Here is a 576,716-nt window from a genome sequence, read left to right on the forward strand (position 1 = left end):
TTAAAAATGCAACGTTCCATTCATTCATTATCATTCAATGGCAGAGGCTAGGCATTGACACACGGCTATTGCTGACCCGATAGGAGAGCTTGGTTTAGATCCTGCCCATATTGTTGGGCAGGATGAAGTAGGCTATAGGCAGGGTTGTAGTTAGTGTAACATAATTCACCTACAGTATTTTGTTATGTGTTGTTCTTTCCATTGTGTTAGGCATGTCGTTTACTGTCTTGGTGGGTCAGGGATCGCTATCCCTTTAAGGATTACAAGCGTCTCATGACTTCAGAGCCCGATGCGGGATTTGTTTACTTGCAGCACGTTTTGATTTCCTGTTTCTCTCTTACTAAATAACCGAGTCACACAACTGTGTGCTCAACATGCGAAATTGTGTCTCTCACTTAATGCAATTTCCACACTGGTGACCCCGACTTTAGTCTGCTGGACTTATCAAAGCCCACCTGTTAAAGACCTTTGAACTGTCGGACTCTGAGAGAGCCAGCAGGCTTTTCTCACTTCAAGGGCTCGGTGACAGCAAGCCGTCTGAGCTCATGGACCGTATGCTGGATCTCATGGGTGAGCCAGAACCCGATTTTCTTTTTGTTCAGCTTTTCATGCGTCAGCTGCCTTCCCAAGTGAGGGCGGCTTTAGCCAACACCATGAGCACTGACAGTCGGAGGTTGGCTGAAGAAGCTGATAAATTTGGCGGGTCAAGGGCACTGTGTGGCTGCGTTTTTTCCCGCGCACATCGCTCCTGTGACACAGGACAACTCCACGCTCGTCGCTGCCACCACTTCTCGTCGGCAGCAGTCTTCTGACCCCCAGCAGTCTTCAGGCCCGCAGCGGTCTTCAGGCATGTGTTTCTACCATGCAAAGTTTGGAACGAAGGCTCTTAAAGGCCCTCCGCCATGCAGTTACGGCGGGTTGGGAAACGCCAGGGCCGGCGCTCGGTAGTGGCCATGAGCGTTGGCCGTGCTGGCAGGTTGCTTTTCATCCGCGACAGCATCTCCGGACGGCGGTTCCTGTGCGACACGGGAGCACAGAGGAGCATCCTGCCTGCTTCCCGTTTGGACATGGTGACCGACGCCCCATCCGTACCTATGGAACGAGGTACATTGAGTTGTGTTTCGGAGGCCACCGGTTTGGCTGGGACTATGTTACAGCAAAGGTCTCCGTTCCCCTCCTCGGCACTGATTTTTTGTGTGCGCATGGACTGTTGGTGGATGTCAAGAACCGCTGTTTGATTGACGCCATCACGTTTTGTTCATATGCGTGCACGCTCAGCAGGGCTGACTCCATACGACTGTCTAGCATGCTCTCCGCCTCAGATGTCTTCCACCGTCTGCTGGCCGGTTTCCCAGCCCTCACTCAGCATACTTTCCTTGCGTCTGCCATGAAGCATGGTGTGGAGCACCATCTCGCCACTACTGGTCCAGCCGTCTACGCCCGTGCTCGGCGCCTCGACCCGAACAAGCTTGCCATTGCAAAGGCTGAGTTTGCAAACGTGGAGCGCCTGGGTATAGTCCGCCGGTCCGACAGCCCGTGGGCCTCACCCCTCCACATCGTCCCCAAACCCGGCGGCGGCTGGCGCCCGTGTGGCGACTACCGGCGGCTAAATGAGGCAACAACGCCTGAACGCCTGAACCCAGTGCCGAATATTCAGGATTTTTCGGCACACCTGGCTGATTTTTTCCAAGATGGACCTTGTCCGGGGATATCATCAGGTGCCTGTACACCCACTGGATGTTCCCAAGTAGTGAGTGTAACATAATTCACCTACAGTATTTTGTTATGTGTTGTTCTTTCCATTGTGTTAGGCATGTCGTTTACAGTCTTGGTGGTTCAGGAATCGCTATCCCTTTAAGGATTACGAGCGTCTCATGACGTCAGAGCCCAATGCGGGATTTGTTTACTTGCAGCACGTTTTGATTTCCTGTTTCTCTCTAACTAAATAGACAAGTCACACAACTGTGTGCTCAACGTGCGAAATTGTATCTCTCACTTAATGCAATTTCCACAGGGTTATGATTCCATCTCTGTGGGGGTCTCTTAAAGTTGTTGACGGGGGGGGGGGGGGAGGGGGAGACGTATATAGGACGTAAATATGGGCTATTATGACACGGCTCTTCTCAATGCCGTGGAACGCTCCGTTCACTTGCATGGGCCCTTCACAACAACGCCAGCGTCTTCGGTTGCTAAGCGACGTCAACGTCTTTGGGTAACTATTTCTCTGCTGATCAACACTATGAATGGTAACAAATAAATTGTAAAAAGACACCTTGTGAAGTTATTTTTTCGTTTGGCAAGTAGTCGCTCATTATCGAAAATAAGCCCCTTCAGGTCTAAGCACCTCTGTTTCGCGTCTGTGTCCGGTTCGCCCTGTCTGGGCTTATTTTCCCGATAATGACCGGCGTTCTATTATCCCACTTAACGTCAATATTACTCTGCATGCGGAAGGGAAAATAGCTTTAGGCCTATTTGTAATTACAATATTATGCTGCTGTATTTTCAGTAACCCCCACAGATATTTGAGTTTGCTGGTTTCATGGGAGCCAGACCTCTAGTATCTATGGGAGCTCAGCTCCCACCTAACTCGAACCCAGGTATTTTTACACTGCCGTGCCGGTTCGGTCGCAGCTTGGCACGCCCGGCGATTTCACCTTCTTATCTCAAGTTTCCTGTGTAAAACCGAGGGGGTCAAATCCCCCGTTCGTCACGGCGCGGGGTTTCCTGGTTCAGTGGGGAAGGCGGAGACTCCGTGCTCCGCTGTGCACGGAGTCTCTGAACTCTTTAGAATAATTTGTATTATTGCATACTCCCGAATGTTTTCATTTTTTTATGAATGAAGACACCCGCATGCAATAATGAGTTCACTCTAAGTGAAGACTACACACGCGATTAACTATGGTCAAGGATGTTCGTACTGTCTAGACAGGGTCCAATAAATAGTGAACTTCATCACAGCCTCACCGAAGCGCATGCAGTGCTTAATGCAAACAATCGCAACAAAAAACGCCTGCAGAAATTCTCCAACACCCACTGGTCACAGCATGATGCATGTCTAGTAGCCTATGTCTTTTGGATGTGTTTTAATAAAAACGCATCCAACTAGGAATGTCCGCTGGTGCTATATAGGCTAACCATGCTCTTAGCATCCTACAAGTACCATGGAGTCCTCGTTAGCTACGAGCGTTTTCACGGCGTTCGTTACCAACGATGCTTTCGGGAAACGGTGTGAAAACACGTACGATGCTCGTACGACGCACTTCACAATCCACTTAGGCTAACGATGCTTTCGGGAAACTGGGCGAAAGAAGATCTCTGGAATCGACTGATGTTGTCTGTGTGTTTAGCCATGCATATGATTGGGTAAAAAAAGTTCAAATCTATTGGCTTAGAAATTCAGGGGAGGAGCTCATTAGCATACCTGGAACGCGTTCTGAACTTTCCTGAACGCGTTCTGGAACGCGCGCCGGAAGTGCCTTCAGAACGCGTGCTGAGACGCGTGCTGAGTGGCTTTCACGCGTGCTTATACGCGTTAAAGTTGTTCAGAACGCGTGCTGATACATGTAAAACGAAGTCGAATTAAGTCCTGACGCTTTTTATGCCGATCCCTACGCTTCGGCCGTTACAAACCTCCCAGCTTTCTTGCGGCATTTCACTGAGGCACACCCCCTTTTGGTCGTAGTGTCTCGTCGCTTTGAAAGTAGAGCGAGTTCACTGAGGCCGCCCGTTCTACCCCCGTCAACAAAAATGGCTGCACCCGTAAAGAGATTTATTTTCTTTGTATTTGTATCACGTTGGTAATTTTAATGTAGATTTTTAAATGCTCTTACACACTTGATTACATTGCTACATTATGCGTGTCACCAATTTATGCATTGCACGGTCTTGCTGTGCTTGCAATACAATGTAAAGTTGTGTTGTATGTTTTTCGAGCTGGTTTGCTAGAGAGGCTAATGTAGCTAAAAAATAACAATGACTTGCCAATGAGAAATGGGAAAGCTACTTCGACCAAAAGGGGCGTGCCTCTGCAAATGCCGCAAGAAAGCTGGATGACTTGCAGGTACCGGCGTACCATCCAATTGGATTACAGCATTAGACTACTCAACAGAAAGTACCAAGTAGGATAGTTAATAAAAAACAAAATAATAAACATACATGCATAAAAAACATACATAACATATGCATGGATATGTGTACATCCGTCGTACGTACGTGTGTAGGCCTACATACATACAGTCATACATACATATGTACTGCATATACATGCATAAATATATAGGTATATACTTACACGTAAGAAATTATAATACAAAGAAGTATAATGAAGTAACCTTGCATTTGTGATTCGTCCGAAAGCATCGTTAGCCTAAGTGGATTGTGAAGTGCGTCGTACGAGCATCGTACAGTTTTCACACCGTTTCCCGAAAGCATCGTTGGTAACGAACGTCGTGAAAACGCTCATAGCTAACGAGTGCTCCAGGTAGTGCTCCAAGAGCATCGTTAGCCTACTATAGAGTGAACTCATTATTGCATGTGGGTGTCTTCATTCATAAAAAATGAAAACATTCGGGAGTATGCAATAATACAAATTATTCTAAAGAGGTCAGAGACTCCGTGCACAGCGGAGCACGGAGTCTCCGCCTTCCCCACTGAACCAGGAAACCCCGCGCCGTGACGAACGGGGGATTTGACCCCCTCGGTTTTACACAGGAAACTTGAGATAAGAAGGTGAAATCGCCGGGCGTGCGCGAAACGGAGGTGCTTCGACCTGAAGGGGCTTATTTTCGATAATGAGCGGCTACTTGCCAAACGAAAAAATAACTTCACAAGGTGGTTTTTTCAACAATTTATTTGATACCAACTTACCATACGTAGTGTTAATCAGCAGAGAAATAGTTAGCCAAAGACGTTGACGTCGCTCAGCAACCGAAGAAGCTGGCATTGTTGTGAAGGGCCCATGCAACGGAGCTTTCCACGGCATTTGAGAAGAGCCGTGTCATAATAGCCCATATTTACGTCCTATATCCCCCCCCTCCCTCGTCAAAATTCAGCGCAAGGCAGGTACGGTCTCCCCCCACCGTCAACAACTTTAAGAGACCCACACAGAGATGGAATCATAACTGGAACCCTGCCTATAGCCTACTTCATCCTGCCCAACATTATGGGCAGGATCTAGACCAAGCTCTCCTAATCGGGTCAGCAATAGCCGCGTTTGAAAGATAATGTATGAATGGAATGTTGCATTTTTAATGTCTACAAATATTCTATACTAGAGAGCCAATCAATGCAACCTTATGCGGAATCAGATAAAGTCGGCTCTCTTGCTGCGCAAAATGTTAAAAAAATCAGCACATTAAGATAAATGTAGTTGTTACACAAGCTATTTTGGATTTTTGTAATATGGAATTATTTCAGTGGGGGAAATGCCGTGAATAAATGTATGCACAGTGCGTTCAGGATTAGGATTTATATATATGTCGGCCTAGGCCTAATCAATTGTGTTTTAATATCTTTAGTAGGGGTGTAACGATTCATGCGATGCATCGATGAATCGATTGTCAGTCCTACCGATTCAACTAAATCGATCTGCTAAAATAAATAAATAGAATGAATCGCTTTGGCTTCACCAATAATCGATATAAATGCTTTAAATCGTATGAATCGATTATGATTAATGTTTTAAGACTTAGTTTACACGTTTATTTTGTGAAGTGCAGCTCGGTAATCCGTAACTCTGTCATCAGCTAGTAAGCATGCAAGGAAGTCCCACGAGTTTTTTTTCTCCCTCACCCTCTACTGGTGCATTTCAAACATGGCAGAGAGCGGCAGCGAGATTGTTAATGCACCAGCAAACTTGAAATCCAAAGTGTGGAAGCATTTTGGCTTCGCAAAGAATAATGGTAAAATTGACAAGGGGTGTGTGACGCATAGCTTCCGTCAATGTTGCCTGTGTGTGTTTGTCTTGTTTGACTATGTATTCCGTTACCTTCCTACTGTTTTAAAATCATTTATCAACCATGTCATTTATCATGCTTGCTACGGCAGTTTAATACAATCTTGCAAGTACCATCATTACAACGTTCTGTTTAATACCATTTACCATTAACGTCGCCTGGGCCCCGTTTCCCGATAACGATGGATCTTCGCTCGTACGATCATTCTCCCGATGGATCTTGCGATCCATCGATAATTTCTTTGTCGCGTTTCCCGAAACTCCTCTTAAGCACTCACGACGTCGTAGGATTGTAACTGTCTACTGACACGGTGCTGAAATGGGCTCCGTAGGAGGGGGAGACGCAGGAATGTCGCAGGAAAATTGTGTTAAAAAGGGTTAAAATATATCCCCATCAAGGACAACAGCAGAGTAGCCTACGAAAAAAATAGACTGCAATTATATGAATGCTAAAGACATTAAAACACAATTGATTAGGCTTAAACCGACATATATCAGTCCTAATCCTGAATGCACTGTGCGTTTCACGGCATTTTCCCCCCTTAAATAATTCCTCTTCACACCTGTGAATAACCCGGGAGACGTCCATGATGAGGAATACAACGAAGCCCACCGTCTGGCCCGGTGCATCGTTGAGCGCACGATCGGGAGGTGGAAGTTGCGCTTTAGATGCCTTCACAAGTCAGGCGGAGGGCTCCAGTTTTCTCCGGCCAAGTCATGCGCCGTGATATGTGTGACGGCTATGTTGCACAACATTGCAGCTAAGGCTGGGGTGGCATTGCTTGAACCGGAGGACGTTGAGGACGATGACGATGAGGAAGATCGGTGTGAGGACGGCCTCCCTCATAACTGCGCGGCTGGTTTTCATGCGCGTCGAATAGTGATTGAGACTTTTTTTTAACCCCCTCCACCCTCCCTCATGTCACTAAACATTCCCGTCAACGTGACCAATCCCCACCATATCCCAGCCTTTTGCCTGCTCCTTTGCTTGTTTTTCATAAAAAAAAAAAAATATTTTTTTTCATTTATTTTATTTCGTTTTTTTTTTACATTATTTTATGCTACGTTTTATGAGTAGCCTATGTCAGTCTGCACAAATCCCCCCACTTTTTCTCACACATTTTGAGTGCCCTGCCTGCGCAAACATTTTCTGGACTGTCCCGTTTTATTTTGGCCATTTTAACATCTTTATTAATAAATTAATTAATAATCTTTATTAATTACCAAACTAAGAACATAAAGGCGCAATGCGTTTTAATAAAACGCATCCAAAAACGGAATGTCCGATGGTGACGCCACTGAGGCTATAGCTGACGATGCTCTTAGCGTCCTACGAGTACCTACGAGCACCCCTGGAGTACTCGTTAGCTACGAGCGTTTTCAAGACGTTCGTTCCCTACGATGCTTTCGGGAAACGCGGTGAGAACTCTACGATGCCCTTTCGACGCACTTCACGATCCACTTAGGCTAACGACGCTTTCGGGAAACGGGGCCCTGTTCTGTTGCAATAACCATTCAAACAAGTATGTCGTTGTCAAATTCCAGGTTTGTTTATTTAGTTTAAAAGTTACATGTTAACACAGCGTAAATGTTCGTCTTATCAGCGTCTCGTCTAGACTTTGTATTAGGGAATGTGTGCCGCGTCATCGGGGTTTAAATTCATGTTTAAATTAACGTCATAACTTCCGGGTAAACCGGAAGTGACCCCGAGTTTTTGTAATTATGTTTATTGCAGTTTTTGTATATTTTGGCTATGCCAAAATCTAGCAATAATATAAAGGTCCAGTATGCTTAAGTTCGAATTGATGTTTTTGTGACTCTCAAGCCCATTCAGTTTGTTTAGTGAAAAGTATTTTTATTTTTGTTGATTTTCGTTTTATTTTTATTGCCTTATGGGCCTCAAATTGGGAAAATAAAAGATCCCATCTTTTTCCAAACTTCTCGTCGGCTCCTGAGTGATTTTCCACCTAGTTCAAGACGCTCCAACACATCTACCCATGACAGGGTGTCACATTATTGCATGTTTATTTCACGGATATAGAATTTTGGTTAAAAGTTACTGAATCGAATCGTGGTTTACAGAATCGAATCGAATCGTTCCCAAAAAAAAAAATTGTCCTTGAATCTAATCGCCAACTACTGAATCGTTAATCGAATCGAATTGTCTGAAGCCAAAGATTCACACCCCTAATCTTTAGCATTCATATTATTGCAATCTATTCTTTTCGTAGGCTACTCTGCGGTCGGCCTTGATGGGTAGATATTTTAACCCTTTTTAACCCTATTTTCCTGCGACATTCCTGCGTCTCCCCCTGCGTATAGCCCTTTTCAGCACCATGCCAGTGGACAGGTACAATCCTACGAACGTTGTGAGTGCAGCGAATGCGCGTTCATGTTAAGAGGAGTTTCGGGAAACTCTCCAAAGAAATTAACGATGGTTCGAAAGATCCATCGGGAGAATGATCGTACGAGCAAAGATCCATCGTTATCGGGAAACTGGGCCCTGTTCTGTCCACCCTGTCCAGTGGTTGTTTTCAAAATATTTTTGCGCAGTGCTATAACTAAAACAATGTCACTGCTTGAATTTAGATAGTATTCTTTGATTGTTGTCTTTCTTTTGAGTCTCTAAGGGCTGCTGCCAGATGCTACATGATCATACATTGTAAACACATGTGTGTCCTGTGCTGGTGATACAGAACATGCTGGCCGGGGCTCTGTTTGGGACCTGGGAGGGTCTGGCCCTGGCCTGCCTCCTGACCACCTCGGGCTCCACCTTCTGCTACCTGCTCTCCTCCGCTTTCGGGAAGGAGCATGTCATCCGCCTCTTCCCTGACAAAGTGGCCTTGCTGCAGAGAAAGGTATAAACACTTTCTGGTGCCCATTCAGGGTGGCCATCGCACACTGAAAAGGTCTATTTATACATTTCTGTACTTGAAGTAAAGCAACTTAAATGTTTACAGCTATTTCCCAAGTTTCCTCACATCTGATCCTATTCATGTGTTGACGATGAATCGACTGAATGTTTTAAGTTCAAGTAACACAGCCTACTGTTTCAAATTCGAATATGATTATTTATCCTTTTTATATATTTCTATTGGGTGACAGTAGGGGGGGGGGGGCATCAGAATGATGCACCAGGGCCCTTGAAGGGTTAAACTCAGTGGGTCAGTGAGCCACCCCTCTACCATATGGCTGCCCATTCTGCAGCACTCAGACACCAAACGGCTCCGCACCATTTGACAACTGAGCCTGGGCCGGGCATCATAAAATTACATTAGAGGTTATATTCAACAAAATAGCATATCCTTTGAGAAAGAAATCTGAGGTGTGGCATGAGAGTGACACTCACAATCTACGATCTACATATATCTGTCTGTATTTCTTTCTGCTGTATCTATCTACATATATCCAACTATCAATTTGCATGTGTCTGTCTATCTAGCTCTTCATCCAATATTCAACCTCCCTCTCTTCCACATTGCTTTTCTACGTTCCCTCCAGGTCCCTTTCCCTTCCCTCCTTCTGTTTTTACCTGTTCTTGTCGGATCTGTCCCTCTCAACGCCGTCGTTCCATCTCTCTGACTCTCTCCCGCAGGTGGAGGAGAACAAGAGAAGTCTCTTCTTCTTCCTCCTCTTCCTGCGTTTGTTCCCCATGACACCTAACTGGTTCCTTAATGTCACCTCCCCCATCCTCAACATACCCCTGACTCTCTTCTTCCCCACTGTGCTGATAGGTGAGGATGCTAACCCACACACAGACACAAACACATATGTACACACAGTTGCTGGTACACACTTAAACACTGTGCCTTCATCTCGTCTCACAGGTTTGATTCCGTATAACTTCATCTGTGTCCGGACCGGGTCCATTCTGTCCAAGATCTCCTCCATGGATGACATCTTCTCCTGGGGAACGCTGGCTCAGCTCCTGGCCATCGCCTGCGGGGCTCTCCTCCCGGGTGCACTGATCCGCCGCTACAGCCAGGCGGCCCTGGACGGCGCCGAGCAGACACAGGACAGAGGCCAGCACCACAAGGCCCAATGAGGGGGGACAACAACACAGATGAGAAACAAAAGAATAGGAGGAGGTGGACTGGGACGACAATGTTTCACAAGGTGGTGAGCTTCTATCCCCAACGCTCTCCAGCATTACAATAGGTGATTTTATTATGGTGTGTGCTGCTTTCTTAAACTAAAACGTCTTAAATCTGTGTCTGGGTCAAGGTAAAACCAAGCTTAAACCGTTCAAGGTGAATTATTTTACATAGTTGACTTTCTCTTCACTGCTCAGAATATTTGTACTCTTTTTTTAGCGTTGTGCTCTCAGGACAGAGTGTCTGCTGACACTCTGCTATGTCCAGCAGTGCTCAAGACCCTGAGCTCCATTGTAATTTCTTAGTAGTACTAAAGAATGCGGTTGGAACCATCTACAGCCTTCACTGACATTCTCCGCGGGATGTTGTCCTCCGTGGAACGCAGTGTGCAATAGATGCACCCTGTCCTTTCTGATCAAGACACTTCCTTTTTTGCAGAAGTAAACTAAGTATATTTCGTGAAATGCATGTGTAAGTTGATAACGCACACAGCGAAATCCAGACATTTTGTATTTGTTGACATAGGCTTTGACTTCATGGGCTTTGACAAGCAGGGTTTGCATGGGGAATGGAGGCTTGTGTCAGAGTACTATGAATACTGGTCCTGTTAGATTCTTAAGACAATTACTTTTTCTATAAAAAAATAATTGAAAGGGTTGCATTGTTCTGAATTAATGCATTTTCTGCCTCTTTTTAATGAAGATTATTTGCTAATATTACATTTATGGTATTGCCCTTTGTTTATCAGATGTGTTCAAAACAGATTATTGTTCTTCGATATAAAGGTAGTAGCCAATGTGGTATTTAAGTATTTGGAAGCGCCACTAATGATAGACAGAAGTCATCAAAAAATAAAAATGAATAAAGTATATTTAAAATGTAAATTAAGTACCTTAACCTAATCAAAGGTCAATAAGGACGGCTTCTCTGCCTCAGTCACTGTTTTTACAACTCAGTTCTTTTTTTTTGATTTTCTATACAATTTACCTTTGTTTGGGGATCATATCCCCAAAATATGACATATATTGTGTCAGATTGGCTTTGTGGACTTGTAATAAAAAATGGTTAAATTAGTAAAGTAATTATATATATATATATATTCAAAGAGCAAAACTTTGAAGGCAGTTCTATTAAAGTGAAGGGTTTTTATTAAATGTATTACAAACATAACACAACAGATACATGTATGTTTGAGATGCAAATTGTGGCTTTGTTGGTGATTACACAGTAAACGACACGTCAACACATACATACCATCCAAAATAACGTCTGTCACATGCATACACAATAAATCATGGTTTCAAACTGAAAAGATCCCCGATAACATATTCATGCAAATTACATTCATGACAACAATATTGGAGGCAGGAACAATAAACAAAGTTTAAAAGTGGTCAATATTCAAAAGGGCAATAGACCCTGGGTACTAAAGTGAAATGCAGATGAATGGCCAACTTTTTCACCATCATTTGTATCCAAAATATTATAAATAATAATAATACATTTAATTTAAAGGGCACCTTTCAAGACACCCAAGGTCACCTTACAGAGCATAAAGTTACAAATAATAATAATAAATAAATAAATAAATAAATAAAACAAAAACAAGACAAAACAAACAAACAATCAAGACAGTGATCAGTTAGACGTTGTGTGCGAGTTTGAATAGGTGAGTTTTGAGTTGTGACTTGAATGTTGTAATGGTGTCTGACTGTTTTATGTGTGGGGGGAGGGAGTTCCAGAGCCTGGGTGCTGAACAGCTGAATGACCGGGCACCCATTGTAATGAGTCGTGATGTGGGGATACATAGTAGTCCAGCAGAAGTTGAGCGGAGGGAGCGGGAGGGAATGTATTCTTGGAGGAGGTCGCAGAGGTAACTGGGGACCTATTATGACCTAGCCTACAAAATTGATCTAGACTTGTTCAAGAGTAAAATAAAAAATACATATAACACTGCATCTTTTTTGTTAAACATAGTAATATATAAAGCTTGGTGCATATCTGAGCTGAACACGGTCATTAGTTCAATTACCTCTACTTCAGGAGACCGGGCGGACACATGCCTGAATTAGCTCCCAGTTTTGTCAGGTTCAAAGAAAAATCAAACATGGTCATTTGTTCTGTTAACATGCCTCTTGTGGGAAGTGAACATTAACTTCATTGTTAATTGGGAATGACAGAACATCCAGACAATCCCCAGAACATGTAACAAGTTGTACATCAGGCTGTTACAGCAGACCTACCTCCTTTAGAGAGAGGCATTGTTAAAATGATTTTGTAAACCTATGGTATAAAAACAATAGCATAATTACATTTGTCATTGATACAGGGGTACATATGTCTAATACAGATTAAAAATGTACCTCAGAATGAAGCTTAAAATTCACATTAGCACAAACAGTTCAACAAACACTCACTGACTGGGTTGCATATATTTATAGTTAGCTATGATAGGTTCTATTCAGTGCAAAAGGTTTAGTGCATTGAGGAAATCCAAATCATCTGTCAATCACCTGCATGGTTTGAAAAGATAAGGATCCTCTTGTATAAGCGGCTGTCACGGTGTTAAGATACACAATGCATACAGCATGAGGTAACAATAGGAAGGGCTTAAAGGTCAAAGTCTCCTACTAATTGGCTAGCAGTGTACACCGCTGATTGGCTGGGAGGGGTTGTTTGGTTTCATAAGCAATAACTATTCCCTACTACTCCCAAGGTTCATGAACTGATTAATTGTAAAGGTAATAGTTGGGTGTCATTCACCAAACTCAAAATACAACGTTCACTTGAGATGTGTTTAAAATTGAGTATAGCGCATTGCCCTCCCTTAAAGGGCTAGTTCGGAATTTTGGACATAGGGCCTGATTCCCAAGTGAGCATTGGTATTCTATATCACTGGAGACAGTTTTCAACACATTTCATTCAGTCCTTCTAGTTGCAGAGTTCGCTCGTGCTAGGCTAGCGCACGGCAACGGGCAATGCTAGCCTGCTATTAAAAACAGTCTTACCTACTCCACAGTACACCGAGGTAAATCAATTATAACGCCTGTGTTGGCGTTATAATTGTCTGTGTTGATAGAATAATGTTAGAAATAAAACTAACCTTGCATCGCATGAATCATCGAGGGACTACTTTCTCAGCAGAAGCGGAATTCTACTATGCGCTGGTTAGGTTTGTAACCGAATCACGACAGAAGAACGTAAACAGAGAAGCGTGGGACAGAAGCGCAATTGAACAACTAGGCAACATGATGGTTCAGTGTGCTTTTAGAAATTGTAGAAATAAACGGTACAGATGGGCACCACAAAGTTTCCACCCATTTCCAGTGCGAGATCCAGAAAGGACTCAACTGTGGCTTGTTGCTGCTGGCTTGGACATCAAAACACTGGCTCGTACATGTACGGTTCGTTGGATACAACAAAGTCCTCATAATCGTCTTCAAAAGCAGATGCATCGCTAACTCCTCCAAACGTGGGCGTATCTTGTTAATTGAATACGCTTATAGAATTCCTTCGTTCACTGTACTCTGCGTTTGTAGCAATGACAGCGGCAGGTAACCTAGGTATCAGTCCGCCGCTGCCGTAGCCTACGTACAGGAATATAAACACTGCTGCTGAGACCCCGCAATTCCCTCAAAATGCAATGCAATGCAAGGTTGGTTTTATTTCTAACATTATTCTATAAACAGACATTTAGATTTATAGTCTGTCGTTATAATTGATTTACCTCGGGTGTACTGTGGAGTGGGTAAGACTGTTTTAATAGCAGGCTAGCATTGCCCGTTGACGTGCGCTAGCCTAGCACGAGCGAACTCTGCAACGAGAAGGACTGTATGAAATGTGTTGAAAACTGTCTCCAGTGATATAGAATACCAATGCTCACTTGGGAATCAGGCCCTATGTCCAAAATTCCGAACTACCCCTTTAACTAGAATGGCCACAACGCTTCCACCACCGGAAATCAATGGAGCGGGTAGCATGGTGTCTGAACCCGTCTCAAGCAAACACAGCTTAACAGAAGTCTCATTATAAGCTAAAGCAAGAGTTCAATCGGGAGCAGACATTCCCATTCAAATTCTCGCCGGCCATGCAATGCTCAAGTTCTCTCTCTCTTCCCTCTCTCACAGGGTCATTGCAGAGCAAGCTCAATTATATCTCATCCAATCGGGAACCTTTTTGTCTTCAGCATGCGCTCTGGGATTAATGGCAGCATGTTGGATTCAGACACCAATCCATTTAGGTGGAGATAGCTAATATGTTGGACCTGTCCGAAAACGGCTTGACCCTCCTTCACCCATAGGAGCACCCCAAACCGGCTTCACCCGGGCGGAGGAGCACCCCAAACCCCCTACCTGCATCTCAACCATCCCCCCAGCTCAGGGCCCACATCCTCAACCCAGCGCCAGGGCTCTAGCATTCACAGCTAAAGAGCTGGCTTCCCTCATCTGCCAGTCAGACGGTGACGACTGCCTTGCGGGGAGCAGCAGGTACGGTTGCAGGATTTTCCTCTTCTGCCGGGGTGAGGGGACTGTCCCCGCCGATCCGAAGAAAGACAAAAGGAAAAGCAAACTATCTCCTGTTCAAGCTCCAGTCGCCAAACGCATTGGCAGACAGGAAATACAAAACTCTTGTGCACAATTTACAGAGAACAGCACCATAAAGTCCTTGAAAGGCCGGTTGAAGACTAAAGAATCAATCATTCAACCCTCATGTCATCGCCCCCGCCGTCCATCTATCCAACGTCTCTGCTGGCCAAACCATTACTGCCATTTTAAATCCTCTGATCAGGCAGGAATTTGACATTGCAGTTATTTAAACCAAAAATTAAAAACAAAGTCAATATCCCTGTGCATTTTCTAGCATGCAGCCAAGTAGCTACTAGGCGGCACCACCATATTCAGCTTGCAGGAACTTGAGCCACAATTCAACCTCCCAACCGGCCCAATACTATTAATCTGTTATACTATTACAAGTTCGTTCACGTCAATCCACCTCGCCCGATATCAAACCATTCTCCCGCCCAAAGCCGACCCACCACCACCGGCAGGTGCTTCATAATTGTAAGAAAAATGTGTGCACCTACAGTCATGTGAAAACTTTTCTTCAACATATTGACATTTGATCTTAATTTCAACGTTATTTAGAGATGGATGTCATATAAATAAAACAGATTATTATTTTTATTTTATTATTTCGAAGGTGTAATTAATAGAAATGTAATTTTATTTGAGAAAAAGGTAACGACACCCTCTCATGTATTGCTACTTAAAATGCCTTAAATTAGATCAGGTGCACCAAATCTGGGGCAAATTAGAACATTATTAGAGAGGATTCTGGAAGAGCCCATCCTATTTAAACCTCAGACATTTAGTTAGGTTTGCTCTTGCTAGTTAAAGGGCCATCACTAGTATGGCGAGATCAGGAGGCTTTCAGAATGAATTTTACCCTACAGTTGATATTAAAGTATATGCATATACTATTAGAAAGACACCGCACATGTTTGATATGCATGGGAGGTGTGCAAGGAAGAAACCCTTGCTGAAAGAACAATTTGCTTTGGACAGATGAATCTATGAATCTAAAAATATTATTATTTTGGTTCAGTAACAGAAGGAGCACCTCATACCAACTGTGAAGCACGGGACTGGAAGTGTTATGGTTTTGGGCTGTTGTGCCGCAGCGGGGCCTGGCCAGCTCACCATTATAAAATCAACCATGAAGTCTTTGTACCATTCTTTCCTTTACCAGAGTGTTCTTGAGTAACAATTGAGACCATCTGTCAGAAGATTGAAGCTGAAGCGGATGTGGACCATGCAACATGACAATGACCCAAAACATTCCAGCAAATCAAACAAGGAATGGCTGAAAGCGAAGAAGTTGAGAGCTCTCGAATGTCCAAGTCAAAGCCCGGATCTTAATCCTATGGAGATGCTGTGGGTGATTTCGGGCTGTGCATGCAAGACCCCTCAAATTTTACACAGCTGAAAGAATTCTGCATGGATGAGTGGGATAAACTTTCTCTAAATTGATGTCAGAGAATGGAAGACAGTTAGAGAATAACATCGAATTTTGAGGGTCGAATTGAGGTCATTTCAGCCAAAGGGGGCCAACTTTTAGGGCATAAGGTGCCCTAACTTTTTCTTCAGCAGAAATTTTAGTTTTTATGTTGAATAAATGATAACAAAGTAAAAATATCATTACTTTTGGTTCCATTACATCACCTTTATCTATATAAATTGTTTGAAAGATGCATTGATGATTCCATATCTCTTGAAAAACAACTTTAAACATGACTGTATTTGGTAAAGTATATAAATCAGATTGTTGTCAATATAGTCAAACAAGCAAGAGAGCTGGCAGTGGGGGCAAAAGTCTGATACTTTTGAATTTTCTTTTGCTTTGAGATTTATTCTTTTTAATTCTTATATGTTTGATATTTAATCAGTTTGGTTCAATTGTATTGACACAAATTTGATAGAAAGTGGAGTCCTCAGAGTCCACTTTCTACATTTCGGTAGTCCCTGCAGGGAGGCTGATCCTGCAGAGCCCTTTTGCACAGTTGCCCAAATCCATCTAATTTCAGAGAACAATGAAGCATCATCCAGCATAATCAATTTCCAAGCCTTAGCTTCAGAACTCTCATGCCAGCCTGACCCCATGTTTGTCCACCACCTCATTTCATCGCTTCTAAAGGGTTTGCGTGGGGGTAGTTTTTCCAACCAACGATACATACTGCTTAATAACATTAGTGGGACGGCCTCTTGTTCTGGAATGAAGAGATCAAGCACTCCTTAGATTCCAATCAACTTTCAGAGATGCCACTCAATCTGGATTTTGTGGGGTGTTATAAATGAAGCTTGACGCTTAGAAAAGCCTTCTGCACAGTACTAAATAAACCCTGGGGTCGCCCAATGCCATGTCTGTCCAACATTCATTGCAGAGGAAGCGAATGCAACAATCAAGCTGTAGTCAGAATCAAGCTGTAGTCAGAGACTATTCTAAAGACATAGTGCCTCTCATTAGGCACCTTACTTCGACAGTGGTCTCGCACAATATCATCGTGACCGCTCGGCACATCCCAGGGCATCACAATGTAGCAGTTGACTCTATCTCCTTTCAATTGACAGATCCTCAGGAGCCTCTGCCCGGATGCCATCTTCACCCCAAACGCCATCCCTCCATTTCGACACTTAATATCTTCAGAGAATTTGTTGTTCTGACTTTTAGAGTCTGCTAAATGGTACATGAGAAAGGGCCTAGCAGAGTCCACCCTCAAGTTTAATTAGTACATAACTAGAAGTCATTTGCCATATTCTGCCTGTTAGCAGTAAGAACATATCTTACTGTTGAGAGACAAATCATGGAAAATGTCCCTGCTTTCTAAGCTTTGTCAACGGCATACAATCCAATGCAAATGCTCCATCTTTTCCAAGCCTTTTTTTTCTAATTCAGCAATTCAAATGTTGCTCAAAAGTTTGAAGAAAAGTTTCCAACAACACTGACACTAGACTCACCATTACGCTGAACCTCCTGTTTCTCGTAATGGGGAGAATAGTGTCAGAATTGTCGGAAACAGTGCTACGACTGTATTTAATTACAAGCTTTCAATGGTTTTTTTACAAGGCAAGGAAATTACTTCCCAATAAAATGCTTCCATCCCTGACGGAGACCTTACAATTTGGGATGCAATTTGGGGTTTATCTATGGTCGGTATCTTAATCATTTTAAGTCCGGGGGCGCTTGCGCCATCAACGCGTCTTGTATTGACACACACACTTTTGTCTGTGCAGGTGCATGGTTAAGTTTTTCAAGCTCAGGCCCAAGGCTTATCCTCATCTCAATTTGTATGACCCTCCATGTCAGTCCCATGTCCAAGGCATGGTTAATAAACATTGAATCAGTTTCTCAACAGGTGTGGACTCAAATATTCAGGTCTCAATCAGGATAGACGCCGCTACTTCTGCTGAAATGCAAGGCATCCCATCAGCATACCTCCAACTAATGGGCTGCTCGCTGGGCCCCATGAAGAATCATTTGATGGTGTCCCAACGCTAAATGTTTTGTTGTCGATACATATATGGGTTCATTTGTGTACTAGTTTCTCCTGAAATTGAAATACCTTCACTACCTCCTACCAGCTTGATCTTTGCTTTTCCAGTCAATCAGTCCCAGGACCATGAATAGCTCCCAGTTCTAGGCCCTGTTCCCAGGGAAAAAGACAATATTTCAATCCCAGCCTTGAAGGTGGACGGAATTAAAGGATTGGAACATATTGGATCAGCTTGACCTGATCACTCGGATGGTCTGCATGATCAGACACAGCGCCCTGGCCACCTGGGAGCAGGCAGGGGGTGAACGCTGGACCATTGTGATTCTGAAAAAAGTATAAATGCTATAAAAATTCCGTTTCGATAGTAATGAAGATACAAGTGTGTAGATTTGTTTAATGGTAAACGGTTGAAAAAGGAATGAGTTACGATGTCTAGAAGTAGGTGTATCAGAATGGCCAGACGTCTTCAATGAAAACAGCTGAAAACGAAGCGGTATGAAACTAAAACTGTGATTCTGAAGAAATTCTAAATGATATCGAAATTCTGTTTAGATATTATTGAAGATACAAGTGTGTAGATTTGTTAAATGGTTTGCACGAAGATAAACGGTTGAAAATTGATTTAGTTATGTATGTTACTTCTACAGTTGAAGTACGACTGATGATTTGAATCATCGACTTTCAGGTTTTTTTTCGAGTTTATTTTTTTCTCACGTCGCGCCCCCCCCTGAAGAACTCTGGCGCCCCCCACAGTTTGAAAACCACTGGATTACTGCAACGCCCTACTCACCGGACTCCCCACCAAACTCATCAACAGACTGCAGATCATTCAGAACTCAGCCGCCCGGATCATCACCCGCACCAAATCATCTGACCACATCACCCCTGTACTCATCCAACTTCACTGGCTCCCAGTACACTACCGCATCCAAGACAAAACCATACTCCTCACCTACAAAGCTCTCCACAACCTAGCCCCCAGTTACCTCTGCGACCTCCTCCAAGAATACACTCCCTCCCGCTCCCTCCGCTCAACCTCTGCTGGACTACCATGTATCCCCACATCACGACTTATTACAATGGGTGCCCGGTCATTCAGCTGTTCAGCACCCAGGCTCTGGAACTCCCTCCCCCCACACATAAAACAGTCAGACACCATTACAACCTTCAAGTCACAACTCAAAACTCACCTGTTCAAACTCGCACACAACGTCTAACTGATCACTGTCTTGATTGTTTGTTTAGTCTTGTTTTTGTTTCATTTAATTAATTAAATCTCATCTCATCATCTCATTTTCTTCCGCTTATCCGGGGTCGGGTCGCGGGGGGAGCAGCTCAAGCAGGGGGCCCCAGACTTCCCTTTCCCGGGCCACATTGACCAACTCTGACGGGGGGATCCCGAGGCGTTCCCAGGCCAGTGTTGAGATATAATCTCTCCACCTAGTCCTGGGTCTTCCCCGAGGTCTCCTCCCCACTGGACGTGCCTGAAACACCTCCCAAGGAAGGCGCCCAGTGGGCATCCTTACCAGATGCCCGAACCACCTCAGCTGACTCCTTTCTAAGTAAAGGAGCAGCGGCTCTAATCCGAGTTCCTCACGGATGGCTGAGCTTCTCACCCTATCCCTAAGGGAGACGCCAACCACCCTTCTGAGAAAACTCATCTCGGCCGCTTGTACCCGTGATCTCGTCCTTTCGGTCATCACCCAGCCCTCATGACCATAGGTGAGGATAGGAACGAAGATCGACCGGTAGATCGAGAGCTTTGCCTTGCGGCTCAGCTCTCTTTTCGTTACAACGGTGCGGTAAAGCGAACGCAATACCGCCCCCGCTGCTCCGATTCTCCGGCCAATCTCACGTTCCATAGTACCCTCACTCGCGAAACAGACCCCGAGGTACTTGAACTCCTTCACTTGGGCTAAGGACTCATTTCCTACCCGGAGTAAGCAATCCATCGGTTTCCTGCTAAGAGTCATGGCCTCAGATTTAGCGGTGCTGATCCTCATCCCAGCCGCTTCACACTCGGCTGCCAGCCGATCCAGTGAGTGCTGAAGGCCGATGATCCCATGAGGACCACATCATCTGCAAAAAGCAGTGACGAGATCCTCAGACCACCGAACTGCAACCCCTCCCCACCACGACTACGCCTCGATATCCTGTCCATGTATATCACAAACAGGATTGGTGACAAGGCGCAGCCCTGGCGGAGCCCAGAACCCACCGAGAACGAAACTGACTGGCTGCCGAGGACGCGAACACAGCTCTCGCTTTGGGAGTACAGGGATTGGATGGCCCTGAGGATAGACCCCCTTATCCCATACTCCCGCAGCACCTCCCACAGTTTCTCCCGGGGGACCCGGTCATACGCCTCCAGATCCACAAAACACATGTAGACCGGATGGGCATACTCCCAGGCCCCCTCCAGGATCCTTGCGAGAGTGAAGAGCTGGTCCGTAGTTCCACGTCCGGGGCGAAAACCGCATTGTTCCTCTTCAATCTGAGGTTCGACGATCGGCCGAACCCTCCTTTCCAGCACCTTGGAGTAGACTTTACCAGGGAGGCTGAGAAGTGTGATACCCCGGTAATTGGCACACACTCTCTGGTCCCCCTTTTTGAACAGGGGAACCACCACCCCGGTTTGCCACTCCTTTGGCACTGTACCCGACTCCCACGCGATGTTGAATAGGCGTGTCAACCATGACAGCCCCTCAACACCCAGAGCCTTTAGCATTTCTGGCTGGATCTCATCAATCCCTGGGGCTTTGCCACTGCGGAGATGTTTGACTACCTCAGTGACCTCCACCAGGGAAATTGACGACGAAACACCATCAACCTCGAGCTCTGCCTCCAACATAGAGGGCGTGTTATTCGGATTCAGGAGTTCCTCAAAGTGTTCCTTCCAACGTCCGACGACCTCCTCAGTTGAGGTCAACAGAGTCCCATCCTTACTGTACACAGCTTGGACGGTTCCCCGTTTCCCCCTCCTGAGGTGCCGGATGGTCTTCCAGAAACACTTTGGTGCCGACCGAAAGTCCTTCTCCATGGCCTCTCCGAACTTCTCCCACACCCGCTGCTTAGCCTCCGACACGGCAGCAGCTGCAGCCCTTCGGGCCTGTCGGTACCCTGCAACCGAGTCAGGAGTCCTCCAGGATATCATATCCCGGAAGGCCTCCTTCTTCAATCGGACGGCTTCCCTGACCACCGGTGTCCACCACGGTGTCCGAGGGTTACCGCCCCTTGAGGAGCCTAAGACCCTGAGGCCACAGCTAGCCACCGCAGCTTCAGCAATGGAGGCTTTGAACACCGCCCACTCCGGCTCAATGCCCCCAACCTCCACAGGAATGCTAGAAAAACTCAGCCGGAGGTGTGAGTTGAAGATACCTAGGACGGGGGCCTCCTCCAGACGTTCCCAGTTCACCCGCACTACGCGTTTGGGCTTACCAGGTCTATCCGGACATTTCCCCCATTCCCTGATCCAACTCACAACCAGATGGTGGTCGGTTGACAGTTCCGCCTCTCTCTTTACCCGAGTGTCCAAAACATGCGGCCTCAGATCAGATGACACGATCACAAAATCGATCATTGATTTTCGGCCTAGGGTACTCTGGTACCAGGTACACTTATGAGCACCCTTATGTTCGAACATGGTGTTTGTTATGGATAATCCATGACTAGCACAGAAGTCCAATAACAAACGACCGCTCGGGTTTAGATCAGGGAGGCCGTTCCTCCCCACCACGCCTCTCCAGGTGTCTCCATCGTTGCCCACGTGGGCGTTGAAGTCACCCAGCAGAACTACGGAGTCCCCTACTGGAGCCCCATACAGGACTCCATTCAGGGTCTCCAAGAAGGCCGAGTACTCTGAGCTGCTGTTTGGTGCATACGCACAAACAACAGTCAGAGTTTTCCCCCCTACAACCCTTAGGCGCAGGGAGGCGACCCTCTCGTCTACCGGGGTAAACTCCAACACCGCGGCGCTCAGCCGGGGATTTATGAGTATCCCCACACCCGCCCGGCGCCTCACGCCCTTGGCAACTCCGGAGAAGAATAGAGTCCAACCCTTATCCAGGAGTACGGTACCAGAGCTGAGACTGTGCGTGGAGGTAAGCCCCACCAGATCTAACTGATAGCGCTCCACCTCCCTCACAAGCTCCGGTTCCTTTCCCCACAGCGAGGTGACGTTCCACGTCCCCAGAGCCAGCTTCTGCCGCCCGGGTCTGGTCCGTCGAGACCCCTGACCTTCGCTGCCACCCATGTGGCTGCGCACCCGACCCCAACGGGTCTTCCCACAGGTGGTGGGCCCATGAGATGAAGAGAGGGGGGGTGCCACGTAGTTTGTTCGGGCTTTGCCCGACCGGGCTCCGTGGCAAACCCGGCCACCAGGCGCTCGCCATCGAGCCCTCCGTCTGGGCCTAGCTCCAGACGGGGGCCCCGGGCTTCCTCCGGGCCGGGTCACATCTCCTCTATTTCCGTTATTCATTGAGGATTTTTGAACCATTCTTAGTCTGGCCCCTCGCCTGAGACCACTCTGCCATGAGAGACCCTACCAGGAGCACAAGGCTCCAGACAACACAGCCCTCAGGTTCACAGGGACACGCAAACCTCTCCACCACGATAAGGTGACGGTTCCAGGAGAGGTATTTAATTAATTAAATGTATTTATTTATTTAGTATTATTATTTTTCCACAATGATTTATAATAACTTTATGCTCTGTAAGGTGACCTTGGGTGCCTTGAAAGGCGCCTCTAAATGAAATGTATTATTATTATTATGACCGACAGTTTGACCGACAGTATGAGCGTAGACTGCCAAGGGCAGAGTATATTTTGAGAAATAGATGTCTTCTGTACGTGGAGGTATGGTGAGTTTGGTCGGTAAGGTAATATGGCATTGGTATGCCTTAAAAACTAAACCATCACCAACCATTTTTCTAAAGCATACTGCGTCAAAGTCAACTGTTTAAACGGATGTTAGCGAAATTACGTGTGTACCGCTTTAAGGCCCGGCCTGCATTGTAGAGAGGCCGTGGTGTTAGAGGTTGCGGGTGCAGGCAGGCAGGTAGGACCCAGACGCAGACGGTTTCAGGAAAACGGCACTTTATTCTCGCCTAAAGGCTAAGGCACAGGAATCAGGGAACTCGGGAGACAACAGGAAACTCGGGAGACAACAGGGAACACGGAACACGCAGGACTAACAACCACAATGACAGCACAAGGAACAAAGGAAAGACGAGGGCTTAAATAACAAACACAACGAGGAACAGCTGAGACACATTAGGGGAGGGAACAGTAATCAACACAGGAGGGAAACACAGGGAAACACACACACCATGACAGTACCCCCCCCTTAAGGGTCGACTCCCAGGCGACCCACGACAAGCAAAACAACGAAGAAAGTCAAACCCAAAACGGGTGGGTGGAGGGGCGCCAGGAGGGGGGAATCCAAAAAAAAAAAATGGACTGGGGCAGAGCCGAGGGACGTCAGGCGGGCGGGCAGAAAACTGCCCCAGGGCATGGCAGGGAGCCTCAGGCGGACGGCCTGGGGGGCAAGCAGAGGCAGACTGAAGGCGGAACCCTTCAGGAGGCCGGCGGCAAGGACGATGAGGGCTCAGTCCCTCAGGAGGCCTGCAGTGGCAAAGAACCCCCTCAGAAGGCCGGCAGCGGTGAAGGCGGAACCCTTCAGGAGGCCGGCGAAGGCGAGGTAAAGGGCGGGTCCCCTCAGGAGGCAGGCCAGGTAGAGGGCGGGTCCCCTCAGGAGGAAGGCCAGGTAGAGGGCGGGTCCCCACTGGAAGGCAAGGTAGAGGGCGGGTACCCTCAGGAGGAAGGCCAGGTAGAGGGCGGACCCCCTCAGGTGGAAGGCCAGGTAGAGGGCGGGTCCCCTCAGGAGGAAGGCCTTGAAGAGGAACCCCCTCGGGACGGAGTGGAGGAGGGCCCCCACAGGCAGGAGCGGAGGGCGTGCCTCCCCTGGACGGTCTGGAGGGCGGGCCACCTCCGGCAGGAGCAGAGGGCGGACCTCCACAGGCAGGGGAAGAGGCTGGTAGCTAGGGACCGGGGGCAGAGGCTGGTAGCTAGGGACCGGGGGCAGAGGCTGGTAGCTAGGGACCGGGGGCAGAGGCTGGTAGCTAGGGACCGGGGGCAGAGGCTGGTAGCTAGGGACCGGGGGCAGAGGCTGGTAGCTGGGGACCGGGGGCAGAGGCTGGTAGCTAGGGACCGGGGGCAGAGGCTGGTAGCTGGGGACCGGGGGCAGAGGCCGGTAGCTGGGGGCCGGGGACAGAGGCCGGTAGCTGGGGGCCGGGGGCAGAGGCTGAGAGCGGGGAACCGGGGGCCGAGGCTGGTAGCGGGGGCCCGGGGGCAGAAGCTGAGAGCGGGGAACCGGGGGCAGAAGCTGAGAGCGGGGAACCGGGGGCAGAGGCTGAGAGCGGGGAACCGGGGGCAGAGGCTGAGAGCGGGGAACCGGGGGCAGAGGCTGAGAGCGGGGAACCGGGGGCAGAGGCTGAGAGCGGGGAACCGGGGGCAGAGGCTGAGAGCGGGGAACCGGGGGCAGAGGCTGAGAGCGGGGAACCGGGGGCAGAGGCTGAGAGCGGGGAACCGGGGGCAGAGGCTGAGAGTAGGAGTGTGGAACCGGGGGCAGAGGCTGGGAGCGGGGAACCGGAGGCAGAGGCTGAGAGTGGGAGCGTCGAGGCTTAGGCCGGTCACAAAAGTCTGGTGGCACCGGCATGTAGCTCTCAGGCCAAAAGACCGTGGGGCTGAGCAGCTCCACTGCCCACTCGGGCAAGGCGTCCTCCAACTCAGGCCTTGACGAGACAACCCTGCGTGTACGCTTCACGATAGCCTCCTGCTCCTTCTTGCTGGGAATGTTCTCCCAGTAGTCCATTTCTTTCATTATGAACCACAATATATCCTCCAACTCACGGCAAAATTGAGCGTCCGCTGGGTCCAAGGTTGGTGCTGTCATTCTGTTAGAGGTTGCGGGTGCAGGCAGGCAGGTAGGACCCAGGAAAACTGCACTTTATTCTCGCCTAAAGGCTAAGGCACAGGAATCAGGGAACTCGGGAGACAACAGGGAACTCGGGAGACAACAGGGAACACGGAACACATTTTCAAATGTGGCATGGGTATACTATGGAATATCTTCTTAATAGCCATATTCAACAGCCAAGCCTATGTGTTTTGAATACCATGCAAGAGCTTTTTAAACATCGGAGGTATGCATGCATTTCACTTTAAAATGTATATCTCTGCCGTCCTTGGCCTTATTGCTATGAATTTAACAACATATAGTCCCACAGTCACCTGGTACATGTACACTTTCGGCACCAAAGGAGTTAAGGTAACCCTTCCTTTTACAGTCCCCTAATTACTAGGTATTTACCCGGTACATGCATGGTAAATCATAGTGTATTACTGGGTAATTACCACTGGTAATAAGAAGGTAAATACAGAGGTAGTTACCCAGCAAATACATGATAAATCATAGTGTATTACTGGGTAATTACCACTGGTAATAAGAAGGTAAATACAGAGGAATTATAGTGTATTACTGTGTAATTACCACTGGTAATGAGAAGGTAAATACAGAGGAATTACAGCTGAAGCACTAAGTAAAACCTCCACTATTACCCATCAACTCAACTAAGTAGCGTGTAGTTGTAACTGTTTTAGGTTGGTAATAACTCAGATATTGTGTACTTCCTAGGAAATTAGGCAACCAATTCTTATAAACACCTATTATCCACGGTTTATGTTGTTAACAGCCCAAGTTTAATGATGTACTATCTAGAAATTAGCAGTGCTTTCCAATAAAATACTTTTTCTTATTCGTAGCTGCACCCATTTAGAAAGGGTTTATTCGATTTACCACTATGGAATTACTTACCTGGTAACAACCTCTGCAGGAACAGTTTTCCTCTAGTGTTATGGTACATCTTCTTAAATACTGGGTACAAAGCTGTTTGTTTCCATGGTATTACCGCAGGTTCTTACCATATAATTTATAATAGATACATTCCATTATCCATGCAGTCAAGACAAACTTGTACCATGTACGTTCTGCGACATTACCAAGTAAAACACGACAATTTACCCAGTAATTAAGCTGAAACTGTACTGTAAAAGGAAGCCTAGTTTGTTTCCATGGTATTACCAGGTTCTTACCATATAATTTGTAATACATTATTCCCTTTTCCATGCAGTCAACACAAACTTGTACCATGTACGTTCTGCGACGTTACCAAGTAAAACACGACAATTTACCCAGTAATTAAGCTGAAACTGTACTGTAAAAGGAAGCCTCGTTTGTTTCCATGGTATTACCAGGTTCTTACCATGTAATTTGTAATACATTATTCCCTTTTCCATGCAGTCAACACAAACTTGTACCATGTACGTTCTGCGACGTTACCAAGTAAAACACGACAATTTACCCAGTAATTAAGCTGAAACTGTGCTGTAAAAGGAAGCCTCGTTTGTTTTCATGATATTACCAGGTTCTTACCATATAATTTGTAATTAGGGATGCAAACAATTAATCGATTATCGATTAATTGTCGATAAGAGATTACTCGATTAAAATAAATTACTTAATTAAAATAAATTGCAATTAATCGCATTTTTAACCCGTAATTCCCCAACCGTCCACGTGAGGGCGCGCTTGACGCCAGACGTACTTGACGCACACGCGGGAACACAAGCAGGAACACAAGCGAAGCAGGACAAGACAAACGAAAAGCGGGACACTGATACGATGAAGAGGGCAAAACGGAGTGCAGTATGGAGTAGGGTTGAGCACCGAAACTCGGTTCCAGTAGGGAACCGGTTCCGACGTAAACGGTTGTAACGAGATCGAATAAGAACGCACATTTCGGTTCCTCATAACGGTGCTTGGCGTTTTTTAATGCCCCCTGCCCCGCCCCCATGGTGTTGCGGCGTCAACTTGCGTTAGTGCTGGGCGCTATACCGGTTCAGACTGAATAACGGTGTGTATTTTCGTTAGGAAATGCTTTTGTTATATACCGCCATACCGGTGTATTTGATTACACAACGTTCGGAACGCAGCGCTCCGCGACACTGTTTCAGACGGGACCCTTTTCAATGTTGCGCTAAACACGCATGGTACGACTACGACTTTCTTTATAGGTCCATGACTGCGAGGCGTGGTATTTCAGGCCAACTGGTAATAGAGTGTCTGTGTCACGGCTTTCAAACATATAAACCATAAAGCCTATGGGCTCCTCGAGACTCGGGACGGACTTGTCAACGCGCTGCGGCATCGCTTACTTGATGTTGTTTTGATTGAAGATCGGCAGGTTGTAGTGGGTGAACTTGAATGAACGCGCATGTGTGTGTGTGTGTGTGTTAATTAATATGACTTTGGCAATAATGTTGCGCCATGATGCGTGCCTGCCTGCTTTCAGCAAGTAATTAATATTATTATTATTATTACTCAGAACAAGTCGTGCATGTATCGCACAAATCCAAGATGGCAGCACCCTAGGTTGCATGTGTGTTTGTCTCTCTGTCTGTCTGTTTTTTTTTGCTTCTATGTCTGATTTGTCGTAATTTTTTTCTGCATCAACTACTACTGAGCACACTGGACTTTAAATTAAACAATTTTGAATCGAATACGGACTACGTGGATACATCTACCTTCAAGCCACCTGCCTGACCTGCTAGCATCCAGCCATCTACCTGGCACACTAGCATCCAGCCACCTGCCTGGCCTGCTAGCATCCAGCTACCTGCATGACCTGCTAGCATCCAGCTACCTGCATGACCTGCTAGCATCCAGCCTCCAGCCACTTGCTTGGCCTGCTAGCATCCAGCCTCCAGCCACCTGCCTGGCCTGCTAGCATCCAGCTACCTGCCTGGCCTGCTGGCATCCAGCTACCTGCATGACCTGCTAGCATCCAGCCTCCAGCCACCTGCTTGGCCTGCTGGCATCCAGCTACCTGCATGACCTGCTAGCATCCAGCATCCAGCCACCTGGCTGACCTGCTAGCATCCAGCCTCCAGCCACCTGCATGACCTGCTAGCATCCAGCTACCTGCCTGGCCTGCTAGCATCCAGCTACCTGCATGGCCTGCTAGCATCCAGCTACCTGCATGACCTGCTAACATCCAGCTACCTGCATGACCTGCTAGCATCCAGCCACCTGGCTGACCTGCTTGGCCTGCTGGCATCCAGCTACCTGCATGACCTGCTAGCATCCAGCTTCCAGCCACCTGGCTGACCTGCTAGCATCCAGCCTCCAGCCACCTGCATGACCTGCTAGCATCCAGCCTACTATCATCTCAAGACCCCAAAGCAGCACTGCTAAAATCTCCAGGCCTACAATCTGCAACCCATCTCAAGTACTGTGACATATACTAACCATGTCAGGTAAAATGTTTGCCCTCCTGGCCTTGTTCTTTATACCTGTGTGTGAACATGAAAGAATTGGGAAAAGTTGTGAGAGTGTGTCTTTGCATACAGTGTACTTAGATAAATCAAAGGTGACCAGTGCACAGGAGCTGACAGGCTCCCAGGGGTGCTTGGTATCTTGTGTATGCCCTATCCTTAAACAAGCAAACTTTAAGCATCTGTTAAGCCTCCTCCTGTTAAATGACTATTTCATCCCATCCGAAAACTCTTGGCCTGTTTTCTTGAACAGATCTGATATTACAAAAAACACAAAAAATGACAGACACACACTTAGGTGTGTCATCATGCTTCTGTTACTATTATCAGGGAATGTGCAGCCTAATCCAGGGCCTGCCACTACCACAATGTGTTTACAGACCCCTGCAGACTTTTTAGATAGAACAATGGACATGGTTAAAATTTGGGCAAATTCTACAAATGCTGACATTATGGTTGTATCAGAGACATGGCTGAGTAGATCTATTCCAGACAGTCATGTAAATCTGGATGGGTATAACCTCTTTCGTGCAGATCGCCGCGCTAAAGGTGGAGGAGTGGCAATCTATACAAAAAATACATTTCAGACAACAGTTCTTATATCAAAGTCAGTTCCTAAACAATATGAATTACTTGTGTTGAAAGTTGAATTTACTAAAGGTTGTGTTATGACAATAGTGGGATGTTATAGACCTCCGTCTGCATTAAAAGATACATTAACCTCAATATCAGAGTCCTTGGCTAATGTTAAACACAATGAACTGGTTTTCATAGGAGATCTGAACTGGGACTGGTTGTCTCCGGTCTCTGATCCTTTTAAATTTTTTTGTGATGATGCACACTTGACACAAATGATAGAATCTGCGACAAGGCCTAACCCTAAACACCCTGAAAAGTCATTGCTTATTGACCTGTTTCTGACAAACTGTCCTCTCAAATACATTGCTGTATTTGCAAATGACATCAGTGACCACTGTGTAATTGCTGCAGTGAGAGACATGAAGCTTCCAAAAGTAAAACCACGTATGATAACCAAAATGAATTTTTAATCTTTCTGTGAGCAAGCCTTTTTACATGATCTTTATTTATGTGACTGGGTAAAAGTTGGTCTGATGCCCGACTCTGATATGGGTTTGTCTTACTTTAAATCACTTTTCCTAGACATTACAAATAAGCACGCTCCTCTTAGAAAATACAAGGTTAAAGGCCGTGTCAATCCATGGTTCACTGATCACCTTTCTGATAAAATTCATGAGCGAAATCTAGCTTGGGCAACTGCAAGAAAATCCAAAAGTCAGTCTGATTGGATTCATTTTCGACATCGGAGGAATAAATGTATGTCCTTGATACGTAAAGCTAAATCAGAGTACTATATTAAAGAAATGTCTGACATGAAAAATACATCTAAATTCTGGAAGGTTTTTAAGTCCATGTCATCAAGCACAAGTGACAGTGTGTTACCAAAGGAAATTCGGGTTGAAAATGAAATCATTACAGACAAAACAAAGATGTTATATATTTTAAATCAGCATTTTATCGCCTCAGAAAAACTGTTTGAGAAGGAAATGCCACTTAAAACGGCACAAAACTCCTCTTACTCCGAGCAAAAGCTCCCTTTTGACTTTAATGTTACTCCCATTACAATTAATGAAGTACGTGATGCTCTGAAAAAGATAAACATTAAAAAATCAGCTGGCCCTGATGGATTGGATCCACATTTGTTGCAGATTGCTGCTGAGATTATTGCTGAACCATTAACCCACATTTTTAACCTGACTATAGAAAATGGTCAAATTCCGAAAATTTGGAAAGCAGCCTACGTTGTTCCATTGCTGAAGGGTGGTGATCCAGCAAACCCTAACAATTATAGGCCTATATCCAAACTCTCAGTGCTTGGCAAGATTTTGGAAGGACTTATTAGTAATCAGTTAAAGGAGTTTCTATCGAAAAATTGTATTCTAAATGATCTGCAATCCAGGTTTAGAAAGAAACATGGTACTGTCACTGCTACAATGAAGGTTCTAAATGACATAATAACAGCAATTGATGAGAAAGAACACTGTGCTGCACTATTCTTAGACTTATCAAAGGCTTTTGACACAGTCGACCACTCTGTTTTATTACAAAAGCTAGTGAACATAGGATTTTCCTCAAAATCAGTTAAACGGTTTGAGAACTATCTGAGTGATAGAACACAAAGTGTCCAAGCTGACGGTTTATCGTCTAGCTGTAAAAATATACACTATGGTGTCCCGCAAGGATCCATTTTGGGTCCTATTTTATTTATAGTTTATATTAATAATTTGTGTTGCAATGTTACAAATACAAAATTCAATTTTTACGCAGATGACACCATTATGTATAGCTCTGCTTCATCCTTAGCAAGTGCAACTAAGGACCTCCAATCGGCTTTTAATGTTGTTCAGCAAAACCTACATGGATTAAGACTTGTACTAAATATTGACAAAAGCAAAATGATCTGCTTTACAAGAAGTAATAAAACATCCGATATGGATGAAAACCAGATTGTTACTCTAAACAACAAAGTGATAGAGCGAGTCGCAACCTACAAATACCTGGGCTTTTTTCTAGAAGAAAATCTCTCTTTCAAACATCACATTGAGTGTCTTACTAAAAAGCTAAGAATTAAACTGGGTTTCTTGTATAGAAATAAATGTTGTTTTTCTTTTGGTGCCAGGAAGAAAATTGTCCAAGCCGTTCTTTTATCTGTTATTGACTATGGTGATATTTTATATATGCATGCAAATTCATCATCTCTGAAAATGCTAGATTCTGTGTACCATGCAGCATTACGGTTTGTCTCAAACTCTGGCTTCCGAACACACCATTGTAAATTGTATGAGAAAGTTGGTCTGTCTTCCTTATACACCCGTAGGATGGAACACTGGTATGTTTCTTTATAAGGCAATTTTGCACGATCTGCCTCCGTATTTGTGTTCTCTAATGGTTCCTAAAACAAAGCAGTTTGATTATGTATAACGTTCCTCGGACTCGCACTACGTTTGGTGAAAGTGCTTTTAAATCTTTTGCCCCGTCATCATGGTGTAAGCTACAGGAACACCTTAAACTGGAATCCCTAATCACCCTGAACAATTACAAAAGCAGGATCAAGGACTATTTAACCACAAACTGAACACTGACTTACTGCCAATTGGATTGATGCTTTGTGACTTTTTATTGTGTTTTGTGTCTTGTTTTTAGTGTGAAATTTTGTGTTTTTGTTTTTAATGTGAAACTTTAAATGTTTGTATGCTGCCTTCTTGGCCAGGACTCTCTTGAAAAAGAGATTTTGAATCTCAATGAGAATATTCCTGGAAAAATAAAGGTTAATAAAAAAAATTAAATGTATGCAAGTGTGTGCAGTTTCGTTTTTTTAAGTACCTTTTCGAGAATTGTTTTAGCACCGGAACCGTTTGAAAAGTAGGCTACCGAGTAGGCACCGGTATCGGATAAAACCCAAACGATACCCAACCCTAGTATGGAGCCACTTTAAGTTGGTTAATGACGACAAAGACGCCAAATACACAATATGTGGAAGTATTTTAAAGTACAACTAAACGACTTTGTTGAATTACCACCTAAATGTGTCACATTCAGAAGGAAATTCTGCTTCTCAGAAGAATTGCCGCTTATCAATTAATCGATCATCGATCGATAAGGTGAAACAACTATCGATTAATGAATTACTCGATAATTTGCATCCCTATTTGTAATACATTATTCCCTTTTCCATGCAGTCAAGCCAAGTAAAACACGACAATTTACCCAGTAATTAAGCTGAAACTGTACTGTAAAAGGAAGCCTCGTTTATTTCCATGGTATTACCAGGTTTTTACCATATCATTTGTAATACATTATTCCCTTTTCCATGCAGTCAACACAAACTTGTACCATGTACGTTCTGCGACGTTACCAAGTAAAACACGACAATTTACCCAGTAAGTAAGCTGAAACTGTACTGTAAAAGGAAGCCTAGTTTGTTTCCATGGTATTACCAGGCTCTTACCATATAAGTTGTAACTGGTTATTCCCTTTTCCATGCAATCAACACAAACCATATATGTTCTGCAACATCGTTCACCAGTAGTTAAGCACTTTAATTGTCGTTATAAAACCCCAAACCACTGTTGATGAAAGGCATATTAAAATTAAACAAAATTAAAGGCTTGTCTTTCAAACAATGCATATCTCACAAACAGGCACTGAACACTGAAGAAATCGGACAAAAAAAAGAGCCGTCCACATCAACTCAATTTAAATGTAACTGATGGTGTTTTCATAAAACACATGACATTGTTATGGCAAGTGACCACAAGGAAGACTGCTTCAACCTCTTCCATTTGAATAAGCGGTGAATGCCATGCAGCAATCTGCCTATGGGAGCATCTTTGTGGTCATTCGCAAACCAATGAGTCCACTCGATGAATGAGAGATGACTCTTTAGTGTCTTCTCTGTGAGGTATCCCTGCAGTCTCCACATCTGGGATTTGAAGGCTGACCAAGTACCTCCAAATCTCCCCTTCCATACTGTAATAAAGAATCAGAAGACAAGAAAATAAACATTAGGACTGTCAATTAATGAACATTTCTAGAACATGTAGAACTCAAAGATTATTTTGTTTATTAGTTAAAAAAGGATGCTGATCCTCTGGCCATTGTGTTTGGTCATAGTGAAAAGAGAAAAAGGCATAGCCATATAAATACAGTTAATAGGATGAGAGGGGACAGGCTGTTAGCTCCGGTTAGCACTTTAGCATCGCGCTAGCGGAGCTTCTGTCATTCAAATAACTCGGACATGTTGTTTAAAACAGGGGTTCTTAACCTTTTTGACCTTGAGGCCCAATTTTTAAAGTACAAAGTGGCCCGGGGCCCACAAAATATTAACACTGTATAGGTTTAACTGACCTCACTCTCGGTTTAATTTGTATTCAATAATAAATCCAATCCACTTACTGTTTAACAAGCAAAAACCTTGTAAAATAAAATGAAATGATAAAATGGGATCATCACAAAGACTTTTATTATGTGTATGTAACTCATACTGTATCATGACACTGAACAGGCTGATAATTCCTGGACCAAATCAGGCTGTGAAAAGAACATTTTCAAGAATCAAGTCAGGATTTTTAATAATAATTAAAAAAAAAGACTAATATTAGGATTTTACTTTAAATTTTAAAAAAAAAGGGGGTGATAAAATAAATGCATTCAAATAATATAAATCTATTTTTAAATTAAATAAGCTGTAAATAAAATTGAAATAAAGTGCAAATTAAACTATAGCCTTATAATCTGCAAAGCCATTTGAAAATTGCTTCAGCAGTCTCCATTTTTTCATGACAGAAGAATCTTTATATCTGTGACAAATGAACAATGACACAAATAATAACAACAATGAACAACAACTCCCTTTTTAACTTCACCTCTTAATGAGACACTTGGGCCTGCCTCTGAGACATAATCAGATCCAGTCTGGGCGGAATGGGAGAAAGGCTCACTCTCAGAGTAGCCTCCAGTGTTGCTCTGAGTCTGTTTCGGGCTTTGGTCTTAGTTGTGGCCACAATGGAGAACCCTGATTCACACAGGTACGTAGTTGTGAATGGGAGCAGGAGTTTCACAGCCCTCAGTGCAAGACATGGGTACTCCTTTGAGACTGCAATCCAGAAGGAGCCCAGGTCCAGTTTGCCCCGCTGCAGCTTTAAAGTGCTGTCATTGGAAACTTCCAGAAGCTGGGATTCCAGGTGTGAGGGCAAAGCAAAATCACTTCCAATGCAAATGGGTCCAAAATCCACATGTTTCCCTCTCTGGGATCCTCAGGAAAGTAGTCACCAAATTTCTCTGCCAGTTGTGAGAGGTGCTGGGAGACTGAGTCACTGATATTGACATGAGGGGAGTTTTCCAAAATGTCAGACAAAAGTGGAAACATGTCCATCCTCTTGTCCTGGGCCCTCTTGGTCCACAAAGCAAGTTTCCTCTTGAAAGCTTCAACTTTGTCTGCAACAAAAAATATGTTGCTGTTTCTTCCTTGAAGTGAGTTGGTTCAGTAGTGAAAAAATGTCACAGAGGTAGGCAAGTTTTGCTGTGAACATTGTGTCAGCATAGTAATGTGCAAGATGAAATTTTTTCTCAGTGAGAAAAGAGAAGACCTCATTCCTCAGTTCAAACAAACGATTGAGGACCAGTCCTCTTGAGAGCCGTCTCACTTCACTGTGATATAGCAGCTGGACATGATCTGCTTCTATGTCCTCACAAAGCTTAGCAAAACATCTGGAGTTCACTGCATTGTTTTTAATAAAGTTTATGGTTTTCACACTTACATCCATCACCTGGTGGAGATCTGGTGACATCTTTTTTGCTGCAAGGCTTTCGCGGTGGAGAAAACAGTGTGTCCATTTAGCTTCTGGTGCACGATCAAGTATCTGTCTAATGACACCATGATGCCTGCCAGTCATTGATGCTGCACCGTCGCTGCACACCCCGACGCAGTTCTGCCAGTCCAGGCCGTTCTCAGTGAAGTAGTTATCCATGCAGCGGAAACATTCCTGAGCCGTAGTGCGTGTTGGTAGCTCTCCACAAAACAGTATGTCTTCGTGCAAACTACTGTCCCAGCGATAGCGAACAAAAACTAGCAGCAGTGCAGCATTCGTGACATCCGTGGACTCGTCTAGTTGCAAAGAAAAAAAAGGGCTACTTTTTATTCTTTCTATAAGTTGATGCTGTATGTCTGAGGCCATGTCTGCGATACGGTGACTCACAGTGTCGTTTGAGAGTGGGATGGTCAGCAGCTTTTTTGCAGCGGCCTCTCCGATCATCTCACGGCACATATCAACAGCGGCAGGCAGAACCAACTCCTCCGCTATGGTGAATGCCTTCTTAGTCTGTGCAACACGTCTGGCTACGAGGTAGCTCGCTTTCAATGCACATTTAGAGTTGCTCGTCAGTGACACGACAGACCTTTTCTGCATCTGCAGTCCACTCCTCTTAAAATAATCCACCGGCTTTCCCACGAGCATCGGGTGCTTGGTCTCTAGATGCCGCTGTAGTTTTGAGGGCTTGAGGGCTTCGTTGGACAGCATTAGCCCACACTCCACACACTGGGCTTTTGGCACTGCCTCTGTTCCTCCATTTACGAAACCGTATTTAATGAAGTCGACATTGTATTTCCGCAAAAACTTTGTCTTTTGGGTGGAGGGGTCAGGATGTTCGTCGTCATGTTTTCTTTTAAAAAACGTATCCATATTTGCCGCAGCGAGCAAACTTGAAGAAGACTCTTCTTCTCTGTGTATTCCCGCTTCCACAACTGCGTGATGCATTACCGCCACCGCGTGGTCGAAAACGGCATTGTAAGTTACCGAGCGTCTCATGCGTAACATATCTCTGTCTTCACTTGATAATCTACAAAGTCCCGCGGCCCTTGGGGCCCACAGGTGCAAAACTGAAAGCTTTTCGCGGCCCTCTAGGGGGCGCTGGCGGCCCAAGTTTGGGCCGCGGCCCTATGGTTAAGAATCACTGGTTTAAAACCTATAACACCCAATTTATTAAAATATCCGGATTTAATCGGGCTCTCTCCCATAAGTACAGTTAATATGAAGGGAAGCGACAGGCTCTGTTAGCCCCGGTTAGCGCGATGCTAAAGAGCAGCTCTACCGGAGCATGCCACCTCAACAGGTGCAAGTTAGCCTCCGGTTTGATATTCGCCGGATATTCGGTTTACCACCCAATCGGATTCAACAACATAAGTGCAATACATTACGGGCTTAGTATGTTGAGGACGGTTTAGGACACCGTATCGCCAAAAATCACAAACACATGTTGGCGCCATCGATGTCTGTGCAACAACGTCATTTACGTTCTGGCTGCTACCTGTTTTAGGGACCGTCAGCAAATTACACTCACCGACTGGTGGCAGAGACGTTACCATGGAATTGTTTCTGGAAATAAATCATATAAAATAACATAAAAATCACTAAAAAATACATTTTGTCACCTGATTGTAGTAGTAGTTGCCAATGGTGGGCTGCTACTTACTGCAGGTAACTTTGCTAATATATTGCATTATTGTTAAACGGGATGCAATTAATAATTTCAAATATAGTTTAGTTTTTTTGTCGAATATTAAACTATTAACTGCATTATGATTAACTATATTGCAATATATTTGTGTGATTAATTTCCTGAAACAATTCCATGGTAACGTCTCTGCCACCAGTCGGTGAGTGTAATTTGCTGACGGTCCCTAAAACAGGTAGCAGCCAGAACGTAAATGACGTTGTTGCACAGACATCGATGGCGCCAACATGTGTTTGTGATTTTTGGCGATACGGTGTCCTAAACCGTCCTCAACATACTAAGCCCGTAATGTATTGCACTTATGTTGTTGAATCCGATTGGGTGGTAAACCGAATATCCGGCGAATATCAAACCGGAGGCTAACTTGCACCTGTTGAGGTGGCATGCTCCGGTAGAGCTGCTCTTTAGCATCGCGCTAACCGGGGCTAACAGAGCCTGTCGCTTCCCTTCATATTAACTGTACTTATGGGAGAGAGCCCGATTAAATCCGGATATTTTAATAAATTGGGTGTTATAGGTTTTAAACAACATGTCCGAGTTATTTGAATGACAGAAGCTCCGCTAGCGCGATGCTAAAGTGCTAACCGGAGCTAACAGCCTGTCCCCTCTCATCCTATTAACTGTATTTATATGGCTATGCCTTTTTCTCTTTTCACTATGACCAAACACAATGGCCAGAGGATCAGCATCCTTTTTTAACTAATAAACAAAATAATCTTTGAGTTCTACATGTTCTAGAAATGTTCATTAATTGACAGTCCTAATGTTTATTTTCTTGTCTTCTGATTCTTTATTACAGTATGGAAGGGGAGATTTGGAGGTACTTGGTCAGCCTTCAAATCCCAGATGTGGAGACTGCAGGGATACCTCACAGAGAAGACACTAAAGAGTAATCTCCCATTCATCGAGTGGACTCATTGGTTTGCGAATGACCACAAAGATGCTCCCATAGGCAGATTGCTGCATGGCATTCACCGCTTATTCAAATGGAAGAGGTTGAAGCAGTCTTCCTTGTGGTCACTTGCCATAACAATGTCATGTGTTTTATGAAAACACCATCAGTAACATTTAAATTGAGTTGATGTGGACGTCTCTTTTTTTTGTCCGATTTCTTCAGTGTTCAGTGCCTGTTTGTGAGATATGCATTGTTTGAAAGATAAGCCTTTGATTTTGTTTAATTCTAATATGCCTTTCATCAACAGTGGTTTGGGGTTTTATAACAACAATTAAAGTGCTTAACTACTGGTGAACGATGTTGCAGAACATCTATGGTTTGTGTTGATTGCATGGAAAAGGGAATAACCAGTTACAACTTATATGGTAAGAGCCTGGTAATACCATGGAAACAAACTAGGCTTCCTTTTACAGTACAGTTTCAGCTTACTTACTGGGTAAATTGTCGTGTTTTACTTGGTAACGTTGCAGAACGTACATGGTACAAGTTTGTGTTGACTGCATGGAAAAGGGAATAATGTATTACAAATTATATGGTAAGAACCTGGTAATACCATGGAAATAAACGAGGCTTCCTTTTACAGTACAGTTTCAGCTTAATTACTGGGTAAATTGTCGTGTTTTACTTGGTAACGTCGCAGAACGTACATGGTACAAGTTTGTGTTGACTGCATGGAAAAGGGAATAATGTATTACAAATTAATATGGTAAGAACCTGGTAATACCATGGAAACAAACAAGGCTTCCTTTTACAGTACAGTTTCAGCTTACTTACTGGGTAAATTGTCGTGTTTTACTTGGTAACGTCGCAGAACGTACTTGGTACAAGTTTGTGTTGACTGCATGGACAATGGAATCTATTATAAATTATATGGCAAGAACCTGGTAATACCATGGAAACAAACGAGGCTTTGTACCCAGTATTTAAGAAGATGTACCATGACACTAGAGGAAAACTGTTCCTGCAGAGGTTGTTACCAGGTAAGTAATTCCATAGTGGTAAATCGAAAAAACCCTTTCTAAATGGATGTAGCTATGAATAATAACTAAGAAAAAGTATTTTATTGGAAAGCACTATGCAAATTTCTAGATAGTACATCATTAAGTTTGGGCTGTTACCAACATAAACCTTGGATAATAGGTGTTTATAAGAATTGGTTGCCTAATTTCCTAGGAAGTACACGATATCGGAGTTATTACCAACCTAAAACAGTTACAACTACACGCTACTTAGTTGAGTTGATGGGTAATAGTGGAGGTTTTACTTAGTACTTCAGCTGTAATTCCTCTGTATTTACCTTCTTATTACCAGTGGTAATTACACAGTAATACACTATAATTTACCGGATAATTCCTCTGTATTTACCTTCTTATTACCAGTGGTAATTACCCAGTAATACACTATGATTTACCATGTATTGACCGGGTAACTAACTACCTCTGTATTTACCTTCTTATTACCAGTGGCAATTACCCAGTAATACACTATGATTTACCATGTATGTACCGGGTAAATACCTAGTAATTAGGGGACTGTAAAAAAAGGGTTACCGTAGTTAATGGGTGGTTGTTGGGTCACTGCACTATATCCAAATGGTCTGATCGTATGGGTTGCAGGGTCAAAGTTGTTAATCATGACAAATAGTGCATGTATAACAAGTTTAATGCAAATTGCACCTTCCTAGAGGTAATGGCAGCCTGTTGAAATGCTGAACTTCAAGGCCTTGTTATAGCGCCACCTGTGTTGTTCTTACCCATCTTCTGATTCCATTATTATTTTACGAGCTCTACGAGCCTGCCAATTTTTATAACTTTTGGAGCCAAAAAGTCAGGAAAATAATAATACTACTACTACTAACGATTACAATAGGGTTCTTACGGATTTCGTAGGACCCCTAATAATATTAATACTAAAGGTACGGCCACACTGAACGCGTTACGTGCGTTAGAGGCGTTGAAAATCGGCATATTTGCATAGGGAACCATTGGTTTAGGCGCGTAGATGCGTTACACGCGCTTAATCAGCGCTTTTACCATAGGCGTCGATTACGGGGGGGACGGCGGGGACATGTCCCCCCCACTATTTGAAATACGAATTTTGTCCCCACCAGTTTTAAAAATGTGCAAACCAATTGCGACTGAAAAAATCCCCACATACTCAACCGAAATCGTCGAGTCTAAAATCATGCGATAGGCGCGCTCGAAGACATTTATTAGATAGGCCTACCTAATAAACCGTTGGAACACACAAGACCGGAACCCATAGCAACGCCGGTAAACAAACCCCGACTCCCGAGAAGCCCAATCCCTATGAGCTCCCCGCTCTACGGCCATCCGGAGGCACACAGAGCTTTTGGCCGTGATATTATATATACAATTATATTATATTATATACTATTATATATAGAGCTCCGAGAGTCGCAAACGGCAACAATCACTTTCTTCCTCCATGCTGCAGTACACCCCGGACAGCACTGCGCTGAGTTTGACGGTTGAACGCTGATTGGCTGTTACGTTACACATGTCACTCAGTGGCCACGCTGTTGAACGCTGATTGGCTGTCAGCACGTGAAATTCGTGTCACAGTTGAAATTTGTCGTGCCACAAATCCTCGTGAACGCGCTCGCCTGTGCACGGCGAAAGTGTGGCGTGACTAATCAAAAAGACAAAACAAAAATTTGCACGATACGCGTCTATACGTTCACTTTGTATGGGATCTTGTCGTCCCGTTGCGTGTGAACGCACTGGAGAAGTTTCAAGACAGACAGCCAAAATTGACATTTTTATTCAGAAAATAGCTGGTCCTTTTGCTTCCTATAAAAAGCATGTTTGTGACACTGGATATCGATATGGATACGTTATCTAGCCTGCATGTGGAGGGCCACATAAGGTAAGAAATTGGTTTAGTAAACTTTGCTGCTGGTTCTGTTTGCTCGTGAATCGTGATGACCTGGCCAAAGGTTTCCCACGGTCCCAAGCGATTGTGATCTGATTCTGGTTGGTTCTCCAGTTAGTATGCATTGTATATATTGATTGCAGCTAGTAGCAGCTACACACGGTGCGATTGCTATGCCAATGTGGTTATAGTTGGTTTTGTCTGATTGAGATATGTGATGACTTGGAGCCTGGTAGGCCTATCCTGACATAAATATGTTCTCGCATAACCTGTGTGATTATCCTAAACTGAAGGGGATTTTATTTGCGGACAATTTTCTTATGATGTTGTAACGAGTGAAGTCTACATTGGTCCTTCGCAAGTGTTTACTGGTGGTCAGGATTTGGCAGATGCAATTCTCCTCTGGGTGCTTGTATTTTTCTGCTTTTTTTTAATGCAGCATAACATGCTACCAGCAGCCCTTGCTCGTCTTCAAAAGGCTGATGCTCAGTACCTCGTTTCATTTCGTACCCCCTTTACAGTCTGGCATTGTTTGTCTGGTAAACTTTGTTGATGTCAAGATAAGTGTTAAATTGCCAACACTGTTCTTTGTCCTGTGTGCACTAGTATTAGGCCTACATATCCCGAGCCAATACCCTGGTGTTTCCAACGCCGTTTTGCAAAACAAGCCAAAACACAAACTGGTTTTCAACTTTTATTGTTCGAATAGGATCTTCATAGGGCTGGCCCGAATGCCATTTTTCAGGCTTCGAATACTTCGGTTTTTCGAAGCGAATATTCGAATACTCGTTCCAGAAAAAAACACCATCAAAAACAACATTAATAATCCTTATATACTCCCTCGAACCGATTTTGACAGTATCTGCATATTTTGTTGACGATTTAATAGCTTTTGACCGTTAATTAGTAGGCCTAAGTAGGTTGAAGTTCCTTCGTTTTTCCCCGTGAAAGCGAACAGCTGTTGCTCCGTTCCAAATCAGCTGTTCTCTGCCATCTCAGCCCTTACGGGAGCTTTTCAATTAATCCTGGAACGTGCATCTTTTCAGGGAATTTGTACAATAAATCCATAACAAATACCGAATATTGATTGTCTTATGTGTCCATATTATATCCATTATATTGACCGGGTATTCTCAAGACGCTCACGCTCTGCAGCAAGCCAGTCACAGTTGATTGGCGCGGCGCTGTACAGCGAACGTAAACAAACAACTAAGCTAAGGTTTTAAGTATTACTTTTCCTCCAGAGATCCCGCTAATGATGTGTTATAAAGTAAAGGGAAACAAGATATATATTCTTCCTCCACCTCTCTCGCTTCTCTGCTTGGTGTCGCTGACGCTTATAGTTTGCCTCCCTCGCTCTGGTAAAGTCACGTACGTGGAAAAAAAATAAAATAACGAAGCTCCGAAATACTGATTTAAGCTTCAAATACTAATTTTCCGAACTGGTATTCGAATATTCGAATAATTTCAACACCTGACAATACACTGTAGACTGTAGAGCATATTGTAATTCATCCGTTGACTGGATGAATAGCTTACATAAGGGTACCCAGCACTTTTCAGACCACATTCAAGCTTATGGTTATTGTCCCCACCACTTCTAAAAACAAACTGACGCCCTTGGCTTTTACGCACCTAAATACCTTCCCAACGCACCAATGCGCCCAACGCACCAACGCGCAGAGTTAAAATAAACGTAACTTTTGACGCCCCAACGCGTGACGCTTAGCCACGATAGCCAATCAGCGTTGAGCTTGACCCGATTTCACTGGCAGAGAGACGGAGGACACACAGAAGCAGAAAGAACATGGACGACGAAGTCATCGATTCAGTGTGTGTTGAAACGATGAGGAGGGGGTGAAACTCACCAAGCTGTGAGCGCCTACAGAGGATGTCATGCAGTAGAGTTTAGATTCTCTGCCCGAGCCCGGGTGTCCCGCGGGCCGGGTCAAGCCGATATTTCCCACCACTGTCCTCGGGCCGGGTCGGGCCGAGGACAGGGTAGTAGGGTAGTAGTCCGGTAACTTGTCAACACCAGCGTCTTCGGTTGCTAAGCGACGCCAACGTCTTTGGCGGACCATTTCTCTGCTAATCAACACTGCTGGTAACGAATAAATTGTAAAAAGACACCATGTGAAGTTATTGTATCGTGTAATAAGCGGGATAATGTATAAAACGTTGCCAGTCAATATAAAATAAGCCCCTTCAAGGCGAAGCAAGACACCTCCGCTGGGCAGGCTCATCTAGCTGCGTGGGCGCGTTGAACCATTTTTGTGACACACAATGATCAAGCGTCAGGTTAGGCGCGTTACTCGCGTAATCTAACGCGCGTAACACATTCAGTGTGGCCGCACCTTAACGATTACAATAGGGTTTAAGGCTTGTAAACACTTTAAGGCTTGTATTAGGCCCCAGCCAGGCCTTTTTTCTTTTCACATTTTTAAAGACAAGTAGGCTACAATAACATGAAAAATAGAAAGGGGGTACTCCAGCATAAATTTAGTTTAATAGACTTTTTTTTTTATTGCTTAAAGCTTATCCTGATTGTGTAGCTTCATCTATTTCTTTAATGAAGGTAGTCCATTTCTTCCATTTACTTGAGAAGATCGCTCCTCTGGATCTTAGGCAAAAAGTCATTTTTTCCATTGCATTGATCTGTTTTACTATGTACATCCATTGTTTGAGGTTGGGAGTGTCCGGTTGATACCAGTTCTTAGTGAGTGTTTTCTTACAGGCCATCAGCGATATTTTACACGGATACAAATCTTCTCCTGAGATGGCATCCTTTAAAATACAGAAGTAAAGCACCTTTACATTGTTCGTGACTTCATATCCCAGAATCTTATTTAAAGTAAGACATAATTCCCCCAAAATATCGGACTGTTTGGGCATAGCCAGAAAACATGAGTTATGGGCATTCGTGTTTCCGCACAGCCTCCAGCACTGCTCCTCTGACTGAATTTGCTTACTTTTAATATGTGGTGACTGAGTCCAATGACACCAAGCATGACACTCTAGCAAATGGTAACATGTATTTTACATGGTACATATGGTCTAGGACATGATCTCGGTGTGGCAAGAGGGCGAGCTTGATCTCATTGGACGTGTAGATGCTAAATAACATGTAATTTGTCAAAAATCTCCATCGGGAAGCAAATCTATAGCTGGTCATTATTGATAAAGGCCTCCAAAATCGACAGCTAATTACTACCCCGAAACATATTCAAATATGATCATGTGTGGCACTGTTGCAATCCCCTCGAAACGTAGATGTCAAAGGACACCTTGTTTGCCCCGTTACGCCTCCGGGAAGATATTTTCATAATTCTAATGGATTGATTAATATTTTAAGGTTCTCGGAGTGAGACTTTAAGGTCTCACTCCAAGACTTTCGTCTCAACACTTCTGCAGCAGAAGTGTTGAGACGAAAGATGATATCAAGACATTTATAGAATATTCAGATTCACATTATGATTCTTCGTCATAACTATCCGACCAAACATCCTTCACATTCACTGAGCGAAGATTATGAAAGTCCAGGCCCCCCCTTCCTGCACTCGGGGTCCGACTGGGCGAAGTTTCGATGCGGGGGTCCCAGTTAGGCCCTAGAATAAGGTATTCAAATTTCAGGGCGGTAGGACCTTCCTATCTGAAAAACAGTTTTTCCACCACATTCTGAACCATTAGGTCTTGCAGGCAACACTTCTGAGAGGCTTTGTCCAAATGACAGTCCATTTGGGAAAACTTTTTTTCTCTAAGGGCTAGAACTCCAAATCTCGGATATGTCGTTCTCTGGGCCCCGGGATGTGTGTAAACAATCAGTATCCCTAGCTATCTCGAAAAGGCCGGAAAAGGGGCGTGACCTCCAACAGTACAGTAAATGTACATAAGACAGAGGTTAGTTTCTAGTCCCCATTTTTTGTGGGATGGATTTGTACATTTGTGGCTTAAGGTGTGTAGACACAGCTGGCCTGTGTCCACGTTTTTGAAGTCTGGGGTCAAAAGGAGCCGGCACCACGCCGCTTATGAGACAACAAAAGTTTATGCGTATTTCTCTCATAACTTTTTGTCATTATTAAAGAGAGGCCTGATTCTCAGATATGCAAGTTGGATGGCTACGGTGTAGGTCTGGGAAGAACTTCAGGCCAAAATCTTGCAAGCGAGCCGCTGGGCGAGGTGCAACGAGATGGAGCACTTGCTGAGTCATTTCCTGTAAGCCACAGGTTGAAGCGTATATGCGTCTTTTGAGACCCCCTTTGATATATAAGAGACCCCAAGGCTTACTTAAATGTTGTCGACTCAGTCACCTATTGCATCACTTCCTTTAGGGCTTCGGCCTCCTAATCGATCATTGTAGTATAATTGAATGCCCTCTTTCATATATATGATACCTCCACCACTGGGACGTGGCAGCAATTCTCCAAATCCATATGGGGAGGGGGGGGGGGTGATGCTTGTGGACAGTAGGGTTGTACACTAGACATAAATAGGAAGCAAACTCAGGAGAAGGAATGACCTCTCATAAATATTTATTTAATAAATTGTTTCAAATAACCCTGCCTCGTTAAATCAATGAGCTTGGTGTTTTGCTTTCAAAAATAGGTTATAGAAGAAGTCTAAACTGCACAAATTAAAAACATCCAAGCTGCCTTTTAAGGATACCTTGGAATATCTGTCTATTTTTTAACCATCGGACCCTAGTTTACGACAAAAACAACACAATGGACGGCAGCTCCTTTGCCGTGTGGTTTTTAGAACCATGTAAGGATTAGAGGGGGCGGTCGATAGCAATCACCATAGCAACCATGACGGTCAAGTGACTGGATGCAGCCCTGTTGAAAAAAATAGAAAATCTGAGAAACACTCCCGTTCAGAATGCATTGGTTTACATTTCGTTCTTTGGAGCACAGATATTTTTATTTATTTATTTATTTTCAGTTTTTGAGGAGGTGCTTCAAAGATGCTAATTTTTCTGCAATAATCCAAAATCCAATGGAAAAACCCGTTGGCTTTTTGTCAAGGGAAACCAGGGGGCGACGCTCACTTCCGGGTTGGCCAACATACGTCACCCCTCCACCACGCTAGACTGTAAAAACACATGTTCAAGTTGAATGATAATGCATGAATTTATTCTTTATTCTGCCATAGAATTTATTTAAGGGGGGGGGGGGGGGGGGGGGGGGGGGGGTGCATACAAGTCTTTTGGCCATAGTGGATCCATATCTGTTCCGGAGCATTTCTGCACCTCGGGCAACAGCGCAGGGTTGCCAGGTCCTGCAAAAAACGTCCTGCCCACATACCGTTCAAAATCCACCCAAAATGTCCTAGAAGCAGCCCAAATAAAAAGGATATTACACCTTGGCCAACGTTTTGAAAGTAATAATAATTGAGGGAATATCTGTTGTTGTTGTTTTAGCAGCGAAATGCATTGTGTGTGTGTGTGTGTGTGTGTGGGGCGTAAATTGTGTTGTTTTTGTCGTAAACTGGGGTCCGACGGTTAAAAAATAGATCCTTAAAAGGCAGCTTGGATGTTTTTATTTTCTGCAGTTTAGACTTCTTCTATAACCTATTTTTGAAAGCAAAACACCAAGTTCATTGATTTAACGAGGCAGGGTTATTTGAAACAATTTATTCAATAAATATTTGTGAGAGGTCATTCCTTCTCCTGAGTTTGCTTCCTATTTATGTCTAGTGTACACCCCTTCTGTCCAAAAGCACCCCCCCCCCCTCCCCATATGGATTTGGAGAGTTGTTGCCACGTCCCAGTGGTGGAAGTATCATATAATATGAAAGAGGGCATTCAATTATACTACAATGATCAATTAGGAGGCCAAAGCCCTAAAGGAAGTGATGCAATAGGTGACTGAGGCGAGAACATTTAAGTAAACTGTACCTTGGGGTCTCTTATATATCAAAGGGGGTTTCAAAGGACGCATATACGCTTCAACCTGTGGCTCCAGCCCTACAGGAAATGACTCAGCAAGTGCTCCATCTCGTTGCACCTGCACCCAGCGGCTCGCTTGCAAGATTTTGGCCTGAAGTTCTTCCCAGACCTATACCCTAACAGTCCAACATGCATATCTGAGAATCAGGCCTCTCTTCAATAATGACAAAATGTTATGAGAGAAATACAGATTCACTTTTTGTTATCTCATAAGCGGCGTGGTGCCGGCTCCTTTTGACCTTTTGACCCCAGACTTCAAAGACGTGGCCACAGGCCAGCTGTGTCTACACACATTAAGCCACAAATGTACACCTCCATCCCGCAAAAAATGGGGCCTAGAAACTAACCTCTGTCTTATGTACAGTGACTGTACTGTTGGAGGTCACGCCCCTTTTCCGGCCTTTTCGAGATAGCTAGGGATGCTAAAATGTTTACACACATTACCCGGGGCCCCGAGAACGACATATCCAAGATTTGTAGTTCTACCCCATAGAGAAAAAAGTTTTCATTCAGAATGCATTGGTTTACATTTCGTTCTTTGGAAAACGGTTCTTTAGTAATAATATTTGAGGGAATATTTTTTTGTTGTTGTTTTAGCAGTGAAATGCACCGTGTGCGTGTGTGTGTGTGTGTGTGTGTGTGTGTGTGTGTGTGTGTGTGTGTGTGTGTCTGTGTCTGTGTGTGTCTGTGCGTGCGTGTGTGTGCTTGTGTGTGTGTGTGCGTGCGTGCGTGTTTGTGTGTATAACACGCTATTTTATGTTGAAATGCGACGTAATCCAGTGTTCACGAAACGTACACTGTCAACGTATGCTTTTGGCGACTGGGTTGGCTCTCAGATATACGTGTTTCTAACAAGATGATATCATTAAAAGTTACATAAAGTAACAGTTTAATAACACAAACGCAGGAAGCACGTGAGCTGCTAGTTTAGCGAAAGCAGCGTCCCTATTCCTAACAACCTGACGTCGTTGAAACATGCGAGCGAGTCGATCAAATCCTAATAACTATAAAACTAAAGATCAGTCACAATCACTGACTGAAGTATAAAAAAAAAGTATATTTCTCGCTAGAAATGTTATTAGAAACACGTATAACGGTGAATCGGTCCTAAAATATTGCATTTCCCATTCAGATAATAAAGATTAATAAAGATCATAGACATTCACTGACTGAAGATTATGTAAGGAAAATGTACATTTCTCGCTAGGAATGTCATTAGAAACGCGTTTAATGGTGTATCTCTCCTAAAATATTGCATTTCCCATTCAGATAATAAAGATTAATATATAGGCTACGCCGTGTTCCGGAGCCGCGGGGGATTCTGGGAATTGGGGTTGTCAGTTGACAAAAGGGGCTTTTGTTAACTTGTTTTGTTGTTAGGATTAAGTGGGGTTAATGGGTTCGGGATGTTATGTGGTTGTGTGTTGTTCTATTAACATTGTTCGTGTGTTCATTGTTGTCGACACCGTCACCGAGAGTGACGTGACCATCGTTTCGTGCAGCTGTTCCGTGTTGAAGTCTCGTTCAATAAAAACCAACTCTCGTTGTCGAGCGTTCAATAAAAACCAACTCTCGTTGTCGAGCGTGCCCCCCCCCTACAAACGTGTTTCCCCCCCCCCCTCAACAAACGTGTCGCCCCCCCCCCCCCCCCCCCTACAATCGTGTCGTCGTCGTCCCCCTCAACAAACGTGTCTCCCCCCCCCCCCCCGGTCAACAACAGTCTACCTCCCCCCCCCCCCTAAACAATCGTGTCCACAATTTGCCGCGAAAGCCGTGAAACCCAAACCCCGAAACCCGCCTCCACAGCGGCACGCGTGGATACTGTAGGTATAACACGCTATTTTTTACATTGAAATGCTACGTATCCAGTGTTCATGGAAACGTACACGTCAACGTTTTTTGGGTTGCGTTATCTCTGTTTTTCCCGATTTGTTCCCCATGTTTGTTTTTTTTTAATCCGTACACACTATTAATTATTATCTAATCACCGTAACCTCCTTGTTACTACACATATATATTTATTAATGAATGCCCGTTATTATTATCTATATATATATATATATATATAACACACCAACCGCGCTTCAACGGGTTTCCCTTTTTCCCATTCCCCGACAGACTCTAGCTGCCCTTTCTGTTACCTATATAACCATATATATATTGACGGAACCGGAGCTTTACCGTATGTTCCTATAACAGAGTTTCCTTGAACGAGGCCTAAGTTCAGATTTAAGTTTACGTTTACCGAAACATTTATATACCGTTCCTGTAACGGATTTTATTTGGAAGCTTTAACAGTATTGTGATCTCACCTGCTCGAATTCTTTTTCCTTTGGATACCGTACTGAAGAACCCCTACTCCATCCCCCACAGACACCCTTTCCTCGACCCCATTAGTCTGGTTACAGTCACCTGGAGGCGAGGTAGAGCTTTGGGACTGAGACCGAATCCTCAGACCTGACTTGGCAGACACCCAGGGATTTTTCGCGGGATCTTCAGGTTAGGTATCCCGGACGAGCCCCCAAATTGTCGCGGCAACTTCTCTATCAGAGTTTGCGTCTAAGACAGATGAGATATTTAGATGCAAAAAGCACACAATACTGTTGACAATTAGTTGTTATATATATTTGTATTAAAAAAAAGTACGAACAAAGATACATCACAACATGTATCAATAAACAATAAAACAGGCATACATTACAATAATCTGAGGCCTCAGATGGGAGTTCTCCGTGCGTGGTACTTCATATACTAAAGGCATGCTTGGAAAAAGTCCATAGAGTGTTTGAATCGATGAGTTCTTATTCCCTTGGGTTGGGCTCTGGAGGAGGTGTCCCCCAATAAACCAAAAGCCTTTGTTTACCAGATGGTAATCTTTTCTATTGAAGCCCCCCCCCCCCCCAATGCCATTTGAGGGGTCGGCGGCCGTGCCATGTAACCCTCTGGCTTCGTTGACGCTAGCCAGGGGGTTGAGGAACAGGCCCATGCTTCAAAGCATTGCTTGGAAGCTGATTTACAACACACAAAAGATAAAGAAAGGGAAGGCAATCAAAATGCATCACTCGACCCTTGACGGTTTACTCTTTAGATGGCCCACAAGGAGTAGAACGTAGGCCCTATATAAAAATTACACCGAATAGCAACAAAACTTAAATTCATACATAGACCAAAACAATACAACATGTGGATTTTCCATCACACTACCAGTTGATGGCAAAACCCAGGAAGGAGAGATGGTTTATCACCAACATGGTGTCCCTTCTCGCGGTCTCTTCTGAGTTGCTCAGAATAAGCAGATCGTCTAGGTAGAAGAGAATCCTCTTTCCCTGACGCCTGAGCGGTTCCAACGCCGTCTCCACACACTTCGAGAAGGTGCGCCAGGGAATAGCCGAACGGCAGACACAGGTACTCGTACGCCATCCCCATAAAGGCAAAGCTGAGAAACTTCCTGTGCGCCTGCCGAACAGGGACGTGGAAGTAAGCATCCTTGAGATCCAGGGATGTGAACCAATCGCCCTCTCTCACACACCGGAACAATGCTCCGACCGTGAGCATTCTGAACTTCCTCGTGGCAACGAATCTGTTGAACACGCGAAGATCCAGAATAGGTCTCATTTCCCCTGACTTCTTGGAAACCAGGAAGTAGCGGGAATAAAAACCTAGGTGAGACTCGTGGGGGGGAACGACAGTGATGGCCCCCTTTACCAAGAGACGTGCCACCTCTGCTGCCAGAGCCGTGCTCGCAGCCGGGTCCCGTAGCGTGGTCTCCACCAACCCCATAAATGGTGGGGGACGACGCTTGAACTGTATGGGATGGCCCCATCTCAACGTGGTGTCCAACCACGATGGCAGAACGCACCGCTCTTGCCAACACGCATAGCGGTTGGAGAGAGGGCGAGACGACAGCTGAGGAAGACCGTCCAGGAATAACCCGTATTCCTCTGCCCCTACCGCCTCCACACTGCGTGTGAACCAAGGGGGGCTTCCCACGAAAGGGAGGAGGCTCAGCGAGCATAGGAGACGTACCAGAACCAGCCGCTGTAAAAACAACGAGCTGTCTAGATGTTGCGCTCGTGACCGCTGAACAGGGAGCGAGCCGTCCGGCCGCCGCACCTATGCGCATGTGCTGTCCGCAGGCTGTAGCCACAGCGCGCGGACCCGTCTCCGCACCTTTAATGTGGGGAACCAGGGGACCGGTACAAGCGGCCGCATCCACGGGCTCGTGCAACGAGTCTCCGATCCATCCACGAGGCTCCAAGGATCGCCGCTTCTTAGAAGCAGGTGAACCAGAGGCCATGTGAACACGCCGCCACCCTACAGCCACCGGGCTGAGGGGGGGAAAGAGGCAACATGGAGGGTCGCGCCACAAGCGTAGGACGCAGGTGGCCTAAGGAATATCGCTCCTTGGGTACCATGTACTGCCGTTCAGTCGAACAGTCTTTAATTTTTTCTTTATTAGGGAAGGAAAAAGTCGGAGCCAGCTTCCGGAACTTCCCGGTCCGTGGCGCTGCTCCACCCGTCCGCGGTGGCGGTGGCCGCGGCTGCTGCTGCTGCTGCGGCACTGGGGCTGGAGTCGGAGGCGGTCCCCTGGAACGCTGGGCCCGGCCTGGACCCCGCTTCCTCCCGGCCTGCTGGTGGGAGGAGCCCGTGAGAATCGCCCCGAACCGGGAACGATTCTCACGGACAGACTGCTGGTGCGTGAGAACCTCGGAGAACCGGGGACCAAATAGGCCATCCAGCGCTAGTGGACCCTGGACCAGGCTGGCCCGCTCCCGTTCCGGCACCGCAGTGTGGGAGAGCCATATGATTCGCTGAATCATAGTTGACCACGCCATATGCCGGCCGGCCGAAACGGCTATCGGCTGGCATAGCTGGAGGATGGCGCTGGAAAAGCGGGAAACAGTCAGCCATCTTGCGGCTTCCTCCGGGCCGTAGGCCTCCCGGTCAGCCGACAAGAAGACCATGGCGGAGGAGAGCATGGCGATGTTGTTGACCGCCGCCGCAGATTGAGAGGCACAAACGTTAGGCCGACAATCTGTTTCTGGAGGTGGTCGGGGGGCAGCGGCTTTTCGTTAGGGCGCCATACGGCGCCCGGATAGAGAAGCGCTGCCAGGGGAGGCTCCAGGCGAGGGATCCCCCTCGCCTGAGTATCGGCCCACCCTTCCACGTTGGTGAAATCCGTGTAGGACTTCACCGGGGCCTTCAGTGTAGAAGGGTCCCCACCGGCAGCACTAAAAAAGTGCTGCACAGGCGGGAACAAGGGGCACTGGGTAACCCTTCCGGAAGACGATGGGGTGCGAAAGCACTCGCCCTGCATATCGTCCGATATGGGGGCGAGAGGCGGGGCCGGCATAGGAATTCCTTTGATGGCCGCCGCCTCACCCATGATCTCCCCGAAGAGATCAGCCATCCGGCGCGGTCTCTCTCGTTCCACGGCGGTGGCGGTTGAAACCCGGGAGTGGGAAACACCGGACGCCGAGTCGTCGAAGACATCGTCTATTGAGACAGCGTCGTCGTCGGCGTTGATGACGCCATCGTGGTAGTCCGGGCTGGCCCTGAACAGGTCAATGGCGTCAGCCAGGTCCACCGCCGGAAAGAAGTAGAGGTGCCTGGAGAGGATCCCTTCTTCAGACAGCTTCCGGCATGAGACACAGGAGACGGAGGGCGCCATAGCAGCCGCGGCGTGGTCGGCGCCGAGGCACCGAAAACACGCCACATGCCCGTCACCCGGTGCCAGGGAGGCGGGACAGGAGGCGCAAAGGAGTCCTGCGAAGGACCTAGCCCCAGGAGCGCTCTCAGGTGGCCCTGAAAAGGGCCGTTTGTCCGAGGCCTCTCCCGGGCCGCTGCCACCGGCTTGGGAGATCCATTGTTCCGTTGAAGACATCTTCTTTTAGGTAGTTCTCTAATCTGCTGACAAGCACAAGTGCTGTAAGAAAAGGGAGGATGAGCGACATTATGCACCGTGCTATATACACGATACCGTGGGAAATGTGGGCGGTGCCCACGCTGATAGGTGCATAGTTTGAATTTTCAGCGGGACAAGCCCATAAGGCGAAGCCTAGACGGCGTAGCCTACATGAAATAGAACAACTCAAGTGTGAAAAAAGGGGGAGGTTGGGCCTTCAGTGTTCTTGCAACCGTTGATCTACACGTGTTGTTATGCTTTTTAAATCGAGGTCTAGGCCTCTGGAGCAGCACGACCGGACGGTGGCTAAAACAAACTTACACCTAAATGTTCTTATAACCAATCCTATTTCAGATTTAATCTTTAAAACAATGAGTTTTACTTACCTCAGACGTGTGTGGCCTGTTGAAGTTGTTTTAGCGTCGCGCCCGCCGGGATTCTCGGGACTTTCTTCCAAACGTCGGGGTCACCAAATATGTTGCAGTATTCTTGAAGAAAGTTGTCCAATCCCGGGTTGCTTTTAACTGACTTCATTTATTATAAAGTAGGCATGTTTCGGTATGGTAACTGTAGCTTAAGGGAGGGAATTGTATCTAACGCGTGGAGAGGAAAATACCGTGATCTACTTCAAGCCCCCGGGCTTAGGCCCGGGGTCTCTCTGCGCCGTCTACCTATTGATCTCTGACGCTCTCCACCTCTAGTGCACAGGTAGAGACCGTCAAGTGGGCGTGGCATAGTGGGCGTGGCCGGGGTGCCGTAATGGCTTCGGCTTCTTCATATATCAAAAGGTGCTGCTATCTGTGGCTGGAGCAGCCTCCAATAAGGTCTTGCTCCCCTTGTGGCTATGTATAGTATTTACGGCTTATATGTTTGGTCCTGCTTCATTGGGTCTATGTGTGGGTAGCTTAGATTCTTAAAATACGTAACAGGCATCAGTTGTCCTGTTTTGTGCTTTGATTGAGAGAAACAATCGTTTTTTTGATCAGTGCTGGGTAGCTGAGGTCGTTGCTATAGAGACCAAGACAGACAGAGCAACCCTTTCTCATCAAAATCACGTTCCCAGAGAACTATTCGGCATTCTCAATTACGTTTGTCTAAAAAACGTATTTTGTCAGTGATTACGTTTTATTGAACATATTGTAGTGCCGGAGGAAAAGGAGGACGTAGGCAACTTAATTATAACTGTTTAATCCAATAAAATAGATCAGAACAATCAGTCACAGTGCATGGTTAGCAACCATGCACTGGTCGCGTGCAACCGCCTAACACGTCCCCCTAGCCCCCGTGACTCCTGACCAGTTCCCTCCCACTCGATCAGTAAGAGGGGAACACGAACCCATAATGTAGTCACTACAATATCGTAAATACGAATTCGTTCTCAGCCCATTTTTGCCATTTATTTACCGTGTTACTATAGGCAAGGCAAGGCAAGGCAACTTTATTTATATAGCACTTTTCATACACAAGGCAGACTCAAAGTGCTTCACGTATAAACATTGTCATACAATAAAATAAAATAATAGATAAGTAAAAGAAAAACATATGCAAAGAAATGGGTAAAATAGAAAAAGGCATTTTAGTATTAAAATAGAAAATAGAGGCAAAGTTAAAAAGCTTTTTAGAAAGTGCAATGTATTTAAGATTTTAGCAGAAGGCTATAGCAAACATAAAAGTCTTCAGTCTTGTTTTAAAGGTGCTCAGAGTTGGGGCAAGTCTTAAATCCTCTGGGAGTTTATTCCAGCTATTTGTTGCATAGTAACTAAATCCTGCTTTCCCATGTTTTGTGTTTACTCTGGGGATAATTAACAGATTGGTCTCAGAGGATCTTAGTGGTCTAGAAGGCTGATGTAGTGGAAGCATATCAGTTAAATATTTTGGGCCTAAGGCATGGCCTAGGCATGTACAAGTTTTTGTAAGTTTTCGGTGGACATGAGCCCTCTAAGTCTTGCTACATTTTTAAGGTGATGATATGCAGATTTTGTAACTGATTTGATGTGACTGTCAAAATGTAAATCTGAATCCATGATAACCCCTAGATTTCTGGCTTTGATTGAGGTTTTCAGGGACAGAGAGTGAAGGTGTTGGGTTACTTTAAGCCTTTCCGTTTTAGAACCAAATACAATTATCTCTGTTTTGTCCTCATTTAGTTGAAGGAAATTTCGGCACATCCATTCCTTCACTTGCTCAATGCACTGGCACAGCAGATCTATGGGCCGATAGTCATTTGGTGATAGCGATACATAGATTTGCGTGTCATCAGCATAGCAATGATGGTCAATATTGTTATTTTGCATGATTTGCCCTAGTGGGAGCATGTAGATGTTGAATAAAGAGGGTCCTAAGATCGAACCTTGTGGGACTCCACATGTCACGTTGGTTGATTCTGATACAAAGTCGCCAATGGAAACAAAGTAGTTCCTATTTTGTAGGTAGGACCTGAACCAATTTAAGACAGTGCCTGAAAGCCCCACCCAGTTTTCTAACCTTTCCAGAAGTAATGTATGGTCTACAGTGTCGAATGCAGCACTGAGGTCAAGTAGCATTAGTATTGAGGTTTTTTGCCAGAGTCTGTGTTAAGACGGATGTCGTTTACAACTTTAATAAGGGCGGTCTCAGTGCTGTGCAGGGGTCGAAATCCTGATTGGAAGGTGTCATAGCAACCAGTTGATGCCAGGAAGTGATTTAGTTGCTGGAGGACAACTTTCTCAATGATTTTACTTATGAAGGGTAGATTTGATATTGGTCTGTAGTTGTTAATAATAGAGGCATCTAGGCTCCGCTTTTTTAAAAGGGGTTTAATAACTGCAGTTTTCAAAGCTTTTGGGAACTTGCCTGACTGGAGAGAGTTGTTAACTATCTGCAATATGTCTACTGCTAGGCAGTCGAAAACATTCTTAAAGAGGTTGGTAGGTATAGTATCAAGGCAACAGGTGGATGGCTTTAGTTGTGTCACAGTTTCCACAAGATTTTGAGAGTCTATAACATCAAAGAGTGCCATCCTTGTCACGTAATTTTTGCCTGAACAGGGTGGTAGTCCAACATTTTTGTTTGACGTGGAGATATTGATGGCGCGTCTGATACCTTCAATTTTATCAATATAAAAAGCTGCAAACTCATTGCATTTCTGCGTGGAATGGAGATCAGGTGGAATTTCTGTTGGGGGGTTGGTCAGTCTGTCAACAGTTGCAAATAGGGTTTTTGCATTATTAGTGTTGGTTTTAATGATATTGGAGAAAAATGTTTCTCTAGCATTTTTTAAGTCTAAATTGTAGGCACGGAGGCTCTCTTTATAGATATCATGGTGAATATGAAGTTTTGTTTTACGCCAGATGCGTTCAACCTTCCTGCATTCTTTTTTCTGTGCTGTTACAGAAGCAGCTTTTCTCCAGGGTGCCTTTTGCTTTCCAGAAATCGTTTTAACCTTATAAGGTGCAATGACATCTATGACTTTCAAAATTTTCAAATTAAAGTTTTCTACAAGATCATCAGCAGAACATGGGTTTAGAGGTGGTAGCAAGGAGATGGCCTTTTTAAAAAGTACATTATAATCTTCATTGATATACCGTTTTTTGACAGTGTTTGATTTTGTCTGTATGTCGGGAATAAAATGTATGTTAAAGAAAACACAAAAGTGGTCAGACAAGGAAGGATCAGTCACAGAGAGATCAGAAACATTGAGGCCCTTTGTGATAACCAGGTCTAGAGTGTGCCCCTTACAATGAGTAGCCTCTTTCACATGTTGAGACAGTTCAAATGTGTCCAAAATGGTAAAAAGTTTTTTTGCACACTTGTCATTCAAATCATCAGTATGAAAATTGAAGTCACCAGTTATAACTAGACAGTCAAATTCTGTGGAGATGCTAGACAATAATTCTGTGAAGTCATCGAAAAAATTTGCAGAATATGTGGGTGGCCTGTAAATAATTAATAGGAGAACTCTGGGGGAGCATTTCAATACAGCACTAAGGTATTCAAACGATGGAAAATCACCAAATAACATCTGTTTCCCCTGAAATACATTTTTAAATATAGCAGCAACCCCTCCACCTCTTTTTCCAGATCTACATGCATCAAAAAAGTTATAGTCGGGAGGGGCTGTCTCTATCAGAACGGTTGCACTGTTATTTTGTTCCAGCCATGTTTCAGTTAAAAACATAAAATCCAGTTTGGAAGTGGTAATAAAATCATTAACTAAAAATGATTTGTTATTAAGAGACCTCACATTAAGTAGAGCCATCCTGATGGGGCTGTTGATAGGCTTTAAGGTTGTTTTTGGTTTGGAGGCAATAGATATGAGATTTGTGAGGTTAGCAGTGTGTCTAAGTTTCCCTTTGTTTACTCTCTTAGTGGTTACAGCATGAATGCGAAAGTTGCCCTGCTTTGACGTAGGCAACCTTGGGTTCAGCAGATTATGAGAAACTTCCTTTATACTGTGTCTACGGCTGAACCCTTTTTTGTCTCAGTAATACTCAGGACTACTATCAGTACGGGGGCGGGGGTGGGGCGCCATCCTCCTGGGTGTTAGCAGCCTGCGGCCATGACGTGGCGATGCTATCACTATAGCAGAATAACCTCCTGGGTGTTAGCAGTGTTAGCAGCCTGCGGCCATGACGTGGCGATGCTATCACTATAGCAGAATAAAGAATAAATTCATGCATTATCATTCAACTTGAACATGTGTTTTTACAGTATTGAGTGGTGGAGGGATGACGTGTGTTGGCCAACCCGGAAGTGAGCGTCGCCCTCGGTTCCGTTCCCTTGACAAAAAGCCAACGGGTTTTTCCATTGGATTTTGGATTATTGCAGAAAAATTTGCATCTTTGAAGCCGCTCCTCAAAAACTGAAATTAAATAAATAAATAAAAATAACCGTGCTTCAAAGAACGAAATGTAAACTAATGCATTCTGAATGGGAGTGTTACTCCGATTTTTCCATGCTACACAGAACGATTTGTAAACCCATGCAATTAAAGACTGGTCCTAATAATTTAAACATCATTAATCTCCTGATTAATCTCTTGAGTGTGTAGGGTGGTATTCTATTTTTTTCAACGGGGCTGCATCCAGTCACTTGACCGTCATGGTTGCTATGGTGGTTGCTATCGACCACCCCCTCTAATCCTTAAACCCATGGACATAATAAAGGATGGACTACAGACTGGAAAATGGCCGCCCATTCATTCCTATACAAACTGCTCAGTGGCGCAGGGTAACGTACAGGAGCGATTTGCTTCCGCGTTATGGGGCCAAGACACGTGACCTAGTCCGTGACGTACCGGATGCAGAGATCTTCTTCTAGTTTAGTGGAGGATCATAGTTTTTCCCCATATACCGCCACCTACTGGACTACTACACAGGAGTTTGTGACAAGGACGTTGGCAAATGATACTTTAAATCATAAAAATAAATTCAAAGAAAAAACCAAACTAACGAAACAAAATAAACAAAATAAAACAAACTAACAAAAGAAATGAATAAATACAAATAAAAAATATATATACTTAAGGTTAAATTCTTCTAATTAGGTTAGTATCTTTTAGCTAATTTATCAGCAATTTCATTGCCATATATTCCATGGTGGGCTGGAATCCAACAGAACTGAATAACTAAACCAAGGCTTATAATATTTAAAAGAAGATGCTTTACCTCTATCACCAAATCTTCACGTATTGAATTATCTGTTATAAAACTTAGTATCTACAACCCATCTAAGAGCGGTTATTATTGTGGCCATCTCGATTGAGTATACTGATAAAGTCACCCACTCTATATCCATATCCTTTTTCAAATTCTGGAATATATATGCCAATACCACATTGTCCTTTGGGTAATCATTTGCGTTTATCACACTGTTCATTAATTTCACTGTTCTTCCTCTCATTCCTTTCCTTACTTCTTCTTTAGGCTACCTGTCTTTGTTTCCCCTTCCACTCTTCTGCCCCAGCCAAACAGCCAAAAAAAGTGTTTGGTTAGAATTTGGGGTGGGGGGTCTTGTAATAAAAGCTTTTTTTATTGTAACACTTGGTTCAAATCCTATTTCTTACACATGCAGCCATTTGGACACCATTCTATGATAACTGATAACCAAGGTACACACTGTAATACTATAATCAAGAGGACATACAGGCAGTTCAAATAAAAAGAGATAGAACTTTATTGATCTGGAAACTTCATAAATATGTAAGATTGCTCCATATAATACCATAGTAACATAGTAAACGTATGTAGGCCTAAAAAATTCAGTTCAATGTTATTGCTTAAGAAACTGATTCCTTCCAACTAACTATTTACGAAAAATGCAATCAATCATTTATATAAAAGTAAATGTTTACATATCGACCAGCAACGAAGTTGGAGTAGCCTACCCAAATAATGAATTGTAATACACCAACATTGTCAACTGTCATACATAGCTAACCATAACCCTGTCATACATAGCTAAACAAGCAAATGAAATTGAAATACCTACCAACGCAACTGAAATGTTAATATTAGACAATTAACAATATTATGAAAATTACATAGGTCTCCCATAATCATTCAGGTAAACAATACGTCCGTGCCTGTTACAGTTATTTCAATGATATGTGTGTTATATATCCGTGTCCAACGCCATTCATGTTAAGTAAAAGGACAAATCTCAGACTTTGAAAGTTAATGGAGTTAATGGAAGTTAATTCGGAATTTAATTTAATTCGGAAGTTAATGGAGCCGTGCACTTCAAAATAGGTCCATAGCAAGGAGCCGTTTGTTTCAGTACGACTCCTTTCAGCTGCCCACCCAACATAAACTGCTAATAAAACGCTTGAGGAGGCGTTTTGAAAAGAAAAAACTTAAATTTTTTTAGAACAGGGTAGAAATATAATTATGAGCCTTTGATTGATATCCAGACATTTTTTGCGGAGACACAATCCTGTTCCCCACTTGTATTGGAGTGGACGGCGATATCTACTTCTGGGCCACATGAAATGACGGACCCCCGTCCACAGCCAGCTCTGAGCACTGGTGGATTGCGGAAGTATGCGCCTATCCTGGGGGCCTGCTTAAACCACGCGGCAAAGGAGCTGCCGTCAATTGGGTTGTTTTGGTCGTAAACTAGGGTCCGATGGTTAAAAAATAGACAGATATTCCAAGGTATCCTTAAAGGCAGCTTGGATGTTTTTATTTTCTGCAGTTTAGACTTCTTCTATAACCAATTTTTGAAAGCAAAACACCAAGCTCATTAATTTAACGAGGCAGGGTTATTTGAAACAATTTATTGAATAAATATTTGTGAGAGGTCATTCCTTCTCCTGAGTTTGCTTCCTATTTATGGCTAGTGTACACCCCTACTGTCCACAAGCATTCCCCCCACCTCCCCATATGGATTTGGAGAATTGTTGCCACGTCCCAGTGGTGGAGGTATCATATATATGAAAGAGGGCATTCAATTATACTACAATGATCAATTAGGAGGCCGAAGCCCTAAAGGAAGTGATGCAATAGGTGACTGAGTCGAGAAAATGTAAGTAAGCTGTACTTTGGGGTCTCTAATATATCAAAGGGGGTCTCAAAGGACGCATACGCTTCAACCTGTGGCTCCAGCCCTACAGGAAATGACTCAGCAAGTGCTCCATCTCGTTGGACTTCACCCAGCGGCTTGCTTGCAAGATTTTGGCCTGAAGTTCTTCCCAGACCTACACCGTAGCCATCCAACATGCATATCTGAGAATCAGGCCTCTCTTTAATAATGACAAAAAGTTACGAGAGAAATACACATTAACTTTTTGTTATCTCATAAGCGGCGTGGTGCCGGCTCCTTTTGACCTTTTGACCCCAGACTTCAAAAACGTGGCCACAGGCCAGCTGTGTCTACACACCTTAAGCCACTAATGTACACCTCCATCCCACAAAAAATGGGAATTCTGAAAAATTCTGAAAAAATGGGAATTCTGAATTGGGACACAGCCTGTGGCTGTGTCCCAATTCATAGGACGCATCCTTCGTAGACCGTGTCCTTCGAAGGATGCGGCCTTCGTAGACCGCGAAGGACACTCCGAAGGCCGAAGAAATGGGACGGTCTAGCCTACGGAGCATTTCCGGTTTACGTAACAAACCGTTACCGCCCTTTATCTTGCGTGACCATGCGCTGCTCCTGTCACCTAGCAACCCTGACAGCTGACCTGACCTGTTAGTAAACAGAAGTTAAACCGGACAGCGCGAAAAAAAGAACAAAGAAACCAACAAAAATTATTATTGATCATTATGTTTTTGTATATAGTAGTTTTATCATAATTGTTGCAAATAGTCACATGAATGTTTTTTGTTGTAAATAGTTTTATTGTTGTATATATGTTTTATAAGTTATATACGAATACATTAGTCAATACAAAAAAGTTAGTTAGGGTTTTAATAAAAAAGTTAGTTAAATAGTTAGTTAAAAAAGTTAGTTAAATAGTTAGTTAAGTGAGTTTCAATAAATATGTAAATAATATTAAACAATGTGTTAAATAGAACAGAACACAAGTTATTTGTCCACCAAACGCTCCAAAATTGAGAAAAACCTATCCATTCTTTCCCTGCTCTCCTGGGCTCTTCTCTCCTCTGCCTCCCTTTGTAGCCTCATGTCCTCTTTTATTAACTGGAACATTTACATTTGACATTTTGCAGACGCTTTTATCCAAAGCGACTTACAATAAGTACATTTGTCATAAGAAGTGCATCAATATATCGCTGTCGGTACAGAAAGGATGTTCATAGAACCAAGTGCAAGTACCACAATCGCTAGGCTAATCAATTCCCCGTGTTACAGCCATGATAGCAGCTACTGCAGTTGCTACACAGTTAAGTACTATAATACAATACAATACAATACAATACAATACAACACAGTGTACAATGGTGGCCAGAAGGGGGAGGGTGACTATGCAGAGTCGAGGTGGACTCTGAACAGGTGAGTCTTGAGTCCTTTTCGGAAGATAGTGAGCGACTCTGGAACATGTCTTCCTCTCTGTCCCTCTTTCTGGACCTTGGCCCTCGCTGTCTTTCCTCCTCCTGATCCTTGTCCTCGACCTCCTGATCCACCACTGCTGTACTTGCTGTACTTGGCCCTGGTGTGTTCTCAGGGATGGAGGCAATTAGGACAGGGGGGTGGGTGGAATGCCTCTGTCCCAATACCTTATCCATGGGGACAAACCAGGGCCAAGTGGCAGTAGTGGGTTTCCCACCTACCCCCTCTCCTGACCCTGGATACTTGCAATCCTAAGGCAGAGGAAATCAATCATGGCAGTTAACAACAGCAGTATCAAAAAAAAATTCAGCAAAAGTGTTTATTAACTTGCATGGTTAAAACAAATAATGTATATTTAAAATGACATGTTCATACTTTATATATATTTTTTAAATTGTCCCATTTTTTCTTTGCCTGCAGGGGAGTCACCTTCCCCTGCAGGCCTATTTTCTCAAGAATTGTCCTAAACACAGAGACATTATTAATCAGAGAAAACAAGAGACACATTTATCAATCATGTTAATAGCCCATGTTAACAATAGGCCATTTATAATATATATATTTGACCATCTTGTAAAGGTTACATTTAAATTAGCCCTCATCCTATATGAAGCCCATAATAATAAGACAACCAGTAGAAGTCAAAACTGTCTAGTGCTGTCTAGTATTGATGCGAGCTGTGACATTTTTTGTCTTTCTTTCTTTAATAACCCAAAATAGGACATCGTAGTATACGATTTCTGGGGATGTTGTATCTGTCCTGCTGTTTAATGAGGGCTAATTTAACTAACCTTTACAATATGGTCAAATGTAGATATATAAATGGCCTATAATAATTTTTATAAACTAACTTACGATATAAATAAACGATTGTTTCTTTACCCCCAAGCCACACTGAGTATGCTGAGTATTTCACCCCGGTGAACAGCTCATCAATAGAATAAATCGAGCAGTATGCTGCTGGCTCCCTAAACCAAAACCAAATGTTAGAATTAGTTTTGCTTTACACTACCAAACGAAAGCAGCTGAAATAGCAAAATAACCAAGTTAACTGTGTAGTCAATCCCAACGTCTGTAACGTTACGGTCTGAAAACCAGGGTCCACAACCTGTGTTCGCGTTGGTCCATTTATCTAACGTTTCAGAATAGCAAATTATCTATATAATCGCCACAATTTCGGTAAATATAACGCTTTTGACCTCTTAAATTTGAAACTATAGGGCTTAACGGGTGTTCTTAGTTAACGTTACAGCGTCACTAACTGTAACGTTACCTTACTTATATTGCCTGTTACTTTAATGAAAAAAGTTTTAAGGGCCCTTGTTTTTTTTAACATTTGTATCGTCAAATACTCGAGTGACTAGAAACCAAATACTTACATTTAAATGCAGAACTTAAATCGCCATTCTCCGCCATCTCAACCCGGTATCACGCAATTGCGTGCTCCTGCGCACGAACGTTAATCTATTGAAGCGTGTTCCCGAGCACGATAGTCCGACTTTTTGCGTGTTACACAAAACGAAATGTAAACCAATGCATTCTGAATGGGAGTGTTCTAAGACAATTAACGTGCTCCACAAAACGGTACGAGAGAGAGAGAAAGAGAGAGCGGGAGGGACACAGAGAGAGAGAGAGCAGAGAGAGGCTTCAGAAAGGGTGTGCGCAGATAGTACAGTGCACCCTGTTGGGAAAAACGGTCTGTCTAGTTACTGGACCAGATGAAATGAGACGGAGAGGTAATAAAGTCTATCGGCACGAGGACCTTGGATTTATTAAGTAAAGTGGCAACGGTTATACAGAGTCATAAAGCGTGAGAAATCGAATATGTCTAAGTCCCTAATCAGCGCTGATGGTTCGTCCAGAGCTTCGCCTCCGTGGAAGGTCTGCTGCAGAAGAAGGTGAAGAGTCCCTGTGTGATGCAGTCTTATGCTGTATCCTCCTCTCGATGAGGTGTGTGCGTTTGAGGTGTGTGCGGTTCTGTGTGTTTTGGCTCCCAGGCCCTGAGAGAGCTTCGTAACGGGGAGAGTTCCTCGTGTCTCCGGTGTGATAAATTAAAACGGGGAGTGCCCCCCTGAAATGTCTCGTGTGTGATAATTTAATGTGGCTCTCAGGCCCCTGGTGTGGGCAGAGGTATCTCTTGGTTCCTCCTAACGGGGAAGAGCTCTCAAAATGTCTCCTGTGTGATAAATTAATGTGGCTCTCCCGTTCTGGAGATGATACTGGTGCATTGTCTGAGTGTCCACCATCTGCCTGCCTGGGAGATGGGGCCTTCAGCTCCGGCCTTGACCTGACTATATATTATCATGTTTGTGTTGTTGGGTTAGAGCAAGAGTTGACTATATTATAATGTGTCCATGTGATGTGCTCATCAGGCTAGGGTAGGAGTTAGCTATATTTATAATGTACATGTGATGTACTCAGCAGGTTATTTTTCCCAACAACCCTAGTTATGTTTATGCCAAAACCTATATATATAATTAGGCTGTGGAAATTGCAATAAGTTAAGAACACAACTTCGCACGTTGAGCACACAGCCGTGTGACTCGTTTATTTTGTAAAAAAGAAAACCGGAAAACAAAGCGTGCTGAAGGTAAACAAATCCAGCATGGTCTGTGACGTCATGAGACGCACGTAATCCTTAGGGACCGCGATCCCTGAACCACCAAGAACGTAAATGACATGCAGTAAACAACAACACAATTGAAAGAACAACACATAACGAAATACTGTAGGTGAATTATGTTACGGTCACTACAAGGCTATAATTATATTATTTAGCGTGTAATGAGACAATCTATAGCCAAATTGTCGAAGATGCCCGAGAATCTTCGGGGATATCAGCATGGGAAATCGGCGAATCAGACCCATGAAGGGGGGGGGGGGGGGGGGGGGGGGGGACACGTTAGTTGAGGGGGGGGGGGGGAGGACACGTTTGTTGAGGGGGGGGAGACACGTTTGTAGGGGGGGGGGGGCACGCTCGACAACGAGAGTTGTTTTTTATTGAACGCTCGACAACGAGAGTTGTTTTTTATTGAACGAGACTTCAACACGGAACAGCTGCACGAAACGATGGTCACGTCACTCTCGGTGACGGTGTCGACAATAATGAACACACGAACAATGTTAATAGAACAACACACAACCACATAACATCCCGAACCCATTAACCCCACTGAATCCTAACAACAAAACAAGTTAACAAAAGCCCCATTTGTCAACTGAGAACCCCAATTCCCAGAATCCCCCGCGGCTCCGGAACACGGCGTAGTTTATATTAATCTTTATTATCTGAATGGGAAATGCAATATTTTAGGACAGATACACCATTAAACGCGTTTCTAATGACATTTCCAGCGAGAAATGTACATTTTCCTTACATAATCTTCAGTCAGTGAATGTGTATGATCTTTATTAATCTTTATTATCTGAATGGGAAATGCAATATTTTAGGACCGATTCACCGTTAAACGTGTTTCTAATAACATTTCTAGCGAGAAATATACTTTTTACTTGCATAATCTTCAGTCAGTGATTGTGTCTGATCTTTAGTTTTATAGTTATTAGGATTTGATCGGCTCGCTCGCATGTTTCAACGACGTCAGGTTGCTTTCGCTAAACTAGCAGCTCACGTGCTTCCTGCGTTTGTGTTATTAAACTGTTACTTTATGTAACTTTTAATGATATCATCTTGTTAGAAACACGTATATCTGAGAGCCAACCCAGTCGCCAAAAGCATACGTTGACAGTGTACTTTTCGTGAACACTGGATTACGTCGCATTTCAACATAAAATAGCGTGTTATACACACACACACGCACGCACAGACACACACACACAAGCACACACAAGCACACACACGCACGCACAGACACACAGACACAGACACACACACACACACACACACACACACACACACACGCACACACGCACACACGCACACGGTGCATTTTGCTGCTAAAACAACAACAAAAAAATATTCCCTCAAATATTATTAAAAAAAAAATATTTCAAAACGTTGGCCAAAATGGCCAATAATATCATTTTTTATTTGGGATGCTTCTAGGACATTTTGGGTGGATTTTGAACGGTATGTGGGGGGCACGTTTTTTTGCAGGACCTGGCAACCCTGCGCTGTTGCCCGAGATCTGGATCCACCCCGGCGTGGTGCCGTCTCCTTTTGACCTTTTGACCCCAGACTTCTGGGGGAATAGCTGAATCAATTCATTAGTCAATCAGAAGCATGTAAATATCGTCCCGGTGGCGTAAGAGGACGAACAAGGTGTCCTTCAACATCTACGCTTCCAGGAGATTGCAACGGTGCCACACATGAGCATATTCGAACATGTTGAATGGTAGTAATTAGCTGTCGAAATTGGAGGCCTTAATCAATACTGAGCAGCTATTGATTTGCTTCCCGATAAAGATTTGTCACAAATGACATGTTATTTAGCATCTACACGTTGAGCTGAGTCCAATGACACCAAGAACGACACTCTAGCTAATGGTAACATGTATTATACATGGTACACCTAGGTCTAGGACATGATCTCGGTGTAGCAAGAGGCCGAGCTTGATCTCATTGGACTCAGCTTAACGTGTAGATGCTAATTAACATGTAATTTGTCAAAAATCTCCATCGGGAAGCAAATCTATAGCTGGTCATTATTGATAAAGGCCTCCAAAATCGACAGCTAATTACTACCCCGAAACATATTCAAATATGATCATGTGTGGCACTGTTGCAATCGTCTCGAAACGTAGATGTCAAAGGACACCTTGTTTGCTCTGTTGCACTACCGGGAAGATATTTTCATACTTCTAATGGATTGATTCATATTTTAAGGTTCTCGGAGTGAGACTTTAAGTGGCTGCAGCAGAAGTGTTGAGACGAAAGATGATATCAAGAGATTTATAGAATATTCCCATTCACATTATGATTCTTCGTCGTAACATCCGACCAAACATCCTTTACATTCACAGAGCGAAGATTATGAAAGTCCAGGCTCAGCAAGTGCTCCATCTCGTTGCACCTGCACCCGGCGGCTCGCTTGCAAGATTTTGGCCTGAAGTTCTTCCCAGACCTACACCCTAGCCATCCAACATGCATATCTGAGAATAAGGCCTCTCTTTAATAATGACAAAAAGTTATGAGAGAAACACACATTAACTTTTTGTTATCTCATAAGCGGCGTGGTGCCGGCTCCTTTTGACCTTTTGACCCCCGACTTCAAAAACGTGGCCACAGGCCAGCTGTGTCTACACACCTTTAGCCACAAATGTACACCTCCATCCCACAAAAAATGGGGACTAGAAACTAACCTCTGTCTTATGTACATTTACTGTACTGTTGGAGGTCACGCCCCTTTGCTGACCTTTTCGAGATTGCTAGGGATGCTAAAATATTTACACACATTTCCCGGGGCCCCGTGTACGACATATCCGAGATTTGGAGTTCTAGCCCTTAGAGAAAAAAAGTTTTCCCAAATGGAGTGTCATTTGGACAAAGCCCCTCAGAAGTGTAGCCTGCAAGGCCTAATGGTTCAGAATGTGGTGGAAAAACAGTTTTTGAGATAGGAAGGTCCTACCGCCCTGAAATTTTAAGACCTTATTCTAGGGCCTAACTGGGACCTCCGCACCGAAACTTGGCCCGGTCGGACCCCGAGGGCAGGAAGGGGGGGCCCTTCCTGCCCGAGACTTGGCCCGGTCAGACCCCGAGGGCAGGCCCCCCCTTCCTGCCCTCCCGTTTTGAAAGTAATAATATTTGAGGGAATATTTTGTTGTTGTTGTTTTAGCAGCAAAATGCACCGTGTGCGTGTGTGTGTGTGTGTGTGTGTGTGTGTGTGTGTGTGTGTCTGTGTCTGTGTCTGTGTGTCTGTGCGTGCGTGTGTGTGCTTGTGTGTGCTTGTGTGTGTGTGTCTGTGCGTGTGTGTGCGTGTGTGTGTGTGTATAACACGCTATTTTATGTTGAAATGCGACGTAATCCAGTGTTCACGAAAAGTACACTGTCAACGTATGCTTTTGGCGACTGGGTTGGCTCTCAGATATACGTGTTTCTAACAAGATGATATCATTAAAAGTTACATAAAGTAACAGTTTAATAACACAAACGCAGGAAGCACGTGAGCTGCTAGTTTAGCGAAAGCAACCTGACGTCGTTGAAACATGCGAGCGAGCCGATCAAATCCTAATAACTATAAAACTAAAGATCAGACACAATCACTGACTGAAGATTATGCAAGTAAAAAGTATATTTCTCGCTAGAAATGTTATTAGAAACACGTTTAACGGTGAATCGGTCCTAAAATATTGCATTTCCCATTCAGATAATAAAGGGGTGCTACAGGGTTAATAAAGATCATACACATTCACTGACTGAAGATTATGTAAGGAAAATGTACATTTCTCGCTAGAAAAGTCATTAGAAACGCGTTTAATGGTGTATCTGTCCTAAAATATTGCATTTCCCATTCAGATAATAAAGATTAATAAAGATCATACACATTCACTGACTGAAGATTATGTAAGGAAAATGTACATTTCTCGCTAGAAATGTCATTAGAAACGCGTTTAATGGTGTATCTGTCCTAAAATATTGCATTTCCCATTCAGATAATAAAGATTAATATAAGCTACGCCGTGTTCCGGAGCCGCAGGGGATTCTGGGAATTGGGGTTCTCAGTTGACAAATGGGGCTTTTGTTAACTTGTTTTGTTGTTAGGATTAAGTGGGGTTAATGGTTTCGGGATGTTATGTGGTTGTGTGTTGTTCTATTAACATTGTTCGTGTGTTCATTATTGTCGACACCGTCACCGAGAGTGACGTGACCATCGTTTCGTGCAGCTGTTCCGTGTTGAAGTCTCGTTCAATAAAAAACAACTCTCGTTGTCGAGCGTTCAATAAAAAACAACTCTCGTTGTCGAGCGTGCCCCCCCCCCCTACAAACGTGTCTCCCCCCCCTCAACAAACGTGTCCTCCCCCCCCCCTCAACTAACGTGTCCCCCCCCCCCCCCTTCATGGGTCTGATTCGCCGATTTCCCATGCTGATATCCCCGAAGATTCTCGGGCATCTTCGACAATTTGGCTATAGATTGTCTCATTACACGCTAAATAATATAATTATAGCCTTGTAGTGACCGTAACATAATTCACCTACAGTATTTCGTTATGTGTTGTTCTTTCAATTGTGTTGTTGTTTACTGCATGTCATTTACGTTCTTGGTGGTTCAGGGATCGCGGTCCCTAAGGATTACGTGCGTCTCATGACGTCACAGACCATGCTGGATTTGTTTACCTTCAGCACGCTTTGTTTTCCGGTTTTCTTTTAATAAACGAGTCACACGGCTGTGTGCTCAACGTGCGAAGTTGTGTTCTTAACTTATTGCAATTTCCACAGCCTAATTATATATATAGGTTTTGGCATAAACATAACTAGGGTGCACTGTACTATCTGCGCACACCCTTTCTGAAGCCTCTCTCTCGCTCTCTCTCTCGCTCTCTCTCTCTCTCTCTCTCTCTGTCCCTCCCGCTCTCTCTTTCTCTCTCTCTCGTACCGTTTTGTGGAGCACGTTAATTGTCTTAGAACACTCCCATTCAGAATGCATTGGTTTACATTTCGTTTTGTGTAACACGCAAAAAGTCGGACTATCGTGCTCGGGAACACGCTTCAATAGATTAACGTTCGTGCGCAGGAGCACGCAATTGCGTGATACCGGGTTGGTGTGTGTGTTTGTGTGCGTGCGTGTGTGTGTGTATAACACGCTATTTTATGTTGAAATGCGACGTAATCCAGTGTTCACGAAACGTACACTGTCAACGTATGCTTTTGGCGACTGGGTTGGCTCTCAGATATACGTGTTTCTAACAAGATGATATCATTAAAAGTTACATAAAGTAACAGTTTAATAACACAAACACAGGAAGCACGTGAGCTGCTATAGCGAAAGCAGCCCACAACCTGACGTCGTTGAAACATGCGAGCGAGCCGATCAAATCCTAATAACTATAAAACTAAAGATCAGACACAATCACTGACTGAAGATTATGCAAGTAAAAAGTATATTTCTCGCTAGAAATGTTATTAGAAACACGTTTAATGGTGATTCGGTCCTAAAATATTGCATTTCCCATTCAGATAATAAAGATTAATAAAGATCATACACATTCACTGATTGAAGATTATGTAAGGAAAATGTACATTTCTCGCTAGAAATGTCATTAGAAACGCGTTTAATGGTGTATCTGTCCTAAAATATTGCATTTCCCATTCAGATAATAAAGATTAATATAAGCTACGCCGTGTTCCGGAGCCGCGGGGGATTCTGGGAATTGGGGTTGTCAGTTGACAAATGGGGCTTTTGTTAACTTGTTTTGTTGTTAGGATTAAGTGGGGTTAATGGGTTCGGGATGTTATGTGGTTGTGTGTTGTTCTATTAACATTGTTCGTGTGTTCATTGTTGTCGACACCGTCACCGAGAGTGACGTGACCATCGTTTCGTGCAGCTGTTCCGTGTTGAAGTCTCGTTCAATAAAAACCAACTCTCGTTGTCGAGCGTTCAATAAAAACCAACTCTCGTTGTCGAGGGTTCCCCCTCCCCCCCTACAAACGTGTACCCCCCCCCCCCCCCCCTCAACAAACGTGTTGCCCCCCCCCCCCTACAATCGTGTCGTCGTCCCCCCCTCAACAAACGTGTCTCCCCCCCCCCCTCCCCGGTCAACAACAGTCTACCCCCCCCCCCCCTAAACAATCGTGTCCACAATTTGCCGCGAAAGCCGTGAAACCCAAACCCCGAAACCCGCATCCACAGCGGCACGCGTGGATACTGAAGGTATAACACGCTATTTTTTACGTTGAAATGCTACGTATCCAGTAGGGCTGTCAACGAATATTCGAAATGTATCCAAAAACGCGAATTCGAACGTGAAAATTAATATTCAAATGTGAAAAAACACTCCCGCGGTACAAGCGCCTCTATCTGCTTTGTGAATGAGCCTCTGTCTGTTCGCGATGTCCCTCATAATATTCGAATGTGAAAAAACACTCCCGCGGTACAAGTGTAACAGACTAGTATTGTGAAGAGCGAATGTATTTTATCCCCTCGGGGTTTCCGTACTTGGATATAGGTATTCCAGCTCTCACGCTGTGACTGGGTGACTTCTGATATGTACTAAGTAAACGAGACTATTTTCCCGGGGAAGCAGTGCTGCTTGCGATGATCGTTCTTATAGCCTAATGTTTTTTTTTTCATTGAGAATAACCCAGCAGTTTAGCCACGGTTGCACTACATTACAAAATCTTATAGCCTACGTTCATCATTTTTGTTCCTGGCGATTTCAATTGGTTGTCTGTGCAAGACAACAGACATGGACATTTATTCTTTCTTATTCACAACTGTTCTGAGCTGGACTTACACAGGCTATGCCATTCAATAAGCATCCGAAGTAGAGCTCAGGGAGCTAGTAGTCTGACTGGTGAAAGCTGCTATAACGCAATGTTCTCGGCAAAGTCCGAGACAGCTTTTTTTTCATGAATCCGAACGGTGCGTAGTGCTGGCCCTTTCGCTGGCATGGTGGAAGACGTAGGCGACATGCATTTTTTTTCTTTATCGATTTTAATAGGCCTTCTCGATAAATGGTAAGCAAAGCAAGGAACGTTACCACTAGCATACTTTGTAACATTCAGAAGCGGGCGTCTTCTTCAGATTACTATAGTTTGCGCGCTTGCAGGTGTGGTGGTGAAATGCAAGCGATACAAAGTTGTGGCTTTTCATGATTAGGCCTCCACGTTACTGGGCTGTTTATAGGATATATATATATCCCACTAATTTGAACCATGGTTTTGTCGCATTATTGACATATTGACGGCAACTGCGTAAAATAGGCAACCAGATATTCGAATAGTTCGAATTCGTGATTTTTTTCCAAACGAACATTTGAATGTAATTTTTGAGCAATTTTGACAGCCCTAGTATCCAGTGTTCATGGAAACGTACACCGTCAACGTTTTTTCTTGGCGACTGGGTTGCGTCACCACCTCTGCTCGTCCGTTAACTGTGCTACGGCCTCATTTAGGCATATACTACTGCAGTCGGTTGCGCCAGCAGAATGTAAGGTCGTTTGTAAGTTGGAGCGTAAAGTCCGTCTTAACCTAACGTTCGCCGTAGATAGTTCTAAATTTCAGTTGCACCACCATAACTTAAGATATAACTTTATTAGTGAGGCGTAAACCAGCCCTTACTAAACTGTTGTCGCATTTAATGACGCTTGCATAGTTTCAAGCCAATCAAGTGCAGGCAGCACACAACGTAAACAGGAAATGCTGCATTCGTCTTGGACCGGCAGGCGATGTGAGTTGAGAAAATCGTCCAGCGTTATAAGTGGAAGGAGAAATGGCTAATTTCGACTTTTAAACATCGATACTAGCCCGTGTCACTGCTTGGCCATAGTTTACATGAATGTCCAACGTTAAACTTGTAACTAAAACAATTTGATGTCTTACAATAAAGAGTAGCTCACTGTCATGCATGTGTTGTGTTGTGGTTTTTGTAGACGTAATGTAATGTATTGTTTAGAATTTTCTGTGAAGCCTGACTTGTGTTGTCTAGCAACAATCCTTTAGTGAAACAACGGAATTAACAGATTTTTTAACGGTAAGTTAAAGTTAAACGGTTGGTTTTATCTACTACCATAAACCAAGAGCTCTTTGCAAGCGCTACAAAGGAAGAATACCAACACAAACGAAGTAGGCTAACTTTACCGGTAAGTTTGTTATATTAATAATATAAACAATATTAAGGTGTGTGTGTGTGTGTGTGTGTGTGTTGGTTCAACTCATGTTTAAACGTAACTTTTCATAGGGTGATGGTCAAATATAGAGTTGTCGGCTAACTGACCAAGCTATCAAATAAAGGAATTTAGCCTACCTGAATAAATAACCCCCACCCCCTTCTACACATTACCCTATGTCTATGCCACATTAAGACAGCTTGTTGTTCAGTGTTGCATTCATAATCGTTCATAATAATTCGTTTTCCATATTTCAATAAAAGCAGACATGACAAATGTGGTATGGTTTTACCTAATCATTTGAGGGCACCAGTAAATATTGTAAAATAGTAGCCTAGTTAGTTGCTGCACTTTGCCTTTTGACACTCTGCACTTTTAGGGCAGAAAACATATGCTATATAGCCTACTCTGGAGTGTATATAACGTGGTGGTGTTGTGTTTTTCAGGCCTGGCCATGTCCGATCGCAGACCCAGAAAGAAATTTTTTACCCATGATGAGGTCATCATTTTGATAACAAAATATAAAGAAAACAAATCTGCGCTGGAGTCTAAATTTAACACCTTTATAACCAACAAAATAAAACTACAAATATGGGAGGAGATAACGGAGGCCGTTAATGCCAAAGGAGTTGCGCTCCGAGAGGCTAAAGATGTCAGGAAGAAGTGGAGTGACTTAAAAATTCAAGCAACGGAAGACTTTCCCAAGTCGGTTTCAACTGGGGGTGGGCCAAAGGAAGACATAGGGCCATACTTGTTGTTGTGGCAACGACGCGGGGCGCTCCTCTTTTGAGCGACTCGTGATTGAAGGCTTTTTTAAACATTATATAGCGAATTTTTTTTCAAGTTTTGTCCAGTTAGACTGGTGCAATACGTTTGTGAAGTATGGATAGTGAGAGTTCTGCATCGTTTGATTTAAAACATCAATCCACGACGGAATATGAAGATAGTTTCTCTGCTGGGGTCACCGCGCATCAAATGGCATCGAGACGCACCTACACCAGAGCGGACCTTCTGAAGCTGCGATATGCTTGCAAAACAGTTGATTTGTCACCAGAACAGCTGGATCTCATACCAACACACCGGCTTTTAAAGAAGAGAAGGAGGAAAAGAGGATCGAGAGGAGGGATCAGGAACAGGATCAGGAGACGGGGAAGTAAACTACCACTACCTGCTTTCACTCTGGCAAATGTGCGATCGCTACGTAATAAGATGGATGAACTTGCGGCACTTGTTAAGCTTGATTCAGATTATCGGAGTACAAGTTTATTCTGTTTCACTGAAACGTGGTTAACTGAGGACATTACAGTGTGCTTGGATGGCTTTACATTCATACGCTTTGACCGGGACAAAGAAGTAACGGGGAAATCAGTCGGAGGTGGTCTTTGCATGGTTGTAAATGACAGATGGGCAACGAACTTCACAGTTCGTGAGATGCACTGCTCACGACACTACGAAATCTTGTCTGTGTCATTTCGTCCCCACTATCTTCCCCGTGAATTTCAATTAATAACAGTAATTCTTGTTTATGTCCCTGGCCCTGACAACGCGCTGGCAGCAGAGCGCATTTTAGAATGTTATGACAATGCCGTCTCCAGGGCATCTGACCAGCCCGTGTTTCTGATGGGAGATTTCAACACATGTGACGTCACCGCACTTCTCCCACAGTTAGAACAGTATGTAACAACGCCAACACGGCTGAATAGAACGCTAGATTTATGTTTTGGAAACATCCCGGGTGCATATGTATCCAAGCCCTGCCCTGCCCTTGGGTCCTCAGATCATAATGTAATACTACTACTGCCTAAGTACAGACAAAAATTGAAGACCCAAAAAGTACAGGCCCAAAACCATCATGGCATGGGAGGTAGACTCCATTCAAAGACTGAAAGGATGTTTTGAGCTGACAGATTGGGAAGAATTCTTCAGGGAATGCAATGGTGACCTTAACCTGTTGTACGATACCATATGCTCTTACGTCACATTCTGTGCTGATAGTGTTATTCCCACCAAACAAATTAAGATCTTTGCAAACAATAAGCCATGGATAACCAAAGACCTTAAGAACTGTCTCAATTTAAAAAAGTTTGCATTCATCCAGGGTGACCAGCAGAGAGTTAAAGAGCTGAAAAAGGAGCTAAAGCAGAAGACCAAGCTGGCCAAGCTCAACTACAAAAACAAAATGGAGGAGAAGTTCATCAGTGGAGATATAAGGCATGCATGGAGGAGCCTAAACACCATGATGGGCAGGAATAAGAACACTGCTGCAGTACAATGCCCAGACCCTGCTGCCTTTGCTGAAGAACTCAACACCTTCTATGCCAGATTCAACAACACTGACTCTATGGAGGAAATGGTCACTCTCCTATAACCCCCAGAATCTATCTGCATAGAAGAGAAGCGGGTTATATCCATCTTTTCCCATCTCCATTCCTCCAAAGCTCCTGGACCAGATGGGCTGAAGGGCAGAATACTGAAGGAGTGTGCAAGTCAGCTGGGCGGTGTAATGACGGAAATGTTTCAGCTCTTCCTAGATGCCAGTTTTGTTCCCAGGGCGTGGAAGGAGACCACCATCATCCCTGTTCCCAAAAAGCCCCGGGCTAAAGCTCTGAACGACTTCAGACCAGTGGCACTCACCTCTATCCTGTGCAAATGCATGGAGAGAGTTGTTGCAGGAGAGCTCACCACCACCATCGGTGAGAATCTGGATCCACTGCAGTTTGCCTACAAGCCAAAACGAGGTGTGGAGGACGCTACATTACATCTACTGGATACCATCACAAAGCACCTGGACTCCCAGAACTCCTTGGTCAGGGTCTTATTCATGGACTTCTCGTCAGCATTTAATACAGTTAACATCAACACACTCCTGCATCGCCTTCAGCAGCTGACACTTTGGATCAAGGAGTTTTTAAAGGACAGACCCCAGCATGTAAAGGTTGCATGTAAGGGTTTAAATGTGGTCGATAGGGTTTAAATGTGGTCGAGAGGGGTTTACATGTTTAAATGTGGTTGATAGGGTTTACATGTTTAAATGTGGTCGATAGTGTTTAAATATGGTCGCTAGTGTTTACATGTGGTCGATAGTGTTTAAATGTGGTCGATAGTGTGTAAATGTGGACGAGAGTGTTTAAATGTGGTCGATAGTGTTTAAATGTGGTCGATAGTGTTTAAATGTGGTCGATAGGGTTTACATGTTTAAATGTGGTCGATAGTGTTTAATTGTGGTCGATAGTGTTTAATTGTGGTCGATAGGGTTTACATGTTTAAATGTGGTCGATAGTGTTTATATATGGTCGATAGGGTTTACATGTGGTCGATAGGGTTTACATGTGGTCCATAGTGTTTAAATGTAGTCCATAGTGTTTAAATGTGGGCGATAGTGTTTAAATGGGCGATAGTGTTTAAATATGGTCGATAGGGTTTACGTGTGGTCCATAGTGTTTAAATGTGGGTGATAGTGTTTAAATGTGGGCGATAGTGTTTACATGTGGTCGATAGGGTTTACATGTGGTCCATAGTGTTTAAATATGGTCGATAGTGTTTAAATGTGGTCGATAGTGTTTACATGTGGTCGATATTGTTTAAATGTGATCGACAGTGTTTAAATATGGTCGATAGTGTTTAAATATGTTCTTTTCCCTCACTCTCCACCTCATCCCTAACTCTCCACCTCAAGCTGGTGTGTAGTGAGCGTTCTGGCACCGATTGGCTGCCGTGCATCACCCAAGTGGGTGCTACATATTGGTGGTGGTTAGTGAGGTCCCCACTTCACTTTAGGCGTCTTTGAGTGTTATTAATTATTATTATTCTTCATGTTTAACCTCTGTTTTCCTTTTATTCCTAGTCTGTTTTACATAGTTTTGAATGATGACTATATGCTCTGTAAGGTGACCTTGGGTGTCTTGAAAGGCGCCTCTAAATTAAATGTATTATTATTATTATTATTATTATGTAAAGGTCCAGGGTGTAACATCGTCCAACATCATCCTTAACACTGGAGTCCCACAGGGTTGTGTCTTGTCTCCCATCTTGTTCTCAATATACACCAATGAGATCACATGCAACATCAGTGGATTCAAGCTATTTAAATATGCAGATGATCTGGCCTTGGTGGCCAAACTGACAGATCAAAGCACCCTGTCCAAGTACACCCAATATATCACTGAAATGGCCCTGTGGTTCAAAGAAAGCTCACTGCAGTTGAACATCAGCAAAATCAAAGAACTGTGTTGCCATAGGAGGAGGGCATCTAACACCCCACATCCACTTTCCTCACCTTTGACCCTGGAAGGACAAGTGGTTGAACAGGTGGTGAAGTTCAAATACCTTGGCACAGAGATCTACCAACGTCTGTCCTTTAGCCAGCATGCAGATGGGGTTTACAAGAAGGGACAACAACGTATGTATCTCCTGAGGAAACTAGACACCTTCAATGTCAGTAAAGACATTTTGTCAACTGCCTACCAATCTCTGGTGGAATCCATCATCACTTGCAACATTACATCCTGGTACGGCTTCCTCACAAACGCAAGCAAAAGCAGACTTAATAGATTAACTAAGCAAGCAAGCAAGCTAATAGGAATACACCAGAAAGCGCTGGAGGATCTGTATATCCAGGCAGTGGGAAGGAAGACCAACTCCATCCTCTTAGATCCCTCCCACCCACTCCATCCTTGTTTTGATCTACTTCCTTCTGGCAGAAGATTCAGAATGCCTTTGGCCAGGAAAGCTATCTACAAAAAATCATTCATCCCCATAGCTATACACACACAGAACACTCATTCCTCAAAGAACTCACACAAATAACACACACACACACACACACACACACACACACACACACACACACACACACACACACACACACACACACACACACACACACACACACACACACACACACACACACACCTCCAAGCCTTCAGTCAAAAGACAATTTTCTAGTATGGCAACATACTAGACAATAAAGCTTTTTGAATCTTGAATCTTTGAATCTTTGAATCTTGAATCTTACTCTTCACTGGTCCTGGACATCCTAGGGAAAGATTCTCCCTGTCTCATTGGTGTTGAAGGAGGTGGAGTGGAGAGTGGCGTGTCAGTGAAGGAAACACCAACCCCACCTCTGGAAGACTGCCCCCCTTCACCTGGACCATCTCACCAGCCAGTACAATCACCAACACCTGAGCCTGCCATAACAGGCTCAGGCTCAGGTTCTGAGCCTCAACTGCTGCCACCTCCATCTAAGTGCCTAAAGCGACCCAGAGAGGGGAAAAGAAGACCTTGACATTCTGAGACATGAACTCATAAGCGTCGAAATTGAAAAGGTCAAGGAAGAGATTTTAAAGATAAGAGCTGAAAAGGAAAAAATAGATCTAGAAAAATACAAGTTAAATTTGGAAATTCTAAAACTACAAGAAGAGTTGAAAGCACATGGCTACACAACTCTTGAGCTGTAATCTTTCTTTTTCTCTTTGTTATATCACTAATTGTTATCTATCTAAAACTTAAATAGGCCTACTGTTATCCAAATAAATATTTTTTTTGTGGGACAAAAAACGTTTTATTGCGTCTAGCTAAAATGTGTTCTTGCGAGGTACGCTCGAACAGTAGCTGCTTCAGCATGCAGGTTGTTTTCCATGCCTTGGGGAACATCCAGGTCACCATCATCATCAGCAGCAGCATTTTCCATCAGTGGTACATTCCATGCCATGGCCATGTTATGCAGCACCACACAGGCACCAGCTACAACTGCAGCTCTATCTGGTTCCATTATTATGCCTGTCAATAACCCAAAAAACAATATACATGCATGTCATTTAGAAACTAGTTTGTAAGTAACTACTTTGCACTACAGACATTTTCTAACTTCGTAATTGTTTATCAGTAGGTGGCGCTGGTGCGCTAGACCAAAGGTAGTAGTAGCTGTATGTAACATTAACTCTAAGGCTGGTTTAAGCTTGGCATCTTTTTTTTTTTTTTTTTTACTTAAAGCAGGTGACTGTCTAGTCTAGGAAATTAAAGGAATGGTTTAGCCTCTGCTAATGCCAAATTGTGACCATGAGAGGCATTACCTGTATGCAGACACGCCCAGCTCTTTTTAAGAACTCCAATACACCTCTCCACCGCATTCCTGGTTTTTATGTGCGCTGAGTTGTAGCGCTCTTCGTGGTAATTGGCTGGGTTGAGGTATGGAGTCATCAGCCACGGCCTGAGAGGATAGCCCGAGTCCCCCAGGAGTCTCCCTGGATAAGTGCCTGCCTCGAATTCCCCCCAAAGCCTGGATTGCCTTAGAATATAACTGTCGTGTCTAGACCCAGGCCACTTGATCACGCAGTTTGTTATTTTGAGGTCAGCGTCACACACTATCTGGGCATTGATCGAGTGGTAGCCTTTTCTGTTGACAAATACATTTTCATGCTCCGTGGGGGTTTTGATCCTGATGTGAGTCCCATCCACACAGCCCAGCACGTCAGGGAAGCCAGCGATGTTAAAAAACTTCTGACGTGCGATGATTTGTTGGTCAGGTTGGGATGGGAAACCGACGAAGGTGTTAATGCGTCTGCATAATGACAGTGCCACGGAGCGGACTGTCCTACAAACGGTGGACTTGTGTACCTGTATTGAGTCCCCCACAAGACTTTGAAATGAACCGGTGGCAAAGTATCTGAGTGCTAGACACACTTGTAAAGATGGAGAAAGGGCCCCGTTCCTGTCCGTGTCATGTCTTAAGTCATTAGCGAGTATGTCCGTTATTCGCATTATTTCTGTGCGTCGAAAACGCATGTACAAATCAACGTCGTCGTAGATGTCCAATGGATTTAACCGATCACGAAGAACGCGTTGTCTCCGTAAACAATATCCTTCCTCATTTTCTTCGTTTTGAAGTAACCTTTCTAACCGATCAAAATGAAAAGCCATGCCAACGGTAGCGGGCGGTTTAACGGCGGACTTTACACCTACTAAGTAGGAGGTGTAAGTTTTAGGATATAACTTAAGCCTACGTTGGACGTATGTGGTGTGGTGCAACATTGTAACAATTAGTAGCTCCTAAACTCCTCCGTAAGGCCAATTTACGGTGGAACTAAGCTAAGTGGGACCTTACGTTCTGCTGGTGCAACTGGACCCTGAACAATATAAACAAATGATATAAAACAAAATCCCAGCCTCTTTCATTTTCAAATAGTATGTAAATATTCTGAATGAATAAAAATTGAAAAGATATGCGTGTCCTGTCATGTGTATAAGCTATACACACACGACTTTATATATCTATATATATTTATAGAAGGGTGGCTGGCGTCTCCCTTAGGGATAGGGTGAGAAGCTCAGCCATCCGTGAGGAACTCGGATTAGAGCCGCTGCTCCTTTACTTAGAAAGGAGTCAGCTGAGGTGGTTCGGGCATCTGGTAAGGATGCCCACTGGGCGCCTTCCTTGGGAGGTGTTTCAGGCACGTCCAGTGGGGAGGAGACCTCGGGGAAGACCCAGGACTAGGTGGAGAGATTATATCTCAACACTGGCCTGGGAACGCCTCGGGATCCCCCCGTCAGAGCTGGTCAATGTGGCCCGGGAAAGGGAAGTCTGGGGCCCCCTGCTTGAGCTGCTCCCCCCGCGACCCGACCCCGGATAAGCGGATGACGATGAGGATGAGGATATATTTATAGATTATCTTATATTATTATTATTATTATTATTATTATTATTATTATTATTATTATTATTATTATTATATTATATATTATATAAATATATATATAAGTTAAGAGTAACTTAAGCTACAGTTGTGCTGCGTCTTCTCCATATTGTCCGCCATCGTACTGCTGCGAGTGCGAAATGCATCCTGGGATTTATAGCGGTTGCAAGCACACACGAGCCACCTCCGATGCATGCTCGGTGAAACCATAGACATCATATAGGTAGACGCCCCCTTCGGCCTTGGACGGCATAAATCGTCGGCGCCATCTCGGTACGGGAGTTATTTCGTCTTCGGAGTGAAGATGCCTACTTCATGCGCCGCTTGGGGGTGCACCACCGTCAGGACGATTCAAACAAGATCGCAAGGAATTACCTTTCACAAGTAAGACTAAACAATTGTTAGGGGTCCAAGCCAACAGGTTGGATCCCTATTGTTTTTGTAAAGATTTTTCTTATTATTATTATTATTCTTACCCCCCTAAAAGTGGGCCCACACCCCAAACCGTAAATGGTGCAGACACGCCAATTGCATGACTAGATCCAGATCCGTGGGGACTACGCAGACGACAAAATCCAGACATGCCGGCCACTAGGTGGCGCTATACCAAGGAATACGCGTTTGGGGCTATAACTCCCACACCGAACCTCCCACATTCAAAACCTTATACACACAGATGCACTGGAGTCTGCTGCATCTTTTGGCCTAGGCCACGCCCATTTGCGTCTATTCATATTTTTCGCTAAATCGCGAAAACCGCTAAACTGTTTTTTCGCTACTCCTCCCACATTTCTTGACCAATCGACACCAAACTTTGCACACGACATCTTCAGTCTCACACGCAAAGAAACCCTCTGACATTTCTTTGATCCGACCTTCGACGACGAAACGGTAGCGTTTTGAATATTTGTTTATTAGCTACATTTTACGTCGAAACGCAGAAAATTACAAAAATACCAAAATTAGACATCGGATCAAGTCCAAATTTTTGACACATGTCGATGCTACCCCTACTGGCGTTCAATACAATAATCGGAATATTTCGCCATAAGGGGGCGCAATAAACGAGGAAATTGTATATCTTCTAATTGGCCAGAGGAATGTTCTTCAAACTCGAGGGAAACCATCAAGGGGCGATTCCGAGTCTATGTAGAAAATATGGCCAAGAATTATTAATGTGGGCGGGAGTTATTTGGAAAAGGAAAATTGACTTCGGAAATTTCGCCACAAGGCGGCGCCAAAAAACTAAGACTTTGTACGTCTCTTAATTTGCCAATGGAATGTTCTGAAAACGCGTTTTGGGCTATAACTCCCACACCGAACCTCCCACAGTCAAAACCTTTATATCCACAGATTCACTGGAGTCAGCTGCAACTTTTGGCACACGCCGTGCCCATTTGTTTTGAACACATGCTTCGCGTTGTGCCGGCGAAATGCACATTTCTTGTCGCGTTGTGCCGGCAAAATGCACACTTCTTGGACCCCTGCATAACTGCTTGCAGTTCTAGTTTCTATTTGTAATTGTAAAATTCAGTCATGTCACGTAGATCATGTGTTATGTTGAGAGCTAAGAGCTGTTGAGACAGCTAAGTTGCCACCAGAATCAGACTATAGCTAGTCTAACGTGAAATGGACATGGTGAGCAAAGCCTTATTCTATCGTTCGTCAACAGGAGATAATATTGTCAAGAAATATAGGATATACAGTATATATATATATATATAATCTACCACTACTTGCTTGTGAGTAATTACAATGTATGTATAATGTAATTATATAGCATTTATGGTCACGACGGAAAGCTGCGTTTCGGCTGAGCGACTGGCCTTAATTTCTCTCTGTGATGTAGGTATTTAAAAAAGAGACTAGAATAAAACAAAAAAAGGCTCAAAACATGCCACTGTATATGTAATGGTTCTACAATATATGAAGGTGTCACGTAATGAATGAAACTACGGAAAACAATTCACGATACTCTACATGCACCTGTGAGATGCACCTGCAGTCAGTCGCCGGCCGAAATTGACGTTTAAAACGTTATTTCTATTTAAATGTTTTTTTGTTTTTTAAAGATACATCTGTATTATGAATCTGACTGACTGGCTAGCTAACCTTTCTCGCAATTTTAAGGTTTCCCAAAGAGAAGCAGTTGAGGAGACAGTGGTAAGTGGCTGCACCCCATTGCAAAACTGAGCACGCTGCAATTACAGACTGGCAACAGTCTGCTCAGCAAGACAATACTTTTTAAAGGGTTCTAGCCTAGATTCAATTATTATATTATATAATATATTGTGTGAAATTATATATTGTGTCAATTGCACTGCATAGATGTGAAAATGTTATGAGAATGATTGTATATTATGTCAAATTGTACAAATGTACAAATATATATATATATCGATTTTCTGGTGTTGCTCGTGTTTGCAGAATTTGTGTTAATGTATTTTTGTTTACATTTTTTCCTTTTCCCTCGCTTTACTTTCTCATTCTCACTATTTTCTCTCTCTTTCTTTCTATATATATCTGTCTCTGCTCCCTTTCTCTGTTTCTCGTTAATCTCTCTCTCTGTTTCCCTCCCTCTTCCTCCCCCCCTGACTCCCCTTTAAAGGTGACGTGTTTGCTTTGGTATGCACTCTGACACTGATGGTAGCCAGCCCAGACCAACACATTCTCACTCCGAGCGCGTCGATTTCTGACGAACGGTCAGTGACTTTGGCTTCAGTTTCTGACGCAAAAGGGTACCCTTGCGCTTCTTTTTTCGACGCATGGGGTTTTCAACTCCTTACAATGTAACAACTTCACGGGGGAGCCGATGGCTGCACACAGAGACGCTATGAGCATTCATCCCATTGACTAATGGTACGAACACACCAAACGCGTACCCCGTGTATAGACGCGTATAAAATCGGCAATTATTTTTTTTAGGGAACCATTGGTTTACGCGCGTATGAGCTGCGTACATGCGTTACATGCGCTCAAGCAACATTTTACCCACGTTAGCGGTGTATGAGCTGCGTATATATATGCACGTACATATACGCGCGTACGCGAGGAGTTCAAAAAATTTAACTTTTTACGCTCATACGCATGACGATTAGCCGCGTTGCCCAATCAGCGTTGAGCTTGACCCGACGTCACTGGCAGAGAGTAGTGACGCTTGCACAGAAGCATACGGCCGACATCTTTCTTTATTCTGGGTGGAAATAGTAACATAGTTACGCCACTAAATGCGTTTATGTAAACATTTTTAGCGAGAAATGTGCATTTTACTTTCATAATGTTCGCTCGGTGAATGTGAAGGATGTTTGGTTTGATAGTTATGACGAAGAGGGAACGCTCCATTCACTTGCATGGACAGAGTCTCTGGTTGCTAAGCAACCTCAACGTCTTGGCGGACTATATCTCTGCTGATCAACACTACGAATGCTGGAAACACACCAGACACACCATGTGAAGTTATTTAACCCGATTATTGTTATTTATATCTGAGATTATTTAATCTAACCCGATCCAAGCTCTATCATGCACCCAAACACGGCGGCGTTTGGGTTTCCTTCCTCGGACTCCTAAATCCAGCGCAGCCACAGGCGCGTAGCTGCGTACGTAGGACCATTTTTGACACAAAATGGTCAAGCAACATTTTAGCTGCGTTACGCGCGTAAATCTTACGCGGGTACGCGTTTGGTGTGTTCATACCTTAACGGAGGACCTTGCGCTTCTTTTTTCGACGCAGGGGGTTTTCCACTCATTACAATGTAATCCCTCCAAGGCAATATATGAAGCTATGAGCATTCATCCCATTGGCTAACGGAAGAGCCGATGGCTGCACATAGAGACGCTGGCCCTCATTTATCAAACAAACGTAGAAATGAGCGCAAATCTGAACGCATGATTCATCGTACGATAGGACGCACGTGAGATTCACGAAACTTTCGTATCACACCAATCCCAGCGTACGAAGGATCTGGTGTTGATAAATACGGCGGCTGAGATCGATCGTAATTAACGTAACACGCCCATATAAAAGCACGTCTTCAGAAGGCTCGCCCCTAACTTTTACGACATGGAGAAATGTCCAACGGCAAAAAAAATGAGTAATTTTTCAGAGACCGAAATGGAGACGCTAGTGGATGCGAACCGTCTGGTTTTATTTGGTAGCCTAAAAGCTGGCATTAAAGGCATAAGCGGATGACAGCTGTATGGAAAGAAATAACTGTTGCAGTGAATAGTGTTTCCAATGTTCATCGGGCTACGGAAGAGGTTTGTTAATTAAATTAATTAAATAATAAATTAAATGTACAATTTCTGTTATCCAGCTTAAAACATTTCACATATATGCTATTGTTTGCATTGCGTTAAAGTAATTTTTTTTCCGAATAAGGTGAAGAAAAAATGGTCCGACATGAAGCTCGGCACCAAAAAACGTGTTGCGGCTGTGAAGCGGGCCAAGCAATTAACGGGAGGAGGCCGGGTGGACCCAAGCCTTGAACTGACGGCATTTGAGGAGCGAGTGGCTGGTCTCATCGGGTCTCCGTCCATTTCGGGCATAAGTGGCGGAGGAGACACCGATGCACTCCAGACCCGTCATGGAAGTGGTAAAAAGGCCTTTGCAATTATTTAAAAAATATATATATCTACAGCTTCCGTGTTACAAAGTAATGGCACAAATAATCTCACGATTGCTTTTTATTTTTAAAGATGAAATGCAAGCAGGTTCATCCAAAATGGGAACAGAGCCAAGCCCAGTTGAAGAAACGGAAGGGCCGCCGCCGCCGAAGCAGCCGGAACGCGTGTCTGGCCGAATTGCTGGTCTGCCTTCATCTGTCTTGACTGCAGAGGTCCTGGACAAACAAACCGAGATATGCAAGTCAATGGTGGACATCAATAACTCTCTGTTAGCGATTAATGAAACGTTGAAACTAGAGCTGTCAGTTAAACGCGTTATTAACGGCGTTAACGCAAACCAATTTTAACGGCGTTAAAAAAATTATCGCGCGATTAACACATTTTTTTTTTTTCTTTGCCTCAAAACAAAGAAGCAGTAGCCTGACTGCTATGTTCAAATTACATTTGTTCAAAGCAGGCGTTTAATTGCACTATTGGCTCTTTTTTTGTATCGTCCTGTTTTGATCAGTATATGCCAATGTTGTTATCAATAAAAAATCATTTGCACAAGACAAGCCGATGCACTTCACCATGTTGATAAGAGAATTAAAATGAGAAGAATTATGGGACAAAAAAATCAAGGGATATTTAGCATAGAAAAAGAATTTGCGATTAATCACGATTAAATATTTTAATCGCTTGACAGCTCTAAACTAATCAATGAAAACTTGAAGAATAAATAAATTGGTTTGCTGTACTTTGATCTCTGTCTTGTTTTTTTTTAAGATATTAGAAGAGCCGAATTAAATCCTCCTTTCGTCGTAGAGCTCGAGCATGTGGCGCCTGTGGCCAGGGATCTCTGGGCATCGGGTCATCTGGCTGCAGGTCGGCAAATGGCACCCCATTTGCCAGCGCAATATTATGCAGAACCCCACATGCTAAAATAATATTGCATCTCTTTTCTGGGCTGTAGAGCAACGTTCCCCCCGCTGACCCGATGGACATCCACCTGCCCTTGAGTAGGCCTATACATCGCTCCACCGTTGCCCGTGTGCGCGTGTGAGCGCTGTTGAAGTTGCGCTCCTGATCCGTGTTCGGATGAGCCAGAGGAGTTATTAGGTACTCGTTCAGGGCATAGCCTTTGTCACCTAGATGAATCACATCAAACTTTTAGTGCGATGTCTTAAACGTTTTAAGAGAAAAAAAAGTGCGACTGCAGCGTAACTCACCGAGGAGATGACTCTGACCATGAAGTGCGCCCTGATGTAGACGATGGCCAACGTTGCTATTTTGGAAAATAAAAGAATCGTGCGTGCCCCCAGGCCATCGGGCTACCATGTTCAGGATTGACATTCTGGCATCGCAAATAATCGGAACATTAACTGAATGGTAGCTTTTGCGGTTGATGTACGCGTAATCATTAATAGATGGTGGCTTCATACGCACATGGGTACAATCAACCGCACCAATCACATTTGGAAACCTAGCAATAGCATAAAAATCCCGTTTGATTCCAGTTTGCTGATCGTTAGTGTATGGGAATTTAATATAACGTTCAGAGAGGGGCAGTATAGCTGCCAAAACTGCTGGCATGGTTTGGCTAATACTTGGCTGGGAAATACCAGACCTGTCCCCGATCTCCCGCTGAAAGGTCCCGGTGGCCAAAAACCCCAAGATAGAGCACACCTGCACTGGCACAGGTATTGCGTTTGATCGCCTAGTTTCTCGCCTTAACTGTGGCTCCAAAGCATTGCATAGCTCCATCAGGAGATGCCTTGGGAGACGAAAACGACTCAAGAGCCATTCATCGCTCTCCATAAAAAAATCGGCGGGGTCTCGAAAAACTCTCTCTCGTCTTAGACGTGCGTTGAGGTCCTCTAACAGAGCCTGATCTGCCATCGCTGCGACTCAACCACCTATTTGCCAAAGCACCTGTTTATATAGACAGCTGAATAAACATTTCACCAGTCACATTCTAATTATTTTCATAGCAATACTGTTTTTAATTAGGGCTGACTTGATTGTAATTGTTTGAACGGCTGGGCTAATTCCAATTTATTTAGTAATTAATACAGATGTGCAACATGGGCTACTTGTGCTGCACTATTCATCAGTGAAATACCCGTGTGTTGCGCCAAAAAAACTTGCGTACACGAGCTCAGACCTGACGTGAGATTTCATCGCAGCCTGCGCTCACGTTCAAATTGATAAATGCCAAGCTCAACGTTGAAATGAGCGTACGTCCATTTTACGCACGTTTTCTGCCGTACGCTCGTTTGATAAATGAGGGCCGCTATGAGCATTCATCCCATTGGCTAACGCAGGACCATGTGCTTCTTTTTTCGACGCAGGGGGTTTTCCACTCATTGCAATGTAATCCCTCCACGGCAATGTATGAAGCTATGAGCATTCATTCATCCCATTGGCTAACGGAAGACCCGATGGCTGCACATTAACGGCGATTTCACAGTGAAATCTGTGACATTCCTCAACACAACTACACCAACGTGTCCTTGTTAATTACAAAACATGTATGGGTTAAGTTTATAGGCATCAGTTGTCCTGTTTTGTGCTTTGATTGAGAGAAACAATCGTTTTTTTGATCAGTGCTGGGTAGCTGAGGTCGTTGCTATAGAGACCAAGACAGACAGAGCAACCCTTTCTCATCAAAATTACGTTCCCAGAGAACTATTCGGCATTCTCAATTACGTTTGTCTAAAAAACGTGTTTTGTCCGTGATTACGTTTTATTGAACATATTGTAGTGCCGGAGGAAAAGGAGGACGTAGGCAACTTAATTATAACTGTTTAATCCAATAAAACAGATCAGAACAATCAGTCAAATTGCGGCTGTGTCCCAATTCCTAGGACGCATCCTTCGAAGGCTGCATTCGAAGGATGCGTCAACGCCGATTGCGTCACAGCGACGCGCCAAGTGCTGTCCCAATTCCAAGGCCGTTTCTCAATTCGCGTACTTGTGCGTGCTCGTGTGCTTGTGGACTCGTGAAACGTCATCAGTCGTTGCCCGAGCACTGTTCTATGGCAAGCCATCCCCGCCAGAAAACGGCATCATTTAGACGCGTATCACCTTCATTACGCCGTAAAAAACGCCGTAAAATGTAGAAAAACGCCGTAATGTACGCCGTCATGCGCAAAAAAGCGCTGCTTTTTACGCCGCAATTAAGCCTTTCAAGAGCGCGCGTAAAAAGCGCAGTTTTGAACATCAAACCGCGCGTAAAATACAGCGCTTTTGTGCACATCACAACGCCGTAAAATATGGCGTCTCTCTAGTATGCTAATAATCTCTGCCCTTCTTTTCTCTCAGCCAATGCATTTGAAGTGTTTGCGCCCAATCGCTGAACAAGACAAGCAGACCAAATCAGTTTAGCACAGATCTGCTTTGAGGAGTTCTCCTCTCATTTGTTGTTAGTTGTAGCGTCATATCAATATATATTAGTAAATCCAGTACAGTGTGGTCACCGTGGCCGTGGCCCAATTGATAGAGACGCTTGCTCTGTAGGCAAGAGGTTGTTTAAAAATAAATAATAATAATACATATAAAGACGTTTCAAACGTTCCATCGAGTCTCTCGCATTCTATGGGCAGCTTTATTGTTTCCCATGGGAGCCGGCGAAACTAGATTTCTCCTTCGAAGGTTGTGCTCCACACAGAACCTCCTCACCTTCATAATGGAGTACTTCGGGGCACCAGAATGCTTTAGAGCGGTACTGATCGCGTCGTGTCCTTCCAGTGTCAAATAGTTCACGAATAAAATCACCATAAGGTTCAAGTGCGGCCATAACTAAGGCTAAATATAATTAGACAGTCTATTGCTGGTTTAGGTGGTTGGCTCTTTTTTCTTCGCTGCGTTCTGCCTTCTGGTGTAGCCTATAACTATAAATGTAGGCCCTATCTATTTTTGTAGGCCCTATTTGTTTTTCTGTTTCGGGTTTTAAAAACCAACACACAAAATCAAATGCCGTTTATTTGTTTATTCCTTTTGCCCTTTTTCAGTTTCAAAACCAAATCTGAAAAACCAAAAAACAATCCTGTTAATAGTTTTTTCTGATTTTGTTATAAATCGGAATATTCAAAGAACGAACCATACACGGATTCTCCTACCTCATCACTTTACTGACACACACAATGTGTGGCAGTAAAGTGACAGGATCATTCCATAGACAAAAATCTTTCCATCTAACTAATTTAATTTAGGAGGATAGTCATTGCACAGATGTAAGTTAACCAAATATTCTCATTATAGCCTAGTTATATCCTAGTTTTGCATATTTATACATTGCATCCTATTTTCATATTTCATGTGGCATCTGTATTTTTATGTAGGCTACAGCATCTGTATTTTAAATGTAGCTTATATCTTCTTTTTACATTTTACCTTTTGCTGAGGTGGGCGCTGTATTAGCCTACTCCTACTGTATCGACTGTCTGTATTTGTGTAAGAGTTATTTGTATTGTGTAACCTGCTGGATTATGAAAGTTAGTTTGGGGTAAATAAAGTGTCTGTCTGTCTGTCTGTCTGTCTGTCTGTCTGTCTGTCTGTCTGTCTGTCTGTCTGTCTGTCTGTCTGGGGGAAAATGCCGTGAAAAATGTACGCACGGTGCGTTCAGGATTAGGACTGATATTATGTCGGCATAGGCCTAATCAATCGGGTTTTAATATTTGAAGCATTCATATCAGTCTATTCTTTTCGGCTACTCTGCTGTTGGCCTTGATGGGGAGATATTTTTTTGCTTTCATGCACAAATAGTTGAATCCAACAACATTCCTGCGTCTCCAGAGCCCATTTAAGCACCGTGTCAGACTCAGTAGACTGTTACAAGCCTCTGAACGTTGTTAGAGCATGGCTCCCCAGTTCATCAGTGTCTCTCTCTATGGCTCCTCGTCCTTTCCACTGTGTATTTATATCGATTGAACAAGAGAGGATGTTACGATAACTCCGCGAAAATAAAGGCTCCATGGCTGTAATAATATAAATATAATTAACTTATAAAGCGTGTAACAAGACACCTAGATGATCTGGCTGGCTGACTAAAAAGGCACTGAATTTGGAACTTATAACACAGGAGGTCTGGCTTGCGGACAAAAAAGCATTGCGATCATAAAAGCGTGACCATCTGACAAAATATAGAATCGATCCGACAACCGCTTCCCTACATAGCAAGCGTCTCTATCGATTGGACCACGGTTATCACAACGTTGAAACTGCATTTACTAATATATATATCTATATGAATATGACGCTACAACTAACGCCAAATGAGAGGAGATCTGTGTTGAACTGATTTGGTCTGCTTGTCTTGTTCAGCGATTGGGCGCAAACACTTCAAATGCCTTGGCTGAGAGCAGTGGCGTCTTTGCATTAGGGGCCAGTGGGGCACGGCCCCACCAGAGAACGCTGCCGTGCAGGGCACGATTATACTTTTCATTTTTTTTTCAAAAATGTCATTGAGCATAAGTTAATAATACATTAATTGTTAATAATTAATTACATGTCCGCAGTTTTTATTTGATGAACGCAATTGTTGTAGTGTAGTAGTTGTGTGTGAAATAGTTTGTTGCTCCGTCTCGTCATTTCCGCTCGGTGGGGCACAGCCGAGATGGCCCCGTCTGCTGCAGTGTAGAAAACTGGTGCTGTTGCGCGAGCAAGCGCGTGCGCAGCGCCCGCTTCTGTTTCGGCGGTGGGGCCAGAAGTTTAGTGCCCCAAGGCTCTTCTCATTGGCTGATTTGTAGAAAGGGCGGGGTTTACGGCGGGAGCCGATCAGATCTTGCTAGCTGGCTAACGTAGTTACTGTTACAGTAAATAACAACAAATGGACGTTTCATTCATTAAATGATGAATCGTGTTGAGTATCTGTCATGTGAGATTTAGCACTTGAACAGAAGTTGGAGATAAAACGTTTGGGACCACATCGCCGGACGGATTTAATCATTATTCAAGAGGGAAAGGACAAGAATAGATCGTTCAACCAGGAGTTGTTCAAGCGGAAAAAAATGCTTGTGTTTCACCTCAGCCACACAAAGGAGACCAGACAGCACTGTCCTTAAAGCACAGGTAATTACCATCTTAGCCCAAACTTACTTAAATTTTCACCCAGGATTATCCAGGTCTGAATAGGCAACCACTCTATCAGGCTAGATTCATTGTTAATTGTACAGTATGGTGGCCTGCAAACTTAATGCAACTTAAACCATACTTCTTCTTTTTTTGGTATATTGTGAGTGGTGGCTTTGTATATTGATTGCTGTGTAAAGGGTGTGCGCCGTTGTGGTTTTATTGTTGCCACGTTGTTGTTTTCTTGAGTTTTGATATTGTGAGATCTTGAACGCTGCCATTTGGTGGTGCTATTGCTATAATAGCCTAATATATGTTGTCAGATTCGCGTTTGAGTGATGGCATTATTCAGCTGCAATTTTGGTCCCCTCTGTCACTTGCTACTGTTTTTTTTGTGATGGTAGTAATATGTGGTATTTCTGGATTGCGTTATAATATTTTCCTGCATGGGCCCCACCAGAGTTTCCAAACCAAAATCGCCACTGGCTGAGAGAAAAGAAGGGCGGAGATTATTAGCATACTAGAGAAACGCCGTATTTTAAGGCGTTGTGATGTGCACAAAAGCGCCGTATTTTACGCGCGGTTTGATGTTCAAAACGCGCGCTCTTGAAAGGCTCAATTGCGGCGTAAAAAGCGGCGCTTTTTTGCGCATGACGGCGTATTTTACGGCGTTTTTCTACATTTTACTGCGTTTTTTACGGCGTAATGAAGGTGATACGCGTCTAAATGATGCCGTTTTCTGGCGGGGATGGCTTGCCATAGTTTCACCCATAGACATCATATAGGTAGACGCCGCCTCCACTGCTTCAGCCCGTTGCCTCGGCGAAACGTGTCGCCGCCATATTGGTACGGGAGCTCTCTGAAGCCAGAGGTCTGTCAGACGTGTCAAACAAGCGCAAGTTGCCAGGAGCTGCGGTTTATCTGGATAAAAATCACGATAACCTTTTACATTTCGCAACCAATTTCATGGAGTATTCAAGGGTTTATGCTCTACGTGAAGTGTGTGAAAAAGATTTGCCTCTACATTACTTTGAATCTCGCTAGTTAAATCGCCAGTCATATATGTGCATGGGTCTATGATAAACGCTCACTTTTCTTGCACAGCCCGTGCACTTTGAAAATACTGAGAAGATCTATAAACTATCGAAATAGTGCTTCTTTAGTTACTACGTATTGACCATCATTAAGAGAAAGCATACATCAAATAGTGAGAAACTGGCAGTCAGTGTGTTTTTCATAGTTTAATAGTTCCTTTTCAAGTATGTGCATTAAGAAACCTTGAACAGTGCAATTGGCAATACACATTTATTTCACAAATCAACATTACCAAAAAAAGCTATATATTTCTATAGCAGTAAAAATATACACATCTCAATATATACGTACACATCTCAATAGTTGAACTGTAATATAAATAACATAGCATATATATAATATAATATAATGTGCAATGGAATAACATATATATGATATATATAATATGTGAAACAATATAATATATTTTAAGTATAGGTATATATTCATATTATATAATATATATATATATGTATATATATATATATATATATATATATATATATATATACACGTGCATGCATGTGCACAAACAAATACGTTTGAATGCACACACACACACACACACGGCCCTACCTTAGCTATCAATATGCTCCATAGAAATGCCCAGATAACATCTCCAAAGTCTAGCAAGACCATGTTCTTAAAGAGAAGGGCAGGTAATGCGAATTTGGACACAAAGTTCCCCAGTCCCTTGGCCTGGCTGCCTGTGATGATAGTGGCCCTGAAGTATAGAGGAACACCATCCATTTCTCAACATCTTGACTCACTGAAATATTTTAACAACAGCTTTAATTGTCCATAATTGTATGTCCATATTTTTTTAATGCGCTATCCACATTTTAATACTATTCAAGCTACCCACCTGCTAGCTATATATCCACACAAGAGGATGCCAAAACACTCAACGAGAGCAGGGGACAGCTTGTCAATGGACATATGTTGCACGACAGAAGACGGAATTGTTTTGTGGGATATGTTCTTCCCATGGATGAAAACGTTGTTGCTTGTCGTCTCCATGACTCAATGATGAGAGGAAGGTAGTCTGCTGGTTCAGTGATGGACACTGAGGAGGAAAACTGACGACAAGCCGAGAGAGGCAAATATAAATCCCTATGAATGGCGTGTTGGACCGATGTAGGACCTAAATTAAACAGGGTTAAATCACCATGCACCACATTAATGTTGAGTTTATGAAACCATATCTTCATATTCTCGTTTTTGCATTAAAAAACATGGATTCATCACAGCAAAGATTATCATAAGAATAATACGGCTACGTTACTGATTAACTGATCAAATTAACGTTACTGATTAACTTATTTACTGATCAAATCCTGAAACCGCTGGTTGGCTTCAGCTGGAGCAGTGATAACATGCACTTTGTTACATCATGCAACCGCTATGCTAACGTGTAGCTTCCACATTATTATCAACCGGCGGAAGCATACGTTAGTGCGTCAGATGATCAACAAAGCCGTGCATCGACGCTAATAGGCTGTATGCACTAAGCTGTGTGACGTACTTCCTGTTTCAAATAATACAGCCAGGTGTTGGAGTAGGGTCCGACTGCGTCCTGCGTCCTAGAAATACACGCCCCTCGTGGGAAATACACGCCCCTCGTGGGAAATACACGCCCCTCGTGTGAAATACACGCCTATACAGAGTAGGGTCGGGGGCGTAGTCGGCCCTGATTGGTCTGATTCACGACGGCGTCTCTTCTCTTGTCGAACCTACTCCGGAGATGTAACGAACTGGTCAACAGCAGACAGCAGAAAGATGATTGCCTCGATTGATATGGTAAGTGGACTGCATTATCAGTCAGAGATCGTATACTGTCATTGTTCTTGGTGTAGTTCTACTTTCAATTTTCATGTACACTCACAGCGTAATAATGTGTCGTCAATCCAACCACAAATTGGCTGCGTTTTTGGGATGTCTCTGCTAACTTTTCTTTTATGTTGATATTGCTTAAGCTTAACAGTTGTTGCTTTTCATGTTACCTATTTAATTGTTAAGTACCGCGTTTGATGCCGTGTTGGTTTTTGTCGCAATATACTCTCACTGGTTTGTATTGATTTGATTATCATCATTTCGCCGTGTTACCGATTTGAAGTTGTCATCCCATGGCTATGTGGTTAGCCCCTGACTTGCCTAGTTTCCCACAGCTCATTTTGGAAGGTGGTCACGTTCCCCTGACTTGCCAAAGTTAAAGTCGTTACTAGGCAATCACGTTCCCCTGATTTGCCTAGTTTCCTTTTATGTTTTGCATCTTTCTCACTTTGCTGTCTAACCTGACAACTGTACAATGCTTGTCATCAAATTTGTATTAGGGTTGTTGCGCAACAATTGATGCCTGGCACCTGGACCGAGGAGACTGGCTTGGACATTGAGGTAATAATTGCTGAGATAACAAGCACATCAGGAAAATGTGTGTAGGGCTATGACTGTTCATCTTACAACCTGTTTTATGGCACAGGGTGTTCCACAACAACTATATGGCATCGACTGTGGAGTCTTTATGGTCATGGTGAGTTACCATGCTCCATTCATTTGCTTTATCATACCTTTTTTAACACACAGCATTTTATTTTCTAATGTTATAATGTTATAATGGCCACATTTTTTTCTAAGATGACTATAAACTAGTCTTAACTGCCTAAGCATGCCAATTGCTGGTAAAATCACACCCTGCCTATGATCACAACCCAACATTATTACATTCTATGTTCTACAGTACTCCTGGTACATTACCATGGACGCGCACTTCGATTTCAACGTTGTAAGTACTATCTGTGTGCTAGCGTCAGTATTTAGAAGCAGCATCATAATGGTTATGTGGTAAACTTCATTTTAATGTTCCTCTTCAGTTGGATATGCCTCATCTCAGGAGGTGGTGGTGCAAGCTCCTTTTGGACAACTACGGGATTGAAGGGTATGGATCTTAACCTACAAATGCAAAATAAATACATTTTTCATGTTGGCTTGGCAACCCTGTGTGTGTGTGTGTGTGTGTGTGTGCGCGCGGTGCGTGTTTTTTTTTCTTTGACTTTCTTTCTGTCTTTCTTTCCCTTTCTTTCTACTGCAGATGTGGCAAAAGATTCTGTAATTTCACCCAAGAAGGACACCAGATGGTGAATGGACTCCTGGCACCGGTGTTCCGGGTAACACGGAAGCGGAAGCGGAAGGTTTTGACCAAGGTAAGAAGTTCCTCATCCTCATCCTCATCGTCATCCGCTTATCCGGGGTCGGGTCGCGGGGGGAGCAGCTCAAGCAGGGGGCCCCAGACTTCCCTTTCCCGGGCCACATTGACCAGCTCTGACGGGGGGATCCCGAGGCGTTCCCAGGCCAGTGTTGAGATATAATCTCTCCACCTAGTCCTGGGTCTTCCCCGAGGTCTCCTCCCCACTGGACGTGCCTGAAACACCTCCCAAGGAAGGCGCCCAGTGGGCATCCTTACCAGATGCCCGAACCACCTCAGCTGACTCCTTTCTAAGTAAAGGAGCAGCGGCTCTAATCCGAGTTCCTCACGGATGGCTGAGCTTCTCACCCTATCCCTAAGGGAGACGCCAGCCACCCTTCTGAGAAAACTCATCTCGGCCGCTTGTACCCGCAATCTCGTCCTTTCGGTCATCACCCAGCCCTCATGACCATAGGTGAGGATAGGAACGAAGATCGACCGGTAGATCGAGAGCTTTGCCTTGCGGCTCAGCTCTCTTTTCGTTACAACGGTGCGGTAAAGCGAACGCAATACCGCCCCCGCTGCTCCGATTCTCCGGCCAATCTCACGCTCCATAGTACCCTCACTCGCGAACAAGACCCCGAGGTACTTGAACTCCTTCACTTGGGCTAAGGACTCATTTCCTACCCGGAGTAAGCAATCCACCGGTTTCCTGCTAAGAGTCATGGCCTCAGATTTAGCGGTGCTGATCCTCATCCCAGCCGATTCACACTCGGCCGCCAGCCGATCAAGTGAGTGCTGAAGGTCACAGGCCGATGATCCAATGAGGACCACATCATCTGCAAAAAGCAGTGACGAGATCCTCAGACCACCGAACTGCAACCCCTCCCCACCATGACTACGCCTCGATATCCTGTCCATGTATATCACAAACAGGATTGGTGACAAGGCGCAGCCCTGGCGGAGACCAGCACCCACTGAGAACGAAACTGACTGGCTGCCGAGAACACGAACACAGCTCTCGCTTTGGGAGTACAAAGATTGGATGGCCCTGAGGATAGACCCCCTTACCCCATACTCCCGCAGCACCTCCCACAGTTTCTCCCGGGGGACCCGGTCATACGCCTTCTCCAGATCCACAAAACACATGTAGACCGGATGGGCATACTCCCAGGCCCCCTCCAGGATCCTTGCGAGAGTGAAGAGCTGGTCCGTAGTTCCACGTCCGGGGCGAAAACCGCATTGTTCCTCTTCAATCTGAGGTTCGACGATCGGCCGAACCCTCCTTTCCAGCACCTTGGAGTAGACTTTACCAGGGAGGCTGAGAAGTGTGATACCCCGGTAATTGGCACACACTCTCTGGTCCCCCTTTTTGAACAGGGGAACCACCACCCCGGTTTGCCACTCCTTTGGCACTGTACCCGACTCCCACGCGATGTTGAATAGGTGTGTCAACCATGACAGCCCCTCAACACCCAGAGCCTTTAGCATTTCTGGCTGGATCTCATCAATCCCTGGGGCTTTGCCACTGCGGAGATGTTTGACTACCTCAGTGACCTCCACCAGGGAAATTGACGACGAAACACCATCAACCTCGAGCTCTGCCTCCAACATAGAGGGCGTGTTATTCGGATTCAGGAGTTCCTCAAAGTGTTCCTTCCAACGTCCGACGACCTCTTCAGTTGAGGTCAACAGAGTCCCATCCTTACTGTACACAGCTTGGATGGTTCCCCGTTTCCCCCTCCTGAGGTGCCGGATAGTCTTCCAGAAACACTTTGGTGCCGACCGAAAGTCCTTCTCCATGGCCTCTCCGAACTTCTCCCACACCCGCTGCTTAGCCTCCGACACGGCAGCCGCTGCAGCCCTTCGAGCCTGTCGGTACCCTGCAACCGAGTCAGGAGTCCTCCAGGATATCATATCCCGGAAGGCCTCCTTCTTCAGTCGGACGGCTTCCCTGACCACCGTAGTCCACCACGGTGTCCGAGGGTTACCGCCCCTTGAGGAGCCTAAGACCCTGAGGCCACAGCTAGCCACCGCAGCTTCAGCAATGGAGGCTTTGAACACCGCCCACTCCGGCTCAATGCCCCCAACCTCCACAGGAATGCCAGAAAAGCTCCGCCGGAGGTGTGAGTTGAAGATACCTAGGACGGGGGCCTCCTCCAGACGTTCCCAGTTCACCCGCACTACTCGTTTGGGCTTACCAGGTCTATCCGGAAATTTCCCCCATTCCCTGATCCAACTCACAACCAGATGGTGGTCGGTTGACAGTTCCGCCCCTCTCTTTACCCGAGTGTCCAAAACATGCGGCCTCAGATCAGATGACACGATCACGAAATCGATCATCGATCTTCGGCCTAGGGTACTCTGGTACCAGGTACACTTATGAGCACCCTTATGTTCGAACATGGTGTTTGTTATGGATAATCCATGACTAGCACAGAAGTCCAATAACAAACGACCGCTCGGGTTTAGATCAGGGAGGCCGTTCCTCCCCACCACGCCTCTCCAGGTGTCTCCATCGTTGCCCACGTGGGCGTTGAAGTCTCCCAGCAGAACTACGGAGTCCCCTACTGGAGCCCCATACAGGACTCCATTCAGGGTCTCCAAGAAGGCAGAGTACTCTGAGCTGCTGTTTGGTGCATACGCACAAACAACAGTCAGAGTTTTCCCCCCTACAACCCTTAGGCGCAGGGAGGCGACCCTCTCGTCTACCGGGGTAAACTCCAACACCGCGGCGCTCAGCCGGGGATTTATGAGTATCCCCACACCCGCCCGGCGCCTCACGCCCTTGGCAACTCCGGAGAAGAATAGAGTCCAACCCTTATCCAGGAGTACGGTACCAGAGCTGAGACTGTGCGTGGAGGTAAGCCCCACCAGATCTAACTGATAGCGCTCCACCTCCCTCACAAGCTCCGGTTCCTTTCCCCACAGCGAGGTGACGTTCCACGTCCCCAGAGCCAGCTTCTGCCGCCCGGGTCTGGTCCGTCGAGACCCCTGACCTTCGCTGCCACCCATGTGGCTGCGCACCCGACCCCAACGGGTCTTCCCACAGGTGGTGGGCCCATGGGATGAAGAGAGGGGGGGTGCCACGTAGTTTGTTCGGGCTGTGCCCGACCGGGCTCCGTGGCAAACCCGGCCACCAGGCGCTCGCCATCGAGCCCTCCGTCTGGGCCTGGCTCCAGACGGGGGCCCCGGGCTTCCTCCGGGCCGGGTCACATCTCCTCTTTTTTCGTTCTTCATTGGAGTTTTGTGAACCATTCTTAGTCTGGCCCCTCACCTGAGACCACTCTGCCATGAGAGACTCTACCAGGAGCACAAGGCTCCAGACAACACAGCTCTCAGGTTCACAGGGACACGCAAACCTCTCCACCACGATAAGGTGACGGTTCCAGGAGAGGAGGTAAGAAGTTATGTTTCTTATATACACCTATTGCTGTAATAACCCTAACCCGAAATATTGTAGAAGGGGCCCCTGCGAGATGTTTGGCTGCGCCCCACACACACACACACACACACACACACACACACACACACACACACACACACACACACACACACACACACACACACACACACACACACACACACACACACACATCTGCTCTGCCTCTGGGTCCCAATTCTGGGGGCCCTCTTCTCCGTCCCCTTAATTTTGTACTTTTTTTTGTGTTAACTTATACCTGCCAATGCCTCTTGTGTTTCCCATTTTTAATAATAATTGTGTCCCTTGATGTTATTGCACATATTTTGTATTTACTTTTTTATTTACTTTAAATGCTTTGTGTAATGACCTTCCCTTTCTCTATAATAAAAAAATGTAGCCTACCCTTATGGCCTGAGTCATGTTTCCCTTACTAAGAATTCCCTATCGTATGCATAAGTATTGTCTGTAAACAATACAAGTGGAATAGGGGCGAAAATGTACAATTCTAAGGCTTGTATCCTTTAAGTAACTTTACTTTGTACCTCTGTAAAGCCAAGTATATGCATTTGACATCACAGTTATCAGTAAATGCAAATTCGGTTTCTCTTCATTACTCTTTGGTCAGCCTGACATTTTCAGAGTAAATTCCAATAAATATTTTTGTGAATATTAAGAGCCAGAATTTAAATGACACCGCCCATGAGCAAAATATTACACTAACTTTTTAACTCCACTGTTAGTACTGTATATATAGCCAGATACAATAGGTCAGATGACTATAGTTGAATAGTTTTGTTCATCATTGAAAACTCATCAGTAGTAGCCTTCGTTAGCATACCATTGTGTGGTTTTGCGAGAGTAGGATGTCAATTATTGTTTTTTTTGCCAAGTACAGACACAAATTATTTTTCTTTCTTCAAGGCAGATGATGTTTTCCTGAAGGACACAATTGAGGCAGCAGCATGGTGCCAGTTGCAGACCTTCACCAACCACGTTTCTCTCCCGATGGTCATTGGGGTGGAAGGTGCAGAGCAGCAGGCATTATTAGCAGAGCTGAAATCCGTTGACCGCAGTTGCCCGGAAGAAAGCCTAAACAGGATTGAACCGTTCCAGTTCTTCTTCAATTCAAAGAAGGACTACGAAATGTTCTGTGTGGAGATGTTTGACCGGAGAAAGCTGAAAGTGTTTGCTTCTTGGGAGTAGCGACATTTTACCCATTGTTTTAATTGAACTGGGGGACCGGGGGCCGATTCTTTATGTTATCATTTATATAACCAGTTCTAAAACCATTTTCATTTGTCTTTATAAATAAAATGATGTCACGGTATTATCAGTTGTTTCTTACCAACTTGATAGTCTACACCACATTCTGTGCACATTTCACTGCCAGCCACTCTGACATGGTTAGAGTGGAACAGCTTCGTAACAGAAGAGTTAACGATGACGTTGGAAAATTACTCCCCGATCTCAGTAGGAAATCACAATCCTACATTACTCCCCGATCTCAGTAGGAAATCACAATCCTACGTATTACGTCATCACGCTGAGAGGAAATCACAATCCTACGTATTACGTCATCACGCTGAGATTGGTCAGTCGAGGGGCGTGTATTTCCCACGAGGGGCGTGTATTTCTACACGGGGCGTGTCTTGCCAGGACGCAGGACGCAGTCGGACCCTATTGAGGTGTTGTGCCGAATTTCGACCCCCCTGCATATTACAACCCCCCTTCACGTGAACGCGCATTCGCTTATTGTCAACGCCCCATACTTTCATTTAGTTCGAGGCGCTCTTCCTTCTGACAATATTAGTCAAAATTAGTGTTATATATTATATCACAACATCACAAATTGAGGAATTTATCACAGAAAGCGATGGCATATTTAAGTTTTAAGACGAACACATCGCAATGGAACCTCCGACGACCCATGTACGCTACAACATTCACGACAATGAACTACGAGAGCACTTAAACACGTAATAGTTAAAAGTAATAAATGTATGCATTATGTTGACTCTGACTGATCCAAAACTAAGGAAATCCTTTGGATTACCCGTGCATGAACCTGTTTGCCAGACTAATGTAGTCTCCGACTCCTAGCCTGCTCCCTGCCTGGACGTTGCCTACCCATCAAATTTCCTGTGTATGTCCCCTGCCTGTCCCTTGACCCATCTCCAGCCTCCTCCTTGGGAATTGTGTTAATAAACATTCTATTATGCTCTGCGCTTGAAACCTATTCTTGGCATCCTTCGTATTCATTACAGTCAGGTTATAATCACAAAAAAATGCAAATGTATACACTACTTTTGTACTTGCACCTAACTTTACTTATTGTCTTCTGGTATTTTGGCCACAAGACATTGTGGCTATTTTACAAGGGTGTGGGTTTATTCTGTAGGGAACAGTTGTAGGGCTCATTAATGTAATGTGTGTTCAACGTTGATATCTGTTGATATTATATAGGATTTCTGAGAGGAAGTCTATTCTAGAATATTCCTCAAAGTCAGAAGTTGTTAATTGCAATTACTTCATGCATACATATATGTACAACCAGACACATATTCATAATGTGTACTGTTAATTATATTGACATGGTAGGCATCAACACTGGGAGCATTTTGAATGAGTGAGTAGAATTCTGCCAGCATGAATTGGCTGTCAGAATACAACGCCCGGGCCCACCCCTCCCCCCCACACACACCTGCCAAATGTCCCCTGTTATGACTACACGTCTGAAATTTCTAGTCACATCCAGTGGCCTAATGATGTAACCCCAATAAATTTGAAGTGTCTCAGACTTTGCAAACAAGAAATAGGAGGGGGGGTTGTAATACGGCAGGCTAAATTGCCTGCCAGAATACAACCCCCCCCCCCCCCCCCCGCCAATTGTCCCCTGTTGTGACTACACGTCTGAAATTTCTACATTCACATCCAGTGACCTAACGATGTAAGCCCAATAAATTTGAAGTGTGTCAGCCTTTGCAAACAAGAAATAGGAGAGGGGTGATGAATATGGCAGGCTAAATTGGCTGGATATTGAATATATCCAGTATGTATCTATTCAATATATCGAAAATATCAATATATATTGAATATATATCGAATATATCCAATATCCTTCACTCTCTCTCACTGAGTCTGTACATAGTAAAGGATTTCCTTAGTTTTGGATCAGTCACAGTTAAATGTGCTTTCTAGGGTAGGCTACCAAGAGGTTGTCAAAATTGAATAAATAACATAATGCATAAATGTATTACTTTTAACTATTACGTATTTAAGTGCTCTCGTAGTTCATTGTCGTGAATGTTGTAGCGTACATGGGTCGTCGGAGGTTCCATTGCGATGTGTTCGTCTTAAAACTTGCAACCTAAAATATGCCATCGCTTTCTGTGATAAGTTGCTCAACTTCTGATGTTGTGATATAATATAAACACTAATTTTGACTAATTTTGTCAGAAGGAAGAGCGCCTCGAACTATATGAAAGTATGGGGCGTTGACAATAAGCGAATGCGCGTTCACGCGAAGGGGGGTTGTAATATGCAGGGGGGTCGAAATTCGGCACAACACCGGTGCGTAATTAAAATTATCCCAATAGAGCGGGAAAAACCGCCCTATCTGGCAACACTGCCTGAACGTCCTCCAAAAGTTGCCCAATCTGGCAACACTGCTGAACGTCCTCCCGCTCCAGCGTCAATGTAAATCAATGAGTCCAACTGAAAACGAATCCGGTATGAAACTAAAACTGTGATTCTAAATAAAGTATAAATGATATCGAAATTCCGTTTGGATATTATTTAAGATACAAGTGAAGTGTGTAGATGAAGGACTGAATGAAATTTGTTGAAAACTGTCCAATGATAAAGAACGCCAAGGCTAACTTGGGAATCAGGGCCTTTGTCCAAAGTTCTGAACCACCCCTTTAAGAAAATCAACTCGACTCGTTTCTCTCCACGAACGACATAATTATCATGGTCTCTCTTCTGAGTTAACCACCATAATTAGGAGAGTTATCTCATAATTAGGAGAAAAGTTTTAATGGAAAATGTATTTTCTGAAATGATGATTTCATAAGGGCCAACATGTCCTGCTGGATGAAAGCCGTCATAGTTGATATCTGATATGTTGGAAGATTTGTATCTTATTTAACCTTTATTTTTCCAGATAAAACATTAAGAACAGTTTATTTACAGTATTGATCTGGTCAGATGCTTGTGTCCATCAGTAATATTGATATCAATGAATATTAGTTTTTCCACTTTGGGGTGGTTCAGACAAAAATACCCTTATGATCTGATTACATTGTGGTGTTTGCTTAAGGGATCTAATCATTGCATTGAAATAACTGTTCCCAATCTCACTTTTGTTACACGAGGTCAAGCAAGACAGTTCAATGACATTTCTTGACATGTGATATCGATATCATGTGATATCGTCCCGCACCTGGAACCCCCTGTTGAGGCTTATCAGCATCAGCAACCAACTCACTCACTCTGAGTTTCTCGTATCTCATTCATTCAGAAAAACAAATGTGTTTGCATAAAAACTTTTCTCTGAGATAATTATGTCTCCAATTCAGTAAAACAAGTGAATGCATAAGCTTCATATTAGATATAAAAGATATGAAACTATGCTATGCTTGTCCAACATACAACAGTTCTAGCTGAGAAAATGCAGATCGTGAATTGCAATAATGTTTGCAAAAAGCAAGGCCTTAATCAAGTGATTGGAAATCAGCCAAACCTTTGTGAGTATTTCAGACGGGAGACACAAAAGGCCCATAGGCCTACTCATTCAGAAGTTAACAACTTGGTTGGCTTGCTCAACAAAGCTTGAAGAAATCTGCTAAACACAACATATAGAAGCGTACTCAGGATATTAGCACAAACATTACGATTTTTTTTAATTTTGATCCATTCGGTGTGAAGTCGTTCAAAAACCCCTCACGATATTGGTTCCATGAATAACATATTATTTGGTTCCATGACCAAAACATAAAACAAAACATACAAAAATATAATCAAAGCAGCGTAGGGTAGAGCAAAGAGTAACATACATAGCCCACAAACGTAACATGTACAATCATTTAAAGCCACTTAAACAAATCATAGCATTGACATTAATCAAAGCTCCTTCACAACCTCGGAAAATCCTCCTAGATTGATTTAACATCCATTTCTTTGTCTGCTTGTGTGAAAGACGAACACATAGATCTTAAATCAATGTCACATGTCACCATGGGAGGGCGGCAAAGTGCCTCCAATCGCCTTTGAAGCTCGTTCTTTAGTAACGTGGCACACACACAAACACACACAGAAGCGTTTTGCCCTTTACTTTTGGCAACAACAGAGGACTGATGAGAGGGAGCAGTTGGTTCCATCATTTAAACTCGACTCGACTGGGGCTGTTATAGGAACTGGTTGGACATCAACCCTGAACAAAGACATTATCTGACCATGGCTGTTAGAGGGTCAGAAATGTTGCATTATATTGTTTCGACAAAGATCAATCTTTATTTCAGCACAGATCGCCGGCTGTGGTTTGATTAGTTATTTTTGTATTGGTTGATGTACGGCAAGTACAAACCAACAGCCTAGACCACCTCCTCCAGTCCCCTGCCCTTCTGTTGGAACACCATAGAGAGAGCATAGGCATTGTTTAGACACAAAGAGATCCCTAAATAATGTGTCCTAAACATGGATCTCTTATTGATCCTGTTCATATAATACTGAGTGGACTCTAGGCGCAGGTGTGCTATTAGAAGGAGAGAGGGACATAAGACCACAGAAACAGACTGAGTAACCCACAGTTATGGAGTGAGACCACTGCATCTCCAAGAAGGAACACATCAAATAACACTCATTGATTGAATTACATTACGGAACAATGTTTTTCAGTTCAATAGTCTTTGAAGTACTTGTTCACTTAACTTGTGAATTTTGCCCATAGCATAGCACAACATTCACCAGCAGACTTTTGTTGAAGGTTTACATCCTGTTTTTGATAGATGCAAGGGTTAGTTAGTCAAGATTAGTCAAGGTTGTTCAGTTGAAGGCAAGGGGCCGTCTCCTTAATATTCCTAAGAAACAGCATTAAATCGTGCTCGTATAGACATTGCATTGTACTTAAGTATGTCCCACTTTTAAACAGGGTTCTTTGGTCAAGGGCTGTAACACAGATGTACACACACAAACACACAGACACACAGTCAATTCTACACAGATGTGAAGCCATTACTTTATAGTACCTTAAATGTATAAAATATTTCTGTGACATTTGTGTGCTACTGGAAAACCAAGAAGCAGTGATAGAGTGAAAAAAAAGATGGGTGAAGAAAGGAAGATGGCTTGAGGGCTGGTGGGGGGGGAACCTCCTCTTCACCTTGGTATGGGGGGCAGCGGGGGAGCACCTCTCTCCTTACCAGAACCTGTCCACAAAATACATGGAGAAAAGGTAACAAATCGGGTAAAGTACATTGAAGACACCCAGGGGTGTAGCACAAAAGCTGGGCCCTGCACACAAGCATTATCCGAGGGCCCCTCTCGTTTTCATTAAAAAATTGAATGAAAACTAGGTTGTATTTGTTAAAATGTGTGACTCAAGTTACACACTTTAACAAATACAACCAGCGGTTCAAGGGTATGGAGTACTTAAAACCCAAACCCAATCTGATAAAAAACGAAAGGCTTGAATCAGCTGGCAGCCCTATGCCCTATCCATATATGTAAGGACCAGTGGCGTCTTTGCATTAGGGGCCAGTGGGGCACGGCCCCACCAGAGAACGCTGCCGTGCAGGGCACGATTATACTTTTCATTTTTTTTTCAAAAATGTCATTGAGCATAAGTTAATAATACATTAATTGTTAATAATTAATTACATGTCCGCAGTTTTAATTTGATGAACGCAATTGTTGTAGTGTAGTAGTTGTGTGTGAAATAGTTCGTTGCTCCGTCTCGTCATTTCCGCTCGGTGGGGCACAGCCGAGATGGCCCCGTCTGCTGCAGTGTAGAAAACTGGTGCTGTTGCGCGAGCAAGCGCGTGCGCAGCGCCCGCTTCTGTTTCGGCGGTGGGGCCAGAAGTTTAGTGCCCCAAGGCTCTTCTCATTGGCTGATTTGTAGAAAGGGCGGGGTTTACGGCGGGAGCCGATCAGATCTTGCTAGCTGGCTAACGTAGTTACTGTTACAGTAAATAACAACAAATGGACGTTTCATTCATTAAATGATGAATCGTGTTGAGTATCTGTCATGTGAGATTTAGCACTTGAACAGAAGTTGGAGATAAAACGTTTGGGACCACATCGCCGGACGGATTTAATCATTATTCAAGAGGGAAAGGACAAGAATAGATCGTTCAACCAGGAGTTGTTCAAGCGGAAAAAAATGCTTGAGTTTCACCTCAGCCACACAAAGGAGACCAGACAGCACTGTCCTTAAAGCACAGGTAATTACCATCTTAGCCCAAACTTACTTACATTTTCACCCAGGATTATCCAGGTCTGAATAGGCAACCACTCTATCAGGCTAGATTCATTGTTAATTGTACAGTATGGTGGCCTGCAAACTTAATGCAACTTAAACCATACTTCTTCTTTTTTTGGTATATTGTGAGTGGTGGCTTTGTATATTGATTGCTGTGTAAAGGGTGTGCGCCGTTGTGTTTTTATTGTTGCCACGTTGTTGTTTTCTTGAGTTTTGATATTGTGAGATCTTGAACGCTGCCATTTGGTGGTGCTATTGCTATAATAGCCTAATATATGTTGTCAGATTCGCGTTTGAGTGATGGCATTATTCAGCTGCAATTTTGGTCCCCTCTGTCACTTGCTACTGTTTTTTTTGTGATGGTAGTAATATGTGGTATTTCTGGATTGCGTTATAATATTTTCCTGCATGGGCCCCACCAGAGTTTCCAAACCAAAATCGCCACTGGTAAGGACAGAGGTCGAAAGCTAGAAATGGAAACTAATTTAATAAATGTGTAATTTAAAAATGTTTCACCAGAGGGCATCCCTGAGCAGTGGAAGTGAGGTGAGGTGATTCAATTGATTCACACTTTCGGGGTACGCAGACTTTGTTTGAGGTATGTTGAATGGGTGAGACAAAGGACCAAACAAACTAAACTGGGTGCGCATCAATGTAAAGATGACCGCATAGACGCTATTGTGGGGCCCCCAAAATGCCCCAATGCATATATTTTGTCCCCATATTTATAATTTTTATAAAAATCTCTTCACAATAGTAGCATCGGGATGTCTAATTACTGTCTAATATGTTTTGACGATCTTTCCGTGTGCACCCCCCTTCAGTCTGCACTACATGGACTATTCCATGTAGTGCGCACAATGAAGTCAAATTCAAAACAGTAAAGGTGCGGCCACACCGGACGCGTATCTCGCATACTTTTTACGCGAGATACGTGCGTAAAATGTTGCGTGACCATTTTGTGTCAAAAATGGTCGCATACGCGCAATACGCGCTATACGCCAAGCCAAGCAAAATACACACACACATTATTCACTGATCTTACCAGGAACGCCAATATCCTCTGCCACGTCGACCCACGCCCTCTCTGTTTTGTTCCTGTCCCTGTACGACACCATCGTGGTGTCGTACAGGACAGGACGGCCGCACACGGCGACGATGATATTTTGATCCACCTCCATTTCTGTTCGTGTAGTGTTGATCAGCAGAGAAATAGTCCGCCAAGACGTTGAGGTTGCTTAGTAACCAGAGACTCTGTCCATGCAAGTGAACGGAGCGTTCCCTCTTCGTCATAACTATCAAACCAAACATCCTTCACATTCACCGAGCGAACATTATGAAAGTAAAATGCACATTTCTCGCTAGAAATGTTTCCATAAAAGCATTTAATGGCGTAACTATGTTACTATTTCCACACAGAATAAAGAAAGATGTCGGCCGTATGCTTCTGTCCAAGCTCACTACTCTCTGCCAGTGACGTTGGGTCAAGCTCAACGCTGATTGGGCTAATCGCTAATCGTCATGCGTATGAGCGTAAAAAGTTAAATTTTTTTAACTCTTGAGATGTACGCGATATACGCGCGTATAGCGCGTAAATATACGCGCCTCATACGCGCAATACGCGCGTAAAATGTTGCTTATACGCGTAATACGCGCGTAAACCAATGGTTCCCTATGGAAAAAATGGCGATTTCATACACGAAGTACGCGAGATACGCGTCCGGTGTGGCCACACCTTAAGCGGCAAGAGAGAGAGAGAGAAATCGAGTGAGACATAAATCGAGTGAAACATGAAGCGATCGTACGAAAGCGGGTCACATAAAAAGAAGAAGAAAGACCAAAGGCAGGACTTTCTTTCAAAGCTACCAAAGCTATCCAGCTTTTTTACAGCCACCGCAGTGTCAGCGGGACCGTCGGAGGATCAAGAGCAGCCGTCAACGTCGTTTGCTGTCACGTTACCGCTCCTTTCATTCCAAGTGGCTCTGGCTCAGCCAGCAGCGATGCTAATGACGTGTGTAAACAAACTGACGGAGATGATGCACAACTGGTAGTGAATATTTCTCACTCTCCTTCTTCCACTTCGGTTATTGAAATTGATGACAATAACGATAACAATGACTGCGAGACACATATTCTTGTGGATGACCCAGCACTCTGGCCCAAGCTGCTGTGTCTTGGGCAGGTGCACACATATTCTTGTGGATGACCTAGCACTCTGGCCCAAGGGCCGCAGATTCACAAAAGCATACTATTACATAGTAATGAAAAATGGTGAGAGGGTGAACAGGTCTTGGTTAGTCTACAGTGAAAGTGCAGACCGTGTTTTTTGCTTTTGTTGTTGCCTTTTTGGAAAAACAAAAACAACTGAGTGAGGAAGGATTTAAAGACTGGAATAACCTTGCAATGCATCTAATCAACCATGAAAGGTCTGAAGAGCACAGGAAAAATACTGATAGCTGGAAGCAGCTATCAGTAGGTTTCCAGTAGTGGTTTCCATAGGCGTCGATTACGCCGGGGACCCGTCCCCACCAGTTTTCGTAAAGACTAATTTTGTCCCCACCAGAAAAAAAAATAAAAAATGTAATGCCGTTTTTTAAAAATGAATGTTAATAGCGCGAGACGGATGCGAACCAATCCATCTGGATACGGCACACAGCCGTCAACAATTTGCAACAATTATAACATTTGGATGAGTAGTTCTAGAATGGGGGAGGGGTGGGTGGTACGGTGGGCGGCTCCTTCTCTGTGTAATCTGAACCTGACAGCTTCCTGCGCACTTCCATGGACAATCTGCTGCGGTTGCAGCCTCATGCATTTGAGGAGAGGAGGTCCGGAGGAGGTAACGTAACGTATCTATATCTATTCATGGTGATGACAATCTGTACAAACTCCTTTGTCGTAGTTTGACCGAGGGCAGCGAACGATTTATCTTGATAGATTCTAAGTTCTATCATTGACGTTGAAGCTATAGCCAACATTAGCTTCACTAAGTTCTGATTGACTTAGTTCCTCTCCCTGATCAAATGTAAACAAAGACAGAAGATTGATAACTTAAAGGACAATTCCGGTATTTTGAACATTGAGCCCCCTTTCTGGTTTGTTTAGGATGAAATAGAGTGGGTGACACCGAAATTTGAACTATTAGTCCTTTCTCGGGTATTTGGCTCATCTTGAATCGCTCCTGCCTACTTCACAATGGTTGTCTGTGTGCATACACAAACCTGTCAACCCAGCAACCCTAAACGTTCGTTTTCAAAAATGTGCAAGTAACCGAGTGGTTAGTGACATTCGTGAAGTTTAAAAAAAAATTATCGGCGCAATATATGGTTTCTGTCGTGTTTTATTGCACATTTATCGCCAGTTGATTTCAGTTGGAAGACTCATTACTGCACGATGATATTACTCCGCCGAACCGGAAAGGTGGGCTGTTTACGTTGGTTTGAAGTCTTGTACCGTGAGCACTTCGGATTAGGGAAAATCACATAGAAAATCACTGAAAATGGATTATGAAAGGTGGCTTCTGGAGGACGCACTCGATTTTGACGGCAGAGGATATCGTTTTGAACCAGAATTCACCCAAGAGGAGCTACGTGAGATGGAGGCTAGGGCTACGGAGGCGCCTGAAGCTCCGGCTGAAGCGATCCCCCCGGGATCACGGGCGGGTGGTGTGCCTGTGGGAAGTGCAGGCAGATGCCGACGGAAGTCGAAAGTAGGTGCTGCACGGAGTGGGACCTTGTGCGGAAGTTTATATGCGGTTGTGAGGTATCTGAAAAAATAGTTAAATTTAGCAACTAACACGGATGGAAAACATATATTGCGCCGATTTTTTTTTTTAAACTTCACGAATGCCACTAACCACTCGGTTACTTGTACATTTTTTAAAACGAACGTTTAGGGTTGCTGGGTTGACAGGTTTGTGTATGCACACAGACAACCATTGTGAAGCAGGCAGGAGCGATTCAAAATGAGCCAAATACCCGAGAAAGGACTAATAGTTCAAATTTCGGTGTCACCCACTCTATTTCATCCTAAACAAACCAGAAAGGGGGCTCAATGTTCAAAATACCGGAATTGTCCTTTAATTGATTTAGCTCTGTCTTATTTATTTATTTTAAAATGCAGTGTTTTCTCCCTTTAGGAACTTGTTTCTGCCAACTCACCTCTTCATTGCCATCTACCAGTTCCTGCCTTTCATTAAGCTCTGATGCACTTGGTTCCTGTTCCTTATAAATAAATAAAAATGTGTTAACTCAATTGATTATGCCCTCTATTTTATGAGATTTATGTGGTGTGCAAACAAAAGTCTTGTAACCTTTATTGTAATGATATGACCACTATGACGGTATGTTGGTTGTGGTATATGTTATCAATATTGTAATTGGTTTTTGACAAAATATAGGTTTGGAGTGTGCGGTTGCCTGGTAGGCCTACCATGGTTGTTACTTGGTACAAATAATATGGATGATTTACGACCATCTAGTGGGGAGTCTGAAAACTGCTAACGAAACGTCATTGAAGTGAAAATAAAATAAATCATTCGTACTGTTGTAAATTCAAAATTAATTTAAATAGGAAAGCTAAACGTTAAAGCACATAGGGCAAAACACTCCAGTAGCACCAGGCATGCTAGCCAACAATGTTTCGCGCTGGTAGAGGCTAGCTAGCTAAAAAAAACATATATTTCTAGAATAAATATTAATTTAGCTGAGCTCATAAGACACTAGCACACTTACTGTGCATGTCAGCTTCAATTGCTTGGCTTTAAAAAAAAGCTCTGATGTCCTGTCCACTCCTTTTTGACATTTTGCTGTATAATTAACTAGGTAGGATCAGAGAATGTCGGGCTCTGGTTGTATCGCTATCTCGCCTTTTTTCAGTCGTGACTAGATGTCCCCTCTGCGGCACCGTCGTGGATTATTTTTGTATGAGGTGCCAGCCTGACTTGGACAATGAATGAGATATTAATACTAATACTCTATGGCTGGTATGCAATGATGAGGCATCAGACAGTCAATTAATTTTAGCCTGAATACATAGGTAAGAAGCACCAGACCGCTAGTACCATGGATGGACAGTGTCAGAGCGAAAACCTGTTGAACTAAATGGATGTGGTTAGGCAGCAGGCACGCAGGCTACACAGCGGGATACATCTGCAGACCACTGGCACATTAATAAAGGTAAGATGAGATATTTATTGCTTAAGATTTGCTGGTACTTTGGCGAGATCTTTTGTGTTTTTTGCCCTCATGTGGTCAGCTGTTTTAACTTGAAATAGTACTACTAGCCATAGCCTCCAAGTAGCCTAACTTAAATTATCCAGTGTTAGCGTTCTTACGGTGTTGGGTATAGCCTGGTGGAGATTGCGATAGTGTAGTCGGTGGAGTCAGTCTCTTGTTGACTCAAAGTGACTTTTGGTCATTCGCTTTGCTTGAATTATGGAATAATTGTGTGTGTGTGGGGGGGGGGGGGGGGGGGAGTGCATGGGTTTTGGTCAGAATGCCATGTAGATTGGATGGATGTGTGTTGTGAATTGAGCCAGCTCATGATGTGATATAAAGCGTTCAGCTATAATTATTTTTAGCTTTTTCGATCTTGACATTTGTAGTGCTGTGTGTATACGTTTGCCCCTTCTGAACTTAAACACGTAGGTAATAAGCCCCTCTTTGTTTATTTTGGTATAGCTCATGTCATGTCACGTCAACATTGAGTGCATCATGGAGCAGAACATTGTGGGTCATTCATGTCCAATGCTTTTTGAAAACGCTTTCTTCATAAAATGTGTCAGACACATTTTATTATTTAGTAAGCTACACAGGTATCCCGTCTTCAGAACCTTTCATGACCTGCGCTAAAGAAAAATAAGGTGCATCCCCAGCACTTCTAAAAATGCATTCCAGATTGCGTCTCTGTCCCCACCACATTTCAAACCAAACTGACGCCACTGGTGGTTTCCAGTAGGTCACAGCAGATAGCTGCTGTGACCTACTGGAAACCCTCAGGTAAATGATGACATAAGGTTAACAGTCAGTGTAATGTGTCAACATAACGAATCTTATTGTTTTGTATTTTTTTCTCAATTTTTAAATAGATAATTAACATTTGCATGAAAGAAGGATAGTGACTTTTGTTCATCCCTTGTATGGAGTATCTCATTATGCCATATATTATGCGATATAAGGTACATTAGACCGGTAGATGCAGGGGCCCCCAAATGACTGTTCGCCTGGAGCCCCCAAAGGGCTAAGTTCGCCACTGGACCTATTAGGTGATTATTGTGATTATTACTAAAGTTATAAATAATAGACTTGCTCAATTTCTACCTGAGATCATCCATCAAAACCAGACGGGATTTATACAGTATACAGAGTTAAGAACCAATACTAGGACTTAAAATGAAATAGACTGAACACTTATGGCTGTGGATGCAGAAAAAGCCTCGTCTTCAGAGAGCATACCTATTTAAAGTGTTGGAAGTTTATGGTTTCCCAGTAGAATTTATAAATATGGTTAACATATGGAATTCCTCAGATTAATTTCCATTAAATAGAGGTACAGCCCAGTGAGACCCTCTGCCGGCGCCCTGCCTGTCGTCCGTCTGCTCGTTTCTGTAAATAAAGGTCATTACCGACTGTCTGCCTGCCTACGTGTGCTGCTTTTGGGTCCTCTCCCAATCCATTACATCCGGGAGATGTATGCACTGTGTGCGGTGAGGGGAGACACAGTGACAAAATATTCTTCTGTAGGGTATTCAGGGGGTTAAGTTGCCTGAAAAGCAGTGGCGGCGCCAGAAATAATTTGTTGCAGTTGCTTAACAGTTGCTGTATGAATTCAAGAGGTTGCTGGTCAAAAAAAAAAACCTTGATCAAAACACCTGAATTTGGCAGAGGCACGGCCGGGAAGACATTTTCGGCACGGGTTGGGGTGGTTGCGGTCCCGTACGAGGCAAGTTTACAGTACAGTAACAACACAGACTAATCGCACCACTGTGATTGAGTGTGATCGTATCATTTGACAGTTCAACGTGCGCTATCTTTCTCCCTCTCCCTCACACACGCACAGACATAAAGACGTAAAGACATAGAACAATATAGAGGAAGATCTTTAAGAAGGCCAACATGAAAATAGCCCAGCGGCATGTACACATTCACTGCTAGTCCAGGTGGCACTGCGGCCACACGACATATAACAAACAACATAGTTCTCTCAATCAACAGCCCGTCAGCAGTCCCCCAACTACAAGGTTAGCTGTCCTGTCAATAGTGGTGAATTGCACATCTCAGACCCACCGTCGCCACGGTACATTCCAAAGCATTCACATTAGTTGCGCGATACGTCTCAAATGTAGGCCTATGTGGAACATTAATACAATAGTTGCTATTATTGTTGATACTATTATACTTCATAATACTTCTATTAAGGGCAGATCATACCAGGCTACGATAAACCCATCCTTTGGTATGAGCCAAACCTAGAATCTAGTTCTACTTCAAAACAAAATCACATGGGCCCCAAGGCCCAATCCCGTTTCTTTGCTCACTGTCTCAACCCTACATCTCAACCCTTACCCTCATTGCTCATGCTCATTGCTACCCCTCATTGCTACCCTAACCGATCCCCTACCAAATGGGACAACCCTACCCTGTGACGTCATCATGGCCTCCCCGTGCCCCCTAGCAGATAACCAGACCCCTGGTAATGTTACAAGAGACAGACTGGCTGCCATTGTCTCGGGCAACGAGCAAGACCCATTGTAAAGATGTTTAACCTGAAATGGTATTTATATTTTGTAATTGGCATGTTTAAATAAAGTGTTAAAAAAATAATAATACTGTTAAAGGTGGTATTAGCCAGACTGGCCACACTCACACTGGCAGATTTGAGCACGGTTAGGTGCTAAAACGGCCATGGCCACGGACAGATGGCCTAGTGTGAGTGCACCCTTAGATAATAATCGGTTATGAACAAGAACACTTTAGAAGAAACACTTTATTTAAATAAGAAACACTGAACCACACATCTAAAAATACACACACACGCATCTAAAAATACACACACACGCAAACCTAAAAATACACACACACACACACTCTCTCTCAGCTTTTGAGAGAATGGTGGAGAATCACATCTTCTCCACCATTCCGCCAACTTTGCCTCGCTCTCCTCATGCCTCGCCTGCCCCCTGGCACTCTCCTCTTGGAAGGGGTGTCTGGGGTGGTGGAAGAGGTGCCTGGGGTGGAGGAGCATGAGGGAGAGGTGGGGGGGCTGGTGGCAGTGGACTCAACGATGTCCTGAAAGAAAACGAATAAGAAGGAATTAGGAATTATATGCCAGAACTGGGTGATATGGCCATATGTTATGTACAATATATAATAGCTATGTACACAATATAGTACTGCCAAAAAATACATTGATTAACCTTGTAATATTACTAATATAATATAATATATTAGTATAATAATACTTATAGAATATTACTAATATAATATATATATTAGTATATATAATACTACTTATAGAATATTAATAATTAATAACTAATAATATTACTAAAATTACTTTCTATATTAGATAAGAGTTTATTGTTTACTGTTTACTGTTTTTTGTTTACTTTTTATAGTTATTTAGTTAAGAGTTTATTGTTTATCTTATCTTATATTATAATTATTGTTTACTGTTTACTTTTTATTTTACTTTTTATAGTTATATTAGAGTGTATTGTTTATCTTATATTGTATATAATTTAATTTAATATTGTGTTGTGTTTCTTTCTGTAAGATACTGGACAATCAATTTCCTTGAGGGAGTCATCCCAAAAGGATCAATAAAGCCTAATCTAATCTAATCTAATCTAATATAATATAATATAATATATTAGTATAGTAAAGCTTATTTTTAACCTGGAGTCACTAGAACATGGAAGATCTGGATATCATACGACATGATATCCAGCCCGGTCTGCAGCCCGGTCGATGGCCGGGATGCAGAGCCCGTGATGGGGCATGCATCCCGGCCGAGAACCGGGGTCGGGCGGCCTGCGAAAGTCGGCCGGGGACTTCCACGATCTTCCGCGAAAATCGGCCACAGACTTTCGCGATCTTCCGAGAGTCCTTGGCCGGGCTTCGAAGCCCACGGCCGGGCTGCAGAGTATAATTAATAAAATAATTACTAGTTAATTACAGAGAAAATACTTACATTTGTGTTTTTCCAATCCTGTCGCATCTTTTCGTCCTCCATCTTGTCTGGGATATTTCTTGATTTTCCGTTTTCTCGCAAGGTATTGTGGGAGCAAGTCAGAACTGAATCGCTTTGAGGGTACCCATCGAAAATCTCAATTTTGAGGGGATGTTAGCCCTCCCTCTTACCCCTTAAAGCTACCTTAAAGTGGTATTGGGACATTGCTCCACGGTGCGTGCACGCGCAACAGCGAGGGCTAGGGCTGAGATTTTCTTTAGAGCAAAGGAATGGGAAAGGGCCCAAGTCAATATGCTGCGACGGGCAAACTTAATAACCAAACGGCCTACCTTAAATCGATGTCTTGATCACAGGACGTCTTGCAATATTCCACTTTAATCCATACGGTTTAACACACCAACATTGCTAACAAGCATGTGCTAACATTGTATTGCTAATTCAGAACTGTGTAGGCTACAATATTTTCTTCTGTTTCTTCAGACATTGCCCACATCCAAAATGTGTCATGTATAAATATATAAGCCTATGCTAATTATATTATTTTAACTAAAAGGAGGTACCGTATTACAACAAATTAATATATCAAGACACATCGTGTGATTCACAACACAAAATGAAAAAATAACTTGCAAGCATGCCCAACGCTCGGGAACTGGGCACGGTGAGGGGGAGGGGAGGAGAGGAGAGTCCCAGGCTGACTCGTGTTGATTTGAACGACAGTCCAGTCACGGCCCTGAAATGTTGACGCTACTCACTGATTATGCACTTAATCTGGTGATTCATATGACAGGAATGGTCGGTATGGTGACGGGTACCGCATTCGGCCATAGGTTTAGTTGAACTTATTTAATACCATTTTACGGAAAATGGCATTATTTCAAATATGTTGTTTGAGTTTGACAAAAAATCAGGGGTTGCTCTGGGGTTTCTGAGTAATTGCTTGGAGTTGCTATAGCAACGGCAAGCAACCGTTTGGCGCCGCCCCAGAAAAGGATGCTGCCGTGAAAAAGTTGGGAGCCTGCAGAAAATGTCTTGGATGTCAGGATGATGATCGATATTGCAGAGACTCTTTCCTATGCAGAAATAATGACTGTAAGAAGGGGAGAACCTCAGATCACCACTATTTTCTCTGCCCAAAAGGAGAATTCAGAAGGGGAAATGAGGAGAAGAGTGAAAAAGGCAGCAGAGGTATAACGCAAGCAAACAGAGGACCAGGAAGAGTTCTTGTCTGAACTTTCCCCAGAGTTAGCAGGAAAGGCCTTCACTAACAAGAAACCAATGACAGGCAGCACTGGTAGGAAACAGCCCGAGCTTTTGGAGTCAAATGGACTGTGCAAACTTCCTGGCCTCATGATACTGATCACCCACAAGGCTGCTCTAAGGTTGAGGTTACAAACTGAGAAGATAACCGTAGTTCTGCACGGGCAGTGTTGGGGGTAACGCGTTACAGTAACAATATTACTTTTTTGGGTAACGAAGTAAAGTAAAGCTTTACATTTAAAATGTCGGTAACTACACTACTTTACTAGACTATAGTAATGCGCTTTCCTGCGTTACCCAAGCCGTGTTTTTTTTGTGCAAACAGGGATATTGTTCTTTCATATGGTTTATATAAAGATGTATACAATTAACACTAAGTGATGATAGGGCTATGATGTTTGTCCATGTATTTACAGTAAATTAAGAAACGGGAAAGTAAAGTAATAAGTAGCGAAGTTACTTTTCAAATGCAGTAACGTAATCTCATTACAATTTACAGAAGTAACTAGTAGTAAGTAACTAATGACCTTTTTTGAGTAACTACCACAACACTGTGCACGGGGTAGGTGGGATGACCATGAAGGTGACCACTGAGAGATATCTCCTCAGAGTCAGAGTCAAGATGCCTAAAGGAACAGAGGGGGCTCATGAACTTGTCTCTTATGGCCTGGATGAGATCCCCAAAGTGCCAAATGTTACCAGATCAGAGAAGATATAGAAAATGTTCCCAGAGGTCAAGCTCGAGGAGTTGAAGAGGCCAGAAGATATTAAACTTCTCATCAGTCACAGAGAGGGAAGACTCGCTCCACAAAGGGTGAAAGTAGTTGGAGACCTCATCTTATGGGAGAGTCCATTGGGAAAGACAGTTGGCGGACTTGTTTGAGGATATAGAGCTGGCAGCACACGGGTCTAGAACACACTTTGCTCGCTCCATGAGAACACCTGCAGCAAAGCATGAGGAGATTGTAATGGGCAGCCCGGTTGCAACAGCAAAACATGGCTGAGGTGTAGGTTAAAGCTTCTACTAACCGTGACTTCCTGGAGTGGTGGAAGTTGGACAGTATCGGACAGTAATACGGAAACGCGACTGAAGAGAGCCAGAGTGGCAAGTCGCATATGCAACCCAAGTCCATGAGCTGGTTGAACGAGGCACAGTCATAAAACTTACTGATGAGATCATGAGCGACTGGAAGGGAACAGTGTGGTATGTAATCCACTTGGTGGCACCACACCCTTATTCATTAACAACTCCAGTGCGACTTGTGTGGAACAGCAGCCAGAAGTTCAGGGGACAGAGCATGAAAGATATTCTTAAGGGGCCAGATGTTCTCAACCCTATCAGAGCTGTCCTGCTGAGATTCAGAAAAGGTGTGTATGCAGCTCTAGGGGACATCAAGAAAATGTACAATTCACTGGGGTTGGAGGAGTGTGAAATTCATCCACACAGATTCCTCTGGAGGGAGAGTCCTGACGAAGAGATAGGAGAATATGCCATCACAAGAGTCAACATCGGGGACAGACCAGCCGGTTGCTGTTAGCGATGAGGGAAACAGCAAGAGTGACCATCTTTGCTCACTTGGAAGAGGAACGCAGAGTCCACGAAGACGATAGTTATGTGGATGACCTCTTAACTTCCCATAAAAACCTGAAGCAACTGGACAAAATCACAGGAGAAGTTGAGGAGATTCTGAAGTCTGGATGCTTCTTTCTCAAACCATGGTTCCGGTCAGGGCAAGTGGGAGGCATGGAACTCCAACAGAAGTCCTGAGTTCAGGAGAATTAGTGGAGAATCCTTCTAAACCAAATGAGGGATGAAGACAACAAAGCCCTGGGCATCGGATACCAGGTGGAGGAAGACAAGCCATATATATTGGCCTCAATCAACTTTTCAAAACAGAAAAGGAACTTAAGGGTAGGCAAGGATCTTCCCAAAGAGGAGGTGAGACCTGAGACACCCAACCCGCTGACTAGACAGGAACTGCTAAGCCAAGTAGCTGGACTTTATGAACAAGTCAGCTTAATAACACCTGCCAAACAGAAAGGAGCCATCCTTGTAAGGAAATCATTCCAGGAGACAGGGGGTGGGAAGCTGACCCGAGAAACCTTGGATAAACCACTCTCCGAGGGCCTCAGAGAAGAAGCCATTCAGCTGTTTCAGGAGTATGTGGCCCTTGGACAGATCAAATTCCACAGGAGCCTTGCACCAGCTGACTGGAGAAGGAAGCCATGGGGACTCACATTCTCAGGCGGAAGAAATAAAACCTATGGAGATGAGATGGAACACAAGTCAAGGAATTTATGTCTGATTCGTGGAATCAAAAGCCAAATTGATTGAGGGAGATGCAGTCAAGGCTGAGATCTTTGGCGCGGTCTTTGCAGCAAGACTGGAATGAAGACCGAGCGATGGTTCCATCTAGTTGACAGTCAAACAGTCCTGGGGGCTATTCAAAGAGGAAGATATGGGTACCAGACCTTCTCCGCAAACAGAGTCGGCGTGATCCAGAAGGCCTCATCACAAGAGGAGGCAGTCCTGTAAATCTGGTGGAGGATTCCATAGGAAATGTAAATTACCTTAATTTGTGAATGAGGAGTAGAAAGTCTTATTTCTCACACCAATTGAGTGGGAATGTTGACGATGCGTCAGTCTGCATTTGCATGTCATTGAGTGGCACCCTAAATGATCAGCCTATTGCCTTTGGTTTGCTGAATGGTTAAAAAATATTTAAATGTTGGCATTGCTTTTCAGTCATTCGTGGTGAACTCTCAAAGATAGGGCTTATCGTAACCCTAAAAGTACAGATCATACAATAAATTACAATACTTGAGTTCACAGCTGTATATAGAAAATGCTTCTATTAATATTATTATTTACAACAGTTAACTGAACATTAGAGGGTCCGGGACTTCCACTTCCTGTTTTCTCAGTTAACCAAAAAAAATGAAATACATTTGTCGCTCTCTTTCTCCGGTAACGCAGTCGTTCGCGATGCCTTTCTTCTTCGTCGTATCTATTTGTCTCTAACTCATGTTCCAATCATTCATCGAAGCTTCGGTTGTTGTGGGAGCAACGGAATATCCTGTATAATGCATTGTTTCAGCAACATTTAAAGGTCCAATGGCATGCTACTTTATGGATGCTTTAATATAGATATTAGTAGGCCCCAAACACAGTATTTGAAGACATTCCCGAAATTCAGCCGTGGTGCAGAATTACAGCCACTACGAGCCAGTCGCACATTGAGCTTTCCCCAAATGCGCCGTTTCGATGTCTGTAGCTTTAATACAAATGAGGAGGAGAGAGGCGGGTCAAGGAGGAGGGTGGGGGTGAAGCCCTGAGCAGCTTGCAGCCACGGTACCATGCGCTCTGTTTAGAGTGGATGTATCGCAATGGCGAGGCGCACACAGCCTTTAGCCGTGGTCTGTAAATATTCTAGAACACACGGGAGTCCTGGAGCTCTATATCTAAATAATATCATATTATACATAGATATCTATATCATATAATATTTATTATCATGGCCAAAAGATGTGTTGAGGCTCCAGACGATATTATGAATCTCAAACGACCATGTCAGGTTCTCCGATATCTCTTATTCTTCCAAGTCCACCTCAATCTGAAGTAGACTGACGGCATAGAGGAGAAGGGGATTGATCGTGGTTGTCTCCCGCCGGAGCCTCGCTGCCGAGAGACCACCGCTTCGGCAGCGGTAAGCGCTTAGGCACCACCGCCTCCTGCAGCGCCGAGGCGGTGGTCCCTCGGGAGCGGGAAGCAGGGCTCAAGCGGCCAACAATCCCTTTCTCCTCCATGTTGTGGTTCATGTACTTCAGGGATTCAAAGCAAAAGTTCCTTTCCCCCAATTCATTCTCAACCATGGCTGAGATGACGTACAGATGGAAAGAAATTGGCAGATTCTGAGTTTGCGGATCAATAGATCATCAGTGAAACATTGTTGCGACACATATGACACCTCTAGCTAAATGTAGTAACCTAGAGAACCTGTTTTCATCCAAACGAGTCGTCTTTAGAGAACGGTGAATTGCATTGTCTTACATGAGCTGTCGGCTTTCAGCCGCGAGCTGAGGGACCGTCTGCAAAGTGTAGAACCGAAAATGACGACAATAGTCAAATTTCAATAGCGTCGCCATTGTTGAATCTAGAGCTCCAAATCATAGGCATGGCCTCTATATGGTCTTACTACAACCTTTAGTTTGGAAAATTATATCTCTTCTGATTTCTGAGGAATTTCTATTTGGCAAAAATGTCAATAGCATCGCCAATGTTGACTCCAGAGCCCCACAACTTGTTCCATATAGGCACAGCCTCTATATGGTCGTACTACTACTACGTACTACTACTACAACCTTAAGTTTTGAAAAATAAATCTCCTCTTATTTTTGAGGAACTTTTATTTAGCCAAAATTTCAATATTGATTGCAACAATTCAATAGCGTCAACATTGTTGCCTCTAGAGACGCAAAACTTGCTCCATATAGGCATGGCCTCTATTTGGTCTTACTACAACCTTTGGTTTGAAAAAATATATCTCCTCTTAAGGCCTATTTAGGGTCGTTTTAGACGCAGAGACGTAAGCACGTAATTTACACAAGGGACTTGTTTTAGACAAGTTTTGATTTACGGTTCCCGTAAGGTTCCTTAAGGATTGCGCGTGTTGCAAGGGGATTCTCCGCCAGAACAGTAGGGGGAGCAACAAACTAATCTGTGGAAGTGGAAATCGCTGGCTTGTTTATATTTATAATCATAGCCGCGGAAACGTATTCTCAGCAGGGGGTGCTGGAAAAAAAACCTCAGCCTGGACTAGACTCGCAACTCGCTACATTGATAAAAAAAGATAGATAGCAGCGCAGCTCAATTACACCAGTGCATGCGCGCACAGTCGAAAATCGATCGTTGTGTTCACAACATGGTTCACATCCAGCTGCTCACAGAACAAGTTTAGCGCGCCACCGCTCCCCTCACACTTTTTCATATAACTTTTTTTCAGCACTAGGTCATATGAGCATTCAATAAATGCTGCGTCTCAAAATGCCTTGGACAGCAGCGACGATGACCCGCTTTGCCACGGGCCGAAACAGTGCGGAGCGACCACAGCCAGAGCGAACACAGCGGGGCAGAGGAGTGTCAGGAATAGTCTTTTGTGTACACATCAGTACGGCCTATTTGCACTACTGTTTAGTGGCAATGCAGTGTTTTATTCTATGCCTTTTAATTTTCGTATATTATTTCAATGAATACAATTTATTTATTTATAAAAACAAGATCTGGTCTTCAAATCTTTTTTCCAAACATAGGTCGGGTTTGTGTTTATATTCGGACCAATACGGTACAGCGGGCGCTCACATGACGTTAAGCATTTCCTGGTGCATAATGTGACGCTTCAGAACCTAAAATCCCGTTTCTCCCCGTTGACACAACACATAACCGGCGTTTTCAGAAATCTCCACTTTGGCCGGAGTTTTTAGAAATAATCGTTTTCTGTGATAAGACAGGGCCTCAGACAGGGGGTGCGGCAGCACCCCCAGCACCCCTATTTCCCGCGGTACTGTTTATAATTATCATAATTCGTTCTTGTGTTTTCTTCTTCTCCTTCTTCAAAATTCTTCATTCGCTTCTGTCACAGCCTTTTAAAAATGGCGCTATTATGCTGTAAAACCGGAACCTGAAAGGATGTGGTTAGCTGGCCAATCACAGTCTTTGCGAGCTGCGTAGGGCCGTAGTGTTTTATGCCGCTTTTCCACCGCACATGTAGCTCGACTCGACACGACACGACTCGACACGGTAGCAGCACGGGTGCTTTTCCACCGCAAATAGTACCTCCTGGACGTGGGCGGGGTCGGCTGCGCGAAAGGGCCGTGACGTATTTGTGTACGCGACGCAAACAACAAATACGCAACCCACACATGGACAGAACCCACATAACAACAATGGAGGACATCGATCGCATTACTATTATTAGCTGGCATGTTGAAGAAGTTGGAGAAGTGGAACATGTTGGCTGCGCGCTGCTATGGATGTTACCAGCATGGTTGCCATGTCGCTCTCGTGACTTCGTCACACTCTCTGGCCAATCAGTCGCCGGCCGTCTGCCGACGTCACCTTTTAGCATCGGCTCAGCTCGCTTGGAACCTAGAGCGAGTAGGTACTAGAAAAAGCAGCCACTTCAGGTACCAGATACCATGGTACCGCGGTGGAAACGCAAAAAATGCGAGCTGAGTCGAGTCGTGTCGAGTCGTGTCGAGCTGGTACCATGCAGTGGAAAAGCGGCATTAGTCGCATAGTCAGGAATTTGGGCCGACGCACTTAAGCACGTAAGGGGGGATATTTTACCGCGCAAGGGGGGGTTATGTATCTTACGTGCTTACGCGTTACGTCTAAAACAGAGCATATATCGGCCTTTAGTTTTAAAGATTTTTAGTTTGCAACAATTTCAATAGCATCGCCCTTGTTGAATCTAGAGCTCCAAAACTTGTTCCATGTAGGCATGGCCTCTATATGGTCTTACAACCTTTAGTTTGGAAAAATATATTCTTGATGATTTTTTAATGAAGCAACAATTTCAATAGTGTCGCCATTATTGACTCTAGAGCTCCAAACGGAAGTCTACGAGTCTCGTGGTGGAAATACCAGAGACGAGAGTCCGACGTGTTATGCGCCATAACACCAACAGCAGAACGGTTATCCAAATAACAAGGAAGTGTACAACACTCAACATCAATAAGAAGTAGACTGAACCGCACGCTGCCTGCTGCCGGCTGCCCGCTGCCGGCTGCCCGCTGCCGGCTGCCCACTGCCGGCTGCCCGCTGCCGGGCGGTGATGCTTTGCGGCAACCGGCGGCAGGCAGCATGTTGCAGTTCATGTACTTCAGGGTGTCAAAGCCAAAATTCCTTTCCCCCAATACCTTCTCAACCATGGCTGAGATAAGCCCAACTACAGTCTCGTTGTGGAAATACAAGAGAATAATACAAAGAACCGACGTGTTATGCGCCATAACACCAACAGTAAACACTTGCGTTACAGTGTGTGTAATCACACACACACACACACACACACACACACACACACACACACACACACACACACACACACACACACACACACACACACACACACACACACACACACACACACACGCGGCGCTCGCACGGTGTCTCATTGGCGAGCCAAATTCTCTGTGCGGGCAAGGCAGAGAAAGGGGAGGAGCTTAGATCTTTTATTACGACATATGGGATCACGTTCTAAATCAGCGGGCTTGAGCCTCAGTTTTTTCAAAGGCGAGAAGAAAGTGCTTGTTTTACACCAAACGGAAGTTTTAGCCACTGGGGGACCATAGACAGGCTAGGGCTAGGGGAACTCATATTTATATTAGAAAACCTCATAAAGTGAGATTTTCATGCCATGGGACCATTAAGATGATCGCGATCCGTTCTGCCTCCGTGCTGCCTGTGGTCAAACCAAAACAAACTGGAGTGACAGCGGCCGTTCGGTCCTGCACACGCCCGGACCCCCGTTACATCAGCTATCGTCATGATCTCTATAGTAACGCTGATAAACATAACCCAAGTTCGCGGGTTAGAATGGTCAATAACCAACACAACACAATCAAACATGGCCGATAGCAAGAAAAAAAGATCAAATTTTGTTTCATAGCCCGTTGTCCTTCTTCCTCTTGTTCAGTTCCAGCTGCTCTGAGCGTCGTCTCCACGAAAAGGCTGTTTGCATTTCAAATACAAAATATATAGGCCTTATTAGGCCTCTGCGTGCGATCTGTTTTCGTGGAGTCCGCGTTGCCCAGGCCGCGGTGCCCGTGGTTCATTCATTCGTTCAAGGGGCATGGCGGGAGTCGCGGGAGTGGTCGCAGTGCCCAAGGTCACGGTGCCCGGGCCGCAGGGTGCCGCGGCACGACGGGAGACGTGGCAGCCGGGAGTCGTGGGATTGCCCGCACCGCGGTCACGGTGAATGAATGTTTAATCCAACCATTTCTTCCTCAACTCTCTCTCTCTCTCTCTCTCTCTCTCTCTCTCTCTCTCTCTCTCTCTCTCTCTCTCTCTCTCTCTCTCTCTCTCTCTCTCTCTTACAAAATCAATGCGATGCACTGACAACTTTAAGCAATATAACACGAGTGTGAGTGGGGTTGTTCGTTTATTTTTATTTTTTTATTGGGGGGAAGGGGGGGGCGCCAGAGGATCAGGGTAAGGTCAGGGGGACGTTTGCTCAAAAAGGTTGAGAACCACTGCTTTAGACCCTACGTCATATCCTGCCCCTTGCAAGCCCACCCCCCTAAACTCCCCGGTGATTCCTGATATTGGATTGACATTGATGTCTGCATATAAAGCATCAAGTGTAAATCACCCTCTGGGTCAAAGCTCCTGATATACAAATGCTGAGGACATGTGTAAAATCGGCTTATGAGACTGCACAAAACGTTCTGAAGATGGACCACTAAAAGAGCATAGGGTTGGACAACAAAGTGAACCAATTTAATCTGTTGTATTCTGGGCATCGTTTACAATTGCAACTTGCTCCATTACAGAAACAGCCCTCAAATCGCAGGGAATATATTGTAATGCCAAAATTGTCATGCTGACCAAAGGTCAACAGCATATCTCGATATACCATTTCGATTTTATTTATTAAGTGTGTCAGGACCTTTAGGAGGCGTAACAGGTGCGGAATAGATAGACCTATATAGTCTATCTATTCCGTGTCTTTTGTGTATATATAGTGGAATATGCTTGATTCCAGTAGATGACAGCATTTCTCCAGACATTACCATCAACAACCTTATCGTACCATAGATTTGTCAATTAAGGTTATTTACCTTATATTGAATAAGTTACAGTTTAGCTGTGTGTGTGTGTGTGTGTGTTTGTGTGTGATTGTGTGTGTGTGAGCGAGTGTGTGCATGAGCGTGTGTGTGAGTGTGAGGCTGTGCGTGCGCGTGTGTGTGTATGTGCGTGTGTGAATGCATGTGTGTGGTAGAACCTCTGGCGTCGCCCTTGCCCATCTTGCTGGGGTAGGTCTTCTGACTTGGTACGTAGGGGTCTGGAGGAGGGAGGTCTGACATGGGATGGAAGGTGAAACGAGACTCCCACTCATCTGAAAGGAGAACAGAGGACTACCATCAACACCTGGGCCTGGTCTTCAGCATAGACCTCACAAAAAAAATTGAACACTAATGACCAACCATGTCCAACCTTGGGGAGGAAAAGGGTACATTTTACTTCGCCATGCCAAAAGCATTACATTTAAACTTTTATTTGTTCACTTTCATAACCTCTTGACCAGCTGTCATTGGAACCAACATCTTCCAGAAGACCTTGAGCCCAGTACATCAACATGCAACAATGTTGCAAACTATTTTCAATATATATTCATCTTCGCAACCTACGCAATGTGTTGTTACTAGAGGGAGATTATTCAACCAAATAAACAATCGATTTTTTTCTCAAACCATCACTAGGAACACACCTCCTATTTTTTGTGACTACTGGAGTGTAACAAAGGTAAAGCAATTACATTATTTGGATGTTTGTCAGAATTTGTCAGAATCAAAATGTCTCCAGCTAATCAAAGTTAGCTATAGAATGCAGCTGAGAGGCTGCTCACACAGTGTCACCAGGTCTAACTGATGTTGTAGCCTGGCTGTGTTACTTATGCATTGATGAGGCTAAACGCATTGAACTGTATTTCAGCCTCAGCATTACCGCCCATCGGCTGCTGCTGCTGGTGGTGGGGGGTCTGTGGGTGAGAGTTCTGGATGCCATTGCCCATGGGAGGGGGAGGGGGGGGAGGCCCGCCCAGGCCTGGTCTTTCTGGTGGAAGGGGGGGCCTTCCGCCAGGGCTTGGCCGACCAATGGGAGAAGGTATGGACGAGGACCTCACGCTGCCCCCGCTGCGAGCCGAGGGGGGGGGTGGAGGAAGTGGACCTGCACATGAACAGAAAATTACATTTATTTGAAATGCATGGCCTTGGTTTTATTTTTTTATCTGCAATTAATAATGTTTGAAGGCATGTAGCCTGTTTTTGTTGTGTTTTAGAATATATTTGCAGTGTTGGCACTAAGGTGGGGCATTTGGGGGTAGTGTCCCCCCTAGCGGTCATTAATGCCACTCCTACCACAGGTCATGGCGTGGCAAAAAAATATAGTAACGCTATACTATACTTACTTTTAATATTAAATGTGCAAACTGTAAATTAAATGAAATAAAATAATATAAAATAATAACGGGGAAATCGCATCATTTTGGTTGTGCATGCATAGCAGGTTAGGCTTGGTCAATGCTCATTGGTTTCTGATTAAACGTGTTTCATTTGATTTCAACATAACGTTGAGCTGCAGCGTACAGAATTATTATCAACAAAAAATGGATTTACAAAAATTGCTTAGACTTGACACGCAAATGAACAAGCGAATGGAAGGACACAGTACTAGATGTTTCAGCAGCAGTACTCGTCACCTGCTACTCTTCTGACGGTAAGTTTCTTCATATCACTTCTTGAAGCGAGCCCTGGCTTTCTGTATATGGCCTTGTGTCATTTCTGCCTGGTGCGTTGCTTGTCCATTAGGCTACTTGCTGCCTGAATGCGTGCCTTCTGTCAACGGACCTGTTACTTATGTTGTCCAACGGGGTTTTGTTGATTGTGGAGGCTGGTGTCTAAGGTTTATAACCAGTGGCTGGCCTACTTATTGTTTTTTTTTGGAGGAGCATAAACTGTTGAGAGGTGAATAAACTATTTCTGACATATCAGAGGTGGGTAAACTGCATTTATTTGCGTTTAGCCTCCACGACAGCTAATAATAATAATAATCTTCTACGTGTCTGTGGCTGCATAAACTGTGTGAAGGGGGCTACTACCAAATAGCCTCTACAACAACAAGAAGAACATATTTTTGCTAATAATAATAATTCATAATTAGTGTAATAATAATAAAGAAAAATGTGTTTCATTATTGATAGCATTTCTGCTGTGTTTGACCATGCGGTCACCACTGCGTTAAAATATTTCTCAAACAGCAGTGCCCCCCCCCCTTTGACGCCCACCCTGTATATTTGCATCAATTGATGACTACATTGATGAACAGAGGACGGCATATCATGACTGCCTGATCTTTATGCATCATCAATCGACTGTCCTGCAGGTTTGTTTACCTGTGCGACCTGCGACCTGGTTTCTTCCAAGTGGGGGTGGTCTCTCATTTGGGGGGGGGGGAAGTGGTCCCGATCGTCCTGGTGGGGGGGCCGGTGCTTGGCTGGAAAGAATACCAAAGCTACAGTTACACCTTAGGCACTGAGCAATACCAAGCCAGACATGATGTGTTCTGCAAGCTGCTGCTTTAAACTGACATATTTCCAGGAGTAAAAAAACTCAATGTCCAAAAGGCCAGTCGAAGCCTTGATTGTGACAGTTCTTCTCTGCTCTGGTGATCCCACAAGAAACTCCCACAGAACAGCGTGAGGTTTGACTGCTGCTAGAGGTAAAATAGGCCTTTTGGTTTGTTACAGTTTACAGTCACTTCCAGTTTCAATGCAGCACAGCGATATTAAAACCCTTCTAGAAGGTAGACGTTGATGCGTTTGAATACTGGAGAACTCCATGTTTCACGAAAGGGAAAAACCAAAACCAAACCCGTCGTGACGTAGCGGCTTACAGCATCTTGTAGTGGTTTTGATCAGGACAAGTAATACAAACACAATGAAGCAAATACACAAAAAAAACAGCGTCTCAGAAGGAAAGAGGAAGAGTGAAGATGAGGGCTACCTGCTGAGCGACATGTTCCTTTGGGGCAGGCGAGGGGTTGCATGGTCCCCCCCCCCTGCTGGGGAGGGGGGGAGAGGAGGGGGGCCAGGCCGGCCTGGGGGGAGAGGAGGGGCCCCTCCTGGCAAGCGGGGGGAGGGGGAGGAGACAGAGGGCGAGGGGGGTTTCAAGCCGAACATAGAGGACGGAGGAGGAGGTGTTGGCGGGCCGTCCCGGGCTATCGACAGGCGGTTACTCCCACTTGGGGCCGGCGGGGGCGGGGGGCGGTCCTCGGACCCTGGGGAGGCTCTGACTCCTGGCGTGGGCGGTAATGGAGGTCGGGAGTTGCCGGAGGCCCCGGCGTAGGAGCCTCCGGGCAGGGTAGGAAGGGGGCCGTGTCTCCCTGGCGGAAGGCCAGGAGGTGGGGGCCCCAGGCCAGAACCAGGCCTGGGACCCCCAGGGGCTGACGGTGGCAAGGGGCCGCCCCGAGAGCCTTGATTGGGTCGAGGGGTGCTGGGCACAGGGGGCGGAGGCCCGCCCGGAGTGTCCGGTCTGGAGGGGGGCATCACGCGGCCCCTCGGTAGGTCAGGGGTGCTGCTACGGGGGGATGATGGGGCCCCGGGAAATCTTGGGGGGCCCCCGAGTGCATTGAAGGGCCTGGCACCAGCGGAGCGGGCCCCTGGAGGGAGTATAGGTCCTCGCTGGCCCCCAGTGTCTGGAGGAGAGGAAACAAATGACAACCTGTTTCACAGCTAGCTAATGATCTTTGTGTGTGTGTGTGTGTGTGTGTGTGTGTGTGTGTGTGTGTGTGTGTGTGTGTGTGTGTGTGTGTGTGTGTGTGTGTGTGTGTGTGTGTGTGTGTGTGTGTGTGTGTGTGTGTGTGTGTTACCACTGGTTTCTCTGCTCCCTGTGGATCTCAGCTTGGGAATACCTCCCTGAAACAGGCCTCCAGGTGTACCACTACCAAATCCACCCCCTCCTCCACCTCCTTTAGGCTCTGAGACAACGACATGTAACATATAACATCATTGTATGTGGTGTTCACCTCCCCTTCCATTGGTCCATTGTGGCAATGCGTGGCAGGAGCAGTAAATGATACACCTTGGGATTATGCTTCCAATCTGTCTCTGTGGCCGCTAATGTTGCCGGTGGTGGATGGTGGATGGTGGATATAGGTGAGACGGCCAGGGTTGGCATAGCAACAGTTAACTAGCGTCATGCCTCCACCCTGTGTTTTGTTCTTTGTTGCTGTGGAGGGGGCTCCTGCCAGCGATTGAACAGATGAGTCGGTGACAGGTGCTGTCCACTAGAGCCAGAGGCATCATCGTAGGACACACTCAAAGGGCTTTTAACCAATCCACTGTCTGCTCTGTAACATTACCCAACGTTACCTGGCAACCCAAAACTGAAGATAAAATATACACACGCAATGTCATCACCACACAGGGTCGTCTGAGTCCATATTTGCATATTACTGTTAACCTACGAAACACTTTCAATCTAAAATTAATTGTTTTTTTGTGTGTTAAAAAAAAGTTTTTCACTCTTTGTATACCAATAAGAAATGTATCCAGAAAAGCCCGGTTGCCATGAGTGACGTACTGTCTACAACGGGCGCACTGCGGTCGTTGGTCACCGCCTTCTTCAGTCGGGCGCCTTTAGAGATGTCCGTCAGAAGGGCACTGCGGCCCTGCTGCTCCGAGCGGTTCTGAGAGGGCTTCTGGGAGTTTACCTGCACGACGCGCAACAATCAACAACAGCTCCACAACACAGGGGCCACAATCACAACAACAGGAGCCTCCAGTAATGACTCATGGCCTGTACAACTGGTCCACTGCAGGGAAACTAATAAGCAGAGAAAACGTTAGGAAATAATACTGATACATTATATGTATTTATTATTTACATGAAATAGCATCATCTGTTACAGATAGCGCAAACAGAGCAAGGATCTGATGGGGAGGTAATGGCTAGTAAACCTTCCTCTGACAAGTAATCTGTGGCCTAATCAGTAATATGTTATTCAGTCACTATCCTGGCTTTAATCATGATGCTGTGGGCTGTAGCCACACGGGGGAATCTCTTCCCCTCATGATTACCAGAATCATTTCAGAAACTAGTGGGTTGGACTGCTGTTTCCCAGGTGTTGTGAGGTACTGAATTTAACTTGTACAGTACAGTAACAGTAACTTGTCCCATATGCTGCTGAATCTAGAACGAGAGCTGTGGTGATGACCTCCAGCCACCAGGTGTCTCTGCTGAGCAGGTCATAGAAGAACAGGGAAGTTTTCAGCTGAGTCCCTATGGGCAGACTAATAAACCATTTGATGCCCTCATTTTTACCTGTTATCAGCGATCATTCTCAATTCATAATAAAGCGTGCTGCATTGCCACCACAACATCAACACAGACAAAGAGAAGGATAGACGGAGAGAGGGAGAGACAGACAGAATGAGAGATAGACTCACTGACCGAGGCAAAGGAGGGGGGAGGGGGGGCACAGGGAGGGGGCGGTGGGGGGGGTGGGGCGGGCATCCTTTCCCTCTCCGCCTCTCGTCAACGTCTGTGCTGGAGCCTGCACACTCTGTTTATCAGATCAACACACACACACACACACACACACACACACACACACACACACACACACACACACACACACACACACACACACACACACACACACACACATGTACATTTAAACAAATAAGCAAGCAACTATATTTGTGCCAAAAACAAAGTGAGCATCCCAACTTCCTGACTGGGAAGAATAAACTGTGTGTAGTACAGCATGGTATCATTTAAAAACAAAGAAAGTCTCTCTCTCTCTCTCTCTCTCTCTCTCTCTCTCTCTCTCTCTCTCTCTCTCTCTCTCTCTCTCTCTCTCTCTCTCTCTCTCTCTCTCTCTCTCTCTCTCTACACAGACAAAGAGAAGGATAGACGGAGAGAGGGAGAGACAGACAGAATGAGAGATAGACTCACTGACCGAGGCAAAGGAGGGGGGACACAGGGAGGGGGCGGTGGGGGGGGTGGGGCGGGCATCTCTCTCTCTCTCTCTCTCTCTCTCTCTCTCTCTCTCTCTCTCTCTCTCTCTCTCTCTCTCTCTCTCTCTCTCTCTCTCTCTCTCTCTCTCTCTCTCTCTCTCTCTCTGCTGACAAACAGGAAGTAACATAAGACTCCAACACCACAGATATCCGGTTGCAGGGATGATGATATATGTTTTCATCTCGACACAGAAAGACTATCTCTAGCAGGATTGCTCACGCTGTTGCATGCGTGCATTCCCATTATGTAACTTTGCACAGACTGTATCAGCTCTGAAGAATACAATCTTGCTGCTGTGCTACCAACTTTATAGTCAGTCGTAAGTGAGTGAGAGTGATCATGATGGAATCGCTCACCAGCTATGTCCAACTACAACCCATCATGGCATGATTAGAATTAATACAGGAGCATATCTGGACAGGAGTCCAGATATGCTGCCTACATGCTATCATAATCACACATTTGACCATTGATCAAGCATGTACTCTGCTCTGTCAATACATGTGTTGATAATGATCATAATAATAATAACAGTAATCAACAGACACAATGATCCTGGAGTAATAAGCCAAATCAAATAATATATTGCAATAGTAAATGTTAGCGACCAATAATTCATGACTGCATTCATATGCTGCTTTTCTAACCTCTAGGGCCAATCAAAGCTCTTTACAAGTAGCCCTTTGTAGAGAACACAAAAACACACAAAAACACACACACACACACACACACACACACACACACACACACACACACACACACACACACACACACACACACACACACACACACACACACACACACACACACACACCATTGTGAAGACTTAGTTGCAAGATATCCTTCTCAAGGACTTTAACAAGGAGGAGCTTAAGATGGAACAAGCAACAACCATGGGTACATGATTCCACAGCTTATTGGATGTGATGGAGTAATACTGATGAAAAATATGAACTTTGTAAGTTCGTATTTTTCAGTTACAAACACACTATCTTGCGAAGGGCCCCGGGGTGGTGGAACCCACACATGTCACAGAGGGACGCCAATGCATGTATTCACAAGACTATGGGGCTGGTCTACTGTCCTGATGGCTGTTGAGATGAATCCTTTGCCAATCACATGATGCAACGACCGCGTCTCAGTGTACAGCAGCGATAGCGGAGATTATTATTGGTTCCCTTCAGCTATTCCTGTTAGCCTGTGTGTCCATTCATTTCAAAAAAAATCTTCATAGGAACATAAGGCAGAACTAGGTAACTTCTCCCTGTTTACTCTAGAAGCTAACAGCTTCATCCGAGGACTCGCTCACCTAGCTCTAGCTCAAGGACATTTGGATTCAACTGAAGTTATCTAAAACATGCACACTTACGGAAAAGTAGTAATTGGTAATTTGGTGACAGAGGTAGAGAAAGAGGGGGAGAAATGGGATGTTCAACACACTCTGTGTGTTGAACTCTGTGGGCTGTCGATATTTGAGATTCTGGCATGTGAAGCCTTTTTAACTGCCACCAAAAGTACACACACACAAAATGTGTTGCACATCTGTTCAGAGTTTATAGATGCCAGGTTAAAAGGATACCCAATTCTGCTATCTAAACTACTGTGCTACACACACACACACACACACACACACACACACACACACACACACACACGCACACGCACACGCACACGCACACGCACACGCACACACACACACACACACGGAGCATGTTATATGGAGCAATCTTACATATTTATGAAGATCAATAAAATTATCTCTTTTTATTAGAACTGCCTGTATGTCCTCTTGATTATAGTATTACAGTGTGTACCTTGGTTATCAGCTATCATCAAATGTCGTCCAAATGGCTGCATGTGTAAGAAATAGGATTTGAACCAAAAGTGTTACAATTAAATTAAATTATGACTTCATCAAAAGCAATGTACACCTGCCATTTACAGTTGTCAGTTATACTTCCTAGACATCTCTAACCTTATTTACATACAGTAGGCCTGATTTCCTCTGAATATTGAAATAAAAAGATTCTCACAATTGTATTTGTTGTGTTTCCGATCTGATGGGTCTGTGTATATATTTGATCATTTGATTCTCGTTTTCAGAAACAGAAAAACAGAAAAATATATTAAAAAAAGAGTTGTAATTAAGATTTTTGTTTTAAAATGCAAAAATGAAAATGTATATACAAGGTAATTTTCTTTATGAGGTCAAAAATTGACAAACTATTTCTAAAATAATATAAATGATATCTCATTTTAATTATTGTTAAATAATAATTGTTGCCCAGATGGCAGGAGGAATGTAATTTAAAGAGGACCTATTATACTACTTTTCTGGTCTTAATTTCTTATTAATGACTCCTATAGCACAACCTGACACGAATCACAGCACAAAAAACGATGTCGATTTTCGGGAAACTCTTCCTCTCATCTGGGCGCTTTCAGCATTCTCTGTCAACGCTCGGTTTCGTCCTTCTCCGCCCCCTCACCCCCCTCCTGCCAACCCAACTCTGTTGTGATTAACCATTGGTTACCAATTGTTACCTCCATTCTTTTTATGTCCTGTGCCGTGTTCCGATATCCATACTTCCATGAGTACACTTAAACGAAGTACACTATCCGCACTCACGAAGTGTGCTAATTTTCAGATGTCAGTGTTGTTCCAAATTGAATACTCCGTGGTGCATTAACCGCCGCTGTGGCTCCTCCCCCGCAATAAACATCCCGCTTTGAACGGTGAACTCTTTACGCCTAGCTGCTATACTAAGCAATAAAAACTACAAAATGACTCTATTATTGCAGGCTATGTGGAAAATGCGCCGACTTTGACTCAGCCTGGCTCCGCCCTCGTCCGCTACGTAGCTAAGATGGCTGCCGTTGAGTACGAAAAGTGTACGGCGATCTGACCGTTTTGAGTACACCATCCGGGTCCTTTCAGTACATTTATTTTCGCCCGATCTGAATAGGAACGCCCTACGTACTCAAACTTAGGCTATGCTGCGTTTTATTATCCATCCGTCTTGGAGGTCCGAGGACGTTGCCTAGCGACACACACGAAAATGCCCCTTTTCCTCGGACGGCAAACTCGCCATCTCGGTTGAACTCGGTGGTGACCGAGCAAAATTCCGAGACAGAATTCAAGATGGCTGCGCCCAGTTTGACTTGAAGCATGAACTCTTTTCATTGTGCTTGGACCGCTTTGGCGATTTAAATGGCATCTTCAATCACTCGTATTACTCCAATACCTTACTGCGTCCGTATCTCTGCCTATGGCCTACATATTTCGGAGCGCCTGGTACTCTGCCAACAACTTTCCGGGTGGCGTCCATGTTTTCCTCCAACGACCGAGCGAAATAATAAAAGTAAAGTGTGGGCGTGGCGTCGGATCCGAGATCCGAGTCGGTTCGCAGAGAACGCACCATACGGATAGTATGGATATTGGAACACGGCACATGATTATCACCCATGCACCCATCTTGAATGTAATAGAACATTTTCGTTGCTTTGAGGAGGTCTGGTGGTCTCCGTCTATAATAAATAAATATATATAATGAATGTATATACCTATTTACACATACATATTTATTAGAGCTGTCAAGCGATTAAAATATTTAATCGTGATTAATCGCATTAATGTCATAGTTAACTCACGATTAATCGCAAATTATTTTTCTATGCTAAATATCCCCTGATTTTTTTGTCCCATAATTCTTCTCATTTTAATTCTCTTATCAACATGGTGAAGTGCATCGGCTTGCCTTGTGCAAATGATTTTTTATTGATAACAACATTGGCATATACTGATCAAAACAGGACGATACAAAAAAAGAGCCTATAGTGCAATTAAACGACTGCTTTGAACAAATGTCATTTGAACATAGCAGTCAGGCTACTGCTTCTTTGTTTTGAGCCAAAGAAAAAAATAAATAAGAATTATATATATTTTTTTAATAAAACAATTGCGTTAATCGCGCGATACATTTTTTAACGCCGTTAAAATTGGTTTGCGATAACGCCGTTAATAACGCGTTTAACTGACAGCTCTAATATTTATATATATTAATTTATTATATACGGAGACCACCAGACCCCCTCGAAGCAACGAAAGTGGTCTATTAAATTCAAGAAGGGCAGGCGAGAATAGGGATATAGGGGAGACCGGGGATAGTTGTCCCCCCAATCAGGGATAAGATATGAGCCATGTGACAGTTTCAGTCTCCTCCTCCTTCCTTTACGATCACTCATGGAAATGTTCCACTAGTTGGTGCCATTTTTCCAAGAGTTAGGAGAAAAATCCAATTCATAAGGTAAGAAAGTAACTTTTTACTGTTGTAGATGAGTCATATCAGGTCAAACTATAGTTTCTCAAGTAAAGAATGGTGTATCTCTCCCTTGCTAATGTCAAAGCACCGTGCCAATACAGCTATTTTAGCAATGGATGACAGGGCGGGATAGGTTGTAACGCATGTTTTGTATCCCCTTACATACAAAGTTGTTACCAGAGAAGATATTGAAGATGTTGCCCTGTTCTCTCTCTCAAGAGACACAAATACACAAACGCATTTTGTCTACCTGTTACAACCTACCCCGGTAGGTGTTACAACCTACCCCTTAGGCTGTTACAACCTACCCCGTAGGTTGTAACAGAGGTAAACATTGTATTTGTCATAATCCAACAAATTCCTTGATATAGTTGAGGAGATTTAAGTACCCAAATGTGGGTACTTTGCCTAAAAGGTTCAGAACTGTAGCTTTAAAAAAAAGTAGTTTTAGGTGCTGAAGAAAAATGTGTTACAACCATACCCGTGCCTCCCCTAGTGCTATACCGTCAATATGATTTTCATTAATTTCCGAGAGGATGGTCAATGGTCAGATACAGACGCCCCTTATGAGATAACAAAAAGTTAATGTGAATTTCTCTCATAACTTTTTGTCACTAATAAAGAGAGTCCTGATTCTCAGATATGAATATATGATGGATAGGATGTAGGTCTGGGAAGAACTTCAGGCCAAAATCTTGCAAGCGAGCCGCTGGGTGAGGTACAACGAGATGAAGCACTTGCTGAGTAATTCCTTGTAGGGCTGGAATCCCTAAGTTGATGATTGTATGCGTCCTTTGAGACCCCAGGTCTATAGCTTACTGGTTACTGTCCTTAACTCAGTCGTAACCTTGCATCACTTCCTTTAGGGCTGCGGCCTCCTAATTGATCATTGTAGTATATTTGAATGCCCTCTTTCATAGATATGACACCACCACCACTCGGGCATGGCAAAAATTCTCCATATCCATATGGGGGGGGGGGGATTGTGGACAGTGGGTACACTAGACATAAATAGGAAGCTTGCAATTCAATCACCAGACATAGTCAATACACACTCAGGGGGAGGAATGACCTCTCACACATGATATCTTAATGAATTATTTCAAATAACCCTGCCTCGTTCAATCAATGAGCTCGATGTTTTGCTTTCACAAATAGGTCATAGGCTGTGTCACCATCAGATATGTCCGTGCGCATCTCTCAGAGTGACGTAACTAGCCACCAGTGATTAAAAAAATGTGTCAAGTTGATTTCAAAATTAACTAATTAATTACAAGTCTAAACAGTGGAAAGTTGAAAAATATGGGGGGGGGGGGGTCGATGGCAACCACCATGGCAACCATGACAGTCACGTGACATGGACACAGGCCCATTGAAAAGAATAGGCCAAAAAAACATAGGCGTGTCACATGTTTAGAGACGTTATGGTAATGTATTTTCCGCTGTGGGCAGTTTTACTACAATCTGGTGTGAGACTGGGTTTAAGTAACGTGGTTAGTTTCAGTTTTTGAGGGGTCTGCTCAAAAACCGGATAAATCGGATTGTTGTTTTGACGAATCCTGCGCGGCCCCCTACTGAAGACGAAAATAATCTCCAGATTGAAATGCATTGGTTTAATATTGAATTAATTAAATATTAAAATATACATTATGCATAAATAAATATACAATTATTTAGTTATAATATTATCAGTAGACCATGTAGCTAATATCGTTACAACAACATCTGTATCTGACCATTGACGATCCACTTCCACCAATCCAATCAACGAAGAGGGTTGTAACAGCAATTAACACGTGTGCTTTTTCTATGGGGAATGTGGTTCAGGTATGACAATATTTAGATATTTCTAATATAAAAAACTAGCCTATACGTAGGCCTACAGCATATCATACATTTGACATATAGAGTTAGACTATTATATGCATAAGGTTATAGGCCAAATTCGGTTAAAATGCAGCCTCTGCTGGCCCACAAGATTGTCTCGTTGTCTGTTATACACTTTATAAGTTAATTATATTTTATTATAAATTATTATAACCATGCAGGCCTAGCCTTTATTTTCTTTGCGTTATCATTACATCCTTTCCCGTGACATAGATATAAATTATTGTTATAACGAGATCTGTATCTGACCATTGACCATCCTCTCGGAAATTCTATGAATGAAATTCATATTGACGGTATGGCACTATATCCCTATTCTCGCCGGTGTAAGTACCACATCGGCTCGGCTTCCAGATCGGCTCGGGGTCCGTCGTCTGCTGATTATGTCACACAATATCATTGGCTGTACGCTTGAATGGGCGTACATTGTGATTGACACCGGCCCTTCATGAATTTAATAGACCACTTTCGTTGCTCCAAGGAGGTCTGGTGGTCTCTGTATATAATAAATAAATATATATAAATATGTATGTATGAGAGAAAGTTTTGATTTGTCGCGCCACACTTTCGCACAGGCGAGCGCGTTCACAAGGATTTGTGCAGCGACAAATTCGCTCGAGTTGAAATATTTCAACTTTGATGCGAATTTCGCGTGATGACAGCCAATCAGCGTTCAACAGCCTGGCCACTGAGTGACATGTGTAACGTAACAGCCAATCAGCGTTCAACCGTCAAACTCAATGCAGTGTAGTCCGGGGTGAACTGCAGCATGGAGGAGAAAGTGATTGTGGCCGTTTGCGACTCCCGGAGCTCTATATATTTAAGCAATAGATCACGACGGTGGTATGTGCTCATTATACCACTGTTAAGGGGCGTTGTCCGGCCCCGACGCGCAGCGGAGGGCCGGCGACCCCCTTCACAGTCCCTCCTGGCTGCCTTCATAATGCATGACGGTCGCTATGCAACACACTTTAGCGTCCCTCCGAGAAAAACTGTAACGGTTTCCACTTCAAGGCGCGGAGTGATACTTTCACAAAATGATCAGGCGTCATAGCAGTTATGTATACGCTCATTCATTATACAACAGTTAGGAACCAATCAGATCGCTGGATTTAGGCCCCCCGTTGTATAATTAAGCAATAGATCACGACAGGCTGTGGTATGTGCTCATTATACCACTGTTAAGGAGGGCCGGCGACCCCCTTCACAGTGGTATAATGAGCACATACCACTGACTGAAGTGATCTATTGCTTTTATACAACGGTTACTATTATGGCAAAACGAAAGTCATAGACACACTACATTTAAAAAGAAACCAAGAAAGTCAAAGTAGCCGTTTTATTAAAGAATACAAAAAAGTAGTCCTCCTGGCTGCCTTCAAAAGTGTGTCGCTATGCAACACACTTTAGCGTCCCTCCGAGAGAAGGCTCGGCTAGAGCGGTTCGCCGGCAATTTATCCTATGGAGCAGTTCGCTCACTGTGTGCCTAAGCTTTCGTTAGTCTCTCCATCGCCTTGCTCACTCCCGGAGTAACAACATTTACACCCTCTCCATCATTCAACATATTTTTAGGCTTCAGTGAACTGTGCTATTGCTTTTATACAACTACTTTTATACTTTGTATTGTAACCGTTTCTACTTCAAGGCGCGGAGTGATATGCAAACTTTCACAAAATGATTGGGCGTCATAGCAGTTATGTATACGCTCATTATACAACAGTTAGGGACCAATCAGACCGCTGGATTTAGGCCCCCCGTTGTATAAAATAGTATATATAATATAATATAATTGTATCACGGCCAAAAGCTCTGTGCGCCATGACCCACGCTACTCTGCCTCTTATTGGCTAATACTCGCTGCCTTTACTGATTCGATTGTTGAATAATTTGAATGATGATGTTCAATCATCATTTGATATTTAAATACATATTGATATTATATATATCTAATGAGATGATTGATGTGGAAGAGAATGATGTGCGTTTTTTTAATCTAACAAGGATGCATTGTCAAATTCAGATCTGAAGTATTTTATTAAAATAAATGTTAAAAAAATTACTGAAACACCATGTTTGCCTCATCTATATTTTACATTCATGCAGGCTGCCTGTGTGACCAGTAATACCTACAAACTGCTCCTGATCAAGTCATGTTAACTTTATTATAGTGGCCCACTCTGGCCCATGCTGCAATTCAGCTGTTCAAAGACACAGTTTACAAAATAAATTACTGACTTGCCAAGTGAGAGAATAGGTGTCATTCCAGGAATAAGGAATAGTTCCCTCAAAATGCATAGTTGTCTGTCACTAGTCTGTGGGCCAGTGTTGGTATATTAATTTCATAATCCTTCCTCCCTGAGATCAAGCAGCAGAAATTATGTGACAATGAGCAAATACTACTGAAGGATTTTTGGGTAAACTAAATAGAGTAGTCTCACATGTCACTGTTTCTAAAACAAGGCGCTTTTCTGGGCTGCGTTAAAAAAGGGCAAACATTTAGAGTATACCCACTTCTCCAGGGACCACTACACCACTGGTTAAGCGCCTGTGGTCGACTCGGTCGTTGATACGGGGATCTGTGTGTGTGCCACGGAATATGAGTGTCACTTGCATTGGAGCAAATTCCATTGGCATATAACGGAAATTGGCTTGTTTCCGTGAGGTTTCCACAGATTTTGAGTTAAGCGTTCGTGGTCATTTCACAGATTCCTGTGCAGGTTGAAATAATTACACTGGTCATGCATAAAACAAAGCAACATTGCACGTTTATAAAAGGTAGTTTCACTACAGACTTTAAGTGACAGGAACTATTAGTATAAAAAGCATACGAAGAAATCATTTACATACCATTACTTTTATATCTTACTTTTGTCTCCCTAAGCCATAAAGGCATAAATAACCAAAACAAGTTAACTGACTATGAAATTAGATTTGTCTTTTAGGGAGACAGTTTCCAGGGCAGTCATAAATGTGTTAGCATTGCAAGAACAGTGCTAAGTGGCTAGGCTAACATCCTGTCAGGTAACACACACACATACACACACGCACCAAGTGTTGGCTTTCTGGTTATACAGCAGAATATTTCTGATTTGACTAAATAAAAAATAATAAAAGAAAAGAGAGCTCAGGTGGGAGCACTGAACATCCAACCCCCTGGAAGCATTATCAACAAGCATACCCAACCCGCCTCAACAATCTGCCATGTCATAATATAGGCTTATTAAAAATATAATACATTTATTACATCATACATACTAAGAAATAAAATCGTGTGTAACATTCACACTGTCACAGTGGTGTTACCAAAGGTAAAATCATTGGAAATTACCTCTTCAGTTGAAAGGGCATTTCATCTGACGAATCTGATAATGCTAGATGATTCTTCCCATGTTGCTCACAAAGACCACTCAGTGCCATAACTTATAAATCTTTAAATAACAATACCTAATGGTTATCCCTTCCCATGGGCTAGGTCCTATCCATTTCTATACCAGTGCTTGCTCAGCTATACAGGTACATTTTGTGAAAGACCAAATTCTTTGATCAATGCCACATTGATGCTGAGACGTTAGGTTGAAGTACCGACTAAATTCTTCCTCCACATTGGTTTAACACCTCCAACTTGAACAACAAGGCAGAGCAGACATTGAGTTCTGAGAAGTCATGGGTGCTTCTGCCCAGCTCAGAGGGACTTCCTGGTTCACAGAGCAGAGATATTTGAAACAGTTATGTCAGTTCCTTATTGAAAAAAGGATGCTTTATGACTCTAACACAGACCACGAATCTTTACAATAGAACAACTATATATCAAATAACAAATCAATCAATCAAATAATCAAATCAAATAACAAATCATATCAATCTCAAGGCAAATGTCTTAAGTGTACCATTCTACAGCAAGATGAATGGTTTGTAGATACCAATGAAAGAAGAACTAAACCTGACATGCATTGAAATATCCATGCGTTATTTCTGGTGGGATAATGTTATTTAACCCCTGGGGCCCAGAAAGGAAGCCCTGGTTTTAAGGAGGCCTCCGTTGTACGAATGCTCTCAGGAAGGCGCCAGAGGGCACTAACAGCAAAAGTATCATTACGGGAGGGTCTGGCATACATTCACATACATAACTTTTCAGGGTCCAAGTTAATCCGACCGTTGACTCTAAAACCTTAATTTATTTTTTTGAAAATGCACATGTGGATCTCCACATGGTGCCCAGATAAATGTATCGTTAACTGTTGCTACAGCAACTCTAACCCAAAGCAGACTGCTATGCATCCGTAGCAGTCCAATGACCACACGGCCAACGAATCGTCACTTTGTGTAACAAATACAGAGTCACTTTTAGATGTCAACCTGTTTTGTGGATGAACCGTATGCAAGAGGATCTCAAGCAGAATCAATAAGTCATGTGATACTTTTAGGAAATGGGAACATGTAATAATGATATATATAATCACAGACACTGCTGGATCCACAGAAGACCCATAGGTTCAACACCAAGTTTGATAAAAAAATATTAAAAACAAAGTGAACCATAAAATACGTTGAATCAAGGAGCTATTTATACTTACTGGTTCTGCGTAAGTGAGGGAATCAGCAGTTTCTTGAGAATATCATAGAACAAGCCACTCAGTTCATCCTCAGCCACAAAACTAGTAGAAAAGAGGAAGACGACTGCTCAACTTATTTTAAAAAGTCAAGCAGAACTTCCTGATTCTCCTTCCCCGAACACAGACACACACACACACACACAACCCCCCCCCCCACACACACACACACACACATACACAGACACACACACTCACATACACACACCACTTCCTCTCTGTCAGTGCATGTAGGGTACAGCTATAGCTTCTGCTGCTATAACCTGACCAAAATAACACTGATGTTCTGAACCAGTATACTTATATAAAGAACTTCCTATCCGAAATTAATAACGTACCATTTATCTTTACACACTCTTAACAAACATGTAGAGACACAAGTCAACTGTAGAGTATGCTTTTAAAGTAAATTGGATAAAGTGGGATTGAGTGTTCTATTGTGTCCTCATCAACTGTCTCGAGACCACACTGAATCAATTACTTCATTGGCATTGTTCAAACCATATCTTTGGTTCCAACCTCCAACCCTAGAGCGAGTTTGAATTAGCTTTAGCTGTTTGGCATTTGGTACAGACCAGGCCAAATTCCCCTTCATGAGATTATGATGCATATAAGTGAATAGTGAAATTACTGGGTGCATGAATGGTTTATTGAAACTATGTAAGTGCATTTTGGCTTCTATTTCAGCAAACAAAGAAGGGATTGACTGCTTCCCTGGTTATGGCTCATTCCCTACCCGGAAGAACAAGGAAAGCCGAAGGGAATATTCACTCTTTTACTTGAATTTAAAGTGAAAATTCGTATTAAATAATCCATTCAAAGAATAAAATTGTGCAATGAAACCAAATACTAACCAATCCAAGCCTTCCTTGGAATTGAAAGGGTATGGCCAGATATTAAGGAAGCTTTGTCTGGAGCTGAGGTTGAACTTAAAATAGTTTCATGCAAGGGTATTTCATTTGAAGGTTAACATATCTTTGAGCAAATTGCTTGGGGCTTTAAGGAAGGCCTGATGTGACATGATAAGGTTCATGGTATGCTACTAATGGCTAGGATTTGAATTGAGGCCTATGCCACATTATGCCAATATAAAGGCTGAAGTTAAAATCTGATATTCGTCCACTGCTGAAGAATGTATTCCATTGAAAGAAGACCTTCCTTACATTGTCTTTTCTCATGGAAGGCAGAACAAAGGTGTTAAGAAAATGTTAATGATATAATTGCTGGTGCACTATTGAGCACAACTGTTTGCCCATCTAGAAAGTTCCCATCCATTGGTCTAGATTAAAAGCTTATACTGACCAAGGAAACCAAAGGCCTGTCATAGATCTTGGTTCCTTTCTTTCAACCAAGCAAGGAGCCATTTAGCTACTCGTGAGGAGAGCTGAGGCAGTGTAATCATATAAATGCCCAGCCTCTTACCTCAGTAAAGTATATTCACAGTCCCAATTTCATCACTGCGAAAACACTTTAGTGAGAGTTTACGTTATCTCCCAGCCCATATGAAGAACTACTGTAGAACAAATGTAAAGGCTAACCACTTTCAGTGAGCAGAGCTTCAGAGTGCACGACTCACGTGACCAATGTGGGGTCTACCCTCCCTAGTACTCTACCCTCCTCTACCATACTCTACCCTCCTCTACCGTACTCTATATAAGTGATTACTTATAGAGGAGTGTAGGGCGGTAGAGGAGGGTAGAGTATGGTCCAGGAGGGTAGGACAGTAGAGGAGGGTAGAGTAGGAGGTAACATAGCAGCCCTTCAAACCACTGCTATGCAATATGTTGTAGAAACATTTGCAACTCAATTTTTAGTTCATTTGTTACTAAAAATATGCTATTATGTTGTTTAAATCATTGCAATATAAATAAGTGATTAGCAGTATAAACATGTCTTGTGTAATGCAAACCTCTGCTTTGCATTATAAACCTGCGGTCTTAAAAGTAACTAGAAGTTAAAACTTGTGCAATGTAACTACACATATACAATTGTGATATATTGTGTGAAGTGCATATAATTCCAGAATGCAATGCCATTTGCCATGCAATGTGTGATTTACAAGATTCACTTGAAAGACAGTTTAACCAAGTGAGAGGAAGTGATGAACTACCCTATGTGCCACTCATTCTCAAAAGCCCACACCAACCACTGCTCTCTCAGACCAGTCCTACTGCTGCAATCACTTGGAGGAACTTGGAGGACACAGGAAGGAGGTCAAATCTCAAGACTATTTTCATGGACTGGTACAAATCAAACTAAGGGCAAAAACAATGCTCATGAATGCAGTCCTTCCGTCACACGTGTTCACAGGATCATCCATTCAAGGCGTCACACCTTCCAAGACGCATTCCCTGCCTCAGTAAGGTCCTGTGGGCGGATACCAGTTTACTCTAACACGATTGAGTTCACCATGCACGTTTTATTAGTTGTAATATCAACGTAAACTAAAGTTGATGAATTTAATGGAATTGAGACCTTGTTTGAGCCTGGTCCCCCCACAGCGTCCAAATGAGGAGCGTCTCCTGGTTTCGCCCAAAGTTGGGCGTGTTGCCAAATGCGTGTGACGCAAAATTCAAAATATAAACTAAAATGTTTACAATATCAATCCAATCCCATTGATCGGATCACGCTAGAAACACGAGTTTTGTGCCGAAACAGTATCGGTTTGACGAACAGATTAGAGGCTCGTGATTTCCGTTCAGCCGAACTTTTTCTATTCCTCCCACCGGCAGGAAAGTCCTAATCCTGAGCGAACTTTTCACTTACCCGATTAAACCTGGAACTACGTCGCACCGTCAGAAATGTCCCATCGAATGTAAATCATTGGTGTGTAGTTCAGTTCCTCATCTGATCTGGGACTTTAGATGACCTGTCTGCGTCCAGCCGGACCAGAGCCTTTGAGACGGGGAGTTGCTCAGGGAACACATGGATATAAACCAATGGGACATAAGATAGTAAAGGACTTCTTCCGCGCTGCCCAAAAACATTGTGTATAGCCTTATACAATCCTAATAGAGGACATCTTTATTCCGAGTAAAACTCGCCTTCCACGAAAGGCGACGACTTCTTAAAACATGAAAATATTCAGAAGCTTTGGAAAGTCCAGTCATTCATTCTGTTTAAATATGGACGGGTTCTATGGCTATGCCCCGCATGTATGACATAAGCCGACGGGATGTCATTTCCTTACATAAAGCCCGAGCAGCCGAACCCCAAAGGCAGGTCTCTGACTGGTCGAACCCTAAAGATTGGTCTCAAATCAGTAATCAAACAGTACATCGTTTTGAAAGTTAACAAACTCGTAAGCCTTCCCTGAAACCCCGCAAAATACGTTTTTTCGAACTTCAATGTGTGGATACGTTGCCCACTCTACAGACTGCAACTACAACGTTATGTTAAGATATTTTAATCATCGCAGATCACTTTTTTGTAATGAGCATCAAAAGAATACATGCAATTAATAAAGACGATTGTGGCCATTGCCTGTTTTCAGCGATACATTTGTTCTTCCATGCTGTCATTAGACTGCTTAGCGCCCCCTACTGGAGGAACCGCTGGGTGTCATCAGGCCCAGACAAGGTCAACGCTTTTTGGGTTTGCATTTAGATTAGATGACAGACCATGCCTGTTTATTTGATGACGATGGTTAAAGCAAGATCATGTTGGATAATGATTGCATTATCATTTTGAGACACACCTTTTGTGATCTAGGATCTAAATTACCCCAGTCCAGTGGGGTTAATTGGAGTAGCATTTGGAAGATGTGATCACATTAGAGCGAGGCCATTTCCTCATCCTCATGATCTTGAACACCCAGTTTCCAGACTTATCCAATAGCCACAAAGCTCCAGATTTACCACGATTTTGGGTTCTCAAAGCATCCAATCAGTATTTTAACCGGTTTATTTAACAAGGGTAACATCCTTATAGATAAGGCTGCATCTCGAGTCAGTTCAAAACCTCCTCTACAAACATTTACAACCAAAACAGACTTGGAGAATAGTCCATAAGATACACTTTGAAAGTGGCATGGTGCTACATCTTTTGTCCAGTTAATTTAAAGGAAAAAAATTAAGTTTGATCAATTAAACAAGGCATACAAGCATTAAAAACTATGCAGATACAAAAAAACGTCAGGAGTCGAACGCAGAACGATAAAAGCAGGACTGTCGTTTAAAATAAGAAAATTGCATCAGATTGAACCAAAAGATGGGGTTAAACATTTGAGTCAGGTAGTTTAAAATCCATCATCAATGAACAGTGCCAAACAAGGGAGAGGGAAAAGTGGCCAGCAGAACATGAAGACAGGGAGGACCCTCTATGCCACCTCTTCCTCCTCCTCCTCAAACTCCCCTTCCTCCTCTGCGGTGGCATCCTGGTACTGCTGGTACTCAGACACCAGGTCGTTCATGTTGCTCTCCGCCTCCGTGAACTCCATCTCATCCATACCCTCACCTGTGTACCTGCAGTCGACAATAATACACTATTACTACTACAGCCAATGATCCTAAATGCCACACCCCTCCCGAAACATTTGCATGCACATTCAAATGAAAAACATTTCTGGAATCAAAATGGTGCAAAATGTTGGGTACAGACAAAATAATCCTGCTACTCGCCACTGGCCCAGTAAGGACTGACCATGTCTAGGTCGAAAAGGAGGCTTACTGAAAGAAAGACATTCAAGCAATAACTGCCATGTTGGACATGGAACAGATGGGTGAAACTCAAGTCATCTCATTACCATAGAGAATACTTTGTGGCAAAGTAGGTGGAGCCATAATGACATCATCCATTGTCTTTCAAGAGTAAAAGCCTAGCAGCTGTCATTATATGTCGTGGTTACCAAGCAACCTGTATTTGCACCCAGCCCTTCCCAGGTATATCATTTCCCTAGTTTTTCATTAGCACAAAGATTCGGAAACAGGCCCATTTACCAACGTTCAAAAACTAACATTTGGATGGAGACTTGGACTAACCAAAACATAAATGTTGCCTGAACCCAGTGGTAAGTCAGGTATAATAATGGGTTGTCCTACGTACCAGTGGAGGAAAGCCTTTCGGCGGAACATGGCGGTGAACTGCTCAGAGATGCGCTTGAACAACTCCTGGATGGCTGTGCTGTTGCCGATGAAGGTGGCAGCCATCTTGAGGCCGCGTGGCGGGATGTCGCAAACGGCGGTCTTCACGTTGTTGGGGATCCATTCAACAAAGTAGCTGCTGTTCTTGTTCTGCACATTAAGCATCTGCTCGTCCACCTCCTTCATGGACATGCGACCGCGGAAGATGGCTGCCACGGTCAAGTAGCGACCATGGCGCGGGTCACACGCTGCCATCATGTTCTTGGCGTCGAACATCTGCTGCGTGAGCTCAGGAACCGTCAGAGCTCTGGAGATCATAGGGATAACAACATTTGTTAGACAAATAGAAATGTCTCCCAACCCCTTAAAAGAGCCCACGTATATGCGGACATATCATTTCTTTGGCGTGCAGAACCGGACCTCAGCTTCAACTCAAAGCTGCCTTGCACCAAGGTCTTAATAAACACAAATCTGTTGCACCACAATATAGTTCAATGTTGTTGCTCTTCCTACCTGTACTGCTGGCTTCCGCGGCTGGTGAGCGGGGCGAAGCCTGGCATGAAGAAGTGAAGGCGGGGGAAGGGCACCATGTTGACCGCCAGCTTGCGGAGGTCGGCGTTTAGCTGTCCAGGGAAGCGCAGGCAGGTGGTGACGCCGCTCATGGTGGCCGACACCAGGTGGTTGAGGTCACCATAGGTGGGCGTAGTCAGCTTCAGAGTGCGGAAGCAGATGTCGTACAGCGCCTCGTTGTCGATGCAGTACGTCTCGTCCGTGTTCTCCACCAATTGGTGCACGGAGAGGGTGGCATTGTAGGGCTCCACCACCGTGTCTGATACCTGCCAGGTGATGGGAGAAATTTTGAAATGTTACACACGGGACATGCACCTTATTATAATGATCCAGTGAGGAGTCCTTGACATCATCCTACCTTGGGAGAGGGTACAACACTGAAGGTGTTCATGATGCGGTCGGGGTACTCCTCGCGGATCTTGCTGATGAGCAGGGTGCCCATGCCAGAGCCAGTGCCCCCACCCAGGGAGTGGGTGAGCTGGAAGCCCTGCAGGCAGTCGCAGCTTTCTGCCTCCTTCCTCACCACATCGAGCACAGAGTCCACAAGCTCAGCCCCCTCAGTGTAGTGGCCCTTGGCCCAGTTGTTTCCAGCACCACTCTGGCCTATTCAACACCAGCAGAAGAGCGAAAAGTTAATATAGTATTAAAATATAATAATATTACTGTGTGGAGAACTATTGCTAGGAGATGAGAACCCAAGCATAAATCTATTTAGTGAACCAACTTTTAAGTTTAGGAAGAACCCATCATATACATTGCATCATCATACAATAGCTTGAATACTTAAAGTTAAATAGCCTTCACAGGCATTGGAGACAATAGTGTTGCTAGTGTCGACCATCAGCTGTGCCAAATCCTCACCAAAGACAAAGTTGTCTGGTCTGAAGATCTGTCCAAAGGGCCCGGAGCGCACAGAGTCCATGGTGCCAGGTTCCAAGTCCACAAGCACAGCACGGGGAACATATTTGCCACCTTTAAACAAACATAAGGATGTTTTTATGACATTTAAGAGTGTGGCTTGTTCAATGCGTCCTTTTTTAGCATTTGTTTGCCAGTGAATAAGAAAATTGTGTCATTGGATGGTAAATAATGTACCTACAAGTTTATTCTGTGGCATCCAGGTAAGGTTATGTCAGATCTTTATTTTGCTTTTTTAGAAGATACGATTTCTTTTAACGCCGGTGCCTATTCATTTCGAACTAATAAGGAAAATAAAGAAATATTTTAAGAAATTATTAAATTACCGTCACCTGCTAATTGATAGATAATAGAGCACTGCTGAACAAAATGAATGTTTATCCTCAAATCATAACGCATCACCTAACACCACAATTTTGAGAAGTCGAATTAGCACCGTTATTATATATGTATTCCAAGATGGACATTTAAAACAGCAACTACACTTAAAATGTACAAAGCACATATTTTAAGCTAGCTCCTGGGAACCATAGACTGCATAGGAACACTTGAAACTACATTATCTTGAAATATAGATATGGTTTTACAAACAACTGACGCTGATTTGGCGATTCTCGGCCACTTAAAGAGGACTCAGGAGTGGTAGTCCTAAACATCAGCGGAAGATGGCCTAATTAGGTGAGTACTACTTAACTATTGATAATCCTGGTCTTTATCAAATCATCTACGTCTCGCATGGAAACGATGTGGCAAGAGTTTAAAACAACAGTGTCTCCCCATCATTTCACGATTAATTACCAAACTATGACTTAAAAAGCATCATTATTACCCAACATAATAACTAATAACTAAGCAGTTACAAGCCCTGTGGCGGGAAAAGAGCGACGTCTCCATAACGATCGCGTCTGTCCACCTTGGCAACCGGCAGCTGCCCTCACCGTTTCCACCAACAGTGTGCATTCAAATAACATCACATTGTATTGAAATGAAAGAAACTTCATGTGTTTATGAATTGCCTATTACGAGGGACCATATGCGCGGTGTATTAACGTCGGCTTAAGCAGTTATGTTGTCACACAACGAAACGATGAGTGAAGCGCTCCTCTTAAATGATTGCACCCAGTGCAATAGTAATGTGTTCACCGCCCCCTGTTGGCGGGTGGTGGAGGGACATCCAAACCGCTCCGCCGGGCCAGGTTACCTGTTGCTTCATTGTAATACACGTTAATTCTCTCTAGCTGGAGGTCGCTGTCCCCGTGGTATGTCCCTGTAGGATCGATGCCATGTTCGTCGCTGATCACCTCCCAAAACTGGAATCAAGAATTAAGGAAAATGTAGTTAACTGAAACACGTTACCTTAGCTACTGACGCAAACACAATGGTATCTATGGAGCTAAAGTTAGCTTTGGCCAACTGACCTCCGCGCCATAAACATACAATATATGTAATCAATTTTAACCAATACAAAAATTAATTCACCTTCGCTCCAATTTGGTTACCACATTGGCCAGCCTGCAAATGGACGATTTCCCTCATTTTGATTATTAGAATAATTTCACACCGACTAGAACTGTACCGCGCTCTCCGGCTCCTACGGATTAACTAGCTAACCCTAAGCAGCTAGATCTCTTTATACCCAAAGAGTAAATAAGCCCTACTGGTTGAATTACACGTCCATCAACATCTTCAATGCATTTCATTGGTCAACGAAAACCCATGCCGTCTTCTGATTGGACACTATTTGGGGTAAATTCATCGTTGCTAGTGGCAACAGAAAATTAAGCATGGACACAGTGAGTAAATGAAAAGTGTGGTTCTGCGTGTATCTCGTGCACGACTGAGTTGTTGAATTTAGAGTTGGACATTAACACGTTTAAACCTAACCCTAACTCTAACCCCGTAACTAACAACACTGTGTCTGGCTTATAACCAGAACAGGACTGCGGGTCGAATAACGTTGCGAATCTCATTGATCATTGACCATCAAGTAGGCCTACTTCATTCAGACCCGTAATGTTATTGTAAATATCAATAACAGATATTGTAAAGGGGTTTAATGTTCAGATAAAATGTATTAAAGCATTCATTGTTTGGATACGAACGTAAATTATAAAAAAAGAAAGGTAGGAAACATAAATGTCCCTCCCTTTAATAACGTTTCGTTATTAAAGGTAAAAATACCTCTACTGCGAAAGACTGAACTAGCTCTCCTGCGATAACAATATGCTCCACATCTTGACTCCATTTTATTAAAACGTTTTAAAAGGTTTCGATTCCAGTTCAAAATAAATGCAGCATAGCAGAGGATGGTTTCGATCCATCGACCTCTGGGTTATGGGCCCAGCACGCTTCCGCTGCGCCACTCTGCTATCTGCGGCTATTCGGTGCAGAGCTTATATCTAACTCCTCCCTGAAAAGATACAGCGCAGAGACAGCATCAAATAACAGGCAGCAGGTTCATATTAAGACTTATTTAGTTGTTTAATTGTTTTTCAGATAGAATCATGTCGCAGTCTGAGCGCGCACACAATTTTGCTCGCATAATTATTTTTTAAATAGTTGAATATGTCAAAAGTTATAAATGAAAATACAATTTTAAATGATTACTGAACCCCTATGCATTTTATTTAGTTCCAAACATAGAAAGTCAGAAATAAATGTAGATAGCACTTTGTTTACTCTGTAGGCCTGTGTGTGCTGGTTTGTCTAGTCTAGTGGAACCAGGGATAAGGTTACAATGGGGATCCTATTGACCCTGCGGGCCTCTATTACACACTGACCCTCGGACATTTATGCAGTAGAAAGAAATAGCACGATCTGAACATGCAAGAAACCTGTTCTCTCCACATGTATTGTGTTATAACAAATATTAATTGAACAAAGCTAGTAGATTTCACATTGTTAAATGTCTCTGTCTTCGTACGAATTTAATAATATATTAGCTATTTAGAACCCGAGAGTCCTGAAAAGTTCCCTCACGCTTCAAAATAACTATACATGTAGCAAATATGTCTCCTCTGTTGCCCTATCAATTTACTGCATGTTACAATAACTAGGATCAACTAAGATCACTGAGCTAAGAACTCAAAATGTCCCACCTTCAGATACCTGCTTACCACAATGGATGAATTCAATCAGGATGGAGTCAATACGCCATATATTTCCCATTCTCGAAGCGTTGTTACCAGACTCAAATTCTGTTGCCCATTCCACTGAGCAACTTGGTGGGGAGAACAGGTGAGACACACACATCCTGCTGGTTCCGGTGTGGATTTTACCTATGGATCTCACTAGGTATCACAAGCCTATCACAACCAGGCTGTTCTCAAAATAACAACATTAATTCAATGAAATAGACAAAAAACACATTTGAGAAACGTAATACCGTAAAAATAAATAGAAAAAAAAAGTATTACGTTTCTGAAAAGGTAGACGGATACGCAAAGTACTTTTATTTCACATGTACATTAAACCACATGTGGGGACAGGAGTCATTTAACAGCCATACATTAGATTAGTGATCAGGGGTTGGGATCATCAGGAAAAAGAAAACAAAAACCTATATCTATCCACACACACACACACACACACACACACACACACACACACACACACACACACACACACACACACACACACACACACACACACACACACACACACACACACACACACACACACACACACACACACACAAGCTGATTGTAGCTTAAACAGTTGTATGGAACAGTTATTCGGAATTTAAGATATTCAAATGTTTTTTCCATGGGTTATGATCTTCAGTATTGTCAAATTGCACTAGTTGCAATTTGCTATCGTAATCAAAACATGTGTAAACCAACATGCCCTTTGTTTGATCCAATGGAGTCCAGAAAGTCTCTATGGTGTCAAATGTAGGGTATTAAAGTGATTAGCGGAGGAATTGATTGGATTAGCATCCTATACCAGCGTGCGATGTCAGAACTGAACTATAGCACTCTTTTTCTCGCAACGCTGGACCATCTCCATGACAACAGTGGCATCCTGCAGAGGGACCGCCTCCTCAGGCTCGGGTCTAGTAAGAGGGAAGTGTGGTAAACACAGAATAATAAGTTCTTACAAACACACAAACAGCGTTACGAAGCGTTTGAAATCACCATGTACCATACACTGTAATGGTGCATCTGGAAGAAATTGGGTGAGTATAAATTCTATGTTTATAGAATTTAAATAATTTTAAAGTTTATTGAATTGAGGATTCAGATATTACGTTTTGTTCTTTGAAAGCATATTGCTGTATATATATTAGGGCCCGACCGATTAATCGGCCGATTATAGCCTTTTTTAAAATAATCAACATCTGCCAAAAAGTTTTTTTTTTTTTTAAATGTTATTGCGCTTAGTATCCTGCAGATTGCGCTCCTACTCGCCTTGCTAACTAACAACTTTAGCTGGAGTAAAAAAGAGGAGATTGAATTTTACCGTACAACATGAAAGCACGCTCGCTCAGGCAGCTGCGCGCACACCTCACCAATGTACACAAGACGCGTTGTTTGAGCATGTTGTGCCTGTTTTTCTTTAGGTCCCAGGCCATGTTAATTCGTTATACTGTAGACTCTAACAGTGAGACCATACTGCTCAGCACGCACGTGTTAGTCACTGCGCACGAGCGCAGCACATTGGGAGTTAGTTACTTTTTATATGTTCACCGCGGGATAGGGGGAAACGTTTTCTCGATTCCCTCACATGTCTTGTACATGTGAAGTGTTGACAATAAAGCTGACTTTGACTTTTCACTTTAGTTATTTATTTTACATTTTACATTTTTGACTGTAAATGTATTCTAAAACACTCAAAGGTTCTGCATTCAATTCACATATTCGTCAAAAGTGTTTAAAGTATATTTAAGGTATCAAAAACTACGTTTTATAGGCTTTTTTTTGTTTTGTTTTTAATCGGCCGATTAAATCGTAATGGTAATTTTTATCTGAAAATAATCAGCAACGGCACTAAAAAAATCAATATCGGTCGGGCCCTAATATATATGGATACAATCTGTTACCTCAGTTTAAAGTCAATTCAGTGAAAACAATTGGTTGAACATTTTACACAATTTCTTGGTCATGTCATCATTGCCCTACTGCTCAAAACATCTATTTTCTGAAACCTTCATGCTTAATTAAAGTCAGGAGTCCTGATCAAAAGTAACTCTTCTAGAATAGTGATGTGGAAGGAGGTGAATCTGTGTACCCGAGTATTCCAGAAGACATCTTCTCCATTATGTCCTTCAGAATGTCTAGCAGAGACTGTTAAGGCACAACATGATCAAGTATGATAGTAACATAGTGTTTGGTGGCTCACAGCATGGCTTCACGTTTGTGTTAAGTACTATATTGGTGAGTGAGATGAACAGACCATTAAGGATACGGAGATATCGTCCTTGTTGCACAGTCGAAGAGGTCCAGACTTCCTGGTTGAGGAAAGTCACAGAGGCCGACTTCAAGTGGAGCAGTCGGCAATCTGGAGGATCCAGCTGTCAGGGGAGACACATGTTCACATTAACCACACACGTCCCCATTTCGCCTACGAGATAGGACCAGTCTGGAGTATGATCTAATCTCATTGAATACTCCTTTCATTGTACATAAATGTTATGAAATCATCTTCACAGAAGCATCATCTGTTCTAAACAAAATATTGCAAGAATTTAGATTCAACCTTTTCACTTCACTTGTGTTGCTTAGCACCCAAGTACCTGCAGCTCCTGGTGTGATGTCACCCAGTGACCCCCAACTCCCAGTACGCTGATGACCTCATGCTTGTGAGGGAGGCGATTTCCATTTGACCCTTCATCTTCCTGGAGACGTACTGAGCATGTGCAATACACACACAAGCAAACACACACACACACACGTTAGATTGAAGGTTTGCTTATCAGACAATGTCAAACACATAATGGAAGCACTAAGGCCAGGTCCACGCATACAAAAATTATATTTCCCCCCCCCCCTCCCCATTTTCCTTGGCAGCGTGGCAGGAATTTCTCCGTAATGATGGACTCATTGCAAAGACGCAGCTAGCTGTAGAAACGCACATATTCCAGGCCTATATGTGGCGCTGTTTCTGCAACAGAACTCCACAAAAAAAATGCAGAAGAGGAGCCGGAGCATGCGAATCAACATGCCATCAACCCTGCGAGCTGTATACAAACATACAGTCGAAGAAGAAGAATCCAAGAACCGAAACCGAAGAACAACAACAACAGTAGTTGTTAAACCTTGTAGTTTGAGCAGAAAATGAGCAGAAAATAATGATCAGTTATCAGTTAGTTATTATATTTACCAAGACGGGTTTCACCTCGGAGGTTGCTACCAAAATAATACAAATCAAACAAAAACAAATTAGACAGAAATCTAACATTGCCCACCTGGGGGGTATACCACGAACCTCGCTGAACATACCCAGGCTTTCTTGGGAAAACCTGGCTCGATAGAGCCGCAACTCGCCATCAGAGTTAAATGGTACCACGACGCTCACTTTAGATTCAATTAGTTGAACCAGGTTTTCCGCTTTAGGTTCAACGTGTTCACATAAAAGGGGCGTTTATCGCGTCATTTGACTCGCCCTTATGCATAATCAATCGCGCGAGAGCGGTGTATTTCATCGAAGGCGAGCAGTGTATTATTATGAACTCCTACGAGGAATTGAAAGTTCAAATCAAAGCCAAGGGGAACACGGTTGCCCATAATATGGCTAAGGTGGCGTGCTGGCAAAAAATAGCCGACCGTGTTAATTCGTAAGTGAAAAGATTTTGCATATTGTCTGAAAAATATTATGCATCATCATGCCTTTTACCCCCATATATGTGGTGCCAGCACGCTCCTACGAACATGTGGCCAAGTCAAAAATAAATATAAAAATATTATTCAATGTGGTAAGTTGTAAGCATCCATTTGAATAATTTCAGGTGAATCTAGCCTATGATTCGGTTTTCCGACTATATGGAGGTGATTTTTCTTTAAGGTCCCATGACATGAAAATCTCACTTTATGAGGTTTTCTAACACAAATATGAGTTCCCCTAGCCTGCCTATGTTCCCCAGTGGCTAAAACTTGCGTTTGTTGTAAAACAAGCACTAGATGAACTGCGACATGCCGCCGGTTGCCGCGAGGCACCATTGCCGCAAAGCACCACCGCATGGCAGCCGGCAGCAGGCAGCGCGCGGTTCAGTCTACTTCAGATTGATGTGAAAGTGGAAGAACCGGAGACGTCGCAGAAGCCGACAGTCGTTTGTGATTCATAATATCGTCTGGAGGCGCACACAGCTTTTGGCCGTGATAATATGTATTATATGATATAGATATCTCTGTATTATATGATATTATTTAGATATAGAGCTCCAGGACTGTAACGCAAGTGTTGTACACTTCCTTGTTATTTGGATAACCGTTCTGCTTTTGGTGTTATGGGCGCGTAACACGTCGGGCTCTCGTCTCTGGTATTTCTACAACGAGACTCGTAGTGGGGGTTATCTCAGCCAGGGTTGAGAATGAATTGGGGAGGAAGGAACTTTGGCTTTGACTCCCTCAAGAACATGAACCACGGCATGGAGGAGAAAGGGATTTTTGGCGGCGAATGTCTCCCGCTTGAGCCCCGCTTCCTGCTGCCGAGGGACCACCGCCGGAGGCGGAGGTGCCTAAGAGCGCTGCCCGGCAACAATCCCTTTCTCCTCCTTGTCGCGGTTCAGTCTACCTCACATTGATGTGGACGTGGAAGAACCAGGAACGTCTGAGAACCCAACGCGGTCGTTAGAGATTCATAATATCGGCTCACACAGCTTTTGGCCGTGATAATATATATTATATGATATAGATATCTATGTAGGCTATATGCTAATATTTAGATATAGAGCTCCAGGACTCCCGTGTGTTCTAGAAAATGTACAGAACAAGGCTAAAGGCTGTGTGCGCCTCGCCATTGCGATACATCCACTGTAAACAGAGCGCATGGTACCGTGGCTGCAAGCTGCTCAGGGCCACACGCCCACCCTCCTCCTTGACCCACCTCGCTCCTCCTCATTTGCATTATAGCTACAGACACCAAAACAGCGCATTTGGGGGAAGCTCAATGTGCGACTGGCTGGGAATGGCTGTAACTCTGCACCACGGCTGAATTTCGGGAAAGTCTTTGAATACTGTGTTAGTTGCCCACTAATACCTATATTAAAGAATACATAAAATAGCATGTCATGGGACCTTTAAAGAGATCGAGATCTTTCGTGGTACAGCTAACCCAGGCTTTCAGCTCAACATACCTCGCTAACCCTCTAATCAAGCTTCGTAGTACAGGCCCCTGGTGGTCGGGGTGATGACTTCATGTACGTATCTGGGGTTCCAATGAATTCTAAAACAAAACTAGACGGTCGGCCCAAAGACTTCCACGTTTTAACACAAAAATCTTAGCTGTACTGACAGGGCCCAAGGCCCCGTCCACACGGAGCAGATTTTTGGTGAAACCGCATAAGATCTGGCAGATCCGGGTGTTACACCGAATTCTGCGACCCACCGAAAAGTGTGACACCCGGGGGCGCTGTTGTACATTTTCTGCAACATGTACGTGTGCGTTATAACAAAAACATAAATAAAACATAAGATCTCCCCCCACCGGTGGGTCTTTCTTTTCTTGATACTAACATTAATTCTAAACAGCATTTTACACATTTGCCTATAATAGGAAATGCTCAAATGTAAATCAGCGTAATTTAACACTGACTATAGCTTTTTATGGGTAAAGAAGCAACGGCGAAGGACCGTACTTAACGCCCTATCCATTGTATGGGTCTGTAAAATGCTAATCAAATCAATCAAATGTATTTATTAAGCACCTTTAATAAAAAGGTAATTGGTTGGGGGGAGATCTTATGTATGTTTTTGTCATGCCTGTCCACGCCTCAAACATGCATATTGCAGAAAATATGCAACAGCGCCCCCTGGGGTCACACTTTTCGGTGGGTGGCAGAATTCGGTGTAACACCGGCACCCGAAAACAAACTTTTCTGAACCTCCAGTTTCTCCATTTCAGGAACTTTTCTGAAATCCGGACCTCCATGACTGAGGTCCGGATTCAAATAAAGGAGACCTATGCGGTTTCCTGTTTGGATTTGTGTGTACGCCTGAAATGCAAACGATGAAGTCATTTTTTTTGTGGGGAACAGTTCGATGCGTTTTCGCAATGAGTGCGTTTTTACGGAGATATTCCTGAAACGTATCAAAGGAAAACGGAGGGGAAAAGATCGTTTAGCCTTGTTTTTTGTTCCTCTCGGACTGTATGTTTGTAAACAGCGCACAGGCTTTATGCGCATGCTCGCCTTTTCTTCTTTTTTTTGCTGGAGATCTGTAGCAGAAGCAACGCCCTTTATTGGCCTGGAATTTGTACTACAGCGTTTCTACAGCTCGATGCGGTTCCACAATGAATCCGTCTTTACGGAGATATTCCTGAACTGCATCAAAGGAAAACGGATCATTTTCGTCTGTGTGGACCGGGCCTAAGTCTAAGGAAAACATAAATTTGCATATTAATTCAAGCATTCAAATTCCTTCAATGAGCCCTTCAGTTGACATACAAACACAACCAGTGTATTCACCTCCAGTGTCTATGACTATGTCCACGCCTAATCCCCCGGTTTCCTCTAGAACATCTGAAAGCAGGTCCGAAGACCCTTCAAACACTGGAATCACCCTGGCTACAAACAAAGGAACATCAAAGAAAAGAGGATATACAGTACTTTGACAAGTTTGAAATACTGAAATAATTGTCTCACCTACTAGATGCTCTTGAACTACTTAGTGGAGAAAGACAGAATAGTTTGGAAGAGGTGTGGAATCACGGACAAAGAACGGTTGAAAAGGCCTCCAGGAGCTTTACCCATTCTTCAAATGTTTCAGTGTCAGGAATTACATTTTGGTGTTATTTAGCAACAAACTTATCGCAGTTGATGGGCGCGGAATGGTGCTCGCAGCGTGTGTCTTTTTCTCCTGTTGATAACAATTTAAATTAAAATGTGGAGATTGAATACAGACCTAAACTTGTCTGTAGTTTTTCAAGGAATGTGTGTTGCTCTGGCGTGTGTGAGGTTGTCAACACTTTGACTCCATGGTAACTTGCGAGCTGGATACACAGGAGGCCAAATGTCTGGGAAGAAAAAAGGAGATACGTAACACACACACACACACACACACACACACACACACACACACACACACACACACACACACACACACACACACACACACACACACACACACACACACACACACACACACACACACACACACACACACACACACACACACGACAAAAAAAGAGAGAGCTACCCGATGATATCCTATTATCATGAGAAGGCCTATGCTATATGCCTAGAAAGATATATATTAGTTACTCAGTTAAAGTGACTTTTTAAACTAAGTTAATTTATTTTCACAAACACACACCTCTGCATTGGATATGTGATCACAGGTACAGGTACTGGCAGTGTAGGCCTGGCACTGTCCCTGATCTGCTGCTTAGGGGGTTTCTGGAAGAGGGTTTCGGAGAAGCTGTGCAACACTTTGTGTACTTATTGTTGTTGTCACTTTCCTCCGATGAATGTCTGCCTTACAGTGTGCATACAGGGCATGTACACCCCTGCTGGCATAATTAATTTCTTTAATGCAGAGTGTGCATTTAGCACATCCTTTTTTCTATTTTTTTTTTAAAAAGTCAGACAGTGGAAAGTTATGCTTCACTGTATTCACCTTAATCGTGCCTTCTAATTTTAGCCTTGATGACCACTTCCAACTGCACTTGCACCCTGCGTCCTGCTGCACAATAAGTGCATCCTTCTCCGATATTTCCCACCACTATCCTCGGGCTGGGTCAGGCCGGGCCTTTGATCGAGCGTTTTTATTTTTATTTGTATCATTTTATTTTATATCATCGTTTATTGGCCTAATCTGAGGAGAAATCTATGCCATTAACAGAAATATTATAGGCCTTTATTACACAGGTCTTCTAAATGCCGTGGAACGCTCCGTTTACTTTGGAAGCTAGTCCGGTGACTTGTTAACCCCAGTGTCTTCCGTTGCCAAGTGACGTCACCGTCTTTGCGGACAATTTATTATTGCACTGCTGACCAACACTACGAATAATAATAATAATACATTTAATTTAGAGGCGCCTTTCAAGGCACCCAAGGTCACCTTACAGAGCATAAAGTCATCATAAATCTTTTAAAAACAAGACATTGGGAAAAAATTATGAATGAATGCTGGTAACGAATAAATTGTAAAAAGGCGCACCATGTGAAGTTATTTTTTTAGTTTTGGCAAGTAGCAGTGTTATAAGCGGGATCATGTATAGAACGTCGCCATTTTCGAAAATAAGCCCCTTCTTCAGGGCGAAGCAAGACGCCTTCGCTGCGCGTCGGTGTACTGTTCGCCCTGTCGGGTCTTATTTTCCCGATAATGACCGGCGTTCTATACATTATCCCTTACATATATATTTAGCTGAGTAAGCCTAGTAACAAATGTGTACAAAGTTACATATGTGTTAAAATAATTGTCGGGTTGAAATCGGGCTAGGTCTACTAATTACAGTTAATGTGTCGGGTCGGGCCGGGCTCGGACAGAACGTGCACGGGCTCGGGGTCGGGCTTGATTTTCTGAGGCCGATCCAAGCTCTACCGTGAGCATGCGCATCCAATATTTTGACGCGACGGCAAGGGCTGTGATTGGTCCCCTACCAAAATCATTTCCGGAATCACTTTTCTTCACCTCGAAGGCACGGGGGGTCTCAGTCAATCAGATTACGGAATATTGTCACCTGTACGCGAGCACCGATCGACGCACCGATCGACGCACCGATCGACCCCGCCCCCCCCCCCCCAAAAGAAAAACTCTTCGGATCTGCACGAACCACACAGGTCCCCAAAATGTATGATAAAAAAGCGACTCGCGCCAAAAAGCGCACCGTTTGCATGACACACACACACACACACACACACACGTACACACACACACACACACAGTTTTCATCATACGCTGGCTCCGTCCATGACCAAGAGTGTGTGTCCAGCGGCCATTCGGGCGTGTGTGTGTAGGGCCGTATAGGCACACACTCCATCACGTATTGCTCCTGCAACGCATATCCAGCTCAACTTTTCTGGCTTGTGTACTGTAAAACACACAAACACACCACACACACACACACACACGATTAACAATTTACCTAAACCTAAACTAAACCCAAAATATATTTGTATATATTTCGACTTTAAACTGGACAAGCATGGTAACATGCACAAGTGTATGCATTTATTACCAAGAAGGTGTTCATCAACATCGATTACATCACACAGTCCAGACCAGGGGTAGTCCAAAGGCAGAATACCTGGAAAAAGACAGCATGGCAGAAAAAGGTTTAATTTACAATATCACAATGTACACAGACAGAACCACACTGAACAACTGAACACACACACACACACACACACACACACACACACACACACACACACACACACACACACACACACACACACACACACACACACACACACACACACACACACACACACACACACACACACACACACACACACACACTGAACATTTCTAGAGCACTTTTTCGAAAGATATAGAATGAACCTTGGTTTAAAAGTAAAAAGTCTGTATAAGGGACCAAAATTGACACAGCACATGACTCAGCTGTGCATGTGAGAGTATAGGAAGTCACCTGCTCTTCACCAAGGTAACAATTATAAATCCTGCAAAGAGAGGTCTATTTTGCAATAAAACAATATTAACGCATGGTTGTAAATGCCTGGCATGATGTTGATTGTTTGAGTACCGGTTGATGGAAATGAGCCTTCCTTACCTACAACTTCATCGTCTGGGTGGAAGGACGACACAAGGGAGCCAACTGCACAACCCAGTGAACACAAACAAAATTTACTCTTTAATTATAATAATAAAAATATTTGTCGTTTTACGTTGTATTTTCACCTGTATTTTCATTTGATGTATTCAAATTTTAGGCAATTAATACTACAGCTCTTTTGTTATAACCTACACTATTAAACCTGTACACTTTTAGACTGCATTTTGTTGTACTATTTGTACAATGTGCATGACAACAAAGAAAAAAAAGCGTCACCTTGCAGGACGACCCCTGCTACCTCTCGACCAACCGGAATCAAATCCCTCTGGATACCTAGGTCAACTAGCAGCTTGAAACAGATGTGAAAAACAGAAAGATAAACAGTGAAATGTAAACTGTTATAGCCCTGAATTGTCTTTGGCTGGGAAAGTCTGGTGAAGGGTTTTCCTCACCCATGCTCACAATACAGGACTTTGCCCTGATTCTGATGCCAAAGACAACTTCCAGACAAATGTATACAGACCAGGTCAGTTGAGCCAGGATCCATTCTAAACGTTTTGATTTTGACCAGAGTCCCGGCTGATCTGCAGTGACACATCTTTCTACGACAATGTCTGCAATGAACAAATGCAGAAGAAACTTATCCAAACCAAACCTCAAGGATGGGGACAAACGCAGATGCTCTTTGGTGTTTAGGCATGAAGCAGAGTACAGGGTTAATTCAGCCTCAGGATTATGATTATACAGTATGTTTAACCTGCCCATGTTAATTGATGAGAATATACTGTGTTAACGATACTTGCTCATACTTTGCAAAAATAAACTGCAAGGACAAGATATTAGCTTCAGAGGGCATTTTTTAGATGCTTGGTAAACGAAAAGCAATGTTCATTGTGTATCTATTTTGGAAAAGAGTACATACAACACTGGTAAAGGGGGGGGGGGGGGTAAAAGCTCAACGTATAGACGCGTTTTGGGCGAATTTTTCGCGAGAGAAAACGGCGACAAGTTTTGATTTGTCGCGCCACACTTTTGCCGTGCACAGGCGAGCGCGTTCACGAGAATTTGTTGCGCGAAAAATTCCCTCGAGTTCAAATATTTGAACTTTGACGCAAATTTCGTGTGATGACAGCCAATCAGCGTTCAACAGCGTGGCCACTGAGTCACATGTGTAACGTAACAGCCAATCAGCGTTCAACAGTCAAACTCAGTGCAGTGCAGTCCGGTGTGAACTGCAGCATGGAGGAGAAAGCGAATGTTGCCGTTTGCGACTCCCGGAGCTCTATATATAGTATATAATATACTATAATTGTACATATAATATCACGGCCAAAAGCTCTGTGCGCCTCCGGATGGCCGTCGCGCGGGGAGCTCTCATAGGGATTGGGCTTCTCGGGGTTTGTTTACCGGCGTTGCTATGTTTCCGGTCTTGTGTGTTCCAACGGTTTATTAGGTAGGCCTATCTAATAAATCTCTGTCTATTCAATACTTCATTCACTGCCTCTTCCGTGGTCATTACAATATTATGAATATACTGCGTCGGGTCCTCCGACGTCTCTCCCTCTTCCACAAAAGGTAAAGACATGCAATGGTGGTTACCTTGTTGTGGCGCGACAAATTCAACAAAACTTGCACAGCGACAGATTATGATGTGTGGCGCGACAAAACTTCGGCGACAACGCGAACGGGCGAAAAATTTCGCGTTTGGTGTGAACACACAGTTAGAGGGGAGCTGTCTCCTGCTTTAGGCTATGTAATTGTAGGCCTCATTGTGAGGCTATTTTGGGGCCAATGCAATTTATTTTTGATATCTAGGCCTTCAAGCATAATTTAAAATAGCCTACCTATCCATGTGTTGAGGCAGTGTTTGGCCTTTTCAGGCCTTTTCAGTCCGAAAGTGTAATCCGGCCCCCTGAGGTCTCTCTTGAAAAAAATCTGGCCCCCTGACCAATTTCACCCTGGCATCCCTGCACTAGGCCATCTGGCCGTGGCCGATGGCCGTCGCAACTGTGGCCTGGCCACGATAGGCTCTTGTACATACGTCATCACGTCGTAACACGTCATCACCAAGCGTCCGCTGCATGGACCATAATAAAGTCTGCCGGCAGTCAGAGTTTTAACAACAATGGACAACAACACAATAGTGTTGTTGTCACCTCAAACAAGTTTTTTGTGCTCTCCTTGAAAGAAGGTGGTAAAGTGCACCAAAGACACAGCCATGTTCCGACTGCGGGATCTGTTTGCGAGTGGTGGTGACGTATATCATACGCGTCGAGAGCAGCGGGAGTCCACAAAGCGCCCCGCACAAAAACTAACCGTATCAAACTCCTACCCGCTAAATTATAGTTTTCTTTGCATGAAAAATTATCATTTAAATCCACAAACAACATATGTGTAATCCGGGGCATATCAAAACTGGGATCAGAAAATAATTACTTCCTCTCCATTGACTCCCATTCATTTATTTCGGTCTCATAGGTGAGCAATGGCGACTTACGAGCTCTATTATGTCCGTGGCCGTCGCATGGACTATACGTCATCCAGCTCAGGTTGCGTAGCCGTGCGTGTGCGCGTGTCGGCTCATTAGCATCTGTACCGTAGCGGCCCGTACCGTAGCAGCACACCTCTCCCAAGTGGCCAAATTGGCCTTGCCTGGCCAGACTGGCCACACACACACACAATGGCAGATATGAGCACGGTTAGGTGTGAAAAAGGCCACGGCCAGATGGCCTAGTGTGAGTGCACCCGCCTCGTGCCCACTACCTCCGTCCGTTGACTGATCCCCATTGACTTTGAATGGGGACGGACGCGCAATGCATTGTGGATCCGTCCGTTCCGTTTGAGCCATCGGCTCCGTCAAAAAGTTGAAAAAATTTCAACTTTTTCGGCAGTGACGGATCCGTCATCCAATAAGATCGCGTATGCAAATTTAAGCACTGTGACGCGACTCGGGCTCTGACGATACTGGAAAGCGGGAAATCTTGCAATGACAACGCAACAAGCAGGAAGAAGCGGGAAGAACCCGGCGAAGCGATTTGATTGGCTGACGGATGCCTCTGCAAAGACTACTCCCCCATCCGTCAGTCCCGCTTCTTCCTGCTTGTTGCGATGCAAGATGACCCACTTTCCCGCTTTCCAGTAACGTCAGAGCCCGAGTCGCGTCACAGTGCTTAAATTTGCATACGTGATCTGATTGGATGACGGATCCGTCGCTGCCGAAAAAGTGGAAAATTTTTCAACTTTCTGACGGCCCCGAAGGCACCAACGGAACGGACGGATCCACAATGCATTGCGCGTCCGTCCCCATTCAAAGTCAATGGAGATCAGTCAACGGACGGAGGTAGTGGGCACGGGGCCTGACGCTACATGCCCACTGCAACGTCAGTCAACGGACGTGGGAAGGCGTGGCTGACTGATGGGGGAGTAGTCTTTGCAGAGGCATCCGTCAGCCAATCAAATCGCTTCGCCGGGTTCTTCCCGCTTCTTCCTGCTTGTTACGAGGCAAGATTACCCGATTTCCCGCTTTCCAGTATCGTCAGAGCCCGAGTCGCGTCACAGTGCTAAAATGTCCATACGTGATCTGATTGGATGACGGATCCGTCGCTGCCGAAAAAGTTGAAAATTTTTCAACTTCTTGACGGAGCCGAAGGCTCCAACGGATCGGACGGATCCACAATGCATTGCGCGTCCGTCCCCATTCAAAGTCAATGGGGATCAGTCAACGGACGGAGGTAGTGGGCACGAGGCGTGAGGCGGGCCGTCGTGGCCACATCCTCATAATGAATTCAAGTCACCAGCGGCGCAGTCAGCGACATATTTCCCCCACCCAGCAAGGGCTGTTCTGACACTTTTTTTTTTTGCCACGTCTCGCTTAAAAAACAAGAATATCTTCCAAAAAACACACAATCATTTCACAATTAATTAAACAATGACCCGAAAATCCTCACTAATAATCTAATAATCAACATAGCAATGATTGAACAAAATTAACAGATGCAATGTCAGCAATTGTCAAACTAAACGGATCAGCTGTTAAATGTGAACTGTAGAAGAGTTTAAATATTTTTTTTAATGATCATATGAAATATATATTTATAACTACTGGTGTTTCTGTTATTGTGTAGCCCCAGGTTCCTAGTCCGCTTGGTTCCTTCTGTGAATTAGGATATCGTCCAATGTGTGTCTCCAGTTTTCACACACCTCCGAAGACAAAGGGTCGACTAACACAAGTTCCTAAAAAGCTATACTCCTAAAGCTCTAGTGAGTAGGAATTTTTACGATGGTTTGAAGATTATGTCGATTGTTGAAGATCTGACCAGACAATCACAACTTACAGACTTTGTAGCGAATCACATTTGTTACAGGCCTATGTGGCCCTACAGCAGCTTGATAAGTACATTTGTGAGGAAGAATGATAAAATAATTGCATTTGGAACGGTGGGTATAATGAGGAACTAGGAAAATATCTGGAGGTTTAGCAGGCAGCGCGACTGCGGTCAAGCCAGCCGACTCATCAAGATCGGCGGTCAAGCCAGCCGACTCAGTTTTTTGCCGTACCTGTATATACTAGCCATTACGGTAATAGCGTCTCAGAACTAGTTTCAAATAAAAGCATTCGTCGGGTACATACAAAAAGACAGTCAATAAAAGCAAATACTATCAAAGGAAGTGTACGGCCGTTGTGGTATTTACTTTCAAAATAAAAGCCCACCAAACATTCCAATATGAGACATATATATGATTTTGGATACGATTTAAAAGAAAATGCCCTGTTATTCCAGGCTCATTTCACTGCAGGGTTATAGTTCAAGACCCCATGGGGTCACACAAGAAGTTTCAGAACATTCTGATGTGGAGTTTCAAAATAAAAGCCAACCAAAGTTTCCAATATGAGACATATTACATATGATTTTGGATTCAATTTAAAAGAACATGCCCTGTTATTTCAGGCTAATTTCACATCAGGGTTATAGTTCAAGACCCCATGGGGTCACACAAGAAGTTTCAGAACATTCTGATGTGGAGTTTCAAAATAAAAGCCAACCAAAGTTTCCAATATGAGACATATTACATATGATTTTGGATTCAATTTAAAAGAAAATGCCCTGTTATTTCAGGCTCATTTCACATCAGGGTTATAGTTCAAGACCCCATGGGGTCACACAAGAAGTTTCAGAACATTCTGATGTGGAGTTTCAAAATAAAAGCCAACCAAAGTTTCCAATATGAGACATATTACATATGATTTTGGATTCAATTTAAAAGAAAATGCCCTGTTATTTAAGGCTCATTTCACATCAGGGTTATAGGTCAAGACCCCATGGGGACACACATGAAGATTCAGAACATTCTGATGTGGAGTTTCAAAATAAAAGCCAACCAAAGTTTCCAATATGAGACATATTACATATGATTTTGGATTCAATTTAAAAGAAAATGCCCTGTTATTTCAGGCTCATTTCACATCAGGGTTATAGTTCAAGACCCCATGGGGTCACACAAGAAGATTCAGAACATTCTGATGTGGAGTTTCAAAATAAAAGCCAACCAAATTTTCCAATATGAGACATAATACATATGATTTTGGATTCAATTTAAAAGAAAATGCCCTGTTATTTCAGGCTCATTTCACATCAGGGTTATAGTTCAAGACCCCATGGGGTCACGCAAGAAGATTCAGAACATTCTGATGTGGAGTTTCAAAATAAAAGCCAACCAAATTTTCCAATATGAGACATAATACATATGATTTTGGATTCAATTTAAAAGAAAATGCCCTGTTATTTCAGGCTCATTTCACATCAGGGTTATAGTTCAAGACCCTGTAATAAGTCTCATATTTCAATTTCTAGTCGGCTTTTAATTTGAAATTACACATCAGAATATCCTGAAACTTCTTGGGTGACACTATGGGGTTGTGAACTATGACCCTGACGTGGAATGAGTCTGGGATAACAGGGCGTTTCATTTTAAATCTCCAATAAACTATTGGTATAAGCTTACTTTTGTCAATTAGTTGGGCTTTTAATTTGAAAGTAAATATCACAACGTCCGTACATTTCCTTTGATAGTATTTGCTTTTAATGACTGTCTTTCGGTATGTACCAGACAAATGCTTTTATTTTGAAACTAGTTCTGACGCACTGAGGCGCTATTACCGTAATGGCTAGTATATACAGGTACGGCAAAAAACTGGGTCGGCTGGCTTGACCGCCGATCTCGATGAGTCGGCTGGCATGACCGCAGTGCAGCGCGAGCCATCGCAATAGACCGACATTCAGAATGCAGGCAGTTTCTCCCTACCACCTCCATGGCTCTTTACAGGAATAAGCGATTGGGTGGATATATAATATAGGAGCTATTGTCATAAGTTACCTTGAGGTCGAGAGGACTGAGTCCACATGCCTTCATCTTAACCCTGACCTGGTGACTGTCTACATTGGCTGGGAGGGACTAAGGACAGACAGAATCAAACGGAGAGAGAGAAACAGACATGAAGTTAGATTTTTATCTTCGTTGGGTAACTACAGACATTAAACGGAGGGGAAAAGGCTCACATTGACAATGAGCAGATGTACATTTCTATACTTATTTTATGTTGTTTGGCAGCAAGCTGCTTGTTTCTTTACACATGTAGCCTGCTACATCCATTTGCTTTCAAATAATTAATAATTGGGTCCAACCGTTTTAAATTAGGCTTAAACTATTATATGTGTATCATAATAGCGTTACTACAAGTGGACAGTAATGCTAATTTATTACACATTATATGACAGGTTTGAAAACATTGTGCTTCCCTTTCATTGACTTGGTTTCATTCACCTACCCAAGAATGGATAGTAATGCAATCATGCACGCATAACCTGGAAAATAAAGAGCTAGACTCACCATCTCCTGAATAACAAACTTGGTGTCCGCATCAGTCTGTCCGAGTCGGCAGTACAAACCCTTCATATTGGTAAACCTTACCCTATGCTTGGCAGAGACAACTCAGTGAACTCACTCATTACTTACGCCAAACCGTCTCTTTTGAGCAGCGCGATTCGGTCCACCCATCTGCCTTCTTCTTCTTGTTCTCTACAGACATGGGGGCTGTTGGCAACAGCGCCAACTGCTGGACCGACTGGATTACTATTTAGAACATAATGCAAAATTTAGTCCAATCATACATTGTACAATTATTTGATTATGAAAATAATTGTCATCGTTTTGATTGTAAAACCTTAGATTGCATATCCCATTGATCATTAATTCCATTCATACCAAGATGGAATGGGCTTGTAAGAAGTATGTATATGGCACTGTTTGCGCCAACAGCCAACTATGATTGATATGCACTGGTTTATGATAATTTTACGATATTTTAATAAAGTGGGCATGATCATATTGTATTTATGCACAACATATCGCGATAAAGCACCAATTGCCATTTCTACATACATTTTTGTGAAATCTCGCGATATCCCACGATCATTACCCCATTTTCCAGCTCTCCCTCGGTCGGGATTTCGGATCTGAGATATTCACAGGAAAGGACTTTGGTGAATTAAAAGCGAAGTATTCGAAGGTTATACGTTGTATGGCTACATCATTTCACTGGGATCTACTTTATCAAATAATATAATGGAAATTTGACTATGAGGTAAGAGCAGAATACAAGACGTATGATGTGGAAGAATGTCCTGAGCGGCTAACGAGCTGACGTTAGCCTCTGGACAGCTAGCCTGATAGCTTAATTAATCTGTTGTTATCCATGGGGTTATCCAGGATAGTTGCTCATGTTGTCCTGTGTGCTAGCACACTGGTTAAATTACAGATTTGTGTTCGGGTCTATTAGCCTGTATTTAACAAAGAGCTGGTTGATACAGCTTCAGACTGCTGTTAGACTGAGCAGGAGCAGCAGCTAAATCACAGCATCAGCAGGCTGGTTTTGACGCTGGGTCTTCAGTATGGGGAGGGTCCCCCTCCTTCAGTGTGGGGAGGGTCCCCTTCCTTCGATTTGGGGAGGGTCCCCCTCCTTCAGTGTGGCTAGGGTACCCTTCTTTTAGTTTGGGGAGGGTAACCTTCCTTCAGTGTGGCTAGGTTACCCTTCCCCTAGCGGGTACCAGACATGAACCCATTCAATACAACACAATGATGTACTATCAACTTCCTTAAGTCCATGTATGAACACTAACCTAAGTGCTACGTAGATATTACCCTCACGTCCAGTGCTAGTGAAAGGCATTTGTCAGACGAACAAGTTGTATCTGCCCACATTGTGCTCTTGGGCAAGAGGAAATTCTGCCAATACCTACTGTACACCTTTAAGATCTATGCAGTATGGTCGCATTCAAATATCCATGTCGACTGTCTTTGGTTATGTGCACACGTTCTGCATGGCGGTGTGGACATGGGGGGTCTCTAAATTATCTCCAGCTGCAGCCAGGGCCGGCGCTCGGCATAGGCGACCTAGGCGATCGCCTGGGGCAGGAAATGTGTTGGGGGTGCCCTCTGGTGGCATCCTTAATTAATTAATTAAACTACGAAACAAGCGAAATGAAACCAAACATGTTCCCAAATGGAACGGAGAAGGTAGGGGGCGCACCGAAACCCTCACCGTAGTACGCAGGACAATGTGATAAGCTGTTTAGAGATGTGTAATGAGGAAGTGAGCTGGAGCTGATAGTACTGATTTGTAGGGTTGGAATATTCCAGGAATTTTCAAAGCTGGAAACTTTCCATGAGAATTTATGGGAATCAACCGGGAATGTACAAAATGAAAGGTTGGCTCATAACATTGGACTTAAATATAGTTTGGGAAAATATATTTTAGCATAATCTTGACTAACACAACCAGATTTCATGCAAGTAAACTTGAATATCTATGCTATTCCTCAATCACGCTGCTTACTGCAGAGCTATTGAGACCACACCCCCTACATGCGCTTTGCATTCTTCCATCACTTGTGCACTGATGACAAGTAGTGCTGCACGATTAATCGAATCGCAATCGCGATATCAGCCTTTGTGATTGTATTATATACATAGCAAAAGGCTATGTATTTTCTTATTGATTCGATTTAGTTTATTTAGTTGTACTATTGAGAACCTAACAAGTTTGCACAGCAGAAATGCCTTTATTTTGAAAAATATATATTTCTATTTATTTAATTTAGTAAAATATTGTTATTTTGAAAACAGTACTGTACACATTAGTTTTTTTTGCTAGTTTAAGTTTTTATGTTTGAGTTGAGAAAGATTTTTTTTTACAATTATCGGTAATCTGTGTTCATTTTCCTTGATAACCAAGCAAGTACACTCATGACACCATTTGTTTATTATATCGTAATCACAAATCGCAATATTGTCCGCAATAATCGCAATATGACTTTTTTACCAAATTGTGCAGCACTACCCTGGACCACACTTTTAAGCCCAGAACATATTTAACTCAAAATTCATGTTTTTGTTCTTCAATGAAAGAATGAAATGATTAGAACTTGTTCTACTTATAAATAAATCTGCTAAAATTTAGTTTTTTAAATTTTTGTAGTCTTTTTATAATTATTTTATCGTGTTATTTTGCATGGATGTCTACTTATTAGGGCTGCAACTAACTATTATTTTAATAATTGATTAAATCTGTCGATTATTTTTTCGATTAATCGAATCGGATAAAAAAAAGAAACATTTGGAATTGCCGCATCTTTATTCAAAAACTGAACATTACTTCAAATTCACAGTGCAAACTGAAGTGTAAAAACACCAGGTTATTGCTCCAACGTCCCGGAACTATTAAAAGTAATATTAAATAATACAAAAAAAAAAAAACATAACTGGGATAACACAAAAAAAAACATACAATGTATGATATACTTTTATATGTATGTAAGGGATGTCCATGGTTAACCGGTCAAACCTTTTGATACCATTTTTGAGACTCCTTGAAATAAAACTTGTAATATTGCTTTAATTGCTGATAAAATGATGCAGGGCTCCAGACTAACTTTTTCCTTGGGTGCACTGGTGCGTTTTGAGTTGTTGGGGGGGGGGGGGGCGTTGGACCGTGCCTGCCTTGTGCTGAGTTGTTGACGGGGGGGGGGGGGGGGCAACCGGGCAACCGGGCAGCTGCACCGGGTGCACCGTCGATATTTACGCCATTGATTAATAATATTTTGACCATTAAATAAATGCCGAATCTGTATCTCTCATAAAGAATATCGTCAGACAATGCCAAGGGATCGGTTCTGTCCCGAAAAACCCTCTGTCTCCGGAGACACGCCTGTACGATAAGTGCGCCGAGGTCCATGGGAACACCACAAATGGTGACGCCATTATCGGAGGAGGGGCTAGGAAGCTGCGCACGCCGATATAAGTAGCCGATCTCCGGGTAGACTCGCTGAAAAGCTGCTCCCGACCAGGTTTGGTTGCGAGCGTAAGTCACCATGGTGATACAGCGACGTTTAAAGAGATCGATATTCATGGTACAGCTAACCCAGGCTTTCAGCTCAACATACCTCGCTAACCCTCTAATCGAGCTTCGTAGTACAGGCCCCTGGATTGGGCTTCGCAGGTTTGTTTACCGGCGTTGCCATTGTTACCCGTCTTGCGTGTTCCAACGGTTTATTAGGTATCTAATAAATCGCTGTCTAATCAATACTTCATTCACTGCCTCTTCCGTGGTCATTTCAATATTATGAATAGACTGCTCTGTAAAAAAATAAAATAATAATACCAGAAAAAATTTCAGTCGCACCGGTGCGCCCAAATTAAATATTTGGTCGCACTACCCCGAATTCTAGGCGCATGTGCGCCCAAATTAGGCGCACTCTGGAGCCCTGTGATGATAGTTCAAGATAGGACATTAAACAGGTCATAATTCTATCTTTACCATCTTTTTTATATTACTGGGAAAACAAGTTTTCCCCAAAATCTCCATTATTATAATTTTTTTTCTGTTGCATTTGAACGCATCAATCATATTACTGAGCCGACCTAAATACATGACATTTGACCCTGTTTGTGACCATTGGTCAGTTTTTTGTTTTAAGCTAACTAGCTCTATATCCTGCCGATTTTAACATGGATTTAAAAACGGCATTACTATTTTTAACTGACAGGACCTTCTACATGGTTCCCGCGGGTCCTTAAAAAGTCTTAAAAAGTCTTAATTTTTTTTGTGTAAAATTAAGGCCATAAATTGTCTTAAATTTACTGTAAATTTGCTCTAGGTATTAAATTTTGCAGAGGGTTTTTTAAGACTGGGAAATTGTCGCGCACAACAAATCACCTAGTGCGTCTTTTAATTACGGCATTTTCAGGAGTTTTACGTTACGTTAACGTTGACATCAGTCATCGGGGGTTGCATCTGCAGCCTGCAGCTGCGTCTGTAGGCTTACTTGCTGGCGCTACTTTTAGCTAGTGACGGTTGACATCATTAGGCCAACTTGCGCTACTTTCAGGATGGGACAGTGCAAATTCAATGAGAAATGGTTTGAGGAAGATACGTTTCGGGGGTGGTTGGAGAAGGCAGGTGACTACGAGGCAAGGTGTTGTTTATCCCGAAAGGCATTCATACTAGGGACCATGGGAGCAAAAGCTCTTGAGTCCCACATGAGGTCGCAGAAATATATCCGATACTCCGTGGCAGCTAGCGTGACTACAGCGATGCCCGTATTATTTGAAAGAAGTGGACTGAAAAGTTCAGCATCCGTGGCTAGTACTTCACATCAGACGGCGTTAACCGGCTTTGTGTCGCCACCAGAAACCCAGAAGGCGGAGGTATTGTGGGTTCTCCACACGGTGAGCAGACATAATTCCTTCAAATCGAACGAGGACATTAGTAACGTCTTGGCTGCTATGTTCCCAGATTCTGAGTTTGCAAAGTCGTTCACCTGCGGTGAAAACAAAACGGCCTATCTAGCCAAATACGGGATCGCATCTTTCATAAAAAGAGAGCTGTCACGCAGCGTAAACGATAAACAGTACGTCCTCATGTTCGATGAGTGAACAAAACCACTAAAAGCAAACGGATGGATATCCATGTGAGGTACTGGCCCACGGACGACACCGACAGCCATGTCTTATCGCGGTACTATGGATCACAGTTCATGCTGGATCATTTTAATGTAAGTATTCCAAACAGTAAATTAATTGAATTGTGTGACAGACTTTTTCCCAAAAATCATATTCGAAGTTTGTTTGTTTATTAATATTAATATTCGAATATTTATTAATAATATTATGACCATTAAATTCCTTCAGTAAGACCTGGATTGGGCTTCGCGGGGTTTGTTTACAGGCGTTGCTATGGTTACCGGTCCTGCGTGTTCCGACGGTTTATTAGGTATCTAATAAATCGCTGTCTAATCAATACTTCATTCAATGCCTCTTCCGTGGTCATTACAATATTATGAGTAGACTGCGTCGGGTTTTCCGACGCTCTCCCTCTTGGCCTGCCATAACAGGTTCGAATATTAAGGGCTGCCTAATATTTGTTTGAATTTTGATTTATTTTTTGATATTCGCATTATATTCGAATAAGGAAGTTCGGCTTCAAAGTGTGTGTGTGTGTGTGTGTGTGTGTGTGTGTGTGTGTGTGTGTGTGTGTGTGTGTGTGTGTGTGTGTGTGTGTGTGTGTGTGTGTGTGTGTGTGTGTGTGTGTGTGTGTGTGTGTGTGTATTTGAGATCACTGTCAGCCGTGTTTACATGGACACATCTGATCCGCATAGTTGTGGAAGAACAGCTCAATCGGAATAGAAAAGGATCATATAATACGCCTCAATCGGAATACAATTATCTGTTCGTAATATAATTCTATTCGGCTACAGAAGAGGTGGTGTAGTCTGCTATAATCGACATGCATACACTTATTCCGATTAGTTTGGGGTTTAATTTAGGAAAGCTGCAGTAGTTCGCATTTGGTCCACTCGGCACTCCAAACTTGACCGCTGTCAAGGACGGTGGATTTATTGCCCGATTCATGTCTTTGTTATCACTCCATAGTAGTTACAGTAGTCCGGTAACATATCAACCCCAGCGTGTCCGGTTGCTAAGCGACGGTCATGGGTGACTATGGGTGACACGGGTGGGTTAATGTGTTTGCGTATCGTCGTGTCCGCGCGCTTCCGAGATAACTTTGCAAGAGTACTACTACTGCTAGTACTACGGCTACGGTTGATGTGTATAAGTGACTCAATTATACACACCTTTTCTATCAAATAATTTTTCAGACATTTTTTGGGTCTTAATTTATGTGTGTGTTGGTCTTAAAAAGTCTTAAAAAGTCTTAAATTTGACTTTAAAAATGGTGCAAGAACCCTGTTCTACACCGTCCGGTTGTGTGATTACTACCGCTGCTTTGAATGACTGTTGATGGACGCGGTGCCGACTCCGAGGCCGTCTGTACAACGTCTGCAGCAGCAGCAGCAGCTGACAGAGTTTTCGGTTGCACTAGACGGATGCTGAGTTGAAGGAGTTTTTTTTTAACCCAAAGACAGTGAAGGTACAACACTTTTATGTAGGCCTACAGTCCAGTTTTAAGATATGACCAAAATACAAGCTGTGGTCACTCACACTAAAGCTCGCTGTGGGCGTGCATGAACCATGAACTAACCTGTCGGCGGCTGGCTGTAAACAGTGCTGCGCCTATGAGTAACTTATTAATCGCGCGACGCAACGAATCGATGACCAAATTCGTTGCCAACGCATTTAGTAATCGATTTTTATTAGGGATGGGCGTGAGGAATCGATTACTCGAGTACTACTCGTTACAAATGAACTCGGTTGGTGGACAGGCAAACTCGAGTTTGCATATACACACAAACAAAGTTTTCTGAAGCAAATGTATCAATTTTCTGTCGGCGCCACTAACGCATGACGTGGGCACAAAGAAAATTAAATGCATCCATTTCCATGGCGCGTTCCGTGGCGTGTGCAGGCACGCCAGAATTCAAAAAGTTAAGAGATGGCGGTTAAAGCAAACCGCAGCGAAGAATTGAAATACTTTAAAGAAATAGGAGATCATAAGGTGAACTGTAAAATATGCCAAGCGAAATCGAGCTACCAGAAAGTACTATGCGGCAACATATGCTCCTGAAACACAACAGTGAGTTCGGGAAAGCAGACCCGCAGCAACGGTGAAAGTGAAAGTGTGTCGCAGGCTATATTTTCACCGCCGCAAGACGCAGCTGTAATCCCGGGCGTGTAGAGAAGATCACAACGCTGAGTATTTCCATAGTCCATTTGCTGACGTTTTATTTGCAGCTTTAAGCATTTATTTGCAATGGTTAGGCTACTTGTTTCGTTTTTTTTAAACTTACAGGCCTTGGTTCGACGTGATTTAAATTGTGAGACGCATATTTATTTTTGTAAGGGAAATGTGTTTTGAACGTTTGCAAAAATAAATAATGAATACTCTAACTCTGACTGTTTTGATGGAGAATAAGCATTAGGCCTACATGTTTGGTTGGTAATATTGCCGTTCATCATCAGGCCTATTCCTGCTGCAGATGCGTTGCATTCTAAAAATAGATTTGATTTAACGAGTACTCGATTGATCCTCGAGGAATTCCTTCGATCACTCGAGTTTGGAATTTACTACTAGTGCCCATCCCTAATTTTTATCGATTTTATCGATTCGTTGTTGCAGCCCTACTACTTATAACAAAAAAGATATATATATTTCTGCTTGGATATGATACAGTTTGATAAGATCATCCTAAATTCCTTGTTAATTCCCATAATTTTCAGATTTTAAATATATCAAAAATTCCCAAACTTAACTTCCCATGGTAATTTACCGGAAAGTTTCTGGAAATTTACCAGATATTCTCCACGCCTTTGCAATGCTACTAATGTGCTATGGTAGCCTGGCACCGCCCACCTACCTACTTCCGCTCAATTTTCATTTCACTTCAGTACTAGGTCTGGGTCTGCTTCATATTAGAGCCCGACCGATATAGGATTTTTAAGACCGATACGAATATTTTGTGATTTAAAAATCCGATATGCCGATATATCGGCCGATATATACTTTTTAAAAAGATCTAGAAACGCGCAACAAAACAAACAGATTTCCCTAACATTGGTTATTTGTATTTATCCTTTAAATCCTTTTCACTCTCAGCTAACACGTAACAACAGCAAAACTGGACATGGTAGTCATGAATTAAGTCATGCTTATCGACTTTAGAGAATTGATGGGGATGTTCTTTTAATTGTTATTCAAGCAATGTATGTCTCGTGACAGTTGCCAACTTACCATGCACACACTTGCACACATGAGCTGTGTTCGAAATCATCCTCTATTCACTCCCTCACTATTGCCTATATAGTAGGGGTGTGACGAGATCTCATGCCACGAGATCTCGCGAGATTAAACTTGACGATATTACCCGTCGGGTTAAAAATCTGTCTCGCAAGAATTGTGAGCTAATCAAACTTCTATTTGTGGCCTGTAGGGGCAGTAATGCGCCTTTGCTACGTCCAGAATGACGTCGGAAAATACCTGTATTACCGTCAAAGATGCCCCCGCCACTTTTAAATCATTTGTTTGGCAGCATTTTGGGTACCCGGCGGAAATGATGAATGGCAGTACAGTGATTGATAAGACGGACAATAAAAAAGTTGTCAGTGACATCCTTGGTCAGACTCAGTTTGCACTATTTGTACTCTGTATTGACGGAGTAGAACTTTGATTTGGTTTTGCACATAATATTGTTTGCACTTGAAAAAAAGAGAATTATTTAATTTACTTTATTTTACATGAACTTTTATAAATTCTGGTTTTAGTTTCAATTTCATGCATGTAAAGTTATAATAAAACATTTCAAAATGCATGTGCAACTCGGTTAAATAAAAGTCTGTTGGTCCAGTCATTTATTTTGTCATTGTAGTTTTCTAAAAATCTTGTCTCGTCTCGTTCTCGTGAACCGAATATCGTGTCTCGTCTCGTGAGCTGAGTGTATCGTCACACCCCTACTATATAGTGTTCATGATATAGTGCACTATATAGGGAACAAACAAACGAGAATTCGGACACTACGCTGAACATTTCTAAGCGTCATTTGCGTCAGTAAATGCGCCGGGTATTTGTGTGACGCAGACAAATGTGCCCGCCCACATCATGTAAACAAACTGGAGGAAAGCTGGAGCTTGTATTGATGTTGAATGCTACATTTCCTTGATCAAGGACACTCAAATTTAGGGAATTTGAGTGCACTATATAGTGCATGAAATTAACCACTGAGAATTCGAACACCACTACAAAATGGCGAGCACCCTATATAGTGCACTATATCCGTGATAGGGAACGACAGCTATGAACAACACCGATGATCTTGTCGATCTGCGTCATTCACTCTGCCTGACTCTGGCTGAATCAGCGGGTTTGGGGCGTTAGAGCGTGAACAAACTTTTTTTTTATTTTTTTTATTCATTTATCGGCCATTATAAATGCCGATGCCGAATAGTTTGAAAAATGCCTAATATCAGCCGATAATATCAGCCTGCCGATATATCGGTCGGGCTCTACTTCATATGCATTGGTTCCTTGGAAGCCAGATTTTTGGCGGTCCAATCAGCGAACAGAGAGAGTGGCTGAGATTAGGGATGGGCACGAGTAGTAAATTCCAAACTCGAGTGATCGAAGGAATTCCTCGAGGATCAATCGAGTACTCGTTTAATCTAATCTATTTTTAGAATGCAACGCATCTGCAGCAGGAATAGGCCTGATGACGAACGGCAATATTACCAACCAAACATGTAATGCTTATTCTCCATCAAAACAGTCAGAGTTATGAGAGTATTCATTATTTATTTTTGCAAACGTTCAAAACACATTTTCCTTACAGAAATAAATATGCGTCTCACGATTTAATCACGTTGAACCAAGGCCTGTAACAGTTTAAAAAAATAAAAAAACGAAACAAGTAGCCTAACCATTGAAAATAATTTAAAGCTGCAAATAAAACGGCAGCAAATGGACTATGGAAATACTCAGCGTTGTGATCTTCACTACACGGCCGTGATTACAGCTGCGTCTTGCGGCGGTGAAAATAGCCGACACACTTGGTCTGCTTTCCCGAACTCACCGTTGTGTTTCAGGAGCATATGTTGCCACATAGTAGGGCCCGACCGATATTGATTTTTGAGTGCCGATGCCGATTATTTTCAGAGAAAAATTACGATTACGATTTAATCGGCCGATTAAAAAAAACAAACAAAAAAAAAAAAAAACAACATATAAAACGTAGTTTTTGATACCTTAAATATACTTTAAACACTTTTGACGAATATGTGAATTGAATGCAGAACCTTTGAGTGTTTTAGAATACATTTACAGTAAAAAATGAGTGTAATGTAAAATGTAAAATAAATAACTAACTCCCAATGTGCTGCGCTCGTGAGCTGTGACTAACACGTGCGTGCTAAGCAGTATGGTCTCACCGTTAGAGTCTACAGTATAACAAATTAACATGGCCTGGGACCTAAAGAAAAACAGGCACAACATGCTCAAACAACGCGTCTTGTGTACATTGGTGAGGTGAGCGCGCAGCTGCCTGAGCGAGCGTGCTTTCATGTTGTACGGTAAAATTCAATCTCCTCTTTTTTACTCCAGCTAAAGTTGTTAGTTAGCAAGGCGAGTAGGAGCGCAATCTGCAGGATACTAATCGCAATAACATTTATAAAAAAAAAAAAAAAAAAGATCGGTTGTAATCGGCGTCTTTTTGGCCGATGCCGATTATTTTCAAAAAGGCTATAATCGGCCGATTAAATCGGCAGGCCGATAAATCGGTCGGGCCCTACCACATAGTACTTGTAGTACTCTGGTAGCTCGATTTCGCTTGGCATATTTTACATTTCACCTTATGATCTCCTATTTCTTTAAAGTATTTAAATTCTTCGCTGCGCTTTGCTTTAACCGCCATCTCTTAACTTTTTGAATTCTGGCGTGTCTGCACACGGCATGGCACGCGCCACACAGAAATGGATACATTTAATTTGCTTTGTGCCCACGGCATGCGTTAGTGGCCCTGCACAGAAAATTTATACATTTGCTTCAGAAAACTTTGTTTGTGTGTGTATATGCAAACTCGAGTTCGCCTGTCCACCAACCGAGTTCATTTGTAACGAGGAGTACTCGAGTAATCGATTCCTCACGCCCATCCCTAGCTGAGAGCGATGACATCGAGGTTGCGCGCCAGTTTCTTGTTGTCAGAGGAAGACAATGGAGAAGGATACGAGAGAAACAAATCGGTCTGTTGTGGGATCGCTGCCGAATATCGATCAAATCGGAGCAAGAACGAGCTTTGCTGAGTTTTGTTGGTGGCCATGATGTTGTGGCGCTTCTCCCCACCGGGTTCGGGAAAAGTTAGATTTTCCAGCTGGCTCCGTTGGTGGTGAAGGAGCCGGTCCCGTCGCATGACATACGTCACGACCAAGCGCTATGCGATTGGTTATGGCAGATCCAGAGTGGCACTGGGCAGATCCAATCATTTTAAAACTTCAACAGACACCCGCCTCCAAGTGAGTGAGCGTTTGTCAATTGGGCAGTTCCAGACCTTCTGTACAAATGAATTGAAGTACGAGGGTCTGGTAGGACCAGAATAGTGCTATGGGGGCGAGAGCCATTTATATTACGCCATCACAGTCAACAACTCTGGAATGGTGAGGCTTCCACTTCCAAAGGAATGGAAACTATTTGTAGCCAAACCCAGTAAGGATTTGAATTCAAGGTTGGACGAGTGGGTTAATACACATTATTAAGCCCATGTTTCTATTCCCCCAAGCAGCCCATACGTTAGTCATTCCCAACATCCACCCAACCCACATAAGGACACATGTTTATTGATAATAATAATAATAATAATGGATTGAAGATATAGCGCTTTTCTAGACACTCAAAGGCGCTCTTGCTACCTTTTAGTTTCACAATTACAAAACCAGGGGAAATGGTTCAGTGAGAAAGAAGATTTGTGGAGTGTTGTGTGCGTATATGAAAGGGCAGTGGCTTCCACAAACAAAGACCGTGTAAGATAACCTATTCGTATGTCAAAGCAGTTTGAAAAGCTGTGTATTTTCTCCCTGACTGTGTCTGGGGGACCCACGTCTACCTTAGGGGTTGATAGTTGCAAAAAATGCTACACATGCGGGTGGATGCATGGCTATTCAAGTTTGAAATTTCAACTTTAATTCAGTTTTCCTACTCATCAGTGAAGTACAGTGTTATTTATTACAGATGAGTCATTGGTATTGGCATCTGTAAGGGAGTAATAATGAACAATCAGCTACTCTTTTGTAAACATAGTAATTTCAAAGCCCCATACAAGTTGTTAGATTAATATCTACACAAACAAAACGTGAGTGCGTGTGATTTTAATCAGGGAAGGGGGATGCTAAGTAACCAGTTTAACTAGGTCAGAGAAACAAAGGCTAACACACACGTAAACGCACAAACACACACTCTCCCTTCAATGGGCAAAGAACATGTAACAGTAGAGGATGAGAATGCCATTCTGAGTGTTTAAATTAGTTTCTGAACGACGGGTCTTGCAAACTGAGTATGCAGGAAATATGTGCCAGGATTTTCATAGCTGTCTGGCATATACTTGATAACGGGCCAGAAAGCACTCATGCCATCATTAAGAATATCTGGATGCCTTATTGCGACCATTGGAATATGTTTTGAATCGTAATACCTACAGCAAAGCCTATTTCGATCAAATATATATTCGTGGTAAGCAGGTCGCAAAAAACTTTGGAGCCATTTTAGCCTATAGGGGACGCTTTATTGAATGGTCTAGGTCAACCTAGACACCTGGAGGCCGAAAATATCGGAAACTTGGTATACAAGCCTTACTTCACATGCTGAACCTTTGGGCTTCGTGGACCCCTATTGACCGGTGTCTGCATAGTTTTCTCTTTACTGTGAAACTTGAAAAACTTCTAAAAGCCACATGTACAAATTGCACACAATTTAGAACACATGCTGTATGATGTGTCTGATTTATAACTGTCCACATTTTGATTGCATAAAATTTCCAGCTTGTCTGTTAATCAAAATCATCCAATCTTCAATGAATCATCATTCTATCTGAGAATGAGCAGGATCAGCAGTGCTTTGGGCTGTGAAAACCCATAGATAATGCCAACACTTAAAATTTGCTAAATTTCTTTATTTTATATCTTTGGTGGCATTTGTCTGTCATCGTCTGTCAGGCTATTATCATTTGGTAGGAGTGGAGAAAATAATCGATTTCTTCGATGCATCGCGATTCTGTGTAGAAGGATTCCGTCTCGATTCAGATAAGTTAATTATCGGAATAAAAAGAAATAAATAATTATATATATTTTTGTTTTAGTTAGTTCCTTTTAGTTTTTATAAAATTTGTTCACCTCCTGCAACATTCTGTTTGACAGAGAGGTATAATTTGAGTAGTTTTAAAATTATTTAATTTATCTTCAATGTGTATTGGCCAATCTGATTTGTCTGGACGCAATTGCGATTCAGCCTACGCATAGCATGCACTCACAGCCAGCACAAGAATGACAAACAAGTTCTTATTCTTATAATTGACTAAGAGCGGCTTTTTCTTTAATGACATGGAAAAGAAAGATTAGAAAGAAAATTAAACTAAATCTGTTTATTTTTTACCTACTTCCATAGTGTGTTGTAATGCAAGCTGCATTGATTTTTGCATTGTTCATAGAAAGTCATATTTGTGACAAAATCTTTTACTCTAATAAAATATTAGATAAGCTAATTATTCTGAGTGATTAGCAAACTGAGTAGCAAATTCAGATGTATGTATATATTTTTGAAAATCCTGCATGGAAATGTACATACTTTTTTTTTTGCTTCGAGATGCATCAATAATCGTTTTAGAATCGAATTGTGGTTTGTGGTTTTAGTGCGTGCGTGTGTGTGTGCGTGCGTGCGTGCGCAAGGTTGCCATCTAACTGCAGGGCTCAACGCTAAGCTTTTTTTCTACTTGGCCAGTCGGGCCAGTGGGTCGGATTCTACTTGCCCGAAGACAATTTATACTGGCCCAGATACAAATCGTTTCTTTATTAGTGGTTATCTAATAGACAGACTCAAGTAAATTTATTGTAAGAAAATCTAATAATTCACCAAGCGTTATCTGACATTGACAAGGGGAGGGGGTAACATAAGGATAACTTTCTCCAAGATGACATGTTGGAGACCTGCCTCCCAACTTCAGGTGAACTTCTCACCTGGATGTACGGCTCTGTGTTTAATAGATATTATAATATATGCTGGTAGGGGAGATCAACAAGTTGTGTTCTGTTGTTGCGACGGACGGTGTGGAACTATTAACCAAGGTTGATGTTTTTCTGAGAATGCCACGGAAACCATTCACAATTCGCTTCTTTCCCAGTCTGAGTCACAGACGGAATTGATCAGTGCTAAACAACCCCGCTTTATCAACAGATATTTTTTCCTTTTGAGTACTGAAGTGCTTCAATCCGTTAAAATGAATGTGTTGTTTTAACAATGCTACAATGTCCCTCTGGATTGCTGCATGGATGTCAGTGGAACAGAAATCCTACAGGCGCTATTGTGGTTGATGGATCAAATGAAAAGGAAAATAGATCACTACCGCTTCTATTCATTCAATTACCACCCTCATACAATTAGTAGGAGGGGGAACTTTTTTTTAATGAGTCAATGTCAGCACTGCATCACACCAGTGGAAGTAAACTATATTCTAGGGCGTTTGCAGACATAAGCACCTGATCACAACCACTGTTGTCATTCTTTTGTTTTAAGTGTGGCCTATCTGAAGACTGACTGAACCATGGCACAGTTCCCTACCACATTTGCAGGTTGGTTTTGTTTTTACTGCTCATTCTTTCATCTTAATTTCTCTATTGGATCTGAACTATAGACCCAGAGCATCTTGTCCCACATTGTGTGTGTGTGTGTGTGTGTGTGTGTGTGTGTGTGTGTGTGTGTTAGGTCCAGTATCAGATGTGTTTATGATCTCGTTGGATGAAAGGGCCAAACATGATCAGCAGTTCCACAGTCTTGCCCCTGCTGGAGGGTATATCACAGGTAATGCTCAAATCTGTCACAAACACAAACGCCTAATGCACTATAGGAAACAATCTTCCTTCATATTAATCTCACCTACAGTAGTTATGATAACTCTTGGATGGTAGCACCCACAGTTAGCTTGGAGTTGGATAACCTGTTTCACCTCTATTGATCCCTAGGGGACCAGGCCAGGAACTTCTTTCTCCAGTCTGGACTGCCCCCTCCAATCCTGGCCCAAATCTGGTGAGTTACGTGACCTGTGATTACCGTTTTTGATGCATGTATTTACTTCCATTAAAATCATCTAACCATTAAGGTGAATCCTTTTTATTTTGTTTAGATTTAAATATGCTTTTTAGCAATGATTGTAATTCAGGGATTCGGGATTGGTACTGGTACCCGTCATCTTCGATGTGTTGTAAAAACAAAACTGCTACTTCCATTGCATACTTTTCCTGCTCCCGTCCGGCCTCTTACCTACTCTACTCAGGCGCCAGCCCTTAAGTATACTACAGGGAATAGAGTATCTCTAGGATGTGTGAACACGTCTGATGAGGCTTATCTCCTGTTGTGTGTTTCATGTGTGAATGGGCGACAGATCATTAGCAGACCTGAGTTTATCTGGAGTACATGTATGAAAGGTGTCACGACCCCACTGGTATCTACGGAAACCTGCTCTCTGTCTAGGCAGGAGTCGAGACACATAAGTGGTATAACCACAGCTGGTAGGCAACTAGCTTCCGGGGCACGTGTGTAGTGACTCACCTGGGTTCCTGGTGAGCGCTGGTCCTTCTCTCTTTTGCTATGGAGATAGCCCAAGCGTTGGGGTGAACGGTAGCTGTCTCGTTCAGTTATGGTTTGACATGCTTAGACAAACACTTGACAAACAAAGACGGTGAAAGGGGCAGTCACGTTCCCCCCGTTGGACTCCTTAGCTCTGGTGTGTACTGGCATATGGGTGAATGGCTTTACAAAGTCTTATCCTGCTGGGGTGTAACCACTGGCCACCATGCTGTGTATATCCCCCATCTTGGATCCCCCAGGTGACCACAATCAACCAATCAAGGGAGCCACTCCCACCGTTACCATGACCACCAGTTACCAACCAGCTTAACCTTACCCAACAGTAGGATCGTGACATTCCTCCCCCCATAAACAAAACAAAAACACCACAATTATTTATTTATTTTTCACCTATCCTTTTGTGCGCTTACATTTCATTTTTACATACAACATCAGTCATAAACAAGGTCTCACACCCTAGAGAGAGCATCAGCAATGACGTTGTCCTTGCCAGCTATATGCTTCACCACCAGGTTGTAAGGCTGTAATATGAGACCCCAGCGAAATACCCTGGCGTTAGCACTACGGAACCTGGCTAAGAAAGCTAGGGGATTATGGTCGGAATAAACCACCACCGCCTGCTCACCTCCCGCAATATAGACCTCAAAATGCCTAATTGCTAAGACTAGAACCAAAGCTTCCTTCTCTATGGTAGAGTACACTCTTTGATGTGAGTTGAGTTTCTTTGAGAAGTACGCCACCGGCCGTTCATAACCATCCTCCTGCCTGTAGGAGAGGATCCTATTCCGACATCACAGGCATTAACAGCGAGAGCGAATGGCCTCTCAAACTCTGGTGCTCTGAGAACAGGGGCAATAGACAAAATGGTTTTAACCTGAGACAATGCTACCTGACACCTATCTGTCCAGTCCCATTTCACACCCTTCCTCAATAAATTGGTAAGAGGGGCGGTCACTGCTGCAAAGTTAGGGACAAAACGGCGATAAAACCCACACATCCCCAAGATCCTTCTCAGCTGAGTGCAGGTGCGTGGTGTCGGAAAATCCGCAATGGCCTGAACCTTAGCCAACCGAGGCTGCACCACCCCACATCCCACCTGATGACCAAGGTATGTGACCGTACCTTTACCAAACTCACATTTTGACAGGTTGATTACGAGCCCTGCCTCAGCCAACCGCTGAAATAAAGCCTTGACGTGCTCCCCATGCTCTTCCCAGGTGTCACTGAACACTACCACGTCATCTAGATAGGTGACAGCGTTTCCTAGCCCTTGGGTGAGGGAGTTCATCAACCTTTGGAAGGTGGCTGGAGCATTCTTCATGCCAAAAGGCATCACCCTGAACTGATACAGCCCATCTGGGGTTACAAAAGCTGACACTTCCTTTGCCCTTTCTGTTAATGGTACCTGAAAGTACCCTTTCAGGAGGTCGATCTTGGTCACAAAACTCTTCTGCCCCACCTGATCAATGCAATCCTCTAACCGAGGAAGAGGGAACGCATCCCCTTTTGTGACAACGTTAAAGTCAACACAGAACCTATCTGCTCTGCCCTCTTGAGCAACTAAGACAACTGGGGAACTCCAGGCACTGTCTGAGGGCTCAATTACCCCGATGCCCATCATATAGTCTACCTCCTCCTGTACCACCAACTTCTTACATGGAGGGAGCCTGTATGGATGCTGTTTCACAGGGTCAGCGTACCCTGTATCCACATCATGTACCGCCCTATGTGTGCTCTGAAAAGCGAAGGGAAAAGGTCAATCAGACGCACTACATCCCCCCGCTGGGAATCAGTAAGGTACCCCAACTTCCCTTCCAACTCAGCACGAGCCTGGGTATTATACAACCTAGCATTAACCACATCAGGGGACGAGTCCACATCACTAAGCTCCTCTGTACTTTCTGGGAGGTCTCTCTGAACACAAGTCACTACTGCCTCAGTTACCTCTCCCTTATAAGCTGTCATGGCATTAATGTGACACAGTCGGGTCTTAGACCGCCTCTCTGGGGTACTAACAACGTAGTTGAGGTCCCCGACCTTCCTCAAGACCCTGTAAGGACCAGCAAACATAGGACCTAACGGTCCCCGTGGTCCTGCTCCTAAAACTAAGACCAAATCACCTGGATCAAAAACGCGGCACACCGCCTTGCGGTCATACCTGGCCTTCATGCAAGAGCTGTAATGGCCCACGAACTTCGTGTCCAAAAACTAATTCAAATGGGCTAAAACCCAAGGATTCAGTGGGGGCGTCCCTAACTGCGAACAACAGAAAAGGGATGGCCTCATCCCACTCTTTAGGTTGACTCTCAACGAAGGCCCGTATCATGTTCTTTAAGGTTCCGTGAAACCGTTCAATGGCCCCCTGAGACTGGGTGATAAGGTGAAGAATGCTTGACCACCACATTCAACTCGGACAAAACCTGATGAAAAAGTTTGGCTGTAAAGTTGGAGCCCCTATCAGATTGAATAGAGCGGGGCAAACCAACCCATGCAAAGAACTTAAGCAAATGTTCCACGATTACTTTTGTCTTAATGTTACGTAGTGGAATAGCTTCCGGATACCTTGTGGCGGTATCCAATATAGTCAACCGGTATTCGTTTCCCTCCTTGGTTTTCGGTAAGGGCCCTACACAGTCAATCGTTATCTCAGCAAAGGGCTCCCGTACCACGGGTAAAGGTTGTAAAGGAGAAACTGGCAGCTTACTGCCCTGTTTCCCCACCACCTGACAGGTGTGGCACCGACGACAAAACTCCTTTACGTCCTTGCGTAACCCTGGACAATAAAATTGCCTGCTTACCTTGGCTAGGGTCTTTTTAAAACCCAAATTACCCCCGAATAAAGGGCCATGTGCCATGTGGAGCACTTCTCCACGGTAAGACTGTGGTAGCACAATCTGTTCATAACTGGCCCAGTCCTCACTAGCAGGTCTACTGGCTGGCCTCCATTTCCTAAACAGAATCCCCTTTCTCACAAAGTAACCTGTTGCCACGTCGTCACTCTCTCTAGCAGACGTTGCCACTTTAACTGCATACTCGAGGGAAGGATCCTCCTTCTGCCCCTGAATGAACGTGGGTTGGCTTACCTCTGGAGCCCTAGACATCTCAGAACGGCTAACAACCCCTCTGGCATCTGACTCTGCAACATCATCACCACCGACCTCAGATGGCAACACCACCTCTGTCACCTCAGCACTCCGTAAACTCTGGGACGTCCCTATTTCGGCAGCTATATCACTGATAGGCTCTCTGACCCCCTTTAGAACGCCAGAGGTCAACCACTGAGGGAAGACAGTGTCACACAGATCCACCATTGGCTCCTCATCAACCAAGGGTGATGACAGGGCACCGGGAGCTGGTGCACCAACAGCTAGCTTTTCCCTAGCCTGAGCTCGAGTGACCACACATGAGGTAAAAACCTCTGGAAACTCTGCCTTCATCTCCTTCATTTCAACCGGGTAGACTGGGCAGTCTACAACCTCTGGGTTGACCCTAGTCCCTGCTATGTCGTTTCCCAGCAGCAAATCAATACCCCTAACTGGGAGACTGTTCGTCTCAGCAACCTCAACACATGCTGCAACTAACTCTGATTTGAGATATGTATGGTAGATAGGTGCATGCACGTAGCCACCACCTACACCATGCACCAATACATATCTGCCTGTGAATGAGGCAGGTGGAAGATCCACCACCCCTTTACACAACAGGGTTTGAACTGCCCCCGTGTCACGCAGTATTGTTACTGGCACTTGAAGACCCTCCTGAGACACTGCCACTGTCCCTTCCGAAGTGAACCCTTCATAACCCTCCAGGTCACTGGTAATACCGCTGCCAGAAGACACCAGTGCCACCGGCCTACCTGAGCTCTCAAACCGGGACCTCAGACCAGGACATTGATTCTTCTTATGCCCCTTCTTATTGCACCGGAAACACAGCATTTCCAAAGGGGATGTATAGCCTCGACCAAGAGATTGGGCACTCCTTGACTGCTGTTCACCACTAAATGAGTCAACTGGCCTTCTCCGAAGGGTAGCTTGCCCTTGTTGTTCCAACCACAGCTCTTCCAGGTTTAACTCCCTAGTCAAGTAGGCCACTATTGCTGGTTTCCTGATATCTTTAGCCAACTCAATATCCTCAACTCCAGCCAAGGAGATGAGCTGCTCTTTCGTTAGCCTCCTGAACTGGTCCCTGGTCCTGAGCATTTCCAAAGGGGATGTATAGCCTCGACCAAGAGATTGGGCACTCCTTGACTGCTGTTCACCACTAAATGAGTCAACTGGCCCACTCTGAAGGGTAGCTTGCCCTTGTTGTTCCAACCACAGCTCTTCCAGGTTTAACTCCCTAGTCAAGTAGGCCACTATTGCTGGTTTCCTGATATCTTTAGCCAACTCAATATCCTCAACTCCAGCCAAGGAGATGAGCTGCTCTTTCGTTAGCCTCCTGAACTGGTCCCGCGTCAGACCCACGCACCCTTCAGAGAGATCCACCTGTGCGGACGCCATACTGACTACCCTGACACAACCAAACAATAGTTTCCTATGTAGCAACCCACTACAAACAATACCAACACGTGATCTCTTCAATGCTAAACCTAGCTACATGTAGCCAACAACCACAATCCTTAAGCTAGTTTGCAAATCACCACAAATCATCATCACAAATCACCACAGTCCTAGCTTTCCAAGCTGGCTATCCAAGCTGGCTAACTACTGTTCTTTACATACTCAAGCATCTGTTTACATGAGAACCTGATACAGAGTGGCTAATCCACCCTTAGCCATGTGCTCCTCAAATGCTAACAGCACATAACTTTTAATGAGCTGAATACAACTCCCGTATCGCTTCTCTCGCCAACAGATTGCCTGCCTGTAACACTCGCTAGTCAAATCCCGGACGAGCAACCCAATTATGTCACGACCCCACTGGTATCGAGGGAAACCGTCTCTCTGTCTAGGCAGGAGTCGAGACACATAAGTGGTATAACCACAGCTGGTAGGCAACTAGGTTCCGGGGCACGTGTGTAGTGACTCACCTGGGTTCCTGGTGAGCGCTGGTCCTTCTCTTGCTATGGAGATAGCCCAAGCGTTGGGGTGAACGGTAGCTGTCTCGTTCAGTTATGGTTTGACATACTTAGACAAACACTTGACAAACAAAGACGGTGAAACGGGCGGTCACGTTCCCCCCGTTGGACTCCTTAGCTCTGGTGTGTACTGGCATATGGGTGAATGGCTTTACAAAGTCTTATCCTGCTGGGGTGTAACCACTGGCCAACATGCTGTGTATATCCCCCATCTTGTATCCCCCTGGTGAGCACAATCAACCAATCAAGGGAGCCACTCCCACCGTTACCATGACCACCAGTTACCAACCAGCTTAACCTTACCCAACAGTAGGATCGTGACAAAGGTCTACAAGTCTCTGGGCTAAATGTGACTGCTGCTAAATGATTTAATGTAAATGTAAAACATGGACAATAGCACCAAATAGGGCCCTATGAAATCTGTTTTATTTTTTTCCAAATTCCGTTTTATTTCTTTCCAAATTCTGTTTTTTCCGTTTTAATTTTCATGAATTCCGTTTTTACACTTTAAGCAATTGAAATCATCAAAACGAGTGTCAAATATGTGCGAACGAATGCAATTCTTACAACTTAATCAGATAGAAGACTACATTTATTAAAACATCCCAACATTGCACTGTTTTTAGTGCTTCAAATAAAAACAACATGACATAAATAATAAAGTGCTTATAAACTCTTTTTTTATAAACTCAAATTGTGGTTTGAAGGGGCGTGCCCTGGCTATGGCGTTCATTGTTTTTTATATGGATTTTGGACTTCAAGTGGTCATCGCACCTATCTTTGCGTTTCCAATCGATAGTATGTTGACATATTCTACAAAACAGCTGATCACCTGAGTGATAGAAGTGTTTTGGATATTGTTCGGCTCTGAATTTGGGGGTTAGAACCGAATTACGGGTGCTTCAACTTCTTCTTCGGCTACTTGTTAGGAGCGGGAGCGGGACCTATTGTTTGCATTCCCGCCACCTAGGCTGGAGTGGTGGGCCGGGGATTTTTTTTTACATTTTTGTCATAGGGCCCTAACCAAATAATGTGTGTTTGTGTGTGTCTGCAGGGCTCTGGCTGACATGAACAGTGACGGCCGCATGGATATCTATGAGTTCTCTCTAGCCATGAAACTCATCAAACTGAAACTCCAGGGTCACCCTCTGCCCTCCAGCTTGCCCCCCAGCATGAACCTCCCGCTGCCCCCGCAGACTGCCTTTGGTGAGTCTGGCAATATAAAGGATGCCCCTTCACCTTTCTTTGGGCCTACCCCCATCACCAATCTTTTTAATATGTGATGGGCCGATCCGATCAGCGATCTTTTTAATATGTGATCAGCCGGTCCAATACCCATCAGCGATCTTTTTAAAATGTGATCGGCCAATCTGATACGTTATATATATATTTTTAATGCATTAATAGGATGTTTCTGTTGAAATTCATTGTATGCAGATTATATCAGGGTTCTCGGTTAGCGTTATATGAGAGTTATTGTTAATTAGTTGGGCAGATGAAAAATAAGTTTGGTTTGGACTAATTTAGAGTGGAACCACACCACACCGTCTGACCTATAAGTTTATCTGTAAAGGAACTTTGATGTAGTGATGTAACATTTATAGCACAACATATTTAATGTTACATCACTAACAAGGGCAAAGGAATCAGTAGGTTTATTGGAATGAGTGTCGGACACAATCTCACGCACTATTGGCGCATTTCCAACGGCAGCCGTTCAGCCCAGCATGCCTCAGTCCAGTAGTGAAGGTGCGGACGTGCGGTACAGCCCAGCTCATACTGAACCGGAAATGCGCCATAAGGAAAGGAGTTATAACGGATAACAACCTGGACTATATGGAAAATACACAGCCAAAATATAATCATATGTAACAGTAGCACCTGTGATACGCTCTACACGTATTAATACTCACGCGTTGAGGGAGTACATCGGCCACGAATGATAGGTGGGCCATCAATCAGTGCATTATCAATATGATCATGTGTGTTCTGTGCATTGCTAAACATCTTTTGTGTCCTATGCATCCAAGTTCCTAAGCATGTTTCTAATGTTACCAGCAAGAACACCTTCCAAAAGGCCATAGAACTTAATAATGCATGATAATTGAACAGAGATGGCCCCGGCTCCATGTTTCCATTTCTGCTGAGGTGAACATATGAGTCAGAGTATATTTATGCTGCCTGCTGTGTCTCCTTGCTAATGCGCATCCATGAGTTGTCTTATGCTCTCTGCATGTGGACCTTTGCTTTAGTCACCATGAATTGATCTCATATTAATTTTTAATTTAACGGAAACAAAGATAAATTCTACAATACTTCTCTCCTTTGCTATTTAGCAAAGTCCTGTTCCCTTATATAATCATTTAGTACAGTGTTTCTCCAAAAGGTCTGAGTCAAAGTTAAATGGTGATCTGAGGCATGGTTTCAAACAATAACAATAACAAAAAAACATAATTAGTACCAGATCAAAGGCATGGTCCTCTTTCAGGAAGGAGAGTACAATAGGTTGCAGATTGGCAGATATTTTATAATTAAACAAGTGACTTAAGAAATACGGTAATAAATATAAGCGAGGCTAGTAGTAGTACAGTGTCTGAGACCTAAGCAGAAGGGCTTTTGATTCTCATTCTGTCTTTGCCCTATCCCACCTCCTAGGCATGCCTCCTATGGCTTCCATTGCAGCCGGCCTGCCAGGGGTCCCCCCTCTACCCCTTCCTCCGCTCCTGGTAGGGGTGTCCCCGCCCCTCACCTCCTCGGCCCCGCCTCCCCTGCCCCCACCCATTTCCAATGGGGCCCCTCCCACAGGCATTATTCAGCCAATCGCAGTCTTCCCTCATCCAGGTACAAAATTGAAACATAATTGTAATTACAACCGGTGACTATCCTTAACCATGGTAGTTGCAAAAGAGTGTTATATACAGGAAATATTCAGGTATATAGCAAAATAATATTATTGGAGTGCGATGCCGTAGCCCTAAACCAAGTTAAACAAAGTTGTCTGTCTGTGTGTCGTAATCCATTGAGCAGACCGGTGATCTTCCTGGTAGGTCTCATCCAGTTGTCCTATTTTTCCAGGCTCCTCCGTCAACAAGTCCTCGTCGTTCAGCCGCTCCAGTAGCAAGCTCCAGAAGGGCCCGTCTGTGGAGGCTGCTAGGTAACAGCCATCATAGTTCATGACCCACAGTGAGCCACAGGAACAGCCTTCACTCAGCCTCTCATCTTGTGGATATCTATCTATTCTGAAGGCTATGTATGTGCTAGGAAATGTCAATAATCTTTTTTGATTATTTTGTATGTGGGTTAATGTTTCCCTTTGTCCCGCCCAGTGCTCTGACGCCGCCCCCTGATTGGGCAGTTCCTCAGTCATCCAGGCTTAAGTACAGGCAACTCTTCAACTCCCAGGACAAGATGATGAGCGGACACCTCACTGGTGAATGACAGCTGCCGCATTATTTACTCACACACTGCTTCACACACAAACACACACACACACACACACTGCCCCTGTCTGTGTGTGTGTGTGTGTGCGCCCCTGTTCTTTGAACTCGTGTATCAATCCTTTCTAAGAAACTAATTATATTTGTGCGTGTGTGTGTGTGTGTGTTTTCAGGTCCTCAAGCTCGTACTATTCTCATGCAATCCAGTCTTCCTCAGACCCAGCTAGCTTCTATATGGTAAACTTCAGTCAACAATACGTACACAGGCACACAGTTCTGCACTGCACAAAATATGTCTCCTACTTCCATTGCACTGCACAGACTACACATATTTTAATATTTAATGTACATGAGGGATTTTTTCTAAAAACATAAAACACTCTTTGTGGAAGATTCAGTTTTTATATCACCCTGGATAATAACGACTCCATGACCGACATACTACATTGTACATGTTGCTCCCATCCGTCACAATCTTCGGAAAAAATCCCACTTAACACAATCCATTGCAGGATTTCATGATCAATATTGAATCCCTTAAATAGTCTGTGGGTTCCCAACCCCTTTGTTCATGTTTGATCAACCATTGATGTGTACTGTCCCCCTCCCAGGAGTTTATCAGACATAGACCAGGATGGCAAGTTGACGGCTGAGGAGTTCATCCTAGCCATGCACCTCATCGACATGGCCATGTCGGGGCTCCCCCTCCCCCCCGTCCTCCCCCCAGACTACCTGCCTCCCACCTTCAGGTGAACTTCTCACCTGGATGTACGTCTCTGTGTTTAATAGATAATATATGCTGGTAGGGGAGATCAAGAAGTTGTGTGCTGTTGTTGCAACGGTGTGGAACTATTCACCAAGGTTGATGTTTTTCTGAGAATGCCACGGAAACCATTTACAGTTCGCTTCTTTCCCAGTCTGAGTCACAGCCGGAAGTGATCAGTGTTAAACAACCCCGCTTTATCAACAGATATTTCTTCCTTTTGACTACTGAAGTGCTTCAGTCTGTTTAAACAAATGTGTTATTTTAACAATGATACAATGTCCCTCTGGATTGCTGCGTGGATGTCAGTGGAACAGAAATCCTACAGGCGTTATTGTGGTTGATGGATCACATGAGAAGAGAAATAGATAGCTACCGCTTCTATTCATTCAATTACCACCCTCATACAATTAGTAGGAGGGGGGACTTTTTGGTTTATTTTGCCTTTGTTGAAAAAGCTGCTAAATAGGGTGAAAACCATGAAACCTTCTTTATTAATACCATCCGCTTACTGCCACTTCTTATTTCTATGGCTGAAACTAGCTAGTGGAAACACCCCCATGGGATACAAGATCCTAGGGTCAACCGTAGAACCATGCATAAATATCATCATTGCAACCCTTTTTGATAGCAAAAATAGCTAGGCATAATAATTCTAATAGAATAGAATATAAGGCCAGAGGGCACAGAAGCCCAGGGACACGGTATCATTAAAAGCTGTGTGTGTTTAAGGAGAGTACGGAGCGACAGTGTGCAGTCGGACCAGAAAAGCGTCCAGGAGGAGGCTGAGGAGGAAGCTGAGACCAACCAGAAACTACCAGGTGATTGGTCGCTGGCTCAATGTACCATAACGTTGGATGAGTTTAGTTCTTCGACACAATCTTCTAAAGCCTAATTACCACCAGTGTAAAATAAAAACAAAACTCGTCATATATTTGACACCGTCTTCCGTCTGTTTTTCTCCATCCATCCATTCATGTCCATCCCTTACCCTCTAGTAACCTTTGAGGACAAGAAGAGGGAGAACTTTGAGCGTGGAAACCTGGAGCTGGAGAAGAGGCGCCAGGCCTTGCTGGAGCTGCAGAGGAAAGAGCAGGAGAGACTGGCCACACTGGAGAGAGAGGAACAGGAAAGGAAGGTGGGGTCCCCTTTCAAAAAAATACAATGGTATTATCGTTTGCCCTCTTTCCCTGGTAGCACGAATACAAATAAACACCTGTATTCTACCATCAAGTCTCATTATATAAATGTAGAAGTTGAATGTTAATTGTGAAATATATAGTTTAAAATAAATCCAGGAAATCACAAGTGGTCGAATTGATTTATGTAACTGAAAGAATTGATCTTATTAATAAATTGTATTTTGTTAGGAGCGAGAGCGAATGGAGCAGGAGAGGCGGCGGCAGCAGGAGCTGGAGAAACAACTGGAGAAACAGAGGGAGCTGGAGAGACAGCGGGAGGAGGAGCGGCGCAGGGAGATAGAGAGGAGAGAGGTGAGGAGGGGAGGTGGAGAGGGGGATGGAGTGACAGGGAGGAGGAGCGGCGCAGGGAGATAGAGAGGAGAGAGGTGAGGAGGGGAGGTGGAGAGGGGGATGGAGTGACAGGGAGGAGGAGCGGCGCAGGGAGATAGAGAGGAGAGAGGTGAGGAGGGGAGGTGGAGAGGGAGATGGAGTGACAGGGAGGAGGAGCGGTGCAGGGAGATAGAGAGGAGAGAGGTGAGGAGGGGAGGTGGAGAGGGGGATGGAGTGACAGGGAGGAGGAGCGGTGCAGGGAGATCGAGAGGAGAGAGTTGAGGAGAGACAGGGAGGAGGAGCGGTGCAGAGAAAGGGAGGGGCAGTAGAGAGGTGTAGAGGAGAGGCTGGAAAAGGAGAAAGGTGCAGAGGAGAGGTAGTGGAGGAGAAATGCAGAGGAGAGGGTGGAGGAGGAGAGGGAAGAGCTTGTTGATCAACACTGATGTGGGAGGAAACATGGACTTCCGGGGAGAAGAATATAGAACATTTCAAGAGGGAATCAACTCTAAATTACTAGTTAATTTTTTATATTAGGTATTTCTACGTAGATTCACATAACTCACATTTATGTTATCGTCAGATAACTTGATTGACAATGGATTTCATAACAATAACTGTCACACATTGTGTGTTGGCGGGGGGCTATAGCCCAGGGCCGAGGGGTCAGTATGTATCAGTAGACAATAAATGTGTGTCTGCTGACGGTTTGTCCAGGCTGCGAAGCGGGAGTTGGAGCGCCAGCGGCAGCTGGAGTGGGAGCGGCAGCGCCGGCAGGAGCTGCTAACCCAGAGGAACCGTGAGCAGGAAGGCATCGTCCTGCTGAAGGCCAGGAAGAAAACCCTCGAGTTTGAACTGGAAGCCCTGGTACATGAATACACACACATACATACCTGATGTAGAGCAGGGGTTCCGCACCAGGGGGCCTTACCCTCAGGAGCAGGCTGCAGTGGGGACCTTGCTGTTTATACCTACAGCTCCCAGTATGGCTCCATGGTTCCTGACGTACAATTTGAGTTTAATTTGTGAAGATTATATATGTTGTTGCTGATTCATATATTTGAGACCAGAAAAATAAGTAATCCTCAGCGTCGTCCGTTTTCAAGAGCATTATTAATACGACTAATGAGGCTGAATTGGGATAAGTAGGATATCAGCTCTGAAGGAAACCTTGAGCTGTACGGATCGGGTACATCAGATGCATTTGCTGGTAAGCACTGACCTAGAGGAACATACGTTAGAAACACAGCCAGCTTGAATCACACGGTGCAAAAATATTTGATCACTGGATTTTTGATCATTTGATCATGATTTCTCTGATCATCATATTCACAGAACGATAAGAAGTCCCAGCTGGAGGGGAAACTGCAGGATGTCCGGTTTAGACTGTCGGCTCAGCGGAGAGAGGTGGAGCAGACCAATCAGACCAGAGAGACCCGCATCGCTGAGATCACTCTGCTGCAACAGCAGCTGCAGGTAGGCAAGCTGGAAACAAGATGCAAACAGGATTTAAAACACCCTGCAATCTGAGTGCTCATTTTAGAATTGGCAATTATGTAAACAGGTTTCAGGGTTCATCATCATCATTGTCATCATTCTAACCAAGTTTAAAGTGTAAGTGAATCCTCTGACTTCTATGAAGGGATGGGAACCTGTTCCCCATGGTAACTACCCACACCAACTTTGTTAAAGGGGACATATAATGAAAACAACACTTTTTCTGGGTTTTGGGGTGTTGTTTTTGGTCTCTGGTGCTCCCACACGCATACAAATATTGAAAAAAATCTGTACATTGTTCTTTGAGTGAGTTATGCATTTCTGAAAGTACCCCGCCTTCAGTTACCAAACGAGCGAGTCAGTTTCGGGCGTCCGGCCGCCGATCGACCGCGATCTAGCATCTAGGATGGATTGTTCTTCCTTGGGTGCCCGGATGTTAACACTAAATTTCATACATTGAATTTTGCAGCTGAATTTGTTATGTTAAATTTGGGGACGTTGGAAATATTTAAGTACAATTTTTAAACATTGAATATTTAATTTTGAATTTTTTAACATTGAAAAATAAAGCTGAAAATTATTTATTGACGATTTTGAGAGTTAAATTCAGAGGCAAAAAATCCAGATACCTTATTTCAATGCATTAATATTCAGTGCTTAGAATTCAATGGCTTTTTATTTTCACAGATTAACTTCCATACCATGGAGTTATACTTTAAATGTATGAGAAGCCTTACCATGTCCCGGACCCAGCCATGAACATTTGCCTGTCACGAGACGGAGCGCCATACAGCCACTCACGCTGTTGCGTTATCGCTCTCTGCATCTGCGTTACTTCAACGTCCCAAAAAAAGCGTGACCCAAGTCAGAGCTGATTAGAACATTCATAAACTGGATGGCAATAACATAGGATTTTACACCTGTGTTTCCTGCATTTGACTTTTATTACAGTAATGGTGACAAAATAGCATAGATCAGTGGTTCTCAAATTTGTGTGTACCATCTCATACAATATTCGTCTCCCCAAGTAACACCATTATGACCGATGTTATAAAATATAACAAAATACAGTAGCTTAGGCCCTATTCAGCAACGCAGAGTTCACGCAGTAGGCACATTCATCCTTAAAATAATATGTATTTCTAACTGCTGTCAACTGTCCAGAGTGGAAGCGCTAAAACTATGAAGGCATTATTGTAGCAAAAGTCTTTAGCATGCGTACACTAAAGTAACAAATGTGTAACAGTACATTTTAAGTCGTAAATATTTATTTTGCATGTGTACACTAAAGTCACAAATGTGACCGGGGCTCCATGTACGCCGATGGAGAGTACCTTGTACTGGTATAGTCCTCCGGGGGTGGCGAACGCCGTTTTCTCCCTGGCGGTTCTAGTGAGGGGGACCTGCCAATATCCCTTGGTGATGTCGAGGGTGGTGAGGTAGCGAGCGGGCCCAAGCCGCTCTATGAGTTCATCGACCCATGGCATGGGGTACGCGTCAAAATCCGAGACCTCGTTCATTCTCCGAAAGTCATTGCAAAATCTAAAAGAACCGTCTGGTTTTGGGACCAGGACGACTGGGCTTGACCAGGCGCTGTGGGATTCCTCGATCACTCGGACCAAGGGAGCCGTAACCTGTGGGGCTGTTCCGGCCACCCGCTGTTTGAGGAGGTTAACACGGTATAGCTGGGTGGGTTTACACCTCCTCGGCTGCCTCACCCGGTAGTTCACCTCCCCCACGCGGTCGACCACCTCATACTGTCCCTGCCACTTGGCCAGGAACTTGTATTCGGCTGTCGGAATGATGACCAGAACCCGCTCACCCGGCTGGAAGAGGCGCAGCTTGGCCCCGTGGTTGTAGGTCCGAGCCTGGGCCTGCTGTGCCTTTTGAAGGTGTTCCCGGACTATGGGCCAGACCATTCTCTCCCGTACCTGTACAACGTGGTCCACCAGGGTACGATGGGGGGAGGGGCGGCTCTCCCAAGCCTCTTTAGCCAGGTCCAGGAGTCCCATTGGCCGCTGTCCATATAGTAATTCAAATGGGGAAAACCCTGTGCAGGCCTGGGGTACCTCGCGGATAGTCCGCCATGACTAATATATATATCGATGTCCCCGGATGGTCTTCGGGAGAGGCCCCACAATGTCTAGTGCCAGCCGGTCAAAGGGTACCTCTAGAATGGGCATCGGTATCAACGGACTGCGGGTCGAGGGTCGAGGGGCAGTCAGCTGACACTCCGGGCACCTCTGGCAGTACTCGTGACATCTTTTTTTATTCCGGGCCAGTAGAACCTGTCTAGGATCCGATCCCATGGTTCCCGCGGGTCCTTAAAAAGTCTTAAAAAGTCTTAATTTTTTTTGTGTAAAATTAAGGCCATAAATTGTCTTAAATTTACTGTAAATTTGCTCTAGGTATTAAATTTTGCAGAGGGTTTTTTAAGACTGGGAAATTGTCGCGCACAACAAATCACCTAGTGCGTCTTTTAATTACGGCATTTTCAGGAGTTTTACGTTACGTTAACGTTGACATCAGTCATCGGGGGTTGCATCTGCAGCCTGCAGCTGCGTCTGTAGGCTTACTTGCTGGCGCTACTTTTAGCTAGTGACGGTTGACATCATTAGGCCAACTTGCGCTACTTTCAGGATGGGACAGTGCAAATTCAATGAGAAATGGTTTGAGGAAGATACGTTTCGGGGGTGGTTGGAGAAGGCAGGTGACTACGAGGCAAGGTGTTGTTTATCCCGAAAGGCATTCATACTAGGGACCATGGGAGCAAAAGCTCTTGAGTCCCACATGAGGTCGCAGAAATATATCCGATACTCCGTGGCAGCTAGCGTGACTACAGCGATGCCCGTATTATTTGAAAGAAGTGGACTGAAAAGTTCAGCATCCGTGGCTAGTACTTCACATCAGACGGCGTTAACCGGCTTTGTGTCGCCACCAGAAACCCAGAAGGCGGAGGTATTGTGGGTTCTCCACACGGTGAGCAGACATAATTCCTTCAAATCGAACGAGGACATTAGTAACGTCTTGGCTGCTATGTTCCCAGATTCTGAGTTTGCAAAGTCGTTCACCTGCGGTGAAAACAAAACGGCCTATCTAGCCAAATACGGGATCGCATCTTTCATAAAAAGAGAGCTGTCACGCAGCGTAAACGATAAACAGTACGTCCTCATGTTCGATGAGTGAACAAAACCACTAAAAGCAAACGGATGGATATCCATGTGAGGTACTGGCCCACGGACGACACCGACAGCCATGTCTTATCGCGGTACTATGGATCACAGTTCATGCTGGATCATTTTAATGTAAGTATTCCAAACAGTAAATTAATTGAATTGTGTGACAGACTTTTTCCCAAAAATCATATTCGAAGTTTGTTTGTTTATTAATATTAATATTCGAATATTTATTAATAATATTATGACCATTAAATTCCTTCAGTAAGACCTGGATTGGGCTTCGCGGGGTTTGTTTACAGGCGTTGCTATGGTTACCGGTCCTGCGTGTTCCGACGGTTTATTAGGTATCTAATAAATCGCTGTCTAATCAATACTTCATTCAATGCCTCTTCCGTGGTCATTACAATATTATGAGTAGACTGCGTCGGGTTCTCCGACGCTCTCCCTCTTGGCCTGCCATAACAGGTTCGAATATTAAGGGCTGCCTAATATTTGTTTGAATTTTGATTTATTTTTTGATATTCGCATTATATTCGAATAAGGAAGTTCGGCTTCAAAGTGTGTGTGTGTGTGTGTGTGTGTGTGTGTGTGTGTGTGTGTGTGTGTGTGTGTGTGTGTGTGTGTGTGTGTGTGTGTGTGTGTGTGTGTGTGTGTGTGTGTGTGTGTGTGTGTGTGTGTGTGTTTGAGATCACTGTCAGCCGTGTTTACATGGACACATCTGATCCGCATAGTTGTGGAAGAACAGCTCAATCGGAATAGAAAAGGATCATATAATACGCCTCAATCGGAATACAATTATCTGTTCGTAATATAATTCTATTCGGCTACAGAAGAGGTGGTGTAGTCTGCTATAATCGACATGCATACACTTATTCCGATTAGTTTGGGGTTTAATTTAGGAAAGCTGCAGTAGTTCGCATTTGGTCCACTCGGCACTCCAAACTTGACCGCTGTCAAGGACGGTGGATTTATTGCCCGATTCATGTCTTTGTTATCACTCCATAGTAGTTACAGTAGTCCGGTAACATATCAACCCCAGCGTGTCCGGTTGCTAAGCGACGGTCATGGGTGACTATGGGTGACACGGGTGGGTTAATGTGTTTGCGTATCGTCGTGTCCGCGCGCTTCCGAGATAACTTTGCAAGAGTACTACTACTGCTAGTACTACGGCTACGGTTGATGTGTATAAGTGACTCAATTATACACACCTTTTCTATCAAATAATTTTTCAGACATTTTTTGGGTCTTAATTTATGTGTGTGTTGGTCTTAAAAAGTCTTAAAAAGTCTTAAATTTGACTTTAAAAATGGTGCAAGAACCCTGGATCCCTAGTCGAGGCACCAGCAACTGTTCTGTATCACTCCCCCCTTCTCAGAAATATCGGTGAGGTAGGGTACTCACCGAGTCCCTGGCCTGTCCGTCATGGCCGGGGCCGCGCCAATGCGGTCCCCGGCGCCCTCTGGGGGAGAAGCGTGGTAGACCCCCTGAACCACCTGCCCCCTGGGCTTCCAGGGCCGCTGTGTCGGGGCCGGGTTGCCACAATATCTACACAAACGATATGCCATATGAACGAGACTCCAATGAGCCCAACCATGCAAGCCATATCGGTTTGTCAGCGTATCTCGATTAACTAGATGTGAAAGAATAATATCAATAACACTCCCTGGTTACTACAAGTGATGACACACACACATTCAAGTATTTCAAACTGTCAGCTGTAACAGCTCAGCTATTCTATATATTATCTCAAATGTGTTCAAACTTTAACCATTTAGCTATTTGTTTAACTCTTCACTGTATGTTTCCGACCATTACATTTTTTGAAATGTGTGCATCTTTACATTGGTTGCTTCATTTAAACTTTTGAACTCTGTTCAAATCTTTTCACTTGATTTAAGCCAGGGGTCTCAAACTCAATTTACCTGGGGGCCGCTGGAGGTAGAGTCTGGGTGAGGCTGGGCCGAATCAAGTATTCCACAAAAACAGTACAAATAATCCAGTCTTCTCAAGCTTTACTATTAACAGTTCTGCAACATGCATACTTTTTTGAACATGAATGGCTCTTTTGAACATGAACGGCTCTTTGAAACATGAACCTTCTTGAGAACATGAACATTCCTTCTGAACATATGGCTTTTCTTGCCTACTCCTTACTGCCTGAGACCTGGCAGCGCTTCCTCTCACACAGCTGAGCCACATTTGGCTTGAGAGAGGACACAGTTGAGACCCTAAGGATGGCTTGAAGAAGCTCATCAGTAAGTTTGGACCTGTACTTTGACTTATTGAAGTTCATGGTGGAGAAGAGCTTTTCACACAGATATGTGCTCCCCAATAGGCACATGGTCCGCTTGAACATCCTGGAAAGCTCAGGGAAGGTGGGGGGAATTCTCTCAAAAATTGTCCAAGCTTGTCTACTTTCCACACACCTCCCTGAACTTGGCTTTGAGTTCAGAATTACACTGCAGGTCAATAAGCTCCATTTGAAGCACAACAGGGGCATCTTTCACATCGAAAGAGAAGGGGTCAGCATATTTTGAAAACTGGCTGTGTGTGTCTTGAAGTCTGTCAATGTCAATGTCAATGTCAATTTTATTTATATAGCGCATTTACAGACGGCTTAGCCGCACCAAAGTGCTTTACAGTAAAGTGCAATATTGCAGGAAGGCACAAAAACAAACCAAAAACATTAATAAATAAGAAGTGCAATAAAAGATAACATTTAAAAACTATACACTTTTTCATCAAGGGAGATGCTAGCCAAAGGCAAGTGAATAGAGGTGGGTTTTTTAAAAGGGACTTAAAAACATTCAGAGACTGAGCAGAACGGACTTGAAGGTCTGCAAAACTTTGATCAAATTCTTCCTGTAGTTTCACAATGGCATCAGCATGCTTCTCAGTGAATAGTGTGCCCTCATCCATGAGTGCCTTGCATGCTGGGAAATTGCAGAGGTTTGTCTGAGGGAGCTGGGCTTTCCATAAGATAAAAAGTCTCATGTTGTCATAGGCAGAACTGACAAGTTTCCCATGGCCTTGTAACTTCTTGTTCAGTACATTCAGCTCCTGTGTGATGTCAACAAGAAAAGCTGAGTCCATGAGCCATTTGGGATCACTTAGCACAGGAACAGCCTTCCCAACCTTCTCCATGAAAGCAATCACTTCTGCTCTCAACTCAAAAAATCTCTTCAAGACGTTTCCTCTGCTGAGCCACCGTACCTCGGTGAAGTAGAGAACATCCTCATATGCTGACTCTATTTCCTCCAGAAAGGTGCATAACATCCGGTGCTTTAAGCCCCTGTACTCGATATGGATGATGCATTTCACATCCACAGACATCACATTGTCAAACTTCAGGCATTTGCTGCAAAGGGCCTGCTGATGGATAATGCAGTGCAGAGCAATGGCCTCCTCCACACCCTCCTCTTCCAGTTTTCTTTTTACAAGGGCCACCAGTCCATTTTTCCTCCCTGTCATTGATGGCGCTCCATCTGTTGTTATTCCAGCAAACCTCTTCCATGGCAAACAGCATCAACAATGGCATCACACAGCTGGCAGAATATATCCTGGGTAGTGGTCTGGCCATGCATTGGAATCACTGTGAGCAACTCCTCCATCACTTCAAAATTCTCTTCAACACCACGGACATAGATCACAAGCTATGCAGTGTCAGTGATGTCTGTGCTCTCATCAAGAGAGACTGAGTATGCATGGAAACTAGGGATGCACCGAAATTAAAATTCTTGGCCAAAACCGAAAATGAGGAAACCAAGGCCGAAAACCGAAACAGCGCAAGAAATTATTATGCCAATTATTAGTACCATTTAGGGTTGCCGCGGTATACGGTATTACCGGTGTTACCGGTGTTGAGGCCAACACCATCGGTGTTGCACACCGGCAACAACGAATTATTTTTTATTATTTTTTACCAGTGATAAAAACTTTTCGCCTTCATCTTTAGGGCTATTTGATTAACATAGTCTTGTCTTGATTAATTGTTTCATAAAATAAATAAATATACAAACCTAATAGGCTAGCTAATAAAGCGTTGGAACACCCAAGACCGGTAACCATAGCAACGCCGGTAAACAAACCCTGCAAAGCCCAATCCCTACAAGAGCTCCCCGCGCTATGGCCATCCGGAGGCGCACAGAACTTTTGGCCGTGATATTATATATACAATTATTATACACAATTATATATAGAACGTTATAACACGCTGTCACCGAGAATTGACGTGCTGCCAGACGCTGTCACCGAGTGTGAGAGGAGAGTTGACGGAGAAGATGGCGGTTGACTTAGTTTCAAAGTTTATACCGTTTATACTCGGTAATACCGGTGTTGACACGAGTGTATTACTCGGTGTGAAAATGTCCACACCGCGGCAACCCTAGTACCATTGCATTTATGGCTATGACTGTGTACTAATTTCATTAAAAGGCATTGCAATTTTTGCAAATCGCTATACGTGGGTCTTTCTCAGAAACATTGAAAAATGTCCCCACCGCAGACATATGGGCGCTTATCCAGACAAGCGTGTGCCGGCTGCGCTTTTTGCTTGCGTCATCACAAATTTCTGTTTCGGCAGTGTTGTTTCGGTGATAAAAGTATTTCGGCCGAAAACTGAAAATGTGCTTTTGGGCCATTTTCGACCGAAAAATTTCAGTGGCCGAAAATTCGGTGCATCCCTAATGGAAACGTTTTGCTTTCTCACGCAGTTGATCATATATGTTACTTGACAGGTCAGAAATGCGCTCTGCCACTGTGTTGGCTGAAAGGCAGATTTTACTAAACCGACCCTTCTTTCCGGACAAACTATACTAACAGCCAGTAATGTGCACTTTTTGACGAACTCTCCTCCTTTTAATGGTTTTCCCGCCTTAGCAATCAACTCACTCACCACGTAGCTAGCTTCAACTGCTGCATCACTCTCTTTGATGGCTTTCTTGAAAAAATCGTCCCGCCTCAGTAGACATGTTTTAAGATTTGCGACCTGTTTCTCTCTCTCCTCTCCCTGGTGTTTTGCATACACCTCAGCATGTCTATTTGAGTAATAACCTCTGATGTTCTATTGCTTGTGCACCGCAACTTTCTCTGTGCACATAAGACACGTCGGGATGCCCCTGTGCTCTATAAAAAATATTCTGTCTCCCACTTTCCTGAAATAGTCTGAGCTCGTCACCAACCTTTCTCTTCACGGCAGGTTTTGAAAGAGACATGACTGGGGCTGGAGAACAGGATATATTTATTATACTTTGTGTCACTCCGGGATCACATTTCAAACAAACGACTAATGTTGCTGTTCGCGTTAGTAAACTTAACAACAAGCGCCTCTAGAAGCGGTCACGACCCTTTCACAGCACAGGCTTAATTTTTTATTTTGTGATAAAAAAAGAAATATATAAATCTCAGCAAGCATTTATAAAGCTTGCTGTGCCCAACAACCTTGGGGTTGAATGTGCAATAGCATTCTTCACAGCAAAACTTGGTTGGATATTTCTAGAAAATATAGGCTATTCATACGCCAACTATCACATGTGCGTAGAGCTGCTGTAAGTTTCCCCGCCTCAATGAATCCGCGAGTCTTGATGGAAACACCATGAAATACAGCGCAGACAACAGAATAAACACACACATATAAACCGATTGACAGCAAATTCACAATGTATGATCGCGAGTATAATACATCGTTGGCATGCAGTTAAGATGTGGGTTGAATTACCTATCAAGTCTAAACATGTTTTAATATATATATTTGATTGAATTTCATAACTGCATAGGCCTAGATGCGTCCGCAGGAGTGTGTGTGTGTGTTCCTGTGTGTGTCCAGCGGGAGAGGAAATATTGACGGTGTTAAAAAACTGTTTTGTATCAAGTTGAGGCCGACAAATAATTGATATATAATAATATAATAATAATTTGTTAAAAAAATTTAGGAAATGATTACATGCATCTCTTCTCCATAATATTCGACCGTGGAAGTTTAAACTACTCTGTTTCTCTTCAACTTCAGAAACTCGGTTGCTAAGCAGTTAGTTTCAGATACTTCACTAAGTATATATCTAAATAAAATAAGATAATATATAGATATCTATATAATATAATATATAATACCACGGCCAAAAGCTGTGTGAGCCTCCGTATGATACTTTGAATCTTTTTGGCTGCGTCGGGTTCTCCGACGTCTCTGGTTCTTCCACTTCCACATCAATCTGAAGACCAGATTGAAACGTGTGCGACATGGAGGAGAAAGGGATTGTAGCCGTTTGCGGACTCCCGGAGCTTCCGCCAGACTCCTGACTCCGGGAGCTTAGCTCCGGGGGCAGGCGGGAGCTCCCGGAGTCCTGGACAACGCGGATGTCCGGGAGTCCGCACCGGCAACAATCCCTTTCTCATCCATGTCGTGGTTTGATCTGGACTTCAGGGAGTGAAAGCCAAAGTTCCCTTTCCCAAATCCTTTGCAATCCTTTTGAAACCGAACCATCCTCTGAAGTTCGTCCAGTTTGTTTCTCAGTTACTGTACGTTTCTAGGTGTGTAACGATACATGTATTCATATTGAACCGAATCGGTACGAACGTCACGATTCGGTGCATGGATTTACACGGAGAATACACGGTATACAATTAGATAAAACTGGCGTGCAAATGAATTAATGTAATGCGGAACTAATGTTAGATACGCAAGTTCTTCACGGACAACTAAACTGCAGCCCTGATTGGCGCCTAAGTAGCCAAGCGTGTTATGGCGCATAACACGTCGGGTTCTCTGACCTCTTCCACAACGAGACTCGTAGTGGGGGTTATCTCAGCCATGGTTGAGAAGGAATTGGGGGAAAGGAACTTTGGCTTTGACTCCCTGAAGTACATGAACCGCGACATGGAGGAGAAAGGGATTGTTGCCCACGATTGTCTCGCGCCGTAGCCCCGGAGCCCGCTGCACGCTTCCGGCTACACCCCCACCCTCCTCCTTGACCCGCCTCTAAAAAACAGCGCGTTTGTGGAAAGTGTGATAGAAAACTACCGAATTCTATCACTTCAACTAAATAAGAGAGCATGAGGAATCTAGGAGTCCGGAGAAAGTATGACAGAAGACTTTATCGTTACCCGCGAACAAGCAACAAAGAAGCCGAGTGAGGTTTGCAAAGAAACTCCAGAATGATTCTTGTCCTGCTCCATATATACCCAATCCTAACGTAACATAACGCCAGATATATAGGCCTGATAATAATCATTATTTGCCATAGAATGTAGAGTTAATTTCTTCCATAAAAGCTTCCATAAAGGCTTGCAGTGGCCGTAATTCTGTGTAATTTGCACTTTGATAAATAAGACATGCTGCATTATTCAGTTTTAGAACTGATCGTCTTATTTTGTTTACAAGTTACGGATGGAGTCTGGAGATGATGTGGGGTACTTATTGTTTACTGTTTACATCTTAGATTACACAGTTCTGGCTGTTGCAGCTACCTCAGGGGAGAGACTGTATGACACTAGGTCAGGGATGCCAGGGTGAAATTGGTCAGGGGGCCATATTTTTTTCAAGAGAGACCTCAGGGGGCCGGATTACACTTTCGGACTGAAAAGGCCTGAAAAGGCCAAACACTGCCTCAATACATGGATAGGTAGGCTATTTTAAATTATGCTTGAAGGCCTAGACATCAAAAATAAATTGCATTGGCCCCAAAATAGCCTCACAATGAGGCCTACAATTACATAGTCTAAAGCAGGAGACGGCTCCACCAAACGCGAAATCTTTCGCCCGTTCGCCGAAGTTTTGTCGCGCCACACATCATAATCTGTCGCTGTGCAAGTTTTGTTGAATTTGTCGCGCCACAACAAGGTAACCACCATTGCATGTCTTTACCTTTTGTGGAAGCAGGAGAGACGTCGGAGGACCCGGCGCAGTATATTCATAATATTGTAATGACCACGGAAGAGGCAGTGAATGAAGTATTGAATAGACAGAAATTTATTAGATGGGCCTACCTAATAAACCGTTGGAACACACAAGACCGGAAACATAGCAACGCCGGTAAACAAACCCCGAGGCGCACAGAGCTTTTGGCCGTGATATTATCTATACAATTATAGTATATTATATACTATTATATATAGAGCTCCGGGAGTCGCAAACGGCAACATTCACTTTCTCCTCCATGCTGCAGTTCACCCCGGACTGCACTGCACTGAGTTTGACGGTTGAACGCTGATTGGCTAAGGGGCCACGCTGTTGAACGCTGATTGGCTTTCATCACACGAAATTCGCGTCAAAGTTCAAATATTTGAACTTGAGTGAATTTTTCGCGCAACAAATTCTCGTTAACGCGCTCGCCTGTGCACGGCAAAAGTGTGGCGCGACAAATCAAAACTTGTCGCCGGTTTTCTCTCGCGAAAACTTCACCCAAAACGCATCTATATGTTCACTTTGTATGGGATCCTGTCGCCCCGTCGCGTTTGGTGTGAACACACAGTAAGAACTTAACATTTTCCTATCCATGCAAGTAGCCTATAACCTGGTTCTTTCAGACTCTCGTACTTCACTTCATTTCATTTCATTTGTACAGAGAGTCTGGACCTAATCAATTGACAAACGTTAAACGTTAAAATGATTGGATCTGCCCAGTGCCACTGTGGATCTGCCATAACCAATCGCTAACGTTTGGTTGTGACGTATGTCATGCGCCGGGAATCACGCGCAGGTTGTACACAAACCAAACACCTTGCGCGTCTGCACGAAAATGTCAACGACAGCTGCAGGTTTTGTTCGTCGAATTTAATTTATCAGGGAAAAATTGCACATTGTAAATCAACTACCGACCTACAACAACAACTCAAACTGGCGTACGACTTTATCGTCATTGTTCTCAGACACGCCCTCTGTTCGCTGATTGGGCGCCGCTATGGCGGCCCCAGAAAACCAAATTACATACAGCAGGTCCAGACCTAGTACTGAAGGGAAATTCAAATTGAGCGGAAGTACTTAGGCGGGCGGAGCCAGGCTAAGTAGCCTGCATTTATAAATGAGAAATGCAACAAAATAGACTAGGTGCCAACAAAACACATTTCCTATTAATAACACAAGTATAAACTGTTAATTACTTTTATTTTATTTATTGAAGGCTTGCACAGGTGAACTAGGCGATCGCCTAGGGCGGCAAATGCTTTGGGGGCGGCAAAAGTGTTGGGGGCGCCCCCTGGTGGCGGCCTTAATTGATGAATACATTTTAATGAAACAAGCGTGTTTTCTAAACACGTTTAGAAATGGAATGGAGAATGGGGGATGAACAGTTATTGAATCGTAACAGACCAGCAGCAGTAACAGACCAACTGACGGATTCCAAAAAAAAAATACGAATAAATACATATATTCTCCCCTTATCACCCGCGGGTCGGATGTGACATACAGTCGGGCCGTGTCCGGCCCGCGGGCCGCAACCCTGGCATCCCTGCACTAGGTGGTACAACCTGAGACGTGCAGAATATAAAAGAATTGCCTTCTGCATTTTAGTTTTTTCTTTCCCTTCACTGTACCAAATTCTTACCGAACCGTGATATCTGAACCGAGTAATGAAGCGAACCGTGACATCAGTGTACTGTTACACCCCTAGTTTCCCATAATGACAGACGGCAAAGGAATTTTATTAAGATATTGTTTCCTCAACCAAAGTCTGTTGCCTCCCTGTTTCCCATGCTTCCTCTGTTTTCTTTTAGTTTCTCCACTGGATACTGGAGAGGATCTACTAAGAAAGTCTGGTATTCCATGCCTTACATCTGCGGCGCGAGATGGACTTAAAAACATTGATTTGTAACAACTCCTGTCGCGGGTATTGTGGTCTGTTTGACAGCCCAGCTCTCCCAGGCTAGCAGCAGGCAAAACAAAGGTCCCAAAGCGACGGCGTGAATAAAATCAATTCTTATGTGTTGGCACACAAGAAGAACACTTAAAAAGACTTAAAACAAGTAAAAAACTGGTACAAACCATGCATATAGACAACAAACTTTTTTTCCCCTGCCGGTTGCAGCGTAGGCATGCGCTCGCAGAACTCTCTAACACACACGCATACACACAAACACACACACACTTCTGCCATCACTGAGAAATATTTGCGGAACTGTTGCAAGCGAGATGATTTTTGACTGCTTCAATCCAACACGTTTTCTTCGTTAACATCTGCGTGTTCGGTTGTAAGATGATTTTTGAGATGCGATGGTTTCATGGATTCATTTCTAAGAACATCACCACATGCCACCACAGACGACCTGTGCTCGGTTTTCTGTGTTCTCCTTCTGACCACAATCTTCAGAATAGTGCCTGTTTTTTTTTTTTAACCATTCATAATTTTAGCGCTTAGGGTTCTCTGGCACCTTCAAGTGCTATATGGTGTCCACTTCTGCATGGACAATAAAATCATGCATCATTTTTGTTTCACTACAAAAAGCATCAGGCAAAATTGTTCCTTGTTGTCTGTCTCTCTCACAGGACTCCCAGCAGTGGCTGGGCAGGCTGATCCCTGACAAACAGTGTCTCAATGACCAGCTGAAACAGGTTCAGCAGAACAGCCTCCACCGTGAGTACAGCAGAAGAAACATACAGACCTGGACCATCATTTCAGCATGAACATTTGGGGTTCTTTAATGCAACATCTCAAGACTGAAGACACTTAACTTTAAGTTTAAATCTGTCTCACATCTGAAGAGAAATATTCAGGATAGTACAGGGTAGTGCCACAGGCCAGGCTTGAGTTTCTGCTTACATCGCAGCTTACGAGCCAAGCAGCCATTAGTAAGATGCCCCTGAATTTTCAATATCCCCACTGTTCTCTGAAGTTTCCATTAATAAATAAACACTGTGTACTAATGGTAATCAGAACAGTAGGAAAGAATGGACCCCTCATTCTGCCTTTTAGCAATACATTTGATATGTATGGAGTAGCTAGCCTTAAACAATTTGGTGTGTGTGTGTTTGTGTGTGTGTGTGCACGTTTGTGTGTGTGTAGGTGACAGTCTAAACTCCCTTCAGAAGGCCGTTGATCAGAAGGAGTCCAGCAGGCAACAGCTCAAAGACCAGCTGGACTCTGTGGAGAAAGAAACCAGGTCTAAACTTCTGGAGATAGACGCCTTCAACACTCAGCTAAAGGTACCTTTCAACACACATAGCACAGTGGAGTAGAGATTAGCCCATCCTATTTAGAACTTCATAGAAAACACACACTTTCTCTCAGTGTGTGGAATGATCTTACAAAAATTATCCAGTATAAATCCATCCAAATGTTTTTGTTCATTTTAGCATATCGTATTGCATATTCTTTCTAGTCCATGAAGTTATACGATTCTTACCTTGATGGTGTAGTATGTTAAGTAGCAATGTAGGTCAACCCGATATCCCGCATTTGGTAAAGGACATTCCGAACCCCTTATACAAACCAAAACATACGGCTGAAGTTCAATGGCTCACCAAGTTATCTTTATATTCGCCTCCTTAACTTTCAAATAACTATTGCGTCTAACGGTGTATACTTGCCCCGGAGAGGGTAGGAAAGCAGTACTCCTCCCTCTAGAGCCATTGTTTGGGCATTTTTTCTACACAATGGAAAAATGACAAAGGACCCTACCCGAAACAATAGCCAAACTAGAACGCATTAACACAGAGACGTTTCCCACATCAAAATATCCCTAATGGATAGAACATTAAAATCGTCGTTAGTATCCCGCTAGCGGTACAACAATAAAAAGCAGATAAAAGACTGCGTGGCCAGTGGAGCTCTGGTTTGTGTGTAACGCAGTTAGGCTGTGTATCACACAGGTCACACTGACTTAGTTTAGCCTAGTTAAAATACAGGTTTAACTAAATATCCATATAGGTACATTGGTGGAAACTATCCCGGACTAACAATTCAAATGGGAACTCGTTGAGATTTGGACCGAATCTAAGGAAGAAAGGTGCTTATTCACTATTTATTCATTATTCATACTATGGCAAGTTGCATATTAGAATCACAGCAACACTGTAGGCCAGACAATGTCATACATGCAAAAGTGACTTCTATCACCAGCAGCTCAGATTTTAAGATTTTTAACTATAGTAATTGTTTTATTTATCTTCATATACCCTGGTGAAATGTCAGGAACGTATGATGGTATAAAAGATACAGCCCTAGCCTACTTCAAGTCATCGCCACTGCGTTTCACTTGTTGGATGTTTTTTATGGTTCTCGCTTGTGTTCTCATCCACGCTCCTGAAAGGGTTTATGTGTCTTTTCTGTGTCTATGACCACAATGTGTGTATTGATGAACAATCTACCAATATTCTGTAACAGTGATAGGAAAGATAGTTGTTGCCCAATCTCATTTGTGTTTGGGTAGCTGGGGAATTCTACACTGACGATGGCAGTTTTATTTTTAAAGGTCCCATGACATGCTATTTTATGTATTCTTTAATATAGGTATTAGTGGGCAACTAACACAGTATTCAAAGACGTTCCCGAAATTCAGCCGTGGTGCAGAGTTACAGCCACTTCGAGCCAGTCGCACATTGAGCTTCCCCCAAATGCGCTGTTATGGTGTCTGTAGCTATAATGCAAATGAGGAGGAGTGAGGCGGGTCAAGGAGGAGGGTGGGGGTGTGGCCCTGAGCAGCTTGCAGCCACGGTACCATGCGCTCTGTTTACAGTGGATGTATCGCAATGGCGAGGCGCACACAGCCTTTAGCCGTGTTCTGTAAATATTGTAGAACACACGGAAGTCCTGGAGCTCTATATCTAAATATTATCATATAGCCTACATAGATATATCATATAATATATATTATCACGGCCAAAAGCTGTGTGAGCCGATATTATGAATCTCAAACGACCTTGTTGGGTTCTCTGACGTTCCTGGTTCTTCAACGTCCTCATCAAAGTGAAGTAGACTGAACCGCGACAAGGAGGAGAAAGGGATCGTTGCCGGTCTTAGGAACTTCCGCCTCCGGCGGTGGTCCCTCAGCGGGGCTCAAGCGGGAGACATTCGCCACCAACAATCCCTTTCTCCTCCATGTCGTGGTTCATGTGTTTGAGGGAGTCAAAGCCAAAGTTCCTTCCCCCCAATTCATTCCGACGAGGAAGTGTACAACACTTGCGTTACAGTCCTGGAGCTCTATATCTAAATAATATCATATAATACATAGAAATCGGTATCATTTAATACACATTATCACGGCCAAAAGCTGTGTGCGCCTCCAGACGATATTATTAATCACAAACGACTTTGTCGGGTTCTGCGACGTCTCTGGTTCTTCCACTTTCACATCAACCTGAAGTCGACTGAATCGCGCGCTGCCTGCTGCCGGCTGCCCGCTGCCGGGCGATGGTGCCTCGCGGCAACCGGCGGCAAGTCGCAGTTCATGTACTTCAGCGAGTCAAAGCCAAAGTTCCTTTCCCCAATTCATTCTCAACCATGGCTGAGATAACCCCCAATACGAGTCTCGTTCTAGAAATACCAGAGACGAGAGTCCGACGTGTTATGCGCCATATAACACCAAAAGCAGAACGGTTATCCAAATAATAAGGAAGTGTACAACACTTGCGTTACAGTCCTGGAGCTCTATATCTAAATAATATCACATAATACATAGAAATCTATATCATTGAATACATATTATCACGGCCAAAAGCTGTGTGCGCCTCCAGACGATATTATGAATCACAAAAGACTTTGTGTGGTTCTGCGACGTCTCTGGTTCTTCCACTTTCACATCAACCTGAAGTCGACTGAACCGCGCGCTGCCTGCTGCCGGCTGCCCGCTGCCGGGCGATGGTGCCTCGGCATGTCGCAGTTCATGTACTTCAGCGAGTCAAAGCCAAAGTTCCTTTCCCCCAATTCCTTCTCAACCATGGCTCAGATAACCCCCACAACAGTCTCGTTGTGGAAATACAAGACACGTCAAAGAACCGGCAAGAAACACTTGCGTTACAGTGTGTGTATTCACACACACACACACACACACACACACACACACACACACAGACACACACACACACACACACACACACACACACGTGGCGCTCGCACGGTCGAGTCTCATTGGCGGGCCAACGTCTCTGGGCGGGCCAGGCAGAGTAAGGGGAGGAGCTGAGATTCTTGGTGACGTCATGAATACAGACATTCCAAATCAGCGCGCTTGAGCCTCCGTTTTTTCAAAGGCGAGCAGAACAGCTAGTGCTCGTTTTACACCAAACGCAAGTTTTAGCCACTGGGGGACCATAGGCAGGCTAGGGGAACTCATATTTATGTTAGAAAACCTCATAAATTGAGATTTTCATGTCATGGGACCTTTAAAGGTCATAAATTTCCAACCTGAAACGCCCGGCTCTCATGCTGCACAAAGTGATGAAAATGCATGCTGCCATATCTCTCCTTATTGGAAACATTCAAAAAAAATACAAGGTGTGGGAATGACACGATTCGATTCCGATTATGAGGTCAACGATTCGATTCTAAAACGATCATCTATGCATTTTTTTTATGTACATTTCCATGCGGGATTTTCGAAAAATATATACGTATACACATCTAGGCCTGTCATGATAACAAATTATTCTGGGCGATTAATTGCCCCAGAAATTATTGCTTTAAGCCATAATATTGCAGTTTTTCAACTAAAATAATGATAATGTAAACAAAAAAAAATAAAGTACACCCTTTCGAAGATCAATAAACTTTTATTTTCTTTTTTTACACTGGAACTGGACGTCTGGAAGACATTTAAAATATCCAGAATAAATTTACAAAACAACCAAAAACAATAAATAAAATGGACTCTAACAAAAAATGCTCGAGGGGGTTTATTCGTTGGGCCCTGTAATTATGAGCCCGAGCCCGATTTCAACCAGTCACGGTGTTATGGGTGTGCCTGACGGACCTAGGACCACCCACTGTTCAACAGGCCGACCCAAAACTTTTCTTAGCAGCGATATCAACATTAGCAGTTCTATCTTGAGAGACTGCGAAATCCGCGAGCTGCTGACCATCATGGGAGAGAAGGTGATGCAATCGCAGTTAACAAAGACGTTGAAAGATGGTGCGATCTACGAGAAAGACGCAGCGGAACGTTCCTTCGTGCCAAGCCGCGACCGAACCGGCTTGGCAGTGTGAAAGGCGTGATCGCAGATAGGTCCGTCCTATGCACCGAAACTTTTTACAATGCAAAAAAAATAAATACATTGCATCAAGCTATTATGCACAGATAATATAACAGTACCGTATTTTCCGGACTATAAGTCGCGGTTTTCTTGTAGTTTGGCTTGCCCTGCGACTTATATTTCGAAGCGATTTATATGCCAAAATTGTGCGCACATAATCTTCGGCCGCAAGATGGCACCGTCATTCATTCGGCCTACAACTGAACGCTGCAAGCCTACTGCACCACTGAATAAATTATAAATAAACTAGACCGTAGACAAAACAAAAGAGAACACAAAATAAAATGCCGCCAAAAAGAAAAAGCTATACTGCACAATTTAAACTGCAGATTATAAAGTATGCAGCCGAAAACGGCCATCGGAAGAGGAGATGTGTTTACCCAGCAGAAGAGGAGACGGTGCTTCATCTTCCTCCGGAGATGGCGGAATTGTTCAGAAGCGACACCGAGAATGAAGATTTCGATGGATTTGGTGATGCAGACTGAAGTCGGGAACTTTTTGGCTTGTTATGTTTATATATAGCCTATATTGCTATTGCAATTTTATTCAGTCTCTCCAGACTAAACGTTCTTGTTTAAATGTTTAAAAATAAATGCGACTTATACACCGATTCGACGTATATATGTTTTTTTCCTCGTCATGGAGCATTTTTTGACTGATGCGACTAATACTCGGGAGCGACGTATAGTCCGGAAAATACGGTATATTAGTCAGTCATTTGTATTAGGTTAAACAAGGATTTGATAAGGTTTTTAATTTAAGGACCACCCACAATTGGTCTTGCCCATCCACAACTGGAATCCTGGCGCCGTGCCTGAGTTCAACCCAACATTTGTTACTTAGGCCTACTCTGCTAAATATATCATATATATAAATATATATAATGCATAGAACGTTGGTCATTATCGGGAAAATAAGCCCCGACAGGGGCACCGACGCGCAGCGGAGGTGTCTTGCTTCGCCCTGAAGGGGCTTAATTTTTGATAATGACCGGCGACGTTCTATACATTATCCCGCTTATTACACGGCTACTTGCTGTAACGAAAAAATAACTTCACATGGTTTGTCTTTTTACAATTTATTCGTTAGCAGCATTCTTAGTGTTGATTCAGATTCAGATTCAGATTCAGAAAACTTTATTGTCTGTCGTAACAGAAAATCATCTTTGACGTGGCTCGACATACAAACATGAAAATGTACTGATAGGCATTCATGCAACAACGTTGATCTCTGAGAGCACATACAGTGTGTATAGATCTTAAAACAAGTATAAATATTAAAAACTGTAAAAATAACTAAATAAAAGCTGTGGATATGTGTAAAGTGTAAAGTGACGTCAGAGTTGGACAGAGTTCCTTTGTCCATAGTTCATTGTTTATTTAAGGTGTTTATGGCAATGGGTATGAATGAGTTTTTGTGTATGTTTTTCTTAGATAGGGGTACTCTATACCGGCGGCCTGATGGCAGAAGTTGGAAGGACTTGTGCAGGGGGTGGGTGGGATCCTGTGTAATAAGGTGGGCTTTCCTTTTAGCTGCCTGGCTGTGGAGTACTGATAATTGAATTTGAGTTTTGCCAGTTATTTTGCTTCCTTGATTGACGATCCGGGAAAGCTTTGATTTGTTTTTGACAGAGGTGAGGGTGAACCAGGATGTGATGTTGAACGTGAGTACAGATTCTATGAGTGATTTATAGACAGCTGTTAAAATGTCCTGTTTGACATCAAAGCTCCTGAGTTTCCTCAGCAGGAACAGGCGTTGCTGTGCCTTTTTGTACACAGAGTCTGTGTGCTGGGAGAAGGACAGGTGGGTGTCCATATCTGTGCCCAGGTATCTAAAGGCCTCTACCTGCTCCACTGTCTGCCCATTCAGCCTCAGAGGTTCAAAGAGAGGTTGGGGGAAAGATGTTTGCCTCCCCCCACAACACAGCTCCTTGGTCTTGGAGATGTTGAGCTCCAAAGAGCTCTCTTTGATCCACTGCATCAGGGCGTTGACCTGCTGATAGTAGGCAGCCAGAGAGGAGTGATCCTTGATGTCGGCCACCAGAGCCATGTCATCTGCATACTTAAAAAGGGGAATGTCACTGTTGTTTGTTATGTTGTTTGTGTAGATGGAAAATAAGATTGGTGATAAAACACAACCCTGGGGGACACCGGTGTTTAAAATCATGTTCTTGGATTTAAAGCCATTTACCACCACGTGCTGGGACCGGTCCTGCAGGAAGTCTTTTATCCACAGGATGAGTGATGGGTGGACTTGTATATCCAGAAGGCGGTTGCAGAGGGTGGCCGGGTTGACTGTGTTAAAAGCGGAAGAAAAGTCCATGAATAAAATCTGTGTGTGGGAGTGTGGGGAGTCCAGCTGTCTGCAAACGGTGTCCAGGAGAGTCAAACAGGCATCCTCCACCCCCCGCTTTGCCTTATAGGCAAACTGAAGTGGGTCAAGCTTGTCCACCACCATAGAAGTGAGGTGATCACACACCACCCTCTCCATACACTTAGAGAGAATAGATGTGAGGGCCACCGGTCTGAAGTCTTTTATCTCCCTGGCGTTGGCTCTCTTCGGCACTGGTATAAGTGTGGACTCCTTCCACATCCGTGGGACACAGCTGGAGTCCAGGAGATGCTGGAATAGTCGAGTGATTACATCACCCAGCTGAGCTGAGCATTCCCTCAGCACCTTGCCTCTGAGCCTGTCCGGGCCAGAGGCTTTGTGAGGGTTGATGCGGCCCAGCATGGATGTGACCTTCCCTTTAGCCACTGTGAGTGATGAATTGCTGGTGAGGGTCCAGTCATTCTGGGGGTGTGGCATGTTGAACCTGCTGTAGTATGTGTTGAGCTGCTCTGCAAAGGTGGCAGGGTCAGAGCATTGGATGAGGGCCGGTTTCTGGGCTCTGCCCATCATGGTGTTTAGTCCCTGCCATGCCTCCCTTGCATTGCCAGTGGTGAATTTTTCCTCCACTTTGTTCTTATAGTGGAGTTTGGCCAGCCTGGTCTTCCTTCTCAATCACTGTTGCACTCTTTCACTCTGTTTTTGTCTCCCTGTAGGAATGCCACCTTTTTGTTGTTAAGACACTGTTTCAGGTCCTTGGTAACCCAAGGCTTGTTGTTCGGGTACATCTTGACCTGCTTTGTTGGAATAACAGTGTCCACACAGAAGGACAAATAGGAGGTGATAGAGTCTGTCAGCAGATTAAGGTCTCCCTCACAGCTTTGGAAAAATATTTCCCAGTCTGTGATCTCCATGCAGCCCCTTAATGCATCAACAGAGTCATTGTTCCAGACTTGAACAGTTTTTGTTTGTATGTCTTCTGTTTTTAGTTTTTGTCTGTATTTTGGAAGCAGCAGAATGACATTGTGAATGACATCCGACCACAATGACATTGTGGTCGGAGCGACCGAGTGGTGGGCGGGGCTTTGCGACATAAGCTCCCGGTATGTTACCGAAGCACAGATCCAGTGTTCTGTCAAGTCTGGTAGGTGTGGTGACATACTGCTCCAAGTTTGGAAGCAGTGTGGTGACATCGCATCTGTTAAAATCCCCTAGCAGGAGGACAGGCTGATCGCTGCTCTGATTGACAGCTCTGTTGTAGCAGTCAGCAATGCGCTCCGCTGCACATGTGAAATCAGGTCCAGGGACATACGCTAGGATGGCTGTAATTTGTGTAAATTCACGGGGAAGGTAGTGAGGCCTGAACGACACGGTCATGACTTCATGGTGTTTACTGCATTCAGTCTCTCTTACAGTGAAGTTGACAGCCCACTTTGTGTTGACAGCCATACAGAGCCCGCCCCCAATCGACTTCCGCGTCATCCTAGTGTCTCTGTCAAAACGAATGATCTTAAATCCATCTATATCGACATCGGTTATTTCTTCTGACAACCATGTCTCCGTGAAGCAGAAGAGGCTGGTTTGACGGTAGTCTGAGTCAAGTTTGATGAGTGTGGAAAGTTCAGTTATTTTGTTGCGTAATGATCGCACATTGGAGAGAGTTATTGCAGGTAGTGGCAGCCTCCTACCTCGTCTCCTCATTCTGTTCCGTATTCCTCCTCTGGATCCCCTTTTCCTACGAATGCGCTTGATGTAATGATTCCTCTGTAGATGCTGAGGAATCCCATTCAGGCAAGAAGGTGTTGCTTGTAGATCCAGCGAGGCAGGCTGCAGATCCAGCAGAGCCTCCTGTGAGTAGGTGAGCCTCCCTCCATGGCGTGTCATGGAGTTTGCCGGTGTGATACAGATCGCAAATACTGGTTCCAGAAAGGCGATCAGGACACACAAACTCGCTAAATACTTGAGCGTAGTAGTTATACTTGCTGTCGGTAAATACCGCACTTAAGGACTCTCAGAAAACACAAAACAACTCCAAAAACATGCAAATTACGGGAGCAGCACGCCGCGAGTCGCTCACAGAGTAGCGCCCCGTTGCCAGGCAACTTCATCAGCAGATCAGCAGAGAAATAGTCTGCCAAAGACGTTGACGTTGCTTAGCAACCAAAGATGCTGGGGTTGACAAGTTATCGGACTACTATCTATGCAAATGAACGGAGCGTTCCACGGCATTGTGAAGACCCGTGTAATAAAGGCCTATAACATTTCTGTTCATGGCATAGATTTCTTCTCAGATAAGGCCAATAAAGCAATGATTTAAAAAAAAAAAAAGAGTGCGAATGGAAATTATTGCGGCCGGCAAAAGATTATCGCTCATTTTAATTTATCGCGCAATTAATTGATTTATTGATATCGTGACAGGCCTATACGCATCTGCGTTTGCTACTCCGAGTTTGCTAATCACTTCCTACTTTTGTGATGATCATTAAAGACGTCAACAGATGAATTAACTTATTTAATATTTTATTAGAGAATAAGCTTTTGTCATAACTATGACTTTCTATGAACAATGCAATAATCAATGCAGCTTGCATTACAACATAATATGGAAGTATGTAGAATAGGTTTCAGTTTTCTTTTCTTTCTAATCTTTCTTTTCTATGTCATTAAAGAAAAAGCTGCTCTTGAATTAGAGGGGTTCGTGAGTCTTGCTGTGAGTTTGCGTGCAGCGCATAGGCTGAATCGCAATCGTGTCAAGACAAATAAGATTGGCCAATGCACACTGAAGATAAATTAAATAATTGTAAAATTCCTAAAATTATCCCCCCTCTGGCGAACAAAATGTTGCAGCAGGCGGAAAAAGAAAATCTTTTTATTTTTTTAATTCCGATTATTAATTTACCTGTATCGAGACGGAATCGTTCTAGAGAGAATCGCGATGCAGCGAAAAATCGATAATTTTTCCCAACCCTAAAAAACACCCTGTGTCTGGGGCTTATATATCCAAATCCCTCTTAATCAGCTTTTAGTGTGACCTCGGGGATCTTTAATACTTACTCAACTATTAAATCCAACTTCTGGGACAGCGCCACCTCTCGTGAAACAAATGTTATGCAGATGTTTGCCATAAATGCAACAAGCCTTTATGGACTTTAAATATGTGTAAAAGTAGGGTCATTATGGTAAATTAGAGTCTCTGAGCATTTCAGTGGCCATGATTAACTTTCCGAGGTCCACTTGTGTCCCTCCTAATGTTAAAGGGACACTGTGTAAAAATTACTCCCATCTAGTGGTACAATTGTATATTGCATTCAAACTAATAGTGCTCGCTTGTTAAAAAACTACGGTGGGCAGTATGTGCCAAGAAGCTGTGTCATGACATCCAATACTACCTCATCGAGTCATTCGATGATGAGGTTCGTTATTTCAACCAAATTTCAAACTGCATTGAATCATTAGTGTAAGCTAATGATGTATGAGTAATTACTCCTCGAGCAAGATAGTGAATTATTTCGGTCATCATTCACGCGTTTGCATTTCCTGTACCACGTAGTGCTTTTTGTCCCTCTCGGCAGTTCATAGATCGGAAGAACATTGAAGCCTCCATGAAGCTTACCCGTCCTATGTAACTACATATTCGTTATTCTTCGCTCAGGAGGATAAGTGAGATTTTTGGCAGAGATCATTTTCACCAATGAGGACTTATTTGTTAATGAACACGTTGATTTGAGGTAATAAATGACTTAAAATATTACACAGTGTCCCTTTAAGGATATTCAGACGGGGCCAGAAGGTGGCCCAGCTGTCTCTTGGAGGATCCCCATGTACCGTGTGATAAAGTACACAAGCCAGCCTCTAGGGCGTGAAAGGTTCTTAGTAGTCCAAATATGTTGGAGACTGTTAACAGAATCCAGTAAAGCATTTTCCGTCCGTTCTGTTCTGGCCAATTGCAAGTGACCTTCATTTGAATAGGTCCAATAATAAAGTGAAACTGTGTAGTTCTGCCCATGTGGTTGGACTTTAGTGTGTGGTTGCTCTTTAGTTGTATTTCGGATAGTGTGAGAACTAAGACCGATAGGGGAGAGCCCATCTTGCCTGCATCCTGGTTGGTCAGGTTACATCCCAGAAATAAAGTCAGGAGCTAAGATAGAAGTGTACCATTTAACATTGATGCCAAATGTTAACCGTGAGATGTATTTAAAGTGAGTGTTCGTATAGCCCAAATCAGTACAGGATTTAACTTTCTTTTATTTGAACCATGATAGCTAATTATTCAACGTCCATGACAAATTACCTTTGACATAATTTGTTAGTTTGACTTTACTGCCCTACTGCTTCCCTCTTAACATATAAATATACATATGGGATGTATATTTATCTATCCTCCTCTGCCATGTTGGCTCACTGTCTCTCACTGCTGTCTTGCCCTCACACTTACTCTGTCCATCCATCTCAACTAGGGATGTTAACCGATGACCGTTTGACCGTTGGTTGACCGTATAAACGTTAACCGATCAATCTTGTCGCTGGTCGGTTAAAAAAAAAATTGGGGCTCAGTGTGGACTGTGGAGTGTGTGTTGGTTTCACTTCACACAAAAAGATGATCAGATGAGGTGACTTATTGGAAGATGGACAGACACAGACTAAATGCTATAAGACTACAGTTAGGCATCTCATTCCAAGATCTGTTTGTGTGAAGTGAAAAATATTATCCCTCACACTCAATTTTTCCATCTCCTCCACACTAAACTAGCGGCGATTCTTCAGAGCTGTCATTTTCCTAAATGAGCCGTGGCAATGTTTCAAATGAGCTCCTAACGCTGCCCTCTTCAGATGGCCCCGCTCTCTACACACAGTCAACTTGCAGTAAGCAAGTTGCCGCTCTAATCGCAGCCGCGGTTAGAGCCACTGCCTCACTTGGAGAGTATGTGTGTGTGTGTGTGTGTGTGTGTGAGTTGGAGGCAGAACGGGAGAGAGATATGCAGAGTTACGAAATAGCAGGTGGCTGGCGCGGTTCGAAATGGCTGTTATTTCAATTTGCACATTTTAATCTGATCGGTTAACTGGTATTAACCGGTTATTGAGGCTCGGTGGTCGGTCAAGAATATTTGACATTTTCCCCATCCATAATCTCAACATGACTAACTTTGGTATGCTTTTAAATTATATTCTGTCAGTAACCCCTTTTATTTTGTATTTCTTTATCTCCCTTTCTACTCTGTTTCTACCTCCTGGTACTCTTGCCTTTGCCCATGCCAGTGTCTGTGTGAGTTCTATGCAAACCACTGTTCCAGGATAGAGGCCCTACAGGAGACGCTTCAAGAGGAAGACGGGTAGAGCACAGTGCCTCTCCTGGTACTGCAGCTGGAATATTATATAGCTCAACAATCCTACTTGCTAGTGGTATAGTAGCGATGATAATGTAAATGGGCTGCATTTATATAGCGCTTTTCTAACCATTGTCCACCCAAAGCGCTTTACAATATTGCCTCACATTCACCATTCACGCACCGACAGCGGAGTCAACCATGCAAGGCGACAGCCAGCTCGTCGGGAGCAGTTAGGTGCCTTGCTCAAGGACACCTCGACACTCAGCTAGGAGGAGCCGGGGATCGAACCAACAACCTTCAGTTTACCAGCCAATCCGCTCTACCTCCTGAGCTACTGCCGTCTATGATGGAAAGTAAACTTAAATACAGCATGCTGATGTCATGCAATTGTCACTTGTTGGACAAAAGCTTTGGGAAATAGTAACTTTTATTTGTTAGTTTAAATCGTTTGCTTAGTATTTTTGGATATCGAGCCCCTGATAACATAAGGTGAATGTAAAACATTGTTTCACATACACCTTGCTCAGTGCTGCCCCTGGGTGCAGACAGTTGTATGGCAGCCTTTCGGTTTGACTGATCACCTTCACCTACACACAAACTTGCATACATTGCCGCTGGTATGTTGTGTGTTTTTTCTCTATGGATTTATAATGAGCAGTTCTATCTCTTATCTGGACATCGTTTGTCTGATGTGCCCCCAGTCTCTATTTCTTTTCTCCCGCCTCCAACAGTGACAGTCACCAGTGAGAGTCACTGTCACTGTTGGTCTGGGCTTTATTCATTTAATAAGTGTGGGCTTAGAAAAGTCAGCCAAGACAGATCGTCTGGGCTGACTTTTCTAAGCCCACACAACATATCTATATTTATCTCCTGCATTTTTGTCATCATTTGGTGCTGTTTCTTCTACCGTTGCAACAAAATCAAGCAATTCTGACTTTTACTAATTATTATATTTTAATATATTTTCATTAATTTAATAATGTTCTCATGTTTATTGAAAAAGATAGGGAGGGCTTTGCCCCACTAGCCCATTGATACGAGCCGTCCCTGCGCTAATGGACCTCGCCCCTGTGCTGCATGGCATTTCAGCGACGCATCACTACGTTGTTCTAACCTCACACCATGCCACTAACAAGGGACAGCCAACTAACACACATCAGCAGCTAGCACTGTATGCAAAACCATATGTAAGATGTCTCAACATCTCTAGTGTCCCCCACCCCACAATTCTCGTCTCCTGTCATGCAGCATGTGGACAAAGTGCATAGTTAGCCGTTGTGGTTCCCATTTCTAGGCAGAATTTCCTAATAGCTCCTGAGCGGTTGGTGTCCGGAATTGAGCAAGTGCCACTTTAAATTTTACTCAGAGATTAGATTATTAGTGGGATATTGTGCCATTTGTGGAATGGAGATGAGACCTTTATGGTCTGTCCCCCATGAAGCCGTCCTATGAGTTGACCAGCAACCTACTCTACTGTTTTCAACCACAACAGTTGTTTTCATTTTATCAGTGTGTGTGTGTGAGAATGAAATTCAATTCAATTCAATTCAATTTTATTTGTATAGCCCTTAATCACCATTACAGTTTTTTTTTTTTGTTTTTTTTGTTTTTTTTGGGAAGTGTGTGTGTGTGTGTGTGTGTGTGTGTGTTTTCAGTGCCCGGTGCAGTTACATCATTGTGAGTCAGCCGCCAGGGTGTGCTTTACTCGACTTTACACCACCAACTCATCCTCCTTCCTTCATGTCCCTTACCTCCTCTACATTCATCCTTGCTTCCCCACCACCTTCCCTTTGACCCCTGCCTTTGGCTCATCTGACTTGTATGCTCTTATTTTACCCTTATAGTGCTTATTGAATAACTATAATTAAGCCAGTTTACGCTAGCAGCTGATCGTTCATAAAGTACTTACCTAGCTAAACTGGCTTAGGAATTACAAACCAGCTAAAGCTACTTTCTTTGGACTATATAAATGCTGGTAGGCAGACAATTAAGGAATAAACAGGAAGGCAAGTTGTACAAGTGTGTGTGTGTGTGTGTGTGTGTGTGTGTGTGTGTGTGTGTGTGTGTGTGTGTGTGTGTGTGTGTGTGTGTGTGTGTGTGTGTGTGTGTGTGTGTGTGTGTGTGTGTTTTGAAATGACTACAGTTTACTGCTGTAGTGATGAGGCACATCCTAACAGCACAGCTGGCTGGCATAAAACTGACAGCTCACCACTTTCTCTTCCTCTTTTACAAAGAATGCTGCTTCCTGCAAGGTCTTCCCCACTGCAATGTACAAGGCCAAGAAAAATATAAACAAGCGTAATTTTACTCAGGTTAAAGATGATCTTGATGTAAAATAGTTGAAAATAGTCAATTTAATAAAGCATGATCATAGGAAGACATAGGCAGCAATTACCAAGCCTCTTCATTGAGACAATGGGTGTGCATATGAACGTTCACATTGTTAACACAAGCAGCAAAGGGTTTTAAATACGGTACACAAGGACAAAGTGGTTCCCAGAGTTTCCAACTATTCAGGTGCGATTCAAGGAAACTAAAGGTAATTACGGTCTAGTCTAGGGCCCTAGTTGTCAGTAAAAATACTGAGAGTCTGAGATGATAAGCAGTTCATGTTCAAATCAGGAAGGGGGGAAGTTGGGGGAGATAAGTTATTTCATACAAAGGGGGAAAGGTGGTCAATCCTGAGGAGAAGGCCATAGGCCTGGCTGTAGTGTTAGGTCTATCCTGGGGAGAAGACCATAGGCCTGGCTCTAGTGTTGGGTCTATCCTGGGTAAGAGGGCTATTCCTGGCTGTAGTGTTAGGTCTATCCTGGGTAAGAGGGCCATAAGGCCTGGCTTTGGTGTTTAATCTATCCCTGTAGTGTTAGGTCTATCCTGGGTAAGAGGGCCATAAGGCCTGGCTTTGGTGTTTAATCTATCCCTGTAGTGTTAGGTCTATCCTGGGTAAGATTTATTTATTTATTTATTTATCTATCTATCTTGTAAAAAATCTTGGCATTCAGTCTGTGGAAACAAAGGAAGAATTTCATTGTACAACTGAGAACGTCTCATTTGTGCATATGACAATAAACACATTGAATTGAATTGAATGGCCATAGGCCTGGCTGTATTGTTAGGTAGGTCTATCCTGGGGACACTACACAATACTACAGCCATAAGGCTGTAGTGTTGGGTCTATCCTGGGAGAGGCCCATAGGTCTTTCTGTAGTGCTAGGTCTATCCTGGGTAAGAGGGCCATAGGCCTGGCTGTAGTGTAAGGTCTATCCCGGGGAGAGGGACATGTGGCTGTAGTGTTAGGTCTATCCTGGGGAGAGGGCAGTGTGGCTGTAGTGTTAGGTCTATCCTGGGGAGAGGGCAGTGTGGCTTTAGTGTTAGGGCTATCCTGGCTGTAGTGTTAGGTCTATCCTGGGGAGAGGGCCATGTGGCTGTAGTGTTAGGTCTATATTACGGAGATGGCCATTGGCCTGGCTGTAGTTTTAGCTGTTTTGGTTATGTTTGTAGAGGAAGTAAGTTTTCTTTGAGCTGCAAAGAGACTTTATGCATAGGCTTATTTTTTTATAATACTATACTATAGCACTATACCATACTATATGGAATGGGAGCTTACAGGTTTTATGTGTTTTTTAAATTCACATCCAACTGCAAACAATCAAATAATATTCACATGATCGACTAGTTTTTTCATTTTATTCTTATTTTAATTTGGATTCTATGGTTACGTTTGTATAGTTTTACATAATTTCTGCATGTGTGTCCATGCAATCACAAGGTATAGTATATTGTGATTTCTAGAATATGTTGTGTTCTAATTATCGCATCATATTATAACTAGGCAGTTTAAAAGCAGGGAGCTAAAGAGATTATTGGTTCCTCCCATTTTCTGTGAGGCTGAAAATATATTTGCATTTCAAAACTTGTGAATCGTAGACCTTTGGTCAAATACTAAATGGTGTTGCTATCATTCAACTCAATACAGTTTAATCTTAATTCAACTCCTTCATGCAAAGCTAACCTTTATCCTCAAGTAGTTTGATGTTGATCTCACTAATGTACTTGCATTATATTTATTGCCTGGAATTATAACTTATTTGAAAGTATAACAAAATATGTTTTTTTTCCCCAAGGCAACTGCCTTGACTAACCACTAATGAAGTGATTAATAGCGTGTGCAGTAAATGGAGAAAAGCTATAAAGCCATTTCCTGAAACATGGCATCATGTGACACTGAGTTTGGCTGGTCACCTGCCTCAACCCTCCCCTGCTCACCGCTCACTCCCTCCCACAATGCATTGCAGGAGCTAAGGGAAATTCACTGCCGGCAGCAGAGACAGAAGCAGAAAGAATCGGAGGGGTATGCTCACACGCAAACACACCCATTCTCACACGCACACACACAGAATGAGAAGAGGTCGGCTGAGCTCCAGGACATCAGGCAAGTTACGGAGAAATGATACTTGATATGTTTTTGATAATAAAGTCCATTGAAAAGTTATAAAAGGTCTCTTTAAGGCCCCGTTTATACCAACTGCAGAGAAAGGATTGTACTATTGGGAAACAGATGCACTAAAATGTCAAAATGTGGGAGAACTGTCTTAAAAATGGCATCACAGACCCGAACGTTTGGGATCAGTGCATTATACGATCTTAATAAGAGGATTATGCCATTATACTGTACCGTCAAATCAACTACCTATTAATGATGTTGGTATGACATGGGTTTCCGTTTGCCGTATGTAAGAGAAAGAGTGTATGTATGCAATTGTGCATAATAGTTTATATTTATATTTGTGCACACACGGTTTCTCAGGTGTCCCTCCGAAGAGGTGGGGGCCTGGAGAGGTGAGGGGGGCGCTTTAGCCCCAAAAGTGCCCAGTCCCGGGGGGACGTCCGCGTCACAGGCCTGGCTGAACCGGGTCACCCTGGAGGAGGAGGAGCGGAAGAGAAGGGGGATGGAGGAGGAAGAGGAGGGTCGCAAGAAGACGTTGGAAGGAGGAGAAGAGAAGGAGGACGAGGGCATAGCCAACAAGGACGTGCAGGATAAAGTCAACAAGCTGTTCAGCCAGCAGCCGGACCCCTGGGCCCCCACAGGTGTGTGTTCCCGTTCAATCATGTTTTATAGATGGGGTTGGACGGTGGAGACGTGTTGAACTAACTGCATATCCAAAACGCTTTGCAATGTGATTTGACAAGTGCTTTCAAGGAAAACACAAATGCAAAGGCCACAACCCAAATGCAAAGGCTAGAACCCAAATGCAAAGGCTAGACCCTCTTTGAGGATAGTATAAACATGTACATATAGCATACACGTTTATAGAGTATACAATAATAGTTAGCCGACAATTATAGTTGAATAGTCAAATACATTGTTAACAGCCGTTGATACTCACTTCAGTGTGTATTTTCTGTTGATGCAGATTCAAATTTTGTATATGCAGTGGGTTTTACAGGTCTGGACCACTACAGGATTTTCTGATGTTTGAGGTACATGATATCCTCTGTATCTTTTTCTATTTCAAAATTCAGTTTTTGAAAGATTAAACTATTGTCCTAAAATTATATAATAACTGTTATATAAGAATGGCTCAGTTGAGCCATGAAATATTTTAATAAAGGTTTCCTCATTAGGTTTGTTTTCTGTTGAAATCTCAATCCATCACACAATGCTTTAGTTATGAATATAATCGCAGGATGGCTTTCATTATAACTTTAATCCTATTGTATCATGGCATACGACATGTCATGGTAAAGGCCCACTGCCCAGTATGACCCTCTGTTGCACTGTACATTTGACAAATAAAACACTTTGACTTTGATTTGGACTTGTGTTGTGATCTTGTGGTTGCCATAGGGATTGCAGAGCGGGCTCCGGCCCCCGGCCTGTTGGAGCAGAAGGTTCCAGTCACCAGCTTCGACCAGCAGCCCATGAAGGTGGTCTACTACAGGGCCCTGTATCCCTTTGACGCACGAAGCCATGACGAGATAAGCATCGCGCCAGGGGACATTGTTATGGTTGGTCATACACACCACACACCACACAAACACATACTTCTGTACACTCAATTAATGTCACATGGATTGGTAAAAGTCCTGTGTGGGTGGGTGTCTGAATGCAAGCTTGGAGCGGGACAGGAAATGAATGGAATGACGGGCGGTGAAGATGTTTCTGTATTGAAGATTCTGTATTGATCTGGTTGTTAGTGGTTATTAGTGCTGAGCTCGATGATTCAGATATTGGTTTGTTACATATGCATTCAAATCTCAATTCTGGATTCATATGCTTCAGGTGGGGGGTTTCTAAAAATATATTTGCGAACCAAACGAATATCCCGGTGAATACTTATGATACTTAATATGTATGGAAGGGAGCGAGACACCCCAGTTCCACCAGTCCAGTCCACCCACCACTAGCCCTCATCAAAAGGATGAGCAGGCCGTGTGACGTCTGGGCTTCACTGGTTTGGTATTGGGATGTTAGGCCATTATCCTAACACCTCAGTGTAGCACTTGGACACCTGCCGTCCAGTGTGATAATCAGCAGACCGAGACGTTCTCTCACCCGCACTGATGCTCTGATGAGTTGATCTGAAGGCTAATGGTGCCCACGCAGTAATCCTACCTGATATCCTAGTTTATCTTTTTGCGTTACAAAAACAAAACAACAGTAGTTGTAAACAGGAAAAAAGCATCAATTGACAACTGATTCTGCAGCAGGAGTCTCCGCCGGCTACCCCTCAGGCAGGAAAAGATGAGCACTATGAACTCACTTTTTTTGAGTTTCTCCCTCAGAATATTCCAATATTTGTTGGGAAAACCTAACAAATATTCAAAGCTTGAATTGATGTATTCGGGCCAGCCCTAGTGTCACTTACCAAACCTTCCTGTGTCGTAAATGTGTTTGACTCTAGATTGTCCCTTCATAGTGTGCGTGGGTCTTTGTGTGGATTTGCCCACGTGTGTGGATGTGTAATAACTGTTTGCTTTCTCCTTTGCCATCCAACCTGAAGGTTAAAGGGGAGTGGGTAAGTTCTTGCCCCGCCCACTGTGTTGTCTTCACCAATCACAGGCCATGATTTAGTTGTTCAGAGCGGCTCGTTGGCTCGTTCAGAGCCAGTGGATGCATGTCTTTATCTTGATTTGAGTCACACCTTGTTGTTGTCGTTGTTTGTTACACCTGTTGTTGTTTGACCTGCTGCCTGATGCACCTCTAACCGTCTGAACAAGAAAAACACATTCTCCTGTCAGACCAGTTTCATACGGCACCATAAGTACTAAAGCAGGCAATGCCCTCCCTCCTGTTGTTGGCCCAAACTATTGTTTGCTAGGACAACAAGTCAGGAATACTGGATAATCCTGCATTTTGGATATCCTTTCTTTGCTTTTGGGTTTAAAACCACCACTCATCCCCATACAGTGGTCGATATAGGGAGTGTTAATGCAGATCTTATACTGCTTTGGATGTGGAATTGATGGCTTTTGTTGCTGTTGCATTATTCCAATAGGTGGATGAGTCCCAAACCGGGGAGCCTGGTTGGCTAGGAGGAGAGCTGAGGGGACGGACTGGATGGTTTCCGGCCAATTACGCAGAGAGGATCCCTGACAGCGAAGCACCAATCAGCCTGCGTAGCTCTGCCTCCGCCACGCCCACCCCCACCCGGCAGCCTGTAGCCACCCCTCCCCCCGCCCCTGGACAGAGCTCCTCCGCCTCTTCAGTCAGCAGTAACTGGGCCGACTTCAGCACCACGTATGTACCGGCTGATAGCTCAGTACATTGCAGATATGTATAGAAAATAGTTTGAAAGCTAAATTTAAAAAACAAGATTTAAATGTATTTTATTTTAGAACTCAATTGAAGAGTGTTTGTATGTGTCTGTGTCTGTGTGTGTAGCTGGCCCTCCACAACAGCCAACCAGTCAGACAGCGAGGGATGGGATGCCTGGCCAACATCCTCCACCAATCAGAACCCTTCCCTTAGTGTTCCTTCCGCTCAACTACGCCAGCGTTCCGCCTTCACACCCGCCACCATGACATCAGGCTCCTCCCCATCTCCTGTCCTGGGACAGGTAGCATTGTTACTTTAAAGGTCCCAAGACATGCAACCAGGTGTGGTGTGATTAGCCGTTACAAGCTGTTTTGAAAATCTGCCCCTTATGTCATCACAGGTGGGCGTGTCCACCTAGATGTGTGCTGGATAGAGCAGTCTACCAGCCTACCCAGTGGACTGTAGCAATTGTTGCTCATCTATCCGTCACTCATCTAGGTGGACACGCCCACCTGTGATGTCATAAGGGGCAGATTTTCCAAACGACTTGCAACGTCTAATCATACCACACCTGGTGGCATGTCATGGAACCCTTAAAATAATGTTATTTTACAATTATTAGGAAAATTATGTTTACAGTGACTTACAATATGACACATTCTTGGTGTCATATTCGTCGTAAGTCGGTTACTGAGGATGAAATTATTGTAAGCTTATTTCTCTGTCCCTTTCTCTCTTTATTTCTTTCTCTCTCTCTCTCTGTTAAGGGAGAGAAGGTAGAAGGCCTGCAGGCTCAGGCCTTGTATCCGTGGAGAGCCAAGAAGGACAACCACCTCAACTTCAACAAGAATGAGGTGGAAATTATCATACCACTCATGCCTTGGTTATATTATTTATTGATTTATTTTAAAGAATAACAATAATAAGTGTTTACATTCGAGCATTATGGTAATGCATTTCTTTAGTATGGTATCCCATGGCTTCCTCATACTCCTCTTCTTGTGGCAGGTCATCACAGTTCTTGAGCAGCAGGACATGTGGTGGTTAGGGGAACTGCAGTCTGGCCAGAGGGGCTGGTTCCCCAAGAGCTACGTTAAGCTCATCTCAGCCTCCATGACTGCCCCGCCCCCCCCAGCAGCCCCTTCCCCGGCCCCCCCACGCAGCAAGACCAGGTGATGGGCTGGAAGAGTCACAAGTGAAGAGACAAGTGATCTTTCACATACAAGGACTCCTCTGTGGTGCATTGGTGCACCACACAGATATACAAGATATTTAAATACACCAACGCTAGAGGATACAACATAGATGCTTGTGTATAAAAAAAGAATATCTATACATATAATCAATGTAATGTTTCAAAAAATATATATTATGTTCATCGAATATATAATAAGTAAGTACAAGTAAGTACATCTTATAAAACATAGTAAATGTCTTGACTGTGTTACCTGATATATTTCAGGACCACTGATTCCTTCACACTTCTTCCTCCTAGTGAGTCTGGAGCGTCAGAGAGTCCCCCCTGTGGAAAACACCCCTCTCCCTCCCCCACAAAGCTGTCAGATTCTGGGGAAGGTAACACACACAAAATCAAACACAACTCTGCTCACACACATGCAAGCTCAACAACCACACCCACTGTCTGCACACATCGGCCCTGAATGATCTCGCCCTGTGCACCAACGAGAGCAGCTCACACATAAACACACACATACACACACACACACACACACACACACACACACACACACACACACACACACACACACACACACACACACACACACACACACACACACACACACACACACACAGGGGCTCATGGTGCTGTGTCTGTCTCTAGAGTATATGGCCATGTATACCTACGAGAGCAGCGAACAGGGAGACCTCAGCTTCCAGCAGGGCGACGTCGTCTTGGTGACCCGCAAAGAAGGGGATTGGTGGACCGGCGTGGTCAGCGGCAAGAACGGGGTCTTCCCGTCCAATTATGTGAAGCCACGGGACTCCAGCTCTGAGGTTTGTTACACTCCCAGCACAAGACACCTTGGCTACATTCCATTGGTGTTCATAATTAAACTCTAACTTAGGGGTGTATGGTATAAACTGTATAGCAAGTACATTTGTGCTTTTGTGCAACAGTATGGATTTTGACGTTAACGTGTGACCGGTAGACAGTGTTCTGTGTAACGCGTTACAAAGTAAGTAACACGTTAATACAGTAACGTAACTACTGTTTCATGTAAAAAGTAAAGTTGCGGGCATTTACTGAAAATATGGAAACGAAACGTAGTTCCTTTTTCAATTCGGCGCGACGTTACTTTTACCCAGGGACAGATTTGACAGCGATACTGCCTTCTCAGGCAGTATGCTATTCTCAATCCACACCGTACGAGACAGACGCTGGTAGCGTGAGGCTGTCTCTGCATATCTTCCACAGATATCGCTTCCGCAGGCAATTTCCAAAGCCAGTTCTTACGACCACAAAAACCAGCGCTGGAACGAGATCACAAACGCCGTCACTGTCAACCTGTGTAAGGACATGGTTCCCTTTCAAAATGTCGATAGAAAGGGCTTTAAAGAGATGGTCAAAACACTCAATCATAGGTACGCGTTACCTGCCCGCACACAATTCAGCCAAATTGAGACGCCAAAACTATACGGCAAGGTCATCGAGCAAGTGGAGAAAGAAATCCATACTATTAAACATTAGTGTTTGTAAGAGATGGAAGTAACTTGAGAAAAAAATAATAATAATCTTTTCATGCAGTTTTGCTGCCTAACCAATACCCCTTCAGAAGCATTTATATTGAAACTAGAAGACACAATTAACATACCGTGATATAATACCGCTACCGTCTATGCCTCAAATCATACCTTTACATACATTTTAGTACATACCGTACAGCCCTACACTGACTAGAGTAAATGGATGGGCTGAGCCAAGGGGATTATTTTATGCTTAATGATCTAATGTCCAGAGAAAATCGGTCGCCAATGATACACGGCTCTGTGATGATGTAAATGCGTAGTTATGCAAGAGGCCATGGAAACAACCCATGGTTTTGTGGTTATTTTTGGATGGTAGGCATGCTGGCGAGAGGGAAGGCTTCATAGATGGCCCTGTCAGTCGCTTGCTTAACTCTAGTGTTGCAGGGGCTTCGGTATCGAGGCTAAGCGCATTTTGGTAAGCAAGCCAGAGAGGCATTTCAAACATACCAGGCTTCCGTGAATTTATTATAATATGGATGGATTTATGTATGCATTTTCCTGTCGTGTGACGGGATCAAATGGAATAGCTCCGAGGACTTTAAATATTCATAGAGCAGCGGATTGGACCTGTTTTAATTACATCTGGACTCCATTTGTCTAAACTCCTTCTAGTGGCTTAGCTGTGAATGAAGTGAAGGGGGACAGGGATCTGTTCAGGTTAGGTTCCTGTTTAAAACAGGCCTGGGTTGTAACGTCTCCCTGAAGTCAGGTCAGGTTCATGTTTAAAGCCGGCCTGGGTTGTAACGTCTCCCTGAGGTCAGGTTAGGTTCCTGTTAAAAGTCTCCCTGAGGTCAGGTGAGGGTCCTGTTCAAAGCCCGCCTGGGTTGTAACGTCTCCCTGAGGTCAGGTTAGGTTCCTGTTAAAAGCCGGCCTGGGTTGTAATGTCTCCCTAAGGTCAGGTTAGGTTCCTGTTTAAAGTCTCCCTGAGGTCAGGTGAGGGTCCTGTTCAAAGCCGGCCTGGTTTGTAACGTCTTTGTGAGATCAGGTTAGGTTAACCACCTATCTATGTTTCTGCCTATCATAAAGTATCCAAAGTTATTTAGCTGCATGCCTAGCAGTACATTGAACAGGACACCTCAAGATAATCTTACTACTACAGAGTTTCCCCTAGGATGGAGTTGCAGCAGCGGAGGTGAAATGTATTCTTTTCCGCTCACACATTTTTTTGTGTGCTCGGAAAGCGCACCGTGCCGGGAGACTTTTCTGCCGGCACCAGAAGGGTGTACATACAGTACATTTGTGCACAGTTATGACTAGGGGAAATATGGAGAAATTGAACATCATACAAGTATAATCTTTAAAACAATTATTTACATTTATTTAACAAATAATATATCACCAACCACCCTATACAGTAAAATCCCATGACACAAATACTACAACAATCGAAAAGATCTGTGCCTCTAACCAATGCATCTTTCCACTCCCTCCCCTCTCCCCAACACAAAGATTGCAGTAAGACCATAAAGAGCCCAAGCCTATATAAAACGAGTTTTGGGGCTCTAGATTCAATAATGGCAATGCTATTGAAATTGTTCCTAAATAATAAATCCTCAAAAATAAGAAGAGATATATTTTTCAAAACTAAAGGTTGTAGTAGGACCATAAAGAGGCCATGCCTCTATGGAACGAGTTTTGGGGCTCTAGAGTCAATAATGGCGACGCTATTGAAATTGTTGCTAAATAAAAAATCTTACAAAATAAGAAGAGATATATTATTCAAAGCTAAAGGTTGTAGTAGTACCATAAAGAGGCCATGCCTCTATGGAACGAGTTTTGGTGCTCTAGCGTCAATAACGACGACGCTATTGACATTTTACCATTGTGGTAGTTTTCTGCAGTTTTTTGCAGATGGTCCCTAACCTCACGCCTGAAAGCCGACAGCTCATAGAAGCCAATGCAATTCACCGTTCGCTAAAGACGGCTCGTTTGGATGAAAACAATGTTGTAGCTGGTTCTCTAGGTTACTACATTTAGCTAGAGGTGTAAATTGTGTTGCAACGATGTTTCATTTGAATCTATTGAACCGCAAACTCAGAATATGCCAATTTATTTCCAACTCTACGGAAGTTCCTTTCCGTTTATATGCTTTACTTACAAGTGCGTGAATTGACCTGGACATGAATAATAATAATAACTAGAACTGCAAGCAGTTATGCAGGGGTCCAAGAAGTGTGCATTTCGCCGGCACAACGCGACAAGAAATGTGCATTTCGCCGGCACAACGCGAAGCATGTGTTCAAAACAAATGGGCACGGCGTGTGCCAAAAGATGCAGCTGACTCCAGTGAATCTGTGGATATAAAGGTTTTGACTGTGGGAGGTTCGGTGTGGGAGTTATAGCCCAAAACGCGTTTTCAGAACATTCCATTGGCAAATTAGGAGACATACAATGTCGTAGTTTTTTGGCGCCGCCTTGTGGCGAAATTTTTCCACATTAATAATTCTTGGCCATATTATCTATATATACTCGGGATTACCCCTTGATGGTTTCCCTTGAGTTTGAAGAACATTCCTTTGGCCAATTAGATGATATACAATTTCCTCGTTTATTGCGCCCCCTAATGGCGAAATATTCAGATTTTCTTTTTGAACGTCAGTAAGGGTACCGCTAACATGTGTCTAAGATTTGGACTCGATCCGATGTCTAATCTCTTTTTTTTCTGGATTTTAGATTTTCGACTTAAAACTTAGCTAAGCGACAAATATTCAAAACGCTACCGTTTCGTCATCGATGGTCGGATAAAAAAAGTGTTTCATGATTTATTTTCGTGTGCGTCTGAAGATGTCGTGTGCAAAGTTTGGTATCGATTGGTCAGGAAATGTGGGAGGAGTAGGGAAAAGGCAGTTTTGCGGTTTTCGCGATCTTGCGAAAAATAATTATCGACGCAAATGGGCGTGGCCTATGCCAAAAGATGCAGCAGACTTCAGTGAATATGTGGGTACAAGTTTTTGACTGTGGGAGGTTCGGTGTGGGAGTTATAGCCCCAAACGCATTTTCCCTTGGAATAGCGCCACCTAGTGTTCGGCTTGTCTGGATTTTGTCGTCTGCGTAGTCCGAAGAGATCTGGATCTAGTCATGCAATTCGCGTGTCGGCACCATTTACGGTTTGGGCTGTGGTCCCACTTTTAGGGAGGTAAGAATAATAGGAATAATCCTTACAAAAACAATAGGGATCCAACCTGTTGGCTTGGACCCCTAATAAATTCAATTTATATAGCGCCTTTCAAGGTACCCAAGGTCGCTTAACAAGAGGTGTACACAGGGGGGGGGGGCAGGTTAAAGGCCATAGGCCTCTAAGAAGAGGTGTGCCTTCAGGAGCTTTTTGAATGACTCCACTGAAGTGGCACAGCGGATATGGAGGGGGAGCAGATTCCATGAAGCGCATATCCAGCGTCCGTAGCGCACTGAATGTTATATTATAATATAAGATTCGTATTTTAAAGAGTTAAGCTGAAGCTCTCCTCTCCTCTTGTTAAAAAAAATGAAATTCAGCAGCGGCGGTGATATTTCAGCAGCGGCGTACCGCCACTGCTAGGTGCATATAGGGAAAACACTGTACTATAATAGAAGGCCTGTAGCACCACAAACTCAAGTTATTCATGTGCGCATGTGCCAAGCAGCCTGCAGCTCACACACACACAGCACTCGCGAACGCATGCATACACCGCAAGCACGCACATGCACATGTACTGTGGTAGCATTAATAATAACAACTTATCTAATTCACTTCAACTAGCTATAAGCAAAGAGGAATCGGAGAGTCCAGGTCAAGTATAGATGGAGAGTTTATTGCCACCCGCAAACGAGAGACAACAAAGTTGTCGCGGATACACACTACTGAATGAATCCCGTACAGCTCCTTATATCCCCAATCCTTACTCAATACAAAGTTGGACTTTCATCAAATATTGATGTGCATAGAATGTTTTTCTGGGTCATACTGTGTGGATGTCAGTATACTCTCATGTCTTCTGAATCCCAATGTGACCTTAGAACATATATTATCCTTATTCAAACAGAGATGATGCACACGTGTGAATCTAAGCATTGTCTTCAGAGAGTTCATCAAATGGGAGTAGACTGGACCCTCTCACTGGTGTGCCACATGGCACATCAGATGGGAATGGACTGGACTCACTCACTGGTGTCACATGGCACATAACACCTAGGCTAATGGTGATCAGCTCTTTTCCACTATTAAAGTATCTATATCAGGGGTTTTCAAAGTGTGAGAGAGGGAGCACCCCCTCAGAGAAAAAATGTCAGCTGAGCCCCCCCCCCCAAAAAAAGTTCTAAATACCTGTGTTTTGAAACCTATTTTAATTATTTTAAACATCTCTGATCATAATTTTAAAACATTTGAAACATATTTTTGAAACATTTTTTAAACATATTTTGTAAACATTTTAAACATATTTCTGAAACATTACAACATCTTTGTGCGTTTTTAAACACATTTCTTAACACAATTTAACAACTTTATCTAAGCATGTTTTAGCTTAACCTTTTTTAAATACATTTGAACATCTTAATCTGTGTAAACCGCCAGTTTACACAGATTTATTCAGGGTCCCCGACTCTGAATTTTCTGAGTCGAATCAGATCTGCCTTTTCAGTCCAGAGATTCGACTATTCGGCGGGGTTTGTTTGTTTAACGACGTTGTTATGGTGACCTAAATTATTATAAGCAACTGAAAACAATGCCGGTTTGAAACTAAAACTGTGATTCAGAAAAAAGTATAAATGCTATCAAAATTCGATAGTATTGAAGATACAAGTGTGCAGATTTGTTTAATGGATTGAACGATGGTAAACGGTTGAAAAAGGAATTTGTTACGATGTCTAGAAGTAGGTGTATCAGAATGGGCAGACGTCTTCAATGAAAACGAAGCGGTATGAAACTAAAACGGTGATTCTGAAGAAATTTTAAATGATATCGAAATTCTGTTTAGATATTATTGAAGTTACAAGTGTGTAGATTTGTTAAATGGTTTGCACGAAGATAAACAGTTGAAAATTGATTTAGTTATGTTACTTCTACAGTTGAAGTACGACTGATGATTTGAATCATCGACTTTCAGGGGTTTTTTCGGGTTTATTTTTTTCTCACGTCGCGCCCCCCCTGAAGAACTCTGGTGCCCCCTAGGGGGGGCGCACCCCACAGTTTGAAAACCACTGATCTATATGATATGTAGGCCTAATAATAATCATAGTTTAACATAAAATGTAAGGTTAATTTCTATCACAGTACATACATACAACAGATGAAGTTCCAGAGGAAAAGGGAGGACGGCCGTCCTCCCATTGACTCCCATGTTAAAAAAAATTGGAAAAAGCTGAATAGTTTAAAAGTTGAAAGAGTTGAAAACCGTGATAGATAGCCATCATAGCGTTAAAGAGCTGACGTTTTGAATGGTTTCTGTAGCTGAAAGTATGGCGGAGGAGTTGAACACCAAAAAACGGGAGGAGGAAGAATAAAAATAAGAATAATAAAGATTTCAATATCTAGGGTGTGAACACTAGAAATTGCATTTCCTGCAGAAAACGCGTGTGAATGCTGGCGGCTGAATGAAAAGGGCAAAGCATTGCTGAAAATGAAGAAATGTAAAATTAATTGAACCGAAGAATCTGAAAGTAGTAGCTGAAGTAGTAGTAGTAGCTGAAGTAGTAGTAGCTGTAGTATAAGTAGTAGTAGCTGAAATAATAGTAGTTGTAGTAGCTAAAGTAGTAGTAGCTGAAGTAGTAGAAGCTGAAGTATTAGGTAGTAGCTGAAGTAGTTGTAGTAGCTGAAGTAGTAGAAGTAGCTGAAGTTGTAGTAGAAGTAGCTAAAGAAGTAGTAGTAGCTGAAGTAGTAGGTAGTAGCTGAAGTAGTAGGTAGTATCTGAAGTAGTAGTTGTAGCTGAAGTAGTAGGCAGAAGCTGAAGTAGTAATAGAAGCTGAAGTAGTAGTAGTAGCGGAAGTAATTGTAGTAGCTGAAGTAGTAGTAGAAGCTGAAGTGGTAGTAGAAGTAGCTGACGTAGTAGGTAGTAGCTGAGGTAATAGGTAGTAGCTGAGATAGTAGTAGGTAGAAGCTGAAGTAGTAGTACTAGTAGCTGAAGTAGTAGGCAGAAGCTGAAGTAGTAGGTAGAAGCTGAAGTAGTAGGTAGTAGCTTAAGTAGTTGTTGTAGCTTAGGTAGAAGTAGTAGCTGAAGTATTAGGTAGTAGCTGAAGTAGTAGTAGTAGTAGTAGTTGTATTGGTAGGAGTAGTAGTAATGGTTGTAGTAGTAGCTGAAGTAGTAGTTGTAGCTGAAGTAGTAGTAGTAGTAATGGTAGTCGTAGTAGTGGTAGTAGTAGTAGGCAGTAGAAATGTTGATTAGCTCTAATCAAGTGAGAGATTTTAACGAAGTTCAAAATGTTAAAATCGTATTGGAATAAAGCTGTGTGTGTTTGTGTGTGTGTGTTGGTGTGTCTTAAGAGAATGGCGGAGCCATTGCCTGTGTGTGTGTTTGTGTGTGTGTGTCTCTTTAAAAGAATGGCGGAGCTATTGCGTTTGTGTGTGAGTGTGCCTGAACGTCCTCAGTTCTGACGTCAACGGAAATCAATGAGAGCAACTGAATACTCTGACGGTTGGAAACTAAAACTGTGATTCTGATCCGTAGATATTATTGAAGATACAAGTGTGTCGATTTGTTACATGGTTGGAACGAAGATAAACTGTACGATATATAGATATATAATAGCAGGCCTGTCGCACCAGTTACTCAAGTTACTCATGTGTGCATGTGCCAAGCAGCCTGCAGCTCACACACACACACAGCACTCGCGAAGGCCTGCATACACAGCAAGCACGCACATACACATGGCTCCCATGTTAAAAAAAAGTGGAAAAAGCTGAATAGTTTAAAAAGTTGAAAGAGTTGAAAACGCTGATCGATAGCCATCATGTCGTTAAAGAGCTGAACGTTATGATATTTGAATGGTTTCTGTAGCTGAAAGTATGGCGGAGGAGTTGAACACCAAAAAACGGGAGGAGGAAGAATAAAAATAAGAATAATTAAGATTTCAATATCTAGAGTGATGTGTGAATGCTACAGCATTCACGATAATAAGAATAATAAAGATTTCAATATCTAGGGTGTGAATACTAGAAATTGCATTTCCTGCAGAAAATGCATGTGAATGCTGACGGCTGAATGAAAAGTGCGAAGCATTGCTGAAAATTAAGAAATGTAAAATTGATTGAACCAAAGAATCTGAAAGTAGTAGCTGAAGTAGTAGTAGTAGTAGTTGCTAAAGTAGTAGGCAGTAGCTAAAGAAGTAGTGGTAGCTGAAGTAGTAGGTAGTAGCTGAAGTAGTAGTAGCTGAAGTAATAAGCTGAAGTAGTAGAAGCTGAAGTAGTAATAGAAGCTGAAATAGTAGTAGTAGCTGAAGTAGTTGTAGTAGCTGAAGTAATAGTTGTAGCTGAAGTAGTGGGTAGTAGCTGAAGTAGTTGTAGTAGCTGAAGTAATTGTAGTAGCTGAAGTAGTAGTAGTACTAGAAGCTGAAATGGTAGTAGAAGTAGCTGACGTAGTAGGTAGTAGCTGAGGTAATAGGTAGCAGCTGAGGTAGTAGTAGTAGCTGAAGTAGTATGTAGTAGCTGAAGTGGTAGTAGTAGTAGCTGAAGTAGTAGGTAGTAGCTGAAGTAGTTGTAGTAGCTGAAGTAGTAGGTAGTAGCTGAAGTAGTAGGTAGTAGCTGAAGTAGTAGGTAGTATGGGGGAAATTAACCATTACTTTTATATTAACTTTGAGCATTATCAGGCCTATATATATATATCAGGCATATACATTAAAGGTGCCATGGCATGAAAATTGCACATTATGAGGTTCTCTAACATAAATATGAGTTCCCCTCGCCTGCCTATGGTCCCCAAGTGGCTAAAACTTGCGTTCGGTTTAAAACGAGAACTAGGTGTTCTGCTCGCCTTTGGAAAAAAACGGAGGCTCAAGCCCGCTGATTTGGAATGTGGTTTCCTATGTCGTCACGCTGCAGTAAGCTCCTCCCCTTACTCTGCCTGGCCCGCCCAGAGACTTGGCCCGCCAATGAGACACGACCGTGTGAGCGCCACATAATGTGTGTGTGTAAGTGTTTCTTGTCGGTTCTTTGACGTCTCTTGTATTTCCACAACGAGACTGTAGTGGGGGTTATCTCAGCCATGGTTGAGAAGGAATTGGGGGAAAGGAACTTTGGCTTTGACTCCCTGAAGTACATGAACTGCGACATGCCGCCGGTTGCCGCGAGGCACCACCGGCATCAGGCAGCGTGCGGTTCAGTCTACTTCAGATTGATGTGAAAGTAGAAGAACCAGAGACGTTGCAGAACCAGACAAAGTCGTTTTTTGATTCATAATATCGTCTGGAGGCGCACACAGCTTTTGGCAGTGATAATATGTATTATATAATATAGATATCTATGTATGATATTATTTAGATATAGAGCTCCAGGACTGTAACGCAAGCGTTGTACACTTCCTTGTTATTTGGATAACCGTTCTGCTTTTGGTGTTATGGCGCATAACACGTCGGACTCTCGTCTCTGGTATTTCTACAACGAGACTCGTAGTGGGGGTTATCTCAGCCATGGTTGAGAATGAATTGGGGGAAAGGAACTTTGGCTTTGACTCCCTCAAGAACATGAACCACGACTTGGAGGAGAAAGGGATTGTTGGCGGCGAATGTCTCCCGCTTGAGCCCCGCTTCCCGCTGCCGAGGTACTACCGCGCTGCAGGAGGCGGAGGTGCCTAAGCGCTGCCCGGCAACAATCCCTTTCTCCTCCTTGTCACGGTTCAGTCTACTTCACATTGATGTGGACGTGGAAGAACCAGGAACGTCGGAGAACCCAACACGGTCGTTTGAGATTCATAATATCGGCTCACACAGCTTTTGGCCGTGATAATATATAGTGGGTGGGGTGGCTGTAACTATGCACCACGGCTGAATTTCGGGAACGTCTTTGAATACTATGTTAGTGGCCCACTAATACCTATATTAAAGCATCCATAAAATAGCATGTCAAGGCACCTTTTAATGGTGGAAAGCAGAAAAAAACACCTCTGGACTCAGAGTTGGGCCTCATACAGAGCCAGGCAGTCTAGGGCTAAGGCGTACTGACATCCTCCCATTATTTAGATTATCTGCAGGAGATGACCACATACTTAAAGGAATTTATGGTTGACCGTCCCTGCCATATGAGGGAATTCTGAGCCTGTACCGAAGGCGGTCATTTGATATGCAAAACAGCTCAGTTTGAATGGATAAAGACCGGGATCGGACGACCCGGCAGTGTCTTTGCAAACCTCGCTCTGCGTTGTTGTTTCTCGTTTGCGGGTAACAATAAAGTCTCTGTCAATACTTTATCCGGACTCCCCGATTCCTCATGTTCTCTTCAATTAGTTGAAGTGATAAAACTCGGTTTAGTTTCCACCACTGAAATAGTTGTTGTAGCTTAGGTAGAAGTAGTAGCTGAAGTATAAGGTAGTAGGCCTAGTAGTAATTGTTGTAGTAGTTGTATTGGCAGGAGAAGTAGCTGAAGTAGTAGTAGTAATGGTAGTAGTAGTATTGGTAGTGTGTGTGTGTGTGTGTGTGTGTGTGTGTGTTTCTTAAGAGAATGGCAAAGCTATTGCGTGTGTGTGTGAGTGTGCCTGAACGTCCTCAGTTCTGACGTCAACGGAAATCAATGAGAGCAACTGAAAAGTATGACGGTTTGAAACTAAAACTGTGATTCTGAAGAAAGTTAAATGATATCAAAAATCCGTAGACATTATTGAAGAGTGTGTACATTTGTTAAATGGTTGGAACGAAGATAAACGGTTGAAAATCGATTGAGTTACGTCTTAAACAGTTGAAGTACCAGAGGAAATGGCTCTGCCGTCCTCCTATTGACTCCCATGTTAAAAAAAATGTGGAAAAAGCTGAATAGTTTAAAATTTTGAAAGAGTTAAAAAACGCTGAATTATAGCCATCATGACGTTAAAGAGCTGAACGTTTTAATAGTTGAATGGTTTCTGTTGCCAAAAGTATGGCGGAGGAGTTGAAGACCAAAAAAACGGCGGAAGAATAAAGAATAAAGATTTCAATATTTAGAGTTTGAATGCCTCAGCATTCTAATATGCTGAGGCAACTGAAAAGTTATGAAGAATAATATTTGAGCGCTGCATGCATCACTCACCTAATGGATGCACAGAGAAGGATTCACCAATGTATTTTGTGATTTATATATAAATGAATCTCTTCTCACAAATACATTTCAATGCACACACAAATGAATATCGGTATGTATAAATGTAAAATAAATCCATAAACAAAAATAAGTTTCACAAACACATTTCTGATCCACACATCAAATAAATGATATATAAATCCATAAATATATGAATCCACAAGATATTTGCAATTTTCATCAAAAATGTATTTGGATGTTGTTACATTTATATACAAACTTTTAAACTTTAATTAACAAGACGCTTTTCATTTGTGAACTATTTGCATTTGTGTTTGAACTGGTCTGTATTTATGTGTGGATTTTTGAGACTCCTGACATGACTGGATTCACAAATGCATTTTTTTCAACAAGGAACTCTCGGTAGCCAATCAGATGCCTCCCTCGTTTTCAGCCAATCACATGACTGCAGTCTCGACCTCTGAAGAATAATGGTGCGTTCGAGTATTCTCTGCGAACCGACTCGGATCTCGGATCTGATGCCACGCCCACACTTCAAGCGTTTTATTATTTCGCTCGGTCGTTGGAGGAAAACATGGACGCCACCCGGAAAGCTGTTGTCGCGGTAGCATTGGCAGAGGACCAGGCGATCCAATATAAGTAGGCTATAGGCCATAGTCAAGTCAAGTCAAGTTTATTTATATAGCACATTTAAAACAACAGTAGTTGACCAAAGTGCTGTACACAAATACAATATATTTGTGTACATAGGCAGAGATACGGACGCAGTAAGGTATTGCAGTAATACGAGTGATTGAAATTACCATTTAAACCACCAAAGTGGTCCAAGCACAATGAAAACAGTTCATACTTCAAGTCACAATGGGCGCAGCCATCTTGAATTCTGTCTCGGAATTTCGCTCGGTCACCACTGAGTTCAACCGAGATGGCGAGATCGCCGTCCGAGGAAAAGGGGCGTGTTTGTGCGTGTCGCTAGGCAACGTCCTCGGACCTCCGAGACGGATGGATATTAAAACGCACCATTAGTCCAGCCTCTGTGCCTTCCGGTTCCCTCGGTCAAATGTCTATGGGAAATAACATGGGGTTTTTGAATGATGGTACATAACAATCTCTAGGTGGCGAAGAAGTAAAAGCTGCGTCACGTTTTGAACTACACACTTTTTCCATCTGGTTACGACTGGGTTTTGGGATTGTCGGTGCTGTTAAGTAGTAAACGATTATTAATGCTACTTTAACGGCACCGACAATCTAAAAGAGAGTTCCTTGTTGAAAAAAATGCTTTTATGAATCCAGCCACGTCAGGAGAGTCTCAAAAATCCACATATAAATAGAGACCAGGGGCCTCATTACAGAAACTTCCTAACTTTGAAATCCTATCCTATCTTGAGATAGGAAGGCATTTAGGGGTTTTGATATTACAGAAGGAGGTGTCCTAACTTAATTTAGGAAGAAATCCTATCTTATCTTAAGATAGGAATTTAGCTATTACAGAACTATCCTAAATTAGGAGTTTCTTAAGTTAGGATCCCTAAGTTAGGTGGCCATCCACCCTGTCCTAAATTCAAAATATCTGTCAATAACAGAAGAAAATGGTAGCGCCTTGCTAGTAGGTCTATATGACAATGAAGACGAGGAACATCAAAACAGAAATGTGATGGCTAAAAGGCTACCGAGGCCGCATAATGATTTGCGTGCATTGAAATGTATTTGTGAGAAGAGAGTAATTTATAAATAAATCACAAAATACATTTGTGAATCCTTCTCTGTGCATTCATTATTAATGACACCATCCATGAAGATGATGCTTCTGCATGTCATTGAGTGGCCCCCTAAATGATAATCAGACTGTTGCCTTTTGTTTGCTGAATAATTAAAAAATATTTAAATATTGGCACTGCTTTTAAGAGTCATTGGTGGTGAACGAATGTTATAAGTTGTAAAATTACAGAGGGACATTCTGGCATAGTTTGGATGGCCTGATTAAAATTTCATATTATCTTTCCCACCCTGAAATTACAATGTCTGTGTGCGTGTGTTTAGATATATATATGGTATAGGTATAGATGTGTGTACTTCATTTGAAGTAAAACTGTTCAGGGGTTGACACTAAGGTTTCAAAAGCACTTGCCCATCGGGCAAGTAGAGGTCAGGTTCAACTTGCCCGAATGTAATGTTCACTTGCCCAAATTATAATCAGAATCGTGCACGGGCCTCTTTTTGCCAGGCACCCGGCCTGGTTTTGGGGGGGGCTCAGAAAAATCATCCTAGCTCAGACTGAAGCTGAATGTTAGCTTCCACACAGTCACATCGTGCCATGAAGTGATTTCAGTCCACCGTTGCAACCTATTAAAGCTATCGCCAAGTTATATGTAGACCTGCATGATTTGATGCAAAAAATGTCAGAGGTAGTAGCAAAGATATGTCTTTTTTAACTTTCAAGTTTCTTGTAGCTCTAACAGAATAATCACAATCGTGTTTCTAGTAGGGTTGTCAATCACGATACTGGATTTTCTAACTTCGACACTATTCCTGGAAAAATATCGATATTCTATACCATTTTCGATATCAGGGGAAACGTTTTTTTCAAGAAAGAACATACCCAAAGTAAATAGAGTATATCTCCACAACTGCAAGGGCGATAATGTCATCTTTGTGCCCAAAGAAAGATTGTTGTGCAAGTGAAATATTCAATGGGGATAATACTTGGTTAAAGTGAATAAAGCCATGGAACACAGCATAAGTGGAAAATAACATTTCCACCTGAAATAATTATCAGTATCAGTTGGTCGTTATCAGTTGGGAGCGCTGTCTTACTATGAGACACAAATAAAGGTAGATATCTTACAATTTTGACACTTGACACATCTAGTTAAAGTTCAGGGCAAATATAATCGAATGCACCAAGCCAAACACTCGCAAATAAATATATGGCCATTGCGCTGAAGAATGTTTTCTGTTTGAAGGCAATTTACCTATTTCCTAAGAAACCTTCTCTTATTCATTGATTGAAAACACCATGTTTAGTTGCAAAATGACTTTCCTTGATAATTTGCCTCAATCCATAGTTCTTCTAAACTGCATTCCTCCATCACTACTCCATTTTCCTTCTACCTAAACCGTTCGCGGAGGCGCTGCACTTGAGATGCTAGCTGTGTTGGCTAACCTTTAGCGAATCACTGCCAGAGACCGCACTGCGAGTGAGTGACAGAAGGCGGGGCTATATTCGCACTGAAGCGATGCGTGTCTGTTAACTCGCTTTCCAAGAGAAGAGAAGACAGCGCGCTGATCAATTGCAAATACTTCTATTTTGTGTGATTTTGCGGAACAAAAGGTGATTCTGCAGTTTCTAAAAACATTTAAATAACTAGCTTTTATTAACATCCACCCAAAATTCACTTGCCCGTTCGGGCAACTAGAAAAAATCTCAATTTACCCAAACATTTTTTTTACTTGCCCCGGGCAAGCGGGCAACCGTTAGTGTCATTGGCTGCTGTTTATCCTTAATTTCTTTCAATAATTCTTCTGCTTTCTTCCAACCTTTCTCTCTAGTCGTTGGGTCCGGCAGGGAAAACTGGCAGTCTGGGCAAGAAGCCAGGTCAGCAGTCCATCAATCTGATGCTTGTGACCATAATTTATGATATCCTTGCGCATTTAAGTGATCAAAGTAATAATCCCTCCCTCCTCCTCTCCTCCTCTCCTCTACTCAGAGATCGCCCAAGTGATAGCTCCATACAGCGCTACCGGGGCTGAACAGCTGACCCTGGCCCCAGGACAGCTCATCCTGATCCGGAAGAAGAACCCAGGAGGCTGGTGGGAGGGAGAACTCCAGGTAAACATCAGCCATGGGGCAACAGGAGGGAATTAAAGTTGCAATCTATAACATTTCAACTAGCTTGTTTCTTTTAATGACATGGATACATCTGTAGTAAATGCTGATCGATATTGATCATATATAATGGGATTAATAAAATCAGATCCCCTAGCAATTCTTATATATTCCAGAAATAAAAAATGCTGGCCAGCCTGTACCTATTTGTTCGAACAGTCGTACCATTGAAACTCCCAAAGCCCCTCCCACTCACTAGCCCAGCCCCTCCCACTCATGCCCCACATCCCCTCCCACTCATGCCCCACATCCCCTCCCACTCATGCCCCACATCCCCTCCCACTCATGCCCCACATCCCCTCCCACTCATGCCCTACATCCCCTCCCACTCACGACCCAGAGGGCTTCCCACTCCCAACCCCCCCAGCCCCTCCCACTCATGCCCCTCCCACTCACGACCCCCCCCAGCATCCCACTCACAACCCCCAGCCCCTCCCACCCACGCCCCCAGCCCCTCCCACTCACGACCCCCGGTCCCTTCCACTAACGCCTCTTTAGCCGAACTACGCTGGACTGCCATGCCCAGATGCACAGCCAGTCAGAGTACAGAACACTTCTCCTGAACTACTAACTACTAATTCAATTAACCATTCAATCTGGTGTGTTGCACCAGGCCCGGGGGAAGAAGCGCCAGATTGGTTGGTTTCCGGCCAATTATGTGAAGCTATTGAGCCCCAGCACCAGCAAGACCACGCCCACGGAACCCCTTCCACCCAAGTTGGCTCCCTCTCACTCAGGTAACCAGCACAGAACCGGCCTTCAACCCAAACACTGTCCCTCTTGTTGGGGAAAGCAGAATGCAAACAGCGCATCATCAATGTATCCAATCAGAAACAACCTATGTACGAACTCAGAAATAGACCCATCTATGTACCAAATCAAAAAACAGCCCTATCCAATCAGAGACAACGCTCCCTGATTTGGGTTCCTTTTTCTTCCGTTTAAAGGGAATTGGTCTAATGCCGCTTTTCCACCGCACATGTAGCTCGACTCGACACGACTCGACACGACACGACTCGACACGGTAGCAACACGGGTGCTTTTCCACCGCAAATAGTACCTCCTGGACGTGGGCGGGGTCGGCTGCGCGAAAGGGCCGTGACGTATTTGTGTACGCGACGCAAACAACACATACGCAACCCACACATGGACAGAACCCACATAACAACAATGGAGGACATCGATCACATTACTATTATTAGCCGGCATGTTGAAGAAGTTGGAGAAGTGGAACATGTTGGCTGCGGCGCTGCTATGGATGTTACCAGCATGGTTGCCATGTCGCTCTCGTGACTTCGTCACACTCTCTGGCCAATCAGTCGCCGGCCGTCTGCCGACGTCACCTTTTAGCATCGGCTCAGCTCGCTTGGAACCTAGAGCGAGTAGGTACTAGAAAAAGCAGCCACTTCAGGTACCAGATACCATGGTACCGCGGTGGAAACGCAAAAAATGCGAGCTGAGTCGAGTCGTGTCGAGTCGTGTCGAGCTGGTACCATGCAGTGGAAAAGCGGCATAATTCCCCTTGCTAACATAGTTGCTTAATTAGAATTTATTGGTTTCCAAACATCAGAAAGGTCAGTGTATACTAATCTCAGGTCGTCCTCTAACCAAGTGTATATTTAGTCCCAATATGAAGGTGAATAGTTATTTAACTGTATTGCTGGTAATATCAGTTCATTAGACTGTAGCGGGACAATAAGCAGAGTTCCTCCCTGTCTCTAGCTCTGTGTCAGTATGAGTTCATTAGACTATAGAGGAGGACAATAAGCTGAGTCCCTCCCTGTCTCTAGCTCTGTGTCAGGTGATCGGCATGTACGACTACGTGGCCCAAAACGACGACGAGCTGGCCTTCCTGAAGGGTCAGGTGATCACGGTGATCAGCAAGGATGACTGTGATTGGTGGAAGGGAGAGCTCAATGGGCGAGAGGGTCTCTTTCCTAGCAACTACGTCAAGCTGACCACGGATACCGACCCCAGCACTCAGTGTAAGTTCACAAGGGCACGCACATACACACACACACACACACACACACACACTGCCACAAACACTGATTGAAATGTGTTGAGCTTGCACATTGTACACAGTGTGAGTGGATAGGAGTAGAACAGAGTCCAGGGACACACGGCACCATCTTGCTCTCTTCCTCTCTCGCTAGCTCTCTCTCAAACACACACACAACCCAGAGCCAGGTGTGGAGAGGCTGTCCCTCTCCTTTCCGTTGACCTTGTCCGGTGGGTGGCTGAACTTCACACTACTATGGACCTCTTTGAAAGCCTCCCAGTCATCCACCACCTCTGGGTGTGCGTGTGTGTTTGTTTGCATGTGTTTCTGTGTTTCCATGCATGCGTCCCTCCTGATCCTCCCTGGACTTAGAGTCTGCAGGCGGCACCCGGGGCAGTTTGACTCTCATAGCTTCATCCTCATGGTCTCCATGTTCTAGACCTTCTTCCTCTCCCCCTTGTCCGGGTCTGCTCTGTACTAACATGATGCCAGCATGCCCAAACTACCAGCACAAGAATGGAGAACGTGAGGCTCCTCTGATACTTGAGTCCTTTAACAGCAGAGATGGCTAGAAAGATGCATTTAAAGTCTGTAATTGTTCTATAATAAGCTGATGCTTATTACTATCTATATATGATACATTTTATATATATTATTATCAGTAGATTCAGATGGAGACACAGAAATGTAAACTGAATTGAAATGTGATAATATTTAATCAAACTGCCTCATAATGGTTGTCTGTTGTAGACCCTATTTCTACGTTAGAGAACACCTCCACATTGCCTGTCTGGCTGCACGCCCTGCCCACCTAGCACCTGATTGGTTGTTGTTGTGTTTTTTTTGTTTAGTTGTTTTTGTTGATGTTGTTGTTGTCGTCCTCTCTCTAGGATCATATCATTACCCAGAACCCCCCTCTCCTCCTCAAAGCCCTCAAAGAGACCCACTAGGCCACGCCCACTAGGCCACTCAACCAATGGGACAGCAGCAAGAGGTCACATGACCAGGAAATGGCGACTCTCCACCAATAGAAGTCAGACAGACAGACATTAAGACAGACAGACAGACTGTAATGTTAAAAGGCCAAAAACAGTGGACAGCAGTGTTCAACCGGAGGGGCCTGCTGCATCTCTCTTTCTGTCTCTCTGTCTCTCTGTCTCTCTTTCTCTCTGTCTCTGTCTGTCTGTTCCAGACTTTGTTCTTCTCTCCTCACCTGACCCCCTCACTGTTCAGCTCAGCTGATCCTCCTCCAGGTTTAAGATGAGAGAATAGAACAGGAAGGGGGAGGTTTTGTTTCAAAGGAAGCATTATTATTGAGCCCTTTCTTTGCAAATGGATAAATATTGGTTGTTCGACTGGACCACTGTATTCACCAAAAAACACACACATTCATGCACAGCCCAACGTACATCTAAATACACACGCTCCTACGTAGAGCCATCCCTATCCCAGCGTGGTAACGTGGATAGTGGGTCATTTTATGGCTTTCAGAGTGATCCCTGCATAAAGAATCACTATCTTATGACCCGCCCTCTCTCTAACCCCTGCTCTCATTGTTTCAACTGTATCATTTAGTGCGTCCCCCCCCTCCCACTCACCGAACAAACCCTTACTAACTCCACCCCTCCCACAGCATCACAGAAAGACCCACTATCTGCGAGAGGACGCATCTCAATGTCAAAGTGTATCCCCCCCTCCTCCTCTCTAGCTCCCTTGGACTCCTCCTCTCCTCCCTGCTGGTAGTTGTACTGTGGTGTACGCCCCCTCTCTCCTCTCCCCCCTGCTTTTGAGGATGGAGGAGAGGAGGCCAAGAGCTGACACAGAAGGAAGGGGAGGAGGACTTCACCTTGAGACACGGCCCCCTCCCAGGCCGAGATGCTGTGCTCAGTCTGCTTCCGACAACAGTTAGCCGGTGCTAGCCGAGAGGAGATGGGTGCACAGAAATAGGAGACATCAGACAAGCTATAACTGCTTAGCATACCGGCTCTAAAACCCAAACACATATACATGCACACGGGTCACACAACCAAGAGTTAAGGTACAGAATGTAAATGGCTTTTTAAAGTGAATCAACACTTATCTTCCAAACCTCCCTGAATTGTGATCAAGTTGTAGTTGAATATTCACTCTGTGTTTTATGTTGTGTGGGTTGTTGTTTTCGTGTCTCATATTCATTGTCATGTGGTTGCACCGTCAGTGAATGCTGGCCACACTGTTCAGGGCTGGGGTCAGGACAGGATGGGGATGTAACACGCAGGCAGGGTTGGAACGATTTGTCAAAAGACCTTGTCTTGTGTTGAAATGCATTCAGTGTTGAGTTTTAGCATTGGGAGAAATGGTTGCTTTCCTTTATTGTACGATATAACACGGTGTCATTCATGTAACGGTTGTGTTTAATCCCCCTTTTGTGTATTAACTTGTATGATGTTTTTTAATTGCAGAAATTTGCACAACCAGACATTTTAATATCTTATGTATATTTGATATCTGCCTTCAATCATATCAATGTTAAAAAATACGTTTTGCCAAGTGTTTAAGAAAGTACCTTGGCATATTATGTTTTCTTGTACATGAAAAGGTGGAAAAACCTTTACGTTGATGCCAAAGCACCACCAACGCTTGGCTTTTGGAAATCGCTCCAACCCTACTGGGAAGTTTATCTGGAATCACACAGACACACAGGACTGCATCGAGGTCAAACGAACAGATCCGTTGTGTGGCTGGACTGACTTAAGGCCAACTCACTGTCTGTTACTTTTACTTTATAATTGATTTTCAAAGGTGCTATTTATGGTCCTTCCATAAAAATTAAGTATTAAGGGTTAATTTGCCAATGTGAGGTAGTCTACTTCTACAGCACTGTTGCGGACAGCTTGTAATGCCCAACGTTTCCTCAAATGACCTAGCAGAATGCAGTCTATTTTCCAGAGCAAGACCTTTCTGACCACACTGATGGGACCAGTTGATATTGTTGTTTTACATGCACGTACTTACGACCCACCCATTCAGTTACAAAAATGCACACGCACACAGGCCGACGTTCATATGAATGTGACAGACAACAAAGTCCATCCTTAAGCCATATCTGGCCATTGTTTCCATGATAACACACAATGCCGGGGTGGTCCTCTCCCAACAGGTCTGTGTGTCCCTCAACCACCCAAGTATTATAGTGTTGTCGTATATACCATTTGTTTATTGTGCTGTTTATTTTTTCTTTGATTTTATTAAATTGCAGTATTGTGATATAATTGTTAGCCATCATAAAAATAATATTAATGAATTACTATCATGAATATGCAGCTTTGTATAAGACTAGCAATAGAATATAATTATGAATAACCTGCTTGTATCACAGGGCTACTGTGTATTAGTGCTTGAAGATAAAGGTCTGATTGGATTATTAGTCAAAAGCAGAGGTTCTGTAACTAATTTAAAGTATAACCAAAGTCTAAAATCAAACTGTGGGGTAGCACCAACTCTGGTTATTGCATTGCCAGCAAGTCTTGTAAGCTGTATGCTTCTTGAGATGGTAGCGATCACTGTGTGATCGCCTGTGTTAATGATTGTTTTGTTGCTCTGAATTGTATGCCACACGGTATCTGTCCATCTGTTGTTTCTCCAAATGTTCCCTGATTGAATGAACCGGACAAGGATTTGGTTTTCAAACAAAATCTCTAGACCAGCAGAATGCTACTGTTGGTTTGACCAGAGAACGGTGCGGAGAAAAGCAATACTGCACAGCACCCTGTTACAGAGTCTACCAGGAGAGACCTGTTGGTCTCCCTGGCAGCTTACTGTCTTTTCTTTGTATGCATTGATCGTCATAATTCATTTTGGGGAAACTGATTGGTGTCAAGGTGCCACGATAAGAGAGAAGGCAATTGCCATGCTATTGAGCAAAAACTCCCATCAAAAGAATCGAAAAGATCTAACATTACTCCAGTTCCTCTTGAAAGTGCTCTGTAATCTATAGTCTAGCTATTGAATTAAGGTTGATGCTTCATATCCATATTGGTTGTCACGCTAATAAAAAATACGTAAGTATGGAAGGAAAGAGGAGGAAATATATATAATTAGTGCAAATACAATAGTAATGAACTGGATGAATGAGAGGAATGTACACAGTAAACTCATGATGGCTAGCTTTGATAGTTAAGATGTCAAGGTTTTATTGGTGGAAATTTGAGTGGCGCAGAGAATCTGATTGGTCCTGATACATTAAACACTCAGACATAATGAAGTCCACTGGCCTAATTACTCTCGCATGCAACCCACCACTTGTGTGTGTGTGTTTGTGTTTATAGTCTATCTGTCCATCTATCGAGGAAGTAAAGGGAAACATGTGTGGAAATACATAAACTATGATTAGTTAGTTTCTTGATGGGTGAATCTATAGTAGAGTCAGCCTAACCTGATTATGGCCTCCTTTCTCAAACAAAGATGCAGAGCAATGTTTGGAGCACAATGTCTAGGATAGAGACTCCTTGACACCCACATAGACCAGCTATAAACACACAACACTGAGGATTGATCAGCTAGACACTTCTATCCCATCGACCGCATGGGTTACTCCCACAGGCCTGGCTGCATGGCTGTGTTGTTCCTGTGTGTTCTGCCTCCAGGTATGTAGCTGTGTGTTAAAGTACTTGGTCCTGGGGGTCAACTCATTTCATTGTGAACTTGGAGAGGTTTGGGGTGTTATAAAGCCCTTTGATTGACAGCAGTGCTGGCCTATTGTGTGGCTCTATATCCAGGGTGCGCTGACCTCCACCTGCTGGACATGCTGAGCCCCATGGAGAGGAAGCGGCAGGGCTACACGCATGAACTCATTGTCACAGAGGAGAACTACGTCAACGATCTGCAGCTCGTCACAGAGGTACACGCTCCTGGTTAATTTCACCACCAACTCCACCCTTCCATGCTTCCCCCACATCTGGGAAGCAGGTCTGAGATTTAAGAGGGAACATGTGTAAGGCTCTGACCTCAACACAGTAAATTATCATAATGTCATTGATTAGTTTCACTTGATTTGTTTATTTGTGTGGGTACTTAAGAAAAGTAAAAGTAGTTTGTTGATATAGAAGACATGTCCAGCTCCCCTGCCCCGAGAAGAGCGTTACCTAAAAGACGTGTGTGTGTGTGTGTGTGTGTGTGTGTGTGTGTGTGTGTGTGTGTGTGTGTGTGTGTGTGTGTGTGTGTGTGTGTGTGTGTGTGTGTGTGTGTGTGTGTGTGTGTGTGTGTGTGTGTGCGCGTAGATCTTCCAGAAGCCTCTGTTAGAGTGTGAGCTGCTGACGGAAAAGGAGGTGGCCATGATCTTTGTCAATTGGAAGGAACTCATTATGTGCAACATCAAGCTGCTGAAGTAAAACACATACACACACACACACACACACACACACACAGATGCAGACATACAGACAGACATGATCATCTAAGTAGAGGTAGAGATAAAACACTCATTACATAGAACACATAAACTCTATTCTACTGTCCAATCAAGCTTCTTTGTATCCTCCCCCCAAAAAAAAGAGCTCTGAGAGTTAGGAAGAAGATGTCAGGTGACCGAATGCCGGTGAAGATGATTGGTGACATCCTGACCAATCAGCTGCCTCACATGCAGCCATACATCAGGTTCTGTTCAGTCATTTGTATTAGCATGTTCCCTCATGGGGGAAAGAACAGATTTCCTAATCATTATAAAAAATGACATTTTTAGATTTTAGTGCTTCATAACTCAAGAGAAGACAGACTTTTTAAGAATGTTTTACTCAAGTGAATTGTCTATGCTGGGTATAAATATAACATATTAGGAGCTATAAATCTGTGTTTTTATGAAGGTTTTGTTCGTGTCAACTTAACGGAGCTACGCTGATACAGCAGAAAACTGATGACAACCCAGAAGTCAAAGACTTCCTTAAGGTCTGTACAGAACACATGAAAACACTTCCACAACCATTAGTCCAAGTATCGAATCTAATAATTATTACACTCATTAAGTAAAACAGCTAGTGCCCAAAAATTCATATAATCCAGGTAATGTAGATTTAAAGATCTCATATCATGCTTTTTAGGGTTAATAATTGCATTTGGGGGTTCTACTAGAATAGCGTTACATGCCTTTATCTTAAAAAATACCCCTCATTTTTCTCACACTGATCATCAAAAACATTCTGTTTTGTATCATGTCGCTTTAAGGCCCTTGTCGGCTGTTGTGATTGGTCGAACGCTTTGCGCGTGTGTCAGCAAGTTCACATCCCCCAGAAGTTGTAAACATTGCAGGTAGCTGAGAAGCGCTAGTTCTGCACTTCAGCACCGCCCACGTCACAATATTACAGAAGTAAAGTTTGTGCGCAAACAAGCTGTTTCACGCACCTATTGAGGGTTGTTCTCGGTGGGCACGATTACTCCCCCTGGCTCGTACTTAGATTTTTCTAGTTAGCAGACTTAAACTATGTATACATATTTCATATAACTGTCTAAAGCAAAGGGGAAAGTTGAGAAAGCATGATATCACCCCTTTAAACTCTTAACTGATTATGACATGAATCTAGATGTTTAGATTAGAGAAACCAACAAATGAAACCAGGACAATTGAATGAAGTTGTGTAACCAAGGAGCAGGTTGAGGTCAACTGTGCTCGTATATAATGTCTCTCTCTCTCTCTCTCTCTCTCTCTCTTGTTGTCTCTCTGTCATGAGCAGCGGTTAGCCATGGACCCACGCTGTAAAGGAATGCCTCTGTCCAGCTTCCTCCTCAAACCCATGCAGAGAGTCACCCGCTATCCACTCATCATCAAGAATGTAAGGATTACACAAAGGATGAGCAACGCATCAGGACACAGTAATGTCCCCTTAGATGGAGAATGAGAACTAGTGATAACTCAAGTCCCCTTAGGTGGAGACTGATAAGTAGTGATAAGTAAATTCCCTTTAGATGGAGCCTGATAACTAGGGTACTGTAGATCACATGATCAGGTACCCTGGAATCATTTGATTTGATATTTGAGCTTACTGAGTCAGGGTTAAAGGTCCCATGACATACTATTTTATGTATTCTTTAATATAGGTATTAGTGGGCAACTAACACAGTATTCAAAGACGTTCCCGAAATTCAGCCATGGTGCAGACTTACAGCCACTCCGAGCCAGTCGCACATTGAGCTTCCCCCAAATGCGCTGTTTTGGTGTCTGTAGCTATAATGCAAATGAGGAGGAGCGAGGCGGGTCAAGGAGGAGGGTGGGGATGTGGCCCTGAGTAGCTTGCAGCTACGGTACCATGCGCTCTGTTTACAGTGGATGTATCGCAATGGCGAGGCACACACAGCCTTTAGCCGTGTTCTGTAAATATTCTAGAACACACGGGAGTCCTGGAGCTCTATATCTAAATATTAGCATATAGCCTACATAGATATCTATATCATATAATATATATTATCACGGCCAAAAGCTGTGTGAGCCGATATTATGAATCTCAAACGACCGCGTTGGGTTCTCCGACGTTCCTGGTTCTTCCACGTCCACATCAATGTGAAGTAGACTGAACCGCGACAAGGAGGAGAAAGGGATTGTTGCCGGGCAGCGCTTAGGCACCTCCGCCTCCGGCGGTGGTCCCTCGGCAGCGGGAAGCGGGGCTCAAGCCGGAGACATTCGCCGCCATAATCCCTTTCTCCTCCATGTCGTGGTTCATGTTCTTGAGGGAGTCAAAGCCAAAGTTCCTTCCCCCCAATTCATTCTCAACCTTGGCTGGAATAACCCCCACTACGAGTCTCGTTGTAGAAATACCAGAGAAGAGAGTCCGACGTGTTATGCGCCATAACACCAAAAGCAGAACGGTTATCCAAATAACAAGGAAGTGTACAACACTTGCGTTACAGTCCTGGAGCTCTGTATCTAAATAATATCATATAATACATAGATATCTATATCATATAATACATATTATCACGGCCAAAATCTGTGTGCGCCTCCAGACGATATTATGAATCACAAACGACTTTGTCGGGTTCTGCGATGTCTCTGGTTCTTCCACTTTCACATCAATCTGAAGTAGACTGAACCGCGCGCTGCCTGCTGCCGGCTGCCCGCTGCCGGGCGGTGGTGCTTCGCGGCGATGGTGCCTCGCGGCAACCGGCGGCATGTCGCAGTTCATGTACTTCAGCGAGTCAAAGCCAAAGTTCCTTTCCCCCAATTCCTTCTCAACCATGGCTCAGATAACCCCCACTACAGTCTCGTTGTGGAAATACAAGGGACATAAAAGAACCGACAAGAAACACTTGCGTTACAGTGTGTGTGTTCACACACACACATGTGGCGCTCGCACGGTCGTGTCTCATTGGCGGGCCAATGTCTCTCGGCGGGCCAGGCAGAGTAAGGGGAGGAGCTTAGATGCTTTGTGACGACATACCTTGAGACATTCCAAATCAGCGAGCATGGATTAAAGTTCTCCGTCGCTACGACGGATTTCCGTCATTTGGAGTTCACAGAGGCCACTTGTGAGATCAATGTAGATCCGAGGAGTTTTTTTTCACATCTCCGATAACGTCGGGACAAATTTACAAACAGGCGTCATTTGGATAAACTAATCGCATATTAAGGATCTAAATAGGTACATTCTCGCATAAAAAAATATTAAAACTTAAGAAAGTGATGTATTAACAGCACTGAAGCGAGAATTAAAACAGCTTTTAGCAGCTTTACCGCTACCGCTGCCGCGAAATGCATTCTGGGAAACTTGCATACTGTATACTGCGGTGCAGTCGGTCTGCTGTATACTGCATACTGAATCCCACATTCAGTATGCAGTATACAGTACATACTGCGCAGTATGTAGTCGGCAGTACGGTAGTATGCAGTTTCGAACATGGACATACGTCAACGCCGGTAAAATTGTCAAATTATATAGTGAGTATTTAAAAGGTCTACCGTTAAAATTGACTGAAAACACAAGCATTTTAATGTACATCCCGATTATATATTAAATATATATTAAATATATTATATACAAATGTATATATATACACACCATTTTCGCGCCACATCTTACGTCTCTTTGTTGTGTTAGTGTTGTATGAACTCCCTTATAATGATTGACGGCTCTGATGTATCGGATATTGATAAAACACAAAAAAATAAATGGAGATGGGCATGGCTGACGGAAACGGGGAACGATGACAAGCCTTACGGTTCATGGTGCAAAAAAATTCAACAACCAGGTGCGTGTTTTTGTGTGATATGCAGGTGTCAAGTAACCTAACCTGGAACATGTTTCACACACTGCACGTGACTTGGCTGTAGCGCGAATAAAATTTCAGTCAGAAGATTTTTTTTCACTTTAATCCCTGTCAGCGCGCTTGAGCCTCCGTTTTTTCAAAGGCGAGCAGAACAGCTAGTGCTCGTTTTACACCAAACGCAAGTTTTAGCCACTGGGGGACCATAGGCAGGCTAGGGGAACTCATATTTATGTTAGAAAACCTCATAAAGTGAGATTTTCATGTCATGGGACCTTTAAGGTTAATCAGGTTGCAAAAGAAGGTCTTTACACATGGTCACACAACTTAACCATGGTCGGAATATGTATTGGTTGTGTTTTAATCTGGTGTCCTTTCCTCTATGTGTTACTCTTGGTGTCATGCAGATCTTAGAGAACACGCCAGAACCTCATCCTGACCACAGCCACCTGAAGGCTGCTCTGGAGAAAGCAGAGGAGCTCTGCTCACAGGTGTGCATGCACACACACACACACACACACACACACACACACACGCACGCACACACACACACACACACACACACACTCTCTTAACAGTTGTAAGTAAGCTGTGTTTATATACCAGCTCCTGTGTGTGTGCTTTTAAGGTGAATGAAGGAGTACGAGAGAAGGAAAACTCTGACCGACTGGAATGGATTCAGGCTCATGTCCAGTGTGAGGGCCTTTCTGAGGTAACAAACACACACGGCTGCATGCCAATGTAGAGTCAGAAGTAGGAACTAGCTAATGATTTTGTGATTGAGCCACTCATCATCGAGTTGCTCAACCACAGCACATTTAGTTTTCAGCTCTCTGTGCCGTTTACTGCATCTTATTGATTAAGTTTAACTTGCCTTGTAGCTGATTTAAAAAAAAATATATTGCAAATTTTCTTATCATTTATTTATGTAGCTGTTTTTGACTCCTAAAGCTAGAGTAGGCAGTAGGAGTGACCAAGCAGAGGAAGCTAAAGTGGTTTCTGTACTTCTGTCCACCCTAAAACATCTAGCCCCTCCCTTCAGGCCTCCTAACCCACACCTAGTTTGAGCCAGGTCACTCACTTTGCACCTCTTTTTGCTTTTTTTGTCAGCGCATTTGATTTATTTGTTGGTATTGCGGGCGCCTGGTCTGTGAGGTACAACAGTGGGATCACCAATTAGAACTGAAACAGGCAGAAGCGGGGTTTGCGATTAAATCAACTCATGTCATTTATTTATAAAAAGGTGCCGGGGAAAAAGGGAGGGGGCAAAAGGCAACTCAAATCTTCACCGGGTCGGCGGCTGTCGTCAGAGTGCCTCTTCCTGGGGTGGGGCCAAAGAGAGAGAGAGCGAGAGATTGGCCAAGGTTAGTGGGGTCTGTGGTCCCTGCCACTGACCTCTTCGCCCGAGCTCGGCTTGGGTTTCCTCTTGGAGTTGTCGAGCGTTGGCACCGCACTCGCGGTGATTTATTGGGAACGGTCGCGTACGACACACACACACTGCTCCGCAGGGGTGTGTTTTGTGTGTGTGAGTCTGGGTGTCGCACGTACGCTCCCCGGGACCAACCTAGGTCGAGCCCGCTTGTTTCCGTGAATCGTCGGTTTCACGGAGGCGCTCGGTCCGGCTCGGCTCAGTCGTAATCCGGTCCGACCCAGGTCACTCTGTTAAGTCCCTTCACAACAGTTTACTTTAATACAAATTCAGACCCGTCCGTTTAGCGGGACCAAAGTCTCTCGAAATAATAATAGTGGTTAATACGAAATGATGATGTATCTTTTTGCCTTGTCACCCCCCATACACGTCAGTCACAATCAACCATTGCCTGTACAATGCGCCACTCACCGTGAGGGGATCAGCTGGGAGAGCGCGTCGTTCGGCTTTGCCTGTGTCGAGGAGTCGACAGGGAAAAGGACTCGAACGATTGAGTTTACCTACTACAAATGTAGTCAGGTAGATTTATTCTTAGGTCCAATAAACACAATAACTTTTACAACTGAGTATAGATTTTGAAAAGAAAAGACAGTAAAAGAAGAAGAATATAGATGAAAAGTGGCCTATTAAAAATACCAACGAGCCTGTAGTTGGATTTCTAAGTCTAGGTACCAAACGTTCTCCCGGGTGGGGCCCGAGGTTTGGGTTTCTAAAACTAAGGTTTTTTAACAACGTTTCCCAAGTGGAGCCCAGGTTTTAACGTTGACGCAACTCTCGTGCCCCAGTACACCGCACGACCCCGAGAGTTGCCTTTGTTGAGTTAATCACGCTTGAGACTAAGCTAGTGCTGAAGAGGATTCCTATCAAAAGTACCAACGTTCTCCCAAGAGGCCCTTGAGGTTAGATCTCTAAGTACCAACTCGCTCCCAAGAGGCCCTTGAGGTTGGATCTCTAAGTCTAAGTACCAAACGTTCTCCCAAGAGGCCCTTGAGGTTTGGGTTTCTAAAACTAAACTAAAAAGAAAATAGAGTCTGAACCGAGCGCTACGGTGTCAGAGTCCCTAAGATGAAAATCTATTGCTATGAAGGCCACAGTTTTTTGGAAGAAGAGCAGGGCAGAGCAGAGCACACGACACCACCAAGAGCAGAAGAACCAAAAAGACAGAGTGAGCTTTCTCTGCAGATTTCCCTGTTTTACTCTCCTGATAACAAAAGATCTTTTAATAAACGTTCCAGAGTCTCCCTTATTTTGCCCGAGGGGCAACACAAGGAGCTTTAAGTTGTGTACATGCTATCATCAGGGTGTCCGCGGAGGTCTTAAAAGTCTTAAAAAGTCTTAAATTCATTTTTCTAAATTTAAGGCCTTAAAAAGTCTTAAATTCATCAAAAATGTCATATGCTGGTCTTAAATTTATAACTCGGAGGTCTTAAATTTGTCGGGGCAGGGTTATTTATTTTTTTATTTTTCTCGCGGGACTTTTCGGGAAGGAGATGTACGAGGGGCTACTTTCTTGCTAGCTGCATATATAAACGGATGTCTGCGCGCTTGCTAGCTAGTCTGCAACAATGGGTAAATGCAAGTTCAACGTCAGTTGGCTGGAAGACGTCCATCTCCGAGGTTGGCTAGCGTCCGTTGCCAACCCAGAACAGGCCAGATGCATTCCGTGCAAAAGTAGCCTACATTCAAGCTCGGCACCATGGGGATTAAGGCTGTCGTCAGCCATATGCAGAGCCAAAAACATAAAACCTCTGCCAGGAGCCACACACAGACCCCAGCCATTTCTACGTTTTGCATCTCTGCCCTGGCGCTACCGCCGCAGACGGTCCGCGCTGCTAGCACTGACCTGAGGGCAGCATTTGGTGCGACACCAACACTGAAAGCGGAGGTGTTGTGGATTCTAAACACAGTGGTCAAGCACCAGTCCTAAAACTCGAATGAGGGGATAGGAGATCTCTTCGGTTTGATGTTCCCTGACTCTCAAATCGTGAGCACCTTTACTGCTGGAAGGGACAAAACGGCGTATATAACTCGCTTCGGACCAGTGCCTTTCATCCGAAACGAGCGAATCTGCAGCGTCAACAAGGCTGATTTTGTTTTGATATTTGAGACGTTGAACCACGCCACTAAAAGCAAGCAACTTGACGTGCACGTCCGATATTGGGTCGGAGATCGAGTGCATTCCCGGTACTTGGGCTCGCAATTCATGGGGCCCCACATATATGGGGGTAAAAGGGATGATGATACATAATATTTTTTAGACAATATGCAGAATCTTTTTACTTACTAATTAACACGGTCGGCTATTTTGCCAGCACGCCACCCTAGCCATATTATGGGCAACCGTGTTCCCCTTGGCTGTGATTTGAACTTTGAATTCCTCGTAGGAGTTCATAATAATACATTGCTCGCTTTGGATGAAATACACCGCTCTTGCGCGATTTATTTTGCATAAGGGTGAGTCAAATGACCCGAGAAACGCCCATTTTATGTGAACGCGCATTGAACCTAAAGCGGAAAACCTGGTTCAACTAATTGAATCTAAAGTGAGCGTCGTGGTACCATTTAACTGTGATTGCGAGTTGCGGCTCTGTCGAGCCAGGTTTTCCCAAGAAAGCCTGGGTATGTTCAACGAGGTTCGTGGTATAGCCTACCCCCCAGGTCTTACAGAAGGCATTTATTTAATGGTGAAAATATTATTAATCAGTGGCGTAAATATCGACGGTGCAACCGGTGCAGCTGCCCGGGGGCCCAGACGCTGTCACCCCCCTCTCAACAACTTACAACTTGGGTGCACTATAAATACGTGCTGGGGCACCCAAATTAAAAATTTAGGCGCACCAGTGCACCCAAGGAAAGAGTTAGTCTGGAGCCCTGGAGTATCACTTTATGTTCAATAAACAGACAGAAAGTAAACTTGAATGAGTCTCATTGAGTGACCATGCTATGCTTGGGTTGTAATACAGCGGGATCCCCCCCACCATCGCGGGTTTAAGGTCTTAAATTTCATTCAAGGTGGTATTAAAAAGGTCTTAAAAAGTCTTAAATTTGACTTGCTGAAACCTGCAGATACCCTGATCATGCGCCGAGTGTTCATACATCATGGGGTCTAAAGGGACACATGTTCTTTGTATTCTTCCAATGTTTCTTCACAAGGAGATATGTTTAAGCATTCAATTTACTACATAAAAAGGGTATATAATGTAACCAGTTGGCTCTATGGTAAGACATTTTAAGGCACACAATTTTAACAAATAAGAATATCTAAAGTAAACACTTTCTCAAAGATATGAGGTACACAAGAAGTTATAGAAGTTATAAGGTAACCAATTTACCTTATCTTAGGATATATGTAAGCACACAAGAAGTTATAAGGTAATCAATTTACCTTATCTTAAGATATATTTAAGCACACAAGAAATTATAAAGCAAGCAATTCACTTTATCGTAAAATATATATGGTGACCTTGTTGACAGCATGGGGTCACAGCATGATTCTGGAGTGATTCTGGGATGGCTAGGTGCATCAACATAGTGAGTCCTATCGGGACACACGTCAGAGTCTTTGGGGTTCCTCTTCAGCTGAAGGCCTTCTCTCGGGTTTCTGCATGACACAATTCACACAACGACAAAACAGTGCTTCGGTCCACTTGGACGTTATTTCATTAATGCGGTTTGGATTGATCAAGAGGGTTGGCCACAGGCCTCTTACCATGAGACTGGCCTAACGTGTCTCTGGTCTCCACACGCTCCTCCAGCCAGTCTGTCTTCAGCTTGTTCTGGTGGAGTTAAAAGGCCTCCTGATTGCAGGGCTAACTCAGCACACCTATGAGCGGTAAGCTGAGACACCTGAGTGGGGCGGGGTCTCTATGACACAGCTTTTAGAGAAGTACCTCCCATCCAACACCACACCCCTTGGCTGCCTTTGCCTGCCTTTGTGGCCACCACGTGGCCATGTGGGGCACTGCTCAGTGGCTGGACCACATACCCCCGCCCTCAGCTCTGGACCACGGTGGGGAGCGACAGACCAACAGCAATCATCCCTTCTCGACATCAGCGTTCCCATGAAGCTTTCCTGCCCTGTGTTCCACTGTAAACTTGACGTCCTGCAGGTGTAAAAACCAACAGGTTATTCTGGCATTCTTATCTTGGTTCTGGGCCATCCACTTCAATGGAGCATGGTCAGTTACTATTGCAAACTCAAGGCCTAGCAAGTAATAACTTAATTTTTCCATGGCCCATTTATCTGCCAAGCATTCCTTTTCTATGGTTGCATAGTTTTTCTCATGTGGCAGTAGTTTGCGGCTGACAGGTTACCGGGTATTCCATGCCATCGTGTATTTGGGACAGGACTGCCCCAAGTCCTACCTCTGATGCGTTCGTCTGTAGCACAAACCTCCTGCTGAAGTCAGGTGCGTGCAGCATTGTCTCGCTGCACAGGGCCGTCTTCAGACGATTGAAGGCCCGCTCGGTCTGGTCCGTCCACGACACCCTGATGGGTGCACTTTTGCTTGTCAGCTCATGCAGGGGGGCAGCTATGGAGGCAAAGTTCGGAATGAACTGACGATAATATCCCATTTACTCTAGGAAGGTCCTCACCTGACGTTTCACCTGGGGTTGGGGCCAGGTTGTTATGGCATCCACTTTCTTCTCTTGGGGTTTCACATTTCCTCGTCCCAAAGTGTACCCAAGATAGTTCGCCTCCTCCAGGGCCAGGGAACACTTTGCAGAATTGGCTATCAGCCCTGCTTCCCGCAAGGCCTGGATAACAGCTTCTAGGTGCCGGAGGTGGATATCCCATGACGTGCTATGGAGTGTTTCCCACAGACCAAGGACCAATGTGTGGTGCGCGGGGGGGGGGGGGGGGTGGCGGTAGCGCAGGCGCAGCACGGCGACGCAGCCGTCAGTGAGTGTGCATGTAACTCCGCGTTTACATGCGGACACATCTGATTCGCATAGATGTGGAAGAACAGCTCAATCGGAATAGAAAAGTATCATATATATACGCCTCAATCGGTTCGGAATACAATTCTATGCGGAATAGAATAGGTGGTGTAGTCCGCTATAAATACTTCCGATTAGTTTGGGGTTTAACTTGGAGCAGCTGCAGTAGTTCGCAATTGGTCCACTCCGTCTGTACTTTAATGCACACCGAACATTACCGCTGTCAAGGAAATTGGATTTATTGCCTGATTCACGTCTTTGATATTATCACTCCGTAGTAGTTACAGTAGTCCGGTAACTTATCAACCCCAGCGTGTCCGGTTGCTAAGCGACGGGTGACATCGACAAAAAATGAATTACTTTTTTTTTAATAAAAAAAAAAAAAAAAAAAAAGACTATCAATTCGTGGCGCTCGATGTTGATTCTGTGGCGCCGCGCCACACAATGGTCTATGTATGGGAAACACTGGATAATGATGTCATCGAGGTAACTGCTGCATAGTCCCGATGTGGTCGTAGCACCCTGTCCATGAGCCTCTGGAAAGTTGCCGGGGCCCCATGAAGTCCAAATGGGAGGACCCGGTACTGGAAGGCCCCGTCTGGTGTCTAGAACGTCGTCTTCGGCTTTGCTTGTGGCGTTAGTGGCACCTGCCAATACCCCTTGATTAAGTCTAGTGTGGAGATGAACCGGGCCGGTCCTAACCTTTCGAACAGCTCATCCACACAGGGCATAGGATAAGTGTCGAATAGAGAGATCTCGTTCAGTTTTCTATAGTCATTGCAGAACCTAATGCTACCATCGGGCTTCCCAACAAGGACTATAGGACTGGACCAGGCACTGTGGGACTCTTCCACGACCCCAAGGTCAAGCATTTTCCTCACCTCCTCTCTGATGGCTTCTCCTCTGGCCTCCGGGATTCGATATGGTCGAAGTCTTACCGTCTTTCCCGGCTCGGTTTTAATGTCATGGCCGATGACTGTTCCCTCCCTGGGGTCTCAGAGAAGACATCTTTGCTCCTGGCAAGCAGTTTTCCGAGGACCTGTACCTGTCTGGATGACAGCTGATCGCCCATTTTCACTGGCGGTAGGCTCTGGGGAGACAGTTTGGCACCGAAGACATTGGAGGGGACAGGGGGAGGTTCATGCCATGGCTTCAGTAAGTTTATGTGATAAATTTGCTTGCCTTTCCTTCGGCCAACCTGTCGTATCCGGTAATTCACTGGTCCCATTCGTCCCATTACCTCATAAGGTCCTTGCCATTTGGCTAAAAATGTGCATGCATTCGTGGGGACCAAGACCATGACTTTGTGTCCTGGTTCGAACTCTCTCACCCCGGCTCCTCGATTGTACGCCCGTGCCTGGGCTTGCTGCATGTGTCACGAACCAAGGGCCGCACCTGGGTCATTTGGTGGTGCATCCGCTCCACGTGCTCCACGACACTGGGGATTTAGGTACCCCATAGAGGGGGAGATTGCTGCTGCTCCCAGGCTTCCTTGGCCACATCCAGCATGCCCCCGGGTCTCCGTCCGTACAACAGTTTGAATGGTGAAAATCCGGTGGAACCCTGGGGAACTTCACGTATGGAGAAAAGGACATGAGGTAGCAGCTGGTCCCAATTCTTACCATCCACATCTACAACTTTGCGCAGCATGTGCTTTATGGTTTGATTGAACCTTTCTACGAGTCCATCTGTCTGAGGGCGGTAGATGGAGGTTTTAATTTGCCTCACCGTCAGACTTTGGCACAGTCTTTTCATCCCCCCAGTCAGAAAGCAGGAGCCCTGGTCTGTCAGGATTTCCTCAGGCAATCCCACTCTACTGAAGAGCAGGAACATTTCCCGGGCGGCCGCCCTTCCTGTTGCCGAGCGTAGGGGAATTGCCTCTGGATAACGGGTGGCATAATCCAGTATGACGAAGATATAGCGGTCTGCTAGACTTCGGGAGGGGTCCAACAATGTCCATGCCAATCCTACTAAAGGGGGTTTCAATGATGGGGGACTGCTAACTTAGGTTGATTTGACACTCGCCACAGTGTCAACAGTATTCCTCCACGGCTCTCTTGACACCCGGCCAGTAGAAGCGGCTGAGAACACAGTCATAGGTCTTCTCTCTCCCTAAATGCGCCCCTAGTAAGTGGGAGTGTGCTAGGTACAACACTTTAATGACCTATTCTCTGGCAACAAACAACTGTTCACAGATTTCAGTCTATTTGTGTTACTCGGTACAGCAGCTTATTTTTTTACCATAAAATGGGGAAAAGACACTTGAGTCACCCCATCTTGGTTTTGGCCCTCGATCACTCGGACATCCCTCCAGGCTTGGGTCAGGTTGGGATCCTGCAGCTGGGCTGAGCCGAATCGTCCAGGCCTAAGAGTTTCATCCGCCTCGACTTGGGGAAATTCTGAGAATACCTCATCTGACTGTATCTCTTCCAGGGGCTCCTGCTCCTCAGCTGCACGTCCAGGATCCATTGCTGTACTTTGCCTATGGAGGGGCCTATCCACCTCGTCATCGCTGGTCTCTCTCTGTTGGCTTTACATTTACATTTAGGGCATTTAGCAGACGCTTTTATCCAAAGCGACTTACAAACTTACAAAAGTACATTTGTCACAAGAAGTGCAGCAATATATCGCTGTCGGTACAGAAAGGATGTTCATAGAACCAAGTGCAAGTACAACAATCGTAGGCTAACCAATTCCCCGTGACACAGCAATGATAGCATCTACTGCAATTGCTACACAGTTAAGTACTATAATACAATACAATACAACACAATACTGTGTACAAGTGTGGCCAGAAGGGGGAGGTCGGCTATGCAGAGTCGAGGTGGACTCTGAACAGGTGAGTCTTGAGTCTTTTTTGGAAGATAGTGAGCGACTCTGCAGTCCTGAGAACGGCAGGGAGCTCGTTCCACCACTGAGGTCCCAAAACCGAGAAAAGTTGTGACTTTGCTGATCGACCTTTGCTAGCTCTTAGCGATGGCGGTACCAGACGTCCAGCTGAGGTAGTTGAGCGGAGTTATCGAGCTGGGGTGTGTGGCTTTTGCAATGCTTGGAGGTAGGCAGGGGCAGTTCCATCGACTTCCTTGTATTCCTGTACCATCGTCTTAAATTTGATGCGAGCTACTACAGGGAGCCAGTGGAGGTCCCGGAAGAGGGGGATCATATGGGAGCACTTCGGTAGGTTGAACACGAGGCGCGCTGCCGTATTCTGGATGCGCTGCAAAGGTTTAATCGCAGAGGCAGGAAGTCCAGCCAGGATTGAGTTGCAGTAGTCGAGGCGGGAGATGACCAGCGATTGGACTAGAAGCTGAGCTGCTTCACTTGTGAGGAAGGGCCGGATTCTGCGGATGTTGTAAAGTGCAAATATGCAGGATCGGGCCACCGCAGTGATGTTTGCGGTGCAGCATAACTGATTGTCCAATACCACACTGAGGTTTCTGGCAGTTGGAGAAGGAGATACAGTGATGTTCTCAACGGTGACCAGTAAGTCCATGTGTGGGCAATCTTTCCCTGGGATTAGGAGGAGCTCGGTTTTGTTGAGGTTAAGCCTCAGGTGATGGGCAGTTGTCCAGGTGCTGATGTCCGCCAGACATTCCGATATGCGTGTTGCCTTCAGGGCTGTATCAGATGAGGGGAAAGAGAGAATTAGCTGAGTCACCTCAGCCTAGCAGTGATAGGAAAAGCCGTATGATGCAATTACAGAGCCCAGAGATCTGGTATTGAGGGAAAACAGAAGAGGCCCCAGTACAGAGCCTTGAGGGACACCAGTTTCAAGCGTGCAAGGTTTGGACAAGGAGCCATTCCATGTCACTTGATAGGTGCGATTCATCAGGTAGGATGTGAACCAGGAAAGAGCAGAATCAGCGATGCCAAGTTCGGCAAGAGTGGTAAGGAGGATCTGGTGGTTCACCGTGTCAAATGCTGCGGACAGGTCGAGGAGAATGTGAACCGATGAGAGGGACGAGGCTCTGGCAGCACGGAGGGACTCAGTCACCGCGAGGAGAGCCGTCTCAGTGGAGTGTGCCTTCTTGAGCTGGTGAGGGTCAAGCAGGTTGTTGAGATGATGAGAGATAGGAGGACAGTTGGTAAGCAATGGCACGTTCCAGTGTTTTAAAGAGGAATGAAAGAAGAGATACCGGTCTGTAGTTCAGGATGTCGGTAGTATTAAGAGTTGTTTTTTTGAGGAGAGGCTTTAATCTGGCAGTCTTGAAAGACGCAAGAACAATGCCTGAAGTGAGGGAGGAGTTGATAAGTGAGGTGAGAAATGGCAGGATGTCGCTTGAGACATCCTGGAGGAGAGAGGAGGGGATAGCGTCAAGGGGGCAGGTGGTGGCATTGTTAGATGTTATTATTCTGTTGACCTCGTCAGAGGTGAGAGGGCTAAATTGGGTAAAGAGGGGATGGGAGGAGGGAGGATGGAGGCAGGGATAAAAGAGTGAAGGGGTAAAGTAGGAAACAAAGTAATCAGCAGTGAGGCAGGAAGGAGGTGGGGGTGAGGGAGGTTTGAGGAGGGACGAGAACAAGGAAAACAGTTTCCTGGGGTTTGAGGTGGCGGAGTTGATTTTGGTACGGTAGAAGGCAGATTTGGTTGTTGACACACTGGAGGTGAAATCAGAAAGAAGGAAAAGATAGTGAGATAGATCATTAGGACAGTCTGATCTCTTCCATTTCCTCTCAGCTGCCCGCAACTTTGTTCTACAAGTCTGCAAACGATCTGACTGCCAAGAGGGGGGGGGGGGGGTGAGGATCGCGCTGGTCTGGAGTGGAAGGGACAGAGGGAATCCAAGGAGGAGGAGAGGGAGGATAGCAGAGTGTCTGAGGATTCATCTGTAGATAGTTGAGAGAATCGTTCTATAGAAGGTAGTGAAGACAGAACAGTAGAGGCAAACGTAGAGGGAGAGAGGGATTTGAGTTTACGGCGAGTGGTGTCAATGTGGGAACTAGAGAGGAGGGGGGAGAGGATTTCAAGGGGAGAGAAAAATCAACAAAGTGATGGTCAGACACGGGGAGCGGGGTAACGGAGAGAGCAGAGGTGCCGCAGGACCTAGTGAATATTTGGTCAAGCTGGTTCCCGGCCCTGTGTATAGGAGGAGAAGGGGATAGTGTTAAGTCAAAGGTGGCGAAAAAGTTCGAGTGCAACTTCTCTGGCAGGATGTTGAAGTCGCAGAGGATAACGAGTGATGTGACATCCTCAGGAAAGCAGCTGAGGAGGGCATCCATCTCGTCGTAGTAGTCACCGAGGGGACCTGGAGGACGGTCGATCACCACAATGGAGAGCTTGATAGGAATGGTGACAATGACAGCGTGGAGTTCAAACGCAGATCTGGCCAAGTGTTCTAGTGGAAGGACCTGGTAGGAACACATGGGTGAGATGAGGAGTCCGGTCCCTCCTCCTCGCCCGGATGGTCTAGGGGTGTGCGAGAATGAGGAGACAGTGGAGAGGGCAGCAGGAGTAGCAGAGTTCTCTGGAGTGATCCAAGTCTCTGTCAGGGCCAGGAAGTGAAGGGTCATGAGGGACTCGTAGGCTGAAATTGAGTCTGCCTTCTTGACCGCCGATTGGCAGTTCCAGAGTCCCCCAATCACCTCAAGGTCAGTGTAAGCAAGGGTAGGTGGATGAAACAGATTAGACGGGTTACTGCGCCGAGCAGAGGAGTTATGGTAACGCCGTCTACGGGTGGAAATCCTGACAATGAGTGAAGTACGACACATAGCTGCAATAGGGCAGGGGGCCTCGCCGGGCTTCCTCGAGGGACTCCCACAGAGAGACTCCCTTAGTCTTTGTTTCCCGGGTCTTGACGCTAATATTAGCTAGCCCTTAAATGGGCAAGGTAGCTCAGGCAGACTTAGCTCCGCCCAGCTATCAAGGCTTTTGTTGCCACCTTAAGTGACAGAAACTATAGCCGGAACGACCTCTTAACTGATCACAACAACACAAGCCTAAATCACACAACAGTAACAGATGGAAAGTTAGTACAAGCAATCGTAATTCTAAACACTAGGAATCTTAGTTACCAAACACACCTACAGCCAGATATGAGACAACAAAATGTATTATACTGAGTTTAGTCAGCTTCCTGACTCTGCTAAATAGGCAGACTTGGCTCCGCCCAGCTATCAAGGCTTTTGTTCCCACCTTAAGTGACAGAAACTAGCAAGAACAACCTCTTAACTGATCACAACAGCACAGGCCTAAATCCCACTGCAGTAACAGATGGAAAGTTAGAACAAGCAATCGTAATTCTAAACACTAGGAATCTTATGCCGCGTTTCCACTGCAGGGTGCGGTACGGTTCGGTTCGCCTCAGTCCGGGAGGGAGGGGGTGGTATAGCCCAGCTCAGTTCCGAGGTCGCGTTTCCACCGCCGACAGTACCCTTTGTGGTAGGCCGGATGTCGATCACCGCGGCAGCTACGTAAACAACGTCTTCCTCCCCAAGAATGCAGAGGAACGTCTCCACCTCCTTGTTCGCCCAAGCAAGCGGTTTACGCGACATGTTCATTGTAAAGAATAATACCTCGAGGCTACTGTTTGTTTGTATTAATCCCCACGTCACCCGGAAGTGACGGTTCTGTCGACCAATCAACGGAGGGGGTGTGTACCTCGAATTTTCCAGTACCCTTTCAGCCGTCTCGTCTCGTTTTCAGTACCCCAACGGAGGAGTACTGAAAACGAGGGCAAAACGAGTATGGCTCAGTCCGGGTTACGCCCACTTTTGGCGGCGGAAACGCAATCCGTACCGCACCTTTACGAACCGAACCGTACCGCACCCTGCAGGGGAAACGCGGCTTTAGTTACCAAACTCACCTACAGCCAGATATGAGACAACCTTCTTGTAAGACAAAATGTATTATGCTGTTAAAGTTAGTATGCTTGACACTTTCTGAGCGGATCATGCTACCCATCACCCTGTGGTTCTCAAGTAAGGCTATTAATGTGTCTACATTTGGAGCCCCCTGCTGGGCGACATACCTCTTGCCATTGTTTGGCAGTCCCCGGAGGCACCGGTCAATCACAACTTGGTCTACTATTGGTGGCCCCGCAGCTTCTGGTGGCCCCGCAGCTCAAGCAGGGGGCCCCACACTTCCCTTTCCCGGGCCACATTGACCAGCTCTGACGGGGGGATACCGAGGCGTTCCCAGGCCAGTGTTCAGATATAATCTCTCCACCTAGTCCTGGGTCTTCCCCGAGGTCTCCTCCCCACTGGACGTGCCTGAAACACCTCCCAAGGGAGGCGCCCAGTGGGCATCCTTACCAGATGCCCGGACCACCTCAGCTGACTCCTTTCTAAATAAAGGAGCAGCGGCTCTAATCCGAGTTCCTTACGGATGGCTGAGCTTCTTACCCTATCCCTAAGGGAGACGCCAGCCACCCTTCTGAGAAAACTCATCTCGCCCGCTTGTACCCGCGTTCTCGTCCTTTCGGTCATCACCCAACCCTCATGACCATAGGTGAGGTTAGGAACGAAGATCGACGGGTAGATCGAGAGTTTTGCCTTGCGGCTCAGCTCTCTTTTCGTAACAACGGTGCGGTAAAGCGAACGCAATACCGCCCCCGCTGCTCCGGCCAATCTCACGCTCCATAGTACCCTCACTCGCGAACAAGACCCCGATTTACTTCAACTCTTTCACTTAGCAATCCATCGTTTTCCTGCTAAGAGTCATGGCCTCAGATTTAGCGGCCGCCAGTGAGTGCTGAAGGTCACAGGCCGATGATTCAATGAGGACCACATCATCTGCAAAAAGCAGTGACGAGATCCTCAGACCACCGAACTGCAACCCCTCCCCACCACGACTACCACGTGTTATTCGGATTCAGGAGTTCCTCAAAGTGTTCCTTCCAACGTCCGACGACCTCCTCAGTTGAGGTCAACAGAGTCCCATCCTTACTGTACACAGCTTGGCTGGTTCCCTGTTTCCCCCTCCTGAGGTGCCGGATAGTCTTCCAGAAACACTTTGGTGCCGACCGAAAGTCCTTCTCCATGGCCTCTCCGAACTTCTCCCACACCCGCTGCTTAGCCTCCGACACGGCAGCAGCTGCAGCCCTTCGAGCCTGTCGGAACCCTGCAACCGAGTCAGGAGTCCTCCAGGATATCATATCCCGGAAGGCCTCCTTCTTCAATCGGAAGGCTTCCCTGACCACCGGTGTCCCCCACGGTGTCCAAGGGTTACCGCCCCTTGAGGAGCCTAAGACCCTGAGGCCACAGCTAGCCGCCGCAGCTTCAGCAATGGAGGCTTTGAACACCGCCCACTCCGGCTCAATGCCCCCAACCTCCACAGGAATGCCAGAAAAACTCCCCCGGAGGTGTGAGTTGAAGATACCTAGGACGGGGGCCTCCTCCAGACGTTCCCAATTCACCCGCACTACTCGTTTGGGCTTAACAGGTCTATCCGGAAATTTCCCCCATTCCCTGATCCAACTCACCACCAGATGGTGGTCGGTTGACAGTTCCGCCCCTCTCTTAACCCGAGTGTCCAAAACATGCGGCCTCAGATCAGATGACACGATCACGAAATCGATCATCGATCTTCGGCCTAGGGTACTCTGGTACCAGGCACACTCATGAGCACCCTTATGTTCGAACATGGTTTTCGTTATGGATAATCCATGACTAGCACAGAAGTCCAATAACAAACGACCGCTCGGGTTTAGATCAGGGAGGCCGTTCCTCCCCACCACGCCTCTCCAGGTGTCTCCATCGTTGCCCACGTGGGTGTTGAAGTCTCCCAGCAGAACTACGGAGTCCCCTACTGGAGCCCCATACAGGACTCCATTCAGGGTCTCCAAGAAGGCAGAGTACTCTGAACTGCTGTTTGGTGCATAAGCACAAACAACAGTCAGAGTTTTCCCCCCTACAACCCTTAGGCGCAGCGAGGCGACCCTCTCGTCTACCGGGGTAAACTCCAACACCGCGGCGCTCAGCCGAGGATTTATGAGTATCCCCACACCCGCCCGACGCCTCACACCCTCGGCAACTCCAGAGAAGAATAGAGTCCAACCCCTATCCAGGAGTACGGTACCAGAGCTGAGACTGTATGTGGAGGTAAGCCCCACCAGATCTAACTGATAGCGCTCCACCTCCATCACAAGCTCTGGTTCCTTTCCCCACAGCGAGGTGACGTTCCACGTCCCCAGAGCCAGCTTCTGCCGCCCGGGTCTGGTCCGTCGAGACCCCTGACCTTCGCTGCCACCCATGTGGCTGCGCACCCGACCCCAACGGGTCTTCCCACAGGTGGTGGGCCCATGGGATGAAGAGAGGGGGGGGGGGGGGTGTCACGTAGTTTGTTCGGGCTATGCCCGACCGGGCTCCGTGGCAAACCCGGCCACCAGTCGCTCGCCATTAGGGATGGGAATCGAGAACCGGTTCTTGTTCAGAACCGGTGCCGAGTAAACCGATTCCTTGGAATCATTAGCAAGCCTGCTTAACGATTCCGCTTATCGGTTCCGGTCGCGGCCAATGCGTCATGACGTCACACACACGCTGCTTTATTTTGCTTCAGAACGCAGCAAACATGGCGCCGCCGAGGAAGAAGCGCATTGTGCGTTCACACCAAACGCGACGGGGCGACAAGATCCCATGCAAAGTGAACATAGAGAAGCGTATCGGGCGAATTTTTCGCGCGAGAAAACCGGCGACAAGTTTTTGTCGTGATGACAACCAATCAGCGTTCAACAGCGTGACAACTGAGTGCATGTGTAACGTAACAGCCAATCAGCGTTCAACCGTCAAACTCAGTGCAGTGCAGTCCGGGGTGAACTGCAGCATGGATGACAAAGTGATTGTTGCAGTTTGCGACTCCTACAGCTCTTTATATAATAGTATATAATATAATATAATTGTATGTATAATATCACGGCCAACAGCTCTGTGCGCCTCCGGATGGCCGTAGCGTGGGGAGCTCTCATAGGGATTGGGCTTCTCGGGGTTTGTTTACCAGCGTTGCTATGGTTTCCGGTCTTGTGTGTTTATTAACGGTTTATTAGGTAGGCCCATCTAATAAATCTCTGTCTAATCAATACTTCATTTTGTTTATGTCAGTTGAATTTTGTTACAAGTTGAATGCAAATGAGCACTGTTAGCATTGCAAAAGGCACAAGTTCTTACTTGACTGTTTTCAGTCTGTGTTTTTAGTTTTATGGCACATAATGATGGCTTTTTGGCTTAAAAAGCCAAACATATATTTTTTTGTCTGGACCAATTGAATTGAAAATGTACAATTTCCTAATGCTAGACGCACTTCTGATCAGATATTAAAGAGATTTAATACACACAAACACATTTGTACTTATTTTCTCACCCAATGAGAATCGATAAGAGAATTGATAAGGAATCGGATCGATAAGCAGAATTGGAATCGGAATCGTGAAATTCTTATCAATTCCCATCCCTACTCGCCATCAAGCCCTCCGTCTGGGCCTGGCTCCAGACGGGGGCCCCGGGCTTCCTCCGGGCCGGGTCACATCTCCTCTTCTTTCGTTATTCATTGGAGTTTTTGAACCATTCTTAGTCTGGCCCATCACCTGAGACCACTCTGCCATGAGAGACCCTACCAGGAGCACAAGGCTCCAGACAACACAGCCTCAGGTTCACAGGGACACGCAAACCTCTCCACCACGATAAGGTGACGGTTCCAGGAGAGCAGTCCTTTCAAACAAGGCAATATACGTCTCTATGTCATCATCCTGCGTCTGCTTGGTCAGCACATCTCGTGGTTTTCACTCTTGTCTTCCGCTTACCCTGCAGAACTCAGCTACAGCTGATTGCAGCGTGTCTTGGGTTGTCAAGATCGCTCTCATGGTTCCTTCCATGTTCAATTTTATTTTTTATTTTTTCTCTATTCCGATCGGTTCACCCACTGATGGCGAGGACTCAGACTGCCCACATCCTCCACCATATGTGGGCGCCTGGTCTGTGAGGTACAACAGTGGGATCACCAATTAGAACAGAAACAGGCAGAAGCGGGGTTTGCGGTGAAATCAACTTCATTTATTTATAAAAGGTGCCGGGGAAAAGGGGCAAAAGGCAACTCAAATCTTCACTGGGTCGGCGGCTGTCGTCAGCGTGCCCTTTCTGGCTCTTCCTGGGGTGGGGCCAGAGAGAGAGACAGCGAGAGATAGGCCAAGGTTAGTGGGGTCTGTGGTCCCTGCCACTGACCTCTTCGCCCTAGCTCGGCTTGGGTTTTCTCTTGGAGTCTTTGGGGTTCCTCTTCAGCTGCAGGCCTTCTCTCGGGTTTCAGCCCGACACAATTCACACACCGACAAAACAGTTCTTCGGTCCACTTGGACGTAATTTCAGTAATGCGGTTTGGATTGATCAAGGCAAGGCAAGGCAACTTTATTTATATAGCACTTTTCATACACAAGGCAGACTCAAAGTGCTTCACATATAAACATTGTCATACAATAAAATAAAATAATAGATAAGTAAAAGAAAACATGCAAGAAATGAGTAAAATAGAAAGTGCAATGTATTTATGAGAAAATTAAATTGAAAGTTAAAAAGGCTTTTTAGCGAGTAAAATTGAAAGCGCAATGTATTTAAGATAAGATCAACAGTTTCTCTGGAACCCAAGTCGGGACTACAACCCGACCTAAAGGAACTTGGTCCTTTTTCTGGAACTCCAATCCAGATTCTAGGACTCTAACCCAGACAGAACTTGGACACAAACTCAGGACTCTAACCCTTATACAAACAAACTCAGGACTCTAACCCTTATACAAACAAACTCAGGACTCTAACCCTTATACCATTTTGTGTCATTGTACGATCGTCTGCTCATACTTGGTGACTTTAATATCCATGTCTGCTGTCCAGACAGACCCATGGTCAACGAATTCTGTGGTTTAATAGATGCCTTTGGTCTCACTCAACATATAAACAAAGCTACACATTTACTGGGACATACACTTGACCTTATTTTATCATATGGTTTTTCTGTTGATAATATTGTAATTGAGGATGCCACTTTCTCTGATCACAGACCTATTATGTTTGATGTTACCCTCTCCAATCATCTGCCAGCTACTAGAGCTCAAGGCCATTACTCATATAAACTCTCTTACTGCAGCCCAGTTTTCTGATAGCTTTCTCAGTCAAACTTGCTTCTACCATTGCAACAGCAGCATCATCCTCTTCCAGCCCAGATTAATTAGTCAGCCTTTTCCCCTCTTCCTGCTCCTCCATACTTGACTCTGTAGCTCCTCTCACATACATCCGCCCCAAACTAAAATCTCGATATAGGTTGGATGAGGCCACCCGCTCTCTCAGGCAGGCCTGTCGTAAAGCCGAAAGAAAATGGAAAAAGGATCACCTTACTGTCTCCTTTGAAATTTTTAAAACTGCTTTAGCTGCTTTCCAGGCTGCAGCAAAAAAAGCCAGGGCAAAGCACCTCTCTGATTTGATCAGTAAACACTCAAACAGACCAAACATTTTATTTAGCACTATTAACTCTGTTATCAACCCTGTTAACTCCCCAGCTGCTGATGTATCTACTGCTACCTGTGAGGAATTCCTTACGTTTTTCATTAACAAAATAGAGAACATCAGATCACTGTTTACCCCCTCCCCATCACCCACTCCACCTGATTACTTTGGTACACCAGTTATTTTTAACCAATTTCAGCCCATTTCTCTCTCTGAACTGCGGGAATTAGTATTGCACATGAAACCCACTGCATTCCCCCATGATGCCATTCCCTCCTCTATCATTAAGGATGTTTTTGATGCAGTTGGCCCTTCAATTCAAATAATTCTAAACTCATGCCTTACATCTGGCACTGTCCCCTTATGTTTTAAACATGCGGTTGTCCAACCCCTGTTAAAGAAACACAACCTTGATGCTAAATGCCTGAAAAATTACCGTCCCATCTCTAAGCTTCATTTTATCTCCAAAGTCCTAGAAAAAGCTGTTCTGTCTCAGTTGACTCCCTTTCTGACCACCCACAACATACTGGAACCTCTTCAATCAGGTTTTAGATCCCTTCACAGCACCGAAACAGCCCTGCTCAAAGTAACCAATGATCTCCTCCTCACTCTGGACTCTGGTGATAATGCCATCTTAATACTACTTGACCTCAGTGCTGCTTTTGATACTGTAGATCACAACATCCTCCTCACCCGCCTGGACCAGCAGGTGGGCATTAGGGAGACTGCACTACTCTGGTTCAGCTCTTACCTTAAACATAGAACTTTCTCTGTCTCTATTGGTCAGTTCTCGTCATCATCCGCCCCTGTCTCATATGGGGTCCCCCAGGGGTCCATCCTGGGTCCCATGCTCTTCAGCCTGTATATGCTCCCACTGGGTGACATTATTAGAAAGCATAAGATCTCTTTTCACCTCTATGCCGATGATTCGCAGCTGTACTTGCCCTTAAAATCTAGGGACTCCATCCAATCTCTCCTGGTCTGTCTTGAAGACATCAGAAACTGGATGGCTAACAACTTCCTCCAGCTAAATGGTGACAAGACTGAAGTCATAATTTTTGGTCCCTCCAAGGCAAGACACACTGCACTGTCAAACTTAGGTCACCTCACGCCTCTTGTCAAACCCCATGCCAGAAACCTTGGTGTCATCCTCGACTCTGAACTCTGTCTTGACAAACAGATCAGCACTGTAGTCAAAAATAGTTTTTACCAGCTCAGAGTGATCTCCCGCCTCAAATCCTTCCTATCCCATAACAACCTCGAGATAGTTATCCATGCCTTTATTACATCACGGCTGGATTATTGCAATTCCCTCTACCTTGGCCTCCCCCAATCCTCACTCAGACGTCTGCAGCTGGTCCAAAATGCAGCTGCGCGTCTTTTAACTGGCACCAGGAGGCACGAGCACATCACACCCATTCTGGCCTCCTTGCACTGGCTCCCAGTTATTTTTAGGATCCAATTTAAAATTGTTTTTCATTTGTTTATAAGGCACTCAATGGGCTGGCCCCGGCCTATATCACTGAGCTTGTTCAGCCCCACTCTGCCCAAAGGTCCCTCAGATCCTCTAACAAAGGGCTTCTGTATGTGCCACACTCACGGCTCAAGCAGAGAGGTGATAGAGCCTTTGCCATTGCTGCTCCACGTCTGTGGAACCAGCTCCCCCTGGACATTAGATCCGCCCCCTCCATTTCTGCCTTCAAATCTAGGCTAAAAACCCACCTCTACTCCCTGGCCTTCCTTGCCCCTTGACCTTTTTAGCCTACCTCCTGTTCATGTCTGTGTGGTATGCCCTGGAAATGAATGTTCCCCCTTTGTATTATTATGACCTCTATGTATTGTTGTGTTGTTGTATTTTATTCACTTTTTATCTTTATTTATTATTATTATTATTGTTATTTTTTAATTATCATTATTATTTTTATTATTTTTATCTTATTGTACAGCACTTTGGTCAGTGTATGCTGTGTGTAAATGTGCTCTTTAAATAAAACGTACTTACTTACTTATACAAATACAAACTCAGGACTCTAACCCTTACACAAATACAAACTCAGGACTCTAACCCTTATACAAACAAACAAACTCAGGACTCTAACCCTTATACAACCTTTCTCTCTGGTATCAGATCATGTCTTTTTCTGGTAAAAATAGAAAATAAAGGGAAAGTTAAAAAGGCATTTTAGTAAAATAAAGGTAAAGTATTTAAGATTTAGCAGAAAGCTAAAGCAAACATAAAAGTCTTCAATCTTGTTTTAAAGGTGCTCAGAGTTGGGGCAAGTCTTAAATCCTCAGGGAGTTTATTCCAGCTATTTGTTGCATAGTAACTAAATCCTGCTTTCCCATGTTTCGTGTTTACTCTGGGGATAATTAACAGATTGGTCTCAGAAGATCTTAGTGTTCTAGAAGGCTTATGTAGTGGAAGAATATCAGTTAAATATTTTGGGCCGAAACCATGTAGGGATTTATAGGTTAGCAACATGATTTTAAAATCAATTCTCTGACCTACAGGAAGCCAATGTAACGATTTAAGAATTGGTGTAATATGTTCACATTTTTTGGTCTTTGTTAAAACTCTAGCAGCAGCATTCTGAACAAGCTGAAGCTTCCTTAGAGTTTGTTTTGGGAGACCTGTAAGGAGACCATTGCAGTAATCAAGCTTACTAGTGATAAAGGCATGTACAAGTTTTTGTAAGTCTTCGGTGGACATGAGCCCTCTAAGTCTTGCTACATTTTTAAGGTGATAATATGCAGATTTTGTAACTGATTTGATGTGACTTTCGAAATGTAAATTAGAATCCATGATAACCCCTAGATTTCTGGCTTTGATTGAGGTTTTCAGGGACAGAGAGTGAAGGTGTTGGGTTACTTTAAGCCTTTCCATTTTAGCACCAAATACAATTATCTCTGTTTTATCCTCATTTAGCTGAAGGAAATTTCGGCACATACAGTCTTTCACTTGCTCAATGCACTGGCACAGCAGATCTATGGGCCGATAGTCATTTGGTGATAGCGATACATAGATTTGCGTGTCATCAGCATAGCAATGATGGTCAATATTGTTATTATGCATGATTGCCCTAGTGGGAGCATGTAGATGTTGAATAAAGAGGGTCCTAAGATCGAACCTTGTGGGACTCCACACATCACGTTGGTTGATTCTGATACAAAGTCGCCAATGGAAACAAAGTAGTTCCTATTTTGTAGGTAGGATCTGAACCAATTTAAGACTGTGCCTGAAAGCCCCACCCAGTTTTCTAACCTGTCCAAAAGTATTGTATGGTCTACAGTGTTGAATGCAGCACTGAGGTCTAGTAGCATTAGTATTGAGGTTTTGCCAGAGTCTGTGTTAAGACGGATGTCGTTTACAACTTTAATGAGGGCGGTCTCAGTGCTGTGCAGGGGTCGAAATCCTGATTGGAAGGTGTCATAACAACCAGTTGATGCCAGGAAGTGATTAAGTTGCTGGAGGACAACTTTCTCAATGATTTTACTTATGAAGGGTAGATTTGATATTGGTCTGTAGTTGTTAATAATAGAGGTATCTAGGCTCCGCTTTTTTAAAAGGGGTTTAATAACTGCAGTTTTCAGGGCTTTTGGGAAGTTGCCTGACTGGAGAGAGTTGTTAACTATCTGCAATATGTCTATTGCTAGGCAGTCAAAAACATTCTTAAAGAGGTTGGTAGGTAAAGAATCAAGGCAACAGGTGGATGGCTTTAGTTGTGTAACAGTTTCCACAAGAGTTTTAGAGTCAATAACATTAAAGCATGCCATCCCTGCCACGTTACTTTTGCCTGAACAGGGTGGTAGTCCAACATTTTTGTTTGAAGTGGAGATATTGATGGCGCGTCTGATGCCTTCAATTTTATCAGTATAAAAAGCTGCAAACTCATTGCATTTCTGCGTGGAATGGAGATCAGGTGGAATTTGTGTTGGGGGGTTGGTCAGTCTGTCAACAGTTGCAAATAGGGTTTTTGCATTATTAGTATTGGTTTTAATGATATTGGAGAAAAATGTTTCTCTAGCACTTTTTAAGTCTGAATTGTAGGCACGGAGGCTCTCTTTGTAGATATCATGGTGAATATGAAGTTTTGTTTTACGCCAGATGCGTTCAACCTTCCTGCATTCTTTTTCCTGTGCTGTTACAGAAGCAGCTTTTCTCCAGGGTGCCTTTTGCTTTCCAGAAATCGTTTTAACCTTATAAGGTGCAATGACATCCATGACTTTCAAAATTTTCAAATTAAAGTTTTCTCCAAGATCATCAGCAGAACATGGGTTGAGAGGTGGTAGTAAGGAGATGGCCTTTCTAAAAAGTACATAAGATTCTTCATTGATATACCGTTTTTTGACAGTATTTGATTTTGTTTGTATGTCGGGAATAAAAGATATATTAAAAACACAAAAGTGGTCAGACAAGGAAGGCTCAGTCACAGAGAGATCAGAAACATTGAGGCCCTTTGTGATAACCAGGTCTAGAGTGTGCCCCTTACAATGAGTAGTCTCTTTCACATGTTGGGACAGTTCAAATGTGTCCAAAATGGTGAAGTCACCAGTTATAACTAGACAGTCAAAGTCTGTGGAGATGCTAGACAATAATTCTGTGAATTCATCGAAAAAATTTGCAGAGTATGTGAGTGGCCTGTAAATAATTAATAGGAGAACTCTGGGGGAGCATTTCAATACAGCACAAAGGTATTCGAATGATGGAAAATCACCAAATAACATCTGTTTCCCCTGAAAAACATTTTTAAATATAACAGCAACCCCTCCACCTCTTTTTCCAGATCTACATGCATCAAAAAAGTTATAGTTGGGAGGAGCTGTCTCTATCAGAACGGTTGCACTGTTATTTTGTTCCAGCCATGTTTCAGTTAAAAACATATAATCCAGTTTAGAGGTGGTAATAAAATCATTAACTAAAAATGATTTGTTATTAAGAGACCTAACATTAAGTAGACCCATCCTGATGGTGTTGTTGATAGGCTTTAAGGTTGTTTTGGGTTTGGTGGCAATATGTATGAGATTTGTGAGGTTAGCAGTGTGTCTAAGTTTCCCTTTGTTTACTCTCTTAGTGGTTACAGCAGGAATGCAAAAGTTGCCATGTTTTGACATAGGCAACCTTGGGTTCAGCAGATTATGCGATACGTCCTTTATACTTTGTCTACGGCTGAACCCTTTTTTGTCTCAGTAATACTCAGGACTACTATCAGTACAGGGGGCGGGGGGCTGGGGCTCCCTCCGCTTTGGTGTTATCAGCCTGTGGGCATGACCTGGCGATGCTATCATTGACACAGATGCAAGTTTGATGCCAACATATTCCAGTTTCTTAAATTCAGCTGGAAAATCGCGAAGGAAGGAGACAGTGGAGCTGGAGTTGTTGTTGTGGCTATGGGAGAGATGAGGCTGGAGGTCATTGTCGATGGGGGAGTGCAGAGGAGGGGGGTGGCCGTTCCTCGCCAAGCCAGCATCAGCGATGGGGGAAGGCACGGTGTCCATGGTGTCGGGCAGGCTGTTGTCTCTCTTCAAGGTCTTTGGTCTGTAATGCAGAGGAGGGGGGTGGCCGTTCCTCGCCAAGCCAGCATCAGCGATTGGGGAAGGCACAGTGTTGATGGCGTCGGGCGGGCTGTTGTCTCTCTTCAAGGTCTGTGGGCTGTCTGCTATCTGTGTGTCAGATAGTGGCAGAGTAGATGTGTGGGGGAGGCTGTAGTCTCGCTTCTTCTCAACCTGTGCTCTGACTGTGGCCTGTGCGTCAGCCAATGGAGATTTGTGGGAAAGCGAGAAGAGAAGATTGTCCCTCAACAGTTTTGAGCCTAACCTGTTTGGGTGTAGGCCATCTGCTCTGAAAAGATATTTGCGCCCCCAGAATAAGTTGAAATTGTCAATAAAGCCCCTTCCTATTTCATTGCAGACTCTGGAAAGCCATGTATTCAGTGCAAGTAGACGACTGAATCTGTTTATTCCCCGGTCAACTGCTGGTATGGGTCCACTGATGAATGTGGACCCATATGTATTTTGTCCAGTGTATCCAATAGATCAGTGTAATCCCTCTTCAGAAGTTCTGACTGTTCTCTTTGAATATCATTAAATCCTGCATGCACAATAATCTGTGAGATTTTGGGGTTTTCCAATATGATTTTGGCTAGTTTATGGTTGATATCACTAACCATTCCATATGGGAAGTTGCATGTTTTGATCTTCTTACCGGTTATATCCTTGATGGTTGAGTCTCCTATAATCAGAGTGTCTGGTTCATCTGCTTTCTCTGAGATGGGCCCTTGTTGGACGGTGGCAGACACATGCGCAGCCCGCCTCCGTGGCGACTGGTTGTTCCATGTCTGTCCGTACCGTCTGTCCGGACACATTTCAGGGGTCAGGGGTGCACAGGTGGCCGAGGCATGTGCAGCTCGCCTCCATGGCGACTGGTTCATGTTCCGTCTCTGTCCACACTGTCCGTCCGGACGCATCTCGGGGCTCAGGGATGCATGGGTGGCGGGCGCGTTCGTGGACTCTTGAAGTGGCAGGAACCGGTTCTTCAGTGGCAGGGTTAATTTCAGTGACGGGCTAATCCGGCTGATACATGTAAATTTAGCTTTGGGTAGTTTAGCGTTTGGCGTTGAGTGATCTTGTTGATTCACTTTGGTATGTTGTTTTGGCTTAGCGCCGACTCTGTGCCAAGAGGGTTGGCCACAGGCCTTTTACCATGAGACTGGCCTAACGTGTCTCTGGTCTCCACACACTCCTCCAGTCTTCAGCTTGTTCTGGTGGAGTTAAAAGGCCATCTGATTGCAGGGCTAACTCAGCACACCTGTGAGCGGTAAGCTGAGACACCCGAGTGGGGCAGGGTCTCTATGACACAGCTTTTAGAGAAGTCCCTCCCATCCAACACCACACCCCTTGGCTGCCTTTGCCTGCCTTTGTGGCCACCACGTGGCCATGTGGTGGCTGGGCCACCAAAGTATTGATTGCTATTTTTGATTGATTGCTGTCGGGATGTAAAGAAAAGGTAAACAAATATGACAACAATTCCTTCCTACACCATCTTTAAGTTTTGTGGTCTAAATGTTTCCTTCAGCAACTGGTGTTCAACTCGGTGACCAACTGTCTGGGGCCACGGAAGTTCCTCCACAGCGGGAAACTCTTCAAAGCCAAGAGCAGTAAGGAGCTCTACGGCTTCCTGTTTAACGATTTCCTGCTCCTCACACAAGTAAGTACTGTTGGTATCGATCTGAGAACAAAAAAAGGTTCCCATAGCAAAAACAATAGCTGTTTAGGAGATAGTCGATAACTGTTTCACATTGTGATTGATCATAGTATTAAATTCTCTCTCTCTCTCTCTCTCTCTCTCTCTCTCTCTCTCTCTCTCTCTCTCTCTCTCAGGTGACCAAACCTCTGGGTTTTTCAGCCTCAGACAAGGTTTTCTCCTCCAAAACACACCTGCAGTACCGCATGTACAAGACCGTGAGTACACACTTGCACAAACACACACACCAAAAACCGGTAAGAACAGGATATGGTAAGATTTGTGTGTTAACATATTCCCATGCATATACATGTAACACAAACACAATAATAATGTGTGTTTCCAGCCAATCTTCTTGAACGAGGTTCTGGTGAAGCTGCCCACCGATCCGTCTGGAGACGAGCCTCTCTTCCACATCTCTCACATCGACCGAGTCTACACGCTGAGGGCCGAAAGCATCAACGAGAGGTCAGGATTTAATACATGTATATCTATACCCCCTCACACAGAGTCCACATGCATAAAAAAAACACAATTTTCTTTAAGAGCATTTGGCAAGCAAATTATCCAATAATCTAGAACCGTCTATTTCATACAAGATGGGCTTTCCATATCCTTTAAAGTGTGTGTGTGTGTGTGTGTGTGTGTGTGTGTGTGTGTGTGTGTGTGTGTGTGTGTGTGTGTGTGTGTGTGTGTGTGTGTGTGTGTGTGTGTGTGTGTGTGTGTGTGTGTGTGTGTGCGCGTGCGTGTGTGTGTGAGATGCAGGACGGCGTGGGTTCAGAAGATCAAAGCGGCATCTGAGTTGTTTATCGAGACGGAGAAGAAGAAGAGAGAGAAGGCATATCTAGGTACCCTCCGCCTCCTCCCTCTATTCCTCCTCCTCGCCTTTCCTCCTCCTCTCCCTCCTCCTCCCTCGCCTCCTGCTCCTTTTCCATCTCCTCAACTCTCCCTCTCTTCCGCCCTCTCGTTCTTCCTCCCCTCCGCCCTCTCGCCCACTCTCTCATCCTCCCTCTCATGCTTCTCTCTTCTCCTGCTCCTCCCTCTCATGCGTCTTCTCCTCCTGCTCCTCCTCCCTCTCCTCCTGTTCCTCCTCCTGTTCCTCCTCCCCCTCCTGCCTCTCCTCCTCCCTCTCCTCTCCCCCTCCCTCTCCTTCTCCTTCTACTCCCTCTCCGTCTCCTCCCTCTCCTTCCTCTCCACTTCCCTCTCATGGCTCTTCTCCTCCCTCTCCTGCCTCTCCTCCTCCCTCTCCTCTCCTCCTCCCTCTCCTTCTCCTTCTACTCCCTCTCTGTCTCCTCCCTCTCCTTCTTCTCCACTTCCCTCTCATGGCTCTCCTCCTGCCTCTCTTCCTCCCTCTCCTGCCTCTCCTCCCTCTGCTGTCCCTCTTTCTCCATCTCATCCTCCCACTCCTCCTCCTGCCTCTTCTCCCTCTCCTGTCCATCTTTCTCCCTCTTCTCCTCCCTCTCCTGCCCCTCATCCTCTTTCTCCTGCCTCTCCTCCTCCCCTCCTTCCTCTCTTCCTACCTAAGTGACAACGTTCTCTTGTTGAGAGTCTTATGGGTATTATTCACTTATTCTGCAGCCATCTTTGTGGCATCTTGGTACAAAACGCTAGCTTGGTCAAGCAAGCAAAATGAGGACAAACAAAAGTATGTTTGGAAAAAAATAATTCATCAACTAAATATATTTACAAAAAAAACATAACCAACTGAAACAGTTTTGTCTGACAAAATAAATTAACATTTACTAAAATGAATTAGAAAATGACTTTTTTTCCTGTTTGTCTTTTGTGTATGGTTGTTCAAAACTATAATAACCTTTGAACCATGATGACCGCTAGGTGTATAACATGCTGATAAGATGTTGTTTTTTGCGACCTCCAGAACTCACACTCATCTAAACATTCTTTGTGTGTCTCTCTCTGTATCTCAGTGCGCTCTCAGCGAGCTACGGGGATCGGCAGACTAATGGTCAACATCGTGGAGGGAATCGAACTCAAACCCTGCCGCTCGCATGGTATACATACACACACAGATAGACAGACAGACGGTTGCTTCTTCTGATTGAAAACCTTCATCAAATCAAAATGAATGAATCTCACAAATGAAGGAAGATAACGTAAGATAAAGCAATCTTGGGAGTAGTGCATGCCTGAATAACAGCTGTCCCCTCGAAAGAACAGGTTCATAACCCCTGTGTCCGTCTGTCTGACTTGTCATGTATTTTGCTGTTAACTGTGTTGTGTGTGCAGGCAAGAGTAATCCATACTGCGAGGTCACCATGGGGTCCCAGTGCCATATCACTAAGACGTTACAGGTATTAACGTCTCACATATCGCCCTTATGTTCTTTGTTTCACTCTACAGCATGGTCTGTTCAAGAGAAACTAAATAGTAAAACATGTAGTGATGCAAGCAGAATCTTCTCTGTTGAAAAAAAACTGTAAACGGTTGAGCTATGAGTATGGTTGGATTTGAGGCTCGGATGAAATCCATGGTCCAACTTCACTGCATCTTTTGTCTGCGCGAGAGTACTGCTTAATTGTTCTTGATGAAGCAGAACTCTCTTATATTAGAAAGTAGCTCAACGTGACATGACTAAATACTTTCCTTGTGGTTTGACTTTCTACTTTGCTCTAATACTACATGGGTAGGGAGGTCCTATTAGAAAAGTAGTACACTACCTTGGTGTTTGTTGTTGCTCTCGCTAACTGATATTCAGCTATTATGAACTCAAATGAAACAAAATATCCTCAAACAACAACCCAATTTGATTGTAGCGTTGTTGTGGTAGTTTGTACTTTATTATTCTCTTTGGTTCTCAGGACACGCTGAATCCTAAGTGGAACTCCAATTGTCAGTTCTTCATCAAGGACCTGGAGCAGGACGTGCTCTGCGTCACGGTTTTTGAACGAGACCAATTCTCCCCTGACGGTTGGTTCACACTTGACACCACTTTTCCTTTTATTCAAGAATTTTGTTGCAATTTTGCCAGATCTGTGATCGCAGAGCTGATTATCTTCAGCTCTATTCAGCTTTGTATCACCCTCTACCTTTTCCCCCTCGAAAATGTCCCTTCACATTTCAGACTTTCTAGGTAGGACAGAGATCCGATTGGCTGAAATAAAGAAGGACCAGGGTTCCAAGGGACCAATCACAAAGCGGTTGCTGCTCCACGAGGTACCAACAGGCGAGATAGTGGTGAGGCTGGACCTCCAGCTGTTTGAAGAACCTTAGCTAAAGCCTGGAGTGGACTTCAGTAGACCGGACCAGACATGCAGCTTTTGAAGAGAACCCTATAATTTGGATCAGATTCCATTTTCATACCTAATGTAAATTGCTGGACATCCAGGATAATGTGTTTGCTCCTCAGAAGGGCTGCTGTGTAACAGATGGGGTGGACCACAACCATGCCAAAATTAAACATAAATACAAAATAAAGAAAGGATTTTATTTCACTTAAAAGGGAAAAAAATCGATTCACAAATCAACAAGTAAAGTATTTTTAAATGGTTTTTTTTATCGATTGTATTTTATTGACAGAATAAATCTACACAGAATAAATATATCATTTAGCATTTTATTAAACTTAATTCCTTTGATGGACTTCCACTTAATTTTGGTACGGATCTGCTTCTGTGTTTCATTAGCCTGTATTTGTTTAAGGGAATGAACACTGCAATGCAATATAATCCCTTGATAACCGTGATTTCACAAGGTAGCAAGCTCACTTACTGGGTAATATAAGGCTAATCTAGGCTGCTTTATGCAAAATTATGCCTCTACCCTAGTTAAGAGGTACAAAAACATTTCAAGTGGCAACCTATATCCATTTCTTCACATCTGGGTTATGGGAGCAGTCCAGAGTTTAGAGAGCCACTGACGGGTGTCCCAGCCCCTTTAAAAGGAAGGGGTAGCCACCATTTGAAACGTTTTGAAACCCAATACTTGATAAAAATGGTTTGTTGTTCATACCGATTTGGAAAAGGAATTACATTTAATTCTGGCCCATCCAAACAGGTTTAAATAGAATAATGGAGTTCAATCGGAAATCCCCCTCTCATTTTCCAAAAACCCACAATACCCTGGAGTGTGTGTGTGTGTGTGTGTGTGTGTGTGTGTGTGTGTGTGTGTGTGTGTGTGTGTGTGTGTGTGTGTGTGTGTGTGTGTGTGTGTGTGTGTGTGTGTGTGTGTTAGAAACACTTTAAGAGTAAGAAAGAGGTGTGGTATACAAATGAAAGGTAGTGTTCATTATTTTTGTTTATTTTTACAGTTTAACGGTCTATCAGGTCTATCTAAGATTATAAACAAGGTACTGAATTTAAAGAAAACAAAAAAAATATTTAAAAATGATGCTCTGTTTAAGCAAAATGGCCAAAGCAATTTAATATGTCAGCACCCCCAGAATCAATGTTTGGAATAATGGCATGGTTACATAATGCATATAATGTTTGATGACTTGGATTGAGGTACAGAAAATATGTTGTATTATTGTTATTAATTTTTTTTACGTGTGTCAAGCAAACAAGGGTCATAGTTTTGCTGGTTTAGGGCGAAGAGTAGAAAGGGGGGGTCATAAATGAAACACTTTTATGACGAAGTAACCAGTAACCAGTAGGCTAGTTTATGGCACACAGCTGTGCTACTAGATGCATAGTCGCAGTTATGGTCACAACACATGGTTTGTTTTTATCGTCCGACAACCCACATTAAATTGGCTTCATGTATTTATTTGATATTTTTTATCTGTTAACTGGGCTCATGACTCTGTATTTACGCAAAATGAATTTTGTTAACACATAGTGACGAGCCACTGTCCAATCTACATCAAGCGAGCCTCAGTAAATTATAGGTGTGTGTGTGTGTGTCGGCTGATGTTATTCCTTTTTCAATGATGATTGATTTTTATGACGATGACTGGTGGATGTAACAAACATACATCCCATAACCCCCCCCCCCATGTCCCTACTATACTAAAACAAGTCTAATATTATTGTCCACCTGCTAGGTTGTGTATAATAACACTGTTATCTGAGAGTTAATATATGAACACTATTGGGGGGCCATGGAGGCAGCCTGCTGGTTATCACTGTAAGAAGATGTCTACGTTGTTGTCTCTCAATGTTCAAATTAAACTCCAAATGGACCAAGTCCCTTTGACCCATTGTTCTCTGGTTTGTGATGAGGATGAGGATGAGGATGGGGAGGTTTTGTGAGTGAGTTCTATGTGAACGAGGTGACCCATTAAAGCCACCATGTTCAGTCGTTAGCTGAAGACAGCCTAAAGGGGAGGACTGCTGTTCTCAAAGGTCCAGGGGCCTCATGTACTAAGGTTGCGTACGCACAAAAACGTGGCGTACGTCCTTTTCCACGCTCACGTTCAGATGTACAAAACGTGAAATGACCGTAAAAATGTGCGGTCCCCACGCCAGCTCCAGAGCTGTCGTACGCACGTTTCTACAGCTATTGTTCCTTTGGTGACACTTAGAGGTGACGCTGGGAAACTGGGAAAAAAGGTGAAAACCATGACTCATCAGAGTGATTTGCACATCAGAGACACACTAATGAACGATTAACACACCTTGCAATTATATGGGTGGCTATAAAAGCATGCGCAATGGATGAATAAAATTGTTTTAACAATGGCTGCGTTAGCGTTGTTAGAGGACATCGCAAATGGTCAAATCCGAAGGGAACGTATATATAGGGAACGCGAGGACTTACTCGCAAATGATGATGATTGGCTCATGAGCCGATTTCGTTTCCCCAGGCCAGTATTACTGGAGCTGTGCGCAGAGCTGCGGCCGGCCCTAGAGCGCCACACAGCCAGGAGCCAGGGGTTGTCCGTGCCCACACAGGTGCTGACCACGCTGGGGTTCCTGGCAACAGGGGCCTTCCAGCGGGAGCTGGCCGATCGGTCAGGAGTGTGCCAGTCCACCCTGAGCCGAGCCATGCCAGCTGTGTGGGACGGAATCATCATATGAGATTAATATGAGTCCAGACCGGCCTCATATGCATTAATGCATTAATATGAGATAATTAATGCATTCAAAGCCGAGCCACGTCGCCTTGCCCTGTGAATTCAGTTGCAGCGCAAATATAGCAGCAAATAAGTTACATTCTTAACCCAGCAGCGGTGTTGTTCAGATACTGATTAAATGGGTTTGTTAACCATGCGTAATAGTATGGCTCCATGAGTATGCGCACACGTTCTATGTGTTCTTCATCTCTGGGCACTGCGTCCCTTTATGTTTTGCAGCGGTTGCATTTGTTCTCTGTTAAAATACATGGTTAATGTATTATTTTGGAGTTAATACATTTGAAAAAAAAACAGGAACACCACTAGTTTCTGGCTACGCCACTGGTGTCACCGATCAAAGCGGCCACTCTCAAATCGAAGGGGGAGAGTTCCCCCACTCCCGTCCCCCCTCCTGTTGCGGTCACGCTTCGGCGGTGGGCAGAAACCCTCCGCTTCACCTCCACCTTGAGGTCTGACCACTTTTTTTTAATTTCAGAGTGTGTGCGCTGCTGAGACCCCACTGCATTGACGGCCTCGCAAACACGCTCCCACTCACTTCTCTTTTGTTTTGCATTTATCCCTGTTGACAGGGTTCCAAATAGCATATGCTTGCGCATTTCTACCTCGTGGAGCAAAATCTCGAGCTCGGACTCCGTGAAGTTTCGTTTTTTGCCTCTGTTCATGGTGCCAGGTGATCGGATTAAGAGGTGAATCTCAGGTCCAGAGGCCTATTTAAATGAAATTGCATATTTAAATGAGGGCGTGGACAGGGAGGAGTTTGGCACCTCGGCATGTGCGCTCAATTCCACGTTGATCGAGATGTACAAAAGAAACGTGCTTGGATCCATGCGTTCGCACACTTTGATGCATCTGAATTTATTTGTGCGTAAGACAGTTTCTGGGTTTTGGCGTACGCCAAGTTTCAGTATGAAATCCACGCAAGTCTTAGTACATGAGGCCCCAGGGGTCTCATTTATAACCGTTGCGTACGCACAAAACGGGGCTGAAAGTGGCGTACGTGCCTTTCCACGCCAAGGTTGTGATCTATAAAACACTAACTTGACGGGAGAATGTGCGCAGCCCTAAGCAAACTCTGACCCATGCGTACGCATGGTTTGGAGGAAAATGAGAATTGGCGACACAGACGGTGTGGTTAACTGAAGTCAGACTGAAGAAATGTAGAGTGAGAAGAACGATTATGTTTTATCATCGCCCTTCATAAATTTAATTTCAACCCGTATCATGCGTTAAATCTATGTAATCAGAATGATTTAAGTCAACTGCGTTATTTCTCAGTTATAACTCCAGAAACATCTCCTTAGAATCTAAATCAAAATTCAAAATCAAAATTCTCTATATTTAATCCTGTCACTCATACTGTCCACTGACGGCGCAACTGCATGGAATAAAGCATCTGTCCAACATGTGTCAATAACATAATATTTTTTATGTGACACAGTAAACACATAATCAAATGTCAATTAAATCCGAAGTGTGGAAAACCAGGCCACATACTCCTCATCACAATCGTTATATTATTGTCCGTTCCTCTTGATGCTTTTCATGACAAATCAGGCATTAAAAAGGGGTTATGTTCAAGAACATTTTACATGGGTGATTACAAACTGATTATCAAAGGTGTTCGGTCAGTCTTATTACCGTAACCCTATAAATACAGCGGTGAGCCCCGTGCGTAATGCTGCACCAATGGCACTGCTGGCACTGCTGGAGGACCATGCAAATGGCAGGATTCGGAGGGAGAGAGTCTTCAGGGACCATAACGATTTATTGGTAAATAAAAATATGTACCTTTATGTCAGACCACTTTTTTTTTTAATTCTGGGACTGTGCGCTCCGTGCCACTGACAGAGTTCTGTGCTGCAGCAACATGTTGACACTCACTCGGCTTTTTATTGTAAGTGATCCCAATCCCGTGACCGCCGAACAAAACTACCTTCCGGGCCTCCACCTCACCCACAAGTGTCTCCACTTCAACCTCCGTGAAATTTCGCTTTTTTGCTTTTCTCAGTCCTTCTGCCATTGTTTCCGACAAGGCATAATGCTTGCATCTGAGTCTGTTTTATATGCAGATCGCATTCATGAGGTCATTTGCATTGACCATTTATGGTTAAAAAGGGGCGTGTACAGGGCGGAACGTGAAGTTGATTCAGCTGCGCACACTTGTAGGCACTCCGTGATTTATAATGCAAAGATTGGCTTCACCAATAATCGATATAAATGCTTTAAATCGTATGAATCGATTATGATTACCGTAATTTTCGGACTATAAGCCGCGCCTTTTTTCCCATTTTTCGATCTTTAAAAATATTTCAACTTTGACACGACATTCGCGTGATGACAGCCAATCGGCGTTCAACAGCGTGGGCACTGAGTGACATGTGTAATGTAACAGCCAATCAGCGTTCAACCGGCCAACTCAGTGCAGTGCAGTCCGGGGTGAACTGCAGCATGGAGAAAAAACTGATTGTTGGCGTTTGCGACTCCCGGAGCTCTTTATATAATAGTAGGCCTATATAATATAATTGTATAATAATATCACGGCCAAAAGCTCTGTGCGCCTCCGGATGGCCGTAGCGCGGGGAGCTCTCGTAGGGATTGGGCTTCTCGGGGTTTGTTTACCTGCGTATGAATAGACTGCGTCAGGTTCTCCGACGTCTCTCCCTCTTCCACAAAAGGTAAAGACATGCAATGGTAGTTATGTCGGCAAAGTGGCAATGGATGGAAATGGCCAGGAGACTTTTCTGGTATAACCGACCTTACCAAAACACATCCCTATACTTGACTTCCCTAAATCTTTTAACAGATCTTTTTTTCTATCCATTGCCACTTCGCTCGTATATTTTACAGAAATTACTAGTCAGGGGCGTTAGGCCTATAATCCCTTGGACGATCTGTAGGTATGCTTTGTTGATCTGAATAAACGTTGTGTCTCAGAGTGATACTGTCTTGCGTCACATTGATTCTCGAGCTTGCTGCTTTGCTTAGAGACGACCCAGAGCAAGAGACTACGCCACATCAGGCGACCGAAATGGTAGTGAAAGAGCGCGCATAACAGTGTTTTTGGCTGGGTTGTAGGCAGTGGAGGGAAACACAACATTAGGTTTTGAATAACTGGTGTAATGGCCTCTTCTTTTTGTAAACGAGACGCATACCATGGTCTATAATAGCATGGACAGTCGGGTCACAAGTTGATCTGGCTGCCTCCTGCTCTTAGGGAGAAGACTAGTTGCGTTATTTAGTACTGCAGCTGATCCAATATCTGGCTCAACGGCACAATGGAATGGAATCTCGACTTGAAATATTTTTCCCCCAAAATGTTACAAGTTCGAATCCCGTAATGTATGCTTTGTTGATCTGAATAATCTTTATGTCTCAAAGTGATACCGCCTTGCGTCACATCGCGTTGCTTAATTGCAATTAAGATTAAGCAATTGCATTGCTTAATCCGATCTAGCTGTCCCATCTAAACGCATTCATTTCCGAAGGCGCTGCTTTGCTTACAGAGACATCCAGTGAAAGGGGACAACAACACCTCATCAGGCGACCGAAATTATGGAATGAGCGCATAACAGTGTTTTTGGCTAGTTTCAAGCAGTGGGGGGAAACATTAGGTTTGGATTAACTGGATGTAAAGGCGTCTTATTTTTTGGATACGCGACCAATGCATGGTCATAACTACATGGAAAGTAGGGTCACAAGTTGATCTGGCTGCCTTTCGTGTTTTCAAGAAGTATTTGTGAATTATATTATACTACGGCGGCGGTTTCCCCAGTGGGTCAACGGCACAATGGAATGGATTGTTATTTTTTTCCCCACAATGGTGTGAATTCGAATCCCGTAGTGTATCATATTTTAAACATTAATTTTCCAAATTTTTCGGCTTAAAACGGTTCTACTTGACACGTTTCTTCCAATTACACTCCAAAAACGAATGAGATTGGAATGTTTTTGACATTTTATTGAATAACAAATCAAAGAGGCAATCGCAAGGACAGCTACGTTTCTGGTCCCGATTTCCAACATCTGGTGTAGCCACGACAACAAGCGAAGCATTCGGCTGAGGGTCACCAGTTAAACCGGTCACCACTTGAACTGAAACACCGGGAACATAGGACCCGGGGAACATAGACACGCTCCCACGAAATGCTAACCTTAGCTTAGTTGTTTGTTTACGTTCGCTGTACAGCGCCGCGCCAATCAACTGTGACTGGCTTGCTGCAGAGCGTGAGCGCCTTGGGAATACCCGGACAATATAATGGATATAATATGGACACATAAGACAATCAATATTCGATATTTTTTATGGATTTATTGTACAAATTCCCTGAAAAGATGCACGTTCCAGGATGAATTGAAAAGCTCCCGTAAGGGCTGAGATGGCAGAGGACAGCTGATTTGGAACGGAACAACAGCTGTTCGCTTTCATGGGGAAAAACTAAGGAACTTCAACCTACTTAGGCCTACTAATTAACGTTCAAAAGCTATTAAATATTCAACAAAATATGCAGATACTGTCAAAATCGGTTCCAGGGAGTATATAGGGATTATTAACGTTGTTTTTGATGGTGTTTTTTTCTGGAACGAGTATTCGAATATTCGCTTGGAAAAACCAACGAGTATTCAAAGCCAGAAAAATGGCATTCGGGCCAGCCCTAATGGTAATTAAACATTAAAGCACCTGCGGCTTATAGTCCAGTGCGGCTTATATATGTACACATCATTCAATTTAGCTGCTGCGGTTTATAGGCTACTCCGGTGAGCCTTATAGTGCGGAAAATACGGTAATGTTTAGTAAAGGGGTGTCACATTATTGCATGTTTATTTCACGGATATAGAATTTTGGTTCAAAGTTACTGAATCGAATCGTGGTTTACAGAATCGAATTGAATCGTTCCAAAAAAAAAAATTGTCCTTGAATCTAATCGCCAACTACTGAATCGTTAATCGAATCGAATCGTCTGAAGCCAAAGATTCACACCCCTAAGACTAATCAATTTTTAGTCTAATATGTGCTAATAAGAGATATTATGTATATATATATATGTGTATATATATATATAAAGCGTGATTGTAAATAAATTGTTAGTCCTGGTAACAATTTACCAGGACTGATAATATTTTTAGTGTTGACTAACATTTATAGTGAAAGAAGGTCACTGGCAAAGCCACTATTGACAAGTGTATATATATATATATATATATATATATATATACATATTAGTAGCTTATATTAGATAATTTATCAAGAAATCAAGTTTTTCTTTTCCAACACGTATTTGTGTAAATTATATATCTATAAAATATATAATTTGTTTAATTATATTGTGGCGACCGTGGGCGTGGTCACGGTGTTCAGGGTGCCATAGGGGATCCTGGGGGCGGTTAGGAGGATCACAAGTTGGACCTCTGGTGCCCTCCTAGATCCTTTGCGGCAGAGACGTTGTGTGGGGTTTGTTTGTCTATGGGTGTGTTAGCGTTGCTGTGTGTGTTGAGTTATTGTTCCCGACACCGTCACTGAGACTTATATGTTAATAAGTTACGTTAAATGTGTATTAGTGTGTCGTGTGTGCGTTCAATAAAGGCAAATCTCGGAAATAAGTATTTACTGAAATCAGTTCAATCCAGGCTTTTACCGGCTTCCACTCTGGTTTTCTCAAGGGAAAATCCATTAATTCCTGATAATGGACACCTCGAAGGGCATTATCCCGCTTATATCACTTACCAACGGTGACCAAATTAAGACTATTAATTTATATTTTCATGCGTTTTACAATCCAAATATAAAGTTTTCCACAAAACATAACTTTGTTTCCCCGGTTACGCCTGAGGGTCTGACTAATACCCGGAACCACCATTACACGCCCGTTGGGTTCTCATGCAACGGAAACGTTGTTCACTCCTCCAGTAATTAGGATGGTCCATAGCTAAAGGTTACGACCGTAACCCCGGTTCTCTGATTGCATGAGGTATCTTACATATGTATACACCTCCCCGCGTATCCCTCAGAAGCACTTTATCACTACGCCAGCCATGATTGGCCACGACACGCACCCCGGGTCAGCCCTCTATATAAGTATCTGACCGTGCGTACAGCGTCATTCAAGGCAGCAACCTCTTCTCGCTCACCGCAAGAAGGGCAATCCGGTGAGATACCTCACTCATGCTATCAGAGAACCGGGGTTACGGTCGTAACCTTAAGTTCTCTTTCAAGCAATCGTGAGGTATCTCACATATGGGATATGTTTACTCCCGTGTTGCCGTCAGGCCAACCTCAACGATACGTGACTATTCCAATCATGACAGAGCGTCCTGCGCTCCCCCTGAGGTCACACTCAAAACAGCGTGAGCCAAGCGAGGCGCAGTAACGTCAAGTCGGTAAAACCTCATGAACGTAGCGGGTGAAGCCCAAGAAGCGGATTCGCACACCTCCTGCAACGAAACCCCTTTAAACAAGGCCCACGACGTGGCAACGCCCCTTGTTGAATGTGCATGCAAACCAACAGGCTCCTCCACCCCTTTCGCTGAATAAGCCAAAGCTATAGCCTCAACAACCCAGCGTGATAAACGCTGATTTGTGATAGGCGACGTGCTCCCCGTAGGAAACGACAGACCAAGGGATGCTGTTCCATCGTCTTACCATTAATACCCACGTGACATGCTGATATGGCAGCGAGATACACCTTCAGCGTAGAGAACGCCCTCCCCTTGTCAATGAGAGACTGTAGAAATATCAACACAGTATCAACAGAACACTGTAAGGGGACTTCATCAGTAGAAGTACACCAATCCTCAAAGACACGCCACTTAGCCTCATACACAGTACGCGTCGAAGGCGCCCTCGCGCTTTGGATGGTCATTATAACATTCTGTGGCAGGCCACATGATGTAAGATTCATCCTTTCACGGGCCAAGCCAAGAGAGCCAGACATTCTGGGTGGGGATGAAAAATGTCCCCCTGAGCCTGGGACAACAGATCCCTGCGCAGAGGGAGTCGCAGCGGTTGTGAATAAAGCATTTGCGTTATCTCCGCCAACCACTGTTTCTGAGGCCAATTCGGCGCTACCAGAATAGCAATTAGACCCTCGTTCCTTACTCTGTCTAATGTAATAATCAAAGTGTTTTTATTGATTTTCATATTCAAACATCAGACATCTCATACAAAACAAAATAGTAGAGGACAGTACACAGACAGAACAATAACAAGACAGATCCTACTACTAGACATCAGACATACCCACCACCCGTGTAGTCCAGACACTCTCGGGTTAAAAATAAATACATAAATAGAAATGACAACAATAATCCTGTTGTTTTTTTTATTTATTTTTTTTTTATTTATTTATTTATTTTTTTTTGGAATTTTTGGTAGCACTTAATATTATTTCACACGGATTTTCACACTGCTTTCGGACCCAACAATGAAGTACAGCCGGAATTAACTTTTAAACTTTTTTTTTTTTTTTTTTTTTAACTTTTAAAGATCAACAACGCTCCTTTTCGCCAACTCCCAGCTGAATTCGCCATCCTGCGCTCCTGAGGCTGAGAAGCGGAGGAGAAGACGCTGTGCGCGGCTGCAGATCCGACTGGAACTGGCTTCACAGGGCACATCGAGAACGAGAACTGCTGCAGCTTGGTCTTTACGGAAACCTGGCTGGAGAAAAGACCCCGGACTCGGGCTGGATGGCCGCACTGCCTATCGAGCAGACAGAACAGCTGACATGGCTTTGTTGTCATGGCGGCGGCGGACATAGTTGCAACATAGTTGCAACGGCCCGGAGCTCCCAAAATCGGGAATGTTTTGTAGTTTTTGGTAGCACTTAATATTATTCCACACAGTTGTTGTTTTTTCCACACTGCTCTCAAACCCCGACAATGAAGTACAGCCGAAATGCACTTTTAAAGCTCAACAACGCTCCATTTCGCCTCCCGGCGGACTTCACCATCCCAGCCGAGATCACCAGATCACCATCCAGCACTCCTGAGGCTGAGAAGCGGAGGAGGAGACGCTGTGCGCGGCTGCAGAAGAGGGGAAAACGCGGAGGTACGTGGGCTAGGCTCAAAGCGAACCCATTCAAACCCCCGCTTCCTACCATCTTTCTCTCAAATGTCCGTTCGATCCGCAACAAGGTGGATGTGATCCGACTGGAACTAGTTTCACAAAAACACATGAAGAACTGCTGCAGCTTAATCTTTTCGGAAACCTGGCTGGATAAAAAGACCCCGGACTCGGCTATTGAGCTAGATGGCCGCACTGCCTATCGAGCAGACAGAACAGCTGACTCGGGTAAGAAGCTAGGAGGAGGTCTGTGTATCTATACCAATGACTCGTGGTGTACCAATGTCACAGTTGTTAGCAAACATTGTTGCCCTGACGTGGAATTTTTGTTGCTCCAATGCAGACCGTTACTTACCAAGAGAATTCTCTTCTGTTTACATCTGTGCTGTTTACATTCCACCCGACGCCAATGCTAAACTGGCACTAGTAAGGCTACAGGACATTGTAAACAATAGCCTGCTGGCACATCCCGACAGTATCTTTATTGCAGCGGGGGATTTTAATCATGCTGACTTAAAGTCTGTACTTCATTCTTTCCACCGTAATGTAAAATGCGCTACCAGAGGGAGCAACACACTTGATCAGGTTTATACCAACATAGCCCATGCATACAGAACCCAGGCGTACCCCCACCTAGGTCTCTCTGATCATGTTTCGCTCCTCCTGCACCCCTGGCACTCACCCAAAATCAGAGCCAGTAGGCCCGAAGTCAGGTCTGTCAGGATTTGGCCTGAGGACGCCATCCCTAGGCTCCAGGACTGCTTCAGCTCCACAGACTGGGACATTTTCAGTGGACTGGGTGTGTTGACACGTAGGTCTCTGAATAATTATCTTGTCTCAGTCCTTGACTACATCAAATTTTGTGTGGATATTGTTACATCCTGGAAACAATTCTGTGTCTTCCCAAACGTTAAACCCTGGATGACACCTAAAGTAAAATCCTTACTACGAGCCAGGAATGCAGCATACAGAACCGGTGACACCAATGCATACTGCACGGCAAGATCCGACCTGAAGAAAGGCATCAGTTCTGCCAAGCAAGCATACATGACCCGCATTGAAGCTCAGTTCAACAGCGCCTCATGCCCCCGGCAGGTGTGGGAGGGCGTTAGGGCAATAACGGACTACAAGGGAAGAACATCCCCCCCTGTCAACAGCAGCGCCCCCCTAGCAGAGGAGTTAAACATCTTTTACGCACGTTTTGACAGGAACAACAAGGACCCGGTGTCGCCCCCTCTCCCCTCTGACGGCTCCACCCTAGTCCTGAGCACTCATGAGGTCAGACTCATCCTACGCAACATCAACATCAGGAAGGCAGCAGGCCCAGATGGAGTCCAGGGACGGGTGCTCAAGGACTGTGCGGCTGAACTAGCTCCAGTTCTCACCACCATCTTTAACCTGTCTCTGGCCTCATCCTGGGTCCCAGGATGTCTCAAGGCAGCAACAATAGTCCCGGTTCCCAAGAAACCAAATGTTGCAGGTCTGAACAACTACAGACCTGTGGCACTCACCCCTATCGTCGCAAAATGCTTTGAGAAACTAGTCATGAAACACATTAAAGCCTCCATACCGCCATCATTAGATCAGAATCAGTTTGCTTACCGGAAGAACAGGTCAACAGAGGATGCCATTGCCATTGTGTTACACACTCTACTAGAACATCTTGAGCACAGTAACACATATGGGCGACTCCTTTTTGTTGACTTTAGTTCAGCTTTCAACACTATCCTGCCTAACAAGCTACACAGCAAACTACACAAACTTGGCCTGAACACCACTTTATGCAATTGGATTTTGGACTTTCTAACACACCGTACACAACATGTCAGGATTGGCAAGCATGTCTCCCCCACCCTGCCCATGAACACCGGGGCCCCCCAGGGTTGCGTGCTCAGCCCACTTCTCTACACACTTTTCACTCACGACTGCTGCTCCTCTTCTCCATCTAACCTCATAGTGAAATTTGCTGACGACACAACAGTACTTGGCCTCATCACAGGAAATGATGAGACCTCATACAGGAGGGAGGCCGAGAGACTGGTAGAGTGGTGCGGTGATCACAACCTGGTTCTCAACACCACCAAGACCAAGGAAGTGATCATCGATTTCCGCAGGGCCAGACACCTCAGCCACTCTCCACTCCTAATCGGAGGGGAGGAGGTAGAGAGGGTGTCCAACTTCAAGTTTCTGGGTGTGACTGTGGCCGACGATCTGTCCTGGAGGACCAACATCACCTCTGCCGTGGGTAAGGCACAACAACGCCTCTTCTACCTTCGGAAACTAAAAAGGGCTAAACTTCCACAGGGACTGATGGTCAACTTCTATCACTGCGCAGTAGAGAGTGTACTCACCTACGGACTCCTGGTGTGGTTCTCCAGCTGCACCAGGGCCGAAAAGGAGGCCCTCCACAGAGTGGTCAAGGCTGCGGGGAGGATCATTGGGAAGAGCCTCCCAGAGATCTCCACAGTCTTCACCTCCCGCTGCCTACGCCGGGTGAACAACATCCTAAAGGACCAGGTCCACCCAGCGCACCATCTCTTCCAGCGACTGCCCTCCGGACGGAGATACCGTTCCATCCGCTCCAGGTCCAGCAGATTGACCAATAGCCTCTATCCAAAGGCTGTCAGACTGCTGAACGAACAACCTGGCCCCCGCACCCCCCACCCCACCCCCTCGGTCATATAACTCATATAACACTATTTTCCATCTATTGCAGGACTGCAGCCCCCCAACCCCCCTCACTCTCACACATCACAACTATGGACTGGACTTGGCTGCATTCTTATTCAAGTTATTATTGTTATTTATTTATTTACTTATCTATTTATCTTTTTTTTTTTTTTTTTTTTTTTTTTTTTTTATTTATTTATTAATATATTTATATTTATATACTATGCCAGTGGTGATGCTCTAAACTTAATTTCGTTGATTAACTCTGTTAAACAAGGACAATAAAGAATCTGAATCTGAATCTAATAATAATAATAATAACAATAATAATAATAATAATAATTAATAATAAAAAAAAAGGGGGGGGGGGGGGGGGGGGGATTCAGAAGCTGCCAATTATGTTGGAGCAGATGAAAACTCACGCTCAAAATAGGAAATAAAAGGCTGCCAGACCTTAGAATATCTCTTAGTGTTGCCCTGCAAAGTAAATCTAAGATGTTCTAATTTTAGGTGTGCCATCACCTCCTCTACCCACCGTTTGTGTGTTGGCGGTGCTGCCTTTATCCAGTTAAACAAGATCAGTCTCCTGGCCAACAATGAAGAGAATGCTATTGCTTTCCTTTGAGCAATAGTTAATTGAGTTTCCCCTGGTGCCACACCAAAAATGGCTGCCAGAGGACCGGGCTCTATATTTTTGTCGTAGATGGATGAGAAGGTTTCAAAAATTTTGGTCCAAAACTCTTTGAGCCTGGGACAAGACCAGAACATATGGCATATGTTGGCTGGCACCTGTTTACATCTAGGGCAAGTCGGATCAGCTCCCTGGTAAATTCTTGCCAGTTTGTCCCTCGTGAAATGAAGTCTGTGTAACACCTTAAACTGTATTAATCCATGTCTAACACATATAGAAGAAGAATGTATTAGTTCTACTGCCCATCTCCATTCATCGTCCGATATGTCCAACTCTAATTCTTCCTCCCATTTCCTTTTTATGTAGTCAAGGGATGGGGAAGCCACCCTCTGGATATTCACATAAAGCATAGAAACTGTCCCTTTAAGAGTCGGGTCCATGTCCAATAGCCCATCTATCCACCCACTCTGTGGTAATTCAAGGGATGAGGAGAATGTCTTTCTCACAAAATCTCGAATCTGAAAGTATCTGAAGTAGTTAGTCCTTAAGGGGATTCCATATTCCTTCTCCAGCTGAGCAGCAGACATAAATACACCATCTTTAAACAGATTTTTAACACATTCCACCCCAGCTCTATACCATTCTTAAGGGCAGAGGAGCACAGACCAGGGAGCGTAGGGATACCGGGCTAGATGCATATCTTTCCATATGTACCCACACTGGGGTTTCATCATCATTTAACTGTGAGACCCAAAACAACAGCTTATGTAGGTTAGCAGCCCAATAATAATGCATATAATTTGGTAGGGCCAGGCCGCCCTCTTCTCTCTGCCTCTCTAGGAACTCTCTTCTTATCCGGGGGACTGTTTTTTTCCAAATAAAGGTAGATGTACATTTATTCAGTTCTTTAAAAAAAGATTTAGGAATGAAAATTGGTATTGCCTGGAATAAAAACAGGAACCGTGGCATTACAGTCATTTTAACAGAATTTATCTTCCTTGCTAATGATATTGGGAGAGATGACCACCTTTCCATATCTAATTTTGCCTTGTCCAATGTTACTTTAAAGTTATGATTAAATAAGTCTTTGTATTTACTTGTTACAGTAACACCTAAATAGGTGAATTTATCTTTGTTTGTTGTAAAAGGATAGGCCTGGAATGATAGTCCCCTCGCCTGTTTATTAATTGGGAAAATAACACTTTTTTCTAGGTTAATTTTATAACCCGAAACCCTCCCAAAGTCTTCGATAATATCCAGAGCCACCGGGATGCTTGTGACAGGGTTCGACAGGAAAAGGAGGAGGTCGTCAGCGTATAGAGAAAGTTTATGGTTTTGCATCCCCCTGCGTATTCCCCCCAGTCCAGCAGCATTCCTCAGCATTATTGCAAGGGGCTCAATTGCCACATCAAAGAGCAGGGGTGACAAGGGGCACCCCTGTCTTGTTCCCCGAAACAGAGGAAAAGGATCAGATATTATACTATTTGTTCTTACCATAGCCTGGGGGTTCGCACATATTATCTCAATCCACAAACGAAAATTAGGACCAAATCCGAATCTCTCAAGGGCCGTGAACAAATAGAGATATTCTATTCTATCAAAGGCTTTGTGGGCATCTAAGGATATCACAATCTCGGGCTCAATGTTATCCTCGGCTGTGTATATCACATTAAAAAGGCGACGAAGATTACTGGAAAGTTGTCTGCCAGCAACAAACCCTGTCTGGTCAGGATGTATTATCTTACTTATAACAGGCCCAATCCTAGCTGCCAGTACCTTGGTCAATATCTTATAATCACATCCAAGTAGACTCACCGGGCGGTATGATCCACACTTAAGTGGATTTTATTTTTCTTAAGGAGCACAGAGATCATAGCCTGTGACATTGTTTGAGGTAAAGTTTTTCTGTCAAGGACCTCCTCATATACTCTACAGAGCAGGGGTATCAGTTTAGAGGCAAAGGTTTTATAAAATTCACTCGGGAACCCATCAGGGCCCGGCGCTTTGCCTGTCCTCATGTTTCGAATCGCATTCTCTATCTCCCTTGCAGTCAGGGGACCCTCTAATCTATCCCTATCTGCCCTCTCTAAGGATGGCATTTCCAGATTTTCAAAAAAATCTTTCACTCGCCCCCTGTCATTTACTTCCGAAGTATAAAGATCTTTATAAAAAGACTTAAATTGGTTGTTAATACCTTTCTGATCTATAATCTTATTCCCCAGGTTATCCCCTATCTCCACTATCATACCAGCGGCTGCTGACTGCTTCAGCTGGTGGCTGAGGAGCTTACCTGCACGCTCACCATGTTCATAGAAATCCTGTCTCAACCTAAGATATAGATCCTCCTCACGCTGATTTATTAAGATATCATACTCAGTTTGGAACAAAATACGTTTTTTGTGTAGCTCCTCAGAGGGAGCCCTAGAATTTGCCAGGTCAACTTCTTTTATTGCCTTTGTTAATTCTGTGGTACGTTTCATCTTTCTTTTCCTTTCACCAGCATTGTATGAAATTATTTGTCCTCGAATATAAGCTTTTAAGGATTCCCACAAAATGGCACTGCTTATGTCGGGGGTGTCATTAAGCTCTAAGAAAAAAACTATTTGCGAGTTTATAAATTTGGTAAAATTATCATCTGCCAATAGCCTGTTATTAAGGCGCCACATTCTCTGAGGTGGCGTGTTTTCTGGAAAGTGAAGTTTCAATATGACTGGGCTGTGGTCGGATATTACTATACCAGAGTATTCTATACCTGTTACTATAGGGGTCAGTTTATTGTCTAATAAGAAGTAGTCAATCCTAGTATACGTCCGATGTGGTGGGGAATAAAAAGAGTACTGCCTGGAGGTTGGGTTTACGTATCTCCATGGATCAAATATACCATATACCTTACAGAAGGAGTTAATGCATTGCGCTGATTTGCTCAGTACACTGGGTGTTGGACTAGAGCGGTCCAGAGTTGAATCTAGGACACAATTCAGGTCTCCCCCTAGGATCAGATTATGAGTATCCAAATTTGGTAATAATGAGAATAGGTCCTTAAAAAATTTAACATTATCCCAATTGGGTGCATATATGTTTGCCAGAACCACTGGCATATTGAATAATTTTCCAACTACAATAACATACCGACCATGTTTATCTTTTATAGTGGTTGTTTCTACAAATTGTACATTCCTGTGTATGAGGATGGCCACTCCCCGACCCTTACTATTGAAATCCGAGTGATAAACCTGATAAAATCCCCCCCTACAGAGCTTGAGGTGGTCCCTGTTCAACAAATGTGTCTCCTGTAGATATACTATCTCTACTCCCTGGTCTCTCAAATGTGAAAATACCTTACTCCGTTTAGCTGGATTATTGATCGCCCTTACATTCCAGCTCATCAGTTTTGTGGCCATTCTGCTCGGATCCATGTTTGGTGCCATGTCAGAAGACTGTGGCCTTTGGCAACAAAAGCAAAAAAGTTAAAAGGAGGGGGTCTGGAAAGGAAGGGGGGGGCATCACACACGCAGACACAGCCAATACATAACACATAACATATATAAACACTAACCCAAATATAATGCTCTTTAGCGAGCTCTCTCGTGGCCAACCGGTCCACCATCTCCTGCACACCAAGCCTACCGTGTGCAGCTCCGTGCATATCGCTCTTAGTCTGAAAAGTATAACATCACCCTTTTAACTTATTCACCTAATGGGAAAAACAAAAAGGGGGGGAGCTCTCCACAATGAGGTCCTGAATGGGGTAAAGCAGTGAAATAAAAACAAAAAACAATGCCATAAAGGGTAGGCAACAATAGTCAAGGGGGAACATTCAACCCTCAAACCTCGAATAGAGTAAAACAGTAGTATGAGGGAGGACAACAGTAGCTTGTAGAAAGATGAGGATTATAAATATGCATACATAACTTCTTTTTAAATATACACTGAAGCCAAATATTTTGTCAATGTTGTCAGGACTGGTGAACAATATCCTGCCTACATTAATCCCCCAACCAATTCAACAGTGTAAGCATGTATAGTATCTACTCAGCCAGAATCAGATCCGTCTATAGGTCTCACCCGGGGCTCAATTTCTTCTTGATGTAGTCCACAGCGTCTTTTGGGCTCTCGAAGCTTTTCGTTTGTCCTCCTTCTGGCGTAATCACCAGTGTTGCCGGGTAACGTAGCCCGTATCTGACCCCCGTGCAGGTCCGCAGGAGGCTTCTTGCTTCTCTGAAGGCTGCTCTCTTACTGTTTACGTCCTGGGTGAAGTCCGGGAAGATGTGAATCCCTCCGCTCCGACCCTCGGGTGTTCTCTCCATTTCCCTCGCCCTCTTCAGTATCTCCTCTCTCTCTGTGTAGTAATGACATCTCACTACAAATGCTCTCGGTGGGCCTCCGTTCCTGTCTCGTCTCGCGCCGAGTGCCCGGTGTGCACGGTCCAGCGTCGGTGCCGCCGCTAGACCCAACTTTTCTTTCAGTAAGCCCGCCATAAACTCCGACGGCTTTTTGCCTGCCACGACACGTATGTTGTTGCGCCGTGATCGCACCTCGAGATCCTCACTGCGTCCCCTCAGCTTCAGTATCTCCTTCTCCATTTCTTTCAGTCTTGTCCCCATGTCGGTTATGGTGTCGGACTGATCATTTAACGTTTCATCTACCTCATTTTTCCGTTTGTCCATCCTATCAGCCAGACTTCTAATTTTATCAGCAACCAGCTTCACCTCCCCGCGTAGCAACTCAGATTGGGCTCTCGTGCTCTCTTCCAAACTTTTGGTCCATTTTTCCAACTCGGTTGTCATCTCTTTTCTTCCTTTTTCTATCTCTTCCTTACACTTTGCGATCTCAGTCTTTGTCTCCTCTCTGTATTTCGTAACCGCAACGTTGGCTTTTTTAATCTCGGACATCATGTCCTGAGCCCACTGAGGTATGCCGTCGGCTTGTGATGGGCTAACACTGTCCCTGCTAGCTAAGGAGGCCACGCCGCTAGCCACCTGCTGCTTCTCTCCACCCGCTCGATTCGTTCGAGTCGTCATTTTCGGTCTAAAAATGTACTGAAAGCGCACTTGCTAGTACCCGAACAAAACAGTATTCGTTCACTCCCCCAAACTGATAACAGTATGGCGATATTAATATTTTTTGACAACTTTTACACGGAGCCTCCGCACGCACGTCTTCACACGGCCAAGCACATCCGGAAGTCCTACTCTGTCTAATGTGGGGGTTATCAGAGCCAATGGGGGAAATGCGTAAAAGAGTGTGCGCGGCCACGCGTGCGCCAATGCGTCCACCCCGAGCGGAGCCTCTGGATCGTTCAGAGAGAAGAACAGGGGACATTGTGTGTTCTCCCTGGAGGCAAACAGGTCTACTGACGGGCACCCATAGTGGTTCCGAATCAGTTCCATCACCTCCCGGTGAAGTCTCCACTCTCCACAATGAGGGTGCCCTCGTGAGAGTAAATCCGCGCCGTGGTTCATCACTCCAGGCACATGCGTTGTCCTGAGTGAGAGTAGATTGCCGCTGCTCCAGAGGATCAGTTTGTGTGCCAGTCTGTGTAGTTGAGGGGAGCGCAAACCTCCCTGCTTGTTGATGTAGGCCACTACCGTCGTATTGTCTGTCCTTACCAGAACATGAGCGCCTGTTACATACGGCAGAAAATGTCTCAGCGCTAGGAACACTGCCATAAGTTCGAGAACATTGATGTGAACAGAGCGCAGTTCCGATTTCCATCGGCCGTTCACCGATCGCCCCTTCGTGGGTGGCACCCCACCTTCCTCGCACACATCCTGCCAAGTTGCAGCGTGCAGTCTACTGGAACAAATATGCGGCGGTGTGCATGAGCTTGTGGGTCCAGACCGAGACTCGACACCCAGCGTTGAAAACCCCTCATATATAGCTTGCCAAGGGGAACCGCCATCAGAGCTGACGCCATCAGACCCAATAATCTGTGGCAATCCCTCAGTGTGACATCATTTTCTCTGCGAAACAATGCGAGACATGCATGCATCGCCTTCACTCTGTCCGGAGTTAGTTGAGCCCTCATTGTGACTGAGTCCAGAGACAGCCCGATGAAAGTTATTGACTGGGAAGGGGTCAGTACACTTTTCTTCAAGTTGAACCTGAACCCCAGCGATGACAAGTCAAGTCAAGTCAAGTCAATTTATTGTGTCTCCCAGGGGAGAATTTTTTTTGGATCTGGGCAATAGCTGCATCACATCAGTATGAAACAACATACAACATACAACATACAGTCAGTTCATCACATGGGCAAGTGCAAAATTGTTGTACATAGTATTGGCAAATCACAGATACGAAAACGATCAGTAAAAACTATTGGACAAACAGGCTCAAAAACTGTTGTACATAGTATTGTGCAAACAAGCATTCATGTGCAAAAATAGCAATCTGTAAATTCCCACACTCCTGTGCAAATAGCAATCACACCATACACTCAGCATTCATCCTGACCAAAACTGCTCCTCCATTCATACATCCATACCTGTGCAACAATAGCAATAGCAATCCAACCAGGCATACGATCAACATTAATTCTGGTCTCATTCATTCATCCTTGCATACTCATCTACCAGATCTTGTTCCCTGTGCATACAGTTATCCCTCCCCCCACTCCCCATGTAGTCCTAGCTACCTATACATTACTCCATCTCATAACATACATTCCACTGTCAAAAAGACATTGCTTCTCACATGTTGTCATACAGTCATTTTCACAGTTTTTCATTGATGAGCTTGACTGAGAGAGGGATGAATGAGTGTTTGTACCTGTTGTGTTTGCAAAGAGAAACCCTATACCTCCTACCTGAGTTTAACAGTGTATATTCAGAGTGCAGAGGATGGGAGATGTCAGATAGGATAGTCTGAGCCTGTCTTATTGTAGTTTGTTCAGTGTGCCATCGTGTGTTCCGTATGAGCAACTGCCTCCTGTGCTGAATTCGCAGCCAGGAGGAAATCGTCTATAAAGGTTGCCAGACGAATCCCTTTCGTACTGAGTGGACCTAACGCGGCCTCTGTGCATTTCACAAAGACTCGCGGGCTTAGTGACAGGCCGAAAGGAAGAACCGAAAACTCGTAAATCACCCCATTGAAAGGCAAATCTGAGATACTTTCTGTGCGGGGGTAGATTCGGATATGGTAATATGCGTCGGCCAGGTCCAGGGTGGTGAACCAATCGCCTGGACGTACGAACCTCAGCAGTGCTGAATGTGTCAACATCCGAAATCTGTATCGTCTGAGATGTGTATTCAACGCCCTCAGATCCAATATAGGTCTCATGCCCCCTCCCTTTTTCTTTATTATGAAATATCTTCAGTAGAACCCGCTCATTGCTTGAGCTGGTGGAACCACTTGAATCGCGCGTTTCTCCAGCATCTCTGCTGCAAGAAAGTGAGCCGCTTCCCCCCACTTCCTGCGAGTGTATTATTCTCGAGAAACTCGGAGGGGAATGCATAAACTGTATTCTGTAACCTTTTTCTATGGTTTTCAGAATCCATTCTGATATCACAATTGGCCGCCAGTGCTGCATTCGCTGTGCGAGTGAGCCCACTGCCGGCGCCAGCGCCACAGGTGGAGCAACGCCGCCCGCTTGTGGCAGGGAGCGTTGCGTCCCCCAGTTTATAGCCTTCTCCGACAAAGAGCTCATATGGCTTATTTTTTGTCTTTTTTTCAAAAGCAGTGCCCTCGGCCCTTGGCCTGGATGCACTAGGGGGTCAAATTTGATTGATGTGAACATGTTTGCGCTTTCGACAGTGGAGGGGTTCTGGAACTGTAAACCGTCCTGAGTCACAACGGCAGACCCTTCGGACATACCCCTTTGCTGTGGGAGAGGAGCGTGCGTCTGGCAGACACATTTTCCCTCTCCTGGCAGCGAGCTAGGCGGACTGCTTAGGCCTTATGCACGGGCGTGGGCGAAGTGGCGCTGGCTTGCCTCCACGCTGATCCACTGGTGCAGGTGGTTTGTTGGCCCTCGCAGCCCCAGCCTCAGTCTTGGGTTGAGGTGGAGGTCTGGGGTGCGAACCGGGGCGTCTCAGAATCCTGTAGTTCGGCGGAGGCCTCGCCACCGCCTGTGCAAAGGATGGCCGGGAAGTCAGATAGGGAGGAGGCTGCGTCTTCCTGGGCATGCAGGTCTGCAGAGCCTCCCCCTCCCGTTTCTTTTCCTCACAGCGGCGTTGCATGGTGGTCATAGCGGGAATGAACAAGCCCTTTGGATCCACCGCAACGTCGAGGAGCTGGACTTTCTCGCGGTGAGAGAGGCTGGATAAATTGAGCCAACGTGCTCTCTCCTGCGCCACCATGGTGCCCATAGCCCTTCCAGAAGCCTGCACGGCGCACCGGTGAAGACGGAGGCAAAGGTCGGTCACGACACACATCTCGTCCCAGAGTTTGTGGTCCCCCGATCCTGACATCTCGTCCTGTAGCTCCGCCTGATACGCCATCAGCATGGACGACGCATTGAGGGCCCGCACACCAAGACCAACAGACTTGTATGCTTTGTCGGCCATAGAAGACTGGAAACCGTCCGTCTTCGACGGGAAGCTCGGTGCGGACGATGTGGACAGGGCCTTCTGTTGAGCGACCAGCGGCTCCACAAGTGGTAGCTTGAACAGACCGCTTTCCTCCATGTCCACGCATTCCAGCGCGGCTCCCCCCTGGAACGGGCTCTTCGATGAGAACGGCTGCGACCAGGTGCGGGTAGCCTCTTCCTCACACTCGGGGAACAAGGGGCGAAGTTGCCTCTCCGCGCTTTTCACCCGGGGTAAACGCTTGCCTTCTTACCGGGAACCGGTCCTTTCGGGCGGAGCCTTGGGCCATGGGATTTCCAGCTTGGCGGCAGCGCACCTGCACACATCATGTAGGCTCGTGCCGATAGTCGGGGAACCGCCGTCATCGCCTCTCGCACCCACTGTGTGCAGGTCAAGCGGTGTTCCTCGCAATCCAGCCTCTTCGACCGACTGGAACGGGTCGGCGCCGTCCTCTTCAAATAGGACCGCGTCGTCCGAGCCATCGACCGAGTCGAGTTCATCGTGGGCCGAGCAGCCCCCCAGGCATTCGGACTCGGTCATCCATCTTAGGTCCTCTTGCTCCATCCTTTCACCCCAGTCGGTGCTCGCGCCCGCTGTGGCTTCTTGGATATGGTCGCTAGGAATCGGGGCCCCCCGACAGCAACGGGTCATCGTCTGTCAGGCTAACATGGCAAGCTAGCCGACGTCGGAGACTTTTCATTGGGAGCCGTGCGCAGTTTTCGCAGGTACCCATAGGAGCTAGTGCTTCTCGGGCATGTCTCAGCCCGAGGCACTCATTGCAGGTGAGGTGGGTATCTCTCTCCGAGATATGGTTCCCGCTAGGGATGGGCATGATCAATCGATGATCGACTAATTATCGTTAAGAATTTCGTCGATTACGTACATTTTTCATTGATTAAACTAATGCAGTGTGCAATTATACATTTTACCACACAGGGGCAATATTTAAATTTGCGGCTCCTCCCCCACATTAAACATCCCGCTTTGAACGGTGAACTCTTTACGCCTAGCAGCTATAAAAAGCTATAAAAACTATAAAAACTACAAAATGACTATTAATGCAGGGGGCTATGTGGAAAATGCGCCGACTTTGGCTCAGCCTGGCTCCGCCCTCTTCCGCTACGTAGCTGAGATGGCTGCCGTTGAGTACGAAAAGTGTACATTGCCACACACTTCAGGATTTGACCGTTTTCAGTACACTTATTTTCCCCGATCTGAATCGGAACGCCCTACGTACTCAAACTTAGACTAGTAAGTATGGATATTGGAACACGGCGATGTAATCATGAAGCGGACGAGGCCACGGCGAAGTCTGGTGTGGGACCATTATGATTTAAAAAATGACTTATTGGGGAGCAATATAGGCCTACCACTCAAGGCGAGGTTAGCATCGAAGCAGAAATAAAGAACTTTCTGAGCCCCTGGATTGTGGAAAGTTGTTCCCCGCCTTGCCAAGTTAGCACGGAGGTATTTGTGCATCACGGCAACGTCGGTCCCCGACGTTGCCGTTTGTTTGGATACAAGCTAGTCACTGTAGAAGCAAGTAACCACTGTTTGGAAACAGGCTGGTTAAAGATAGATGTTTGGTGACAAGCCTATCTGTCGACAACCGCTTAGTAGGCACTAGCGCCTGGCGAGCGAGTGGTAAGCTCACTCTGTGGACAGTAGCCTTGAACCTCGGCACTTAGCAGTATCGTCAACATTTACTTCTGAGCGAGAAGAGGTAATTGAATGACGCTGTACGCACGGCAGATACTTATATAGGGGGCTGACCCGGGGTTAGTCAGATGTGGCCAGCCAATCATGGCTGGCGAAGTGATAAAGTGCTTCTGAGGGATACGCAGGGAGGCGTACCCAAATGTGAGATACCTCACGATTGCTTGAAAGAGTCCGCTCAGCTTTGTTTTGTTTCCCTGGTTACGCCTGAGGGTCTGACTAATACCCGGAACCACCATTACACGCCCGTTGAAACGTTGTTCACTTCTCCAGTAATTTAGCATAGCTACGACTTTCATGAGGCTTTCAACCATAATTCATGCCATTTTTCATGCTGACTGGATGTAGGCATATCGTGCTTTTTCATGTTGTAGTCATGGCTGTCAAACTGTTGTTTTAAATAATTAAAAACCATAGGTAGTACGTTTTTATTTAGAAGGAACATGTCAACAATTAACAATTAATAACCTGGAAATCACATGGGCCTAAATAGAAAAAAACGTAGGCCTAATTAACGGGGGCTTAATCAACTTAAAACTGGGCCCTATGTGTTACAGACTAGCTGTTTTATTTAAAATTAAATTCAACGTTTCCATTTATGGTGAAATTTGATGACGTTATAGGCAAGTCCGGCATAGCGGACTTGCTTCAGTAATAAAAAAAAAAATCGGTAAAAATTAATGATATAATTATAATTAAGAAATTAAACATGGGTAAAATAGGTCACAGTTCTGCTCTGTGCGGAAGAGAATTGGCGCTCCGAGAATTGGCGCACTTCCTTACAAGACCAGTAACCATAGCAACGCCGGTAAACAAAAGCACTCCGGATGGCCGTAGTGCTCCCCGCACTACAGCCATCCGGAGGCGCAGAGCTTTTGGCCGTGATATTATCTATACAATTATATTATACTATTATATCTAGAACGTTATAAGACGCTGTCACCTAGTGTGAGAGGAGAGTTGACGGAGTGACCTAGTTTCAAAGTTTATACCATTTATGCTCGGTAATACCGGTGTAACGTTTTGACACGACTAGACGACTACTACTACATGTTCCAAATCTGTTAACGTATTCTCCATCCATTAAAAGAGAAAGATCAGTTAAGTCATTAATTCGTCTGAAATATACCAGCCAGCACATACACATTTGACTAGCAGCTTGTGCTAGCTCCCGCCTAGCAATAACGTCAATGGTGGAGCTCTGGCTAATTCACCTGCACAACTCTTTAATGCCTGATTTCAGCACTTAGATGCATCCCCCTCCAGCATCCGCTTCTTCTTTATTCTGGCCTTTTCAGCCCCTCCTTTCTCTTTTCTCTTCTTGCCTTCCATGAGTGCCACAACAAGCAAAAGCAAGCAACCACGAACTTGCTCGCCTTCTCTGTCTGACTGTCTTTAGGGCCATGCCATTAGATGGCCTGCAAGCTGTTTATTGGATAAACGCATTTCCCAATCCCAGGAGTCTTTGCTCCATTCTACGTCAATTCAAGAACAAACATATTAAAGTAAACTGTAGTTCGTATTATTTATTCATGGCCATGAAAGTTCTGTAACGCCTGAATAATGAAGAATTAAATGAAGTAAAAAAAAATAATATAAAAAGAAAACCATGAATGAGACATAGAGAGTAAGCAAGTGGTATAAATATTGGTTGGATGTTCATGAGAGTCTTGACGGGGAATAAATTATGCTCAGGGCCGGCTTGCAGACGCCTCGCGGCCGCTCACAACTGTGGGCCGGTCCAACTGACTTCGCAGGCCGCTACACAATTGTGGGCCGGTCCACCTGAACTCGCTGGCCGGCCGGCCGACCGGGAAATCTCCCGATCGTCCCGACGGCCACTCCGCCTCTGTTTGACAGCATGGGCACCGTTTCTCGGGACATTTGATGACAAGACGTGGCTCCATTCTCGTCTCTCCTGCACTGACGGAGCCCAGTAAGCACGCAGGCTGCTCTCGCATCAATGGCCTGTCACCGACATTATTTGACGACTCTCCAGGCCGGCGTCTCAGAGCCGACCCACAGCGGTGCTTCGGAGGCTGTGGTTTGTGTAGATCTGCGAAAGACCCACCTGAAATGTAGAATGACAGGATATTTATTATATTATGGGGATGCAGGGAAACTATTTAGTAGCTATGGCCTAATGCAAAGTTATAGCCATAATCACCTCTTCTTTTTAGTTTTACAATTGGATACTGGTTTGGAGTCACTGGGTCATGGCATGGAAGCTATTGAAAGAAATATGATAATTCCTGCATATTAATTTTCATATAAAATAGAGGAAGAACTAAAATACCATGAAAAGTGGTGTGTCTTATTCTTAGGGTTCAGTTTTACAATTGGATACTGGTTTGGAGTCACTGGGTCACATAGCATGGAAGCTATTGAAATAAATATGATCATTCCTGCATATTAATATTCATATAAAATATAGAGAAAGCACTAAAATACCATGAAAAGTGGTGTGTCTTATTCTTAGGCTTTAGATTTACAATTGGATACTGGTTTGGAGTCTCTGGGTCACATGGCATTGAAGCTATTGAAATAAATATGATAATTCCTGCATATTAATATTCATATAAAATAGAGGAAGCACTAAAATACCATAAAAAGTGGTGTGTCTTATTCATAGGCTTTACTTTTACAATTGGATACTGGTTTGGAGTCACTGGGTCACATGAAATGGAAACTATTGAAAAAACTGCAAGTATTTTGTATTGATATATTTACGTGAAGTAATTTATTGACGTACCCAAATCAGTTTCCAGCGATTCACCGCGAGGCTCTTCAAGGTGCGCTAACCCTTCTCCTGCTGCTATTGCTGGGCAAATCTCAGTGAAGTCGCGGCTGGAACTGGACTGAATATCCGTCGAATATCCAACCTAAAACTAACTTCACCGCGGTACCACACGCCGGAGGCCAGGGTGCGCTTTTGGTTGAGGTAGAACGATTTGGCATCTGATGGACATTTTGCAATATATTTTTTGAAACTTTCCACTGGACACAGCGGATCCTCAGGCCTGGCAAACATAAACCCTCTTAGGTTTTCCTTTTCAGGTTCATTCGGGTCTTTGTGATTCTTGCTTTGAGGATTGTGCGCCAGGCTGACATATTCAACCCCATCCTAGTCTCTCTGGAGGATGAAAGATGACATGGATAGCCCCCGGGTTCCCTCCCTGCCACGCCGAGCCAAACATATTTGGATGTCGAACCAGACTTTTCTGACCAGGCCGACGGGCGAATCTGGAGACAGTGCAGTTGAATATTTAATACGTTCGAAGTCCGACTCTGAGATACGGGGATGGTGGAGGCTGGTATCTTTACCACTTTTCCTGTACCGTTTAAGTACGGATTTAAACACGGCATTGCTGGTCCTGAATCTGGTGTCAGTTATAATATTGAAGCCAACTATATAACGCTTAATACCGGCTCTCCGACTCCTTAGGCTGGCTATGCTGTACTCCCCTCCTGTCTTGGTGGACTGGGCAGCGGCATAAAACTCCCGCAGTCTCATTAAGAGCATCAGCGGTGTAGTTTACGAAGTTGGAGTCCATTCGTTTTTGTTCAAGAAAGTCTCTCAGTATATTAACTGCCCATTTTGTTGTTTTTTGGAAGTGGTGGGGACAATAACCATTGGTTTGAAAAGTGCTGGGTACCCTTATGTAAGCTATTCATCCATTCAATGCTGCATTACAATATGCTCTACAGTGTATTGTCAGGTGTTGAAAATCCTATTCGAACAATAAAAGTTGAAAACCACAGTTAGTGTTTTGGCTTGTTTTGCAAAACGGCGTTGGAAACACCAGGGTATTGGCTCGGGATATGTAATACTAATACACACAGGACAAAGAAAAGTATCGGCAATTTAACACTTATCTTGACATCAAAAAAGTTTACCAGACAAACATAGTGTACACATAGTATATAATATAATATAATTGTGTATATAATATCACGGCCAAAAGCTCTGTGCGCCTCGGGATGGCCATAGCGCAGGGAGCTCTCATAGGGATTGGGCTTCTCGGGGTTTGTTTACCGGCGTTGCTATGGGTTCCGGTGTAGGTACCACATCCATAGACATCTTATATGATAGACGGAGGCGCAGAGCTTTTGGCCGTGATATTATCTATACAATTATATTATACTATTATATATAGAACGTTATAAGACGCTGTCACCTAGTGTGAGAGGAGAGTTGACGGAGTGACCTAGTTTCAAAGTTTATACCATTTATGCTCGGTAATACCGGTGTAACGTTTTGACACGACTAGACGACTACTACTACATGTTCCAAATCTGTTAACGTATTCTCCATCCATTAAAAGAGAAAGATCAGTTAAGTCATTAATTCGTCTGAAATATACCAGCCAGCACATACACATTTGACTAGCAGCTTGTGCTAGCTCCCGCCTAGCAATAACGTCAATGGTGGAGCTCTGGCTAATTCACCTGCACAACTCTTTAATGCCTGACGTCAACGTTTTGGGCGGACTATTTCTCTGCTGATCAACACTATGATGCTGGTAACAAATACATTGCAAATAAATTGTTTCGTTTTGGGAAGTAGCCGTGTAATAAGCGGGATAATGTATAGAACTTAGCCGGTCATTATCGAAAAATAAGCCCCTTCATGGCGAAGCAAGACACCTCCGCTGCGCGTCGGTGTCCTGTTCGCCCTGTCGGGGCTTATTTTCTCGATAATGACCGGCGTTCTATACATTATCCCTTACTTATATATCTATACTTTTAAGCTATTTTTCACTCATCTGTGTGTGTGTATTTGTGCATATATATACATATCCAACAGAAAAATCCAAATGCTTCTCATGTTTTTTGTACATTATTTGCCTAACATAAATAGGAGTCCACACACGCGTAGTCAAAATGACAAGCAGTTTATTGCTGCTTAGCACACAAACAATACACCAAACTGAAAATGAAGCTTCTCTTCGGAGTGAACCAAGGCCAAAATAATTAAACAAAACAAACTAGATTTTAAAGGGAAGTTCAAGCTACCTAAACCCTATGTCAAAGTAAATAATAAAAAAGACCATCACTAAAACTAACATCCTAAACTATGAAAAAACATGAGAAAACAAGTCAAAAGAAAAGGCAGCTCACTCCTACTGCTTCCAGGTACTAACAGTGACTATATACCAATGTGGAAAAAAGGTAACAATTTAAAGTTACTATGTACAACAAAAGTGACTAGTGAAACAAACTAAGGTAATACTTAACATGCATATTCAATCGAAACGAACTAAGTACAGGTCAACCTTGTATGCAGAAACAACAACACAAACATTAACACAAACATCTTAAGGACATATAACTATATATATATTTACAACAATAACAGTGTCATGAGATTTTGCAAAGTATTCTCAAAAGTCCAACATGTGAGTAATGTCCTCTTGGCACAAACGGGTGTCTGCTCCTCTCGACGTGCAGGGGCTGGAGGACAGGCAAGAGGGACACCTGCAACAAGCAAAGATGTGCAGATATAGTGTCAAGAAGTTAAGTTTGTAACTGACATGTCCATGGTAGTTGCTTCATTCACAATTGAAAATGGCATAGGTTTAAAAGATTTGCAAAAACGATAAAGATAAAATTCAGTGTTCAATTAAAAAAAAAATTGAACACTGAAAAAAAAAAACAGTAAAATAAAACTGAATGAAATTATTGTCATTACAGGGCACAGAGTGGAGATCACTGAGGGAAATGTATTTTTTTTTATTGTAAGGTTTGAATACTTTTGACGGCACTGTATCTTAAGGGTCCTTCAATAAGTTACATCACTCAATTAGTTTCTACATACATTTCAGTGACATAATTTAGTCTAGGATTTGTGTTTGTGTTAAACTTATGTTTACCTATTGCAATTGGCTGCAGAAGTGATTGAAGTATCCCGGATCTTCAGCTTCAGAATAGATTGCTTCTAGCGCTCCCCTTTTTCCTGTCCCAACATATCCTGTAAAACAAAAAGGAAGGAGAAAAAACATACTGACAAGTGACCTCTACAGATGTGATCAATGCATAGTTATGATACTGTGTGTAATCACACAGATACCAACACCATCAAGTACTGTATAAGATGTATACCTGGTGTGCAGTTTTTATATAGTCGTCCACATCCAAGGCAGGTGTCAATGGTGTACATGGTGCAGAAAGCTTTTTTGTACGTTGCAGAAAACCTACTCCATGTAGCAACACCTGTGTAACAAAATTGTGAGTCAAAAGAGCACATTTCCATAGAGATATTCAAAACACCACAGTACTTAAGTATTGTATACCACTGCTATTAAATAACTTACTGTCAAGCCACTGAAAATGTGCCCGTCTTCTCAAATAATTGGTGGACACAATGTCTCTGAATGTGGTACACACCAGAGCCAAGGTAGACATTATCTCCTTCCTGGAGCACCACCTCTTTGAGGATTTCATCAAACACAGATGTTGGCATCTGTAAAATATATGTCAGGAAAAATCAAGCTTATTAACACATTCCCCTGATGCTTAGGTGTACAGGTTCTAGTTAAAAAAAGAAAGAAAGATTACCTCCAATATGAAGCACCTGTCGGCATTTTCAAACTGAACCTTTGAGGGAAAATTATTTATGTATCAATATAGACGTGTAAGAATAAGAAACCTGAATTGCATTAAAGAGTCTATAACAAAAAGGAGCATGACACTGGGTGTCCTCTGCCATCAACATCATGCTCACCTCATGATCCCTTTTTCTGGTCTTTGGGATCCTGTAGATCGGCTGCAGTGATCCTTGGAGCAATGCTGTGGCCTCATTTGTCCAGTATGCAAACCTCTGTCCGTGGCTTTCGAGTGACAGTGACAGAAAAAAAAGGTTAACTAATGTATAACTAATGTTGTGTAGGAAGTTACATTTAAAGTTGTCTTACCCATCAATCTGGAACCGTTCCATCAAATTAATTAACATTTCCTTCAGTACTATTAACACTCACCCATTTTTTTCCATCCTCCCTCAGTGTTTTCCAATGGTAGGACGCCAATACTTTTTCTGTTGTTCGGCGTCTCCCTGGATGACCCCCACTGCCAAGATTGTCATGGCACTCCTTTAAGGCATTACAGACTTGCTCCTGGTTACACACACCATAGCGTGGTTTTCCCTGGAAGCTGTAATACAACTGCTCGTCTGATGCAGCAGGAAAATACAACATTCATTTAGTGTTTTTTGGGGGTGTAAATCTCTGGTTTCATCACTGGATTCATTGGACAACGATAGGATATTTGCAGATATCAAAAGTTTGCCGCGATACGATTTCGATTCAGGGGCATGCGATCGATATGAGACGATATTATATGCCCATTTAACACAACCTCTTACATTCAAATCGACTTTATTATAATTTCATCATTTTATTTCTTTGCTCTACCGGATATTTAAAACAAAAACAATCCATTTTTAATACAAATAATAAAGTGCGACATAATTGCATTTAAGTGCAAAAGGTTTTTTATGGCTTAAATTAAAAAGCCTGTAATGATCTTTCATTTTGAACATAGACCATTCCCAACCTCGGTGGGAATGGTCCCACCCAAATTCCAACACCGCACCGCAGTGTTGGAATTTACCCCGGAAGACGAGAGGGTCGCCTCCCTGCGCCTAAGGGTTGTAGGGGGGAAAACTCTGACTGTTGTTTGTGCGTATGCACCAAACAGCAGCTCAGAGTACTCGGCCTTCTTGGAGACCCTGAATGGAGTCCTGTATGGGGCTCCAGTAGGGGACTCCGTAGTTCTGCTGGGAGACTTCAACGCCCACGTGGGCAACGATGGAGACACCTGGAGAGGCGTGGTGGGGAGGAACGGCCTCCCTGATCTAAACCCGAGCGGTCGTTTGTTATTGGACTTCTGTGCTAGTCATGGATTATCCATAACAAACACCATGTTCGAACATAAGGGTGCTCATAAGTGTACCTGGTACCAGAGTACCCTAGGCCGAAGATCAATGATCGATTTTGTGATTGTGTCATCTGATCTGAGGCCGCATGTTTTGGACACTCGGGTAAAGAGAGGGGCGTAACTGTCAACCGACCACCATCTGGTTGTGAGTTGGATCAGGGAATGGGGGAAATTTCCGGATAGACCTGGTATGCCCAAACGAGTAGTGCGGGTGAACTGGGAACGTCTGGAGGAGGCCCCCGTCCTAGGTATCTTCAACTCACACCTCCGGCGGAGTTTTTCTGGCATTCCTGTGGAGGTTGGGGGCATTGAGCCGGAGTGGGCGGTGTTCAAAGCCTCCATTGCTGAAGCTGCGGTGGCTAGCTGTGGCCTCAGGGTCTTAGGCTCCTCAAGGGGCGGTAACCCTCGGACACCGTGGTGGACACCGGTGGTCAGGGAAGCCGTCCGATTGAAGAAGGAGGCCTTCCGGGATATGATATCCTGGAGGACTCCTGACTCAGTTGCAGGGTACCGACAGGCCCAAAGGGCTGCAGCTGCTGCCGTGTCGGAGGCTAAGCAGCGGGTGTGGGAGAAGTTTGGAGAGGCCATGGAGAAGGACTTTCGGTCGGCACCAAAGTGTTTCTGGAAGACTATCCGGCACCTCAGGAGGGGGAAACGGGGAACCATCCAAGCTGTGTACAGTAAGGATGGGACTCTGTTGACCTCAACTGAGGAGGTCGTCGGACGTTGGAAGGAACACTTTGAGGAACTCCTGAATCCGAATAACACGCCCTCTATGTTGGAGGCAGAGCTCGAGGTTGATGGTGTTTCGTCGTCAATTTCCCTGGTGGAGGTCACTGAGGTAGTCAAACATCTCCGCTGTGGCAAAGCCCCAGGGATTGATGAGATCCAGCCAGAAATGCTAAAGGCTCTGGGTGTTGAGGGGCTGTCATGGTTGACACGCCTATTCAACATCGTGTGGGAGTCGGGTACAGTGCCAAAGGAGTGGCAAACCGGGGTGGTGGTTCCCCTGTTCAAAAAGGGGGACCAGAGAGTGTGTGCCAATTACCGGGGTATCACACTTCTCAGCCTCCCTGGTAAAGTCTACTCCAAGGTGCTGGAAAGGAGGTTTCGGCCGATCGTCGAACCTCAGATTGAAGAGGAACAATGCGGTTTTCGCCCCGGACGTTGAACTACGGACCAGCTCTTCACTCTCGCAAGGATCCTGGAGGGGGCCTGGGAGTATGCCCATCCGGTCTACATGTGTTTTGTGGATCTGGAGAAGGCGTATGACCGGGTCCCCCGGGAGAAACTGTGGGAGGTGCTGCGGGAGTATGGGGTAAGGGGGTCTATCCTCAAAGCGACTCCCAAAGCGAGAGCTGTGTTCGCGTCCTCGGCAGCCAGTCAGTTTCGTTCTCAGTGGGTGCTGGTCTCCGCCAGGGCTGCGCCTTGTCACCAATCCTGTTTGTGATATACATGGACAGGATATCGAGGCGTAGTCGTGGTGGGGAGGGGTTGCAGTTCGATGGTCTGAGGATCTCGTCACTGCTTTTTGCAGATGATGTGGTCCTCATTGGATCATCGGCCTGTGACCTTCAGCACTCACTGGATCGGCTGGCGGCCGAGTGTGAAGCGGCTGGGATGAGGATCAGCACCGCTAAATCTGAGGCCATGACTCTTAGCAGGAAACCGATGGATTGCTTACTCCGGGTAGGAAATGAGTCCTTAGCCCAAGTGAAGGAGTTCAAGTACCTCGGGGTCTTGTTCGCGAGTGAGGGTACTATGGAGCGTGAGATTGGCCGGAGAATCGGAGCAGCGGGGGCGGTATTGCGTTCGCTTTACCGCACCGTTGTAACGAAAAGAGAGCTGAGCCGCAAGGCAAAGCTCTCGATCTACCGGTCGATCTTCGTTCCAATCCTCACCTATGGTCATGAGGGCTGGGTGATGACCGAAAGGACGAGATCGCGGGTACAAGCGGCCGAGATGAGTTTTCTCAGAAGGGTGGCTGGCGTCTCCCTTAGGGATAGGGTGAGAAGCTCAGCCATCCGTGAGGAACTCGGATTAGAGCCGCTGCTCCTTTACTTAGAAAGGAGTCAGCTGAGGTGGTTCGGGCATCTGGTAAGGATGCCCACTGGGCGCCTTCCTTGGGAGGTGTTTCAGGCACGTCCAGTGGGGAGGAGACCTCGGGGAAGACCCAGGACTAGGTGGAGAGATTATATCTCAACACTGGCCTGGGAACGCCTCGGGATCCCCCCGTCAGAGCTGGTCAATGTGGCCCGGGAAAGGGAAGTCTGGGGCCCCCTGCTTGAGCTGCTCCCCCCGCGACCCGACCCCGGATAAGCGGTCGAAAATAAGAGATGAGATGAGACCATTCCCAACCTATCTGTGTGGATAGTTTTCTTCTAAAAACAATCATCTTGGCTGTTAAAATAAGCCGTCCGTGTTGCCAGATTGGGCACATTTTCAGCCCGATTTGGCTACATTTAATCACGTTAGGCTGGAAAAACGGGACATATGCCCAATCTGGCAACACAAACCGAAACTAGACACAGGCCTACTCGCGCTCACACATGTGCTCGCTGTTGCCTCATTTAACCGGTGAACGGATGAGTGGCTTGGCGCTTTGCGCAGAAATAGTTTCACAAACACCCGCGTAAGGAGATATATAATAATAAAAGCGTGTAATACAGCAATATGCATCGTTGTTGGGCGTTGCATCGATGCAGTTGGATCGTTCGCCAATTACGTTAAACCCCTAGTGTTTATGTATGTATAATAACTGGGTAGTGTGGTGACCCACAATTGCTGTGTGAGACATTCACCAAGGGACTGTACCTCTGAGGTAAACAGTTCCGGTTTACTACCGTAGTGTTTCATGACAGTTCCGATTCTCTGCAGTTTCGATTTAAACTCATGTGCGAGTAACACTCGTTTGTTTGAAGTGGAGAGTAAAGTTGACTCGAGCCATCTCCGTCTCTTGTCTCATCATTTACATAACTCCACAATTGGTGACCCCCGACGCGAGTTGGATACGGCTGTAAAATGTTTCACATCGACGATGAAAACAACGCGCCCGCCGCTGGCGGTGCGGCTATCGACGCAACGCCGGCGCTATCTATGCTGCCACCGTCAAGTTACCGGACTTCTGGCAGAACAACCCACGGTCGTGGTTCCAGCATATCGAAGCCCAGTTCCAGCTGAGAGGAATAACACAGGACGTGACTAAGTATTTCCACATGGTAGCAGCCTTAGATGCCTCGACGACGGCCAGGTGTATGGCGCGGTTGGAGGCTCCTCCAGCTGTCGGCAAGTACGACGCGCTCAAGGCGTTCCTCGTGGACCTTTTTGAACTGTCGGAGCTGGAGAAGGCGGACCGCCTGCTTTCCCTGAACGGCCTGGGCGACGGCAAGCCGTCCGAGTTGATGGAGAGGATGCTGGCTGTGCTTGGCTCGGCGGATCCCTCCTTCCTTTTCACCCACATCTTCCTGCGGCAGCTTCCAGCACCCGTGCGCACCGCACTGGCCAGCTCACCCCTCTTTGCCTCCAAGGACTACCGGGCGGTGGCTGTAGAGGCAGACAGGATTTTCCTCGCCAACAGGCAGCAGTTTGTTCATGCGCTGTTGCCCCCCCAGCACACGTCGGCCCCGTTTCCGCCGCAGGGGTACGACCCGGACACCGCAGCCGCTGTGACCGCCCGCCGACAGCATGACGACGGGTGTTGTTACTACCACGCCAGGTTCGGGGCCAAGGCCAAGCAGTGTCGCCAGCCTTGCAGTTTTGGGGCCCCGGGAAAAGCCCGGGCCAGCGCTCATTAACAGCTGTGAGCGCTGGTCGGGACTGCAGGCTGTTGTTCGTCACTGACACCTTGTCCGGCCGGCGGCTGCTGGTCGATTCTGGGGCTCAGCGCAGCATCCTGCCGGCAATGCCTGTGGACACTATGGCTGGCGGCCATGGCCCCCCGATGGACGCCGCCAACGGCACACCCATTCGTACCTACGGCACGAGGTATGTGGATGTGTGTTTCGGCGGCCGGCGTTTTGGTTGGGATTTCGTCATGGCTGCCGTGTCTACTCCTCTCCTTGGGGCGGATTTCCTCTGCGCATACAGGCTGCTGGTGGATGTTACCAACTGCCGCCTGATCGACGCCCTCTCCTTTGCTTCGTTCCCCTGCACGCTGGGGGGGGTGGGGAGGCTTTGTCTTGCGAACACGTTTGCCACTGGGGACCTGTATCAACGCCTGCTGGCTGAGTTTCCTGACATCACCTCGCCAACGTTTTCATCGGCTGTGGCTAAGCATGGTGTGGAGCACTACATCACCACGGTTGGCCCCCCGGAGTATGCATGTGCCCGCCGCCTCGACTCTGCCAAGCTCGCGGTCGCAAGTCTGTGGGCCTCCCCCCTGCACATGGTGACCAAGGCTGATGGCGGTTGGCGTCCGTGTGGTGATTTCCGTCGCTTGAATAACGCCACCACCCCCGACCGGTACCCGGTACCGCACATTCAGGATTTCACCGCCCACCTGGCTGGCACCGCCGTCTTTTCAAAGGTGGACCTGGTACGCGGTTACTATCAGGTGCCCGTCCGCCCGCAGGATGTCCCCAAGACGGCGGTCATCACGCCCTTTGGACTTTTTGAATTCCTGAGGATGCCTTTCGGCCTCAAGGGTGCAGCGCATGGATTCTGTGCTGCGGGACATGCCGTTCCTGTTCGTCTATCTGGATGACATCGTCGTTGCCAGTGCGTCCGCGGACGACCACGTGACGCATCTACGGAAGCTGTTCGGTCGGCTCAGTGAGCATGGTCTCATTGTCAACCCGGCCAAGTGCGAGTTTGGCCGGTCATCCATCACCTTCCTCGGCCACCTCGTCACTCCGCAGGGGGCGGTTCCCCTCCCGGCCAAGGTGGACGCCATCGCCAGTTTCCCACGTCCGCGCACTGTGAAGTCCCTGCAGGAGTTCCTGGGCATGGTGAACTTCTATAACCGTTTCCTCCCCCATGCGGCCCAGCTCATGCGACCCTTGTACAACGCCTTGTGGGGCAGGAAGCCTGCAGACGTGTTGGATTGGTCCACGGAAATTACGGCTGCCTTCGATGCTGCCAAAACCGCGTTGGCCAACGCTGCTCTGCTGGCGCACCCGTCTCCGACCGCCCCTGTTGCTCTTACTACGGACGCCTCTGATTACGCCGTGGGGGCTGTGTGTGAGCAGTGGGTGGGCGGAGCCTGGCAACCGCTGGCCTTTTTCAGCAGGAAGCTCCGCGACAACGAGAGGAAATACAGTGCTTTTGACAGGGAGCTCCTGGCTCTTTTCCTCGCCACCCGTCATTTCCGCTTCCTGTTGGAGGGCCGTCGGTTCACGGCTTTTGTTGACCACAAGCCGCTGACGTTCGCCATGGCCAAGTCTTCGGAGCCATGGTCTGGTCGACAGCAGCGTCAGCTCTCCGCCATCTCGGAGTACACCACTGACGTTCAGCATGTGGCCGGCAAAGACAATTTTGTAGCCGACTGCCTCTCTCGGGTGGTTATTGGTTCTGTCCACTTGGGCCTCGACTACGCAGCTATGGCTGGGGATCAAGCTATTGACTCTGAGGTGCAGGCCTACAGGACAGCCCCCACGGCACTCCTCATGGAGGACGTGGTGTTTGGCACGGCCAACACTGCGCTCCTCTGCGACGTCTCTACTGGCCAACCGCGCCCCATGGTGCCTGCTGGCTGGAGGCGTAAGGTTTTCGACACGATCCACAGCCTTTCCCACCCAGGGGTGAAGGCCTCTGCCAAGCTCGTGGGGGCCAAGTTCGTCTGGCCGGGCCTGCGGAAGGACGTCAGGGCCTGGGCTGCTGTCTGTGTGGCGTGCCAGCGTGCGAAGGTGACTCGGCATACCAAAGCCCCCTTGGCACTCTTCAAAGTGCCGGAGAGGCGTTTCGACCACGTGAATGTGGACCTGGTGGGCCCGCTTTCACCCTCCTGTGGTTACACCTACCTCCTCACCATGGTGGACCGGATCACCAGGTGGCCAGAAGTGCTTCCCCTGTCCTCCACTACAGCAGCTGAGGTGGCCCGGGCGTTCGTTATGGCTTGGGTGGCCCGTTTCGGCACACCGTCAGACATTTCCTCAGACCGGGGGCCGCAGTTCACGTCGGAGCTTTGGACTGCGGTCGCCGGGGTCCTGGGGGTGAAGGTCCACCGCACCACAGTCTATAACCCACGGAGCAACGGGCTTTGCGAGCGGTTTCATCGGGACATGAAGGCCGCGCTCAGGGCCAGCCTTACGGGCGGCGACTGGGCTGACCGTCTCCCGTGGGTTATGCTGGGCCTTCGCTCCGCCCCCAAGGACGATCTTCAGGCCTTGTCGGCAGAGCTGGTGTACGGCCAGCCCCTGCGCGTCCCTGGGGAGTTTCTTCCGGACGCCACGGCCCCGTGGTCGGCTGCCTCCCATTGTGCTGCGTCCCGGGACATTGCGGACGCTTTCATTCCCGTTCCGACGTCTCGCCATGGCCTCCCCCGGTCCTACGTTCCCAGGGATTTACCGTCGGCCAAGTACGTCTTCATCCGCCACGATGGCCACCGTACCCCGCTGCGGCCCCCCTACGATGGGCCCTTCCGCGTCTTGGAGGGTGGGCCTAAGAACTTTGTTGTGGATATGGGGGGCAGGCCTGAGCGGGTGGCTATAGACCGGCTCAAGCCTGCTCATGTGGATGTTGGCGAACCGCTCCAGCTGGCTCAGCCCCCGCGGCGGGGGGCGCCCGCCTGCGGCAGCCTCGACCCCTAATCCTGCGGTGGCCTCGACACCTGCTCCTGCCTCTTGCCCTTCTCCTGTTAAGCGCAGCCGTTCTGGCCGCCTGGTCCGCCCCCCTAGGCGTTGATTTTTCTAGGGACTGTTTTGTACTAGTGTATTCTGTTTAACGCTAGTGGGTGTCCGATGTTCTCTGTGTGTTACCTGTTCGGTCTGGACCTGTTGGTTTGGGTGAATTCTGGGGGGGCCTGTGTGGTGACCCACAATTGCTGTGTGAGACATTCACCAAGGGACTGTACCTTTAAGGTAAACAGTTCCGGTTGTTATGACCACATGGCTCAAGCATGGCATAACAAATTGGGAGACACGCAGTGACAAGTTTTTGGTATATTTATTTAAAAATAAAAGGCCCTAACAAGGAAATTAAGTATCAGTGTAGATGGCAGCTTAACTATGTGCAATGTGTTATGGACTGGTGTAATGAGAATGTACAACAAAACCAAAATAAAGACGATGAGGTTTGGCAGCAGCTTCAGTCACCCAGCAGCGAGAGACCGACAGGCTGGATGTCTTCCTCCTTTTATAGGCCAATCAGGCCAATCAGGTCAATCAGGTCAATCAGTTGCACCTGCTGCAGAAAAGGAAGAGCCAAATGGCCCAAGTAGTGAAGCAGCGCCTCCCCCACCACACAGGGGAAGGACACCTTCCCTGACCGCCATGGTATACGTTACCAGGGGGACGTAACACGGTTTACTACCGTAGTGTTTCACGACAGTTCCGATTCTCTGCAGTTTCGATTTGAACTCATGTGCAAGTACCACTCGTTTGTTTGAAGTGGAGAGTAAAGCTGACTCGACTCATCTCCGTCTCTTGTCTCCTCATTTACATAACTCCACAGTAGGTTATATTATGACTAAAAGCAGCACCAGAAAGTCCAAAAGGCCTTGAAATGTTTCAAATATGGATTGAATTGAACAGCTAATATTACTAATAGTACTTGGAAGGAAAAAAGTAAAGGAAGAGGGCTATGATAAGACACCTCTATGGAAGCATATAGAACATTTTAAATGGCAATGCAATTTGCAATTACATTATGCATTTGACAATTCATTATGCAATTTTATGATGTAATTTGTAAATACGTTATTCAAAGTGTATTTTAACATGCAAAGTGACAATGCAATCCTCAATTAAATTTGCAAAAGTTATAACAATACAAATAGAATAACATTTTGTCAAATTCTTTGAGTTCCTTTATTCAAATTAAAAAGCTATACCGTCCCCGTGATTGCAATCCACTTCGCCACGCTCCGTGTGTTGCGATATTCAAATGACATTTCAATCCGCAAAACGGAATCCAAAACGGAATCCAAAGCGGAATCCAAAACGGAATCCAAAGAGGAATCCAAAGAGGAATCCAAAACGGAATCCAAAGAGGAATCCAAAACGGAATCCAAAGAGGAATCCAAAGAGGAATCCAAAAAGTCAATATGCAAAGTGGCAAACGTATCAGCCAATCAGCGTCTGGGCGGGAACTACGTCACTTGCTCGTAATTTCCTTGTTCACTTCTAGTTCGTATGTGTCAGGTCCATGGTCACCAATGGAGATTATTGATACGCTCCGAAGTTTGGCCGATGATGTGGAGAACAATCGTGTTGAAGACACAGATGCAGTAGATAGAGTGCGTGTTCTGGGAGATAGGATAGACGACTTATCCTCACTGGTACGTTTTGACGCCAGTGTGGTAAACACAAAGATTTCCCAAGTGCTACAGGCACTGGGTGCGAAACATAGGGTCGGGAGACCCACCGTCTCCACCCACTCCTCACCTACAAAGCTCTCCTCAACCTAGCCCCCAGTCACCTCTGCGACCTCCTCCAAGAATACACTCCCTCCCGCTCCCTCCGCTCAACCTCTATATGTATCCCCACATCACGACTCATTACGAATGGGTGCCCGGTCATTCAGCTGTTCAGCACCCAGACTCTGGAACTCCCTCCCCCCACACATAAAACAGATACCCTTGGAGACAATAGAAAGTGACGTAGTTCTCGCCCAGACGCTGATTGGCTGATACGTTTGCCACTTTGCATATTGACTTTTTGGATTCCTCTTTGGATTCCTCTTTGGATTCCTCTTTGGATTCCGTTTTGGATTCCGTTTTGCCAAATCTTTTGCAAAGCGTTCGTTTTGCGGATTCAAATGTCATTTGAATATCGCAACACACGGAGCGTGGCGAAGTGGATTGCAATCACGGGGACGCTATAGCTTTTCAATTTGAATAAAGGAACTCAAAGAATTTGACAAAATGTTATTGTATTTTTATTGTTATAACTTTTGCAAATTTAATTGAGGATTGCATTGTCACTTTGCATATTAAAATACACTTTGAATAACGTATTTACAAATTACATTATGAAATTGCATAATGCATTGTCAATTGCATAACGTAATTACTTATTGAATTGCAAATTGAAAATTGCATTGCCATTTGAATTTTGCTACATATATGCTTCCATACACCTCAGACAAGATGCAACAGACAATATTTTCTATGACGTTCAAATCTAGGCTAAAACCTACTTATTTAGGATGGCTTTTAGTACCCGGTAGTATGATAATACTTTTGTTTTATCTTACATGCTACATTTATTTTGAAGTACTGTTGGAAGGTAAAGTTAAGTAAAGTTAATTCACACTGTGTGACTTACCTTTTATTGTGTATCTTATTGATGCTTTCCGAATCACTGCCTTTCTGCTCTCTGGTTTCGAGATAGTGTTGGTTAAGGTGTGGTAAACACTAGTTTCTAGGAAATGCTTAATTTCTGCATAAAAGCTCTCCATAGCTGCTGCCATCTCCGGGAAACAAAACTCTCCAACGTACAGTATCTAGTTACGTGGTTGCTATGACTACAGCCAGAGCTACAGCACAAAACAGCCAATCACAACTGTCCGACGTACAGCCAATCACAATGTATACGCCCATTCAAGCGTACAGCCAATGATATTGTGTGACGTAATCAGCAGACGACGGACTCCGAGCCGATCTGGAAGCCTAGCCGATGTGGTACTTACACCGGTCTTGTGTGTTCCAACGGTTTATTAGGTAGGCCGAATAAACGATGATTTCGGTTGAGTATGTGGGGATTTTTTCAGTCGCAATTGTTTTGCACATTTTTAAAAGTGGTGGGGACAAAATTCGTATTTTAAATAGTGTCCCCCCCGTCCCCCGTAATCGACGCCTATGGCTGCATCCCAGTCATCGAAGTTGTCGTATTCTCCAAATAAATTAAAAGAAATGTTGAAATCACTCATTGTTACTTTGTTGCGGTGTTGCAATAAATTGTAAACGGCTTTGACTGCGGTCCCGTTGCTATGGTTACTAATTTTAGAGATGATACGCCAGCTAGCCATTAATTGAGAACGGCGAACAGACAATTTGACACTTGTCCAGGTGTCCGTATATCAGGAGTTAATGCACACCCTGCAGCCAATCAGAATCGAGTATTCCCGCAGACCGCGGTGTAATATATATATATATATATATATATATATATATATATATATATATATATATATATATATATATATATATATATATAAGATGGATAGCTCAGTTAACCCTCCACAGTCACGACTGAAGAGATGACACAAACACACACTTGAGTAGGACAAAATGGAATATTCACAACACAATATATATATTTGTAAGGGACCGCATATGCTAGAATGATTGGTATGGCTGAAGTAGCCTTTCTCTTCATCGTTGTGTTTCCACAAGTGGTCCTCCGCTCTCCTCCTCCTGCATCCCGTGCAGCGACATGATGGATGACGCAGAGATGATGATGCTGATGAATGATGATGATGATGCGTCTTGGTTTTCCTCCACTCTAGTGACGTCACGTCGGTTAGGTGGCCGCTCGCTGCCTGAAGAACCGCTCGTGCCCTTCACCGACCCGCTGAGCTTCGGTAGGACACTGACGGGACGACCTGGTGGATTAATGCACTCGTGTATTTATGACTTACGTATAACTACCTAATACATACGATTGTACGTGTGTGTGCACGCACGACCACACGCGCGCTCGCGCGCTACTAACAGACACGCACGCATAACAAAACGATCACCAACAAGGCAATCTTCCACCGCCTTCCTACGTGTCACAGACAGCTGGTGAGTCAGCTGGTGAGCGAGGGACATCCACCAGTCCAGGCTGGGTCGGTTCTAAGTCTTCCCTCGGTTAGCGGAGTGAGGATCATCACATAGGGAGGACGGGTCATCACATCGGGACGACGGGTCATCACATCGGGAGGACGGACCATCACATCCCTCCTGGCTGCGGGTCGCCATGGAGTGCCGCGTGCTGTCCATCCAGAGCCACGTCGTACGGGGCTACGTGGGCAACAAGAGCGCCTCGTTCCCCTTACAGGTAATCACGAATTTCATCCACCACGGTGAATATTCTCCTTGTTCATACTTAAATATATAGATCATGCCAATACCCCCGCTGTGCATGGTAAAGGTTATTATGATGACACATGTGAGGCATTGGATCATATCCTAATGTCACGACATGGATCATTTTCTAAACGTGCACACCATTTCCATATCTTCTCTAGCAGATTGAGATGGTCTGTTGGCTGTCTGTGTATTGGGATCGATGTGGCCGCATAAGAGAGTCGCACGAACTATACTAATAAATGTGACCACGGGCTTGTTTGGTGAAACCAAAGCATCCTGATCCCGTGGTGACATTCTGTTGGTGTTTAAATACTAAGACTCCATGAAGCCCTCACCCTATTGGGCTTCATTGTTAGGATGTGCCTTGATGGCGACTTTCTGCACTGGTTCCTAGTTCTCTTCAGTATTGACCACCATGGGACTGTGTGCTGACCAGGGCATGCAGCCCTGTTCAGCTGTTTTTGGTGTCAGGTCAAATATCTTTATTTTGACAACCCCTTTGTTGAAAAGACTACTTCTACTTTCGAAATGCATATCAATATAACAGCAACTAATGTCACAATTATCATTTGCGTGCTATTATGTGATAATACCTTATCCAACTGTTATTTGATTTACGTAGAGATTATGCATGCTTCAAGATTTTTCAAGTTTAATTACAAACATGTGGATCACAAACAGCTTGTTGACATGTTGGTAAACATTTTATCTAGTGTTGGGCCACTGCCATTAGCGGCCATCTAGTCCATAAAGTGGCCTTTGGAACCAACCTGTCCACGTTAAGAATCTTCTCCTGGAGCTTACTTTACTGCTGAGGTACTTTTTACTGGTAAAAGCTAGCAGTCAATTTCCTAAACAAATAAATAGAAAGAAAAAAAACTGCTACTGCAGAGGCTGAAAGTGAAAAGGCATGGTGGGTTGATATTGAAAGTGCAGGACGGGTTATTATTGGTGTGAGGAAATCCCTCTCACTGCGTCGAGGTTTGCAGGCAAGCTGTCTGGCCCTCATTACACGACAACACTGCTGCGGGCAGGAAGAGTCGGGGAGCTGCTTCTGATTGGCCCTCACGTCTCAGCTCACTGATGTCACTAAAGGAGACATGCAATGCAAGGCGATTATTCATGATAAGAATCTTTTTTTTTTTTTAACAAACTGGGAACAGTAATAAATGTGTTTGATGTAGGAGAGAGACTAAATTACTGGAATTACTAGGTCTCTAGGGGTATACGTTAATTTAAATATGAAAAATTATGTTTTACCCGTTATTCGAAGAATACCTCTCCCAAAAATGAAACACAGTAAGAGCAAAATGTGTTCAAACATCAACTGCACAAGCTGTGATTGGTGCTTATTTATATGTTTGATTTAAAGTTATGAAGGTTATTCTTTCATCTTTCACCGTCTCATTCAAGGAACGCAGCTTACTGCCACCTGCTCAGAGTTCAAGAGTCAAGCTCAAGGGCACTTCAGAAACACACTTGTTAAAAGTCTCGTGCCTATAACCAATAAAAACAGCAGGTGGGGGTCCGATGGTTCATTAGAGGAGCAGCCCCCAATCCATATAGTTCATCTCCTAGAAAGGCTGAAGCAGTGAGCAACAAGGGCTACTTTGACACTGGGGCCAGCTACTGGGACACTGGGGCCAGCTACTGGAGGTACACATAGAGGAGGTACCACATGCGCTCTGGGTCTGGGCTTTAAGACGCTTCATGTTGTGGGTGAGAGACGTCTGTGTGGACGCTAGAGGTCAAAGCCATCACAAAGGCAACGTCTCAAGAAGCAGATGTTAGACCACATATAGACTAACTAGAATTGCCTTGATGAACTGCAATAACAGGCCCATTTTTTACTCTTCTGGATAAAACCCACGGTCTAATACTCACAGAACCAGTGGGTTTGCAAAGAACTGCCAAGTGCGGCCCGGGCTCTGTGAGATAACCCCAAAATCTGTGACTTCCTTGACCAATCACAATGCTCTACACCAGGGATGGGCAACTTTCATGATAAAGAGGGCCACATTTTTCATCATAACCATCGGAGGGCCACATGACTGCACACTTCAACTAAACGTGAGCTGAGAGAAGCTACATAATTTTGAATTTGGTAGATATGATTTCCTGTATTCTGGTGCATTTTGGGGATGGCCACTACCTAAAAAATCATCCAGAATCATAACCTATGTACGGTATGTTAATTGAACCAACATACATTCATTTCATGTTTTCCATGCTCAAACAGCCACATGAATGGTCAGTATTTTTATCAGTGCAAAGGGCTCACATACATCATCATTCAATGAAGTCAAAAAACTGAAAAACAGTGGCCCAACATTAAGTGCAACATCTCAATGAACTCAAACCCAACAAGCAGTTGTAGTAGTTGTAGTGGCGACTTAAAGGGACACTGTGTAAAAATTACTCCCATCTAGTGGTACAATTGTATATTGCATTCAAACTAATAGTGCTCGCTTGTCCAAAAACTACGGTGGGCAGTATGTGCCAAGAAGCTGTGACATGACACCTACTAGGCTACCTCATCGAGTCATTCGAGTGATGATGAGGTTCGTGGACAACTGGACAAATTAGATGGACAAATCAGATCAGGTTTATTGACCAAGCATTCTTACAGACAACGAACTTGACTCCAGCAGTTGTGGACTTTCCAACATGACAAATAACTATACAGATGATAAATAACAGTAGGTCATTTAATGTCAGATTACATAAAATGTCAGATAACATAAAAGTTGACATAGCCTTTGGTACCAACAATTTACATTGTAACTAACGGAATCAAATCAAAATCAAATCAAATTTATTGTCATTTTGTTGATTGAACAACAAAACGAGAAGGCGTTTCTCATGGATCAAGATCAACATACATTTCAAACAAACAAACAAACAAACGTCCCAATGATGAATAAATAAATAAATAATAAATAAAGTCCAGTGAGAAGATCTGGGACGCTGGTGCATTGAGCATCCTGACAGCTTGAGGTAGGAAGCTGTTCCGCAGCCTGGTGGTGGAGCATCTTAAGCTGCGATAGCGTTTCTTGGAGGGTAGGAGCTGAAAGAAGCTGTTCAGTTTGTTTACGTCCATCCCGTCTCTGCTGCTTCCTCCTCCGGGCAGTTGCGGGCACGGTGTCACAGTGTCCGTTAGTATCCTGTGTTTGCGTAGTATGTCCAGATGCCAGCGAATGCCAGTGATGTTACTCGCTCTCAATGTCCTAATGTTTAATATTGTTTCCCTGTCATAAACTACGTTCGTAGGACGTCTCACACTCAAACATTCAATCTCAATCTCACAGATCTCAAGAGGGGCCGCTGCGACTGTGCGCGCCGCCAGTTAGTCGCCCTGGCAACGAGTTTACTTCCTCGTCTCCTATCCTGTTCCTAATTCCTCCTCTCGATCTTCTTTTCCTCCGTATTGTCTTCTTTATCAGTTGTTGGTATGAAATCCAGTTGTTCGGGTGATAAATCAACTGTCTCGCAAGCGAGTTGAAGCTCCAGAAGGTCCGCTCTAGCGTAAGTGCGTCTCGGTGGATTTGGATACGTGGTGACCACAGCAGAGAATAAACCTCCATAACTTTATGAAGAATGGCTTTTGAATTCCTCCAACGCATTTGACAGTATCCATAAGTCATAAGAATATTGTCACGATTTAAACTCGACAAAAATGTGAAAAAGTAAATTAAATATGTAATAAAGTAGCCTTTCAATGACGAGTCGCTCATAGGAGCGCCCCGCATCTCGTTGCCATGGAAAACCATGTTATACATGCTTACACATCGTCGTTTTTTTGGCGACGATGATTCCTTCTCCTGTGGCGTGGCATAACTATGGTCTTTCAAAAAAATGCGGTGCATGTTCAAATTTCCCGGTAAAATCGTCTCGCTAAACTAAGCTCTGTTCCACCGTCACGCTGGCTCAGAGTGAAAACGCGTTTGCAATTCCTGTACGACCTAGTGCTTTTTGACCCTCTCGGCAGCTCATAGACCGGAAGAAAATGGAAGCCTCCATGAAGCTTACCCGTCCTATGTAACCATATTGATATTGATATTAATTATTCTTCGCTCAGGAGGATAAGTCAGATTTTTGGCAGAGATAATTTTACACCAATGAGGACTTATTTATGAATGAATATGTTGATTTGAGGTAATAAATTACTCAAAATATTACATAGTGTCCCTTTAAGTGGATATCTTTAATGACTGATATCGCTTCTAAGCAAACTAGACGCACGGGTTTGCCTTCGAATTCTATGAATTCTTCTCATCTTTCTTGACCGAGTTTTCTGTAACTCGATCAATTATTATTATTATTATTTTTTTTATTTATTTTTTTTATTATGTGCGGGCCTGACTGAGTGAGGATGCGGGCCGCACTGAGTGAGGATGTGGGCCGCATGCGGCCCGCGGGCCGCCAGTTGCCCATCCCTGCTCTACACTAAACCCTCCCCGTTCCCCCTTATCTTCCTCCACAGTACATTCTATACAGTAATTCAAGCATTATGTACAAATGGGTTAAACATTAAACATTATAGTTACATGAAGTAACATATTACACATTACAGTTATATGAAGTGAGGTCATTGATTAAAATCCATCCATCGCCTTGTTTATTAACCTGATCTTAAATTGCCATTACTTACCACTTGTGTTTAACAGATGAGCCCTGTAAAAGCAATGTTAATTTAAACAGTAAAACCTGCATTTGTAATAGTTAACAATACCATTTTATTTGTCTGTGGCCTGTACAGTCATAATCATACATCTGGTAGTGTCTGATTTTAATAGGAGTATGGATTAGTTAACTTAAACTTCTAAGTTCAAGCCTACAGAATAAACTTTCTGAAACCATAAGGAGGGGGAACCGCAGGAGGGCCAGACGTCTCTGTAAGGGGCCACTTATACGTAAATGAGGCTTCGGTGTTCATCAGAATGCAGGCATTTGTTGAACAAGGAAGGCCAGGTAATATCAATACAGTGTTTAACATTTGGTTCTATTGTAACAATATTTACCTTATATTCTTGTCAACTTTAAACTTAAAGTTAACCTTACTTATACTTATTACCTAAGTGAACTGGGAAATAGACGAAATTGATGAAATTGACTGAAATTGACTGATGAAAACTGTCTAAGGCCCCATCCACACGGGTGAAAACTAGGGATGCACCGAAATGAAAATTCTTGGCCGAAACCGAAAACCGAAAATGAGGTAACCAAGGCCGAAAACCGAAAACCGAAAGACCGAAAGAAATTATCATGACAATTATTAGTACCATTTAGGGTTGCCGCGGTATACTGTATTAGGTTAAAAAGGTTAAAAGTTCGGCAGTTTGTCTTTGCACAGTTTTATTTTTGATGTATTTTTTCATAAAAAAATAAAATATATAAAAACCTAATAGATAGGCTACCTAATAAAGCGTTGAAACACGCAAGACCGGTAACCATGGCAACGCCGGTAAACAAACCCCGCAAGGCCCAATCCCTACGAGAGCTCCCCGTGCTACGGCCATCCGGAGGCGCACAGAGCTTTTGGCCGTGATATTATATATAAAATTCTATTATACTATTATATATAGAACGTTGTAAGACTCTGTCATCGAGAATTGGCACGCTGCCAGACGCTGTCACCGAGTGTGAGAGGAGAGTTGACGGAGAAGATGGCGTTTGACCTAGATTCAAAGTTTATGCCGTTTATAATCGGTAATACAACCCAATTGCATTTATGGCTATGACTGTGTACTAACTAGTGTTGGCTCGTTCGTTCGCGAACCGGTTCGAATGAACGAGCCTTTAGGACGAACGAACCAAACCGGTTTGTCTCTCTCGTTCATTCGGTCGTCTCGTTCACCATTCGATTCACCGGAAACTCGACTGAACGAACGAAAGAGTTTCCGGTAGCACTAACTCCACGTCTGACTGACTCAGCTGAGAACCGTGCAATGGCGTGTATTCCATGATGCGATTCACTAGGCTGAAACGCGAACGACTCCTCCACGTTCAGTCGAGTTTCCGGTGAATTGATTCACCGGAAACTCGACGGTGAATCGATTCACCGGAAACTCGACTGAACTGGGAGGAGTCGTTCACGAATCGTATGTTCGTTCAGCCTGTTTTCCGGTAGCGGTAAATCGTATCATGGAATGGACCCCATTGCACGGTTCTCAGCTTAGTCAGTCAGACTCAGTGGAGTTACTGCTACCGGAAACTCGACTGCACGAACGAACGAACGAACGAACGATTCGCGAACGACTCCTCGTGGCGAACTGAATCACGCGGACTGGGTCACGGAAACTAATCATTAAATCCACCACTAGTACTAACTTCATTAAAATCAAGGCATTACAATTTTTGCAAATCGCTATACGTGGGTCTTTCTTAGAAACATTGAAAACGTCCACACTGCAGACATATTGGCGCTTATCCAAACAAGCGTGTGCTGGCCGCGCTTTTTGTTTGCGTCATCACAAATTTCTGTTTCGGCCGTGTTGTTTCGGTGATAAAAGTATTTCGGCCGAAAACCGCAAAAATGCGCTTTTGGGCCATTTTCGGCCGAAAATTCGGTGCATCCCTAGTGAAAATTATCTTTTCCCCTCCGTTTCCTTTGATTCGTTCCAGGACTCATGGCGAAAACGCATCGAGCTATAGAAACGCTGTAGTAAATATTTAAGGAGCTGGTTCTCCACGAAAAAAAGAGCGCAATAAGCCTGCGCACATCCAGCTTGCGCGCTGTTTAAGGAGGAGATAAACCTTTTAAATTGAGCATATTACATACATATTTTTTATAATAATTCAACGCAACACTAAGCTAGTGGGGGGGCGATGGACGTCATCGTTTCAGGCGTCCACACGAATCCTAACACGAAACCGCATGGGTCCGTTTTTATTTGAGTCCACCCTGGGACCTGGTTTCAGAAAAATGCGTCTTCGGACACCGGATCCACCGGATCCGTCTGGATGTTCGGACCAAACACACAAGTCTTATGCGGTTTCACCCAAAGAATCGGCTCCGTGTGGACAGGGCCTTAGTGATCGCCGGTCAACGCAGGACCCTCTGAGGTGTTATGAATGACTATGGGACAGGGCCCGGAACAGGCGCCTCCCCCCTGCTGACTCTGTTCTCTCTCTCTGCTAATATTCCAACAATTTGGCTGAGAAGTCTCCCTTATTTTCCACCATACTCTTAATTTCGTTTGTTATCAACAGTTGAGTGAGTCTCTCTCCCCTGACTCTCCTCTATGTTTACAGGTGTTGGGGTTTGAGGTGGACTCGATCAACTCTGTTCAGTTCTCCAACCACACAGGTACACTCAGGCCCTTAAACTGCCCTCTATTTATGTGTGTGTGTGTGTGTGTGTGTGTGTGTGTGTGTGTGTGTGAAAGGCTGCCCTACAGATGGTTTTGTTGTCATGATTCGCTGCTGTCCCAATTCCCACATTCCAACACTGGTTCAAACCAATGACCTCTGTGGCGGTCTCCTTGTGCCTCTGTTTCTTTGTCTGTCTTTTTGTCGTTCTCCCTGAACACAACATTGTGAGCTGTGTTCAATACTATTTCTTGGAACCCTCCGGCTTTCTGCGGCTGTGTTGCCTAGCAACCCACACTATACCATGTGACATGGCTGTGACTCACCTGGAGTTGCGACATGATGAGCGCTCTCACACACACGCTCTCACACACTCAGGCACAGGCAAACCACAAAACATTTGATATTTCCATGGCAGATATATGCATAATCACCCCCCCCCCATCACCCACCCACACAATGTCATAACATTTAAATACACAGATATATACAAAGCGGGGCATGCTTATATATAACTATGTGGACTCTAACTTGAGAGGTGAATCAAAGAATCCCTTACCCAACCAACTTCTTCTCTCGACAGACCAGAAAGAAAGAGCGTGCGTGTGTGTGTGTGTGTGTGTGTGTGTGTGTGTGTGTGTGTGTGTGTGTGTGTGTGTGTGTGTGTGTGTGTGTGTGTGTGTGTGTGTGTGTGTGTGTGTGTGTGTGTGTGGGTGTGGTACTGTTGAAACATTCACCTCAGAATTCATCTTCCTGTCCTCTCCCTGCTCCTCTCCTCTGTTTCAGGTTATTCCCATTGGAAGGGTCAGGTGTTGACAGCAGATGAGCTGCATGTCCTCTACGAAGGCATCAAACTCAACAACGTGCACCACTATGACTACGTTCTAACAGGTAGATGTACACCTCTTATAACATCATTAACGATCATCTCTATGACTACGTTATAACTAGGGTTGAGCACCGAAACTCGGTTCCAGTGGGGAACCGGTTCCGACGTAAACGGTTGTAACGAGATCGAATAAGAACACACATTTCGGTTCCTCATAACGGTGCCTGACGTTTTTTAACGCCCCCTGCCCCGCCCCCATGGTGTTGCGGCGTCAACTTGCGTTAGTGCTGGGCGCTATACCGGTTCTCACTGAATAACGGTGTGTATTTTCATTAGGATATGATTTTTTTATATAGCCTACCGCCATACCGGTGTATTTCATTACACAACGTTCGGAACGCAGCGCTGCGCGACTCTGTTTCAGACGGGACCCTTCTCAATGTTGCGGTAAACAAGCATGGTACGACTACGACTTTCTTCATAGGTCCATGACTGCGAGGCGTGGTTTTTCAGGCCAACTGGTAAAAGAGTGTGTCACGGCTTTCAAACATATAAAGCCTATGGGCGCCTCGAGACTCGGGACGGACTTGTCAACGCGCTGTGGCATCGCTTACTTGATGTTGTTTTGATTGAAGATCGGCAGGTTGTAGTGGGTGAACATGAATGAACGTGTGCGTGCGTGTGTGTGTGTGTGTGTGTGTGTGTGTGTGTGTGTGTTGCGAGCGAATGTAATTTTAAAGTAACAAACAAACAAACTCAAAGCCGATGCATGCATCCAAAACTTGCTGTTCAAAGACCAAATAAACAAATCAAAAACATTATTCGCTTCAAATACTTTTTCTTTTCAAAACTTGGGAATTAATACAGCGCGGTACCGAGCGGTTGAAAACAATGTTGGTGTCTCCTGTGGCTGCCTTGCACACATGAGTTATATTACTTAATATGACTTTGGCAGTAATGTTGCGCCATGATGCGTGCCTGCCTGCTTTCAGTGAGTAATTACAATTATTTGTAATTTTAAAAAGATATGTATCAGTCACAGCACTCACAGCAGCCTCTTCGGGTAAGTCGAGTAATTGATGCCAACCGTAAATCTTGCATATCAAGTAGGCTAGCAAACACCGTTGCCATTCAACTCAGTGTCCGCTGACTTTCTGCTTAATGCAAGTGTGTGCCGTTTTGTTTTTTTAAGTACCGGTTTGAGAACCGTTTTAGCACCGGAACCGTTTGAAAAGTACTGAGTAGGCACCGGTATGGGATAAAACCCAAACGATACCCATCCCTAGTTATAACAGGTAGTTTGTACACCTCTTATACCATCAACGTTCACCACCTTGACTACATTCTAACAGGTAGTTTGTACTCCTCTTGTAACATCATTAACGTTCAGCACTTTGACTATGTTCTAACAGCTAGTTTGTATGCATTTCATAAAAACATGATGAAATCATGGACAAAACTATCTATAATACATGTTAACTTAAGAAACCAACAGATTTTGCATGAAGTTTTCTCACAATTATGAGTCAATTTACAATAATCAAGTCCTGAGATCAGAAATTCGATTAATTTTGATTGTTGATGAATTGGTGAGGTTAGGAAATAGGTTTGAGATGGTTAACTTTAGGGCAAGGGTCAGAGGTAGTTAAATTTAGGTATTAGGTTAGAGATGGTTTACTTTAGATATTAGGTTAGCGATGGTTCGTTTCGGTACAAGGTTAGAGATGTTTTGCCTTAGGTATAATAGTCCAGTCATTTTATGTAAAAAGGTGCATTAAATTGCAACAGAAGCAAACTCAACTGATTTTGTGTCCCCAATATGTCCTGAGTGAGGAAAAAAAGCCCAGAAGAATCCCAATAGGGGAAAGTTTAGAAAAATACCCAAATATACCTATCATATGCCTATTCATCACCATGAAAATAACTGAGTTTATTACTTACATCAAGACAAACAAAAATTGTATTACAAGTTTTTTTAAATTGTTTGTTGACATGGGCAAACGGGGCATAATCTAATTATATATGTGCTAATTTGCATAAATAGGCTACCACAACAGATCTAAACAATGGGTATAGCCACGTGAAAATGTCTTGTTGAATCTTGTTGACATGTAACAGTAAGGGTGCACTCACACTAGGCCTTGTTGCCTAGTGTGAGTGGCCAGATGGCCTAGTGTGAGTGCAGGCCAGAGAACAATGGGGCCATTTGAGCACGGTTAGGTGTGAAAACGGCCACGGCCACGGCCAGATGGCCTAGTGTGAGTGCACCCTATAAGTACATTAAGGTTTGAATAGAACTAGCCTTTATTATTTATAATTTCAGAGATGGGGTTTGGGGCTGGGTCCGTGGGACTGTTTCTGGGGGATTAGTCTTAGGGAAGAACAGGAGACAATGGTAAGAAAAAAGGTAGCTAAAATAAAAAGTGTCTGTATCAAACAATAAAATTACGTATACAATGCACCACTAGAGAATCTCATCTTCATTCTCGTCATAGGCCATCTGCATTGAGTTTGTGCAGCTCATTCCCCTGCAGTGTCCATAGGCCGGGGTGCACTCTAAATTGTTTTTCTTACAACTGCATTTAAGGGTGCTGCAGTCAGACTGGCAGCAGCACCTTATGAACTTGATACTTGATGAGCTTATCAGGAGCAGGATGTAGGGTTGTCTTTATCGGCACAAATCCCTTGCCACACTTGTTCCATCCCCACTCCATAGTACAAGGTCCATCTAAAAAATAAAATACAACTTATGAACCTCCATGCAGGAGATATTGATATTATCACAGCAGCAACGAAGTGCACAAGATACAAAATTTTCAATAAACATGGAACTAGAATCAGAGTTTCAATAAAATTGATATGAACCAGATGTTGATCCCTTCCATTCTGGTACTTGTAAGTAAACTCTCAAGCTGTGGTACTTCGCTGCTCCTGATGTTGTTGGTAAGACCGGTGGCTGAATGTAAGTAGAACTGGATGCCACCTTCTCGCAGAACCGATGATGTCGGAGGGAGTCCAGGGTGTTTGTAGATCTTCCATTGTAGAGAATCACGATAGCTTTCTCTCCTGCTTCTGCTACATCATCTGTAGAAGCTAAATGTTCATAGAACACCTTGGCTTGCTCTCGAAACATGTCACTTTCTTTGATTTCTTGAGCGATGCTCCCTTCCCGATCCCATAAAGGCGGGATGTTTTGACACATCCCTGAACTTCGTGTAAGAACATGATATGCTTACATATGCCTTGACCGAGCAGTTTTTTTGTAGCCTTCATGTTCCACATCTAAGGCTTCTTTGTGTACTTCCTTGACTCACTACAGAAGAAAATATCATGGGAATCCATGCTTTCATGGTAGCAGAGAAGGACTAAGAGATCTGTGTCATCCCCTATTAGCACAGTGTTCTTGATGGTAGCACATTGCACTGCTTTCTGCACAATCAACAGATAAGCATCTCCTGAGGCATGGTAGGTCTCACAGTTTGTCGTTTGTAGCTCTCCACTTAGCATGGAAAGGAATAGGTGTTTATTCTGCCTGTTTGCAAAGAACTCTTCCTTCTTCATTGTGAGCATCATGTCAGCTGTAAATGTCACTGTAGCGCCAATCCTCCCTTTTGACCGTCTCTGGTGTGTCATATCCTTCGTGTTGTTACTTTGATAGCAATCAAACACCACTACAGCCTTGCCATACTTCTTCCCTACATAATCTGTATATTGGTGGCATATGTCTTTGTAAGTAGATCCCTGGGACCATGGGATGCTTGAAGAAGTGCTCCACCATCCAAGACGCACTGGCTGACATAGCCCACCATAATTTTCTGCTGAAAAATCTTGCCCAACAAGTTTCCAGATGGCATTAGCGAGGGCAGGCTTCTTCGCTTCATGAAGCAGAAGGGAAGAATCAAATAGAGATGGAGGATAGCTACAGAGCTCGTACTTGAGGGTTGCCTCGAGTTCATCACACTTCTGTGCCACTATCACCAGTCTCTGGAGGATAAGCTGTGGATCAACTTGAATTTCTTTTCCATCAATCCTCACAGAATACCTCATGCCAAAAGTGACAGTTTGGTCTTTCCTTTTGAAAGTATAGTCACCAGGTGTTTGTCAATCCATTGACTTCAGGATTGCAGTGCCAACAGACTGTGCCATTAACGTTGGTAAGAGCATGCTCCCTGGGTGTGTGGTCTGGAGGTTTTGCATCTGCTGAAGTTACACCCTAGCAGATTTGGTGATCAGATTGTGTCCTGATGCTGCCAGAAAGGGTAGCATGTCCTGGATAGCCTGCAGATGCAATTGCCAGTTTCCGGTGCGCTCTGCACTTATGTACTTTCGTAGGATGTCTTGCATATCCATGTACTGCATCCAGAGAGCTGAGGTTCTTGAGGTCTTCTCGATGGACTCAATGTGCTTTTGAGGCAGCCTTTGATTCTCAAGAGAACATCTGACTCACTGGCCTCTTCAGCTGATATCCTTCCATCCATCAATATAGGATCAATAGGTCTAATAAGTGAAGCTTCAGCTTGACGCTCCGTTTCCCTTCGACGCATACCTCATCCAATATCCACAAAAATAATCCACCGGACCACGACGTGATGTTTAAAGGGTTTACTTGTCCAACGCAAAATACAAAAATCCTTTTCCACAATGAGGTTATGATTAGAGGTAAGAGATAGAAAGAGAGAGAGGTCAAAAAACTGTGGCTCCACGCTTGTTATCCTAACAGTCTGTCACCGGTAGTTAAAACAATTAAGTTCCTGTCACACTTCAAAATAAAGTAACTAAATGTGCGCATACACCAAAAATATTGCAAGTGAATTGTAAAATAAAATTCCATGTATTCAAAATTAACGCAATTAACTATTATATTATTTCACTTATGAAAATCCAAACGTCATTGTAAAATATGAACTTAAATAAAGCAAATAGGCATTTAGGCTCCTACATTACGACCCCTAATGTTATCAATGTCTTTGAAACAATTACCCAAATAACTCACATTAAATTAAAGGAGCCTACATGGTATGATACATGTTATATTAACACAAACATCAAAGGATATCATCTTGTTCTTCACTCCATGGCATGAGGACTTGACTTCAGAACAGTCTTTAGAACAGTCCATTATTGTCATCCGACTCTTGGAGCAAACATAGCTTTGTTATCGGGCGACAATGCTCATTGGTCTTGGTCTTGACTTTAACCTGACGGACAAAGCCTTTCTTGTCCGGAAAAGTCTCCAGGATCCTCCCTAGAGGCCATGCATTTCTGGGAGATGTGTTGTCCACAATCAGCACCACATCGCTGACGCAAAAGTTTCTTCCAGGAGTGGACAGGTGTGTCAGGTACTCCTTGCACAAACGTTTCCAGAAGACGTCCGAAAGATACTGGACCTGTCTCCATCTGCAGTTAGCATATTGATCGTTCTTATTGAATACTCATGGATGTAACTCGGGCTTGACCTTGAGTAAAAACAGGTGATTAGGTGTTAAGGCCTCTAAATCGTTGAGGTCTGAAGATGGCTTTGTGATGGGCCTGCTGTTTATGACAGCCTCAGCCTCACACAGCAACGTATGGAGACCTTCTTCATCCAAAAGTTGTTCCTTCACGGTGACGTTCAGAATCTTTCTCACTGAACGGATCAACCGCTTCCAGCTTCCTCTATGGTGTGAACCTGCTGGAAGATTAAAGTGCCACTGAACAACTTTGTGTAGCATTTTGTTTACGATCTGTCTGGTATTCCATTCTTTGATTGATTACTTCAACTCACTGCCAGCCGACCGAAAGTTGGTTCCGTTATCCGAGTGCATCTCTCTGACTTGTCCTCTTCTGGCAATGAACCTCCTAATTGCATTGAGGCATGCATCAGTGTCAAGAGAAGTTGCAACTTCTAGATGCACAGCTCGTATGGCGAGACAGGTAAAGATGACACCGTGCCTCTTTACTTGCACCCTACCTCTTTTCACCAGGAACGGGCCGAAATAGTCAACGCCAACTCGTGTGAATGGAGGGTCATCAGGCAGAACTCTGCATGTTGGTAGATCTGCCATGAGTTGCTTGCCAGCTGATCCATGTAACTTCTTACAGAGGACGCACTTGGACAAGAAAGTTCTGATGGCTCCGTTAGATGTGTGTCTCAACACAAGCCTTGTGATGTGTGAATGCTTTGGCAGGATGGCTGGCTGCTTAGAATGATCTGGCATCGCCGCTCTGCTCAACCTTCCTCCAACCCTCATGACTCCTTCTTGAAGAACTGGATTCAACTTATAAAGTGAGCTACCTTTCTTCACTCTGTGATGTTCCTTCAGCATTGTCAAGTCGTCCTCAAATTGGTCTTTAAAACTTTGCTTCTGACAGTACTTAACGATTTCTGTTTCAGCTTCTAACAAATCGTCACATGTAAGGTTTTTTCCTTTGTAAGCCTTCTTGAACTGCTCCACTCTGCTTTCTCCACATAATGTATTAGGTTTTTTTCTCTTTGCTTTCAACTATTTAAGCAACCCTTTCAGCTTCAGAAGCCAGGCAACAGCACGTTTGAGCTTTTTCCAGGATGAGAAGTGGCTCATCAACTGGTCCACTGGATCTGTTGAGTCTTGCACCTGAATGACGTGCACTTGAGCTACTCTTTTGACCTCAGAGTCGTCGATATCAACTATTCCAGGATCTGGATTATTTGGCCATTGATCTTCTCTATGGAGCAAGAAATCTGGTCCTGAAAGCCAGCATCCCAACTTCAAAAATGCTTTAACAGTCTGTCCTCTTGAGACATGGTCAGTGGGATTCAGAGGGGTATTGACTAGGGATGGGCGTAAGGAATCGATTACTCGAGTACTCCTCGTTACAAATTAACTCGGTTGGTGGACAGGCAAACTCGAGTTTGCATATACACACACAAACAAAGTTTTCTGAAGCAAAAGTATCAATTTTCTGTGCGGCGCCACTAACACATGCCATGGGCAAAAAACAAATGAAATGTATCATTTCTGTGTGGCGCGTGCCGTGCCGTGTGCAGGCACGCCAGAATTCAAAAAGTTAAGAGATGGCGGTTAAAGCAAAGCGCAGCGAAGAATTTAAATACTTTAAAGAAATAGGAGATCATAAGGTGAAATGTAAAATATGGCAAGCAAAATCGAGCTACCAGAGTAAGTACTATGCGGCAACATATGCTCCTGAAACACAACGGTGAGTTCGGGAAAGCAGACCAGCAGCAACCAAGTGTGTCGGCTATTTTCACCGCCGCAAGACGCAGCTGTAGTCCCGGCCGTGTAGAGAAGATCACAACGCTGAGTATTTCCATAGTCCATTTGCTGCCGTTTTATTTGCAGCTTTAAATTATTTGCAATGGTTAGGCTACTTGTTTCGTTTTTGTTTTTTTTAAACCGTTACAAGCTTTGGTTCGACGTGATTTAAATTGTGAGACGCATATTTATTTTTGGAAGGAAAATGTGTTTTGAACGTTTGCAAAAATAAATAATGAATACTCTGATAACTGACTGTTTTGATGGAGAATAAGCATTACATGTTTGGTTGGTAATATTGCCGTTCATCATTAGGCCTATTCCTGCTGCAGATGCGTTGCATTATAAAAATTTATTCGATTAAACGAGTACTCGATTGATCCTCGAGGAATTCCTTCGATCACTCGAGTTTGGAATTTACTACTCGTGCCCATCCCTAGTATTGACGTATCTCCACTGTGCAGTCTGTGAGTGCTCCAGGATTGTTGAGTTTCTATTTGCTACGAAGGTCTTGAATCTTGTACGCTCGCTGTTCAAGTAATTAAGCACAGCCGTGCTATCTGTCCAAAAGATTGATTCATGAAGTTCCAGTTCAAGCTCTTTTTTCAGAATCTTGTCCATCTTGACTGCAACTTTCGCTACATTTAGCTCCATTCTTCGTATGGTTGGAGACTTTAAAGGTGCGACCCTGGCCTTTGCCATCATCAGGGTGGATTGGGCTTCTCCAGATTAGGGCTGTCAACGAATATTCGAAGTTCGAATATTCGTTCGAAATGTATCCAAAAACGCGAATTCGAACGGGAAAATTTATATTCGAATGTGAAAAAACACTCCCGCGGTACAAGCGCCTCTATCTGCTTTGTGAATGAGCCTCTGTCTGTTCGCGATGTCCCTCATAATATTAGAATTCGAAAACACTCCCGCGGTACAAGTGTAACAGACTAGTATTGTGAAGAGCGAATGTATTTTATCCCCTCGGGGTTTCCGTACTTGGATATAGGTATTCCAGCTCTCACGCTGTGACTGGGTGACTTCTGATATGTACTAAGTAAACAAGACTATTTTCCCTTCCACGCTTGTGTCATTCTTGTCATATAAATATCTAAGTGCCAACGCTCGGTTACACAAGCGCCTATCTGCTTTGTGAGTGAGCCTCTGTCTGTTCGCGATGTCCCTCATAATATTCGAATGTGAAAAAACACTCCCGCGGTACAAGCGCCTAACTGCTTTGTGAATGAGCCTCCGTCTGTTCGCGATGTCCCTCGTTTTAAAGTAAGGAAATGCCCAGCAGGAAGCCGCCGCCCACCAGCACTCTCAACGAGACGTATATATATATATATATATATATATATATATATATATATATATATCCCACTAATTTGAACCATGGTTTTGTTGCATTATTGACATATTGACGGCAACTGCGTAAAATAGGCAACCAGATATTCGAATAGTTCGAATTCGTTATTTTTTTCCAAACAAACATTCAAATGTCATTTTTGAGCAATTTTGACAGCCCTACACCAGATGCAGTACGCAGTTGCAGATAGCTTGTTGTTCCATAAGCATCCTCACTCGCGTCCGCAAAGTGTTGCAGCTGTGCGAAGACTGGTGGACCAAACTGCTTAGTTTCAATGCATCTGTCAACTCCAAAATTCTCGAGCTGTTGCAAACTTCAGATCCATCTTTTACAGTTCTTGATGACTTCGTCTGGCAGATCTTCATCCCAGCAAAACTTCTGCCTGCATAATTCTTTAGGATCTTCTTGGGGGGCAGTACCACTGGAGCGACAAAGCCAAGCTGATCAAAGATGGAATTGACGAGGGAAAGCAGGCCTCTCCTAGTGTGTGGTCGATCTTTGAGGTTTATCTTGAACTTGTACTGATCTGATTCGGCACGCCACTGGATTCCATGGACTCCATTCCCAATGCTCTCTCGATTGGTAGGTTATCTTCATCAAAGTCCAGATCCTGAAAACCCTTTGCCTTTTCTTCTTCAGGAATTGAACTGAGAAACTTCTGTTGCTCGACCATTTCGTAAGTCGAAATCCACCTCTTGCCAGCATGCTCCTCAGGTTGGCACAAAGTTTAATAGCTGTATCTTCATCAGTTGTTGACTTAAGACAGTTGTCATGACCCGGCTCCTCGGAGATGACAAAAACAGGAGAGACGGTGCATAACCAATAGAAAATAAAGATTTATTTCCATTCGCAACACAACTTAACAAAGTAACGCCTGTATGAGGTGTGTATGTCAGTAGTTTCAGTCATGTAAATGTGGGTGCATTGATCATGCGAGGTGGGGTGTTGTGGAGAAAGAATAAGTTAACAAAACCGCCAAAGAAAACCAAAAAAGTGTGGAAGCCTGCAAAGAGGGCCAGAGAATAGCGACCCCACAACAGGCAATCAGCTGCTCTTTTATCCGTCTGGAGCACCGGTCCCAGGTGCTCCAGATCCAGCTGATGGCATCAGCTGATCACCTTGAGGAAGATAAGTATTAAATAAGTCGGTGTCCCAAAGGGAACACCGGCACACACTAAACAAATTGACCTGAAATTATCCCCCTCAAAAATATATTAATTCAAAGATAAGATAGATCTAAGAAAGAAAACACATAACCTCCACCCTGCCCATGTACTGTTCCTTTTTCGCCTGACCTCAGCAACCCTGGTACCTGAGAAGCAAATTAAGAGAACAGACAGAAGAACATAACACAAACAGCATGAAATGGCATCACTAGTCATATTCACTCATGGCAAAGGAGCACGTGACAGCGCGTCGTCAATGACATTATCCACCCCTTTGATATGCCGAATATCAAGATCATATCCCTGCAGAAACAAAACCCATCTCATTAACCTCTGATTCAGACCCCGCAATGACCTTAAAAAGGTCAGAGGATTATGATCCGTGTAAACCACAAGGTCCGCACCTCCTCCCACATACCGACCAACTCTTTACCATACCGACCAACTCATCTCCATACCAACCAACTCATCTCCCTACCGACCAACTCATCTCCATACCAACCAACCCATCTCAATACCAACCAACCCATCTCAATACCAACCAACTCATCTCCATACCGACCAACCATCCCTTTTCCATACCAACCAACTCTTCACAATACCTGGTGCCTAGCCTTTAATGCAGGGCAATCTGCCTTCCAATGTCCTTCCTCGTGACAATAGTTACAGCTTCTACTGCTGTCAAAACTGCTCCGTGAGTGAGACTCGGATCTAAACATGCCAGACTTCCCGGAACGCATCTGGTCAGCCGCCGCAACACCTCGCCTGTTTCCACCCCAGCCAGAATCATTGCGGCCGGGTGTGCGCTCTCTCACATCGCCCTTATGGAGCAGCACATACTCATCGACTGACACAGCCGCTTCTGCAGCAGAGGCAATCTTCCGTTCATTAATATAGGTCGCAATCAGACCAGGTAGCGTATTCTTAAACTGCTCCAAAATTACTAACTCACACAACTCATCAAAAGTAGCGATATCAAGCGCAGCCAACCAACGTTTAAAATGGGTACTTAAATCACAAACAAATTCAATATAGGTTTGGCCACTTTCCCTTTCCCAAGCCCGAAAACGTTGGCGATATGCTTCAGGCACAAGCTCATAGGCCTTCAGCACGGCAGATTTTATTTTTAAATAACTACCGCTATCGGCCGCGCTCAAAGACGAATATGCCCCCTGCGCCTTACCTGTGAGGACGCACTGGAGCAGCAGAGCACAGTCCTCATCAGACCAGCCCCTCGCCGCGGAAACACGCTCAAACACGCTCAAACAGCACAAAAAATGAGTCAGGATCCTTCTCATTAAACGGTGGCAACAGCCGCAAGTTGTTTATGTCAAAGGGCCTCGCACCGACCCCAGACACCTGCCCCTTCTGACTCTCAGCAGCCAGACGATAACCCTCCCGCTGGCGGATCACCTCCAGCTCTATTTATTTTTTAGCTTCCATTTCCCACTTAAATCTCTCATGTTCTAACTGCATCGAAAGGAGCTCTTTTTGCTGCTCAAACGTCAGCCCCTGAGTCTGAAAAGGCATGCCTACGGCAGGTGGAGAAGCTGGCACCGGACCAGACGTAAGGACTCCCAGTTCAACAAGTTTTACTTTCAAAGCAATTTTAACATCTTCTTTATGCCTCCTATCTATCACGGCCACCGAATAATGATCAGACAGTTTCAACAACTGTTCTTTAGTACACTTTTCCAAGGCCTCCTCTGACGGAGCCGCCATAAACGCTTCACATTCAGCCATCTCAAAACCACCACTAGGACCAAGCAAAACACACCTTTATGCCCGAACAGGACCAGCAAGACAGCGAAGTATCCCCGTGCGCATCCCAAGAGGATCCCAGTTTGGAGTTTCCCCGCTATCTAAACATCAACCCCCTAACTAAACTCCCGGCTAGTCTTCATGCAGCGGGCAGTGGTGGGTATTTACGCACTAGAGACCGCTGACCCTGGGAAGCGACTAGCAAGCCAGCAACTCCCCCGAAAACACGGACATGCTCCCAAGACAATGCTTTAACCACTATGCTGCCACAACACTACCACGACCCCCGCAACGAACCCAAAGGGGAACGCCGCTATACCTACAAGGGAAAACTCCGCACCGCACTATGATCCACACGCTGAGGACAACACTTGTCAACCGGCTTTTTGTTGCTGGCATAAATTAAGAGAGCGACCCTGATACTCACCCTGATCCGTCAGCCCACATGCACCATGAACTCTCCCCTTAATTACTGAAAAACACTTGCAAAATGAGCAACAACCGTTTTACCCTCAAGGCAAACAAACAAAGGCACATGTGTGCCGGACGTGTGCCACCACCGGCACCGCCCACAAAATCCGTACTAAAGGAGAACACCTGCAGCCAGGCCAACCAAACTCCAAACTCACGTCAAACAAAATCTACACATATTCAACTATTGCGCAAAACGAACGGACGAGCCCCCATTTTGTCATGACCCGGCTCAACAGAGATGACAAAAACGGGAGAGACAGTGCATAACCAATAGAAAATAAAGATTTATTTCCATACGCAACACAACTTAACAAAGTAACGCCAGTATGAGGTGTGTATGTCAGTAGTTTCAGTCATGTAAATGTGGGTGCATTGATCATGCGAGGTGGGGTGTTGTGGAGAAAGAATAAGTTAACAAAACCGCCAAAGAAAACCAAAAAAGGTGTGGACGCCTGCAAAGAGGGCCAGAGAATAGGCTCTAAGCAACGGGAATCGTGATGTATTTCCGCTTATGCTTTATACCGGCAGAGCCGCTTCCGGTTTACCTGGTAACTAAGAAACACAATCAGCTGTGGAGGAGTTATGCCCCCTATACAACATAACTAAGAAACGTCAACATTTCTATATATATATTTTTATACGTTTATATGAATGGATTCGACTGTTTTTCATCGTCAGAAGCAGATGAAAGTAGCGTCGGAGCACTGTAGTGTCCCGTTGTGTTCGGTATCTTCACGATACAACTCCTGTATTAGCTTTCATTCCTTTCCGGTGGAGGAAGAGATCAGGAAAAGATGGTTAGTTAACATAAGAAGGAGTAACTTTCAAATAACGAAACATACAAAGGTTTGCAGTGTCCATTTCAAATCAGACTATTTTGTGGAAGGAACAATTAGGAGGCGTCTGAAAAAAGGCGCTATCCCTACAATTTTTGAGTGGAATCGTGAAATGCAGCCACCGAGGATAAGTGTTTGGGAACGACGAGACCGACCACCGATACCAGAATCAGACATGGAAAGCGCTAATGAAGATATCGTGTGGCATGATTACTGCTCAGCTCCGGAGCCTGCAGCTCTCGACTTGTCACTTGGTCAAAATGAAGAGTTGAAGAGAGAGATAGAGGATCTGCGGGAACAGCTTGAGCAGGCAAAGGTCAATAGTCGCTTTGGCCTCAAAAGATTCTCTGGATCTGATGAGGATATTCGCTTCTACACAAGGTAAGCCCTGAACCTTTTTTTGTGATTATTGATGATGGGTCAGTGGTGCAAACTTGTCACTTTTCGGCGAAATTCGCCGTTTTGAAGCCAAAATAGGTTACAATAACGGTGTTAACGGATAGTACAGTGTCTATGTCGTTGAGTAGTTCAAGTTATCATCTGCCCCGTCTTTTGATGCAATCATCTTAGCTCGGGCATTGGTCGCCCATTATGTATTTATCACTTCACTGGATTGGAAGTCCACTTTCCAGGCTCTCGCACGCCCCCTTCAGTGAGGCAGAGGTTACATTTGCCTACCCTATGTGGTTTTATGACAGATCAGCAAGACTAAATAGGTTCTACACATATGTGTCATACATTACATATTCTATGGATACAAACGTAAAATAAAAGTGTCTACAAATATTTCAGTGATGGTTGGGTTGGCCTGTGCCCTTGCAACATTTAACCCAGGAACGATGTAAAAATAGCCTAGGCCTATTATGTCATAAAACTGCTAAGCCTACAGTGTTCAGTTGAATTAGTTTAAGACAATAGTAAGTACACAATTACCATAGGCTACAATGCATCATGCCATAAATGTAATAGAATTTATTTTTTTGTAGATTTGCAACCTACAAACATCTGATGGCTTTCTGGGAACAGATTGAACCTTCAACACTCAGAATGATTCGCGTCACCAGCTCCAAAGCCACCAGGGAGACTTGTCCATCTGTGAAGACCCGGCATGCACTTCCTGCCATCGATGAATTCTTCCTCTTCATGATCCACCTTGCTTTGGGCCTCAAGCAGAAAGACCTGGCTCATCGCTTTCAAGTCCATCAGACCACAGTGAGCCGCATCATAACAACTTGGGCAAACTTCCTCTATCAGGTCTTGGGTTCTGTGCGAATTTGGTTGCCGAAAGAGCAAGTACGAGCCTACTTGCCAGAGGAATTTGAGAGTTTCCGAGACACCCAGGTTATCCTCGATTGTACCGAACTCCATTGCCAAACGCCTTCGTCTCTGCTATTACAGAGTGAGGTCTTTTCAAATTACAAATCCCACTGCACCTTCAAGGCTTTGATAGGAATGGCACCTCATGGCGTAGTAACTTTTGTGTCAGAACTGTACGCTGGGTCAATCAGTGACCGGGAGCTGTTCAAGCAGTCAGGGATCATCGACGTCCTTACCCCTGACATGGCAGTAATGGTGGACAAGGGCTTCTTAATTGATAACCTGGTACCATGCAAAATCCACAGGCCTGCTTTTTTGACCAAGGGCACACAAATGTCTGTGGGTGAAGTGAGACACACTCAGTCTGTGGCCAGACTCAGGGTGCATGTTGAACGCTTGATCCGGCGGGTGAAGGAACACAAGTTGTTCGATACAGTCATCCCCTTGTCCATTTCTGGTAGCATTAATCAGCTGTTTGCAGTGTCATGTCTTCTAATTAACTATCAGAATGGACCACTTGTCAAGGCATGGGCCCAGTAAGTCTACAGTGTCATTCTTGCCTGTCTAACCATAAAATCCTTAGGCTATTTGGCATATTGAAATGTTGGAAACCAAGTGGTCCTAAATATTTAAAATATAGTGTTGTAAATAGTCTGCAAATGTTCTACTTTTCTTACTATGAATGCCTACTATGAATGTTTTACTTGTTGATTTTGTCTCACCTGGGATGTCTTGACTTGCACATGTCATTCTGTTAACTATTGGAATGGACCACTTGTCAAATATTGTATATATTCTGCAGTCTGTGTAATTGTACTTACTATGATGGCCTGATGTTTTTTGCTTGCCTTTTTACTTACATTCTTCTTGACCAGTTGGTTCCCATTGTTAAAAAAAATTAAAAAATGCAACCTTTGACCTCCTTTTCTTGTTGGACCAGCCATAGCTAATCCTGCAATTGCAACAGAGCCTTGTCTTTGGCTGAAGAATAGAATAAAACTTCAGTTTCAGAGTACTTCAAGTGGCATTTCTATTTATTTGAATATTGAAGTCATAAGTTATGCATCACATTTATTATAATATACATACAACATTCCATCACAGTTTAATAAACAAATAAATACATACATACATATCAAGTTATTTTAAGAGCCCATCAACAGTAACTTGAGCTGTATACAGTGTAACAGTAAAACAACAGCAGCAGCAGCATGTGTACTTTATACTAAGTAACAATTTCCATTTGGTATAGACTTGCGAACATGAACAGTACATCAGCTTAGATATTGTATAGACGGCAAATGTAAACAGAACAGTTCTTATACTGTATAGTCTTCTTGATAGGTTCAGATATTCTGCTTCTTTGCACTTCTGGTTAGATACTAAACTGCATTTCGTTGTCTCAGTACTTGTACTCTGTGCAATGACAATAAAGTTGAATCTAATCTAAAAAATAGATTTGTAAAAATGAACAATAACATCTGAACTCACTGAACCGATTGAAACTGATTAATGAACTGATTGCAACTGATTACACTTATTGATAGATACTATACAAAGGCATTGGACTGATTTACTGTAAACACTTCTGTAAGTAGTGGTAAAAGAAAAAATGATCTGCTCCGTCTCTAATGGTGTACATTACATCAAGGTCTTTATAAATACGCTCGACAAACATGTCCTCCTGAGCATAAACAACAAAATCACACCACTCTAGCCCTGTCAGTAGCATCTGACCTTGAACTTGCCAGTAGTACTTGTGCTGCCTCCTGAGTTTCAAAGCACCACCTGACATTTTTAGATAGGGACAGTCTACATAGCTCTGGATATTGGGGCATTTGACCTCAAGGAGACCAAATGGTGGGTTCCCAGAGGGATCAAAGATGACTCCATCAGGAGAACTTCCTAGCCATGGAGCATCAGGATGCACAATGAACCCACAGGGTGAATAGTTGACATTTTTCAGCGTGCAATACTCTTTAACAGCACGTGGCTCCATATCAATTCCTCTCCTCATATCCCTGGTCTGCCCAGTTCCCCGGAGAATTCTCTCAGCCAGATTTTCTGCAGATGTATGTCCACGAACATGGCATACCTCATAGAAACGTGTAGATGTCACACGCATTCTTCTCAAGCGATGCCACTGCTGGCACAAACTCTGCATTTGTGTTCCAGCTTCTATCCTGTGGGCCATGTTGAATGACACATCCAGAGACTTCAGGTGCAGACTTTCTTGCTCTGACAGAACATAGGCACAGGATGGCGGTTGAAGCCTGTGGCTGTGGATGGGAAGGGAGGGATAAGCAGGAGCAGATGGGATGTTGAAGACTTCCCTTATTGCTGGAGGTTTTTGCTGAAATGACAGTAAGCTCCCTGCCTGGACAGCTCCAAATGCAGACTGGACTAATGGGACATCAGCGGACATGCCCATTGTTGTCACCAAGGGTGCAAGTGAAGGAGGGAAATCTTTGTACACCTCTGAAACTCTCAACATGGCAAGATCTAGCAGTTCCCCATCCACCGCCTTGTAGAGAGAACTTCTGAAAAATATTAACAGTAAGACAAAAAAGTATTAAAGTAAAAAATCACTACACCAAAAGTCTGCCACAACATACAATGGCTTACATGCAAAAACCACCCTGATATCTCACCTTACACAGTCTGCAGTTGAATTTTTGGGTTTTCGAAACTCCATTTCTCCAACTGGGCCTGGCCTCACACCCTGACAGCAGAGACACATTCAAGCTATGAATATGTGTCTACTGTGTGTATCTCATCTGTATTTATAGGGGGTGGGGTAGTCTTTGTGTGTGTGTGTGTGTGTGTGTGTGTGTGTGTGTGTGTGTGTGTGTGTGTGTGTGTGAGACTGTATTTATTTATTTGCTGTACTGATGGGACCACCAAGAATCACTTAAGGCAAAAATGTTACATGGATGCAATATTATTTATGTTGTAGGCAGTGTGCAATACAAGATGAACACTTTAAATGACCTACCAGTGTCCTCGGTTTGTGCCAGATCTGCTCTGTGTCTGTGCAGCTGTGCACGGGGGGAATAGCAGGAATGCTTAGCTGTGAATAGTGGGCAGTGTGATACAGGAGTGCAACCAAATGATTGCATAAGGCACAGCCCGCCACACAGGAACAATGGCTGCTCACCAAAACAACTGGTTTTGAGTGTTTTAACACCATCTATAGAGAAATAGAAGCTTACATGAGATGTTGATTGACAGCAAAAGCATTAGGCTAACAAGAAATACATTACTGTAGGCTGTTCTATGAAGTTCACACAAAAATATGAAAATGTATTACACATGATACAGGGCATTTGTTTAGCGTTAGATAACCCTAACCCTTACCCTAACCCAACAAGGAGCATCCAGGGATGATTACAGGGGAGTGATGGAAGTGGTGGTTATGGGGGCAGTGTGCTGTATGCATGTTGAGATAAGGCAACAAGCTGTGTATGTAGGGAGGGGTAAAGGGGCTTAATTTAAGATAGCAGATATGATATGTGTGCTTTAATTTAGCTGACAGGTAACTCTATCAGTTTGTCAAACCTAACCATTGCCCTAACAATGACCCTACTCTTAAGTCGTGTGGCTTTTCACTTTTCCTCATTGATCTATGACAGACTGCCCTCACGCTGATCTCTCCTGTCACCTTGTCTCTCAATGACACTGTGAGGAAGGAAGAAGACGAACACACAATACTATAACGTTAACGTTACATTTTGCACAATACCTTGACAGTATCTAAAACAAACTCAAACTTAATATTAGCTGACAAGTCTGTCAGTCATAGTCGATCAAAACAACGAACGTTAACCGAACGTTAACGTTAGCCGTCTAATCGTTCATTTAACATCAACGCTAGCTAGAAGCTATTACAATGTAGCCTAATGTAACATTTCAGCCTAATGTAACATTTGAACATAATGACTTACCCTCGTAATTATCGATGTAGCTGGCGATATACATCTTAAATCCCTTTTCCCGTTTACTGGAGGGAGTGGTGCAAGACTTCTTCACTAGTCTGTTCACATCGTTAATATTCAGACGAGGTAGGTCTTGAAGACACCGAGTATAGAAGAGAGCCATGTTTGTTGTATTGTGTCTGTCGTTTGTCGCCAAGTGCCGTCCACCTCACCGGTTGGTTTGCCGGTATAGCCAAACCCGGAATTGTGACGTGCATTGAGGCTATAGCGACCCCACAACAGGCAATCAGCTGCTCTTTTATCCGGCTGGAGCACCGGTCCCAGGTGCTCCAGATCCAGCTGATGGCATCAGCTGATCACCTTGAGGAAGATAAGTAGTAAATAAGTAGGCGGGGTTGTCACACAGTCGTCTACATAGAAATTTCTCTTGACTGTTTTGGCAGTTTCGTGACCAAAGTCATCCTCAAAATCTGTTGCACATTTATGCAGTGCGAAGTTAGCAACACTTGGCGACGATGTTGCACCGAAGATGTGGACCAACATCTTGTGTTCAACCAGCCCTTGCTCGTAGTTCCCATCGGGCCACCAGAGAAACCTGAAGAGATCCGTGTCTTCATTGCTGACTCTGATCTGGTGGAATATGGACTCCACATCAGCCATAACCGCCACACTCTCTTGTCGAAACCTCGTAAGGACCCCCAGTGGCGAGCTCGTAAGGTCCGGTCCCTGCAGGAGTTGCTGGTTCAGCGATGTTCCCTGAAAGCTTGCACCGCAGTCGAAGACAACACGTAGCTTTTGTTTGACTGGATGTCTGACTCCGTGATGAGGCAGGTACCAGGTCATTCCTTCCGTTGGCTTATGCTCAGCCCCGTTGAGTTTCACTGCATAGCCCTTCTTGAGAATGTCATCCATGAATGCAACATATTCCTTATAAAACTTGACATCGAGAGAATCTTTTCTTTAGATTCAAAGCCTGTTGCTCCGCAGAGCGGAGAGCGGTTGCTCTGCAACCGCTCTGTTGTTGGGCATGCACAGGGACTTGCTCCTCACTGGAAGACAGACGCTGTAATGAACATCCATACGTTTTGAAGATTCGGACACCATGTGGATAAACTGGTGATCATCCTTGGACATTTCGATGTCTTCGTCTTGTCCTGCATCAGGAAAGTCCTGCTTGAACTGCAGCTGCCAAAGCTGTTCTAGCTTAGCTGCGGAGATGTGATTTGCTGTGATTTCTGTCACTTTGTTTTCTTCCACCTCTGAGTGGTCCGTTTCCTGTCCAGCCTAATACTGTCCTGACGGCGTATGGTCCATCATCCACACTGCTGATCACCTGTAACGGCTCCATTGCCTTGGGAACGTTAGCTCCTATGAGTAACCCAACCTCTGCTTGGATAGTCGGAAGAATTACCTCTTTAAAAGGTAGGGCCAACAGTTAACGTCCTCTTGGCGGAGAATATTATCCTTGGTTACAGGAATGGTTTTTTGTGAGAAAACCTCAGCAAGCTCAATAAACTGGTTGCAATCCAGGCTACTGATTTCCAGTCTGGTTACGATGCGGGTGTTGACGATAGATTCATTACCCATTGTTCTCAATGAGATGCTTGTATTGCGTCCACTCATGTTCAGTTGGTTAATCAGTGACTCTGTAGCAAAAGTCGCTGAGCTACCTGGATCCATAAACGCGTAGGTTGCCACTGCCTTGGATCCCTTTTTTGCCTTAACACACACCGGAATGATTGAAAGAATGCAATCCTCTTTACCGGCCCCTGTGACACCAAAAGCTTCCGTCATCTGTACAAGGGCGCTTGATATGGATTGTTGATCACAGCTTTCCTTTGTTGTTTCATCTCTGGAGGATTTAGTGTTCATGTGCAGCAGGGTAGGATGCGGTCGGGAGCATTCTCGGCATTGAGCCTTCTCCTTACAGCCGTTGCTCATGTGTCCGTGTTTCAAACACGCAAAACACAAACCTTTGCTTCTTAAAAAGTCAATCTTCTCCTTGTGTGGCTTGCTCTTTAATTTACTGCAGACTGTTAGACTGTGTTGCTCTTCTTTGCAATAAAGATAAGGCTTGCCATAGGAGTTCACTGAGACAGTTTGTGCATTTGGTGTCGCTTGTTTGTCGTTCTCCATCTCTTCTCTTTGGGTTTCTGGGGAAACAACCGTTGTTGTAAACACCTTCCTTGGTTTGAGTGTCTCTGTATACTGTGGGTTTGGTTTCTGTCGCACTGAGTTTTTCGTGCCTGCGTTGGGGTCTTGAATGTTTCTGTAAAGCGGGTGTAATATATATTTAACCTGCTTGTTGACAAAGTCTACAAAATCCTTAAACTTGACTTGTTTCTTAGTTTTTTCTTGTAGGTCGCAGGCAGACTTTCCCAATGCTTCCTTGAGCCTGTATGGAAGCTTATTGGCCAGTGCTTTTATGTTAGATGTGTTGTCCAAGTCTTCCATGTAGCTAATATCTGCCATTGTGTTAGAGCAACCTGTGAGAAATAAAGCGAAGGATTGTAGTGCATTGCCATCCTCTGGCTTGATTGTCTGCCAATCCAAAGCTTGCTTTATGTAGGCCTCAGCTATCCTTTAGTCGTCACCAAAAAAATATTTTAGCATTTTCTTGGCTCTATCATAACCTGCTGAAGGTTCCATGTGAATGCAACTCTTAACCAACTCATGTGGTTGTCCACTTGTGTACTGCAGCAAAAAATTGTAGCCGATCACGGTTGTCATCAGTGCGGCTTTCAATTCCATGTTCAATAGATCTGATGAAGGTGTTATACTCAAGCGGGTCACCCTAGAATGTTGAAATGGTGAGATCAGGGAGTAAAGCCGCTTTGTGATTCTTCGCAAGGTATTCTGTGACATTGGCTTGCTGAGACATGGCTTTGCAGAAGCCATCGAAAACACGTTTGTTGTTGGAATCCATGTTCGGCGAAGGCGGGGCATTTGCCAGTGGTGCAGGCTAGGGATCGGCCGGGCCGATTATCGGCGCCGATATTCGGCATTTTGACGCATATCGGCATCAGCCTTTTTTTTTTATCCGACAGCCGATAACATATCAATTTAAAACTGGGTTATTTTTGCCCTGATGCAGCCACGCCTCTCTGTCTGCTGTCACTACGCTGTCTCCAGCATTGTCCAACCCATAGAACCTGATTGCATCTGATTGGTTACACGCTGGTTACACGCAGGGCCACGACGGACAAAAAAAAGCTCAAACTGTGTTTTGGCTATTATTTTTACTTAAAAAGTGAAAACTGCAATGGTATAAACACCAAAACTGAAATAGTAAAAATACTATAAATAACTATGTTCAAATAAACAAAAATAAGTCAAATTACAATAACAATGTGAAAATAAACAAAAATAACTATTTATATGATTCCCTCCCTCCCCCTCCTTTCTTAACCGGGCGTTTAGGCATCTTAATTTTTTTTCTTCCCTTTTTCTGTAATTTAATATCGGCTCCAAATATCGGTTATCGGCCCCCTTGACTTCTAATAATCGGTATCGGCCCTGAAAAAACCATATCGGTCTATCTCTAGTACAGGCAGAATGTTGTGCTTAACCTTGGGTGGAGATGAGACAAACTGCAATGGTGGTTGAAAGCTAGTTTTCACATTAGTTTCTCCTTTTTGTTCATCAACTTCAGCGCTGCTCATTTCCACTTGTGTTTTTTCGTATTTTTGCAAAAAATAATTTTTGGATCTGATTCAGCGGGCGCTGTCTGCATTTCATGCATTTCCTTTCTTGTTTCAAAGAAGAATTTGTCGCAAAAACCTTGATGCAGATGATTAAAGTCAACGCGCAATTTATTTTTAACAGTGTCGACATTTGCATCATCTTCCCTTAATTGCTGGATTTGATTCTTCATGCTAGTGAGCTGTGACAGCTTGTGCCTTCGTGCATTTACTGCTTTAACTTTATTTTCTTCCAAAGCCTCCTCAGTAATTTTTACAGTTCGTTTTTTAAGTTCCTGTTCATCCATTGCAAGTGTCTGTATTTTTATTTTATTTTTTTTACAAGTAATAGGCTAATAATGTCCAAACACCTCTGAATAAGCCTTACATCAAAAGCCGTTCATTTTCCTTATTCGGACAAATGACGTCCGCAGATTGATTTCGGGGCGAGTATGCTCACACACACGCGCACATGCGGAGCGTCCGTGCCGTCCTCGTGCAATAGCTTAATTAACGAGGCAACACTTACGGTTAGTTTTCTTTTCTTCCGTAAAACACAGAGCTGTCAGCGCCACGTTTCCTTTGTCCATTACCCTTTCTCAGACCCGTTCCAAGATCCATTATTCCGTGTGAAGAGCGAGTTTTTTGACTAATAATATAGGATCAATAGGTCTAATTAGTGAAGCTTCAGCTTGACGCTCCGTTTTCCCTTTGACGCATACCTCATCCAATATCCACAAAAATAATCCACCAGACCACGACGTGATGTTTAAAGGGTTTACTTGTCCAACGCAAAATACAAAAAAAAAAGAGGTAAAAAAACTGTGTGGCTCCACGCTTGTTATCCTGACAGTCTGTCACCGGTAGTTAAAACAATTAAGTTCCTGTCACACTTCAAAATACAGTAACTAAATGTGCGCATGCACCAAAAATATTGCAAGTGAATTGCAAAAAATAAATTCCATATATTCGAAATTAACGCAATTAACTATTATATTATTTCACTTATGAAAATCCAAACGTCATTGTAAAATAGGAACTTACATGAAGCAAATAGGCATTTAGGCTCCTACAATCAAATTATCATATATCCCCAAAGCTTCATCCACATCTGAATCTCTTCTCACCTCTGTCACCTTTTCTCCATTGCTGTCATTGGTCTCCATCGCTGTAATAGCTTCGGCTGACTCTGACTCTCCTTCCTTACTCTTGTCTGATGTTCCAGATTGCTGTGGTAGATGTACATTGAAAACATCTGCCAGAATCAGTGCATTGAGTGACATATCGACAATTGAGTTTGCACGAACTGCTTGTGCAACAGCTTTGCCAGACATCATGTGGATGACTGTGTTTTGGGCATAGATCAACTCCAGAACTTCTTGGAGTCCAGATGAGGTCATCAGGTGTCCGAAACAACTGAGGAACCTCATCTCTGCATTGAAGCCCCCCAAACGTAAGACGATTTGTCTCAGAGCACTTTCCATCGGCTGAGAGTTGACGATCATGAGAGTCTTCGACCAAAGTTGCTGATCAAAGGTGATGACTGGGGTGACATTGTGACGTTGCACATGTTGACTAATATATTTCAGGGTTGAGAATATGCATGTGCTATCACTTGGATTCAGATTTATCATGGGCAGGAACATAACGCTCGACTTGCATCATTCCTGACCATGCTGGTCTGGGGGAACCGAAGAGGATGGATGACTTCCACAGGACATCAAGGTTTTCACAGCTATTCTGGACCTGAAGGCTCTGAAGCTTCGGGTAGGTTATTGCTGTGAAGTTGTGCCTTTCCTCTCTGAAGTAAGATACATATACCCTTCCAACAGCTGCCATATCCAAGGAAGTAGCCATCAACCTGGGGATTCTACTTACAAGTAGATGTCTTTTCCGGCTCTTGCTGGGCGGCTTGGTATGGTCTTCTCCAGTCATGTTGTGGTGGGCCCAAGAAGTACTACCTTCTGGAAGGCCTGGAAGTCAAAGGTTTCCACCAGGTCTGCTGCTTCAGCTGATGAGCGAGGGGTGTGTTCTCTCACCCACACCTGTAGGTCGGTGTTCAGCATGCACAGGAACTGTTCCAGCACTATCCTTCAAGTCCTTCAGCCGAGCCTGTAACTCTTTCGCCGTCTCATCCTCCAAAATGGTATTCGAACGGAAACGTTGGCGGTAAGTCTCTGCTTTAATGTTGAACTTATCTAAAATGGCTTGCTTGACTTTTACGTAATCCTGGCTGTCATCAAAATTCATTGCCACATAGGCAGTTCTGGCTTTACCTTTCAACAAGGGCACGAGGTACAATACCCAAGTCTCCGGGGGCCACTGACACGCTGTCGCGAGTCTTTCAAAGGTGGTCAGGTAATGTTCAACATCTTCGTGCTCTTCCAAAGGAGCCATCTTAGGGGGTCTCCAGCCCCTATGGAGGTTTGGAGAGGTGGCAAGGCCAAGAGAAGTGGAGTTGAGTGAGCTGTGCATCCCGGGTGCTGGTTGCTGCCCTGGATGTGGGAGAGTAGTTGGTAGATCCAGAAAGGGCATGTTGGAGAGTGCATCCGAGGCTGTAGAAGGGCGGGAGCTGGGCTGGTGCACGTTCTGCGTATCAGCAAGTGGCTGCCCTGTTGCCTGCATCGTCGCCGGCTCTCTCGCCAACCTCTGAAGCTGCTGGAACTGATGCTCCATGACTTTCCACCTCTGGTCCTGACGAAAGAACTCCGCCTCCGCCTGGTCATGTTGACGCCTCCGATACTCAACCACCGACTTCACGATTCTCTCTAGGCAGTCTGTTCGGTCTTCTACCACTGGAGTGGAAGGCTTGGACGTTGCTGCTTTTGGCCTGGTCCCGGTCGCTGAGCCATCTCTAGGGGGTGCTGTACCTCTGTCTTTATCCTGCATCCACTGAGTGCCGCTCGTGACTACTGGTACCCGCAAACCACTGCCACCAAATTGTCATGGGTAGATGTGTTGGAGCGTCTTGAACAAGGTGGAAATCACTCAGGAGCCGAAGAGAAGTATGGAAAAATATGGAATCTTTTATTTTCCCAATTTAAGGCCCATAAGGCAATAAAAATAAAACAAAAATCAACAAAAAGAAAATACTTTTCACTAAACAAACTGAATGGGCTTGAGAGTCACAAAAATATCAATTCGAACTTCAGCATACTGGACCTTTAAACAAGTCACTTTGAGAGCAATAATCAGACATGCGTCCTTCCACCATCAGCTCTCCCCAACCATTGAAGAGCGTCAGCCTAAATAGACCACTTCCTCCCCTACTAATTGGCGCATACCAATATACACGTGAGACAGGGGTGTTACAAGTTAAATTACCTAAACAGCTTTAAACAGCTACAATTCTCCCCTCTATAAGCTAGAAACATAAGCACCATAAACGTGTACTGTTGCTAGACTTTGGCGTAGCCAAAATATACAAAACTGCAATAAACATAATTACAAAAACTCGGGGTCATTTACGGTTTACCCGGAAGTTATGACGTCAATTTAAACCCCGTTGACGCGGAACATATTCCCTAATACAAAGTCTCAACGAGACGCTGTGTTAACATGTAACTTTTAAACTAAATAAACAAACCTGGAATTTGACAACGACATACTTGTTTGAGTGGTTATTGCAACAGAACAGGTGACGTTAATGGTAAATGGTATAAAACAGAAAGTTGTAATGATGGTACTTGCAAGATTGTATTAAACTGCCGTAGCACGTATGATAAATGACATGGTTGATAAATGATTTTAAAACAGTATGAAGGTAACGGAATACATAGTCAAACAAGACAAACACACACAGGCAACATTTGCAATCAGTCTCTTAAGTGTCGTGGGTAGCGTATCGCTACCGTGACGGTAGCTATGCGCCCCGTCACATGGTGCTAACATCATTCTAGGTCTGGTTGCCTGCATCAGTGCCTGTCTAATTGCCGCTACTTTGGCTTGAGTTTGGTCCCAACAAATAGTTCTTCCAGGAGCAAGCAAAGAGTATCTGGAAGAATTCTGATGGCAGCCTCCGGAGATTCTATGTCATCGACATTTGGGTAAGAATCATTAGATAGCTGGATGTCTTTCATATCTTTTTTGATGAGCTTTGCTGCTCCCTTTACAAGCCTGATGTTCGCTCCATTTTTGTTGTTTCCTTCTTCTCTGTGTCATAGTAGTCTTGCCAAAATTCACACTGCAAGTCTGGTGATATACCGTATCTGCTGCATGTAGATCATGTGCATGCAGAATTCTTGCTTTCGCAGCCTCTGACCAGTCATCAACTCGTTCGTTACATGTTCCCAAAACTGTCTCCTTGATGTCAATCGTCTTGATTTGATGAACTTCAGATTCCCATGGCCTCTTTCTCTTTTTCCCTAACCTCAGCTGGTGTACCACAAAAGAGGCAGTCAGTATTGAAAGAGAATATACCATGTGATCTTCATGTTTGTCTACCTGGTTCTGAGTCCTTGGCTATCTGTGGTCGTCTAGTAGAAGAACTTTGACAGTCTCTGTGTACTTTATCACCAGGTACAGTGAGAATGTTGTCTCTCATCTCTTTACTGGCTTTGTTGTTAGACAAACTTCACTTCTCTATAAGTGTTGATAATGACCCTGATCCATCAACATCCTTCTTGCAAATGACACACTGTTCATATTCTTCTATTCCTGAAAATGGACAAAAAATAATCTCACTGATCAATGATGCAAAGTTAACGTAACAATTAACACGGATGGCAACATACAAAGCATATTGTTCTTTACCTCACATTCAGGTGAACAGTAGGTGCAGATGGGACATGTGTTACTTGACACAATCAAGAGTGGCCTACATTAGTAAAGGGAGAAAGAAAAGTATATACATTTTTGTTTCTTGCTATTTCCAAATGTAACTTTTATTGTCATCATAAATTAGCCTACTGATGCTTTGGTTTTGTTTATATAACTATAGCTTATATCTAAGCAATCTAACATGATGACGCTTTGAATCCTACTTTAAAGATCTGCTTAAATATGCTTTTATATAGCTGTTAGTGGGCCCCTACTACAGTACTTGAAGGCAGTATTACAGCCACTACGAGCCAGTCCCACAATGAGCTTTCGACAAACGTGCCTTAGAGGCGGGTCAAGGTCAAGGGTGGGGTATGGCCCTGAGCAGCTTGCGGTCACGGTACCATGCGCTCGTGTTTACAGTGGATGTATGGCAATGGCGAGGCAAATATAAATATGTAAATATTCTAGAACAGTGGTTTTCAAACTGCCCCCCCCCCCTGGGGGGCGCCAGAGTTCTTCAGGGGGGGCGCGACGTGAGAAAAAAATAAACCCGAAAAAAACCTGAAAGTCGATGATTCAAATCATCAGTCGTACTTCAACTGTAGAAGTAACATAACTGAATCAATTTTTAAACCGTTTATCTTCGTGCAAACCATTTCACATATCTACACACTTGTATCTTCAATAATATCTAAACAGAATTTCTATATCATTTAACATTTCTTCAGAATCACAGTTTTAGTTTCATACCGCTTCGTTTTCAGCTGTTTTCAATGAAGACGTCAGCCCATTCTGATACACCTACTTCTAGACATCGTAACTCATTCCTTTTTCAACCGTTTACCATCGTTCAAACCATTAAACAAATCTACACACTTGTATCTTCAATACTATCTAAACGGAATTTTGATAGCATTTATACTTTTTTCAGAATAACAGTTTTAGTTTCTTACCGGCATCGTTTTCAGTTGCTTATAATAATTTAGGTCACCATAGCAACGCCGGTAAACAAACCCCGCCGATTAGTCTAATCTCTGGACTGAAAATGCAGATCTGATTCGACTGGGAGTTTACACAGATTAAGATGTTCAAATGTATTTAAAAAAGGTTAAGCTAAAACATGCTTAGATAAAGTTGTTAAATTGTGTTAAGAAATGTGTTTAAAAACCCACAAAGATGTTGTAATGATTAAAAAATATGTTTCAAATGTTTCAAAAATATAATAATAATAATAATAATACATTTAATTTAGAGGCGCCTTTCAAGACACCCTGGTCACCTTACAGAGCATATAGTCATCATTCAAAACTATGTTTTCATTTTATTCCTAGTCTGTTTTACAGAGGTTAAACATGAAGAATAATAATAATTAATAACACTCAAAGACGCCTAAAGTGAAGGGGGGACCTCACTAACCACCACCAATATGTAGCACCCACTTGGGTGATGCACGGCAGCCAATCGGTGCCAGAACGCTCACTACACACCAGCTTGAGGTGGAGAGTTAGGGATGAGGTGGAGAGTGAGGGAAAAGAACATATTTAAACACTATCGACCATATTTAAACACTGTCGATCACATTTAAACAATATCGACCACATGTAAACACTATCGACCACATTTAAACACTATCGACCATATTTAAACACTATGGACCACATGTAAACCCTATCGACCACATGTAAACACTATCGCCCACATTTAAACACTATTACCCACATTTAAACACTATGGACCACACGTAAACCCTATCGACCACATTTAAACACTATCGCCCACATTTAAACACTATCGCCCACATTTAAACACTATGGACCACATTTAAACACTATGGACCACATGTAAACCCTATCGACCACATGTAAACCCTATCGACCATATATAAACACTATCGACCACATTTAAACATGTAAACCCTATCGACCACAATTAAACACTATCGACCACAATTAAACACTATCGACCACATTTAAACATGTAAACCCTATCGACCACATCCAAACACTATCGACCACATCCAAACACCATCGACCACATTTAAACACTCTCGCCCACACCTACACAGTAGCCGCGTTTACATGGCAGATCTATGCCGCATAGATTTCTATGCGGCATAGATCTGTTCCTAAAATGTGTTCCGAATGTACTGTATACATGGCAGTAACAAAAGTGTCCGTTATGTCTCTCGCGCACACCTGACACGTCTCTGGACCGGCGGCGACATAATGGATGTCTTATCACTATCGGGGATTTTAAATTTGATTTTAATGAAAGCACAGCAGGAGAGAGCTTTTCTCTGCCTGCTCCTTCAATTAAGAAGGAGGAGGACAGCGCAGCAACGTCAATTTCTCGTCAGATCTTTATATTTACCCTAAGCTCCGCCGCAAACAAGAGGAATTTGGATGCGAGTCCGCAGCCAAGACTGGTGGGAGAGTGGTCTTACGGGAATTTAGTGACCAGGAATCCTCGAAGGTCCAATTGCGCACTACTGCAGCTGCCATCTCTCTAAGTTAAGAAGTATTTTAACGTTCAGCCTGCAAATGTACTAGTAGTAGCCTACTCATTTACAGTTATCTCGGACACGCGCGGACACGTCATTAATAAACACCCATGTCCCGTCGCTTAGCAACCGGACACGCTTACCGGACTACTTTTACGGAGTGATAACAAAGACGTGAATCAGGCAATAAATCCACTTTCCTTGACAGCGGTGAAGTTCGGTGTGCTTAAAAGTACCGACGGAGCTCAGTGGACCAATTGCGAACTACTGCGGCTGCTCTAAGTTAAACCCCAATCTATGCGGAATAAGTGTATACATGGCGATTTAAAACAGACTACACCACCTATTCTATGCGGCATAGAATCTATGCCGCACAGATAATTGTATTCCGAATGAGGCGTATACATGACCATTTTCTATGCCGCATAGAAATCTATGCGGCATAGATGTGTCCATGTAAACGCGGCTACTATCGACCACATTTAAACACTATCGACCACATGTAAACACTAGCGACCACACTCAAACACTATCGACCACATTTAAACATGTAAACCCTATCAACCACATTTTTGTGTTTTTTTTATTTTATATGTTTCAAATGTTTTAAAATTATGATCAGAGATGTTTACAGTTTTTTACAATACAATAAACACAATTTTGATTGTTTTGTTTTGTTTAGCAAAATCCAACACACGAATAGCACAATCACAAACCCAATTAGCAAAACACCTTAGCTCCTTTGCAAAATGAACCACTCTTGTAAAAACTATACACTAACTTATTAAAACCATATTCTTTTACCATATGAAACACACACGTTGCATATGACTTAATTCTGTTTGCACCAGAGACACTCTGCTGTTGAAAACCTTAAACACTTTCGGCTAATTCTGCTTCTAAGTGACAATGTTATTATTTTTTTTCCATATGCTCAAGGCAACAAGCCAACAAAAAAAACATTTCCCAGTTTTCATGAACATAACATGAACAAAAAAAGAACCCCCCCCCCCCCCCAAAAAAAAAGAAAACACAGCACATAAATTGCTATTGTTGGTCTCTTCTCCTAGCTGGATATGGCCAGAGAATCTCATCTACATCACAGGCGATATCCTCATTCGCCAGACAGCGGGGAAAGAATCGCCGTGCATGCCTTATCCACCCCTGTATGGCTGTGGCCTCAACCTGGTCACAGGCCTCCTCCATGGCCTGAATGAGGGCTACCCGAGCCAGGGGGTGCAGATCGTAAACCTTCCACCACCATGCCGAGAAAAATTCTTCAATTGGGTCAAGAAATGGTGAATATGGTGGCAGGAAAAGGACTGTGAAATTTGGGTGCTGTGTAAACCAGTTCTGAACCAGAGCAGAGCAGTGGAATGAAACATTGTCCCAGGTGACAATGTATTGGATCTGTATGTTATTGATTGTGAGGTTGTATAATCTGTCTAAAAATGCAAGGATGTGAGGGGTTTTATACGGACCCATGTTGGCATGGCGGTGGAGGACCCCATTCTGGGTGATTGCCGCGCAAAGGGTGATGTTACCCCCACGTTGCCCCGGGACACTAATAATTGCCCTCTGGCCAATTACATTTCTTCCCCTCCTTCTGACCTTTGAGAGGTTAAACCCCGCCTCGTCTATGAGGATGTACTCATGCTGAATGGCCTCAGCATCCATTTGTAAGACTCTCTAAAATACAGTGAGACAAGATTGTGTAGTTCAGCATAGATTTAGTGTACAGCACATTTACATGTAAAAAAAGGTTATGTGTGCAGTATGCAACATCAGAGTGCTAAAGTGAACAATACATACCTCCACATACTCATGCCGCAGCTGTTTGACCCTCTCCGAGTTCCTCTCAAAAGGCACTCGGTACATCTGTTTCATTTGTACCTGATGTGCCTTCAGGATACGAGCTATGGTGGACAGAGAGACCTGATTCACGTTCTGAAAAATTATTTGGTCTTCAATAATTTTGGCCTGGATTTCACGAAGCCTGATGGCATTATTTGCCAAAACCATATTCACAATCTCCCTCTCCTGCAGTGGTGTGAAAATGGGTTGTACTCGTTGTACTCCTCGTTGTACTCGACCCTCAATCCTATGTAGAACAAAACACATGTAACCTACTGTAAAATGTCACAGGAAGGGGTATCAAAAGTGCTGATATGGGGTGCATACAGTAAGAAGCTGTAAACAGGTAATTGTTGTACCTGTTTTCCAGTCTGAATGCCCTTATGACAGATGCCACGGTGAATCTGCTGAGATTTGGCTGGACTCTCAGTCCAGCCTCCCTCAGCGTCAATCCATGGTTCACAACATGGTCCACAAGAGTTGCGCGAATTTCATTGCTTAAAGTTGGACCTCATCTCCTTTGAGCTTCACCTCCTCCTGCTTGAAGTCTTCCTCTTCCTCTTCCTCTTCCTCTACCTCTACCTCGGCCTCTACCTCTGGCACGGCCTCTGCCTCCTTCTCCTCCTTCTCCGATTCCCCCTCTCATCCTCACTCTTCCTCTTCCTCTTCCTTCCATTTTGGTTAAGTTTGGTGAACTCACCTGCTGCATTTTTATTATGCTTAAACCTGATTGGTTTGAAGCAATCTTGTGTTTGCACACCTGATGGCAGTGTTCAATCAACTGGCTCATGGGTGTGGTAATTTGATAGTCAGTGCTTTAGAATTGCAAGGAAGTGACATCTTGATATACTTCTGTGTCTAATGCATAGACGTGTGTGTTAGTGTTTCAAATCACTGTGTGTATTGTTTTGCACAAAGTGTGAACGGACTCATTGTGCTTACAGTGGTGCAAATCTGGGGCCGCGTTTTGCTCCTTGAGTGTAAGGTTTTGATAATTGGGCAAAACTTTAGATTTTAGTGTTTATTGTATCGTAAAAAACTGTAAAATGTGTAAAATAATTAAAATATCTTTCAAAAAAAAATTGGGGGGGGGGGGCCTCAGCTGAATTTTTTTCTCTGAGGGGGGGCTCACTCTCTCACACTTTGAAAACCCCTGTTCTAGAACACTCCGGGTGCTCCGGCGGGAGTCCTGGAGCTCTGTATTTAAATAATATATTGGGTTCTCCGACGTCTCTGGTACTTCCACTTCCACATCAATCTAAAGTCGACTGAACCGCGACATGGAGGAGAAAGGGATTGTTGCCCGCGATTGTTTACCGCGATTGTACTTCTGAAGTTGCAGAAGAAAACGCTATTCCATGTGTGAATTAGGACATATTATATGGCCATAAACTGAGCTATTTGGGTTCCGTCGGGAGACAGTCGTGGGCAACAATCCCTTTCTCCTTCATGTCGCCGTTCATGTACTTCAGGGAGTCAAAGCCAAAGTTCCTTTCTCCCAATTCCTTCTCAACCATGGCTGAGATAACCCCCACTACAAGTCTCATTGTGGAAATACCAGAGACGTCAGAGAGTCCGACGTGTTATGCGCCATAACACCAACAGCAGAATGGTTATCCATATAACAAAAAAGTATATAACACTTGCGTTACAGTGTGTGTATTCACACACACACACACACACACACACACACACACACACACACACACACACACACACACACACACACACACACACACACACACACACACACACACACACACACACAAACGTGGCGCTCACACAGTCTTAGCTCATTGTCTCATTGGCGGGCCAAATTCTCTGGGCAGGTAAGGCAGAGAAAGGGAAGGTAACTTGTGCCGTGTTCCAATATCCATACTATCCGTACTTATTAGCCTAAGTTTGAGTACGTAGGGCGTTCCGATTCTGATCGGGCGAAAATAAGTGTACTGAAAGGACACGGATGGTGTACTCAAAACGGTCAAATCGCGAAGTGTGTGGCGATGTACACTTTTCGTACTCAACGGCAGCCATATTAGCTACGTAGCGGAAGAGGGCGGAGCCCGGCTGAGCCAAAGTCGGCGCATTTTCCACATAGCCTGCATTAATAGAGTCATTTTGTAGTTTTTATAGCTTTTTATAGCCGTAAAGAGTTCACCGTTCAAAGCGGGATGTTTATTGCGGGGGAGGAGCAGCGGATCGTGATCGTAATTTCCGGTTAGTGCACCACAGAGTATTTGATTTGGAACAACACTGACATCAGAAAATAAGCGCACTTAGTGAGTGCGGATAGCGTACTTCGTTTAAGTGTACTCATGGAAGAATCAATATCGGAACACGGCATTTGGTCCCTTATGACGATATATGGGGCCTTATTCTATTTATCAAACTTATTACAGGAAAATACTATCATTCAGTAAGATATGGATGTATGGGTTATCGTTGGCATTGCACTGCCATGTAAGTAATTCAACTCAAGTTTGCTCCTGCTAGCTTAGCTATCTAACACAACTGTGTAGTGAAAATATTCACCAATCCTAAACTTGACATCTTTTCACCAATAATAGTTGTACAACGACATACTTGTCGTTGTACAACTATTTTTTAGTTTATCACCAGGTGTGTTTTATTAATGTAGGTTGAATTATCCATGCAGGAGAAACAAAAGGAAATCTTTCTTACCTTGACAGCTTAATGAGTTGATTGACAGTTGACAATAGAAGGAATGACCGAATCTCTGCACCTTATGGTGACATTCGTTGTATTCTAAGATGTCAACAAGATTCTACAAGACATTTTCATCTGGCTATAGCCTACGCTATGTTTTGATCCGTTATGGTTTTTATTTTATTCAAATCTTTTTTTTTGCAAGAATTATTTTGGGCGTTTTATGCCTTTAATCAGATAGGACAGTAGAGAGCGACCGGAGGCGAGTGGGAGAGAGAGTCGGGTGGGATCCAGAAATGACCATGGGGTGGGAATCGGGCCCGGGTCTCCGGCGTACGGTGCGGTTGCACCAGCCAGCTCTGCCACGGGCCGGGGCCCTGTTTTGGTATTTATGCAAATTAGCATATACGTAATTAGATTATTCCCCGTTTGCTCATGTTAACAAACAATAAAAAAAATAATACATTCTTTGTTTGTCTTGATGTAAGTAATCAACTCAGTAATTTTCATGCTAATATCCAAAGGTTATTTTTTTTTGCCTATTCGCCTGAGAAAAATAATGAATAGGCGAATGAATAGGGTGTATTTGGGTATTTTTCTAAACTATCCCCTATTGGGAATCTTCTGGGCTTTTTTTCCTTACTCAGGACATATAGAGGATACAAAATCAGTTGAGCTGCTTCTGTTGCAATTTGTTCAACCCTGACCCCTATTTTCACTTTAAATGACTAGACCAATAAGGTTAGAGATGGTTCATTTAAGATATAAGGTTATGGATGGTTAAGTTTAGGGTTAAAGATGGTTAAGTCAGAGTATCAGAGTCACGCATTTAGGTAATTTCTGCTCTATCATGTCAACAACTGTACCCTGGAGATCATCCTGATCACCTGACCTCACATACTGTTTAGCTACACGGATCAGTCTGACTTCTAGCCGACCACATCCATTTCTAGAAATGACAATGTAGCACCCGTGTGTTTTGTTCTTCATTTCAATAAAGAATCTTTGTTTAGCACTTGTCATTTATTATAAAGACGGAGCATCTTACATGCGACTTCACTGTATGAACTCAGTACTAAATCTGATCTGTATTAACAGTAATCACTCATTAGTAGAACTGGTACCGACACCTTGTGGTAACATGTGGAACTACAGATATCACCACACCGTGGTCTCAAGGCCGATATATGCTCTGTTTTAGACGTAACGCGTAAGCACGTAAGATACATAACCCCCCCTTGCGCGGTAAAATATCCCCCCTTACGCGCTTAAGTGCGTCGCCCAAAATTCCTGACTATGCGACTAAAACACTACGGCCCTACGCAGCTCGCAAAGACTGATTGGCCAGCTAACCACATCCTTTCAGGAGTCTCACATTTCCGGTTTTACAGCAACCTTAACATCGTTCAGAGTGTGGAAAAAGACCACTAACCTAAACTTAGCTACTGCTACTCTCGTCGAAAATACTGGAAGTGCATAAATATAAACAAGCCAGCGATTTCCACTTCCACGCCCACAGATTCGTTCGTTGCTCCCCCTACTGTTCTGGCGGAGAATCCCCTTGCAACACGCGCAATCCTTAAGGAACCGTAAATCAAAACTTGTCTAAAACAAGTCCCTTGTGTAAATTACGTGCTTACGTCTCTGCGTCTAAAACGACCCTAAATCGGCCTTTAGCCCAGTATTACTCATTGCGCGGCTCTATTTGCGGCTCGCATGGCAGAAAAAAAAAAATACAGCGCTATGATCATGCAGTGCACTATTCCGCCATGTCCACTTGAGTGTGCCATGAGACCATGGTTGAGTGGGGTTAAAGTAAAACACGCATTGTGCATACATAGGTTTAGTTTGTAAATGTATGTTAAAGTGTGTATTTAGGACTGATTATTGATTTGTTTAAAGTAAATGGCTATAAGTGTAATATTTATTGATTTGAGTTTAATTAAGTGAGAAGCGTGATAATTTACTTCTCTCTTTTTCAGGGTGTTACACAGGTTTAGGGTTCCCAATGCCTCTGAATTATTCCGGAAAATAATACTAAACAGCTCATGTAGGACACAGTTGAATTAGCCTCTTAATTTTCCTCTCAAAGTGCACCAGATTGATGCATTTTTTTAATGGTAAAATTTTTTTATTGAAGGGGGGTATTCTATGTACACACTAGTTTTGATTGATAATATAAATTAAATATTTTTATTACAAATATTTTAATAAAAAGTAATAACTAATATGGAAGCTATATAACAATAGCTTCCATGTTATGTGACCAGGTGTCTCCACATTTTTCCAGAAAATAGTACACAGTCACACAAATCTTAATTTTCCTCTCAAAGTGCACCAGATTGATGAATTGTAGATTAAAAGGTACCAAATTTTCTTAATTAATAAGCAGGCATACTTATGTATGACTAGATTCATAGGTTTTGATACTTTGCGGTAAAAATGGCGCTCCTGTTGACTTTGTCCTGTTAGTGCGGCTATCCTGAAAAGAATTGTGAATACCACTGTCTTAGCCAGAATGGGTAAATGGGAGGTTAGCATCACTCCAGGTCCTCTAGAAGTCAACACGCTAAATTTACTCATGAAGGGAGTTTGTGTTGGTTGAATAATTGAAATGCCTTTTAGCATCAATAACATTGACGGTAGGACAAAAGAGAGCTCCGAAAAAAAAAAAAAAAAAAAAAGAATATGCCCTTTTGTAGCTGGATTTCTGTTCAGCTACAGTACTCCTTGGGGAAAGAGGAGTTGGGGGCTTGTTTGGGCAAAGAATTTATTATTATTCATGAATCACCATATGTCACGGTATTTAAAAATATATATATATTTATCTTTTTAAACCATGTTTCTAACTTTGTATTTGAAATTATTTTTATACATATTAATAATGTTTTACCTTTTTAACCATGAAAATGAATTAAATTACTCTTCCACTTTATTGAACAAATGCCTTATAAGCAACTAAATTAATAAAATCCCACTTAAAAGTGGGTTAAATATGCTAAACAATGTACTTCAGTGTCATCAAAATAAGCACATTGCTCCTATAAGGTTTCATCATCATGTCCAAGCTGTTTTTCCATTTGCTAGCATTTAGCATAAAATTTGCATAGTAGTACCAACGAAGAATATGGATTAGCGACTAGGTGCTTAGCATGTAGCTAGCGATTACCATTAGCGATTTATTTAACACATTTAACAATGACACCATGACCAAAAAAGTATAGTGAGACCAGTGTTCACGTTAGCCGGCTATAGCTGGACATTGGCTGATTGCACACACGCATGGCCGGTATAATAAAATGTTAACGGCCCAAAAAAAGAAAGAAGTTCGCATTTATGTATGAAATAATCAGTAGCATATGAAATCCAGTAGCGGTTCCTGGCCGAGCTCACCAGGGAGGCAAAAACGAACGTGCATTCATGAACGCGCGCAGTGCACCCGCACATGCATACACATGTCATTCAGTGGCCACGCTATTAAATGCTGATTGGCTGTCATCACGCGAAATTCGCGTCTAAGTTGAAATATTTCAACTCGAGCGAATTTGACGCAGCCTAAATCCTCGAGAACGCGCTCGCCTGTGCACGGCGAAAGTGTGGTGCGACAAATCAAAACTTGTCGCCGGTTTTCTCGCGCGAAAAATTCGCCCGATACGCGTCTCTACGTTCACTTTGTATGGGATCTTGTCGCCCCGTCGCGTTTGGTTTGAACGCACAAATCTTTCCCGACTGGGCAAAGCTGGCCAAAATCGCCAGTACAATCCCCGTGTCCAGTGTTCCTGCGGAACGAGGCTTTTCTCTCCAAAACAGGATTAAAACATCTATCAGAAACCGCCTAGCTGATGCGCATATCGAGCCTTGGGCCGGGGTTGAAAGACTTCAACTTTTCGCGAGCAGCGGAGCACTTCCATGCCATGAAGTTGCGCCGAAAGTAACCTGCAAGAACTCCAATTATCAAATTAATTATTTTTTCCCCGTTTACCATTTTTGCCGAGAACGGCTGTTATATTTTTTTACCTAGGCTAATTTAATAAATGGCATTTATTGAAGCAACTTAGTTTGTGTCGTTTGTCGTTTAAATGTGGACTTTTGGTGATTATTTAATTATTAGTGAATAACGTCCGGAAGATATTCCAAATGTCCGATATTCTGGAATAGTGTCGGACATTTGTCCGCCCAGGAAAAAGTCTAGTGTGAACCCTGAGTGAGACATTGGAAAACCTTCATGTAACTGTTGTAACAGTTACATGAGTTACATGTAACTTTAAATAATATACAAGGGTTTATTCGCCCTATATTCCATATGGGTTACAACAATGTAGTCGGGCCAATCAAGGACTGTGTTGTAGTTGATGATGCAAACTGGCCAAATGGGGACTAGGTCATAGTTGATGATGTAAACGGGCCAATCAGGGACTGTGTTGTAGTTGATGATGTAAGCGGGCAAATCAGGTACTGTGCTGTAGTTGATGATGTAAACCGGCTAATCAGGGACTATGTTGTAGCTGATAAAGTAGAATACAGGCCGCTGCTGGCAAACAGTAATTGTCTCCCAAAGCGAGACATTGATAACCTCACCATCAGTAGAGTGATCAAAGCTATAACTGCAGTTATTGTAAAAATAGACTCAATAACATGTATTATACAAGAACAAGAATATGCATTAGCAGAGTTTCTTGGCCATTCTTCTTTGTCCCTATTATCTACTCAGCAAAGCATGTTGAGGGCCTCGCATGGTTTGTCGTGGAAGGTATGTAATGTATTAGCTACAATCAATGTCTTTATTCATGAATAAGGTATGTCCTCATTGGTGTGAAAGCACCTCTGCCGTTAATCAGACTTATTCTCTTAAGCAAAGAATTTCTTAGATTTATATTATGTTATTTGCATTGAACGGGTAAGTCCTTAGCAGGCATCAATGTTCTTCTGAACTATGAAAAAGTATAACGGCTGAGAGGGACATAAAGCACTATGTGGTACTAGCAGTCTAAGCACGTTTTCGCTCAGAGCCAGAATGACTGAAACATAGAAGGAGCTCAGTGAGACGCACTTGTCACTGCCTCGTCAAATTTGAAAGCCTGAATTGCACTTTTGTTTATAATGCTTGATCATACTAATGCCACGCCACAGGAGAAGTAAACCTCGTCGCCAAAAAAGCGAAAGTAAAAAGGCAACGTGACCAGCGAATTAAAAAAACAAGGATGAACATCAAGGTAGCTTTTCCCAGGTTTTAAGGATTACGATTTTCAAAGGGACGCTAAAGTTGCCTGCTTTCTTCTCGACAGGTAAGACAACGTCAGTGCTAAATTACAAGCCTTTCTCATTGCTGCGTTGTGTAATTCATTAAATAGGGTGCATAACGGTATAACATGTAGGGCCCTATTTTAACAGTCTGAAACGCAAGTGAGAAGCGTAAAACGGAAGTAGCTCTGTGGGCGGGTCTCTGGCGCTGTTGCTATTACACCGGCAGATAAATTACCCTTGCGCCTGATGCAAATCTAAAAAGGGTTGCCCTGAAGTAGCCTAATTACCGGTAGGTGTTGTTTGGGCGTAACCTACAATAAACCAATGAGAGTGCGATCTCCCATCCTTTTTAAGAGCAATGAGCGCATTTGAAAGTGACGAGTTGATATTTTGACAGCGCTGTCTCTTATCGGAGACAGCGCGTTCGCAGTCTTCGATGAGACAGATGCAGGACCACATGAATTTCAAACTTCAAATGGCTCAGTATAATATGGCCTAATTCACACATGGAATAACATTTTCTTCTACAACTTCAGAAATACTGAGTCGTCATATAAATTTCAGCAAAGAAAACTTAACACACCTATGATATGCGGTCCTGTGGCCGCAACTGTGGGTCTATTTAATGATATGCGGCAATACATTAACAAACATTGTTTCTTACCAGTACTGTATACATTATCGTTATTGACTTGTGTTCCTAATATGCATGCGTCCCCCTATTAATATACATTGCCATGGACTGTACTATGCGTGACGTCTTTAGTTTGCGTGTGTTTAAACGGATGGATGCACACATGCGCGCCCACATTCATGCATTCATTCACTCGCGGTAAAACAATGTTTTCTCAAAAACAAATACTTAACAATCTGAAAAGTTATGGGCTTGTGCACGATGTCTGTGTCAAGAAAATATGATTTGCTGTACGGTGTTTGCAGATGCATTGATTTAAATACAACTTATTACCGCTGCATCAGCTGTTCTTTCCTAAATAATTTAACCAACGTTATCATTTACCCTAAAACAAGATTTTGTTTTGGAAGGCTGGGACATGCTTGCTCAAGTTTATTATTGTTATTATTTTAACCCATGCCATATCCTACTACAGTGTTGCACTATTCATGCAGCCCCTATGGAAAAAAAAATAAAAAATCTGCAATCCACATCATCGTCATATTATTTCAATTATATTTCAAGGCAAATCGTTTGCATGTATGAGCTGTGTATAGCCTACTGGTGTGTAAGCTTATGTTGCAGTTCCGACCTGCCATGGTAGCCTATGGCAAAATGGCAACTGCTATCCACTAGTGCACTTAGACCAGGTATTTGTCTGTCAGTTGCGCAAGTGCTTTATCGATCTGTAAGATAAAACAGAAAATCGGCCTTGCGCCGGGTGCAAACTAGCAAAGATACATGCGTTGGTGTAGCAAGTCAATGGCGCTGGATGCAAGATAGGGCCCGTATAGTTAAAAGCCTAAACAGCCTAATTGGTGGATAGCAGCATAACTATATCGATATGGCAACATAATTCACTTTATTGCTCAAGGTGTAATTACTCATACATGCTCACACTAGGGCTGTAACGATACACCAACTCACGATTCGGTTTGTATCACGATTTTTGACCCACGATTTAAAAAAAACAAAAAACATTTTATTTAAATAACACTTATCTAATAATTAACTTAATGTAACATTTAATAACAAAGAATTTGGAACACTGAACAGATTTGAACAGAAAGAATGTTATTTAAGTATAGCAAAATTAATAAACAAATAGCCAAAGATTGCAGTTGGAGGATACTTGCAGGTAGGCAAAAACCCTCAACTAGTTTTGTGGTTTAGGCCTTGGTATTTGAAAATATTAATGTCAAACTACAATTGCACTCCCTGAAGGTATTGCGGTGTGAATGCTGACGCTGAAATGCTCCGCTACACTGCTGAAGCTGAACGTTGAAGAATCATTACAATGAATCTAGGACATCTGCTGAACATTTTGAATGTAGAATGAAGTCTGTAGAATGAATTATGAATGAGTTGAATGGTTTTGAAGTCATACTGCTAACGTCTGCTGACGCTGAAATGTTTCGCTACACTGCTGAAGCTGAATGTTGAATCAATACACTGAATCTAGGAAATCTGCTTAACATTTTGAAGGTAGAATGAAGACACTGAATGTAGGAAATATAATAATTAGGAATGAATGGGGGAAATTTTGGTGAATAACCTTGAATATCTCGGGAATTATGAACAATATGAATACGGAAAATAATAGCAACATGGTACAAATGGAGCTGAACGTTTTAATGTTTGAATGATGTTTCTACGTTGTATGTAAGTATGTTGAAGGAGTCTAACGGAAAAACTGCAGAATAATAATAACCCGAATTCAGAGTGGTGTGTTCGCCACTGATTGCTCAACGAGCGACAGCTGTGGCAAACGGTTAGAGTGAGACCAACTGAAAACGAATCCGGAATAAAACTAAAAGTGTGAATCTGAAAAAACTATAAATGATATCGAAATTTAGTTTGAATATTATTCAAGATACAAATGTGTAAATCTGTTTTATTTTTTGAATGATGGTAAACCAAGTTATGAAGCCTCGAATTTTGGAAGTGTTGAAGAGGATGAAGGATGAATCAGCGTTTTTTTTTATTTTGAATGGGAGTGACCACTGATTGCTCATCGAGCAACAGCTGTGGCAAACGGTTAGAGTGAGACCAACTGACAACGAATCCGTAAAAAAACAAACTGTGAATCTGAAAAAAATATAAATGATATTGAAATTCAGTTTGAACATTATTGAAGATACAAATGTGTAAATCTGTTTAATTCTTTGAATGATGGTAAACGGTTTAAATTTGACCAAGTTATAAAGCCTTGAATGTTGGAAGTGTTGAAGAGGATGAAGGATGAATCAGCATTTTTTTAATTTTCCAAAAGGAATGAATGGGGGAATTTTCGGTGAATAACCTTAAATATCTCGGGAATTATGAACAATATGAATAAGGAAAATAATGGCATAATAGTTCTAATGGAGCGGAACGTTTAAATGTTTGAATGATGTTTCTACGTTGAAGTATGTTGAAGGAGTCGCTCTCTGAAAAAGTGGCGGAATAATTATAACTAGAATTGCAATCCCTGAAGGTATTGCGGTGTGAATGCTGACGCCGAAATGCTCCGCTCCACTGCTGAAGCTGAACGTTGAAGAATCATTACAAAGAATCTAGGGCTGAATCCGAATACTTAGTGCATACTATTTCTGTTCAGTGTCTACTACTTCACCTTACTACACTTGACAGTGTAGTACGGTCTACAGCAATGCGTAGAACGCCCCCGAACGCTTCCAAACACCGCCGAAACTCCACCGGATGTTTGAAGATGACGTATCTCCCCTCAGATGCCGGCAAAATGTACCTGTTTCCCGTCTTGTCATCGTTGCTATTAAATTAAAAATGTCTCTTTCTACGCCAATGGCTCTTGAAATGGATATCGCTGCTAGAAGGCGTCGTCGTCTGTCATCTCGGAGAGCGACTTACCGGCAGGTTATGATGTATTTATGTGGACATTTGGTAAGTAATTTTTTTGGAATAATAAAAATAACAATATATTTACAGTTATTTGTTACTCCGTGAAAAAGACGATTGAAGTCAATTTTTCCTTTTTTATTGAAAACACACTCTGCATGTGCCCATCCTTCGCCTCTACTACGATGGTGGAGACCTCAAGCGAGAACTCCGCTTGTCTCGGGAGACCATCACAGCCCTTATTGCAATGCTGGGGTCTGACTCGAACCATGGTTGGCCAATAGTGATCAACGTGTTTCTTCATTGGCTTGCCCATGCTACCACGTATCCAGTGGTGTCGAGGGCTTTCGACATCCCACGGTTCACGGTCTTCGACATGGTACACCGGACATGCATGGCTATTGTGGGCATTCTCCGGAGGGTAGTTGGACATCCCCAGGACCTGGAGGAAGTTGGGAATGGCTTTGCGGCATCGGCTGGTTCGCAAGCATTCAATGTGGCAGTGGGGGCCATAGATGGCTGCCACATTCGTGTGGAGCCCCCAGCAGCAGATGGAGCCTGCTACTTTAACCGGAAGCTCTTCCATTCTATCCAGATGCAGACCATCTGTGACCACCGAGGCAGGTTCCTCGTTGTCTTTGTTGGATTCACAGGTTCTGTCCATGATTCAAGGGTGCTGAGGAACAGTCTGGTCTTCTATGAGGCCTTGTACCCACCTGAGGGCCGGTGCATCCTTAGGGATGGTGGGTATCCGTGTTTGACAAGCCCACAGGGAACCAGTCCGAGACCCCGTGCGTGTCCTTTACAATCGTAGGCACGCACAGGCGAGAAATGTCATTGAGAGGGCATTCGGAATGATGAAGGCGAGGTGGCGGCCCATTTTCTTTAAGGCACTGGAGGTCAGCCCCACTTTTGTCCCTTACGTGGTCACATGTTGTGCCATCCTGCACAATGTCTGTGTTGCAAACGGGGACCTTGTTGAGCCAGACATTGTGGAGGATGACCATGGGCGTGGCAATGACAATGATGGTCCTGCAGGTGTGAGGGTCATTGAGACAAGGCGAGGGGATGATGCACGTGCGATCCTGGCTGCTGCCGTTGCTGCTGGGCCTCGTGGGGCAGCACCTCACGGGCATGACTATCTGTAATATAAAGCCAGTGATTCATTATTTAATAATTCTCAATCAGTTCTCAATCGATCAGTTCATCATTTAGCAGACGCTTTTATCCAAAGCGACTTACATCGGTTAATACACACATTGACACACCGACGGCAGAGTCAACCATGCAAAGCGACAGCCAGCTCATCAGGAGCAATTAGGGTTAAGTGTCTTGCTCAGAGACACTTCAGCACTCAGCTAGGAGCTGGGGATCGAACTTGCAACATTCCGGTTACAAGTCAACTGCTCTACCTCCTGAGCTAAGCCGACCCTTGTAATGTTGTCGCTTGGTATGTTAGTGCTTCTGCGGCTGTTCAGGTCGGTGTGTGGTGTGTTGCACTTCTTGGCCTTTTCTTTCTGTCGTTGGTTGGTGTGCGGTTGGGTGGACACACAGGTAGAGATGTGATATTTATACTACCATCTATTTGTATTTATGTTGCTATTTATTTATGATAATGGACGATTATTGTTTTATTTATTGTTTTATTATATTCCAGTCATGTATATAAATTATTAGTTTCACTTTGAGGCATGTTTTAGCGTTTATGCTATATTTATACTGTGATGTTTGTGCTGTGATATTTATACTGCCATCTATTTGTATATATGCTGCTATTTATTTATAATATGGATAATTATTGATGTATTGGTTTGTTTATTGTATTGGACTCGGAAAGGAGTAAATAAACTGTTGATTGCTTGAGCAAAATATCAACGCATACACTGAAAAATTCTTATAAAGATTATTTATTTCTTTATTTTTCTCTTTCCCTCATTCGCTCCAACAAGAGGAGAAATCTTTCTTCCCTCTCTCTTGCCTCCCTGTCCCTCCTCTCCTCCATCTCTCTCGCCTGCAGCTCCCTCCGCTCCTCTGCCTCACGTCTCTCTCTGTCTCTTCGCTCCTCTCTTCGTTCCTCCCTCTCCTCCAGCTGACGCCATCGCCTCTCCTCCTGCTCTCTAGCCTCTCTCTCTCTCTCTCCAGGTCTAGCCACTCCCTTCTCTCCATCAGCTCCATAAGCTCCATCAACCCTGTACCTGCACCTGACGAGCGCCTTTTATTTGGTGGCGGGGTGATGGTGTCATCTGCTGAGGTGCATGGCACCGAGGACGGGGTGGCCACAGCGGCAACCTGGCCGGAGGAAGAGATCACTACCGGGGGTGAGATGGATGGTTTCTGTCCAAGAATACTGTCCATCTCACTGTACCACTTCCATGACGCCGCTGTGGCCTTCCTGTCCTCAGTGCCAACCCCCGACTGGGGCTTGCGCATGTCCTATGAAACATTACCAAGAAGCATGATATCTTAAAATTATGCAGTCCTAGCACATTTAGCATGATCTTTGATGTAGAAGCACAAAAACTTACTTTGTATTTTGCGGTGAGGTTTTCCCACTTCCTCTTCACCTGCTGGGTGGATATCTTCCCCCCCAGCCCCTTGTCTTTAATACATTGTCTGCAGAAGAGAGACAAATACAATGAGCACAGGATAAAACAACAATATTTAACCAAAGTCTTCTAACATATGTTTACTTTTACGTACTCAATGCCATCCTTTGCCGATTTCTTCACGCCCGTGAATAGTTTTGTATTAGCTGCCCGCCAGGCTATAAGATGGCGGGTGTCCTCGTCAGTCCCTGCGTCAAAGCAAATTATGACAAATCAGATATTCAGCCAAAGTAATTCATTGGTGAGTTTATTGCCTACTAGCTCAAAACATATTGGCACTTAGTACGTTGATATCTCTCCCACTCTCAATTAATATTTTTCTACTCTCATAATTCCTTATTGTAATCCCGCCCCTGACCGCACAATGCCCTTGTTCTTTCGTTATTCCCTTTCGTTATTCCCTCCCCTGATCAATCCCTGAGCTATTTGACACAGGGAAGGAGGGAAGGAGGCACGTAATCTTACGTAATCGTTAAGCCATCATATAAACCAACATAAATGTTATGTCCGCAGCAAACACAAGCTACGATGAACTAACAAAACGGCTAAAGTTTGCTACCTGAAATTACGTTATTATTGTCGATAGATAGCTGCTAACACGTAGCATTTACCTTAGCCTGAAAAACAGATCAAGGTTGACCTTATCATGACAAGAAAGACAGCACAGTTTTCGTAATGACCGATTAAAGAAACATTTAATACTTGTACTTACATTTCGATGTTTCGAAATTTGCGGGAGCCGCTGTTGGTGGTGTCGGATCATCCATCTCTTCTTCGTTTGTTACCAGACTCCGGTTGCATTGTGGGATAGCGTAGTGAACTCCGTTGTTTACTGTGGCGGTAGTACGCATTCGGAAACGTTTTCCGTATTACACAATGCGTACTGAGCATTAGGGCGAGCTATATTTGTGGCGTACTACAAAATGCATACTATATAGCAGTCAAGTATTCGGATTCAGCCTAGGACATCTGCTGAACATTTTGAATGTAGAATGAATTCTGTAGAATGAATTATGAATGAGTTGAATGGTTTTGAAGTCATACTGCTAACATCTGCTGACGCTGAAATGCTTCGCTACGCTGCAGAAGATGAATGTTGAATCAATACACTGAATCTAGTAAATCTGCTGAACATTTTGAATGTAGAATGAAGTCTGTAGAATGAATTATGAATGAGTTCAATGGTTTTGAAGTCATACTGCAAACGTCTGCCGACGCTGAAATGCTTCTTTAATCTGCTGAAGCTGAATGTTTAATCAATACCATGAATCTAGGAAATCTGAACATTTGGAAGGTAGTATGAAGTCTGTAGAATGAAGACACTGAATCAAGGAAATATAATAGCAACATGGTACTAATGGACCTGAACGTTTTAATGTTTGAATGCTAACCTCAGCGCTAACGCTAAGGTCAACTCAAATGTCGGCGCTAACGCTAACGTCAACGCTAACGTCCATTGTTGTAGTCCATTACAAAGACTACACTACCCTCCACCACACAGACTTTAACCAGACTCCAGTGTGGTGTGCTCGCCACTGATTGGTCAACAAGCAACAGCTGTGGCAAACGGTTAGAGTGAGACCAACTGAAAACGAATCTGGAATAAAACTAAAACTGAATCTGAAAAAACTATAAATGATATTGAAATTCTGTTTGAATATTATTGAAGATACAAATGTGTAGATCTGTTTAATTCTTTGAATGATGGTAGATCTGAGGCCATGACTCTTAGCAGGAAACCGGTGGATTGCTTACTCCGGGTAGGAAATGAGTCCTTAGCCCAAGTGAAGGAGTTCAAGTACCTCAGGGTCTTGTTCGCGAATGAGGGTACTATGGAGCGTGAGATTGGCCGGAGAATCGGAGCAGCGGGGGCGGTATTGCGTTCGCTCTACCGCACCGTTGTAACGAAAAGAGCTGAGCCGCAAGGCAAAGGCTTGCACGATGACACCAGAATTTCCAGGAAAACTAGGAAGATCACCTCTGACCCCTCTCATCCAGCACACCACTTATTCACACTCTTACCATCAGGGAGGAGGTACAGAAGCATCACAAGTAAAACGTCACGCTTTAGGGATAGTACCTATCTACAAGCTATACGCCACTTGAAAAAGCACTAAGCACTTTAAGGTCTTTAAGGTCTTCATGGTCTACCTCTAGGGGTGTGAATCTTTGGCTTCAGACGATTCGATTCGATTAACGATTCAGTAGTTGGCGATTCGATTCAAGGACAATTTTTTTTTTTTGGAACGATTCGATTCGATTCGATTCTGTAAACCACGATTCGATTCAGTAACTTTGAACCAAAATTCTATATCCGTGAAATAAACATGCAATAATGTGACACCCTGTCATGGGTAGATGTGTTGGAGCGTCTTGAACTAGGTGGAAAATCACTCAGGAGCCGACGAGAAGTTTGGAAAAAGATGGGATTTTTTATTTTCCCAATTTAAGGCCCATAAGGCAATAAAAATAAAACGAAAATCAACAAAAAGAAAAATACTTTTCACTAAACAAACTGAATGGGCTTGAGAGTCACAAAAACATCAATTCGAACTTAAGCATACTGGACCTTTATATTATTGCTAGATTTTGGCGTAGCCAAAATATACAAAAACTGCAATAAGCATAATTACAAAAACTCGGGGTCACTTCCGGTTTACCCGGAAGTTATGACGTTAATTTAAACCCCGTTGACGCGGCACACATTCCCGTAATACAAAGAGACGCTGATAAGACGAACATTTACGCTGTGTTAACATGTAACTTTTAAACTAAATAAACAAACCTGGAATTTGACAACGACATACTTGTTTGAATGGTTATTGCAACAGAACAGGTGACGTTAATGGTAAATGGTATTAAACAGAACGTTGTAATGATGTTACTTGCAAGATTGTATTAAACTGCCGTAGCAAGCATGATAAATGACATGGTTGATAAATGATTTTAAAACAGTAGGAAGGTAACGGAATACATAGTCAAACAAGACAAACACACACAGGCAACATTGACGGAAGCTATGCGCCCCGTCACACACCCCTTGTGAATTTTACCATTATTCTTTGCGAAGCCAAAATGCTTCCACACTTTGGATTTCAAGTTCGCTGGTGCATTAACAATCTCGCTGCCGCTCTCTGCCATGTTTGAAATGCACCAGTAGAGGGTGAGGGAGAAAAAAAACTCTCGTGGGACTTCCTTGCAAGCTGACTAGCTGATGACAGAGTTAAGGTACGAACGCACCAAACGTGTACCCGCGTATAGATGTACACGCGTAACGCAGCTAAAATGTTGCTTGACCATTTTGTGTCAAAAATGGTCCTACGTACGCAGCTACGCGCCTGTGGCTGCGCTGGATTTAGGAGTCCGAGGAAGGAAACCCAAACGCCGCCGTGTTTGGGTGCATGATAGAGCTTGGATCGGGTTAGATTAAATAATCACAGATATAAATAACAATAATCGGGTTAAATAACTTCACATGGTGTGTCTGGTGTGTTTCCAGCATTCGTAGTGTTGATCAGCAGAGAAATAGTCCGCCAAGACGTTGAGGTTGCTTAGCAACCAGAGACTCTGTCCATGCAAGTGAACGGAGCGTTCACTCTTCGTCATAACTATCAAACCAAATATCCTTCACATTCACAGAGCGAACATTATGAAAGTAAAATGCACATTTCTCGCTAAAAATGTTTCCATAAACGCATTTAATGGCGTAACTATGTTACTATTTCCACCCAGAATAAAGAAAGATGTCGGCCGTATGCTTCTGTGCAAGCCTCACTACTCTCTGCCAGTGACGTCGGGTCAAGCTCCACGCTAATTGGCTATCGTGGATAAGCATCACGCGTATGAGCATTGAAAGTTCAATTTTTTGAACTCCTCGCGTACGCGCGTATATGTACGCAGCTCATACGCCGCTAACGCGAGTAAAAAGTTGCTTTTACGCATGTAACGCATGTACGCGCCTCATACGCGCGTAAACCAATGGTTCCCTATGGAAAAATTGCCGATTTTATACGCGTCTATACGCGGGTACGCGTTTGGTGTGTTCGTACCTTTACGGATTACCGAGCTGCACTTCACAAAATAAACGTGCAAACTAAGTCTTAAAACATTAATCATAATCGATTCATACGATTTAAAGCACTTATATCGATTATTGGTGAAGCCAAAGCGATTCATTCTATTTATTTATTTTAGCAGATCGATTTAGTTCAGGGTAAACTTTCATGATAAAGAGGGCCACATTTTTCATCATAACCATCGGAGGGCCACATGACTGCACACTTCAACTAAACGTGAGCTGAGAGAAGCTACACAATTTTGAATTTGGTAGATATGATTTCCTGTATTCTGGTGCATTTTGGGGATGGCCACTACCTAAAAAATCATCCAGAATCATAACCTATGTACGGTATGTTAATTGAACCAACATACATTCATTTCATGTTTTCCATGCTCAAACAGCCACATGAATGGTCAGTATTTTTATCAGTGCAAAGGGCTCACATACATCATCATTCAATGAAGTCAAAAAACTGAAAAACAGTGGCCCAACATTAAGTGCAACAACTCAATGAACTCAAACCCAACAAGCAGTTGTAGTAGTTGTAGTGGCGACTTAAGTGGATATCTTTATTGACTGATATCGCTTCTAAGCAAACTAGACGCATGGGTTTGCCTTCGAATTCTATGAATTCTTCTCATCTTTCTTGACCGAGTTTTCTGTAACTCGATCAATTATTATTATTCTTTTTTTTTTCTTTTTTTTTTATTATGTGCGGGCCTGACTGAGTGAGGATGCGGGCCGCCAGTTGCCCATCCCTGTCCTAGATTATAATTGTTTGATCTTAGGTTGAACAGAACAATCAGTGTAAGAGTGTTGGCCAACATAATAATTGAAATAAACAAGAACCTGGATTTGGGGATTCAGCCTGTATCTGGGGGACGAGACAGACGAACAGCAATACACCCATGGTAACAAAGGTGTTTATATGGTTGCAACCAAGCAAGCTAGAAACATACAGGGCTCACAACAAAACGGTCGAGAAAACAATTTTTACAGGGCTCACAACAAAATGGTTGAGCAAACACATTCATACAGAAACTATCAATATCAAGAATACAAAGACAAAGTTCACCCAAGGGTACTTTCAATTTCAAAAGCAACACGGCCAAGTCAGCGTCAGATTTGCAGTCTTTTTCTTTCAGTTCACGCTATTCCTGAAAATCTTGCCCAACGTTTACTCGTGTCTGGCCTCTCCGTCGGTCAGTCTCCCTTTTCTCTTCTTCTGTTCTGACATTGGGTTTCTCTGTCGCTTTTTAGTTGGCTGATCTATGATGAATGTAACAATCCCTTAGTTACTTGTGTTTATATCAAGCCGGTTCCGTGTTTGGGGGTCTGTGCCGTAAAGCAATTCTTTACTTCGCGTGACCCGAGCCTCCCGCGAGAGCGGGCGGCGGGTCGCCGGCAGAAACATATTCCCTTTCTCCGCCAAGATGCGCAAGGGGGAGTCGAAACAACGAACAATCGAACAAAAATGTATAATAGAACCATCGCAATGACTCTTAGCCTGTTATATTAAGGTAAATCAAGCCAAAAAAGTTGCACAGTTCCCCTTTCACTCGTGTCTGGTCTCTTTTCTGGTCCATTCTTCTTTTGTTCCACCGACAGTCGCCTCTTGGGTCCCTTATCAGTCGATTGATCCATGATGAATGCAACAATTGCCTCGCAACTGGCTGTTTATATCTAGCCGGTGCCATGTTTGGGTGTGTGTTTGTGCCGTAAAGCATTTTCGAAACTACAATCTGACTACATTTTCGAGGCGCGATTGGATATGTTATCCATTTTATCTGTCTGTGGTAGCCAGCACGCTATTCTTCGCTGGGGCGTGCTGGGGAGGAGGCATCATGGCTGGGGAGTCAAACAGAGTCAACAAGCTGGTTAGGAAAGCCAGCTCTGTTGTGGGACTTGAGCTGGACAGTCTGGAGGTGGTGGTGGAGAGGAGGATGAGGGACAAATTGAAGTCCATCATGGGCAACCCCTCCCATCCCCTCCATGCTGAGCTGTGGCATATGAGGAGCACCTTCAGCCACAGGTTCATGTTCCCCAGGTGCAAGACGGAGCGCTTCAGGTGCTCCTTTGTGCCGGCAGCCATTAGGCTGTTCAACAGTGCCTGATGATGATTGTGTTTGTGTATGTCTATGTGTTTGCATATGCATGTGTGTGTGTTTAGGTATGCGTATATATGTGTATATGCATCACCCATCTTGATGTTGGTTCTGTTTGTCTTGTTTTTACCCTATTTTAACTATAAGCGTCTACTTAGCACTTTGTAATTATTGTATTTATTGCATTGTTATTTCATCCTTTGTTTTTCCACTACTGCTGGGCTGTTCTGCAACAAACAAATTTCTCCTATGGGAGATTAATAAAGTTGTATCTTATCTTATCTTATCTTATCTTATCTTACCTTATACTTCCGCTGCGTCACATCCGGATTGTGTCGGTCCGAACAGAGCAAGTTGCATATGCGCTTTTTCCTTGGAGAGGCGACATGGGGCAATGACACACCCCCCAAACGACCCAGAAATGGTTGCAGAACCATCAGAATAACTCTCAACCAGCATAATGAATGTAATTTTGGCTAAAAAAGTTGTATAGTGGGCCTTTAATGCGATTGTATCATGCATACTAACCAAGGAAGAACAGTAAAGAGAGAGAGAGATCTAGTTGGTCTGATGAAGAAACAGCTTGAATTATAGTAATGCGCCGCATTTTTTGGAAGTAACGCGTTATCATGATGGGAACAGTCAAACAATTACCGATAGATTATTCGTTACTGAAAAAAGTAATCCTGTTAGTAACTCCGTTATTTATAACGCCGTTATTCCCATCACTGGTTATAGGACAATACATTAAACACACACATTAATATTCGAAGCTTCCCTGCACATAAATGTGTTGAAGAAAAGACGCTAACCGTCGAAAAATGGTAGAGTTGGACTTGTATTATTTTAACATGTTCAATAAATTCTATGTAAAGCAAACCCGATTTAAGCAAGTCAACAACTCAGATGTATCACCGAAATCACGGGTAATATAAAAAGGCTGAATAGAGAGACTTTAGACCCAAACTGTAGTTTATAACTTACATTACAGAAATGGTAGCCAGCGACAATGGCAACCATGTTACCATGAGAGAAAAATACATAAAAGCTGTCAAAGCGGCCATTCTGCAAGTTGCAATAGGTTGCACTACCCAAGTTGGCAGGGGCTCCATGGGGGAGCGCCAATAATGGCGCCAATACATAAAGAAATCTATATACAACCGACACAACCCATTTTGACTAAATGTGCTTGATGTAGCTAGCTAACATTTAAAAAGGGAATTATTGACGATTTACAACCGGCTTTGACGCATTTAAATGTGGGCGGCAAATGAGCAACCTTCGGCTTCCCTCCATGTTAGTGAGCCAACACCGAACGTTTCTCATTTGCCACTAAAGTTAGCTCACTAACAGTACAATGGACAAAAATGTTAAACGTATTTACTTACCCCAGAATTGTGTTGCCTAACCCTAACCCTAACCCTCACTTATCTTAATTCCTGCTTCCAAACATTTCTGTATTAGTTCCTCCGTTGATAGGGTCGATAAACTACTGGCCGACATGCCTACAGCATCAAGCTCCTAATCAAAATGACAGTTGGTTTTGAACGAGTAATTTGTACCTTAATATTCAAACAAAGGTCCACAGTTTTCACCTTAAGGACCATTTCCGTACCTTACAGGGAACTTTTCCAAAAAAATTACCTTTAGGTACAAAAATGATACCCCTATTTCTCTAGGACCATTCTTACAGGAGCAAGCAAGAACGTTACCTTATTCTGTCCTTGGGAAACGAAAAAAAGGACAATCCGTTTCCACTGTTGGAGCAGTTTATCATGGCACATTTACGAGGCTTTTTTTTTTTAAACTATCTTTATTTTCGTAAAATAGACACTGACAGATGAATATTGAGCGGGTCATTGACTGTATTATTTAAGGTTGTCATACCGTACCATGTATATAACACATTGAACACAAGAAATGGAAGAAATTCCATTTATACCCGTGTACTTTCACCATACATAACTAGGGATGGGAATTTATAAGAATTTCACGATTCCGATTCCAATTCTGCTTATCGATCCGATTCCTTATCCATTCTCTTATCGATTCTCATTGGGTGAGAAAATAAGTACAAATGTGTTTGTTTGTATTAAATCTCTTTGATAACTGATCAGAAGTGTGTCTAGTATCAGGAAATGGTACATTTTCACATCAATTGGTCTAGACAAAAAAATGCCATTTTAAGGCACATAATGCCATCATTATGTGCCATAAAACTAAAAACACGGACTGAAAACAGTCAAGTAAGAGCTTGTGCCTTTTGGAATAGGCCTAACAGTGCTCATTTGCATTCAACTTGTAAAAAAATTCAACTGACATAAACAAAATAAATAAGTGACATTCCTGCAAATGAATTGCATGCTCTGTAGCCAAATGTTTCAGCATATTGGAGGTAGTTTGATGAAATGGAAACTTTACAAGATAACCACCATTGCATGTCTTTACCTTTTGTGGAAGAGGGAGGGACGTCGGAGGACCCGACGCACTGAAGAGGCAGTGAATGAAGTATCGATTAGACAGAGATTTATTAGATGGGCCTACCCATATATATATATATCAGGGTTTTTTCTAAACAAGGGAACAGGGGCGCTGCGCCCCGATACTCCCGGCGTGCGCCATTCTACCGAAATGCCGACTGAACCTGTCAGACTTGGATCTGTACTTACATGCTGCTGTACAACATACACTATTTCTCAAAACGATCTTTTCTCCGCGAAAATATCCCAACACCACCACCTGACAATGTGTCTGATCCTCAAATAACTTATAATTACTCCAAAAATATTCCGATCCGAATTGGAGTTTCCCAGACCGAGTCGACATGCTAACGTTAAAGTTATTAGCAGCTAACTAGCTAGCTACTATGTATTTGAATGGGTTTTTGGTCTAGGCGCTAAGATGCTAAGCAAGTATACAAGACCATTCCAGTTCTCTCTGCACAAAGCGGTTTCAATGAACGACAGAAATAAACAAATGCTGAGTGTTGATCAAGAGTTTTGCGAGAGCAATTTAATGTAGCAATGCTTGTCCCAAATATGGCAGGCTTCATTCAGTGATTGAAACAAATATTGAAGTTTTACAGTATAGAACCTACATTGAACCCATTTCCTTTACTTGGCATGAAACGGCAAATAATCAAACCAGTCCATTTAAGCGTGTGAAGTCTATTTTATTCATGGGTAAAGTTGTACAAGTCTACCAAAAGTTGATAGTATTTTAGTTTTTCAGGATGACCACAAGAGCTAGAATTTCACTCTAAGATAGCCTCAGAATGTACCATTTAATCATTATTTTTTCAAAGGCTTCACACCATCCCCCGCCTCGGTCGCGTTGCTCCCTCGGCTTTGCGCAGGGGTCTGCTCCCTGCTAAGTGCTGTCAAGCGATTAAAATATTTAATCGCGATTAATCACATTAATATCATAGTTAACTCATGATTAATCGCAAATATTTTATCTATGCTAAATATCCCTTGATTTCTTTGTCCCATTAATTGTTCTCATTTTAATGCTCTTATCAACATGGAGAAGTGCATCGGCTTGCCTTGTGCAAATGTTTTTTTATTGATAACAACATTGGCATGTACTGATCAAAACAGGACGATACAAAAAAAAAGCCTATAGTGCAATTAAACGATGAACATACAAACATACTGCCTTGAACATAGCAGTCAGGCCACTGCTTCTTTGTTTTGAACCAAAGAATTTTTATTTATTTTTGTAAATAAGAAATTGCGTTAATCGCGGGATAAAAAAATGAACGTCGTTAAAATTGGTTTGCGTTAACGCCGTTAATAACGCGTTTAACTGACAGCACTAATGTATATATACAGGTCCTTCTCAAAAAATTAGCAAATTGTGATAAAGTTCATTCTTTTCCATAATGTAATGATAAAAATTAAACTTTCAGATATTTTAGATTCATTGCACACCAACTGAAATATTTCAGGTCTTTTATTGTTTTAATACTGATGATTTTGGCATACAGCTCATGAAAACCCAAAATTCCTATCCCAAAAAATTAGCATATCATGAAAAGGTTCTCTAAACGAGCTATTAACCTAATCATCTGAATCAACAAATTAACTCTAAACACCTGCAAAAGATTCCTGAGGCTTTTAAAAACTCCCAGCCTGGTTCATTACTCAAAACCGCAATCATGGGTAAGACTGCCGACCTGACTGCTGTCCAGAAGGCCATCATTGACACCCTCAAGCAAGAGGGTAAGACACAGAAAGAAATTTCTGAACGAATAGGCTGTTCCCAGAGTGCCGTATCAAGGCACCTCAGTGGGAAGTCTGTGGGAAGGAAAAAGTGTGGCAGAAAACGCTGCACGACGAGAAGAGGTGACCGGACCCTGAGGAAGATTGTGGAGAAGGGCCGATTCCAGACCTTGGGGGACCTGCGGAAGCAGTGGACTGAGTCTGGAGTAGAAACATCCAGAGCCACCGTGCACAGGCGTGTGCAGGAAATGGGCTACAGGTGCCGCATTCCCCAGGTCAAGCCACTTTTGAACCAGAAACAGCGGCAGAAGCGCCTGACCTGGGCTACAGAGAAGCAGCATTGGACTGTTGCTCAGTGGTCCAAAGTACTTTTTTCGGATGAAAGCAAATTTTGCATGTCATTCGGAAATCAAGGTGCCAGAGTCTGGAGGAAGACTGGGGAGAAGGAAATGCCAAAATGCCTGAAGTCCAGTGTCAAATACCCACAGTCAGTGATGGTCTGGGGTGCCATGTCAGCTGCTGGTGTTGGTCCACTGTGTTTTATCAAGGGCAGGGTCAATGCAGCTAGCTACCAGGAGATTTTGGAGCACTTCATGCTTCCATCTGCTGAAAAGCTTTATGGAGATGAAGATTTCATTTTTCAGCACGACCTGGCACCTGCTCACAGTGCCAAAACCACTGGTAAATGGTTTACTGACCATGGTATTACTGTGCTCAATTGGCCTGCCAACTCTCCTGACCTGAACCCCATAGAGAATCTGTGGGATATTGTGAAGAGAAAGTTGAGAGACGCAAGACCCAACACTCTGGATGAGCTTAAGGCCGCTATCGAAGCATCCTGGGCCTCCATAAGACCTCAGCAGTGCCACAGGCTGATTGCCTCCATGCCACGCCGCATTGAAGCAGTCATTTCTGCAAAAGGATTCCCGACCAAGTATTGAGTGCATAACTGAACATAATTATTTGAAGGTTGACTTTTTTTGTATTAAAAACACTTTTCTTTTATTGGTCGGATGAAATATGCCAATTTTTTGAGATAGGAATTTTGGGTTTTCATGAGCTGTATGCCAAAATCATCAGTATTAAAACAATAAAAGACCTGAAATATTTCAGTTGGTGTGCAATGAATCTAAAATATATGAAAGTTTAATTTTTATCATTACATTATGGAAAATAATGAACTTTATCACAATATGCTAATTTTTTGAGAAGGACCTGTATATGGGCCTACCTATAAACCGTTTGAACACACATGACCGGAAACCATAGCAACGCCGGTAAACAAACCCCGAGAAGCCCAATCCCTATGAGAGCTCCCCACGCTACGGCCATCCGGTGGCGAACAGAGCTGTTGGCCATGATATTATCTATACATATTATATACTATTATATATAGAGCTCCGGGAGACGCAAACGGCAACAATCACTTTCTCCTCCATTGTGCAGTTCACCCCGGACTGCACTGCACTGAGTTTGATGGTTGAACGCTGATTGGCTGTTACGTTACACATGTCACTCAGTGGACACGCTATTGAACGCTGGCTGTCATCACGCGAAATTCGCGTCAAAGTTGAAATAATCAACTCGAGCGAATTTGTCGTCGCACAAATCCTCGAGAACGCGCTCGCCTGTACACGGCGAAAGTGTGGCGCGACAAATCAAAACTTGTCGCCGGTTTTCTCTCGTGAAAAATTCGCCCGATACACGTCTCTATGTTCACTTTGTATGGGATCTTGTCGCCCCGTTGCGTTTGGTGTGAACGCACAGTGCGCTTCTTCCTCTGCGGCGCCATGTTTGCTGCGTTCTGAACCAAAACAAAGCAGCGTGTGTGTGACGTCATGACGCATTTGCCGCAACCGGAACCGATAAGCGGAATTATTAAGCAGGCTTGCTAATGATTACAAGGAATCGGTTTACTCTGCACTGGTTCTGAACAACAACCGGTTCCCGATTCCCATCCCTATACATAACTATATAAAAAATAAAAGTGCCTGCAGGAAAATATAAATACAGTACCCAAAAATTTACTTAGACGGAAAGTCCTCCGATTGTGCTTCAGCTTCAGATGCCATCAAGAGGGGTCTCTGGTCGTAATAAGTTGCAAGTCCGCCCCCTCCCATTCAATCTGGACTCGCCCGCGATCGACCCCAGTGGATATCTGATGGAACTACAACCAAGATCGGTACAATGGGGCGTATAGGAAGTGCCTAGGCTCTTCGTAGACGGGCTCTGACCAGACCCAGACTAACTACTGAAGTGAAATGAAAATTGAGCGGAAGTAGGTAGGTGGGCGGTGCCAGGCTAGCACTAACCGTTCCCGCTAGAAAAAACGGTGCCGGTCAAAGTGACCTGCATAGGTTTCCTTTTCGGTCAAATGTCCTTTAATCGCTTCTTATTAGGCTATGTAGCTCAAATAACAACATAATCAAACATCACAAAATGTTTAATAGCCTAACTTTAGATAGATGTGAACAAACATGAACGTTTGATTCGCAATAACGAGGCATAGTGTTACGAGTAGCGTATATGTGTGTGCGAGAATGGCAGTGTGTGTGTGTGAGTGACGACGAGTTAGTGGACGAGCGAGGAGAGCGAGCGGTAGCGTGTGTGTGTGTGTGTGTGTGTGTGTGTGTGTGTGTGTGTGTGTGTGTGTGTGTGTCAGTCTAGTGAAGAAACAAACTAGTCTGGTTGTGTATAAGAATAATATACCCAGCCTGTCAATAATCGGTGGCCGCTTCACTCTGGCCTATAAGCAGACCAACTGCCGGTCAAAGCACACAAAGCACTAGAGACAGGGATCACACAGGCTATTTTTGGGCTCTTGGCCCACTCTGGATAAATGTCGTTCATATCGCATATGAGGAGGCTGTGGAGAAATGAAATGCTCCATTGCCACGGAGCGCTGTCATCACAGCGAGGGCACCTCGTCGCAGACTTACAGCATCGATAAGAGGAGCGGTGTCAGCAGACTATTATTTAGACGGATTATTAGCAAATTTCAATCTGACAATTTGACCGGAGAGATACAATTTTGTCTGACAACGGAAACCCGTTGTCCGGTAAAGCCAGGTTTGTGGCTTTTAGTGTCGCGATTTCGAGGGTTGCATATCGTTACAATTACAATTAGGGCATTTAGCAGAGGCTTTTATCCAAAGCGACTTACATTGATTAATACACACATTGACACACCGACAGCAGAGACAACCATGCAAGGCGACAGCCAGCTCGTCAGGAGCAGTTAGGGTTAAGTGTCTTGCTCAGGGACACATTAACACTCATCAACAGTGTTAATTACATACCTCATCACCCGATGAGGTATGTAAACCCGAGATTACATACCTCATCCCCCGAAAGCAAACTTGATGAGGTAGTAGTATTGGATGACATGTTATCATAGCTTCTTGGCACATACCGCCTACCGTAGTTGCAATCAGGTAGCAACACACATTTGAAAAAAAGAGGCACTAAGAAAGCAATATTCGTTTGTCCCTTTTTAAAGAAAGTATTTAAGGTATGCATCCATTAAGTCACCTCTCCTGGAACCGTCACCTTATCGTGGTGGAGAGGTTTGCGTGTCCCTGTGAACCTAAGGGCTGTGTTGTCTGGAGCCTTGTGCTCCTGGTAGGGTCTCTCATGGCAGAGTGGTCTCAGGTGAGGGGCCAGACTAAGAATGGTTCAAAAACTCCAATGAATATCGAAAAAAGAGGAGATGTGACCCAGCCCGGAGGAAGCCCGGGGCCCCTGTCTGGAGCCAGGCCCAGACGGAGGGCTCGATGGCGAGCGCCTGGTGGCCGGGTTTTTTTTACCTCCACGCACAGTCTCAGCTCCGGTACCGAGGGGTTGCCGAGGGCGTGAGGCGCTGGGCGGGTGTGGGGATACTCATAAATCCCCGGCTGAGCGCCGCGGTGTTGGAGTTTACCCCGGTAGACGAGAGGGTCGCCTCCCTGCGCCTAAGGGTTGTAGGGGGGAAAACTCTGACTGTTGTTTGTGCGTATGCACCAAACAGCAGTTCAGAGTACTCAGCCTTCTTGGAGACCCTGAATGGAGTCCTGTATGGGGCTCCAGTAGGGGACTCCGTAGTTCTGCTGGGAGACTTCAACGCCCACGTGGGCAACGATGGAGACACCTGGAGAGGCGTGGTGGGGAGGAACGGCCTCCCTGATCTAAACCTGAGCGGTCGTTTGTTATTGGACTTCTGTGCTAGTCAAGGATTATCCATAACGAACACCATGTTCGAACATAAGGGTGCTCATAAGTGTACCTGGTACCAGAGTACCCTAGGCCGAAGATCGATGATAGATTTCGTGATCGTGTCATCTGATCTGAGGCCGCATGTTTTGGACACTCGGGTTAAGAGAGGGTCAACCGACCACCATCTGGTGGTGAGTTGGATCAGGGAATGGGGGAAATTTCCGGATAGACCTGGTAAGCCCAAAGGAGTAGTGCGGGTGAATTGGGAACGTCTGGAGGAGGCCCCCGTCCTAGGTATCTTCAACTCACACCTCCGGCGGAGTTTTTCTGGCATTCCTGTGGAGGTTGGGGGCATTGAGCCGGAGTGGGCGGTGTTCAAAGCCTCCATTGCTGAAGCTGCGGTGGCTAGCTGTGGCCTCAGGGTCTTAGGTTCCTCAAGGGGCGGTAACCCTCGGACACCGTGGTGGACACCGGTGGTCAGGGAAGCCGTCCGATTGAAGAAGGAGGCCTTCCGGATATGATATCCTGGAGGACTCCTGACTCGGTTGCAGGGTACCGATAGGCTCAAAGGGCTGCAGCTGCTGCCGTGTCGGAGGCTAAGCAGCGGGTGTGGGAGAAGTTCGGAGAGGCCATGGAGAAGGACTTTCGGTCGGCACCAAAGTGTTTCTGGAAGACTATCTGGCACCTCAGGAGGGGGAAACGGGGAACCATCCAAGCTGTGTACAGTAAGGATGGGACTCTGTTGACCTCAACTGAGTTGGTTGTCGGACGTTGGAAGGAACACTTTGAGGAACTCCTGAATCCGAATAACACGCCCTCTATGTTGGAGGCAGAGCTCGAGGTTGATGGTGTTTCGTCGTCAATTTCCCTGGTGGAGGTCACTGAGGTAGTCAAACATCTCCGCAGTGGCAAAGCCCCAGGGATTGATGAGATCCAGCCAGAAATGCTAAAGGCTCTGGGTGTTGAGGGGCTGTCATGGTTGACACGCCTATTCAACATTGCGTGGGAGTCGGGTACAGTGCCAAAGGAGTTGCAAACCGGGGTGGTGGTTCCCCTGTTCAAAAAGGGGGACCAGAGAGTGTGTGCCAATTACCGGGGTATCACACTTCTCAGCCTCCCTGGTAAAGTCTACTCCAAGGTGCTGGAAAGGAGGGTTCGGCCGATCGTCGAACCTCAGATTGAAGAGGAGCAATGCGGTTTTCGCCCCGGACGTGGAACTACGGACCAGCTCTTCACTCTTGCAAGGATCCTGGAGGGGGCCTGGGAGTATGCCCATCCAGTCTACATGTGTTTTGTGGATCTGGAGAAGGCGTATGACCGGGTCCCCCGGGAGAAACTGTGGGAGGTGCTGCGGGAGTATGGGCTAAGGGGGTCTCTCCTCAGGGCCATCCAATCTCTGCACTCCCAAAGCGAGAGCTGTGTTCGCGTCCTCGGCAGCCAGTCAGTTTCGTTCTCAGTGGGTGCTGGTCTCCGCCAGGGCTGCGCCTTGTCACCAATCCTGTTTGTGATATACATGGACAGGATATCGAGGCGTAGTCGTGGTGGGGAGGGGTTGCAGTTCGGTGGTCTGAGGATCTCGTCACTGCTTTTTGCAGATGATGTGGTCCTCATTGGATCATCGGCCTGTGACCTTCAGCACTCACTGGATCGGCTGGCGGCCGAGTGTGAAGCGGCTGGGATGAGGATCAGCCCCGCTAAATCTGAGGCCATGACTCTTAGCAGGAAACCGGTGGATTGCTTACTCCGGGTAGGAAATGAGTCCTTAGCCCAAGTGAAGGAGTTCAAGTACCTCGGGGTCTTGTTCGCGAGTGAGGGTACTATGGAGCGTGAGATTGGCCGGAGAATCGGAGCAGCGGGGGCGGTATTGCGTTCGCTTTACCGCACCGTTGTTACGAAAAGAGAGCTGAGCCGCAAGGCAAAGCTCTCGATCTACCGGTCGATCTTCGTTCCTATCCTCACCTATGGTCATGAGGGTTGGGTGATGACCGAAAGGACGAGATCGCGGGTACAAGCGGCCGAGATGAGTTTTCTCAGAAGGGTGGCTGGCGTCTCCCTTAGGGATAGGGTGAGAAGCTCAGCCATCCGTGAGGAACTCGGATTAGAGCCGCTGCTTCTTTACTTAGAAAGGAGTCAGCTGAGGAGGTTTCGGGCATCTGGCAAGGATGCCCACTGGGCGTGTGTTTCAGGCACGTCCAGTGGGGAGGAGACCTCAGGGAAGACTAGGACTAGGTGGAGAGATTATATCTCAACACTGGCCTGGGAACGCCTCGGGATCCCCCCATCAGAGCTGGTCAATGTGGCCCGGGAAAGGGAAGTCTGGGGCCCCCTGCTTGAGCTGCTTCCCCCGCGACCCGACCCCGGATAAGCGGATTACGATGAGGATGAGGATCCATTAAATCTCTTCTCCGGCAGATTAAGATTACATTACAGAGCTTAATGGCTCTTGAACAAGGAGGTGTGTTGCAGAAGCTATAATGGATAGTAATAATCAAGTAGCAAGGCTTTCTCTTGACTCTTTCTCATGGAGTGAACCGAGGGCCTTCTGTTTGAGTTTAGAGAGCTTTTTGGAGCGTTTTTCCACACTTACTTTCCTTCATATAGCATAAAGTCAAGATATCAATCATACTTTCTTTATATGTATACTCTTGTGAGTACTGAGTGGTATATGAGCACTTGATAATTATATTCCTTTAAAAAATTAACTGAAAGGTATGTGGGCGGCTTTAGATCCAGACTGATACTGATCACAAAATAATGTGTTTTGTATTGATTCAAGACGTGAGTAAATATTTGGGTTATGTAGACCCTAATCTGCACAAATATTAAGTCAAGTGGCACAGCTTGGTGGGGTAGTGACCTTTATTTGACCTTTGGATGACCTCTCCTAGCTCCTACTGTTTGTAAGGTCCCCTTAGCAGTCAGCCTAATATGTATCATCTGTAGGACTCACCCTCTTGTCTCTTGTCTTTGGTCAGGGTACTCCAGGGACACGTCCTTCCTGGAGATGGTGGTGGACATCATCCAGGAGCTGAAGAGGGCCAACCCCAGTCTGGTTTATGGTAAGTGTTCTGATGCTGCAGCATGTGACTGATGAATACAGCTGATTTATATTAATTTAAAAAAAATGAATGAATATTCTTAAGGTTCAGCTTATTTTTTAGCATGATGCTAATCCGACCAGTCGCTCCGCTTTTTGGGATGAAAATTTATAAAGGAACGTTGTGAACGGTGGTAAAAATGACAACACACAAACCCTGACCTGTCCAACACACTAATGATTAGATGTAGGCTTCACCTTACTAATTGGCTACACTACTTATTAACAGTGCTGACCAATTTAACAATCCTTTTGAACCAAGACATGGTTCGTGTTTGTGGTTCTTCAAAAACAACAACTGGCAATTGTAATCTCGGACAATAATGATGTGTGAAAAATTCCCAACATGAATGATACAGGGAGCATTCTCTCAGTGATGGACACACTGGCCTCATGTTGGAGAGAGACACTGGGTGGACATTCATCGCAGAATTTTCATTCAGATCGTCAAAGACGATCTGAATGACGCCTATCTTGCAGTGATTGTCAATTACCAGTATTATTGCCTGTGGTACCTGGTAGACTAGATACCACATGGCACCAGGTACGACTGCAATGGAAGGCCTTCTTAGACCAGACCAATATCAGCTCACTGACTCAGTGTGTGTCCTTTCAGTGTGTGACCCTGTGCTTGGCGATCATGGTTCCATGGTATGTTGGCACGAACACAACCACACACAAACACACAAATGCAAATCCTTTACTGAGGTTGTAGGTTCAGTTCCTTTGTGTAAGGAACTTTGCTACCATCTTCCGGGACTCAAATAACATTTCCAGTAAAATCTGTGTCTGTGTATATGTATTTGTATGTGTACGTGTGTTTGTGTGTGTGTGTGTGTGTGTGTGTGTGTGTGTGTGTGTGTGTGTGTGTGTGTCTCTGTGTGTGTGTGTGTGTGTGTGTGTTATAGTATGTGCCTGAAAACCTCCATCCTGTCTATAAGAACAAGGTGGTCCCGGTTGCTGACATCATCACTCCCAATCAGTTTGAAGCAGAGTGAGTAACTTTGATAATCAATCAAATGAATAACTGATAATACGATAGTCAATAAAAACCTTAGTCTCCAGTCACCTTTGCATTGGTAAAATGATGTTCTTGTGACTGAATTGTGTGCGAGGTGGCTATTTGAAGGCAGACATTTATTCTTTGTTAACGCTGGTAATTAACAAAAATCTTTACACTTAAATTATTTTCAGTGGTGCTTTTTCATAGTTAAGGGATGTTTTCTATGGTCAATTTAATTTGTTTTCTGTGTTCCATTTGCCTTGTTAAGGGGTGTTTTCTGTGGTCCATTTTGCCTTCTTAAGGTTTCTTTTCTGCGGTCCATTTAGCCTTGTTAAGGGGTGTTTTCTGTGGTCCATTTTGCCTTGTTAAGGGGTGTTTTCTGTGTTCCATTTAAACTTGCCTTCCAGCAGTTTCAAAATGTTCCCTTTGACTCAGTGACTTCACAAGTGGGAGGGTCCATCTAGATGTTTGAGGAATAGATAAGTCTACCAAGTGCTACAGTCCACTAAGTAGGCTCACCTACCATCAGACCTGCTGGTAAAGTAGGGGCCCTTTGACATTGGCACTGCACTTCCTGATCTTACTTGTTCTTTATTTTAATTCAAAGGTTTTAATTGATGCTTCAATAGAGTAGCTTGTATTAATCATAATACTTTCGATTTATATAGCGCCTTTCAAAGGACACTCAAGAATGCTTTACAATGTGGGCAGGAACATAGAAAACCAAAATCACTTGATAAAAATTAACACAAGGATACGAGCAGAAAAACAAGAGGAAGAGTCCAGAGGGAGAATGGCAAGGAGTAGAGCTTGTAGAGTGGATGGAATCACTGTTAACGCTGGGTTCGTGTTTTTTGTTTTTATTTTAGGTTATTGACTGGGAAAAACATCAGCACAGAGAAAGAGGCTGTGGAGGTGAGAATCCTAACAGCCCTTCAACCTGCTCCCTTCCTTCCTCCTCCTTCTGTCCTTCCACCTCCATCCCTTCTAACTCTGTGTCTAAGGAGGTGACTTCTAATGTTAGTGACCCACTTGGGTAGATAATGATGTGTCTGTAACAGAAGTTACCTTCTAGGTAGATAATGATAGTCTGTAACAGAAGTGACCTTACTTGGTAAACTATGATGTGGATTCTAATGGTAGTGATCCATGATTTGATATATATTAGATAGATAAGATATTGAAATCTTTATTATTAGTGTGAATGCTGTAGCATTCACACTAATAATAATGAATGCTGTGTGAATGCTGTAGCATTCACACTCTAGATATTGAATTCTTTATTATTCTTATTCTTCTTCCGCCGTTTTTTGGTCTCAATTTCTCCGCCATACTTTCAGCTACAGAAACCATTCAACTATTAAAACGTTCAGCTCTTTAACGAAATGATGGCTAATATTCAGAGTTTTTCAACTCCTTAAACTTTTTAAACCATTCCGCTTTTTCCACTTTTTATAACATAGGAGTCATTTCCTCTGGAACTTCAACTGTTTAAGACGTAACTAAATTGATTTTCAACCGTTTACCTTCGTTGAAACCATTTAACAAATCTACACACTTGTATTCATACGGTTCATCTACGTCACGTTTTCTGGAACGCCGCCATTTGCTCGACCGATCTCGCCAAGTATGGCCGCCCACACCGCTCATCTGAATGTTAGAGAGAGACAGAGATATTATAGATTTTAGGCTCCGATCCTTATTTTTTATCCCTAGTTTTTTTTAGTCCATTAGTATGCTTGCCTCAAATCAATCTTCATGACATATATATTTATTTAGTCCACAACCCCTCCCCATACAGTGGAGATATCTTGAAAGCGTTCAAGAGCACTGATGCCTACCAATATGCTGTGGCTGGATGGGTGAAGGACGCTAAAGTGAGGCACTTGGCCACCAATAATCTTTATCTGATAATGGCAAAGTTAAGTACTATATATTTGTGACTTCTTGTGAACAGTTTGTTGTGGGTTACTATCATTGATTGTTGAAATCAGTCATCAAATCATAGACGATAATTTCGCCGGGGAAGCTTAGGACGAGTCTTCTTCAAGATTCATTTTGTACCCACAACGAAACCCGATTTGAATTATTATGGATTATTTTGGACAATGAATGAGGTATTAATACCAATACTCTTTGGCTGGGACGATGTCAACATTGGGTATATGGAGCAGAACATAGTGGGTCATATGTCAACGTTTTTTGTATGCATTTTATTCATTAGTAAGCTACATGGATATGCCATCTTTCAGAACCTTTCATTACCTGTACTAAAGAGAATAAAAGAGCGCATCCTCATTGTTTGATTGTGGTCGTAGGTGTTGTTGTTGGTGCTGAGTTACCACTGAAATCAGTGGGTCAGTGGGTGGGATCTGTCGTCAAGATGGCAGCACAAAGCTACAGTGACGTCACATGAACCTTATGAATACGGAATTTCAATATCATTCATACTTTATTCAGAATCACAGTTTTAGTTTCAAACAGTCGCATTCTACAGTTGGTCCCATTGAAGCCGTCTGCCCATTCTGACAACGGAATTACTTAGGACATCGTAACTCTGTCAAATTTCAACCGTTTACCATCGTTCAAACCATTCCACAAATCGACACATTTGTATCTTCAATACTATCAAAACGAAATTTCGATAGCATTTCTAAATTTCTACTTTTACTTGTTTCAAATTGGCATAGTTTTCAGTTGCTCTCATTGATATCCGTTGAGACACACACACACACACACACACACACACACACACACACACACACACACACACACACACACACACACACACACACACACACACTCCGCCATTCTCTTAAAGAGACACACATACGCAATGGCTCCGCCTTTCCCTTAAAGAGACACACACACCCAAACACATGCAATGTCTCCGCCTTTCTCTTAAGACACACACACACACACACACACACATACAAACACACACACACACGCACACAGAGCTTTATTCGCATTCGATTTTAAAATTTTGTTCAACTATCTCACTTGATTAAAGCTATTCAACATTTCTACTGCCTACTACTACCACTACTACTACCAATACTACTACTACCATTACTACTACAAATACTACTACTACCATTACTACTACTCCTACCAATACAACTACTTCAATTACTACTACTACTTCAGCTACTACTTCTACTTCAGCTACTACCTACTACTTCAGTAACTACTACTACTTTAGCTACTTCTACTACTACTTCAGCTTCTACTACTATTTCAGCTACTACTACTTCAGCTTCTACTACTACTTCAGCTTATACTACTACTTCAGCAACTACTACTACTTCAGCTACAACATACTACTTCAGCTACTACCTACTACTTCAGCTACTTCTACTGCTACTTCAGCTTCTACTACTATTGCAGCTACTATTACTACTTCAGCAATACTACTACTACTTCAGCTACCACTACTTCTTTAGCTACTAACTACTACTTCAGCTACTGCTACTACTACTTCAGCTACTACTACCACTGCTACAACTACTACTTCAGCTACTACCTACTACTTCATTTACTATTACTACTTCAGCTACTACATACTTCTTCAGCTACTACTACTTCAGCTTATACTACTTCAACTACTACTACTTCATCTTATACTACTACTTCAGCTAATACTACTAGTTCAACTACTACTACTACTTCAGCTACTACCTACTACCTCAGCTACTACTACTACTACCTCAGCAACTACTACTACTACTTCAGCTGCTATTACTACTTCAGCTACTAATACTTATACTTCAGCTACTACTACTTCAGCTACTACTACCACTTCAGCTACTACTACTACTACTACTTTCAGATTCTTCAGTTCAATGGATTTTACAAATCTTCATTTTCAGCAACGCTTTGCGCTTTTCATTGAGCCGTCAGCATTCACAAGCGTTTTCTGCAGGAAATGCAATTTCTAGTTTGTATTTATTCAATTATTTGTTCCTTTCACAGGGATAGTGCACAATAGTTAGCTGGCTACGAGCTAATTAGGCAAATGCTGCTCTACAAACTTTGGGACCTATCTCCTTCCTCAATACTTCAGCTACTTCTACTACTACTTCAGCTACTACTACTACTTCAGCTTATACTACTACTTCAGCTACTACCTACTACTTCAGCTACTTCTACTGCTACTTCTGCTTCTACTGCTATTTCAGCTAATACTATTACTTCAGCTACTTCTACTACTACTTCAGCTTATACTACTACTTCAGCTTATACTACTACTTCATCTACTTCTACTACTATTTCAGCTAATACTACTACGACTTCAGCTTCTACTACTACTTCAGCTTCTACCTACAACTTCATCTACTCCTAAGACTTCAGCAACTACTACTACTACTTCAGCTACTACTACTACTTCAACTACTAATATTTATACTTCAGCTACTACTACTTCAGCTACTACTACTACTTCATCTACTACTACTTTCAGATTCTTCAGTTCAATTGATTTTACAAATCTCCATTTTCAGCATTTCAACGCTTTGCGCTTTTCATTGAGCCGTCAGCATTCACACGTGTTTTCTGCAGGAAATGCAATTTCTAGTTTGTATTTATTCATTTTTTTTTTCATTTCAATGGGATAGTGCACAATAGTTAACTGGCTACAAGCTAATTACAAGCTAACAAATTTCAACCGTTTACCATCAGTCAAACCATTAAACAAATCTACACACAACGGAAATTCTATATAATTTAAACTTTATTCAGAATAACAGTTTTAGTTTCACACCGGCTTCATTTTCAGTTGGTCATATTGATTTACGTTGTCGCTGGAGCGTGAGGACGTTCAGCAATGTTGCCAGATTGGGGGTTTTTCCCCGCTGGTTTGGGCTACTTTTGGAGGACGTTCAAGCATTGTTGCCAGATTGGGCTGCTTTTAATCACACACCGGCTCGCTATTCTCTGATAAACACACACACACACACACACACACACACACACACACACCAGCAGTGCAGGGCAATACATTTGACCTTTTACATTTCTGCTGTTTTAGCAATGCTTTGCGCTTTTCATTCAGCTGTCACTTGATTTGTTTCCAACCATTTACTTTTTCTTAAATGTCGTGCATGTTTACATTGTTAACTCCATTTAAACTTTTGAACTTTTGTTCAAATCCTTTCACTTGATTTAAGCCATTTAACATTTCTTTATGTCTTAATCCATGTGGCTTTAGTAAAAAATATTTTCAACCTCATTTTGTACTACAGCACTCACCGCATTTTCTAGTTTAGATTTGTAGTCCACTGGGCGACAATGTAAATACCTCATGTAAAAAAGAGCGTAATTAAAAACATCAACACATAAGCCAATTGGGAGGAAAATGAAATATTTCATGCTTGAATTTGGTCCGCGGTATTCATAGGTAGTCTGACTGCACTTAGTGCTTTCTTTGTTTCTGTGGCTCTCGTAGATCTCTTTACAACCTGCTGTGGCAACACATTCTCACTCCGAGCGGGTCGATTTCTGACGAACGGTCAGTGACTTTGGCTTCAGTTTCTGACGCAAAAGGGTACCCTTGCGCTTCTTTTTTCGACGCATGGGGTTTTCAACTCCTTACAATGTAACAACTTCACGGGGGAGCCGATGGCTGCACAGAGACGCAATGAGCATTCATCCCATTGGCTAACGGAGGACCTTGCGCTTCTTTTTTCGACGCAGGGGGTTTTCCACTCATTACAATGTAATCCCTCCACGGCAATATATGAAGCTATCAGCATTCATCCCATTGGCTAACGGAAGAGCCGATGGCTGCACATAGAGACGCTATGAGCATTCATCCCATTGGCTAACGCAGGACCATGTGCTTCTTTTTTCGACGCAGGGGGTTTTCCACTCATTGCAATGTTATCCCTCCACGGCAATGTATGAAGCTATGAGCATTCATTCATCCCATTGGCTAACGGAAGACCCGATGTCTGCACATTAACGGCGATTTTACAGTGAAATCTGTGACATTCCTCAACACAACTACACCAACGTGTCCTTGTTAATTACAAAACATGTATGGGTTAAGTTTATGGGCATCAGTTGTCCTGTTTTGTGCTTTGATTGAGAGAAACAATCGTTTTTTTGATCAGTGCTGGGTAGCTGAGGTCGTTGCTATAGAGACCAAGACAGACAGAGCAACCCTTTCTCATCAAAATTACGTTCCCAGAGAACTATTCGGCATTCTCAATTACGTTTGTCTAAAAAACGTATTTTGTCCGTGATTACGTTTTATTGAACATATTGTAGTGCCGGAGGAAAAGGAGGACGTAGGCAACTTAATTATAACCGTTTAATCCAATAAAACAGATCAGAACAATCAGTCACAGTGCATGGTTAGATCTCGCGTGCAACCGCCTAACGCGTCCCCCTAGCCCCCGTGACTCCTGACCAGTTCCCTCCCACTCGATCAGTAAGAGGGGAACACGAACCCATAATGTAGTCACTACAATATCGTAAATACGAATTCGTTCTCAGCCCATTTTTGCCATTTATTTACCGTGTTACTATAGCAGAATAAAGAATAAATTCATGCATTATCATTCAACTTGAACATGTGTTTTTACAGTATAGAGTGGTGGAGGGATGACGTGTGTTGGCCAACCCGGAAGTGAGCGTCGCCCTCGCTTCCGTTCCCTTGACAAAAAGCCAACAGGTTTTTCCATTGGATTTTGGATTATTGCAGAAAAATTAGCATCTTTGAAGCCGCTCCTCAAAAACTGAAAATAAATAAATAAATAAAAATAACCGTGCTTCAAAGAACGAAATGTAAACTAATGCATTCTGAATGGGAGTGTTTCTCAGATTTTTCCATGCTACACAGAACGAAATGTAAACCCATGCAAATAAAGACTTCATGGTCCTAATAATTTAAACATCATTAATCTCCTGATTAATCTCCTGAGTGTGTAGGGTGGTATTCTATTTTTTTCAACGGGGCTGCATCCAGTCACTTGACCGTCATGGTTGCTATGGTGGTTGCTATCGACCACCCCCTCTAATCCTTAAACCACGCGGCAAAGGAGCTGCCGTCAATTGTGTTGTTTTTGTCGTGAACTAGGGTCCGATGGTTAAAAAATAGACAGATATTCCAAGGTATCCTTAAAGGCAGCTTGGATGTTTTTATTTTCTGCAGTTTAGACTTCTTCTATAACCTATTTTTGAAAGCAAAACACCAAGCTCATTAATTTAACGAGGCAGGGTTATTTGAAACAATTTATTAAATAAATATTTGTGAGAGGTCATTCCTTCTCCTGAGTTTGCTTCCTATTTATGTCTAGCGTACACCCCTACTGTCCACAAGCATTCCCCCCCCCTCCCCATATGGATTTGGAGAATTGTTGCCACGTCCCAGGGGTGGAGGTATCATATATATGAAAGAGGGCATTCAATTATACTACAATGATCATTTAGGAGGCCGAAGCCCTAAAGGAAGTGATGCAATAGGTGACTGAGTCGAGGAAATTTAAGTAAGCTGTACTTTGGGGTCTCTTATATATCAAAGGGGGTCTCAAAGGACGCATACGCTTCAACCTGTGGCTCCAGCACTACAGGAAATGACTCAGCAAGTGCTGCATCTCGTTGCACTTCACCCAGCGGCTCGCTTGCAAGATTTTGGCCAGAAGTTCTTCCCAGACCTACACCGTAGCCATCCAACATGCATATCTGAGAATCAGGCCTCTCTTTAATAATGACAAAAAGTTATGAGAGAAATACACATTAACTTTTTGTTATCTCATAAGCGGCGTGGTGCCGGCTCCTTTTGACCTTTTGACCCCAGACTTCAAAAACTTGGCCACAGGCCAGCTGTGTCTACACACCTTAAGCCACACATGTACACCACCATCCCACAAAAAATGGGGAGAAGAAACGAACCTCTGTCTTATGTACATTTACTGTACTGTTGGAGGTCACGCCCCTTTTCCGGCCTTTTCGAGATAGCTAGGGATGCTAAAATGTTTACACACATTTCCCGGGGCCCCGAGAACGACATATCCGAGATTTGGAGTTCTAGCCCTTAGAGAAAAAAAGTTTTCCCAAATGGACTGTCATTTGGACAAAGCCCCTCAGAAGTGTTGCCTGCAAGACCTAATGGTTCAGAATGTGGTGGAAAAACAGTTTTTGAGATAGGAAGGTCCTGCCGCCCTGAAATACCTTTTTTGAATACCTTATTCTAGGGCCTAACTGGGACCCCCGCACCGAAACTTGGCCCAGTCGGACCCCGAGTGCAGGAAGGGGGGGCCTGTACTTTCATAATCTTCGCTCGGTGAATGTGAAGGATGTTTGGTCGGATAGTTATGACGAAGAATCATAATGTAAATGGGAATATTCTATACATTTCTTGATATCATATTTCGTCTCAACACTTCTGCTGCAGCCACTTAAAGTCTCACTCCGAGAACCTTAAAATATGAATCAATCCATTAGAAGTATGAAAATATCTTCCCGGTGGCGTAACGGGGCAAACAAGGTGTCGTTTGACATCTACGTTTCGAGGCGATTGCAACAGTGCCACACATGATCATATTTGAATATGTTTCGGGGTAGTAATTAGCTGTCGATTTTGGAGGCCATTATCAATAATGACCAGCTATAGATTTGCTTCCCGATGGAGATTTTTGACAAATTACATGTTATTTAGCATCTACACGTTAAGTTGAGTCCAATGAGATCAAGATCGCCCTCTTGCCACACCGAGATCATGTAGGTGTACCATGTAAAATACATGTTACCATTTGCTAGAGTGTCATGCTTGGTGTCATTGGACTCAGCTCTACGTGTAGATGCTAAATAACATGTCATTTGTCACAAATTTCTGTCGGGAAGCAATTCAATAGCTGCTCATTATTTATTAAGGCCTCCAATTTCGACAGCTAATTACTACCATTAAACATGTTCGAATATGCTCATTTGTGTCACCGTTGCAATCGCCTGGAAGCGTAGATGTTGAAGGACACCTTGTTCGCCCTCTTACGCCACCGGGAAGATATTTACATACTTCTGATTGACTAATGAATTGATTCAGCAATTCCCCCAGAAGTCTGGGGTCAAAAGGTCAAAAGGAGCCGGCACCACGCCGCTTATGAGATAACAAAAAGTTAATGTGTGTTTCTCTCGTAACTTTTTGTCATTATTAAAGAGAGGCCTGATTCTCAGATATGCATGTTGGATGGCTACGGTGTAGTTCTGGAAAGAACTTCAGGCCAAAATCTTGCAAGCGAGCCGCTGGGTGAGGTGCAACGAGATGGAGCACTTGCTGAGTCATTTCCTGTAGGGCTGGAGCCACAGGTTGAAGCGTATGCGTCCTTTGAGACCCCCTTTGATATATAAGAGACCCCAAGTACAGCTTACTTACATTTTCTCGACTCAGTCACCTATTGCATCACTTCCTTTAGGGCTTCGGCCTCCTAATTGATCATTGTAGTATAATTGAATGCCCTCTTTCATATATATGATACCTCCACCACTGGGACGTGGCAACAATTCTCCAAATCCATATGGGGAGGGGGGGGGAAATGATTGTGGACAGTAGGGGTGTACACTAGACATAAATAGGAAGCAAACTCAGGAGAAGGAATGACCTCTCACAAATATTTATTGAATAAATTGTTTCAAATAACACTGCCTCATAAATCAATGAGCTTGGTGTTTTGCTTTAAAAAATAGGTTATAGAAGGAGTCTAAACTGCAGAAAATAAAAACATCCAAGCTGCCTTTAAGGATACCTTGGAATATCTGTCTATTTTTTAACCATCGGACCCTAGTTTACGACAAAAACAACACAATTGACGGCAGCTCCTTTGCCGCGCGGTTTAAGGATTAGAGGGGGCGGTCGATAGCAACCACCATAGCAACCATGACGGTCAAGTGACTGGATGCAGCCCCGTTGAAAAAAATAGAATACCACCCTACACACTCAGGAGATTAATCAGGAGATTAATGATGTTTAAATTATTAGGACCATGAAGTCTTTATTTGCATGGGTTTACATTTCGTTCTGTGGAGCATGGATTAATCGGAGAAACACTCCCATTCAGAATGCATTAGTTTACATTTCGTTCTTTGAAGCATGGTTATTTTTATTTATTTATTTATTTTCAGTTTTTGAGGAGCGGCTTCAAGGATGCTAATTTTTCTGCAATAATCCAAAATCCAATGGAAAAACCCGTTGGCTTTTTGTCAAGGGAACGGAACCGAGGGCGACGCTCACTTCCGGGTTGGCCAACACACGTCATCCCTCCACCACTCTATACTGTAAAAACACATGTTCAAGTTGAATGATAATGCATGAATTTATTCTTTATTCTGCTATAGTAACACGGTAAATAAATGGCAAAAATGGGCTGAGAACGAATTCGTATTTACGATATTGTAGTGACTACATTATGGGTTTGTGTTCCCCTCTTACTGATCGAGTGGGAGGGAACTGGTCAGGAGTCACGGGGGCTAGCCTCCTTTTCCTCCGGCACTACAATATGTTCAATAAAACGTAATCACAAACAAAATACGTTTTTTAGACAAACGTAATTGAGAATGCCGAATAGTACTCTGGGAACGTAATTTTGATGAGAAAGGGTTGTCTGTCTTGGTCTCTATAGCAACGACCTCAGCTACCCAGCACTGATCGAAAAAACTATTGTTTCTCTCAATCAAAGCACAAAACAGGACAACTGATGCCCATAAACTTAACCCATACATGTTTTGTAATTAACAAGGACACGTTGGTGTAGTTGTGTTGAGGAATGTCACAGATTTCACTGTAAAATCGCCGTTAATGTGCAGACATCGGGTCTTCCGTTAGCCAATGGGATGAATGAATGCTCATAGCTTCATACATTGCCGTGGAGGGATTACATTGCAATGAGTGGAAAATCCCCTCCGTCGAAAAAAGAAGCACATGGTCCTGCGTTAGCCAATGGGATGAATGCTCATAGCGTCTCTATGTGCAGCCATCGGCTCTTCCGTTAGCCAATGGGATGAATGCTCATAGCTTCATATATTGCCGTGGAGGGATTACATTATAATGAGTGGAAAACCCCCTGCGTCGAAAAAAGAAGCGCAAGGTCCTCCGTTAGCCAATGGGATGAATGCTCATAGCGTCTCTGTGTGCAGCCATCGGCTCCCCCGTGAAGTTGTTACATTGTAAGGAGTTGAAAACCCCATGCGTCGAAAAAAGAAGCACAAGGGTACCCTTTTGCGTCAGAAAGTGAAGCCAAAGTCACTGACCGTTCGTCAGAAATCGACGCGCTCGGAGTGAGAATGTGTTGGCTGCGGCGGAGCAACTCCGGTCAGGATCTTGTACTTTATTGGTAAAAAGGAAGCTGTCCAGGGATTATGTTTTTTGATAATATTGCAGTAGTGGTTCGGATAAGACAACCTCTTCTGTATGCCGGTCATTGTTATTTATATTTTTTGTACGTGTTTCAGGTCCAGGAGACATTTCATCAAAGCTAATAAAAAGCTAAAACTTCCTCAGCCGATAGTTTTCTGAGATTATTACCCTCTAAATAGAACGTTGCAACTGCATGCATGCAAAAACTACTCGGACTACGAACAGTCTGTTTTGTCTACAGATTCTGCATTCACATGCTGATATATTTTTATCGAGATTATGTGGTTTGCAACGTTAGTGACTTAGATAGGTAGATAATGTTCTGGTTTATAACGATAGTGACCTACTAGGTCAGGGGTGGGCAGATATTCTCCCTAGGGGCCTCATGAGAAACAGGTACTGTTATGGCGGGCCGGAACAGTAGGCTGAACTAAATTCTACTCAATACTGTATGGTTTTGATAGGCTGGACTAATAAAAGTAAATATCATTTGGCAATGAAAAATAAACGAAGTAGATATTATTTCACTACTTAATCAACATTCACAAAAACAATTGTGGACAAAAGGCCAGCATTAAATTAACTATTCAGCCATATGTCTCTTTTTCTTTTTCTTTCAAAAATATCATATAAAGAATGTTAAAAAAAAGCGTACAGACTTTTTCTTGCCATCACCTGAAAACACACAGGTGATGGCAAAAATTCACGGAATACATTTCCACTTATATTGAGAACTTCAGAACGGACATTAACGACTTCCAAACAGAAACAAAACAATCTCTAGCGGAATTATATCAAGATATTAAAGAAGTGAAAAGAGAACTAAAAGATACAGGAGAAAGAATGGAGGATTTGGAGGAAAGAAGAAGTGTAAAGAGAAAGCGAGTATGCTGCAGGGAATAAATTACTTATTTTACAACCAACAAATGAAAAAATCAAGACAGAACAACATCAGGATATTTAACCTGAAAGAAGGAGGCAACGTTTAGGACATGACCCCATTTTTTGGAAAACTTGTTAAAGGTCCTATGGCATGCTACTTTATGAATGCTTTAATATAGATATTAGTGGGCCCCTAACACAGTATTGGAAGAGGATCCCGAAATTCAGCCGTGGTGCAGTACTACAGCCACTACGTACCAGTCGCACACTGAGCTTTCTCCATACTCGCTGTTTTGGTGTCTGTAGCTTTAATGCAAATGAGGAAAAGAGAGGCAAGTCAAGCAGGAGGGTCGGGGTGTGGCCCTGAGCAGCTTGCGGCCACGGTACCATGCGCTTTGTAAATATTCTAGAACACTCTGGGTGTTCCGGCGGGAGTCCTGGAGCTCTGTATCTAAATAATATCATATTATACATAGATATCTATAACATATAATATATATTTTCACGGCCAAAAGTTGTGTGTGCCTCCAGACGATATTATGAATCTCAAACTACTGCGTTCTCCGACGTCTCTAGTTCTTCCACGTCCACATCAATCTGAGGTAGACTGAACCACGACATGGAGGAGAAAGGGATTGTTGCCCGCAAATGTTGACCGCGATTGTCTCCCGCCGGAGCCTCGCTGCTGAGGGACCACCGCCTCAACAGCGAGCAGCAGGCAGTGGGCAGCAGGCAGCGCTTAGGCACCACCTCCTCCTGCAGCAGGCAGCACCGAGGCGGTGGTCCCTCGGCAGCGGACAGCGGGAAGCGGGGCTCAAGCGGGAGACAATCGCGGGCAACAATCGCTTTCTCCTCCATGTCATGGTTCATGTACTTCAGGGAGTCGAAGGCAAAATTCCTTCCCCCCAATTCCTTCTCAATCATGGCTGAGATAACCCCCACTACGAGTCTCGTTGGGTAAATTCAAGTGACGAGAGTCCGACGTGTTAAGCGCCGTCACACCAACAGCAGAAAGGTTATCCAAATAAGAAAGAAGTTTAAAAAAATTGATTACAGTGGGCCCTATTTTAAAGGCCCACTATGCAACTTCGGGCATTTCTTCGCTGTTTTCTTGGTTTGGCACACACATTTCTCTACACAGCGCCCCCTACAGCTTCGTAGGGGGCGTAACAACTCGTTGACGACCCTTCCCCATGCACTTCTACGCGAGCCATGTGCATTTGTTTTCAAAGAAGCCAGTGAATGCGTGGAGCCATGTCCGAAGTAGATGTTCATAAAGTGTAGGCAAGGTTATACATTTTTAAAATGGTGTATTTGTATTGCAATAAACATAAATCCATCCTTTTTTATAGTTGACAGGGAGAATTTATATCCTAGATTATAATTGTTTTATCTTAGGTTGAACAGAACAATCAGTGTAAGAGTGTTGGCCAACATAATAATCTAAATAAACAACAACCTGGATTCGGGGATTCGGTCTGTATCTGGGGGACGAGACAGACGAACAGCAAAACACCCATGGAAACAAAGGTGTTTATATGGTTGCAACCAAGCAAGCTAGAAACATACAGGGCTCACAACAAAACGGTCGAGAAAACAATTTTTACAGGGCTCACAACAAAATGGTTGAGCAAACACATTTGTACAGAGACTATCAACATCAAGAATACCACGAAGACAAAGTTCACCCAAGGGTACTTTCAATTTCAAAAGCAACACGGCCAAGTCGGCGTCTGATTTGCAGTCTTCTTTTTCTTTCAGTTCACCCTATTCCTGAAATGCTTGCCCACTGTTTACTCGTGTCTGGCCTCTCTGTCGGTCAGTCTCCCTTTTCTCTTCTTCTGTTCCTCCGACATTGGGTTTCTCTGTCTCTTTTTACTCGGCTGATCTATGATGAATGTAACAATCCCTTAGTTACTTGTGTTTATATCGAGCCGGTTCCGTGTTTGTGGGTCTGTGCCTTAAAGCAATTCGTTACATCGCGAGACCCGAGACTCCCGCGAGAGTGGGCAGCGGGTCGCCGGCATATTGCCGGGTATTGCCGATTGTGAAATGCGTCCAATAGAACTAAGGGGATGCTGGAACGACCCAGATGCATAGAAATGCAGTGCCGCTGTAACTTTCACTGCAACGGGGAGGGCATAGGGACAGCGTGCATCAGTCCCCAGCTCATCTGCCAGGAGATGGCAGATATCTGTGACAGCCTGACGGGTCAGGCGTAGCTTACGCCTGCATTCCTCCTCACTCAGGGAGAGATAGGTGTGTCTGGGCCGGTAGACCCTCTCCCCCCGGCGTCTGATCCTCTGTCCCAAGACGTATTCCATTCCACTGTGCAATAGAAAAATTATGAGCAACCTCAACTTAACTGGTAAGTTGCAGAGTAAGGTTTTAAATGGACTTACAGAAGGTGATTTCGCAGTCTTCAGAATTTATTTCGCAGTCTTCAGAATTTTGGTTCCTGATTCTTGACGGACAACCCACTTTGACAGGTGTCCTTACATACATGTGTCTCTTGCCACTATTGGTCAACCAGGTTAATTTGATCCGTCATTACGCCTGCTACAATTTGCCTGAATAATTTGGGTAATTGTGTAGGCCTACGCTAGATTTATGCCTATTTATTTTATCTTTATGGACACCACAAAGACATTTTATGGACATCACACCCCCAGTGACTAAGTCACTTGCGCCGGATGCAAGATAGGGCCCAGTGTGTGTAATCACCCACATACACACACACACACACACACACTTGGCGCTTGCATGGCGAAGCTCATTGTCTCATTGGCGGGCCAAATTCTCTGGGCGGGCAAGGCAGAGAAAGGGGAGGTAACTTAGCCCCTTATGACAACATATGGGGCCACATTCCAATCAGCGTGCCTGAGCTTCCATTTTTTCAAAGGGGAGAAGGATACCTAGTGCTCGTTTTAAACCAAATGCAAGTTTTAGCCACTGGGGGACTAAAACTTGTCCCCCCAGCATTAATTTGAGAAAACCTCATAAAGTGAGATTTTCATGCCATGGGACCTTTGAAAGAGACATTGGGACTCCAAGTACAACAAAAACTCATGCGAGTGAACCGAGCAACCCAGCGCACAGAGACAGGGACGAGCAAACACGCTTAATCATTGTGTGTTACCTTGATTGGGACATGAGACAAAAGGGCTCAAATCGGCGTGGGGTTAAAAGAGAAATCCTATTTCAGCACACACAAATCTACTTTGACCAAGATATCACCACAAAAGTCCAAGAGGAAAGAAACCAACTGTATCCAATCAGAAAACACCTGCATGAAAAACGGGTGAAATCCCACATCATCTAACCAGCTAAACTAAAGGTTTTTGGAAAAGATAAAAATCGACATCTATGAGGACACCTACGCTTCGGGGAAGGCAATTGACTTAAGGATTCCAAGATCCTACCAGGCAGACTTGAAGGAGAGGCTGCATGACGGCGATGTTTGGTGGACGCAACTAACCAAGGAGGAACAGCGGTGAAGGCGCAATGCAGCGAGGGGAGCGCACGGAGAGTTTGGGGGAGACAACCTTAATGGACCATGCTAAAGACATTGACATGGCAACGAGAAGCGGGGCGCTCCTCTGTTTTAGCGACTCGTGATTGAAAGGCTACTTTATTACATATTTAATTTACTTTTTCACTTTTTTGTCGAGTTTAAATCATGGCAATATTCGTATGACCTATGGATACTGTAAAATCTGCGTTAGTGGAATTCAAAAGCCATTCTGCATCAAGTTATGGAGGTTTATTCTCTGCTGGGGTCACGATGCATCCCAACGGTCACGACGCATCCGACGCATCCAAATCCACCGAGACGCACTTACGCTAGAGCGGACCTTCTGGAGCTTCAACTCGCTTGCCAGACAGTTGATTTATCACCCGAACAACTGGATTTCATACCATCAACTCTGATAAAGAAGACAATACGGAGGAAAAGAGGATCGAGAGGAGGAATTAGGAACAGGATTAGGAGACGAGGTAGTAAGCTCGTTGCCAGGGCGGCGCGCATAGTCGCAGCGGCCCCTCTTGAGATCTGTGAGATTGAGATTGAATGTTTGAGTGTGAGACGTCCTACAAACATAGTTTATGACAGGGAAACATTATTAAACATCAGGACATTGCAAGCGAGTAACATCACTGGCATTCGCTGAAATCTGGACATACTACGCAAACACAGGATACTAACGAACACTGTGACACTGTGCCCGCAACTGCCCGGAGGAGGAAGCAGCAGAGACGGGGTGGACGTAAACTAAAAACTAAACCCACCAGACCAGCAGTGCCAACAATCCTACTCTCCAACGTCCGATCTCTCGAAAACAAACTGGATGAGCTCCGTCTGATGAGAGGATCACTAAAGGTATGGAGAGACTGCTGTCTATTCATTTCTACCGAATCCTGGTTACATGAAAACATTCCGGACGAGGCTGTTCAGCTAGAACTCTTCAGAGCTGACAGAGACGCGGCGAGTTCCGGTAAGAGCAGAGGCGGGGGGCTATGCATTTATATCAACAAAGACTGGTGTGTAAACGCTGCGTCGGTGGCTCAACACTGCTCTGAACTGGTGGAATTTTCTATAGTGATCTGTCGGCCATTCTACCTGCCAAGTGTGATTGTAGTAGCTGTTTACATAGCCCCTTGCGCCAACGCCAATGCTTACGAAGTACTCCGCCCCCTGTTTGACGTCATCAGCGCACTGTTGACAAAACACCCGGACAGCTTTGTGGTTGTTGCAGGAGACTTCAACCACATTAGCTTAAAGACTGTGCTCCCCGGATTCAAGCAATATGTGGACTTTAAAACAAGAGGAGAAAATATACTTGATTTGGTCTATTCCAACACTGCTGAGGCATATAAGGCCATTCCTCAACCCCATATTGGCCTTTCAGACCATAAATCTGTGCTGCTGGTTCCAACTTACAAACCCAGGCTGATACGAACTAGGGCAACCCAGTCACACATCAGGGTGTGGCCAGATGGAGCAGTCTCAGCGCTGCAGGACTGTTTTAAATGCACAAACTGGGAGATTTTTAAAACAGCAGCATCTCAGGGTGAGCATCATATTAACATTGAGGAATATGCTGAAACGGTGATGAGCTACATTGCCAAGTGCACAGAGGATGTTACTGTGATGGTGACAAGGCCGCTCTCTGCTCAGCCAGATCAGCTCTCTCCAGAGGGATCAGAGCAGCCAAAAGATGCCATGCAGGGATAATCAAGGAGAACCTCTGTAGCACAGGAAACACCAGGCAAATGTGGCAGGGGGTTCAACAAATCACTCAGTACAAGACCAGGCAGAGGATTGAGGACAGTGATGTTTCTCTCCCTGACAAACTCAATGACTTTTTTGCCCGGTTTGAGGCACCAGGAGGGCCAACGAGAGGGGGGACTGGACTCTCCCCTCCATCCGGTCAGCCACCTGTGGCCATCAGCCCAGCTGACACCAGGAGAACCCTGGCCAAGATCAACCCTCGGAAAGCAGCCGGCCCGGACAACGTTCCGGGGAGGGCGCTCCAAGCCTGTGCTGATGAGCTGACATTTTCAACATCTCTCTCTGTCAAGCCACTGTACCCAGATGCTTCAAAACATCCATCATCGTTCCAGTTGCAAAAAAGTCTGTTGTGTCCTGTCTGAATGACTACCGTCCTGTTGCATTGACCCCAATAGTGATGAAGTGTTTTGAACGGTTAATCAAACCACACATCACATCCAGCCTACCTGCATCACTGGATCCTCATCAGTATGCCTACCGTTCAAACCGTTCCACAGAGGATGCAATATCCACCACCCTGCATACAGTACTCACCCATCTAGAACAGAGAGACACCTATGCTAGAATACTGTATGTTGACTTCAGCTCTGCATTTAACACCATCTTGCCGCAGAGACTGATGGATAAACTTCTCCTCCTGGGCCTAAACCCCACCCTCTGTCACTGGATACTGGATTTCCTGTTGGAGCGACCACAGTCTGTTCGTGTTGGGAAAAAAATCTCCAAATCCATCACACTGAGTACAGGATCCCCCCAGGGATGTGTGCTCAGTCCTCTGCTGTACACGCTGCTGACCCATGACTGTGTGCCAAGGCACAAGAACAACATGATTGTTAAGTTTGCAGATGACACTACAGTCGTGGGTCTCATTCATGGGAATGAGGAATCCTATTACAGAGAGGAGGTCAATCTGTTTGAGAGATGGTGCAGAGACAACAACCTGGTGCTCAATGCGGAAAAGACCAAGGAAATGATCGTGGACTTCCGTAGATCAAAACCTAAGCACACACCCCTCTGCATCAGTAATCGTGAAGTGGAAAAGGTGGAGAACATCAAGTTCCTGGGAGTACAGATCTCTGACAACCTTTCCTGGTCCAAAAACACCACTGGGCTAGTGAAGTGAGCCCAACAGAGATTGTACTTCCTGAGGAAACTCCATCAGGCCTCACTACCTCCCAGTATCCTCACCACGTTCTACAGGGGGGCTGTGGAGAGTGTGCTGACGTACGCCATCTCTACCTGGTTCTCCAGCTGCTGTGCGGCGGACAAAAAGGCCCTGCAAAGAGTGGTGAGATCAGCGGAAAAGGTCATTGGAGCCTCACTTCCCTCTGTCCAGGACATATTCCTAAGCCGCTGCAGGAATAGGGCCCAGAAAATAGTGAGAGACCCCTCTCACCCTCTGAACAACTTATTTAAGCTCCTACCCTCCAAGAAGCGCTATCGCAGCTTAAGATGCTCCACCACCAGGCTGCGGAACAGCTTCCTGCCTCAAGCTGTCAGGATGCTCAATGCACCAGCGTCCTAAATCTTCCCACTGGACTTTATTTATTATTTATTTATTTATCATTGGGACGTTTGTTTGTAATGTATGTGATCTTGATCCCTGAGAAACGCCTTCTCGTTTTGTTGTTCAATCAACAAAATGACAATAAATGTTATTTGATTTTTGATTTGATAAAGGGAGGTATGAGTAATACAGTATATAACTGGACGGAAAAACTTTATATATGTCAGGTTTCATAAAATGGTAGACGAGTAACCAATAGCACGACAAGAGAAACAGTTCAGGTGAAGAAACAGTGTTTATTCCAAGCAGAGGTCATACCAGGTAGTCAATCCGTGTCGCAAACAAATCCAGTAGGAGCAGGCAAAAGGGAAGGTCCAAAGTCCAAACAGGCAGGTCAATTCAGTCGGCAGGTCAATCCTGTAGGGGCAGGCAATAAGGAAGGTCCAAAGTCCAAAAAGGCAGGTCGATACACGAGCAGGCAGGTTCAGGATCAGAATGAGAAGACGCGGGAGGGCTAGGTAAACACACTAGACAATCTGGCAAAGAACTGAGGGAAATGGACCGGTACATATACTGAGGGGCTGATTAGCTGATGAGGAGCAGGCGAGTATGGGGGTGGGGCAGGCCAGGGGAATGAAAACAGCAGGTAGGAGGAGGAGGGAGTGGCAGAGTCTGAAATGACATGAGTTAGTGTGGCAAAACAGGAAACAGACAAATAAAAATCTAAAGCCTTGCTGAAGTTGTGACAGAACCCCCCCCCCCTCTAGGGATGGCTCCTGACGTCCCAGCGGGCTGGCCAGGATGGTCCCTATGGAAAGCTGAGATGAGGTCAGGGTCCAAGATGTTACGAGCCGGAACCCATGAGCGCTCCTCAGGGCCATAACCCTCCCAATCAACAAGACGCGTTGCTCTCCTGCATTGAAAGGTATTGAAAACCCCTTCCCCGCCGTCGCAACTTGATGAGGCAAAGGACAGAGTAAGCAGGACCCCCATCAATGAGCCGGGGGGGTGGCGGGGGTCCTGAGGAGGGCTGAAGCTGGCTTTCCTTAACGGGTTTGACCTTGGAGACAGGAAGGTGGGATGAATCCTCATAGAGTGAGGAAGGCGGAGACGGACTGCAGCAGGGATGATGGCCTTAGTGATGGAGAACGGGCCCACAAACCTTGGGGCCAACTTCCTAGACTACCCGGAGTGGGTGGTCAAGTGTGGACAGCCAAACCTTCTGACCAGGAGTATAGCATGGTGCAGGGATCCGACGGCGGTGGGCATTTCTCTGGTACCGGTTGGACAAACGCAGGAGAGCAGAACGGGCCCGCAACCAGTTGCGCCGACAGCGCTGGATGAACGCCTGGACAGACGGGACACTGGTCTCTCGCTCCTGCTCAGGGAACAGTGGAGGTTGATATCCCCGAGAGCACTGGAAAGGAGAAAGCCCTGTTGCTGAGCTTGGAAGCGTAATGTGAGCATATTCAACCCACAAAAGCTCTTTGGACCAGGAGGATGGTGTCTGGGACGCGATGCAACGCAATGCAGTCTCCATTTCCTGCTTCATCTTTTCAGTCTGTCCGTTGGATTGAGGATGGAACCAGAGGAAAGGCTGACCGTGACCCCGAACAGCTGGCAAAGGTCTGTCCAAAAACGAGAAGTGAACTGTGGCCCCCGGTCTGAGACAATGTCACAGGGGAGGCCGGGTAGAGACGGAAAACATGATGCAACATAAGTTCAGCGGTTTCTTTGGCAGATGGTAATTTGAGCAATGGAACAAACTGAGCAGATTTAGAAAATCTGTCCACAATGGTTAGAATGGTAGTGTTACCCTCTGAGGGAGGCAGTCCGGTGACAAAGTCGAGTGAGATGTGGGACTATGGGCGATGAGGAATAGGCAGTGGCTGAAGAAGACCAGAAGGGGCATGGCGAGCAGTCTTGTGCTGAGAGCAAATCTGGCAAGCATCAATAAACTCCTTGGTGTCCTCTTCAATGGAAGCCCCCCAGAAACGTTGCTTCAGCAGAGCTAGGGTGTGCCTAACCCCCGGGTGACAGGCAAGGCGAGAAGAATGTCCCCACTGGAGAACCTGAGATTCACAAGCACATACAGGCGATTATCAGGGCAAGCACTGGGAGTCGGTTGGTCGGCCGGAGACCGTTGTACCTTGTCCACAATATACCAGGAAACTGCGCCGATGACCACCTTAGTGGGGAGGATACTTCCATGTTGTGTGGGAAAGTTGTCGGACTGGAACTGACGGGACAGGGAGTCTGGTTTGACATTCCTTGTACCTTGGCGATAAGACAGGGTAAAGACAAAGCGATTAAAGAACAATGCCCATCCGGCCTGACGGGAGCTCAACCGTTGATGTACTCAAGGGTTTTTGTGGTCTGTCCATACAATAAACTGAGGTTTTGCCCCCTCCAACCAGTGCCTTCATTCCTCGAGAGCCAGCTTGACAGCCAATACCTCCCGGTTTCCGACGTCATAATTTCTTTCTGCTGGGGACAATTTGCGGGAGAAAAAAGCACACAGATGTAACTTTTGGTCCTCTGCTGACCGCTGAGACAGGACTGCCCCCTCCCCGGAGTCTGATGCATCCACTTCCACAACAAACTGGCAGTCTAGATCTGGAAGGATGAGAATGGGAGCAGAAGAGAACCGTGATTATAACTATATAACTATAGTTAAACCTATGATAAAAATTGGCCAACCCCAGGAACTGTTGAAGCTTCTTCCGAGTGGTGGGAACCGGCCAATCCACCACTGCTTTAACTTTGGTGGGATCCATGTGAATGCGTCTGACTGAAATTATGTATCCCAGGAACGACACATCAGTGGCATGGAACTCAGACTTCTCTGCCTTCACAAACAGTTGGTTCTCAAGGAGTCTCTGGAGAACACTGCGGACATGCTGCACAAGTTCCTGTTCAGACCTTGAGAAGATTAGGATATCATCAAGATACACAAACACAAACACATTGAGGAAATCCCGGAGCACATCATTCAATAAGACTAGGAATATTGCTGGAGCATTAGTAAGTCCAAAAGGCATAACCAGGTGCTCATCGTGGCCCGTAGGGGTGTTGAACACCGTTTTCCACTCATCGCCCTCCCGAATGCGAACAAGGTGATAGGCATTCCTGAGATCAAGCTTGGTAAACACAGAAGCTCCTTGGAACAGTTCAAATGCAGAAGAGATGAGTGTGTGTGGGGGGGGGGGGGTACCTGTTTTTAATGGTGACATCATTCAGACCGCGGTAATCGATGCAGGGTCGGAGGGATTTGTCCTTCTTATCCACAAAAAAAATCCAGCTCCAGTGAGTTGTTAATGTATTCGTCCATGACCTTGGTTTCAGGGGCTGACAGAGAGAAGAGTCTCCCCATTGGTGGTGATGAGCCAGGGAGGAGGTAAATGGCAAAATCATATGGGCGGTGTGGGGGAAAAGAGGTGGCCCGTACCTTGTTAAACACCTCCTTTAAGCCAGAGTACTCGGATGGAACACCTGAGAGATCTGAGAGCTCATTAGAGGAAGTGGTGTTGAAGGCCGGTAACACAGCAGATTTCAGACGGACCACATGGCAATGTTCACTCCATTGTAGAATGGAACCTGTCCTCCAGTCAATATGTGGATTATGTTTCCTTAACTAAGGAAACCCCAGGATGACTGGCTGCTGAGGAGCATTTTATTTACCTGATATGCCCAGACGAAGAGGAACAGTGCAGTGGGTAACTGTGCAGAGGAGGCACCCATCCAGAGCAGTAGCCTTGATAGGCTTGACCAAGGGTTCCTGGTTAATACCCAGCTGCATGGCAAGACCACGATCCAGAAGGTTGGTGTCGGTCCCGGAGTCAATGAGGTCAGAGACAGTGTGTGATGGTCCATTACAGTTGAGCTGGGCGTGAAGTAGTGCACGAGAGGGCATTTCAGAGTTCATGATACGGCTCACCAGCTCCCTCTGGATTCCTGGTGAGCCCTGTCTTTTACTGGACAGGAAGACACGTAATGACCTCCCTGCCCGCAATACATGCAGCAGTTCTCCCATTGGCGCCGCTGTCATTCAGCAGCTGACAGCCTGGTCCGGCCAAGTTGCATGGGTTCAACCGGGTCTCTAGGGGCACCGACGGGAGGAGAAAACATTGAAGTCGGAGGTGACGCTGGAGGACGTGGAAAGCTCCGGGGAGTACTGGTCAGCGCTCTCCCTCGTCTCCTTTCCTGGAGACATCAATCGATGCGGATGGCCGTGGCAACGAGCGCATCTAAATCTGTCGGAGGGTCCCGAGCACCCAGCTCATCCTTGATATCATCAGAAAGGCCTTTGTACAAAGCGTCAGGGAGGAAGCGTTCCAGTCACTCTCCGCAGCAAGGGTCTGGAACTCAATGGAATATTCAGTCACTCTCCGGCTCGCCTGAACCAGGTTGAACAGTCCACGAGCAGCCTCTCGACCAGGGGTAGCATTGTCAAACACCTTCCGAAGACCCTCAGAGAAGGCCGTCACAGAAGAACAGAAAGCCGACTGCTTCTCCCACTCAGCGGTGCCCCAGTCCCGAGCCTGCCCCGTAAGCTGGGTGATCATAAAAGACACTCTTGACCTCTCAGTGGGATATGTGAGAGGCTGAAGTCAACTTGCACAACGTCAAAAAAGAGTGGCAGGTACCTGGAGCTCCAGAAAAGCGCTCCAGAGCATTTAAGCGGGGTTCTGGACCCAGGGCAGTGGGAGGTGAAACCGCTGGCGGTCGACTGGCCTGCATGAGCTGCTGGAGCTGACCGCTCAGAGTCTCCAAATGTTGGTTGTGGCGTGCAGAAGCCTCCCGGGAAGCCACCTCCATAATTGCTCCTCATGATGGTGTAGAGCAGCAGCTTAAGCTGCCATTTCTTGATTAATTTGCTCAATGTCGGCTGGGTTCATTTTTGGCCAGATTGTACCGTCAGGTTTCACAAAATGGCAGACGAGAACCCAATAGCACGACAAGAGAAACAGTTCAGGTGAAGAAACTTTGTTTATTTCAAGCAGAGGTCAAACCAGTACTCAATCCGTGTAGCAAACAAATCCAGTAGGAGCAGGCAAAAGGGAAGGTCCAAAGTCCAAACAAGCAGGTCAATCCAGTAGGCAGGTCAATCCAGCGAGCAGGCAGGTTCAGGATCAGAATGAGAAGACGCTAGGTAGAGAGCTAGGTAAACACTAGACAATCTGGCAAAGAATTGAGGGAAATGGACCTGTACATATACTGAGGGACTGATTAGCTGATGGGGAGCAGGCCAGTATGGGGGTGCGGCAGGCCAGGTGAATGAAAACAGCAGGTAATGCAGAGCAGGATGGAGTGGCAGAGTCTGAAATGACATGAGTTAGTGTGGCAAAATAGGAAACAGACAAATTAAAAACTAAAGCCTTGCTGAAGTTGTGACAATATGGGTCCACTAAACACTAACTAAAATGACCTGAACCTGACTATGAGACTCTAATATTGAGATGAAGAGATGAGATGAGATTTTTTCTTGTGCGTTTCTCTTTTTCTCTTCACGTCTTTTTGTTTTTTGATGATTTTTCTTGTTTTGTTTGTTTTCCCTGTGACCAAGAATGAACTTCAGAACTGGGACTATTTACTAATTACTATGATGACTATTATTATTGGGTTATTTAGTTTTTCCTATAAAGAGCATAGTCTTCTTTTATAATTGATTTTCCTTTGTCAAAGAACAGTGCTTGCTACAAGAATAAGGGGAAGAAAAAGGAAGGGGGGGGATTAAAGTAGGATTAAGGAAGAAGGAAGACTCCTACCTATCTATCAGCTCAACAATTTGCTAGGTTTCTTAATATAAATATGGTTTATGAGGAAAATACGGCCATGTTGGCTTAGTAGAAAAGTATATAAAAGACGTAAGCCATAATGAAGTTAACGTTGGAAAAATGTCTTTAATTCACTTTATTATTTTGTCGGCTTAAAATCTGTTTTTGTGATATTGATTTTGGACTGAGCCTGGTATATGAAGAAAGAAAAAAGAAAATAATATATTATTTAAAAGAAAATAAGAAGAAATGACAGGATCAATAAAAGTAACCTCACTCAAGGTAATCCTATAAAAAGGAAAAAGGTGTTATTAAAAATGAAGGATGGAAGCATAGATTATGAAACAATAACATTGCTATAAACATACAAGTATACAAGCCTCCAGAACAAGGATCTGATCTTATATCTAAAATAATAGACTTAATAACTCTGGAAGCAAAAGGAATAATGATTATCGGGGGGATCTGAATCTAGTCGTGAATTCTAAATTAGACTGTCACCGTAATATAGAACATAAAGGAGAGGAAGCTGCACAAATCTTAAAGAGAGCGGAGTCCGAGATTGGTCTCATAGATGTCTGGAGAAAGTTAAACCCAAACAAAAAGGATTACACATACTCTACGGCTCATAATAAATACTCATGATTCGATTTTTTAGAATGATATATTTAAGAAATAGAAATATCAGATCATGAACTGATATCCATGAGATTAAATCGAGGAACTGAAAAATATCAACAGTTTGGAGATTGAATAATTCAATTTTGAATGATGCTGACTTTAATAATTTAATTAAAAAGCATAAAACAATACATAGAAATAAATGATAATGGAGATATTTCCCTAATCATAGTGTTGAAAGGGGCAAAAGCAGTAATAAGAGGAGAAATAATAATGCTTTCTTCACATAAGGTCAAGGAAATAATAAAAAAAACGGATCTAATAGTCTCCTAATCAAACTTCAAAGTGAACATTAATAACAATAATAACAGACACACTTTAAATGAAATGAGGCAAATTAGGAAAAGAATAGATCAAATTGAACGAGAAATTTTTGAAAGAGCATTAATTTGCACCAAGCGAAAATGATAGTGGTCAAAAGTGCAATATTATATACTCAATGTACTCAAAATAAAGGGCAGTAATCTAGAAATGTTAGTTAAAAAGACATAAATAGCTGATGAATTTGTTAAATACTATCAGCAATTATACTCCCCAAAATCTCAAGGAATAAATAGCTAGGATTTAGAAATACCTAGAAAATATAACACTGCCTGGACTAACAGAAGATCAAAATACACAATTGATAAAGCCAATAATAATAGGGGATACTATAAGAAAAACAAAAAATGAGTCATGCCCAGGGAGTGGCTTCACAAATGAAGCATTTCAACATGAAATAATAACTAATGTAAATCATTTTATTGTGCCTTACACAACAAAGAATATGCTCCGACATGGAATTCTGCAACAATAACTTTTATGAACAAAGATGGTAAAGAATCAACCAATTGCTCCTCATATCGACTGATTTCATTGTTGAATGTTGACCCAATAATACTTACATAAATCGATCATAAATTCCGACCAGTCAGGCTTTGTACCTTATAAACACCTCAGTCATAACGTAAGGAGGACATTAATATAATGAATTATTCTCAAAAGATAAAACAATTACTTAGTGTTGAGGCCATCCTATATAAGCCTTAGTATGGATGGCAAAGTGGTCTCAACGCGTAGCAGAATAATCCATGGTCCAGGCATCAGCTCTTTTTGGGTGGTGTCCACACCTTATAACTAATTACTAATTAGCACACCTTTAAATATATCCAATTCCCAGTATCGTTCCACAATACTCCCCCAAGTGGCTAAAATAAGTAATATCTAAATGGTGGCTATAAATGGCTCCTACACAAAAGTTTTCGACAGGTTATTGTGGCCTTTTATATTTGATTTATTACATGCTATGTAGAAACATAACATTCATTGAAACATTTATTAGTTGGTTGCAGATGATGTATAATTCACCAAATGCCAGAATTAGAGTGAACGGTACCCTGTCGAGATCCTTTGAATTGTTAAAGGGGAACTATGCAACTTTTTTGGCTAAATTTACATTGACATAATTATGCCTTGTTATGAGGCTTGAGGCTTGATGACCCAAGACGGCTCGGCCTGCCTGCCCCAGTACAGCCACCACCCACATCCAAGTGGGTGGTGTCACAAGGAAATCCAGAGAACCCTCAAGAATATGTTACACAATAGCCGTAAGGCAAAAAACAAACCATGAAGAACTGTCACTTGCATATTGAACAAATGAAAGAAAGGTGGTTTTAAAACCGTATACAATTAGATTTATTTACAATGTTTATTTGCAGGCATTGACACGTAAACGTAAATGTGTTCCTAATCTTCCAGACACAGCATCTGCCTATGACAACTCTCCTGCGGGGACTAGCAACAGCATACCGTCTCGATATCTAAATCCATTTCCCTATAATTCCGTACACAAGGGACGTACTTGAGCAGATACATAAATTTACGATTGCGGCGCAAATTGTTCATGCTATCGTTATGTATTATGTTGGCCAACACTCTTACACTGATCGTTCTGTTCAACAACCAAAGATAGAACAATTCTAATCTAGTATATAACATCTCCGTCAACTATTTAAAAGGATGGGTTTATTTTAACACATACACCCTTTAAAAATGTATAACCATGTCTACTCTTTATGAACATCTACCTCGGACATGGCTCCAAGCATTCGCCGGCTTCTTTGAAAACAAATGCACATGGCTAGCGTAGAAGTGGATGGGGAAGGGTCGTCAATGAGTTGTTACGACAGTGTTGTAAAATATCTCCTCCGAAGCTGTAGGGGGAGCTCAATACGAGCGCAAACCAAGAAAACAGCGAAGAAGTGGCCAAAGTTGCAAAATTACCCTTTAATGGCTGGTTCAGACTACACGATTTCAGCCCGATTTTGCCCCGATTCGTTCGTCGCAGACAAATTTGGGAGTCGTACACGATTTTGTCGGCGACGAGACGAGGTCTTTTAATGTGACATGCTTGCGATCTGCAATGTTTTCGTCTGCGACGTTCAAAAACCCCACGACGAAAAGTTTGGCATGTCAGAATATTTCGGGGAATCGCATGACGTATCCATGTTGCGATGAGGGAACCCCGCCCCCTGTTGCGTGAGGGAACCCCACATACAGCTGGAGCTCACGCGCAGTGTTTACCAATTGACTTCACTGCTGAGTACACAGTAACAACTACAAAAATGAATACGATCAATAGCAAGAAGAAGAATGCTAATAAAGAAAACAAGAGAAAATGGAACAACATTATGGAGACATTTGGTCGAAATGCGGTAGCAAAGTCCCTGTATTTTCGACGTGTCCACAAAGGAGTTCCACAATAGGGTGAAGGGATACAGCCTGGTGAGAAATAGCGGACGCCCTTGACCTACCTGGTAAGTTTGGAGCCAACAGCTGTTGACGTGCTAATAGCATAACCCACCATAAACCTCAAACCGCCAGCATAATTCCTAGTGCCAGGCACTCGGGATCCATTGTTGACGCTCTGTTGCTAGGCTACGTTGTTGCTGCGGGTACTTTGTATCGCTCGTCACGCGCAACGCAACTACTGTGAGTACGAGTTGCTGCATTGAGCAGATATAAAACTGGAACCTTTATGACAAAAAAGTAAAACACATTTATGTCAGTTCTAAACCTTAGATTTTCTAAATATCTTGGAAACGTGAATGTTACAAAATAGAGAGCATCGCACCCTCGAATCTTGTAGTGTGGCCAGTCTTCCGACGAGACAAGGCCCAGTTTTCTGGCTCTGTGATCGTATAGTGTGAAATGTTAAATCGTGGAGCAATATCTGAGAATCGTGTAGTCTGAACCAGCCATAAGAGGCACAGGAGGAAGGGAGATCCTCTTTCCCATTTGATCTTTATTTTATCAATGGAGACATTAGCAGAAAAAATAAGAAATAATTCTATAAAAGGATTACAGTGAGAAGAGGATGAACAAAAAATTGCAATGTATGCAGATGACGTAATCCTATACTGAACCAACCAAAATCAATCACTTGGTTGGGTTAATGGATGAAATCGAGCAATATAGTAATATATCTGGGTACAAAATTAAATAAAAGTTAATCAGAAGCAATGATAATGGTCAACCAATATCCAGAGTCATTATCCCCAAATACCTAATTTAATTACTAGAAAATAAATTTGGACTGCTGGAAAATAACCTTTAACAGGATTAATTTAGATGGTGTATAAAACCACTATTTATAACAGGAGAATGTAATCTGTCAAAATGAACATCTTGCCTAGATTCATCAAATTGTTTTCACCCAAATGTACCAATGTGTGTATCAAAAAAGTCTAAACGAATGGGACAAATTGCTAAATTATTTAATTTGGGTGGGATGAAGCCAGTATTAAATTTAAGACGATTAACAAACTATCTGGATATAACTGCCCAAATAAAAGCACTCTTATCTTGGATGAATGAAAACCATATAGGAAAATATAGAAACATTTAGATTTTACAAATGAAAAAATCACGAACTTATATTTACTAGACTAACTAATATATCTCCCACCAAAAAAGATAATGTAATAATAATAATAATAATACATTTTATTTATAACGCACTTTACATCCACTCAATGACTTCAAAGTGCTACAATACACATTAAAGGCCTACGTGCAGGTTAACCGGAAGTTTTAATTAATGGGTACATAAAGCACTCAAAGTATGTGTATAATTTATAAATTGTCTCCAAAATAGTGTTAAAGTCCAGTTTTTGGCATTTTTGGCAGTAACGGGTGTTTTCTAACGCCATTCGGCGATGACGTCACGTTGGGGAATCGTGGTGGAAGGTAGCCTCAGCCAAGTACTAGAACTATGGCGTCTAAGAGGTGGCAAGAACCATAAATAACATGTATGATGGCCCACAGCAGTATAATTTTGAACCTGTCAGACGTAAGAGGGCGAATGAGGAATTGCCGAGAACTGATGGCGGTCAAAGCCAATTAAATGCATGGTCAGAGGAGAATGAGTGGAGAAATTGCTATCATTTAGCAACGCAGCAACCGGCGCTGGAGCTAGTCAATGAACAGCAGTGCATACAATAAGACACTTTTATTTACTTTTTTTTTTTTTTTAGATTAGAAAAAGTTTATTTATCCCAAAATGGGCAATTTCGTTCAGTTTCCCGTCTCACATAATAAATTACTTAATAAATACAATAAATAGAAATAGGAGATAGACAAAAACATATATCAAAGGCAGTCCAACACACACATTTAACTCACAATTCACAATTCATTTCAACCTGTCAGTAACAACCACCCTGCCCCCGGAAACACCCAGCAACACTGGTGTGCTCTCCACCTACTCCTGACTTTTGTCATCATTTAGTAACCTGATGGTTGCAGGGATAAAAGGGGCGCTGCCTGGCGGGGAAAAGTGGTACTGATTCTAAGGGCCCAGCCCAACGCAGCACGGCCCACAGCCCGCGGATGGCAATTAATAATATAATATTAATTATATACTTTAATCCTTTTTTTTTTTTTTTTTTAAATGTCTCATTACAAAGAAATGGTAATTGGAAATAAACTTATTAAACTCACAACTGTCGATTTCCATAACGTTTTCGTTAGTTATTTAACATATTGTCATTTGCCCTTCCCCCTGAGCTCTTGAATCGAACAGCATCCGAAATGTGAGACACCTGCTGGCACTGGCAGCAGGTGTACAGAGCGGCTGGGCTGGCTGAGGTCAGGTCTTAACCACATGATGGTGAGCTGGTGGTGACAGCTACAGAAATGAAGTCAGGTTGGCAAAAACTGAAGGAAAGACGGGAGAAAGAGGAGAGGGCCAAAAGAGGCAGGCAACTGGTCACTAAATTTTTCGCCAAGATAGAAGGTATGCTCACTCAATGACCTTGCGTTTTCAAACTCTATCAAATGGTAGGCTAACAAGCAGAATTCTTGGATTAGCCTCCAAGAGAGCATGCTAGTTAGCATAGTTTCCTATTTAAAAAATCCACCTTTATTGTCACAGCGAACAAACAGCAAATGTGGACGAACGACCGTGATAAACTAGTCTTTTAATACAAAATATTTTTTTCAAAAGTGGTGGTGGTGGATTTTTTTGCAGTGCATCATGTCTTCTGAAAAGACTATTGCAGTTATACAAGGTATGAAATTGTGAGTACTCTTATGGTTTCTTGGGGCTCTGGCTGTGAAGCATACACAGGCTTATGCTGCCATGTACTGGTTTAACATTGTAATGTACTCTCAATTACAAAGCAAGGTCACTAACTACATGAATGGGCAACCAATAATCAAACTGACAATTGTAGTACAGTTTCAAGCTGCTTACAGACAATTTTAGCATAACAATCAAATTTCTGTCTTTGTGAATCTGTACACACAGCTTTCTTTTCAACACAAAATTCCATTGGATTTCCATAGGTATTTGTGTTGTGTGGAAAACAGTGTGTTTGGATTTGCTGAAAAGTTGATGTGTTGAAACCAAACTGGGTCAAGTCCAATTTTAGCATGAGAGAAGGACATTGTTGTAAAATTGTGTTTAAGCAGCTATTGGACAATATGTATAAGACTGCTGCCTAAAAGACAGTAGGCTATAAATACTTAGTTTATTACTTGAATTACATGATGTCACTAACTGAATGAAATACGTTTAATAAGTAAGTTCATACCCTTATTTAAAGTCACACAAACCCATACTCCATGAAGGGGCAACGAAAAGTCTAACTGAAGTGCTATTGTGATGCTGGGCCATGTTTACCAAAACAGTCGATAGATGTTGGGGGGGGGGGGCAAAATTAGAATCTTTCATAGGGCCCAAAATTCCTGGCAGCGCCCCTGAGAGTGGGAGTACCTCATTGTTCTTGTCCTGATTGAACAGTAGCGCCGCCCTGAAGGCATTAGTTTAAATTCTTTACTGAGGACATGGTCAGTAACTGAAGTGCTATTGTGTAACTGAAGTGCTAATACCTTTGGCGTATTGACACGCCACTAGCCTAGGATACATTTCAACAAGATCCGCCAATAAAATCCAACAATAAATCCAGAGAATTAAACACTACTCAAACATCCTCATCATAAGTGCCTTAAGACTCATTGACAATGAAAACAGGATTGTATTCCTTTGAAATTTCAGTACCAGGTTGGAGATATTGTCATTGATATTCCACACCATGTTGGACTTTGACAGTGACACTTTGTTCATCGGCAAACTGAAGACCATCTCCACGGAAACCGAAATCAAGGAACTTCTCGACGCCTATGACCCTGATGCAACCACTGATAGAAATGTCGAACTCCTTGGCAAGTCAGCCACTATCAAGCTGCCCACTCTCAAGGCTGCTGCCGAACTCCTCTGCAGTCTACATGAAGATTACCCTCTACCCGCAAAGGAGATATCTGCTTCGAAGGCAAAGAACAAGGAACTTATTGCCGCCGATATCGTCAGATTCATCCGCAGATGTCGGGAGTCGAAATGCTTGAAATGCAGTTCCGACTACATCCCCTTCTCCTCCACCAACACCGGGAGCGCAGTTACCTGCCATTTCTGCCACAACCCGAGTCACCTAGGGTGCTACTCAGACTCAGTACTAGACCTTGAAGCCGGGGTAGTCTACCTCTGTCCCTGCTGTCTAGGATCTCAGATTGCTCCCGAGCATGTAGCACCACCTCCAGTTCTGATAGCCGCCACCATCGCGGCTGAACACGCGGCTGAAAGCGAACACGCCCACCACCAGCCTGTCATCACCGAACATCCTAACACCGAAGCTGTTAGGAGCCCCACGGTAAATGGAAATGATCGCACAGGGAAAACAGACTCCAAGAAGAAGAAGCCCTGCTACGACCACTCCAAAGCCGTATGCCCCTTACTCCTCGAAGGGAACTGCTCTCATGGTATATCTGGAAAGAACTGCACCTCCTACCACCCTCCATGGTGCTCCAGATTCCAGTACAACGGTAGAGGTGGCGAGCGAGGCTGTCACAAAGCGGACGATAAATGCAGATTCTTTCACCCACTGCTCTGCCAGAACGCTGTCTCTACAGGTGCTTGTCTGAACAAACCGTGTAGAAAAGTGCACATCAGAGGCACCATCACTACTGAGAAAGATCTCCAGCAGAGGGCGCCAAGAGGCCACCAACGCTCAGCCCCATCTCAATTAAACCGTCAACCTCCCAACGCAAGAAACGACAAAAGGCCAAGACCCCAGGACAAGGACAATCGAGGTCCCCGCCAAGGCAGAACTAGGATGGAGAGTAGCTCTTCAACTCCACCCATCTCTGCCGGGTCGAACCGCACACGGGCGGTTAGCTTCAACGAATCACACATCCCCAACTCCAACGCGGATTTTTTGAAGCATCTTTCCTCAATGAAAGCGGACTTGAGCAAAGAGATAGCCGCAATAGTCCACTCTTCTCTCCAGAACCTCCTAACATCCTCTCGCCTAGTCCCCGTTCAGCAGGTTCAGCAGCAACCACCTCCTCCGATGTTTTACCCATCTCAGCTGCCCCAGTTCCAGCGAGTCCCTCAGGCTCAGTTCCAGTAAGCCCCTCAGGCTCACTTCCTCCAGCACAGACCTTAGTGAGAAGGAACCTACCGATCTCCAACTCCTTTCTCCTCAACATCCAAGGGACGAACCCCGGCACTGCAAACCAGCGCTGGAAGATCAAAGCCCTCCAAGAGTGTATTGAATCCAACCCAATACACACGCCGTTCTTCATCCTAACGGAGACCCACCTCAAGTCATACCACCTGGATGCAGAGATACACATCCCTGGCTACACCTGCTACAGGGCGGACCGTGTTAGCCGTGCGTGTGGCGGAACCGCCATCTACCTCCACAACTCCATCACAGCAGAAGAATCCAAGATTTTCTCCAACACCTACTGCGAACTTGCTTGCATCTACAGCAAAGAAGTAAACATGGTAATCACGGGAATCTATAGACCGCCTTCAGCCCCCTTCGACAAGTTCGATGAATGTCTCGTTGCCCTTCAACAATTCATTAGCAGCATCGAACACACTCCTGAACTCCACATCGCAGGAGACTTCAATCTCCCCTTCATCAACTGGTCGACCTCTTTGATAGAGACCGGAAGCAACATCTCCTTAGCAGACCGCCAGGCTGCTCTCGCACTCCTGAACTTCGCGGAGGAGTCCCTTCTCCAGCAAGTAATTCTTGAGCCTACCCGCAACAACAATATTCTGGATCTGGTGTTCTCCAACAACCCAGACTCGATCCACAGTATTGCAGTAGCTAAGACAGAGCTATCTGACCACGATGTAGTGAGTTGTACCCTCCTTCACCCGGAACTCCTCCTTCCTTCACAGACGACTGAAAGACCTGTGTTCAGCCCATCCTGTCCCTTTGCTGATATCAATTTCGTCTCAGCAGACTGGGATGCCATCAACACCGAACTCCACGAGGTGAATTGGGATGCCATCACCGACCCTAGCAAAGATCAAGACACAGCATGGAAACTGTTTGAAGACACCATAGCATCTATCTGCTGTAAGCATGCACCTTCACACAGCAGCAACATCCAAGCATCCTCAAAGTCCTCCATCCCTAAGCCCAGAAGAGAACTGCTGCGGAAAAAACACCGCCTGAATGCTAGAATCAACGCCATCAAACACAGCGGTCGAACCCCAAGAAACAGCACTAAACTCGATAACCTTAACAAGGAGCGTGCTACTATCGAGCTCCTCATGAAGAAAGACATCAAGCACGAGAGACTCCGGCAGGAAATTGCCGCCATTGGAAAGATGAGAATCAACCCCAAGGCTTTCTACTCCTTTGCCAAAAAATCGGCTAAATTCAAGTCGCCAGTCGGTCCTCTTGCCGACGAGGAAAACAACCTGCAGTCTGACCCCACTGTTATGGGCAACATCCTCCAGAAACAATACCAGAAGGCCTTCAGCAATCCGGATAATGTCGACGCTGAAAGCGTGCAACTCGGAGAAGCACCTGCAGAAGAACTCTCCAGCATACTATTCACAATTGACGACGTCCTTACAGCCATTAGGGAAACAGGGAAGTTCTCCGCTCCTGGCCCAGACCAGTTCCCTGCTCTCGTCTTGAGAGAATGTAAAGACGCTCTAGCTCCATCCATAGCGACACTCTGGCAGCTGTCCTTTGATACTTCAAACATCGCCGATATGTTCCGCTCCCAAAGTATCATCCCCATCTTCAAGAAGGGCAGTAAGGCCGTGGCGGCCAACTACAGACCGGTCTCCCTGACCTCGCATCTCATCAAACTCTGCGAACGCATGATTCGCAAAGAGATGGTTAGCTTCTTTAAACGGAACAACATGTTCAACCCTAACCAGCACGGGTTTCAGTCCGGAAAAAACTGCCTCACCCAGCTCCTTCATCACATCGAGGACATCATGTGCGACCTCAACCTCGACAGAAATGCGGATGTGATTTACCTTGACTTCAGTAAAGCCTTTGATAAGGTAGATCACAAAATTCTTTTAAAGAAGCTGCGCTCTTTCGGCATCAAAGGCAAGCTCTACGACTGGATTGCTAGCTTCTTGGCGGGCCGGAAGCAGCACGTCATCGTAGATGGAGTCAGGTCCTCAACCATAGAAGTCATCAGTGGGGTCCCTCAGGGTACCGTCCTAGGCCCCCTTCTTTTCCTCATCTATATCGATGACATCTTCTCTGTTGTCAAACACAGCAAAATCAAAGTGTTTGCAGATGATTCTAAGCTCCACAAAGACATATCCTCGCATGTTGATCGCATCCTTCTCGAAGAAGATCTCCTCTCTGTGGTCAACTGGGCAGAGGCCAACAACATGGAACTTAACGAGGAAAAGTTCCAGCTTCTGCAGCACGGCAAACTGCCTGACTGGAAGCAGCCCTACACCTTACCATCTGGACAAGTCCTCCATGGTTCCGACCATGTGAAAGACCTGGGCGTCTATGTTGATGTCAACCTCAATTGGAGAACACACATAGCTATGAAATCCTCCAAGGCAAAGAACATGGCTAGCTGGGTGCTACGCACTTTCACCTCCAGGGATGTAGCCACCATGATACTACTCTACAAATCCTATGTGCGGTCCCACCTGGAATACTGCTGTCCACTGTGGTCTCCTCACCTGCAGTGCGATATTACCCAACTTGAAGCAGTCCAAAGATCCTTTACTGCGAAGATTCAGGGACTTGGATCGTCAAACTACTGGGATCGACTCCATCGCCTATCCATGTACTCCCTCCAACGGCGGCGTGAGAGATACACCATCATCCTAGTTTGGAAGATCTACAACAACATCATCCTGAATGCTGTGAACCTCGACTTTCGCGAGACCTCACGGCACGGCACTTCCTGCATACGGCCACTAGGATCATCGAAATACAGCAGCATTAACACCTTGAGGTTCCACTCATTCGCCTCGAGAGCCTCAGCACTGTATAACGTGGTCCCTCCTAGCATCAAAGTGCACACATCTCTGGCTACTTTCAAGTCAGCACTTGATGCGTTCCTTCACACTTTCCCTGACACTCCACCAACACCTGGGTACACTGGACAGAACAGGAACTCAATGTTGGAGTGGGCCGGTAGCACGTGTCTGTAATGTTGCTACAACACTGGCGGTGGAGATGCGAGACATCTTGGCCTGAGCCCTCCAGCTCAAAACCAACCCAAGTAACCCAAGTAAAGGCTGACTGATAATGCATTTAGCTTTCTGGACTGCTTGTTTGTTCCACAATGAACTTATGCTCTTGAGCTGGATGCCAGTGATCTTAGAGCAGATCTTCACAATTTTATTTAAAGTATTCATGTCCTTCACTGACAGACTTTTAGTCCAGCATATGAATGAAAAAGTTAAAAGACTCAAAAATTCTCAAAATAACTTTAGAGGCACTGAAAGAGTTCAGCATTCTCAACAGGTGAACTCTTTGTTGTCCCTTTTTAACAATTACCTCAGTATTTGTATGAAATTTAAGCTGGTTATCAAATACTGTGCCTAGATATTTGTAGGTGTCTACAAGTTGGACTTCCTCCCTATGGATGACACTTGGTTTGAGCGCTCCCTTCACTTTCCTAAAATCTATGACTAGCTCCTTTGTTTTTTCTACATTTAGATCTAAGTTATCACACCAATTAACTAACGATGTCAAAGCAAGGCCATGGCTGCAATGTGGACCTTGGAAAAGGGACAGCAACGCAGTGTCGTCTGAGAATTTAGCTAGATAACTTCCCTGTTGAGAGGACCTACAGCTATCTGTGTACAAAATGAACAACAAGGGTGAGAGTACGCACCATTGAGGTGAACCAGTATTCGATGTAATGGCCTGGGACAAGTGTCCATTTACAGAGACCCTCTGAGTTCTGTCTGTTAAGAAGTTTAAAAGCAACAACAGTATCTGATGGGGTAACTCAAACTCAGCAGCTAGTCTCTCAATTAAAATATGTGGCTGCATCGTATTAAAAGCAGAAGAAAAGTCTGCAAATAACAATCTAGCATGAGATCCAGGCTTTTCTAAATGTTTATACATTGTGTCTAAAAGGAAGAGTTTTGCATCATCTACACCTTTCCCAGTTTGATAAGCAAACTGCAATGGGTCAAGTTTACCACTGACCAGGGACATGATTTCATCCTTAATAATTTTCTCAAAATTTTTCATTACTAAGGATGTAAGTGCTACTGGTCTGAAGTCTTTTAGCTCTTTGGGATTTTTTGATTTCGCTACTGGTATTATAGTGGACCTCTTCCATATCTGAGGTATCTGGCCTTTCTTAGCACACATATTAAAGAGTGGAGTAAATACCACACTGAGCTGGTCAGCACAGTAACGCAGTGTGCGTCCGCAAACAGCATCAGGGCCAGCAGCTTTCATAATATTTACTCTCTTAAACAGAGTTGTTACTAGTTCCTGGGCTATCACAATGTCATTGTGAGGGACAAGAGAGTCCCTCCACATAGAAATGTTCTCAGAGAAATCAGATGATTCAAAACGTGAGTAAAACATATTAAAAACATTTGACAAATCAGGGACATCAACACCTTTAACCGTTATTGGCTGCCTGGATTCACTAGAATACTGATTTATGGATGCCATTGACTTAATTCCCCTCCATGCAGCTCTGAGATCCCCCCCACTATACCGTTCTTCGACCTTCTCTCTATATTTCATTTTGGCCTTCCTAATCTCTTTTTTCACTTCCTTGGAGACAGCTTTTTTCTCCCAAGGGTCCCCAGTGTAAAATGTCCTCTTTTTCTTATTTATCACTGATTTAAGTTCTTTAGTAACCCATGGTTTATTATTTGGGTAATGGACAGAGATCCTGGTTGGGATGACTGAGTCGACACAGAATGTAATGCATGATGAAACAGTATCTGCTAGTTCGTCAATATTATCTGTGCTATCCTGAAAACAGTCCCAGTCAGTGCACTCAAAACATGCTTGGAGAGAGGAGATACTGTCCTCCGACCACATTTTCACCGTTCTCTCCTTGTGTTCTAAGCGCATGAAGGACGGTTTATACACTGGCATGAGGTAAACACTGTTGTGATAAGAGGCCCCTAGGGCAGGCATGGGTATGGAACGGTAAGCTCCACCTATTGACCCATAGCAGAGGTCAATAGTGGTGTTTTTCTGTGTGGTGCTGCAAGTTACATATTGTTCATATGTTCTCAAAGTTCTACCCAAGTCACATTTATTAAAATAAAATAAGATGAATTTGGGTGCGTCGGGGCAAATTTCGTCCAGTTTGTGTGTTGTGTCAGCGATCAGCTGGGCAGCAGCTCGCGGGTGAATGTAGACAACCGTGTAGAATAGTTGTTGAAACTCCCGAGGGAGGTAGAACGGGCGGAGTGAGATCGAAAGCAGTTCTAAGTCAGCGGTACATATCCTCTCCCTGATTTTAACGGTGTTGCAGTACCTCTTGTTGACGTAGAAACACACTCCTCCTCCACGGCTTTTACCAGTTGTCTCCGGTGACCTGTCAAGACGAATTGGGCTACCAAACCCAGTTAATGTCAAGTCCTCGTCCCGGTCTGAGTCGTTGAGCCATGTTTCCGTGAAAGCAAGTAGACACGATTCTCCAATTTCCCGTTCGAACTTAGCCCATGATTCCAGTTCGTCTATTTTGTTACGGATAGATTGTGCGTTTGAGAGCAGTATGGTAGGGAGCGGTGGTAACTTGCGGCGATCATCCAGCCGAAGCTTTTTGATTCTCCGTCGTAGGCCACCTCTCCTTCCCCTTTTCCGGTGCTCCTGGGCCGGCTTGCTCAGCTCTCTCGGGATATTATCTGGGATCACGCCGGCTGTTGAGGTCCGTAGCGAGAGGAGAAACTCTCTGCTGAGAGCTCTTCCTGGAGCTCCGCGTCCACTCGCCTCACAACAGGTAGATCCCGATAGTAGAGTCACCGTGATAATGATCACAAAGAATTCCAGGAGTGCTCCCGTAGTTAGCATGGCTGAATCACTGACAGTTTTCGCATTCACACACAAAATACAAAATAAACACTCCCCTAGAACAAGTTAAAAGCAAAGATAAAAATGACTAAGAGACTGGGTAAACTGCTGGGTCGCACGCTGAGGAGCGTCCCCCACTTATGCGTCCCCACTTTTACTGTCAGTGAATAGCAGACATGGGGGACTTGAGTCACATGACTTGACTCGAGTCAGACTCGAGTCGCAAATTCGAGATCTTGAGACTTGCTTGATTAACACTGATAAAAGACTCGACTTGACTTTGACTTGGTCTTCATGACTTGAGACTTGACTTAGACTTGAGACAGATGACTCTAAATGACTTTTTTAAAGTTAGATTAAAGGTTGGATATGGGATTTGCGATACGCCAGCAGATTTTGAAAACACACAACTCAATTGGTCCTACCCCCTCTCCTTCAACGCTGACTCCACCCATTCCAAGTACATGGACGCGCAATCACGCACGAGCGCGAACACAGATGCGAGAGAGTGAGCCAGGCTAGCTCGGTTGGAGTTAGGGGGTTGTCTTCTAGTCCAAGGTCCAAATGTGGATTAGCTAGTTAGCTAGCTCCAGTAGCTACCTTAGAATAACAACAAACAGAAGCTTGCTCTGGGTCACGAGCTTCGAGTACGTGCACGTGCACGAAGGGGTCACTCGTGGGGAGCGGGGGAGGGGGAGTGCAGTACGACCGTTTGATTGACGTACTTACTGTCCAATACCACTCGGTGGTTCTGAAAATCATTGGCTGGAGTTTTTCGAGCCCTGCCCGTTCCACAGATGATTGACTTGTTTAATTTTCATGTCAGTAGGCTACTTCTAACTCAGTGGCTGTAAGTGGGTTATGATAAGGATTTCAAGTAATTTTCAAGTAAAATTACACCGTCAGAGCCAGAGCGTCAGACTGGGCTGTTCTCAGCATACCGCAAAAAAATTATGGTTCAAATTCAGTTGAACCACTGGACATTTGTGATGGACAGAGCTGCCTTCAGTTTTGGGCCATGAACAGGCGCACCCTCCCCTCTTTGGTCAAGGTGGAGGTAAGAGTTATGGCAGTCCCTGCATCAAGTGCACCTGTTGAACGTGTGTTCAGCCATGGTGGGGTGATAATGTGACCCCATCATTCACAACTCAGTGACCAAGTACTGACAAATTATTTTTTTTGCAAATGCAATGCATTGTAAGTCGATGTATGTTGCGAGGCAGCAAGATTGCTACCAGCTTTCAGGCTTGTGTATTACTATTTCCCCTTCCTACAGTATGTGTATGTCATATTACTTTTTTACTTTTTTCATGTCTGATGCCATGTGTTGCAAATAATATTCTACAACATCTAGGGAGATTGAGTGATTGACTTGAACTGTTCTCGTATACAGCCACCTAGAGGTTCTAGTTGATTCTGTTCATAGGTTGGAGGTAATGATCGTAAAAACATTTTCAAACTATTCACATAATGGTTTTGGAATGTTTTGAATAGTTTGAGTTATTGTAAATGTTAATACATTGTTATTGTTAATGTTGAAATAAAACTCAACTTATGAACCACTCTCTTTAACGATTTTTAAATGTGGAAACTGGGTTAGATCATCAGATTTTTGTATGACTTGACTTGTGACTTGCTTGACCTGAGCAATGACTTGACTTGTGACTTGCTTGATTCTCACCACAGTGACTTGGAACTTGCTTGAGACTTGAAGGTTATGACTTGAGACTTGCTTGTGACTTGCACATGAGTGACTTACCCCCACCTCTGGTGAATAGCACTGACAGTAAAAACTTTCACTCGTTTGAGTGAAAGTCAACATTTTCTTTATATCGAGTGACAGTGATTATGTCGTTAGTACCACCTAACTTAGTCAGAAAATTTAGGGGGGCGCTCGTGCGTAGTAATGGGGTAGACGTGTTTTTTGACTGCTGCGTGCCATCTCCTTAAATTTATCGATAAAACACTGAACTTCGACATTTTTTTCCGCTCAGACACTGTAAGCTTTTCTGCAACCTCTCGGTGGTGATTCGGTGTCACAATGCCAAAGAAAATCAATACCCAGCCGGACCAAATGGACTCAAGCAACGAAGCTATATTAGCTGCCATCACTCACAATGGAGCGGATTTAGCTAAAGTCACAGCTCTCGTGAATGGAGGGCTGCTCCCGCCGACTCAACGTCAGAATCATGGGCATTAAAGAAGGTGCAGAGAAGGACAGCCCTACTGACTTTGTTTCAAAGTTGATTCCGGAGCTACTCGGCCAAGACAACTTCAGCAAGCCTGTAAACATTGACCGAGCCCACCATAGCCTGAGGCCCAAGCTGCAGCCTAACGAGCGGCCGCGGGTCATCATCGCCAAGGTACACAACGACCGAGATGTTTTCAACATACTACGGCTCAGTCGTCAACATGCACCCCTGCGCTACCACGGTGAGAGGGTCTCCATATTCCCAGACTACACGGCAGAGGTTACATCACAGCGACAGGCCTTTAACAGTGTGAGGAAACGGCTAACCGAAGCGGGCCGCTAAGTGTTCTCTGCGTTTTCCAGCCAAGCTACAGGTCGACTACAACAACACAACAAAGTCGTTTGATTCTCTGGGTGATGCGGTTTGCCAACTCTTTGGTCCGAGCAGATGCTTTCTAACTATAGGCACACATACTCTTTTATATTCTAATGTATGAACATTAAGGTTGTAAGCAATTTTGCACGATCTGCCTCCGTATTTGTGTTCTCTAATGGTTCCTAAAACAAACAGTGATCGTATCACTCGGTCTAGCAGTTTGATTATGTATAACGTTCCTCGGACTCGCACTACGTTTGGTGAAAGTGCTTTTAAATCTTTTGCCCCGTCATCATGGTGTAAGCTACAGGAACACCTTAAACTGGAATCCCTAATCACCCTGAACAATTACAAAAGCAGGATCAAGGACTATTTAACCACAAACTGAACACTGACTTACTGCCAATTAGATTGATGCTTTGTGACTTTTTATTGTGTTTTGTGTCTTGTTTTTAGTGTGAAATTTTGTGTTTTTGTTGTTTTTAATGTGAAACTTTAAATGTTTGTATGCTGCCTTCTTGGCCAGGACTCTCTTGAAAAAGCGATTTTGAATCTCAATGAGAATATTCCTGGAAAAATAAAGGTTAATAAATAAATAAAGATGCATTTGTACTGGGTAGTGGGAATTTAACCTTTTCTTGCACTTTACTTTCCAAGACTTTTGCTTTGCCTCACGCACAAACGATCCATGCACGTCGATGGACGTCTCCCATGTGGCGTTTGCCATTATTTTAAGTTGACATGGGGTGTTTTTTTCCCTCGTTTTTGTTGAAGTTGAATATGAAGCAATGTTACATTTTGTGTTATGGGACTTGTTGTGCGTCATGCTGCGTTTGCCATTGTGCATAGAATAACTGCCGGGTCATTTGGATTTACTATCTTCAGGACTAATCATTATTTGCTGACAGGCCCGGTGTCCTATTTATAAAAAAAGCTTGATTGTTTTGAAGTTGTATGTATATTATGCCGCACCGTTTATACTACCTTCCAACATATCCTACCAAGTGTGATCTGAATGATTCTTTATACTAGGATACTTCCTGAAAGTGCAGTTTTCATGTTTAGATGTTGGAGATGCGCACGTTGCGCTAGTTTAGGTAGGTTTTTCAGTATGCAATCTGGTTTGCTCTATTTCCCGGCAGCCTCCTTGTTAACGAGTGGGATGTTCAGCTTAGTTTTTCCAGCGGGTTTTGTTTTTGTGGGGTGTTTTGTTTTTGTCATTTTCTGATCATTTATGTCTTTTTTGTCACTCAATGTCCTGCCAGCTCTCTGTATGACACATGTCAATTTTCATTTCTTGTCCCTCTCTTTAGATCCATGTTAAATTAATCACTCAAGTTAGAAATCAGTCACATCACTTTCACTTCTTGGAATTGTAGGGGTATGGGCAAAGCTCTTAAACGGGGCAAAGTCTTTTCGCACTTAAAATCCATGTAATCTGAAATTGTTTTTTTACAGGAGACCCATATGCATCCTTCAGAGCAGGGACGTTTGCGATCTGCTTGGGTGTCTCAGGTGTACCAGTCCACCTTTTCTTCCAAGGCGGGGGGGGTAGCAATTCTTGTTCGCAGAACCATTCCATTTGTATTCAAATCGCAGACTACTGATCCAGGTGGGAGGTTCGTTCTTGTAACTGGCACGGTCAACTCATTTCCGTTAGTTCTCTTAAATATTTATGCCCCTAATTTCGACAGCCCTGAATTACTCTGTAAAGTATTTAACCTCATTACTAAACATAATAATCACAATATAATTGTCGGTGGTGATTTCAATTGTTACCTACCGCAAAATCGGAGCCCGTTCCGGGCTAGATCGGAGCTAGAGCCAGTGTTTTGGTTTCACATCGCCAGAGAACCAGCACCGGCCAGTAAAAACCGGTTCAACTCCAGCCCCAGAATTAAGCTTGGCTAGAACGAGAACTGCCTTTACGCCAGGGGCAGGGGGCGGGGTTATCCTTACTTTCATAAACAGGAAGACCAATGAAGACCGGCATTTTTAAAAACACTGAAGTAAACAATGGACGTGAATCCGTGTATGGTTCGTTCTTGAATATTCCGATTAAAAAAAAATCAGAAAAAACAGTCAAGTAGTTTGGTGGTATTTCTGATTTGGTTTTGAATCGGAAAAAGAGCAAAAGGAATAAACAAATAAACAGCATTTTATTTGTGTTTGTGTGTTTTGTGTGTTGGTTTTTTAAACCCGAAACAGAAAAACAAAAACAAGAGTAGATACATTTATAGTTATAGGCTACACCAGAAGGCAGAACGCAGCGAAGAAAAAAGAGCCGACCACCTTAACCAGCAATAGACTGTCTAATTATATTTAGCCTTAGTTATGGCTGCACTTGAACCTTATGGTGATTTTATTCGTGAACTATTTGACACTGGAAAGACACACTGTTCTGCCCCCGCTTCTTTGTGTGTGTGGCGCGGTCTAGCCTGGTACATCAGCTCAGCAGATAGCTAACAGTTTTCCCTCATAAAGAATGAAGCAGCTTGTTTCCTTTCCAAACTTTACTTAGGAAGCACTGTAAAACTGGACGGATACAAAATACATCTTTCAGTATCTCATACAGACGTTGTTCAAGAACAATATTCATATATTGTCTGTTTAAAACGTTTCATAACAAACATTAACATATGCGTTAGCTTAGGGCTAACGTCTATTGGAAATTACATTAAGATGCTCGCGATTAGCATAAAGGATCAAAATATACATTCTGAACGAACTTAATTCCATGTCAAGATAACTGTATGACATGTACTTACAGGCAAACATGTTTTCTGGCCAACCAATACAAAAGAGAAAAATACGTGACTATTGCTTCACCATGCATCGTCGAACTACGGCATGACTGCTAGTACAAAAACATTGCATTAAAAGTTGACCACTAGGGGTCTCCCTTTCACCAAATAAACATCAGAACAGCACACTCCCCGCTTGTTATAATGCTTTATGACACTATTCCCCTTTTACAAGTAGAACAACTTCAGAGACTGGTCTAGAATATACCCGTTGAGTACCCTGTCTGACCACCCTCACATCTACTTTGCGAACTTTAGAGTCTTTGCTTGGAATGGCATTCAACACCACTCCGACAGGCCATTCATTCCGCTTGCCCTGTGCATCCTTGAGCAGCACAACATCTCCTTCGCTCAGGTTTGGCTTGTCTACATGCCACTTTCTCCTTGGCTGGAGTGACACCAAGTACTCTTGACGCCAGCGTTTCCAGAATGCGTCGGCCAACGCCTGTACCTGCTTCCACTGCTTGATGTATAAGTCTTTAAGGTCGTACTCTCCAGTGGGTGGCAGCACTGGCTTGACTTTCTGTGTTAGCAGCATGGCAGGTGTAAGGACTGTAGGCATGTCTGGATCAGATGACACTGGAACAAGGGGTCTGCCATTCATAATGGCCATGACTTTAGACATGAGTGTGACCAAAACTTCATGAGACAGACGGGCAGTGTTTGTCTTTAAAAGCAGTGCATCCAGTATTCTGCGGGCAATGCCTATCATCCGTTCACACACTCCACCCATATGGGAAGAGTGTGGTGGGTTAAAGGTCCAGGTGCTGCTTTGGTCTTCAAGGTAAGTAGTCAGTTCATGGTCATCAGATTTGATCTGCAGTTCCTTGCATGCGCCTATGAAGTTTGTTCCTCTGTCAGAACGGAACAGGCGGACAGGGCCACTGACAGCTGTGAATCTCCTTAGTGCATTAACAAAGCTTGAGGAGGTCAGAGACTCTAGCACTTCGATATGTACTGCTCTTGTGACCATGCAAGTAAAGATGACAGCCCAGCGTTTATTTTCTGCTATGCCACCTTGCGTGCGCCTTGTGCTTATGGTCCATGGACCGAACACATCAACACCTACATTTGTGAACGGGGGGCCTGGGTCAAGCCGTTCAGCAGGTAGGTTTGACATTTTTTGTTCTTCCATTTTTCCTCTCAGCTTGTTACAGGTTACACAGTTGTGAATGATGCTTGACACCAGTCTCTTGCCTCCAATCAGCCACAGTCCAGCAGAGCGAACAGCGCCCTCTGTCAGATGTCTTCCCTGATGAGCAACCTTTTCATGGTAATGCCTCACCAATAAGGTTGCTACGTGGTGCTTTTTGGGGACGATGATTGGGTGTTTCTCTTCCCAGGGTAAGTCGGACAAAGGAATCCGTCCTCCAACTCTTAGCAGGCCGTCTGCGTCCACAATTGGATTCAGTTTCCTCATAAGACTGGACTTTGGGACAACTTCACCTCTGGAAAGGCATTTCATCTCCTCAGCAAACGCATCGTGTTGAGCATTTCTGATGATTATTAGTTTTGCTTGTGTCATCTCATTCATATTGTTGATTGAGTCATTTGTGTTAGACCTGGCCTTGTGTATGAGCTTGGTAACGGCTCGACTGAGTGACTTCCAGCTGGAGAAGCGTTCAAATCGGTTTGACCCCAGCTGACATTCAAAGGCCTTGGTTATGAAGGCTTGGACCTGTGGACGTATGTCTATGTCCGCTTCAGGGTCAATTAGCTCAAATGCCTCTGGCTGTGGGGTGTCTTTGGCTAAGAAAGCTGGACCTTTGAGCCAGTTGGTGTCTTTCAACATGGCTGCTGGCACTGAACGAGTTCCATGGTCTGCAGGGTTGTGTTCAGTGCTGACAAAGTGCCACTGTTCAGGGCTTGTGGACTTCCTGATGCGAGTGACTCTGTTGGTTGCATATACATAAAATCGTCTGTTATCGTTGTTGATGTAGCCCAATACGATTCGGCTGTCTGTGTAGAATGTGACCTTGTGGATGTCTGTGCCAAGTTCTTCTGTGATTAACTCCGCCATTTCAACAGCCAAGACAGCACCACCAAGTTCGAGCCGTGGTACAGTGTGTGGAGGATGAGGTGCCAGCTTTGACTTGCCCATGACGAATCCAATGTGAGTGTGTCCATTTTCATCTGTTGCTTTAAGATAGGCCACTGCTGATATGGCCATAGTGGAAGCATCAGAGAAGACACAGGGCCCTATCTTGCATCCGGCACAAGTGACTTAGTCTCTGGCACATGTGTCGTTGCTAGTTTACAACTGGCGCAGAGCGTTCTTTTCCCACCACCGCCACTCGCCGGTAAATTAGGGAATGATCTTGCGCCCCAAGGGGCGGTTCGGCGAAAGGAGGAGGCGTGTTCTGGCGCAAACGATATTTTGCCGTTTCTGAATACAACTGCACCACAGACCAGGAAATATCTGGTTTAAAGTCAGTGGCGCGTTGTTCAGATGCTATTTTAAGGGCGCATGCATACATGCGCATGATATGCATACGGATTGCTTGTGCACATCGCGCATACATTTTGCTTCTCTATCTACACGGACAGCAGTTCCCATTTTTGCAAACCATACATAATTACAAGGAAAATAAAATATTACCACACAAGGAAAATCATTGTGGTGTCCATAAAGATTAAATAAATAGGCATTAAATCTAGCGTACACATTTACCCAAATTATTCACGCGAATTGTAGCAGGCGTAATGACGGATCAAATTAACCTGGTTGACCAATAATAGCAAGAGACATATGTAGGCTATATAAGGACACCTGTCAAAGTGGGTTGTCCGTCAAGAATCAGGAACCACAATTCTGAAGACTGCGAAATAAATTCTGAAGACTGCGAAATCACCTTCTGTAAGTCCACTTAAAACCTTAATCTGCAACTTACCAGTTAAGTTGAGGTTTCTCATAAATTTTCTATTGCACAGTGGAATGGAATACGTCTTGGGACCGAGGATCAGACACCGGGGGGAGAGGGTCTACCGGCCCAGACACACCTATCTCTCCCTGAGTGAGGAATGCAGGCGTAAGCTACGCCTGACCCGTCAGGCTGTCACAGATATCTGCCATCTCCTGGCAGATGAGCTGGGGACTGATGCACGCTGTCCCTATGCCCTCCCCGTTGCAGTGAAAGTTACAGCGGCACTGCATTTCTATGCATCTGGGTCGTTCCAGGATCCCCTTCTATTGGACGCATTTCACAATCGGCAATAAGTTCGGCTATACATGCAGTTACATCAGGTCTAGTCCGACATGCTGGGGAATACATCAAATTCCCTGTTACACCTGACAGCCAGGAAAGAACAAAGGAGGAGTTTTGGACCAAGTATGGGTTCCCTGGCGTCCTTGGTGCTATAGACTGCACCCATGTGCAGCTACGTGCCCCATCAGTAAACGCACTCATATACATAAAACGGTAGGGAACTCATTCGATTAATATCCAAGTAATTTCCGATGCTAATTGTAGTATAAATCATGTCTTTGCTAATTACCCTGGCTCAAGCCATGACTCTTTCATATTGGCAAACTCCTGCCATATTCGAGGGGAATCCTCCCTTGGATGGGTGGCTGTTAGGGGAAAACGGCTATCCGTTGAAGACATGGCTCATGACCCCATTTCTTATGCCAGCAACAGTGCGCGAAATTGTATTCAACAGGAAACACACACAAACACGCAGTGTAATTGAACGTACATTCGGAATACTGAAAATGCGCTTCAGGTGTTTGGATAGGTCCGGTGGTACTTTACAGTATGGTCCTCAAAAAGTCGCAGCATTCTTTGTGGCATGTTGTGTTTTACACAACATTGCCATGAATCATGGATGTGTCGATGACATTAATGAGGATAGATTAGAGGACCTAAGGAGACGTGATGCTGAACTGCATGTGCCGATGCCATTACGTCCAAATGCCCCAGCAGCAGCACGGGAGAGGAGAGCTCATCTGTCAGAGGAGCTGCATCATATATAGTGAGGTACGCAAACTAATGACATCTCCGCTCTATTGTTTAGCTACATTGTACAATTATTACCATGCATTCATAACCTTGTGATTCAGAGAAAGTGAGCCCAAAACATTGGAATGTCCTGGAGACATTTTTTATTCGACTTGTCCAAATGTTCGTAGGCGAAAATGAAAAAAAAAATACAAAACGAAAAATGAAAAGTTGCAAAGATTTGAAGGAGATTTAGCCGAAAAATTAATTATTTTCTCACTCCTCTGAACCTTTCTTGGCGTGCGCCTGGCAAATCCGCCATCATAATAGCAATCCGCCATGGAACAAGCGCCGATCGCTCTTAAAGGGGATGCGAGAAAACGCTCTGATTGGTTCATTGCACGTTACGCCCAAACCACACCTACGGGTAATTAGGCTGCTTCAGACCAACCCTTTTGACATTTATCCGCCTGTAAAATAGCGATAGCGCCATAGAACCGCCCACAAAGCTACTTGCGCTTTGCGCTTCCCACTTGCGTTTCAGACCGTTAAAATAGGGCCCACAGAGTTCTCTATGTTTGGTGGAGCACAAAGAAACAGGCACATAGGTTCTTTCAATCTGAAGCTGCTCAAGCTCACGGAGTGAGTCGGTCCACATTTTCCACTGTTCCTCTTTTAGCGCTGGCAGGGGAGCATCCCATTCAGCTTGTTCGGCAGACAGCTCCCTGACTAAGGCCTTTCCTTAAATTGTGACAGGTGCCACGTAGCCCAGGGGGTCATAAAGCCCATTTGCAGTAGACAGGATTCCCCTTCTAGTAAATGGCTTCTTCTCTCTGGATACGCGGAAACTGAATGTGTCTGACTGCAAGTTCCAGGTGAGTCCCAAGCTGCGCTGCAGTGGCAAGGGGTCAGCAGTTAGCTCCAGATCCACTACGTTTTTGGCCCGCTCCTCAGGCGGAAAGGCATCCATCACAGTGCGGCTGTTAGAGGCTATTTTGTGTAGCTCAATGCTTGACTCTGCTAACATTTCTTTTGTACTTTGCAGGACGGCAATGGCCTTTTCGTCAGTGGGGAATGAGGATAGCCCATCATCAACATAGAAGTTTCTCATGACAAACTGTCTGGCTTCACTGCCGTGTTCCTTTTCTCCATGCAGGGATGCTTTTCTCAGGCTGTAATAATACTAATAATAATAAATGAAATGTATATAGCGCTTAATATGGTACTCTAAGACGCTTTACATATTGCCCTATCAAAACTATGTAAGACAGACTAGGAATAAAAGAAAAACAGAGGTTAAACATGAAGAATAAGGTGGGAGTTAGGTGGGGAAGGCTAGTGTGAAAAGGTATGTTTTGAGAGAAGAGAGGGTTGGAGAGACTTTGATGTGGGAGGGGAGTGAATTCCAAAGGGTGGGGGCAGCAACTGAGAAGGCCCGATCACCCCAAGTCCGTCGCTCAGTCCGTGGAACTTGTAGCAGGTTGGCAGAATTGGACCTGAGGAATCGGGAGGGGGCGTGGTGATGGAGGAGGTTGGCAAGGTAGAGGGGGGCTAGGCTGTTGAGGGCCTTGTAGGTGATGAGTAAGATTTTGTAGTTGATTCTGTGTTTAATTGGAAGCCAATGGAGTTCACGGAGGACAGGTGTGATGTGTTCTCTGGAGCGGGTACCAGTGAGGAGGCGTGCAGCTGAGTTCTGGACATATTGAAGTTTTTTGAGGACTTTGTTGGTGGTGCCGTAGAGAAGACCATTGCAGTAGTCAAGCCTGGATGAAATGAAAGCGTGGATGAGTGTCGCAGCAGCGGTAGTTGACAGGTTGGGGCGGAGGCGGGCGATGTTTCGGAGGTGGAAAAAGGCAGTTTTGGTAATATGGTTAACATGGGGGAGGAAGGAGAGAGTGGGGTCCAGGATAACTCCAAGGTTACGGATTTTGGTGGAGGGGGTGATGGTGGAGCCGTCAATGTTAAGGGTGAAGTTCAGAGTGGAGTGAGTGAGGGTGTCAGGACCAATGATGAGGATTTCGGATTTGTTGGAGTTGAGTTTGAGAAAGCTGTTTTGCATCCAGGTCTTGATGTCAGTCAAACAGTTGGAGAGGGTTGAGAGGGTGGAAGGACTGATGGTTTTGGAGGGGAGGTAAAGCTGTGTGTCATCGGCGTAACAATGGAGTCCATGGTGACGAAGGATCTGACCAAGAGGAAGCATGTACAGAATGAAGAGGAGTGGACCAAGCACAGAACCCTGGGGGACACCGTGGATGAGAGTAGTGGCAGTTGTTGATGGCGATGAATTGATGTCTGTCGGAGAGATAGGATCCAAGCCAGGAGAGGGCGGTGCCAGTGATGCCAAGGGTGGATTGGAGACGGGAGAGGAGAATGGAGTGATTGATCGTGTCAAAGGCAGCACTGAGGTCAAGGAGGATGAGGATATTTAGGGAGCCAGTGTCAGGATAGCAGAAGGTCATTTGTCACTTTGAGGAGGGCAGTTTCTGTACTGTGTTTGGAGCGGAAACCGGATTGAAAGAGTTCAAAGAGGTCGTGGGTGTCAAGGTAGGTGATGAGTTGTTTGGCAACAACACGTTCCAGGATTTTAGACAGAAAAGGTAGATTGGAGATGGGGCGGTAGTTGTTAGGGGAATCAGGATCCAGGCCGGGTTTCTTTAGTACGGGGGTGACTGCAAGCTTTAGGGAGGAGGGGACATGGCCGGAGGATAGAGAGGAGTTTACAGTGTTAGTGATGAGGGTGGAGAGAATGGGGAGACAGGCCTTTAGAAGTGTGGTGGGGAGCGGGTCCAGGTTGCAGGTTGTTGATTTCATGGTTGAGACTATGGAGGAAAGATCAGAGGAGGTGATGGTAGCAAATGTGGAGAAGGATTGACCGGTGGTTAGGGGGGGATCCGGTTTGGGACGTAGGGCGGGGTCGATGGTCAACTGGCTGTGGATTGTGCTGATTTTATCATTGAAGAAGGATAGGAAGTTATTGCATTTTTCAACTGAGAAGGAGTGAGAGATGGTGTCCAATGGCTTGAGGAGTGTGTTAATGGTGTTGAAGAGGGTCCTTGGATTGCTGCTGCCAGACTGGATGATTCCTGAGTAGTAGGAGGAGCGGGCTGAGTTCAGGGTGTCGTTGTATAGCTGGAGGTGTTGTTTGTACATTTCCTGGTGGATGGTAAGACCTGTTTTGTGGGAAAGCCGTTCCAGTTGGCGTCGTTTGGATTTGAGATGGCGGAGTTCGTCAGTGTACCATGGGGCAGAGTGGGAGAATGAGACCAATTTAGACTGAACAGGTGCAAGCTGGTCAAGGTCAAGATGAGAGGGATGAGTTATAGCAGTTAACCAGGTAGTCGGGGGAGTTGTTGTGGGTGATGGTGAGTTTAGCGATGGACTCAGAAAGACATGTGGAAAGAGAGGATGGGTTAATGGATTTGAGGTTGCGGAAAGTGCGTTTTTGCTTCTCATGGGGGGAGGGAGTGTGAGTTTGAAAAGTAATGGCCAGATGGTCGGAGATGTGGAGGTTGTTACTGGCCAGGTGACTGATTGTGATGCCAGTGGAACAGACCAGATCCAGGGTGTGGCCTTTGTTATGAGTCAGAAATTCGATGTGTTGGGTGATGTTGAAGAATGAAAAGATTTCCAGAAGTTCGATTGCGGGTTTGCAGACAGAGGAGTCCACATGAATGTTGAAATCGCCCAGGAGGAGAACGGATGGAGATATAGCACAGAGCTGGGTAAGGAATGCCGATAGATCAGAGGGAAAGGCAGGGTCGGGCTTAGGGGGACGGTTAATGACTGCAATGACCAGGGGCTTGGGACCAGACAGTTTAAAAGAAAGGGATTCAACTGAAGAAGGGGTTGGGATGGATGTTGCACTGTTTTTAATGTCATGGCGATGGATGATGGCAATTCCACCACCAGAATGACCATCCAGACGAGGTTTGTCAATGTAAGAGTATCCAGGGGGCGTGGCTTGATTGAGTGAAAAATAGTCCATGGGTTTTTGCCAGGTTTCAGTGAGACAGAGAAAATCCAGTGCTGAATCAGAAATAAATTCACTGAGGAGAAGTCCTTTTTTATTGAGTGAACGGGTGTTTAGAAGTGCAAATTTCAGAAGAGATGAGTTTTTGTTGGTGACAGGTTGAGGAGCTCTGGGTAGCGGAGTGAGATAAACAGTGCGCACGTTGTGGTTGTAATGTTGATGACGTCGCGTCTCTGGCGGGTGCCAATTTTCTGAGCCGGAGTAAGCAAACGTCCTCCGGCTGCCTCTGTGGACATATCGTGGCCGACGAAGGAGTCAGAGTTCTTTGATTGTGTTGGATATAATGTGTCCGGGAGGAGTGCATGGTGAAGAGCGTAATTGGAGGAGCTCGGAGATGGAATACCAGTGTTTAAGCAGGGGACGATGACGGAGGGCAGGGTTGTAGCAGCCAGCTAGCATGTAGTCACCCCGCAATGGCTCACCCGGCAGCCAGCTAATCAATGGCCCAGCGCTGCAGGCAGGTCCCGGACAGCTGACAGCAGTGGCACGGACAGGTAGCATCCAGCTGGTCACAAGCTGGCTAGCTAGGGACCAGTTTCCAGGGCTCTGTGCCTTATGGTGAAGCCACAGAGCCAGCACAGCGGAGGCAGAGGAGTGGAGCAAGCCGGTTGTAGCTACGCTGGAGACGGGGAAGCCAGTTGGACGGCGCCGGGGGTTAGCAGCAGTCTAGCCGGCCAGCAGGTGTCATCCACCAACAGCTGCACGACTCGACGCACAAAACACAAAACAAAACACGCAGACGTTTAACGTTCAGGAATAAATAAAGAAATAAAGAAAACCGACGCACTTACTTAACTTAACTTTGTAGTCTGATCCGAGTTCCAGAAGGGTTTCAGACAGAAGGTGTTGAAAGTAAGCAAAAGAAAACTGATGAAAAGTTAAAAGACTAGTAAGAAAAAGAAAAAGAAAATCGCGAAAAAAATAAGGTTCAGAATGACGTTCCGGTGAGCAGCAGCAGCAGCAGCGTTCAAAAGGCAACAGCGTCCACCAACTGTACGACTCCACTTATAAAACACGTAAAAATAAAGAAAACTGGCGCACTTACAATAGCGAAAAGTGACTATATATAACTAGTAAACTTAGCTAAACTACTGAAGACCAAAAAAAGCAACAAAATGTTCAATGCAATCGTGAGAAATATTGAAAATACTGAATAAAAACAAGCCATACAGAGCGGCGTTAGACTCGCCAGCGTCCCCATTACTATGTTCATGCTGTAGATGGCTACCGCAGGGGAAGGAGAGTTGCTGAAAACATGTACCTTCATGCGGTACTCAGTGATGTGTGTGTTTGGGTTGTTACCTTCAAACCACAAAAATCTCAGAAAATCTCGATGCTCTTTCTGGACGATGAAGCAGTAGAACATCTGCTGCACATCGGCTGTTACTGCTACAGGCTCTCTGCGAAAGCGCATCAGGACCCCTAGTAAGGTGTTGTTCATGTCTGGCCCACTGAGAAGGACGTCATTGAGGGAGGTGCCTTCGTGCTTCGCACTAGAATCTAACGCTACCCGTATCTGGTCCTTTTTCTGTGGGTGATAAACACCGAATATTGGTAGGTACCAGCACTCTTGTTGAGGCCTCAGCTCTGGAGCAGGATCTGCTTGGTCTGCGCCAAACATGGCTTGCATGAAGTTGAAGAAGTGTTCTTTCATGGCACTTTTCTTCTCCAGCATGCGACGGATGGTTGACAGCATGCTGTCTGTTGTTGGGCAGACGCGGCCTATTTGGCCTGAATGGCAGCGGTGCTACCCAGCAGTTTGCGTTGTTCATGTAGACTTCCTTATCCATGAGGTCAAGAAACAACTCATCTTCGATGGACAGGCCAACTTGGTCGTCGCGCTGTGTTCTTTGAAACACGTTTCTGCCCAGACTGTCTATTTCATTGGTTGCAGGAGACACACATGGAGAGGTGTGGGGTGGCACAGCGCTGTCAATCTTCTCTCTGACTGTTAAGCTGCTGTTGCATGGGAGGGGGGAGTGGGGCCCGCTTATCAGCACACTGGTTCTGAAGACGCTGACAGTGGTGGGTTTGTGTGCTCTTCCCAGACACACATCTCCGATTATCACCCATCCCAGGTCGAGTCGTTGGGCAAACGGTGCTTTGTTTGGCCCGTTACATTGTTCTCGCACTTTGTGCACCTGAATTAGGTCTCTTCCGAGGAGAAGGAGGATGGACGCTTCTGGGTCCAGGACTGGCTTTTGTCTGCCAAGTGTTTGAGGTAAGGATGATGTCTGGCTGCATCTGGTGACGGTATTTCAGACCTGTCGTCTGGCATCATGTCACACTCAATCAGCGTAGGCAAGTGAATGTGGATGTTGCCGTCTAATGACTCCACCATGAAGTTGCTGGCTCGCCATCCGGCCGTATCCACCACTCCTGAGCACGTCTTCAAAGTGTATTGTTTTCCTGTGCCTTGAATTCCAGTGTTCAAAGAATTCTGTTCTGCCTAGCGACTTGTTGCTCTGCTCATCAAGAACAATGTAGGTCTTCATGGCTAGGTGTCTTTGACCTGCAGGATACACTAATAAAAGACAGATTTTGGAGCATGATTTTGAAGTGTTCACACTTCCACAGATTTCCGTGCATTTCGACGTCACAGACGGAATGGCTTCCAGCGTCTGCCGCTCCCCGCTGTGGTCCACGGTACTCACATGGGCCTCGGTTTTCCATGGAGCGGGACATGGATGTAGCGCTGCTGGGTGTCTGTCGCTGTTGCACTCCTGGCACAGCACAGGCTTCCCACAGTCCTTAGCAACATGAGTGGACGACGCACAACATTTGAAACAGATGTGTTTCTCCTTCAGATACGCTTTTCTTTCTTCCAGAGTTTTGTTTCTGAAGCTACGACATTTCTCAATGGATGAGGCTTGTTATGTAGTGGACACTGTTTGTCTGGGTCATCATGTTTCCTGACTGCTGTGTTGTTATCGTCGGCACTTGTTGAGATTTCAGTCCTACTCACAGCAACTGATGTTCTTGTGTGATGACTGGACGGCTGAAAAACACTATTTTCTGTCTTTGTTGCACGCCATGCTTCTGTTATGCTAGCAAAGCTAGGATCGTTGCGTGTTTTTGCTTGTTCACAGACAAAGTTGACAAAGACTGAAAAAGGATATGGTACTCTGTGCTGATCCTTGTAACGTGATCCTACAGTAATCCACCTCTCTTGCAGGTTGGACGGGAGTTTCTGGACTATTGGGTTTACTCCACGGGAGCTGTTGAGGTATGCGAGACCAGGTAGGTATCCATCTGCCCTGGCTGCTTCAAGTTCCATGAGAATATCTCCCAATTCTCTTAGCTTGTGGTTTTCTTTGACTGAGATTTTAGGAAATTCTTCAACTTTTCCTAGAAAAGCGTTTTCAATCACCTCTGGTGAGCCATACACATCTTACAGTCTTTGCCATAACATCCTGAGGCCTGAAGGTGGATTGTGAATGTGCACCGCTCTGATTCTTTTAGCTTGCTCAGACGACGAAGGCCCCAGCCATTTGCACAGCAGGTCAAGCTCCTCTCTGGGAGAGAGTTTTAGGTCGTCGGTAGAGCTGTTGAAAGATGCCTTCCAGGCCCAGTAGTTCTCTGGCTTGTCCTCAAACTTCAGCAGGCCCGAACTCACCAGCTCACGTCGCATCAGGTACCTCCCTAGGTCTGTTGCAGCCACAGCACTGGATGAGCTTGTGTTAGACATAGGGAATGACTGTGTGTGGTAAGGCTGGGAAGGTTGGAAATCATCAGTGTTTGGTTTCAGGTTGTAGGAGAGCCCTCTGTAGCTGTATGATTTTTTCTGTGCAGTGCTGGTTGCCTGATTTGGGATCCAGGTGTCTTCTCCTGTGAGTGTGTGGGGTTGAGGCAGCTCAATAAATTCATGGTCACTGCTTTCACTCAGATGTGCATGGCCCTGGTTTTCACATTTGTTTGCTTCACCGCTGTCCATGGTAGGCTGGCACTCTGGTGAATGTGAAGTTTTCTGTGGCTTTGCATCTGATGGTGAGACTGTGACGGTATTTACCATGCAGGCTGCTTTTTCACCCTGATAGGACTGGTGACCTGGAGTTGTAAAAGGAGTCTGCATTTCAGCATTTGTATTGTGTAATTAATTTGCTCTCATTTTAATTGGGCTTGACAGTTCATAATCATATTCTTCAGCAGCTGCTTCTACGATTAAAGCTTCAGCGTTTGCAGCCGCCGCTGCCTTTTCTAATTTCAGTTCATGCAGACTAGCGTTTAGAATGGCTTGCTGTTTTAGTAGCTCTGCCTCTTGTCGAGCATATGCAAACTCAGCACGTGCGGCTTCTGCTTTAGCCCGTGCTTGCACTGCCATATAATTAGCTACAGATTGTCTGCTGGTTCTGGAGCAGTTGGATACGAGTGATCTTGTTTCTAGTTCATCACAATCCTCTTCTTTTCTTCTTAGTAACAGGGTGATTGTGTTAGATGGTATTTTACCTGCAGATCGGACGAACGCTGGCCGTTGGAAGAGCTGCCTTTTTACTGTTCTGCCCCCGCTTCTTTGTGTGTGTGGCGCGGTCTAGCCTGGTACATCAGCTCGGCAGATAGTAGAACAGAACAGAACATAGAACAGTTTTCCCTCATAAAGAATGAAGCAGCTTGTTTCCTTTCCAAACTTTACTTAGGAAGCACTGTAAAACTGGACAGATACAAAATACATCTTTCAGTATCTCATACAGACGTTGTTCAAGAACAATATTCATATATTGTCTGTTTAAAACGTTTCATAACAAACATTAACACATGCGTTAGCTTAGGGCTGACGTCTATTGGAAATTACATTAAGATGCTCGCGATTAGCATAAAGGATCAAAATATACATTCTGATGCATTAACGAACTTAATTCCATGTCAAGATAACTGTATAACTGATGTACTTACAGGCAAACGTGTTTTCTGGCCAACCAATACAAAAGAGAAAAATACGTGACTATTGCTTCGCCATGCATCGTCGAACTACGGCAAGACTGCTAGTACAAAAACATTGCGTTAAAAGTTGACCACTAGGGGTCTCCCTTTCCCCAAATAAACATCAGAACAGCACACACACGACGCGATCAGTACCGCTCTAAAGCAATCTGGAGCCCCGAAGTGCTCCGTTATGACGGTTGAGGAGGTTCTGTGTGAAGCACAACCTTCAAAGAAGAAATCTAGTTTCCGATTTAGTTTCAGATCGTCCACTCGCAGACTAAGTCGCCGGAAAACAATGAAGCTGGCCATTGTAGAATGCGAGAGACTCGATGGAACGTTTGAAACGTCTTCATGCGTATTTTTTTTTAATCCGTGTGCCCTTTTCCCGGCATTCACTGTGGTTTTATCTAAATATCACGCAAACAAAAAAACCAACTGGAATATTCAGTTTTCCCATTTTGATTTAAAAAACAGAAAAATACAGTTTATTTGTTTATTCCTTATGCCCTTTTTCGGTTTCAAAACCAAATCAGAAAAACCGTTTGCCGTTTGGAAAGGACCGAATGGCATTTTTTATCTCCTCTAGGGCAGGGGTTCTTAACCTTTTTGACCTTGAGGCCCAATTTTTAAAGTACAAAGTGGCCCGGGGCCCACAAAATATTAACACTGTATAGGTTTAACTGACCTCACTCTCGGTTTAATTTGTATTCAATAATAAACCCAATCCACTTACTGTTTAACAAGCAAAAACCTTGTAAAATAAAATGAAATGATAAAATGGGATCATCACAAAGACTTTTATTATGTGTATGTAACTCATACTGTATCATGACACTGAACAGGCTGATAATTCCTGGACCAAATCAGGCTGTGAAAAGAACATTTTCAAGAATCAAGTCAGGATTTTTAATAATAATTAAAAAAAAGACTAATATTAGGATTTTACTTTAAATTTTAAAAAAAAGGGGGTGATAAAATAAATGCATTCAAATAATATAAATCTATTTTTAAATTAAATAAGCTGTAAATAAAATTGAAATAAAGTGCAAATTAAACTATAGCCTTATAATCTGCAAAGCCATTTGAAAATTGCTTCAGCAGTCTCCATTTTTTCATGACAGAAGAATCTTTATATCTGTGACAAATGAACAATGACACAAATAATAACAACAATGAACAACAACTCCCTTTTTAACTTCACCTCTTAATGAGACACTTGGGCCTGCCTCTGAGACATAATCAGATCCAGTCTGGGCGGAATGGGAGAAAGGCTCACTCTCAGAGTAGCCTCCAGTGTTGCTCTGAGTCTGTTTCGGGCTTTGGTCTTAGTTGTGGCCACAATGGAGAACCCTGATTCACACAGGTACGTAGTTGTGAATGGGAGCAGGAGTTTCACAGCCCTCAGTGCAAGACATGGGTACTCCTTTGAGACTGCAATCCAGAAGGAGCCCAGGTCCAGTTTGCCCCGCTGCAGCTTTAAAGTGCTGTCATTGGAAACTTCCAGAAGCTGGGATTCCAGGTGTGAGGGCAAAGCAAAATCACTTCCAATGCAAATGGGTCCAAAATCCACATGTTTCCCTCTCTGGGATCCTCAGGAAAGTAGTCACCAAATTTCTCTGCCAGTTGTGAGAGGTGCTGGGAGACTGAGTCACTGATATTGACATGAGGGGAGTTTTCCAAAATGTCAGACAAAAGTGGAAACATGTCCATCCTCTTTTCCTGGGCCCTCTTGGTCCACAAAGCAAGTTTCCTCTTGAAAGCTTCAACTTTGTCTGCAACAAAAAATATGTTGCTGTTTCTTCCTTGAAGTGAGTTGGTTCAGTAGTGAAAAAATGTCACAGAGGTAGGCAAGTTTTGCTGTGAACATTGTGTCAGCATAGTAATGTGCAAGATGAAATTTTTTCTCAGTGAGAAAAGAGAAGACCTCATTCCTCAGTTCAAACAAACGATTGAGGACCAGTCCTCTTGAGAGCCATCTCACTTCACTGTGATATAGCAGCTGGACATGATCTGCTTCTATGTCCTCACAAAGCTTAGCAAAACATCTGGAGTTCACTGCATTGTTTTTAATAAAGTTTATGGTTTTCACACTTACATCCATCACCTGGTGGAGATCTGGTGACATCTTTTTTGCTGCAAGGCTTTCGCGGTGGAGAAAACAGTGTGTCCATTTAGCTTCTGGTGCACGATCAAGTATCTGTCTAATGACACCATGATGCCTGCCAGTCATTGATGCTGCACCGTCGCTGCACACCCCGACGCAGTTCTGCCAGTCCAGGCCGTTCTCAGTGAAGTAGTTATCCATGCAGCGGAAACATTCCTGAGCCGTAGTGCGTGTTGGTAGCTCTCCACAAAACAGTATGTCTTCGTGCAAACTACTGTCCCAGCGATAGCGAACAAAAACTAGCAGCAGTGCAGCATTCGTGACATCCGTGGACTCGTCTAGTTGCAAAGAAAAAAAAGGGCTACTTTTTATTCTTTCTATAAGTTGATGCTGTATGTCTGAGGCCATGTCTGCGATACGGTGACTCACAGTGTCGTTTGAGAGTGGGATGGTCAGCAGCTTTTTTGCAGCGGCCTCTCCGATCATCTCACGGCACATATCAACAGCGGCAGGCAGAACCAACTCCTCCGCTATGGTGAATGCCTTCTTAGTCTGTGCAACACGTCTGGCTACGAGGTAGCTCGCTTTCAATGCACATTTAGAGTTGCTCGTCAGTGACACGACAGACCTTTTCTGCATCTGCAGTCCACTCCTCTTAAAATAATCCACCGGCTTTCCCACGAGCATCGGGTGCTTGGTCTCTAGATGCCGCTGTAGTTTTGAGGGCTTGAGGGCTTCGTTGGACAGCATTAGCCCACACTCCACACACTGGGCTTTTGGCACTGCCTCTGTTCCTCCATTTACGAAACCGTATTTAATGAAGTCGACATTGTATTTCCGCAAAAACTTTGTCTTTTGGGTGGAGGGGTCAGGATGTTCGTCGTCATGTTTTCTTTTAAAAAACGTATCCATATTTGCCGCAGCGAGCGAACTTGAAGAAGACTCTTCTTCTCTGTGTATTCCCGCTTCCACAACTGCGTGATGCATTACCGCCACCGCGTGGTCGAAAACGGCATTGTAAGTTACCGAGCGTCTCATGCGTAACATATCTCTGTCTTCACTTGATAATCTACAAAGTCCCGCGGCCCTTGGGGCCCACAGGTGCAAAACTGAAAGCTTTTCGCGGCCCTCTAGGGGGCGCTGGCGGCCCAAGTTTGGGCCGCGGCCCTATGGTTAAGAATAACTGCTTTAGGGTAAAGTCAGAGTCCAGTTCCTGTCTTGCAGGCTCTGATAGGACTGGGATATCTAATGTATGGAGAAAGCTAGCAATATCAGAGTCAGTTGCAGCAGATTTAGAGGTGTACAGCTGGTTATAAAAACAAAAAAATCGTTCATTGATCTGCTTGTGATCGGTTAATAGCTGTCCAGTGGATGAACATATTTTATGCATTGCTCTTTCAGCTTGGACGACCTTCAGTTGCCTGGATAACAATTTATCTGCTTATTTCCCCAACTGGAAATGCTTCTGCTTTAGTTTGCGAACTAAAGCTGCTCATAAATGATAATGGTGCTGTCTCAGATTCTACTTTGTGGGAGGCCTTCAAGGCCGTTATAAGAGGCCATGTCATCTCATTTCAGTCGTCTCGTAAAAGGGCCAGGCTTAGACGTTTAACTGACACCGAAGCTGATCTGGCAGCATTGGAGGATTCTTACCGCGACACTGGTTCCGATGACAACCTTAGTGCTATCTTGAAAGTAAAATATGAATATAACCATATCCTTGGCGAGCAGGTTGGGAACAATGTTCGCAAACTAAAGCAGAAGCTTTTCTAGTTGGGGAAAAAAGCTGATAAATTGTTATCCAGGCAACTGAAAGTCGTCCAAGCTGAAAGAGCAATGCATGAAATATGTTCATCCACTGGACAGCTATTAACCGATCACAAGCAGATCAATGAACGATTTTTTAGCTTTTATAACCAGCTGTACACCTCTAAATCTGCTGCAACTGACTCTGATATTGCTAGCTTTCTCCATACATTAGATATCCCAGTCCTATCAGAGCCTGCAAGACAGGAACTGGACTCTGACTTTACCCTAGAGGAGATAAAAAATCTCCTTTAATAATTATCGGGGATCTCTATATAGATAATTGTTTTGCTTCTTTTGCTCAGCTTTAGTCAAAATTCAATCTCCCTTCTAGTCATTTTTTTTGTTATTTGCAAATTAGGAATTTTGTTAAGCATTTTTTTCCTCGCCTTGATACAATCTCGGTTTGTAAATCTATTCTCCATGGCGACCCCCTCTCTCCATATTAAAGAGGCATGGATCAATGACACTGGTGAAGCAATATCCTATGAGCTGTGGGAGAAAGGGCTTAGTAGGATAAAAGTATGCAAGGGATAATGTATAGAACGCCAGTAATTATCGAGAAAATAAGCCCAGACGAACAGGACACCGACACGCAGCAGAGGTGTCTTGCTTCGCCATGAAGGGACTTATTTTACGATAATGACCGGCAAAGTTCTATACATTATCCTGCTTATTACACGGCTACTTGCCAAAACGAAACAATTTATTTATAATGTATTTGTTACCAGCATTCATAGTGTTGATCAGCAGAGAAAGACGTTGACGTCGCGCTTAGCAACCGACAGCGCTTGGGTTGATACATATCCCGCTTATTACATTGACAAGTTACCGGACTACGTGCGGAGTGTTACCAAAGGCAAAAATTCCTTTTGTTTACCTTGACAGCGGTCATTATTCATCCGTTGCCAATGAATTATCCAAAAATAATTGACCGCCGGAAGTTGTGAAGTGCCCATGCAAGTGAACGGAACGTTGAAAAGACCTGTGTAATAAATATATATAATATATATGTATATGTATGTGTGTATATATATATATATATGTGTGTATATATATATATGTATGTGTGTATATGCGTATATATATATATGTATATATGTGTGTGTGTGTGTGTGTATATATATATATACATATATATATATATATGTATATATGTTTTTGTGTGTATATATATATATACATATATATGTGTATGTGTGTATGTATATATATGTATGCGTGTATACGTATGTGTGTGTATTTACTCTCAAAAGTCTTGAAATTGGCTTGTAAACAAACCATGCAGTGTCGATGGAGTCCCTCTGGCCCCTAACATGGAGCAGTCCTTCTTTCACCTTACATGGAGGAGTCCCTCTGGCTCCTAACATGATGGAGTTCCTCTGGCCCTTAACATGGACGAGTCCCTCTGGCTCCTAACATGGAGGAGACCCTCTGGAGGGGATCGGCTGATGCTTTGGCTTTTTTCAGGGTCTGCATGTGGGTGAGAATGTTACCCTTGGCTTGAAAGAAACGTTCTCAAGAAAGCTTTCACCAGGCTCTACATGTCATGTGCAAGTAGCCCCTTGCCTTGCAGTTTGGTAACTGGTAGTTCATTCATCAGTGCATTCATAATATTGACAATAAATGTAATATCTGCCATCCTTGCCTTTCATCTCACAAAACTCCCAAATTCTTTTAAGAACTTTGCCCTTGAGTCTTTGGACAGTTGGGTTGTATTCTATGCCACTATGTTTAGTGTCATGCTCCTCCAAGAGTGAGACAAACTGACCATAATTTAATGCTCTTGCCCTGAGGAACTTGACTATTTCATTAACAACCAGACTTTGGCCATCGGGCCGTTCGGGAGGATTCCCTTTAGGCCGGTTCACTTTCAAATGTCTTTTGGGCCGCTTGGGTAGGAATAATCTATATTATTTTATCTTCTCCTAAAGTAGACTTTCTTCATTCATCTGACATATCAGCCCCTGCATCTCAGTATATATAATATGGATTATACATTTTAAGATAGTTCTTTCCTCCCAAATATTTGAGTTGGTTTTGTCCATGGTTCATCTTTTCTTGAGTGGTAACAGAAGAGAAATAGAGAACAGAAGCAACCAGGGTCATTGATTATGGAGGTCAGGAAAAGGCCAGGAGGAGCCAAAAAGGCCAGATTTAAAAAAAAGAAGGGCACTGGAGGAAGATTCTGCCAAAAGTGCCAAAATAACCGACCTGTGTAGAAGACAAAAGTGGCACCCGATAAAGAGAGATGTGTATCTAATGATTAATTAGCAACGTAAATAATCATAATAATAATAATAAACTATTTGTGCTACGTGTACAATGCCAACCTGAGCATTAAAATTCAAACCAATTCATCATTAGTCTATTTTTTTAAAGCAATTTAAGCAAATTGCCTGTTCAGGTTAATTTGTGAAGTGCTGATAATCATTTAAAGAAGAAAAAATGCCTACATAAAAAAATATATTTCAAGCATCTTATGCAGCTAAAAAAAAACAATAATGAAATATTTTGTAACCTCAGAGCAGCACTCCAGCCTGTCTGATGTTGAACCATAGACATGTAGAGGCCAAGTCTGAGGGGACAGGTAGAGAGGATTGTAAAGAATATATTTAAATTATTTTATATAAGATAACCCACACATAGATCTGACATGATGCATTTAAATGATCCCAAATATGTAATGGGTTAACATTGTATATTTAATCTATAATTGATAGTTTTGATTGATATTTGTTTCTTATAAACTGATCATTGAGGTGGATTTTTCATTTGGCAAATGATGATCCAATGTCCAATAAAAAGGGATAGTAAGAGTTTTGCGCTGTTCAATTATTTAAATCTTCCACCACTGAAAAAAATTGACCGTTCCAGCCCTGGTTACAACATCAATGACTTACACAACAAATTCTGTGGTATAATACAATGCAAAAATAAAAATGTCTGGTTTCATTTCTCACTTTAATCTGACATTTCTGTCAGACACAGTCTGACAGTCAGTGGGAACAACCATTGGTTGTAACGCATCCAAGTGTGTCCCATTTCAGTCACAGCTTTTTAAAGCCTGCATTTACATTCTCCTTGAGCAAATCACTCCTCATCATATTTCATTGACCAAATTGCTGCCAGCTCCTCCATAATGTCAAATGTCGACATCACAGCTCTTGTCCAGAGCGGGAAAAGTTTAAAATTGTCTGCTTTGTTTGGCATCTGAAGCTACAGATTTCCATTAATGGCCTCAGTTCTTCTCGTAACATTTCACCAGAGCGGCTGATCTCGAAGGCCTAATTTTTTCTCAGAGCAAGTGCAGCAGAGTCCACCAAACGCTCTTTGATAAACCCATCAGAGAAAGCTGGTCCTGGCTTCTGTATTCCTCGATGTGCAAAGCTTGGTTAATAGGCCTAGTTGCTTTTGCAGCTTAGTTAGCAAAGCTTCAGATGTCCTTCACGCTGAGTTGGTCAAGATTCTGTATCTGTATTTATATCTCTGCGTGTTTATTCTGGTAATGGCAATTCAAGTTGTAATCCTTAAACACTTTGATCTTTTCTCTGCGAACTAAACACACGGCTTTACCTTTGACTTTGATAAATAAATACTTATTTATCAAAGTCTATAACGATAGAGACCTACGAAGTAGATAATGATCCGGTTTATATCGATAGTGACCTACTAAGTAGATATTAAGTGGTTTGTGTCGGTAGTTATCTACTAATTAAATAATGAAGTATTCTGTCCGTTAGTGACCATCACGTCGTCATATCTTCAACTGCTTATCTGGCGTTGGGTCACGGGGGCAGCAGCTCTAGCAAGAGACCCCAGACTTCCCTTTCCCGGGCCACATTGACCAGCTCTGACGGGGGGATCCCGAGGCATTCAAAGGCCATTGTGGAAATATAATAATGTCTCCTCTCCGCATGCTGTGACCTTGCCGTGGTGGAGAGGCTTGCATGCTTCTATGATCCTGTGATCTATGCTGGAGGGAGCCTATGGCTCCTGGCAGGTTCAATCATACCAGACTGGTCTTGGGTGAGGAGTGAGACAAAAGGCAGCATCTGCTCCTCCAGGTTGGGGGTTGGGCGTGGCGCCAACAACTCCACCCCGTAAAAAAATATTGTTACAGAAACTAAAATGAGAAATCCTATTGACATCAGGCCCATTGTATACCCCAGCCAACCGAACTCTTTGGCTGGCAAAAAATAGGGTGCGAAATAGGGGATAAGTGAGAGTCACTGGACCGGCTCCGGTCGTCAAATCCTGCATGATGGGTCTGTCATCCTCCATTCAGGCCACGAGAACACCCATACACATGGTGTAGCCATGTTAATCTCCAAGGAGAAGGCCAAAACCTTGCTGGTGTGGGAACCAGTAAATGAAAGGCTGATCCCAGTATGCCTCAACTCAGGTGAGTTCAAGTACTGTGAACTCACCATCTTACAGTGCTATGCACCAACCAACGAGGCTGAGGAGGATGTCAAAGAAGACTGAAATTAACAACTGCAAATGGCGGTTTCAAAGCTGCCTCAACACAACGTTCTTCTCCTAACTGGTGACATGAATGCCAAAGTGGGAACCGACAATTCAAACAACGAGATGGCAATGGGCAGGCATGGATGTGGCGAAAGGAACAACAATGGTGAACACCTTGTTGGTTTCTGCATGAACAACAACTTGGTCATCGGTGGTACCATCTTCCCCCACAAGAGCATCCATAAGCTCACATGGCAGTCACCTGATGGTAGGACCATCAACCAAAATCGACCGAATCATCATTAATGATAAATGGCACAGGTCACTGCAAGATGTTAGATCTTACCGGGGTGCAGATGCCTATAGCGACCACCACCTAACCGCTGCCACTATTAAACTCAAGTTGAAGAAGTCAATCCCAAAATTCCAGTAACCAAAGAAAAGAGTTTGTGTTGGAACTCAGAAACTGCTTCAGCACGCCAGAGGCTACCTCTGAAATGGAAGAAGAACCCACCATAAACAGCAAATGGAATACTATCAAGACCATATACTCTGAAACAGCACAAAAGGTTCTGGGCTTCAACCAGAAAGGAGCCAAAGAATGGATATCAGCTAATACTTGGCAAAAGTTGAAGAGAGGAAGCAACTGAAGACAAAGATGCTGAACACCAAGTCCCAACGACTCCTCGAGAAACCAAGATCCCCTATGAAAACAAGGACAGAGAGGTGAAGAGGAGTGCTCGGAGAGACAAAAGGGTGTTTGTTGAACACCTGGCAAGTGAAGCCGAGAAAGCTGCAGCCTATGGAAACCTCGGCACAGTGTACAAAATCACAAAGCGACTCACAAAGCGACTTCCTGAAGCCTGCAAGCAGGCTTCAGGAAGGAAAGAGGATGTATGGACCCGATCTTTGCTCTGCGTAACATCATACAACAGTGTCATCAACTTCATGGACTTCCGGAAGGCTTTTGACAGTGTCCACCGAAACACACTCTAGACCAGTGGTTCCCAAACTGTGTGCCGCGGCACACTGGTGTGCTGCGGCACACTGGTGTGCCGTGAGGCAAGTCCAAGTGTGCCGTGGGATTTTGTGACAACCATAGCCTACTGCAATATAGTATACAACTATACAAAAATAATTGTTTTAATTTAGCCTACTATATACTACTTTGAATGCACTCATTCCATAATACAGAGGCAAACTCTTTATCTAAAAACTATTTAAAAAATCCTCAAAGAGGATCCCACATTTCGCTGTTCGCGCAGTTGCGCAGGTGGGAATTTAATTTAGACTGTGACACATCAAAGCCAGTGAGCGCGCTATATATGCCGAACACCTTCAGACCTTAAAAGAGAGGTTTGAGCGCTATTTTCCACGTGTGGCGTACATCGAGGACAATGACTGGATCCGAGACCCATTCAACCAGGAGTCCGAGTCCTCAAACGAGAAGCTCACTATGAAGGAGAGAGAGGAGAGCGCAGAGCTCCGTGCGGACCGCACGCTGAAACTGAAATTTAGTGAGCTCACACTCGATCAGTTTTGGTTGGTTTGTGCATCAGAATATCCAACCATCTCCCACCACGCTATCGACCAACTTCTTCATTTCCCCACCACCTACCTGTGTGAGTTGGCGTTCTCCACTCTTGTTTACATGAAGAACAAGACCAGGTCACGGCTCTCTGTTGAGCAGGACTTGCGAGTGGCCCTCTCCTCCGAGCCACCAAGGATTAAAAAAATCTGTGCGCCCCGACAGGCACATGTGTCCCACTGATTTGTTAGTAGGCAGAATATTTACAAAAAAAGCCTGATTCTAAATGTTACAGTTATAATTTGTGGGTCAGATTCAGGACCATGCAGCTTTCTCATGGACAGTTCTCTGCTGAATTTCTGTTTCCTTTGCCTCACCTGTCTGGTTGAAATGGGTGTGTTTGATTAAGCCCAATTTGATAAAGTTTAAATATTTTTGTGATTTATTTTGTTGATAAATATTTCATGACTAGAATAGTTGTCTTTGTCACATCTTATTTGGCATTAGTAAATAATTATAAACTTAACAGATAAACAGATGATATTAGTGATAACACGTGTTATAAGGCTATTTTGCACAATAGGTGTGCCTTGACATTTTTATTTGTCCTTTGGTGTGCCTTGGGCACAAAAAGTTTGGGAACCACTGCTCTAGACGATACTGCACTCATAAGGAATACCATCAAAGATCCTCTCAATCATAAAAACTACTATGAACATTTGAGTGTACTGTCATCATGGGAAATTACCTCTCTGAGTGGTTTTCTGTGCAGTCCGGTGTGAGACAGGGGTGCATCATCTCCCCTATCCTCTTCCTGGTTGCCACAGACTGGATCATATCCAACACCACAGCAGACAGACCCAGAGGCATCCAGTGGACTCTGTTCTCCCAGCCGGAAGATTTTGACTTCGCTGATTATCTTCTTCTCCTACCAACTCTGTACCAACCAGTACAACATACAGGCTAACACTGATAAGCTGAACAACTTTGCCAGACAAGTTGGGCTCAGTATCAACACTTCCAACCACAAGTGATGTGTGTCAACTCCATCCCCACAGCACCCATCCTTGTTAATAAGGAACAACTTGAGTTTGTGGAAGATTTGACCTTTCTTGGCAGTCTAATCAGCAAGGACAGCGGGGCTTCAAAAGACATCAAAGCAAGGCTGGGAAAGGCTCAGGGTGCCTTCTCCCAACTCCATCCCATCTGGAAATCAAAACAATACAGCCTTAAAACAAAGTTGCCTAATAAGATCTCCAACAATGACCTGTACAAAAAAACAACAGGACAGCATCACAAAGGTCGCCTTAAGATGGTCACCACTAGGCAAAAGAAAACCGAGTGGAATGGAGACTGCTCATTGAAGCCTTATGTCCCATAGGGGACGAAGAGTAGTAGTAGTAGTAGTAGACCTGGGTGCCAGGAACAACTCACTAGGGAGGCGCCCAGTGGGCGTACCTAGCAGATGCCCGACCCACCCGGCTTAACTGACTCCTTTTTACGCAAAGGAGCTGTGGCTCTAGGCAAGGCAAGGCAACTTTATTTATATAGCACTTTTCATACACAAGGCAGACTCAAAGTGCTTCACACATAAACATTGTCATACAATAAAATAAAATAATAGATAAGTAAAAGAAAAACAAATGCAAAGAAATGGGTAAAATAGAAAAAGGCATTTTATAGAAAATAAAGGCAAAGTTAAAAAAGCTTTTTAGAAAGTGCAATGTATTTAAGATTTAGCAGAAAGCTATAGCAAACATAAAAGTCTTCAGTCTTGTTTTAAAGGTGCTCAGAGTTGGGGCAAGTCTTAAATCCTCTGGGAGTTTATTCCAGCTATTTGTTGCATAGTAACTAAATCCTGCTTTCCCATGTTTTGTGTTTACTCTGCGGATAATTAACAGATTGATCTCAGAGGATCTTAGTGGTCTAGAAGGCTAATGTAGTGGAAGCATATCAGTTAAATATTTTGGGCCTAAACCATGTAGGGATTTATAGGTTAGCAACATGATTTTAAAATCAATTCTCTGACCTACAGGAAGCCAATGTAACGATTTCAGAATCTGTGTAATATGATCAAATTTTTTGGTCTTTGTTAGAACTCTAGCAGCAGCATTCTGAACAAGCTGAAGCTTCCTCAGAGTTTGTTTTGGGAGACCTGTAAGGAGACCATTGCAGTAATCAAGCTTACTAGTGATAAAGGCATGTACAAGTTTTTGTAAGTCTTCGGTGGACATGAGCCCTCTAAGTCTTGCTACATTTTTAAGGTGATAATATTCCGATTTAGGAACTGATTTGATGTGACTGTCGAAATGTAAATCTGAATCCATGATAACCCCTAGATTTCTGGCTTTGATTGAGGTTTTCAGGGACAGAGAGTGAAGGTGTTGGGTTACTTTAAGCCTTTCCGTTTTAGAACCAAATACAATTATCTCTGTTTTCTCCTCATTTAGTTGAAGGAAATTTCGGCACATCCATTCTTTCACTTGCTCAATGCACTGGCACAGCAGATCTATGGGCCGATAGTCATTTGGTGATAGCGATACATAGATTTGCGTGTCATCAGCATAGCAATGATGGTCAATATTGTTATTTTGCATGATTTGCCCTAGTGGGAGCATGTAGATGTTGAATAAAGAGGGTCCTAAGATCGAACCTTGTGGGACTCCACATGTCACGTTGGTTGATTCTGATACAAAGTCGCCAATGGAAACAAAGTAGTTCCAATTTTTAGGTAGGACCCGAACCAATTTAAGACGGTGCCTGAAAGCCCCACCCAGTTTTCTAACCTGTCCAGAAGTAATGTATGGTCTACAGTGTCGAATGCAGCACTGAGGTCAAGTTTCATTAGTATTGAGGTTTTGCCAGAGTCTGTGATAAGACGGATGTCGTTTACAACTTTAATAAGGGCGGTCTCAGTGCTGTGCATGGGTCGAAATCCTGATTGGAAGGTGTCATAGCAACCAGTTGATGCCAGGAAGTGATTAAGTTGCTGGAGGACAACTTTCTCAATGATTTTACTTATGAAGGGTAGATTTGATATTGGTCTGTAGTTGTTAATAACAGAGGCATCTAGGCTCCGCTTTTTTAAAAGGGGTTTAATAACTGCAGTTTTCAAAGCTTTTGGGAAATTGCCTGACTGGAGAGAGTTGTTAACTATCTGCAATATGTCTACTGCTAGGCAGTCGAAAACATTCTTAAAGAGGTTGGTAGGTATAGTATCAAGGCAACAGGTGGATGGCTTTAGTTGTGTCACAGTTTCCACAAGATTTTGAGAGTCTATAACATTAAAGCATGCCATCCTTGCCACGTTATTTTTGCCTGAACAGGGTGGTAGTCCAACATTTTTGTTTGAAGTGGAGATATTGATGGCGCGTCTGATACCTTCAATTTTATCAGTATAAAAAGCTGCAAACTCATTGCATATCTGCGTGGAATGGAGATCAGGTGGAATTTGTGTTGGGGGGGTTGGTCAGTCTGTCAACAGTTGCAAATAGGGTTTTTGCATTATTAGTGTTGGTTTTAATGATATTGGAGAAAAATGTTTCTCTAGCATTTTTTAAGTCTAAATTGTAGGCACGGAGGCTCTCTTTATAGATACTGTATCATGGTGAATATGAAGTTTTGTTTAACGCCAGATGCGTTCAACCTTCCTGCATTCTTTTTTCTGTGCTGTTACAGAAGCAGCTTTTTTCCAGGGTGCCTTTTGCTTTCCAGAAATCGTTTTAACCTTATAAGGTGCAATGACATCTATGACTTTCAAAATTTTCAAATTAAAGTTTTCTACAAGATCATCAGCAGAACATGGGTTTAGAGGTGGTAGCAAGGAGATGGCCTTTTTAAAAAAGTACATTAGAATCTTCATTGATATACCGTTTTTTGACAGTGTTTGATTTTGTCTATGTTGGGAATAAAAGATATGTTAAAGAAAACACAAAAGTGGTCAGACGAGGAAGGATCAGTCACAGAGAGATCAGAAACATTGAGGCCCTTTGTGATCCAGGTCTAGAGTGTGCCCCTTACAATGAGTAGTCTCTTTCACATGTTGAGACATTTCAAATGTGTCCAAAATGGTAAAAAGTTTTTTTGTACACTTGTCATTCAAATCATCAGTATGAAAATTGAAGTCACCAGTTATAACTAGACAGTCAAATTCTGTGGAGATGCTAGACAATAATTCTGTGAAGTCATCGAAAAAATTTGCAGAATATGTGGGTGGCCTGTAAATAATTAATAGGAGAACTCTGGGGGAGCATTTCAATACAGCACTAAGGTATTCGAACGATGGAAAATCACCAAATAACATCCGTTTCCCCTGAAATACATTTTTAAATATAGCAGCAACCCCTCCACCTCTTTTTCCAGATCTAAATGCATCAAAAAAGTTATAGTCGGGAGGAGCTGTCTCTATCAGAACGGTTGCACTGTTATTTTGTTCCAGCCATGTTTCAGTTAAAAACATAAAATCCAGTTTAGAAGTGGTAATAAAATCATTAACTAAAAATGATTTGTTATTAAGAGACCTCACATTAGGTCAAGAAAATAGTCTTTCAAAACTGGAAATCTAAATCATCTTGCCACTTCAACCATTGGACCAACTTAATCACAGAATTCATCCTGACAGAAGAAACTGCTGCATGTAAAAAGAACAATATCTCCGCCTTTAAAGAAATCTGGAATCCCCTCATAACATTTCTACAAATTCAATAGTTAAGGTAAGCCATGTACATTTGAAGCCCCCCCCCCTCACCCCCCCTCTTCCCCTCCTAACTCTCTCCAGTTCCCCCCCCACACACACACGTTCCCTTTCCCCAAACAACACCTTATAGCTACACACTTGCATATACCTACCCTACACACATAGCACCATACTCCTCCTTTTAGACCACATCTACCACTCATTTCTCCACCATTTGTCTCTGTCTGCCTGTCTGACTGTGCGTCCCTGTGCCTGTCTGTCAGTATGTATGTTAAAGCTTGTTTCTGTGTTTTTCTTTCTTTGTGTCTGTTATTTTACTTTTTTTATTTTTGTGTGTCTTGCGCACTTGGGTATATGGGTTCGGAGCCACTTCAATCTCATTTTTATTTTCTTTTTCATTATTATCATTATTATCATTATTATTATTCTCTCCTATTTCTTACTTTTGTAAATCAAATTTTGTTGAATAAAAATAAAGTTGTCCTCCGAAGAGGTGGTGGGATAAAAAAAAAAAAAAAAGAGACCTCACATTAAATAGAGCCATCCTGATGGTGCTGTTGATAGGCTTTAAGGTTGTTTTTGGTTTGGAGGCAATAGATATGAGATTTGTGAAGTTAGCAGGGTGTCTAAGTTTCCCTTTGTTTACTCTCTTAGTGATTACAGCATGAATGGGAAAGTTGCCCTGCTTTGACGTAGGCAACCTTTGGTTCAGCAGATTATGTGAAACTTCCTTTATGCTGTGTCTACGGCTGAACCCTTTTTTGTCTCAGTAATACTCAGGACTACTATCAGTACAGGGGGGGGGGGCTGGGGCGCCATCCTCTTGGGTGTTATCAGCCTGTGGCCATGACGTGGCGATGCTATCATTGACACAGATGCAAGTTTGATGCCAACATATTCCAGTTTCTTAAATTCGGCTGGAAAATCGCAAAGGGAGGAGACATTGGAGCTGGAGTTGTTGTTGTGGCTATGGGAGAGATGAGGCTGGAGGTCATTGTCGATGGGGGAATGCAGAGGAGGGGGGTGGCCGTTCCTCGCCAAGCCAGCATCCGCGATGGGGGAAGGCACAGTGTTGATGGCGTCGGGCGGGCTGTTGTCTCTCTTCAAGGTCTGTGGGCTGTCTGCTATCTGTGTGTCAGATAGTGGCAGAGTAGATGTGTGGGGGAGGCTGTAGTCTCGCTTCTTCTCAACCTGTGCTCTGACTGTGGCCTGTGCGTCAGACCATGGAGATTTGTGGGAAAGCGAGAAGAGAAGATTGTCCCTCAACAGTTTTGAGCCTAACCTGTTTGGGTGTAGGCCATCTGCTCTGAAAAGATATTTGCGCCCCCAGAATAAATTGAAATTGTCAATAAAGCCCCTTCCTCTTTCATTGCAGACTCTGGAAAGCCATGTATTCAGTGCAAGTAGACGACTGAATCTGTTTATTCCCCTGTCAACTGCTGGTATGGGTCCACTGATGAATGACTTGATGTGTATTTTGTCCAGTGTATCCAATAGATCAGTGTAATCCCTCTTCAGAAGTTCTGACTGTTCTCTTTGAATATCATTAAATCCTGCATGCACAATAATCTGTGAGATTTTGGGGTTTTCCAATATGATTTTGGCTAGTTTATGGTTGATATCACTAACCATTCCATATGGGAAGTTGCATGTTTTGATCTTCTTACCGGTTAGATCCTTGATGGTTGAGTCTCCTATAATCAGAGTGTCTGGTTCATCTGCTTTCTCTGAGATGGGCCCTTGTTGGACGGTGGCAGACACATGCGCAGCCCGCCTCCGTGGCGACTGGTTGCTCTGTCCGTACCGTCTCTGTCCGCACTGTCCGTCCGGACGCATCTCGGGGCTCAGGGGTGCATCGGTGGCAGGCGCGTTCGTGGACTCTTGAAGTGGCAGGAACCGGTTCTTCAGTGGCAGGGTTAATTTCAGTGACGGGCTAATCCGGCTGATACATGTAACTTTAGCTTTGGGTAGCTTAGCATTTGGCGTTGAGTGAACTTGTTGATTCACTTTGGTATGTTGTTTTGGCTTAGCGCCGACTCTGTGCCAGTGAGACGCAGCTGGAACTGTCTCTCTCTTGTCCAGCTTCGGGAAGGATACAGTGTAGCTTTGATCATCTTGCTGTATCTGAGTGAGCTCAGCAAACTCACCCATCGGCACTGTATCCTGGAGGAGTCCTTTGCATTTTTCTAATGCTGCTAGTCTCGTTTAAAATAAAGCCACTGTCTGTTGCAGTTTGGTGCAGTCTGTGCATTTCCCAGTCTCCGTGCCTGAGATATAGTACAGAGGCATGTTGGCGATAGGAAAGTCCAAGGCTTTTTCTGCGGTCTGATCCGGGAGTCATCAAAAGTGCCAAAATGTATTGTTGAATCGAGCGATGGAGGATGACGGAAACAAACAATATATTGTTAGGTATTATGATCATGAAATAAAATAAGATAAAGTAGATCTGAACGATGAATCAAGTAGTTTTTTCCAATGCCTAGCGGAGCTTCGGGAAACATGACCTCTCTCTCTGCTGCCTCTGCTGCCATCCGAGTTCCTCACGGATGGCTGAGCTTCTCACCCTATCCTTAAGGGAGAAGCCAGCCAACCTCCTGAGAAAACCCATTTTGGCCGCTTGTACCCGTAATCTCGTTCTTTCGGTCATGATGGCCCATATTTAATGACCACGAAGATTGACCAGTATATAGAGACTTCTGCCTTCCAGCTCAGCTCTCTTTTTGTCACAGCAGTGCAGTAAAGCGAATGAAATACCACTTAGATTTTCCGGCCAATCTCATGCTTCATCTTCCCCTCACTCACTAACAAGGTAACAGGTTTTCCTTTGAGTGTTGGGCCAAAAGGACGGAGAAGCCAACATCAGGCTGTGCCCGGCCGGGCTCCGTGGCAAACCCGGCCACCAGGCGCTCGTCTGGGCCTGTGCCCCGGGCTTCCTCCGGCAGGGTCTCTCCTCCTCTTTCTTGATCTTCCATGGGATCTTTGTTTACCTGGTTTGTCCGGTAGTGACCTACTAGGTAGACAAAGAAGTTTGGTTTGTCTGGTAGTGACCATGTGACTCTATTCCCAGGTGATGGATCTGCTCCATGCGATGGGTCCAGACACAGTTGTCATCACCTCGTCTGACCTGCCCTCCAGACTGGGAGACCAGTTCCTGGTTTCTCTTGGAAGCCAACGCACTGGTAATTAGTTTCCTGCTTGTCTTCATCAATGTGTTTCTAGTCAACCTTGCTTTTTCTCATGCTTTGTTTTGTACATTTGGATGTTTGCCTCCCTATATGTCTTTTGTTAGACTGTTGCCCTTAGGATAACTGAGGACTGAATAATGTTGTTAATGTTGGTGTCTAGTAAGTCTGTCTTAAATGCTTCTTTGTGTCTGCGTGTAGGCAGATCTGGCCTTTCCTGTTGTGGGAGCATGTGCTCCAGGACTCCTTAGAGGGGGTTTCAACTGTGTGTTGATGTGTGATGCATGTCACCAGTTCACCCAGACGGGAGCAGATCCACACAGAGGGTGCGGATGGACGTGCCCAAGGTGGATGCTGTGTTTGTGGGCACTGGAGATCTCTTCGCTGCTATGCTGCTAGCATGGACACACCACTATCCCAATGATCTGAAGGTATGGGAGACACACACACACACACAAACACGTTATAAACATTAAACACACAAAATGTGTGTTTAATCAGGTCCTCTGTGTTGTTATAATGGTTCTCTACTTTGTTTTCTATAATGGTTCTCTGTATTGTTGTTTATAATGATTCTCTGGTGCTCTGTTAATTTGTTATAATGGTGCTCTGGGCCCCGTTTCCCGAAAGCATTGTTAGCCTAAGATCGAGAAGTGCGTCGTACGAGCATCGTACAGTTGTCACACCGTTTCCCGAACGCATTGTTGGTAATGAACGTTGTGAAAACGCTCGTAGCTAACGAGGACTCCAGGGGTACTCGTAGGATGCTAAGAGCATCGTTAGCCTACTATAGCCTCAGTGGCGTCACGAGCGGACATTCTGTGTATTGGATGCGTTTTATTAAAAGACATCCAATACCACGGAATGCCCAGCTGGCGCAATTTCGCAACCAAAAACAGTTATATTTTTGCCGATATATTACTCATATACTACTGTTAGATTTAAACAGCAAAGATGAAGTCTACAACAAAATAATTTATTGCAGCAATTTTAGGCATATAATAAAATCAAATGATTCCATTGCTCTTGTGTGGGAGGTCGCTTTATAGCTGCACTTGCCGTCTCCCTCTGATTTTAGTTCAACCATCGTGCTTAAAATGTCTTCATATTGATCAATGACAGAAGACATAGGCTACAGTAGACATGTATCATGCTGAGACCAGCGGATGTTGGAGAATTTCTGCTGGCGTTATTTGTTGCTATTGTTTGCATTAAGCACTGTAGGCGCTTCGGTGAGGCTGTGATGGAGTTCACTATTTAGGCTTGGACCGTGTCTAGACAGTAACAAACATCCCTGATCATAGTTAATCGCGTTTGTAGTCTACACTCAGACGTGAACTCATTATTGCATGCGGGTGTCTTCATTCATAAAAAAATTTAAATGTATTGTTTATTCTAAAGAGGTCTAGACTCCGTGCGCAGCCAGGCCTTCTCCAGTGAACCAAGAAAGCCTGCGCCGTGACGAACGGGGGATTTGACCCCCTTGGTTTAACACAGGAAACTTGAGATAAGAAGGTGAAATCACCAGGCGTCCCAAGCTGCGACCGAACCGGCTTGGCAGTCTAAAAAGACCTATAGCCTACTTCATCCTGCCCAACAATATGGACAGGATCTTCTAGACCAAGCTCTCCTAATCGGGTCAGCAATAGCCGTGTGTCAATGCCTAGCCTCCGCGTTTGAATGATAATGAATGAATGGAACGTTGCATTTTTAATGTCTACAAATATTCTAGACTAGAGATTGCGCGCCAATCAATGAAACCTTATGTGGAATCAGACAAAGTCGGCTCTCTTTGCTTCACTAAGTATGTTTTGTCGCGCCACAACTTTTGGTCACCAACGGTTCTTACATTTACATTTACATTTAGGGCATTTAGCAGACGCTTTTATCCAAAGCGACTTAGAATAAGAACATTAACAATATATCGCTGTCGGTACAGTAAGGATTTTCATAGAACCAAGTGCAAGTACAACAATCGCTAGGCTAACCAATTCCCCGTGTTACAGCAATGATAGCAGCTACTGCAGTTGCTACACAGTTAAGTACTATAATACAATACAACACAATACAATACAATGTTGCGACACAACATTGCTACACAGTTAAGTACTATAATACAATACAACACAATACAATGTACAATGGTGGCCAGAAGGGGGAGGGTGGCTATGCAGAGTCAAGGTGGACTCTGAACAGGTGAGTCTTGAGCCTTTTTCGGAAGATAGTGAGCGACTCTGCGGTCCTGAGACCGGCAGGGAGCTCGGTCTCAGGGAGCTAATTAGGCCCCTGCCTCTAACATCTGTTTTTGCGGTGTCCGCGATGCCCGGGCCGCGGTTCCCATGGTTCCCGGGCCTTTCATTCATTCGTTCACGGGGCACGGCGGGAGTCGCGGGCGTGTTCACGGTGCCCAAGGTCACGGTGCCCGGGCCGCAGGGTGCCATGGCGGCCGGGAGTCGCGGGAGTGCTCGCACCGCGGTCACGGTGAATGAATGTTCAATCCAACCATTTCTTCCTCAACTCTTCTTTCTTGTCCAATAAGATCTCTCTCTCTCTCTCTCTCTCTCTCTCTCTCTCTCTCTATCGACATTTAATTGGGTTTATTACAATGATGGACAGTGCTGTTAGCCAGTCAGAGGTGACACATTTGCATGGCATGAATATTCATTAATATTCTTTTATTTTTTGCACCAAAACCGACTCAGAGGGCATTCATTGCTATTAGTGACCAACGCAAAATCAATGAAAATTATGCATTGACAACTTTAAGCAATATAACACGGGGGGGGGTGCCAAAGGATCAGGGTAAGGTCAGGGGGGCGTTTGCTCAAAGAAGGTTGAGAACCACTGTACTACAGGGAGCCAATTCATTCTCAACCATGGCCGAGATAACACCGTTGCATGTCTTTACCTTTTGTGGAAGAGGGAGAGACGTCGGAGAACCCGACGCAGCCTATTCATAATATTGTAATGACCACGGAAGTGGCAGTGAATGAAGTATTGATTAGACAGAGATTTATTAGATAGGCCTACCTAATAAACCGTTGGAACACACAAGACCGGAAACCATAGCAACGCCGGTAAACAAACCCCGAGAAGCCCAATCCCTATGGGAGCTCCCCGCGCTACGGCCATCTGGAGGCGCACAGAGCTTTCGGCCGTGATATTATATATACAATTATATACTATTATATATAGAGCTCCGGGAGTCGCAAACGGCAACAATCACTTTCTCCACCATGCTGCAGTTCACCCCGGACTGCACTGCACTGAGTTTGCCGGTTGAACGCTGATTGGCTGTTACGTTACACATGTCACTCAGTGGCCACACTGTTGAACGCTGATTGGCTGTCATCACGCAAATTTCTCGTCAAAGTTTAAATATTTCAACTCGAGCAAATTTGTCGCGCCACAAATCCTCGTGAACGCGTTCGCCTGTGCAAGGCGAAAGTGTGCCGCGACAAGAACTTGTCGCCGGTTTCTCTAGCGAATAATTACCCGATACGCGCCTCTACGTTCACTTTGTATGGGATCTTGTCGCCCCGTCGTCTTTGGTGTGAGGCACCCGAATGGTGCTTTGTGTTGTTTATAATGGTTCTCTCTGTTTTTGTTTATAATGTGTGGCAACCCGGCTTGGTGAGTGAGCCGCCTCCTTCCAATCAGCACAAGAACTGGAGCTTACTTAAAGCCAAAATGGCACTTTTATTCAAACCTAAATTATTTTTCTATCAAAGCAAACAAAACTCCGCTTTGAAGGAATTCACAATCTTGTTCCTCCGGGTGGAATCACATCACCCAGACCGGTCTCTCCGCACACGCGAACCAGGAGAGCCCTGAATGAGTGTGGAAGCATGCTTTTTAAAGCATGCTTCCCCACCTGCTCCTCAGGTGTTCTGCATTCAATGATTGGCACCAATGTTCTTACTGGCGCCATCTGTTGAGAATCGGTGGTACACCACCTCCACAACCTGCCCCCTTGGCCTCCAGGGGCGCTGTGCCAGAGACGGGTTGCCACAAATGGTACTCTGTGTTATTGTTTATAATGGTTCTCTGATTCTCTGTGTTGTTTATAATGGTTCTGTGAGGCTCTTTACTGTTGTTTATAATGCTACTCTGTGTTGTTGTTTATGATGGTTCTCTGGTATTCTGTTTAGTTGTTTGTAATGGTGCTCTGTGTTGTTGTTTATAATAGTTCATTGTGTTGTTGTTCATACTGGTGCTCTGTGTTGTTTATAATGGTTCTCTGGTACTCTGTGTTCTGTAGACAGCCTGTGAGAAGACCTTCTCAGTTATGCACCATGTCATCCAGAGGACCATATCTTACGCACACGGTGAGACCCAGGGTGGTTTGTAATAATAATAAATAATAATAATAAAAATGTATTTTATGTACTGACTTTCAGCTGGTCCTTGTCAAAGGACCTTTGAGGACCTTGTGTAAATATATGTAGGTCCTCGTCTAAGATTCTATAGGTATATCTAAGATTTTTGAGTATAGCCCTTTTGTATATGTTTATATGATGTTGAAGTATAAATGTAGGAAGCTCTGCACAGAAACTTTGCAGACTTGCTAGACACAGAACTGTGAATTTAGCTTCATCCAAGTGACCAGTGTCCACGGCTTACACGCTACGGGTTCAAGAACTAGTACTCCATCCAGGTACTTTTAGTCTAGTTTAGTCTAGTGTAGTTTTAGTTGACTTCGGACAAATGATGCACTACTGTTTCCTACTGTCTTCCTTGCCATGAAGCATTGTTACAACAACGATAAAATCTACCAAACACAAATCTCCTTTATAGTTTATATATATAATACACAAACATATTTGAGGTAGTCATGATTACATTTCATTTGATCCATTGTATTGAGCTGTACTAAGAACAGCAGCAGGGAGTCACATGATGTCTTTGTTCCCATCCAGAGCTGGCCGGCCCTGGGAGGCGGCCCAGCCCGCCCCAGCTGGAGCTGCGGATGGTCCAGAGCAAGGCTGACATAGAGGACCCAGCTATCGTCATGAGGGCCACCGTCATATCCTAACATCGACACCCTCAGACTCATGCTCCACCTTATAGCCCTGAAGAGAACACCTGATGTTCCTCATCAGTGATCGCTCTCTGTACCCCCGATAGTAGAACACCTTCAGTCCGTTGTCACCCTTACAAAACCTTTCCTTCTGTGGTACCCTAAACCCCCCTATTTCCTTAGATAGCCCCCCACACACACACACACACACACACACCAGCTCCCCTCCGAGCACCCTTATGTGACACTTAATCCTTAAGCAGTGCCGTAGATTCAATGTTAGCTGAAGAGGTTGTAGTGAAGTAAACCCATCGTAGCTGTGCCACCATTCTTGTGTGAAAATTGCAACAAGTTGACTGCAATGTCTTTTGCAGTCTTTTTACACATTCCAAGACATTGGTGATGCTACCAGTGGCCAGGACTGAGGTTCAGGAGCGGAGGCGCTAGTTCAGTCGCTAACTGAAGACTAAAACGGTCCTAATGGTGTCTATCCTTTGTGTTGACCAATACCTCCCCACCCGTTTTAAACCCCTGAAGAAGAAATTATGACCAATTTCCACACTCCTCATCCTAACCACAACAAAAAAAAGGAGAAAAATACATGCACAATGTATAGTTGATGTATAGATGTTGTACTATAACTGTATTGGACCATTTCTGTATCTTCAATGAGATCTGTCTGTTGGACCATTGATGCTAGTGTACTATAGACCACACATACACAATAACACCCAGACAGGTGGGGACCGATCTGCCATTCTGATGTACTGAGGCTCGGGTGTTCCACTAGTCACTAGTTAATACGGTTTTGTGGTTTCATAGTTGTGAAAAATGCTAGTTCTGAGCATAGTCCTCTCACAGCACATCTTAAGGAAGACCCCATTGAGCAAAAAAAAGTTACCTGAGCCCTCATTGGTCAATTTATCTTGAATAAGCCAATCAAAACTCTGCTTTGTCTGTGTCATGACCCGCCCCATGTGCAGTGCTGTCTTGAGATCAGATCGGCCCAGAAGGGGTAATTCAAGTACTTGCGGGTCTCTATTATGGTGTATCTATGATTGTGCGTCGATGGTTATGTGCCACCAAAAGGTTTTCTCTTCACAAAAAGCTCCTGATTAATTTCACGGCCTGCAGAAATGAACCGGAAGACATACCAGGCTAGTCAGTGGGCCTCCTTACGACGCAGAAGCATAATAATCCCCCTTTCAGACCCTGTAGGAAGAAGTGGTGTTCTATGAAGTCAAACATTTATTCACGCATGCACTCTGGGCCCTCTTCATAAAGGGCTCCATTGACAGTCATTTGGTGCAGATTTGCTTTGAAGAGGTATGTCCGAGGTTCAGAACAACCGCTAAGCGAGCTAGTAATCTGTCAATACTTGTGGCTTTTCCAATCTGTATGTACATTTAAATCATTGGAACCAGGATATGTCACCTATTCACAAATGTCTCAAAGTAAAGCCAATTCTCATTATTCTTGATCCATGAGCAAAAAACAACAACAATATCAGTTGATTTTCTAACATTGCTTCATTTAGAATAATTCCCAGTGGAGGGTGACAGAGAAGAGCGAGATGGGGAGTTATAGGACGGTGGGAAGTTTGATACCCATGATGTCGTGAGACACAGCCTGTGCCTTATCCAACATGCTACCAGGGCAACCTGGTAATTTAAATTTGACTGATTTGACTCTTGGCATGGTAACCGTCAGATAGAACTCCCCTGCATCCCTTCCTTACTGACTGGTTTATGTGTTGACTAAATGCCTTCGGATCATCAGTTACCTGTTTCAGTTGTTTGTTTTTGTGTGCCAAAATGCACATTTGAGATGTAAGCCTTTGGCTGTCTTAAGTTCTTATTCTCGTTCCTTCCTTCCTAAAAGAAAATATAAAGAAAACCAGCCTGTAGGGTTAAGACTCATGAGACTCAACTAAATTTTCAGGCTTCAGACAAACTAAATCTGCCTTCCCTTGATGCTCTGTTCAGTGGCAGGCAATGGGTGTGCCAGTGATAAGACCCCTCTGTACTTATGTTGGTCCTCCATCCACTGTACTGGGATCAAGGACTCCTGCAGCCCAATACACCAGTCACCCATCAGAGTGGAGGAAAATGGAGCGGAGAATAGACTAAGAGGAGGAGAGTAAGCATAGCTTCACTTCAGATTTGACTACAAATCACCAAGTCGTTACTCAGAAAAGAGAAAATGTTCTATCTGAATTGCTGTTGAACAAATCGGGATTTGAATAACCTCAAAGTCCTTTTCTGTGTGTCAGGGTAGGCTCAAGCTGTACCCAAGTGATACTAAATCACCCTTGTCTAATGGAAAATAAATTAAAGGCTCTCTAAAATAGCAGGAGGCAGTGTGTGTGACTCTGATAATCATATCATATTATGCCCCGCCAGCAGTGACTGCCACATTAAAAACAGTCAGCAGTGTTTGTTTGTCCAGCCAATGAAAGACACGTGCGTGGTCCAATCACCAACCAGCTCTCATGATGACCGCTAGATTGGGTCCAAAACATGTCAAACTTTGTAATTAAAGAGGGTCTTTTTGGGGCAGGTGTGAATGTTATTTTTTTATTCTGTTAGTGTGTATTTATATGTGCCTGTCCGAGGTGTGTGTGTGTGTATGTGTGTGTGTGTGTGTGTGTGTGTGTGTGTGTGTGTGTGTGTGTGTGTGTGTGTGTGTGTGTGTGTGTGTGTATCTGAATACCTAACTAATTATGCTCACAGGGTTTGTTAAATGTGTACATTTTTATGTACGTATGTGTGGTTGTGTATGCGTTTGCTTGTTCATGGGACAGATAGAGCTGAGAAATTGCTGGATACATGGATAAAGTGGGAGAGGAGAGAGGAGAAGGGATATAATGAGGGAGGGGATGTTAAAGTGAGTGATGAGGAGCGTCCAGAGGACAATCATTCTGTGCTACAGATTGTTGTGTAGCATTTTGTGCAGCTTGTTAAAATTGACACAATATACAGTACGTGTATACCTTTTCATGGTTACAACCATAGGTTTGGAATACAGAAACTATTCAGTTTAAATCTGATCTTGTAATCTGAAGTATTCGTCACGTTTTGGCTGAAACTCATCATCCCTCTTTATTCTCTCCATCTTCCGCTGTTTTAGCTCCCCACACTGTAACTGACCTTAAGAATATGTTGGGCCTCATTTTACTATGTATTTAATATAATGTCCTTAATCAATTCCCATATTGCCAGGGTAAAATGTTGACTAAAAGTATGGCGTTAAGGCGAAACACATTGCATGTCCTAGCTATTGTTTAACATAACGAGAATCAAGGTGGTAATGATATCTTACAAACAATGAATTTAATAAATACCAGTCTCTTGGTAAACAGCTAGAGGCTGCATCTCAGCTATATCTCCTTCAGCAATAGGTGTTGATGAAGGAAATAGAGAACAGCAAAGACATTGCAATCATGAAAATCCAATGAGATGTCTATTCAATTAGCAATAAATTCACATATCATACATGGGCCAGGTATAGCTACTTCTGTCTCGCTGTGTCTCCTCCTCTTCTTTGTTTTGATCATTTCTCCTCGTCTCCTCTGGTGTGAACGCATCTTGCCATCCTGTTCCTGTTCTTGGTGGCAAAATAACTGTGAAAAAATTTAAAACTGAAAAAAAAACTAAATTCAATGAAGAGAAGTAATAATCAATGTTTGGTAGCTGTTTTTAGTGCTTTGTTTTTGGAGCGTTACGAGTATTTTCTAACATGTTACAATAAAAGATTGTAGTGTACAAATTTACATTTATAAATTATATTATGTATAGATATATATGAAAAATGTATGTTCTGATGCAATAAAGAGACTAAGAGTAAAGAAATCTGTGAAACCTGTGTTTATTGAGTGTCTTTATGACTGAAACAGGGCTTAAGTTCTGCTAATTCACAATCTATATGGAAACCTGAAAATAACTTTACTGAAGTCTAGTTACTGAGATCTAAAAGAGACAAAACTCCATTTATTCATATCCTTTGGAAATTGAGTACTATCTCAGAGCCTCCTAACACATGTTTAGGAGAAACCCCAACCCCATGAGCCACCGTTTTATTGTGGGGGTGCTGGCTCCCCTGTAAACAGCCCTTCACCCACTCTCCATAAGGAGAGGACAGGTGTCACATCAACACTCAACAAGCAGCTTCCCTGGTAACCATATCAGCCATTGAGAGGTCATGCGTGCATAGGGTGTGCTTAACCTGTATAGGGACTCATCTAATGCACTGTGCATTGTACTATTCATCAGGCTCAACCTGCTCTATAAATGAATGAGATAAATGCAGACTTCAATACTTATTACCTCAAGCCGCATGACATATTGACTCAAGAGAGTTTTTTTGAGCACACACTGGTATTCAGTTCTGTACTTTTGTACATTTATTTAGGATGTGATAGTAGGGGTTTTGGAGACAGGTCAGTTACTGTTTTGTTATTTTATGATTGCGTTCCTTTCCCCCTGACTCTACTAGTCAGAGACAGACTGTCAATCAGCTGGGGAACAGGGCCATGTGGACTGGGGTTTGAGATCAATTGTGATGAACACAAACGGGTTGCAGGGCTTTCTGGTTTGAGAGAATTTCCCTGATAGGGCAGACACATCAGGCCATGTCTGAGACACACCCCACTTTGCACACACGCTCTAACGGTGCAGCTGATAAAAAAAAGCTTCAGCTCTCAAGATCCTCAACCAAAAGAAGAAACACACAGTAGAAATACTGAGTAGAATATTCATATTAATAATAATAATAACGATTACTATGAGAAGGAGATTCATCACATGAACAATAATAAGATAATGAAATGGTAATACAAACCAGTGTGTGTGTGTGTGTGTGTGTGTGTGTGTGTGTGTGTGTGTGTGTGTGTGTGTGTGTGTGTGTGTGTGTGTGTGTGTGTGTGTGTGCGTGCATGTGTATGTGCTTGAGTGTGTTTCAAAGTTCACTATAGTTTTGATACTTGTGGCCATGTGGCAACAGGGTCCAGAGTTGCACTCCTTCAGCTGTGTCATGCTCTCTGTATCTGCATGACATGACATAGAGACAGTCTGTTACTGACCTCAGGGGACCATATTATAGCGAGTGTAGCCAGTAATCACTACCTAGTACTGCAATAACACACAATCTTACTGCCCTAAGGTGCGGGGTCCCAACTATCTGAGGTAAGTGGCAATTGTTTCTTTAATTTGGCGGACATGAGGTAAATAGAGGATTCAGATAACATTTTAGTTTCAGTATGGCTGGAGTTGGAGAAAAAGTTAATGCCATAATGAGGTAGATATTGTGGCAACCCGGCTTGGTGAGTGAGCCGCCTCCTTCCAATAAGCACACCAACTGGAGCTTACTTAAAGCCAAAATGGCACCTTTATTCATTCATAAATGATGCATCTAACAAAGCAAACAAAAAACTCAGCTTTGGAGGAGTGTGCAGTCCTTTTCCTCCGGGTGGAATCACATCACCCACGAGACTGGTCTCTCCGCACACGCAAACCAGGGGAGCCCTGAATGATTGTGGAAGCCTGCTTTTTAAAGCATGCTTTCCCACCTGCTCCTCAGGTGCTCCGCATTTCAATGATTGGCACTGATGTTCTTAATGGCGCCATCTGTCGAAAATCTGTGGTACACCGCCTCCACAACCTGCCCCCTTGGCCTCCAGGGGCGCTATGCCAGAGACGGGTTGCCACACTCCTCCACCCTTTGATGAAGGCTCGGGGCAACTCTGACTGACCAGCAACCCGCGTCAAGTCTGGATAGGGTGTTGGCGTTGGTCCGCCCCGGCAGGGGACCCCCCTGGAACCTGTAGGCCCTCTTTCTGGAGCGGTAGTTCTGCCCGAAGCGTAGCTGCTCCTGCTGCCGGCGCAGCTCGACCCGCTCCCGCTGCCGGCGCAGCTCGACCCACTCCCGCTGGATGCCGTACTGCTCAGGCGGGCGCTCAAACCTGATGCGCTGCCGCTCACTCTCCAGGAACTGCAGCTCCATGCAGTCGGCGTCCAGACGCCGCTTCTCCACCTCCTGCCAGTTCCTCTTGCGGATCAGGTGCTCCCTTTCCTCCCCTTCTTGGAACTGACGGATGCGATCCCGCCTCTCCACATCTCGGACGCGTCGCCTCGGCTGGGCTGCCCGTCCAGGTGGTGCTGTTCCCCGTCTGTCCTGACGAGTCTCAATTGGCTGGGGCTGGGGTCCGCCGTTGAAGCTCAGCTGTTGGGCGACCTGCCGGTTCACTTCCAGCTCCTTCATCAAACCCGACAGCTGGGCCTTCAGTGCCTCCCTCTCCCGGAACCAGTCCATGCTTTAGGCCTCGTTTCTGGCGGCAGTCTCCTCCAGGGCCATATTGTGCTCCACCTTCAACTTCTCCAGCATAGTCCAGCTCCTCACCTTTCCCCTGGTCATCCTGGAACCTTTGTTCCTTCAGCCGCTGGATGATATACTCTTTCTCAGCGAGGAATTCCACCAACCTGGTGAGGGCGCTGTCTGTGTTGGAGGTGTCCGCCTGCAGCGACTTGATCCTCCCTTTCAGGCTGCCCATCTGCTTCTCCTTGTCCCGAGCTGTTCCTGCAGGTTCTCCATCCTGTTCTGTAGTTCATTGACCTTCCGTTCCTTAACCTCCAGCATGTCCTTGAGGTCCTGGATCTCCCTGTTCAGGGTGCTCTTCTCCTCGGTTAGATCCTTTCCTGGATCTACTTGGTCTTCTCGTTGAACATGGGCCCCTGCTCGAGCCGTTGGACTGCCTCTCGGAGGAGGAGTTCAGTTTCTCTCTGGCAGCTGCAGCTCTGTTGGGGCTCTGCATCGGGGTTCTGGCATCCACTGAAAAACCTGTGGCTTGGTCGAGGCTCTGCATTGGGGTTCGTTCATCCATTGAAAAGGAAAACCTGTAACTTGGTCGAGCTGCCTCCATTGGAAGTCGGCGTTTACTTAGAAAATGGTCCGTAGATTGGTCGAGCTGCCTGCATCCTCCACCATATGTGGCAACCCGGCTTGGTGAGTGAGCCGCCTCCTTCCAATAAGCACACCAACTGGAGCTTACTTAAAGCCAAAATTGCACTTTTATTCATTCATAAATGATATATCTAACAAAGCAAACAAAAAACTCAGCTTTGGAGGAGTGTGCAGTCTTTTTCCATCACCCACGAGACTGGTCTCTCCGCACACGCAAACCAGGAGAGCCCTGAATGATTGTGGAAGCATGCTTTTTAAAGCATGCTTCCCAACCTGCTCCTCAGGTGCTCCGCATTTCAATGATTGGCACTGATGTTCTTACTGGCGCCATCTGTCGAAAATCTGTGGTACACCGCCTCCACAACCTGCCCCCTTGGCCTCCAGGGGCGCTGTGCCAGAGACGGGTTGCCACAATGCAAGCTAAATTTTGGGAATTGGAAAGTCATATGGCTATCGTATTGAATCACATTGTTTTGTTTACTGTGTTTATAATTACAATTAGGGCATTTAGCAGACGCTTTTATCCAAAGCGACTTACATCAGTTAATACACACATTGTAGTGGCCTTTTGCCAAGATTAAAAGGCCACTATAGGAGCGGGGTAGACGACGCCCAATCCAAAGAACAAAGTAGGCAATCCGATCCGAAGTTCAATCAAAAATGCTTTATTAAATAAAGCTTCAAACTAAATGATTCGTCTTGATAACAATTTCATAAATAGACAAACACAGCATAAACTTCATAGCCCATCAGAGTCCATAAAATCATAATTTCATAATTTCATAGTTCATTATAATCCAATCCTTGGGAAGAAAAAAGTAATCCATGGAACAAAAAAGTAATCCTTTGGGGAAAAGTAATCCTTGGAAATCCATGCATGAATTCATGGGCAATGAGGGGTTCAAAAGTCAATGAAATGTGTGCGTGCATGTATGGGAAATGAGAAACTCAAGGTTCAGGGGGTATGTGTGCAGGTGTGTGTTTCTGTTCACAATCACGACTCCATCACACTCAATCACCTGCCTCCAGGAGCAGGCAGAGCTTGTCAATGGGTCGCTGCAGGATGCTACTTAGTTTTCACCAAGACACTCCGAACGAGCCCTCCTGGCCCAGGCAGTGCCTTCACCACACGGCCCATGAGCCAAGTGCTCCTTGGTGCTGTGTCGTCGACTATGATGACCAGATCATCAGGTTGAAGGTTCCGCTTAGGATTGTGCCATTTGCTTCGCTGCTGCATGATAGGGAGATACTCTCTTATCCATCTCTTCCAGAAGAGGTCAGCAAGGTACTGTGCCTGTTTCCATCTCTTCCGAGAATACATATCCTCCTTTTTAGATAGTCCCGGTGGCATAACTGGTTTGGCCTTTAGGTGCAGGAGGTGATTTGGGGTTAGGGGTTCCAAATCGTTTGGATCACTGGACACTGTTGTTAGTGGTCTGTCGTTCATGATAGACTCAACCTCACACAAAGCAGTCTGCAGAGTCTCATCATCCAACACCTGTTCCTTGAGGACAGAATGCAGAATCTTCTTTACCAGCTTAATTAGCCTTTCCCAAACTCCACCGAAGTGGGCTCCAAATGGCGGGTTGAAAGTCCATTTGACTCCATCTTTCAGCAGTGCATTTTGAATCCTGTGGTGATCCATTTCCTTGAGAGATTTCTGTAGCTCTTTCTGCGCTCCAACAAAATTGGTCCCATTGTCTGTGCGTATGCTGGTGACCGGTCCTCTGCGACACATGAACCTGCGCAACGCATTAATGCACAAGTCTGTATCCAAGTAGCCTGCTACTTCCAAATGCACAGCCCGGCTCGCGAGGCAAGTGAAGATCACTCCCCAGCGTTTCACATGTGCCCGGCCCCGCTTTACATTTATGGGTCCAAAATAGTCAATCCCAACATGCGTAAAGGGTGGGAGATCCGGCAATACACGATCTTCCGGAAGGTCAGCCATTTTCTGCTCTCCAGCTGCTGCTTGCATCCGCCAGCAGAAACACACCTCTTGATGATCCTCCTGGCGGAGGAGTTGGCACTAGGCAACCAGTATCTTTGATTCAGTTTGGAGAGCATATGACTTCTTCCAGAATGCCCAACTCTCTGATGAATGTCGCGTAAGACTAGCATGGATATGTGAGAACCTTTTGGAAGGATAATCGGATTCTTCATCTCTATCGGCATTGCCAACCTGCTTATCCGCCCTCCCACTCTCAACATGCCCTCATCCAGAATTGGATTTTGTTTACAAATGTAGCTACTTGCCTTCACTTGTATACCTTTCTCCAAGTGAGCAAGCTCCTGAGAGAGGTAGCATCTTTGCTCGGAACGAATGATGAAATTTTCAGCTTCTCTGATGTCTTCCACAGACAGCTCCTGTGCCCCAGCTTCTATCTTAAAGGTCCCATGACATGAAAATCTCAATTTATGAGGTTTTCTAACATAAATATGAGTTCCCCTAGCCTGCCTATGGTCCCCCAGTGGCTAAAACTTGCGTTTGGTGTAAAACGAGCACTAGCTGTTCTGCTCGCCTTTGAAAAAACGGAGGCTCAAGCGCGCTGATTTGGAAATCTGTGCTCATGACGTCATGAGGAATCTCAGCTCCTCCCCTTACTCTGCCTGGCCCGCCCAGAGACGTTGGCCCGCCAATGAGACTCGACCGTGTGAGCGCCACATGTGTGTGTGTGAATACACACACTGTAACGCAAGTGTTTCTTGTCGGTTCTTTGACGTGTCTTGTATTTCCACAACGAGACTGTCGTGGGGGTTATCTAAGCCATGGTTGAGAAGGAATTGGGGGAAAGGAACTTTGGTTTGACTCGCTGAAGTACATGAACTGCGACATGCCGCCGGTTGCCGCGAGGCACCATCGCCCGGCAGCGGGCAGCCGGCCGCGGGCAGCCGGCCGCAGGCAGCGCGCGGTTCAGTCGACTTCAGGTTGATGTGAAAGTGGAAGAACCAGAGACGTCGCAGAACCCGACAAAGTCGTTTGTGATTCATAATATCGTCTGGAGGCGCACACAATATGTTATATGATATAGATATCTATGTATTATATGATATTATTTAGATATAGAGCTCCAGGACTGTAACGCAAGTGACTCGAGACACGAGACTTGTATTGGGGGTTATCTCAGCCAAGGTTGAGAATGAATTGGGGGGAAGGAACTTTGGCTTTGACTCCCTCAAGAACATGAACCACGACAAGGAGGAGAAAGGGATCTTTGCCGGGCAGCGCTTATGCACCTCCGCCTCCGGCGGTGGTCCCTCAGCGGGGCTCAAGCGGGAGACATTCGCCGCCAACAATCCCTTTCTCCTCCATGTCGTGGTTCATGTTCTTGAGGGAGTCAAAGCCAAAGTTCCTTCCCCCCAATTCATTCACAACCTTGGCTGAGATAACCCCCAATACGAGTCTCGTGTCTCGAGTCACTTGCGTTACAGTCCTGGAGCTCTATATCTAAATAATATCATATACATAGATATCTATATCATATAACATATTGTGTGCGCCTCCAGACGATATTATGAATCACAAACGACTTTGTCGGGTTCTGCGACGTCTCTGGTTCTTCCACTTTCACATCAACCTGAAGTCGACTGAACCGCGCGCTGCCTGCGGCCGGCTGCCCGCTGCCGGGCGATGGTGCCTCGCGGCAACCGGCGGCATGTCGCAGTTCATGTACTTCAGCGAGTCAAATCAAAGTTCCTTTCCCCCAATTCCTTCTCAACCATGGCTCAGATAACCCCCACGACAGTCTCGTTGTGGAAATACAAGACACGTCAAAGAACCGACAAGAAACACTTGCGTTACAGTGTGTGTATTCACATTGATGTGGACTTTGAAGAACCAGGAACGTCGGAGAACCCAACGCGGTCGTTTGAGATTCATAATATCGGCTCACACAGCTTTTGGCCGTGATATATGATATAGATATCTGTGTAGGCTATATGATAATATTTAGATATAGAGCTCCAGGACTCCCGTGTGTTCTAGAATATTTACAGAACACGGCTAAAGGCTGTGTGCGGCTCGCCATTGCGATGCATCCACTGTAAACAGAGCGCAGGTGGCTGCAAGCTGCTCAGGGCCACACCCCCACCGTCCTCCTTGACACGCCCACCGAAACAGCGCATTTGGGGGAAGCTCAATGTGCGACTGGCTCGGAGTGGCTGTAACTCTGCACCACGGCTGAATTTAGGGAACGTCTTTGAATACTGTGTTAGTTGCCCACTAATACCTATATTAAAGAATACATAAAATAGCATGTCATGGGACCTTTAAGATACTTCATCTATCCTTTCAATGACTTTAATTTTGTCCAATCTGGGCTCAGGTTTCCACTTGCTGCTCTCTTCCTTTCCTGTAGTAAAAGGAGAAGTGCCCGCATCCTTAATATCCATGCAATCCCTTTCTTCAGTCTGTTCCATGATGAGTAATACTCAATCAACATGCTGGTTGGATTAGTGTCCACACTAACGATGGTTGCAGAGACCTCCTCTTTGACCTCGGGATCATCTAGAGGGATTTGTCCTAGCCTCTCTGGGATTTAAGGCCAGTCTGTTTCCTCCTTCTCTAGAAACTGAGGACCCTTCAGCCATCTTACCGACTTCAAGAATGGCTCTATGTTTAACCCACATGAAGCGTCATCGGCTGGGTAGTCCTTAGAGTTAACATATCTCCATAGTTTGTCTTGAGATAGTTCACAGATCAATGAAACTCTGTTGGCAACAAAGGTATGGTATCTTCTTGATTTGTTGTGGATATACCCCAATACCGACGGCTATTACTGACCCATTTGGTCAATGAGAAGCCCCCTTGGGCACATGCCTCTCTGAGGCACCTCTCTGTGCTGGAAAACACCTCTCTGTGCTGGAGAGGTGTTTTGGGTATGTTTTGTTCTTCATTTCAATAAAGAATCTTTGTTTAGCACTTGTCATTTATTATAAAGACGGAGCATCTTACATGCGACTTCACTGTATGAACTCAGTACTAAATCTGATCTGTATTAACAGTAATCACTCATTAGTAGAACCGGTACCGACACCTTGTGGTAACATGTGGAACTACAGATATCACCACATCCCCCTTTCTCTGAAGCATGAAAAACTAAACGCATCACAAGTGTCAGTAATTACCTTAGACAACTTTTCCATTAAACTGCATGGACTTCTTTTCTCATTATAGATAGTAACAACAAACTCATTCTTGGTATTTAGTTATGTAAGAAAAACACAATGGCTAATTAATTACTGTAACTAAACTCAAACATTAATGCCATAACACATAACACATTAACTCATTTCCTTTTCTTTTTTTTTTTACAGGTCAAGTCTCTCAGGTTTCTTGATATGTCTTGCTGATCTTCTTATCAGCATTTCACCTGGAAGAGAAGTATTGGTTAGATTATCAGTGTCTGTGTCTGTGTTGCAGTGTGCATTATGTGTGGAGATTGACTCGGACTCAGCTTGGGTTTGACTGAGCTCTTGGTCTGGAACAGTCTCTGGTGTTGCTGGTGTTTTCAGGAGACTGCGCCGGTTTCGCCTGATGATCTGTCCTTCTGGTGTTTTCACAGTGTAGGACTGTGGAGCGACCTCTTGAAGAACAGTAGCTTTCGTCGTCCATCCTTCAGGACTTTCAATCCTGACTGCGTCGTCCCTGGACAGTGGTGGAAGCGGCTTTGCTGTTCTGTCATAGAAATTATTTTGTTTCATTTTCTGATGTTTCAGCTTTTGTTCCAGCTTTGGGCGTTTCTTTTGCTTTGCAGAGGTTGGAAGTGTTGTTCGAAGCTTTCTATTCATCAGCAGCTCAGCAGGTGACAGTCCGCATTCCAGAGGTGATGCTCTGTAGCTCAGTAGAGCTAGGTAAGGATCGGAAGCACTGTCTGCAGCCTTTTTCAACAGCTGCTTCAGGATGTGAACGCCTTTCTCTGCTTTGCAATTAGACTGTGCATACAGTGGGCTAGATGTGACATGCTTGAAATCATAGACTTTTGCGAAGTCTTGCCACTCTTTGCTACTGAAGCATGGTCCATTGTCACTCATTACTGTATGCGGAATGCCATGTCTGGCGAAGATGGACTTGGCATGTGTAATGACACAGTTGGATGATGTGCTTGAGAGTAATGCCATCTCAGGGTAATTTGAGAAATAGTCAATTACTACCAAGTAATCCTTTCCTTTCAGGTGGAACAAGTCTATTCCTACTTTGTGCCAAGGTGTTGTTGTCACATCAGTTACCGTCATTGGCTCTTTTGTTTGTTTGTTTCTGTATTTCAGGCATGTCTCGCATTTGCCTGTCATGTTGTTAATGTCTTTGTTAAGTCCTGGCCAGTATACTGTGTCTCTTGCCCTTCTTTTACATTTTTCGACACCTAAGTGTCCTTCATGAATTCTCTGCAGTAGCTCTTTTCTAAGTGTGCGTGGAATGACTATTCTGTTTTGTTTTAACAACAGTCCATTGACTACACTCAGCTCACCTCTGACGTGGAAGAACTGTGGACAGGATCCTGCAGCCCATCCATTCCGCATGTTCTCCATGACGCGCTGTAGCTCTGGATCTTTCACCGTCTCGTCGATGATCTGCCGGGTCTTGGCGTCGGACACAGGAAGCGCTGCGGACACAGTGTTGACGTGCACCTGGACATCTTCTTCAGTCGTGCTCGCACAACCCTTGATAGGAGCTCTTGACAATGCATCGGCGAGAATGAGGTGCTTGCCTGGTGTGTAGATGAGTTCAATGTCATACCTCTGCATCTTCATCATCATGCGCTGTATCCGTGGTGACATTTCATTCAGGTTCTTTTTCATTATTGCAACGAGTGGACGATGGTCAGTCTCAACTGTGAAGGTGGGTAGGCCGTATATGTAGCTGTGAAACTTTTCAAGGCCAAACACTAATCCGAGACATTCTTTTTCAATTTGTGCATATCTGCACTCAGTCTCTGTCATTGACCTAGATGCATATGCTACAGGTTTCCAGTGCTCACCTTCGGCTTGTAATAGTACTGCACCGATTCCATCTTTCGAAGCATCTGTCGACACCTTTATTCTTTTGGTTGGGTCGAAGAATGTCAGCACGGGTGTGGCAGTGAGTGCATCTTTGAGCTTTAGCCACTCGCGCTCATGGTTGGCTGTCCAGTTGAAGTTGTTTTCTTTGTGGAGGAGCTCACGCAGGTAAGTTGTTTTCGCTGAGAGATTGGGTATGAATTTCCCGATGAAGTTTACCATTCCCATGATGCGTAGGACACCTGGTTTGTCTGTGGGCTTTGGCATGTTCATTATGGCGTTGATCTTTTCTTCATCTGCCTGTATTCCCTGAGCTGAGAGCTTGTCTCCGAGGAACACGATCTCTTGAGCAGCAAACTGGCATTTGTCTTTGTTGAGCTTTAATCCATTCTTTTGTATTCGCTCTAGAACACTGGTCAGTCTCTGATTGTGCTGCTGGATTGTGGACCCCCATATAATTATGTCATCTACATAGGCTCTTACTCCATCCAGGCCTTCGATGATGTGCTCCATTGCCCTATGAAAGATTTCAGAGGCGGATATAATTCCAAAGGGGAGCCTCTGGAAACAGTATCGTCCAAAGGGTGTATTGAACGTACATATCTTGGTACTGCTCTCATCCAGCCTCAATTGCCAAAAACCTTGTGATGCATCCATTTTTGAGAAGTACCTGGCGCCTGCCATCTCGCTGGTGATCTCCTCTCGCTTGGGTATTTGGTAGTGTTCACGCTTGATATTTTCATTTAGGTCTTTTGGATCCATGCATATCCTAAGCTCTCCATTCTTTTTCTTTACGCAGACCATGGAATTAACCCACTCCGTTGGTTCTTCGATTTTTTTTATCACTCCAAGCGCCGTCATCCGCTCCAGCTCTTTCTTCAAGCTGTCTCTGAGTGCCAGTGGAACTCTTCTTGCGGCATGAACAACTGGCTGTGCGTTGTCTTTCAGCTGAATTTTGTATGTACATGGCAGCATACCAAAACCTCTGAAGACGTCGGAGAAGTTCTGCACGATCGTGTCAGCAGAGTCAGGTGAGTCAGTCATGCTGGTGTTGATCCGGTACACTCTTTTCACTAGCTCCAAGCTTTCACAGGCTTTGTCCCCTAGCAGTGAATCAAGTCCTTCAGGAACAACTGAGAAGAGCAGGTGATGCACTTTATCCTTGACTGTGACTTCCAACTTGCATGTGCCTAAACACTCAATGCTCTGTCCATTGTAGTCTTTTAGTGCGAGTGTTTTTCTTCTGTATTTTTGGTTTTTCTCTCATTGCCTTCACATCTGACATGCTGATCAAGTTTGCTTTTGCACCAGTATCTAGCTTCATTGTAACTACAGTCCCATTAATTTGCAGTGGTGCTATCCATTTGTCTGATTTAACAGCGTTTATCTGTGCTTTTGTTTAATCTTCACAGTTCACAGTGGAAATAAAGAATGTCTCACCTAATTCCGGATCTTCCACGACATTCACCGATCTTCCTCTCTGTTTCTCTTTTCGTTTCGAAAAACACTGTTTGGCAAAGTGATTATTGCCTTGGCAGTTGCTGCATTGCTTGCCGAAAGCAGGGCATTCTCTGGGCTTATGCTGCGTGCCGCACCGTTTGCACTGAAACTGTCCCGTTTTCTGTCCACTGGAATGTCCTCGACGTGCATTGTGGTGCTTAGAAATGGCGCCAACATCTGCCATCTCTCGCAGGTTAGCATTGCTAGTCGCTGCTTCACTGAACGTTCGCACATGCTTTTTGCTTAGCTCGCTAGCCTGGGCTATTTTCACCGCTCCATCTAGCTTTAGTTCAGTCTCCCTTATCAGTCTTTCCCTAACCTTCTTGTCATCAATTCCGAATACGATCTGGTCCTTTATCATCGAATCTTTGAGGGTTCCAAAATTGCATGATTGTGCTTTTATCTTCAAGCCTGTGACGAAGCCGTCAACACTCTCCCCTGGCTGCTGCAGCCTTGAACGGAATACGTATCTCTCGTATGTCTCGTTTTTTTTTGGTGAACAATACTTGGCTAGCACAGTATTAAACTTGGATTGGTCTTCCCCATCCTCATATACGAAGGTGTTGTATACTTCAATGGCTTGTGGCCCAGCTATAGTGAGTAATAACGCTACCTTTTTTGCGTCCGGTTTGTTGTCCAGCCCCACTGCCTCGATGTAGAGCCGAATCTGTTGCTGAAATGTGCGCCAAATACTGTCGACGTTTCCCGTTAGCTTTAGGTGTCCGGGAGGTCTCATCAACTTCTCCATCGTCGAATTTGTAGGCGACTGTCCGCTTTTCCAGAACCGAAACTCACTCACTTCATGTCTTTTACTCCTGGTACCATGTTTTGTTCTTCATTTCAATAAAGAATCTTTGTTTAGCACTTGTCATTTATTATAAAGACGGAGCATCTTACATGCGACTTCACTGTATGAACTCAGTACTAAATCTGATCTGTATTAACAGTAATCACTCATTAGTAGAACCGGTACCGACACCTTGTGGTAACATGTGGAACTACAGATATCACCACAGGGTACTGCACCCATTCTCATGAACTCCACTGGTGAGACTTCAGTCACTGATAAGCTTGATAGCTTCTTCCACTGTGGCTGTAGACGTCAGGCAGTCGTCAACATAGAAGTTGTTCCTGATTGTCTGAGTTACTTCTCTGTCGTACCTGTGGCAATTGTCTTCTGCAGTTTGCCTTAAAGCGAAATTAGCGATGCTAGGAGAAGACACTGCACCAAATAGGTGGACATTCATCCTGTAGGTCTCCAAGGGTTTGCTGGTGTCTCCTCCTGGCCACCATAGAAATCTGAGGAAGTCCCTGTGATGTTCTTGGACTTGCACTAGGTAGAACATTGATTCAATGTCTGCCATGAAGGCAATCTGTTCTTGGCGGAACCGGAGGAGGACTCCTATGAGGGTGTTTGTTAAATTGGGTCCTTGGAGGAGTTTCTGGTTTAGAGAGGTGTCTTTAAAAGATGCAGCACAATTGAACACAACTTTTAGTTTACCCTTCTGTTGATGGTAAACACCATGGTGAGGTATGTGCCATACCTGTCCATCCTTACGATTAAGCTGTTCCATTGGCACCTTTTCTGCGTATCCCTTTTCCAGCACTTCAGTCATGAACCTTTTATACTCCATGGCATATCCTGCATCCCTCTTAAACTTCCTTAGGTCCCCTAACCGATCCCCTACCAAATGGGACAACCCTACCCTGTGACGTCATCATGGCCTCCCCCTGCCCCCTAGCAGATAACCAGACCCCTGGTAATGTTACAAGAGACAGACTGGCTGCCATTGTCTCGGGCAACGAGCAAGACCCATTGTAAAGACGTTTAACCTGAAATGGTATTTATATTTTGTAATTGGCATGTTTAAATAAAGGATTTTTTTAATACTATTTGTCCCTTGTAATATACCTTTATTTTGAATGTCACTCAGCTACATGTTAAAGGTGGTATTAGGGTGCACTCACACTAGGCCATCTGGCCATGGCCGTTTTCACACCTAACCGTGTTCAAATGGCCCCATTGTTCTCTGGCCTGCACTCACACTAGGCCATCTGGCCGTGGCCGTTGGCCGTCGCAGCTGTGGCCTGGCAACGGAAGGCTCTTGTACATACGTCATCACGTCGTAACCCGTCATCACCAAGCAGTCAGAGTTTTAACAACAATGGATAACAACACAGAGAACACACCAACAGTTGAACCGCTTGACGCGATGTTTACCGTTTAATGGGAAAGAAGGCTTGTCGCCTTTATTATGTCTGTGGTCGTCACATTGACTATACGTCATCCAGCTCAGGTTGCGTAGCCGTGCGTGTGTCGGCTCATTAGCATCTGTACCGTAGCGGCCCGTGCCGTAGCAGCACACCTCTCCCAAGTGGCCAAATTGGCCCGGCCTGGCCAGACTGGCCACACTCACACTGGCAGATTTGAGCACGGTTAGGTGCTAAAACGGCCACGGCCACGGCCAGATGGCCTAGCGTGAGTGCACCCTTAGATAATAATCGGTTAAGAACAAGAACACTTTAGAAGAAACACTTTATTTAAATAAGAAACACTGAACCACACATCTAAAAATACACACACACGCATCTAAAAATACACACACACGCACACCTAAAAATACACACACACACACACACTCTCTCTCAGCTTTTGAGAGAATGGTGGAGAATCACATCTTCTCCACCATTCCGCCAACTTTGCCTCGCTCTCCTCAGTCCTCGCCTGCTCCCTGGCACTCTCCTCTTGGAAGGGGTGTCTGGGGTGGTGGAAGAGGTGCCTGGGGTGGAGGAGCATGAGGGAGAGGTGGGGGGGCTGGTGGCAGTGGACTCAACGATGTCCTGAAAGAAAACGAACAAGAAGGAATTAGGAATTATATGCCAGAACTGGGTGATATGGCCATATGTTATGTACAATATATAATAGCTATGTACACAATATAGTACTGCCAAAAAATACATTGATTAACCATGTAATATTACTAATATAATATAATATATTAGTAGGCTATATATAATAATACTTATAGAATATTACTAATATAATATAATATATTAGTATAAAGCTTATTTTTTAACCTGGAGTCACTAGAACATGGAAGATCTTGATATCATACGACATGAGCCCCGCAGCTCCCCGACCGCGGGCCGCCCGACCCCGGTCGACGGCCGGGCTGCAGAGACCGTGATCGGGCTCTGCAGCCCAGCCGAGAGAGAGAGACTTTCGCGATCTTCCGAGAGTCCGCGGCCGGGCTTCGAAGCCCGCGGCCGGGCTGCAGAGTATAATTAATAAAATAATGAATAGTTAATTACAGAGAAAACACTTACATTTGTGTTTTTCCAATCCTGTCGCATCTTTTCGCCCTCCATCTTGTCTAGGATATTTCTTGATTTTCCGTTTTCTCGCAAGGTATTGTGGGAGCAAGTCAGAACTGAAGCGCTTTGAGTGTGCCCATCGAAAATCTCAATTTTGAGGGGATGTTAGCCCTCCCCCTTACCCCTTAAGCTACCGTTAAACTGGTATTGGGACATGGCTTCACGGCGCGTGAACGCGCAACAGCGAGAGCTAGGGCTGAGATTTTCCTTGGAGCAAAGGAATGAGATTCAACCTTAGAGTACGTTGTTGAGCCACTGCATAGTTGTCTGGCATAACTGTGTCCTTGTTGCGAAAAGGTAAAGGCAGCTGGTAGTGTCCATTTTTGAGAACAAAGGAATTACGTGCCATCGTCATGAACCTTTTATCCTCATCCGATGTTTCTTCCTTTTCGTCATACTCCTTTTCGCAGAAGTCGTGGTTATACTGCGTAAGGAGAAGGTCCTTGAGATTGGAGACCGATATTCGATTGGCTTACACCACGTTGGGTCCAAGTTCGACAGCAGAGCAAGAAGAGAGGACCATTTACCACCCATCCAAACAGTGTCTTGACTGCATATGGGCCATTGCCTTCGCTGTTTTTATTTCCCAGGGTTCCATTGCCTTAGGGAACATCGATCCCAATCAGCAGTTCGATATCCGCATCGATTTCGTCCAGCTGTATCCGGCTCAGGTAAGGCCATCTTTCAAGATCCTTTTTGGTGGGTATATTTTCTTTGGAGATAGGAATCTCGTCCTGCGTGTAAACCTTTGGTAGATTAAGATGTGTGCTACCATCCAAGTGACTTATCTCCAATCCTGATATCTCGTAAGTCCTAACAGGCCTTTCCTGACCCATGGTTCTTAGGAGAATTGTTGTTTTGCAAGCCTTTGGACTCAACTGCCTCATTAAATTCTCGGTGCAGAATGACGCAGAACTGCCAGGGTCAAGGAAAGCGTAGGTTGAGATGATCCTATTTCCTTTGTCAACCTTGATTTTGACGGGAACAATGGCAAGCGCAAGGTTCTTACCGGCCCCAGTTGATTCATCTGCTGATATAAGGGCACTGTTGACAGTTGTTCTTCTTTCAGCTGGGCTGGACGTTGGCTGATGTTCCAGGTTTGTGTTTTCAATGTTCTCTACATGCAGTATGGTTGGGTGAGTCCTTTGACACTTGTCAGCCGTCTCCTGCAGTTCTTGCTCATGTGACCTCTTAGCAGACATCCAAAACAAAAGCCATTTATTTTCAGAAAGTCTACCTTTTCTTTGGATGGGCTTTAAACTTTCGGCAATCAGTGAGTGCATGTTTGGCTTTGCAGAAATTGCATGAAGAAGTAGGATTGATACATTGAAGCTGTTGCTTAGAGGCCCAACTTGGTGTATTTGAAGGTACGATGCCGTCTTCTTCATTAGATGGTTCCACTATGGTCGTAAAGCTGCTGCCTCTGTTCTTGGGTGACTTGGGAACAACTGCTTGGTTCCTTGTAACTATCCTCCTGATAGGGGGGTTGTGGTCTTGTATATCCCCAAACAGTGGATCCAGGAGTATTTTTGCTTGCCTTTCCATGAATTCCACCAGGTTATGGAATCTAGCTCTGCCCTTCGTTCTCTGTTGTCATAGGCTGTTGTTCGCCATCTTTCTCGCAGCTTGTAGGGAAGTTTGGAAATTATCAACCTTAAATTTGATGGCATATCGAGCTCTTCCATATACTCTAAGCTTCTCATTGCATTACAGCATCCTCTTAGGTACAGCGCATAGGCATGGAGCCCTTTTCCATCATCAGCTCTGACTGCTGTCCAATTTAAAGCCTTCTCCATATAGGCGTTGGTTATTTTAATTTCATCCCCAAAGTGCTCCTCTAGTAGCCGCTTGGCTTTGACATATCCATGACGTGCGTCCATGTGGAGACAGCTGCGCACAAGGCTCCTTGGCTGGCCTGATGTGTACTGTTCCAGAAAGTAGAGCCTGTCTTGACTGCTACTAGTTTTATCTTCAATGACGCGTTCAAATGCCCTCATGAAAACATGGTCATTTAGCGGGTCACTATTAAATGCTGTGATCTCCCTAGCCGGTAGCCAGGCTAGCTTTTGCTGCGTGATAATGAGTTCAGCAAGATCTCCTTGACCTTTTATCACCGTGCTGAGGTTATCATGAGTTTCATGACTGTGGCTTAATTCATCCGTGATGCATATTCTTGAAGGCTTAGATTGCTTTATTGGAGCCTGAGGGCTACGTTGGCTCTGTACATTTTGTTTAAAGCCAAAGGTTTCAACAGTGTGCTGGAGAGGTGTTTTGGGTACTGCACCCATTCTCATGAACTCCACTGGTGAGACTTCAGAATCCATAAAGTCAAGGGTCTTCAATTTGCTGGCTTCAAAATAATCGTTCATTGCATCCTGTTGAGTTTCCTCATCCATATCCATTTGTAGAACTTTTATTTGAGCAGCCGATGCTGCAATTTCTGTGTCCAGCTCCATTCGTTCCAATCTTGCTTTCAGCTCAGCTTCTTGAAGTCTTTGAGCGTGTTTTTCCTTTAATGCTGCCGCTCGGGTCAGCAGAGCCACATTCTCAGCAGCTGCTTTTTTACATGCAGATGACACTGACGATTGAGCCCTTGATCCTTTTGATTGTCGAGACACATTGGAAATACTGTCAAGGGGATTGATCCTTGATTGAGCCATTTGTTCGCTTTTCCACACTTTGACCTCTTTCTCAAAGTATTTGAAATTAGTTTTTCGTGGCTCATACCAGTCCACATAATCCTCTTCTCTCTCCTCCATTGATAGAAGCTTTTGCACAGAATGATGAACATTTTTAAAATCATTAACAGCTTGAATAAATGTTTCCACACCTTCCTCCACAATGTCCACATTTCCATCATCAATGAGCAACGCTTTTATTTCATCCATCTTTCTTTTGCATGATCCCAGTTTCCCTCTGCGTGTGGCTTTGAGGGATTTTAACAATGCTTCTGCGTCAGCAGCAGTCTCAAGTAGGCCTATGTCCGACATATTCACACTTTATTATGAAGTTGTTGTTTTATTTCTTTTTATGGCGTGTGTCAGGGACGAAGTGTGCGCTGTTCCTTTAATGACATTTATACAGCAACACCGTATCCTATTACACTGCTTGCATCCACAGATCGCCGGTATTCAAATCAACTTTCCATTTTAAACCAACGTCATCATCTTCTGTGTACATCCCGACATCCAACCCGGTCTCACGAAAATACGTGACACTGTCACATTATTTAATCTATTGAAACGTGATCAGGGACACGTGTTTTCAAAATTTTCGTGTCAAAAAGCACAAATTTCAAACCCATGTATTTCAATTGGGAGTATTTGTCGTGTCACTAAGCACGACTTCCAAACTAAAGTTCTGTCCGGGAGCGTTCTCCCTAATGTCCCTTAAGGAGCTCCGTACAGAACATTTATTGTTAAAAATTGTCTGTGATAACTAACAATATGACAGCTTTTGGCCACCCGTTTCTACTTAAAATTGTCTGTGAACAATATGACAGCTTTAGGCCACCCGTTTCTACTTTCACCTTTGATTCTGAGAAATTGTGACAATTCACGGATATATTAAATGCAGGTGCACTGCTCAGGCAAACCGCGAAGGAAAAAAGGGTAGCTGCTTCATCTGTTCTTTTTAGAATTGTATGTCTTGATGTTTTGATCGAGCCATTGATCTATTGTCTTGTTTTTGGCTATGTGAATGGAAGTCCGCGTCGATGCCTCGCAAGTCCAGTGTCGCGAGCGGACGTGACATCTAGAAATCATACCGTATAATAATGGGTTATCATTAATATTGATGTGTAGGGGTTGATTATAACTCGTGAATAATATTGTTTATACCACAGTCTGGGGGAATACTCGTATTCTGATTGGCTGCAGGGTGTGTATTATCTCCTGATATAGGCCTACAGACACCTGCTAAGTAGTTCCAGTCAGTGTTTAGATTCTCTGCCCGAGCCCGAGCCCGACCCGACCCGTAGGCCGGGTCGGGCCGATATTTCCCACCACTATCCTCGGGCCGGGCCTTTGATCGAGCGTTTTTATTTTTATTTTATCATTGGTTTATTAGCCTAATTTGAGGAGAAATCTATGCCATAAACAGAAATATTATAGGTCTTTATTACACGGGTCTTCTCAATGCCGTGGAACGCTCCGTTCACTTGCATGGGTCCGGTGACTTGTCAACCCCTCTGCTGATCAACACTACGAATGCTGGTAACGATTAATTGTAAAAAAGACGCAGCATTTTATTTTTTCGTTTTGGCAGTAGCCGTGTAATAAGCGGGCTAATGTATAGAACGTCGCCGGTCAATATCGAAAATAAGACCCTTCAGGGCAAAGCAAGACATTTTGCTCTGTAAGGTGACCTTGGGTGTCTTGAAAGGCGCCTCTAAATTAAATGTATTATTATTATTATTAAGACATCTTCGCTGCGCGTCGGTGTACTGTTCGCCCTGGTGGGGCTTATTTTCCCGATAATGACCGGCGTTCTATGCATTATCCCTTACATATATATTTAGCAGAGTAGACTAAATGTGAACAAAGTTACATATGTATTAAAAAAAAATGTGGGTTGAAATCGGGCTCGGGCTCATAATTACAGTTAATCTGTCGGGGCGGGCCGGGCTCGGACAGAACATGCACGGGCTCGGGCTTGGTTTTCTTCATTAATCGAATGGGAAATGCAATAGGCCTATTTTAGGACCGAATCACCGTTAAACTTGTTTCTAATAACATTTCTAGCGAGAAATATACTTTTTACTTGCATAATCTTTAGCCAGTGAAAACGTCTGATCTTTAGTTTTATAGTTATTAGGAAGATTTTATCGGCTCGCTCGCATGTTTCAACGACATCAGGTTGCTCGGGACGCTGCTTTCGCTAAACTAGCAGCTCACGTGTTTCCTGCGTTTGTGTTATTAAACCGTTACTTTATGTAGCCTAACTTTTAATGATATCATCTTGTTAGAAACACGTATATCTGAGAGCCAACCCAGTCGCCAAAAGCATACGTTGACAGTGTACGTTTTCGTGAACACTGGATTACGTCGCATTTCAACATAAAATAGCGTGTTATACACACACACACACACACACACACACACACACACACACACACACACACACACACACACACACACACACACACACACACACACACACACACACAATGCATTTCGCTGCTAAAAAAACAACAACAGATATTCCCTCAATTATTATTACTTTCAAAACGTTGGCCAAGGTGGAATATCCTTTTTATTTGGGCTGCTTCTAGGACATTTTGGGTGGATTTTGAACGGTATGTGGGCAGGACGTTTTTTGCAGGACCTGGCAACCCTGCGCTGTTGCCCGAGGTGCAGAAATGCTCCGGAACAGATCTGGATCCACTATGGCCAAAAGACTTGTATGCCCCCCCCCTTAAATAAATTCTATGGCAGAATAAAGAATAAATTCATGCATTATCATTCAATTGAACATGTGTTTTTACAGTATAGCGTGGTGGAGGGGTGACGTATGTTGGCCAACCCGGAAGTGAGCGTCGCCCTGGTTTCCCTTGACAAAAAGCCAACAGGTTTTTCCATTGGATTTTGGATTATTGCAGAAGAATTAGCATCTTTGAAGCACCTCCTCAAAAACTGAAAATAAATAAATAAATAAAAATATCTGTGCTCCAAAGAACGAAATGTAAACCAATGCATTCTGAATGGGAGTGTTTCTCAGATTCTTCCATGCTACATAGAACGAAATGTAAACCCATGCAAATAAAGACTTCATGTTCATAATAATTTAAATATCATTAATCTCCTGAGTGTGTAGAGTGGTATTCTATTTTTTTCAACGGGGCTGCATCCAGTCACTTGACCGTCATGGTTGCTATGGTGGTTGCTATCGACCGCCCCCTCTAATCCTTACATGGTTCTAAAAACCACGCGGCAAAGGAGATGCAGTCCATTGTGTTGTTTTTGTCGTAAACTAGGGTCCGATGGTTAAAAAATAGACAGATATTCCAAGGTATCCTTAAAAGGCAGCATGGATGTTTTTATTTTGTGCAGTTTAGACTTCTTCTATAACCTATCTTTGAAAGCAAAACACCAAGCTCATTGATTTAACGAGGCAGGGTTATTTGAAACAATTTATTAAATAAATTTTTATGAGAGGTCATTCCTTCTCCTGAGTTTGCTTCCTATTTATGTCTAGTGTACAACCCCATTTTTTGTGGGATGGAGGTGTACATTTGTGGCTTAAGGTGTGTAGACACAGCTGGCCTGTGGCCACGTTTTTGAAGTCTGGGGTCAAAAGGTCAAAAGGAGCCGGCACCACGCCGCTTATGAGATAACAAAAAGTTCATGTGTATTTCTCTCATAACTTTTTGTCATTATTAAAGAGAGGCCTGATTCTCAGATATGCATGTTGGATGGCTAGGATGTAGGTCTGGGAAGAACTTCAGGCCAAAATCTTGCAAGCGAGCCGCTGGGTGCAGGTGCAACGAGATGGAGCACTTGCTGAGTCATTTCCTGTAGGGCAGGAGGAAGGGGGGGCCTGGACTTTCATAATCTTCGCTCGGTGAATGTGAAGGATGTTTGGTCGGATGTTATTACGAAGAATCATAATGTGAATGGGAATATTCTATAAATGTCTTGATATCATCTTTCGTCTCAACACTTCTGCTGCAGCCGCTTAAAGTCTCACTCCGAGAACCTTAAAATATGAATCAATCCATTAGAAGTATGAAAATATCTTCCCGGTGGCGTAACGGGGCAAACAAGGTGTCCTTTGACATCTACGACATTTCGAGGCGATTGCAACAGTGCCACACATGATCATATTTGAATATGTTTCGGGGTAGTAATTAGCTGTCGATTTTGGAGGCCTTTATCAATAATGACCAGCTATAGATTTGCTTCCCGATGGAGATTTTTGACAAATTACATGTTATTTAGCATCTACACCAGTGGTTAATTTGAGCCAGATCCTGCCGGAACAAGATCCGGCACCTCTTAATTTTGGCCTCCCTGTGTTCCGGTACTTATTTGGGCAGATCCGGTACCGCTCATATAAAAAATAAAAAATATATATATTTTTTTTAATATGCACACATACATTTACAGAACAAATCCTAAGAATTTCATGTTGTTTATTAAGATTTAACGTCATTTGAAAATGTCGGAGATCTGTTGACGCACTGAAAGGAGCGGGCCAACATTTACCACGCCCGACAGTTTTGAAATTCGCCGCATCTGAGGAGCAAGCAGCAGCGAGGAAAAAACGATGCATGAACACATGCATGTGCGCCACGCACAAGTTAATAGAAATTACGATAAATTAAATATCACAGAGCAGGATTGTGAACGTTTACAATTTCTCTTGTCAATTTACAATCGGCAAAATGTGCCAGCGTTGGCCGACTAACTCTTTTTCATTAGGATATTGAACCTCCGCGCCTCCTCTTTGCAACGGAATTTGTTTAAGATATAAAAACATTTGATTGAACATACACACATTAAAACAGATGTCTTAGTTTTTAAATAAATAGTTGGAAACTAAAATTCATGTTTCCCACAGTGTGCCTCTCTGGCATTGAGCGGGTCTTCAGGATCGCACTCTGCACAACCCAGTCGTTGAAAAAGTCACGGTCAAGCACGACTCCGTAACCGACGCTTTCCAAGCATCGTGGTGATGGCAACATTCTCCGCTAAGGACAGGATCTCACGTAGGGAGGCTGCTGCTTCGCTGTACATTTTCTCCAGCCGCACAGTCCTAGTTTGGCGACATGGCACTGCGTAATCTGACTCGAGAAATGCGATCAGATCGCGGAAGAGTCGACTAACACGTCACATCTCTGGAAAAGACTGCCGTATTTAAAATAGCATGCATATGCATCAGTTATATTCTCAATTTAATTTACAGAGCAATCCCAGCAAAGTATTTAGGTTAACTCGATAAGAGACTAGGATTAGTGTGCGTCTGAAAGGGGGGGGGGGGGCATGCCATCACGATGGTGGCCCTCCATCCTGATGTCAGTCAGCCATCACGACGGACGATGACATCGTTCATCGGCACAACCCTAGTAGGCAGTGTATTTTTCTTTGTTCCATTACCTCTAACCCCCGTACTAAGTCGCCGGATCCACCCCCCCTCTGCGTTCCGGGACCTCCCACTTTACAAATTAAGCACTGACCTACACGTTAAGCTGAGTCCAATGAGATCAAGCTCGCTCTCTTGCTACACCGAGATCATGTCCTAGACCATAGGTCGGCATGTAAAATACATGTTACCATTTGCTAGAGTGTCATGCTTGGTGTCATTGGACTCAGCTCAACGTGTAGATGCTAAATAACATGTCATTTGTCACAAATTTCTATCGGGAAGCAAATCAATAGCTGCTCATTATTGATTAAGGCCTCCAATTTCGACAGCTAATTACTACCATTAAACATGTTGGAATATGCTCATGTGTGGCACCGTTGCAATCGCCTGGAAGCGTAGATGTTGAAGGACACCTTGTTCGCCCTCTTACGCCACCGGGAAGATATTTACATAGCCTGCTTCTGATTGACTAATGAATTGATTCAGCTATTCCCCCAGAAGTCTGGGGTCAAAAGGTCAAAAGGAGCCGGCACCACGCCGCTTATGAGACAACAAGAGTTAATGTATATTTCTCTCATAACTTTTTGTCATTATTAAAGAGAGGCCTTCTCAGATATGCAGGTTGGATGGCTACGGTGTAGGTCTGGGAAGAACTTCAGGCCAAAATCTTGCAAGCGATCCGCTGGGTGAGGTGCAACGAGATGGAGCACTTGCTGAGTCATTTCCTGTATGGCTGGAGCCACAGGTTGAAGCGTATATGCGTCCTTTGAGACCCCCTTTGATATATAAGAGACCCCAAGCTTACTTAAATGTTGTCGACCCAGTCACCTATTGCATCACTTCCTTTAGGGCTTCGGCCTCCGAATTGATCATTGTAGCATAATTGAATGCCCTCTTTTCACATATGGGGAGGGGGGGGGGTGATGCTAGTGGACAGTAGGGGTGTACACTAGACATAAATAGGAAGCAAACTCAGGAGAAGGAATGACCTCACAAATATTTATTTAATAAATTGTTTCAAATAACCCTGCCTCGTTAAATCAATGAGCTTGGTGTTTTGCTTTCAAAAATAGGTTATAGAAGAAGTCTAAACTGCAGAAAATAAAAACATCCAAGCTGCCTTTTAAGGATACCTTGGAATATCTGTCTATTTTCTAACCATCGGACCCTAGTTTACGACAAAAACAACACAATTGACGGCAGCTCCTTTGCCGCGTGGTTTTTAGAGCCATGTAAGGATTAGAGGGGGCGGTCGATAGCAACCACCATAGCAACCATAACAGTCAAGTGACTGGATGCAGCCCCGTTGAAAAAAATAGAATACCACCCTTTACCCTTTAAGTCTTTATTTGCATGGGTTTACATTTCGTTTAGCATGGAAAAATCTGAGAAACACTCCCATTCAGAATGCATTGGTTTACATTTCGTTCTTTGGAGCACGGTTATTTTTATGTATTTATTTATTTTCAGTTTTTGAGGAGGTGCTTCAAAGATGCAAATGTTTCTGCAATAATCCAAAATCCAATGGCAAAAGCCGTTGGCTTTTGGTCGAGGGAATCCAGGGCGACGCTCACTTCCGGGTTGGCCAACATACGTCATCCCCCCACCACTCTACTGTAAAAACACATGTTCAAGTTGAATGAGAATAATAATAATAATAATTCTGCCATAGTATTTATTTAAGGGGGGGGGGGGGGGGGATACAAGTATTTTGGCCATTCGTAGTGTTGATCAGCAGAGAAATAATTTGTCCGCAAAGACGGTGCACTGAAAAAAATATGGAGCTGGGTTTACTTAAAAAAACTTTGTACACCCATTGCACACAGAAATACTAAGTAAATTTAACACAGCAAATCTTTAAGTAAAATTTACTTGCATCTCCTTATAGCTTTTATTAGCAATACCAAAGTAATGTTTACATCTGAAGGCAAGTATTTTTTACTTAGTTATATTTTGATCTCCTTATAGCTTTTATTAGCAACACCAAAGTAATGTTTACCTCTGAAGGCAAGTATTTTTAACTTAGTTATATTTTGATTAAGAATTACTGGTAAAAATCTAGTACACGATTTCCACATAAAAACTCCAAGTAAATGTTAAAAATGGGCACACCTAAATCTCCCCCCCCCCCCCCAAAAAAAAATGAAGACGCACAATATCCAGAATTTTGCTTTTTATTTTTCAAAACCACAAAACACATACACAAACAAAATGGGCATTTTCTACATGAAAATATAAAATCATAAGATATAAAAAAAGCAGAAAAAAAAATAATGAGCAGAATGCAAGCGTTGGTGAGTGGAATTTAGTAAATGGACCTATAAGTACACAGTAATAAAATTCAAAGTCAAGAAAGAATGCAAATCTTTAAAAAATAAAATAAAAGCCACCAACCTGTACAGGTCCATTTTTACATCCTGTAATTCAAGTCATGAAACAAACCTACACTAAAGAACAAGGTGCATAACTAAAAGCCTTTCATGAACAGTTATGAACAACTTCGCAATTAAGTCAATTGCATCTGCTGCATGAGCTGTAGTCACATTTCCCTTTTACTGTAACAGTTTCCTTCTCAGAGAATCCACTTTGGGGGAGAACTTTAAATCATCCAACTCCAAAAGCAACTTTTGAAACACTTCAAATGTGTATTTCAATTTTGGAGGATAACTGAGATTCAGTGAGTACACAAAGCCCATGAGCAGAATGCAAGCATTGGTGAGTGTTCTACAACCACCCAATACCTCTGTACCATCAACCACAATGATGACATCAGTTGGGGGGGCACCCTCTGAAGCACTGCCCAGCACAAGGATCTTGATCACACCGTCTTTGATGTCTTGTTCGATGACATCCTTGGAAACATCCTGCTAAACACAACACAAAGAAGTGCCATAGTGGTCAAAAACTGCACAACCCACACATCCCAATACTTCAACTGCTGCCATTTTAACCCATTTAAGCCGGGAAAGCATTGCCGCTGTTCTACCTTTAAAGCCGGGGGCGCTGTTGCGTCATTCTACCTTTAAGGACGGGAAAGCGTTTGCGTCGTTTTTCTGTATAAGGGGGGTTTTTGCCCAAAGTGTCGGCCTCTGGGCCACTGAAATGCATCATAATAGACACATATAGGTGTCAACTTGTTCCTCGTGAGTTTAGTTCAGAAATTTCTTCAAGCAAGTATGGCGGAATTTTTGAGACTGAAGACTTTTCTGACGGTAGCGATTTCGAGGAGTTTCTCGGCTTCGAAGATGTTGATGAGGCCGAGTACTTTGATGACGAATACGAACCGATTGACCGGGAATTATGGTTAAGGCACATGTTCGTGAATGACGACGAGGAAGAAGAAGTATGGAATGGGGCTATGGGAATGGGGCTGCTTGTGTTGCCGGTGCGAAGAGATTACTGGCGACAGAGTAAGAATCTCTTTCGGACGCAATTCGCCAGAAATATGTCCCGGGACAGATTTGCGGCCATCTGGAGGCAAGGACAATAGTAATACTTATTGATTGTGATGATGCTGTAATAAGAAATTACGACAGTTTATATGTAAGAGATGTATTACTGTCCCGGAGATGCGCAAAGCACCCGGGTGCGTAAGACCAGATAAGCTTCTCTGGAATGTCACTTATACTTATCAATAGTAATACTTATTGATTGTGATGATGCTGTAATAAGAAATTACGACAGTTTATATGTAAGAGATGTATTACTGTCCCGGAGATGCGTAAAGCACCCGTAAAACCAGATAAGCTTCTCTGGAATGTCACTTATACTTATCAATAGTAATACTTATTGATTGTGATGATGCTGTAATAAGAAATTACGACAGTTTATATGTAAGAGATGTATTACTGTCCCGGAGATGCGTAAAGCACCCGTAAAACCAGATAAGCTTCTCTGGAATGTCACACCTAAGTGCGATCTCCAGACTAGCAATACATCTCTTCCAAAGAATAGAGCTTCTTTGGAATTTCACACCTAACTGCGATCTCCAGAACAATAATGCCTAGGCTACTATACATTCCCAAATTATAGCCTGTATCTTTTAATTACGCTACTTCTTAGGATGGAATGCAATTGTATTTGTATTATGCATAATACTTTTATTCAGTAGTCATCACATACAAGTGCATGTAATTTAAAACGCAGACTGTTTACAGTTTTAGTCCCAGTCTGTTCCCCTTCCCATGTTTGTTATTATATACTTTATTACTTTCTTATATACTTATTTCACTTTATTATACTTTATTTTTTTTACTGTTTTGTGCTGTTCCTGCACTTTTACATATTTTTTTACTTTTTTATTTACTTTTCTACCTGTATGTAAATATTGTAAATATTTGTAAATAAAAACTCAAATTTCCCATGTAAGCCACAGGTGTCAGCTCTCAAATACTTTTTGAATTGTGTTCCTATCTGTTACAGGGGCTGAGAAATCAGTAATTTAGTAGGCGTTGACACAATTGCTGAATTTCTAGAAAAACTTCAGGTTTTGGGGGCTTTTCTGAAATCGCCTATAGGTTTTACAGGCATTTTTTCCAGGCGCTTTAGGCCTAAATGGGTTAAAAGGGGTAGGATACACACACACCTGGTAGTCCTTAATGAGCTCCTCTGTCGATTCTCCCAGGAAATGGATCAGACAACGGATGACCTCATCATGGCTATCGATCTGTTGCTGTATAAAAACAAGATAAGACATAAATAACTTCAATGCTCAAAAAATTAAGGGAACACCAACACAACGAAACACTGTTACGAGTCAATTATACTTCTGTGAAATCAGCCTGTCCACTTGGGAAGTTGAGCCATGTCTCAAGGGGTGGAATGATGGACTTAAGTAAAAGAAAGCAAAATGCTAACAGCACATCTGACTGACTGGGAGGACGCACAAAGCTCAGAGATATGGCTCAGCTCGTCTCAATTCAGAGAACACCACCTTTCATGAAGGAAGTACAGTGGACTGTTCCTACCTGATTGAGTGACTCCAACACACTTTTTATTTTTGTGCCTGAAGTCCCACCCTTTGTCTTGAAAACAGTCAGGAGTTTTGGAGTGTAGAAATCCATCTTAGTCAAAAAGGTTCGGTCCAGGTTGATAGTTGTGATCCTCTTGAACTCCTTCACCTAAAAAACAAACAAACAAAGACACAAAGCACACAACACAAAGGCACACACATTGAAATGAAAAAGCTTTAAAATGGCACATATTATGTGAATGTTTTTTTACAAGCTCATATTTTAACTTCTACTTATTATTGTATTTATGTACCAGTTGATTTCATATAATTGTGTGTATATACATTTAAAAGCTACATCAATGGATTTAAGACCCTCAATGATTTTACTTCAAAATATCTAATGACCTACTAACTGCCATGAAAGTTTGGCACAAGCGTTCACGTTTACCTGAGATTCGTAGAAAAGGGCAGGCCATCTCTCCATGACATCTGGGACAGCAGGCATCTGGTTGACAACCTCCAATCGCCGATATGAAAAGGTCTTCTCCATTTTCTCACTGATAATCTTGTTGTTGTTGGTCTTTTTCACTTCTGTGAGTAGAACCACCCTCTCTTCTTCCATTGTTTATTTTGTTTCTCCATGTGGCAATGGCGGCAAATAATTTACTTCAGCCTTTTTGGGTCTTTTGAGGCCTTTGGGACAGGAAGTCATCTTTCTTGAAGAGTTCACCTCTAGCTCTGGACAGGCAATTTGGAGCTCTCTTACGTTTGCACGATAATTGGCCATTTTATACTTGATTCTTTGTTGCCATCCATACATGCCATTGAATGAGCCTGGCTCTTTGAGGCATGGATACTTCTCAGCCAAGGCCTCAACTACGTGCATCACTTGGATTCCTGTTGGGTAAGCTGTGTATTGAAACATTATCTCAGCTAATTTCTCGAGAACGCTTCTTGTCACTTTTGGGTTGTTTAAGAGAGTTCCATTGGCGTTGTAAGCTTGGTTTCCTGCCTCCAGCAAGAGCTGAATTTCAAAGGAAAATGGTGGAATATCGAACTGTCTTGGCCATGGTCGGGAACGGTATGATGCAGGACTTTCATCAGATGATGAAGAAAAGCAAAACGGTGTCCTGGGATGCTAAAGATGTGGATGACATGACGTCTGATTCTGGTAAGTTGTCATCTTCTTCTTCCACAGCGCTGAGATTTAAAATGACTGCTTCAACTTGGACAACTTTCAGGGTACCCATGTCTTGCACATCTTCTATAGACGTCAATGTGAAGAACTGACCCCCAAACTCCACATCTTGATACATCAGAGTAAAGCCATCTGGAGTGCTGAATGTGCTCTGGATGACAAGCTTGAGATCCTGTAGAGTACTGGGGATACCTGATGGCAGAAGCAATTTGTGCACTGCATGATCATCAAAAATGATCCGTAGCTTTGCTGGGGTGGACATCTGAGCAGGCAGGAAGACACTGGAAAAAAAGAAAACCCTTAAAAAAAAAAAAAAAAATCCATTGCATATTTAAAAGGGGGTGTTGATGTGGTGTTTTAAGGTAACAACTCGTCGTCCTGCAATAGTGTACATAGCCAGGGGATAGAAATCAAGTAGTTCTTTCGGCTCAATTATTTGGAAGTTGCCTGTGTACTCTAGCTCATAGCTCCTGAGGTGCTCATTGTACCATCCATTTAGTAGTTTGACAACAAAGACTATGCTATCCAAAACCAAGATGATCTGAGAAACTTCAAAGTCAGGCAAACCTCCAGTTGAACCATAACACAGCAACATTCCTGGCGCATAGCTTGTACCTGAGATGGCCACCTTGTTTGAGACATGGACCATTGTGATGTTTGGATACTTGCGCAGCACCAAGTCTTTAATGGCCGCATTTAGTACATCTAATGACACTTGTGATGTTTTGGTAACAGACACAGATTGTTTGAATGCACTGTTCTCATGGAGACACAGTGCAACCATGAGTTGGTGTTTTTTGGCGAGGGACAACAGTATGTTCCTAAAACAGCCAGTCTGTCTGACAATTTTTTTTAAAAAGCTGTGCTTCGCTTCGAAGCGCATTGTCCACAAGGCAGACAATGGTCCAAATTCCCTTATGAGCTCAGGATAATGCTCAATGAAGTGGTGTTTGGGAATTAGTTTGTTTTGGGGGAATACATCCAGAAATCTTTGCCGGTGTTCGGCGATCTTGGTGTCCAAGTAACAGATACTTTCCTCTGTGTGAGCTGGAGACATGACTAGCTCCACTATGTCCTTCAGAACCATTAGCACCTGCCATACTGGATCACTCTCAGGTACTCTCAACTAGGGATGTAACGATATACCGTAAAACGGTATATCGCGATATGAAAAGGCCACGAATGTCAACCGTACGTTTTTTCATGTAATACCGTGTCGCGGTATAGCCGCGAGATTGCATGGTAAATGCGAACTGTCATTTGTGGGGAGTCTGGTGAGCGACATTGTCATTAAAACGTTGCACTCAACTTAACACGGTATGCCCAGGCAGCCCACACCACACATAATAATAAAGCATTGACACAACACCACTGAAATATGACGCCTAACTTGAAAATCAACGGTCCCCTCTCACGTGGACCTTTGTTTGTAAACACTAACCAGCTCAGTGTTGCACTGTCCGTTGCAACAACATTATGCACACAGCAGCCAAGAAGAGAAAACGCTAGCAGAGATAAAAAGAGAAAGAAAAGCGATTGAAACTAGCTTACCTGTTGGAGGAGAGAAAAAGTGAAAAAAAAGCGATTGAAACTAGCTTACCTGTTGGAGCAGAAAGTGGTTCATCACGGGTCAGTAATTATGAATCCAGGCAAACAAGAAATTGCAGAAGGAGAGGACGCATCTCCGCTATTTAGGCAACCAAAACGGACCAGGTCGGCAGTGTGGGAATTTTCCGGCTATCTAAAGGATGAAGACGGCAAAGTTCTTGTAGATGGAATGCCGACTTGCAAACGCTGCAAGAGAAAAGTGCCTTGCAAAGCGGCAAACACGTCCAACATTGCATATCATCTCCGTGAGAAACTTCCACAAGACCATGCCAAAATCGTCAAATCCACGGTACGGTTGGCGAACATCCGTGACAGATGATATAAATATGTCCAATGATCCTTAATATGTTCACCATAACTTTACGTTAGCTTGTGTACTACCGGCATTTTGCGCACAAGTATGGAATCATTACTAGGTCAAACTTAGGTGACGTTGCCCACATCCGATGGTGAGAGGGAGGGAGGGGTGAGAAGAGTGCACTGTAAAAACATACATTTTGAGACAGATTTTTTAAAATAATAATTTATAAATAAAAATATCGTTATCCTTTTTTTTATTTCATTATGTCAGAATGTATTAAGATAAAAACTGAAAATAAAAATAGATTCTATAGTCCTTCAAGTGCGCCATCAAGCAACCAGCCTAATATAGAATAGTCCATTGCCAAGGGAGCAAAATATGCTCCCAAATCAAAAAAGGCAAAGGAATTAGATGAAGCAGTGGCATTTTTTATTGCAAAGGACATGATGCCTTTCCAAGTGGTTAAAAGCCTGGATTTAAGCATTTGATGTAGAAGACGGAACCACGCTACAAGCTGCCATCTCGGGTTTACTTTTCGGATTCAGAGATTCCCCAGATGTTTGAAAAGGTGTGTGCGACTGTTCAGAAAAAGGTGTCTGAGGGAGACCTGTGGACGAGCAGAATCCTACATCAGTTTAACCATCCACTACATCCCCCCAGATTGGAAGCTGATGTCCCACTGCTTGAAAACAATGTATTTCCTGGAAGACCACACCCACGCCCACATTTTAGAAATGATTGACAGTATTCTCCAGGCTTGGAAAATACCAAAAGAGAACATTGTATGTTTCACAACAGATAATGCCTCCAACATGAGGAAGGCATCTGAAGATGACCAACATCCTTGGGTGTGGTTAGGGTGTTTTGGGAACAATCTAAATGTAGCCATCTCAAAAAAATATATATATCGTATCGTGATATCGTGATATTAATTTTGATATCGTATCGTATCGTATCGTACTAAAAATGTCATATCGTTACATCCCTACTCTCAACCCAATCAAAAAAGGCAAAAGACGCAGCAGGCACCAATTTTCATGGGCATTCCCTCCTACTGATCTTTTTGCAGCGAAAGTAGCAGTGACCAAATGTGGGCGATTTGTTCGGTCAGTCCACTTGTAAGGGAACTGAGCAATTAAGTCATTGAATTCCACCAAGGAAAAATACTTGTTCTTGATGAACGCATTCAGTGACAATGCCAGCTCTAGGGGAACAACACCCTCAAGAAGGTCGTGTAGCACATCAGGAGGGAAACCAGACGTTACATCAAAATAACACAGCTTTTCAGATAGTGCACACCGTTTTTTCACCCCATAGCACGGACTAAGAGAAGGACTCGATAAAGCTGTTTGAACATGTAAGGTGTGCTGCTCTTCCCTTCTTCGCTGAAAAACTCCTGATCTTACATCTGTTGTCTGAAACATAGAGCGCTCTCCCAGACAGAATCGACAGACATGAGGTCCTGAGAAACTTTCAACAAGTCCTGCCACAGCATGAGCACCCAAATTGTCAGCCACTACACTCACCACAGTGCCTTTGATCACTTTCCCAAAACTTGGAATGAAAAGACCATCTTTCTCTAAGCTTTGAAGATCCCGCAATAGTGGCTCTAGCACTGTCTGAAATCCAAACTGTTTGGTGTCACTGGCCTTACAGAGAATGGCTAAGTATATACTCGTCAATGCCGATCTTGCATGTGCTGGGATGTTGCCTAAGACCCAATACACAGCAGTAACTTTGTGTATCTTCCGGGATGTTCCAAGGGGGTTGCAGACTTCAAAGTCGTCAATGTACAGGATAAGACTTAATCTATCCTCATCTGAAGAGAAAAAAATATTTTTCTGAAAATGAGACCCATCTTCAAATGACTGATATTTCGATGCCCTGTCCGAGTTCCTTGTAGCAACTAGGTGCTTTTCTGGAGAATTCTTAAGTACCTGTGACAAAGACTGCAGTATAGGAATATATTGGAATGTTTTATTCTCCCTCTTCTTCAGAATGTACTCTTTTGGTTCCACAACTGAAAAATGTGACTTCATATATTGCCTCCTCCTATATGATGTAGTAAAAGGACCATCTTTCCCTACAGCTGAACTAATAGGATGTGACTCACATAAGTTGCTCACCAAATCGCTTAAAAGAGCTGAATCAAAGTCATAGTTGTGTTTCTTGAAGGGGGACTCAACAACATGTCTCAAAACTGGTCCAGATGAGGAGCAGGATAAGAACTGTAACTCATCTACAATTTCATCAATGCACTTGTTCGGCACATTGTAACAACTCTCCAACTTTAGAAACAGCAGTCCAAGTCTATCCTTTATAACCTCAGACAAATCCTCACATGGTTCAACAAAAACCTCTGGATCCTGTTCAGAAAACACTGGAAGACAGGAGTATCTGAAAGCGTTTTCAAAACCTCAGGTTTAAAGTCTTCATGTGAGTGCTGACCATGTTTCCTGTGCTTATGAGAACAAAAGGTTGAATAGATGTTTGTGCTGAAGCTACAGTCTTTGAATACACACTGCACAACTTCAAACCTCTTCAAATGACTGTGTAAATGTTCAAAATACTGTTTCTCTGAAGAGAAGGCCGCTAAATTGCAGCGCTGACAACTGAACGAAACAACCACGTTTGGTGCAACTGATTCCACATGATGACGGGATAGATGGATCTTGAGAGCATTAAACATCTTAAATGAACAAGGACAATTAGCATATAGGCAAGGTATGGATTGAGTACGGCCACTGTTTCCATGTTTGAGTCTGTAGTGCTTGAAAAGATCAACCCTTCTATTTGAGGCAAAGCTACAACTTTTACACAGCCACCTCATGGTGGGACACCTAGGGCAAAAAAATAAATAGAAACAATTTGTAAAATTACATTTCTGATGCGCGCGCGCGCGCACACACACACACACACACACACACACACACACACACACACACACACACACACACACACACACACACACACACACACACACACACACACACACACACACACACACACACACACACACACACACACACACACACACACACACACACACACACACACACACACACAGCTGTATTGTGAATGACTGTGTGCTCAACTTACCCTTAATAGGGTGCCTGATGAGGGGTAAAAATGTCCTCCAGCTCTTCCTATGAAATAATTAAAACAATGTACCATGAATTAATAATTTGCACAATAACCACCCAGAGTTCAATCAATGCATTGTGTTTGTTAAATTAAATATTAAGATATTTTATGAATACTTGTGGTATTTCTTTATTCTTTAAGCTTAATATTGCATGCTGTATGTTTTTAATTCAGTAAACATGTACAGCACACAAAATGGCATGGACTTAGCCTACTAAAATCACAATATCGATGTTTGTGAAGACACATAGCCACGAGGCCAGCGCCATCTTGCTATGATCACAGCGGTTAAAAAAATATATAAAATCGGTTTCTAAAGCAGCGTATTCATGGCTCAGATAATTCTACTTCTTCAACCCTAACTCCATATCAATTTAACGACTAACACCTGCTATTTATACAAACCCAAGTTGTTTAATATATCCTCAATCAGAGCCGTGCTCTGCTCACTGTTCACTTCAGACGGCTCCACTTCAGACACTTTGCCCAATGTTAAAACAAAGTCTAGGCATAGTCTTTCCCGTAAACCCCGAGCTTAAATAGGTGAACGGTAAATGTTTACTTTGAACTGACTTGAAATTGATAATAACTCTGACCACCAGATATTAGCTAGCCTTGCGATATGGTTGCCATTTCATAAACGGCTACGGCTCTATGTAATTAACTGATAGCACACACTTGGCTTGCTAGCAAATCCACCAGCTAACTAACCACCCGCAAAACAGCTCACCTGATTCCGTTATTGTTAAAATAATAATGATTCCACCCAAAATCACGTCGTAGTTAGTATCACTGTCCTACTTTTAGTGCAACAGTGATGACAAATCGCCGCATCAATACCACGAAAACCCAGATACCATCCTATTATCCATGTAGCCATGTAGCCTAGCCTAGCCTAGCCTTTTCTAGATGCTGCAATATTTCATTAGTCCAAAACGCGTTCAAATGAAGTTGCGAAGCCCGAAAATTGAATTGATTTGTGCTTGCTTACCTTAACCGTGGTGAATGTCCACGCTTCAACGCTACGCGATCAAAGGCCCGGCCCGAGTATAGTGGTGGGAAATATCGGCCCGACCCGGCCCGCGTCGGGCTCGGGGAGGGAATCTAAACACTGACTGGAACTACTTAGCAGGTGTCTGTAGGGCTATATCAGGAGTTAATGCACGCACTGCAGCAAATCACAATACGAGTATTCCCCCAGACCGTGGTCTAAACAATATTATTCACGAGTTATAATCAACCCCTACACATCAATATTAATGATAACCCTGTGGAAATTGCAATAAGTGAGAGATACAATTTCGCACGTTGAGCACACAGTTGTGTGACTCGTTTATTTAGTAAGAGAGAAACAGGAAATCAAAACGTGCTGCAAGTAAACAAATCCCGCATGGGCTCTGACGTCATGAGACGCTCGTAATCCTTAAAGGGACAGCGATCCCTGAACCACCAAGACAGTAAACGACATGCCTAACACAATTGAAAGAACAACACATAACAAAATACACTGTAGGTGAATTATGTTACGCTACATGCCCACTGCACCGTCAGTCAACGGACGTGGGAAGGCGTGGCTGACTGATGGGGGAGTAGTCTTTGCAGAGGCATCCGTCAGCCAATCAAATCGCTTCGCCGGGTTCTTCCCGCTTCTTCCTGCTTGTTGCGAGGCAAGATTACCCGATTTCCCGCTTTCCAGTATCGTCAGAGCCCGAGTCGCGTCACAGTGCTTAAATTTGCATACGCGATCTGATTAGATGACGGATCCGTCGCTGCCGAAAAAGTTGAACAATTTTCAACTTCTTGACGGAGCCGAAGGCTCCAACGGAACGGACGGACCCACAATGCATTGCGCGTCCGTCCCCATTCAAAGTCAATGGGGATCAGTCAACGGACGGAGGTAGTGGGCACGAGGCGTTACACTCACTACAACCCATTAAATACGGTATGATTTCTAGATGTCATGGCAACGTTCGCTCGCGACACTGGACTTACGAGGCATCGACGCGGACGTTCATTCACATAGCCAAAAACAAGAGAATAGATGGCTAGATAAAATAAACATCAAGACATACAATTCTAAAAAGAACAGATGAAGCAGCTAGTACCTTTTTTCCTTCGCGGTTTGCCTACAGAGCAGCGCACCTGCATTTAATATATCCGTGTATTGTCACAATTTCTCAGTATCAAAGGTGAAAGTAGAAACGGGTGGCCAAAAGCTGTCATATTGTTAGTTATCACAGACAATTTTAAGTAGAAACGGGTGGCCAAAAGCTGTCATTTGTTAGTTATCACAGATAATTTTCAACAATGAATGATCTGTACGGAGCTCCATAAGGGACATTAGGGAGAACGCTCCCGGACAGAACCTTAGTTTGGAAGTCGTGCTAGTGACACGACAAATAGCCTACTTCCAATTGAAATACAAAATTTAGAAAATAGGCCTACGTGTCCCTGATCACGTTTCAATAGATTAAATAACGTGACAGTGTCACGTATTTTCGTGAGACCAGGTTCGAGCGTGTGCATGGGTTGAATTGCGTGTGTCTCACGCCGAATGCATGAGACATGAGAGCCCTGTACTTACGTGACACAAACCAGCACCGCAAACGTTCTCTCCCGCTTGAGATGACGTCTTTCTTTATAGGTTCATGGGTCTGATGCGCCGATTTACCATGCTGATATCTCCGGATATTCTCGGGCATCTTCGACAATTTGGCTATAGATTGTCTCATTACACGCTAAATAATATAATTATAGCCTAATTATATATATAGCCTATATATATATATATAGGCAATATATATAATTAGGCTATATATATATATGTATATATATATAGCATTTGTGGTTTTGGCATAAACATAACTAGGGTGCACTGTACTATCTGAGAACACCCTTTCTGAAGCCTCTCTCTCTCTCTCTCTGTCCCTCCCTCTCTCTCTTTCTCTCTCGCTCTCGTACCGTTTTGTGGAGCACGTTAATTGTCTGAGAACACTCCCATTCAGAATGCATTGGTTTACATTTCGTTCTGTGTAGCACGAGAAAAGTCGGACTATCGTGCTCTGGAACACGCTTCAATAGTTTAACGTTCGTGCGCATGAGCACGCAATCGCGTGATACCGGGTTGGTGCATGCGGGCTGCCTCTGCGTCTGCAGCGCCTGCTTGCCTCGGCACGTTGCCATAGCGATCGATTTGAGTGACGTAGCTGCTTGTTCGAAGGAGTGTTCAAGTGTTGGAGCGCAAAAGCAGGTGACACAAAAAGACCGGCTGGTTACAGGGTTCATTGTAGAAGACATGCTTCCCCTGTCAACTATTGAATCGCCCAGATTTAGAAAAAATCTAGATAAAATACCCGCGACTCGCAAGTGTTATACCGACATGGAATTGAAGCTCAAAATAACTTTCGAGTCCTCCCTGGATCATGTGTCCACCCAGTGGCGGACTCAGGAGGGGGGCCGCCCCCCCTCGTGGCTCAATGGTTGAAAAAGCGCGCTAAAGTGCCCTTCAAGAGTGTCGAAAACGAGAGGAAATGCCTTATTGGCTGCCCTTTTCACGTGCAAAACATGATTAGGTGCCCTCTAGGGTGCTCCTTCATGCAATAAATTATGATGATGTGCCCTCTAGAACAAGAAAATTCAATGACGTGCCTTAATGAGTGCCCTTATAGTCCCTTTCTGCCCGTCTGGTGCCCTTTAAGTGCCCCCTTTAGTACCCTGATAGTGCCGTTCTGCCCGTCTGGTGCCCTTCTAGTGCCCTGATAGTCCCCTTCTGCCCGTCTGGTCCTTCTAGTGCCCTGATATTCCCCTTCTGCCCGTCTGGTCCTTCAAGTGCCCTTCTGCCCATCTGGTGCCCTTCTAGTACCCTGATAGTGCCCTTCTGCCCGTCTGGTCCTTCTAGTGCCCTTCCAGTGCCCTTCTAGTGCCCTTCTAGTACCCTGATAGTGCCCTTCTGCCCGTCTGGTCCTTCTAGTGCCCTTCTAATGCCCTTCTAGTGCCCTTCTAGTACGCTGATAGTGCCCTTCTGCCCGTCTGGTCCTTCTAGTGCCCTTCCAGTGCTCTTCCAGTGCCCTGATAGTGCCCTTCTGCTCGTCTGGTCCTTCTAGTGCCCTTCTAGTGCTCTTCTGCCCATCTGGTGCCCTTCTAGTGCCCTTCTGCCCGTCTGGTGCCCCCATGGTTGAAAAAGTGTGCTAAAGTGCCCTCTATGGTGGTGAAAATGAGAGAAAGTGCCTTATTGGCTGCCCTTTACACGTGAACAAAAATTAATGAGTGCCCTAGGTTGCCCCTGATGATGACGATGTGCCCTCTGGAGCAAGAATATGGCAAACCGAAAAAAACATGTTGTGGTTAGCTATTGAGGTGCAGACGTTCCTCTCATTGGTAGCTGACGAACAGGGAATGCGAGGCGTTGCTTTCATGTGGCGTCGCCATGACAAACAGCTACTGTCTTGATTGTTTATTTTTTATTTATTATTATTATTTTTCCACAATGTCTTGTTTTTAAACGATTTATGATAACTTTATGCTCTGTAAGGTGACCTTGGGTGCCTTGAAAGGCACCTCTAAATTAAATGTATTATTATTATCGAGTGGTACTTAAATCTCCACTGGATAACGAAGCAAAAGGCGGATTAAGAGTATGTCAGTACCCCTAGTGGAAAAGCGCAATTAGAGAGAAGGGTCCAGCTGCAGGCTTGGGCGTTCCCGTCATGACACAAAAACGCCCATCAGGCGTTCCTGTAGCGTTTCAATCAATCAAGAAGAGGTGAGTGAGTTTCGCAAGGTATGCTACCCTTCCTTTTTTGGCGGTTTTACCTCGTAGTAACTTTCCAGAAAAACGAAAGGGTTATGATGAGAGATTATGTCAGTAAGTATGATATTGTTTATTTGACAACATTGGCTGTGAAGTATTCTCATTTAAATCACTGATTTAGCTGTGGTATCGTTGTATCCGAATTTGAATCCGATATAAATACTCGTGACAAGCATGGTTCGGTAGCAGCGAATGCTATGCTATCGTCCATAAACGTTGCATACTATTCAGAAATCAGCAACGTTTAAGACGGTTTGTAGGTAGAGGGTGAAGTTTGCAGCGAAGGCTTTGCCGATTATTTTACTGTGAGGTTAACATTACCAAAGTACATTGTTAAGTTGGATGTTAAGGTGTCAGCTGGCATGGTAAGAGGCATGAAATCGCGGCCACTCTTCTTCGTTGTGGTGACACACGCATCGGATTAAACTGTGCATGTAAACGTACTAGTACGTCTAAACTAACTAGTATGTTTACATGCATGGCATATCAGAGAATTCTGTCAGTTCGGTCGCGGCGCAACGAATGAATAAAGATCGTTAGCACTCTGAAAAACAGATGACAGATGTGCCCTTAGTTACTACTTTATTACCTCGTTGATGACCAACGTTTAGGAAAACATGTACTTTTAATTCACCCTTGGGTGAAACCGAAGCGTAGTGTGTACTGAATGCGTGTTGATGATGATGCATATGAATTGCAACTTACACGTCTTCCAAACCTTTTCAGTACCCTGGCACATGCTTTGTCCAATGGACCATGGAAGGGACTTTACTTGGCTGACGAGGTAAAACGTGTGGCTGGCGCACGATTCATTGCATCTCGTAGAGTAGCATTCACTGGTAGACAGGCAGGCCTCTAGATTGTTTATTATGATTTAATGAAGTGTTCCTATGTGACGCTGATGGGCCCTGGTTGCTGCTAAATGCTTGTTGAAAGTGCATTGTGCACTTTTTGTATGTAGCTACAAAATGAGGGTGGATATCACTTTATAGTTTATAAGCATTATATACTAATAAGAATCATTGACAAATCACATTCCCCTTTTACCACCACAGGACGCACCTCACCAGAATCAGAGCAACAGCTGTGGGGTGTTTATGCTGATGGTGAGATGCATTATTTTCAGAAATGATGACTGATGACTAGTTTGTAAAACAACTAACTCATTTGTATGTTAATTTCAGTACGCAATGTATTCTACCCTCAAAAGCAATATGATTTCAGTGAGGTGAGTTCTTTCAAATCTCAATCAGATGTGTAGCATGAAATATAAGGCTTTTAATAATTTAGTCATCCTTACTGGAGGCTACAATTAACATGCATCATAGGTCATACACATTACTTTGTCTTCAGGTACTGCACTTACGGGAGGAGATGGCTACATCTTCACAATAATTTACACTGCCATAGTACACTGCTAAACAGTACTGTTACATGGATTTGTATTAGGCTATGAAGTCATTAAAAGCATAACTTTACTTTTCAGGGGGACATGCTCTCTATCAGGAGGTGGTGGTTGGACAGCTGTTGGAGACCTTTATGCTTGAAAGGTTTACATACTGTGTCCATGTTGCTATTTACTTATTTTTGGTGCTCACGAAGATCGTAGCCAATACACTTGTCTCTCTGTCTCTAGCCCTGCAGAACTAGCTGGCTCCTTCTCACCCTCTCCATCTCCCCATCTCAGTCGCACCTTCCAATCACTAAGCAGTGAAAGGTATTACATACTATGTCCATACTTTTTCTATTTACGTATATTCTCTCTTGCTCTTTCTCAGACTTTTGATCGATCAGTGACTGCCTTTTTAACTATTAGCCGTGAGGTACAAACTGCCACCCGTACTTGGCAGTTAGTATTAACGTTTACATGGCAGTTAGTATTAACGTTAACTTGGCAGTTAGTATTAACGTTACTGATAGGTAGGCTTGATATTAACCTTGTAGGTTGTGTGAATTGCTAATTGTAGAGACATAATCTTGTATCAACAGCTGAAGTGTCCCGCAAGAAATGGAAATACTTGTGGGATAAATATTTGAGGGAGAGGAAGGCAGAGAGGGACAGGAAGAAAAGTGGGGCCGGTGCCACCTCTTTCAAGAGGTGGAAGTATATGGCGATCATGGGCTTCCTGGAGCGCCATGTGAAGGAGAGGGTATCGTCTAGTAATATGGAGCAGGGAGATTATAGCCAGGAAATAGCACCGGAGATCTTGGCCCTGCTAGCGCCCAGTATGTCTCCCCAACGAGAGGTAGGCCTATAACAAAAGCTAGTAGCCTAAAACATATGCTAAAAACATACCCTAACATACTAGTGTTCTTAAGGTTTTTGTTGGGTGAAGCCAGATGCAGAGATATTTATAAGAATTCACCATTTTAATTTGCACATTTTAAACAAACAAATGTATGCTTTCTTTCACAGGTGGTGGCTCAAAGTGAAGAGGAGATATCTCCTCCCTCTCCCAGCCTATCAGAGTCCGCTGTGGACACCTCTCCTCCATCTCCTCCCACTACCTCTACGGTGACTCTGGTCACACCGCGGCGTCCTGTACCTCCACCACCACGCAGGAGACAGCTGGAGCAGCCGCTGTCTGTGTTCCAGCAATCAATCCTGTCCTCCCTCCAAAAAGAAAAGGAGAATACACTGGCTCTGGACGAGGATGAGCATTTTATGCTCAGCCTCGTCCCATCATTGAGGAGGCTGTCAAACCAGAAAAGGGCCCAGGCGCGCATGAGGATGCAGCAGGTCCTCTACGATGTGAGTAATGGAGAGTAATTAATTTGTAATCATTTTCTATTTAGATTTAGTTTTAAAGATCCCATGCCATGCTATTTTATGGATGCTTTAATATAGGTATTAGTGGGCCACAAACACAGTATTCAAAGACGTCCCCGAAATTCAGCCGCGGTGCAGAGTTACAGCCACTCCGAACCAGTCGCACATTGAGCTTCCCCCGAACTCGCTGTTTCGGTGGGCGTGTCAAGGCAGGTCAAGGAGGGGGGTGGGGGTGTGGCCCTGAGCAGCTTGTAGCCACAGTACCATGCGCTCTGGTTACGGTGGGCGTGTCAAGGCAGGTCAAGGAGGGGGGTGGGGGTGTGGCCCTGAGCAGCTTGTAGCCACAGTACCATGCGCTCTGTTTACGGTGGATGTATCGCAATGGCTCGTAGAAACCCATATTATACATAGATATCTATATAATATAATATAATATATATTATCACCTGGCCCTGAGCAGCTTGTAGCCACGGTACCATGCGCTCTGTTTACGGTGGATGTATCGCAATGGCTCTTAGAAACCCATATTATACATAGATATCTATATCATATAATATATAATATATATTATCACCTGGCCCTGAGCAGCTTGTAGCCACGGTACCATGCGCTGTTTACGGTGGATGTATCGCAATGGCTCTTAGAAACCCATATTATACATAGATATCTATATCATAATATATAATATATATTATCACGGCCAAAAGTTGTGTGAGCCTCCAGACGATAGGCTATTATGAATCTCAAACGACCGCGTCTTCTTCAGATTGATGTGGAAGTGGAAGAACCAGAGACGTCGGAGAACCCGACGAAGTCCTTTGTGATTCATTATATCGTCTGGAGGTGCACACAGCTTTTGGCTGTGATAATATGTATTATTTGATATTAATACATAGATATCTATTTGATATGTTCTTCCACTTCCACATCAATCTGTAGTAGACAGAACCGCGCGCTGCCTGCTGCCGGCGCGAGGCACCACCGCCCGGCTGCCCGCTGCCGGGCGGTGGTGCTTCGCGGCGGTGGTGCCTCGCGGCAACCGGCGGCAGGCAGCATGTCGCAGTTCATGTACTTCGATGTCGTTCTGCCATTGCATTCAAAATTCTGTAACTAGCCTGTTACTACGAACTAAGCAACTACCGTACACGTATTAGCATTTAGCACTAGCTCAATCACGACTCCTTCAGAATTATTGTGGGTGGTTACGAACCAACCAAGTGGGCAGGGCCATGAATAATAATTTGACAACCCTACGTCACAGTGTCACCTTATCCAGATCGGCTCATTTCTTCTGCCTTTTTCCTTTCATTGCCTATTGCATTCAGCAGACAAACTGCATATATTTCAAACTTACCACAGCTCACAAACTTATTCAGACCTATGTTATTTAACAAACAATAGGAAAAATGTGATTTTAATGGCATGGGCTCTTTAAGATTTAAGATTTTTTTAAATGTGTAAATAAAATTTGTAATCAGTTTCTATTTAGATTTAGTTTAAGCTTTACGATTTTTTTAAATGTGTAAATAAAATTTGTAATCAGTTTCTATTTAGATTTAGTTTAAGCTTTACGATTTTTTTAAATGTGTAAATAACATTTGTAATCAGTTTATATTTATATTTAGTTTAAGCTTTAAAAATTGTTTAAATGTCTACATAATATCTTGGAATCATTTTCTATTTAGATTTAGTACAAGCTATAAGAAATGTTTCAAATGTGTACATAATATCTTGGAATAATTTTCTATTTAGATTTAGTACAAGCTATAAGAAATGTTTCAAATGTGTACATAATATCTTGGAATCATTTTCTATTTAGATTTAGTACAAGCTATAAGAAATGTTTCAAATGTGTACATAATATCTTGGAATCATTTTCTATTTAGATTTAGTACAAGCGATAAGAAATGTTTCAAATGTGTACATAATATCTTGGAATCATTTTCTATTTAGATTTAGTACAAGCTATAAGAAATGTTTCAAATGTGTACATAATATCTTGGAATCATTTTCTAATGAATCAGTTAATTAAACATTTTAATGCTAAGACAATGTTGTTTTGTTTTCATTACATTAGGTAGTAGATACATAATGAATGCTCTGATGATGATGAAGGTGTTAAAGGTGTGTTTTTGTCTTCAGAAGTAATCCAGCATACAACATGAATGTTAGATTGATTTAAGAAATTGTATTATTAGTTTTGGTTTTTCGCCTTTTTTGATTTAAATATATACAACAATTATAAACTAAATTCCATCCTGCCAAGTCACTCGACCAGGCAGAGATGAAAAATAGCGGTTGAAGGTCTCCCTCACTGCGACCGCTTCCCTGGAGGCGTTGTTGCTGCCGACCCTGGGGATGCTCTGCACTGCACCCTGTGATGGCACAGTTGGAGTGCGGGGGCCATCCTCTCCCTCACCATCCCATCGCATATAGTTGTGGAGGATACAGGTGGCTTTCACGGCGCTCTCTGCAACCTCTGGAGACACGCCGAGAACCCTCCTGTAGAGCCTCCACTGGTTGGCGAGGATGCCAAAGGCGCACTCCACAATCCTCCGGGCATGGGACAGCCGAAAATTTAAGCTCCTCCGCTCTCCCCCCAGGTTTTGGCCAGGGTAGGGCCGCAGGAGGTTCCTCCGCAGAGGAAAAGCTTCATCCCCAATGAAAACATGCGGCTGGGGTCCCAGATGGTCTGCTCCAGGTAGGGGTCGATCAGGTGGAAGGTCCAGGTTCCCCAGCCGCAGAGCAGTGCCAAAGGCCGAAGAAGAGAGCGTGCCTCCATCACTGCTCCTGCCGTAGGCCCCCACATCCACGACCCTAAAGCGATAGCGGGCATCCACCACCGCCAGAAGGACGATGGAGAATGCCCCCTTATAATTGAAGTACTGGCTGCCAGTAGACGGTGGGGCCTGGATAATAATAATAATAATAATACATTTAATTTAGAGGCGCCTTTCAAGACACCCAAGGTCACCTTACAGAGCATATAGTCATCATTCAAAACTATGTAAAACAGACTAGGAATAAAAGGAAAACAGAGGTTAAACATGAAGAATAATAATAATTAAATATAGCTGCGAGCAGCAATGTGGGTGTCAAGCATAATGGGACTCGGTAGACTAATTCTGCCGGATGGACGTAATCGGCCAGAGGGTCATGACGACCGTCTCGGAAATCGGCAATACCGACAGCCGGTGGGTTGAGTAATTGGGAAAAGGACCCCACCTAGAGGTAAGGGCGCAATACAGTCTGCCTGACAGAAGAAATGTCACAAATACATGGGGGTATTCGGAACAATATCGCTAAAAGGGACACAATGTAAACAAGCATCCGTTCTGGAGGTGGTTCGTGAAGCATCTAATCCAGTGGGAATTGCAGTTTATATTGTAGGTGGGCGGAATGGTAAATATAGTCATTGTTGCATTATACATTAAGTACCGCTTGTCGCCACACGAGTGCAGTGTCTACCCATTAATGAGAGCCACTCGAGTTTGATTGGCTGTCACGGCCAAACGGTTTTGAATCTGAGAAAGCGGTTTGATATGTTTGTTCAGCTTGGTCGGAAGATCATATATGCCAAGTTTCATGAAGATTGGACATAATTTGTGGCCTGTGGAAAATTTTCAACTGATTTTGACAACTTTCAACATGGCGGCCAAGTTCTGATGTTGCAATGAGAAATAATTTATAAGCTATATAAGGAGGTCTGGCAGTATCTTCAGACATTAAAAATAAGTTTGAAATGTACTCATGTGAAGAGAGAGGAGTTAAAACACGTCTTCATTAATTATAGCGCCCCCTAGAGGTCAATGGTCACCAAGTTTGGTTATGATATGTCAAAGGGCTGCTGAGATATTGGTGTGTTTCCGGTTTGGGGGCTTCGCGGTCGAATATCATTTGCTGCCGCAGATATTTCTGCAAAAAATAATATACTCGCTATACGGGGAGGTTTGATAGTATCACCAGACGTTGAAAATAAGTTTTAAATGTACTCATGTGAAGAGGGAGGAGTCAAAACACATCGACATTAATAACAGCGCCCCCTAGAGGTCAAAGGTCACCAAATTCATTCAGTGTCAGCTTTATGGGGGCTTGGGTCTATATACCAAGGTTGGTTATGATATGTCAAAGGGCTGTTGAGATATGGGCTTACATCCGGTTTGGCCAAATTTGATTGGCTTTAGCGGGCAAACGGTTTTGAATTTGACAAATCTATTCAATGTTTTTCATCAAACATGGCCAGAAGATCATGTGTGCCAAGTTTCGAGATGATTGGACAAGATTTGTGATAGGAGTAGCATTTTGAAGGTTTTTGACATAAACCAAGATGGCGGAAATATACGTCATGGCGCAATGACGTCATAGGTTGTGTTGAACTGGGCTTGGTTCAAGGAATCCAATGATACCAGGTTTGTGAATATTGGTCGAATAGGTCAAAAGTTATGAACATGAATGCATGTCCAACTTTGACCTGTTGGTGGCGCTAGAGCTGTTGGGCTAGCAACCTGAGATTGGCCTAATGGGCTAATGGGGCTGTCCTGAACCAGTGTGCCAAATTTCACAACTTTTCGCCAAGCGGTTCTATAGGCTGCCATTGACTCCCATGTCAGGTAAATAATAATAATAATAGGAATTCGTACAATAACAATAGGTTGTCTCGCAACATAGTTGCTTGACACCCAATAACACTCAAAGACGCCTAAAGTGAAGGGGGGACCTCACTAACCACCACCAATATGTAGCACCCACTTGGGTGATGCACGGCAGCCAATCGGTGCCAGAACGCTCACTACACACCAGCTTGAGGTGGAGAGTTAGGGATGAGGTGGAGAGTGAGGGAAAATAACATATTTAAACACTATCGACCATATTTAAACACTGTCGATCACATTTAAACAATATCGACCACATGTAAACACTATCGACCACATTTAAACACTATCGACCATATTTAAACACTATGGACCGCATGTAAACCCTATCGACCACATGTAAACACTATCGCCCACATTTAAACACTATCACCCACATTTAAACACTATGGACCACACGTAAACCCTATCGCCCACATTTAAACACTATCGCCCACATTTAAACACTATGGACCACATTTAAACACTATGGACCACATGTAAACCCTATTGACCACATGTAAACCCTATCGACCATATATAAACACTATCGACCACATTTAAACATGTAAACCCTATCGACCACAATTAAACACTATCGACCACAATTAAACACAATCGACCACATTTAAACATGTAAACCCTATCGACCACATTTAAACACTATCGACCACATCCAAACACCATCGACCACATTTAAACACTCTCGCCCACACCTACACACTATCGACCACATTTAAACACTATCGACCACATGTAAACACTAGCGACCACAATAATAACCACATGTTTGCCGTCTATGGCGCCGAGGCAGTTGGGGAAGTCCGCCAGCTTCTCGTAGTCCCCCGCTATCTTCATCCAGTCCTCTGCCCCTGGCACAGGCATGTATGTGGAGACCATACACTGCCATATGGCCTTGTTGGGAAAAATAACCTGATGAACCTTTCTAATATTATTATTATTATTTAGGGACACGTTTCAGGGTTGCATTTCTTTCCTGTGATTGTTATTGTGTAGTGTTTGTGTGATTGTTGCATTTTTGTTTATATCGTTATTGTTTACTGTTAGTTTTGTTGTTGCATTTTGTTGTTGTTATGGTTTGGTGTTGGTTTTGTTGTGTATCATCTGCTGCCAGTATTGTTGGTATTGTCTGCTCGCGATGTAAGGCCGGGGTGGATGCCACCCCTAGGTGGGGTGTGTATGGCATACCCATGTCTGAAGCATGGGTAGCGTTTCTCCCACGTGGTTTCCCCATACACCAGGTCCAGCGAGTTGTTTTAGTCCCATGCTCATGGTTGTTTGTTTTTATGATCATTTTGCCTTCTTTCTGTTATTTCTAATGGTGTTATAATGGTAGTCCCGTGCTGGAGTCCTATCCCTCGTACCCCAAATGAGTAAAAGTCGTCTTGCGACGACTTGAGGGGGATATGTTGGGAAAAATAACCTGATGAGCACATCACTTGGCAGGCACATTAATATATAGTCGACTCTTGCTCTAAACCCAACGAACACATAACACAAACATGATAATATAGTCAGGTCAAGGCCAGAGCTGAAGGCCCCATCTCCCAGGCAGGCAGATGGTGGACACTCAGACAATGCACCAGTATCATCTCCAGAACGGGAGAGCCACATTAATTTATCACACAGGAGACATTTTGAGAGCTCTTCCCCGTTAGGAGGAACCAAGAGATACCTCTGCCCATACTAGGGGCCTGAGAGCCACATTAAATTATCACACACGAGACACTTCGGGGGGGCACTCCCCCGATTTAATTGATCACACCAGAGACACGAGGAACTCTCCCCGTTACGAAGCTCTCTCAGGGCCTGGGAGCCAAAACACACAGAACCGCACACACCTCAAACGCACACACCTCATCGAGAGGAGGATACAGCATAAGACTGCATCACACAGGGACTCTTCACCCTTCTTCTGAAGCAGACCTTCCACGGAGGCGAAGCTCCGGACGAACCATCAGAGCTGATTAGGGACTTAGACATATTCGATCTCTCACGCTTTATGACTCTGTATAACCGTTGCCACTTTACTTAATAAATCCAAGGTCCTCGTGCCGATAGACTTTATTACCTCTCCGTCTCATTTTATCTGGTCCAGTAGCTAGACAGACCGTTTTTCCCAACAATTTGGTGACCCACGACGTGATTTTTTCTGAATTGAACACGCAACTGGGAAACGAGAGACGGAGAGCGGCACGACCTCGAGACCCCGGAGCACCGGACCGATTCCTGCAGTCTCACCTCGCGTACGCCCAACAAAAGGTAGGCAGAACCTGTTGATAAAATCCAAACTCTGCATAGTTATATAGGAATCACATTAGGAGGTGAGACTGTGAGAGCGGTTCGCTACGGGATATCTCGTGGGGACGAATAGGACTGCATCCCAGCATTTCCCCATAAACCCGATTGACCCTGAACGCGTGACACATCGAATATCGGCTCGTTGCATGGTGAAAGAATACCCTCGAGACCATAGGGCCTATAAGAATCGGGCATAGTGATACAAGACTACCGATGGCCAAGTAATGGATGTGTAATAAATACACTTATGTCTTAAGGGGGTTAGAGTTCCTTGGGTGGGGTTAGAGTCCCCACCTATGTCTAAAGGGGGTTAGAGTCCCTCGGGGGGGGGGTTAGAGTCCCCACCTATGTCTTAAAGGGGGTTAGAGTCCCTCGGGGGGGGGTTAGAGTCCCCACCTATGTCTTAAAGGGGGTTAGAGTCCCTCGGGGGGGGGGGGTTAGAGTCCTCACCTATGTCTTAAAGGGGGTTAGAGTCCCTCGGGGGGGGTTAGAGTCCCCACCTATGTCTTAAAGGGGGTTAGAGTCCCTCGGGGGGGGGGGTTAGAGTCCCCACCTATGTCTAAAGGGGGTTAGAGTCCCTCGGGGGGGGGGTTAGAGTCCCCACCTATGTCTTAAAGGGGGTTAGAGTCCCTCGGGGGGGGGGGGTTAGAGTCCCCTTCTTTGTTTGTGTATTAAATAATTCTATGTGGTAAGAAGGTTAGAGTCCTTTATCAGGGTTAGAGTCCCTTTGCAGAGGAAACGGTGCCTAGGGCATGAGTGACACACAGAGAGAATAAGATAAACTAGGCTCGTTGCGTGGTGAAAGAACACCCTCGAGGCCTAAGGCTCGCCGCCCTTGATAAGTGAATCTGAGGCGCCCGAAGAAGCACAACGATTTCTTGGCCATATATTCATTGCATATGCGGGGACTGACGGACAGACACCTGAACTGACGCAGACTAGGGATAGCAGAGACCTCTCACCCCCACCTTCACGACCAGAGAGCAAGTGCGTGTGTACGGAGTCGAGAACGAGAGTCGGCGTGGGTGGAAGAATAGGAGAGCATGGGTGAAAGAGAGAGACAGAGAGACAGTGTGTATGCGCGTGAGAGTGAGAGAAAGGCTGTGAGCGACTCCGTGTGTGCGCGTGTACGCAAGAGGTGATGTTTCTGTGTGTGTAAGAGGCTGTGAGAGACAGAATGAAAAGTCTGTTGTTATGTTTCTGTGTGCATCTGCGAGAGACAGAATGAGAGGTCCGTTGATATGTTTCTGTGTGCATCTGTGAGAGACAGAACGAAAGGTCTGTTGATATGTTTCGGTGTGTGCGTCTGCGGGAGACAGAACGAGAAGTCTGTTGATATGTTTCTGTGTGTGCGTTTAGAGGAGACAGAGTGAGAAAGGCTGTGTGCGTCTCTGTGCGCGTGTACGCAAGAGGTGATGTTTCTGTGTGTGCGTCTGCGGGAGACAGAACGAGAAGTCTGTTGATATGTTTCTGTGTGTGCGTTTAGAGGAGACAGAGTGAGAAAGGCTGTGTGCGTCTCTGTGCGCGTGTACGCAAGAGGTGATGTTTCTGTGTGTGCGTTTAAAGGAGACAGAGTGAGAAAGGCTGTGTGCGTCTCTGTGCGCGTGTACGCAAGAGGTGATGTTTCTGTGTGTGCGTTTAGAGGAGACAGAGTGAGAAAGGCTGTGTGCGTCTCTGTGCGCGTGTACGCAAGAGGTGATGTTTCTGTGTGTGCGTTTGGAGGAGACAGAATGAGAAAGGTCTGTTTAGGTGTGTGTGTTGGTGTGAGAGGGAGAGAGAGAGATAGCAAGGAGAGATAGCAAGGAGAGCTAAAGTCGGAGGACGATCGAGAGGGACCATTTTCCCTCTAGACAGTTGGAGGTAGCGATAGAGTGCGTGTTTTTCTAACAATGAACGGCTGTTTCAGGACCACGAGAAGGGACTCTGTATGGTTTTCAGGCCCAGAGGGTAATCCCCTTTCCCATATGTGTAGTCCTCCCATTTGAGGTCCCCGTCCACCATATTTGAAGTCCTCTACTCCACCTCATGTTGTAGTTCCCCTCCCTGTTTTGGTTCGGCCTGACGAGGCCTGTACCAATTTCGGTGGTCAGCTTCTAGTTTTGTGTAAATAGAAATTTGGAAAGGGGGAGCAGTATTAAGTTATATATATAATAAAGTGAAAAGTTATTTGTGAATGAAGGGACAGAAGGATCTTTTTGTGTGTGAGAGATAGTTATTAGGCCTTGTTCCATGATGGAGAGTTGAGGATGTTGCATTCCAGGCTTATCTGTTAACGGTCCTAGCTGCTGCTTGACCCTAAGGGGAGCGAGGAAGGGTGAGAGAGAGAGAACACATTTCCCCCCCCATTTGTCGACCTACACCATTCAGGCAGTACAGAGAGACACACTAACACACAGTACAGCGAAAGGAAATAGAGTGCGTTCAACTGAAAGCGTGTGGTGGCCATACGCCATAAAATACCACATATCCAAGGAATGCAGGTAGAGCTCTGTTGAGTTTTCAGGCTTTGATCAATTTGTAGTTCCCTGTCTGCCATGCTTGAAGTTCCTTGTAGTCTCTGTCCATAGGTTTCACCTGAACAACCCCTCTGCTGGCCGAGAAAAGGAACTACCCATGGTTTCTCTCACACCCAGCCCCCAGAGCACGCTCGCTTTCAAGGCGTTATGGCCGCACCCAACGAAGGAGGGAGACACGCAGAGAGAGAGAGAAGCCACATTCCACCCTTATCTGTTGTCTTGCACCAAACAGCACCCCGTACTGAGGAGGGAGAGAGAGCGTGTTCTCCCGAAGGAGGGAGAGAGTCACAGGGAGACACGCAGTGGATATTCACATTATGGCTAATTTGTTTTTCTTTAAGTTTAGTTTTAGTTTTGTTTTTTATTCAGGATGATGAACATCCTGACACAGTTACCATTCAGGATGAAGAACATCAAAGTTCATGAGGAGGTTATAAGGAGAATAACGTTGATACTTTAATAGGACAACAGTGATGATAATCTAATGCAATTGGACTAAAGAAGGTGTTGCTATTAACTAAGTGATTCATATTATTTTCACACAGGAAAGAATAATTGAATAAATATGGATATGATAAAGAAGGAGAATAATAATAAAATAAAGTAATCTTGATAAACTGTACAAGTAGGACTACACCTATTAAAATATGGGGTGTATCTCTTTGGTCAAGGATGACAGGTGGATTGAAGCCACATCTGCTGGGAAGGGGTCCTACATGCTATGTTGTCAATTTGGATTCGGAAGTAGTGGGTTTACCTTTGAAATGCCACTACTGCTGCTGCAATAATTTTAACTCTGATAAATTACCTTTTGTCTTATAGTCCCCCTGATGTGTATCCATTACGCACGCTTGGCTGCATAGGACAGATGGGGCTGAAGACTCTGTCTCCATCCCTCCACTTTGCGATCTATACTACCATATGGGTGGGGGTTGATTGTATTCCAGGTACGGCATCCTGCAGCGAGCCAGTATGGAAGGCTGGTTAGCCAACGACGGGTAAGATCCCACCTTGACACCCGGGACGACCTAAGGCAGGCACAGTCACGATTACTTGGCAGAGTCGCTGTGGGCACTGGCTCACTTGATCATGAAGTGACGAGCTGCAACAATCATGGGAAGTCCCGTCTGGGGTGTAGGGTGGAGGAGGAACAGGAGTCAGATATGTCAGCTCTGGCAGCAGAGGTGGTCTTGGAACGGGGCATGTCGCGTTTTATTTTATTTTACCTTTGTGGTATAGAAGGCCACTAACGCATGTACGTTTTTCGGTTTAGTGCATGACTTTGGAACAGCGTGGTCTCCGGCGGCTGATGGTAAACCCACCCATATTGGGCTTTGGTTTTGGACATACTGGTTTCGATTTCCCTTCCCAAAAGATTGGTTTTAGTTTGCTGATGGTTAAGGTTAGACGTTTCGACGTTGGTTGCACCAACGGCGTTCTTAGATTTGCTTATCATTTAATGTGCATGGTTTTGACCATTGCCCAAGGGGGGAGGTATTGAGGAGAATTAAAAAAAAATAATATATATATAAAAAAATAATATAATTATAATAATAATAATAATAATAATAATAATAATAATAATAATTAGAAAACAAGGTTTTTCTTCACCATACTTGCAAACAATGATTGACATCCAGCTAAATGAGTGTGAAATATTTGAAAAAACAGTGTTCAACAGATGGGTAGAAGCAGTCCCATCAGAAGACCAAAATGCGGTTACGGTAATCAAGGTTCTGACTAGAGAAGTCATGCCAAGGTTTGGAATTCCGTCACAAATTAGCTCAGGCAATAGGGCAGCGTTTATTCAGAAAACACTCAAACAAGTGATTTAACATCTGCATGTCAAACAAAGATTAGGCTGTGTCTACATTCCTCAAACCACAAGGTATGGTGGAGAGAGGAATGGGACGCTTGAGACGAAGATTAACAAAGTTAAATTAGAGTACTAAATTAAAGGACTAATGCACTACGGTTGACACTAATGAGTTATCGCATGAAAACTAACAGAACGACGCATCTAACCCCGCATGAAATGCTTAAGGGTCGACCCATGCATTCACCTAACATTCAAGGGTCCCAAAAGGGACTTCCATAAGAGTAATTAGAAATAGAATTAAGGAAAATATGTTTGAACATCTAACTGTTGTACATAAGTTTGTAATTCCAGCAAGAGAAACACAAAGTTCCAGGGCCAGAGGAGGAGCCAGATGCAGACACGCCCGGAGCCGACCAACTACCCAAGGATGATGCAATCAGATTTCGGCAGGGTTTAAATCAGTCCTGTTTTGGTGGTCCACTATTAACAAAAATGTTGATTGGATAAATAATATATACTATAATCAGCAACGTTTTGTCAATTTTTCCACGGATAAGGTCAAGGGACTATATAGATATAGATATGCTATTGGCAGAGCAAGGAGGGGTGTGTGGGATGATAAAGACGACATGTTGTACTTTTATCCCCAATAACACAGCACCGGATGGCAGGGTTACAGTCCCTCAGATTAGATTTGGCAGAGAGCTCCGGCATTAATGACCCCTTCACAGGATGGATGGAGAGCCCAATGAGCGATGGGCGCTACAAGTGCAACAGGTGCCATCCAAGCTTACCTGGGGATCGAGTATGCACCGGAGAGTTTGGACGAGGGACCACCAGAGGGGCCCGACCTGATCCGGCTGGAGAACATGGTGGGCTGCCCCATTCCCGTCCCCGCCAACGGCACCACCCCCCCTCCCACCTGATGCACCCACGTCGCCCGGACCAGGGATCTGCGTTCCGGTACCAGGGGCTGCGGCCCGTTCCCTTACGGCTTGAGGGCGCCCCTGGCTGTATTCGCTTCTGTACGCTTCACTGTTTTTAGCCGCTCCCATATCTATGCCCGCGTCTACGCAACCGACGCCGGGAACGCAAATGTTGTTGTTTATATCGCTGTCCCACTAGATGGAGCTCGGGGATACACACGGGCGAGATTCCAGGGGCCTTGATTGCCCGTTTATCAGATGAGGTCCTGAGCGCAGTTGAATAAAAGGGTCTAATGCTCAGGTGGCGCCTTGCGACCACCTGCCCGTGATGACGCTCAGGACTATTCCGTGGTTTCTTAGTTGTTCCTGTGCCCCGGGCCTACCCTGAATACCCCATGCGTGTGATTGCTTATTGTTACACGACCAGTTAACTCCTCCTCACATCCTTAGTGTGTGGTCATCTAGGGATGGGTTGAGGGGGATTGCCATTCGTTGTTTACCTCATATCTTTCTGATATTATTATTATTATTTAGGGACACGTTTCAGGGTTGCATTTCTTTCCTGTGATTGTTATTGTGTAGTGTTTGTGTGATTGTTGCATTTTTGTTTATATCGTTATTGTTTACTGTTAGTTTTGTTGTTGCATTTTGTTGTTGTTATGGTTTGGTGTTGGTTTTGTTGTGTATCATCTGCTGCCAGTATTGTTGGTATTGTCTGCTCGCGATGTAAGGCCGGGGTGGATGCCACCCCTAGGTGGGGTGTGTATGGCATACCCATGTCTGAAGCATGGGTAGCGTTTCTCCCACGTGGTTTCCCCATACACCAGGTCCAGCGAGTTGTTTTAGTCCCATGCTCATGGTTGTTTGTTTTTATGATCATTTTGCCTTCTTTCTGTTATTTCTAATGGTGTTATAATGGTAGTCCCGTGCTGGAGTCCTATCCCTCGTACCCCAAATGAGTAAAAGTCGTCTTGCGACGACTTGAGGGGGATATGTTGGGAAAAATAACCTGATGAGCACATCACTTGGCAGGCACATTAATATATAGTCGACTCTTGCTCTAAACCCAACGAACACATAACACAAACATGATAATATAGTCAGGTCAAGGCCAGAGCTGAAGGCCCCATCTCCCAGGCAGGCAGATGGTGGACACTCAGACAATGCACCAGTATCATCTCCAGAACGGGAGAGCCACATTAATTTATCACACAGGAGACATTTTGAGAGCTCTTCCCCGTTAGGAGGAACCAAGAGATACCTCTGCCCATACTAGGGGCCTGAGAGCCACATTAAATTATCACACACGAGACACTTCGGGGGGGCACTCCCCCGATTTAATTGATCACACCAGAGACACGAGGAACTCTCCCCGTTACGAAGCTCTCTCAGGGCCTGGGAGCCAAAACACACAGAACCGCACACACCTCAAACGCACACACCTCATCGAGAGGAGGATACAGCATAAGACTGCATCACACAGGGACTCTTCACCCTTCTTCTGAAGCAGACCTTCCACGGAGGCGAAGCTCCGGACGAACCATCAGCGCTGATTAGGGACTTAGACATATTCGATCTCTCACGCTTTATGACTCTGTATAACCGTTGCCACTTTACTTAATAAATCCAAGGTCCTCGTGCCGATAGACTTTATTACCTCTCCGTCTCATTTTATCTGGTCCAGTAGCTAGACAGACCGTTTTTCCCAACAGCCTCACACACACTCCTCACAATCCTCGCCACAGTGCAGAACCCCACCCTGTAGCTGAAGGCTATGGACCTGTACGAGTCTCCAGTTGACAGGTACCTGCAACATAAACAAAGATAGCCTACATTATCTTCAGCTAATTAGAAAACAAAAAAGAACTGCACAGCTGCTAATAAAGGTTTGCCTTCTTATTAATTAAATATGAAAATAGCCTACATTTAATTTATTGAATTAATAAGAAGCCAAACCGTTAACTCCTTTTAACTCCTATAGACCTAACGTCAGTTGGTATTTAACGTTAGGTCTATAGACCTAACGTTAAATAGCAACTGTTGTGTTTATTTACAAAGACACATTTCAGTTTATACTACTCACCTCAGACAAATGCAAAGCCGTTGGGCGGGACTGATGCTCTCCCTATAATTGGTGTTCATCTTGGCGATGGTCGGCCCAATAAATGTTAAAACTCCTTCAAACTGCTGCCGGTTGAGTCTGAAATAGACCTTGAAGCGATCCTCGTCCAGGCGGAGCTCTTGGCACAGCCGGTGGTATTCCCCGTACTGCCCCCTGCCACGATTAATGCTGTGGACCCACACTCTCCTCCGGGCAACCACGACAGGCGCAGGGGGATCGTCCGCAACCTCCGCTGCCACGGCAAGAAGCGCTATTACTCTTGGATTCATTTCGCAAATTGTAGGAGTAACCAGGACGTTTAGGTGTCAGATGCCATATGATGGAGCCAACAGATAGAAGCTGTGTATCTATGGATACAAGCGATGACGCGTATTTAATGACGTAAACGAAAAACGCTTCGTGCGGCTTTTTGTGAGCGGCGCGCACAAACGCGTTGAAAACAGTTCACGGAGCGCTCCGTCTTTTAAAAACGCTTTTGGTGGACACGGGCCCTTACTCTTTCTTTTTTCATCACTGGTGATGAATCACAAAGCTTGATCTAAGAGAAAAAGGTAAATCATTAAAAATATAACCTCAGCATCATGGGTGTAAAAAACAACTTGGTTCTTATGAAGGTAAGTACCTCAACTGTGCTAGAAAAAGCCTACCATTCTGAATGCTTACTGTTATATTCTCTCCCTCTTAAAATAAAGATGCTTTTTTTTAAAGCGGACTCCAAGAATCACACAATTATTCCAATGTACCTGTACTTCTGCTGTGCAAACGACAATAAATAACTTGAATATTGAAAAGTTGTAGTCTTTACTGTACTGTAGTCTGCACTCTACACTTAGCTACTGCTTAACCGAACGAACACCACTGAACAGGGATGAACACAGCTTCCTGCCTAGACTAAAACTGTGGTGCCTCACTCTTCCTCGTCGACCTGTAGCACAAGGCTCTCACGCTGACCTGCACTGTCAGCTTGTGTTTGTTTATGACACTGAATGAAATAACACATACAAATTCATTAAGCTTCAATTGTACTGGGTTACTCCATCATCACATCTATAACATGTTACTACATGGAAAGAAACGGTAGGTAGCTAAGTAATGTTACTTTTATGCACGCAAAACCGTGGCTATAAATTTAAGTATTATTACTCAACACAACAGGCAAACATCAAGGCTGATATAAAACACTGGATAAGAAATCTTGTTGGAATTTGCTGTTTCTGCATCGTAATACACGTTAGAAAGTGACAGTTAACTGACAGACTAGACTTCGACAGTAGCTAGCGTCTGTTAGACGTAGTTTTCTTACCTTCGTAGCTGTGAATATAGGTCACAGCATACAGCCTAAACCCCTTCTCCAATTTGCTGGTCGGAGTTTTCGTTTCCCTACATAATCGATGTACATCAGTGATGTTTATTGTCGGCAGCTCTTGTAAACACAGGGTGTAGAACGTCGCCATATTTGACCGGAAGCTGTGAAGCTGTATTACGGCGAATCAGGAAGTGTTTGTGCAATGAGCCTATTGTATGGGATAAAGTGACCTTTTTATGTTTTTCATTGACCACAACATTTTTGATCTCATGTTTCCCAAAGCCAGTGTTTTGAAACTTGTGTGTTGCTACTGATTGACCTCACCATAGCCTTCTTTATCCTGTTGTTTGTGGATTTTAAAGTGAGGCATTTCTTTGTGCATACAGGGATATCGTTCTTTCATCTTTCCTATTAATTAATTTTTAATTCATTTTATTGTATGAGAATGTTTATATGTGAAGCACTTTGAGTCTGCCTTGTGTATGAAAAGTGCTATATAAGTAAAGTTGCTTTGCATGCCTTTCATATGGTTTCTTATGCTATTTTTTATAAATGTATACAATAAACACTAATTGATGATAGGGCTATGATGTTTGTCCATGTATCTACAGTAAATTAAGTAACGGGAAAGTAAAGTAATAAGTCAAGTCAAGTCAAGTCAAGTTTATTTATATAGCACATTTTAAAACAACAGTAGTTGACCAAAGTGCTGTACACAAATACAATATAAAAAACAAAACAAAGAACAAGAAGGCTTAATATTGCATATTAGCAACAACAATGAATAAGATAAAATAAAATCTTAATCTGTATTAAAAGCCAATGTAAAAAAGTGAGTCTTTAGTTGTGTTTTGAACTGTTCTATGGACTGGGCAGATCTCAGACTCAGGGGGAGACTGTTCCAAAGGTTAGGAGCGGCCACAGCAAAGGCTCTGTCGCCTTTTGTTTTTTGTCTGCACCTGGGTACATCCAGCAGCATCTGCTGAGCTGACCGAATTTCTCTAGATGGAGCATGGATGCGGACCAGCTCTGACATATATTTAGGTGCCAGCCCATGTAGCGATTTAAAAGTAAACAACAGAATTTTGAATTGAATTCTAAAAACCACAGGAAGCCAGTGGAGAGAGGCCAGGACAGGGGTAATGTGGTCATATCGCCTTTTTCCAGTGAGGAGACGTGCAGCAGCATTTTGGACCAGTTGCAGGCGACGGAGCAGACATTTGTCCACACCAAAGTATAGAGAATTACAGTAGTCTAGACGGGACATTACGAACAGGTGAATGACTCTTTCAAAGTCCTTTGGTGGGAGATACGGCTTTACTTTCGCTAGGAGTCGCAGCTGGAAGAAGCTTGTCTTCACGACTGAGCTTATTTGCGTGTTAAATTTAAAACCATTGTCGAAAATAACTCAGAGGTTTCTGACAGAAGGGCGGCTGTAGGAGGCAAGGGGACCAAGAACACTGTCGATGCCATCCAGCAGTTCGGATTTGCCAAAAACAATTATTTCGGTTTTATCATTGTTTAGTGATAGGAAGTTAAGTTCCAACCAGGTTTTCACATCTTTCAGACAGTTTGACAATGCATTTGTTGATTCTTTGATTGATTTTAATGGCAGGTATATTTGTAGATCATCTGCGAAGCAGTGGAACGAAATGTTGTGTTTTTTAAAAATGGAACCTAGGGGCAGCAGATATAACGCAAAGAGAATTGGAGATAAAATAGAGCCTTGGGGGACCCCACAGACTAGTGGGGCTGCAGCTGAGGAGTACTGGCCTAGATGAACAGAGAAGGTTCTCTTGGACAGATATGACTTGAACCATTTTAGGACATTTCCAGTGATACCAACACAGAGTTCCAGGCGGCAGGCGCGTCGTTAGCAATTGAAAACATCCGGGGCTTTAGCCCGGGGGGGAGCACCGTCCTGACTCCTGCGTGCTACGGTATCTTAATTAATTAATTAATGTATCGATTAATGAATTAAGGGCGCCCCCAACACATAGGTCGCCTATGCCGAGCGCCAGGGCAAAAATAAGACATTAGAATAGCCTATATAGCCTGCGTGCACCTACCCGATGTCAAGAAGCCATCGCTGCTCCGACGGACCTTTCTCCCCCAGACAGGCAACGGCAAGTAAGTAGTGGTCTGCTTTTATGTTTCATTTTTAAGTTATTACTTATTGTCAGTGTAGGTTTAATGTTACAGATAAAAACATGCTTTATATTTAGTCAGCATTTCAGAGTTCTAATGTTTTCCCGGAATATGCATTCCTAAACTGTTCACGTCAAGTTCTCTTTAAGATCGCATGAGATGATATGTGCTATCGCGCGACCTGTAACCAGGAAGTAAACACTCGCTTGCATGAAATGATATGCGCTATCGCGCGACGTGTAACCAGGATGTAGATTTAAATAATGAAAAAATAATCTTCCCAGACTGTTTCTGTTACTTGCTTATGCTGTATGCAAGTTGTTTAAGAAGCTTATCTCCATATAAATCTGAGCTGTACATGAATCTGTTAATGAAGTCTCATTTCGACTCCTTCCTCCACTTCACTATTCATGTTCTGTTGCTTGCAGTTAACTACAGCCGCCCTTCCTGGGTAACGCCACCACCAATCCCTGGTCATCCATTGAAGCCATCTCTCTCACTCTGTACAGTCACACTGTTGCCGCTTCATTCTCATTGTCTCATAATCTCATTATTATGGCTGCTTTGGATGCTTTAAAAAATAAACATTTTTCTCTTAGGTAAAATCAAACCAGTGGGATGTTAGATTGAAAACCTCCAAAGCAATGTATTAAAAATTGAAAGACAGTCCTATGTGAAGTTTCTTTTTAGGGGATTTTCAAAATGAGGTACCAGAATGGATTGTCAACCCACTGTTTCTCAACCCTCTCTGATTATTACTATGAGTAGTAGTATTGCATGCATACAGTACTCACATCAGCGTCACAGTAAGCCTATAGAGGCTGCAACCATTTGCTTCTCAAAAGATTGTAGTGTTTTAGAATGAACAACCACTAGAGAGACAAGACAAGACAAATTTTGATTGACAAGTTGGCTAGATTTATATATGTATTTATATTTTTTTATTTATAAGAATGAAAGAAATTGTGTAATTAAAGAATAAAACAATGATTGATGTATTTTTGTTTGAATAACATCTTGCTCACGCGGCCAGTGCCAGCGCCGGCATAGAGTGGCGAAGTCACGCCCCTTCCGGTAGGGCTCATGGGACCTATGAGATCGAAAAATATGAATGGGTGTCAATGGAGAGAAAATAATTATTTTCTGGTCCCGGTCTTTATATGCCCTGGATTACACATATGTTGTTTGTGGATTTAAAGGATAATTTTTCATGCAAAGAGTTCGACCGTTTATTGTGCAATTGTTCAGATAAAGGCTGTAGAGAAAACACAACGAGAAAGACTACACGGCTCGTATGTGACGTCACGCTACCTGCGACTGGCGTGGAGAAGACCGACAATCTTCCCATCGGCATAACTGAAACTCTGCACGTGCCCCGATTTATAATGGTTTTCACCTCTTTCGATGCTTTTATCCTCCCCTTGGAAAAAGCGGTGAAGTGGGGCAGAGAGATCGCCATCTCTGTGCCGAGTTCCAAGGGCGGGTGTGGTGACGTATATCATATGCGTCGAGAGCAGCGAAGAGCTGTAGTTCACAAAGCGGCCTCACATAAAACCTAAAATTATCAAACTTCTTCACGAACATTTTTAGTTTTCTTTGCATGAAAAATTATCATTTAAATCCACAAACAACATATGTGTAATCCAGGGCATATAAAGACTGGGACCAGAAAATAATTATTTTCTCTCCATTGACACCCATTCATATTTTTCGATCTCATAGGTCCCATGAGCCCTACCGGAAGGGGCGTGACTTCGCCACTCTATTGCAAGGGGAGGGATATTACGTACATTTGCAGAAGGCGGGATAAGTGCGGCCGCTGTCACTCAGGTTTGTTTTGGTTTGACGCAGACAGCATGGAGGCAGAACAGACCGCAGAAGTCAACGCGATCGTCTTCAATGTTGCTGCAACGATGCAGCATATATTCAGAAGAGCAGCCAGTACTTACGTGTATGAAAGCAGCTATATATATATATATATATATATATATATATGTATATATATACATTATTATTATTTATTTTTTACGGCAGAGATCCGGGGCTGATCCCAAAAGATCCGGGGCTATAGCCCCGAATGCCCAGGTCTAACGACGCGCCTGCCAGGCGGGATAAAAGAATCTGGTGGTCGACTGTGTCAAAGGCAGCAGTCAAGTCTAAAAGCACAAGCGCAGCAGAGCTCCCCGAGTCGACAGTTAAAAGAAGATCATTAAAGATTTTTAAAAGTGCCGTTTCTGTGCTGTGGCGTGATTTAAAACCAGACTGAAACTTTTCTGTTATGTCATTAAAATCCAGGTGTACCTGCAGTTGTTCTAAAACTACTTTTTCTAACACTTTAGAGAGGAAGGGAAGCTTAGAGATAGGCCTAAAGCTGGAGAGAACAGAGGGGTCGAGGTTGTGTTTTTTTATAATTGGCTGGACTATAGCATGTTTAAAAACAGATGGAACACAGCCTGAGGAAAGGCAGGTGTTTATTAACGTTAAAATGTATGGGCCAACAGTGTTAGACACGTCTTTCAGTAATCTGGCAGGAATACTGTCGAGCGGATATTGTGAAGGTCTCAATTTTGTAACCACCTGCGATAGCTCAGAGAGCGACAGTGGGTAGAACTGCTCGAAGACAGTAAGGCATACAGGAGATGCCGCTGGATCTACGGTGGACAGAGGAGGTGAAGATTTGATTGCAGAGATTTTATCGATAAAGAATGCAAGAAATTGTTCACATAAGGGGAGTGATGGCACAACAGCAGGAGAGTTGCAGGGATTAATGAGATTTTTTAGAGTGCCAAAAAGAACCTGGGGCCTATGGCTGTTTATGGACACAAGGTTGGATATGAATTGGGTTTTCGCAGATTTAACGGCTTTCTGGTAATTTGCTAAACTTTATCTTAAAATCCCAAGGGAGACATAGAGTTTGTCCCTCTTCCATTTTCTCTCGGCACGCCTACATGTGCGTCTGAGAGTACGAGTGTAGTCATTGAGCCACGGCTCAGTGACAGGTTTGGGGCGTCTATCTTTAAAAGGTGCAATCAAGTCCAGAATATTAGAGCAGGTAGAATTAAAAGTACTGAGTATCTCCTCCGCAGATATATTTTCTAAGTCACTTGTGGGAGGCATAGAGTCAATAAAAGCGACGGAAAACTGTGATGCGGTCAACGGATTCAGCGCGCGCAAGCGGCGCGCCAGGGCGCGCGTTGAAGCCTGAGCGCCAGGCAGAGTCAGAGTGAACATCACCGGTAAATGGTCTGAAATCGGCGCATCACAAATTTCACTAATACACACATTTAAGCCAAGGGACAGAACAACGTCTAGTGTATGACCCTTTTCATGCGTTGGGGCAGTAACGGACTGTTTGAGGTTAAAAGAGTCAATGAGATTCAAGAATTCTTTAACTAAGGGCCGGGAGTCGCAACACACATGGATATTAAAATCGCCTATGATTAATAAGCGATCTGTGTTCAAGACAATTCCCGCCACAAAGTCATAGAAATCCTGGATAAAATACTTATTAAACTTCGGGGGACGGTAGATCACAGCACATAGAACAGGAGGTTGAACATGTATCTCGAAGAGTTGCAGTTCAAAGCTAGAGAAGCTGTTTGACGGAGTTTGGCGGCAGCGGAAGCTGGATTTAAAAACTGACGCCAGCCCTCCACCTTTCCCTGTAATCCGGGGGGTGTTTATGAAGGTACAGTCGGGCGGAAGAAGTTCAGCAAATGCTGTAAACTCGCCAGCGCGAAGCCATGTCTCTGTTAAAAACATAAAATCTAAGTTCCTGGACGTGAAGAAATAATTTAAGATGAATGTTTTATTGGTTATTGATCTGGCATTGATAAGTGCCAATCGCAGGGTGGGCTCCGCGGTGGAAGATGTAGTGTGCTTGCGGGTCATTTTGATGCGCCGCAGCAGACTAGGATCCACTCCGCATCTTCCTCCCCTCCTAGTGTGCAGGCTAGATGTGCGAGGGGGATTGCAGGCGCTGTAGGTAGTAATGGTCTGTATAGGGAATGTGTCATTTGAAAACAGTCAACTATGAGTACCATTGTGTGGGGCAGATTGTACGGCATGCTGTATGTTTGCAGCTAGCACCGAGCTGCCCAAAGTGTTTGGGTGGATTCCATCAGTGCTATAGAGAGAAGTGCGATTCCAGAACAGATTGAAGTTATCGATAAAAGCGAAGTTATGAATTTTGCAAGTGGACTGGAGCCATGTATTGAGATTTAGGAGTCTGCTAAACCGCTCTGGGCGTTGGGACATGATTGGCAGGGGACCACTGATAAAAACAGACTTTCCGCAGCGTTTTAAGAAATAGAAGAGGTCGTTAAAATCCCGCTTTGTCAGCTCGGTTTGTCGACGGGCCATATCATTGTAGCCTGTGTGGACTATCACTCGATGTATGGAGGACGGAAGGGAATGAAAAAGCTCTGGAAGTTTGTCCAGGATGGATGTGACTTTGGCTCCAGGAAAGCAACGTGTAGTGGCATTAAAAAAACGGATATTCCTGGTGATGCTGTCACCCACTATCAAGGTGGTGGGGGAAACCAGAGGATGAGGTGAATGTAAAGGCTCACGGGTCTCCACCCGGCTGGGTGTGGGATCCACACTGCGGGACTGGGCAGACGAGTGGGGAGGAGAGCCAGCAGCGTCGGGACCAGGGGGATGGGTCACCGCCAGGGCCGAAGTGGGATGTCTACCGGAGCGTCTCAGCACGGCTTCCTTTACGATCCTGCGGCGGGAGGCGGAGGTCTCCGTACGCGGTTCAGAGCGTAGGGTTGGACCCACATCTGTGTGACAGGTCTCCCCTGCACTGTTTGGCACCTGTGGCTGTAGAGTAGAGGCATCGACTGGTGGAGCAGGAGTGTCGCCTGGGAGGGCCGCGTAGTGGTTGGAGAGGCTCAGGCGAGGAGGTGAGGCCGTGATCGGGCCTCTCTTTCGCCCTCGGATGACCACTTCTGTCCATGAGGGATGATGGTCGGGAGTGGAGTAGGAGGAAGGTCGAGGAAGTAGTGAAGTTACTTTTCAAATGCAGTAACTAGTAAAGTAATCTCATTACAATTTACAGGAGTAACTAGTAATAAGGGACGAATTACTTTTTTTAGTAACTTTTTTCAGTGCTCGAGTAACTACCCCAACACTGAGTGTAGTCATCAACATGATTGTATCCAGCAGGTTAGTTTGCATAAGAAAGTCAATTCTTTAGGTTGTTTTACATTGTAAATGTAGGTTGTGTATAGGCCAAACATTAGTGTGGGTAAAATAATTGCAAATGTCAAGTCCTATTTCTCTTCTATCATTGCTAACTTTCTTTACATCATCCAATCATTTTTATTATTTTTCTTAAAGAGGACCTACTATGATTTTTCGACTTTTACGACCTTTAAACGTTGTTATAATGATTGATAGTCATGTATAACCATACCAAAGTGTCAAATAATGACGTACATGCATTTCGACGTATTCCCTGCTGACAGTCTGGGGTGGCGGTGCAGAGCGCTAAACACTCGGGACAACGTTTGCGATTCAGTTGTTCACATTTCCGGGAAATCATCTACGTAGATGTACTCCTGCCGTGCCCCCATATGCCTGGTCAAACTGCCCGCTGTGGCAACCCGCTCCTTAAATGAGCCGGGTTACCGGTACAAACGACGCGTTTGGTGAAGGTTAAAGCCATTGCGGGCATTTATTCACAAACACTTCAATCAACCAGGGTTCTCACGGTCTCTAGGGCCTCCGTGGGCCTCTAGCTGCACGAGGACCCGAGCGCTTCCTTCTTCCTCCCGTGCTGTGCCGTGCTGTCCAAGTGTCAGCCCTTTTATATCTCCTCTGCCACCGGCCAGGTGTCCCCCAATCACCCTGATTGGGGTGCCGAAAGGGCTGCTCTCTCTCGCCGGCTGGTGGGTGGGGGTGGTACACCCCGTCCTCTACGGTACCCCGGGCCCGTCCAGGCCGAGGACCACGTGGCGGGATGCCACACTCCTCCACCCTTTGTCCAAGCCCCCGGTAGCCGAGGGACCCGCCCAGGATGGTATCTCGCCGGGGCCGGGTGTCTCCTGCGGCGCCGGCTGCGTCGTCTCCGGCAGCGTCGTCTCCGGCAGCGTCGTCTCCGGCAGCTTCGTCTCCGGCAGCGTCGTCTCCGGCAGCGTCGTCTCCGGCTACCTCGTCTCCCGCCGCCTCGTCTCCCGCCGCCTCGTCTCCCGCCGCCTCGTCTCCCGCTGCGCCGGCGGCGGCTGCCTCTCCTGCCGCGGCGGCGACCGCATCTCTCCTGCCCCGGGACTCTAGTGCCGGGTCCCAAAGCCGGCGAAATATCGGGCAATCCCTCCCGATTAGGAGCGGCACGGGGAGGTTGGGTACAATCCCCGCCCGTGCCGTAAACACCCCTTGTGGTGTCCGTACGACCACATGGCAGGTCTTATAGGACCGTATGTCCCCGTGCACGCAGGCCACCTCGATGGGTTTCCCCTCCCTCCCTCCCACCAAGTCGGGGCGGAGGAGGGTGACCACGCTGCCGGTGTCCACCATGGCCTGCGTGTCCTGGTTCATAACCCTCGCCGGGATGGTCGGACTACCAGATGTCCCCTGCGCCCAGCAGGTCGCCAGCATACAGGGCCGACCCGTCCGCACGTCCGCGCCGGCCGGCGGCGCAGCCCCGTCCCGGCCTTGCGCTGCGGCCTTCTCTCCCGCGGCGGCGGCGGCGTCCCTTGCGGCAGCGGCGGCGTCCCTGGCGGCGGCTGCGGCGTCCCTGGCGGCGGCGGCGGCGTCCCTGGCGGCGGCGGCGGCGTCCCTGGCGGCGGCGGCGGCGTCCCTGGCGGCGGCGGCGGCGTCCCTGGCTGCGGCGGCGGCGTCCCTGGCGGCGGCGGCGGCGTCCCTGGCTGCGGCGGCGGCGTCTCTCGCGGCGGGTCGTAGTGGGATCTTCGTGCCCGCATCCTCCACCATATGTGGCAACCCGCTCCTTAAATGAGCCGGGTTACCGGTACAAACGACGCGTTTGGTGAAGGTTAAAGCCATTGCGGGCATTTATTCACAAACACTTCAATCAACCAGGGTTCTCACGGTCTCTAGGGCCTCCGTGGGCCTCTAGCTGCACGAGGACCCGAGCGCTTCCTTCTTCCTCCCGTGCTGTGCCGTGCTGTCCAAGTGTCAGCCCTTTTATATCTCCTCTGCCACCGGCCAGGTGTCCCCCAATCACCCTGATTGGGGTGCCGAAAGGGCTGCTCTCTCTCGCCGGCTGGTGGGTGGGGGTGGTACACCCCGTCCTCTACGGTACCCCGGGCCCGTCCAGGCCGAGGACCACGTGGCGGGATGCCACACCGCGCGCGCACGGAGTTGGGTTGGCAGGAGGGGGGCGAGGGGGCGGAGAAGGACGAAACCGAGCGTTGACAGAGAATGCTGAAAGCGCCCAGATGAGAGGAAGAGTTTCCCGAAAATCGACATAGTTTTTTGTGTATGGTTTAACATGACTTTCAATCATTATAACAACGTTTATAGGTCATAAAAGTCGAAAAAGCATAATAGGTCCCCTTTAAGTCACTCCAGAGTAGAGCTGGGACGACTAGTCGACGTAGTCGCCATAATCGACTTCAAAAATTCGTCGACATGAATAATTTGCGTCGACGCGTCGCCTCCCCCCAACCCCCCCCCCCCCCCCACTCTCACTCCAGTCGTGGCGGTAAATATGCACCAGAACGCTAGTCGCCAAACGTTTAAATTCATAACAATGGCGGCGGCAAGCAGTAGCGGGAGCACAGAGGCTGGTGGTATAAAACTCGGCCAAAAGCCGAGCTCCGAGGGTTTGTTTACCAGCGTTGCTATGGTGACCGGTCTTGCGTGTTCCAACGGTTTATTAGGTATCTAATAAGCTGTCTAATCACTTCATTCACTGCCTCTTCCGTGGTCATTACAATATTATGAATAGACTTTGTCGGGTTCGGATTTTATACTCTGGTGAAAAGAGAACTTTTGTCATGTTATGTCGTTCTAGTCTAGCTGTTGACTGTCGAAATTCCACGATCTAGCAACCAGTTCTAAGTACTAAGAGAACTTTTGTCATGTTATGTAGTTCTAGTCTAGCAGTAGACTGTCGAAATTCCACGATCTATCAACAAGTTCTAAGTAGTAAACACACACTACAAGTTGACAATTTAAATTACATAAATCCTTTTTCGAAGTTGGGTCTCTGAGGTGGCAGTGCATTATTTTTTCAGTTTGCACAATGAGAGAGGGAGTATTTTTATATTTGGTATATTCCTCCTGATAGGCCTATCTCACAACTTCCTGGTTCGGCGTTCGATTTTGCCTTCACCGGGTAAAGTGACTTCCGGTCGCGTAGTCCATGATATTTGACAATGGCGCAGTCAAAAAACAAAAGCTTCTGTTGTCTACCTCTATGCGCCAATTCAAAACAAAAACAACCGTATTTACATTTCCACGACTTCCCAAATAATACCCAATACAGCAGTGGCGATCAGACGGAATGAAGGAGTTAATTTCGTAATTCAGAAGGGGAGTACACTGGTCTGTAGTCGGCATTTCTCAGCGGCTGATTATGACGACGGGAGTGCTACGCTGAATACTGGAGCTGTTCCTAGTCGTTTTGACTGGAACAGCTACACCACAGCCCCGAAAAAAACACCCGGTGCGGGTGTCAGCTCGAAAAGCTGAAGGAGAGGACAAAACACAAACGGACCGGAGAGGTACCGGGGAACATGACTACGCGACACGCCCCCCTGCCGGTAAGTAGATGTGTGCTAACTAGCTGTTATGTCTGTTATTTCTGTTCAACACTTGTTGGGCTATTGTATAATTTTGCCAAACATGGCATGGTTAACGTTAAAACATTCAATCAACATCAGACGCACTGTTAAACTGGGGTTACATATTAATTCAGATTCAGCTTTATTGGCCAGGTTTGCGAACAAACGAGGACTTTGGTTTATACTCTATGTACAACACTCAACCTATAGTTAATACATAAAAAAGAAAAACAGAAAACAGTACAAATAAATTTAATAATAATAAATATCAATAAACTTAAGTATACAGAATAACAATACAATAAAAAGAAAGGGTGAATACGAATGAATGGTAATGAAGACTGATTTGTCTTCTTTTTTTGTAGGTGCACTGGATGATGCCCTGGAGTATATTGCTGAGCTGGAGGCAAGGCTGCAAGAAATGTCCATGGGGCCACAAACTGTCCTCAACAGATTTTGTGTGTCTGATCAGACCATGACATATTATACTCGGTTTCCATCTCAAGAAGTGTTTCAAGTGTTTTGGGAGTCTGTTTTGCCCCTCAACACAATATATTCTTTATTGGAGCAAAGCACAGAGGATTGGACAAGAGGCGATTCCAACACCAAGCCCTTCAAGGAAGATTCCAGCCATTGATGAGTTTTTCATCTACTGTTGTAGAGTAGCAACTGGCCTTAAAGAACAAGTCATTGCTGACATCTTCCAGGTCAGCACAGCTGAGATGGTACCAACTCCAAGCTGGATATTCCCTCTAGGATGTGGGACATCAAAGGGCGAAACGTCAAATAAAAATGTGACTGTTTTTTTTTATATTGTAGTGATAACAGATGTATTCTAATATGCATCTTTTCATAATGAGCAAGTTTAACAGAGTGCAAATTGCAAAACAAATGTCTTACCAGCATACGCTCTGTAGAGTGTGGACTTGACTCCAGTCTTCCCCACCGACTTGGGTTTCTTCACCACCAGGTCACTCACAGCCTCTGGATGGATTCCCTGAGGCGAACAACAATACAGGAAATGCTCATATACTCTAGACAAATACTGAAGTGTATGATTTGAACAGAGGACACAACAGCACACGTGGGTTCGAGGTCGATGCCACATCTGTGGTTGACTGGTACAGGCCAGGGAAGGTGGAACCACATCAAGGCCCAGCTGCACATAATGCGCTGTCTGGAACAGCAGAGCGGTTATATGGCTACAGAAGCCTTTGCCCGCAGCAAAGCTACAGCTCTGAGAGACCCAGTTGTCCAACAGCCTCCAGGGTGATCTGTGAACACCATAAGAATTGAGTTACTGAACTTAGTAGGTAGGACCTTGATATAAGGCCATTGGAAACTTCCGTGCAAAACTCTTGGGCCACCATTACATCTGTTGTTTTAGCAATGTTATAACATGAACTAGATGTTTGTCCTTTTAATGCACTCAACAAATTTCCTTTATTTACGGCTTGTGCCTTAATGAAGAGGAAGAAAAATACATAGGTCTGTACAGCCACAACATTGCAGCAAGCTAGGTGGGCCAAGTCTTAAGCACGCTACTGTTTGTAAGAAAGAACAATGAAAATGATCTGAACTTCAGAAGAAGAGGAAAACTGCAACTGCAGTTGTTAGTCCAGACAGACTATCAAAACTAACAGACTTGGGCCAACGGGCCCTAACTCAGCAGAAACATGTAGTATGTGGGGCTCCTCATTCCTCCTCATCGAGCGGTTGCATCTACCTCTCACTACCACCTTTCCATCAACTATATTTGACACTATACACACACTACATAATGTCAATAATATGTCGCTGATCGGAAGAAAACTGGTCAGCAAATAACTAGCTGAACCTATCCTTGGCTAAACTAATGCTAAAATGCTAACGCTACACACGGAGACTTCATAGCCACCATGGCTAATTATATTCATAATATTATAGTCTACACGTAACAAATATGATCATTTTACACACATTTCACACACAGACAATATTTCTGACGATTTATATGGATCGTATATGGTTTGCTTGTCATCACAAAACATGAATGAGCAAGGCGGCCATTGAGTAGCCTACTGACAACAACAAAACACCTTAGACAACTTACCTTGATAATTGTTTACAAACTCCTCCACAAAAAACTTGTACCCCTTTGTCAGCCTGGGCTGTGGTGTTGCTGAGTGTGTCCACAATCTTCTGCACATCTTCGAATCGCAATTTCGGAAAACCCACCAGGGAAGTGGCGAAGAAACGATCCATTTTTGCATTGACGGCAATACAAAAATGACTACGCCGGAAGAATGTTTACCCGGTGTGACGTCATTTCCGTTTTTTGTGAGATAGGCCCATTGACTTATTTTGTTCATTTGTTAGATACTACATATGGCATCAAAATGCACTATTTTGCAGTTTGCACAATTTAAGTGCCGTGTTTGCACAATGTTATTGCACAAAAAAGTGTCATGTTAAAGAAATATTTAATAAATGTTGATATTTTAACAACAAATGTTTTGATATCCATATTGTGTGAAAAGTTACATTGATGAAGTAATGTGAAATAATCGGTAACTGAAAAAATAATCATCAGATGAATCGTAAAATTAGTCGTTAGATTAGTCGACTAATCGAAAAAATAATCGCTAGATTAATCGTTTGAAAAAGAATCGTTTGGGACAGCTCTACTCCAGAGTAAAGACTACTAGCATTGTAACTGTGGAAAAAACATTTCTAGTGCCATCCATGTGCTTTTCCTAGGCGTCCAAAGTGCTAGCCCAACATGAGTTGCTGAAGGTGCCCCTGATTGGCTGGACCTGGTACTTTCTGGAGGTGGTGTTCTGTAAGAGGAAGTGGGAGGAAGACAGAGAGGCTGTTACAAATCGAATAAGTCAACTAATTAAAAGACTACCCTGAGAATATGTGGGTGAGTCATATAAATCTATAAATCTATCTTTGAAATTGCATTACTTCTAGTGATCAAATGACGGCTTTTGCCAATCTTTGTGAAAATGTCATTGGTTCTTCACTTGCCAATGACCAGCTATTGTACCAAATGTGGTGCAAATCCATGCATTGCTTTTTTAGATATCTTACTCACAGGCTAAATGTACACACACACAAAGGCCGCTGAAAACATAAACTCTTTGGCAGAGGTCATCTATCATTTTTAACAGCAACACAACATAAGGCACTTGGGTAACACTTTATTTGAAGGTGTCTACATAAGAGTAATATGACACTGTCATCATTAAGACAATACACTGTCATGAACTTGTCATAAACGTTATGAACGCGTCATAAATTTATGACTTTGATCATTAAGTGTCATTCGGTTGTTGTTATGACAAGTTGAAATTGTTTGTGTTGTCTTGATTATGACTAGTTGACATTAATCAAAGTGACATTACCAGAAGTTGTCTTTGTCATGAGAAGTTCTCAATAATCAAAGTGACATTACAAGAAGTTGTCTTGGTCATGACAAGTTGACATTACATTTGTTTGGGATGTCTTCATAATGACAAATTGACGTTAACCAGGATGGAATCAACAGAGGATGTCTCTGTCATGACAACTTGACATAAACAGAAAATGCACTTCTTTTTTAATTCATGAAATGTTGACATAATGATGATTATAATAAGATGTGAAAGGTTACAGACCAATTCTAGCACTTTGTCAGATAGATGTGCTACAGGATATTTCGCAAAACTGGTTGTCATGACAACATTATTACAGTGTAATGAATACAATCTTTGACCCCAAGTAAAGTGGTACCATGTGATTTGTCATTAAGACATCATGAAGGAAAGAGTTGCTGTCATAACACCATCATGACTGTTTAATGAATACATTATTTGACCTCAAGCAAAGTGGTACCATTTTGATTTGTAATTAAGATATCAGGAAGGATAGACTGGCACCATTATTTCTGTCATGACACCAGTATGACAGTGTAATGAATAAATTGGTATACGCTGTGCGGAAGAAGGACAGCACCACAATGGAGGCTGGCTGTTCACATATAGATCTGCATGAGCCAAAATAAAGGTTTCGCTGACCATCTAGTACCCCATACACGGGTCTGCATTCTCCTCCTCAGTTAGGTTAGCGCAGACCGCTAATATATAGAAAAATATATTTAATAAAAAATGAAAATAAAAGCTTAATGCAATTTGCTGCATTCCCACAAACGATAATATGAACAGCATTGATATTACATATAGAACAGATAAAACTTTCATACCCGCATGAGCCAAAGAAAAGTGTCACTGAGCATCAAGGCAAGTTCGTAGCTCATTGTCTAATTCTCTCGGCGGGCAAAGCAGAGAAAGGAGCATGCTCAAATATGACGACAAAACCAACAACATCTCTCACCTCATTAAGGTTAGCGCAGACTGAGCTTTGCGCTGCTTAGACGTCGTAAAAACACAGTCTTTTATTAAAGCGACAGTAGGGAGTTTCTTTTTTCAATGTGATTTGTTACTGTTACTGACTGGAGATTGGTAAGATTCGTATTTATACTTCTTTTACAATTTAATAGTTCGATAAAGATGTTATAATTAGTGCTGTCAGTTAAACGCGAACCAATTTTAACAGCGTTAATTATTATTATTTTTCTTTTTTTTTACGCACGATTAACGCTCTTTTGGCTTGGCAAACGTAGTTTTTTCACCTAATGTCTGGCAACAACTAGTCGCGTTAGAAAAACTAAAACACCATAACGGATCTAGCAACACCGGAAACAAAACAACAAGTACGCCGCTCATACTTGTTGGGGCAAGCACGGATAGGGAGCGGGTGAAAAACTCCTTAAAAGTGTGTGTGTGTTTGTGTGTTCAAGCCGGCAGAGAGTTCTCTTTCAAGCAATCGTGAGGTATCTCACATATGGGTACGCCTCCCCGCGTATCCCTCAGAAGCACTTTATCACTACGCCAGCCATGATTGGCTGGCCACGAATGACGCGACCGGGTCAGCCCCCTATATAACTATCTGACCGTGCATACAGCGTCATTCAATTACCTCTTCTCGCTCAGAAGTAAATATCGACGATACTGCTCAGTGCCGAGGTTCTATGCTACTGTCCACAGAGTGAGCTTATGTTAGCCTGACAGACGAAGACCCCATTGCTGTCGGAGGCCCCCATTCCTAGCGACCATATACAAGTAGCCACAGCGGGCGCGAGCACCGACTGGGGTGAAAGTGTGGAGCAAGAGGACCTAAGGGCGATGACCGAGTCCGAATGCCTGGGGGGCTGCGATGCCCATGATGAACTTGACTCGGTCGATGTTCATCATGGGCAACAGGAGCGTGGAACTGAAGCCTCACTGCGAGTGGCATGGGTCTTAGGCAAGCACAAAAAACCATTCACTGATGCGGAAATCTTGAAGGAGTGCATGAAGGAAGTAGCAATCGCTCGGTTTGAGGGAACTCAAAAAGATGACATCATACAAAAAATAAATCAAATACCCCTCTCTGATTCCACTGCAGTAAGACAAACTGAAATCCTTGCTGATGATTTATTGGACTAACTGAAATCTGCTGTTAAAAAGGCTAAATGCATTTCACTGGCTTTGGATGAATCCACAGACAACACAGATGATGCCCAACTTCTGGTGTTTGTCCGATTTTTTGATGAAGAGAAGGGGGAATTCTTCGAAGATGTGTTAGGCCTAACAACCCTTCATGGGCATACAAGAGGGGATGTCATTTATGAAGCACTGATGGAGATGTTGAGAGACCGAGAGATAGACCTGAAGCATGTTGTTTCCATTGCAACTGATGGAGCCCCAAGTATGACTGGGAGAGATAGGGGACTAGTGTCCCTCTTTTTTGTGGACATATAATCTCTACTTGGTTCCCTGCAAGCTACATCAGCGACGAAAAGCAAGCTTATGGACTGTCTTTAGTTGTGAATGTCTTGCATTCACATGCAAGCCCCCCCATCCCATGACTGTTCTACTCATATACAGGCCCCCAAAACCCAACTCTGCTTTCATCCCGGAAATGTCTGATCTCCTCACAACACTCTTTACTACCTCTGCCAATACCATCATTCTGGGTGATTTAAATATTCATGTTGACACCCCCTCATGCCAGCCCGCTGCTGATTTTCTTCAGCTGCTCGACTCCCTCAACCTACAACAACATGTTGATGCCCCCACACACTCCAGAGGACACACAATTGACCTGGTCATCTCAAACTCCGCCCCCATCAGCAACCTACAGGTCTATGATCTTGGCGTCTCGGATCACAGAGTTGTGTCAATGGAGCTCCCTTTTCCTTCCTCCCACACCAAACCAAAGCGGCAGATCCACTTCAGGAATGTGAAAAATATCAACATGGATGCCCTGGCCCTGGACCTTCAACATCTCTCCTCTGGCTCAACTGACTCCTTCTCTGTTGCTGACTCAGTGGACTTATACAACCAGTCCCTGATCAGTCTCCTGGATCTCCACGCCCCCTTAACATCGAGGTCCTTCTCGCGCTCCGCACCCTGGTACACCAGTTAACTACGTACAATGAAGGCGGCTGGGCGTGTCCTTGAGCGGCGACTCAAGGCCTCTGGTCTGACCGTTTACAAACAGGCATACAGGGAACACAGGAGGGCATATGCTGAAGCCCTGAATAATGCACAGTCCAGGTTCTATTCCACAATAATCAACAATAGCCCTGGTAACTCCAAACAGCTCTTTTCAACTATCAATCACCTTCTCAAACCCCCTTTATCATCCCAATCTGATGTCACCACGGAGAGGTGCAACATGCACATCAACTTTTTTAAACAAAAAGTGAATAACATCCGCTCACACCTCTCCACCACTACTGTCCTGCCCCTTCCAACTGCTGACCCACCGATTGACTCTGTCCAGACCCTCTGCTCCTTCTCCAGCATCACAAAGGAAGAGGTGGAGGACGTCATCAGGAAAATGAAGCCATCCACCTGTGCACTAGACCCCTTCCCTACAGCTCTGCTGAAGGCCAACATCTCTGCTGTCTCTCCACTCATCACCAATATCATTAACCACTCCCTCCTGGCCGGCCATATCCCATCTGCATTAAAAACTGCTGTCATCAGACCAACATTAAAAAAACCTACCCTTGATCCAGAAGTCCTCTCCAACTACAGGCCCATCTCAAATCTCCCATTTCTGTCAAAAGTTCTGGAAAAAACAGTTGGAGCACAACTCCAGGATCACCTCATACAACATCACTTGTTTGAAAAATTTCAGTCTGGTTTCCGCTCTGGCCACTGTACAGAAACAGCCTTGGTCAGGGTCACAAATGACCTCCTGATGGCAGCAGACACCGGCTCCCCTCTCTCCTCATCCTCCTGGACTCACGCTGGCTTGGGGGTGGAGCCAGCGTGCTGCCACATATCTTCCCTCAATTATCATTTCCCTTGCTCCTCCCTGGCGTCTGCCACTGACCCTCCCCCCCAGCTCCCTAGAGCATCCCTCCTGGACAGGGCATCTGCGTTCCCATGGGCTGCCCCTGACTTGTGAACAACAGAAAAGGCAAAGTTTTGCAGTGATAGAAACCAGCGGGTGACTCTGGCGTTACTGTCCTTGTTCCTTGACATCCAAACCAGTGGTGCGTGATCCGTGTCCAGGGTAAAGTGGCGCCCCGACAGGTAGTACTTTAGGTTTTCTAGGGCCCATTTAATGGCAAGACATTCCTTCTCTACCGTGGAATATTTTTGTTCCCGTGGCAACAACTTCTGGCTAATGTAAATTACGGGGTGTTCCTCCCCTTCTTGTAATTGCGACAAAACTGCCCCCACCCCTGTTTCCGATGCATCCGTCTGCACCACCATCGGATTGGCGAAGTCCGGGGTTACCAGCACGGGTCCTGAACACAGTGCGCCCTTAAGTTCCTGAAAGGCTTTCTCCGTCCCCTCGGTCCATGTGACTTGGGCGGGCATACGGTCCCTGGTCAGATCTGTCAGTGGGCTGGCTAAGGATGCAAAGTGGGGGATAAATCACCAGTAGTAGCTGGTCAGCCCCACAAACGTGCGTACCTGTATCTTGGTCAGTCTTGTATCGCCTCCACCTTCTTCATCTGGGGTTTCACACATCCCCTCCCAATGGTGTAGCCCAGGTACTCCGCCTCCTGCAGACCGAGCTGACACTTCTTTGGGTTAGCCGTTAGTCCCGCCTCCCGTAAGGCCTGCAATACTGCGCTCACCTGCTTCAAATGAGTGTCCCACTCACTCCAATGGATGACTATATCGTCGATATAGGCCGCTGCGTACCCCCGATGGGGACTGAGTACCCGGTCCATCAACCTCTGGAAGACGGGCGGGGCCCGTGTAATCCAAAGGGTAGCTTCCTGTAGTGGAACAGCCCGTCCGGAGGTCGAGCGTGATGATATACCGGGCGGTCCCAAACAGTTCTATGAGTTCATCTATTCGGGGCATGGGGTAGGCGTCGAATTTAGATATTTCATTTAGCTTTCTGAAATCATTGCAGAAGCGTATGTTGCCATCAGGTTTCGGCACCAACACTATGGGGCTGCAGCACTCACTGTTTGACTCCTCAATGACTCCCGCTTCCAACATAGTCTTTACCTCGGTCCTGATGGCCTCTCTCCTGGCTTCCGGTATGCGGTATGGTCTTAACTTCACCTTTTTCCCGGGCTCAGTGATGATGTGGTGCTGTACCAGATTGGTGCGGCCCGGTTCACCGGAGAACACATCCTGGTTCTGGTCGACCAACTCCATGAGCTCCTGCCTCTGTGTTGGGCTCAGCTGTTCCCCTAGGGCCACCTTGGCAGGCCCGGTCTCGCTGGTATCCTTCTTTGGGGAAATAGAGCAGAGTACATTCCGGGCATTCCATTTCTTTAATAAGTTCACATGTTCAATTTGGGTTGGGCGCCTACGTCCCGGCTGTCGGACTCTATAATTAACCTTCCCTACCTTCTCAAGTACTTTGTATGGCCCGTTCCTTCGAGCCAGAAACTTTCACTCTGTTGTGGGGACAAGTACCAACACTTTATCTCCGGGCTGGAAGTCTCGCTGTTGAGCCCCTCTGTTGTAGACCCGTGCTTGTGCATCCTGGGCTCCTCTACCATAGAGGAGTTCAAAGGGTGAGTGGCCAGTCGACGGTTGGGGCATGTAACGGTGCAGCTGCCCGTTAGCGCAGGCAATGGAAACAAATAGGACTGACACCGGGATTTACCGGGATCAAGTGTGTGGGAGGAGAGGGATGTGTTGGGGTACTTGGGGAATATTTAAGGTGTCAGGGAAGTAGGGGGAAATGTGTAGGGGAGGGTTAATTGAATTAAAAGTGGTATGGGTCGGGCCATGTAGGATATATTCAGGTCCAAATCATGTAGGTGGGGCAGAAGGGTCAGAGGTGAGCGGGTGACAACACCTGGCTCTTAGACCAGCCAAGGGCTTAATTTGTGCTGAGGGGAGGACTGTTGTTTTTAGATTATTGAAAGTTTAGATTATTGAAAGTTATTTTGAATTATTGATTTGGTTTTTTTGTTTATTCATTTTTCATTGTTTGCCTCCTGATAGACATTTTTGTACCTGAATAAATTCATGCCAACGGCCTTGCTAACATCGGTCGCACTGCTTCCAATCCTTCCACCGCCGCAAGGCCAGCCTGGTAACAATTGGTGTCAGAAGAAACCGGAGCGCCTCAATAGGGGGCATTGTGGAAGATGGGACCAAAAGCCAAGCCGGCCAAGAGGGCGATGCCCGTCACCAGCAGGAAGAGGAACGGGTGGATACCACCAGCACCAGGCCAACAGAGGGAGAGGGACCCTCGGGAACCAGTAGCCCAGCAGAGGGAGTAGTGTCGGAGCTGGCGAGCATGATGAAGACACTGCTACAGGCCCCAGAAGTGAGGGAAAGCAGATGGGAGAAAGTGGTACATTCCAAGGATCAGCGCTGGAAGGTGATGAACCACCAATTCCAGCTACTCCAGGGTCAGGTGGGAGACATCCAAGGCAGTGAGTCGTCATGAGCCAACACACCGCAGCTGCTGACGCTGACGGGAGACTCCAGAGAGACAAGGTTTAAGGATCCTAAGCTTCAACCGCTATCGAAAGAGGATGACATCGAACACTTCCTAGCCACGTTCGAGAGGGTGACAGTGACCAGCAGGTGGCCGGAGTCTACATGGGCCATACGGATGGTGCCACTGCTCACCGGGAAGGCTCGCAGTGCATTTGTCGCCATGGACATGGATGACACAGACGACTACACCCTGGTGAAGGAGGCCATTATGAAAAAGTACAATATAAGGCCCGAGACCTACCGACAGAAATTCCGTACGTCAGAGATTTTTCCGGGTGAGACCCCAAGAGAATTCTATGTCAGACTAAAAGAACCTCCAGAAGTGGATCAGGCCTGAGAAGCATTCAGTGAAGGAGATCACAGAGATGATCATCCTGGAACAGTTTATGGATATGCTGGGCGCGGATATGGCCATCTAGATCCGAGAGCATGATCCCAAGACGGCAGAGGAGGCAGCCAGGTTGGCAGAAGTGTTCCAGACGGCTCGACTAGGCACCAGAGGCCCCAGCACAAGCCGGTGGAGCTCAGCCCGAAGGAAATTTGATGGGGGTGATGAGAAGCGTGGTCAGTCTTATGGTAGGTCCACCAGTTATAATAGATGGCCAGATGGTACCAGACAGGACGTTAACTGTTATCACTGTGGGAAACCGGGTCACACTAGATAGAACTGTCAGGAGAAGAAAACACAGGACACAAACATGGCTATGCACCGAGAACACACACACAACATACACCCAACAGCACAGGTCACTCAGTTCAGGTTTTGGTTAAGGCGAGACACGGCAGGCAAAATCATCGATTTTTCAGTCACTGGTAAATTTTGATATTTTGGGCTATTTTGCACCATTAACATGTAATGTTTCGCACAAAAGAAAAAAAAAAGTCAAAACGAAACATTTAGGTGTTTGTTTTATTATAGTTTGTCAACTTGCGCCTCTGAATTTTACAGAAGATTCACCAAACGTTTGCTTTATTACGCACCGTTTCAAATTACAGCCGGTCTCTGTCATATGTGTTCCGTGGTATCATTGGAAAGCACTCGATCTGCTGCACAACATAAAACTGATATCTGATTGGCTGGACTCGATTTCCGACTGGACGATTGGTTCGAATGTATCACGTGGTATGCTCTCAAGCTTGGTTGGCTTTTGCCATAAGAATCTTTAAATGCCGTTTTCTCAAAATGAGTGTTTTTCCATTTTTAGGTGCACATTTCTCAGCCTATGTAGAACCTAGGTACACCACACTTCCCAGTTTCACACATAGCATTGTTATGAAGACATCTACACATGGACTTATTTATGAATTGTTCCTGGCCAGATTTATGGGTCATTTTACCTGGAAATCATGGCGAAAATAGGGTTTTTAAGGCCATGGATAGTATATTTTGATTTCCCAGGTCATAAAAGCAGATATCCTAAAATCCATGTGAGGATTTTTTGTCATTTGATACATAAACATATTGTTTATATATCTTATATATGTTGTTGTAGCATCCCAGCTGCCTTATAAAGTTGTGTTGGGGCATGATCTACCTATTTTATGTGATTTAATCCCCCAGGTTAAGCACTGTAATGCAGTCACTAGGGTCCAAAGGGCTAGTGAGTTGAGGGCACTTCCCTTTGCGGAGGATGAATTGGTGCTGGACGTGGAGAGTAGATAGGAGCGGAAGCATTTGTCAAGGCAGGAGAAACGCAGACAGAAAATTAAAGTTGAGGCTGGTCAAGAGAAGCGAGAGTGGACCCAACCAAGCATGGCATTGGAGATGGACATACCCAGAGTATAGGATAAGACCCTGGAGTTGTGGTTTCAGAAAGCCACAGGGGGTGTCAAAGGGACACAGAGCACAAGTAGCTGTATGCCGGAAGAAAGGTACATTCTGAAGAATGATATCCTGTATCAAGTAAAAGGGGAGTGTGAGAACTTGGTGGTGCCCGGCCCTATAAGAGAGAAGGTGATGACCCTGGCCCATTCTATCCCATGGTCTGGACATCTAGGGAAATACAAAACACTTGCCAGAATAGTGAGCCGGTTTAGCTGGCCGAATATGTACACGGATGTATCCAGTTTCGTCCGCGCATGTCCAGAGTGTCAGCTTATCTCAGGTAGAGCAGTCCCACGTGCACACCTACATTCTCTGCCGATAGTTGACAGACCTTTTTCACGCATTGGGATGGATATAGTTGGCCCACTAGAGAGAAGTAAAGGGGGGTACCGTTACATCTTAGTGTTGTGTGACTATGTCACTAGATACCCAGAAGCATTTCCTCTCAGGAACATCAAGGCAAGACAGGTGGCCAAGAGAGGTACTGACTGATCGGGGCACTAATTTTCTGTCCACACTTCTGAGGCAGGTGTACAATCTGTTAGGCATTAAAGGCATCAAGACCACGCCTCACATCCCCAGACAGACGGGTTAGTGGAACGGTTTAACCGTACCCTCAAAACCATGCTCCGCCGCTTTGTCTCGCAGACTGGAAAGGATTGGGACGAGTGGCTGCCGTACCTCCTGTTTGCATACAGGGAAGTGCCACAGGCCTCCACAGGCTTCTCACCCTTTGAGCTTCTTTATGGTCGGCAAGTGAGGGGGCCTTTGGACCTGTTGAAGGAGCTCTGGGAGGGGCCCAAAGAAGAGAATCAGAATGTGGCACTGTATGTCATCCAGATGAGGAACCGTCTGGAAGAGATGTCTGCACTGGCGCATCAGAACATGGAGCTGGCACAGAAAAATCAGAACCTGTTATGATGGAAAAGCCAGGGAAAGGACCTTTGTGCCGGGCCAATAGGTGCTGCTCCTACTGCCCACAGATGAAAACAAACTCCTGACTAAGTGGCATGGCCCCTATGAGATCACCAGGAGGACGGGAGAGGTCACCTATGTGGTCCACATGCCAGAGCAGGGTAAAAAGAAGCAGACTTTTCATGTTAACCTCTTGAAAGAATTCCATTCCAGAGGCCAAGTGGAGACGCTGTTTGTCCGGGCGGTGACTTAGGAAGAGGAGCCAGAGGAGCAGTTTTTCCCGGTCAAGCCCACCTCATAGAGGGTGGACATTTCCCATCTGGAGTAAGACCAGCAGGATCAGGTAAAGGAGCTTTTGGACCCCAACTTGTTCCAGGAGAAACCTGGGGGTACGACGGCCGTGAAGCACGACATCATCCTGCAACCAGAAGTGCCCCTCAGTGGAAGAGCTACCGGGTGCCAGAAAGGTTGGTGGGCGTCTTGCGGGAAGAGCTGGATGTCATGCTATCGCTGGGAATTGTAGAGCCTTCCTCCAGTGACTGGTGCAGCCCAGTGGTGCTGGTGCCGAAGCGAGATGGCACCATCAGATTCTGTATAGACTTCCGGCAAGTCAATACCCTCAGCAAGGTGGACCCCTACCCAATGCCCCGAATTGACGATCTGCTGGAACGCCTAGGGAAGGCGAAGTACATTTCTACGATCGATCTTTCCCGGGGCTATTGGCAAGTGCCACTGAGGGAGCGAGCAAAGGAGATCGCAGCTTTCCGGACCCCATTTGGCCTCTACCATTTTTGGGTGATGCCGTTTGGCCTGCAGGGGGCGCCGGCCAGTTTCCAGAGGCTCATAGACACCATACTGGCAGGAGTACATGAGTTTGCTGCAGCGTACCTGGATGATGTGGTGATTTACAGCAACACCTGCAGGATCATCTGGACCACCTCGAGCAGGGTTTTGGACGGATTCGGGGAACAGGGCTTACCATAAATCCGAAGAAGTGTGCCCTGGGGCAGAAAGAAGTCAGCTACCTGGGCAACGTGATCGGTGATGGTGTGATCAGACCACAAGTGGAGAAAGTGGACGCCATTCGCAACTGCACACCTCCGACCACCAAAAAGAAGAGAGATGAGATCCTTTTTAGGCTTAGCGGGATGGTATCGGAGGTTTATTTCTAATTTTTCCGAGAGGGCTTCTCCCCTTTCTGATCTCACCAGGGCGGCGGCACCAAACAGAGTGGTCTGGACGGAGCAGTGCGAATCAGCCTTCCAGGACCCGAAGGGGGCAGTCTGCGGCGACTCTGTCCTACTGAGCGCAGACTTTGACAGGCCGTTCATTGTCCAGACAGACGCCTCTGGGGTGGGGCTCGGTGCAGTCCTGCTTCAGAAGGTGGACGGGCCTGTTGCATACATCAGCCAGAAGCTGGTCCCGAGGGAGAGGCGGTACTCGGCTGTGGAGCTGGAGGGCCTGGTGATTAAGTGGGCCCTCGACTCCCTGAGCTATTACCTCTTGGGGAGACCTTTTCATCTGGAGACCGACTACAGAGCACTTGGCTGGAGAGGATGCGTGACACTAACTCCCGGGTCACAAGGTGGTACCTGTCTCTCCAGCCATACAGGTTCACCATGACCTACCGGCCTGGGGCTACGAACAGAGTGGCGGATTTCCTTTCCCGCATCCCGGAGGCGGGGGGGGGAAGGAGAATAGAATAGAATTAGAATAGAATTTATTGTTGTCATTGCACATGTTACAGAGCAACGAAATTCCCACGGCTGCCAGAATATGCTGCCATCACCTTACTAACTTTGCGATAGAACAGGAACCCGCAAACTCCGAACAGCAGGAATCCTGTTATCATAATCCCAATTATGTAGATGTCTTCAACATCCTCGACGGAAAGTATGGCGAGACACAAGGGCCTCCACTCCTTCCAGGAGTCCATCATGTATCCCGCTGCGAACGTTCCGTCAGGGCAGGCGGGCTCTCCTTGGCCCTGTTTTCTCGTCGAGAAAATTTGATCAATAGCGTTGAGAGACCAGCCGATCAGATCCATAATTTAGGTTTCGGGTAGAATGAAGAGAAGAGGCAGCACAGGACAGAGACAGAGACAGAGACAAAGAGCAGGGGAGAGATAGGGCCGGGAGCGAGCAGAGGGAGCAGAGAGAGATGCGACCGCCTTCGTTGGAGGCAGAGTAAGTGAGTGAGCATGGAGCCCGGCTTGGAAGGGCCTTTTCCTTCCCTGGAACGACAGGAGATGTCTGTACGGGAGGGGGGTAATGTAACGGTGCGGCTGCCAGTTACCGCAGGCAATGGATACAAACAGGACTGACACCGGGATTTACAAACGCTTTCATGACACCACCTGCAACACACAAAAATGTACGTTATGAGGAAGCCGGTCATGGGACACGGTACAAACAAGGACAAGACGTAAAAACACTCACGTTACGGTTGCGCTGGCTTCCGGGTGCCGGGGGCTGCGGGAGGACCCGACGTGAAGTCCGGAAGAACATTTGTGCGGTGTGGGGGTGACGTCAGACGGGCGAGATCAAGTGTGTGGGAGGAGAGGGGTGAGTTGGGGTACTTGGGGAATATTTAAGGTGTCAGGGAAGTAGGGGGTAAGGATGGGTTTTAGACAAATAGGTCTGGAGTAAGGTGTGTAACTAGGGGTGGGGATAGGTAAATCGGAAATGTGTCGGGGAGGGTTAATTTAATTAAAAGTGGTATGGGTCGGGCCATGTAGGATATATTCAGGTCCAAATCATGTAGGTGGGGCAGAAGGGTCTGAGGTGAGCGGGTGACAACACCTGGCTCTTAGTAATTAGTGCCGAGGGGAGTTCTGTTGTTTTTAGATTATTGAAAGTTTAGATTATTGAAAGTTGTTTTGAATTATTGATTTGGTTTTTTTGTTTATTCATTTTTCATTTTTTGCCTCCTGATGGACATTTTTTGTACCTGAATAAATTCAAGCCAACGGCCTTGCTAACAACGGTCTCACTGCCTCCAATCCTTCCACCGCCGCAAGGCCAGCGTGGTAACAGGGCACTTCTCTGATCGAGAACATGAGATAGGGGAGCAGCTGGTCCCAGTTACGCCCGTCCGCCTCCATCACCTTCGGTCTGTAGGTGGTATACTGAGGTGCGCAACTGTTTAATTTGCATTAATTTGCAGAGTTCTTTCATGATTTGTGACATGAAGGGGGTTCCCTGGTCTGTCAATATCTCCTCGGGAATGCCTAACCGGGAGAACATCAGGAGCAACTCACGTGCAATTCCTTTTGAGGCCATGGTTTGCAGTGGAATGGCTTCGCGATACCTAGTGGCATAATCCAGTATCACCAGGATGTATTGGTGCCCTCGGCTGCTCTTGGGTAGTGGTCCCACCAGGTCCATGCCGATCCTGCTGAAAGGAACTAAAATAATGGGTAGGGGGATTAATGGGCCACGGAAATGGGGTTTTCGTGCCACCTGTTGGCACTCCGGACAACTGCGGCAGTAATCCTCCACTGCCCTCTTCACCCCTTGCCAGTGCAATATTGCCTTGATCCGGTCCAAGGTCTTCTCCACCCCTAGATGAGCCCCGAGAAGGTGGGAGTTTGCCAGCTGCAGGACTGATTGGACAAAGGGACAGGGCACCAACAGCAATCCTACACATTCGTTATTCCTCTTCACAACCTGATATAATAACTTGTTCTTAATAGCAAAGTGGGGGTATGTGACCAGTCTTACCCCTTCGATGGCCTTTCCGTCCACCACGGTCACCTGCTGGAGAGCATTAGCCAGGTTGGGATCCTCCAGTTGGGCCGTTCCGAACCGTCCCGACAATGAAGCCGGCTCTGGTGCCGCCTCGTGGTCAATCGGGAACAGGTCGCCCATACTCGCCTCCTCTTCCTCCTGTCTTGCGTCCCCCGAGTCGCTTTCCGGTAGAGGCTCCGTTTACCCCTGTGGGTCCACTTCATGCAAGCCACACATTTTTACATCCCTTCTGTCGTCCCTCGCACTCCTCCGGTGTCCTCTTACTTTTAGGTTCCCTCGACTTCCCCCTTCTCTGGCCATACTGACCCAAAGTTGGCTGAACAGTGGGGAGTCCCTCCCAATAAGAACCGGCACAGGTAGATTTGGGACAACTCCCACTGGTCCTGTGTTATTCCCCTTTGTGGTCTGTAGGTGAAGGATGGTAGTGGGGTAGTTCCAAGTCTCACCGTGTATGCATGTTATTGCCACAGTGTCCACCAATCTCTGTGATTGGGCAAAGTCAGGTCGGATCAGGGTCACCATGCTCCCGGAATCCAACATGGCTGTTGTGTCTCTTCCGTTGGCCTTCACCGGCGTGACTGGGGAAGGGCCATTTTCCTCAGCCCAGCAAGCCGTCAGCAATCTGCAGAGACGTCCTGTTGCTTCCTCACTGGCTGATGCCGATGGCATCGAGACATCTCGATTCGGACAGGCCCAGGCGATGTTTCCCGGTTCGCCACACTCGTAGCACTTCCTGCTGTCTGGGTTCAGGAAGGGCCGTCGTCTCGGGAGTCTAGCTTTTGGCGTCTCCCTGCCCGGGACCCCGCCATGGTCCTCCGTCCTTATCCGCTCCCGAGGGTGAGGGTTGGGTTCACCCCTCAGTGGACGTCCACTACGCAGGACTTCCACAGCCACCTGGTGACCTTCCACCAACTCCACCAACTGATCTGCACTCTGTGGGTGCAGAGCTTGGCTGGCCAACTTTTTAGCTTCGTATGGGAGAGATCTTAAGAACTTGTCCATGACCACTTTCTCTGTGGCTGTAAGCGTCAGTGGGGCAGCCGTCAGCCACCCTTTGGCCATTCTAATCAGATCATGCATCTGTGAGCGCGGAGAGGCCGTCGCATCATATGTCCAATCATGAAATTTCTGTGACCTATTACTCAATGAGTATCCATACCGCCGTAGTATCACCTCCTTCAGCCCTTCATAATTAGCTGCCTGGTCGTCCGTCAGGTCCTGATACGCCTTCTGTGCTATACCTGACAGAAAAGGTGCGAGTAGGCTGGCCCACTGTTCCGGATCCCACTTCTCCCGAACCGCTGTCCTCTCGAAGGTTTGGAGGTATGCCTCTATATCGGCAGTCTCTGTCTGCTTTAAAATAAATCTGCTGGGGGCAGGACGGGAAGCTATAGCGCCTGCAGCCATGCTGGCCTGTCCTGCTGTCAGCGCTCCCATCCACTCCCGTTGCATGGCCTGTTGCGTAACGCTCGCTTCAACCAGCTGTTGTAACAACGCTTCCATTGTTCCTGTGTCGATCTATCTATTTAACTTGGTTTGGCTACCAGCACGCATTCTCCACCACGTGTGGGTGTGGGGTGTAGTCCGTGTCCAGGGATCATCACCGGGAGGGTGCTCATACAAATCGGTCGGTACACAAGCAATCGATCAAGGTCCAGGTCTCTTGCACTCTTGGCCATACAAGGTTTACAGAAGCTCACGCAGAGGCTCTCTGTAGTCGGCCCCTTCCATGTGGTTGCACACTCCACTTTATCTGCCAGCACTCATCTACCAGCAATAAAGTACCCATCCTGTTATTGACAGGATGGGTACTTTATTCTACCGGATTCGTTCGTTTCTTCACTAGACCGCTTGCTCTCCTTCCTCGTCCACTCACTCGCTGACGTCACTCACACACACGCACACTGCCATTCTCACGCAAACACATACGCTACTCGTAACACTATGCCTCGTTATTGCGAATCAGACGTTCATGTTTTTTCCCATCTATTTGAAAGTTAGGCTATTAATCATGTTGCATTCTATATGGCCTGATTATGTCATTTTTTAGGCTACATAGCGATAATAGGATATTTGACGGAAAAAACAAAACCTATGCGGGAAACCTTGACCGGCACCGTTTTTTCTAGCAGGAACGCTGGTTAGTGCTACCAAACAATCGAATTACTATTATTTATTTGACATTAATATTTCCAAATACATAAGCCTAAACCACAAAACTTGTTGAGGGTTTTTGCCGACCTGCAAGCATCCTCCAACTGCAATCTTTGGTTATTTATTTATTCAATTTGCTATACTTTAATAGTATTCTTTCTGTTCAAATCTGTTCAGTGTTCCAAATTATTTGTTATTTAATGGTACATTAAATTAATTGTCATAAGCTTTGTTTAAATAAAATTTGTTTTAAATTTAAAAAAATCGTGGGATATATCGAACACTGGGCCAAGAATTGTGGTACAAACCGAATCGTGAGTCGGTGTAACGTTACAGCCCTGATATATATATCTATAATATATACATTTTAATATTTAATTAATTCAATATTAAACTAATGCATTTCAATCGCGTGATTTTTTTTACATCAGAAGGGCGGCGCCCTTGACCAATCCATCTAGTTATGGATGGTCAAAACAATAGAAAATCTGAAAGATTTTTTCAGATTTTTGCAGCAGACCCCCTCAAAACTGAAACTAACCACGTCCCTTAAACCAAGTCTCACACCCGAATGTAGTATAACTACGTTGCTCCACCGCGGAAAACGCACTCCAATCATGACATGCCCTATTCTTTTCAATGGGGCTGCATCCACGTAACTTCACTGTCATGGTTGCTATGGTGTTTGCTATCAACCGCTGCTCTGCTCCAAAGCATGTTAACGAGGGCGGCAACTGAGCTGCCGTCAATTGTGTTGTTTTTGTCTTAAACTAGGGTCAGCTGGCTAGGAAATAGACAGATATTCTGATTTTCCTTCAAAAGGCACCTTGGAATATGTTTCTATTTTCCGCAGATTAGACGTGTAATTAATAAGTTACTTTAGTCGTGAACTTGACTCGTTTTCCTTTTAATCGCTGTGTGGTAACTTGTTACGTCACTCTGAGAGATGCGCATGGACAGATTTTATGTTGACACATCCTCAATTCTTGAAAGCAAAACACCAAGTTTATAGATTTAACGAGGCAGGGTTATTTTAAACAATGAATTAAGTATCGTGTGTGAGAGGTCATTCCTCCTCCTGATTGTGCCTGTCCAAAAGCACCCCCCCCCCCCCCCCCCCCCCCCTCCACATATGGATATGGAGAATTGTTGCCACGTCCCAGTGGTGGTGGTGTGACTGGTGTCATATAAAGGGCATTCAAATATACAATGATCAATTAGGAAGTGATGCAATAGGTGACAACAAGTAAGCTATAGACAGGGGGTCTCTTTTACATGCAGGGGGTCAAAGGACGCATTTGAGCATCAACTTGGGGGCTCCAGCCCTACAGGAAAGTTTCACACAGCATCATGAAATGCTCCATTGAAACGCATTGGCAACAAGCCGTTGCTAGAAATTAATCTAAATTAGTTATATATTTAGATTAGCTATTAGCTATATTATTAATTGTGGGTCTCTGGAAAAAAGAGGGCCCTAACCAGGGTTTGAGTTAGGTGGGAGCCAGTGGGAATATTTTAATTACAAATAAAGCTATTTTCCCCTCCATAGACAGAGTAATAATGACGTTTAGTAAGGGATAATGTATAGAACGTCGGTCATTATCGGGAAAATAAGCCACGACAGGGCGAAACGGACACCGAAGCAGAGGGTGTCTTGCTTCGACCTGAAGCATTATCCCGCTTATTACACGGCTTGCCAAAACGAAAAAATAACTTTAAGAGGTGTCTTTTTACAATTTATTTGTTACCATTGGTAGTCTTGATCAGAGGAGAAATAGTTCGCCGTTGACGTTGCTTAGCAACCGAATGCGCTGGGGTTGATGTGTTATCGGACTACGTACCTGGCAAATGCCGATTGATACGGTGGCAGACTTTTTTTTTTATTATTATATATGTATAAATATACAATTATTCAGTTATAATATCATAAGTAGACCATGTAGCTTTTATTCAATTATCTTTATAACAAGATCTGTATGCTAGAGCGTACACTGCCCAGCCCACCCCCCCTTCTGAAGTCGAAGAAAATCACCCGATTGAAATCGGGGGATATATTTAAATTATTATGACCATGGAGCCTTTAGTTTCTTGCCGTTATCATTGCATCCTTTCTTGTTATATCGATATAAATTCTCGAATCACAGTGGAAAAGAGAGAGAGGGAGCCATAGGGACCCTGTATCACTGCGGAGCCAAGTAACTGATGGGCTTAAGAGGGCCTCTATATATATATATATATATATATATATATATATATATAAATACCTGTGTATATTCTGAGAAACGCTCCAATCCAAAATGCATGGGTTTAAATTTCGTTCTGTGCAGTACGAATAATGTGGGACAATCGTGCTCTGGGATACGATTCAGTAGATTACTTTTCGTGGTAGATTAGGTTTTTGAGGAGGTATGCTGTAAAAAACGGGGAATTCAGAGTAGGCTATCCCTAATACACTACATTTACCCTTTTATGCATTTGTTGTTTTGACGCATACAAGTAGAGGGTGCACTGTACTATCTGCGTACTCTCTCTCTCTCTCTCTCTCTTTCTCTCTCTCTCTCTCTCTCTCTCTCTCCCCCGTCTAAAAAACGCTCCCCTTCAAAATGCATTCGTATACATTTCGTTCTGTGTAGCACGAAAACATCATAGACATACTGCTATTCAGAATGCATTGGTCGTGGTCAAAGAAAATATCCCAATTGAAAGGCAATGGTTTGAATTTCGTTCTGTGTAGCACGAAATAAATCAGACAATCTTGCTCTGGGCACGATTCACTAGATTACGTTTCGTGAGCATGAGAACGAAATGTTTTTGCGGTGGTCTGCTGTTAAAAAACAACAAAAAAAA

General features: G+C 44.3%; 7 protein-coding genes and 11 long non-coding RNA genes across 26 annotated transcripts in view; 10 read left to right on the forward strand and 8 right to left on the reverse strand.

The window, feature by feature from the left end:
* Positions 1-10,705, forward strand: part of LOC132472697 (transmembrane protein 41A-B-like) — a 39,180-nt gene extending 28,475 nt beyond the window's left edge. Inside the window, exons 3-5 of the mRNA XM_060072424.1 lie at positions 8,650-8,811; positions 9,549-9,687; positions 9,781-10,705. Of these exons, the coding sequence (XP_059928407.1) occupies positions 8,650-8,811; positions 9,549-9,687; positions 9,781-9,998 (519 nt within the window). The 3' untranslated portion in view covers positions 9,999-10,705. The remainder of the gene's footprint in view (positions 1-8,649; positions 8,812-9,548; positions 9,688-9,780) is intronic.
* A 46,705-nt stretch (positions 10,706-57,410) lies between these two features.
* On the forward strand, positions 57,411-61,009 carry LOC132473386 (uncharacterized). Its single transcript, XR_009529358.1, has 2 exons — positions 57,411-57,493; positions 60,227-61,009. It is a non-coding gene; the product is annotated as an uncharacterized LOC132473386 (long non-coding RNA).
* A 9,356-nt stretch (positions 61,010-70,365) lies between these two features.
* LOC132473345 (uncharacterized) lies at positions 70,366-71,240 on the reverse strand. The gene is made up of 2 exons (XR_009529342.1): positions 70,679-71,240; positions 70,366-70,399 (listed from the first exon to the last, which is right to left on the reverse strand). It is a non-coding gene; the product is annotated as an uncharacterized LOC132473345 (long non-coding RNA).
* Positions 71,241-88,312: 17,072 nt separating this feature from the next.
* LOC132473512 (uncharacterized) lies at positions 88,313-89,235 on the reverse strand. Its single transcript, XR_009529427.1, has 3 exons — positions 89,108-89,235; positions 88,449-89,057; positions 88,313-88,394 (listed from the first exon to the last, which is right to left on the reverse strand). It is a non-coding gene; the product is annotated as an uncharacterized LOC132473512 (long non-coding RNA).
* A 13,738-nt stretch (positions 89,236-102,973) lies between these two features.
* Positions 102,974-145,387, reverse strand: wipf1b (WAS/WASL interacting protein family, member 1b). 2 transcript variants are annotated; one of them, XM_060072417.1, is made up of 10 exons: positions 144,411-145,387; positions 130,256-130,367; positions 129,386-129,515; positions 128,673-128,780; positions 127,808-128,498; positions 127,198-127,298; positions 125,751-125,972; positions 125,029-125,142; positions 103,400-104,522; positions 102,974-103,352 (listed from the first exon to the last, which is right to left on the reverse strand). In XM_060072417.1, exons 2-9 carry the CDS (start codon positions 130,316-130,318, stop codon positions 104,473-104,475), a joined length of 1,479 nt encoding a protein of 492 aa, XP_059928400.1. In that variant the 5' UTR covers positions 130,319-130,367; positions 144,411-145,387; the 3' UTR covers positions 102,974-103,352; positions 103,400-104,472. The 2 variants fall into 2 exon arrangements, with proteins under 2 accessions (XP_059928400.1, XP_059928399.1); XM_060072416.1 differs by lacking the exon at positions 144,411-145,387 and adding an exon at positions 141,609-141,790.
* On the forward strand, positions 104,510-107,462 carry LOC132472701 (uncharacterized). The gene is made up of 3 exons (XR_009529153.1): positions 104,510-104,829; positions 106,032-106,460; positions 107,333-107,462. It is a non-coding gene; the product is annotated as an uncharacterized LOC132472701 (long non-coding RNA).
* LOC132472700 (uncharacterized) lies at positions 108,026-118,076 on the reverse strand. Of its 2 annotated transcripts, XR_009529151.1 has the most exons (4): positions 115,393-118,030; positions 114,767-115,124; positions 111,512-113,862; positions 108,026-108,040 (listed from the first exon to the last, which is right to left on the reverse strand). It is a non-coding gene; the product is annotated as an uncharacterized LOC132472700 (long non-coding RNA). The 2 variants fall into 2 exon arrangements; XR_009529152.1 differs by lacking the exon at positions 108,026-108,040 and having other exon boundaries at positions 111,019-113,862; positions 115,393-118,076.
* LOC132472702 (uncharacterized) lies at positions 108,226-109,828 on the forward strand. The gene is made up of 2 exons (XR_009529154.1): positions 108,226-108,413; positions 109,713-109,828. It is a non-coding gene; the product is annotated as an uncharacterized LOC132472702 (long non-coding RNA).
* LOC132472703 (uncharacterized) lies at positions 118,083-123,918 on the reverse strand. Its single transcript, XR_009529155.1, has 3 exons — positions 123,344-123,918; positions 119,897-120,375; positions 118,083-118,142 (listed from the first exon to the last, which is right to left on the reverse strand). It is a non-coding gene; the product is annotated as an uncharacterized LOC132472703 (long non-coding RNA).
* A 142-nt stretch (positions 145,388-145,529) lies between the features above and the next one.
* LOC132472694 (tubulin beta-4B chain) lies at positions 145,530-149,853 on the reverse strand. The gene is made up of 7 exons (XM_060072419.1): positions 149,693-149,853; positions 149,415-149,523; positions 148,157-148,267; positions 147,654-147,898; positions 147,239-147,561; positions 146,688-147,032; positions 145,530-146,107 (listed from the first exon to the last, which is right to left on the reverse strand). The coding sequence occupies exons 1-7, from the start codon at positions 149,747-149,749 to the stop codon at positions 145,963-145,965; spliced, it is 1,335 nt and encodes a 444-aa protein (XP_059928402.1). The 5' UTR covers positions 149,750-149,853; the 3' UTR covers positions 145,530-145,962.
* Positions 149,854-151,644: 1,791 nt separating this feature from the next.
* Positions 151,645-168,195, reverse strand: cryzl1 (crystallin, zeta (quinone reductase)-like 1). Of its 3 annotated transcripts, XM_060072421.1 has the most exons (13): positions 167,996-168,195; positions 167,483-167,560; positions 161,384-161,456; positions 161,105-161,149; positions 160,550-160,618; positions 160,269-160,402; positions 158,272-158,383; positions 158,013-158,030; positions 157,836-157,934; positions 153,948-154,060; positions 153,620-153,725; positions 153,443-153,488; positions 151,645-152,267 (listed from the first exon to the last, which is right to left on the reverse strand). In XM_060072421.1, the coding sequence occupies exons 1-13, from the start codon at positions 168,059-168,061 to the stop codon at positions 152,171-152,173; spliced, it is 1,056 nt and encodes a 351-aa protein (XP_059928404.1). In that variant the 5' UTR covers positions 168,062-168,195; the 3' UTR covers positions 151,645-152,170. The 3 variants fall into 3 exon arrangements, with proteins under 3 accessions (XP_059928404.1, XP_059928406.1, XP_059928405.1); XM_060072423.1 differs by lacking the exon at positions 167,483-167,560 and having other exon boundaries at positions 167,996-168,190; XM_060072422.1 differs by lacking the exon at positions 158,013-158,030 and having other exon boundaries at positions 167,996-168,186.
* Positions 168,196-168,579: 384 nt separating this feature from the next.
* itsn1 (intersectin 1 (SH3 domain protein)) lies at positions 168,580-289,267 on the forward strand. Of its 5 annotated transcripts, none has more exons than XM_060072405.1 (46): positions 168,580-168,749; positions 182,883-182,938; positions 183,072-183,167; positions 183,329-183,392; positions 190,085-190,236; positions 191,686-191,871; positions 192,106-192,184; positions 192,357-192,460; positions 192,641-192,704; positions 193,079-193,216; positions 193,963-194,051; positions 194,229-194,368; positions 194,601-194,723; positions 195,456-195,605; positions 196,074-196,214; positions 209,889-209,976; positions 210,406-210,545; positions 226,537-226,673; positions 227,049-227,329; positions 228,090-228,250; positions 229,246-229,260; positions 229,741-229,982; positions 230,127-230,301; positions 230,768-230,854; positions 231,009-231,172; positions 231,496-231,575; positions 231,844-232,016; positions 246,517-246,562; positions 246,675-246,796; positions 247,467-247,590; positions 248,644-248,838; positions 253,613-253,734; positions 254,114-254,220; positions 254,388-254,489; positions 254,696-254,777; positions 255,560-255,658; positions 258,491-258,574; positions 258,712-258,795; positions 283,946-284,077; positions 284,251-284,331; positions 284,460-284,581; positions 284,879-284,961; positions 286,042-286,125; positions 286,361-286,425; positions 286,933-287,041; positions 287,196-289,267. In XM_060072405.1, the coding sequence occupies exons 2-46, from the start codon at positions 182,911-182,913 to the stop codon at positions 287,342-287,344; spliced, it is 5,289 nt and encodes a 1,762-aa protein (XP_059928388.1). In that variant the 5' UTR covers positions 168,580-168,749; positions 182,883-182,910; the 3' UTR covers positions 287,345-289,267. The 5 variants fall into 5 exon arrangements, with proteins under 5 accessions (XP_059928388.1, XP_059928390.1, XP_059928389.1 ...); XM_060072407.1 differs by having other exon boundaries at positions 226,537-226,592; XM_060072406.1 differs by lacking the exon at positions 229,246-229,260.
* Positions 237,957-242,182, forward strand: LOC132472705 (uncharacterized). The gene is made up of 2 exons (XR_009529157.1): positions 237,957-240,401; positions 240,458-242,182. It is a non-coding gene; the product is annotated as an uncharacterized LOC132472705 (long non-coding RNA).
* Positions 289,268-330,258: 40,991 nt separating the features above from the next.
* On the forward strand, positions 330,259-486,832 carry pdxkb (pyridoxal (pyridoxine, vitamin B6) kinase b). The gene is made up of 12 exons (XM_060074017.1): positions 330,259-330,360; positions 330,559-330,821; positions 338,108-338,162; positions 338,951-339,055; positions 401,470-401,553; positions 402,208-402,242; positions 402,500-402,585; positions 403,464-403,509; positions 477,847-477,958; positions 478,256-478,392; positions 482,223-482,289; positions 482,881-486,832. Exons 2-12 carry the CDS (start codon positions 330,741-330,743, stop codon positions 482,994-482,996), a joined length of 924 nt encoding a protein of 307 aa, XP_059930000.1. The 5' UTR covers positions 330,259-330,360; positions 330,559-330,740; the 3' UTR covers positions 482,997-486,832.
* On the reverse strand, positions 354,145-357,275 carry LOC132473754 (uncharacterized). The gene is made up of 3 exons (XM_060074013.1): positions 356,135-357,275; positions 355,791-355,861; positions 354,145-355,679 (listed from the first exon to the last, which is right to left on the reverse strand). Exons 1-3 carry the CDS (start codon positions 356,327-356,329, stop codon positions 354,713-354,715), a joined length of 1,233 nt encoding a protein of 410 aa, XP_059929996.1. The 5' UTR covers positions 356,330-357,275; the 3' UTR covers positions 354,145-354,712.
* Positions 442,578-445,868, forward strand: LOC132473761 (uncharacterized). Its single transcript, XR_009529470.1, has 2 exons — positions 442,578-442,704; positions 442,885-445,868. It is a non-coding gene; the product is annotated as an uncharacterized LOC132473761 (long non-coding RNA).
* Positions 486,833-525,849: 39,017 nt separating the features above from the next.
* LOC132473760 (uncharacterized) lies at positions 525,850-527,598 on the forward strand. The gene is made up of 5 exons (XR_009529469.1): positions 525,850-525,963; positions 526,636-526,693; positions 527,094-527,137; positions 527,396-527,459; positions 527,546-527,598. It is a non-coding gene; the product is annotated as an uncharacterized LOC132473760 (long non-coding RNA).
* Positions 527,599-554,714: 27,116 nt separating this feature from the next.
* LOC132473759 (uncharacterized) lies at positions 554,715-556,124 on the forward strand. The gene is made up of 2 exons (XR_009529468.1): positions 554,715-555,198; positions 555,585-556,124. It is a non-coding gene; the product is annotated as an uncharacterized LOC132473759 (long non-coding RNA).
* Positions 556,125-576,716: the final 20,592 nt, after the last annotated feature.

Source organism: Gadus macrocephalus, chromosome 15, assembly GCF_031168955.1.
Source record: "Gadus macrocephalus chromosome 15, ASM3116895v1".
Taxonomy (NCBI): Eukaryota; Metazoa; Chordata; class Actinopteri; order Gadiformes; family Gadidae; genus Gadus; species Gadus macrocephalus.

Bases quoted from the DNA above. Each gene is read 5' to 3' on its own strand.
- LOC132472694 (XM_060072419.1), bottom strand. From the start codon at position 149,749: ATGAGGGAAATCGTCCATTTGCAGGCTGGCCAATGTGGTAACCAAATT. The intron at 149,524-149,692 runs GTGAATTAATTT...TCTTGATTCCAG, and splicing joins GTAACCAAATTGGAGCGAAG to TTTTGGGAGGTGATCAGCGA. The intron at 147,033-147,238 runs GTAGGAAGAGCA...TATGATCTCCAG, and splicing joins CGCGGAAGCCAGCAGTACAG to AGCTCTGACGGTTCCTGAGC.
- itsn1 (XM_060072405.1), top strand. From the start codon at position 182,911: ATGGCACAGTTCCCTACCACATTTGCAG. The intron at 246,563-246,674 runs GTCAGCAGTCCA...TCCTCTACTCAG, and splicing joins CAGTCTGGGCAAGAAGCCAG to AGATCGCCCAAGTGATAGCT. The intron at 284,332-284,459 runs GTGAGTACACAC...GTGTGTTTCCAG, and splicing joins AGTACCGCATGTACAAGACC to CCAATCTTCTTGAACGAGGT.
- cryzl1 (XM_060072421.1), bottom strand. From the start codon at position 168,061: ATGAAGGGTTTGTACTGCCGACTCGGACAGACTGATGCGGACACCAAG. The intron at 161,457-167,482 runs GTAACTTATGAC...ATCTGTTTCAAG, and splicing joins TCAGTCCTCTCGACCTCAAG to CTGCTAGTTGACCTAGGTAT. The intron at 158,384-160,268 runs GTATGATGAAAA...TTTTCTTCCCAG, and splicing joins TGGTCATGGACGGAGCCAGC to ACATTTGGCCTCCTGTGTAT.
- pdxkb (XM_060074017.1), top strand. From the start codon at position 330,741: ATGGAGTGCCGCGTGCTGTCCATCCAGAGCCACGTCGTACGGGGCTAC. The intron at 402,243-402,499 runs GTATGTTGGCAC...TGTGTGTTATAG, and splicing joins TTGGCGATCATGGTTCCATG to TATGTGCCTGAAAACCTCCA. The intron at 403,510-477,846 runs GTGAGAATCCTA...CTCTATTCCCAG, and splicing joins CAGAGAAAGAGGCTGTGGAG to GTGATGGATCTGCTCCATGC.
- LOC132473754 (XM_060074013.1), bottom strand. From the start codon at position 356,329: ATGGTGTTAAAACACTCAAAACCAGTTGTTTTGGTGAGCAGCCATTGT. The intron at 355,862-356,134 runs GTAGGTCATTTA...CTCTGCTGTCAG, and splicing joins GGCACAAACCGAGGACACTG to GGTGTGAGGCCAGGCCCAGT. The intron at 355,680-355,790 runs GTGAGATATCAG...AATATTTTTCAG, and splicing joins TCAACTGCAGACTGTGTAAG to AAGTTCTCTCTACAAGGCGG.
- wipf1b (XM_060072417.1), bottom strand. From the start codon at position 130,318: ATGCCCGCCCCACCCCCCCCACCGCCCCCTCCCTGTGCCCCCCCTCCC. The intron at 128,499-128,672 runs GTAACACACACA...CCTCTCCTCCAG, and splicing joins AGGGAGCAGAGAAACCAGTG to ACACTGGGGGCCAGCGAGGA. The intron at 125,973-127,197 runs GTAAACAAACCT...GTTCATGTGCAG, and splicing joins CCAGGTCGCAGGTCGCACAG to GTCCACTTCCTCCACCCCCC.